This window comes from Hirundo rustica, chromosome 21, assembly GCF_015227805.2.
Source record: "Hirundo rustica isolate bHirRus1 chromosome 21, bHirRus1.pri.v3, whole genome shotgun sequence".
Taxonomy (NCBI): Eukaryota; Metazoa; Chordata; class Aves; order Passeriformes; family Hirundinidae; genus Hirundo; species Hirundo rustica.
Window position 1 is genome coordinate 7,521,807 of NC_053470.1, and position 462,884 is coordinate 7,984,690.

The 462,884-nt window shown below is 42.0% G+C and overlaps 11 protein-coding genes across 23 annotated transcripts; 6 read left to right on the forward strand and 5 right to left on the reverse strand.

Moving 5' to 3' along the window:
- Positions 1–1,143: 1,143 nt before the first annotated feature.
- CHRDL1 (chordin like 1) lies at positions 1,144–32,094 on the forward strand. Its single transcript, XM_040084274.2, has 12 exons — positions 1,144–1,353; positions 4,007–4,152; positions 5,857–5,969; positions 9,861–9,954; positions 18,513–18,658; positions 19,398–19,491; positions 21,010–21,077; positions 21,774–21,945; positions 25,180–25,374; positions 26,991–27,158; positions 28,244–28,333; positions 29,590–32,094. Exons 2-12 carry the CDS (start codon positions 4,056–4,058, stop codon positions 29,718–29,720), a joined length of 1,368 nt encoding a protein of 455 aa, XP_039940208.1. The 5' UTR covers positions 1,144–1,353; positions 4,007–4,055; the 3' UTR covers positions 29,721–32,094.
- Positions 32,095–58,084: 25,990 nt separating this feature from the next.
- AMMECR1 (AMMECR nuclear protein 1) lies at positions 58,085–130,075 on the forward strand. 2 transcript variants are annotated; one of them, XM_040083956.2, is made up of 7 exons: positions 58,085–58,256; positions 78,457–78,982; positions 101,839–101,949; positions 120,443–120,557; positions 122,175–122,265; positions 123,913–124,009; positions 125,703–130,075. In XM_040083956.2, exons 1-7 carry the CDS (start codon positions 58,085–58,087, stop codon positions 125,815–125,817), a joined length of 1,227 nt encoding a protein of 408 aa, XP_039939890.2. In that variant the 3' UTR covers positions 125,818–130,075. The 2 variants fall into 2 exon arrangements, with proteins under 2 accessions (XP_039939890.2, XP_039939891.1); XM_040083957.2 differs by lacking the exons at positions 58,085–58,256; positions 101,839–101,949 and having other exon boundaries at positions 78,550–78,982.
- A 1,956-nt stretch (positions 130,076–132,031) lies between these two features.
- On the reverse strand, positions 132,032–170,799 carry TMEM164 (transmembrane protein 164). Of its 4 annotated transcripts, XR_005703844.2 has the most exons (10): positions 170,668–170,755; positions 168,680–168,759; positions 160,000–160,100; positions 157,976–158,551; positions 148,598–148,647; positions 147,534–147,600; positions 143,494–143,572; positions 136,638–136,738; positions 135,896–136,228; positions 132,032–135,069 (listed from the first exon to the last, which is right to left on the reverse strand). XR_005703844.2 is itself a non-coding variant. In XM_040084256.2 (9 exons), exons 4-9 carry the CDS (start codon positions 158,339–158,341, stop codon positions 136,022–136,024), a joined length of 870 nt encoding a protein of 289 aa, XP_039940190.1. In that variant the 5' UTR covers positions 158,342–158,551; positions 160,000–160,100; positions 168,680–168,759; positions 170,668–170,755; the 3' UTR covers positions 132,032–136,021. The 4 variants fall into 4 exon arrangements, 3 of the variants coding, with proteins under 3 accessions (XP_039940190.1, XP_039940192.1, XP_039940191.1); XM_040084256.2 differs by having other exon boundaries at positions 132,032–136,228; XM_040084258.2 differs by lacking the exons at positions 147,534–147,600; positions 148,598–148,647 and having other exon boundaries at positions 132,032–136,228; positions 170,668–170,799.
- Positions 166,469–200,560, forward strand: ACSL4 (acyl-CoA synthetase long chain family member 4). Of its 5 annotated transcripts, XM_040084254.2 has the most exons (17): positions 171,056–171,154; positions 183,949–183,995; positions 186,242–186,759; positions 187,054–187,231; positions 188,808–188,917; positions 189,002–189,140; positions 190,469–190,619; positions 191,615–191,738; positions 192,444–192,515; positions 192,607–192,746; positions 193,165–193,337; positions 193,540–193,614; positions 193,865–194,056; positions 194,545–194,659; positions 195,351–195,508; positions 196,334–196,520; positions 198,196–200,560. In XM_040084254.2, exons 3-16 carry the CDS (start codon positions 186,427–186,429, stop codon positions 196,489–196,491), a joined length of 2,118 nt encoding a protein of 705 aa, XP_039940188.1. In that variant the 5' UTR covers positions 171,056–171,154; positions 183,949–183,995; positions 186,242–186,426; the 3' UTR covers positions 196,492–196,520; positions 198,196–200,560. The 5 variants fall into 5 exon arrangements, with proteins under 5 accessions (XP_039940185.1, XP_039940188.1, XP_039940184.1 ...); XM_040084251.2 differs by lacking the exon at positions 171,056–171,154 and adding an exon at positions 166,469–166,549 and having other exon boundaries at positions 186,520–186,759; positions 196,334–200,560; XM_040084250.2 differs by having other exon boundaries at positions 196,334–200,560.
- A 2,316-nt stretch (positions 200,561–202,876) lies between these two features.
- On the reverse strand, positions 202,877–233,873 carry NXT2 (nuclear transport factor 2 like export factor 2). 3 transcript variants are annotated; one of them, XM_040084152.2, is made up of 4 exons: positions 233,864–233,873; positions 208,316–208,402; positions 207,164–207,308; positions 202,877–206,254 (listed from the first exon to the last, which is right to left on the reverse strand). In XM_040084152.2, exons 2-4 carry the CDS (start codon positions 208,331–208,333, stop codon positions 206,076–206,078), a joined length of 342 nt encoding a protein of 113 aa, XP_039940086.1. In that variant the 5' UTR covers positions 208,334–208,402; positions 233,864–233,873; the 3' UTR covers positions 202,877–206,075. The 3 variants fall into 3 exon arrangements, with proteins under 3 accessions (XP_039940086.1, XP_039940085.1, XP_039940084.1); XM_040084151.2 differs by lacking the exon at positions 233,864–233,873 and adding an exon at positions 210,501–210,581; XM_040084150.2 differs by lacking the exon at positions 233,864–233,873 and having other exon boundaries at positions 208,316–208,420.
- A 3,714-nt stretch (positions 233,874–237,587) lies between these two features.
- IRS4 (insulin receptor substrate 4) lies at positions 237,588–258,453 on the forward strand. The gene is made up of 2 exons (XM_040083835.2): positions 237,588–241,189; positions 256,035–258,453. Exons 1-2 carry the CDS (start codon positions 237,721–237,723, stop codon positions 256,037–256,039), a joined length of 3,474 nt encoding a protein of 1,157 aa, XP_039939769.1. The 5' UTR covers positions 237,588–237,720; the 3' UTR covers positions 256,040–258,453.
- Positions 258,454–262,596: 4,143 nt separating this feature from the next.
- On the reverse strand, positions 262,597–326,082 carry COL4A5 (collagen type IV alpha 5 chain). Its single transcript, XM_040083749.2, has 51 exons — positions 325,978–326,082; positions 308,893–308,952; positions 304,643–304,732; positions 303,353–303,397; positions 302,531–302,575; positions 302,367–302,429; positions 301,553–301,606; positions 300,825–300,851; positions 299,568–299,648; positions 298,498–298,560; positions 297,943–297,978; positions 297,810–297,851; positions 297,609–297,701; positions 296,341–296,394; positions 296,180–296,236; positions 294,019–294,063; positions 293,865–293,918; positions 293,645–293,686; positions 293,044–293,176; positions 292,235–292,408; positions 291,305–291,388; positions 290,002–290,094; positions 289,144–289,214; positions 288,723–288,914; positions 288,128–288,296; positions 287,377–287,469; positions 287,186–287,290; positions 286,543–286,640; positions 286,134–286,284; positions 285,425–285,538; positions 281,979–282,146; positions 281,031–281,120; positions 280,120–280,269; positions 278,818–278,916; positions 277,741–277,830; positions 277,242–277,381; positions 276,569–276,695; positions 276,045–276,125; positions 275,418–275,516; positions 274,814–274,864; positions 273,854–274,039; positions 268,149–268,282; positions 267,748–267,820; positions 267,524–267,595; positions 267,057–267,185; positions 266,702–266,800; positions 265,284–265,496; positions 264,773–264,950; positions 264,114–264,228; positions 263,661–263,833; positions 262,597–262,924 (listed from the first exon to the last, which is right to left on the reverse strand). The coding sequence occupies exons 1-51, from the start codon at positions 326,065–326,067 to the stop codon at positions 262,843–262,845; spliced, it is 5,067 nt and encodes a 1,688-aa protein (XP_039939683.1). The 5' UTR covers positions 326,068–326,082; the 3' UTR covers positions 262,597–262,842.
- Positions 326,083–326,658: 576 nt separating this feature from the next.
- On the forward strand, positions 326,659–424,186 carry COL4A6 (collagen type IV alpha 6 chain). 2 transcript variants are annotated; one of them, XM_040083750.2, is made up of 45 exons: positions 326,659–326,747; positions 326,838–326,892; positions 358,848–358,931; positions 386,090–386,224; positions 387,352–387,396; positions 392,996–393,112; positions 393,853–393,921; positions 394,797–394,832; positions 395,258–395,320; positions 395,850–395,885; positions 396,019–396,060; positions 396,917–397,009; positions 397,173–397,226; positions 398,566–398,625; positions 399,142–399,186; positions 399,772–399,825; positions 401,129–401,198; positions 401,926–402,036; positions 402,797–402,946; positions 404,239–404,343; positions 405,160–405,320; positions 406,301–406,480; positions 407,043–407,226; positions 408,249–408,320; positions 408,704–408,811; positions 409,550–409,771; positions 410,006–410,167; positions 412,049–412,219; positions 412,900–413,043; positions 413,267–413,392; positions 413,668–413,849; positions 414,107–414,170; positions 414,647–414,721; positions 415,098–415,205; positions 415,920–416,027; positions 416,366–416,437; positions 417,670–417,795; positions 418,111–418,227; positions 418,356–418,517; positions 419,333–419,431; positions 419,705–419,851; positions 420,215–420,331; positions 421,002–421,193; positions 421,422–421,708; positions 422,320–424,186. In XM_040083750.2, exons 1-45 carry the CDS (start codon positions 326,734–326,736, stop codon positions 422,578–422,580), a joined length of 5,085 nt encoding a protein of 1,694 aa, XP_039939684.1. In that variant the 5' UTR covers positions 326,659–326,733; the 3' UTR covers positions 422,581–424,186. The 2 variants fall into 2 exon arrangements, with proteins under 2 accessions (XP_039939684.1, XP_039939686.1); XM_040083752.2 differs by lacking the exons at positions 326,659–326,747; positions 326,838–326,892; positions 358,848–358,931 and adding an exon at positions 379,883–380,016.
- Positions 424,187–424,427: 241 nt separating this feature from the next.
- ATG4A (autophagy related 4A cysteine peptidase) lies at positions 424,428–436,662 on the reverse strand. 2 transcript variants are annotated; one of them, XM_040083754.2, is made up of 13 exons: positions 436,600–436,662; positions 435,047–435,157; positions 433,821–433,892; positions 431,507–431,605; positions 430,923–431,024; positions 430,324–430,396; positions 429,447–429,526; positions 428,419–428,606; positions 428,238–428,316; positions 427,177–427,322; positions 426,561–426,617; positions 425,602–425,713; positions 424,428–425,326 (listed from the first exon to the last, which is right to left on the reverse strand). In XM_040083754.2, the coding sequence occupies exons 1-13, from the start codon at positions 436,607–436,609 to the stop codon at positions 425,262–425,264; spliced, it is 1,194 nt and encodes a 397-aa protein (XP_039939688.1). In that variant the 5' UTR covers positions 436,610–436,662; the 3' UTR covers positions 424,428–425,261. The 2 variants fall into 2 exon arrangements, with proteins under 2 accessions (XP_039939688.1, XP_058279182.1); XM_058423199.1 differs by lacking the exon at positions 431,507–431,605 and having other exon boundaries at positions 436,600–436,645.
- A 192-nt stretch (positions 436,663–436,854) lies between these two features.
- Positions 436,855–440,666, forward strand: PSMD10 (proteasome 26S subunit, non-ATPase 10). Its single transcript, XM_040084248.1, has 5 exons — positions 436,855–436,982; positions 437,066–437,164; positions 438,082–438,228; positions 438,340–438,506; positions 439,504–440,666. The coding sequence occupies exons 1-5, from the start codon at positions 436,869–436,871 to the stop codon at positions 439,655–439,657; spliced, it is 681 nt and encodes a 226-aa protein (XP_039940182.1). The 5' UTR covers positions 436,855–436,868; the 3' UTR covers positions 439,658–440,666.
- Positions 440,667–440,738: 72 nt separating this feature from the next.
- On the reverse strand, positions 440,739–459,534 carry VSIG1 (V-set and immunoglobulin domain containing 1). The gene is made up of 8 exons (XM_058423277.1): positions 459,485–459,534; positions 457,963–458,123; positions 453,084–453,191; positions 446,939–447,137; positions 445,324–445,479; positions 444,540–444,659; positions 443,710–443,836; positions 440,739–442,583 (listed from the first exon to the last, which is right to left on the reverse strand). Exons 1-8 carry the CDS (start codon positions 459,519–459,521, stop codon positions 442,400–442,402), a joined length of 1,092 nt encoding a protein of 363 aa, XP_058279260.1. The 5' UTR covers positions 459,522–459,534; the 3' UTR covers positions 440,739–442,399.
- Between the last annotated feature and the right edge of the window lie 3,350 nt (positions 459,535–462,884).

A 462,884-nucleotide genomic window follows, 5' to 3' on the forward strand; every position in this document is an offset into this window, starting at 1 on the left:
AACATGGATTACTGCCTGGGCACAGCAAGATAGAGTGGCAGTGACACAGAAGTTCTTTTCACTATTCAGCATTAAAAGTTATATAGTTGCATTTGACTGACACACAGGCTTGGTTACTCATAAAGTCACGCTACAAAAGCCTTAGTAAGTCATCTGTCCTTTCCTCATGCTAGTATAAGGTTTCACCATACCCCGTACCTTCAGTGTTTTGTCTAGCTAAGGTACGATGGAAGAAATGAAAGTTCTGCTCAATTTTCAGCCTTCTGAAAATATCCGCTAAGCCTGAGAGGTGTATGACCTCCCAGCAGTGCTTCCCAAACACCCTGGTCCCAAACTATGGGAAATAGGTTGTAATTTGTTTCTCCACATGATGTCTTTTCATACCTCACCCTTTTTCTCAGATCATTTGTCAAGAGTTCACTGATCTCTTCTTATTAGTTACAGGGGCTACAAGAAGACAGAAAAAAAGAATGTTTGACCGAGCATATAATGAGTCATGGGTTTAATTTAGTTCCACCAGAATCTCAATGTGACCTTGAAACCTTCTAACACAATAAATCAGACCAGAGGGTATCAGCAGAGGGTGTCTGACAGATCCCATCGGGTCTGCTTGGGGGACACCCGCCTAGGAGAAGTCCATTAAAGAGCCGTTTCTGTGCGGAGTCCGCTCCCCAAGAAAACCACCCGTGGGGCTCTGTTCCCGCGGAGGAAAAGCGGCCGCGGGCACCGGAGCCGCGGCTGGTTCGAAGGCACCAGAGCGGGTCCCTGCGCCCGCAGCCGCTTCCGCAGGAGGAACGGCGGCCCCGGGGGCGGCGGGGCTCCGAGCCCGTGTGCCGTGTCCCCTCTCCGCGGCCCCCCAAGGCGGAGCGGCTCCACCCCGCCGTGTCACTCACGCCGCTGCGGCGGGCGCGGGGCGCGGGCGAGGAGGGGGCCGGGGCCGGGGCGGGGGCGGCCCCGCTCTCCCCGCCTCCTGCCGCCGGGGCTGCGGGGCACGACCCGCTGCCGAGCATCCTCCGCCCGCGGGGCCTCGCTGCGCCGCTCGCCGGGGCGGCAGGCGCTGGCAGGTGCCCCAGCCCGGGACTTTCCGGAGCGCCCACCGTCCGCAGCTTCCCTTCCTCTCCGCTCCCGTCCATCAGTCGGGGGTCGAGGGCTGGCGGCGGCAGGACGCCGTCCGTCCCCTGCTCGCCCGCCCGCACCGAATCGAGGGGGACACCTGAGAGTCGCGGGAGAAGATTATGGCAACGTGAGCGAGCGGCGGAGCCGCCTGGCCGGAGCCCGGTACCCAGCGGAGCGGAGCCGCGCCGTTACCGCAGCCCGAGCGCTGAGCGCGGCCGTCTCCGAGCCCTGCCCCAGGTTTGTGAGCTTTGCTGGCCCAGACGAGGCCCCGGGCGGGCGCGGTCCCGCTGCCGGCGCGACGCCCGAGGCCGCGGCACAGACAGCCCGGAGCGGGGACTCCACGCCTCCCGGGCGTTCGGTTTGTCCCGTGTCTCCGATCGATGTCCCGCCGTCCCCTCGGGGGCAGCCCCGAGCCCAGCTCCTCTCCCGGCTCCGGGCGGGGGTTCAGCCCCTGCCCAGCTCCTGTCCCGGTTGCTGTGCGGGAGCCGGGGGCAGAGCAGCGGGACACCGCCCGCCTGCAGCCCCCTCCCGCAGGGATAAAGGCTCGGAAGAGCGGAGGGAGAGCGCTCGCTGCGGGTGATGGAGCGCAGCGCGGCCGTCGGGGCTGAGCTGTGCCCGCTGCATCACCGCAGCCTCTGCCAGCTGCCCTCGGCGCTGACAGTTTTGGATTTTGCGGGGTTTTTTTCACTAATCGAGGATTTTTCACTGCCTCTTGTAGTTACCAAACCGGGCTCTTTGGAGAGACCCCCACCTGCTTTGTTTCACTCAGTAATTCATGTAAGACGTGGAGCTTTTTAATTGTTTCTACAATGCAGAAAACATGCCAATAATTAACAGGTTAATACTAACTGAGATTATTTAAATCCAGGAATATTTTTAGGACCTTGCCCTTTGGGGAAATAAAGGGAGTGTGCTAATAGTGAAAAGTATGTGTTTATATTTGGAGTAACAACAATACAGAAATTAAAGAGAATTAAGAAAGACATCAAAAGTCTCCATCCCATTTCTCTTATTAACTCCTCCATCTCACATTACTGCGCAGCATTTCTGAGAAGAAGCAGTCCAAGTTTTATAATGTTCTTCCTTTTGAAGACCTGACATTTGAAATGGGTGGATTTCTGAGCCTATTTCAACTAACCAACCTAGCTAACGGTTAAGGTGCTGCACAAAGGATAATTGTGCGCCATTTATAATTATTGTTTGCTTAAGCAATCCCTACGAAGGCTGAAACATTTAAGCAGTCACATTTCTGCCAGTCCTAGTGATGTGCTACTGTTGTTCTCAATGCATGCATGATGTCCTGGGACTAAATTATGAGGTTTTAATGTTAAACAGGTTTTTAAAAGGATGTTTGGCTTCAAAAATGTCCTATGTGATTTGAATATGTTGAAAGGGAAAAACTACTTAAACTCTTCTTCTGAAATTGAAACATTATTCTCAACTCACAAAGTAAATGGAAAATTATGTTTTGTTACTGAATAGGGAGTGTGCTTTAAAGAATGTTTTTTAAAAAAACATTTTCAGAGGCAATTTGCATTGTTTGGAATGAGTTACTGAGTACAGAGTAGTGGCACAGGTTTAGTTAGTTAAGGACGATGTCCATTGTGGTTGTGGTTTGGGAATACAGAGAATTCTTGAACAGTGGAGCCACTGATAAAATCAGATCACACACCCTTTGTTACAGTGTCCTAGGTCCCAACAGTCTTAACTGGAAGATCTTAATTTTAAAGGCTTCTTAACTTAATATTTAGTTTCTTTAAGTTATCCACCACTTTACTTATACATATATAAATTATTAATTTTGCCATATCTGTGAGTTTGAACACATTTATATACAGTTCTGTTATTTACATGAAATCTGAAGAGGCTGAATTAGTTTATAAAACAGACTGTTCATTTTTCCAATAGTGACTCTTTTGGGGTTTTCTAAACTTCTGTAAAACTAATAGTGAATCCTGTCAAGGTTTTTTAAATCACACCCAAATCTTTCCAACACTGTAAGTTATGGACAAGTGCACTATGGCAAGATAACACTTTTGTAATGAATGCTCATAAACATATCAAAATAGAATGTTAAGTCGGCTGTATTTTAAAAAATCTACTTTAGTGAATTGGTTAACTATTTCCATAAAATAATTTGCTTGTTAAAACCCAGAAAAAGACAAACAGAATGGCACATGCAGCAAGTGCAATACCAGCTCTGCACCACAGAGAGAAGAATACACTAAGCTTTGCCCCACATGCAGGACTTTGACATTAAAATCTACAGGAGTGAAGATGACAAGTCATTCCCCCATTCTGCTCTCAGCTATCAAGGCAGCAGAAGGGTTAACTCTAGAAAAATTAATTATACACAGTTACCAGAACAATAGTGATTGGAAGAGGGGCGAAGGGGCGAGGTGAACAGTGGTGGAAGCCTTTTAGATGTGATGAGGAAAACTCCCACTGGCGGCAGCAGGGCCAGAGGCTCAGCCTGAGCAGGACCTGTGCTCCAGGGACACCCGAGGGGAACTTCAGGATGAAGCAAAAGTGTTACAACTGACACCAAAGACACATTGAAAAGTGATGCTCTACAGGGACATACCCCAAACGAGTTTCCTGGGAAAGAGAACTTTTAACAATTTAGATTGCTAACTTGCCAGATTGCTTTGAAATAAAATAAGGATATTATTAGAAGGAATATCCGTATTTCAGCTTTCATGGATAGGAATGTGGTCCCTCTTCCAAAAATTAAATAATCTGAAGGCAAAGCTGCTTCCATGAAAGGAAGATGCATGATACAGACAGACTTTGTTTGTCCTGGCAGTTTAGGATTTCTGTGCACTGGATGAAATCATTGAGTATCTTACAAGATTTTACTTTAATTAATTTAATATTTTTTTCCTAACAGCTCAATATTCTCTTCTTGGAGGCTCTCTCTTTTCCTTTTGACGACAAAGATGAAAAGAAAGTGGATATTGAAGGATTTGCATTTTATCTTTTTTGGTGTGCTCTGTCTCCTTGTCATAGATGGAGCTAAACTAGAACAAGTAAAACGTAAGTAGACTTCAGACAAAGCTTTCCTTTTCCTTCACCTAAATTGGACATTTTCCTTCTATTTTCAGATGTGGTTCAGAAAAGAATGTCCTAAACCTTCTAACATCCTTCCTCCCTCTAATCCTGGATTTAATAGAATCAGGTCACCCCCACATTTGGAGAACATTTTCCTAAAACTATACAGGTTATAGTGCATCATGAAGAACATAACACATCAGTTGGAGAATCTGTTTTATTTCAAATATTCTGAGTCAAGAGTGGGCTTAATTCTATTTAGTAACCTCTGTAAACATCTGACAGATTATCTGGATCTGTCCCATGTGTAAGAATACTGTGCTGAAGTTTTCAGCTAGCCTAAAGCTTGTCCAAGATTGCTCTGTTGTGTTGTAAAAACAACCTCATATGAACTGGATTAGGTACATCCTTTGAGAAAATTAAGAGTCTCTCTCTCAAAAAAACTGTCAAAAACTTGATAAGATTTGAAAAGAACACAAACAAAAGGAAGGGAGCATTTCTGCAAAGCCTGTCACGCGTGGGAGATGTTAACACATTTCAGCAATCGTGGCAAGGAGGAACAGCTACCCAAATAAGTCTAGGAGTTATTGACTGCTTCAGCCTTGTTCCTAAGTGTCTGGAATGCTCTCCCTACCTGCCCAGGTTGGGTTTTGGCCTCCTTCTTACAAAAGACATTATTTGCCCTCGAGAAGTTAAACTTTTTAGCCTCACTGCTCAGCAGCTTCTGCTTCCGAGGAAGTAGATGGGGGGGAAAACAAGAGAGAGTGAGTTCCAGAAAGGTCCTCTGCCCCACTGAACTCGCCCACAGGAAAACCACGTGCAGGAACTTTGGTAAAGAAAGAGCAGTGAGAAATGACCCCACTGCAGTTGTCTGCTTTTTCGTATCCTGTTTCATTTGTCATGCTTCTCTGTGGAGGGAAAGCAGATCACAGTTTTCCTAACAGTCCCCAGCTCTGGCTACTTTCTTCTAGCCCAGGAAACGTGAAGACTGGCCCTGGCTTGGATTATCACATGGAAGATGGGTATTTTATTAAGATATCCTGAAGTATCATCTGTACTGTGGGTAATGAATTAAACTGAATTTGGATATCCTTAGGATAACAGAAAGCAACTCCCACATGGAAACACATGAGAAACACCCTTTTATTGTAGAGATTTGAGGTTTCAGTGTGAAGGAAGGGACAGGACAATAATGTCTGACAGGTATGTGGATTTCTACAAATCTGCAACTGCAAGATCAGAAGTGCTTAGTAAACAAAAGATCTCAAAGTATTTTGAAAGCTGATGCATAAATTATTTCACCATCTCTCTGCAGTACAACCTGTGATTTTCCTGAGTTGGACCAATTGCTTTGGTTTTGCAGTGAATAAGGTTTTTTTTCTTTAAACCTGTTTGAGTGATCAGGAACTTTAATTTTATTACCTAAACAGATGAAAGGATAAACTCACCTGTATGAAAGGGATGATTTTATGATTTTATCATCATCTGCAATTTTGGAAAAATGGGAGGCCATGCCATTTATTTTGGTTTGGGAGGGTAGAAAAAACAGCACGTGGAAATAAAGGTCTTTCTGTTGTGTAATTCTCCAGGAAAAGAAAAAGTAGAAAACTCTGAACATCTAAATGTACTTTGTAAACATGGAATGGAAATTTTCATTCATAGCTCTCTCAATTCTTTGCTGTTTTACAGATTCAGATACATACTGTGTGTTTCAAGATAAGAAGTACCATGTAGGAGAAAGATGGCATCCTTACCTAGAACCCTATGGCCTCGTTTACTGTGTTAATTGTCTTTGCTCAGAGGTAGGACTGCTGGGTTACTGATCCTACAACTCCTACTTGTTTCATTGACTAGAATCCTGCCTGATGTAGCTACATCAATTTGACAAAGCCCAAACCTGTTCTCACTAGTGGGTCATGCTGCAGGAAACAGAGGCAGGCAATCCTAGTGAAAGGAAAATATTAACAGAGAAGGCCAATTCTGGCAAAAAAAATACTTGCATAGCATAGGTAAAACAACTCCTTAATTAGCCAGTGGATGATGGGCATTACATCTCAACTGATCAGGCCCAACTGCCTAAGAATAATGCTTGCAGTTCCACCAGTATGGGTGATCATGCTGAACCTGAGTTTGGTACTTTGATCTATGCACAGTGCCAACATCTTCCAGTCAAAGCATCTGCTGCCCTAAAGTGCTGAAGGATCAGGCTTCGATAATCACTGTGAGTAAAAGTCCGTCAAAGAAGAATGAGATGATGAAACATGAGAAAAGGTTGTGGGGAGTAGAGAGAATTGGGTAGAACATGAAAGGGCTCTCATCAGTTGATGGCTGGTGCAAAAACACAGAAGTCAGAGATCCCCACAGTATGTCATATACAGCTAGGAGGAGGCACAAAAATGAGGGCAGTTTATGTCCCTTAGAGCACTTTAAAATAAACAGTAAGGGATCTTAATCACTAACACGTGACACACTCCAGATGCTGAGTTCTGTCTGCTATATTTAATGCAGAGTAAAGTATTCCTCGCTATTTGCCCTCTCTGCAAGTGTAAAATATTGGGCCCCTGTGCAGCATTTGCTCTGAGGGAATCTGCTACTACAATTCAGTGCAGAGATGCACAAACAGTAGTCCCACAAGTTTAGCTGCAGAATGCAGCTGTGAGAGAAAAAGCAATGTAGTGGAAGGAAAGGAAAAGTCTTTGTTTAGAGCAAAAAGGGGTTTCCACTCAACTTTTGTTGATGCATCTGCAAAGTTGAAAACTCCCTCAGAGTTTGTGCGGAGTAAAACACTCATTAAACCACTGGAAGAATGTGTCTTGGGTGGGGAAAGAATTAACTGGAAATCCTAGAGATCTGGATACAAATAAATGCTGGATGATTTTTAGAGAGATGTTAGACAGTTTGGAGGGACGGGAAAGTGCCTGGCCAGCTCCTCTGGACAACAGCATTGCTGGGACCCGGGCACACCCACACACTCTGAGCCTCCAAAAAACACAGGCTGTTTTATTTTTTAACTTGGGTGTGGAAGACAAAGTGATAGTTCAGGGCAGCAGGTTTAGTAAAGAAAGAAGCTGCTTGTGGTAGTCCCCAGTGTGCACACAGCTCAGAGGTGGATTGGACTCTACTCCCTGTTTGCTACCTTTTACCTTTGGTGTACCACGAGGGTGCAAATTGTAACCTGGGAAAAGGTCAGCACTGAGGATGCTGAGGGATCTCTTGGATGTGACTCTTGTTGTCTGGAAGGAAGATTCCAAATAACAGCTGCAGCATGCAGCCACTCATTTGAGCTTTGTCCTGGCCAAAATCACGCCCTCAGAGCACTGACCTACCATAAAAGCTCCTGAAGCTTCACCAGTTTCATGAAGTCTCCTTCAGGAAACCCTCAACAATTTATAATTTTAACAAAATAAAGGCATTAGAAAACATATCATGGCATAGCACAAGCATGAACCATAAACCAAATATGACAGCATAAAAGATGAAAATAAAGTGTGCCACAGATAGCAAGTGAGAGAGATCATACATAAACCACCTATGATTCCCTGGCAGGCAGGCAAAGGATCTGTAGAGGGTGTGATGCAGCAACTGATTCCCTCACACTGCAGAGAAAAGCAAAAAAATCCCCAGGTCTTTATGTCCAGTGTATCAAAATGTCTTTGCTGGCCACAGATATTGTGATCCACATGATGTCTGCACAAAACAAGTCCCATCAGCCAGGCAGCAGACGGAGATCCCTGCTCTGTCTCTAAACAGTCTGGCTGTCCATCCCCCCAGCACACAGGCTTCTGATGCTTAAGAAAAAAGCGAGGTTAACTAAATTAACTAAACAGAGGCCAAGTTATTCAGCCTGGCATTAAAAAAAAAAAGGGGGAAAAAAAAAAGCTTTCCTGTTTTTGTATGTATATAGTATTGTATTTTTACAAGTTATAATTTACATACTTAAACCAGAATAAAACTAAACATAATCCAGTGTTCTCACCCTGTTCCCCCTTCCTTTTACAACCCCTCCTCCCCCCCAGTTCATAGTGGAGCCTGTTGACTGTTACTGTCAAGTAAAACTGAGCACTCACAATTTGTCAGATCATTATTTTACTCCCTAAAATACAGGAGTTTTTTGCTTTTGCTTGTGTTTGTCGTCGTATCTGCAGACCTCAGGCTAAGTGGTGCTCTCCACACTCAGCCCTGATAGCCCAGCTCGGGGAGAGAGATGCATCAACACCCTTTGGTACCTGATGCAGAAATGTGACCTTGGCCCTGGCTTAGAGAGCCTGACCAGCGCTGCTCTGGTCAGTGGGGCTGTTCTCCCAAATATCACTGGGAATGTAGGTGTAAGATCAGCCTCACTAAGCGCAGATCAGTTAAAACAGCTCCGTCCTGCAGCACACAGTGGAGTCTGGTCAGCAGTGTGGAGCAGCAAAGTTGGCCTGCAGAATTTTATCCCCGCTGACCACACACAGGAAATAAACATTCACCTCAGGAGAGTCTGCAGAACTTCAAATGAAGAAGAGAGAGGTCATAGAAGAGGAGAAGTCAGCAATGTGGAGCCAGGTCAGCAGGCAGTGCCAGCCTTTCTCCTGCAGCAGTGCTGCACAGGCTCCCACGGCTGCTGGGTGAACAGTCACCGACCTGTGAAGATCCTAGAGCCTGAAATTTGCTCCTCTTCTACAAAATCAGTATATTTCATTTCAGTTCTTATTGGAAACAGATGGTGATAATCATTTTTAGTGTCTCTTTCCAAAGCAGATGCACGACTGTAGTTCGTGGCTAGCAATGATCTAATAGGAGGATTCCAGCCTGTGGTCTGCAGATATTTGTCAATGAATTATTTTGAAAGAGATGACTGGAAAGACCTATACATCTGCTGTCTAGGGAAGTCTGCACATCCACTGAAAACATTTCAGTGCTCCAGAAGGCACGTGAAAATAAAGTGGCTTTAGTCCTGACACCACCTAAAACTACAGTCATAACTTAATATCGATGTTCACGGTGAAAGATCTTTCTTGTTATAAACATGAGCAACTCAGAGATAAATTAAGAGGATGAATTATGAATGGGAAATGGAAATTTGAAATGGATAGTCCTTTCTGGTTACAGACACCAGGGAATGAAAATTCCCTGTGTTTTAATTATAAATCAAACTTAGATGTGGTCAAACAGAATATTATGTTAATGACATGAATAATGAAACCTATTCCCAAGACTTAACTCATATTTCTTTAAAAAAATGGCTACTTACCATCTGGGTTTTTTTGTCTACTGGGAAAGCAATAAAATGAAAACAAAAGACTCTCCCCAGTTTTCAGGAACAATTACAGACGCTATTGTCTCTTGTGGTCTTGAACTAACCCTCAATAGGGGATATCTCAGAGTCCTACCATTTATCCATGTCTTAGTTTTGGAAATGCAATTCCTAAGCATAATCTGCTCAAAAGAAAAATGGAAGGAAAAAGGGAAATGGAGATTGTTGCTACCCATTTTTATACACTCCTCCAATTTTAAGGTTTTTAAGGATTTCTGTCCTCCAGCATAAATTCAAAGGCAGTGGAAATATCTGGGAATATCTGGTATGAGTGAAACCAGAATGTTGTAAAAGAGGCATTTTCTAAAAAAAAATGTTTGGATGTAGAATAGAGAACACAGAAATTTGTAAGACAGCACATTTCATTAAAATACTGTGTACTGTGTTCTATCTGCAGAATGGAAATGTTTTGTGCAGCAGAATAAGATGCCCAAGTCTACACTGTGCTTCCCCCGTGCACGTACCACAGCTATGCTGCCCACGATGCCCAGGTAATTCCTATTAGTGACAAATGGTCCTTTCTGAAATAGCTATTTAATATGCTGAGTAACAACAGAATTAAATATCTGTGCTGGAAAACTTCGGTGAAGTAAACATCCTCCAGTAACCATCTAGGTCATGAGAGGCTTGTCCTACAGTAAGTTACAGTATTTCCCGTGGTGTTTTCTGTTTAGGAATCCAGAAGTACAGATTTGTGAAGGGATCAGTTGAGCTACCAAGTCCAACCCCCTACAACCCAGGCAGAAAGTAGAGTTGTTTCATGGAATGTCCATTCTAGATTCCTTATCTCTAAACTCTGTCACAGTAAAGCACCATCCCACAAAGTTCCTAGGTTTCTGGTTTTGGTGCTTTTCATAAGAGCAGACCAAAATATATAACTATTTGCAATGGCTGTCTGTTAACAAGCAATTCAAAATTGCTTTGGCAAACGTGCATTTGTACAGTGTCACTGTACAACCAGGCTGGTAACATTCACCTTTTACATCTCAGGTCCAGGCACAGCTTCATAATTAGTAGAGACTGCTGTAAATCACAGAAGCAGTGCTGTACAAGTTTATGACTATATAAATCCAATTGGATACTGTATAGTAAATTCTCCAGACTGTACATTTATTATATGCTCATTATTAAGAGCCACTGTATGAAAGAGACTAAGCAGGATCTTTCACGAGCCTGTTCCAGCATTCCCGACATGGCCTAATGGCTGGGAGTCTTGACTGGAGCTTTTCCCTAAATGTCTGTCTTAGTGGCACCCCACATTTCCATTTATAAAAGAGTATTCATGCAGCATCATAGAAAGGGGGTTTATTTGACTTTCTGCAGAGAGTCTGAGTTTAATTGTCAATTGTCTGAGGAAAAGAGCTGTTCCCTGAGCAAGACCTGTCAGCAGGAGGCACTGAGTGCACAATGGCACAGGGACAGGCGTGCACAAGAAGGTTGGATGTGTTCACTGCACTTACTGGATAATAAATGGTATCCACGTGTCAGTTTTGGGTTGGATTCATCTGCCCTGACAATTATATACGCTCTCTGTCAGATATGTGTATCAATATCTGATCTAGGTGGCCAGAATCCTTTTTTTTAACCAGTGACAAGGAAGAACCGTTTGGAGCTTATAACTCATCTGATGCTGTGATGCTGCTTTTGTGTCTTAGGATGAGATTGAGCCCATTCAACTTGAAATCCAACCCTTTGGAGTTGGAACATCCATCTGATGACTGGAGTTTTCTCTATAATAGTCTACTGTGTAGGAAAGAAAATTTCTAAGGCAAAATGCTTTCTTTGGCCGACTAGAACTTGGTAAAATAGTGAGGTGCTGGGAACACAAACCCCTCTTTTGTTTCCAGATCAAAAGGAGGACTGGCGTGCTCATGTGCCCAAAACCTGGTCTGTTTTTCCAGCTAATCTAAGTTTCAGTTGGGAAGACAATGATCTAGATACCCTTCACAGCTTTTGGAAACATCAGGGTGATTCATGCTGTCACCCGGAGTGAGAAGAGTTTTATTCCCTGGAGATGTCTGTCACTCTCCACTGACTGTGGAGGGAACACAGGAATACTGAATGCTTACTTTTTGACAGTTTAAGTTAAATCACAGAAGTCCTACTCAATAACTGGCATTTGCAGTCAGCAACATTTTTTAATATGTTTTAGTAGCTCCGTATCATATTTACTATAGGAACATAAATGCTTCTAGACTAATTGGTTTTGTTTCAAGTGCTCCATGGCAATGAACTGTTGGGGCTTTTTTAGGTCCATGACCTTGTAAATGTTGTGATACCTATGAATATTTTAAAATGTTCTACAATGATCTAGTGAGGAAGAGCAAGGCCCCATTTTAGCTAATTATGTTCTTCCTAGTCATAGTCTTCAGCTGGAATTTAGTACTCCATCCTTAAACTGCTAAATATGGAAAATTATCAGAATGAGCCTTTCCTGAATTGTGATCTATTACCTTCTCTTTGCTGCTCCTAAAGTCTATTTGTAATCAACCTGCTACAAATGAGGGGCCATTACATTTCTGGCTGTGCACTATCTCATTTAAAACGTGAGTCCCACTAAGGTCTGGTTTTCCCCTAACTGAATCTGTAACAATTCTAGGCAAAGAGAACCAGGAGTCTCCTGTGATTTCTGGGGTTATTTGCATTCTGCTTTCTGCAGTCATTATGTGTATCATGTTTGGTGCTCTTTCTTCAGTGGTAATTGTTCATGCCTGATCTCAATAGGTATCTCAAGCATTCTTGCAGATCTCATGCCAGCTTTCCATCCCTATGTGTCCAGCATACAATGTCTTTTGTGCAACATCCCATGATATGCAGGAAATTCACTTCTCTGGTTTTCCTGGTTATTTTTTAATGGAATGTGAGAAAGCTCTGGCCATTGGCCATCCACGTGAATTTCTCTCATAAATGCTCGTTATATTCTGTCACATATGTTTCCCCTCCATTTCTCAAGCTGCATTTCAGGAATGAGTAATGCTAGTCACAGAGACCTGGGGCTCTTCTCTTGCCTCTCTGCAGGCCTTGCAGAGTGTAACTGCACAAATCACTGTCTCCTTATTTAATGAAGCAGAGGTAATGCCAGGAGGCAGCATCTTTCATTGGACATTGAACTTCTTAGCTACCTAAGTGAAGGAGCTGTTAAAGGACTCCTTTGAGAGAAGCTGGCACTGCTCTCCCCCTGGAATTAATGTCTTCTGCATCCATAGTGACACTGCACTCACTAACACAAAGAGATGCAGTGTTTGTGTCCTGTCTCCCTGGCACCAGACATCATGAATCCTAAGTAGTTTTCAGACATATGTTATGAAGCATCTTCTACTTCCATCAGTGATTCACCAGCTTCTACCACAGATTCACTGCTAACCTTTCTTTTTTTAAACCTATTCTTTCTAGCATTGACAAAATCCAGACCTTGTTTCTTAAACAGACCTAGATATTCCTTCCTTTTGCAGCTCTGAAAAGTATTTTACCATCTGAACTGTATTCTTATCACCACACATATGGAACTAAAAACCCAGGGTCACATGAACCGGGACTCTTTTTACACACTAGTGAGACCCAAAGGACATCACATGCTTCTGAGCTTGATCTCCTTCCTTCCACCTCAGGATGCTCCAAGCATCAGCAGAGGAGAGGTGATTTGTAGCCAGGGAGAGAATTCACCATCATTCTTAGATCTGGATCAGCTCTTGACCTAGAGCGGACTTCAGAGCTTCTGCCTCCTGTCATGAAAAAAACTTCATGTACAAGTTCTTCGAGGATTTAGCTGTGCCTGTCCTTTATGGCATTTCTATGGATAGTGCCTTTAAAGCTGGAACATTTATTGTAGATTGTATAATTTCCACATTCAACAACTATGAATCAAAGTATTTAGAGTCTAGTTAAAGATCAAATATGTAAACCTAAGGAAAGCTTACATCAGAAGCAAAAATTTACAATTGCAGGATTTAGAAAGGGTTTCCACATTCCACTTGCTGGTTTGATTTCTCAGCAGATAAGGCTGCACGCTGATGTATGAATCAGCCCATCTGGCTCCAGTGGTTTTTAAGCTTGCTGCCCCGACTAAACACACTGCCTTTCCAAGAACATTCATTATTTAGTAACATCTTTAAGCTCCTTTGGTACTATGGTTTTTCCTTTATCAATTTTAAACCCCTTTTCTGATGTACTTTCTCTTCAGATGCAGGAATGCCAGGTGGCACCTCTGTACAGAGCTGGTCTAAAGATGTACCAGATGAGGTATCTCACAGCAGTGGGCTGAGAACATCACCTAAAAACAAGTGAAGCCCTGTCTGCATGGCAGACTGCAGCACAGCCCAGTAATAGCTGAATGTCTGAACTCGCTATTTTAGATCCTGGGACAGCACAGAACCCACTGCACTGCAAAACTCTCTGAAGAAGCAGGACAAGTGTGCCTGCCATGAGCTCAGAGCTGCCTTCCCTCAGGAACTGAGCTAGTCCAGGTGACACCCTGCACCCTGCAGTGAAGATTAACACTCAGCATTGCAAGGTGCAGGGCGTGTACAGCACCTGTTGACCTGACAGACATTTTATAAGTAAATACTGAACACATGTGTAGTGCAGCACAATCTAGCACTGAATTACAACCAAAATCTTCAACCCTGGCTGTTGGAATGCTCTGCCAGCGTGATTTTTCCATTGCAGAATGCACAGACATTAAACCATTTGGTGAAGGGGCTTTGGGTTCTACCCAGCTCACACACCACAGCTCCCAGGCTCTCAGTTCCAGTCTTGTCACCCTTCCATTCATGAACATTTTTAGGACAGAAGAAGGGATACTGTGCCCAGCTCTTCCATTCTCTATGCAACTCTTCCTGCTACCACCCACCCTTCTCACATCAGCAAGTGAGAGTTCTAACAATGGGTAGTTTTCAGATAGTTAAAATTAATTCTTTATTCGGAAGTAAATTTGCTTTAGAAATATAATGGTATAGGCATTACAGGGAGATGTCAATTGATGTGTGCTTAGATAATGTGATTTGGTTTGTGATTTGCCTTTGTCACTATCTTCACAAGGAATACTTGCTATCACAGCCAGATTGAGATTATTGCTTGTTTCCATTCTGCTTTTTTGCCATTAAAATTTTAAAAACATCTATCTGTATATCAGCATCCCAAATGCATTGAAAAAATACGTATCTTCCCACATCGATAACAGAACTTCAGTTCTCTGGACTGACATGATAGGATAGGATAAGCTACTCAGAATTTTTCCAAGATAATTTCCAAGACCTTGCAAAGAGACTTCAGAGAGGATTCAGCCTGCACCAAAGCTTCATTTAATTTGTTTCCTTGCTGGGAGAGTGATTGGTGGGTTCATATAATATTTTAACTTGAGAGCAAGAATTAAACTACAGCAACCTAGAAAGTGTTTTATGAGCCCTTCAGAGTTGCTGGGCAATTGATGGGCAATTTTTTTATGCAACTATAAAAGAAAACACAGGAAATTAAGCTGCAGAATATATATTAAAATAATGTGAAGAGCTTGACTTTACCCTAGAAAGCTAAAACACAACCAAGAGCCTTTTGAATGTTTAAACTGAGACTCCACCTTTGCCTTGAATCTGGATGGAAGTTCATAGTGCCAAGATAAGGTGCTACTAGTTCCTTCAAGCAATGAATTTCATACACTTTCTACCATCTGACCATATTAAAGACTAGCTGTGGTGATTAACTCTGAATTACCCTGGAGTTTTTAGAGCTTAACCTGGTCCTCAAAGTTATTTTAATGTAAAGCATTTTGTGGCTTAATATCGTTGACACCTGCACCTCCAAGAGGCACATGTGGATTTTATTTAGAGCTTGTGTTTGCAGTTTTTGGATAGTGCACAACTTTTCCATACACAGTTATTGTCAGCCTCCACCACTACTTTAAAGACAACATCACTGCACAGCTTTGGTTGTTTTTTAAAGGAGCCTTCACACGTCATTTTAATTTGTAATATTACAAATTTGCAAAACAGATTTGTAATATTTTGGATTGCGATGCATGACAGAGGGAAAAGGCTAAATGCACATGGACTGAGGTTTGATCCACTTTGTACTGTAGTCAATCAACAGATTTCTATTAACTTTGATTGTTTTTGGACTCAGTCTTCTAGGAGAACAGATGCAGTTACTTACTGATAGAGTCATTCTCTCTAGAAACGCGAAGGAATATGGTAGAAATATGAGACAGAAGATGAAAGGGGAACTGCCTTTTTGCTGTGCCACACAGAGTAGGTGTTTGGGCCAGGTTCCAAATCTGTTTAGTTCAATGGACTTCAGATTAGACCTTGAGGTGACACGTTCATGTAGGGTGGAAACAAAAATAGAGGGAAGAAACTAAGCACAAGAATTTTTAGTAGGAAAGAAATCCATTTCGTTTCGTATGCTGTGCTACAATTCCCCTCCAGCCTCAAAGATTGTTTAAAATAATCCTAGCTGACCCCTAGAAGCTAACCCTACACTGAAGCAGTGTGACAGGTTTTGTGCAACTGCTACCTGAGCAAAGAGTTTTCCAAAAGCAGATTCTCTAGTGAATATGTTTCCAGACCAATCCTCAGTGTCCTGGTCTGTACATGCTTATGCTCTGTGTTGATCCAGAAAACATGTTTCATAAAATCTCCTCTGGATTCAAATTCATAATCTATCATCTGTCTGCTTTAAAAAAAACAGACTCTCTGAAAAACAGTTCCCAGTATGGTAAGTTTCTTAAGGCATTAGACCTTGTGATTAATTTCATATTGTTTAGCACTTGATTGTTTTTATAAGGGTGGTTAATAAAATAGACAAACTGTAAAATCCAAGCCAGACTGGGCACCCAGCCTTTCTGCTGGACACTAAAAGCATATATTTTTCATTAAATGACACTAGGTGATCCTGAATGCTGCAGTTTAAAAATAGTTTCTAAGTCAGCAAGCCAGGAGCCTGTAGGATTTTAAAAAAATGTTCTTTGCCAGATGTTCTGATACTAAAATAAGCAATAGTGAGAGTGTTAAGTAGTAACACAAACGGGCAGAATATTGTACAGAAAAGCACCTAGAGATGCAATAAAACCCTACAGACCCTTCCTGAGGAGCTGTGCAGGCTCCATTCCAGGAGGACACTCGCTGCAGGTCAGTACAGTGAGCACAGTGACTGCCAGAAAACCAAGCTGTCTCCTTGTCCCCAAAAGCAGCTGATTTTTTGTCTTTCAGATGTCACATCATAAACACTTTACTGATTATCATGCCATGGCTGTACTGATTCTGAGGTGGTTTTCCCACTTTGTTAAGTAATGTCCTAAATTATCCATTAGTATTTATACTAATAAATAATTAGTACCTCTTGTCTTTATCCAGAAGGGTCCAAGTTCAGCACTTAATTGATTGTAGTAATGCCTGGATCCTAAAGCCATTCCTCAAACAAATCATCCCCCATTTCCCAAAAGGTTAAATTGCTCATAGCTGGTTACTGCCTTTCACTCTGCACATAAATACTTTTGCAGAAGTTACCAGTGTTTCAAACATCAGGAACTGCCCATAGAATTTCTCTGAGCTATTCAAGGGATTAGTGGCAAGTAGCTGATGCTCTTTCTGCTTCATATCCAAGTAAGGGTAAAGCATCTCAGGACGAAGGTTTTATAACAATCCAGGAAGGAATAGAATTGTCAACATAAAAAGCTGAAAGATGGTGTTTCCAAAACTGACTGTGATCCATGTGATACAGAATCTGTTTTTCCCAGAAGACTGGAAAGCTGGGAACGTGTACATTTCTGACTCTTCCCTCAAACCTTCGCTCTTGGACACCAAGTCATGGGCAGACCATCAGGAACCCAGACAGGATTCCATGAAAAAAATATGTGATTGGAGCAGATTCCACTGCACCAGAAAATTTCCATAAAATTTCTGTGGTTTATGAAATGCCTATCTAACACTCTTTTGTCAGACTATCAGGAAAGCATTGGTGCTGCAGTTCACACTGAGGTAGCATCTCTTCATGGCAAACTTTTTGCCATACTGCTTCTTTGCACGTTCTGTCAAATGAAGCACAATTCATGCAATCTGTGAACTGTACCTGTATGCACTTGACTTTCACATCAAGTTATACCACAGGTCTTAGTTGATACAAATCCTGTTTGTATAGATCAACAGTTCCTCACAGTACAAGCATCAATCTCAAAAAAGCAGCATTCAAGGACAAATGTTGGCTGAATCCTGGAGGAAACATTTCTATTGGCTTCACTGAGCCTGGAATTCACCTTGTGTGAATGGGACATCAGTGAAAAACAGCCCAGGCAAACAAAAGAAGCTGGACAGAATCCCATGTTTGGAAGAGAGGAATGTTGGGATGTGAGGATTCAGGCATAGCCACTGTAATCTCCAGTTGCTTTTAAAAAAATAATTGTTTTGAAGCTAATCCATTTTTTATACAGTTGTATTCTCTAGTCTGTTTGTAAAACCTGAAGGATTTCTTCAGCCAGGTTTCACCTCTGAAGTTACTTACAGCATAAACTGAAATCCATATCGGGTCAAGTGAAGCCCAGGTTGTACATCTTGGCTCCTGCCATCACCTCATGCTAATGTTGCTGATAAATCATTGCTATGCACGTTGCAGACTCATGCTCTTATCTTGATCACACTAAAATTGCAGGCAAATATAAGCATGGCCTCTTAACATCTGTACAGAAATCTGAGCCCTTACAGAATAAATGCCAACCACAGAAAGAGAAATATTTCCTTTTCAGCTGATGCTATAACATCTTTACATACATGTAACAAATAGGCACATAAGGGAAAACACTGCAGCCACTGCACAGGGCCATTAGTGCTGCCATTGCAGCCGGTCATCAGCATCCCAGGATGAATTGGGACAGTCAGCTCAAAGTGTGATTTACCAAAGTTCAGCAGTAGAGTAGCGTGTCACTTGTATTTTACAGCATGACAAAACTCGTCCTTCCGTAATAAAGAGAAATTAGGGAGAAGGGAAGTTGTTGCTCCCCTGTGTTTATGACATCGTAAATTATCAAGAGCATTTGCATGAAATGTTCCTTTCCCCTTGCTTCCAGAAGACTCCCTTTTCTCAGTAAGCAGCAAAATCACCGGGAAATCCTGTGAATACAATGGCACCACCTACCACCATGGTGAAATGTTTGTGGCTGAGGGGCTTTTCCAAAACAGGCAAGCAAACCAGTGTGCCCAGTGCAGCTGCTCAGTAAGTAACACAACAGATCCCTGCTCTGTGTATGCTCCAGTTCTCCTTTCTAGAAGATGTGACACTGAAATATAAGCAATGCATAGCAAAGGCTGGGAATTGAGAATTAATGCTGAAACTCATGAGAGTGCTCAGAGTTCGTGCAGTACCTGGTAAATAAATGCCAGATGAGCTCTTAAACACAGTGCACAATACCCTGCATCTGCTCTAACTGAGCTTACAGTGCAGAGGCAGCAAGTAAAACATTGCTGCTTGGCATATATAGAATATTTCCCTTCAACCTAACTGAAAAGTAAAGCACTAAACCAATGACTGATTTCATTTAGACTGAGCTGATAAGTAAAGAGCCCCAAGGCTGGGAGGGGACAGCTCTGAACTGGCACTGGGCCACAGAGCCATTCCTGAGATGTCACAATTGAAATCCAGTATATTTGAGCAGTCACCCAGTGACTCTTCAGAGCCGGTGTCTGAACTAAAACATCCCTCTCAATCCAAGCAGCTCTTCAGTATCAACTGTTGGCAGCTCTCTACTTCCTCTCATAAAATCGTCATCATATCCTTCATGAACTAAGAATTTCATAGGCCAAGTACTGAACAGGCTGTTCTAATCTAATATTCTGCTTTTGCATAGAGTGGCATTTATGTAAACACAGATTTGAGCATGTCCATAAAGAAATGAATATACCGTACCAGACAATCAACAACTCCTTCTAAATTTCCTTTTGTGTTTTACTGGCAGGAAGGAAATGTGTACTGTGGATTGAAGACTTGTCCCAAATTAACTTGCTCTGCCCCAGTTTCTGTTCCAGAGTCCTGCTGTCCAGTTTGCAGAGGTGAGTTCAAGCACAGTCACAGAAGGACGGGCTCTGAATTTACTCCTTCCCCTTCCAGAGCCTTGTCTGTGCTCTGTCACTCAGGACACTGTCTGCAAGTTTCCCATGTAATTACAATCCCGTGCAAATCGGGAAGTTACCCTGTGAGTGCCAGCAAGGTAACATTGCTGCCTTTGTTTTTCCTAAATTGAAACAGAGTGAGAATGCTCTGATGATAAAGTTGCATCCCCCTAATGAGGTAAATCAAGGCTTCAAGTGATGTATTGTAGTAGCTGCCATTACTCTGGGTAGAGAAGCTTTGTAATAAAAGATGAGCTTCTATCTGACAAGTTACCAGACCTATCAAGTTGTGCAAGACATGAGAATTTCAATTCAGAGGCAAGGGCAATTACTCCAATTTAAATAAGATGCCAGACAATACTCAGGTGACTGAGTATAGTGAAAATACTCAGTATTTTACTAACAATTGCATTTTAGATCTTGTACTCACAGGACACTAGGGGCCTTCCCAGCCCCTCTGGATGTCTAAACCTGTCTGTTTAAAAGCCCAAAACATCTGAGAATTTCTAAATGCATTTTATCTCAGTATTATGGCACTTGAATCACCATTTCCAGGGTATCATGCTCTGTGCTGCATGAACACGTCACCTCAGCCAGAACAAGGATGAGGATCTCTCTGCAGTGATTCTTTACACAGAGATTGTTCCTTTTTCCTTGCTGCTTTGCCATGCTACTCCACAGTATCTTTACAAATCTTGAAACTTTTTGCCAGGCAAACTGCTTGTGAAGCCACCTGATCTCAAACAAGCAAAGTGATAGTTCTGTTCCCAGGAAGAAATACAGTGATATACTGTTTTAAATGCAATACATTGACAGTAAATTAAAGTAAAACCTTGTTAATTGCCTGATGTCAGTTGCCAGGTAGTTATTTGAACTGTGTCTGAAACCAGCCTCTTCCAGTTACAAAAATCGGTCTGACTTCCAAAGTACAAAGTATCAAACAGAGCTATGCAGTAAACCAGCCTTACACTGGAGAAGTCAATCACTTCAGACACAGTCACTAATGAGAAACCAGTTCATTAGCATTTCCACAAGAGAGGTGAGATTACATCGGATGATGCACTGTCTGCAGTGATCCAGGGCATTTTTCATGTATTCTCCTGTCTGCTGCTTTTATTTAAAAATGTTAAAGTGACCATTTATCTCAAAACCTACATTGTCCTTTTCAACATGGCAGAGCTCTTTTCTCTCCCCTCTGTGTTTTTTATGAAATGCAAACCTAAACAAAATATTTGCAAAGATCTAGCACAGCTCATGGGGAGGAAACTGTGAGTCAGTCTCTGCTCCCTGCATGGCCAAGTATATTATTCTCAAAATGTGCTGATTTTCATACTCATTCCTCTGCTACTCACTAGCCCCTACTACAGCTGTAAAGCCAGCTGAGATTTTTCCCCTCTGTATCTCCCAGGGTGTTGCACAGTTACTCCTCTAATGGATACTGTTCTGCTTCATGTACAGGAGATGGAGAATTGTCATGGGAACATTCTGATGGAGACATCTTCAGGCAGCCAGCCAACAGGGAAGCTGTAAGTGGCACCTACAGGTTAAAGATATTTTCTTGCTGTGCTGTCCATGGCAGCACATTGAGGGAAAAAGAGAAAAGTATGATAATGGGTCTGAATGCCTTCCTGCCTCATCCTGGGTTCTCTGAATCTAGCCCAAAACAGATTTCTTTCACTCAGCCTGAATTTGTGAATAATGCTGAATTAGAGCAGGAGCTCCAGAAGTCTCTGGATTTTTTCCTGTTTATGCTCTATAAGAATAAAATTGGACTGTATTTGTTTGCTATGCTAGAATTGCTTTTAAATAATAATTGCAAATACTTGCTTCCCAGTTCACATGCACACAAATATATATTTACTATAAGGCTTAATTGTCTTCGGTGGTAAAAGTATCCATTAACAACTCACTGCTCAAGAGATTATTTTTGTTACAGCATTTGGAGAGAATCTGAAGGGCTTTTAAGCATTAGGTGCACTAAATACGTGAGATTTTTGGATGAGTAGAACAGAATCATGTCTATAAAATAAGGGATGCAATATGAAACCTTCAGGTTCATGGGCATTTTGGAAAATGATTCTCTGAAAAGAAGCACCAGAAAACACGCTAGGCACTACTACACCTACTGCTAGTCCAGCAGCGCTCGTTCCCTGCTCATAACCCTTTGTTGATCGGAATGAAACTTTTACTCTCCTGCTTTCTTTCTTTCTGTCTCCAAACAGAGACACTCCTACCATCGCTCCCATTACGAGCTGTCGCCCAGCTCTGCCAGGCAGGTCAACATTCCACGATTTCCCAGTGCCAGGAGTAACCGTGGAGTGCTCCCAGACCCCCAGCAGGCCTCGGGAACAATCGTGCAAATCGTCATCAACAACAGGCACAAGCACGGGCGAGGTAAAGACGAGCACTTCTCACACTGTCGCTCTGGGTCAGCCATCAGCCGCCTGGAGCTCAACAAGACCTCTCAAAATACACAGCAGGATCTTGGAGCTTCACACTGGTATTGAGAAATCCAATGCAAATCAGAGAGGCAGAAGCAATGAGCTATAGAGGATATGAAATTCCTCCTTGACCGAGATCAGTTTTGCCTACACGTACAACCATGCATTTCACTCTGCAAAAGCCCTGTTGCTCTCTGAGTTACTTTGTGGGATTGTGCCCCATAATTGTGAGAGCTCATGTGATGGCTGCCAGGGAAGTGATTCCATAAAGGACACCACAATGCCTTTAGATTCACTAACTTGTTCACACAGTGACTTGTCCTGGATGAAATTGTTTTGTGGTTATTTTCTTTACACTCCCTCCCATCTTGTAACTTTTATAGACGTAAACAGCTTATATTTCAACTGCCCTGCAAATCTCAGAACGTAAAGCTTTGCCACAGCATCAGGAGGTTTTCTGCCTCCCAGACTTAGCAAATTACTCTCATGAAAGACAGTCTCACGTCTTCCCCCACCTCAAACAAGTTTCCTGAGGCAGTGGGATACCAGGGATGATCTTCCTCCCCTGGGACTAACACAAGAGGCAGAGAAGGCAATTAGCCTGTACTGGATGCCTGAGCTGTAGAAAGGCAAATTTATCCAACTTAACAAATCTCACTCTAAAAATCCTTTAGTGCCTTCTGCTAATAGAATATAGGACAGCAGAATTTTAAGTCCATGTGGCAAACCATATTCAAGCCATATTCCTCATGCGTGACAGGAAGGACAAAAATGAAGGGAAAATACCAGTTCATCAGTTAGTGGGACAGCAGTTTTGTACAGTAAAAAGAGTGGGATGCTCAGCTGCCACAGGGGTGTATCTCAGTGAACAGAGGTCTGCAGGACCAGGTTATAAAACAAATAGCTGTAAAAACACATGCTCAGAAGAGCATCTATCCACAAATACCAGTCAGCATACACTTAGAAACTACCCACAAAGAGTTAAAATCCCTTGCATTAGGGCCAACTAATCTTTTAAGGTATTAACTAACAGAAGGAATGTTGGCTATAGGATCTTTATTATCCACCTGAACAAGCATGAAAAAGCATTCAGATCATGCCAGTGTTTTATGGTGAATCTAGGAGCAGGAATCTCCAGGCAGTGCAATGCCTTTGCCATGTAATTCACACATGAAGACATCATCAAAGCAGTTTCTAACTGACTTGTTTCAGCAAATAAAGGGCACAGAGACGAGCAGCACATTTCTGGGTGCAGTATAACTTCAGACACTCACTGCCTGGAGAGTGTCTGAGAGATCCCCATGATGGAAACAGAAATGCTGACCATGTGCTTTCTTTTGTTCCTATGCAATTAACAAATGTTTTATTAATTGATGCACACGTCCCTTGAGACACATTTTGACAAGTTAAAAAATAAACACACAACAACTCTCCTAATGTGCAAATACTGTGTGGTTGTGTGGATACAGATTTATCATTCTGAGCATGAAGAGCACTAAAAACAGGGTCACTAGAAGTTATTTGCCAGTATTTGGTGGTTCTGCTACCTCAGAGTATTTATTTAATAGTTCTGTGTCAAACAACCCTTAAAAACCAGAGTATTTTTCCATACAATGTCATGTATTATCCCTGTCAGGGAGAACTCAGGAAGTATTTATGTCCATAAAGGATTTGGAGCACACTGGCTGGGGGAAAAGAAGCCCATGTAAGCATACAAATTAGCAATAATATGCTATTTAAGCATGTAAGAAGCCTGCTGAGCAGCTGAGTACTTACCAGTTTTTTCATTTATAGTTTTTTCTCCCACGTTCGTAGTATACAGATAAAACTTACCTTTTATTTGGGAAAAAAAACCTGTTTCCTACCTCTAAAAAAACCCCATGTCTTAAGAAAGAGTTAAAAAGTAGCAAATTATAAACCAAATGATAGCATAAGCTCACAAAAGACATTGCAAAAAACACTCCCCATAAATCTCAGTAACTCACTAAAGTATAAACCAGTTGGTTACATCTGTTACCAGTTAGATATAAATTTCAGATTACAGATAAAGATTAAATTGCTTTTGAAAGTTACAGGCAAAATAGGAACATATTTTACAAATGAAAACATTAATAAAAATGATGGCATATTAGAAGAATTGGAAATATTTACAACATATCCCAACCTCGCTTTTGTTGCTTTTAAAAATCAGGCAGTGCCCTTTCTTTCACCTTGTTAGGATTGGTTTGCATTTTTCTTTGTGTTTATAAAATATTTAAAAAGAAAGAAGTAAGATTTATAGGACAAATGGAAACATGGTGTAAAGTGATTTAATTCCCATCAACTGCTGGGTGACCCAAAGTGGCTTCTCCCAGGCATGGATTTTTCCACTCTCTTCGTGTCAGCTGTATTTCTCTGACTCCCAGGGGCTCTGATGAATAAATATTCTGAAGTTCTTAGAAGCTTTTGGAATGAAATTTCAGTCCCATATGCATCTTTTCATGATTTCTTGTGATTCCAAAAGCCAAATGAATTTATATATCTATTGACATCTATATTTCCACGAAGGAATTAAACTCCATTTTGCAAGTATTCTGCGGTTTGTTCTGTGTGCCATGTAGCAGAGCTCTCATGTACAAGCAGTAAAATGCCCAGGTATCACTGATCCATGCAGTGATAACTTTGCTCTCACTGCAAAGGCCGTGCTCAGCAAACAGCTGGAGCTGTGCACATGGCTCAAGAGCAAATAACATCTGCAAATTTGATTCAAATGCAGCCAAAGCCACTGTAGCAGGCTGTGTCCTGTGTGTGGACTGAGACATCGAGGGGAAGGAGTGAGTTTTCTGAGCTGGTTAATGCATAACTGAGATGCATGAGGTGGTGGGGAGTAGTAGGACACTTGACAGACACCTTCACTGTTTTCCTCAAAACACAATGGACATCAGCAGAGTTGGCATCAAGGCAAAATTGCTCAGAAAAGGGTGACCATGGGCTCAGACTCATTTTAAGTAAAGGAACAACAAGTTAAAATTATCATATCATAAAATTATCAAAAAAGCAGAGAAGTGGGCCTGAGAAAAATTATCGAGCAGAAAAATGGGCCTAGTTTAAACAAATGTGCATGAATCAAATGAATATTTATAGATAGGTAGCCAATGAACATACCTTTTCCAGCTGTACTTTTTCTTCTTTTTCTTTTCTTCTGTAGTTTGTGTTTCAAACGGCAAAACATACTCACATGGTGAATCTTGGCATCCCAGTCTCCGGGCCTTCGGAATCGTAGAGTGTGTGTTGTGCACCTGCAACATCACCAAACAAGAATGTAAGAAAATTCACTGTCCAGAACAATATCCCTGCAAATACCCTCAGAAAGTAGAAGGAAAATGCTGTAAAGTCTGCCCAGGTAAAACAAAGTTGATCACAGACCGCCTTTTTGCTGTGCATGTTGCAGGGTTTGGCTCGAGCCTCCTGATCACAAGCTCCGATGTGAACAGCAGCAGCTGTGCCATGTTGCAGTGTGAGAGCTGCCTGGCATCTCTCCTCTTGCTGCTGCTCCTCACACAGGGGACATGCTGCTGGCACATGTCCTGAGCAGTCACTGCCTTTCTCTCTGCTGTTAACACGACTTCCCGAGGCTCATTTCCAGAGAAGCGTACACAGAAAGTTCATCACTGCCAAAAGACCCCCGTCCTTCCCCCACCACAGCGCCCACAGAACCTTCAGATCATTCTCTAGCTTGTAAAACCCACATGGAGATAACATCATTTCTGCTTTTTAAAACGTATCAGAAGGATTCAAAACTCTGATTAGTGTCAGTTGCATAACTTAATCCTTAAAATAAATACTAACTTATCGCAGGTTTAGCATTGTGTCTATGCTGTACTAATGATAAAACTTACATAGACATTACTAAAATAAATGCTTACAGCTAGTGAAAAAAATCTCCAGAAAGGATTCTGCTGATGGTTTGCCAAATGAAAAGCCATGTTTCACATAATACAAAAGGTGAAGGACTGTCCAGTTCCCTTTTGCGCCCATTTGTGAGTTTGTTTGGCGATGCACTGGGCAAGAATGCTCTGAGGAAATGAGTTGCTCAGCCATATGTAGAAACATTCGTAGAATGCACATTTCCCATCTTCTCCTGCTCATCTTGCTTGCTGGCCAAAAACCAGGATGCAGTGGCAGCAGGCAGGCAGGAGGAGTGTGCCTAGGTCTTTTGGATACTTTGAAGCAGAGATCCACAGCTCTCATTGGAAGAACAGCCAACAAAGCCCAGTTAACAGGCTTCAATAGAAAAATTCATGGCAAAAAGGAGGTTACTGCCTTGTTTTTTGGAGATCCTATATGCCCATTCTAAGAAAGCTGAACCTTTTCCTGCAGTCTGTCTATTTATTAATTATTAGGTGTTTCCACAAACGGTGGTCTGAGCCTCCAAGTTACAGCATCTCTCTTTTATTCCTGTCCATCTTCCAATTGCAAACAGGGTAATTACAATTTCTACTTGTGCTCTACAACTTTACCAGGTGGGCAGGAGATAGTGTGCTCTGTGGCTGGTTCAGGTTTGCACTGGCCACATGGCTGCTGCCGAGCAAAATGTAAATCTCACAGATTCTTTTCCTCAGCAAAATGTTAATTTGGGTCCCTTCACTCTAACCAACCACCAATTTTCATTTAAATCTTTTATTTCCCTGGAATTTCTAACATAATTTCACAGATGCTTGAAACGTAGACAACAGGTTCACAACTTGTGAGGAGTCTCCCAGAGCAGGTTGTTGTACACAGCTCATTTCCTCAGGAAATGATTACAAATATAAATAATGTCAGCTCAGACAGGCTACCAGAACCTGGCAGAACAGAACACTTAGGTGCCTGTGTTAACAGCTGGGGATGGATTTGTGTGGCCATACAAATGGATTCTACTTTTCAAACTAACCATTCTTGGCTATTGCTGCCAAGTAAATTCTGGAGGACTTGATTATAGCTGTAGTATGTGTTCTGTCCTTTCTGGTTTTTAAACAGAAGATGTGCCAAGTCAAACCTTTGACAACAAAGATTACTTCTGTGGGAAAGAGACGTTTCCTGTCTATGAATCCATTTTCACAGAGGAAGGAGAAACCATCAGGAAAATTGCAATAGAGACTGAAAAGCCACCTCAAATAGAAATACATGTGTGGACAATTAGAAAAGGTGAGTTGAGCAAATTCTTTCTTTGAACAGTGTATCATCTTCCATTAAAATCCCAGGCCAGTTTACAGATCCAAGCACTTTGGGGCTGCTGTTCTTTTGGCTTTAGGATATCACTATTACAGCCACCTCCAACATACTCAATTTTTTCTGTACAAAACTCATTAGAAACACACAAAGCTGTAATTCTGCTAACTCCTACCCTTCATTGGGAGCAAAATCACAATGACAAACAGGTTTTCAGTATTCCTCTGTGTCATTTATTGCAGATAAATGGGTTTGAACCCAGTGCCTGGAGGCTCTTACTTAGGGTGAACCAAAAAGCTTTCCATCCATTGACAGTGGTCTGCCCTAGTGATGATACACCCATGAGGGTACATATAGAGTATGGGAAAAAAATCTGTTAAGGATGGAAACAATATCTTTTACTAGACTAACTGGTAAAATTACAACAAAATAGAGAAGCATTCAGAAGCCCAAGCACTACTGCAAATTGTGAACTTTCAGCATAGTAAAAATCATCTCCAGCCTCATAAAAAATCGTTTCTATCTACTTTAAGCAAAAAGCATATGATCCTCAGAGGAAATCTTCACACAGTGCACCCCTTTGCATGGAAATGATACATTCTAGATGCTTTAAAGGAGAAAGTCAAGGCCAAAGTGGGAGCAGAAAAGAAATCACAGAGCATTGGATGGTTCACAACTACCCTGTGTGTTAAAAAGCCACAAAGCTTAATAATGATTTGACACTCATGTTTCCTGCTGGCTCCAAATGGCATCTGACTGCAGAATTGTGCTGGTTTTCTCCAAGACACAGAGACTTTTGGCTTCTGTTGTAATGTTACATTTACTCAATAAAGGAGGATTCAGCTATTTTTGAAAAGAATTGGCTAATTTTCACACTCCTCACAAACTCGCTGCAATCCCAGTTTCACTGGAGGATTTACAGAGTAACAGAACAAAAATAGGGGGGTGGAGAAACAGAATTTAAAAAAGAATAGACTGAAAATTTTACAAAAAGCAGGACAGCACTCCAGCTTTAGAACAATGAGCACATTTCCAGTAACATGCACTTCTCTTTGCTGAAGGGATTTTGCGTCACTTCTATGTTGAAAAATTGTCCAAGAGAGAATTTGAAGGACTTCCTTACTTCAAGTTGATAACAAGGACAACCCTTAGTAAGTAAAATTCTGACTTATTGAGGTTTCTACTCTCCATATAATCATAACCATGAAAAACATTCTCTGTTATCCAGCCCAGTCAAATGGATGTACTGAATTTTCCTCTAGTATATGATCACAATATTTGGGAAGTTTAGATTTAAGTCACCAAAATACAGCAATTTAAAATACAGATACATATAACAGTAGCTCATGTGCATGCTGTCTCAGTCTCTGTGTTTTGATAAAGTACAATATAGGAGCTTTTCTGCCCATGCTAGCATAAGTCTGAAATACGACTAATGTCAGCACAGCTGCAGAATTTGGATTTATTTATGTAACATGTCAAGTTACCCCCGTGTTTTGAAAAGTAATTTAGAAGGGAAAATATCAGATATTTTTAAAGGGGTTCTACATACACTTATGTTGTATTTGAAAGATTACTTTCCTATGTTCTTAACAACATCTTCATTATTAAAATGTGTTTTATGAAAGGACACGCACTTCTTTTATCACTCTTGCTTCAATTTGGTTTTTGTATTTCATCTAGTTTGGGATTGTGACAGTAGTTAACAAATACTAATTCAGCTAATTTGCTAACTGAATTAAGATACAGAGATTTTTAATTCCTAGTTCTTTTTGATTACAACTTGTAATTTATTTCTATAATTTTTCCCAGTTAAAAAGTCTTTGTTCCCAGAAATAAAATACTCTTAATTGTTACAGATCTACTGAGATACAGATATATTTTCCTATTAAAAAATTCCCTAGTTTTTTGCTGTCAGCCTTCCATAAGATTGTCATTGTTATCTGTAATGTAGGATTCTAATTACCAGGACAGCATGTATTTCTATTAACACTATCATAAATGTGCAGAAATATTAATTTCCATCACACTTTGTATTACACACAGGTAAGAGGAGTTCACAGCACATGAAACATTTAGCTGTGTTGCATCCCAGCTTTTAAATGCTTTGGTTTACCAGGGTATCCAGTGTCATAAAATGGTTGAATAAATAGAGCCAAATTACAGGACTACTTAATTAAAGAAAAACAGTAATATTATGATCCAAATTTATTTTTTTAACAAAGTTATTTTGCATGGAATATGTTCCACAGTTGTAAGATGCTTTGAATATTTTCCATGGGAGGGTTGGACATTCCCTCTTTGACCATTGTGAATCAGTTGGTTTGCAGAGTGCTTGTAAATGTCTTCAAAATCCCCGTGCGCTTTTCTAACTCAATATCTGTCTCCTCTGTGTTTTTGTTTTCAGGCCAGTGGAAAATATTTAGCGAGGGAGAAGCTCAGATCAGCCAAATGTGTGAAAGCAGAGTGTGCAGGACTGAGCTCGAGGATTTGGTAAAGGTTTTGTACCTTGAAAAGTCTGAAAAGGGTCACTGTTAAGGGAGACAGCACTGGAGGGAAAAACACAAGAAAACTTATGAAAACTTGGATCTGCAGCTGGACTGCAGGCTTATTTTGCTTAAGTCAACAGTTGTCCTAAACCCCAAAACTATAATGCAGTAATTATTCACATCATGCACAGCAAATTTGCTGCTTTATGTGTAGTGGTCTGTGTCAACCGCTCAAATATCTCCTCCAAAAGAGCAGAAGGCTCTGTGGTACTGGTGGGGGAAGGAGAAAGAAAGACTGTGCCTTCCTAGAGTCCCATTTCTTTACAAGAAGAGAAAACAGAGCATTTTTGCTATTATTATTCGGTGGGTTATTTAAACTAATGAAAAGAAGAACACCAACTAAACGTGCAGGAGCTGTGGAGAGCATTATATCCTGACCTGAACTGGTTCCATCCCTGGTCTTGAAATGACTCACATAGTAGTGGAGGAAAAAAACAAGTGATACAACACTCATGTTGGAGACATAAAAAGCAGATTTACACTAACAGACTGCTCAGCAGCCTGCCTTTGGGATGATGTCTTGTAGTTGAGCAAACAAAGTGCACAAACTGAACAGCAGGTGTTAGTGGCAATCACTATGTTTTTGTAGCAATTGGAGCAAACGTTCACTTTTAAGTGGTTTTCACTGTTTCCTCCACCCACTTCTCTAAAAGTGTAAGCTCCCTATCACAACCCTAATAACTTCATTCTATTTACACACGCCCTTGGCTGGCAAATCACCTCCTAATGTGGCATGGCAGAAGCTGGTGAAGCACTTGCAGTACTTCCAAAACATTAAAGCATTAAAACTCGTGATTAATAATGCCTTAAAAGTTGTGACAGAACTTAATTTATTTGTTCTGATTTGTTACAAACAATCTGCATTTTTCTGAAAGAATTCCCATGTTTCAAGGTCAGCTCCCTCCCACGACAAAACTAAACAGCTATAGGCTCGTGGAGCACAACAAGCTTGTGACAAGTGTTATCTTTGAGAAAAAACTCAAATCTGAGAGATTCTGTTAACTTTAGTACAGCGTGCCTACAGTGTATTTAGGAGAGGAGACTTTCATCTGCAGAGTAATTGTAACAATCTGAAAACTATTCTCACCAAAATCCTGCACTGCCCCGTGGCTGCAATGTTGGATTAAATCCCAAACTGCAAGTGACTCTGCCTGCTTTTGCTCCCACTTTCTACTCCACGAGCAGACAGGAATAGTGCTGTTTAAACACATGCTAGGAAACAAAGCTTTATGGAAATGGCCTGAGCCAGGGGCTGAGGCTTCACAGGGAGTGAAATCAACAGCGACAGCGAGCATTTTGAGGTTTGTCATTCTGCCAGCGACAGCACTCAAGGGTGTCCACATTCCTAAAGGGATGAAGCTGTGGGAGAGGTCGGTGCTGAATGCCAAAAGCCAGTTCAGGCAGAGCTCCACCATGGTAAGGGGATCCTTGGCTTGGGCAGCAGAGCCTGGCAGTCTCCATCAGCAGTGCAGACCTCAGGGCCCGGCGGCGCTGCCCGAGCCTCGGGAGGAGCGCGATGGTGCGCTTCTCAGCAAAGAGCACCGGGGAGGAGACAGACACAAAGGCGAAGGAAAGGCTGAAGGGAATCAGGAGGAAACACACGGAGGGATCTCAGGACCACCCTGCTGTCCCTAGGCCTGGACAGAGAGCGGGTAAGATTTGGGCATCCGGCCATTTGAAAGTGCAGCAAGTTGAAATGCAGGAACACCTGGCTAAGAGAAACCCCCTGGTACTGTTCATTACAAGGAGAGCTAAGTGAACTGTCCTGCCACTTTACAGGGGGCTGGAGCTTCCCTAGGTCCTGTCCTGGTGTTGGAAAGGGGTGTAGCATATCTAAACAAGGCACTAAGACCTCACTGCGCCAGAGCTGCAGTGTAACTGTAGAAGAAGCAGTTTGGCACGAGAAGCACTGATTGCACATGGCATCTACTGGGTTGAAATGTGCTGCAGGACTGTAAAATTTTATTATAAATCTTTAGGAAGAGGTTCTGAGGAACTGTAGTGTTCTGGTGAGAAGACCAGCAGTTGATTTCTCACCTAACAGGCATTGTCTGTTTGTAGCAGTAGCTGGTGAAAAAAGACTGAGTGGAAAGTGTACAGTGTTTGTAATTTTTTTTACAAGGAAAGCAACCAGCTTTTTGTATTTGTGACAGGACTGGTGGAATCCAGATTGTGTATTTATTTTATAATAAACACTTCTTAAGAAAAGCAAAAACCAATCATAAGCAAGACGTAGTAAAATGCAGCGTTGCGTTTTTCTGGTCACTAAAGACAACAAAATACACAGTGTCATGTTTTGCATTCTATTCATGAGATGTGTGTCTGTTACAGTACTTATTTATGTACTTGTTGTATCACTTTGACCTGGTTTGATAAATTAATAAACTCTGAAGTTGATAATAAAATAAGATGGTGTGCACAGGGTGCTGTTTGGTTTCAGCTCCCTGTTTGCAGTCCTGCTGCATCTCAGAGAAAGTCTGAAGCCACGTGCCCAGCTGGGTGCAGGGCATGACTGCCTGCTCTGAAATCAGTACTGAGATATGGAAGAGTCAGACTGGAAAATACCCAATTTAATCCAGCTTTCACCTACACTGCAGGATTAATTTTGAAAATCAAAACATTGACATCCATATATGGAAACCAAGTCAAGAAGAAATCAAGCATTGCAAACTGAGAGAACATACAGGACTTACTGCTTTCTGGGCAAGACATATTCTAAAGCTCAAAATAATTGGGGAAATATTGATGGACTCAATTTGTGTTAATGCCTAAAAGTTAGGTGATTTTCAGAAACATAAGGGAAAAAATGTAACACACATTGGCTAGCAGTGCAACTAAAATGGAGAGTATCAGCCTTGGCAAAGATGAGTGCTCAAAGTAAACTACTTTGAATCAGTATGCACATCAAAACTGAAATCCAGAATATCTCTGGAAACTTCTAATGAAATTGATTTCTGTTATTTCATCACAGCCTGTAGATTCATTTGGGCCATCTTTTCATTATAACAAGAAATCTGTTAGTAGAATCCTTTCCATGAGGACACACTCTAGGCACATGGGTCTGCTCTGCTCTCTTAACTCCATCAGGGGCATTCACCTTCCCATTAGCTAAAGACAAAGTCATTGACAGCCAGGGCTGCACAGCTGCATCCCCATTGAATGGATTCTCTTGATTTCAGAACATCCAAATGCTTTTTAACAGCACACTGGATTTTATTCCTCACTTCACTCCCATCCCCTTCTCACATAACAGGATCATCTCTGGCTGCACACGACTCCACAGGTCAGGAGGGGCTGGGTACGGAGACCTGAGCCCCATTCACTGCTACGTTCCTGTGAATACTTAGAAATATACCCACACAAGTACAAGAGAAACAATGTGTCAGCCTAACTAACACTCTCTTCTTCCACTCTTCATTTTAAAAAAGGTCAAAGCATTTCACAACTCAGATGATGACTCCTTCCAAAATAATTGATAGCACATGAAGTATTTGCGTAATGTTGGTGCGCTCTAGTGCCTATTGTGTTATCCATCTAAAATAAAAGCCAAGGTTTTGGTGATTTATTGTGGGAGGGGTGAAAATTGACAAAGTTAATCCTTATTTCCATTTATTACTTTTGTTTGAGGTTTAAAAAATGTCTTCATCTTTTGATCTGAGGTTTTGGACTGTTTTACTTTTTGGGTAAAGTATGTCTGCAGCTACATGAGTCTATGAGTATGAAGCCACAACCCTCCCTTCTCACATAACAGCAGCCCAGCCGTGAGCAAGAATGCAAAGCATCCAGAGCAAAAACAAATAATTGATCTTAACCCCGCAAAAACAGTTTTTAATGTAGACACACTGGCTGATAGTTCATTCTGTAAATGCAGTGAGTCTGATTGCTCTACCACTTAAAGTAAAAACTCCCAATCTGTCCTCAAGTGACCTCAGCTCGAGAGACAGACACAGTACATCACGCTAAGGGTGACATGTAGCTAACTACTACAAACAGCACCCAGAGTGAGTTATCTATCCACCAAGATCAAATCTGTCTCCTATAGATTTACATTCCCCTTTCTCCCTACTTTCTTTGTTCCAGGATCACACCACCACAAAAATCAGGTGTGTTAAGGCCACAATAAATTAAAACTTTATTCTATTCCCCCGATGGAAAGAGCAAAGATCCCAATCTCTTTAAAAAGGAGTTGTACTGATCCATACTGTACTGGCATTAAACCCACTGCAGTATGCTCTAGAAATGTATGTGTACCAGAGGGACATTTTACATTTTTCCCAGATTCTCAGTCACTTCATGTTCCCTAGACAGAACTATTGCTCTAGCCTGGTTCTCCCCAGCTCAGTTCTCTCCTTTGCCAACAGCTAGGATGGAACAATGAATTTGAATTCTAATTATAGAGACATAAATAGAAGTCCAGTGATGCTTAAGTTTTATGTACTGGGGTGTTTCTGTTCTACAGCTCTAAAAAGGAAGAGCCAGGGTTCCCAGTTAACACATGGAGCTTGACATTAACATGGCATTTACTTTCATTTCCTGTACTGAGTGTTGGGCAGCATGGCCAGCTCTTATGCTGCTAAATGCACAGTTCGTGGTAGCTGCAGTTCAATAGAGACTGAAATAGTTTCTACACAATCTTTTCTAAGTGTACTTAGGGTGGAATGGGAAGTGTTATAGAAGCATCAAACAAGAAAAGTGAGCTCTTGGGCCAGCTTTTTCCTTAGTAAAATAAAAAGACGTTATGTAGAAGTATTTATAGTTAGGGCTGCATAGCAATCCAGAACCTAACAGACAACAGTCAGCAACTAATCAATCTTCACAAAGCTCTTGCTAGAAAAAGGAAAATTAGATTCTAAATGTGGTTATTTAGTTAACCAAAAACATATTCTTAGAGACAAGTATACTACTCCAAGTGATGATATGTTCCAGAAAGCTGAATTTTCATATCTGAGATCACGTCTTCAATTCTCTGCTATTAGAAAATACTTCCTTGGAGTACCGTATTTTGACTCCACATAAGCTAAGTCTCCCAAAATCCTTGGGTTTAGATCTAGCCAGGCAATGGCATCCTTTCAAAAATGGTCCAATGACAACATTAAAAAGCATTAGAGGATGTTTACAATCAGATCTGATTATTCACTAAGTTTAACTTTACTGTTTATATTAATGCAAACCAGGTGTAAAATTATGCAACCAAATCCTACCAGTAGCTCTTCTCACTCACTTCACACTATGTAAATTATGGTAACAAAGTCAAAATAAAATTTAAAAAAAAGAAAAAGAGTGATTTTGAGCTTCAGCAAATGTGCCAGAATTCTGTAATAAAACTCCTGCTGCTGTTTTGTTTGAAAGACTTAGCTTCTAAATCATGAATTGTTGTTACAAACAAAACTAAAAAAAAGAAAAAAAAAAAGCAGGATTTTTTTTTTATTAATTTGGCCTACAGTCTCTTATTTTGCAATCATAAGCAACTGAAAGATTCTATTGATGATAATGGTCAAAGCCCATGGAGACTTAAGAACTTACACCAGCTTTTCCCACCCTGATTTTTCTTCTTACTTCAAAGTCAGACGTCTTTCAGAGACCTTTGCACTGATGAGTCCCTGCTGAAGAGACTAGGCTCTTCCCATGACATCAGCCTATAACAAGCTCCCAATGCCTTTATAGTCTGCATGTGTTGGGAATTATTTACTGCATCTAAACGATGTCCATGATGAGATCACTCTTATTAAGACAAAACTATCGTAACCACTGTGCTCACGATGATTGCAGCTCACGTTAATGCTTTGAGTGTCTAGGAAAATACACTTCTCAAGCAAGAAGTTAAGCAAATCCTACAGAAAGTGAGCAGCAGTGAAACTCTTGACAGCTGCAGAACATTGCAAACTGCAGGTCCTTTTCCTTCCTCCACCAAGTAGTGCATTTCTTACATTTCTTAATAGACTTTTTTCCTTTTTTTTTTTTTTTTTTTGCTATGATTAAAATATTGAAAGGAGTTTCTGCTAGAACATTACCTCTAGAATAAAGCTCCAGGGAAATGTATCTCCACTGGAAGACTTCTGAAGCCAAGAATTCACTAACAGGCAAATGGGGTTTCCAATTCTTAGATCACACAGCTCAATTATAGCAGAAACTCACTGCCTGCCACTGTTCTCTTAAAATACTTTTCTCTGTAAATCCACGTAATAGTCTCTGAAGGTTTTTGTGAAATTCAGCTGAAAAAAATACATCAAGTAGGATTTCAATGGAAATTATTAGATCAAATTCTGTGCAAATCAGTCTGTCTGCAAATTAGAGGGACATCTGACCCAACAGAGGAAGGAGCACTTCAATCTGGACAGAAGGCACAAAAAAATAAGGAAAAGATGACATTGCCTAAGTGTAAGGAGAAAGACTTCTCATCTTCTCATTCTCATTTTAAATTGCAGTTTTCAGAGACATTTCAAATCATTAATTGCTACTCCTGCTGAACAACTTGTGAAATCTTAATAGATTTCCAACCAGAGGTTCCCAGGGGACTGCTTAGCCCAGAGGGTCAGTAAAGAGAGTAGAGCAGTTGTCCCTTTGAGTTCTACTGCAGGGCAGTGGGCTGAACCCAGCAGACTCTTCTTTTCCATCTCAGAAATCCCATCCAAAGACTTTGCTTGTAAGAAGAGATTGCTCTGGTCTGGTACCTGAGAGGTAGCCAAGGTGAAGCCCAGGATCCCTTCTGGGCCTGCCTCCACCAGCCTTAAAGCCACTACTACTCTTCTAGAATATATTGCCTTACATATATTAACCAAAAAAAAGTCAGAAATTATAACCTGCTCCCTAGCATCAAAATAACCTGATTTCTATCAGGCGTCACCTCTCTATCAGCTTCCCTCCAGTCCCAGAGCTAAGGACGCATATTCCACTGTGAAAAAATATTTTAGTAAAGCAAGATTTTGTGACCCAAAAAAGCAGAAGAGCCAAAACCTGCTTCCTAAGAACTTTTGGTGACCTTGCTTGGAGAAACTCTGTAAAATTCCATCTCTGCTGCCCGGGAAATCACAAAGGATCCTGGCCCATTTCTAAAAAAGCTTGTGAAAAGTCAGTCTGCCCCTGCCAATAACATAACTGCTATTGTCAGTAATTGCCATCAAAGAGAGAATCCCAAAAGCAAGTTGGCAATTAGGAGAGCTCAGAATGATGTAATATTTGACAATAAGCTTTTGACTTAAAACAGGTAGTCCAATAAGTTGAAAGTGCACTCAAATAAAATATTTTCTAGATCAAAGGGGTTTTCTTTCTGACAAATTTTCAGGTGCCTCAAACTCTTCAGTTTGAAGATTTGACTGCTGCATAAGAGATGCCAAAGTTGGGGAGGAAATGAGAAAATTTGACATAACCCCTTCAAAACGAACTTTTAAGTAAGTTAAAACAGATTTTGTGCTCCTTTTTTCACCTTTAATTCTGCCCTTTAAGCTAACTACTTTGGATATGCTTAGATCTTTTTCCTCCATTATAAAATCTCATTAACTCCTCCCTGGAAACATCTTCCCCTATCCTAATAAAACTTATTTTTTCCAAAATAATAAATAAAATAGGGTAAAACCAAGCTTAAGGTAGGGATGGAACTCTTTTGTGAAGTGAATAGGTGCTGCCTGTGCCAATACTGTCTGCTTAATCACAGCCTAGCATTCTAATTATGCATATAGCCAAGGATTTGCTTGCATTGGCTTAATTATTCTGCATGATAATATGAACAAAGACCCTCTGTTAAAGTAATCAACAAGAATTTTAGCTGGCTGAGTTTCCTCAAATGTTCCAAGAGCAATGAAAGATCTGATCATTAAGCATTTACTGCCCCTGAGAGCTATTTTAAACCTGCTCCCTTCATATCACAGCTGGCCTCAAACTCTTTTTATCCGAAAGCCCTAGTAAGACAGAACAAAAGAATGTTTCTCATTTGCAGTGAGCTGTCTGTGTCATCTGCGTGATGTTCACTAGCAGGAGATGTCTATCTTAATGAGCTTTTGGCCAGGAACAGCGCTGCCACTTTCTAACTTTTGTCCAGTTCACAGGGCTCCTGAGGCAGGGCGCGCTGGATGTGTCAGAATTGTAAATGAGCCCCAGCAGCACACATCGCCCGGGATCCCACAGTAACAATTAAGCAATGGGCTCTGCTCTCGGGGGCCTCTCCTGCTGGATAATTGACCCCCCAGATAATTGACCTCGATGGGAGCTATGCAGAGAACCCACGCTGAAGGTGAGGACGCAGAACAGAAGTGAAGGTTCATTATCTTTCAATGAAAGGGAAGTTAACACCAATGGGAACTGGGTTTTAAAGGACCAAGGGGTTCAAGCTTTCACTTTTTGAAGGATTTGCCATTAATTTCTCCTTTGCCCAACAGAAGCTGACTGTCTTGAAATACACCCAATTTTAGTGGGTCCCAGGAGTCTAAACACTCCGAGCCTCCCCAGATATGTGGAAAAAGGGAGTCCAAGAATCCTAGAAAGTTGTACAGAATAAGACACAATAATAATAAAGACATGTCTTGGTTTAAAAGCTAGACTTTCTGCACCATAAAAGCTTTCCATGTAAAATCTGGAAGCACAGGAAGAAAAACCAACAGTCAATGTATTACAACAGGAGAGGATCTCTGTGGAGTCCAAGTACTTTGTGATCCTCCTTTCCTCTCTAAGTCTCTGCCATCAGATCACATTGCTCCTCACACAGAACCTGCTCTCAGAGGTGACACACTGTCCATGCCTCATCTGAAAGATTCAGCTCACCTGCCCCACCGAGATCAGGGATAGGGGAAGAGAGCTACAAAAGTTATCCAGTACCATAGCGGACATTCATGTAATTTCTGTGCTGAGGTTTTATTCAAATATTCATTTTATCAATGAAACAGGAAACTTCTTATCAAAACATGCCAAAATGTTTGTGATAAATCCAACAAGAAATACTCCAAGAAATTCTAAAAACCTGTTAACTCATTATATGAGAGGCAGATTTACTGGGGGGAATAGGGGGACTTGAAGGCAGCCCTGTGGAGTATCTGTTTCATCCATGTGACTTAGCAGAAGCTGCAGCACTATAGAACCCCCATGTCACCACCACAGGTAATTCAATCTCATGTTCACTATGGATCCATTTGATATTTCTCCTGTTCAGTACAGGTTCTTGTTTTGCACTCAGCCTGTTGTGCTGCCCAGCAGCCTCAGCCCCATTCCCTGCCCTATCACTCCTGCTAACAGGCCTCATCATTTTCCCTGGGTTTATCATTTCTCCTTGCTTTTCAGTTCCTCTGCCCTTCAGACTGCAATGCACATTCCTTTTCAAACATCTTATTTATGCAGTCGATCATATCAGTGAAAAGGCAGTGCTGATGGACGGTCTTTTTGAATAAACTTGTGCCAAGAACAATGAGCACAGCTGAAGGGAGAAAGCTGGTGTCACACTGTACAGTGGGGAGGCACCAGCCCCATAAGCCTGTCCTGCTGTTCAGGAAAGCATCTCAAGGTGACAGTTATGTCGTTAGCAAGTTACATCATTAAACAAGGTGATATTAAATATGTATTTTTCAGTTCCCACTCATTAAGAAAGTCAAAGCCATTCCAGAGCTGACTGTTCCCAGGATCTTACTTGCTTCATCTATATTCTAGTCCAGTCCCTGAAGGTTTTCCCTTACCTAATCTGCATTTTTCCTCATTATTTTCTCCTTCCACAAATTCAATTAGTTTTGGCCACCAACTCAGAAATGCCAAAGGCTATAGGAGAACAGTGTGGGTTTTTTTTTTCCTCTCATCTTATTGGCAAGGGCTGCTGTTAAAAAGCCTGAAAAAATAAAAGGAGAAATCAAATGAGGCAAAACAATGACTGAAACTCCTACAATGCACCTGTGGTTTTTGAGAGCTGGCTGTGAGTGGTTAGTCTGCTCCCCTCAAATCTGCCCTTTTGAGACATGAACATTCACTCCTGAATAGGACATGGTGGGAAGAAAGGAAGCAAAACTTTTACAGTTATGCAGATGGCAAACACGAGGGAAGACCCTGCAATGGAAAAGGTAAAGGAACTACCACACCAGTCTTGTCGCACAGATATGGTTGATTTACTCCGCAAATTTTTGAGCACTTTCCTGAGCCGCACTTTGCTGCTGCTTCCATGCAAGCTGTGATCTCAGCTCCCATGTTTGGCACAGTTCCTGAGCAGCAAGAACCTTATTTCCAAACATACTTCCCCCCCACAGCCATTGGAGTGGACTGTGAAACATTCACAGCCCCACAACTGGTCACAACGAAAAAACCCCTATTCCTTAAACTGCTCACAAATGCCAGTTTATATGGCATAGCACTGGCATGGAGTTTTGGGGAGAATATCTGCTAGTCCCACCAGAAGAGCTCATCTGGGCCAAGCCCCAGCTCTCACAGCTCAACTTTCACTGTTGTGGAGCAGATGATACCCAGCACATGCTGAAAAAAAAACAAACGCAACATCTCAAACTTCATTGTGGTCTCACTCCAAAAATGCAAATCCCAGAATCTATCTGGATCACTGGATTTCATTTGGAGGGTCCAAAATTATCTATGGAGCTCTGTAAACATCAGAACCTCACCAGAAAATGCACAGAGCAATATTTTCTCCTTTTTCCAAGCCTTTTTCTGGCTTGCAAATTTCAAAACATTTTGGCTAATGGAAGTGTTTTCTCCCTGAAGTTATTTTAAGGTAATTCAAAATCATTTATTAATCCTGGCAACTGAAAATACAGCTCTGTATTAGATACGTTCTTAGATACATACATGTATTAGATATGTTATTAGATTTTCATTTGGAACCAATTAAATAAATAATCACCTCTAATTTGGGAGGAAGAACAATCCCAGTTCTCTGTAGTGTGGATTTGCCTCAACACACAGCAAAAGCCAGCAAGAGAATCCTCAGGACAATAGGTATGGATGTGATGTAACTGTCTCATTATGTTTAAGTCAAACAGTTACCACCAGGAGCAATGTGCACCCCAAGATCTTAACAAAACCGTGCCTTTCTCCTTCTTTGATCTAGAGAATAGCAGCAAATTCAAAACTAGGAAAATAGAAAACCTCTTCTGCCAGCAGACTTCGAAACCACTGCGGCAGGAGACCACACGCAGGAGTCCAGAGTGTTAAAAATAGATTAGAAACTTATGTGCATAAGAAAAATCAATATTTAAACCCCTAATCATTTTTATAATATGACAGTGAGAAAGAAGAAAATCTGAACTGATTTCTGGCAGTATGCAGTGTTAACATTCTGGCATCAGTTTCCATACACAGATCTACCAAAATAGAAACAACTACCATTAAAACAGTTTAAAAAAAAATAAACTTGCTTTCACTACAGATAATAACACTTCTCCCCACCCTGTAAAAACATCCTTTTATTTGTCAAGTCAGGAAAAAAAGGTCATGATAGTTTTCATAGAATTTGGATGATTTTCAGCCAGCTACAATGACAAATGACAGCTGAGAGCCTTAAAGCTCTTAAAGTGTAGGAGGGAGGGAGAGCTCTGCACTGAGGGATTCATGCCTTCCTGTATTTGCATTTCTGTATTATTTCTATTTTACATGTTTATGAAAGACTTTATACACTTAGATCTCCATTCTTAAATTTATGCCTGTTTTCAGAAAAGTTATACCTCTGTCTGTCCTGCCTGCCCTTCCAGTTCTCTCTTAATATCTCATCCATCTCCATTAATTTCTGAAAATAGCCCAAACTGTTGTTTTCTGACCAAAAAAAAGACAAAAAAAAAAGGTTTTGAGAAATATTATATTCATCCTGCCTTTGTCCACTTAGCTGTCTTTTTTTACTGCCTTGGTTTTGGCTGGGGTAGAGTTAATTTTCTCCCTAGTAGCTGGTATGAAGCTGTGGTTTGGATTTCTGCTGGAAACAATGTTGATAATTCAGGGATGTTTTCCTTATTGCTGAGCAGCGCTGACACATGCTCAAGGCCTTTTCTGTTCCACACCAGCGAGGCTGGGGGTGCACAAGGAGCTGGGAGGAGACGGGGCTGGGGCAGCTGACCCCAAGTGATCCAAGGGATATCCCAGACCAGATGGCGCCAGAGAAACTGGGGGGAGAAGTAAGGGGGAAAACACACACACACACACCTGAGCTGCCTTCTTGTGCGCAGTGCTGACAGCCAGATGGAGCCTGGGCAGCAGGGACCCACAAGAACCAGTTCACAGAATCACAGAATTTTTAGGTTGGAAGAGACCTTCAAGATCATCGAGTCCAACCCATCTCTAATACCTCAACTAGACCACGACACCAAGTGCCACATCCAGGCTTTTTTTAAACACTTCTAGGGATGGTGACTCCACCACCTCCCCAGGCAAGCAGTTCCAGTTATTAGGAAGCCAAGCATATGCCAAAGTTTTGGATATATGGCCCAGGGCAAATCCAGCCTCTTCCCACGCAGCATGTCCAGCAGCACGGGGCAGGAGCATTCCCTGCCGTGCACATCCCCAAGCAGGATCCCTCCTGGCCAAAGGGGTTTTTCAGAGTTGTAGGGTGGTGGCTACACAGCTCACTTACAGACTGTTGGAGTAGCTCTCAATCTAGCTGAGATTCTACCAACTATTTCCTCCTACGTGAGGAGGAGGCCTCCATCAAGCACGCTCAGATCCGCTCCATCCCAGCGTGAACAAAGCAGCACAGCAGAGTAAACCAGAGCAGCGTTCGTAGGGGTTTGTCCTACACTTTCAAACTGGCTTCTGGTTGAAATCTCAAAGCACCTGTTCTTTAAAAATTAGCTTTTCCCAGGTATCTAAAATGAGACACCCAAAGAATAAATAAATCTGCAGCACTAATATTCAACTTCCTATTTTCACTAGTAGCAGCTTTTGCAAGGATAATTTAATTCTTCTGTTTCATCTAGTATTGCAGCTTGTAAACTCCTTTGAGGATCCCTACCAGGAATTCATCAGCATGAAGGATATATACTTGGAAGATCATAATCAAGTCAATCAAGGGGAGAAATTCAAAAGCTTTGCCACTAAAGGAGTCAAACATAAAAGCCTCCCTGGAGGGGTAGAGGTTTATGTACCATGCCTGGCCTATGTTAAGAAAATTAAAACTCGTTTCACAACATAAAAGAACCAAAGTGTCAAGTCACTAAAACCAGTTTCCAGTACAGATGCCCTGTTTGAGACTGGTTTATGAGGGAAATACGAATTTATAATGCATTTAAAGAAACACAACTGACAAAAACGTAACTAAGGCACATATACAAGGCAGACAGCACAGAACATAAATTAAACAAAGACAATTTAAAGGCAATTTAGCAGCCATCCATGTTGCTATAACGAAGAACACTTCTGTTTATATCCGTGGCAAACTTCTTACTTTTTTCAAAGGAAATGTTTGCAGAGCGGATTCTTCTAAGTATCTGCCTAACATAAGAGTTGAGGCTTGCTCTTATTATTTCCCAGAATCTTTTCAGATAGGGTAGCAGTGCTTCAGAAAGGGAATCCAGACTGCTGCTGGGGGATATGTTTCAGTGAATGGAAAACGGGTTTGGGTTTGCTGCTTTTTGGTTCTGTTGGATAAGGTAATTCTCCTCTTCCCTCCTGCTCACTCAGCAGTTTTGTTTTGAAAGCCTGCGTATTTAAGGTGACACATGTTCTAAATACATCTTCCAGAGAAGATGGAAAGAATGGAAAGAAATCAGGTTTCTGAAGAAGGCTGTCAGTGTTCTCCAGAAAAGAACAGGGTATAAACTGATGGTCACAAGGCAATGTCAAAAAACAAGGTATCATTTTTCCTTGCAAGCAGAAATGATAATCCACTAATCCCTTTGAAATTGTGTCATTTAGAAGATCCAGTAGAAATGAAATAGAAATGTGGCTATATAAATAGGCAAACATTCTGTTGCCTCCAAGAAGAGCCATAAAGAATCTGGTGGAGATTTTTCCAAGTTGCCTTAGGGGATGGATGTCTAATCCCCATTAAAATTAACAGAAACTGGCTCCTCAAACCCCGTCAATGGCTTTGAAGAATGAGCTCTGGGGGGGTGATACGTGGTATCAAAGAGCAGGGATGAGTTGTATGGTTCACTGCATCACATGGGAGTCACTTGCATGTTTGTTTGAATAAAAAGAAAGTGGGGGGAAAGAGGACAAAAACAACAGCAATAGTAACAACAACAATAGAGATTGATCTAAAAAGCCAGATAGAATTTCCCAATGGACTTCAATTACAAGATATTAGACAGTCATTAGAAAGAAAAAAAATGAAAATCTGAATGTAAATGGTGAGAACTTCCAGCTATCCAAATGACAGACACATTAAGGTTGATTTGTTTATGAACTTCATTAATCGTAAACACTTTGAAATAATTTCCACTCGCTGAACCTTAAAGTATTTTTAATTTAAGACTGATCTTTTCCTCAAGTTATTACATATGTTGTGAACTACTGCTATTACTATGACTTGGTAATATCTGCTAATTGGTAATATCCATAACAAAGAGGTTGGGTCTAGATCATCTTTAAGGTCCCTTCCAACCCAACCCATTCTATGACTCTATACTAAAACTTGGAGATAGCAACTTAAATTATAAAAGGAAAACATTTAATGCAGAACAACAATAATCAGAATTTACAGGCATAGGACATAGTCAAAAAAAGGTTAATTTGATTTACTGAAATATTAAATAAATTAATAAAAATATCAACAGTCCCATAGGATTGGATCAACAGTTCACATTTAGGAATTTGTCATTACTTATTTAGGTGGGATTCCCAAAAAATACACATGGGCATTACGTATGGGCATCACATTCTCCTCTCCCCCTGAATCCACCTGCAGCAGCCTTTGGCAGTGCAAAATGAGAAAAATGGATGTGGTTTGAGAAAAACTTCAGCACTGCTGCAGCCAGCTCTCCCAGCCGCACTGAGAGATTAAAAATTTAAAAAAAAAAAAAAATTACTTTTTTACAGGAAAAACTTTCTTCTGGAAAGACTCCTGCAGCAAAAGAAAAAATGGCCTGCTCTGAGATGATGTACAAAGTCTTGGTCTTTTAGCCTCTTTCAATATTTGGAGGTGGTGTTTGTTGCAACGCAGAAAAATACACAGGAGTTGAAGTGAGAACTTTGACATTAAGTTTCCCTTTCAACTAAAGGGCTCCTGCCTTCCAGACAACTCACACTTAGGAGCATTTCACTCAGCCTTTCTCCTGACCTCTGGCTTAAGGGGTTTTATTTCTGCAGAATAAAATGAGAGTGGGTCCATTCTTAGATGCCAAATTGGGGTGAAAATCACCACAAAAACATGAATAATGCTCAACACCACCAGAAGTAAATTAAGTCTAACTAAACAAGCCATGGCAAACAGAGTAAACTCACACTCTAAGGTGGACTTTCACGCAGAAGGCAGCTATAAACTGAGTGTGGCCTGCAAATCCATCAGCCCCCTGCCTCTACCTAATGAGACTCTTTTCTTTATTGCACTTTTATAGACTTATAAAAGCAGCAGAGGATGGATTATATGGGCTGTCTGTCTGCCCTGTCCATCTGTGGCTCTATTGCTGTTCACTCCCATGGACCAGGACAGTACCTGGAACTTAAAGAAATACAGAGGTGATAGAGAGTCTCCTAAAAAAAAAAAAAACAAAACAGACATACAACCATTTCCCCAGTAAAACACTGATTCCAGCAACACCAGTTTGTAACAAGGACCGTAAAATCAAAATGAGTCAACAGGAAAACCTCTCTACAAATGCAGCACAACACTTCAATAGCCTTTGTGTGAGACCCAGGTGAATGTCAGTCCTAATGCATGTTAAAAACAGACAATTTCTCAGAACTCTAAATGGAACATAACTATAAAAAAAAACCAAAACAGGTCATGTCTATTTGGATAGAGTTATTTCAAAGTTCTAGGATAATGACTTCATTTAATATGCATTACACAAGACATTTTTGGAGCTATTCCCATAGAATCAAAGCCTTCCTGTTCACATAACTCAATTTTGCAATTCTTTATTTTGTCAGTGTTGCTGTAAACAATGGGCTGCTCGTGGCAGGGAGGGGAAAGGAGAGATGTTTTAAGGAAAAATAGTCATCCCTGCACAGAACCTTGTAGTTACATTTGCCAGCTGTATAAGTGTTCTGATAAACTGCCAAAAAGGGTCACTCTAAAGAAACACTCCTTTAAAGTTTTAATCCCCATTAAAGGAAATTATCTGGACTCTCTCCAGAAACATTTTGAGGGGGAGAAAGGGGCAAAAGCTTCCGCAGAAGATCAAATGTTGTTGATTATAAATTCATTACCAGCATAGCTGCTAACTTCAGTAAATTAACAAGGAACTTTTATTATATCCAATCAGGGTCTTGTTAAAGATAACAAGTTCTTTTCATTCTTTGTATATTTGTATAACAGTTGCTTTTCTGGAACTCGTCAAAGCTTGTTGCAAATCCATGCAAAAGTACCACTCTCTTTTAACTTCTTAAAAATAATAATGAAACCTTATGATCACAGTTGCACTGGTTATGTTAAAATATTTCAAAATAAAAGATGGGGAACTACAGAGAAATCTGCCCCACTACCAGCAAAGAGACTGACATTCCACAGCAGAAGGGTCCTAAAATGATACATTTTTCACACTTGTTTTTTTATTGTTTTGTTTGCACAGAAGAAGCTTAGTTAAACAGTCTTTTTAGGAAATCTGATAGTGCAACAAAGATCCATTATGGTTTCACGTTAGAGAAGGCATTCACTCAAATATTAATTGCTCAAAAGCTATTTTACATAATCAGTTCAACCATATGATTATGTTAAGAATCCTGTCTTTATCAAATAACCAAAAGTGGGAGGGAAGAATGTTTAGCTTTGAAGATTTTCAAATAATACATTCTACAGCAAGTTAAGTATTTTCTAAAAAAATAACTACTTCAAAAGCAAATATCTCGGTGACAGGCTGTTGCACTGAGATCCCTTTCTTACATGCCATGCTCTAAATACATATTTTTCATCCATTTCATTTGTCTGCTGTCCAAGTTTACCAGTGATGAAAGAAATCTTTCTGGAAACTATTTCAGAAAGTTCCAATGCCCACTGAAATCAATGTCTAGACTGGATTAGTCTAATATCAGAAGTTTTCATAAAAACTTAAAATTATCCCTACAATTCAGTATGATAAAAGCACACAAAATTGATGAGAATCATTTCAAAAAAGGCAATGCAAACCAGTTTTTCTCAGTCCCATTCCTCTGGCAGTACTAAAAGAAAATACAACCTAATGTATAAACCGTGCCTTTTTAGGTAGGTCAGCTAAAAACCCATCTAACATACAGTCATGTATTTCCACAATTGTAAATGTTTTTCCAATAGATGCTTATTACTAATATTGCTCAAAGCTCTTTGTTCCAACAAGCTAAGTAGGAGCTTTTACTGAAAGCGCAATTCTTTTGTTTATTTCTTTTCCATTTCTGTTGGCCAAAACAGAATAGTCATGCCCAGATAAGCTGAACATGAGGATGGACATTTCTTCTCCTCCCACCAGGACACCAGTTATATCTGGGCAGTTTCCATTGTCTGAAGTCCCGGCACAGGAGCGTTTGAAAATCCTCTGTAGCAGCACAGTCCAAAAGTCAGGAGGTGAAGCACAGAGAGCAGCCACCTGCAGTCTTTTTATTTCTGCATAATATCAAATACATTCAGCTTAATGTCCAAGTGTTCTTGGACAACCCTAGCATCCTGTAATTCCCATGTAATTTACCCTTCCTCTCCCAAGCAGCCTAAGGTCCACTGGCTCTGATTAGATAAAAGTCATTGCTACTAACACTATGTAATGAGCTGGTGGAAGGCCCACGGAGCAGCAAAAGCACTCATTTGACTCAGCAGAGGCAGTGCTAAATGCAGTTACACATCATTAAATATAAGCTAAAGCTTCTATATTTTTTCTCTTTTCTTTGCTTTGTTTCTGCACTCGTCTTTTATCCCATTAAATTCATTGGCCAAATTAGTCGCTGTAATCTGTTTTAATAATAAATTCATCATTAACCAAATGGAAAAAAACCCACCAAACCAAGATGTTTCCAATTCCCTAAAACCCAGGTTTTACCCACACACTCCAACATCTGCAGATGGTAAGCACAGTCCATCTCTTCTTTAATATCAATAGTGTTAGCTGCTAATATCTACATCCAATAATCTTTTGATCTATACTGGGACTCCTCGTCTGGCCCAGCTCTGCACTCATTGCTCAGGCAGAGCTAACCCTCGAATCAAAGAGAACTTAGTTCAATTAAAGGCCAAAGAAAGGAGTTTTTACTTTGCTCTTGGCAGTAAGTGCACTGGAAGAGTCCCATAAAACACAGCAGTGTTATGGGGATGTTTGAATTTGCTTTCAGCAGCTGCGAGGAGGTGTCTCAGCTCCCAGAGTCAGCCCCGCTTCAGTAAATTCAGTAAAGCAACCCTTGGAAATACATGAACAGAATTTTTGTGGAGCCAACAGGTTTTAGTAGGAACTGGTTATGTTCTGCTAGAGTTTCAGTATCTCTTACAATTTTAGCAGTAATAAACAGAGATATTTAGGACTGCCGGTCTCAAGCATTTAAAAACAAGTGAAATCCAAATACACTTTTTCATTGACCTTGGACTTTTAAAAACGGATTTTAAGTCTTTGGGGTTTTTGTTTGAGTTTCTCACAAGGGGCTTGAGAACTTTTTTTTTGAAAACCAAGATGCTTGCAGAATTAAATTATTCCAGGGGCTGAGGCTTTAGGAAAAAAAAAAATACTGAAAACCATCAAAAAGTCATTAGCTATTTCTGTTGGGTTAGGTAGTTTAGTGACCTAGTTTTCTCCACAGAGGCTCTTTTGAGGAATGTTGCTGCCACCAGACAAAAGAGATACAAGAAAATTTGAGATTTTGTGACCAAAGAGTAGCGATTGCATTCATGCACTGAAGGCTGAGACTGCATTTCACTAGTCAATGGTTATTCCCAGAACATGCAATTAAAATGCAGCTGTTCATTAGGAAAATGATACACTATTCTTGCATAAGTAAGGTGTGTCATGAGCAAATAAAGGGGTCATTTTGGTCCAAAGCCAGTCTGTTAATAAATGCTGGAAGGGAGATTTGATATACAATTTCACAATCAGCAATAAAGAGGCAAGACTTGAACCAAGAACAACAACAAGCCTTTGAAAGTTGAAAACATGATGTGGGAAATAGCTTCAAAAATACTTTCAATAGACAAAAAAAATCAATACTAGCAACACTTACAGTGAATTTATCTGGTTAAAGCATCATATATTTCAAAGAACTGTTCTTTCTCAAAATAAATACTGTACTTTTTGTTCATCACTGACCCACATTCCTCTAAGTGTTTGTACCTGGGGGAAAGACATCCTCATGTCTGCAGTCTGGTATTAGCAAATTCTCAAAGGGTGCTATATAATCAAAAACTCACAGAACCTGGTCATGCAGGATTCCCTGTTCATGGGACACAAGTGGCCATTCTCCCAAGATCTGTGGATTTATCTACAGTAAGCCCTTTCTAGTCTGAGTCCTCTCACTGAGGTAGCAGGTGTGGTTTTGCATCCTTAATAAAAATTTTTTGACTCTGTAATTCAAATATCCATCAGCATGTTTAGAGAGGAAAGACTGTTCAATGCATGCTCCTATAGCCTGTGACAGCTCCCATGCTACAATGAAATCCATTCGTAGGCATCAAAACAAAAACCTGACTCTAGAAATCAGCCACCTGCCTTTTACATTTGCTTCAATATATTTTGCAGGCACTCATTTCAAATAAAGATTTTCTTCAGGTGCACACAACTCCAGTCAGCCAGAGTGCCTTCTCTTTTGAGTGCTTTTCAAAAGACACATGTTGAAAAAGCATGTTCCTTCTTCCTTCGCAGTGAATGGATTCTCTGAGGAAATGGGAGTATGTGTGATACAGCTACCCTTTTTGTCAAATTCTTTCACAAAGAGATCACTGCTTCTGAGACCCACAGGCCCACATATTATTCACAGACCACACACTGGGAGGAGATGCATTGACCTCAGGTCTGTTACATCACCATTAGCGTTACTCCACCCAGGATCTGAACAGTTCATTTGGATGAAGTGTCAGAAGTTATCAAGAGCAGCCATGAACTTGGGCTGGTGCAGTACTGAAAGCCTAAACAGTGCTCAAGCAGCCAGAGAGGCCAAATTTTCCACAGTTCTTCTAGACTTTAGGTGGTACTGTTTTTTAATTCATATTACAGATTTCCTATTTTATTACTCAGTCCCAAGGAAAGGAGAGGAAGATTTCATCTGTTCTCATTTCTCTTCTGTCATTCAGGAGAATCACTCAAACATCCCTTCTGGGTAAATGACAGGGCCTCCTGAATTCTGCAAGCTGGCTGTGAGCAAAGACCACAGTCTCTAGGGCCAGACCACAGGGTTCTCCTTTTGTACAGCTGAAGAAACACAGAGCAAGTGGGAAATTATCAAGGATTCCTTCCCTTGACACAGGGGATCCTTTGGGTGGGTGGATGACAGGGTAACCAGCTTTACTCAAACGTGCAGGCTTCCCAGAAGGGGCCTGTCAGGAGTTTTAAGCAACTACATGGATTGGGAGCAGACATAATAATGTAAAAAGTCTTTGGGCAGCACAATAAAGGACTGCAGCCCAGCCTTGAATGAGTGCTAAATTAGACTAAAAGATAAAATCTTATTAAGCCTGAGGGAACAGAGAGAGACCTGACTTCCATGTCCTTCCTTCTTCTGATGTACTGAGCATAACCCCAGCAAGAGAGAACTGTGCTTTTGGGTTTTCATTTCTCAGCCTGCTTAGCCTCTCATGTGCCCACAGGACAAAGGGGGAGAGTAACAGAGGGTTAATGGCTTCACTAGAGTTGACTGGTGTTAAAGCCAGGGCAGATGTGGGCTTTAATTGGAAAGCAGCTGCACATACATAAACCACAGCAATCTTAATCCAGAGAATGACAGCATGAACACAGACCTCTTGCAAAAGCACATACCTTTAATCTGCATCTGTCTGTGGTTTTAAGGGAAGGGTTTCAGCAGAATTCTATCCTCACAGGAGAGGAGCTCATAGGAAGGAGAAGGAAAAAGTGCATGTGTGAAAATCAGAAAAGAATAAAAATAGATCAAGTACCTCAGCCCCAAAAGAGAATATTAAGTTTTCCGTTACCTTTCACAGAATAGATCTCTCCCACTCTGAGCAAGGCTCCAGCTGTTCCCATGGCTTTCTCTTGAGCATTGATTATGCTGGACATCCTGTGAGCCCCCCACAAACTGGTAATTATATCTAGAATTGAGCCCTTTAGGAATTCAGGTACCCAATTTGCTAGGAATACCGCCGAGGAGGAGGAGGAAATCAAACATCAAATTCACTCTGCTAATTTTTACCATGGTCCACTGGGTCGAATGTGGAGGTTTCCTTGTTGGCAAGCAGCGCTGCTGGACAAGCCAGGTGCTGCACACTCCTTTCCCTGCAGGCAGCAGCAAAACCCAGTAGAAAAAGTGTGTTACCTGCCCAGACCCAGGAAGTCCATTAAGTCTGAGGGCCACAGGTTTGCTCAGTCTATGTACAAGGCTGTGCCCAGACAGGACAATGTCTGGCACTGCTCTGTACCCACAGAGGAGCGGGTGTTCACGGCTTGACCCATCATATGTGCTGCACATCCAAGTCTCAAGGGGTGCAGTGCAACGTTATCAGCTCCAGTCAGCTCTGAGAGTTTAAATGGATCTGAAGCTAGAGGCTGCTTAAGCTGAGGATTTTAATATCTCAACATGTACTACAGTAAAACATTTTCCTTTGTCTTGAGTGATGGTCCATAGGCAGTTTTACACTCCATGGATGCTCGCTATCCTTGGCTTTCCCACTCCACCAGTGCAGATTACTTGGATGAGAAGTCCCTGGTCCCCAAAAAGAAATACAGAAAAGGACAATCCTCAATCCTGTCAGGTGCTGCAGTAATTTCCTCACGTCCATATTATGCTGCAGCCACTTTTTGAAGTATCTTTTGTACAAAGCATGTTGAAGTGGGGAGTGATGTGAAGGTCAGATTTGTTTTGGAAAAGCCCAAAAGCTCTTTCTGCTGTTATTAGGAGAGCTGTGAGAAGGCCCAGTGGCAATGATATGTAGATAAACATCTGCATTCCTTACATACCACAATCATTTTTGCTTCAAGCAGAACTTCACACTTCCAGTGCTAAGCAGATTGTGTATGTGCCCATTAGACACCCAAATGCTCTCTCCCCATTTGGTGTCAGGTATCCATTTGATAATTTGCTTTTGCATTATGAAGAGCTATGACTGACTCTGTGATCCCCTAGATTTGTGAAAGCTCTCTTGCGTGCTGAGCAAACACTTCGTCCTTTTACAACACTGTATGAGCTGATTCTTTAGTCAAAAATATTCCACTACCGTAGGGTTGCTTTGCAGAGATCCTCAACTACTTTATGCACTGCCTACTTAAAAAATAAATAAAGATTGAATTTCATTCCTGAGCCCAGGATCCTCTTGCGCTATACAAACGTAAGTATTTAATTTGGCTTCCCTGTTTATGTTAGTTTGTTTTAGTTGCTCTGTGTCTCACTCAAACACAAGAATGCAATATAATTTGACTTACTCAGAACTGTGTTTTTGGCTGCTTTTTGCTTCACAGTAAAAAACCCCCTAGGTTTTAAAGAAGGTCTAAAAGTGTTTTTTGTTCTTTAGTTGTGAAACTAAAAACTAGACAAACAACCAAAAGAAATTTCATACCGAGAGCCTGCAAATAAAGGCATAGACTTAAAAAATGAACTGTGTGTAGTATTGGGGAAAGGAAGCAGATTGCCAGCCTGCAGAGACTGCTGCTCCCCCCTGCAGAAAGATGTTGGAGCTTAGAGCAGTGCAGTACACACTCCAAAACCCTCGTGCCAGCACGAGTTGGCTTATGGCAGGTACAGGGGAGAAGAGGACAAAGCTACACCCCAGTGATGGGGGGACTTTCCCTGGCAAGAGTTACTGTAACCCAAGAGATCTGGGAAGTACCAAAAAGCTGTTCCAGCTCCCACTGTAGGAAATGGGAGGAAATGGAGCAGCAGGCTGTAGGAGGAGCTGCCACAGGCCACAGGAGGTTGTCTCAGCACAGCAGCACCTCACACCCAAGCAGCAGGACTGACAGTCCCAGTCACTGAGTCACAGAGTCCATGAGGTTGGAAAAGACCTCCAAGATAATCCAGCTCAACCTTGGACTGATCGCTACTTTGCCATCTAGACCACGGCACTAAGTGCCATGTCCAGTTGTTTCTTGAGCACTCCAGGGATGGAGATTCCACCACCTTTCTGGGCAGCCCATTCCAATGCTTTAACAGCTCTTTGAATGAAGAAATTCCTCCTGATGTCCAACCTGAACCACTCTGGTGTGGTCAGAAGCCATGTCCTCTTGTGCTGTCACTTTCTACCTGGGAGAAGGAGCCAACCCCTCCCTGTTCACAACCTCCTTTCTCAGATCATCACGGATCTCAAAGGCATCAGCAGAGCTTAGAGATGCAGGGACAGCACCTGGGACAATACGGAAGAAGCTTGGTGGCTAGTGTTACTCCTGTTACAAACCCTGCCCTTCCCAGACACAGGGAGCACCCCTGAGAGCCAGCCCAGCTGAGGGAAGCTTGGGGCAGCCCTGTAGATGCTTCTGCCTATTTCTGTGAATTATGTTAAATGAATAACCACCAAACCAAAATAAATCTCCACAGGAGGCTGAAAGTAGCAGCATCCAGAGCAATTATAGTCAAATAATCAGAAGTAGCTCCCAATTTGGAGATTTTCTTAGCTTTTAGATGCCTGAGAAAGACGTACCACATAGAAGTATCATTTGCCATATTTTAAAACAGATTTTCTTATGCTGACTTCTATACCTCAAAGAGTTTTATCTAGCCATAAAAAGCTGAATAATTTTGCTGAAACGGCTGGAGTTCCAGATATTTACATTTTATAATAGTTTGCAAATTAAATTTTTTTCTAAAAGTATTTGAAATGAAAATTTATTCTAACTATTGTTCTAATGGTTGGTTGTTTATGAGCACTGTGCAAAAAACTGATTCCATATTCAGTTTTAAAATGCGTGTCCAGCAAGGATTACATTAGCAAAATAAGAAATAGTCAAAGAGGAGCAACATAATGCAGAGGCACACTCCTCTGAGATAGAATGCAAAGCAAACCCATGAGTAATAAATAAGTAATTGGTCACAAATTTTATACCATACAGTTTTCTCTTTCAGAGGCTAATACATAAATATTTTGCAGATGTCATCTACAGAGGGAGTGGAAAAATCTTGTAGTATATAAAATAAATTAGAAAACAGTTCTTAAAATCTCATCCTTTACTTATGTTAGCTGTTGCAACAGGAAGAGTGATCAAGTCAACCGTCCCTTACTTATGAGCAGCCAAAAGGAAACTGGAGAAATGTGGACACGTGAATGTTAACGTCACTGAGACAGAAATCAAAGTAGAAACGGGGGGGGGTTTAAATTAAATACTGATCATTAAGCTAAGAAGCCACTGATAGCCTTGAAAAGTACCCCACTTAAACTCAGAGAGGTGACACGCTCACAGACCTTAAGGTCTCACTCTTATTATTTATACCAGACTGCCCTCTAGCAACAAAACCCGGCACACAGCATTCATGAAGGGTTTTCTCAGAGCACAAGTTGTCTTTCCCTTTCAAAAAATATTTGCTGTTTGCCTCATCTGTGCTTTAATCTGCATCTTAAAGCTCTTATTTGGTAATTTTTCTCATTAGTTTAATAGCAACAGCAAAACTGGCTATTTAATTGCAATGGTTAAAGTTAAACATATTTGGAGACAGCAAGTGTTTTATAAAGAGAGACACTTGACTGACCCTCGCTCCATTAGACCACCTTGATCCCTGGTGTATTATCAGGGAATCTGGCTCCAGCTTTTTCTCACTCAGCGCCAGCTGCACTATGTGAAAAGCAGTCTGGTGCTGCTGGACTCCACATCTCCAGAATGCTGGGATGATCTCGTCACATTCCCTAGCACAGCTTTTACAAGACTGGAACTACAAACCCCCAGCAGAGGAGATCACATTCATGGGTCTGATACACCCCAACCCATTTTGCCTCTCCCACACCTTTTTCTCCGCACAATTGACGATCACTGTCTGCTGCTAACTCAATCTACCTGGAAATTAATATGCCAATAAAATACACAGTCATTGAAATAAATAAATTATTATTTTTAAGGGAAGTTATAAAACAAATAGTTATTGTTACTTTTTTTCTTTGATAAAATACATGAAAATTCCCAAGTCCTGCGCTGATGTTCAGGCCTAGGCTAGGAAGGCATTGCAGAGCACATTCACCTCCAAGCCACCCTGAAGGGAAGTCAGTAAGAGCTTAAGACAGGCTTCGAGACCTTTCCAAGTGCCTGACCTAAACTGGAGTTAAGGTTCCAGTCTCTAATTGTGTTGAAATCCACTGCAAAAGGGCTTCATTAAGAAAACCTTGCTCAAATTAAAAATAACCCAAACTGGCTCTATTCCTAAACTGGAAACATAATTAAATATTCTGATTAAATGGCTTCTGTGATTACAAACAATAAATAATCACAAGTTTTCTGCTAAAAGAAAGAAAAACAATTATTGGAGGAAGAGCACCAGCAATGCTGACAAAACAAAGGCGAGCTGGCAGCCACTGGGCTAAGGGAGGCTCTTCAACTACCTGCAAGACCAAATTGTTCTTTCAAATGATGCACAGATGGAAAGTTACAGCAAAGTAAATGTCAGACATCAATAGACAATAATTCAAAAAGCAAAGAACCTTGTATTTTACAGAGTATACTCCCTAAGGACTTAGCAAAATATCACTGCTGTCATACTGAGCTGAGGAAAGACTGAGGAAGACATCAGTCAGATGCATTTGATTGTCTGCTTCTCTCCCTGCCACTAGCCCAGGCTGAATTAGCTGCCACAGCTACAGCACCCACAGGCTGGGGACTGGAAATGGCCAAAGTCACCCACGTGTCCTCCTTCCCCTCTTTCCTTTCAGTGTCTTTTGTGGACAGCTGAGGTGGAGGGGTTACATCTGCCAGGATAGCACTTTGCACCAGAATATCTCAGCTGTGTGCTTGAGGAGGCTCTTGTGCTGCCCAAGTAGGACAGCAAGGTGATCATTCCATATCCAACATGAAATAAACATTTGAGGGGTCTCTGCTCAGAATTCTGTCACATTCTTTTTCTTTCACTTTTGCCCTATGCTATATTTAAGTCAAAAATACAAAACTATGCATTATCACACACATGTAATTTATGATCTAGACTCTCAGTGTTAATGAAATTCAACAATAACAAAGAGAGAATGGATCTGAATAATAAGTTCCTGATCAAGATGTAGTACTGCTTTATTGTGCCATTGTGTTGCATTAGCAACCTCTTCATATCAAGGAGAGACATAAAGTGTTTGAATTAATTACCTCATTTGCAGGGGGAGAAAAAGAATCACACTTTTTAATGCATACTTCATTCATCTGCTAACACACAGACACTAATGATAGTCTCATGCTGATATATCACTAGCAGTGCACCATACATGATGAGTTACCTACTAGCCATCATTACTACTGGATTTAGGTTCTATTAATTTATGAAAAAGGTGCCTACAAAGTCTTTTGCTTCAAAGACAGGAACAGGAGTTTTTAGAAGATTAGTAATCAGACTTCCTGCACTCACCGTGAAATTTATGTGATATATTTATAAATCAACGCTACATGTGTGTAAGGGCTTCCTGCCTGTTGTCTGAGATTGAATGCTGCAACGTGAGTCATAATTATCCAGGCCATAATTTATGATATTCTACATTTCCTTTTGGTCAGCAGAAGTATTTCAGAAAGGCCCTGCTGAGGTATAAATATAGATGAAATGACCAGCCTACTTCAGGGATTGTGTGCTCTTCTAGCTCCCAGGAAAACAGATCAAAAGATCTGATACTGGGCCTTTTTCCCCAAAGCACCTACAAAAGGAACCTTCACAGCTGGGCATTCTCAGCGGCCCTTGTACATGTGCAACTTAAATTTATTATTATTTATTGTCATAGGACAAAGGCTTAGAGATATAGATGAAATACATTCATGACATCTTCAAGATGAAGTGCTCAGACACTCTTAAGTACAGCTTTGTTGCATCAAGCACAGTCCTACCATAATGATTAAGTGATTACACACCATTATGTTTGAAGCACAGTAAATATTTTGTTCTCCCTATGAGTCCATTATTCTTTTGCACATATCAAAAAACTGATGTTAAACCAAAAGCTCATCCTGAATTAACGGTGATATTCAGCTCTTTTCTCAGCTGCACAATTACTTTCCAAAGAAGCAGCTTCTCATAATCCAGTCCCATGCGGCCTGAACCTAACCCAGTTACAGCACTGGAACCTTTTCCCTTTTCAGTGTCACCACAAAGAAAGCTGGGGACTAGCTCCTAGTCCACGCTCTGGCAGCTTTTATACTGCCCTAAATAGGTTACTGAGGATTACTTTTGGCACTGCTTGGGAAACAACTGATGTCAAGCCAATGTACCCTTCTTATTGCCAACTGCTTCTTGTTCTCTTCTAAATCAAGGAACCATTAAAAAGTGCTGGGGAGAAAGCTAAGGACTGGGCTAAAGCACAAGGGATCCTCAGGGAGCACTTACACACCAGAACAACCTAGAGTAGCTCCTGCAATTTGTTCTGGGCACCATATAGAGATGCCAGTGCCTTCTTCGAGGCTGTGCCAAACACTCCAGCAAATCTTGACATTTTGTCCTTAAGTCACTGTTTGCAGAAAAGTTCCTAAATGTTGTGTTTTCCTTCCCTCAAAACTTTTTCTGAAGTCCCTTTCACTCTGTGGGACCACAAACAGTTTAAAGTGAGTATTTAGCTTATACCCTATACCAGACTGAGCTTCCCAGAAGTCAGATCTGCAAAACATCAGCTTCCCTGACTGCTTTGAAATTTAGGAAATGGGGCACTGCTATAAAACATTATCACTACATTACAGGTGAAAGAAGAGGTTTTTGGATCATATTTCCTTTTCCATCTGTTACTGAAGAACTTTCTTCCATTGTGAACTCTTAAGGGTTAACTGGCTTTGCATGGAGGAGGGGGAAATCATAGGTCAGCTCATGTTCTGATATCAGTGAACTCACAAGTTACTCCTCAAGCATGTGGCTTCATCCTAGGTTCTTCCTGCCAGCAATTTCTCACTTTAATCATACACCCACAGCAACCCAGATCTTTAAATTCAGCAATTCTTTCTCAGGTTTCAGCAAGTCATTGGCAGCCTGAGCTATTTTTGGGATATTTTCTCTACTGCAGATGCAGCTTAGGAAAACGCAGGGAGCATGCTAAAGACCTGCAGCTATTTGCCTTGTACAATTTGCTCATTTCTCTTTATTTCTCTGTTTTCCTGCACTCATCACTTAAAGGACAATCTTTCTTGCAAACAAAATCCCTGGAGCCTGATTAGAGGGACTGAAGGCTCCCAGACACGGATTGCCTGCCAGCCCCAGCACGGTAAGGACGTGGACACTTTTGGCTAGCCTTGCATTGCAGCTTTTGAAGCTTTGCTGAATGTTTATTTGTGTCCATCGCTTCCAAATCAACACTGCTGGCATGGCAGGCAGTCTCCAGCTCCTGGTCTCCATTTTCACTCCCTAAAATCCTCAGCACTTGTAAGTAACACATTTATACTCACTGTGTCTTTGTGTGTTCTAGAAATCAATGACTGACACTAATTTTGATCAGTTCCAGGGGTTGGGGACTTTTCTTTACATTTTACTATCTTTTGGACATCTATAATGTGCAATCGTGATTGAAACTGTGGATATTTTATTGCCTGATCTTCCCTGTTGAAGGTATACTGTTAATTTTGTTACTTAGCTCAGCAAATTATTCAAATCAGGGAATGGTTTTATGCACTGTAGATGGAAATGTTATAAAAAAGCCCTGCTCCTGCTGATTTACAGTTTTCTCCATTGCCTTCCTGTCTTGTGTTCTGGCTCTGCTTTAATACCTTGAGGCTGTCACAGAGCAGTACACTAACACTACAAAGGGATTGACAGCATAAAACCAATGCAGCAGGCAGAGCTGGACTAAAAATTACTAGATTTTATCGTGCAGTTATTTTATTTGCTCACAGAAATGCACCAAGTAACCTCTGCAAGAATGGTGACATTTCAATTTATTAAAGTACTTTCAATTTAGTAGATTTAGGATCAGGCTCTGAAGGTGGTATTTTTATTTCTGAAAGTCTCTTCATTTTGAGGCAATTTCTATGGTATTGTCAACGTTGCTTTGAACATAAGGCAGAAATCTGAGCCTGGCTCTCTCATGCAGCTGGTGAGTCTGCCCAGTTTCACTGAAATCACTGATACTAAGTTAGCTGAATGATAAATAGGCATCAATCCTTAGTTCAATTTTATACCAAATCCCAAATGTTAATGCTCAGGTTGCTTGAAATCTTGAGACTCAGCACATTTCCTGGACACCACAGGAAGAAAGATGTGTTTTACTAAAAGTTAGTTTACTGTTAACAGCAGAACTGTTACATCTTTAGAAAAGTTACTGAGCACACATGTAAAGCTAGATCACACATTTTGCTCTCAAAAAAAAAACCCCAGTGTTGCTCTCAGCACCAACAGAAGTCAGATGAAGGAAGCTTTTCCAACAGGGCAGGTCTGTCAGAACGGAGTGTTTTGGGAAGTCAGTGAGATAAACCCAATACAGGGATTATACCTGTACAAGTGGTGCTTGTTTGGGCTCATTTTTGAAAATGTTGTCCCAAATGGTGCCACTGATAAAAATTAAAAAGGCAATGCATGCTGTCACAAGATGTGCAGAAAGGAAATAATCTGAATAATGAAAAAACAGATGACAGATATAACTGATTATTTTCAAAACAAACTGTTGCATACAGGACCTCTCTGGAAATGGGAAACCTTGTCTTTGTTAGAGGAGGAATATGAACCATGGAAATTAGCAACTCTCCAGACTTTCCAACTGAGCATACACTGATATCATGTTAATACACTCATTTTTGGTGTGCAGATATACTAAATCAGCCACACATGAGATACTGAAGATTAATTGACTCTGTAAATGAAATTATTTATAATTCAGCAGCACTCCATAGCTCATACTTGATGATCCCTGCCTAGAAACCAGAATATAAAAGGGGCTAACGGATATCAATAATGGCAATGGCTAAAGTGGATGTAAAGTAAAACTTGTTCTAGAGTGAGAACACGAGTCAAAAACTTGATTATTCCTCAGAAAATCACAGAAGTGGGCCCCTTTAATTTTAGCGAGATCCTCAGATACACACTAAACCTGCAATAAGATACTGAGCACGAACACAGCCCTGGTAATTGGCCAGCTATATTCCATTCAGCTTACTTGGGTTTTTAAAGTTCACACTTGACAATTTTAGCTTAAAAATCAGTTTAGAAAAGGTTAATTGGTCCTGTACTACTCTGCAATTGGCTAGACTAAAAGCACCCATAGTTTCAGTGGCTCCATTGACTTGTAGTAAGTTACTACACTGCAACAACCTGATCAGATGGCTGAGCCCTTCATTAAAATTGAAGGGACAGTTTTATTTTTCCTGGCTGTCACTTTGCACCAGATTAATTCTATTAATTCCAGTTGAGGGAGTGTGTTGAAAGAGGAATCATCAACAAAAAGTGAATCGCGAAAATTCTTCAAGGACTGGGTCTGAATTTTAATAGTCATACAGAGCAGGGCTCTGCAACAAAAACCTGACAAATTTAGTGGTGTGCTGGTGTTTGTTGTGAGGCAGCATCAGTTTAGAGAAGGAATAACACAGAACTGCAGAAATAAGAGAAAATGTAGTGGGAAATGAAGGTCTCATGGGAGGAATAAGCAAACAAGGGGGCAGCCAAGGCTGCAGAGCTGTGTGTGAGGAGGCAGGAGGCACAACACTCAGGGAGCCCAGGCGGCTGGGCATTGCCTTCCCATTCCCATTCCCAGTAGCTGTTGAGCCCCGGCAGCACCAGCACCCCCCAGCCCTCTCCCAGATGGCAACAGCAGGAGGAAGATGCTCTGCAGCCTCTTTCTCTTGGATCCTCCCATCTCCATTTCTTCCCACATCCTCCCACAGCTGGAGCAGGCCTTGGTCCACCTCTGGATCTCATTTCAACCTAAACCTCAGCCTGACAACCGTTAGAGAAGCACCAGGAGGTGCTAGCAAAGACACCTAGAAGTTATATTTATACTTGAACGTCCAAGTCACTGACAGATACTAATGATATACAGCAACTCCTAACTCCAATTTCTGCAATTTACTATGCAATGTCTTTTCCTCTGCCACATCCTGTTAGTAACTGAAGCCACTAACTTCATCCAAAGCTAGATAAAACATACAAACTCAAAGAATATAATATATCAATGTGGGAATGGCCTACTAAATGTAAATCCTGCTTTTAACAAGGATAGCAAATGCAAGTAAAATTTGGCTCTCATTAACACTGGCTCACATTTATCCCTAAACCTTTTATGTTATGACTGTCTTTTTTGATGCCAAACACAGTATTAGTCTGTCAGTACTCAAAAGTTGAAAGTAAACAAATCATTTTTGTTTGGCAAAGAAAAAACAGAAGGTCTCAGGAGGGAGGAAGGAAAGAGATTATTATCCCTAAGAATGAAAAAGCTTTCAGATAAGATATTGATCCAGTCACATTTATGCCTAATAATTACACCATTTTAGAGTTAGATGGAAACAAACAATACCTCAGCCTTGCAGAGCATGCTGACATCACATGGCCCCAGTTTTAGTTCTTTAATGTAGTTTGTCTGGGCTGGTGTTATTAATAGACACACTAAAATGGGAACTTCGCCCTGGCTCAGCTTTGACTCACTGCATGGCCTTGGGCATCACATAACCTCTGTCTCCAGTTCTCTAGCTGCATAATGCATTTGTCTATCTAGTGACTTTGCAGAGTCATGGGGCAAATAAATGAGTCACTTCACAGAATTGTTAAATTGAAATACACTGGCTTCTCCTCTGCACTTTTATAATAGACTTCCTGAATTTTAACATAAGCTTGCCTTTTTCATAAAGGCAAACAAAGTGTTTAAATAAACAGAAAGAACTATTTAGCATTTCCAAATTAAAACCTCCTTGAACTAAAAGAATGGGACCACAGCCACATAAGACAGCTTGTCATCTTGAAACCCAAAATACCTTCATCTGATGCTTTTTATAAAGCTCTTTACTGTCCAGGGGAGAGGGAAGAAAGAAGGAAGCCTAATTTTGCACCATGCACAGAAATAGCAGATTACATGGTTAGTAAAATCAGCACTGCAAAGTATGGTCTGGGCATAACATATGGAAGAATTTGTCAACCAATCTCCATTGTTACACTGGCAGTGAAAAGAGCTGGATCTTTTTTTGAATCTAAACTGGCTCTGAGTGCAAGAGACTCATATTCATTTGACTGCACCAGAAGATACAAATCCTCTGTGCGGCTGACTTGCCCAAAGATAATCAAGTTAGTTATACACTTAGTTAATTTGTTTCTTGCTGTCCATTGAAACTAATCCAATTTTCTCAAGCAAATAACTCCTCTGTTGCAAGTCTAACCCTCTGTGCCTTAAGGAGAGGAAAACCCCTTCTGTCAAGGCAGCCCCTGAGGGGACCTAAGGCATTGACATGCAGTACTAAAATGTGCATTTGTTTGTACCAGGAGCCCAACCTAGATACAGAACTGAATTACAGAGTCATCTGGCATTGCTTTAAAATGCAAAGATGGACAAAGCAAGCACATTAATTATCAAAAGTTGAAAAGTTCACCACTGACTATTGCTCCAGTGGATGCTGCAGCTTTACAAAGCCCAGACATCCAGGGAACTGAGGCCTCGTTAGGTACCAGCAATTGTATCTTTCCAGGTGGTGCTCTTGGATGCCCACTCATCCATTGCTGTCTTACTTTTTCTTCTGATTTGGTTAAGTCGTTGTTTGGATTAGGGTTGATATCAAAATAAAGGAATATTTATAATCCTGGGATACATGAGGCATATGCTGACCAGTGTTGCTGTACTAAGCAAGCACTGAGTTGTTCCCAAAGTTAATCCCTTTCAGCTCTGCTAACCAGGAGCATGGATTTTGTGATAGCACAGCTACCAGAGAATGGTAAATGTCATTATATTGCTAAATATATCACTACAGAACAGTAAGAAAAAATAATATATTGCCCAAATATATGTAGATATGTTTGTATGCACAATAGGTTCCTGGTCTTGAAAGTACCTTGCCCATTCCACTAGAAAAAAAAGAATTTAGAGCTCTAACCTAATTCATAGCTTGTGTCCTCAAGGAACATGGCAACAGGACAAAGAATAAAAAACAAAAAACAAAATTCTAAAGCTGATCTCATCACTAATAATGACAATTATTATGACAGAACTACAAATTTATGATAGATCTAGTCTGACAATGCTATTTTAGGACAGCAGGTAAAACGAGGATGCAAAAAATCCAAGGTCTAATTCATTCCCAGTGTAAATTGGCAGCATCCCCTTTGACTTCAATGAGATATTTACTTGTTCACTCCAGATCTAATTTTTAGTGAGCATCTTCCCAATATTTATGATTGAGTTGCACCAGCCTAAAAAGTACTTACTTTTCAACCCAAAGCAAGAACATCCAGAGAGCTGGGGAAAGGTATATTTTCATATAAGGGTCTTCATTTAGATAGCATATTTAGATTTACTTTCACTAGAGGAACTTTCCCATATAAAGAGAAAAATTATTAAGAAAAAATTAACAAGCTCCAGAGGCACAGCAACAAAAGCCAGTCTAAGACATCTATGTGGGTCTTTTATGTCTAGATAAGCAAAAAGCAACACCCAAGGAGAAAATAGAATGAATCATTGAATTAGAGAATAATGAGAAATAATTAACAAGCAGATTACATGTAGATACATGTAATCTGCTTGTATTGTTTATACAACAATAATAAATTCAAACATTAAATCAGAAGGATGCTTCTACTTTATTGTTTTGCAGAAAAGGGGATTTTTGTTTTCATTGTGCCAAAGCTATTTGAGAGTTTCAACACAGCAAATCTTGCTGAGGAAGAGAAATTTTGAGTTGTGCTAAGTGAAACGCTTGAGTCATGTTAGTGTGTAAATTGCAGTAAAACACAAAGAGATACTCCATCCTTCTGCATCCCAAATGGTACCAGCAATGGGGCCAGAGGATCAGTTCTAGCCAAAAGTCAACCCACAGAATATTCTTGATTCTGGAGAAAATGCTTCACCATAGGTTGGACTGTGATGATAAAGTATATATTTAAATTCTTTACTGTATTACCAGAGGGATTTGCCACAGCGTAGCCCTGAAGTAAAAATGAAGAGAGAACTGAGTGGTCCATTACATCTTCTCAGAAGACAAAACAGTGAATCATTTATAATAAGTTCAATCAGAAAACCCACTGGTTTTAAAGCTTATCTATAAATACATTTTTAAAGTGGTTATTGATTTACTATTTAATGATGGTTGGTTAAAAGATGAGGTTGCCCAAGATCTGTATCCATTGCTATTAAAGGGTAAGTGTCGAGGACCTGTGGATGGGTGCCGTTTATTGACTTCCACATATTGCATAAATATCATGGCCACGTGTCATTGACTCAGGTCAGGGTGTGTTGCTCAAAACTCTGTACAAATGTCAAGCAAGCAAAATTCCTGGTTCAGTATTTTATATATTAAAATATAAAAAAGAAGTACCAGATTTATAAAAGCATGGGACTTGAAGGCACTTTCTGAGCTGCCGGGTTACTTTCAATATTGACCAATTAAATTTTCATCCAGGTTAACCACGGCTTCACATCGACAAGGAAAGAAATTAACTGGGCTCCATTGTGGGAATGGCACTGCGAGCTTTTGCCACTAGAGTGTGTCAAGGCATTTGTGAGGAATAAACCTCTTCACAGGCTGTATCATTCAATTCCAGCTATTACCAGAGCCCTGGACAAAGACAAGGAGCTTGAATGTACCATTTTCCTGATTTCCTGCTTGACTGCTAGAACTTGTCTTAAAGACTATACTACTAAGAAAAGGTCTGACCTCATTAGTCTGCTTATGCTGCGCACAGGGATTTTCATATGGATACTGAACACAGGCAACCAGAAACAGCCCAGCCAATTTTAGGATCCATTACACTGTGCCTGTGTGTTCAGTTCAATGTCAATGAAACATCCCTTCCAGGCTAAAAACTCTTACTTTGATGCAGTATAATAACCCTGCTATTTTGTATTGAAAAGTCAGCACAGCCAGTCAATGTATGTAAATCTGTCCTTTCCTACTTCTCTCTCTGCTGGATGTCTGCAGTTGCAGTAAAACTGGGGGGGATAGGGAGATGGGGGAGGAGAGCCCACGTACCTATACAAAAACTGCTGAAAATCTGAAAATATACTGAAAAATCTGTGCTGAGAATAGAGATGCTCCAGCGTATTTAAAAAATCAGTTTGAAGAGAAATTATAAAAGCCCCTCTCTTTGATAGTAAAAAAAAAAATCAGTTAAAATTAGAAATGCGTAGGCATAAAGCATTTCCAGGATCAAACAGAGTATGTTGAAATGTACACATTTGGTAGCATTAAAAAATCAGGATCTGCCTCCATACTTTTCTGAATCAAGGCTTGCCCCCTTCCTCTGTAAAACTGCACTGACAGCACTCCCTCTCTTTTTGCTCACTTTTCTCTCTTCAGACTGCAAACTCTTATTAGCTCTTTTGACCACAGAAGTTTTTACTAAAAGTTTTTCACTGTCCATAATGTCACCTCCATGCTGACGATTTTAGCTACTAGAACAACTCTAAAAACTTTCCTTTAAAAGACATTAAAAACAAATCAAAAAACATCCAAACAACAACCTGCAAGAGACAGGAATCCTGTCTGTAGTCATTCGCACGCTCAAGTAATATTGTGGAGACACTTAGCAGCACTTGATTTCACCAACTGCTTTACTTCTCCCAGGAAAGGTCTGATAAGCCTTTCTTGGAGAGACTGCAGCAGCTTTCTGAGCTTCCAAAGGCTGACACTTAGAGTGACAATGATGACTGAGCAAAACAGGTTCTGAAATCCCTAAACATTCACCCATATAGGGCCAATGAGAGAAGAGCCACAGAGCAGAAGATTCTGCCTTTGAATTGCCCAGAGCAGCCTGAGAAAATGAGTCTGATAGGGCATCTGGAGTTCTCAGCACCTGCTCTGTAACTTCAGATGAAAAATTTCAACATCATATCTATTTGAAATGAACTCATGGCTGACAAGAGAACAAGGAACAGGAAAGAAAGGAAGAGGAACACAAAGTAGAATGGAAAGATCTGTGACCAGGTCTCTCTTATTCAGTGTATGCCGAGCTAATGGTACCTCATGCAGGTATCCCACAATCACACTAGAATTAAGAGATCCTGCTTTTCATGAACAGCCTGCTGAAATCACAGATCCCTACCCACTGTATTTTTGTCCCAAAGAATCAGAGCAGAGTGCAGGCAGAGCATGCAGCAAGGCTCGAGATCCAGCACTGGTGCAGTACAGGAAGGAGCTAACAATCACCTGAAAACACACAGGTCACCTGGAAACTCCCAGGACAGTGTCTTGTGAAGATGGCATAAACAGAATTGAGAAAGTGAAGTTCCTTCCAGTTCAATAACAAAATGAAAATGTCAGAAAGAAGGGAGCACAAATCCCAGTTCATACAGAATGCACAATGATTTTTTTTTTTTTTTTTAACAAAATAAAAAACCAGTAATTTCCATTTGGGGTAAATCTGAAATATCACATCTAATTAAAAATAAAATGTTTTGTGAGTTTTTTTAAAACCACACAAATTTTCAATTTTCCAAGTGGAAAGTGGTATTTCTGTTTCAAAAGATGAAAAATTTAATTTTCAATGTGTTAAGATATTTCCTTTAAAAACTAAGAGAAGTTTTCATATTTTTCCTATTATTGCAGTTGATACAATTTTGGTTCAACGTAATCACAAGAACAGTCCCAGTCCTTTCAAACCTCTGTTATTGTAAGAATTTAAAAGTCATTCAAAATTTTTGTCCACCTCTATTCATAAATTCAAGCAACATTTTGGCACTAAAATCTTGGGACAGGAAATACTCAAGAGCCTTTCTAAAATACCTTTCCATTTCCCACCACAGTGTCCCTATCTGATATTCCTCGTATCCTCGTGCAGCAATAGCTCCACCTTCACTGTGGCCGTCCCTGGTGAAATGCTTTCTAGAATTAGAGTGTGAAAGTTGGAAAGTGAACTTGCCGCTTTTATAGAGAGGGGAGAACATCCAGGAGAAGGTATTGAAATTATCTCCGGAGGCAGAAGGAAGTTGATTTATGTCAGGGATTATTTTTATCTCTCCAGTCAACTAGAAGTTATGCAGCAAAGGCTGCACAGGCACAGCCGTGCAGCACTGCAGGCTCGGACAGGGGCGAGGAGAACGCCAGCGCAGCAGCAGCTGCAGCTCTGCCCTTGGCACGGCTCAAGGGAAGGGTTTCCCCAGCCAGGCTCCCGGGCCTGCCCTCTGCTCACACTGGCACCACACACGCCACTCTGCAGCACTTGGACAGGGCACACCGGGCTCCACTCGCCGATTGCCACAGGAATTCCGGAGATGGCTGCGTTTGGCTCCTGCAGCTACAGCTGGGCTTACTGAGGAGGGGAAAATGGGATGGCTATGATGGATGTGTGCCCCATTCTGCCTCTAAACAGCTCTAATCTGTGCTGAGAGCAGCTTATTTGAGCCATGGACACCTGGGACCCTTCTCCTTCCTTTTTTTGATCTGGCTCTGACACAGAAGTGAATATATTCCTGCATGCCTGAGACCTCAATCCAAAGTGCATAACCGGTCCATTGATTTCAGAAATCCTTGTGTAGAACCCCAACCAAATATCCCTGCAGAATGTCATCAGGAAAACAAAGCAAGCCCTCACAACTGTGAAATTACCTCTGGAAGAGAAAGGTCTATTTCATCAAGATATTTTTCTCTGAAAAAGGCAGCATATTTACTGAGTTTTTAACATGTAGATACATGTATGCAGTCACCTGAAAGAACATCATCTAAAACATTACATCTCTGCATTTAATTTTCATGTGTAGGGAAGGAAAATGAGTAAAAAGTCTGAATAAATAAACTCTAGTGTTTAGAATAAAAAATTAGAGTTAATGCTTCCAGGCAACTGTTGTCATCATCATCGAGATGGCCACAGCACTCCAGAGTGCTTCTTTAAAAACTTCAGGGGGCCTCAAGTATCAGCACCTCATTACCTAAAATACTTTCTCTACACTGCAGTCCCATGTTATTTAAAAAGCCTTCCATACCTTTGCTGGGTTGCAGTCCTACAGACAGCCCCACACAGCTCTGGCTCTTCCTCTCCTTCTTCTCTCTTCATCTCCAGCTCACTGCTTGTCCCTGGCACAGGCACCTCTCCCTGTCTGTCCCTGGTACAATTTCTGACATTTTCTGTCCTTTAGCGTGGCCTCCTGCCCCTTCCTCCTCCCAGCACGAGGAGCAGACTCCAACTGACTCCAAGTGCCCACTGCAGCCCCGAATTCACTCTTTTATCCCCCACAGCTGTGAGGGCAAAGCTGCTCCCACTCCTGGGTAATTCACACAGCTGCCACCCATCAGGGGCACGATTGCCTTCAGCACTGCCACTGTCTGTTCTCCCACAGGCAACCTGCTATAATAAATAAATTGCTTGGATTTTAAATATTCTCTTGCGGTGTTTGAAATTAAAACATTGCACCACGTTTCCAGTGCTTGCCAGCAAGAACAAATTCATTATAAACTATGATAAAGCTACGTTTTCCTGTACCACTGGTGAACGAGCAGTGATGTGCAAGGTCATAAATAAGAAATGTAAATGAATTTGTATGTTAATAAATGTAATTATGTATCTAGCTGAATTTTAATCATCTAGTGAATTACAGAGGGAAAGAAACTAATTGGATTCTCTGTATCTTTTCTGTTGTGGCTACAAGTAGTGCACTGTACATTTCCTAGCACAGAAAAAGGACAATGCTGTGAACAAGGAAGGAATTCCATCCACAAGCCATCAAGCAGCTTGAACTTTATGATGAGCACCTTTTTATCCTTTTTCTTCTTTTAATTTTTCTAAGTAGAAATAATACATTTTAAGAGATACCTTTCCATCCTTTGGAAGGAGTAAAACTGAGGATCAGCAAGATATGTTATAAAGAAAAGGTTAATTATCAAAATAGTAGCTGAAAGGAATAGTTTAGTCACGTACTTCAATCTCTTTAAAATTTCAAACAGTACATCTTCACAAGAGCTAAGAAGTGATTTTACCCTGTTTGATACAGTGTAGACATGCAGTGGATATATATGTTTTCCTAATAAACCTGTCTCTGAGTTCTTGACATTTTGAATCAGAGCAGCAAAAAGCACTGCATGGGGTAATGCAAAAATAAAAATAAATTTTAAAATTCTTTACATAAATATACAGTGTGTATATATATTACACTCACAAGATTTATTCCTTTCTTGGCATGAATGATTACGGCAACATTACTTGAAAGCAGAACAAAAAGCTTATAGCATATTACAGATATAATACATATAAATAAGGTTCTGTCAGTTAAAATCCTAAAATTCATATAACTCCTATATTATATTTGGTTATCTTTTTCTTTTATGAGAAGAATCTCTTATCATTCCTATGAGATAATGACATCTAATAAAGCAGATTAAATTTGCATAGCAGTTTGTAAGAAAGAGAACTATTTTTTAATCTCCATCTGACATAAACAAAGCTGATAATAGCAAACCTTCTGGTGAATAAATTATTAGCAATTACACCTAATTTGGGTACCATACTGTCAGAACATTTTGGCAATAGACAAATGTAATTTGAGTGAGGTTTGTCTCTAGCAGAAGGATAGCAGGCTGAGGTCACTTTAAACAAACGTGAAATGTTTGAAATGCAGTGTTATTAGTATTTCAATCACTGCCAATTGCATTTACTTGCTATCATTATTGATTCATAAAATTTAGAACAAGCAGGTTTTGCTATCTGCTTCAAGATACTATACCACACCACAAACTGAGCTAATTCAGATTAAGACTTGTCTTTTTGTAAGTACATTCTGAATCCTAGACTTTAATCTCTATAAATTATTCATATCTCCTCACGACTGTACTTGTTTCTTTTAAAAAATAATCTCGTATGGATTCACCCTTTCTTCTCAGAGATGGCTGTTCCTCTGATTCTCTTAGCCAGGACTCACCCATTCCTCCCTGCTCTGCACTTTTTTGGTTTGACAGCATTTTTCTCAAGCCCACAGCCTAGGTCTCTCATGGAGTCCACCTGATGGCAGACTGCAGCTTCAGACCTCCAAATGAAATAAAATATGAGCACATCTGATGTGGCTTTTTCCCCTCCTGATGAGTATGACAACACAGTCAATGGCAACACAACTGTGTTAGGCTTGGCTGCTGCTAAGGAGAAGGGAGCCTGGAAAAGTGTGGGAGCAATGTTACTTTAAAATCTGCATGTACGCAAGGTCTTTCATATATCTCCTTACCTGTACACTGAGAAAAGGAATATGGCATTATAATAACCAAAATACATCTCATATGGCATTATTTCTCTACTCCTTGGATAACCAAGGAGGACTACCCATGGGATCAGTGTTTATACAGAAGATAACTGTCTTCTTCATTCCATCAATGTTATTTAGATCAGTGTAAGATTTGGGGACACAAGAATTTTGCATCTCTTTGGTGCTGACAGCACTTACTTGGTCTGCTTCTCATCCTTTTTCTGTTTATGTCCTTGGTGCAGGAAGTACAAAGAAAAGGATTTTACTTATCCCTCTTCTCCTTCTCTGCAAGTTCTCTCTGATATTCTCTCGACTTTGTTCTCAGCATCTCTTATCTCTCTCTCTCTGCCTGGCAGAAAAGGCAACCTTTGGGACCCTGATGCTATTAGTGTCATCACAGGGCAGAGGTTTGATTCACGGGAGAGCTCCTTCCTGCCTGGCTCTGAGCTCCATGCTAATGTGACAGCCTGGCAAGTATTTAAGAATGTCACTTCTAGCAAAATAACTGTCCTGAATGGTATTTGTCATATATAAACCCACGTATCTATCAACAACAACAACAAAAAAAACCCCAACAAAATTCCGCTCTAATACATGTTTCAAATGAGATGCCCACAGGCACTTACAACATGAGTACATGTCAGTAGCCATATGTGCTGTAATCCTCCTCTTTATACATAGACCCAGCATAATCCTTTCATGCACATGTAGCTGATCTGTATTCTCTGCTTGGGAAGCAAGATTAATCTCAAACTTTCAGAATTAATTCAATGGCATTAACTAGCTTTCAAATCTTCATTATTTTGGCAACCAAGTAGTTAAACAATGTGGCAAATGACCAAACCATTTGTGGTATCACTTTGTTTCAGGTTCTTTAAAGATCTGCAGCTGAACCACAGCTCGGTACTTAATGCAGCGTTCTATCTTTTACGGGAATGTTACTTTTAAATGCTTAATAATTATGAATTCATTTGCCATTTCTTTTATAAGCAGGGGATCATAATGAACTCATCTGTTATTCATGTGAATGTCAAATGTGTTCCCACGGGAGTTTTATTCTAATTCACTATTAGTTAGTGGACTCATAAAATAAAATGTTATCCATTTTTTTACTCTGGACATGTAATGCTTGGTAATTGTTCATCAATGGGCAAGTGTAATATTTTTCTTTGATAACTTTCAGTTCTGATTTAACTAGAAAGAGAACTAATTTTAGAGTAAGGATACCTCTAGAAACAGAAGGAGATTTGAAAAGCTCTGAGCTTTCCATTTAAAATAGAATGAATGAGATTATCATAAGCTAGTATTTTAAAAAGTAGATGTATTATACTATAAGCATACATGCTTGAACTACATGGATTTAACATAACAAGACATATCCAATATATATTCTTTAACAATAGTTCAATGAAAGACATATTTCAGAATTCCACAACAGTTTTCAGGCAGCTGTTCTACTGCAATAGAAAATTTAAAGTGAGAGACTTACAGGTCATGGCAGAATCTGAATGTGATGACACTGGACAGCTGGACTTTGACCTGTGAAAACAACCACAAAGTAGGCAATAAAAACAGAGAATTAAAACACTAATGTTCATTTTTTTAAAGAGTCAAACACACAGGAATTTTTATTACATTATTTTCAGTAAATTGAGGAAAGGAACAACCACAATGACAAGGGGTTTTTTTGGAGCCCTGCTGGCTTTTTGCCACAGAGGGTAACACCTGCTCCTAACTAACATTCAATTTATATCAAGTCTCTTTTAAGACGATGTATTTAGTGATTTTAGCAGTTCATAGTGCCGAAGAACCATCACCTCTATGGCAAAACACTGGCATTTGTCAGCTTTTACTTTGCACAGAAAAAGAGAGAAGTGCAACAAAGTGACACAAGTGGTGATTTTATCAAACCAGAAAGGAGGATCAACATATCATTCAGGGCGACAGGTACAGATCAGAAGCTCTTGAAGATATAAGGGTAAGTAATTCAGGCATTGAGCATAAAAAATTCCGATAATTCTAGGGAGAAAAGGAAAAAAAAAAAATTACAGTTGATAAACAGCAATGTATTACAATACCAAAGATGGAAAAACACTTGAGTGCCCTGCTTGCATATTTTTAGAAGCTGCAACAGTCTACTAATGAACACTCTTTCAAACAATAGCCAAAATATTATATTAGGAGAAACTAAACCCATCCAATATCAAGTGACTAGATATTTCCACCTGGAACAATGGGAGTTCTCAGCCACCTTTAGATTCACAGATTCTTTAATAGAACTGAGAATGGTAAAGGGCAGCAGAAGGATTTGCTGAGTTTTCACTGCTCACAAAGATTAAAGGAAAAAGTTCTTCAGTCTCTGGAGAAAAGAACAGTATATCTCATTTCTCTGAAGGGACAGAGAGATGACAGCTTCAATGCTGTCTGAACAGTGTAAAACACCAGAGCAAGGGAGCATGAACCTGAGCTAAGAACTGGACATTTGTGGAAGGGAGGTGGAATTCCTTAACACCAAAAGCTAGATAACGTGAGCAAAAAGAGAGCAAAAGCAGCAGCCAGAAGAAATTGAATCACTTCACAAGAATAACACCTGGAAAAGGAAGCTCAACACAATCTCATATTAAAAGGAAGATGAGAATTTATGCCTGTTGGCTTCCTTACATGGGAGCATTGCTCTCATCCTCATCAATTAACATTGGAAATAATCAATTTGTATTGTTAGCATTCACCTCTTTTCTGAAATTGCTGCTCCTTGCATCAACTAAATTTATATGAAAGTTTCATTGTGATATTTTTAGAAGACATAAAAGCAAGGGTTGGCCCCTTGGGACGGCTAAAGGTTTAGTGCAACTCTTAGGAATAAGCAGGCTTGTAATTGTGATGTCCTGATCAGATTTTAATTTTTAGCAAAGCATCACCATGCATTTTATCTTCCTAATCCACTCATACACCTGAAAAATAATGATTAATTAATTTTAATTTTTTTTTTCCCTAATACACCTCAATTGTTGTGCCTATTTGTCTGTTGCTGAGGTTCATTAGTGGTGTTTTTGTAACAGCACTGGATAAACAGACACGGATATTGTTCTAATTAACTTTCAACTCTTAAAGCTCTGACTCTTCAGAATTGAGAAATGCTATCAATACAAAGGGAAACATTTTGTGAAGGAGATCAACTACAAACAGCCATGTCAAAAAATATATCCTAAGGCTTATTATTAACGTATCAGCTAGAATAAATCACTGTAGCTCTACTGACCTCAGTGAAGCCATGGTGAATTCATATTGAGAATAAGCTATATCTCCTTTTGTCACCGTACAATGGAAAAATACATTGAAAAAGGATAGGGTAAGGCATTAACATAATATGTGAGGAACACTGCAGCTCACAGAATTAGTTGGAAAGAATTCCATTAAAAAGCTACTACTAGTCTCACCTTCCATTTATTACAAGCGCTTTGAACTTTAGGTTTATAATTAAATAATTTTTCTGACTCCATTGACACACTTAAAGCTTTTATCTCTAGTTCAGACACTGTTCAGTCCTAGATTCAAATAACATTGTAGAATGCATGGTGAATTTTTGCTTTACTTGTTTGTTTTGGAGGGTTTATTTGGTGGGGTGTTTGCTTGTTTGTTTTGCTGTGGGTTTGTTTTGTTTTTGTTTTTTTTTAATGCCCAAACTAATGCCCAGTTTTGCACTGCAAGCTCAGATGGTTTAACTGGACCAAACTCTAAATTTACATTGGAGTTAAAAATGCCTGTAAAACAACGTGAATTTTAAAATAATACAGCTTGGATTCACAGTAAGGTAAAATTATAACATAGCCCAAAATATGAAAATTATAACATAGTCCAAAATATGAAACAGGGCCAGGATTCCAGTAAAATAACATGTGAGGGCCTTTTGTCTGCTGGCTGTTATCACATCCGGAGATGATTTTTTGTACAAGATTTTTTAGAAGACACTTCAATAGGGGTTTGATATATGGAACAATAGCAGGATATGGCCTCTAGCTGGTAGGAACAATTGCTGTTCTCAGACATGGGCAAGTTAACTTTCATTAACTTTGTTACATTTTGTGCACACTTGCTGGCCTAGATTCAGGGCTGCATCTAATTTCTCCTGGGGACAGCGGAGACACTGAGTGCAAGAGAAGAAGAGTAACAATTCTGTCTAAGCAGAATCCACTGAGGAAAACTCACACGAGCCCAAGAGTGGGATCGGCCAGTTTGGGAATAATGTGAGAAAGTAATACAGGCAAACCCATTTTCTTTCCCTTGGTACCTTGTAGGCTGCAGAGCAAGGGAAGAGTTGCCTACAGTGGCTCTACAATGGGTAGAAACTCCTCAGACCAAAGGAGTTTTCACCACGTAAATCTTCCAGTTTTATGGCAGGCCCATCCAAAACAGCTCTTTATGATGGGAAGATAGAAAGATAGAATTTAACCTCTGAATTTTGGAAGATGTACATGCAGACTTCTCTCTAGAATAGTAACTAACAACTCCATAGACATGCTAGCTGTTTATATCCTTCAAATTTTGAAGGAGTTTTTATTTTTTTAACTGATTATTTGTAGTATAATATTTCCTTCAGTTCTCCGAAAGTGGAATATTCTGTATTTTGGAAAGAGAACTTTCTGTTTTCCTTTCCTTCATTGCCTAGCTCTAACTCTTCTACAGTCCCAAGCGTAAATGAAATTCCTTCTCATTCAAGGCCCTTTATCTTTCTTTGACTGGTTTTCTTCACCTATTATTTAAAATTCAAATGTTTCTGTGATCTCTGACAGTTTTCCCATAAATATGTGAAATGCTGCTTTAGGCTGCATCTTCTAATTTTTCACCAGCACTGTTTAAGCTGCACAAGGCCATTAATTCTCAATTTTGTGTAGCCACTCCAAGAGGCCAACACAGATTTTTGTGCAGCCCTCTGATAAACCAGACTGGAGAACTGATTTGGCTGAAAAATAATTGAGGGAAAAGGGAGTTTTTAAACTTGATCTCCTGCCTCACATCTGCACAAACAGCTGCATGAGCACAACAGAATGGGTGGGACAGGAAAGGGAACAATTAGCTGAGGTAGAGCTGCTTAAACCAACATTAACTAGTCTTGCAGAAGTGCCCATGGAGCCAAACAGCCTAAATGTGCTATTTTAAGTACCCTTTGAAATCCCTCACCTGTTCCAGTGCCTATTAAAAGAATTTATACTAATAAGGCAAGGATTATATCACTCCTGCTTACTGATGGAGCCAAATTTTGGCTCATTGTTTCCTTGTTCTGGTTGATTTGTCTTCTAATTAGGTTGTAGGAAACATAATGGGGAAACTTAAATGATCTTTTGGCCCACTTGACAACTATCTGACTTCTGCTACAGTCAGTGCAAATTTTACCTCGGATTCAAAAGGAATTAGATTGTGTCTGCTAGGATATAATTTCTCCCAGACACTAATCGTTCTGATTATTTTGTTTAAGAAGGGCAATCCTTCAGAGCAGGTTCAGATCACTCAGAAATATCTTTCTGCAAATAATTTTGTGTTTCTTATAATAATTTACAGCACTGTTGAAGACTATTGAGCTGTGCTTTTTAATTAAAGCATGAATTTTAATCTGTTACTTGTAACAAGTGACTCTTCTGAAATCACTGGGGCTTTAGATCATGAGGTGAGCAATAATGCTGGACAGCTGAAGTCATAAAGGAGAGCTACATCACTCCTAAATTGCATTGACCTAATTGCACAACCATTCTGATTCTGTTGGTACTGCTAAAGAGTTTGTTTTTCATCCAGGGTTCACTTGGGACATCTGACTGCATGTGAGGCTCAGCATCATCAGCAGCAAACAGCAAAGAATCTGCTAAAGTTAGCAGAGTATAGAAGCCCTTTCAGGAACTGAACACATCCAGGGTTTCTTGTAGTAAGAAATGTAAAAGTCCTTGACACTTAACTGGAGCAAAGGACCAATGAAACCCGTGCTGTAGTGTTATCCAAAGAATAAACGCTCCTTCAAATAGAAATGGGAAATTTCCATTGAACTATGAAGAACATTTTGGGAGTCTGCAGTTCTCTCCACTTTAAGATATTGATAATACAGTTCTGTCTTCCTGATTCCACTAGTTTCCACAGTTGTGTTTGTATATTTGTTGTCTTTACATACAGATTTGATATGCATTAAAGGCACTGAGGTAAAACTATAAGCAAATTCAGCAAAGAACATCAGCAGAAGTGGAAAAAGTAAGATGTTTCTAATGATTAAGTAATATACTTAGTTTACCCTTTCATTCAGGGACCATTGCAATACAATATTTAATCAAAAAGTTATCGCTGTTCATTATCAGGAGCCTTGATATTGTATAAGGATATCAATGCTAGCTCTGAGCCTTACAATGAACATTCCAAATATTTGTTCCAGCAGAGTGAACAATTAGTATTTCTGTCTGTATTGTAAGCATTTTGCAATTACTGAATATTTTTATAAATATTTGTGTTAAGTAATATAGGATGATTTTAAAAATGAGAAAAAGACAGAATTCAATACCTGGAGAAACTATTTTCCCAAAAGCAACAGAAGGTGTCACTGCTAACTGATTTTAAACAAATGATTCCCTAAGTGGAAAACACTGCCTTTGTTTTGAAAGAAACTTGAAAGTTGTTTGGGAAGGTAATTGGGCTCCCTTCTCAAGTATTCACCAGCTCGGAACATAAACATTACATTTAAAAATGGAAAAGACTGCTTCACACCATCTAATTCTCCTTTCTGTTTGCTATTATTCCCTGCAGCTGTTTTACTTCAGGCTATGATTCACAGTCAAAGCAAGAGGAGTTTAGGCCGATATTTGGACACAAATCTTCAAAGAGCCTTTTAACCCATTAGTATTAGAGATCGAGTAATTGGGGATTTTCTCTTCAAATCCATCATTTAAGATGCAGCCAAAATTAATATAATGAGGATGTTGGAGAAACCATTTCCATCAAAAAATGTAAATCTGAATCTCTAAGTAGTTTGAGACAGAAATTTTTCTGTGTACTGCATTTCAGCTTGTGTAACGGCTGTCTCTGTAAACTTGTGATATTATTTTAGCTCTGTGTGGCAGTCCTCACCCCTTGTCTTCCTCGACACTGTAGTGTTGCTATTCTATGTTAAACAGCTGTTACATCCCATGCCAGAGATGGCTGCATGACACTGACACATGGGTGAGGTGTTATTTTCTAAATATACATACAGATTTTGAAGTACTTTATGGCTGCTTGCAACCCTCTCCATCGATTCAGATACATCTACATCTGAGGCTAACGTAAAACAGTAATATAAAACAGATTTCTCCTGCTTAATAAGCTTAATTTCTGGTGTCTGAAGAACAGCAGGAACTCATATCCTTTTTCCTCTGGATTTCCCTTCCCTAGAGATCCTCCCGGGCTGCCGGCACCCAGGGCCGTGGTCTCACCGGGTCAAGGCTGCTGGCTCTGCAGCTGCGGGCCTACGCTCCAAGCTGCTATTTACTGCTTCCGAAGTGATTGCCGAAGCTGTAATTAAATATATATATATATTAAATATATATATATCTACATATAAAGCCCGTGGCTTTTAGCCATCACGACTGCATGCTTAATAGCTGCATCCAAGCACTCTCTCCAGGCTCCCAGCCTGGCGGCTCCAACTCAGCCCTCCCCCTCTCTTCCCCAGAGAAAGGCATTTCAGGTCACTTGAATTATTTAGCGGGGTGTTTTTAACCATCTCAAGGGCTTTGCTCCTGCCGTGCGGCGCCTGCAGAGCTTGCGTTTGTGGGTTTATTTTATTTTTTTATTTCCTTTTTTTTTTTTTTCTTTTTTTTCTTTTTTTTTTTTTTTTAGCAGGCGAGGTGGAGTTGCTCCACTTCCTTGGCAGAAGGAGGAGATAAAGCGCGGGGGGAAGGCGAGAGGGGCGGCTCGGCGTGTGGAGGGGAGGGGAAAGGCCGCCACACCTGCGGGCCGCGCTGCCCTCTCACGGCCCGGCCCTGGCCGCCGGGGCCGCTCACCGGGTCGCTCTAACGCAGCTCTCCCTGTCTCTCTTCCCCCCTCCCCCGCCGATCCTCCTCTCCCTCCCGCTCCTCATTCATCCTCCCCTCTCCGCCCCCTCCCCGTGCAGGCGAAGCGGGCGCGGCAGGAGGCGGAGCGGGCCGCCGCACGTCCCCCGGCCGGCCGGCCGGCCCCCCCGCCATGGGTCGGAAGCGCTGCGTGGGGGGAGACGGCTCCAAGATGGCGGCGGGTTGCTGCGGGGTGAAGAAGCAGAAACTCTCCAGCTCCCCTCCCTCGGGCTCGGCCGGCCCGGGCGGCGGCGGCGGCGGCTCCCACTGCGGCGGGGCGGCGGCGGCGGGGGGCGAGCCGGGGGCGCTGCCCCCGCCGGGGGGCCCCCGCCTGAACGGCCTCGGGGTGCTGGCGGGGGGCGCCGCCGGCTGCGCCCTGTCCCCGCCGCTGCCGCCCAGCTGCGGCGGGGGCCCCGCCGGCCTCTCCCCGCCGGCCTCCTCGCTGCTCGCCTCCCCTGGCTCCGGCGGGCCCGGCTGCAGGAAGATGGTGGTGTCGGCCGAGATGTGCTGCTTCTGCTTCGACGTGCTTTACTGTCACCTGTACGGATACCAGCCCCCGCGGAGCCCCCGCTTCACCAACGACCCATAGTGAGTATCGCCGCGACCGCCCGCGTGGGCGCCTCGTGCGCGCCCGTCCCGCCCGGCTCCCCCCCGGCCGGGCGCTCTCCCTCCCTCTCTCTCTCTCGCTCTCGCTCTCCCTCCCTCTCCGCCGGCTCCCGCCTCCCGCCCGGCACCTTCCCCGCTGCCGCCGCCCGGCCGCTGTCCTCGCCTGGCCCCGCGCCTGTCCCCGGGCCCGGCCCGCGGGCGCCCCCGCTCCCCGGGAGCCGCGCTGCCCTCCCGCGCCGGGCTCGCTCCGGGGAGCGCCGCGCTCCGTGACCCTTCCCCGGCCCCTCTCGGCCCGTCGGGCTCGCTGGTGGCGTCTCCGCCGTAATCCCTCACACCTCTGGCAGCGCCCTGGTCCCAGCGGCCGCCTCTGTGCCGGGTTCCGCCGCCGCGCTCCGTGGGCAGTGCCCTCTCCCCGCTCGTTTCACCAGCAGTCCTTACTGGGACCCCTTCACTAGGTGGTCTCTCGCTGTCCGTGTGTCCTGCATGAGTGCGGGCCTCTCCTTCACCTGTGCTGGATGGTGAGTACCCAGTGTAAGAGCCCTGTCGTGCGAGTCCTGGATTTGTGAACACTGGTGTACCTGTACATTCCCTGTGCCGGGCACTTGTAACGCTACTTTGGTCTCAAATCGTGCAGTCCTTGCTTTGTAATGACTCCTGAAGATCACCCAGTGCTAGACATCCCGAGTCCCTGAGTAATCCACCACATCAAATTCCCGGAGTTTTGAACAGATCACATAAACACCTGTTACTCCCATCCTCCCTTTGCCTCCCAAGCTTCCTTGCAAGAGTGTCCAACAAGGGCCTGTTTTATTCCCATCCCTGGCCACTCTTGTTCAGTGTTTGTCTTGAATCCTTGTGCCCCACTGCCTTCAGCAGTGCCCTGCCAGGACGGTGCTGCCCAGCATGTCAGCATGTGCTGGGGAGCCGGGCATGCTGCTGCAGGGAGAGCTCAGACACTCCAGGGAGTAACTTCTCTGTGACAGGAAGTTACTTCCTCTCAGCCAGGATGAGTTACCGAGTTGCTGCATGATCCAAGTCCGTTTGATTGCAGAGTTAACGTAAGGGGTTGTTGAAATTGAGTTTCCGCTGTTTTACTTTGCTTTTAAATGGAATGGAGCTCGTGTGAGTTTCCAAGCTCCAGCTGAGACTCGACTGTGTTGGTCCACCAGAGTGCATGTCACTTTTTTCCTCTTATGTATAGCATGACTATCAAGTTTGTGAGAAGCTGTGCTTTCTCAGTACTTAATGAATACAAGTTTTTTGTGTATGCCCTGGACCCTCGTGCACCTTCACCAATGCAAACAATTATCGTGCAGTCTGTGTTTCATTAATGAGATGTAGTGTATGTTTCTTGGTGTTTAAAAATAAAATGCATTAATAATCTTATTTGTAGTCCTTGCTGTTCTAACACCCAGGATCTATACATCTCTTGCATACTTTCAGCTGCTGTCATGACAACCCAGCTCTGTGGATTCCTACTTAACCTGCCACCCCGGCAAGTCTTCCCTATATGCTCTTCATAACTCCTATGTGATTTCATCAGAGTACCAATAATGAAAGGAGGGCAGGGAGACTCCACTGTGAGTTTCTTTACCCAGGTCTTTTGCAAATCCATGTCTGTCCTTTTGCAGATACCAACTGTTTGGCAGCTGCTGCTCCGAGTAGCCATTTTGCTGTGCATTGTCCTGTGTCTGTTCTCCATCCCAGACCACTGTAGGTTGCAACATCAGCTTTGTGCTCTTTCACTCTTTCGTTGCTGTATGAGAGTTGAATTCTGTTTGTGTCTCTGTAACGATATTACCTTGGTGTTACGGTTTTTTTATCTGTGTTGCAGAATGTCTCTGTTGAACAGATTAGTTCTACTGTCTGTTTTATTAGTGGAGGAAACTGAGGCAGGGATGAAGATCTCAGCACTGAAATGTTTCCCAGTTCCTCTTAGTAAGCAGTAGATCACTTTTTTCCTCCCGCTTCTTACTTTAACAACAACACAATTGCAAACTAAGTAAGATTATTTGAATTTTTCTGAAATTCTTAGGTGTTCTTCAGATTTAGTTGCTAGACCTGGTGAAAAGCTGCTGCATCAACTTCTGAACTTCTACACTTCTGAAAGTGGCACTGTCATTGAAGTTAGTAATGTAATTTTTGTTTATTCCCGTGCTCGTGCCAGCATGCGTGGTTGTATAGATCAGGAAATGATCTAACAATAATTTTATATTTTTCCCTGATTGGTTGCAGAGTTTGGTTCTCTGTGGATCATTGCATGGTTTCACAAACATTTGTGCCCGCACAAGTGTGAGGTGGAAATAAGCAGACAGATGGCAGAACTGCTGCTTTCAGCAGCTGATTGTTTGTGCAGTTGGGGATGCAACTTTGAAAAAGTTGTTCAGTATTACATATAAAATTTTAGGTCAGTGAAAAAAATTGCTCCTGCTAAGTGTTCAGAGGTAGCATGATTTCTAGCATTCACAAGATTTGCAGGCAGTCTTATCGATAACTGGGTAACTCACAAAGATAAGATGTTGAATTTGAAGCTGGGCTTCATCCTGTACAGCAAAAAAAAAAAAAAAAAAAAGAAAAACCCTGTATGAAAACTGGTGTTTTTTGTGACTGTGGAAAAAAAACCTGTATGAAAACTGGTGGTTTTTGTGACTGTGAAAAAAAAACCTGTATGAAAAACCACCACAAAAACCTGGTGGTTTTTGTGAATGTGCACTGCAGCTTTCTGCCTCGAATTCATTTGGAGGCTTTGTCCAGGGACTGAATTATCTGGTCTAAGAGCAGTAGCCTAAAATAAGGGTTCGTATGTAAATTATAGAATTATTTTTTTAAGTTATGTTAATTACGGGGAGGATGAAAGACCTGTGAGCAGGTATCCTCACACAAACATGACTCATCTTCCTTGCAGGTCTTTCAACAGTGAAGCTGGGCATGATCAAAGAAAAGCAGGTGGCTGAATCACTTGGACAAGGGGTTCTGGCATGTTGTCTTTAGAACAAAACCTGCTTGTGACACCTCCGGATTTTTCTGACTTTCTGGTGCCAGGAAGAGGACAGCATCAGGGCAGCAAATTCAAGGCAGTAGGAATGAGTGGAAAAGCTCGTTTTGACAGACTGTGGGCTTTGAACTCTGGGGCAGCCCATACATGGATGAAATAGTTGGCATTTTCCTATCTCTGGAGTTCCTAAGGCAGGGAGAATAGCGTGTTGAGGGTGTTGCTAGGGAGGTGTTGGGTTGGAGAGGGTGGTGACTCGTGGAGTCAAAAGAAGATAGCTGAAAGACACTAAATCTCCCCAGCAGTGTGTTGTTGAGAATAGGCTGAGCAAGTTCTTTCAGCCATGGACTTCCTCTCCTCTTGTAGGCTCCATGGATCTGCTGTCACTTTATTCTGTCACTCTTAATTGAAGAACTTTCTCCTACCTTTAATTTCACTTCACTTTGGGTTGCTCTCTAAGCCACCCTTTCCCTTCTTTGCAGGATATGTCCTTGCTTTTACCAATGTGGTGGCTCACAAACTACAGGTAGTTTCTACTACATGTAGAAATTACCGTGGCAGTGTGAACACTGATACAAAATTTGAAAATTGATGACCCAGATGAAATTGTCTCTTGGACAAAGTGTCATTTAAGATGCTGTTTTTGAGACTCAATTTGATGAGTAAAGTTACAGAACACTGAACTTGTTTAAAAGCAGGTTTTTTAGAAGTGTCCATAGAAATGAATTGTAAGGGGATGCAGGAAGAGTTGTAAAAGCATTTTAACCCACTTATTTATGGAGAAAGAAAACTGAGTAGCCTTTTTTTCCTGTGTTTGTTACCTTTCTGACAAAAAGTAATAGTAGACTCTCCAGAGCTTGGCCAATACAGAAACTGTTGCTAGGCTGGAGGCCAAAACAAGTCCAGTCAGGCCCTGACCCTCATTAGCAAAGCATTATGAAAATGCTTGACTTTTTTTATGATGTTTATGCTCCTAAGGAGTGGGTTATTAAGACTGATACTCAGCTTAGCATTGCAAAGTTTGCATTTAAATAACAGGATGGGGCAGCTCTACTGTGGTTAATTGACAAATTCTCAAAAACATGTCCTTGGTAACGAAGCATGCTGGGTGTGCAGTAGGTCTCGAATGGAATACGGCTGTGCTGGCTGGTCCTGCACTTCCTCCCTGTGTGATAGATAGTATTGTGGTATATGCTGACCAAGAGCTGAGCTGTTTATCAGTCCAGCACTATAAACAAGTCAGCATATTTCCTGGGCTTACTTGTATGACCTTCTAAAAAGCCCTTCATTTTCATGACTGGGGTGTTGGCTAAAGGAAACCGTGTCAAGAGCTTCATTTCTGAAGTGGGATACCTTCCTGTTCCATTGGTCAGCAACATATTTGCCGAGATCTCTTTTTCTGCATTTGTCATCCCTTCACAAGTGGTGTCCCCTAACAGACTGCACGTCTGTGTCCGTGCCTTACAGGATCTGCCTGGAGTTCCTGTAATCTGACTGGGATTTTTTGATAGCTTCCTGGAAGGCAGTGCTTGTTGTGAGTATGTGGATATTGCTTTGCTGCACTAAGTACTTGCAGCCAGGGTTATTAAAGTGCTAATTTCATGGGAATGACATTTTATGGAATGCAGAACAGCTCCAAGGAGTTGTGGCAAGGTCACTGGGACAGCAGCCATATAGAGATCTGTAGATCTTCCCAGAGCACTCTTGTGTTACAAAGATGGAGTTCTCACAATCCTTAATGGTATATAAGATCTCACTTTATGCATTTCTTCCCATTAGCTTGAAATCTGTGGCACCTTTGGCAGGGTTGAACCTCGGGCTGCAGTGATTGCAATGTATGTGCCATAGACATACTCCTGTGATTTATCTTTGCCCCTCTGCCACCAAAGAGGTCTCCTCTCCGGGCTTTGTTGGCACACCATGGGTTCTAGCATCGGTGAGGCTGTCTGCTTTACTGAGTGGTACTTGCAGGCCATGTTTGAGACAGAAGAGAGAGGAAGAGAAGGATCCCTGTCATAAGTTTTTATCTTTAGCATCAGTATTGCTTCTGCTTTTTCTTTTCTGAAAGTTAAAACGCTTTCCCTGTTTCCCATGTGATCATGTGATGCTTTGTACAGAGATAGGAATTCTATGGGTGAAGCTCAAGAATTCATGAGTTTTAGGTGTATTAAAATAGAAAAAAGTGTGGGATTCTCCACTGGTGGACAGCAGTGTGGGCCAACTAAGTAAATCTGGTTGCTTCCAGATTCTCTTTCTGTGTGACTGTAAGAATATAAGGGTTGGTTGCCACATTATTTTCCTTACTCAGTAAGTGAGCACAAGGGGAAGTTCAGCTGCCAAGGAATGGCAAGTTTGCAAGTTTTCTGTACAAATAAACTTGCTGAAAGATTGACTTTTGGGAAAGATGATGTGCTAGGCAGAGGTCCCTTGTAAGGACCTTTATGAGGAAGAAAAACCGTCTTTTTGTAGTCCTCGGTACTTTATTTGATTGCCACATTAAATAGGCAAAGCAAGTGCTGCATCAACCTTCTCTAAGTAGTGTTTCTGCAGAGAGAGTACTGGAGGCTGAGCTGGTGGTTGAAAAACCCACAGAAAAGGTGTAGTGAGGAAAGGAGCCCTCTTCAAAGAGTGCTGCAGTGCCTGAAGGGAGGTGATTAATTGCAATTGAAGTATCTCTTAAGCATGAGGGGAGCAAAACTCCAGCAAGCCACTGGCACAAATGAAAAACTGCAAGCCTAGCAATAGAAGACAAGTTCTTTTGGTACAGTGTTGTACAAGCAGTTATCCAAACTCTGAAGAACCAATGGTAATGTAGTATTAAAACAGATACACATCCAGTAGTTAGGCAACATAAGCATAATACACTTTCTTGGTTGTCATTTTATGTAGAATGTTCAATGGAAATTGCTCAGGAGGGGAAAACTAGGCCAGTTCAGAATGGTCTCTGACATCTTGGCACTAGATTTTAGGGGGTTGGAGATGCCAGAAATTTCTTGGAAGAGACCATTGCAGAGAGACCAGTAATGTTCAGATGGTTCCACTGATAAGACCTCTATTTGTTTTTAAGTGATTGGATTACTCAAAAGGAGAAAGAGACAATCTTCCATAAAAACACTGAATGGCTGTGGGACCTCTGAGTGTTTCTGGGGCTTTGCAGGTTCTCTCCAGCTTCTCCGTATGCAAGTTATTAGAGGAGGCAAGTGGGACTTCAGGATGAATCACTGCAGTGGTGTTTGGAAGGGCTGTGATTTGTTCCTGGCCATGTGATTATGATGGACAGACCTGGATGAGGTCTTCAATCACTCTACCTTGTGTTCTTGATGCAAAAAATAAGGCACCTCAACCTACTTTCCTTTGTCAAGTTAGTATGGAGAGAAATTGGCTATTATTGCAACTGTTCTTTCCCTTCACTGGATTACCCTGCCAAGAAGCTCTCCAGACTCAGCTCAGGATATTTTTGCCTAAATTGGCAACTTGGAGGCACATGCTTAATTTTTTTTCCTTTTTTTCTTTTTTTTTTAACTGTAATCCACTATATCTGAAATGAATCACAGTTGTATTCATGTTAGCTTGACTCCTTTAATAAAGGCTATTGTTGCTTCTCAGTTAAGTCACAGAATTTGCAATGATTTTTTTTCCAGAATAGTTTTTTCATTTGGGGTTCTCTGTTGTTTTCAAGGGATTTATAGTGTTTTTCAGAGACCATTAAAAGCAATCTATCCTTACCTGTGTTGATTAAAACAAAAAAAATAGGCAGTAGGATGTTTGAATGTTTAGGTTTTTTGGTGTAAATATACATCTTCAGTGGTTTGACCTTTAGAAACTTCATTGATAAGCCAATGTACACATTTAATAACAACAAAATATTATTCATCTTTATATCAATGATTCGATCTGCAGCTGTTTTATTTTAGCTAATTCCTAGAATGATCGAATCATGGTTGTGTGAGATCTGCTCATAGGTGGTGAGTTGGTTTGGGGCTTTTTGGTAGTTATACCAAATAACTGTCTTTAACAAAACTAGAAAAAATATACTTAAATGAAATACTACACATTTTTATGGCATAGTTGTAGGATACAGTATTTTCAGAGAACTCCTGCTACTACTTTTGAAAGTATATTTTGCTGGTGTGCAGTGTAGTTGTATTTTGTGTTAGCTTCAGAAATGTCTCATTTTCAAGGTTAATTTGAAGATGTCATTAGCTTTTTGCTTTCATAAAATATCTAGTGAACAAAACCAAAACATGAACACACAGATTTTGATGGGTCAAAATTAAAATGCACTCTGGTTATTTTCCAGAGATTTCAGTCTGATCGGATGATTTTTGAAATTCAGTTTTGACATTTGAAGGTTTCTCTACATAGTTATGAGAGACTGTTTGGATCTCCTGTGGTGTTTGAGAGAATATTTAATTTTAGAAAGAAGTGTTTAAGCTTTGTTGTGGAAACATTGTAGTGTCTTTGAGATTAATTCTGGGTCTTTCAGAATTTTGTTTTTCTTTAGTCTTGTAAGTGTTACAGCTGACTATTTCATGCAGTGTATTTGTGTCCTGCAAGCCACTGGAATGACATTACAGAACCATATGGAATAGCAGTTTCCCAGTCTGACTTCACTCACGTACCAAGACTACTGCAGGCATAATTAATGCTCTGACTACAGTTTGCTGGTTTGGGGAAGTAATGTGAGTTAAATGCAGCCTTTGGATGAGACTCCATGTCCAGGGCAAACAAAACATCCTCATACAAGTGCCCCACACCCTCCCTTGAACTACTTGCATTGATCAGTGTGTGCTGGCTGTGCTGTTTCTGCTTGATAAGTCAGCAGCAGGTACTCTGCTGCTTTTTGTTAGGTTATTTTTTTGCTGAGTTTTAAGACTTTTTTTGCTGAGTCTTTTAGCATCCTAAATGCCAGTGCTGGCTTAAGGGATGGGGTCTTCCCATGTGGTCTGGGGAAAGATGGGAGCCTTGCAACCAGACAGTATTAATTTTAGGCTGACAAGAACAGTAGCTCAAGTTGTTTTAACCTGGATTTTCTTCTGCTCTGAGGATGCTCCCCTGCTTGAGACTGTAAGCCTGCTGCTGTACCCAGCAGTGCTAAAGATTACAGTGAAGGGAATTTTTTTTTTTTATGGACTCACCTCAGTGACTTTTTCCAGCTTTTGGCACGTTGAGCAGGTAGACCGCTAGTACATCCAGAAGCTGTGGAAGAAAAAGCAATCACATAACAGATTTCCTTTCATGATTCTGCTGTTAACAGCATTGCCAATTGTTTGTCCTACATCTAATTCCCCAGTCACCAGAACAAAGCTTACAGGCTAGAATATAAGGCTAAACAGGGATTTTTTTTTTTTTTTTCCCTTGTTGAGTTCACCTGGGTACATCATGGTGCTTTCATGCACATAGTTGCAAACACTGCAATGCACAGCAAACCTCTGGATTGGGATTTTAAGACAGTGAAAGAGCTTGCAATATGTAGCAGAACCATGTGCAGGCTGTCACAAAATCTTGAGCCCCTTTTGAGTGGCTGAAGATTACATTTAAGATTACTACAAGTAATTTTTTTAAAAAAAAAGCAGTCCTGGTGGATTGCTTGCACAAGACTATCAGGTGTTCAGCCCAGCCCAGTGACTCAATGGATCCAACAGTTGGGTCCCCAAATTCAGAGGGATGTATAAGTTGGCACCAGTGTGGGGGGAAGTATTGTGGCCTTGGAGGATTTCCTTGCAAGCAGACTGCTTGTCTGTGCTCAGCGGTCTGACCTGCTGCTGCTTTGCGGGGATGGAAATTGCATTTGCTTTTCTGTAGTGCCAGTCCCTTAAAGCCTTCAGTGTGCTCTGGAGTTACACTGGCAACCTGTTACCCAGCAGTTCCTCTGTGTCAGGTTTGGAACTGTCCTGTGAGGGCCTGTGCTGGCCCTGCTGAACTTTGATTTGTCTGTTCAGCCAAATGCTTCCCCTGTACTTAATTCAAACTGACCTCATCCCTCTGACCTACATACTGTGGAGATAGGTGTGAGTGTCTCCCCAGTTGCTTCACTGGTAAATACTGGGAATAGTGTTCCACTGAGCTTCTCTACAGTGGTGTTGTCAATTCTCTGTCCCTTTCTCATTTTGGTCTGTAAGAGATCCCGCTGGTTTTTCTGGTTGGTTTCCTGGTTTTGATTTATTTAAGTAACTTTGCAAGGTGCTACCCAAACATGTTAAGTTCTATTTCCTGTTCACTTTTGACCTACTGTGTATATTCTAATCTCTTCTGTTCTCATGAAGCAAGCCTTCTTTTTTTAAAAGCTGACTTCTCAGATTTACTTCCTAACTTCCCCATGTAATCATGCAGCATGTAGGCTTTTATTGCAGGAGCTGATGTATTCCTTTGACTGCTTTTGTTTTGCTTCCAGCTGTGAGGAGTTTTTACTTGATATCCTAATACAGAATTTTGTCTGCTTTTTTTTGTAATTTTTGTCCCCTCTTTTTAGGGTTGTGTGGTTTTGGTTTGGTTTGTTTGGGTTGTTTTTGAGGGGAAGAAGGATTACTAATTACTTCTCTTTTTTTTAGACTGTTTCCTTAACATTAATTATCTGTGTGCCAATACTTTTTTGTCTCACTGTATTCAGCTGAGATGTTGAAATATAATCGCATAGCAGGCACAGTTAGACAGCAGCTTTCCTGTCCTTTAACTAGGTCTAACTTTAATAACTTTATTACTTGATTGTGTGACTTACACCATAAGAAATTCATTGGGCTTCTCCTCTCCTGTAACAATTTCTGCCATGAAATGTTTATATAATCTTCACAGACAGTGCCATTCCCCACCTGCCTGCTGTTTGTCACTCCTATTGGAATTGCTGAGTATGCTGGCAGACTCAGCATTATCCTGTTTGGTTTGTCTTCCTTCCACCAGATCTTGGAGATCCTTGTTACATTGAGGGTGTCAGGTGAGGCCAACTATTTGGGCTTCCCACATGTTACGAAATTTCTAGCAGTAGTGTAGAAGTGTTTGTAAGTTCCAAAACTCTTTATTAGCATGCCAGTCTGGCTGACTCTGGCATGACTAATGTGCATGCCTAACAAGTTCTTCCTGTTCCCATCATGCCTAAATCCTCGCTGTCTGTATCACTGACTTCCTTTCTCAGCCTCACTTGTGGGTCTGGCAGCACTCAAAGTCAAACCATGGAAATCCTCAGTGTAATTCTTCTGTGCATCAGCCTGAGTTTCCTTTCCAGAGAACCCATCCTGTGATTCCATACACTACTGTTACTAGTGTGGGTTCAGTGGACTACTGGGTTTGGGTGGGGTTTTTTTGTTTGGTTTTTTTTTCTGAATCACCAAGTAGTCAGTGTTCAGTGTAGAAGCCCTGTGAGGTTGCTGCCCTTCCATCTGCTGGGCTCTATCACAAATACAGCAAGCTGTGTGTAAAATAAAGTCATCTGATAACCAAACCTGCTTCTTCCTAGTCCTAAGTCTGTCTGCTCCAAGGAGGATTCATTCCTATGTCAACAGGAAGCAGAGGGTGGATTGTTCAGGAGATTAGCTCTGACCTGTCCTAGGTCCACATGAATGCTAGAGATGGCAAAAGGCATGATTAAGCATGGAAGAGAAAACAAGTAGGCAGCACAAGAGCCTTTTTCATTGTATTCCTTGTTACCTCTTATAAAACTGCAGTGAGGTTCATACGAGGTAGTGGGCTTTTTAAAATTTTTTAGATTTGTTCCCTTATAATAAAGGCATAACCCTAAAATTGTCAGTCTTCAAATAGGAAAAAAAAAAAAAAAAGCATTTCTGGGAATTGAAATTGCAGAAAGCATCTGTGTAGTTGTGAGAATTCGTGTTTGGTAAAAGACTGTGAAAGAACTGATGTCCTCAGTGAGGATCTGCTTTATTAGTGTCCCTGGGATGGCTTCTGTATCCTCCAGTAATTTCTTATACTAGAGCTGTCTTTGTGCTCGAGTTGTCTAACTGTATGGCTGCTGATAGCACGGAGTACTTGGTCAGAAAACAATGCTCTGTTATCTTGGATGTCTGAAAGTAGCTAAGTCACGTCTGTTCCCTGCTTAAACTGTAGCCTCAGTACTGGCTTGTGTATTACTGCATCATTTTGTCACTAACTGCAGTGTATTCCTCTTCCAAAGGGATCAGTGATCAGTCATCTGCCTTACTGCCAACACACTTCTCTGTTGCCTGCGTGCTAAGTGTGTTCTTGTTCAAGGTTAGCATGGTTATGTTTACCCCATGACCAGTTTTGTTCTGTCTTGTGTGTTGCATAATCTGCTAAAGCAGCGTGTCAGAAAGCTCCTCTGCTTTTTCCAGCAGCATAGTCTGTCCTCATGAAAGTAATTACCTCTTTAATAATCTTACGGCTGTTCCTGTTGTTTAAGCTGTACTGCATGTGTTACTTCCTGTGAGATGTAAATGTAAGCAGTCATCTCCTTGCCCTTTTTCACTGCCCCTTTTGCATCTCCTCTTTTTGAGCTGACATCCCTGTGCATGCCCCTGCACAGCGAAACAAGAAACACACTTGGTCTGGGTTAAACTGGCAAAAAGGAGAGAGATATTTTTAACCAGATCAGTTCCCCTATCACACATGTTCATTGCAGAACTCTGGACTTCACTATTACTCAAGCCTTGATGCAGTCCTTAGCGATTTAAGGGATGGGAAGGCAATGAGAGATCATCCAGTTCATCTGAAGGCATGGCATCCTGTGTTCTGCATCTGTGCTGACTGAGAGGTGTCTGTCTTCCTTGAAAGCATCCAGTTTCCATAGACTTTCAAAAGAAATTCTTGATTCTGAATCATCTTTGTCCATCTTAAAAGTGCTGTCTTTTATTGCGTCTTCATGAAAAATATAAATTCCATTTGGCTCTAATTCCAGCCCTGTATTTAGACTATCTTTAAAGCGTCATCTCATTGCTTAAATTACATGGCTAAGTTCTATGCAAACAATGCAATCTAGAATACATAGATTTAATAATAATTAAATTATTCCAGCTGTTGAGTTAGTGAAGTTTTAATTAGAGGGCAAATTCAGATTTTTCTGAGGCTTGTTTTTTGGCTCCTCTTGCGTTATCATGAGCTTCTTGAAACCATTTCCAAAATAATTGTTTACTACATTTTCAAAGTTGGATGTTCTGAAAATAAATTCTAAAAGTCTGAAAGCAAATGCTAATGTATCTTCTTGTGGTGTGCTTCCTTGTGTCTCAAGTCTCTTGCAAGCTACTGTTATGCCGTGGACTTTTAAAATATGTAATTTTAAATGAGAAGGAACAGTGATTTTTAAAGGAAAAATTTTGAATGTTTGGCTGAACTGCAGTTTCTCCTGTCAGCTGACACCTTGGCATATAAGTTTTGTGACATATTATTGCTGTAAAAAATCCTGTGTAGTTTGAAATTTTTCCTTAGGTTTCTTTAAATATTTCTCAATCCTTTGAACCAAGTTCCACTTAAGCAGAAAACTCCTGTGTGTTAATTTCTCACAGGCTTGGCAAATTCTAAGTTATTGGCATAAATTGTTTGTTCATCTGTTTATGTTGTGCCCTTAGGTGCTTCTGTCTCAGCATGCATCGTGCATTTGGCAACTAACAGAAAGCATTTTAAAGGTCCAAATGGATGCCTTTATGGCTATGCCTAGTGTCTTGTATGTATAAAGTGTCTGAACTTAATTAAGAAAGTTATTTTCCAGAACAAATTGCATACATTGCATTGCCTGCTTCTACTCGCTGCCTTAATATTTTGAATGAACAGTGTGTCTCACAGTTAGCTGAAATTGATTAAAACATAAGTTATGATTCATCTGTAGCAGGAGAATCCCAGTTACAGCTCTAATAAAATTTAGTGTGACCTTTTATTAACTGTAACTCCTGATTTTTCACTGATGGCTTGAGTAACTGCTTCAAGTAATATTTCAGTGGAACACACACACACACAAAAACCAGTTTATGAAAATCCAGTGGTCACTGGCAATTTGGATAAAACTGGCAAGTCTAATCAGAGTGAAAAATTCAGTATCTTCATTGGCAATAAAAACATTCTTTTAAAGCAGTCTGTATAGACTCTAAAGGCAGAGATAGTTTGTTAAGGTGCTGTCTGAACTCTATGCAAAACAATTTTTGCTTGCTCCTGGTTTGTAGTAAATATGCAGCAACTACTTGTGAGCATGGAATTGTTTTTTTCTCTTAAAAGAATGGAAATAATGCTGTGGCAAAAAGCTTCCAGACTTTCAGTGCTTGGAGAATGTTTTCTGTCTATCAAATTTCAAAACTCATTTTATGCCTGCATCATTCTCCTAGTGATAGAAAGGGAAACTATACCAGTGCCTCAAAACTAATGTTTGCTGCATTCTTGGTAGTGACTTCTAAGGAAATAAAAATATAGCAGCTGGAGCTATTCTTACCTGATTTCTTCAGCACTGTCTTCTGGTCTTTTACGGGGTAGAAGTTCTGGGGATCTTACACAGCTTGCTAAAACACGTTACTTGTGGTGTTCTTAAAACGTGTGGGTTTGGATATATTCATGGAATTTTGGAAAAGTTTTCTGCTGAATCCTTTCAAAGCATTAATTGTGAAAAAGTCACTATTGAAAGGAAAATACTTGCAGTGGAAATATTTTGCCTCAATTCCAGTCTGTATCTAGAGCGATCACAAACTATACCTGAGATCTTTGATGGTGCTGAAATTGCTTCAATTTTGATTTGCAAAGTGTCCCGTTATGTTATTATGATATTTTGCCCCCTTTAAAATGCTTCTCTCTGACATGACTATCTCTAATTCAGGGCTGCTTGGTCCTTGAGAGGAGATTCCGTGGTGTTGCTGTGGGAGGATAAGTCGTGCCAGTCCTTGTTAACTTGAAGATTTGTTAGTTTGTTAAACGGGTACATGTGTTGGAGCTCATTTTTAGATATGAGAGCTGCTTGTGGTTTGAAGTTGCTCACTTTCTTTGAAACTTGGGTGGGGAGGTGACTTTGGCTGGAACCTGTGTGCCTTGAAAAACTTCAAATGTAGCCAGAGTTTCTTGATAAGTATTTTCCTGGTGTTTCTGTCAAGAGCTGGTTATAGGAACATTAAATTGTGTAATGTCTTCTGGGGAATGAGAAAGGGGGAAATACCAGCTTTGCTTTGTGAATAGTTTTTGTTAACAAACCAGTAGTTTCTGTGTATAATCTGAAGTTAGTTTGATTATGGATGGGTAGATGACAACTAATAAAGGTATCAAGGAAACAAAAGTGTATTTCTTCAGAACATTTAAAAATGTCCCATAGAAAGTCATGATCAGGTGACTGCAGATGTTAATAATTTGTAATGACACTGAATTGATTTATTAACTTCATAAAGTCTGATTTTTCTGCTCTGGTTCATAATTGTGCAATTGAGGAAGAAAAATTGCTTAAGTAGGTCAGAGCATAAATAGTGAAGAGTTCTATAATGTGTATATATATTGTTACATAATTTTATTAAATATTGCAAATTATGGTGCGTTAATAACCTAGAATGTGGTGACACTTGTTCTTGGGTGCTTTTGACATTAGAGCAGAATTTTATCTGGAGTCCTTACCCTGGATGTGTTTAATAAGCTTGTGTACTGTCTTGAAAGATTAAGCATTACTTTGATAAAAGAAGTTCCAAAGAACCTTGAAGTCTGCATTTCAAAATTCAAACCCCACTTTCTCATAACTTTTTGCTGATTTTTGGGGGGAATGTACTGAGTGTGCCAGAAGTTTAAATCTAAATGAAGGTTCCAGAATTCATGAAACAAATAGAGACTTGTTTAGTGAGGGTTGAGGACTTTCTCCCTGACTTGTAACGGGCATGTGCAATGCAATAACTTGAGTATTACATTATTTCTTCTCCCTCTTTTTAAAAACTGGTTGCAAAGGGAGATTTAAGTATGAAAAAGATGGAGGACAGAAATGGAAGAGGAAATGAAAGGAGTGGGGGAAGGGGAAGAAAGCCTAAAACCACATGGAATACAGAAATGAGCACAATGAGCAGAAGGATGAATTTTGAAATGCAATGGAGGCAGGAGTACACACTTACCCTGTAATACCGTCACATCTCAAATTGTCTGAGGGTGATAATGTTCATCAGAGGGGTGTTCCATGTTCATGGCTTTGTTACAAAACAGTGTACAGTTCAGCAATTCCTGATCTAGTGCTCAATAAGAGCCAGAATCATCTAGGCCAAGTGCAGAGCCATCCTATCTGCTCTCCCACATATGGCACTGCGCTGCTCAGATAAATATGCTCACCTAGAAAGAGTCAGGGGATGTCTGTCTTCAAGCTGCATTGTTCCAGACCTGTGCTGACAGACTCGCAGGTACCTGAAATGAAAAGAATATGTATGGAACAATAAGCCTTTTTAGAAAGCAAAGCTCGTTAATTATTGTGTTTTAATTTTTTGGTGTTGAAATAGAGATGGTTGGTTGGTTTTGAGGAGCAGGTTTGTGTGTGTTTACCCTGCTGGCCAGGACTTGGATAGGACTAGCAGAAGTTTACGAGATGGAAGGTTAAACCTGGCTTGTCAGAGGTAAATATGGAAGAGCAAGGGACCATGGGGTGCATGATCACAGGAAGTTCTGGGATAATACCCTGGTGAGGAGCCTTGGCATCACCAGTGCTGAGTCCCATTCTGGTAGTTCTGTTCTACATTGTTAGCTTCTATTGTTTAAAACTGAAACATGTTCTACTCAACATTCAGAGGAAGGTGAAAATCTCTTCTCTTTCCCCACAGTTCTTTCACTTCTGTAGTCTTTTGAGGAGCACTGAATTTTCCATTTTATTCTTCCTTGTTTTTTGATTCCTCCTATATACTCTAATCATGTCCTCCCCTCCCTGTTTTGTGTGGGTGCCGGCTTCGTGCCACTGTTCTTCATCATTGCAAAGAATATTTTCAATTTGAAATGACTAATGGTTTCCCTGTTGCACGGATGATTCTGACAAGAAATAGTAAACATAAAGGCTGTGCTAACATTACTGTTGCTAAGATGGGCAGCCAAGGAGCTGGAATAACCTTGTGATACTGCATTGGCTAGTACTTGGGTCACACTTGGAAAGCTTTCTTCACAGCTGTATGGGTTAGAAATATTTTTAAGGCTTGACATATTTATTTTCTTTTAATTTAAAAAAAACTTTCTCAATTAAATAGCATAGCCATATCTATACATATCCCTTCTGGCCTAATTGCAGAGGATCTCTGTTGGATACTTACTTTAACTTGATCTTAATTTCTTGGAGATACAAATGGCTTTAGTGACTAAAGTACAGCCCTAGGCTTTGATGCTCTAAAGATACTCAACACTAGATTACTTCAGTTAATCATTTAGCATCTATCTTAATGTTGTATAATGATGTATAAACCTGATACCTGCTGACTGGGCTGTAAAACAGCTCCATGATCTTGGAGTTCATGGCAGACAAGATCTGTGGTTGGAACATCGTTGGAGTGTTGTAATTCGAAGCAGTCTGAGCTGATGAACTGGTGTGTCCTCTTGGTTAGTGTGTGCATACTCAGCCGTGTGACACATCAGTCCCTTGTACAAACACAGTTTATACCCAGCTGAAGCTATAATGTTGGGAATTCGGGGAAGAGAAACGTTCTGTTTTAGAGGACAGTTCAAGTGTCTTAACTTCAAACAAATTATATAGGGCCTGAAGATTCGTTAGTAATGCTGAGCAATGAAGTGAGTAATTAATTCACTTGTAAGGAAGATGCCATCCTGAGGAATTTCCAGGTCTGTTGTGACCTGTAGGACTGCAGATTAAGTGCTCTGACTGAAATGACTGTACTGCCGAGAAATATCACTATGGAGAGTGTCACAATTTTGAAGTGCAGTCTGAGGAACTGTAGATATTCAGACTTTTTTTAGCAACGCTTACTAAGCTGTACAGAACCAACGTGTGTGATTTCTGAGGCACTCTGGGTTTTGTAACATGTAAATATTTATTTTAGCAAAGTGAATGGCAAACTTAGGAGCATATGTCATAGAAACTCAAATTTGTTTCATGAACTTGAGGGATTGTCTTGTGAGAGTTAAGGGGTGGAGGTGCAAAATAATGACTCTTTTCATTTGTTTTGATGTTTTGTTGGTCATGTCTGACTGAGCATTCAATCTGACCGTACCTAAAATTTCTTGTTGTCTCTATAAATTGTTAGTTGCACCTTCTCTTTCCTGGAATGCTGCCTGTATTGCCTGAGCTCGTGTAATAGAGTGTACAAGAATAGCAGCTCTGATGCTGCAGCTGAAGGAGCAGACACATAGTCTGGCTGTATTTGTGAACTGATGCCCTTTTATAAAACAAATTCTTAATGTGACCTTAATTAAGGTGCTGTAGGCTCTTTAGAAATGACCTACCAGGCAGCAGTTCTTTTATTTTTAACCCTGATTATACTCTTGTTTAAACTAGATATTCTTAAAATAGTAGCTGCTTTCTGACCTTCCTTAAGATTAGCTGCTTAGATAAGCAGAACTTGCTAACAAATTCACACCTAGCAGCTCAGGTTTGAGGCTTATCTCTCTGGGGCACATGATCATTTCAGGAAAATCACCAAATATACTGGCTTCTATGCCTATATATAGTGGTTTATATGCCTAAAGAAATCAGTCTCTAAATGCTGATTTCTGAAATACAGTAGTTGGAAGAGTTGCTCTTCCAACACAATAAGCTTTATGTAAAAGAATATAAATCTTACCATTTCTGGGACTGGGGAGCAATAGTTCATTCACTTGTGTGAAGCAAAAAGGAGAATGCTGGCAGTGACACTTGGCTTGTTCCAGGTGATTCCTGGGCATGGGAGAGCTTGGAACTCCTCAGAGCTGAAGTGGAAGCTCTCTGGTCTTACAAAGGGATGAGGATGAAGCTTTTCAAAGTGTCAGATCCTGCAGCTCTGGGTGTCAAGTAGCATCAGGGCTGTAGAGGCTTTCTTACCTCCTCTGGTTATAAAAGGTGGTGGTTAAATAACTGTAATTAAAATGTCTATCTAAATATCATTTTACCTTCCAGTTCATCAAGTTTAATCCTTTTCACTTCAAAGTCCTCCAAGTTTTTTATTACTTGGAAGCCTTCAAATGAAACTAACATTTCTCACTCATCTTTTATAAAAGTAAATAAACATTCTTTGTCTGTTACCCTTTCTTTCCCCTGTTCTCACCTTCCCCCACTTTCTTTTTCTTCATAACAAGGAAGAAAAACTTTTCATACTGGTGGTACAAGGACAAGACCAATTTATTCATGGTTCTTGCTTCCTCTCCCGCACCCAAACTCGAAGAATCTTTCCACTTTTTTGGTAAATAAGAGGCAGCTTGTATCTAGTGCTGCTTTATATTGAAAGAAGATATTTTTAACAGTGCATTCTGTATGATGTCAGTGTAAGTTATTGGCGTGATGACTCTTAACTGTGGTAGCTGACTGATTGCTAAAATAGCTTGGAGACTTGTGTGCTTTCAGTCTAAATATTGTCAGTAACATATAGCAACAGGTGAGAAATTGGTGTAGGGGATTTTGGCTGTGAAACGTTACCACTGCCCTGAGCACACTTTTTAGCAATATGTATCAGAGAGTGTTCTGATACTTGCTTTCAGTGTTCAGATAAGTTTATACGTTGTGGCTTGCATGGAGGTTGTTCCAGTTCCCCAGGAGTTGTAACAGATTAATGCTCAGGTAAGGTTCTGGGCTGTCCTGGTTTTTTCATTAATGAGAAGGGTGTAATAGCTGGAGGTGACATGGGCAGTGCTGGTCGGGTGACCCAAGCACCTGAGCTCAGCCACACATTTTCTGCCTTGCCTTTGAGGTCGGTGTTCAGGGTGTTGGATGTATTTTAGACTCTGACAAGGGGACAGAATGTGTATGTATGCCCCTTTTGAAGACTGCTGTTGTATATAAGGAAGTAATATCAGCTTAAACTCATTGGGTTGCAGTGGTCACTTCAATTCAGTTCTGCAGCTGAAAGAAAAAAACCAATATATATGATCTGCTGGTTTTCAAGCAGTAGTGCCTGACAGCCTCCATAGCAAACATCTGAAACAGTTCCTGCTGTTTAGATTAGAGCTGGGCAAGACTTTTTGATAAGTAATCAGCTATGCAATGTCTGGATGGTGAGTTTATAGTCTCCAGGTTGCTTGTGAATTTGCTGTGGCACCTGTAAATAGTTTTGGATAGAAATACTTTTTCAATGCCTGGCTCTCAAACAAAGCAAAAAACCAAAATGTAGACCCTTGTGAAAGAAGAATGATTGTCATGTTTACAGGGGCTTCAAAGGGTCTGGATTTGGTCTCTTGTTCTGTTCCTTTATGGTTTGAAACATCTTCCACCATCTTTCACCTGCTGATACTTGGTGGTGCTCTGCAGAGCTCCTGTTAATGCTGTCAGCAGCATAGACAATGTTAGAGATTCCTGGCACCACAAAGGGAAGCTGAACAAATAAATTTCTGAGTTTGGTGGTTTAGGATAGCTCACTCCCAAGCTTGGAGCTTTTCTGCTTTTACGCTTCATCCTAAAGTGAGTAAAAGAACTGCTTGAAGCTGATTATTAGAGCACCTCCCAGGGAAGTGCAAAGTCTGGTTTGGTGAATGTTTTGTTGGTTTTTTTTAACTAACAAACAACAACAACATCTGCAGCTTTCTGACTACATGAAGAGGGAGCCAGACAGAAAGGTGAGAGCACTCCACCCAGTGTGCTCTTTGATTCTTGTGGGATTTGTGGCTTCAAGCTTCCTTAGGCAAAAAGAAGACTGGTCTGCAGGATGCCATGCATATCCTTGCTGTACAGCATTGGATAACAAGGAATCCAAGCATCTGCCACCTTTCCTGCTTCTTACTGAAGATTTTTAGGTTGAGCAACAACAACGTGTTGCTGAAAAAAAACCTCCCTTGTTTTTACTTTAAGAAAAACAGGTAACAGATGAAAAAGAAGTTTGTTTTTTTTTTTCAAGTTGAAAATGAACTGATTTACTTAGTTGCTTTTGACATCAATATCTGTGGAGTTTGGGACTTTAGCTTTAAATTTGCAGTCATGTCAGATAGCAAGTTTATTGGGTGGGTTATTGGCTTTAGAACACATGAAAAGAATTGAAGGCTTGAGGAAGATAGTTTGGCAGCTGAAGCCCAGGATGCCAATAAAAAGCAAAATAACATCACTAGTAAGAAAAATACTCTTTTCTCTCCATAGCTTGTCTAGCTTTTGTGAGCAGCTTTTCTATGGTCTTTGTTTAGTATCAGCCTAGAAAAGCTCTCTGAAGACTTCATATTAGTCTGTAAGAGTTAGTACTAAAAAGTACCAGTCGGTGTTTCTAGTTCAGAGATTCAGGTGTGAGACCCTCCTCTGTAATTCTCTCTGTGGTTCCAAACATGGATGTTCAAGAAGGCAAATTTAAACTGAAAAAAATGTAGAGAAGAGATGTAATGGTCAGAATGGAAAGGTCCCCTTTGAGAGAAAACTGAATGAGCACATCCCACTCAGCTCAGCAAAGTGAATTCTGAAGAGGCATGTGAATTATTTCTATAAATACTTTGGGGAATAAGAACCAGGAAGGGAAAGAACTATTTAAACTAAAGGACAATGTTGGCACAAGAATAGCTAGGTACAATCTGGCTGGGAAAACATTTTGGCAGGAAATTGGAATGTTTCCAGAGGTTCTGAATTTCAGCAAGGCTTTGAGGCAACCTTCAAATTCTTCATTTTGGGGATTTTGTCTCCATTATTTCTGCTTCTAACAGTAGAACATGGATCATTTATGAACAGAATTATATAATTATTCCTTACAATAGCAGGAGCCCTGAGGGCTCTTTTCAGCCTTATTTCTTGAATTTTAAGAGTTAGAATCCTCTTGGGTCACTGACTGTTCTAAATCTGTGGTCCATATTACACTTGGAAGACATCTGTGATGGTAATTGAGTAATTCTGTTCAGTAGGCTTAGATTTCCTATGTAGACATCCTCGTACCTTTAGTGGCTCCTGAGGAGCAATACAGAAGTTGAAATGTCGGAAAAACATCTTTAGTCAGACTTTGTGTTGTGTGGCAATAATGGCTACCACTGGTGGTTCATTTACCCAACCCAGTCTGAACAGGGTGTTTATGCTCCTACTACCAGTAGTACAAAAATATACATATATAACTTTTACATTTTCTCTTGGTACTCATTGACAAGGACCCTCAAAGCATATGCAAATGTTTCAGTAGTATTTGACACTCAGTGAAGTTCTCTGTTCTTCTCTTCTCCTTTTAGAGTAGCAGCAATGATGCATCTTAGAAGGAACTCAGTTTTGACAGGAAAATAAATATGTATATGTTCCCCTGAATTACAGCCCTCCACTAAGTGTATTACAGCTAATAAATCTCATAATCCAAAGATAAAGGTCAAGAGAATAATCCTAAAGTCCATTCTGAGTCTTATTCATGCTTATTTCTGTTCAAGGGGAGAGAGTGGTTTCAATGCCATTGCAATCTAATAATTTTGTTGGTACCATTAAGAGTGACAGGGATACCTTTCTTGAAAATGTAGTGAAATGCCACTTGTTGATCTGAGTGGAAAATAAATAGCCCACATTTTATTAAATGTTTGGTAATGGGCCTTTCTGCTTTATGCTTTTCAGTACTTACTAAACAACTTTTTAAAAAGGCTGAGGAGGTGGCAATAAAAAGGAAATAAAAGGAAATCCAATAGAAAACTGTGACTTCAGCTTCCTCTTTTATTCATCATCATTGAAAGAATGGAACTGGTCCAGCTCAATGGAGTCAGGAAGTTGCTGCACCAGCAGGTGGTAACAGGTTTTAGCAAGTCAGGAGAGGACTGGCTGCTGCTGTGTTAGTGCTGCAGACTGGGGCATAGCCTTTTCTGCCATCACAGGACAAGTACCTTGTGCCACACCACACAAAGCCAACGGTGTGGACGGAGAAAAGGGATGTGGGCTGTTCCTTGAGAGTTCCCAAAGTGCTCCCATCCATCCTTGTCTGTGTGTACCCCCAGCACAGTTAGACCCATCTCTGCTACACTGTGCTCCTGTCAATGCATGTTGAGTTGTCAGCTTGCTAGAAAAAGAGTAAATTTTACATGCTTTTCTTCTCCAAACATCCCTGTTCATCTCAGTATTAGAAATCCTTGTTAGGGTTGGTATCCAGGAGCCATGTTCACTCCCTTGAGAAATTCAAGTTAGCGTAGTTTTCTCTTGCCTGTGTATTGATTAATGCAATTCCCTAGAACTGCAGGGAAAGGTTTGGTCTTCAAGAGCTGTATGGTTCTCCTCTTTCTGATATTTTGGTATTTCTTTGTAACTATTGTGGTCATGTGTTCAACTTAGAGATTCTGCTCTAATTCTGGTCATTTTTGGTATTTTTAAATGCTACCTTGGGATTCATAGAAAAATATCCTTTCCTCTGGTAGTTCTTTAAGTTTAGAGGGCATCCTTAAATTTTGTTGTCTTCCAAGGATATCTGTTTCTAGCCAGCAGTATTCAGGACCAAAGTATTTGTGTTCAGGAGGATGGTTGCTAGTGTGTCAGGGGTGTTTTTCCCTTCCATTAAGGGTTCCTTATATACAGATCTCAAGGTGAACCTTTTCCCATGCCCAGGAGAAGGTTAATGGGTAACAGTAAGAAGCACTGAGCATATCGGATCTGTTACCAAGCAGTTTCATTCCGTCCCTAAACTATTTCAGTAATCTTATTTTCTATTATACACATGAACAATGTTTCAAGAGCAGTCAAAAGAATTGCTGAGGCCGTTTCTCACTGCTATGGCCTGTTCAGATACAGTTATTTTAGAGATTTTCCCCGTTGCCTGAAATGGAAGGGCACTGTTGCTGATGTTTCACACTCGCTCTCAGAACTGCTCATGTGATCACGTCTCTCTTTTCCTCCCTGCCACAGCCCACTGTTTGTAACGTGGAAGATCGGTCGAGACAAACGCTTGCGTGGATGCATAGGTACTTTTTCCGCCATGAACCTGCACTCAGGACTCAGGGAGTACACACTTACTAGGTAAGAACTTGTTTCCTGTAGCTTTGACTTACAGATTTAACTAGTCTGTTGAGGAGATGATAGGTGTGCTTTGGTTTGTTTTGGGTTTTTTGGCTGTGTCACTGTACGGGTCAGTGAAAAGCTGTGTCTCCTTTTGATGCTAAGAGAATTGCCTGGATATTTGATTACTGGTGTTAAAAACCATAAGTTGAGCCTATTCTCATTTTATTGGTCTGTAAACTACTCTCCAGTAGCTTATGGTAACTGATAATTATGGTATTTTTCCAGTGTTCAGACAAATTTTAACCTTAGTAGTTAATGTCAGGCCAGAAGACCAGATTTGGGGATTATCCTATTCACACTTCTAAAACAGCAGGTATTCTCACCTCTTCTCCATCAGGTGCTTCCAATCAGCTGCAGTTAATTTAATGCTACAAATTTCCATTACATGTTACTCTTCAGATACATCCCAGCCCCTGAGTGGGAAGCTTCTGGATGAGGGAGGTAAGTGATGATAATCCTTCACTCCCTGGCAGCATAATCTTCATGTTTTGATCTACACCTAAATTCATTCACCTTAATATTGTTCCATTTCCTTTGCCTAGAGTGAAAACTAATAAGTTTATCGCTAGAGCTAGTAGCAAGCTTTCTACTTGTTTTTCTAAGAGTTTCCTTAAGTTTATTTTCTAAAGAATCAATGGAATTTTGTTCCTCTCAGTTATGATAGACTTTATTGTGCTTTAAAATAGAAGCTGTGTTCTGGCATGTGTAAATCTCTAAAACTGTCATCACTTAAAATAATTAGTGCTTCCTGGTCACTTTAGATTTTTAGGCTTTTGTCCATTACAGGATCTTCTTCTTTGCTGTTAAAATGCCTTGTCCATCCTGGCACTAAATAATATTAAAATGGGAGATGTTCTTTCTTACATGTCCCTCTAGTTAGCTGCAACCTGAAATTAATGTCATGTTTCTCTGCTGAGCTTGAAGAAGATAACTGCTCATCTCCCGGAGAATGTACAAAAAAGATGTTCCCTTCTATCAGTCATTATAGAAAAAATGAAAGACATGGTTACCTGTGATCAGTTTCCTTCTTGTGGTCCATCTTTTCGATGATGGGGCTTCCAGAGGAGAGCATTTGAGGAATAAAAGAATCACCACTGAAGTGTCCATGGGCTTTGAGAGCTCGACAGGCATCCCTAGGAAGGGTTAGAAACCAGGACATTACAGCTTCCTCCAGCAGTATGTGGGTTAAAGGTGCTGCAGAAGGTGTGACAATTCCTGAAAGGGAAAAACTTACTCAGGAAAGGCAGAAATTAATCAACAAAGTAGCTGAGATGAGAATGGGCTCTACTGCAGAAAGTGGAACTTGACTAAAACTTTCAGTTGAGGATGCACTTCAGCTGACTGCTGTCTTTTTTTTCCTTTGACACTGGGAAGCACTTTTCTTCAGCTGTTTTGAAGACATGAACAGAATAAACAGAACCAGGTTGTTTGTCTAATTCATTCTTACTCTTTCCAGCACCTTCCGTGGAATTGTGGCCCAGCTTTCTCAGTGAAATGGTACAAAAGAACAGCTGTTCTTAAATGTCCTTTTTTGTGCTTAACAATCAAAATATCCACAATTCCTTTGACACATAATTTTATTGCAGATATGCTGAATAGTCCTTAGGATCACAGTAAATAAATTCTGTTCTTTCTAGTGGTGATCTCTGGCTGTGTATCATATCCACTGTGTAACGAACACATCTCTATCTGCACACAGTAGTGCAGTTCCTTTGAGGCAGCAAAATGATAGTTCATCTAGGAATCTGGAGTGAACAATTTCTTTCTTGGTGCACCCCCACCTTACACTTTTTTGGGTCTGTTACCAAAAATGGTGCTGATCAGTGACCATTTTGAGCTCTGTAGGTTGTTGTGCTGCTATTGCCAGTATGTTCTAAACAGGAAATTTATGTGGAATGATTCATCATTAATTGGATGCATCTGCCTAAATTCTGAGGAGGGATGAGAATACCCATAGTTAAAAAAGTTATTACTGCATTCTTTATGAAGTCTACATGTTAATTCGATTTTCTCTGCAGTTATATCAGTGAAACACAGGGGAAAGGATCTGTATTATTAAAATCTTCTGCAGAACTTTATGGAGAGAGAGATTCAGACTTGTTGATTTCTATTTCATTTTACTAGGAGATAAACCATGTCCAAATGTTCTACAGTGTTGAATATTGCATTTTAGAATGAAGAAATTTTTCCATGGGCATTTTTGTCCTTTAGACTGAATGTATTAAATTTACTATCTCACCTGAATGCATAAAAATAAACCAATCCAGATTATGAAAAATACCTTATGTTTTACAGCTCCTTCAAGAAAATACTCTGAGCTTGGAAGCAGGTTACCACAGAATTTCATAACAGGTTGATAAATTACTTTTTCATGTATTTCTGTACAGCAGTAAGACTCTAGGTTTTGGCACTGAAGTTTTAAAGTCCTGCTTTTATACACTTGACATACTGAACAAAATGGTTTCTGTTCTTTGGTTTAGTTTTAAATCTGTTTCATAGAATTTGAAGTAATATTTTGTGCCTGTTGGATGTAAAAGTATAGGTGCATAAATTTTTAACAGCGTTGGTTTAGCCCTTGGAGGTTATGATATGTACCTGGGGAGGGAGATAGTAGAGAACAGGCAGGGGAGGGGAGATGTGCATGGCACAGTCTGCTGTCGCAGAAGAAAGCAGGAAAGAGAAATGGGAGGACTCCAGGGTTGGAGTGTATTAACCTAATGGCCAAAAAGTGGCTTTAACCCACTTTTAACTAGCACAGACCTGTCTCTACAGACTATATAAAGAGTCTTGTTGTTGTGTTCCACTCACCACTCCACCTGAGGGAAGTAGCCTCTTCTTCTCCAGGCCAAACATCTCCAGCGTAAGCACCTCTCAGTTACACCATCGCATTCCCTGAAGCACAGGGTTCTGTGGGAGCAATTTCAGATTTCAGAGCACGCCATGTTCCTGGGGAAGGAAGGAGGAAGGATTGGGGTGCCAAACTGACACTCTGGAGGGAGTACTGAGTGCTTTTCCCTCAGACCAGGATGGGGGCTCCCTGGCCTCAGGAGAGTTCAGGGGCACTGTAGAGGTTGCGGGAGGGCTCTTGTGGGAATTTGGGCCCCTTGGGTTGGAAGTTGGTAATGCTGCTGTGACGTGGGCATCACCCAGTATAAGTCAGGTTCTGCTCAGCCACCAGGCAGCAGCAGAGAGAGGGGTTTGTTCTCATCACTTTGGAGCAATTTCCTATCACTAAAACTCCTTAGCAAAAGAAAGAGGTGTCTGAGCAAAAGCTGTGTTTGAAAGACATTTGGAAGTATGTAAGTGCTGAACACATTTATTATATACACATGTATATTTGTATAGAGCACATAATGCATAGCTCAGATGTGTTCTGAGCCAGAACTGGGTTGAAGTATATTAAGGCAGTTCAGCATTCATCTTCACTTTACAAATTAGAAGATGTATATAGATATGGATATATTTATGATGGTGTTGTCCTCCAGAGGTATTAATAATATTGTATCTGCAAACTACTTTTTGTTTTCAAAAATGCTGTTGTTAAAATATAAAATTAAGGTATTAGCACTGTGATCTTTGAGTATTTACTGCTTACCTCTGTTGAAACTGAGGCAAAACTATTTTAACATAGACATTTTGTACTGGCTTATGGCTTTGCCTTCCATATCATCTGTATATAGATGAGACTTTACTGAAACTTGGAACTGGTCATATTTCTAAATTTTATCTGAGCCAATAAAAGCTAGTTGCTTTACTCTGCTTGTAGACACCGACTTTACAAATAACAAACACTTCCATTTAGGTATACAATCCTAAGATCTGTTCTGGTGGAATATATGTTTATTAGTAAACCCACAATAACAGAAAGTCCAAATGAAGTATATAAATCTGAATTTATTGAGCCAGGCTTAGTTACTCTGCGTGAGTCAGTTCAGTAAATAGGTCTGTAACGATTTTATGCACACAGTGCCAGGTCGTTACTTCAGGGAACTGTTGCTTAACAGAACTGTTTGCTGCTTTCTCTCAAAGGGCAAAGCTAAACACCATACTGGCTCTTTAAGTGAAAAAAAAAACCAACGAGTTTTTGTTTTAATGGTGGGTTAAACACTTCCCCTTATTTTGTTAGGAAGGAAGATCTTGTTTAAAAGAGCTGAGCGTGTCCTAGGGAATATATGTTTTTTGCATATTGCATGTGTTGAGGATGTAATAATTCTGACTTAATTTTTTTCTTTGTTTAAAAACAAACAATCAAAACTGGTTTTGTAACGGTTTCTCTATTATTCCTGAGAAAAACCTTGCTAGACCCTTGGACCTAATGGTAGATGAGAGTCTGTTTCCTTAGCAACACTTCTTGAAAGAAAGCAAAGGAAAATGCCACAAATGGAAGGACAGACCTTAGATTATTATCTTTATGAAAGGAGGAGAGCATAATTATGCTCTCCCAAAGCTTTTTCAATAGATCCAGGGTTATCAAATATTGATAACTGTTTTACTGTTTTTCTGGGAAAACTGAGTTATAGAATATGAATGCTTTGGCACAGGAAAATGCATTACTGTGTTTTGTAGAGTAAATTTACTCTGGGAGTTGACTGTTTATGAAAGGTACCTGAAAATAAAGGAAAAATAAATTTTATAATTAAAAATTACTACAAAATTGCTGTATCTAAAAAGGCTCCATGGTGCTTAGAGGGGGTTTTACCAAGACTAAAATTTACTGTCATAAGTTTAAAGTCTCAGCAGTAGAATTTGGTGTATCAAAGGAAATGGCCAGATTTGAAATCCTTATTCCATCATCTTATTTAAAAGACATGCATTACAAATTGGGAGTTTCCAAATTGGACTTCTTATAAAACACATGCTCAGACAAAGACATGCTCAAGCAAGATAACTTTCATGAGCTGATGTAACTTGTGGTATTTGGAATCAATCAGATGTTGCTGAGATTGATTGAACTGGCTCTCTCCAGCAATTACTCAGAATTTCCAGATGGGTTTCAGGGAGGAGCCATGTAATTTGTGACTCCAGTTATTCCTGTGATGATCTTGCATTTCATGTGCTTTCCACACAGTTTCCTATTATGTGAACAAAATGATGCTTGCCCTGTAAGTTCAAAGACATAGTTCTGGTTGAGTTGAAACACTTGTTTGGTTCTAAGTCAGATATTTATTTGTCTTTGGAACACTTGACAGAAGTGTTTGGGAGGGAGGGTGGAGGCAGGGGAACTGGCCACCCTGGCTTTCCTAGCAAAGCTTTATATTGCCATAACCTTCTTTTCCTTGACATGTACAAGTTGTTGTTGGTACTTCCATGGGTTTTAGCCAACTTTTTAATCTCTTTACGTGGTAGTCTTAAGGGAAACATCCTCAAAACATTGCCTAAAAATCTTTTATAATGACATTTGCTTTCTTTTGAGACCCTTGGTGACGTACTGATTTCTGAAGTGCTACAAAGATGTGCTGAGCTATGGGCCAGTGCTGCAGAATACAGGACAGGACTGTGCTCACAGCAGAGGCATAGATGAAATGTATCCCAGAGCACTCACATTGCAAAGAAAGGATTTGTCTATTTGGAAACAGGACAGAATGGAAAAAGTTGGCACAGAAGTTACCTGCTTCTGGGTGAGTTTTTCTCTCTGGCTGTTCTCAGCTTAGCAGTAGGTGTTAATTTTTAATACAGAGCAAGGGATGTTTTCCACAGCTTTCTTGTGAGGGCAGTAAAACATCCCACTGCACAGACTGGCCAGTGCCTATAATTGAATATGAGACATCCTAAGTAAGACTCTGGGAATTGAGGTGCAGCTGTGGTATATTAGACACCTTGCCCAGTAGAAGCACAATTTGGCTCAAGGAACAGATTTTTACTGAAATCTGATGTTTTAATACCAGTTAGCAGAGATTAGGCAAGGTCACAGGAAAAAGAATTGTCTCATGCTTACAAGCTGTTTAAAATCCTTAAACTCTGCAGCTTTGTGTGGGAGGCACTGTGGGAAAGGAGTCTCAATTAAAGTTTTCAGTCTGTCAGCACCTCCTCCATTTAGGTGTTTTCTGATGCTTCCTTTTAAGACTATAAAGAAGAAATACCACGAACTGGGTGTGGGGAACTGGCCTTCAAAAGCCCTTGTTATCCCTGCTCACTTTAACACGAAGGTGTTGAAGCTTCTGAAATTGTTTTTTGCCATTTTCCATAGATCAGAGTAATGAGAGTTGCAATGATCTTGTAAACTGGAATTTTTAAATAGTACTGACAGATACCTGTTTCTAAAATTTGTTCCTGTTGACACCAGGAAGAGAGAAGTTATGTCCTTTACAAGAGCTATGCAGTTAAGATGATGGAAAAGCTCTTGGAAGAAGAAGAAATAGCCTATCCACTGCTGGAACACAGGCAGCGATAGAAATGCTGAAGAATGTCTGAAGACATCTGAAGTTAAGCACACTTCTGAGGTAGTCCTAAAGTCTTGGAGGCACAATCACTCTGCACTATTTCAGCTCATATCATGTGTGTATTTGTGAGCAAGTGACCTCGGAGTGGGGAGAGAGAAACAACACACAGGAAAGTCTTGAGAGACTTCTTGAACTTCATTGTTTACAAACGACTGGGGTTCCACTCCAGTTCATCTCCAGTTCATTGTAGGGGAGGAATATATACTTACCTGAAAATAACCAGGTTTTTCTTTTCTAACATTAATTGAAAAAGATAATATTAGAGACAGAAGCACTCCAGGTTTGTCTCTTTCCTTTGAACTGCAGATGCACTTTCCAGATTCTGTACCATTCAGATACAGTATCATTTTCAACTGTACTCCTTAGGAAAATATATGGAGTGCTGTGTACACTCTAAACGAGTGTATATTTGTGATAGCCTTTATTTTAGAAACAAACTGAATGTACTTTGATTATTTTTTTTAGCTCTGTAAATAACTGCAGTTCACAAAGCATCTATTGCTGCAAAGCTGTGTAAATAAACCATTACTTAGGAATATTTGTTGCATAACCAAAAAAATATTTCTGATCTCAAAGATTCCTACTTTTATTTGAGTTTTCAAGACTTTTAATTAAAACTTTTCTAAATATAGTTGTAATTTATATGTGGAGAATAGCTTTTGACCGTGGTGCAGAAGAGCTTTTTTTTGGTTATCAGTACAAATTTCTGTAGGAAACACTCAGTTCTTCAAGCAAGGATATTCTCTGTGGGGGAATGGTGACATGTGCCTGCGTCTTAAATATAATACGTAGGCTACAAAGTGTCAGCTCACATGCTTAAATTTAGGTTTGCTGTTCCAGTGCAATGGTATAATCTTTATTTCTTAGTGCAGATTACTTGCATTAAAGGGTCAGTTGTCAGGCAAGTAGTCTCTCAGGTTGGAGAAGCACAGTATATAAATAACTCCCCCAAGAACTTGGGGAGCTGGTGCAGATGTTCAGAAGTGCTCTGCTGAGCCTGGGCACAGCTCCTGGGAACTTCCCATCTGTCAGAAGCTGCAACCCCAGCTTCAGTGAAAGAGCCCTTTGTGATCCTGGCAATCACTAACAGTCGTGCTTGAAGCCTGTGTATGAAATCAGGTGTTGCTGACTTTTACCAGCAAGGAAAGATGACTTTTTATTTTTACTGTAGTTTTCAGTTCATTAGAATTCCCTTTGTTTTGACTGATTTGGGAAAAGAAGAAAAGCTCCTGGGTTTTTTTGAACTGTACAACTTTCTGGTACTTCTAGTTCAAGTAGTTTTATGACTTCTCTAATGCCACAATCTCAAATAGGTGTCAAGCTTCTTGTAACATGCAATTAATTTGCTACTTTAGTTATCAGCCTAATTGGGAGCAACATTCTCAGTGCTTTATTGAGAAATAAAAGCCAGATTAGAAATGCATTCACACTGGTATATTCAAACAGTATTTCTCACTTCAGGAGACTCTTCATTTCTTTCATTTAATGTTGCTAAAGTGAGTGATGTAGAATAAAAATATATTTAGTATGTAATAAAAGGTTAAGAAATTATTTTCTTCAAATATTGGCTTATATCCCATTTAACTGAAGCGTCAACGTAAAGTCAAAATATAATATGAGTCAATTGTACAAATGTTGAAAGATATATCTGTATGGAAGAAAAAGAGTTCTGTGTGCATATGTATATGCATTTAAGAGCTTCAGTTCTTATTGAAGTGGAGTTAAAAGAGCTGCTTGTGTTATCTCTGGGCCAGTTACTTCCAGGTATTGTTGTTAAAGCCCCACATGTAATGTGTTCGTTTGGCCATGAAGAAAAAATGCTTGTTATATAAGTGAACACAAAGAAGGGAAAGGAGAAATGTAATTTTAAAGTAATTGGGAGGTCACTGTAACCTTGGTTCTACAGTAGGGCATCGCTGCTTTGCACCAGAAATATTTTACACGCTGTCAAGAAATTGGTGCTGGTTTTGTTTCTGTTCCAGAAGCTTCTGCACAAATTGCAAGCTGGTTAGCTGGCCCTTTCTCCTCTGTGCTGAGGATGCATTCTGCAGTTTGCTCACTTAGCTACAGAGAGGCTTTTTTCCTTTGACCTAGACTGCTAATCCCTCACTGCAAAGAGCAGCAGCTGTGCTTTGTCTGTGGAGGTCTCTGCACCGCATGCAGCCTCATTCACCAGAGCCACCCCTCTTTGTGTGCTCAGCTTTTTCAATCACTGAAAGGGTGACTTTCTGCTTTGCTGCTCAGAAAACCCTCTTCAGTTGTGTGGAAGTCTACAATGCATGCTCTTTTTTTTTTTTAAATTCCCCACAAATGTAAATTTCCAAGAGCCATTACATATGATTTCACAAGACTGTGTTTGACTAAAGCATTGCTGACATTCAGGAGGTGAAACATTTCGTGAGTCACTTTTTAGAAAGGTGATGAAATCTATTTCCATTTAAATATTAACCACTTTAGATAGATGTGTTGAATTGCATCTCTAATGGCATGATTATGACTAAAGCGATTTTTTATGTGTCCACGCTGTATCCTCATTTAACATGGAGTAGTTGGGCTGCGGTTGGTCTCGGTACAAGTCCCTTAGTTAAACACAGTAGCAATGCTGGATGTTCCTGGTAGTTAAAAGCTGGACACATGGACACAACAATCCTTTCCTGGTTTAGGCTTCGCTGCAGTGAATGGCACAACTCTGCTGCCTTCGAAGGCAGAAGAATTTGGCCTGTAGTTTCTCTAAGATTTGATTTAAAATACCTAACTCATAAGGAGACTATTCCAATGTATGTAATGCTGTTGATTTAAATGCATTCCTTGAATACTTGAGTTATTGTTTCTGAGGCTACAGACAGATGTAGCCTAATCTGGACCTTTTATCTTCTCTTCATTTCCAAACTTCCTTTTCATTCCACTTCAGCTGTTCTTATTTCCTACTCAAAACCTGGTTTAGAGAGAAAAACATATACAGAGTGACAGCTGGCAGACTTGGAACTGGATTTGCTGTTGAGCTGAGCTTGCAAATGTTCTGTTGCTTGGGCATCTTGACCTTAGACAAGAGTGGCTTTTGAGTGCCCCATCCAGGCACTTGTGTAAGCTGAGTAGGTTGCAGGTGGTACAGAACGTGCCATCCAAGGAGACAGAACTGTGACAGGAATCTGGAAGGAATAAAAGGATGGAATCGTGACCCGCTCTCACGAGCGAGAGAGAAGTGGCAGAGTTGCTAAAAGGAGAATAAGAAGATGGCTTGCAGACAGCTCCTTTGTGTGTGGAAGGTAAAGGGAAGGAAAGGCAGGAAGCAAAGCTTCCAGAGCTATAGAATGTGTTTATGGATCTAAAACATACTCTGTTTTTGAATTGGGGATTTGTAGATGTAATGAACAATCATGGCTTGATCTTTTAATGAGATTCATATATGAAATAAAAACCTGCACATGTACAAAATGAACAGAAAAAATGTTAAGCCTTTTTTATTGCCTTAAATAGGAATTGAATTCTGTTGATGCAGCACTTTTGATGGCTGCATTCTAGAACAGTTTCATGATAGTGGGAGCAAGTGCCTAGAAACCAAGAGTCTCATGAAGTAAGGAGGGACCATTTCTTTCCCTGAGGTCTTGTTGCATGTGATGTGCCACAAGGGATTAATCTTGTGCCTATCTTTTACTGTATTTATAAAACCACTGAGAATTAGTAAGATGCTATGAGCTCATTTACCACACTGACGGCACTCGGAGCTGTGTCCCTCTGCAGATGTACTCACAGGATGTGTAAGAGATTGTGCCTAGCTAAAAACCAGTTGGTTTGAACATAATCCAAGCTGAGTTGTGATATTGATGAAACACATCTTGGGAAACAAGCCAGGATATTATTCTGTGTTTTGAATGGTTGTATTCCAGTCTGTAAGGCAGTGTGGACCTTGGGTTATTCTCAGTTTCTGTGTTTGTTAAAGAATTTCAAGACTGGATCCTGTCACCTTTTGTTTCTCAGATTATATTTGCTAATACCTTCATATTTTAGCATATTTTGTCTTCATCTTTTTCTGTGAACCATTTGCTATAATACCTCACAAAAGCAAATACGATTGAGCAACCTGGTCTGGTGGAAGGTGGCCCTGCCCACAGCAGGGGGTTGGAATGAAATGATCTTTAGGGTCTCTTCCAGAACTACTCTGTGATTCTGCAATATTTGTCCTTCTTAATTGGTTTACTGCATAATCTACCATGCCTTTTGCTTTCCTTATATTTAACCTGATTATATATTTATTTAATTTGTACATCACTGTGATTTCAGAGTCCTGATCGAAAAACAGTTTCAGTGTTTGTGGCAAACTACTGAAACTCAGGAATAAAAATTCAACTATCATATTTTTATATAAAAATGCAGTGTTTCTGGTGACAGAAGAAGTGTTGAGAAAATTAAATACTCTTTTGTTCTAGAATCTCAGCAGCAGACCCTCTTTTTTACAAGCTGCAGGAATTTGAAGATGTAAATGTTTAAGTTATCTTCCTCTATTTATATATACGTTGCTGACACATTTCGAAACATTTTTCTCTATGTACTTAAGATGAGGTCATTTTAAATTTCATAATAAATGAAAAACACCTCATTTATTTGTTCTTTTATAAAATTATGGCTTGAATGCAGCTTTAAAGAGGGAGCAATATTTTGTGAATTGCTTAAATGAGAGCTGAACTCAGCTATTATGTGGCCTTAAAGATTTCTGTCTTGACTTCAGTATGTTTTGGGGTAAAATAATGATCTTAGGTCAATATTGAGAGCTGTGCTGGAGATGTAAATTCCAGAGATTTCTTTTTATGTTCTAGAGGTTTGACTGGTTAATGTTGCTCATGCTGCGTGGTTCTAAGTGTAATTGAGCAGTTCATTTTTGTTCATTATCTAAACTTTGCCATCTGCTGGAAAGCCTTTTAGTGACATTATAATTTAGTCCAGTTGGAGCTCAATTAGAGTTTTCTGACTAGTCTGTTATCGTGTGTTCAACAAACAAAAACCTACACACCAAACCCTGGTCAGTTTTGTTGCTCAGTTTTTAAACAAGCGTCTGGAATAGCTGTGGCAATCCTACTGTGTCACACTGGGAGATGGTTTTAAGAGCTGTGGATTTAGTTTTTATGTAGCAAACCAAGACATTTCCGTGGCAATTGACACCTTTCAGCTTCCTGAATGTTTATGACACCAGCAGTCACTGGTTTTTGAATTCCATTGTCATTTATCCCAGATACATGGATGGATGTTGCAGGGACAGGTGAGGGACAATACAGGAAAAGGCAGAAAAGAAGCTGCTCCCTATGAAGAAACTCCTGTATCCAGCTGCTGACCTGATGTTCCCTTGTAGTCAGAAGATGTTTGGGGTGCAGGCAGCCGTGGGGTGCTGGATGTCCCAAACTGCCTCAGTTCAGTTCCTCTGTCAGGCTGTGCCTCTGAGTGAGCCCTTACTGAAGCTCTGCTGCATCTCAAAGTTAACAACACCATTGAAGATTTTGATTTGTTTTTTCTGGTGTAATGGGGTATATTATATAGTAATGCAGAATGATACTGTCGTGCCCTGCAGGACTAAAACTGAGAAAAATGGAGTCTTTAACTCATTTGGCCTTTTGAAAGGCCAGTAAGTCCTTCAGAAGCACTATAGTGTAAGATGTCTCATTTCAGGAAACAGTAAGGAAGTTAAAGCCGTAGAAACTTGACTCTCATGAATGGAATTAAGAACCTACAATATCACTTTGTGGATCTTCTTAGTTTTAACTGCACCTCTTGATGGGAGCAGGTTGCAGAGCTGTGATTTCTGTGGTCATATTTTTCCACATGAAGTCCATAACAGCACTTACACAGAATTCTCCTAAACTTTAAGAACCTATCCATACAAGCCTTTGTTGTTTCCTTGACACTTTATAGTAGAAAGGAAGAGAAATTAATTTCAGGCATCATGTCCACATAGTGTAGCATCATCATGGCATAATGATGAACTAGATCTATTTCGAATAATCCAGTGTGATAGAATATTTCTCTGAGTAATTGTCAGAGCAGTAGAAAAAAAACCATTTTTGTTTCTTTCTGCTAAAAAGCCCTGAACTTATGGGCGTATGGGCTTCATTCTTGTGAGCTTTCTTTTCTTACAAGAAATTTTGTCATGGTGGGTCAGTGAGGAGTTGGAGTTTTCATCTACTACGTTCACAAGGCCGAGAGACCCAGCTGAAGAAATCCCCAGGAGTTCCAGCCCATGGACACTGGGCAGGTGCACATGAACTCTGTGTCCTAAAGGGTCTCACAGTGACTGCAGGGTCCCTGAGCAGCATCTCACACCATGCCCGTCCTTCCTGTGTGCTCCTGTTAGGGACAATCCACTCCGGAGCGGATTGTGTGGCCAGAATAAGAAATTAAATAAGGATTTGTCTGGAAATTTTAAGTACTTATAGAAATATTCTGTAAAGGCTTATTTTGATTTAAGCAATTGGTGGACTTTTTAATGGAAAAACAAGGGTCCAGAACCTTTCCAGCAATATCAGCATGGTTTGATTTTTAATTGTGGTTTTCCACAGTACATGTGTGCACATAAAAATACTCTCAATGTAGCTGAAGCCATTAAATAAGGAGAACATACAGACAGCTTATTTTAGGAGCTGCTGGCTGTCTAAAATAGAGACTTAATTGTCTTATGTAGCCAACGTAGGTTGCCTTTTCTGATGAGCTTTCCTAAATGCTTAATTTATATATATGTGCTCTGATTTGTCGTGAAAGGAATGGCATTATTCTCAAAGCTAAAATAGCTGTCTAAAATAAAGTAGCAGGTTTTTCCTTCTTCCTATTAAGTTACGTGTCTGATTTCAGACAGATTGGGAGAAGAGAGACTTTCTGGCATACTTCACTTTTGTGGAGTAAAAAAATAAACTGATTCAAGAACTTGATTCAATTGATTCAAAATCTGATAGTAATAATATATAATAATAATAAAATACCAGATCTGTATTTTATTTGTCCCGCCTGAAATGCTGTTGCTGTTACCTGCTGCAGTGTGCTGATAAAATCAGCTGAGAACTTCAGAGATGTAGTTCTGTGCCACACAAGTGTGTATTTCTTTTTTTATCCTGTGACTACCACTTAGCAACATAATGTGCAGGAAGTATAAATGTTGTTCTTTCCCTTTTCTGTCTCCCAAATGTAAGGGAGGGCTCAGGAAAAGCACGTCATTGACAGTTGTTTTGTTTCCTGGAAATTTTTCCAGTCTGACCCAAAAAAAGGAGAATAATATAAATAAATGATTTTTCCTTGCCAAGTGATTTGATGTTGCGTTTAAATTGCTCCTTGAAATCTCCATTTCAATTGGCAGAATTCTGCTGGTCATAAATAAAAGTCTGTAGAAGGCTGACCTGTGGGTTGTGTTGGGCTGTCTGCTGGCTGATGCTGACAGCTAGGAGGATTGTAATCATCATAATTTCTACTTTCTGAAGTTGAGCACACTCTGCCCTGCTTTCCTGGCTTAAAAATTAATTGCATGTCGTGACTTGGAAGCTGTTAGTTTTCTCAGGTCTCTGCCAAACCAAGCTAGGAGAGCTGATTTTCATTAGGAAAATACTGGTGGTCTGCTTAAGTGCTCCTTAATTTCTTCCTCTTGAAGTTACTGAATGAAAAAGTAAAAATCTGAACTAACTTCACTGCTCAGCAGCCCAGCAATGGAACAATAAATACTTTTTTTTTTCTTCTGAAAACCTGGCACCAAGCGTCTTGCGCTGTTGTCTTTGCCGTTCCCTAAAATCCAGTAAATGTGCCACTCATTAATTTAAGGAGGTTTTGAATTAATTGAAGAACAGTATCTGGGCCCTTTGGGCTGAGTTCATTGACAAAGGGCCATTTCTTGGTTAAATTCACCTTCAGATGTAATTCTACTAAGCTTAGTCCACTCAGTGAAAATATTCCAGAATCTCAGGGTTACACTGACTGAGCTAAATGAAGAGCTGGCAGGATTTAAATCTTTTCTCTACCATCTGAAAGTAGTGCCATGGTACTGTTAATCAGAGGAAGGTAGTAGTTTGTGAAGTAAGATCTTTAGCCTACTTTTCATATGTCTGCTGATGATACTTGAAGAATTGATTAGATGCCTGAAAGTTATGGTTTGATTTAGCTGTGTCTGATATCAGAAAGTGGCTAAAAGAAAATTGACTACAATAGAGCAAACTAAAAAAGTAATGGAAAATTAATTTTTAAATTGGATTAAATTTATTAGTTCTGTTGGATTAATCTTTTGGGAGCTACATTTCTACAGGGTAGGGTGAGCAGACTGAAAGGAGAGGCTGTCACAAAAAGTAGATTTTTCGGAGTCAGGGATCTCGGATTCTATTCTCAATTCTGTCACTGACTCACTGTGTAAGCCTCCTAAATTGCATGAGTCACTTAATGTCTCTGCCTCATTCACACTTCCTATAAAAGTGAGTATTGCTTACATCATGCCCAGTGTTTGACAGCTTCCTTTGCATCTCCTCCTCCTGTGTCATGTTTAAGCCTTTGAAGTGATTTCCAGTAATGTACAGACCTGTATCCAGTTTTACCTCAACTCTCTGTCCAGTATAGGGCTGTAGATATGACTATCCCCAAAAAAGAGCTTTAGTGAGAATTCATTCATTGTGAATGTTTGTTGTTAAATAAGAATGAGTAAAATACTAGGAATTTAATGCATTTAATGCCACCATTCATCTGCAACAAAATCCTTCTTTACTATTTTTGATCCTTATAAGCCTTTTTGAAGGATCTTTTAAATTCGGTCACAAGGATTTTGAGGCATTTCTAAACAGAGTAATGAAACTCCACTACTACTTCTTATTTCCCCAATTTGTGTCCTACTGTTAGTTCCCCATCTGCCACATCTCATGTAAGAGCCTATGGTTCTTAAAGACTGAAGCTGACTTTTTTTTTAATAGCCTACAGAAATGACATATGGAGAACACAATGATGTATTCCATTTTGGTTCACCTGCACATACTATCATTTCAGGCTGTTCTAAGGGCTTCTCTAGGGGTGTTTTATAGAAAACAAGATACAGTCTTAAGGAACATAAATATGTAAGGAATAGAAATTTTTTTGAATCATCATGCTGTTTGTCACAGCAACTCAAAATACTTCAAACAATTCCCTTTTCTTTTTATGCTTTCAGTGTCTTTGAAGTGTTTGCAAGATTTTCTGTATCCCACATACAAGGAGGAGTGGTCCTTGGAAAATGAAATTGCTGATAAACGTTTCCTACAGCCAAATAAACTTCATTTGAAGAAAAGCTGAGATTTGTATAGTATGGCTCAGCTGAAGAAAAACTCATAGTTGAATAACACTTTGTTTTGGCTTTTTTCCTAACTGGCAATTACTTGATCTGAGTAGGACATCCAGGACTGCATAAATATTTAACTAGAAAGGCCATGCGTATGCGTGCGTGCATTTTGTGTCTAAAAATAGTTTTCCTTGAACAGGATTCAATTCTGACTTTACTTGCTTCACTTTTAACATGGAGCAGACTGCGTTGGAAAATGAATGCCCTTTTACTGGCCAGCTAGAATTCCCCTTGCTTGGCACTGCTTCTTTTCAACTCTTCAGTGCCGTGTACTTCCATTTAGTCAGCAGCAATCTATGTAATCTATTTCTGGGTGTGAAGGAATAAAGAACAGATGGCCTAGGAAATGCTTTTACAATTATTGGGCTTTTTCTTAAAAAGTAGTTTTGAATTCCACCTAATTTTTCCACCTTCTTTTGCTGATTATTTCCACTTACCCTTCCTTAATTCCAGGTTTAACATAAAAATTGTGGAGTTAATATTTTTTAAACCTGGTATTTAATATACCAGATTTAATTTCTTTTTCTAACAGAAGAATGACAGAAAAATACAGCTTTGAGTAAGACTGTAAAATCAAATTCTAAGGTTAGAGAAGTGCAGACACGTACAGATTCTCCTGTTCTGTTAAGAATGTTGATGGCCCACAGTTACAGGGTGATTTTTTATTCTGGGTTCAGACCAGTGCCAAGCTTTTGAGGGAAGCAGGCGTTGCCTTGTCTTGTTTTCTGCTTGCTGGGAGTTGGTCACCAGGAGGCACGTGGTGAGTGCAGCGCCGTGTCAGGAGGGGCCCAGGTCTGAATTTCCATCCACAGATGTCTGTAGAGCGTGTGAATTGTGTGGTAAGGGCCAAACTGCTCCTGGAGAAACTGATTCTCTTTCTTCCCAGAACGGGAATGGCGAAGGTAAAAGCCCATGCAAGGATTTTTATCCTTGATGGAAGTGTTGACATCTGCTGACACTTCTGAGGGTGAAGCCAGCCTGTCAGGCACTGGGAGCTGAGATTTGTACAACATGGAAGCTGCCCTTGAGGAACTGCTGGGCACCATCCTCTTGTTCCACTGGGGGGGATTTGAGAACTGAATTAGGTTATTGGTATTTTGGGATGTTGTTGGTATGCTGTGGCTGTAGGAGTTATCTCTGATGTTGCTCTGAACACCAGAGAGCAGAGGATGCCTGGCTCCAGCAGTTTCAAACTAGCCTGGAAAATCCCATCAGCATTACCTACTTTAGATACATCTTCAGTGGAAGTCATTTGTTGAAAATCACAGGCCTTATGCTTTAAATCTCTGTAGTGTTCCCAGTTCTTCACAGGTCTGTGTAGAAAAGGACTTGGGAGCCTGAGTTGCAATACTTCGTTGTGTTTTGTAATACCTGCAACAAAATATTCACCTTCTCCCCCACCCCAGAAAAACTAGGTTCTAATTTAAGTCTTCAGTGTATGGTATTAGTTCTTGATGGAAGACTATTTCTGGTTATACATATGATTATTTCCTTTAGTTAAACTTTACATGTTTTTTTCCCTCATGTGTCCTTACGTGATCCGCATTAATGAAGTTCTATTACTCTTTATACAAAACAGTGAATTCTGGTGCAGAGCTGCAGCCCTTGTTCTACCCCCATGGCCGGGGCTGTGATTATATCAGCTCTAAGGGGCAGCCACTGGCTCTAGGCCAAGTAAAACGATTAAGAACAATCTAACTGTTAGATGAAACAATGAGACATGTGAAGAGCTTGGTAGTATTTCAGTAAGTCTCTTAAATTCTCTTTACTCATCCAAAAGCACAGTTAGCAGATCACTGTTTTTGTTGGAGATGAGCATGTTTGTATTCACATCAAAGCTTAAGAGAATAAAATATTGTGATGCCATCCTCACTTTAACCTTCCCTTTGCCAGTTTAACCGGTTCCTAACCAAACTTGTGCCAGTAGGTTTTTACAGCTGTTCTCACCCCTGGCGCTGCTCGCTGCGTGTTCCAGGCGTGCTGGCCTGTGCACAGGTAGCTCCCCTGGTGTGCAGTTGATTTCACCCCACTAGGTGTGTTTGTCTGTAGAACGGTGTCAGCCGTGGATTAGCTCTTTGCAAGCTTCCTGTTACTAATCACGACATCTGCCTTGCAGAACCTCCTCCAGTCCTGTAGGTTTACAGGTCCGTAGAGCCCTTGGATGTTGTCACTTTTTTTAATTCACCTCGGCTAGTAAGCAGGAATGTTAGTCTTCTTTAGATAATATTCTGCTTGTTTGGATCTTTTTTTCATGGAATAATTAAGTTCTATGATTCGATTACTGTATTAAGTGTTTGATCACTGCCGGCTGTAGAACTTCCCCCTGCACTTTGTGTTGAGAAGCTTAATCCTTTTTGAAAGGGGTTTACGAGTTGAAAGTGGAAGAGCTGTTGCTTTTGTAACTTTTTTTCAAAAGCTTTCTGCTGTAATTATAAGATTGTCACAGTAGCGAAACCAGCTCAGGAAGGAATGACCCTCAGAACATACCTGATTGGCCAGCCAAGAACCAAAACAAATGTCTAAGGAAAAAAATAGGACTGTTGATCAGAGTGTTACACTGGTGACTGGATTATCAAACCGGTCATCATTTCATCAGGATTCCTTTTTTCTCCCTTATACTCTTCAGATTAAATCCTTGAAATTTAAAAAAAAAAAAAAAAAATCCTTTGAAATTGTGTTTTGTCTCCAACAGTGCCCTTAAAGATAGTCGTTTCCCCCCAGTGACGAGGGACGAGCTGCCACGGCTTTTCTGCTCAGTGTCTCTACTCACTAACTTTGAAGATGTGTGTGACTACATGGATTGGGAGGTAAGAATGTCAGAGATCTTTCATGAAAACGAACATCTATCGCTGTGGTCACACTGCTGAAATGATCTGCACATGTTAGTGTAGCTGTCACTGTTTTGCACTCTGTACAGTGGTTTTGTGCATAGATTCAAAAGACACTTTTTTGGTAAAACTGTCATCACCTCAGGAGTCTGAGCTGTGCAGATGGAATAAAGTTGTGGGTTTGCCCACAGAGGCACTCGAGTGTTCTGCACAGTTGTTTTGGTGTCTAAGACTCCATCAAGGAAGGTGCTGGCTGAGCAAGGGTGTCCTGAGGCCTCCATTGCAGCATCTTGCTGGTTCCTCAGTCCGTTGACTCTGGTGTTCCAGTGTGGAAGTCAACGGTCTGGTGTCTGCTCCTGGAAACAAGCACTGCACAAAACTGCAATCCCAGAACAAGCTGCTTCCCTTAGCTTGTAGAGACGTTCGCCTTCCCCCAAACTTTGTTCACTTTCAGAGCCGGTGTCCTGCACAGACCTCACGAAGTCTTTATGTGGTGAGGCCACGTAAATCATTGCTCTCATGCTGCTTACACGTGGAGCTGAATCTGTCCTAATTGCCAGGTTCTAGGAAAGCTGCATGCATCCTCTTGGAACAGCAGCATAAAAGAGATTAAGAAGCAAACGCTGACGTGTGTGTGACAGTGTATACTGATGGAAGCATCCGTCTGTAATGTTCTTTTCCCCAAATTATTTGGCATTAGACACTTGCGAAAAACAAGGTACTTGACTTAAGATGAACTCCTCATCTCAGTCATCATGTTACATTCCTCAGTCCTCTTTGAAACTGTTTTTGACTGGACATAAGAAGAATGTTGAGATTGTCATAGAATGGCAGACATTATAATGCCAGAGACACCACAAAAGCTACAGTATTTCCTTGCAATAATAACTTAGCCTGACTAAATATTTAGAAATTCTTTGGCAAAAGAAGAGGCTTTCTGTTGTATTTAGACATAAAAAAAGTATATTCAATAGAAACTGCACTTCTTAGAACCATAAGAACCATAGCATTTAGATCTTGGCATGCCATAGTGTATAAATATTATTAGGTGCTGTTTCATTGTCTCAATAATAAACTTCTAAGATGACCCCAGTATTCATCCTTAAGGAAAAGCTGAAAACAAAGTTAAAAAATACATTTTCCCTGGGAAAGACTTTTTTATCCCAAAGGTTTTTACCTTTGTTCTTTGGGCAACTGTTGATTCATAACTGATACTGTATCAAAAAAAAGAGGCTTTTACTTTCTATGCCCTTTCTATATTTTGCTGCAGAACTTGTGAGACTTTATCAACAGAGTAAGCATAATGCAGAACTCCAGTGTTTCTGAATTCTGATGGATTTTATGGATTCTCACAGTTGTTCTTATTTGGAAAGCCCTGATTAGCAAGAGAAGAATGCAGGGGTCAAAAATATAAGGGGCCTTGTGTCGCTTAGTTACTCTCTCCTATTTCATTTAAGGTTTTCTAATAAGTTTTCAAAACCCTTCACCTGTGAAACTGTTAACCACTGAGAGTTCACATTTGGGCTTTTCCCATGTCAGAAAGCTGCTGTGTCCCTTCTCTGGTCACGTACTGACCAAGCTGGCGATCTCTTGCAGGTGGGTGTACACGGCATTAGGATAGAGTTCATCAACGAGAAAGGATCGAAGCGCACGGCCACCTACCTACCCGAGGTTGCAAAGGAGCAAGGTCATTGTTGCACTTTCTTTCCTATGATCTGGTGAAGAATTTAAACATTCCTAGAAATCTAAAATGCAGTGTTTGACCTTGCACTGATGTCAGATGATGGAGCAATATTTAACTGTAAGAAGACTCTTCTATAAAACGCCAATTTCGTGCCTGTGTCAGTCTCCCAGAGGGATTCAGTAAAGTGTAGCTGGTTTTTAAGCCAGTCATAAATGCAGCGTAGCTATAGGCACATAAAATGTGGAGGGGTGGTACAGTGCTGTCAGCCAGGCTAACAGTTCTTCCAAGCTGCCAGTTTTTGTGTGGCTGCTAGGCTGGGATGTAAGGGAGGTGCAAGAAGCTTTGTTAAATGTTGGGACGGCCGAGCAATTACCTTAACCCTGATTTATTCCTGAATTCCTGAAGTTGTTTTTCAGTTAGGTCCTTTCTGCTAGTACTCAATTCCTGTTACAAACAGGCTTTCCCAGGGTTTTCAATGGATGGAAGGAAATTATTTTCAATATGGAAGTACAAAATAATGTTGTTTAAAGTCCCTTTTAGTAAAGGCACGGACTTAAGTTTGTGAATTTAAAAAACTAGAGCAGATTTGTTGAAGAGTCTTTTGCTGATTCTGAGCACTCACTGTTCTTTTATTTCCAAGGTTGATAGTGTGTCTCAGTATTTACAGTTTGCATTACTGCTGCTTTTTTTTTTTTTTTTTAACCTTTTTTTAGTCTGTCTACAAAGGGTTCAGCTGGTATCTTTACTGAGAATTCTTTTTAATTGATAATTCTGTTTCTAGATAGTTTCTTCAAAGTCTAGAGGTGTTCCAAGCTATTTTTAAAATTCAGGAACTGTGTGGGAAATGTGTCTAAATTTCTGAATAGTTTTAGTAGACCATGAATTCAGTTTGGTTCTTTAAAGTCTCCAGAACTACTCATTTGTGTTTTGTATGTGCCCCTATCTGCTGTGGTTTTTGCAGGTTTTTTAATGTAACAATGTAACCAGTTATTGCATCTTTAGGAAATAACGTGTCTTAACAGCTATTTAAAATATGAGAATTTTAAAATAAATAGGAGGTTTGGATAGCATGAGGATTTTACTGAGAACAGTAATGAATCTGTATTTTTAATCCATCGCTTCTTTCGTTATCCAGACACCTCTAATATCTAGTTATTCTAAAATCAGCCATATCTCTGGAAATATAAAGGAGTCTGATTTCAAGTTCTCTGCGTATGTTCAACTAATAATTATTTTGAATGTTATATAGAAATTTAGTTTTCCATATTGTCATGACCATTTCTAATATCTAAAGTGGCTGTGATACATCATCATACCTGAATATTTTGGAAAAGTTAAGTTTGGTGTCACACACCCAGTCTGTGACACCTGAGTAGATTGGGTTCACCTTAATATATTTCAGCTGTGAGATGAAAAATATATATTGTTTGCAGAGTGAAAAATACATGTTGTAGAGCTGTGTGTGTAAAGAAATCCTAAATGTGGTATTTCCTTGAGCTCTTCTGAAGGAGGGAAGCACGTTTTGGTTTATCCCAAATGCCAGCAGAGCCCCTGTGCTCTCAGCAGCACCACACACCGTTCTGTGCTTTTGCATCATCTCTTCCTGTTGCTTCGTTTCTCACTAATTTGTGCTCCTGTAAAATTCAACAGGATGGGACCACATTCAAACCATAGATTCCTTGTTGAGGAAAGGAGGCTACAAAGCTCCGATTACTAATGAATTCAGGAAAACAATAAAGCTAACCAGGTATGCACTGGGACCGCACACAGCCCTGTTGTACTGCTGGGAGGTGCTCCTTCCTGGTAAGTGCTCCTGCAGCTGGACATGGGCAACTCTTCATTCATGATCTGTTTCTACAAGAGCAGTACAGACTCAGGAGAAGCCTTGCACAGGGGTGAGTGGCACTAAGGAGGAACAGGTGGCTGTTCAATACCACAGTGTTTGGATATTTCCATATTTGGGTTGATGACTCTGCAGCGTTGCAGCTCTGGCTCCTCACTGAGGGTTTTTTGGCTGTAGTGGTTGTTCAGGGCTGTGGTTAACAGGGATTACTTGCTCGTTTGATTTATTTGGGCAGATGGTGCTGCTGTATTGTCATGGAGGCCCCTGAGATCCCCAATCTGCTGGATCCTCAGAGAAACCTTTGGGTTATGCCCTGTGGAGTACAGGCTTCCCTTATCTTAAGGTGTGAGACATGCAAGCCATGCCCTGCTTTGACAGCCAGTGAAACTATGGCAGGGTATTCCCAGCAGTGGGGATGAAAATGCAGTAGTTTATTTCATACTAGTTTAGTTTGGTTTTGCTAATTTAGTTCTTGAGGGCTCCCTTGGTTTGTAGCAGCCAAAGTATTTCAGAATTAGCAGCAGATACTGTGCCCATGATATTGTTGTTAGGTGGTGAAGGGTAGATGAGGCTGTAGGAATGCCTCTAAAGCAATTTATTTTCATAAGCCTGCAGTGTAAATGACTGCTGAACTCCAGTTATTTAATCATGCATGAAGAAATAGGATTTTTTAAAATCTTAGGTTATAGGGAAGTTTTGATCATTTGCCTTCTTCAAGGAGATAAAGACTTTGGCTCTCAATAAATGTTTGAAATTCTGGATTCTTCTAGGAGGAGAAGCTGAGGTCACATGTTTTGTTCAGTTTGGAGAGGGCTGAGAAAGACCTCATTGGGGTCTGCAGGTTCTTGTGGAGCAGTGGAACAGAACTGCCTGTCTCCTCTTTCAGGTGACCAGCAGTAGAACACGAGGAGAGGGAACGAAGCTGCCTCAGGGGAGGTTCAGGCTGGACATTAGGAAAATATTCTTTACTGAGAAGGTAGTCAGGCACTGGAACAAGCTGTCCAGAGCCACGGCATCAAGCCTGTAGGAAGCCAAGGGGTGTCTGAACAATGCTTTTAACCATATGGTTTCATTTTAGGTGCTTGCGTGAGGAGTAGGGAGCTGGGCTCGATGTTCCTAATGGGTCCCTTCCAACTGGAGATATTCTATGATTCTAGTCTAAAAAGAATGTAACTACATTTACTGTAGCTGGGATAATTTTAAAAGCAGGGTTTGGCAGACGGTTGATACTGATTATTTAAAAACAGCCCAAAAACCTGTAGTGCTTGTTTATGGTTTTTCCTGCTAGGTTTTTGTAGAGGGTTGGCTGAAGATGCAGGACATTCTCTATTCCCTCTATTTCAACCAATGTAGTAGGCAACTATTTTTAACAGTTCTGTTTGCTTAAGGTATTTTTTCATAAGCAGATATGTTGTGATTTGCCACGTGGTTCAGGAAATGACCCTGACAATTGCGGCAGCTCCCGTGTGCAGCTGAAGCTGGTTATTCCCAGCATCAGAAGTACAGAGCTCTTCCCACTAACCAGACCAGCCGTGCAGCATTTCTGGTGCTGATTTCTGGTGGCAGTTCCTGACTTGGCCTCTGTGCTCTTTGCCAGGTACCGCAGTGAGAAGATGACGATGAGCTACACGGAGTACCTTGCCCATCGTCAGCACCATCACTTCCAGAATGGTATTGGGCACCCCCTTCCACCGTACAACCATTATTCCTGACACTGAGCCGCATGACCAGTCACTGGACCTCTCTGCAGACCTCTTCCCAGGAGACCCTGCCCCTTCTTGGTCTAGCTATCTCTATTACTGTACCATTTTATGATGATAGTTTCCGTTGCCGTGCTGAGGCTCCTTAGCTGGTTCGGCTCATCACGGCAACGGGAGGGAAAACTGCGTTACCACAAAGATCCCATCCCTTTCTATTATCGATTCACTGCAGATTTTTTTGCAGCATATACCCTGGGGTTTTTTATGAGAATTTAAATTTCTACTTCATTAACGTTATTATCAATCAAGGCTTTCTGTAACTGTGGATGGAAGGAAGAGTTTAAGGATTGCAGTTAGGGAAGCTTTGCTTAGCAAAAAGGCATTCGTGGTTTTTGCATTACCGGGTGTGATAGGGAATGAAACATATCAGATTCAGGTATGGAACTAGACAATGAATTGAATTTTCACGATATTCTTAATGACGTTGTGTGTACGATATCTCACCTCCACAGTAAAGATTCCATGTAGCTCTGTACAGGATCTCCAGATCCAGCACAAACAGCCGGAGCACCAAGGCTGACATACAGAACGCTTTTTTGGGATGAAGAGAAGCAACTCGTGTCCAGCGAGAGGTGATGTTAACGTGGCAGCATTTTCAGAATCAAGTGGCCTAAATGCTAGGGCACAATCCAGTCCGGGAGCCCTTGGTGTCCCATCCTGTGCCGGGAATCACGGGCAGCCCACGGTTGTAGTCACGAGAACGCGTCTGTAATGAGACGATGCCTTTCTGATGACTCAAATTAGCAGTGATATTTGTGTCCTAAAAACTGATTGGTGAGTAGCAGATGTCATATTAGGAAGAAAATGGATTTAGATTTTAGTGCCTTTGACTATAACATAATTATATACTTATATATGAAATTCATGGAAAACATATACTCCAGACATTCTCGCAAACCCTGTTGAGGCTGCTCTGGCATCAGGGTTTTGGACGTTTTCTTTCTCTTTAAAGTGAGATTTTTTTATTATTATTACTATTATTATTAGCAAACTTATTTTGGAAAAGAGAAATCCCCGTTTTGTTCTTTCATCTGCTCTTGAACTTAATGAGTTTCATCAAGTCATGAATAGTTGGATCAAGTTATCTTTTGTTTAATAAAAGAAGAAAAGACTGCTGTGAGAGAGCCAGGACAGGCATGCCATAATGTTACATGTTTTCATCTATTGCAGGTATAGTGCTTGAGAGCTGTAAGTACTGTGTAATAATTCTGATACCCCTCCACACGGTAGAAGAAAGAAAACTGATTGGAACTTTTTTCTGCCGTAAAAATAGGATTTAGTCAAAGGTATGTGTGGTCTGTTTGCACGGCAATTCGATGGCAGGAGCTCACTCCTTCCTCCTGTGCCTGCACAGGCAGCCTGGTACAGAAAAGACCTTCCTAATCTGCGTGAGTAAACCACAGGAAGCAGAAATTCCAGTTCCTTTGAATAATGAATGTTCGTAAATACACAGAGATATAAAAATCAAATCGATAAAATTCAGTTGTTAAAAAAAAGAAATTGGGTTAACTGTAAAAGTGTTTCAATAGAGTTTCAAAGTCAGATGAGGATAAATTATGCTCATCCCTTATGTGAGGTTAGGTCTGCCACTTAATTTCTATGGAGGTTCTTGTAGAAGGTCTTTGGTATTCCTTCATCCACAGCATTCATGTCCAAATGTTACCATTTTCAGTTGCGATGCCTTAATTTATAAGTGGAGGGCCTGAAATTTCAGGAGCCAAGAGATGCCAGCCAGAAGCTGCAAAAATGAGTAGATGTTTATACAGAGGCTATTTTGGGTGATATTGTTGTCTTGTTTCTACTTGGGGAACACTTTTAGATGAATTAGCCTTCAAGTGGAAATGTGAACAAGTGGCTACCTGATAGAGTTGTGGTTTTTGGTTTTTTTCTTGCCCTTATAGGGAACCTGAGCACAAACTGAAATCATTCTGCTGCGAAAAAAAAAAGTCATCCAACCCCATCTTTATCTGTCATCTCGTTACAGCTCGCTCGTGCTTCTGCATGAGCTCATTGTTAGAAGTTTTTTAAAAAGATCTATTATATATAAAAATATATATGTATTGAAAGGTGCTAATCAACCTCAAGAAGGTCACGTGACTGGTCATGCGGATCTAAAATCATATCAGATTTTTTAAGAAATCTTCGATATATGCAGATGTTATACAGAATTTCTTACCAGTGTAATAATGATATACTGATGAATAAACAATCCTGCAGGATTTTAAGGACAAGGTCAGCAATACTTCCCACCATGGCTTGGGGGAGAAAAGGATAGTTTTGTCTCCTTTTTGTATACAGCATAATGCACAATGCATTTTTGTCTATCTCTTAGTAGCTGTTGCTTAAAAATACAGTTCAAGGGTGTTATACAAACTGTAAAGGTGTGCTTTTGAACCGAGCTCATGCCAGACCCTTCTGGACCAGAGTTTTGTATCACTAATTAAAAAACTGTTACAGAGTCTGTGGTCAATCAGATTGTATGATTTTTTTTTTTTTAAAAAAGATTGGAATAATCATCTACCTACAGTGTTTCTAAGGCACCTACCTCCTCAGCACACGGTGCTGAACTGCTGCAGATTGTTTCTCTGTAATTGTGGGATTCTTTGTACCAAACAAAGTGCAGCTCACTGTGACACGCACTGGCACAGAATAGGTCTGTCTGCTTAAAGCTGATCACCAATTGCTCTCACAAATGGCATTCCCTCCTAGTTACATTTAGTAGCTTTTAGCTGGATTGTCGGGGTTAGCTACAGATCTGTTTTTCATTTGGGGTACTTTATAGAAATTAAGGTACAACCAAGTAGCTTATTTCACCCTTTGTTGAGTTGAAATGCTGATTTTTTTTTTTTTTTAAATGAGCACTACTCAGTTTGCCTTATTCCATTGAAGAGATTGTTGAGTTTTGGTTTGTTTTTTGGTTTTTTTTTTAATTCTCTTGCCTAATGTTCCTAAAAACTCTGTTCTGTAAACTGAGTTAGACAACCAAACCATAGACTTGACACGAAGCTGTTACTCGGTGATGCTTCAAGTGTCCTTCCTGCTGCCATCCCAGCGGATGCTGCTCCGGCCCTGACCTCACCCCGCTCTGGAACCAAGGTGGGCACAGCCCTGGCACACCTGGAGTTTGTATACGGACCTCTACTTGTCTTCAACTGTGCGGGTTTTTCAAACTCTTGTCTGGAGTAGGTTACATCTCTTACCTGTGTTAGATCGAACCAAAGAAGCCTCCAGCCATGCCCAAATGCTGCTCCTAAAGCCTGCCTTCCAGTCCTTCCAAAATCCCTGCAGGATTAAATGTGTTCACTTTTTTATTTTTGTACAGTTTCTAACTGATTTTTGCTAGTGATGTTAATTGAATTAAGTTTATTTGGGGAGTCTTGAGTATCTCCTCAATTTAAATAAACTGGTGACTTTCATTTTATGTTTAAAAAAAAAAAAAAAGGTTAAAAAAAAAAATAAAAAGAGAAACCCAAAGTGTGCCTCTCAGATTTAAGGGTTTCTGGTTACATTTATTCTTAAGACCAGCAATGATTCTTTATATACAAAGATATGTTTTCCTCATTTTTTATTACTGTTAAAGAAAAAAAAAATAAAAAAGAAAAACCTTTCTTTGCTCTGGACTCAGTAATTGCGCTGGTACATAAACGCACTGAGAAAACAAACTTTTGTTTGAAACTTTTGTAACAACTTATGACTGTTTTTGTATATCAAAGTTGATTCTTTTCAAGATATTTGGATCTAGTTTCTAAGTTATTTTAGTGTTTTATATGTTACAAAAAAAAAAAAAAAAAAAAAAGAAAAAACCAACGAACTTACTTAAAATTGTTCACCAGCATCTTGAGTTATCTTCAATGCCATGGTGACAGGCAGTGGGCTTAGAGCTACCTGGAGTAGCTTGAAAGGCCTCGGTCTTTTCCTTCCTTCCTTAGCAACTCAATTGATTACAGTAACATCACAGATTACCTGAACCCCCTTCCTTTCTAACTAGATCCTTCTTCCTTCCACATTGAATTGCTATTAGTGTGAAGAAACTGTTGAAACGGGCATTTTAAGTACGGCTTAAAAAGAGAAAAATGAGGAAAAAGAAAAAAAAATGCTAGAAGGTTATCTGTGGGTCTGTGAGATATGGCTGTGGAAAGATATTGTAGTAGTTTTAACACTATTGTTATTACCTTTTCAATCATTTACCCAATAAAATAAGGAAAAAGAATCACCATTTCTTTTTATGTTTCTCTGCTTAATTGTGTGGCTTGGTCAGTGTTTTTATTGAAGCATTTGTACCTGGTGTTAATGCCACAGGCTGATGGTGTGTTAGAGATATTTTCCTGTCTTTCCCTTTTGCCTGCTGTGGGAACAAACTGGGGACAGGTACATGCAGCTTTCACTAAACACTCTCAGTGAAATCACCATTTATATCAGCTGCATCAGTTATTTATCTCAGTGTATTTATCTGTATTTCTGTCAATTGCCAGTTCAGTTTTATACTTCTAATGTCTGACTTTACACATGGAATTCTGCCCAGGCCTGAGCTCCCTCCTGTGAGAGGCACAAGGGGTTTCAATCTTTTGAAGCAAAACTTCTTTGCAGAACCAGTTGTGGTGTCAGCAGCACAGCACGGGTACCCCTTAGAGCCAGATTGTTCAACAGAGCCTTGTGGCAGCGAGTGTTGGAGAATCTCTGTCAAAGCAGCAGCACAGCTGATGCCAAAATCGAGCTGGAGAACTCTGGTCCCTCAGCCAAATTCTTGGTGCACTGAGAGACACTTTCTGCTGAGTCTGAGTTAGAGGGAGTGTATTTCCTCTGGGATAATTCCTAAGACAAAGCATTCCATCTCCCTGGAACTCAGCTCTGAGTTTAGAAGGGCTTTGCTTGCCTCGTGCTGCATTAACAGCTCTGCTGGCTGCAGATGCAAATCTGAAAGCAGAGCAGTAGAACCCAGGGATTCTGAAGTGTTTGCAGCCCTGACTTCACTTGCCTTGATTTAGGAGATGAACAAACCTCTGGAGGGAAACCTGCCTGGGGAAAAACTAAACCAGTGATGGAAGCTGGCTCACAGATTTGGTAGCATTAGTCTGAACTGTGTAAAACCTACACAAAACCTAATCTAAAACCATTGAGCCATTGAAAGGCAGAGCCAGTTACCTCTTCCTACACTGAGTTTCCACTCCTCACTGCTTTAACCAGCTCTCCAATTCCCATGCTGTAAAAATCAAACCAGATGTTTCAGATGTAGAAACTTGCTTATTCTTGCATATTTGTTATTAAACAATAAAAGCTGATTCCCAATTAGCTATGGAGAGATGCTGACGATAATCAGCAGTGCCTGCAGTGGGAAACTGCTTGCTTGGTTCAGCTCAGGCTGCCCTATAGCACTTCACACTGCATTTCTGCTTAAGCTGTTTCCTCAGTCTTTGTACTCTCCAGAGAAATCAGGCTGGAGAATTGATTCTTTTCCCCAGCCACATGAAAAATGAAACCCTCTGCAATGGATATATAATCACACAGGGTGGGCACATCCAGTCTGTTCTTTTTCCAAGAACAGTATTTGCCAAGAACCGCACACGAGGTAATAACCTGCTTGTCTGAGCTGTACTGGGTCACAGGAATACATTTAACTAGGCTGCAATCATGTTTATTACAGCCAGAAGCAAAGTGCATTAAAACTACTTTACCATCCTGCTGTGTGGGACTGAGCGCTACTGCAGCTTTCTGAACAAAGGTGTGGGCTGGATACTTCTGTGCACGTTCTACCATCTTCTGCTAAAGCTGTGAAATGGGAACTACAGGACATTGCCCAGGCTGGGGAGAAGCATCATCCTTGTGCTGAAGCAGTTCCCCGAGCTCTGCACCTGAAAGACAAGGACAGTGATAAAGGATTTACAGCCAGCAGGGAGCTGTGCCTGTGAACTGCTGCTGGCTGACAGGAACAGGCACAGGTCACACGGAACTGCTTCGAATTCCAGAAATCCCAGTCCCTGTTCTCCCAGGAACTGCTGTGTGCAAGGTAGACAAGGCAGAGCCTTTCAGACAGAAGCCTCCATCTTCTTACCTGATTTATAAAGAGCTAATATTAAGTACCTCTCTGACTCTTACCTAGTTATAAAAAGCCCTAAGCAAGACAGACTCAGCCCTGGCACAATTAGAATGATGACAAAACTATCCAGTATCCAGTAAAATGCATTTATTTGTTTTAATTCCGAGGTTTAACAACTATTTGCCCAATGATCTGGACTTAGGGCACAACAGCAAAAAAAGCCCACCAGAGCAAAATACGAAAACAAGTACACAAATTACCCCTTATTTGTAAATGTTACCTCATAACCAAAGTTTAGCACATTAAAAAGTTTACAAAATTTATAACACTTACAAATTATTCAGAACTAACAGCATATGTGGCAGTTGAGCCCATCCAGGTCCATCCTTGCCCTCGCCAACCCATTCTGTGCCTGGATAATGCCATGCTGGGAATGGAGTGTGGGGTGGGCAGCCCCCCAGGTTCCTGCAGCCCCCCAGGTTCCTGCAGCCCCCCTGCAGCTCCAGCCCAGCCCCTGGCACAGTGTGGTTGGGGAGAGCAGGGTGTGCTCACTGCCCTGCCTGCTGTGTCCTCTGCAGCATTGGGATAACGACTCAGGAAATGCAGAGATAGTTTTTAAAAGTACAAAATTGACCCCAAAGAAAAATAAAATTATGTATAAAACAGCTTGGCTTTGACGAAGTTACACCAACAGCTGCAAGAGAGATTTACAGCAATATCACTTGAAGTACGAGATCACAAAAATCAACAGATTCATGAGTCCTGTCACTGTAGAACTGAAAACACCAAAGCAGAACCCTCCCAGCAGGGCTGACATATACCCTCTTCCTGGGGTTTGGCTTTATTAGAGCATTGTTACCTCTAAGGACAAATTTAATTCCAAAGGATCCACCCAGAGTGATACAACTGCAACACCGAAGAAAACACCACAACTGTTTCCCATTAGCTATGGATGCATAGAAAACAAATGGTTCTGATTTAGATGCAAGACTTAGGACATAAAAGTACAGTCAATTAACAGCTGCAAATAGCCATTTGTGAAAAATACCACTGAACTTTATAAAATTACCAAATATACAGAAATATCAAAACTCTGTGGCCAGAAACCTACAATTAGATACTCTCTAACCTCAAGGTTTGACTGGACTGCAAATGGACTGACCTTTCCTGTTTCCCAGGCTCACCAAGGCAGCAGCTCTGAGCTGAGAAGCTGAACCAAAACCAGCTCCAGGTGTGTGTTCATAGACTCTGGCTTTCCATCCATTTATAAACACATGGGCAAGAGCTGTTCCTTTGCACCCTTCAAAAGAAACAAGATGAAAATTCTCCTTTGGTGCTTAAAAGAGGAAGTTAAAATAAATTGATCCAGCTCAGACACTGCAGTGTCTGAATCCCTGGAAAAAACAGCACTGCAGGGATCCTCAACAGCTCTTCCATGGCACAAGGTGGTGGAGTCACCAAGCCTGGAGGGATTTAAAGGATGTGTAGGTGTGGCACTTGGGGATAAAGATGAGTGGTGGGCTTGGCAGTGCTGGGTTAGTGCTTGGCTTGATGAACTCAGGGGTTTTCCAGCCTAAATGGTTCAGTTCTAACTCAACCAGCCTCACTGACACTGCACAGCAAGAAAGCTTTAAAAAGGTGAAGGTTGCACTGCCTGCCTTCACACCTGCCTCCAGCTGCACCATTTGATTCCTTCACTGCAGCTGCAGTACCTCTAAAATCCTTGAGTGCAGTACTTGGTTACCTCTCTACTCTCATGCCTTGTTCAGAGCCATTTTAAATTGGGATGAAAGATTCAGCAAGCTCCAGAATGTGCCCACACAGGATTTGGGACAGTACAAAGTGCCCCACTGGCTCTGCTGAGCAGCTCCATCAGCAAACTCCATGTGGTGAAACGATCTCCAATTTCTGTGGGACTCAAAACAGCCGGAGCAGCGTCAGGGAAAAGCCCAGGAGGGATCAGCAGGGAAGGCAGGGGCAGCCACTGGCAGCAGCTCTGCACCAGGAATCCCTTTCCATGCCCAGGGACGGCCCTGTCAGCTCTGCTCACACTCCTGCCACTGAATTTTAATCAGCCAGAAGAGCTCGAAAATTCTGCTCTGCAAGCAAAGAGCCTGCACTGAGTGAGACACTTGAGCTCATTTAATTGCTCCCGCAGTTTTAATTGACCAGAGGGACAATGGTGACAAACAGCAGCTGCTTTATACTTGTTTAGAATGCCCTGAGGCAGGTGATTACAGATAGGAAATGCTATTGTTTAAAAAAGGAAAAAAAGAGAAGGCTCCTATTTAGGAAGTGTTTCCAGAAACTACAGTATCCTGACAGGGAAAAAAGAAAAAAAAAAAAAGAAAAAGGAACTAAAAGAAAACGAACCAAACCCCATAAGTTAAGCAAATAATAATGCTAAATACTTGCAAAATTTGTCTTAAGTCCTTCTATTGTAATACTAACTAACACCAGCTGTATGTGCCTGAGGGGTAGTTTAGGTACATGCTGCATGTTCTCAAGTTGTGAGCATATAGTGTATTTTTATATCTATACCACACATACAGCAAGGCATGGGAAAAATCCAGAAACCAGTTTGTAAATCAGAATCTGGGACAATGTATTTCTGACTGAGGTGTACAACATTTGAGTAAAAATATTTGTGAGGGATTAAGTGGCTACTTCAAAGGAATTTTTTTTCTTTTTTAAGGAAAAAAAAAAAAAAACAAACAAACCCTCAACTTACTTTTGCTTCCTGAGGTATAAATGTCTGTACCTTAACTTCAGCACAAACCTTCAGGTGATGCAGCTGGAGGAGGTATGATGGTTTTGGTTTATCTTACAAGTCACAGCTTTGACAACAAAATGAATCTATAAATTCCCACAAAGTTCTGTACAAGAAAAACCTGCAGCCCTGAAACACAACAGTTTGCATAATGGACTCACAATTCTGGAAGAACACAGTCAGGATTTCCCTTTTTTCTGCCCAGTGGTTTCTCTTCCTGCAAAATTGGAGCAGGTACACGCAGTTGAGCATTGTGCCCACCTCCATCCTGTTCTCCAAAAGACATCTTGATGGGTCATGCTACTAAACTGGAACGTGTTCTTTGCAGCAGAGGCCTGCACTGATTTGATATTCCTCTCTAGAGCTGTATTTTAAAATCAGTACACATGATAGAGCAGAGCTGTAGGGAGAGAACAGAGTTTCATTTGGTTTCTCACCAAGCAGTCTGGTCAGTGAGGATCAGCACAGACACAGCAGGAATGTTTCAAAAGCTACTAAGTATAAAAAACCCAACAACTTATGTTTACATTGGATTTTGTATCTCCACTCCTTCTCCAGTCTAAGGTAAGTGAAAAAAAACCCATTTTGTTCAAAATCAGGACAGAACAGTGAATGCAATATCTTATCATGGCTTACACATAACATGGTCTTTTGAAATTATTACAACATCCTTTTTTTCCCTTCACCAAAATAAAAGCATCTCCAAGGCATCAAGATGGGACTTCACTAGATAAATACTTATCTACTGCAGCTTAGAAATTCAGTAGTTGATTTTTCTTTTTTTAAAATGAGTTATTGTTCCCCAACATTTTCAACTAGCTTAAAGAAAATACATTAGGACCTCACTGTTTTACACTTCTGACTGGAAGATTGGGTGTGCACCATTTCCTGTGACCATTTTGGAACATTGCAGCTTTAAGAGTTAAGCCAGGATGATGCAGTTCAGCACGTTGGTTCACATCAGAGAGTGCTACAATTCAGATTGTTTCCTATCCTAGAATGGTGCTGTTCTTTAATGGAAAATGAGTCCAAAGGAGGTAGCACTGCCACTCTCTTTGCTGGAATGTGGACAGGTCCTGGCCTAAATTTAAAGGGTGGCTTAGCAAGATTCTACTGTAATCTGTACAAAATGTATAAAACACCAACCTTCCCCAGAATAAGGCCACTAATTTTGCCATTGGCAATAGGCAGTGAGAAACAGCAGGTAAAAAAACCCAAAAACTCACTTCATTACAGAGGTGGTTTAGAGGCAAAAAACTGTGGGAAGAAGTATAAAGCCACTGTCCTCTCATCCCCCCTCTGTTTTCCAGTATATCTCTGATGCTGTATGAACTACTCTGTGGGGAGGAATTTCAGTCTATTTTCTTAGCTGGGAGTCTAAGCAAGTCCATGCTCCATTTGAAGGTGGGGACAGCGCTGTGGAACAGCAGAATTATGAGCTTCCCATGAGTCATGGTCATGACAGTCTGATGTCCAGAGGCCCAGATCCGGTACCAGGGCCCATAAAAAGGATCTGAGATGGCTGGGCACAACATGTTGTTCAAATTCACTTCTGTAACCTGAGGAAGCAACAATAAATTTATCAATTAACAATATTTTAATCTTGCACTGATTCACCTAAAACCACTGAGAAATTTAGAGAATTACCACAATAATCAAAAACATTCTAGTGACACGTATTAGCTCAACACAAGTAGAGCAGCTTTCAGAAAAAAAGCAGACCCAGATTCCATTGTCTATTTAATAAATGGATTTATGCAGGCACCAATCTAAGAAATATTTTACCAGTCCTTGCAAGATATAAGACACAAATGCTCATTAGAACATGCAATTGCATACAAGTAGCCTTAAATCAAAAATCTGCATGCAGGAAGTTTTATCCATGTAGAGCTGAACACACAAACCACTCAGTGTTTTTACTCTGAATGTATTTGCAGGCTATCCATTTATTAACCTGGATTTACTTACCAGTCCCAGGATCTGCAAGATGCTAAAATGGTACACAAACATAAACCCCGTGGACAGAAGAGCCCACCAGAAATTGCAGAGCGGTTCAGGGGTGTAGATACCTTGAAAAGAAAGGAATACATTAATGTTCAGCTGCACTGCTGTGCCCATCACTCTCTCAGTAAATAATCCTCTCTCTCCTGCTATCTGGATGTCAGGGCAGCTGGCTTGAGCTGATAACCTCCTCAATGCCATTACAGTAATTAATATTTGAGAGTTTATTTCTCACCTGAAGCGTCCTGATCAGCTCCTTCCCTCCTTCTCGTCCAGCAGTGAAATGTACAATTTGTTACCTCACTAAATTTGTCTGGTTTTCACCAATATCAATGATTTTTACTTCGTTCTTCCTTCAACCACAGAAGTAATAAAATGTAATAATGGTGCACAATGAGTCTTCAAAAAAATCAGGTTATTTATACTTAAACACCTGCTTCTGGCAGGGATGGTGATTTCAGTATGCACAGGACTGACTAAGGCAGCAGCAGGTCCTGCACAGCCAATATTAGAGCACAGCTTAATTGGCATTTCCTAATTTTATGGTTGTTTAACAACTATTAAAAAGGAACTTGCACCAATAATGCCAAGGAACAGAAAAGCTGTATTGGGTGCTCAATGCATTAATGGCAGGCTGTGCTTTTAAATGGAAGCTGCTGTGGAAATATTTTCAGATATACACTACAGTTTTATAATCAGTAGATATACTGTGAAATACTTTTTCCCTTCAAATGAAGTAGCAGATATATTATTGCAACCTTTCTCTACCCTCTCAAAAGCAGGTTTTACTGACAAAACACAGTGTTCCCTGAGCTAGAATGTACCAAGGGAATCAGATTTAATAAAAGTACTCATAGATACAAGACTATTTTGGGAATTAAATATTCAGATTTCATATGGTAAGAACCAAACCAGTTTACAGAGTTCTCTAGACTCTTACCAGCAGACATGAAAATCGCATTGTAAGATATGTGGAAAAATATTACTTTCCTTATGACTTTAATAACTTAGCCTCAGAACACGAAAGAAAGATGCACAATGTCAGGCGATGTGGCTGCTGTAAGAGTTTCAGAGGATTATAAAAATACACTGGCAATTTTTATCTGCCTTTATCTGCTCTCTGATCCATTAGATATTATTAAATACTGGAACACGTATCCAGTACTCAAAGGACAGCTTAGAGCACAGAGTGCAATATTGATACTGGCCTTGGCCAGACAGCAAACTCTGTAATTACCAGGAAGTAATTAAACACTTCAGCATACACTGTACAAGGCTGCTGGGAACTGAAATAACTCCACACACAGAGCAGCTACCACAGCACCCACAGGACCACAGCTGCTGTGGAAATGCCTGGGTGGCATCCTGTGGAGATAAATACGAGTCACTGCTGTGACCACAGCACTGTTAGTGCTGCATCCCAGCCCAGGGCTTAGGTCTCAGGAGCGATTCTCTTCCTCAAGCTCTGGGGCCCTTTCAAAATTACTTTCTGTATCGTTCCCTTCTATCATTTGTACCCAGCACGCCAGCTCAAATTGATTTTGCAGCAGCTACCTGAAATAAGTTCAATTAAACAGCATTTTGTGGATGCTACAGATTCAAAATCACCTACAGGCTGTTGTCCAAAACTGCACATCCACAGTGTGCTGCTGGCACAGGGTGACTGTGTGTTTGTGTGTGTGTGAGTGCCAGCAGCACATCTGCAGCCCACTCAGCCCTCCTGGTTCCAAGGAACAGCAGCAGTGTCAGAACTCTGCACACCGTGGGCAGGGAGCAGCCTGGGACCTGGGGAGCCCATGATAAATTTGGGCACAGAAGCTGCTTGGAGAGCACAGGGCAGCTTGTAAGGGTTCTTATTCAGGGGGAAGGTGAAGGCCAGAAGTGTCTGAACAGAGAGTAAAACCAAAGGAAAAACTCTACAGGAATCACTTTGAGTTCTGCAGGTAAAGGGGAAAATTCCCAGCAGTAATTCTTGGGATGCACTTGGCTAAAAGCTGGCATCCTATTTAGAAAAGGGTACAGAAGTCTTGACTTAGATAGCAATGATATTCATTAAACTCCATGGCCTGAAAACTTCAGACAGGTGACACCACCCTGAATATGGTTTTTCATGACAGAGACAAGAGAAGCGGGAGGAATGAACCCTGGTGTCAGAGTGGAGATCATGGCTCTATTTTTGGCTGCACCAACTTGAGGTGACCTGATCAAGCTTTACAGAAACTCTTTGTGGTCCCGCCTCTGCTGTAAAGAAAACACTGCTTGACTTGCAAATTTATTTATACTGTCTTTGCAGTTTTAGGTGCATGTTTAACCTAGATACAAAACACAACATGAAATTTAAATAAGGTAGCAAAGCAGCTCCTGGGAACTGGCTGAGCAGTGCTAAACCAAATTAGGTTTCTGTTGGCAGCTGCCTGTGTTATTTCAAAAGTATTTGACAAAGCCTGGTGAGAGCCTAAAGGGGTGAGCACTCAGGAGAGCTAAAATACCTCACCTCCTTACCCAGGTGACTTAGTGCAGGTAGGGTATAAATAACTAAAACAGGCAAGTGACTCCAGCCATAAAATGAGACTGGAGGGAGACAATAGTCATTAAAGGACCAAGGAAAAGTGCACAAGATGATAACACAGATTTGGCTTTGAACCTTCTTCGTGTCCAGCTTCAGTCTAACCAGGGAAGGGTATTTCAGAGGTCCCTTCGCAAAGCTGTTCAGGTTCCCCCAGCAAGGAATTTCTCTCTGCTACATCCTTGTTCTGCTGCAAAAGCTTAAAAAAATACGTCGGCAACTTTTGCTCTCTACAGGTTTCTGGTCTTGCTAAAAATATCCCTCCTTATTAGACTTTGCAATCCTGAAAATAACAGTGTGGTTTTCAGCAGTACCACTACTTGGACATCAAAGGACAAAAAAGAAACACTGATCTCCACACAAAAACATTTTGGAGCACTCTATATTCCACAGTGTGCTTTGGGAAACTAATTTTAAATTCATACCTGGAATATTTTCTGTACATTTCTCATTAGATAAATACCCACTATAGATTTTATTACTCTACAGCCCTGCTATTCAACAGATGGCTGTTGAATGGAGCAGTGTGGTCTGTTTTCCATAGTACAGCCTGTTAAAAACACAAACAGGAAAATTGAGAGCCAGCTGAGTGGTTTGTTTGAAGGGCCTGTGTTGGCTTTGGCAAAAGCTACTTGCTGCTTGCATAGGAAATCAATTTCAATAGGTGGGAGCAGAGAGTTTCAGTATTTATGCAGGATCATGGGCAGTTCTTATCCATGAAGCACTTACAGAAATTCAGTCCCAGTGCCAGTGTGGCACCGATCTCATTCTCAAAACCTCTCAGACCCAGACAGCTGAGACCATTCCAAGCTGGGCCCACCTAGGTAGGCTGGATGTTTGCTCCTGTGTTGAAACAGAAATGGCAGAGGATCCCTGAGCTTAAATTAAACCTCGGGACTTCAGTGGCATTGAAAGGATTCCACATAGACTGAAGAGTTGGGGGTTCCTCATCTGCTTCTATAACAAGGTTTTGTTCACCTTGAATATGCCAAGCTGTTCATTTTGCCATCTAGGAAGTGGAAGCATGGCTTTGAAAAACTAAAGATCAATAAAGATATGCCATTTTTAAAATACTGCTCCCTCCTCACAATGTACTAGTTCAAATGTTCTTACGAACTATTCTTTTTATTTAAAATTCTCAATACATGGACTTCTGAAAATTAGAACACAGCTTAATAGAAAGCAATACTCCTTTTGTATTTCTGTGAAAACATAATGCAGGAGAAAATTACTCCTCTGTTTGAATTAGAGAATTAGAATCTAAATATAGTATGAATTTTTAATTTAGTAGGATTTAAAATAATCTCTTTAATGTCTTGCTTTCATTCCTACTACATTTGATAGACCTTTATGAATTTTCCAGTGCTGCAAACACTCTCATTTGTCTTACAATTAGCAAGTAGACCTGCTTAATCCAAAACTCAGAGCAACTATCATGATTCTCTCATTTTCAAGCTTACAAAAATGTGAGGGCAAATTTATTTTCCTTTTATTTCCCTTGATCAGAGGGTTAATTCCAATTGAGTGGCCTACTGAGCTAGCCTAGAGATAAAACTTCCTTTCCAAAGGAAAACAGGAAAAAAATGTTTTCAAGAGGATGATCCTGAAATCTATGTTTCCCCTGCAGCTGTTCTGACTCCATGTGCGGGTTTGAAACTAACACCTTGTGCCAGGAGGGTTCTGTTCCCCTCAGTGCCAGCTCCTCTCATCAGAACCAGCTCACAGAGCTCTGACAGAACCTGCTTCCCTCAGGAATCATTTTTTATATTCCATAAAGCAGCAGCAGTAGCTCCTCCTCTACCTTCACACAGTAGCGGTTCTTCCAGATACTGGCACCTGCCCTTCTAAACTTCTCCATCTCCTGGAGAGATATTTCATTTTTCAAACTGACTGGAACCGCCTGCTGCATACAGCTCAGAGGCTCACAGGACAGAGGCACATCCCCTCCTCTTCCTCTTCATCTCTCTTAAATCATCAAACAAGATTATCCCTGAATATTCAAGCTACAGAGTAACAGCAACTACAAGTGACTTCACGCTGGAGTAACAGCACCCAGATCTGCCCTGCTGCTCAAGGTGCCACAGCTCAGCAGCAAACCACACTTTCATGTCTGCACTCAGCAGGTAGAGAAATCTGGGACAGGAACATGGAATTGCTAGAAGGAGAGCAGGGAAAGAACACACAAGAGCTGGCAGCTCTCTAAATAATTCAGTTGCAGCAAAAGAGCTGTACCACCACACATTATCAAGTGTTTCAATGAAGATAGAGATAGACTAGATTTATGACTACCTAAGTATATCTAAATATAAAGTGATATTTCTCCTGGATTACTGCTAAAGGTATGTAATAAAGCCTGCCTGATAACCCCTTTAAAAAGCTACGGAAAGAATTGGCTAAAGACAGGTAAGTGGGAGAGTGGCTGACATAGGGTACAACAGCTAAAAAAAGGTCTTTAAAAATGGTAATCCCTCAGCAAGTCCTACCAGTCAATGGAAAACACAAGTTTAGTGTTTTAATTGCACTTTGCTGATCTACAACCAAAGGAAAAAAGGTATCTGTGTGCTGCATCTTCCAAGAGGTGCAGGTTGAGGCCAGGAACGCTGCCCTGCCCTGAGGGAGCTGCCTGTGCTGGGCTGCTCCTGCCCAGTGCTGAGCACAACAGAAGCATTCTCCCTGAGAAGGGAGAAAAGGAAAATAAAAACAACGGCTGCAGCTGACTCTGTGACAATGCCACAGAGCTTCTCTTCTGATGCCGCTTTTGGAGACACTTGGATCAACAAAGGGCTTTAGGACTTGATCAGACACTGGCTCTTCATTGCTATAAAGATACAGCACTTCCCCAAGAAGAAAATTCTGCTTCTATTCCCAGCAAACAACTCTTTTATTTAGTGGCAAATCAGCTCTTAAGACACAGCAGTTTGATGTATGGAGGCTGCCAGTGCAGCATGACCAGTCTGCACCACTGTAATAAACAGCAGGAAAAGAAAGAAAATAAATTATTACAGCCCTTGCTTACTGTCACCAGTTTCCTTTCAAAGAGGAAACACTTCAGCAGGGAGTTAGATGTGTGTGCATGGCTGGTGCAATTCCTGATTAGGGTACAGCTCTCAATAGCCTGAGCCTCAAATCCACTCTGCTTCAGGTGTTCTGCTCACCCCCACCTTTGAGAAATGTTTGGATCCTATCAAGGTCACCAGTAATACAGGCAGATTCCAAATAAAACTGAAGTAGTAAATTTTTCCAAATAAAATCCATTCCTTTTCATTTTTTTTCAATTTTCTACCCTTCCAATTACTTCTCTCAATCATAATCCACATATGCGCTGATGGAAATTTCTATTTACAATGCTGAAATCAAGCTGCAGGCTGATCAGTATCAGCGCTGAAAAAGCAATTTTCACAAGATACAGAACTCAGGACAAAGGCCTGTGAGATCCACTCAGAAGGTACTTAAACAGATATGACAAAATTGAAATTAACAAATATTTTTAGGTAGCATAATTTTCTATCAAAAACAATGGAAAATTATTAGGTGACCTGTGGCAGGAGTTCATGGGTATTTTGTTAATTACAGCCAGTCAGGTGATGAGGAGCCAAGTGCATAAGAAATGGAGCAGTTATCAGTTAAACAGCCCAGAGCAATCTCAATTGTCAGGTTCAGCCAACGAAGTCCTTCCAGCAGTTTTACTGCCACCACGTGAACATTAGATGGCAGCAAATACCTGAACATGAAAACAGGGCAAGTGTTCAGAATGCTGAACCGGGGTGACAACTGTCCAACAGCAAACCCCCCAAACTGCAAATCCAATCAAAACTTAACAACCTTCAAACCCTCCAAACTGCAAATCCAATCAAAACTTAAAAGAACAACCTTCTAACTCTGCAAATCCAGTTCTTGGCAGTCCCACCAGTCCATCCAAGAAGGTAAAAATCTTAAAAACACATCCCCCACCAACAACTGAGAGTATTGCAAGATGGCAGAGGCTGCTCAAGAAGACAATGCACATTGTGCAAATGCATTCTAAACATCCCTTCAGGCAGATCACCGTTTTTTAAATTTTTGTTTCAGTGCCTGACACAACTCATTACCTGGGTTAAAACTCCCAACAATTAGAACACCAGAACATCAGGAACTATTAAGTAAAAACAGAGAAAAATGGTAAAAAAGGGTAAGAATAAAACTGTTGGTATCCAGTCAGCAGAGTGTTTTCATTTCATAGAACCAGTTCAATCCGTAAGGAATAAACTGCCCACCTACCTCCTTTCTGCAGCAGATAGATGGGCACAACATAGAGCATCACGTGCTGGATGTAATAAATCTCCGTTTCAAATGGAAGCTGCGGAATCAAGAAAATATTTGTAAGTATTTTTCATCTCTAACAACCAAGTTCCAAGGAACAATTCCCTTTCTGACCCATGGCAATGCCTTCAGGTCAGTTATTTTATCACCTGAGTATAATAACAAACATTCCATCCCCCTTCACACCAACACAGCACTTCCAGTAGGTAATTCCCAGAATTAGCCAGAAGCACAACAAAGAAGGAATAATATAAGATTGCTCTTTCCTTTTCTTTGCTAGCATGAATTACCAACAACACTGCAAACCATTCAAGTAATTAAATCAGAAACTAGGCACATCCCCACAGCATATAAGTCTTTTTAGAAAGAAAAGACACTTGCCACCTTGTGAGAGAAAGCTGTTGCATTATTTTTCTGACTTGAAAATTGGACAATAACACAAGTATGAATTCCCATGGGAATAATGAAAAGCCTGGGATCAAATGCAGACTCATTCTGTTATTTTACAGCCAGAAGAATTCAGACACGGGACCTACCACTGTGGCTTGTGTTCTGGGAAGCAGAGCGTGGGGAGAAAACCTTCCTTTCCTATGACTCTTCTGAAATACTAAAGCCACAGCCTTGAAACTGAAACATTACAGAAAATTCTACATCAACAGAAGAGAGGTTGAAAGAGTTTCATTTTCTTCCTAAACAGTAGTCAAACAGTTGGTAAATAACACAGTGATCTTTTAAATTCCACTGCAATTCTTATATCCTATTTTGAACATAGAAGATTCTAAAACCATCAAGTGGATTGTGCTAGTCCTGACATTCCCCCACTGGGCAGTGCCTGTGCCCTGACAACCTCCAAGGTGGACAGTCACCTCCTGTGGGGACCAAGCTAAAACAACCCTCCCGTACCATCTGTTGGGTTATTTCATTCCAAGCATTCTGTGTCAGAACAAACACATGCAAGCTAACAGTATTCAAAAGCAAGAGCTTCATTAAAATGGTGAGGTTTCCTAAATCTGAACCTTTCCTGCTGTCCTTCAACACAGAGAGCAAAGTGAGGGAATTAAAATTATTTTGGGATGGGGCTAAAGCAGTGTTCCTAACTGGAGGAAAAGCTGCACCTCTCCCACTTCAGAAACAATTGCTCCTGATATAAACACCACAACATGAGGCACTCACTCCTGCCAAGGAGCATTCTCCATTTATCTGTGGTGTCCAAAGGGCTTCCACAGCCGTGGAGTCGTGAGGATCTGTTACACAAACACTGTGTGGGGACTCTCCTGAGAACAGAGTAACAGTTGTTATGCTGCAGTAGCGTTGACAGTATTTTGTTGTGCGTAAAACAAAACATCTTTTTCCCACTGTAAAAGATGGCTTGTTCTGAAGCCTGGCTGATTATGCATTTCCTGCTGTAGAGCTGCAGAGCTGCTGTACAACCAAGCACTCAAGTTGCACAGCCAGGCTACAACAAACAGAAAAAGCAAGCTGTACTGAGCAACTAACTCACCTGCATCTTGTGCCTTGTCTACAAACAGTTTTATCAATAAAACTCACTCAGCCTAAGCACCTTTCACATGCAAGGAGAAACTGAAAATGAAGACAAAGGATCACCCATCAATCAAGGATTTAAAGAATCTCTTTGTGAAAACAAGTAAGACTTCACGTTCAAACTTAAACCAGCTACTGCCCAAAGAGAACAATGAGATCTCTCCACGCACTGAGCTCAGCTTTAGGAAAATCTCTTCAAGGCAGCAGCAGAGTGGAGCCCAGAAGACAGAAATTTTGGGGTGAGTTCTCCCCAAAAGAATATGGACATAATACCAATTTAGATTAAACCCTCAGACACAGCAGGTGGTTTTCAGTAGACTCACAGATTAACACTTTGCTCTGGTTTCTGACAGTAGCACTCCACTCTCTGTTAATTATTTATACCCTGGCTCAAGCACTGCACTGTGCGAGAGCACCTCCTCTGCCATTCTCAAAGAGTGCAGAGTGTGGCAGAAAAGGAATAGAAGGAACTCAGCTCTCAGATTCTGGTCTTTCCTGTAGTACATCTAGAAGAGAGCCTAATAAACCCCCAAATGTTGTACAGTACCAGCCACCTTCTTAGGCATTATCAGTAAATTACACACCCATACCATTTTAATGCACGCAGCAGGTACCAGTGCCCAAATGTGCACAAACTCTTTATCACCTACCAGCCACCAAGCACAATCTCTCAACAGCCCCCACTGCTCCTGTTGTTTTCCCTGGTGCCAGTGAGATTAAGGCAGTTCAGAGATGACAGTGTGCTACCACAGCCTGTTCCATCCTGCTGCGCAGGCGCAGCCATTACAGTGAATTATTACTGCAACAATCAACAGCAGCACAGCAGCCAGCGGTGGGAGCACACACGGAATGTGCTCAAGGTCCTGCTCAGATTCTGCCCCAACACAGATTTAGAATGAGGACCTCCCAGGCTAAATAGTTCTAAGAACAGAAGCTTCTGGAAACATTAAAACTGCACCATCTCAGCCATGTGAGCTGACCCCCATGTATCCAACACTTTGGGGACATGTCCTGTTTTTTTACTTTATCTATATCAACATTTTCAGGACACCAGCTTGCAAAAAATCCCCACTTTTAAACCAGTGGAAAGACTTTTTATTTTTTTTAATTTGATTAATGCAACATGAAAGCTCAAGCAAACCCAGTTACTTTCCAAACAGTTGCAGTCTTTGTGGCAGTTAAATGAATTTACATGCACAGCCAGGTTATCAGGACCTACACTGTGTGCCACAGAATATAAATACAGAGTAAAAAAATCTGTCTACTCCTTTATATCCTCTTATACCTGACTGGCTTCCTTTTGGGAGCCTGACAAGCCAATTCCCTCAGAATCTTGTTCTTTATTTCTGAAAGGGTAAGAAGAACTTACAAAAGCACTGACTGGACAAGAAACATTTTATCTTTATCCAGTGCCTATCTCAAAGCACAGAATTTCATTCCATCAGTACATGACAAATAATGTAGCAAATAACTACAATACTTAGGTGCCAAACAAATACAAGTGGGTGCATCTGTTGCTTAAGTCTGTTAATTATTGGCACCTCAACTCATGCCAAGGCAGGAAAATATTTTCTTGGAAAGAACAGAACAGAACAGACTGACCTCCCCTTTCAGGCTATATTTTTTTTGAACACTACCCCAGGTGCCTGTTATAGTCCAACAAGATTTTTAACTGCATTGTTTAGCACCGTTTAACTGAAAGATTAAAATAACAAGAGGTAGAAACTTTCTACTGCAGTTACAGTGAATAGCTCAACTCTCCATTTGCACTGGCAATACACTGCTGTTTTAAAAGAATTTTGAAATTATTGAGGTTCTAAAAAAACCCAAAACTAAACAAAGTTAACAGACACATTACATGAAAAGGGAAACCATTAAATTATGCCAGAAGCTTCCACTTCAGCTCTTGAATCCTTAGAAATACTTCATTCGACTCACACTCAAAATAGCTTTTTTCACCTTTAACTCTCAATGGGCTTAAGAATCTCACTAGGAACACCAACAGGCTAATTTTTTTGGCCAGGAGATTGAAGTTTTACAGCAGATTTGAAAAAAAATCTGCTGTGCCTAATCTTGGGGGAGAGGGAGTGAGAGCCAACAACAACATTTGGCATTTTCCAGGCCTGAGGAATCTTACATTTGCATAGAGTTTGAAAAGCCTGAAACTGAATTTTGACCACAAGGTTAACCTGTGAAAGCCTCTTTCAAAGCCATTTTCCCTCCATTAGTGGCCAGAATGGAAGTAACACTCAACACAGCAGGGCTGTCCTTTCACACCGAGTTACAAACATCCAAAAATCCAAGATTGCTATTTTGGCTCCAATGTAATGTCCAGGAGTCTGCAGCCTGGTAAAATGAACTTTAAAAGGCCAAGCAAAGCAAACATCTGACATCTCTCCAAAGATAATCTTTTAGGAATAAATAAAAAAGGAGGAGGAAAACCACAGTACACTCACCAGGCGTGTATTAACAACAGGAAACAGCAATGCTAAGAGGGCCCCGTTCAGCATATGCATCTGCAACCTTACAAAAGGGATGGGATATTATTTTCACAGATAAAAGGAAATAAAATGCAATATTTTCATGTATTTTATGTAGTGTCTCTTCAAGAAAAGATAGCAAGACACTTAAAAATGGTTTGGGCTTGAATTTGAATTAAGTCACCATTAAATGCAACAAAACTGGACAAAACCCTATCTTTAAATACACACTTAAAGAATCTCCTAAAGTAGGACTGCTTTCTATAATGAGCTTTGGATTCCTAGAAAGCCTGGAGTGCCCATAATCCTGTTCATGACGCAAGCTGCTAAATGGTTGGAATTCTGATGTTCATTTGTCTTACAGAGCTTAAAATAGCATCTCTGATAAAGGGTTTTACTCCTCTTTAATGCTGTGCATGAACAGCCTCAAAGTAAAGCTTTAAGAATTTGAAAGAAGTCCTTCAAATAAAAGAATTACATTTATCAAAATGCAACAGCAAAGTCCTAAGCAAAGCACAAGGCAGGAAAGAAGTAATTTCTATAGCTTTCAGACATCTTTTTCTGAACTACTGTTGGATCACAGGAACAGAAAATGAGGATCAGAACTGTTTCAGTCTACTCTACATCAGACACAAAGTAAAGAATAAACTGTCTCCGACCGCTATCTGTCAGACTCCTAAGAATTTAAAAGTAACTTGAGGGAGGAAAAGGTATTACAATTTTAAAACAGATTTTCAAATATAATTTCTATGCTGTCAGCATGTTAGAAAATAGATCTATCTGTTCTGAAAAACAACAAATATTGTGGCCTCCACTCTACAGCTGGTCTTTAGCAAAGACCTCCTGGACAGCAGACATACTTTCCACACCTTTTCAAGGTGTCATTTTTCAATCCTACCAATCCAAGCCTTTCCAACTTGGTATTTCCCTTAGCATTTTATAAATTAAGCAGTGATTAACTGTTGCCTCAGGGTTCCAACAATTAACTTCTAAAATGCATTGTACAAGTAGACAGAAATACAGTAAGGAAGAGGTATTACCTGAAGAGAATCATTGCAGTCCGACATGGGGGACAGGCAAGAAGAAAAATCTGAAATGTTAGAAACAAATTTAAATTATTGACGGTGACCTCTTTTAGAATCCATTTTCTAAACCTTTCCTACTCAGTTCTGTAGGTCACAAGTCATTTCTTGCCAGAAGACATGTTTTAAGGCAGAGCTGGAAAAGACTTCAAGCCTTTAACAAATCAAAAGGTCTCCCATTATCTACATATAAAAAGATTTAAGCAGTATTTCTCTGAAGCCTTACATTTAAAAAGCAAGCAATTCCAACTCATTAGGGCAGGTTAGGGAGGAAGAGAACATAACAGGTGCGCGATGAGAATCACTAATGGATGTTTTCCTGTGCTAAGGAAACAAAAAGGAAAAAAGCACACGCCAGAAAAATCTTCTGAGAGCTCTGTACACCACCTTGCATGTAAGACCCATACAGCTCCTGGGAAAAGTGTCTAACATTTATTATGCTTCATTATCCCATTGTTGCATATTTTGGAATAAACTTTGTTTACTAACTAAAGTTCCTTGAATTGTGGACGATATTTTCTCTCCTTTGGAGAACATAAATATCTTGTACAGCCCTCCTGTGATAATTGTTTTTTCACATGCAACCTGTGTGCATGGTCAAACTATAAACATTTCATGTTGGATGTTAGCAAATGGAGATATGACATCTAGAGTTTTAAATCTGTTTATTTTATCATTTCCTTAAATTCAGAAATCTGTCAGGAGATAGATGTTACTGCTGAAGCATGGTTAATACTTCTATCAAAGAAATTCTGCTCTTCCAAAGGAGAATTCAGTTTCTTAACTCCTACATCTTAAAAAAAAAAAAAACAGAAAACCCCAACCCTATAAATTGATCTTTTTCTCTGTATGCACAAAATAAACTACAAATATGTCTTACTGACAGCTCCCATTTAAAAAGGAGCAGCTCACTGTTAGAAGGACCGAGATGGACATACCAATCTAAATCACTTCACTGCCATGGAGACAGGCAAAGAAGAGAACACAATTCACAGCTGATTGTTTTTATTTCAACTCCCTGAAAGAAACAGTTTCAGAACCTCATGGGGGGAAAACCAAATTTTTAAGCATGAAAATCCCTCTGTTACAGGGATCTTTCAGAAAATAAGCCTGACTTCCATTTTTCATGACAGCAGAGAAATCATAACCAGAATTTTTATGCTAGAAGTTTAGGATCATGGAAGAGATCTTCAAATGCTTCAGTGCTAGCAGCTTAATATCAACACTTTGATACTTGCCATGATAAACACATCTCAACCTCAAAGGGGACATTTTAAAGGACACACTTGTATCTGATTTTCAAAGATCTGTATAAAGGGTGTCATTAGTCAGCTCAGAGTGTCAGCAGTCTCAAACACACAGTTCACAGCAGACAAGCTCATAAGCTCCAACACAAGTGTTCCCACACTGATCCCATAATCCTCCTACTTTTCACTGTCATCCTGGAGATCCAACGCTTTGCCTTGCAGGAGGGAACAGCTCTGTTCCATAAACAAATAACCCGGGTTAAATCAGCAGCAGGGCTGTGCAGAGCTCCCCAGCCCCTGCCCCCTGCAGAACTCTGGAGCTGTGAGGCACTGGGGCTCTCAGGGTCCCCCAGCAGACACAGGAAGTGTGAATGGTAAAGCACAATGAAGGGGCTTCTCCTTGCCCAAGGAAGAATAACTCAGATTTCAGTTTAGAAGAAACACCAGGAAACAACTTCAATATCCCTCCGTTCTTCTGTCAGTTCTGTCACCTGTTATATTTTCACCTTAGAAGTGAAAGAAGAACAAAAGAATTAGCCCCAAATGGACAAAATTAGCTTTTTTGGATAGGAAAAATTAACTACAAAATATACTGATAGTCTGAATTATGAGCATCGTTCTGACCACTGCCTTTCCCTTCCACTGCTCAAAAAAAAAAAAGTTACAGAACATCTTCCACACAGGGATTAATATCTGTAAAAGACTGCAGGCTAATGGGTGTGAAAGAAAGTACAAAATCATGTGTGGCATTGAGGAAAAGCAGAGATAAGAAGTCCTAGATGGAAGCAGTGCTGAGAGTCAGGATGGCTGAGTCTTTCAGAAGCACAGGAACAGAAAATTCTACAGGCAGTAAATTGCACAGAATCTCGTACCACTGGTTAATCTACAGAAGTTCACTTCAACCTTGAGAACCCAGATGAAAATGATAAATCAGAAATTCTGTCACTATACTCCCCAACTGCTCTGCTCCCCTCGAAAGCATTTTAATTTTTACACTAATTTTCAGTCAGTACACTGAGGCAGAGAGTGCAGTCAGAACTTGTCATGAAAGGCTTCTCTTCAACCAGCCCTAGCCCTGCTGAGACAGAAACATGCATAACAAAGATCAGCTTGTTTAATCAAGAACCTAAAGAGATAAAAGACAATTCAAAAGGTACCCAACTCCAGCCATAACATCACAGCAGCACTCGTGGGAGCAAGGGGAACACTCGGGGATGTCTGAGAAGTTGCTGGCAGAAGTCAGCTGAGCACACTGCCCCTAAAACCCCTGACCTGTAGCACATATTTCATTTACTTGTCCCTGAGCAGCCTCTCTGACCCAGTATCTCCTTGCAGCAGACTGGAAGCACAGCCTTCTTTCTCAAACATTTCAGTCATGATTACTTAATCAGATCATAAATGGGCTGGTTTATTGTACTGTTTCAAAACGAAAACTTGAAGACGTTGTACTTTAACTTCTACTGGCAATATTCAGAGCAATGTGAAAAATTCATGGAAATTGGATTCATCCAAAACTGGAATGAACTTAAAACCAAAAGGAACAAAAGACATAGAGATAGGCTGTAATAAATCTGCATTGAAACAAAAATTTTCACTCTGTTAGGTCTATCAAAGCACTCTCCAGAGCAGAAGAGATTAAGAGGTAGATTTAAAAGGCTAAGATATAGTGAAGCACGCTTAGCTCAGGGTGAGAAGTTTAAGTGTACTTTACTGTACTTGTGAAAATCATCCATTTTCCCTCACAATAAGGCCAGGAAGATCCAAGCAGATGGACAATTTAAAAGATGTACAAGATTTTGTCAATCAACTCTAAAATTAATTTTTAAGTAAGTTCAAAACAATCATCATATCATTTATCAGAAAGTAATAATTTCACAACTCCATCATGCAGCTTTGAGTCAGCATTTCTTTCTGTACAAACTATCACGTCAGCATAGAACAGCTATCATTTAAAAGTCATCACTTGCCTTCTAAAAGGGAATTTAAATAAAAAATAAAAACCATATTTGGGTTTTGACAAGTTCACACTGCTAAATCTGGGGGGAAAAAAAAGGAAGATGCTACACTCTAATTGCTAAATAGGAGCAAGTTGAATATATTTAATATTTTAGCATAAAAATCACCACTGCCTCACTGCAGCTGTCAGACAGGCTCAGGGATTAATGTGTCCTGTGTTAATCTAGTGCTAAGGATATTCATGATTCAAAGCAACACTGCTGGCAGAGCATTAAGAAATATTACAGTAAAAGTAGTTTCTGTGTTACATAAACCAAACACAAGGAGCTGCCTGTCCCTGGTTCCAACCCCTCAGCTTTTCCCAGTTCCACCCAGGGATGGAAGACGTGTAGCAAGCTGAACAGTCTACTGCATTGTAAATTATATATATATATATATATATATGTTCATTGGGACATTCTAGGTTAGTCCCCCCTTCCACAGGCTTGGTTTGTCTACTCAGCAAACCCATATTCACCTCCTTCCCTTTCAGTCTTAGGTGAAAGATTTCTAGACTTCTTATAGTTTAGGATTAATAATTAACACATGACTCAGGTCTTTCTATGAGTGCATTAGCATTAGCTATCACACCTTAGGAATTAGGACTTCAGAGGTCACTAAGTTACTTTTCCTTTTTCTCTAACTACTATCTGCACCAGCCCTTCACTAGCAGTGGGTAACTTCATTCCCCATTCTTAAATCAGTGCTTAAACAAAACCTGACAATTAAAAAGTATCTGAGGTAAAAGGCAGAATAAAAAAAAAAATACATTGTAATTCCAATTTCTTAAGAAAATTTAACTTACACTGAATTTAGGTTAACTTGCATATTCACTTTTGTTACCTTTCCCCCTGAGCAGGATGTTTTGTATTGGTTTCCTACAAAAGCAAAATCATCATAGAAAAGCCCTGTTCTACTCTGCCTTGAGTCACCGACACTTTTTTCTTGTCACAGTTCAAAATTCCTGATTTTGTAGGATTTTACAGCAGGAAATTTTTAGTCTTTAAAAACACAAGACAGTAAGTAACTAACAGCCTTACTACAGCAAAATTTTACCAAGGAAATAGTAACACAATCCATAAAAAGCTAAGCCATACAACACTGTATTCCTGACAATTTAAGTTGGCATTTCACTAACCAGCTAAGTATTACAATACAGACCATTAAATCGATGTAAACCCTGAGAAGTGCCACCAGAAACACGAGTGCCATCACACCCTGCAGGTTTCAAACTCGTGGCACAGCGCTCCTGGTGAACACTGACACGGCTCAAATTGCTGCAGGGCATGAGGCTGGTGCACAACCATCAGCACACCACAGTACTTTAATTTACACCTCAGTAAAACTCCTCATCTGCGACTGGGACTGGCAACAGTGACAGCAGGGCAAGGAGACAGCAGCCAAGGGCTTCTTAGACTGGAAATCATGAGGTGAAGGACATCCCAGCCCCTGGAATCTCTAAGGTGTCCGGTGTGGTGACCAATGCTGTTTTCTTTCACCACTCCACTGAAATCCCAACAGCCTCAGGCAGCTACTCCTGAAACATCAGTTTAAGTTACCAGCAAACAGCCTATGTGGAATTATGTGTGACACTGCCAACTAGGAGAAAAAATCCATCCTAAAAATACATTACAGCCGACTGCAATACAGTAACACTGGATAGTACACTGAAACAATTATTAATAGCTCCGTTCTGAAAAAAACCAAATCTAAACGGAAAAAGAAAAAATAAAAAAGAGGCCTTTATCTCCCCAATACATTGCTCAAACTACGTGTCACACTTTGAATGATATTTGCTTTAAATCTGTGATGATCTCGTCAAAACAAACCAGTATCTGGTTACCCAATCATTCATCTAGTGGCCCTTAGATGATAACGCTCAGTGTAAATATTTGGGGTCAGAGAAAGCTAAGCATTTTCACCCAGTTTGCAATCACGCAGTTCCTACTCCTGCTTAGAGAGCAAGATATCCCTTGTCAGCTCCCTAATTTTTATATCCTTTTCTCCTAAAAATATTCAAAATAAAAGAGAGAATTACCAAAGAATGCATTACAGCCTGAAGCACATGAGTATTTCCATATTCTAGCAACTTCAAAAGCAAGGCCTGACAAAGAGCTTAAGCTCCAGTTCCTGAACTAGAATATTCACCGGCACCATGATGAGTTCCTGTGGTCCCTGTCACCTGGATTAAACCCTGGGATAAAGCATCACTGGCCAAATCTTGTTTAAATTAAAAAGGCTGGTCCATAATCTCTTTGAACAAAGAAAACTGAATCACAGCCTTAGGACACATTTGTTATCCTCTTTATACTAAATAAAAAATTACTCTCATTTCTGACTAATATTTCCCCATTTCTCTACTATATGCTGGGACTGACTAAAAGCAAACACAATGGTGAAACAAAATATATACAGTGTTAAAGCTGTCACAGAAAAGCTTTTCTTCAGTCCTATATGTAATTATTACAATAACTGCAGCATCGCTAAAAGCCTCTAAACTTCAGTTGATTGTGTTTTTTAAAGACAACAAAATCACTGCTTAAAAACAAGACAAGTAAAACAAATCCAGACAAAAGTAACGGTTCAGAAAAATCCTGGCAGTTCTGGGAGCCAGGGGCAGGCTGAGCTATCCAAGCACGCCCTGTGTTCTGAACCAGTGGCTCTAGAGCACTGCAGAGCCAGGGTAAAGGAACTGCTGGATTGTCTCCTGAGCTGTCACCCCCTATCTGTGTCTCTACACCTTCCTGGAAGGAAAATGCACTCCTCTGCAAGAAATGAGGCTTGCCACCAAGAAACACTGGTGCTGTTGGTGCTGTCAGTGCTTTAATTCTTCCTCATCTGCCCTTTTTCACCACACACCAGAACTTCCTCTCTAGCCCTCAGCTGTAAGGAAAAGCATTACAAGTCAACTTGCAGCTGTAAAAAAAAAAAAAAACAAAAAAAAAACCCACAACAACCAACACCTTATGTACATAGACTTACATTTTGAAAAATGTATATGTATTTATAGGAAATTTTGTCCCTTTAATTTTAATTCAAGGTTTTGAAGAGACAGAATATAAAAAACCATACACGATTTAACTGACTGTTCCAAAGATTATGAAGTATTTAGGAACCATGTATGCAAATTAAAAGGAAAAAAAAAAGGAGGAAGTAAGTAATTAATTAAATACAGTTTGGGACATATTCCCAAATGATGCAGAATTCAGTCAAGCCATGTTTACTATGTAAGTTCTGAAAACAGCCCATTGTTTCAAAAAACAGTAACCTCTTTTGCAGAGGACAGAAAAGATCCAGGTCTCCAAAGAAGCCAGAACTGAAAATAATGAACACAGAATTTAGTATTTAGTGAGCTGTAGATGCACTTAGCATTCATTCTATTTATGCAGACACCAGACCAAGATGACTGGGCGAAACCTATACTTCCTGCCCCTTCACGTTTTCTTTTCTTCGCCTAAAAAGATCACCAAAGCAGTAACCCAGCAAAACAGATGTTTCCTACAAACACACTTTTCTTTATTCCAAACAAATGTCAGTCCTTAACTGCCTGAAGTGGAATGATTTGGTGAAGAACTGGAAGAGAATTACAACAGCTGACCAGCTGAGAACTTATCACTGAGAAATTATTTTTGCAAAACTCCTTCCAGAATAAAATAGAATTACAAAATTTATTTTAAGATTGATATTAAACCACCATTCTGGAAGAAGGCCTAGACACACTAAAGTCAAATTCAAAATCCACAGCGGTTTACAAGAACATCTGGCTGTACTTATCATTTTAGGATTACACTACAGTCATGTTTCTGCCACTTCCATTTTATTTTGATCTCATTTCAGTCTTAGGTCTCTTAAGAGCAGGACTTTTGCTTTTATGCAGGGAAAATCTGAAGCACAATTTTCAGTTTCAAATATTTTTGGCTCAGATCCCAGAGTCTTTGTTGCTGAGGTGAAACAGTCTCAGCTGAAGAAAATGAAAACAGAAATAGAGTGAAAGAAGAGACCTTCACCAAGGACTAGAAGGGAAGCTACTGTTGGCTTCCCTTTGAAGTGATTTTGATTGTTGTAGCATGTTACATCTCTTCACCTTCTACTTTGTTCATTCTATTATTTAGACACAGCAGGATTATGTACACACTACTGCAAGAACAGAAGTGAAGGACAAATTATATTTTCACGTATTTCATCTTACAAATCTGTTGCCCCCAGCAAATTCAGCTGAACGAAAACAATGTTTTTGAGATTCCAGCTATGTATTACTTGTCTGCTGGTGGAGGTCATTAACTATCTTTGGATCTAACTCTGTCTACTGAAAGCCATTGATTTTGCCATTATTTTCTTTCTCTACATTAAGCCCAGGCCTATTTCTAATAACATCTTTTTGAGGACAAAGCTGCATGACTTCTATATTTTGCCGATATGCTCACCTCCTCAATTTCCCAAATGCTGGAACACCATTTCTAGTGAGTAATTAGCACAGGATTAATTTTAAAACATCACAATTAGTCAAAAAGAGATTCAGAAATGGCAATGCCTGACTACAGAGCCTAACTCTTAAGAGATTCCATCTCCCTTTCAGGAGGCTGCATTGAAAGAGGTGAACAGATCTAGCTGCCCCAAGTCTGTGTAAGCTCTGCTGAATATTTAATGTTAACATCGTAACATAAAGACCACTGAACTTTCAAATCCTACTGTTAATATATCCTCATCTGTTTTCCATGGAATTTATAGGAAAATTTCCCAGTTATCATTGAGTACTGGCTAGAAATGGAATGTGGCCATATTATTTTAATTATTTCTACACAGTCCTGGCATACCTTCACTCCCAATACTGACTGACAGATTTCGCAGCAATCCTTATCACTTCACGGGAAGGAGGTGTCCTGTGCCATAAATTACTGAGCAAACACTGCATCACGGCCTAGGAATTTACATAACCTACTAATTAATCTCTGGAACTGTAAGTTAATTGCTGTAAAGGTCTTGAATATTGCTGTCACAGCTTGTTTCCCCCCGTTGAGATAAAACCCATCTCCCTGGAACAATCAGAAAAGATGTTTCCCTGCCTTTTAGGAAATGCTCTCCAGGTGTGAATCCAACAACTGGCTAGATCTGACTGAGCTCAGATCACCCCACTTACTGCAGTGGGAGACCCAGCATGGCATTGATCTGATTTCAATCTGTTATCGATCTTAGACAGACACTGCTGTCACGGCAGCTTTTGTGAAAGCCTTCCTGACGTTCTTCGACTAATTCTTGACCGTGAATTTTTTAAGCTATTCAACGTTGAGGGTACAAAATTAGCAAAACAATAACATTTTTTACATCTCTCACATTCCTTAAAAAGCTCAGCAAAACTGATAGTTAAGTGCACACACAGGACTATTAACAAACACAGCTCCTAAGCTTTAGATAGACCAGTTCAGTAACTGTGTGTCCATGTAGCTCTTATTTTGAAATCTACACAAACTGCATATTATTACACATCAACAACCATGCCACAAGTCATTAAAGGCATTATTAGGCCACATCAGTTTGTTCACCCCACATACGACAAACAGGTAACACCTGTTTCTTTTCTATTCAGGCTCTGAAATTAGAAAGGTAAACCAACATTATCTCCACAATGAGTAATTGGTCTCTCCAACACCTGCACAAAATACAATCACACCCCTAGAAGGCATTTTCTTGAAAAAGCTGCACGTAAATTACATAGCTGGTTTTGCATTAATCTTGTTTTCATTAGATTTGGTGCAAATTTTAGCACTGCTCTCAGTGAAAACAGCACCTTCTATTCTTGAAGCAAGGATCAGGTGAAGGCAAGTGATGAGAAAGCCTTGATTACTTATACTCTCAACCCGAGATCCAGACATAGTTATAGCTATAATGTCACCTTTTTATCTGACTTGGGTTTTTTGATAGATTTCGATTCAGCTGACTAAAAAGCTGATTTTTAAAACAATTATACCATTCTTGGCACTTGTACTTTTGCTAGGCACTTTTGGTCCACAAACCGACCATGGGGTGGGGTGGGGAACCACTGTTTTGCAAGTACATCATAAAAGCAAACTTCCAGGTGACCCCCCACAAGCCTTACCTGCATCATGGTGACCACGTGGCAGGGATTCAGGAGGTAAATGACAGTCCTGGTGGCAAACTTGAACCCCACCTCCAGCCCAAAGATGAGGCAGAGCAGCACCAGCAGCACGTTCTTGCCCAGGCTCTCCTGCTTAGCCTGGGGCTGCTGCAGCAGATTCTCCAGCTCCCGGACGTGCTGCTGCCTGAGCTTCCACAGGGACACGAGGATCTCCACAGTGCCCACGCTGAGGAAGACCAAACTCTCCAGCAAGCGCTGCTGACCGGAGAGAAAGGCGGCGCATTCCGGCCCTCCATTGCCGGCAAAGCTGGGGTCCACCCCGCCATACATCCAGTCCAGGAGGTTGTGGAGGCTGTAGCGAGACATGGCGGGACGGTGCCTCTCCTCCGGGAACAGGGCAGGAGCGAGACGGAATCAAAGCCACAGTCCTGCCGGGCTGACGAAGCACGGAACGCCGATACTCTCCGGCTGCAGCCCTTCCTCGCCAGGCTCCGGGAGGAGCGGGCAGCTCCGCTCGGGGCACGGGCAGTTCCTCGCTTCCCTTCGGCTGCCCTCAGGAGTCCCGCACGCAGCAGCCTGAGGGGAGGCAGAGGCCGCAGCTGCACGGAGCCTGCCAGCGGCAGAGCCCCCAGCCCGGGACCCCTCCTGTCCCCGCCCGGCTCTGCCGCCCACCGCTCGCCCTCTCCCGCCCTCCCCGTCCCCCTCAGACCCCCCGCGCATCCCCGCGGTACCTCGGCGGGCGGGCGGCTGTCAGGGAGCGGCAGGCCCGGCGCCCCCGGCCATGGCGGCGGCCCCGGCGAGGGGCGGGAAGGAGGAAGCGCCGCTGCTCTCGGCGGCAGCGCCGGCACGGCGAAGACTCCGGACCCGAGCGAGCGGGCCGCTCCCCGCGGCTGGCCCGGCCCTTGCCCGACGCCGCAGCATCACCCCACCGACGTGCCTGACTCACGCCGAAAAATGGACGAGGCCCCCGAATTGGCTGCGCCCGGCCGCCCGCTCCTCCCTCCTTCACGGCCGCGCCCGCCCCCCTCCGCCTCCCTCGGCCGCCGCCGCTCCCTCAGCGGGCGCGCGCTCCCCGGCTCCCTCACGCCTGTTGCCGCTGATTCCGCCCCGCTGCCACCCTTCCTCCTCCTCCTCCTTCTCCTCCTCCTCCTCCTCCTCATGGCAGCCGCCCGCGCTTCGCCCCCTCAGCGCCACCGGCCGGGAGGGCGGCAAGGACCGGGCACAACTCTGCGCTCCCGTCAGCGCCGTCCTGCTCGCCGACACCATCGGCAGCGACCTTAACTCGATAAACGGGTTTTTCAAGTGCCACTGCAGCAGATAGAGCTAGGTCGGGCGGGGAAGGTACAAACCCGAGCGGGGCTCCGGTCTGGACATGGGCAGGTACCGGCAGACAGGCACGCCAGGTGCCACACACAGGTGCCTGCAGCCAGGTGTGCAAAGTCACACACATGTACCTGCAGCCAAATGTGCCCAGTGTCACACACAGGTACAGGCAGCCAGGCGTGCAAAGTCACACACAGGTGCCTGCAGCCAAATGTGCCATGTCACACACAGGTACAGGCAGCCAGGTGTGCAAAGTCACACACAGGTACCTGTAGCCGAATGTGTCCAGTGTTACACACAGGTACAGGCAGCCAGGTGTGCAAAGTCACGCACAGGTACCTGTAGCCGAATGTGTCCAGTGTTACACACATGTACCTGTAGCCAAATGTGCCCAGTGTCACACACATGTACCTGCAGCCAGGTGTGCCCAGTGCCTCGCACACAGCACAGACCTCACTGGTCTTTGTGCTTAGACAATTTACTGCCCTGTGTTTCCCGGGCAGCAGAGTCCGGGTTTGCTTCCAGCTTTGTAGCATTGGGAAGACGTTTTATTGCAAATATGTAACTCCTTGTCTGAAAGATGAAAGACAAAGGTCTGTGGAGATCCAGGGAGAGTAGCAGGTTAAGGGGGTATTTTCAAGGCAATCAGCGCCATGGACATCCCCTGAGAGCTGTCTACTACAGATTTTATTTCACATTACCGGCACGCAGCACATCGCTCTCCCCATCCTGGTCACTTCAGGGCTTTCCTCCTCCACAGGACAGCATTAGGACAGCACCATCACTGGCCAAACCGTTGAGCCTGATTAATTGAAAATAAAAGCTTAGTTCCACAAATAAGCCTGAAAAGACCAGTTAGGTATCAATACTGGCTCAAAGTGATTCCTATATAGACACATACATAGAAGGGCAGCAACACCTGGCTTTGACTCCTATAAAAGCACTAACTCCTGAAGTGCTTTTATAATCTTAAGAAAATTCTTGTGATTTTATCCACTTTTCAGAGAGTAATCAAGCCCTGGATCTCCCGTGAAAGCAAAGCTGTACTGGCCGTGGCACGGGCCGATGGCTCGCTCTGAGCACAGGACAGACTGTGAAGGTCTGCTGGCAGTGGAACACTGTGCTGGCTGCCCTGCCCACAGGGAAGCTCTGGCTGGGTCTGCATCCATGGCAGGAGTGTGCAATGCCCGTTTAGACGTGCCATCAGACATCCCAACCTTGCTGCAGATGTGAGATGTTGGGTAAGGGCTCTCCCAGCCTCTAGGGAGAAGAGATGAGAATGTCCCCGCCCCAGGGAGATCATCGCCACGAGCTGCCATGAGGACACCTCTGTGGTCTCGGGGGATGCAGCTACAGTGAGCCACCCACTACAGGGTGACCTTGTCCTTATTTTTTCTGTTTTGTTGGGGTTTTTTTTCTTTCTTGCTACAAGTCTAGGTTCATAGAGATTCTTCTGTCAGCTATTCTGACTTCCTTCTATTGAGTCAGTTGCTCACATGCATTTTTTATAAACTTAAAGTAAGGCTTGTGGTAGTGTCATTGCATATTTCCTCTCAAGGAATTTCCTTGAGAGAAAGAAGAAAGTCTGTTGCATTTATCATATCTCTCCCTGTCAGCTAATTCAGCCGGAACATATGCTAGACAATACCAAAAAAATGTCAATGTCAATTAGAAACATTCAAAATTGAAGTTTAAAAAGCGTATCACATTGTCATGCTTTTTAACCTGATGGACTGAAAATAATGTAAAGCACCAGCAGAAACTCGCTTGATGACAACTGCATGTACCAACTGATTCACATTTCTGTCATGGTTGCACTATTAGATTTAGTTTTTCCCTTACATAAATTGCTGCAGTATTAACAGGCACAAAAAACAGGTGGATGTAAAAACTGGAGAAAGCAGAGAACTATCATGAATCAGAAAGGTTTGCTTTCAGATTAAAAAAAATCATCGTTGACAGTTCATCTGCACATTGATTACTTTGTGATGAAATTAAGAGGTCAAACAGCACAGTCAGTCTGCAATACAGGCAGAGGAGGCACCTGAAAAATGGGAATATTTCTTTGTAGTTTCACATGCTAAATGAGTAAACAGTCTCTGAAGTTGTTTGGGGCCTGGGGAAATATATTTTTGTTGAGTCTGAAAAAAATGGGTAAAACACGTGTTCTTAAGAAAATTCAAGTTTCCATCCAGATGTTGTCCATAAACTTGAGTTATCTTGTGAACTAATGAAAAGAAGATGACTGCTCTTTTCATACATCAGCAACCAAACATTTGTGCCTTAGAATGCCCCTTTTGTGTTTGTGTGTGTTGCTTAGCCACTTTTCCATTTTCAAGGCATGTGCTTTATTTTATGTCCAGTACTAGCCCCATATTATCACTAAGTATAACAAAAGGCATTTTACAAAGAACCAAACTCTTTCTCCTGGAAGCTGAGCCTCAACAGCACTTTTCTCAGTCTCTAATTGTTTGTTAGAGTTGATTTAAGCTGTGACTGGTATACGTAGGAGGTACATTCTAAATCTACATAGATATGCAGGCAGAAGAATGTGTGCTTTCTATTTTTGCTCTGTTTTGCTAGCTTATTGAGCACACTGGCATCCATGATGAATTACTGAGAACCCTTTTGGCTACAAATGAGTTCTTAGGTTTAAAACTAAGAATTAATTTCACATTATGAGACACTGCCACTACTTATGAACCACAAACCCGAGAGATTCAGAACACTGTGTCTCCCCTAGCCTTCTGTGTGGAATTTGCCTTTGTTATTAATACCATAGTGATATTTGGTGCTCACAGTCAGGGAACTCCTATATTTAACATAATGTAAAACAAATGTAACGGCGGTCTCAGAAACAACACAAAAGGTGGGAAGGAGGACTATAACACGGCACAATCTCTGGTTAATTCAGTTGTATGGAATTTGCACCATTTCATTCTATTGTGGAATATTATGTGGCCAGGTCTATCATGTTATATGATTGTATTATCACAGAGTATTTTTATGTCTTGTGATATTTGGGAAGAGACGTTGGATACTTCAGCTTTACAGTGAGTGATCAAGCAGTGTCCATTTTTCACAAAGATTTCTGAGCCAAACCTGGGTTCTGTTAGACCCTCCCATCATTTATCAGCGTGCACAGGTATCAGTCACACACTTGAACATTTCTGTGAATATAACCCCTGAAATGAGATGTCTTAAAAAATCAAAAAGCTGCTCTTATACCTTTGCATTGGGTTTGCATGACAAGGTTTTGCCAGTCAAGGGGGCTACAGGGCTTCTGTGAAGCTTCCCTGATGTCCAATAGAGCCAAGGCTGGCGGGCTCCGGGATGGACCTGCTGCTGGACAAGGCTGTGCTCAGCACACAACAGCTCTGGATAACAGATTTCAGAGGGGGAAGCAACCCCCGTGCAACTGCAGTGGAAGACAGGAGTGAGAACACGTGGGAGAAACATCTGCAGACACCAAGGTCGGTGAAGAAGGAGGTGCTGGAGCAGAGATTCCCCTGCAGCCCGTGGTAAGGACCATGGTGAGGCACATCATTAGTGTGTCTTAATAAGTTATTGAGGAAAAATGAGTATACTGGCATGTTTTCTGTGCAAGCTGATGCATTTCACAAAGAGGAGGAGCCTCACACGGGACACGGGTCATGTTCAAGTGCGTTGTTACAGATAGTTTAACCATTTCAGCCTGGAAGGAGCCGCGAGCCCTCTGGTGGTTGGTCACTCCCTGAAATTCTCATCCAATGCTCTGTAACCAGTACAATAACCCCCACACACACTTTGCTTCCAGAAGCAGCACAAGTTCTGCTGGTTTATCCCTTGAGAATGTTGCTATGACCCCTTTTCCACACAGAGGAAATGAACTAGTAACAATTTACTCTTAATCAGGCTGAGAGAGTTGGGATTGTTCAGTCTGGAGAAGAGAAAGCTCCAGGGAGGCCTTAGAGCACCTTACAGTACCTAAAGGGGCTCCAGGAGAGCTGGAGAGGGAGTTTCAACAAGGGCATGGAGTGACAGGACAAGGAAGAATGGCTTTAAACGGAAAAAGAGCTGGTTTAGATTAGATACTAGGTAGAAATTCTTCCCTGTGAGGATGCAGCAGCCTGATCTAGTGCAAGGAATGAGATTCCAGCCCTGGCCATTCTATGATTCTATGAATTGAACTTGTTCTATTCTAACAATATATGACACGCCTGCATGAGACACAATACTCTTCTACAAGGGAGTTTTACTTTAAATTCCAAGATGATGTGCCTGATTCTGCAAAAGGGGTGATGGCCATGTGGTCACTGAGAGCTTGGCTGGGGCCTAGGCACACCAAGCATTTTGATAGAATAGATTTTGGGAAAAGGAGTCAGTGTTTGCAGGAAGGAAAGCAGGAATTGTGTTCTCATGTCAGACATGAAAGAGTGAAATAGGTTTTCAGATGAGATGGGGTAGAAAGGAACTAGCTCTAATATGCAAGGATAGCATTTGTTGCAAAGGAGTTGATATTTAAATATAAAAGGTTTTAAATATAAAAGGGGTTTTTTTTGGTGTTATTTGCTGAGGCCAATGTAGTGTACTGTGTTTGAAGGAAACAAGAAAATGCGTATCTTGTGCAGATTTAATATCTCAGCTTACGTTCTCATCTTGGTATCCAGATGAATCACGTAGTCCTTTATTCATCCCACATCAGTGGATGGTTGCTAACAGTTTCCAGTAATAGAACAGGGGATGCAAAAGAGCTTTTCAGGTCTGTGATTTCCAGATAGCTCAGATAGCCTATTTCCAGATTGGCTTTTTCAGAAATCTTAAAAATATTTACCACAGAGCTTTCTGTATTTATCAAGATTCGTGTCTTGTGTACTGTGAGTGTTTTCACAGCTTGGCTGAGGGTATTCACATGCTCCAGAGCTGGGGGCTGAGTTTTTTCCTGTGGCTGATTCCTGGGAAGATTTCTCCCACAGAAACCCTGACACAATCCCTTCTTGCCTGGATGGGAGGTCGGTGCTGTGGTACTCAGTACAGGTTGTTACCCAGCGGATCACACGGACTCAGCAACAGATTTTCCTGTTTAAAACTCTATACTAATGGTGAACAAACGTGCCCAAATGATTTCTGTAAAGCTTTCTTTACTGGAAACAGAGAAAAAGGGATAAGTGAAACTGTAGTGTGGGCACATAAGCTCAAAGGAGCTCCAGGAGCATGTCATTGAAAAAATTATCTAAGGAAGGGGGAAAGAAGAACAAAACTCCTTATATTCCAGCTAGAAACATTTCTGGTTATTCCTGTTTTTCAGATCTGTTAGCTGCTGTTCTATCAAGTGCAAAGAGCACAATTGCCTGCTAGATAAGCAAAGAAAATTCTAGAGGTTCAGCCACAAAACCAGAATAAAGTACAGTTTCCTCATTAAAAGATTCTTTAAAATCTTCACCACAATACCACTGCACGCCTTCTCCTATCTCTGTAGTGCAGTGAGATTCTATGATCTGCAAATTACGTAAGTGAAACAAGGATATTTAAGAAATACTTGGTATCTATATAAAACCTGCTTTTCTTAAAACAAAACAGACAAAACCCAAACCAACAGGAAAGAAAGCATCAGTCAAGCAGACCAGTGCAATTTGGTGAACATTTAGCAGAAAGTTTGTATCACCTGTAGGGTTGCAGACAGTTCTTATGCATTCATGCTGTATAAAATAGTTCAGATGTCCCCAGGAGTTGGTATTTTCAGCTACTTCTTTTGTAGAGGTTGAAGTACATTGGGTTGCACACATGTAGACAGTATCCACATGAACTAATGTAAGTGTGTATAGACCCTATACCTGATTTTCCCCATTGCCACATGCGTCAAATTCCTCTCCTCTAGATGATTTTTAATGAAGGAAATCAGGCTAGACATCTGCGCTCGGCAATTAACCGTTTGTTACAAAATTACTCACTTTTGTAACAGAGAACAGAAATTAACCTTGCACAGCAGGTGGCAGCCCCGGTCCTGCTAGGCTTCAGCCGGGTTTGCACCTCGGAGGAAAAGAGGATTCCAGAGCTGCGGGGGCTGCTGCTATTCACCGGCTGTCCTTTCCTTTCTTGGATTTTTAGCAAAGAAGTCGTTGGTCACTGCCATACTACAAAGGCAGAGCGGTTCAAGGGAAGATAATTTGAAAATAAAATGCTCCTGACTTTTCTCCTGAAGGGTGTTATTTCAATGCTGATCAATAATATTTAAAGGAAAAGCAGCCCAGCTGCTGTTTATATCCTTGATAATGAGGAGATAATCAAGACATCTCTTGACAGGCCTGATAATACAGCCAGATAAAGAAATGAAAAATAATATTCTAAAACTTGGTAAGAGATGGGGTTGCTCAGGCTGCTTGTCCAGTGGATATAATGCACCTTTTGTTACCCTGCCTATTTTTGCACTGCCTTCTCATTTTCTCAAGCTGCTATAAGTCTTTTATGTGAGGATGCTTCCACTGTATACCAATGAAGGAGTTAGATTATCTAGGTAGCAGAGGCTAAAGCTGAAACTCCCTAGCATCATCTTTCTCAAGTATCATTGTCTGGTAAGGAAATAGGTCTGTAAGTGATACTATTCAAGTGAACAAGAGGAAACTGGTATCGGGTACTTGTCGGCTGTGTAATACCGATACCTGGGCTGGCCTGCGGGGCCAGATATCAGGCAGGGAACGGGGGTGGGGAGGTGCTGGCAGCTTTTGGGCAGTGTTGGACCCTGAGCACCGGAGCAGCAGGGCAGAGAACACCTCACCATGCAGCCACTCCCCTCCCCAACCCCGGTGAATTTCAGAACTCCCCACAAGCATTTACTTGTTCTGTAGCTGCTACAACAATAACAATTCTTTTTTTGAAAACAATTCGCATATATGGTCATGCGATTAAATTAAATAACTGACTCCAAGAATTAACTTGTGATAGAACTACCAGCAGAAACAAAAGCATAGTCATTAGAAGTATTGTGTAAATGAAGCATGTTCCATTAATATTTCTTGCATACATGACGTTAATTGGAAACCTGAGGAACAACGTGTACGAGCAGCCACTGATAGGACAAACTGATTGTGCAAGTAGAATTCTCTTCTGTTTTGCTGCCAAAAGGGAAGTCGATGTTACAAGTGCAAGCATTTAAGATTCAGAGTTTTGTTAACTTCACCATAGCATTATAGACTCACTTTCACCTGGACTCTTCATGACAAATTCTTTTACTTTACAGATCTGAGTCAAATCCTTCAGGAAGCATTTTTTAAGGTAAGAATTCAAATACCCCTTTTGTACTTTAAGCTGCACTTCCCATCTAAGCATGACATTTCTGTTTTTTCCACGGACAAATGTTTTGTGTACCACAAATGTTATGAATGCAAACAGACCAATTCAGGCCAAAAAGATTTTGGCAATGAAGTTACTACGCAAAGGAAATGTTGACTTGTTGACTGAAAAATGTTATTAAGAATGTAGCAACTTATTATTCTGGCATCTTTGTTCATGTAAGCAGGAGCTTACAGTGACCTAAATGGATGGGAGACGTAAAAGTGGATGTGGGGAATGTTTTATGGGTGACCCCTAAAGGGTCTGAAAAAGGTGACCAAATAATCATATACCTTTCTTATACAGTTCAGTGTAATAGCCAGAATTGCTGAAGGGGTCTGTTCCACTACAGCAAACTGTCCTTAAATTACATTTTAGAAGAATTTGTGCGCCTTTTTCAATGTTCCACAGTGCTATGGAGGTAATTGTGTTGGGCTGATGGGAAACAGTGTGGCGATCAATTTTTGTTCAGAGAACCTATCAGACCTTGCCTCTACCTTCCTCCTGCTCCTTCCCCCAAAGGTCTAGTATTATGATTGGAGAGGCAATAAATATATTAAAAATATAGAATTAATACATCAAATGTATCAATATATACTTCTTATATTTAATATAGTATTAATTATATAATAATTATGTTAATTATAATATATAATCATTATAATATTTCTATTTACTTATCTTTTCTATAGTTAATATTGTATTTAATATAATACTAGAATAATATAATAATATAATAATATAATTAATATATTAAATCCAAGATTAATATAATAAAAATGTAGAAATTTTATATTTTTTGACAACTATTACAAACAGATTTGCAGATAATTCTTAAATCTGGTTTCCTATATAAGACTAAGGGAGGAATGGAACTAGCTTGAACAGAAAGCATCAGAAAACAAAATTCATACATTTGGTAGCAGCCTCTTGTCTTAAAATGCTGCCTTTAATTGACAGCCATCCCTCAGTTCCCCCTACTGGAAATTCCTCTTTGGAATCCAGTTACTTGGATATATCAGTAAGCCTTAGTGTCATCAAATGTGTATGACTGACTGCTATGTTGGTTTTGCTTTCTTTTAAAACACAAGAGTCAGTTTAAAAAGGTCTGGAGTGAACAAAAGTGCATTGCTCCCGAGGGGCAGAATTCGTGTGGAGGATCAGTGTGCAAAAAAGGGCACACTAAAACTTCAGCCTGAGAGGAAACTCAGGTAACTTTTCTGGGAGGATGCTTGCTCCAAAATGGCCAAGTTTGTGTACAAATTTTGTTTTCTGTGTTTTGATTCTAACTGTACAGTTTGTGAAAACAAACAGGACAGTATTTAGGAGACAGTTGATTTCATCAGTCACCTCTCCTAATATAAATAAACAACCCACAAGGCTCCAGATATTGACTTATTACTTAGATTAGACATGCTAAGGTTGTGCAACCCCTTTGCTGATATCAGGAATGAGGTGAGAAGCTCTTGACTCTTTCCAAGCTTGCACTGAATCCTGGGTGAAAACCAGAGACCTCCCAGGCCTTGGCTTCAGCCTCTCCTCAAGGTCCCTTTCCCCTCTTTTGGCCTCTGTGATAAGGCTGAAAATCAGCGTCAGTACGGAGTGACTTCACTGTCTGGGAAGTGCTGGTACACTCAACACATCCCACAGAGATCTCCAGTGAGTGTTTCTTACTGGAAAGATACAAAGGAATTGCAACACGAGAGACAACAAAAATCCTTTCGGTTTGGTTTTGAGGATACTGCGACATTTTGTTATATAAAGATCACTTTAGTTTTTGTTTAAAGGCTCCTCTAAAAGTTTGCAAAGACATCTTGTAGTGAATGTCAGCTTTCTGACCATAGGCTTCCTTAACATACCTTCCTGGTTTAAAGCCTTTGGAAGTATCACACATCCTCAGGGAATTACTAGTTGACCACACCTTTATTTATAAAGAGCAAGTAAATCTGTTTCTGTGGTGCCTTCACAATAGAATGTTTGGTATCTTTCAAAAACTGGTTTAAATGAAAATGTATCTTATGACAAACCAAAGAGCATATTCTACATCAGTAAATCCTATGAAAATTTGCATACCTCTAGCGGCAGGAAAGGTTTCCCATGGTGCTCTTTCTAAAGCCTCCATAGAACAAGCTGTATTTGACTCTTCACCCTGTCTGTAGAAAATAAGATTTTAGGACCCATTATTCTAATGATAACTGACAGATTATATTTTTTCCTAAATTGTAATTAAGCAAAATTTGTTTCCAACTTTGCTGAAATTATTAGTTTGACCTAGCTGTTCATCCTTCTGAAAGAAACTATTTTGTTGAGCATCCCCAACACCACCGCTGAGGCCTGGATGTCAGTCAGTGATGCCTGGCCTGGGGACACGAGTGCACAAACCCTGCAGGCACCAAGGCTCCCCACAGAGCTCCCTGCTGCGGCACACAGGGCCAAGGAGAGGTTGATGAGGCAGTCCCATGGCTTGGTGAGATCTCCAGCAGGGAGGGCATAAAGGGAGAAGAGCTCAACTCTGCAGAAGTGCACAACCTTGCACCTGAAATCCAGGTGGCAGCAAGGACATGCAGTCTGCAGGAGAGAGATGGGAGCTCCGGCTTGCTGGAGGTACTATGAAACTGCACCTGGAAACTGTGAGACTTGTCAGCATAGAAGAGAGATGAGGGAGGTGGTAGTGCAAGGAATCTGTGTTACAAATCTGTGAAACAAGAAGTGGCATGGAGAGAGGTCAGAGAGAATGGTTAACAAATGCAAAAGTCAGGGGACATCATAGGGAAATACCAGAGAGAAGGCATGGAACATACAGAAGTGATTTCCACCCAGCACGAAGTTAGACCGTGGAACGACATCAAGCTGTAGATGCTGCAAGCTTACAGGACTAAGAAAGCAATTGGATTTCTTTTCCACTGTCTATCAACAGCAGAAACAGGCTACCTCTAGCTAAAGGTCTCAAAGTTGCAGAAGCCCTCACCTTCCCAGGAGAAGGCCAGCCACTGCTGGGAACAGCATCGTGTTCTACCTCGGGCACTGCTCGGATCCACTGTGGCCGTTCCAGCGCTTTAGCTGGCTTAGGCACAAGACATGCTTCCCTAGCCACCAGCAGGGCACATCAAGGTAAATCTATACTCACTTAGTCCAAAATATAAGACTACAAGAAGTACAAAATAGTTGGAATAAATTACAAGTAGATTTTCTTGCCTCTTTGCTGTTTATGACAAAGATTTAGAAAAGGGGCTCTGTCAGTGGTCTAGCTGGGAAAAAAAAAATTGTGGCAAGTTGGTTTGCCCAACCTTTCCTAAGTATTTTGGGAAGTTAGATCAAAAAAGTAATCTGCATAAAAGAGATATGCCTTTGGGCATCTTGTGCAATCCAGGTTCTCTTATTAGTGATGATGTGACATTAAGGAAAACGATGGGGTTTGAAACAAATTAGAACAAAGTGAGAGTACAACAGACTGCCTCAAGTGTCATATAGTCCAAATAGAGCAAAACCCACACAGTGATTCAGCTCTACCCAAGGAAGTGATGTGCTTTTTGCTTCTCTGAGAATTATTAAATATAACATCCACATTGCATGCACAGTTGTTGCCAGAACGTTTTAGCCTCCTGCAAGGTGTTGTTTTTTATGGAAGCAAGCTCGTTACCAAATATAGCAATGGCTATGTAATGTATGCCAATTTTGTTTTTCACACTCTGTCCCACTCCATATGGGGTGGGGGAGGATCCTGCTGGACTTCTGTTCCACATAGATGGAGCAGGAATGTTTCCTCTTCCCCTACACGCTATTAAGAAGTGGCATTGTCAGAAGCAAGTTATTTTGTGCCAGTTGTCTTCTGAAGAAGCATCAGACTGCAAAACAGCTAAAACCATCTGGCAAACTCTTGGATGAATCATGGGGATATTTGTAGCCTCTGGCTTTTTGAACCGCACTGTGAATAATCCCAGTCGCTCTCGTCAGCACTGCTGCTGAAACCAGTTTCTTGTGTTCTGAAAAAAAGACCAAAGGGGCCTCCGACTGGGCCTGGTGGTCTCCACATTGTCAGGAGGCAAGAGCGGCTTACAAACCTCTGAGCTGTCTGTTCCAGCCTGAAAGATCCGGCCCGGCGGCCGTGCTGCTTCCAGCCGGAGCCTGCCCGGGAGGCTGTGCCGGGGGTCGGGCTGCGGTTCCCGGAGAGGCTTTTGCCGTGTGCCCGTGCTTCGGCCTGCCCGCGGCCTGCTTGTGAGCCTCGGCGGAACCGTAAGGAGCCCCGCGGGAGGGCCGCGCTAACCCAGCTCTGCCCGCAGCCCGGGGTCCCGCGTCACCCCCTCACGACTGCCAGCCCCGGGGTCACCTCGGGACGCGGCGGCTCCGAGCGGGGCCGGGGCTCGGGTCCGCTCCCGCCCCCTGCCCGCGCGTCACGGTGGCGGATGGAGGGAGGGAGGGAGGGAGGCTTGGGCGGCCCTGGCGGCGGCGCGGGGCTCGCTCCTCCCCCGTGCCCTCAGCCATTTTAGCAGCCGGTACCGCCGCCCGGTAGCGCTGTGATCTCCGCCGGCAGCGCCGGGGCTGGGCACGGTGAGTGCGGGCTGTGCATGGCGGGACGGCCGGGGAAGGGATGAGGAGATGGGATGGAGTGAGGTGAGATGGGATGGGGCAGAGCTGATCCTCCCTTGCCGCCCCTCGGCAGCATCTGTGGAGCCGTGAGGGGCGCGGGGCTGGCGCTGCACGGGGGCTCCCGGCGGGGCGGCGGGGGCCGGGTCAGCGCGGGAAGGAGCGGGGGTTACTCGGGGTCAGCTCCGGCCCCGCCGCCGTGCCTCGGCGGGGCCGGGCCCAAAGGATGCGCCGGGGCTCGGCGCTCCGGTACCGCCGGGCAGGAGCTGTCCGGAACAGCTGGTGACGCGGAAAGGCCTCCTGGAAGTCCTGAGGGGGGGTTCGGCGTGAAACCGGGCGGGAAGCGTCCCTGCCTTTCGCAGCACCGCCCTGGGCCAGGCTCCTCCGCAGCTCCGGGGCAGCGCCGGCGCCTCTCGCCGATCCCCGTTCCGCCCGCAGCCCGCGGGGCCGAGCGCGATTCTCCGCCGGCAGCCGCACCCGCCGCTTCCCCGCTCCGCGCCGGGCGGGAGCTCGTCCCCGGCCTGCCCGGGGCCCTGCCCGGTGCTTCGGCGGTGCTCCGGCCTCCCCCGGAGCCCCCCGCGCTCGGAGCCCCCCGCCCGGATGCAGGGCAGGAGGCTGGGCTCGGAGATGGGCTGATGCTGATCAGGAGAGGTGATGCGCTGCTCAGCGCATGCTTCTCTGCCCCACGTCACAGGGCACCTGTTAAAGGAAAGCAAGAAACTGGCTGAATATTTTTGTTGTCTTGTTCCTCTGCGATAGATTTTGCTCTTTGGGGTGTTCTAGAACATCCCCTTTGAGGATTTCTGAAGCGTATTTGAAAAGCAAGTGCATGTCCACTGCCTGACTCCCCTGCCGTGGCTGCACAGACCTCTCCTGATCCAGTGCCGCTGTTTGCCCAGTCCCTTAATGAAATAATTGTAGCATGTACCTTTATAGCATATAACATCTGGGAAAAAATTAAATGTGAACCATTTATGTTAGAAAAAACCGGAGCGATAGTACAAAATATTTCAGTGAGGATGTTCAATAAATATAGATGGAGGTTGCAGAGAGCTTTGGTGTCGAGGAATGTTTTATAGAAAGTAAATGGACTTTGGAGTCCCTGATGGTGGTAAAAGATGATTGTCAGGGTAAGGATAATGCTGGTCCTTGCTTGGTTACTCTTTGTATCTTGGATTGTTGCATAAAAATAAGACTATGATGTGTGTTGTCATTTACTTTTATAGACAAATTTGCAATTGTAGCCTTGCCGATTTCAAGTGCAAAAATGAGCAAATAAAGCTGCAGATAGACCTTAGAAACATATGATGTTTTTTTCTTTAAGTTCTGCTTTTCAAATCTTTGGAATTTTCATCTCAGACTAACTGCAATGATTGAAGACATGGATTTTTCTTTTTCCCTAAGATAAGTTTAAGACTTTCGTGTCTCCTGTCTTTTCACCCAATTAAAAGACAGGTAGCAAAGTTCTGCAGTCTCTGACAGGATGTTTGGTTTCGTGTTTTACTTCTTCTGCTCTTCGTGCATGGACACAAAGTTTGTATTTTAATACAATTCTACAGAAGCCTTAAATATTTCCACATAAAAGTTATTTTGGAAACTATTTGATGCATTTTTAATGTAGCTCTAATTTCTTTGTATTTACCGGTTCTCCCTTCATTGTTGTCTTAAATGACAGAACTGTATAAACTTGAAACAGACAATTCCCCCCCCCCGGACCCTGCTATGGGGGGTGGTTTCAGGAGATGTTCATCATTTAGGTGTTTGCATCTCATGCACACTCAGCTCATGTTCCTTTAATGCCCTCTGGAACATCACTGCCAGCGATGGTGCTGCCCATTGAATAATCCAACAGCAGCAGCTCTAAACTTTCAGCATAATAAGTTAGCAGAGTTCACCTGATAACACCTTCTCCTAATGCAAGGGTGATGCTTCAGCCCTTTTACAGAACTAGAGAAACCTTTTCCCAACAAACAACTGAGCTGAGGCTTTGCATACAGATATATGCCAGGTGATGTTGTGCTATATATCTAGTAAAATAGGTGCAGCCTATTACTCTGTTGTAAATGAAGTTAGTACTCAAATACCAAAGAGTAGCCTGAGCCAAGTAAACATTCAAAATATATTGAAGTTAATGATAAATAGAGTTAGGTAGTTAGCATGACAAATGAATGAGTGCCCTTTTATAATTAAACCCTTTTGAGTAAGGCATTGCTTAAACTAAAAAAGAGTTGGAGTTAATCGTTAAGGGAAATTTCATTGTATACTCAAATAAGTATGTGGTCACTATGCTTCAGGACATTTGTTTTCTCAGGAGAGAAGGAAGTTGAATGGAAGGAGGAAAGCAATTTCCCGAGAAAGAGAATTATGGTTTTGTTCCATTTGTTCATAGCTCAAATTGTTATTTAGATGGTGCAACATCTTTTAACTTTTTTTGTGGAAGGCCTTTCTCAAAAGCTGTTCACACTGTTTAATTTTACTATCTTATGGAGCAACTGCAGAGTGACTGCTTTGGTGTTCATCTTTGTTCCAAAGTCTCCTCCTCTCCTCCCTGTAACTGGGATTGCTGCCCTTCACATTTCCATTTAGAGTAGGCTAGCTGTATGGAAGGGAAGGCTTCAGAAAGTTTTCCTCCTCTGCTGGTAGAGCTGTGTTTACAGTGCATAGGGATTATTAGTACTTTGCTGTTGTTTCGTTGGTTTTTTGGTTGGGGGAGGGAAATTAGGATTGCTTCTATTCTGCTGACACTCCTGGAAGCTGGCTGTTTCTCCAAAATGTTCAACACCGTGGGCACATGCAGGGGAAGGCTTTGTGCAGCACTGGTTGTTCCTCCTGTGGCCGCTCTCTCAGGTAGCCGGTGTTGCACTCAGAGTGTGGCACACTCTGAAGTGGTGTGACAGGTTTCTCCTGCGAGCACCCAGGCCCTTTCTCAGACTGCTCTGTGGTCTCAGTGGTGCATGGGAAGGACCCAGCCTTAGCCCTGGACATGCTGGAGCTGTCAGTTGGTTTTGCTTGTTTTATAAGGACATGAGCTAAAAAACGCTGTTTGGAAAAAGACTTGGCCGGTGGCCAGCATTGCCTAGGAGCTGTGGTTTCAGTTTCCTTCTCTGCAGAAAGTACCTAGTGTCATCTGCATTGGGATCAACGAAAATGCTTGGGCAGAATGTAAATAAACTCCAGCAGCTCTGCTTTCCCTGCCCCACTTCTTATCAGGGCTGTCAGTTCCTACCCAGCACTGCTTATGAAGTGCACTCATAATCAAGATACAGCTTGGATTGTGTGCCAGGTGTTCATAACATTATTTATCTGACCCAGGGTATGAGACAGGGGTTAGGAATGAGTGGTGGGGGTGGAAATTCCTCGTGCTGTTGTTACCCTAGATAGGGAGCCTGTCTCCTCTTCGGGTTACTGTGCTGCTGCTGACCTGTGCTGCCACAGCCCAGAGTAACTTCTGAGTCGGGACTGACCCGGGGCTGGCATCAGCTTTGTTTTACTGTGAGGATGGTGAGACACTGGCACAGGCTGCCCAGGAGGGCTGTGGATGCCCCAGCCCTGGCAATGTCCAAAGCCAGGTTGGGTAAGGCCTTGAGCCTGCAGAGCTTTGTTACAAGGAGTGGGTGAGTGCGAGCCCCGATGGCACAATTGTCTGGAGAGTTATTTGAGATGGTCCCAAATACAGCAGAAAACTCCAAGGCACATTGAACAGTTTTTTAGTTAGGAAATAAATAGCACAGGCAGTGTTGGGAAATGGAGGAACGGAACAAGCAAGGAAAGGTGGCTGTGGCCATGGGACTGGGAGGAGTGGGAAGTGTTTTCCTTCAGCCAACATGTTGCCAGATTGTCAGTTTGTATAATGGATGATTTTTAAAGTTTGAGTGCACGAGTTGCTTAGGATGGATGCGAGGTCAGAGCAAATGCTGCTGCTTCAAAAAGTCAGTGTGCAGTTCATTTGCTCTACATTTGGAGTAACAGCTGTGTAATGTGAAGGATGTGAGGAATTGTTTTCCTTTTCTTTTTTTTTTTTTTTTTTGTTTTGTTTTGTTTCAGATAAAACTAAGCACTTGGACTTGCCCCTGAAATCAAAGGTACTTTTCACCTCAGTAAAGTGGTTTTAAGGAATCCTAGATATTGAGAAATTATTTCTAAAATAATAAATTTTTGCATGGGCTTTTTAGCACAGTTAATACGAAATCAAGGGCTATTGTACATCTGGGAGTTCAGGCTTCAAGGTGAGATATCTTTATCTCCAAGGTAGAGATAAAGTGATCCACCAATTATCACAGAATTAAGAGTCTCGGATTTAAAGTGATCCAAGGTGGATCCTTAATTATCACTTTAAATCCGGGACTCTTAAAACTGCTACACTTGAATACTGCTGTTGTTCAGCGAGGACAAAAACTGATGTACAAGGATTTCTAGGATTTCCTTCAATGTGTGTTGATGTAACTATTGATTCCCTATAGCACATTACTGCTTCATCAGCAGAGCATCTTTTTTTAAAAGCATACTTGTCACTTTCCTTTTAGGTTAACAGGTTTCTATTTCTTTTAAAGTTCTTATTATAAACTCATTGGTCTGGCAGTGGAAGCTGTTAAATGTCGAAACTCAGCAGAAGATCTTTTTGCATATCTGTTTCACTTGGAGCTGTAATGATGTGATGCTGCAGCTCACTGCATGATTTTTGCTCCTCACTTTTGTTAGTGTACAGGGAAAATGCCCTTATTTCCAAGCCCTGGTGTTTTATAGCATAGGTGTATAATGGTAGTTAGAATATTAATATATGTATCCATTTAAAAAATAATCTAGGTATGCTTGGAAGACTGTGAAATTAAAAACGAGTTAACATTGCAAGGACAGACTTAAAATAGCACATTGCATCCCAGTACTTGTTCTCCTACAGCTTGTACTAATTAAGAGATGTTTAAATTATCATTTTAATAACACTGGTGTCCTGTTCTAACTCTCCGTACTACAGAAAATGATTGTAAGTGAGCAATACCAAGACAGTTACAGAAATGCTTGTTTTGAGATGATTTAAACTTATAATAAATGAATGCTTTACTTAAAAAATATTTGTTAATGACACATTTACCCTACCCCCTTCCCTTGCTGTAGTATAAACTTAGCCAACATGTATATACCACAGTGTTTGCTAAAATAAGAACTTTCTCAAAATAAATACATTTTTGTGTTCATTGCTTATCTGGCTACATACAAGTCTTGATTGGAGATGTAATAATTTACAGAACAATAATTTATTTATTAGGTCCGTTTCTGTGCACTAGGAGCCACTGTATGACTTGAACCAAAAAGCACGCTAAGAGGAATGTATTTAGTGAAACAGTGGATTGTAAACAATGACTTTTGTCAGTTCCTCACGTGCAGTGAAACACAGGGAGCACTCACTAATGTCAGGTTAGGCAGGTACTACAAAGTGTTTGCTCTGCCTTCAGCCTGTGTTGTCGTTCACCATTTTATTGCACATATTTATAGCAGTATTTGCATGTTTTAATGTGCACTGCCACCAGTGTCCTGTCGAGTGGATGGGGCTGAAGGAACCTGGTAAGAACACAAGGAGCCTGTGTTGTCCTTGCTGCTAAGGGGGTGCAAGTATCTGTCTGAAAATAAAAAAAGGCAAATTGATGTAAGTGTTCAGATTTATTGAAACACTTCACCTTGTCTAAGTGATCCATCGGGTACTTTGTTGTTTGCTCCCCAGCAGTCATACACCAATAGTTCTGGAAAAGATCTCATTAAATTCAGGTTCTCTAAAGCACGTGGTAAGTAGAATACACAGTGATTCATTCTCCCATTTGTCTTGGTAGCTAGAGGAGTTGAGCAGCCTGTGAAATGTCACTATTTCAAATATGCCAGTTCAGCCTGAGGAGCTGGACACAGCGTATCACAGCACGCTGGATGGCTCACAGCAAAATCCCAAGTTTTTATGAATGAGGGAATCAGTCCCATAGCTTAAGCTGACAGCTTGGCAGCCAGCTACCACACAGTCACTTCGGATTAGGAAAATCACTAACTCCCGACCTCCCACAAATAAAAAATTATGTTAAAGTATTTTGGAGTGTATAAAATTAATCTGCAATAAATTGTTTAAAAGTGGCTAGGTATGATGGGTTGGGGTTGTTCTTGGCTTTCAGTACAGATAAAAGTAGGTCATATATCATGGTACAGCTTCTGGTTGCCTTTTTTTTTCCCCCTAGTACACTTCCATGGATGCACTAAGCTTGTAAAGGCTGCAGCCAGCAGTCTCTCACTCTGGCAAAAGGAGGGAAGAGTCTGGGCCAGCAATAGATAGATAGAGGCTACTTCATTCAACAGTAGCTCTGCTTTCAGGCTTCTTTCAAGTTCTTGCAGAGCACAGAAGTGTGTTTCAGCAGAGCTAAAGCAAGGTGACCACTTCCTCTGTGGCAGTGGCACTTTGTGGGACTGAATGGTGAGCGGTGTCAGACAGCCCGTGCAGCTGCAGGTTGTGTGAGGAGCAGGAGCCTGCAAACCCTGCAGCCAGGGCAGCAGCCCAGGTGGGACCACCTCTGGCCAGCACTGCGTCCTGCCACGAGCATAAACCTGAAACTCAGGGAACCAACCCCCTTGTTGCACTGCTCACTTCTCATCTGGAGTCTCCCTTACACTGAGGTCACGTTTATGTCAATTCAGCAAAGTAATTTGCTGATGTGTGTTATCCTAAAAATTGCTTTGAGAACTAACCTCTCTTTTCTGTTCCTAGTATGGCACCTTTTGGTTTGGTTTTCCTTCTCAGTGAAAATGCACGTACTAAAAGAATTGCAATACCGTGTAGGTAAAGTGTAGTTTTACAACAGTGTTTTCTATAGCTTTGAATGTTACGTAGAAGAGTAAGCAGTTAGTTGTAATGTCAACTAAGAGCAAAGTGATACAAAATACAAAGAAAAATTAAAAAGAAGGAAGAGATCTTGGTTTGTGGTGTCTGTGATGTTTTTGCACCAGATGTAGAAGTAGGAAGGATGGAGTAGTTTCTGTCTGCTCATAGTATCCCATGAGTTTGTCATTCTACACGTTACTTTCCGTGAAGGCAATTGTATATACTGCTGATTCATACTGTGTATTTACACAGGGTAGATTAATACTGAACTTGATAGCCTCTGTTTTGTGCCTTTGTTTGATAGAAGCATTTAATTTTCATTATGACAGTGGATTATCTGTTTATTTCTTAAGCATGCAAATACTTCTGCATTTTTATGAGCTCCTCTGTTTGAACGACTTGGTCAGAAGTGCTTATGAAATGCATTGCCACAGGCAAGAGGAACAACTAGAAAGTGAAACAAAGCTTGCAGTAAAAAGCAGGGAGAGAATGGGGGGGCTGGAATAACAGAGCAAGGTTATGCCTTAGAAAACCATGCAGAGCATCCTGTTTGTGTGTGTGCTACATTTTGCCACTCTGGGATTGCCAGCTCTCCAGCTGGCTGGTCTTTCAGGCCTGTTTTTCTTGCATGTCTTTCAATAACAGTACCCATGCAGAGTATTTTATGGCTCCATAAACTCGACTAGGAGAGATGATAAACACCTGGCAGTTTCTGTCTGTTGTAACTGAAGGGAAAAACCCTCACTCCAGCCTTGAATGAGTTCAGGTTATTTGCATGTTCAAAGGTGGTGTGATGAATGATGATCACATATGCTTATTTCTGACTGTTCTGTGTATGACTCTGCCCTGATCATATTCCCACACCAGCTGTTTTCCCTCCTTTCTGGGTCATGGTCTGTGTCCAGACAAAGGTAAAGGGAGGATGGATTGTTCCCTTAAAGACAATGGTGGATAAGGTTTCTCTTTGTTTCTCCAAGTTGATTCGTTGGTGTTCCTCAGACAGAACACTTTGAGAAATTTGTTACAAATAACCTCTTAGACTTGAAGTGGGGACTCTGTTTTTAAGTTGAATTAAAAACATTTTCTGACAATGTTGGCTTTTTGAGTATCATTGTATATGTTAATAAACTAAATTACTAATTGTTTTTTATTACTAACCATGAATTGTTGTTGTGATACACTGTGTCATGCTATGGATTTTCAGTCCCTTTTTCAGAACAAAAAGTTCCTAAAAATAAGTTGAAAGAATGGTCAACAGTGTCAGTTTCCTCTTGAAACTTCCTTCGGAGTTTGTCTGAGACCACTTTACTGTCTGTTTAGTCTAGTGCTGCACAGTTTCTCCTCTGCACTTGCTACCATGACTGCTGCTTTATTCATACTCAAAATTATCCAGTTGAATAAATAAAAGTCATGCCATCAAAGCTATGTGCTTTCGGACAGTCAGCATCTGAACAAATTTCTTTCAGGAAGCTCTGTGGCTGTGCCAGCACCCAGCTGTCCTGTGGTGAGGCACTGGAGCCTGGAGAGGCTGTGGCTGCCCCATCCCTGCAGGTACTCCAGGCCAGGCTGGAAGGAGCCCTGAGCAACCTGTTCTGGTGGCAGGTATCCCTGCCCAGGGCAGCGGGATGGAACAAAAGGAGCCTCGAGGTCCGTTCCAGCCCCGTATCGTTCTGTGGTTCTGTGAGCTGAGAGCCTGTGCAGCCCAGGCTGTGAGCAGAGCACAGCACAGGCTGGGCACAGCCTGGTGAGAGCCTTGGGTGCTCCCAGGGCAGGTTCTGGACAGAACTGACACACAAAGGAGCAGCTGTGAGCAGAGCAGAGCCTGGGTGCACCCTGGTGAGAGCCTTGGGTGCTCCCAGGGCAGGTTCTGGACAGAACTGACACACAAAGGAGCAGCTGTGAGCAGAGCAGAGCCTGGGTGCACCCTGGTGAGAGCCTTGGGTGCTCCCAGGGCAGGTTCTGGACAGAATTTGACACACAAAGGAGCAGGTAGGTGGCTCAGAGGAAGTTCTTTCCCGATTCAATGTAGTCTCAGTTTTCAGTTGTGGAATCTCACCTTGGCCTTTAACATTTTCTGCCTTTGGGGCATACAAACAGCTCTTACCCTTTCACCAAATATTTGTTTGCACTTAGGTCACAAATTAGGAGAGAGTTTCACACCCGGCTCTCAGATAATTGAGGACTACTGGGTCAGTGTGCCTGGGCTGGCTTCCACTACAGTACTTGTTGCAGAAAGAGACGTTTGACACTTACAAATTGATTTTTTTTTCTGATTGACTTTAAGTGCATGTATGTTCTGAGATAGTAAGCAGAAGCAATGAACATAAAGGACAACAGTAATATTTTTCTTGAAACCAAAAATAAATCTTACCTTTGCCATTAGCTGAGTAAAATACTGCGTTAAGCAGCAGTAAGAGAAACACAATTTCCTAACACTACTTGTGATTTTGCTATTTCAAGTAGAATGTATATATTTAAACTTGTACCAGGATCCGCTACAGCTGATTTCCCCTCTCCCTGTTTGCTGGGATAGAGGTACCTGTCCACTCTGTACAGGCATAGTGAGAGCTCTCAAACTCTCAGGCTTTGAGCTCCTATTGCACTGCCAGAGCACAGAAATACTTCTGAAAATTGGCTGGCTTTGGTCAGGCTTTTCTCTAGCTTTGTGATGTACCAAAATGTGCAAGAGGAAAATATGTAGAAATTTGCTTGTGAGAAAGAAAGAAAAAATGAGACCTCATGAACTTCTTTCCTACCATGAGTAGCTTGTATTAATGGTACTGGAGTTTGTTTTTATAAAAACACCGACATGATGTAAAAACTGAGTCATTTCCTTCAGTTTCTTTTCCTTCAATCTTTCTAACCCCAACTAAGTTGTAAATAGCCACCAGATTCTTCTAACTCTTACTGGTATTTCATCACAGTCTTCTCAGCTGTGGAAATGTTTTCTTATTCTTATGTGTGTTAGATATAAATCTGGAAAATCAAAAATTGTAGAGAGCCTGACCGTATGCACTCATTTGTTTACTGTGCTGCATCTTCCTTGCTATGTGTATTTCTTAGTCTTTGTGTCATCTCTTTTTGAAATCCCAGCCTTGTTCTGTCCTGTACTGGAACAAATTCAGGATGACTAAATACCAACTAAATTCCCTTCCAAAAACTGACTAATGAAACACCCACATACTTAGGTCACCTCAAAATTTTGTTTTTTACTGTGTAAAACCACTTTCCCAGTTAAAAATCCTGAATGCTCGCTGTGGTTTCCAAATTGTTTAGATCTGCCTGGATGATAGAGAAATTCCAGAAATGGATATTACTTACTCATACTGGATTGTTTTGGAAGATTTCAGAACTTCCTGACAGGAGTCAGCCCTGAGCACTTAATGCTAAAGTCAGAATTGTGTCTCCATTTGAAGTTGGCAAGAGCTCCAAGAGCTCTGGTGCAGAGGAACCAGACTTCCTCTGGTGTTGCTTTTAAACTAAAAACAATCTGTTTTGCAGATTCCAGTTTTCTTCACAAACGAGAACACAACCCTTTTCCTCTCTGTCATCTCTCTTACTAACTCTTACTTTCCTAACACTATGTTTGAACAGACAGACGATTAAGCTGTATTTTCTTCTAATCATGTTATTCCATAGTAAATTGGAACTCTGCCAAGCTTTTTAACACCAGAGGGAGGATTATAAGCAGGGTTGTTGATCCACTTTCACAATTAAGCCTTTAGAGTGTTTTGGGCTTTAAGGCTGTTCCTAGTGAAGATAATAATTTGCTGCCTTATTAAAGTTAAACTACAAAGGATAAAATTTACAGCTATGGGTACTTTGTTAGATTTTGAGTTACATTTAAAAATTCTAGTGGTGTGTGTAAATGCTAAGTAAGGTGATTCTGTTCAGTTTGGAGAGTCAAATACAGAGAAGATTAGGACAATTCCTCCTCTGAGAACAGTCACTGCCAGAGGCATAACCCCGCTTTCTGTTCCCCTTACACACTTCTGCTCTTACTCAGTCCCATAAACTTCTGTGACTATTTAAAAGGTTTTGGTGGTTTTTTTTTTTTCTATATTAAAAAATAGAATTGCTAGTTGTTTCTTAGATTTGAGTTAAATTAGGGAGAGAGGAATGTCTCTTCTGTTCTAGAACGTGTGCTTTGATTTCAGACTGTTCTGTGACCCTGGCTACAGGACAGGAGTAGAGTGTTGCATATTATCTGTCTGAAACTCCTAATTAAAGATATAAAAGTCAGATTATACTTAGATAACATCTCTTCCATCTCTGGCAGCTCATAAAGTACAGTGTCAGTCAGGAGTAAGCTTGGACTAAAGAATTTTTGTAAACACCCAGCATATAAAAGCCGTGAGTGAAACATTACCTCATGAGTGAGGTTTCCAGCAGGAACACTGTAACATGTCACTGCAAATGTTAAATCAACTCCAGACCAAAATTAAAAGAAGCTGCTTCACCTGAGGAAAATCCTTTGGAAATGCTGAAAACCAGCTCTCTAGGAGAGAAACAACATCTATTTTTGTTTGGTTTGGGTTTTTTCTTGTAGTCAGGCCTGACGCACGCTGCTCTTTCTGGGAACATGCATTTCCTGCATCAAGAACTGGGAGCTCTGCTGTTTCCAAAACAGCTAGATAAGCATTTAAAGAGGCTAGCTCTGTTCAACAGTCAAGAGAAAGAATAAGCTTTGTAAACCAATAGAAAATACTACATATCCTAAATATTCCAGTGCTAAATAACAGTTTTATCTTGTTATTGTGAAATTTTTCATGAGTGCTAAATTTTCTTTGTAAGGAATGAGGAAATTTATGAAGAATGTAACTTATACTTTAGTTTTCTTACCTTGAAGCGTCCTTGATGGTGCATTGATGTGAGCATTGCATCTCATCTTTCTCTTAAAGTCTAATTAAGTAGGAGATTGAAGGCATAAGATGTAATTTGAATAATTAAGTTTGGCTTCTAGCTGAATACAACTGGTGCGGAAGTACCTTTGCATGCCGAGTATGTCAGTCTGTTATATGCAGTATATTTAAGAGATGATAAATATTTATTTAGCACGAGTTTGGGATGATCCTGCAATGGATCAAAATCCTACACAGCCACATGCCGGTAACTCTAAAAACATTCTAGCACCTCTTCTTTCTATTTCAAGAGAAAATCTTTGCAGGAGAATTTTGCAAGGGACATTTCACTCCGTTTCAGTCTGTAAAAACTGATAAAAACTTACACTTATGGGGAAGGCTTTTAAAATATAACTAATTTAACATCAATTAAAGCTTTCTGCAGTAGACTTCTTGGAGCCTTACCTCTGCAGTTACACACAGCCATCTTTTATTGCACCGGTCATGGGACCAATGAGGCCTCACTGCCTCTGAAAACATGCTTTTGTTCAGGAAACTTCTCTTACCTCAGTACCCCAAAACCACTTCATCTTCTCTTGGGCAGTGTGTGCCATGGGCAGTCCTGAGTTCGTGTTTCCACTGATACTCATCTCTCAAGAGTGACAAAGAGCTTCTTGTTCTGCCTTGAGTCAGAAGAATGGCCCCTGTGCAATATCAAAGTCTCCTCCTTGTCTTTCTGGGTTTCATTGGTAATTAAATTGCATTAAGCTTCCGTTCATAATTTTATTCAGAACGTGTTTAAATATGAAAGGGAGAAAGTAGTGTGGCATAAAAATGAAGCTCCTTTTTGGCAGCTTTGTCTCTTTTCGTCCAATATAGTTTGGAAGCTTAATCTTTTCCAGTACTGTAATTGCTCTCCCTTGTATGGGTTGTGTTGCACCTCTGTCTGAATTCATAGCCTGGGCTTCTTAGGAGCAGTAGGGTGGGAGTTCTAAAGATTCCTCTTTTCTGCAAGGCAAAAACCATCCCAAATTCTAATCTGTACTTTTTTTTCTGTTTTACTATAGATCTAATCAACACTGAAAAACCCTCACTCATCACTGTGAGATCCCTTGTAAGTACACCTCTGTGTGTGTGTGTCAGGTTTTGCATGAGCATGTTCCAAGGAAAAAGCCATGGCTGTCTTTTTGGGACTCACTAAGTTTTCTCAACTGATGTCTTTTAAGAATTACAACAGATTTTTGTCAGGACAGAAACGTGATTCTCTTTTAAATTACTACAATTATGTGCAAATCAGCTAAGTTTTCTGTTTTTATAAACACTTTTTAAAATATTTCAAATTGACCCAAAATTCCAAAGTGGAAGAAATGCAACCTTCCTCTCCTCCCTTCCTAAATTAGCCAGCCCTTGATTATTAGCCAGTAAGAGCAGTATTAGAAAGTGAGACTTTGACAGCAAGACCACTTCTGAACAAGCTCCTACACAGCCCAAAGAGAAGCTGTGGTACTCATTGTGTTAAATGGTTTGCAGTACTCCAGAAGTCTGTTTTTATCCCAGTCAGTGTGCCTGCTGACATTCTCATTGTTGGGGGGTGAGGAGCAGCCCGAGTTCCCCCTGGGTTTATTTGAATTTATAGCATTATTAACTGGGGGTGTGTTCTGCCATTTCCTTACCATGTCTTAGAGCCATGGCTGGCTTGTCTGCGAAACACAAACTCAGCTGCTGGTTTTGGAGCACTGAATTAACTGCAATGAAAGTACCATACAAGATTTGTCTTATAAATCAATAATCCTTCATTTTGGAGAACTGGAGCTTTGGGAAGTGAACTGATCTCTTTTTTGCTGAGGTTGATGGTGAGGTTCACCAGAGCACAATAAACGTTTTGAAAAGAATGCAGCATTCATTTCTTTTATAAAAAGAAATATGCAGAATACTTTCATCCATACAAGTCTGAGCTTACCTTAGTTTAGTTTAGCTTAGTTTATTATGCTATCATTCAATAGTAATTTTATTCTGTAGTTAATTACAAAATTAATGTGGTGGTCATGTTTGTTTTAAATATCTGCAGATCTCTCAGTCTTCCATCACATTAAAGCTGTTGATATTGGCTACAACACAACTGCTTAGGTTGAAATTCTCATTAAATAACCACCAACCTGTTAACTGACTTCTGTCTGCTGTTAGTAGCAGTTGTCTTGTTTAACCTGAAATGTTAATTGCAGCCTCCCCCATCACCTGAGGGTGGCAGATATATTAATAAAGGTGCATTTTGAGGTGTGCCTATGTTAACTCTTGATGGAGCCCTGAGAATTCCCCTATTCCCATCCATTCTGTTTATCAGGTGGTGTCCAGGGGCTCTGATCTGGCTCGGTGTCACTGCCTGCCTGAGTTCTGCCCTTGGTTACCTGTGCATTCTGTTTTCCCCAGCGTGGGTGCTGTGCTAGCAGCTGTGTTTGTGTTTGCACAGCAGCCAGGTGAAGATAACCACCCCTCCTCACACGCCAGTGCAGACTGGTCCCAAGAAAAGTGGGCTGGCCATCACTGGGGTTTGCTGTGGTGGTTTTTTCTTCCACTCACCACCAGTCCTTATTTAGGCCCAGTTCTCCTTAATGAGGAAAGATTTCTGATGTGCAGACAAAATCCTGCCAAACTGTACTTTATTTTGAGTTAAATCGGTCAAAATTTGATTCTGTTTTCCATACTTAGAGTTTGAAATGCATGTATTGAAGGAGTTTTTGAAATTGGAAAAGCAAATCTGCATAATCCCTTTCCAAGAGTCTGACAGAATTGAAAAGTAGAAGATTAAAAATGCAGTTGCTGGAGCAAAGTTAATAAAGCAGTTTTGGAATATTGTATAGTTTATAGATTACAGCATGTGGACTTTTGAGTCCATATACTATTTTTGAGTATATCAAGATACATTTTAATCTGAATAGAAGTTGATAGAATATTCTGAAAAACAGTAAAGCAATCCACTGTACCTTTTCTCTCAACAAATATTTAGTTGGAAAACAAGCGTTGACCTTTCCCATAATTGCACAATTGTGTCATTACTCAAGTAGCTTAAACACAATATTATGTTGTGAAGGACAGACTTCATCTCAACAGCCCTGCACTATTCAAACACAAAGAGCGGGGAAAAGTCTGTGAAAAGTAAATATTTGTGGATGCAAGGAACAAGTATGGAAAACATTCATCCTCCTTCATGCCCAGAGCAGATCACTGCTCTGTTGTGCAGTGATGCTTTTGAAGTGAGCTCTTAGAAGGACTAAAACGAATTAACTGACTGTAACATTACTAATTTAATTTTTTTTTCTTTCTTTTTCCTGCTCTCTGCTTGGCCCTGGTTTTCGCCCATAGGTATCTACTGCTGGCTCTCAAAGGTTACTAAAATTGTGCAGCTGCTCTGAATCAGCACTACCTAAGCTTCACCTCCTGTTGCTTCTCCCCACACCACTCTGCGCTGCTGCCTTGCTCTTGCCTGCTTCAGAACTCCATAGCAGAGTTTCTTTTTTTAAATACCCCCAGAGAAATCTAGGCTAGAAATGCGTGCCCTTCTCTTGCTGCCTGTGTACTTGTTAATCTGGTTGTACAGTATGCTGGTATTTATTCCCTGGTATTTTCTTACCAATGCCAAGAAGAGAAAGGCTATGGCAAAGAGGTTAAAAGCTAAACCCATCTCGGACAAGCCGGGGAGCCCCTACCGCTCTGTCAGCCACCTGGACTCTCTGGCACACATAAACATCCCTGGAGCAGACACTCTGGACAAGCTCTTTGACCATGCTTTAGCAAAGTTTGGGAAGAAGGACTGTCTCGGAACCAGGGAAATTCTGAGCGAAGAAAATGAAATGCAGCCAAATGGAAAAGTATTCAAAAAGGTAAAACTTGCCATTTTTTACTTAATTCCGACTTGGTTTTGAGCTGTTTTGTACCTTGCCTCAACACTGCATGTCCCTTTAGACTCTTCCTCAGTCATCATCTAATAAACCATTCCTTTTTTGCTACTCGAGGAATATACAGGATGCACTATTTATTCGACTTCAAGTAAAATGAAAGCAATTTCTTAATGAATGGCCGACTGTGTGCTTATGTTATGCACCGACTCACATCAGCCAGTAGAGCTATACCAGAAGCTTCTCGTCATGAAAATTCATTGTTTTTTTCCTCTCAAGTTAATTTTAGGAACTTACAGATGGCTATCCTATGAAGAAGTAAATGAGAAAATTACTCACTTGGGGAATGGACTGACTGCCCTGGGACTAACCCCAAAAAGCACCGTGGTCATATTCTGTGAGACCCGAGCTGAGTGGATGATTGTAGCTCTCACCTGCTTCAAGTACAACTTCCCTCGTGAGTGCTCCACCTGCAACTTTCTCTGCTCATAGTCTGATTCTTAGAAGTTTTCAGTCTATTCTATGCATTGTGGAGATCCCTAAAATTAACTTGCTCATAGTTATTAAACTGTATTTTATTATTTTATTGTAGTAACGTTATAGATGTTAAAATGATAGAATAGTACGCTCACTATTCAGGTTGTTTTAAATATTCTGAAGATGTCAGGAGTTGTGTTTCTCCCCACAAAATGTGGGATGTTTTTATAGTACTTTCTGACTGTATCCTAAATTACACATCTGAAAGATGAAATGGTTATCAGAAGAGAAGAATGGTATCAAAATCATATGACAGTCTGTGGGTAGTCTGTTTTGGTGACATTTGTAAGCTGCTCAAGTTCATTACAGTTATGAATGGTTTTTCTTTTTTTTATTCAAGCTGTCTGAACTCTCTAAGGGGAGTTACTGCATGCAGACTCCTTGGTGAGCTGCAGTGATTACTGAGCACTCCAGTTCCCATTTTGCACACAACATACTGTGACCCACAGCCCATTTCTCCTGCTTGCCCTGGGCTGTCTCTTTTCTCCCAGCAGCTCCTACAGCAGAGGGAGCAGAGGCTGCTCAGTAGTGGATGAGAAGACCTTGCTGCTGAAGTAGGGGATTATGGTTAATTTGGGCTGGATCCCTGTACTTTGGAAGGCAGTAAGAAATAGCTGTATAACATTACTCTTTTTCCTTTTCTGTGTGAACCCTACCTCACAGCACTGTTAAATCCCTCTACTGGTCCTTGGAGGTTACAGTTTGAGATAGCAAATGATACTAAAGAAGGGTTTTTCAGTAGAGAGATAATGGGGAGAGGTGAACTCCACTGTGCCTGGGAGGCCCTTACTGACATCCCTGTAGCCAGTGTGGGTTCGAAATAATCTGAAAAACAGTCTGATTCCTTGGTCTGATTCTCTGCCTTGCTGCCATCACTGATGCCACGGGAGCAAGGAAAGCAGCTGACAGCGTGCAAAGAGCTGCCTGTAGCTGTGCCCAGCTTTCAGCTGTGTCACCTCTGAGTAATGTCTGAGTGTCACCTCTCCCCCTGAGTTGTGGCTGCACAGAGCTCAGGGGCTGAACACCTGCTCTGATTGCTTTCTCTGGAATTGCTTTGTACATTATTGTGGGGTTTGGTGCATCTGTTCTGATAATTTCTTTTCTGCTACAGAAAAAGCAGAATTATTTCAGGAGGACATTATAGGTTCCTTCCAACTGCCTGACCACTTCAGGGCTGACTAAAAGCTCCAGCCTGTTACTTGGAGCCTTGTTCAAAGACCTCCTAAGCAGTGGCTTGGGGCATCAACCACCTCTCCAGGAACCCTGCTGCAGTATTTGACCACGCTCTTAGCAAAGACTTGCCTCCTGTCCAGCTGTCCTCCTTGTTCCAGAGGTCTCTTGTGCCATAACATTTCTGATGAGGAAAAATTAAAACCTGCTTTATTTCCAAATCAGAAAATTCCCAATTGAGTGCTTTCCAGTAAGCTAGAGCAAGAGCTTTTGCATTTAGTATTGGTTTAACCCTTCTCTGGTGTCCTCTCCCATCCCTGTGACAGTTGTCACTCTCTATGCCACCCTGGGGGAAGAGGCAGTGACCTATGGTCTCAACGAGTGTGGAGCGTCATACCTGGTCACGAGCGTGGAACTCCTGGAGAGCAAGCTTAAGGTGAGTTGGAGTCATCCTCACCTGCTCTAAGCAGCCCTACAGTTCACACAGTGCACTGCTCAAGGTTTCATTTCCCTTCTGCAGGCTGCACTGCCACAAGTCTCCTGTCTGAAACACATTGTTTATGTGGACAAGAAGACGGTCAATAAATCAGAATACCCTGAAAACGTGGAGATTCATAGCATGCAGGCAGTGGAAGAGCTGGGAGCCAAACCAGAAAACTGTAAGTGAATCACTTCCCAGAGGACTCACTCACCAAGCAGTGTTAGCAGTGAAATCACACCTGGGTTAAGAGGGAAGTGTAGCAGAAAGCCCCCACCCAGCAAAGGCTTTGTCACCAACAAAGGCAGTGGCAGGCTGCTAGTTCATCCTCCAGCTCCCTTTAAATGAACCAAAAATTTGGTTTATATCTTTTGTTTGTGTATGTCAGGATAGAACTTTGTTTTTAACTTCTAAACCATAACCAGAATAATTTAATGCTTCATCTTTGTTTTAGGAAATGAAATAGAAACTGGTTTCATATTTTCATTTTCTGCTACTCTTACCTTTTATTTATCTTATTGTCACAATCTTTTCTAAGAAAAGAGGAGAAAGCACTTAAAGATTTTTTGTTTTTTTTCTTGGAAATGACCATTATCTTAACCAAGCTGTAGCTAAAAAGCACTTAAGGCTAGAGGAGTAACAGTTACATTCCTTGCTCCATTGGGCAGCCAGGAGTGACTGTAAACATCTGCTTTAAGGAAGGAAAACCCAACCCTGATGATCTGTTCTTACATCAGCAGTCTGTAATTAGCCACATCTCTCTCTGGAATAAAGGAGGAGATAAAGTGGCAAAGGAGCTTTGGGAAACACACGTTCACCACAGCTGCTTATCTCTGATGAGCCCGAGGTGCTGACCAGCAGTGACCCTGGCTGTTTTCTCCTGGGCTTAGTCCTAAAAAACCTGCTTCCTTGCAGTCACTGTGAAAGCCGTGAAAGCTGATGATTGTAACCCTCAGAATAAAGAGGACTAAAACAAAAATCAGAAATCAGGTGTTCTAAGCTTACTGCTTTTCTACTAAACCTGCAGCTTACCTGAGGAAGGTTTATTTAAAAATTTAAAAAAAGGTGGAGGGAGATAAAAGGGATTTCGCCTCTATAACCTTGGCTTTGAAAGACTCTGTTGGTTTTTTGTTTTGTTTTTTACTCTACTTGCTGCTTATAATCAGCACTGTTGTATTTCTCCCCTTTGCTGCCTTTGACAGTTTTATTTGGTCTTCAAAAGGCTCCTTCTATGCAACTTTCGGTCAGCTATAAACCACAGTGACAAAAGTGTCACCCAGATTGTGCAGATGCTCAAACACTCATCGTCCTTTCAAAATTGGCCTTCCCTCTCTTCCTCCTAAACCCAGATTACTCTCTCCAGCACTGGCCAACAGCTCGCTCTGCTGGCCTTCCATGAAACACCTGTTTCACACTGATTCCAGACGTTTGCACATTGATTAATTACAGAAATCATTTAGAATGTAGATAAGAAGAAGTAATAGGTTTTTTTCTCCTGAATTCCTGTAGCAAGCATTCTGCCAAGCAGACCTGTCCCTTCAGACCTGGCTTTAGTGATGTATACCAGTGGATCTACTGGGAGACCCAAAGGAGTGATGATGATGCATAAAAACTTAATAGCTGGAATGACAGGACAGTGTGAGAGAATACCTGGGCTGGGGTAAGAAACACTTTGTTGTCTTGTGTACAGAGAGTTAAAACAACCTTCCAAAATGCCACATTTATAAGAAACATGTCTCATGTGTGTGAATTTCCTGTTTGAAAAACGCCCTTCTAGCTGTTTCCTCACATGCTGTTGCTGATTATTATTAGTAGTATTACCCTTAGCTCTAAGTCTGTGACGGATTTTTGCACTTTTGAGTATCAGAGGATACCACTATATAAGAGATTCCTCCTCTAGTGCAACACGGGAAATGTTTTTAGACATTTTCAGGCAGCTAGAATCAATTTAAGAAGCGTTACCAGAGCCCAGCACTTCGCTGACCTGGAGACACAGGTTCTGCACATCCTGCAGAACCTCCTCAAGTACACTTCACTGAAGGAGCAGAAAAGTAACTGACCACAGTGCAAATTGCCTCACATTGAGGAAGTTTTTCATGGAAGTGTGTGTATTTGTCTCTGCATTCACACAAATACAGCCCCTTTCCCAGACTGCTGCTGTGAGAGGATGTAAACCCAGTTCTGGCTGGGTGCTGAAAGCTGCTGAAAGCTCAGTGGCAGCTCTCACATTCTTGCTGAGAAATCTCTGAGCAATTACTTTCTGAAAGCAGGCTCAGCACTTCAGAAATCAGCTCTCTTTCTAGTAACGTAGCCTACAAGATGACTGACTAAATGGTTGGTCATTATTTTTAAGTATAGTTATTTCATCCTTAATTTCATAACTGGAATGAAACCTCCCACAAGGAGAGGAAAGAGCAGTAACGGACCAAGGAATCATAGTTTCCTAGAAAACAAGGCATATCCTGTCATTTAGACTGATTTCAGTAAGGGCAGGTTGCCCCAAGTTGTTCAACATGCTGTGGCCAAAATCTGGTGTGCAGGAGAAAAAGCTCACCTGTGACCCAGATCAATCGAAAAGTAATAACTGAGCACACAATAAAACGGTTAAATGGTATTTGCAGTCCACTTGTGACTCAATTATGTTTTCTTTCCCAGACCCAAGGACACTTACATTGGTTATTTGCCTCTGGCCCACGTGTTAGAGCTGACAGCAGAAGTTTCCTGCATCACTTACGGCTGCAGGATCGGTTACTCCTCTCCTCTCACTCTCTCAGATCAGGTGAGGGCTGACAGAGCAAGGAGGGGAGCAAACTTCAGCTTTTGCAGCTGGTGTATATGGCACGCTTCAGAAATGGAAATGTTCTTCAGAAAATGATGCAAATTAACATTCCTGGTGAACAGCAGCAGTGGGGTGTACTGCAGAAATTTTATTAAAGCCTTTGCATTTATGATACTTAGGAAATCTAAAAGCTTACAGGGTTATCCACTGGGTAACAGGGTAAGAACAGCTCCTAATAGATCAGCTGAACTGTTTAAAGTGATCTTAAGCTTTGGTCTCACTTTATCAGGTCTTTATCCAGTTATTGCAGATCTTCTATTTAGTCCTTTGCCTTTTTCCCTTTAACAATTCAGATAAATGAGAGTAAATTAAGCCAGAATAGATACCTCTGTATGTTTTGCTTGTAGAGAGGTTTGCATCAAGCAAAACAAGCTCCCAGAGGAAGATGGAGGAGAAAGCAAGTACTAGAGGGAGGAAGCAAGAGAAAGATAAACAAAGAACTTGTAAAAGATTGAGTACTTTGGTTGAAAGAGATGTTAATCATTACCCTTTCCATGACAATGGGGACAAAATGACACAGGAACAGGGGAAGATACTTGAACAAATTACATGCTAATATATCTCCTCCTTTTGTTAGTATTTTAGTTTTGAAGCCCTCTTCGGTTTTCAGCTTCATAAATTGACTTTTTTTTTTCCTCATTACAGTCAAGTAAAATTAAGAAGGGAAGCAAAGGAGACTGTACTGTACTAAAGCCTACACTGATGGCAGCTGTGCCTGTAAGTACAGAAGCAGATATGTCCAGCAAAAAAAAAAATCTGTCTGTCTTTTATTCTGTGTGGTAATTTTCCTTTTTCTAACACTTCATAGGAAATAATGGACAGAATTTATAAAAATGTCATGAGTAAAGTTCAAGAGATGAATTATATTCAGAGAACTCTGTTCAAGATAGGGTATGACTACAAATTGGAACAGATCAAGAGGGGATATGATGCACCTCTGTGTAACATGTAAGTAGTGTTCACAGCCCAAGGCTCCCTTTTGCCTTGGGATGTGTTAGCACAGTGTAAGAAATGATCCTCTGAGCTATCAGACAGTTCTCATCTGACATGCAAATAACACCTAATGAGTCACTGAAGGAGTCCAAGTTCACACTGGAAACAGAGATTTCATGGGAATGACTAATCTTCCAAACAGCTGCCTGCTTCATTTTCATTGCTTTTTTTAAGTGATAAAACTGGAATGTTTGTTAAGCTGTTGAAACTCTGCCTCCTCAGGGGTTACACAGGGGGTAATGGGTTTGGAAAAGCCCTGCTAAAATCTGGGAAAAGGTTAATTTTTAATAGATAGGAAGGAAGGGAGAAGGTTTGTGTCTTAGAAAAGTGAGCTAAGTGAATAATTTTTTTGTGCTTTTTGCCTTCTTTCTAGACTATTGTTTAAAAAAGTCAAGGCCCTGCTGGGAGGGAACATCCGTATGATGCTTTCTGGAGGAGCACCACTCTCACCTCAAACACAACGATTCATGAACATCTGCTTTTGCTGTCCTGTTGGTCAAGGCTATGGACTGACAGAAACGTGTGGAGCTGGAACCATTACAGAAGGTACTTAAAACACCTCTGGAAATACAGAAATTAAGAAATGGATATGGATGTGTGTTCAGTGATTTTTAACTTTTTAAAACAAGTCAAAATACAGCTACAATAGAACAGCTGTTGTGCAGTAGAGTAACTTGAGATAAGGTACTCCCTATTCATATTTCAAATAACAAAAAATCTTGCTTTTCTTTCTTGTTCTCTCCCTAAGCTACTGATTACAGCACTGGCAGAGTTGGAGCTCCTCTTATTTGTTGTGAAATAAAACTGAGAGACTGGCAAGAAGGTGAGTAGTAACAGTTTTGATTTCAGAGTAATTAATTTAGCCCCTGCCCTGCTGGTATCTTTGCCTGTCTGCTTAGCTAGGTGTAGCATATGAAGCAATTGTTCTTTTTCTTTGATAAAAATCATCAGTTAGTGTGCTTTAACTTCAAGCTGAAGTTTCAAAATGTTTTCTTGGCAGAAGGATATGTAAGTTAAAAATAATTGCTATTAATAAAAATAATTTACTAAAAAAGAATTGCTGTTGTTTTCAGGGGGCTATACTAATAAAGACAAGCCTAATCCTAGAGGAGAAATTATAATTGGTGGACCCAACGTCTCCATGGGATATTTTAGAAATGAAGAGAAGACAACAGAAGAGTTTTCTGTTGATGAGAATGGCCAGAGATGGTTCTGCACAGGAGATATTGGGGAATTTCATCCAGATGGGTGTCTGCAGATCATAGGTGGGCCTCAGTTCTTGATACCTTAATGTTACAAGATATTGACTAACCATAATTATAAACATGTTACTAATACTGCTGGCTTTGCCTGGGCTAATCTACTTAAGGTTACCTATTCACAGAACCAGTGTAAAAACACATTGCCAAAAGTCCTCAGAGCTGGAGTAAAGTTTTGGAAGTGATGCCATTTCCTGTGACACTATCATAATCTAAATTTAGCTCATGGACTTCAAAGAATAAATACAAGGTTAACTTCTGTATTAATTACAAAGCTTTGAAATCAGAGTCCTTTCCTACAAGCTGTGTGACAAAAAGTGTAGAGCTGTAACACTTTTGTACAGAAATCTTTATAAACTTGGCAGCTAATTAGCTGCTTTTAAATTTGTCTAGTAAGATCTGGCATAGCACAAAAGACATACCTGGTGTGTATGGAGATGAGTCTGTGGAAATGCTTAAGTTTAAATGAAACAAGGTTTTCTCTTTTTCTCTAGATCGTAAGAAGGACTTGGTAAAGCTACAAGCAGGAGAATATGTATCTCTGGGCAAAGTAGAGGCAGCTCTGAAGAACTGCCCATTGATTGACAATATCTGTGCTTATGCCAAAAGGTAAGAGTGAATTCATTTAGAAATTCTGTTTAGGGTAAACGTTGAAGTACAGGCTCTGATGCAACTATAGTTTTTCATGTTTTCCTTCTAATAATCCCCCCCATCAGAGTACAAATTCCAAATAGCATGTCTGAAGAAGCACAGCTTCCCAGATTCCCTAAAAGCTGAAGAAATGAGCTGTTTTTCTGTTGGCATTTCTCCTACCCAGATACTCTTGTGTTCCATCTCTTCCCTAGACAGGTATATATCATTATATATTATATATATTTAGCTTGTGTTTGGGCTGTCAGAACACCAGTGAAAAGTTAAAGTGGACACTTAGCACCTGATCCAAAGCTTTCCAGTGAGTTTTGGAAACAGTCCCAGTATCTTCCCCTCTCTCCCTTTGTGAGGGGGAACTGCAGAGAAGTGGTGAAACCCCAGGTGCAGCTGGGCAGCTAAACTGAGATGTGCAGGAGTGAAACGACAGCAAAGCCTTGTTCTGATCAAACCTGATGTTGTAACCCAGCTTAGAATATTCTTGATAAGCCATGAGATGTGAAGACTTAATGTACAAGAAGGATTCTGTATGGAGGAATAACTCCAGTTCAGAAAGGCCTGGGTGTTTGTGGGTCCAACAGCAGGTAATTTACACCCTGAAATCAAAGTCCTGACTGGACCTTCCTTCCTTCCTTCTCTTGCCACTCTGCAGTGACCAGTCCTACGTGATCAGTTTTGTGGTCCCCAACCAGAAGAAGCTGACAGCACTGGCTGAGCAGAAAGGCATCAGTGGAAGCTGGGTGGACATCTGTAACAATCCTACCATGGAAGCAGAAATACTGCGAGAGATTAAAGAAGTGGCAAACAAGAGTGAGTACCACAGCACATCCTGCTGGCCGGGAGGGTTTATCCAGAAAAACTATCATCCTCACTAACTGCTCCTCCTTCCAGTTTCTCTGTACCTGCCAAAACTTAACAGTTTATCGAGGCAAAGATGACATGAATTTACATACTACTGCTATGCTGTTGACTACTATACTACTTGTATTTTTTACAAAGTGTCTGAAGGGTTTCTTCAACTAAATTCTGGAGACAAATTGCTTGTCTGATACGGTTAAGATAAGGCCCAAAAGAGCTGTTAATTGGAAGAAAAGCTGCAAGGCATTTGCTGGTTAGGAAACCAGTTAAGCAGGAGATTTAAAAGCATTTTTTTCCCCCATACAACTTTGTTCCCTACAGCTTTTAACAGCCATGATCCTTGTGGTTGTAGAGGCTTTAAAAGCCCGCTACTCCTTGCTGTGGTACTGAACCACCAAGTGTCATCAGTCCTTCATGGGACAAAAAAACTGAGCAGTTATACTACACATACACACCCTATAGCAGTGTATACTACTCTTGGCAGCAGTTTCAGAGCTTCAGGCTACTCAGTCATTTGTTTCAAGCTTTAGATTTTTGTCTGTCACATCCAATACAAGCTCTAAACACTGTGTTATTGGAGTATTTGCACACTAACCAGCACTCAGTGATGGGACAGGATGAAATTTCCCTGTGGCTCTTCTGCAAGGTTATTTCATTAAGTAGGACACCATATTATACAAGCTGCAGGGTGCTGACCAGATTTTCAGGGAACTTGAATTAGTATTTCAATTGGCTTTGTAATCACAGTCATGCTTTTCTTTGTTCTTGTCCCTGCAGTGAAATTAGAAAGGTTTGAAATCCCTATCAAGGTCCGGCTGAGCCCTGAACCGTGGACCCCTGAGACTGGGTTGGTGACAGATGCTTTCAAGCTGAAAAGGAAAGAACTGAAGAACCACTACCTCAACGACATTGAAAGAATGTATGGAGGCAAATAAACAGCTCTGCTGACCTGGCAGTTGTGCAGGTAGTTCCTTCTCATGCCTCAGCTTTGGATGTCTGTGTATACTGTAGATATCACACATTCCAAAAATACACCAAATGGATGACTTCCTATAATCTCTATCAAGTAAAACAGAGACTATCTTAGACTTCAAATTCTTAATTATTAGTGATTAGACACTGATGGTCTTCATAGAGTTTTGTGTGATCATCTCCAGGTTTGAGACAGACATCATTATGTGCAGCAGTGTGACCAGGTAATTTTGTTGTTTCTCCAGCATATTCAGACTGCTTACAACTGCCCTTTAACTTGTGCTGAAGTCTGGCCTGTATTCCAAAGAGGAAAAAATAATGTAATTGTGATGATTCTTCTGTCATAGTAAGATACTTCCCTCTAGCAAGGAGGGAAAAGGAGTATCTGATGTCTACCCTCCTCCAGTTAGAAACAAAACCAAGACAACAGCAGTAGTCAAGAACTTGCTAGAGATCACTGATAATGCACTGCTTGAAAATGGACGGATTCTTCTGCACATCAATATCTTGAATATTTACAGTGCCTACAAAAGAATAGAAAGTACACTTACTGAAATAAAGGTGAACTGAAAAGCTTTCTGAAAACAAGTTATAAGAAATTTCATTCAAGAGCATTGAATTAACTGTTTCAACTTCCAACTCACCAAATAGGTTTTTAATTGCCACTGCATTTTAATTCAAGCAGAGCTTTCCACTGGACCCAGAGTGTGAAAGAAAACAAAGACTTGCACTGCTCCAGGGTTACTGATGAGAAATCAGTGCCTGAATGCAGAACTTGCATCTGGACTGGCAAACAGCTGTGAAACTGATGGCAGTGGTTTCTAAAGAGACTTGAAACTCAGAGCAGTTTTGGTGGAGTTTTTTGAGAGGTGGTTGATGTTCTTAAGGCGCTGATTCTCTAGACCTTCACGTACATGTGAGTACTTGTACAGGCTGCCTGGACATAACTTAGAGGATCAGGTTTGAAGTGTCTGCATTCCTTTCTGGAAGGTATTTCCGTTCACCTTTTAACTGTGGTAAGCATGACAAGGCAACCAGAAACCAACAGGAGTTTCCCGGTCTAGTCTTGTTTTACTCACAGAGAAGTAGTCTGTGGCCAGGGTATCTTTGTTTCCTGTGAACTTGTAAATAGGGACAAATCACTCTTTACAGAAATTCATTATAAAAATGTTCTCTTATTAACTGGAAGTCACAGATGTGAAGAAGGAGGAAGATAGAATTTAACAATATGTGTGGCAAATCCTGTACTGTCTTCTTTGGAATGGTAACTGAGCTCCTGCATCCCTGCCAGCTCTTCACACTTGAACCATAAGTGCTGTAAAAAGTGGAGGCTCTTGATACTGTTCTACTTTGCACTTTCTTAGTCATTTTATATATGTTGCTTACATTTTGTACAGCTGTGGCCCTCAACTGCTCTATATTGCAAATTCATTTGAAAGTATTTATAGATTTCTATTCATAATATTTGTGTTGTGTATATGATGGTTAAAAAAAATTATTTGGTATTGTCACTGTACAGAAGGTACAAGATTTTGTACATTGCTTCTCTTGAACACACGAGCTTGCAATTTCAGGACAAGTTTTTCCTTTTCTGCATGTATATGTATTTTTATTTTCCAGTTAAAATAGACTTAGGCAAAAATAAATGATGGCTCTACACTCTCCAGGTAAACCATCCCTTCTCCTGGGGACCAGTTTCAGACTTCACCATGCATCATTTTCTCTGGCTAGTGCAGAACACTGCCAGCTCACCTTCTGAGAACCCCCGAGGGAAAAGAGAGAAGGAAAATCTGGTATGTAAAGGTGATGGAATCCAGTTGTGCATGGAACTACAAGAGTCACTAAAAGAAACAAGGAAATAGCTGTTCTAAAAATTATTTTTTTTAAAAGACACACACCGTCGTTTATTGACAACAGGTAATACTTCCTGTATCAGTAGAAACTTGTAAAATTACTTGGTCCTGAGCCATGTTACCAATTTTTCCACGTTTTAAAACTGCTCTCTATTAAATAGCCTTTAGTCAGCCTGTTAGCATCACTAAAGTGAAATACATGTGAGAAAGATACTCGAGTCTGTCAGCAGGTTCTAAGACTATTTTTTTTAAGCCATGAATGTATTCATATGAATTGTATTTTATCTTCTGTGTCTTGGTTGACTGAGGATCGCTATTTTCAAAATATATATACACACATACCTAATGTTAACATTTCAAAAGTGGAATACAAGTTTAAATGTTCAGCAAGTTTGTGTTCTGGAAGATTTTTGTATTGCACAAGCTCTCTCGTTCTGTTCTGTGCCTCACATTCTGTCTGAAACAGCCTGCCTTACAGACAAAGTGAGTCCATGCTTCAGGGAATAAAAACTGAGCCTCTGCTGGGCCTGGTTTTTGTTGGGAGGGTTGAACTAGAGCTGGATGTACTGCAAAAGACAATTTGCTACATCATCAGCTTTTCAAGCACCTTTGGAGAAGGGGAAGGATTACATCAGGCTGCCTTCAACTATGGGGATTGTTTGCAAATACCTTGCAGCTGGGCAAGAACTTTATCCTTCACTTTAATGGATTCTAAATCCTTCTTGTGACAGAGCTCGTGGTGGAGAAACAGAATGAGCAAGAGCGTTTAATTCTTGCCATTAAAAAAAGAAGGAACTAGGATGCAGATGAAGAGATAGTAAATGAATTCAAAATCATTATGTGATGGTTACAGATGTTACAGATGCTGTTTATCTTGCGCTGGGCTGAAAGGACATACACCATGGGACTGAAATGTGAGAGAGAGGTTCATGTACTGCTGAAGGTTCTTCAGAAAGCAGGTTAAGAATTTTAAATCACCCTTGTAAGACTGAGGAAACAAGTTCAAAGAGAAGCACAATCCAGTTTGGGCATAAGTGTAAGATTATATTCAGGCCCCCTACCTCAAAGGACAGGGTCTGTGTAGAGAAAGGCAGAGTTGTAACTACAACAGGGGGACTGTTGAAGAAAGCTTCAGCTGTGAGGGGAGATGAGAGTGGAATGGCACGAGATGATTAACCTGCAGCTTCATGCACAGTTACCCTGCCAAAGGCACCAAGAGCTGGCCCCAGGGAAGGAGGAGAGCACAAAGTGAAATGGATGATTTGGGATTTCAAACCAATTCCTTACTAAATACTGAACCAGTCACCCCAGATCTCTGCCACTGGAAGTCTTCAGAGCCTCAGTCAATGACACTTCAACGAAGCCTGTGAGGAACAGCCTTGGCACAGACCCGTGGGTGGGGCTGGCAGGGTCCTGCACACGACACAGGACACTTCATTACATCCGTAACAGGCAGATATCGTGAAGTGGCTTGAAAGGGGGGGGGGGGGGGGAAAAGTGTAAAGAGGGAGAGGAAGGAGTTCCTCCCCTAGGAGCAGGTGAGGTGGTGTTTAACCACCCCCTGCAGTCGCAGTGCCCCTGACAACGCCCAGCATAACCCGCAGGGAGCCTGCCAGCTCCCCAGCACCAACTGCAATTCCCAGCACACTGCAGGCTGGAAAAGGAACACAACAGTTCAGAATGTGGGTCACTCATTTGCAGTAGCAAAAAAAAAAAGAAAAAAAAAAAAAAAAAAAAAAAAAGAGAGACCATATCCACCACATCTCAGAACAATAGCTTCAAATAACTATGTTGTATTCTAACAATAAATTAGTGTTGTTCTGCAGTTACATGCAAAACAAGAAATAAATTTTCATTATGTATTTGGTTCTGGTGTGTTGGGGTTTTTGTTCGTTTGTACGTTGGCTTTGTTTAGTTGTGGATTTTTTTGTTTGTGGTGGGGTTTCTTTTTGTTCATACTGAGCCTGCCCAATGGCTAAGCTCTCTTTACATGACAGTAAAGCAACTGGCTTTTTGAAGGCTAAAATTTACACACTCGAAGCTTAAAAATCATAAATCTGGTGGGTTTTTTGCATCAGATGGTACAAACATCATCTACAAAATGCAATCAGCAAAACTTGCAGTCACTGTTACATGGAATTGCAAACAATTCAGATTAAAACTGTGTGAACTCACCTGGATTAATAAAACACATTTCCAGTTAACTCAGAGCTGCTGCAAAGTGTGTTAGTGATTGCTTTATGACAGGAGTACATCAGCCACGGAGGACCAGGGCTGAATTTATTACACAGACATTTGTACTTAGCCTTTTTCACAGAATTTAATTTGAATGAGTTCTGACAGAAATGGGGTACTGGTTGCACTATTGCTTTGCTACTGGGTGATGTAATAGGTTGAATCTTGCTTCACCTTTACTGGGGAGAAACACGTTTTGAAGAAAATGAAACCCATTCTAAATGGATGAAGTGTTCTAATGAAGCTGATAATCACAGGTAATTTATCCAAAATTGTCTTTGGTTGGAAGCATGTAGCCTTGACATTGGACCAGTGCTAATTAATTTAGACAAACAGAGCTCTGGCCGCAGTGTCTGATCCTCACAGACTTCACCTGCACTTTTAAAGCGTAAGACAACTAAAGCACCAAACAATGAAACCAAAAATACGCCACAAACCATTGAGTTTTCCCCTTGTTCTCCCATTTTGAAACACCAATAACCAGGTTAATGAAGACCACTACCAGAGCTGCCAGAGGCCACTCTGTTTGCCACACCTGCTTATTTCTGCATTTACCCTCACATGTCTCCAAGAGCAGAAGTTTGCCCAGCACCTCTGTTATCTCTGTTATTTCCGAGCATCCAGACCCTGAGCAGGAATGCCCATCACTCCAAGAGACCTCTCATCAATTTAAATGCTAAAGCAAGAAGGTGTCATACAAGTTTTACTTTTTTAAAACACAGAAAAGACACTTCCATTTCAAACAGTTCTGGACTACTTCTAACAGTTCAATTGAAATTATGACTTCAGTCCACATGTTGTTCCAGCCCTGGGAGTTGTCTCTAGGATTTTTAATTGTTTTAAACAATGAACCTAAACTTTTCCTACTAGATATAAAACAGCCTATTACTTACTGTGCTCCCTCAGGAGTGAACATGAAGAATGGATCACCATTCTCTAGAGCTGCCTGCCCTACTTTACCTTCTGCCTTCTGAGTGGCATTTAAATGGCATTTAATCATTAAACCAGGGCTCCTCCGTCCCCATGTTCAAAACAAAACACGTGTCTCACCCCTGCACAGCTGATGGAAATTATTTCCCCAAGCCTTTACCTTCATCCCAGAACACACCAGATTCTTCTGGAACAGGACAACTCTCACCTTGGGACTTTTTTGGTTTTTTTCCTTGTTCTTTTTAAAACCTGGATTTGAGAAATTGTTCTGTTCTTGGGCAGTGGCTCATGTGACACAGTGAGAGTTGTTCTTCAGCTCCACATTAAATACCTGCATTACACACTGCTCCCTGTCAGTCCTAGAGGGAGCTTGGGAGGAACCACACGGGCAGGTGAGGCCAAAGGGGAACACTTTTAAACTGAAAGGGAGAAATTGAGTTGAGCTGTTGGGAAGAAATTCTTTAATGTGAATTTGGTGAGGTGCCCAGAGACACAGAGACATTCTGAACGCCTCATCCCTGGAGGTGTTCAAGGACGGGGTCCTGGACAACCTGGCCCATGGCAGGGGCTTGGAACCAGATGAACTTTGAGATCCCTTCAAACAAAACCATTCCATGATTACTTGTGCACACAGACCTCTCTCATAAACCATCTTTAGATCTCAGTTGAACACCTTTTTCTTTGAGATCTGTTTGTATTACACCTTGTGATGTGACCTCAGTGCTGTTGGTGGGGCAGCATTTCATTGTTCATTGTTGCTGTAGGATGCTCCCTTGTGTCACTTTGGAGGATTGACAGCTATGTCACGGGGTGGAAGGCTCAGGCTGGAAACGGCAGAAGCACAACATGTTCTCAGTGAAAATATTTCCAACCCAAGGATCTGGCTCAAATTTTGTCTGACTTCATCCAGGTATGTGTTGGAGAAGAGTCTAAACTTTAGTACGTTTTAGAGGGTTATGTTATTTTGAAATAGCATTTACTGCTTGAGAGTGCCCTTGGCAAGGCTTTTGCCATAGGCTTATTCCAGACACATTTTACCCTGACAGAGCTGCCAGCCTGTTCCACAGTGCCCCAGCACCCCTTGGCAACAATCAGAACTCACACCTACAACACAAGTAGTAAAGATAATGGAAACCACAAATTATTTCTTGCACTTTTAATATCATAAGAACAAGCTATGAAAATTTCTAATAATAATAAAAAAAAAGGTAGAGTAACCGGTAGGTTTGGGGGTTTTTTGGTGGGTTTTTTTTCACATTTGTTTTCATTTTTTAAAATTAATCTTACAAGAGGTCTTAAACAACTTCAAAAATTTACAAAATATATTCAAGTGTGGAAAGTTATTCTACTGGTAAAACAGCATTTCTTTATAATGTGCTTTTCTCCAGACAGGTTAAGGAAGCACAGGCATATCAGAACAAACCATTCATACCATCAGAACAAATCCCTTTTCTCCAACATAGGCATTTTAAATCAATTTAACTGTAGTATGCCAAAAGAACAGAGCAACAGAAAAGCAGTGATGGCTAGAGACAATACAGGGAACATACACAAAAAAGAAGATATCTCAGGTCTTCAGTTGCTACAATTTCATACGTGGAAGTACTTAGCTCTTCAGCTGGCTTTGTTTCACTGACTGGTTCTACAGGAGTAATTTGGTCTCAAACAAAAAAATGGAAGCATTAACTCCAGGTCAGTGTTTGGAGTACATATTCATTTTATAGATGCCCATTGTAAATTTTGGGTATTGCAGTAGAGTCAGCAATGGTCACGCTAAACCAGCTGGATGGGTTTGTACAGAAATGAAATGAAATGAAAGCATTTTTGTGTTCTCTGCTAATATCAGCACAGAATATTAACAAGCAGCACAGAGCTAGTAACAAAGAGATTTTTTTGTTTGTGCCATTAGTTACTCCATTGTAAAACCACCACCTGACTCTAACAGCTACACTCTCACTTAGTATAATTGATAAAAATATTTTGCAAACCAGCATTTTCAGTTATAAAGAGCAAGAGCTAATTATGGTAGTACGGAATCACCCCGTGTGATCCTCATTGAAGAGATGGAAATAGGCAGGAGTAACTGGCCCCTCTCCCTGGCCTGAAGCAATTGTGTTCCAATAAATTTCCCTACAAAACCCCTGGGTGTGCATACCCAGCCCTACTCCATCTACAGATCTTACTAAGAGTTTTAACTGGGTTTGTCCAGCTAGGCCAGTTAAGTTATCTTCCTCAGTCATGTTCCAGGTAGTGGTGGGTTTTTTTTGTTTGGTCAGTTTTTTTAATATAAATTGAAAAAGTGAGATTTCAAAGCAGCTTGCATTTAAACAGCGTGAAAAATAATTGAGAATAACATCTGATTGATTGAAACATTGCCTCGTATATTTTGAATCTCCCAGTCTGCCTAGAAAAAGCTAAAAAACTATTATACAAATTCAAACTTGGATAAAAATATCCAATAAGCACTTATTCACAGCACAAGCTTATCAGGTACTGATATAAGTGTGTGTTCTGGTGACCGCCTTCAAAGTCCAACAAGCCAATGCCACAGCTGCACCCATTGCTGCATTTGGAAAGGCAAAACCTGTTTTGTGTATGCAAAGCAGATCTGTAACACCACTTACACAATCAACAGCAAGTTAAACAGCCAGGAGAATACACCACGCCAGTGTCACAGCTCAACAATGCTGTACCAGTTACAGGCATGCTTAGGTTACATCTTCTTTTCAATCTTGTAGAGGAAATACAAATATATGAACATCACATATTCTCTTAAGAACAAACAGTAATTAAATAGAATGATCCTTTCTTCACTACATACAGAAATAACAATGTATTTACAGTATTTACAGATTGCAAAAATTCTGTTCTTGCACTGTTCTGCAGGAATTCAAATTCTTCAGCCTGAAAAATAGGTACACAACAGTTCTGACCACAAACAGCCTCTGAACAGAGGTTACTAATTCTAACTTACATGGTGTAAAGACTAGAGGGCCTGAAAAGGAAATAAAACCACTCATGTCAGCTAAACATCCCATAGCTTTCTGGGATTACATGGCAAACTACAGATGCTTTATGATGTTTTACACAAGTGAGATATTGCTCATTTCCACCGTTTTCTCCACTGAAGTCACAAGTGAGCTGCAGTTGGAACTGCTTTCAGACTTCTGTTGTCACTGAAACATGGGTTAAGATGAGAGTTACAAGCTCCCCTCCTGTATTTTCAGATACAAACAAGGAACTGAAAAGCGTATGCTCGGGGATACAGCTACACAGCCACATTTTGGGTTTGCTTTTTTGTTTTACTCAGCTTAAAACAGAAATGCACCAGTTTGAAACAAAGCTGCTACTCAGATTTGCTCTTAAGTTCCAAAGTTCAGGTGGACCCTCGTAACTTACAGTCTTGAAAGGTGTTTCAAAGCAGCTGGAAGTTTTAAACTACAAATTTAAAGCAAGACACACAAACCCCCCAGAATCAATAATTAAAGGCAATGTTTAAAAATAACATGAAAAATACAGTCAAAATCTGCATGAGAGGAAGATAGTGTTAGTGGTGCAGAGCTGCTGTTCTCAATTGAAAATAATGCAAGCACCTGTTCTGAATAACAGTACTGATGAGAAAAATTGAAGGCTTCACAGTAATGCACACTCTCAGTGCCACTTTTTAATTACCATGTTTCCTGAAAAGACAGAAAGGATTCAAAACTTGCAGACTTCATGTGGGAAAATAACCCAAGCCTCATAGCAACAGAATGCAGAATTAAAGCCAACAGAAATCATATGTGTGACCTATTTCTAGGCCACTATTTCAAAAGAAAAAGAATCACTATGAAGTCCTTCACATGCATGTCAAGAGTTATTGGCACGGGAGCTCCGAATCATTCAGCATGCCCTACATATCAATCCATGGAATTAACAACCAAACTCTGGGAAGCTCAGACCAAAAGGAAACCCAAAGATAAATAGTCCTTTGGCATCAGAGAAGGTAAACGTTACCTTTCCAATGGACTGAGAGATTACAAACTTGGGAGCTCTGTTTGCTCCTTTCACTAACAGTAGTAAACCATAGCAATCCTTCCCAGCCTCTTACAACCAGGAGTAGGGAGCTTTCAAAATGACAACTTCAAGCCACAAGCATCTTCTTCAAAAGAAAGACGATGCTACAGTAAAAACAGATCTTTTCAAGTCAAAACAAATTTACGTTTGGTCAGAATTGTATACGAATAGGATTTTGCGTTCCAACAGAACAGTTTGAGCACTCAGCAGCGGCAGCACAGCTGCATGTAAGGCATTTTGGGAATGATTCGAATACAGCTCACTGCCTTCAGCACTTTACTAAATTCAACTAACACGAGCAACCTCTCACATTTTATTACTAAAGCCGCGGTCACTGGAATGGAGCCCCGGACGCGCGTTTGACCGTCCGTAACGTCAGGCGCAGCACAAGGAGCGCGCGTCGGCCGCGTGGCAAGGGCTGCCTGCCCCGGGGAGCCGGACGAGAGGTCACTCAGTGCCCGCGCCAGGCCCTGCTAACTGGCCCAGTCCTGGAAGCGGAAGCAGTCCCCGGCGATCTTCCACACGGTGTTGGTGGGGGTGGCCTGTGCCGTCAGCAGGAAGTTCTGATTGAAGTAGCGCTGCTTATCCCCATCAAATTTGACAGTCCCGCTCGTCACCACGAGGACTGTTGTCTGGCCTTGAGTAGCTTGCTCTTCACAAGGAGGTATGAAATGATGAAGAAAACAACTCAAACAAAGACTAGCAGGTAAAGAGGCAGGAAATGCACACAGAAGCTTGGTTCAACTGCGGTTACGCTGCGCCAGGCTAAGGGCTGGGTAGAGGCAGGGAGCGCAGCTCTGGTGCAGCGTTTCTACACAGACAGCGGCGGGTTCGCCAACACGGCTTGACAATGGCTTTGCCATTTTCACCTCCTGCTCCTCCTTTTAGAGCACTGACAAACACCTCAGCTGGTGCTCACAATAACCTCTCATTACTTGAGATGTACACACAGAGATATTTAGCAACTTGCATATACTTTCCCCCCGGTTATTAGAAATTGTTTTTGTTTTTCTTTCACAGCAGAGCAAAGCAAGTGTGTTTGACCACAGGCTTTCCCCTTACTTATATTCCCAAAATGACCGTTAGAAGCAATTTATTAACTTCTCAATTACGTGAGCCTTTCTTTAGGAGTTGTTAATCAGAAATCTAAAGAACTTAACGGCTATTCTAGACATAAAGAAATCAAAGTACACACAGGTTAATAACAATTTGTTCTACATTATACTGCAGGTCAGTACAAGAGGCCTCCATAGGGGTCTCCCAAGCACAACATAACCTGATAAGCCAGAGTTTTTCCATACATGAAAACAGATCACGTCTGAATATGATCTAAACAAAAAAAAAGTCTTTAAAATGTTTCTCCAGATATGAAAAAAAAAAAGTGTAAAAAAAGTGCTGCATCTCTTGATTTGTGCTTTATTTAAGCACAAATTGACATTGCAACCCTCAGTATTTTCTCTAAGCTTATTCCAAAGGAATTATTAAGCACTATTATAATTGCTCACTTGCAATAGTTGTAAAAAAATGAAAAATAACTAAGTAAATTATAATACAACCTTACCGTGAACAGGCTGGCAGTCCAACACATTAACCTGGAATTCACTTGATGGCAACATTTCAAAAAACTTATTTAGTTCTTCTTGCCCAGACACTGCATTACCATTCCAAACTAATGTTGCTTTGTCCAGATACAGTCTGGTTAAAGCCTGGATGATGATGAAAACACACATTTAGGGAAAACATGTAAGCACACAATGGACAACATACAAAACTTACACTGTGAGTTACTGATTTCTTCTGCTACTCTGACAGATGAAATGCCGTCCTAAAACAGCAGCTCCTTTTAACAACCACTGCTCCTGACCAAGAATTAAAACTAACAGATGCATTTTACTTTATGAGTGCCACAGTGACTCATGTCTCCAACTTTGATAATATCCCTTTAGCAAAGGTAATGACAGAACTGAAGTGGCTGCTAACAAAAGGACAGTGCTACCTTTCCACAGTAAATTTGTCACTGATTTTCTTTTTTTTCTTCTGAGGGGGAGAGTGTGCACACAACACAGTTTAGGTCAGGAAATTTTAATTTCAGGTTTAAAAAAAGAAGTGAACAAGACCAGGAACAGGTGAAACTTGAAAAGGATAGCAGCATACCAGAACCTCCCAAATGTTGCTAAGTTGTCCCAGCTGATTAAGTGCCCAGCTCTCCTTTAAGGTGTTGACACATCCCTGTCCAACCTACTCATGTGCAAAGAGACTGTGAAGCACCACGGCACTGCTGGTACTTTTACACAAACTTCTAGTTATTAAATTACAACTACAGTACATTTCAAATACCAAAGACTGCTCTCCAAGGCTCTCTTTTGGTGAAAATGTTTTTCACATGGTACCCAGAAACAAAAGTGGTAACTGCTAGTGAAAGAAGTTTGGGGAAAAGGAAGCTAAATCCTCACTTCAAGGGAAAACAAAGCAAGTTCTGCTTCCCTGTACTGACCAATTCCTGTAGCTGTAGGACACAGCTGCACACCAAGTGAATGAGGGTCATGAGAAGCCTAAGGCACTTCTGAGCAGCCCCTTTTATAGCAAGGCTGCACAGGAGCACAAAATGCTCTGGCACAGCCAATACAGCACATGGTAACCAATGCTCTCTGTGTGATGACAGCTAAAACAGAGAGTGCCAGGACAGTTTTAACATTGTCAAAATAGTACATACCCTTCTTCTTTTGTCCATTGTCTCATAGTAAATGTTGACAAACTCATCTGCAGCTCTACAAGCTTGATCCACATAGGTTTTGAAATCCTGGAGGGAAGAAATCATATCAAATTTCTTTAGTTTTGCAACCCAATCATTGACTCAATTTCTCCTGCAAATCACTTTAACTGGTCTTTTTCGTCCCCACCAAAAGATGACATCAAATAATGCTGAAATTTATTCTGATCTATTCTATTTATTAATTTCTACTTGCAGAAGTACCAGCTGTTAGGCAGGTGACAGTTTCAGCATTAGTGTTGAATGCTGATCTAGTTATTGTATTTAAATTGCAAATATTTCCATTGGGAAATGGGCTACAGCTGGCTGCAGATAGTGTGGCCATGCAGTTATACAAAGAAAACAGTTGTTGCTGTGACGGCTGTTCTGAAATAAAGTTGAGGAACAAGATTTATTTATGTACTCCTGAGAATGAGCAAGAACCCCATCACACCGCCATCCTGATCTCATTTTTAACATCCCTTTACATATAGAAATATAAATATAGTAAGAGAGAGAACAACATCTGGATGTATTCCTTGCAGTACTGATCCGTACTACATCCACAGGTCAAAAGCAAACACTTCTCACACCTCATCATCCTCCTCACATCCCTCTATTTTTATTCATCCCCAGTAACAGCCTTTGTTGTGCCACCAGTGCACTGTGATCTCCCTATGTTATTTGCTCAGTTTGTTCATCTGTCTGGCCTTTGATCCCTTACAGACCCTGAACTGGAACATCCCCAAAAGCAAATCCTGAATCTCCTGTCCATACAGCCATAAAGCTGCATTTGGTTCTCTTATCATCAATTGTTTAAAATGCTGTTATTTATCATCGTCCTACTTCAGTATTATCTCAGTATCTGCAGCTCAGTCTGTGCTGAGCCATTGCACTGCTTGTATTTTCTTGGCTGCTTTTACTGAATATCCTCCAGAACCACTAGAATTCGTCCAGTACTAACACAAGAAATACTCATAATCTAATATTCTAATAATCCAATATTCATAAACAAAGGCCTATCAAATCATCCCTGCTTATTCAACAAAGCCAAACTCATTTCTGTGCACTCTTTTCTCTCCTCCTGCAAGGACACAAACTGCTCTCTCTCCATTCTCCTACCTTTCCTAGCAATTCCCAATGCCAGAAAGTGCCCAGAGAAACTCTGCAGACAGGAGTGACAGGAGTGTCAGCCCTGCCCCGGGAACAGAGTGCAGCTGTGCCTGCTGTGCCCTCAGGCAGCTCACACTGCACACAAACCCTCCCCAAGCCTTCCCTCACTCCCAGCAGAGGGAATGGGCATCAGCGAGGGCACTGCAGAAGTATCAGAGACTGGAATGAGTCGTTGGGGTGGCTGCAGTGGCAGTTTAATAAGAAAGAAGCTCTGTCGGGTTTGGCAAGTTTTTACAGCCATAACCAGCAAACAGTTTTAAACTCTGTGAGCAATTTAGGCTGGAATAAACTTCTGGAGGCCATCTGGCCCTAATCCCTTTTCAAAGCAGAGCTGACTCCAAAGGTGGATCCACCTTCCAGGCTACATCTGACAGCTCCGTGCCCTCTGTCCTGCCTCCTGCCACGTCTGGACATCTCCCAGGATGGAGACGGCCCCAGTTCTTTCGGGTTCCAACGTCCAACCACTTCACTCAGAAACCCTCCTTCCAAGCTTTTAACAGGAAAGCCGTAATTGAAGAATAAAAAAAAAAAACATACAACCAAACAAAAAACAAACAAACAAAAAAAACCCCACACCAACAACAAACACACCCAACCAACCATCCCCAAAATCAACTTCTCGAAGACTCCGGCCGCAACTCCAAGAAGCTTCCAACCCCCAGGGCCGCTGCCGACGGCCTCGCTGAGCTCGCGTCTGCCCTAAAGCCCCCTAAAGCACGAGGCTGCCGAGGCCGCCACACGCGGCCCCCGCCGCGCCCCGGGACCCTGGGGAGGGTGGCGGTGACCCCCGCCCGCGCCCCGCGCCGAGGCGCTGCCGCGCTGCCCGCGCCGTCCCTCACGGAGCCGGGACAGCCCCGGCGGCCTCCCCGCGCTCCCACGGCCGCCATCCCTGACGCGGCACCTCCCGAGCGCACAGCCCGCGCTCCCCCGGCCCTGGCCGCGGCTCCCGCCGGTTCCCGGCCCGGCCCGCACTCACCACGGACGCGGCCATGGGGCGGCGAGGCGGGAGGGCGGCGGAAGTGCACGGCTCCGTCGCTTCCGGCCGCGCGTCCCGCGCCGAAAGCTTTCCGCCGGATCGCCGTGCCCCGGAGCGGTCCGGCCGCAAAGCAGGTCCGGCGGCGCCCGGGGCTGGCCCTGCGCCATCGATGTCCGCGGCCTTTCCAGGCGCTGGTGCTGCGCATCTCCCCAGGGAAAATGAATTTAAAATGTACCCACAATTAAATAGCCAAGAGCGCTGTGTGCATCTCTGTTTGTATGGAGCAATTCTTGCAAGTGACTGCTTTAGAACTTCAGTCAAGTTTACTCAAAAAATCGAAAAATATATTCACTGAGTAAGGATGTATAAAGGATTTCGGAAATGCATTAAGCCATCTGGGTTAGGCTATATTTTCTTCTGTTCTCAGCCATTGATAACAAAGCACTGAATAATTTCAGAATCACTGCCAAACTGCACAGATTTTTATTGTAAATTATTTGACACTGGGCAAGGAATGACCACCGAATGAAAATAGAATTCCTTCTCCAGTGAGGTGAAGAGTTCACATTTTCACAGAACCCTCATGTGACAATCATGCACATTTGTATTAAGACCTATGAAAAAATGAGGACAGGCTGCATTTTACCCAGGCCACTTTTCAAATGAACCTTGCTCCGTGTCACAGCAAACTCTGACATTTCTAATGGCCTCAGTCGCAGACTAAAATTAGGCCCACAGGTCCTGATTATCCTTGATGAAATGAACAGTCCTTAGTTTTGCAAAGTCTTGCTGGACTTGGATGAATGGATTTGTAACTTTCAACGGATTATATTTTATTTTCATCTAAGATTATGCAATTAACACTGCCAGATTTCCATTGAACACTGTCTATTAAAAGAACCCAACAAACTACAACACTTCTTAATTTATTGGCTCAATGCAGTGATATCCATTACGTCCCTGGAATGGTAACACTCGAACCCTGCAGCCTCAAAAATCTCACTGCAGCGTTGTCCCCAGCACTGAAGGCAAGTCCAGGGGGCAGCAGAAGGCAAACCTCCCCAATTTCTGTTGCCATTCTATTGAGCGGAGCCCAAAGCACCGATCCGTGTGTCCGTGGTTGAATTAAGCTGGCAGCTCGGCTGCTGCTGTGAGGCTCCTCAGCCAGCACGGTGCTCTGCACACGCAGCATCCCTGCTCCCAAAGTCCAGCTGAGTGCCAAGGCTTCGGCAGGTCTCATTCCCTCCAGGACAGAAGCCACAGCTTCAGCTTTCAGGCTGCTAAAGGCTGTCTTGAGGCCAGGCTGCTCTCTAAGAACATTCTTTGTGAACAGTGAGGGGTGCTTGTGAAAGACAGGACTCTCAGCTGCTGATACAATTAGCAGAGAGTGCAGTAACGTTCCCAGATGGACAGAAGTTTGATGAACTGTCTCCTAAAACAAGGGAAGCAACTGACACTGGCCAAATCCAGGCAGACTCTGATTAATGGGATTCTTGTGAAACTGGATCATGACTCAGTGTTTGAGGGTTCTGCCTGAGCAAGAGCTCAATGAGAACTCAAAGATTTGATCTGTTGATTTTAATGAGAACTGGGAGTAGGTCTCAGGTGTTTGACTTATAGGCTGGATTAAAGAGTAATGCTAAAGCTGGATTTGGGATTTACTAAACTCCAGTGGACTTAAGAAAGCCTGTTTTGGCCAGCTCCCAGCACAAAAGGGGGACCTGGGCAGAACCTGTGCTTGTTACAGGCCCATGGGGACTCTCAGCTGACCACTCATCCTCAGATTTCTGCCATACCAGAACCGGAGGGAATGCAATGACTCTCAAGCTGATAAATACCTCCCTTGTTTTTTAAAGAAAAACAGGACTTGCTGTATATTGAAGTGGTAATTGTATCCAATGGGATACGCTGAGATCAAGTACAAATAACTGTTCCATTTTACTCCATTCAAAGCAGTCCCAGATAAGCTTTGGAGATAAATTTTCAGAACAGGTCAGTTCAAAGTGTCGCCACATTTGCTTGTTAAAGAAATCTTAAAATCCTCTTCATTTCATTAGGTAATTATTTGACTTCAATGAGACAACAAATACATTTTGTATAAACTATGGGGGGAGAAGGGAGAGGGAAATTTCAGCTGATGATGGAAATTGTGGAAGATGTTACAACAGTCAGGGCTGGGGAGTGACCCTAGAGAGTCATAGCTGTGGGGAAAGAACAAACATGTTTATTAGAAGTGTTATTAGGGAATGTTTTGCATGAAGCAGTGAAATATGAATACTCGATGAAGGGAGCAGCGTGTTATTACAGGGTTGAGCAACTGGGAGGACTGTGGTAAAGAAGATACTCAACAGGAAATGAACCAACATTATGTGATAGGAAAGTGCTTAGAAATGGAGAGGTGGACCTGAAAAACATCAGAGCACAGGCAAGCTTTGAAACTGAGGGTTGATGAAATCACCACACAAAAATGTGTAAGAAGAAAATGTGGGAATTGAAGACAGTCCTACAATACCTCTGAAGAGCTGAGAGAACAGAACTGTGCTCATCCAAACAGATGTTTTATGAACTGTAGGAGATAAGCACCAGGAGTGAAGGTAATGAAAACAGTAGATCAAGTTACATCCTGAAAAAATTGGTTTGAAAGTATATTCCAGTGGGTAATAATAAAGTCAGTGAAGTGCATAAAAGCATCACTAAGCTCCAGGATTTTTAAAGGGGAAACTGTGGTGAAAATGAACAGTCAAACAGCAGATAACCTATGTCTCCATCATTCAAGTAAAGAAGGGTGAGTTTTCTGCTGAACTTACTGATCCTGATCTTTAAATTCACTGAATATAGAAAAGACAGAGCAATTGAAAGACAGACACATATTCCGCGAGGAGAGGCTGAGAGTTGGGATTGTTCAGTTTGGAGAAAAAAAAAAAAAAAGGCTCTGCTGCCTTCCAGTAAAGAGGTCTGAAAGAGGGATTATAAGAAAGATGGGGACAGGCTTTTTAGCAGGACCTGTTGTGACAGGACAAGGGGTAAGGGTTTTCAACTGATGCCTTAAGTTTTATCTTTCATATTTTCACATTCTGTGCTGCCCAGGGGTGCAGCTCTGAGCTCACACTCAGGGTCACTCAGCTCTCTGCACACAGCAGGGACACAAAACAAATCCTTTTCCTCCTGCACACCAAGGACAACTGGTACAAGTTTTCAGGTCCAAAAGCACAAACAAGGTCGGGCTGAAGAGAGAAAACAAGAAGGATGGGACTTCATAATCTGAAGCTGTAATTGGAAATTAAACCCCAATATGCAAATGGACCAAAACTTATAGAAGTGTGAGACCCCTTGACCAGTCGCCCGTTTTGTGTCCATTTTGTGACCATTTTAAGTCAATTTTGGGTGTAGCCCTGCCCAGGCTCTTGTCCTGCCCAAGGTGTACCCTAAATGCCTTTTAATACATATCCACTTTATTCTCTTAGCTCTGTCTAGTCTGTGTTCCAGCTCAGCCTCCCCAGGGCATCAAAACCAAAAGCTGGTAGGTTTAGATTAGAAGTTTGGAACTGGTGGCGCTGAAGCGCTGGCACAGGTTGCCCAGACAAGCTGCGGCTGCCTCATCCCTGCGGTGTCCCGGGCCGGGCTGCACGGGGCAGCGGGAGGTGTCGCTGCCCACGGCGGCTGGGGACGAGGCGGGGCCGGAGCCGGTCCCGGAGCCGGTGCCGGAGCCGGTGCCGGAGCCGGAGCCGGGGCGGTCCCCGGGCCGCTGCCCTCACGCCCGCCATGCCGCGGCCCCGGGGCCGTTCCCCTCGTCACCCACAGGCGGCGCTGACGTCACGGCCCGGTGAGTCCCGCCGATGACGTCACCATCGGTCACCTCGTGGCGCCGCTGGTCACCGCACCGTCCAAAGGACAGCGTTTGCAGCGGTCGAGTTACTCTGCTTTCCAGGAGTGTGCAGTGAGAGACAGGAAGATGAGTTCGTCCTCCTGCAGACACAGCCACGGAGCCAGGTGTGGCTCAGCTCTCCGAGCGTTCATGTTCAATGTACTGATCCATGGAACAAGACCCTGGCTAGCAGGCATCCAAATTTCTTGTCCCAGAACTACCAAAACTTGGAGCACCTTTATTCACCTTAGATGGGGACCTGGAAGCTTTCATATTTTCAAAGACTGTAAAACCTTTCAGGCTGGTCTTGAAAGGTCTGGTAAGGATTTAAAAGCTTTACTGTTACAAAACTTTATCTAAAGTCATTCTCACAAACTCTTTTTACCTCTGGCAACCACTAGCTCAGCCAAGTCCTCAGGCTTCCCAACACCAACTGCATCCCTCTGCAAAATTAGTAACAGTAATTACCAGTAACCTAAATAATTTCATTCCAAGCACAGGGCTCTATAAATGGGAGAGCAAAAGAACCAGCAGCCTCATGGAGTCCAAGTGGGGTGCCTGTTGCAGTCTGGTAGATCTTTGATGAAATGATGTTGTGAACTTGTGAGTAATCAAACAGAAAGGAGTGATGTTTGTGTCTCTAGTGAAGATTCCTGCTTGTTATTCAAACCATTCTTGAGACAGAAGGCAAAGGTGTGTGTGCACACTGAGTACAAACTTCGACTCCTGCTCTCACAGAGTTGTGAAAAGAGCAGATCTCTTCCCAGCAGCTTCACCCGGGTTACAGGACCAGTCCTTTGCCAGGAGGAATCCCAGAGCTCTTGTGCACACAGAGCAGCAATCCCTGGTGCCCTGGTGTATTCAGCAATGTTCTATATCCAACCAAGACTCCAAGTACCGGTGTCAGTTATCTCTGCCTGATCTCATTTGAGAAAGGAGCCAGAAATGTGCACAAGGGACTTACTCTCATTTTTTATTTTTAGGCAGATTGTCACAACCTTGAACAACTATCGAGAAAAAGAAACCAGTGCTATAAACAAACTCTGAACTAGAAATTCTGACACAATTAAAATTCAGACAGTAAGGTCAGGAGATTGCAAAGGCTCTGTGAGGTAAAATGCACAGGGGCTCCTCAATCCCATTTCTGTGCTGTCAGGGAGTGTCCCCTCTATCCATCCACCTGCCTGTAGGTTCCCTCTGCCTCCTCCTGTGAAAAACTTGAGTGTCACTTGCTTTACAGGTCTGTCTGACTTTCAAGGTCAGAAATATTTAAACAGGCACGAGAAATTGGATCTTCATTTACATCCCAGTGAAGATTTGAACTATAATGAAAACATGGCTTGGAAAAATTGGTTTACATTAAAGAAGGTTTAGAGGATAAGATTCTAGAAAAAGAAGCATTCTGTTGATTTTCTTAAGTTACCTTAAGTGTTTTCTTAAGCAGCTTGTTAGGATTCTTTACAGCAATGAGATGCTTGTATGAAATGGTAATAAATTTTTAGAAGCGTGACATAGACTAGATTAGCTTCCAGATACATTTCTGTGAATTTTAAAGCAAGTCAGTTGTATGCTAAGTGTACCAGTGTGGATGGCTCAGTGGTACAATTTAAAACAAATTAAATTATTAAGAATTTTAGGCTTAGAGTAGGTGCATGTAATGTCTACTCCTTTGAGAATGGAAGTTTATAGACAAATGGTAATTTATTAATTGAACAATATTCTCCTCTCCTCTCCTCTCCTCTCCTCTCCTCTCCTCTCCTCTCCTCTCCTCTCCTCTCCTCTCCTCTCCTCTCCTCTCCTCTCCTCTCCTCTCCTCTCCTCTCCTCTCCTCTCCTCTCCTCTCCTCTCCTCTCCTCTCCTCTCCTCTCCTCTCCTCTCCTCTCCTCTCCTCTCCTCTCTCCTCCTTCTTAGGCTTTTTTTTTTTTTTTTTTTAACTACACTTTCCCAAAACATAAGTACTATATTTTACCCATGGGTGAAGGCAGACAACACAGACTCTACCACAGACTCTTCCTCTCCTGCCAAAGGGGACTGGAAGTGATCTGAAGTGCAAAAAGAGACAGAAACCACTGACTTCAGTGGAATGTGAGGCATGCTTTCTCCTTTGTTTTCCAGCATGTTTGACTGTTAAAAGAAAACAGTCTCTAGCTTTGAATCTTCCTAGCTATAGCACTGGCCAAAGCTAAAAGGTGCTGAGCCCTTTCTGAGAAGGAGCAGAGCCCCATGAATTCCCAGTAAGGCAGGGAATGCTAAAGGAACAGCCTCCCAACACAGAGACACGTTTGCAGCTTTCAAACCGTAGTGTTTGTGTGTAATAAACCCGCCCTGCTGGTACTAAATCTAATCAGTACCACGTGCCCCACCTCCCATGTAAGCATGTTTTGGAGAATACTTTCTACAATAGCTCATCTGTGGATTCAACCACAAATGAAATGTCTTGCTTACGTTGCACTCCCTTTCCTGCCTGCCTGCAGAGAGTAAAATGAACTGTTTCTTCAGTTATCAGGCAGTTTGTCTTTCTCTCATCTTCAGTCCCAATATATTCAGCATCCCTCCAGGGTTAGTGTATTTCTAAATTCGCTGTATGCACATAGATGCATGCACATGCAAATATAAAGATAGCATGACGGTTTCCTATAGCAATGCAAATGGGAAACAAATATGGAATTCTTCTGACTGAAAAGCCTTTATGAAGCATTCTGTCACTGAAAAGCTTTTTAGTTCTAATTATACATATCTGAAATCAACAGAGTCCTATGAATTGCTAAGTATTTTAGGTAAAAAAAAAAATACATTTCCAGTCAGACCTTAAATCTTGTAAAAGAATATGGAAACCAAAATAACTTTTTTTTTTTTTAATTCTAGTTGTTTTCTTACTTATACACTCCCACTGCCCACTAAGCCTCTTGGCCATTCTCCAGCATCTCTGAGGAACCTTTCTATCCACAGTTAGAACTTATTAACATTCCCTAGGAAAAATGCTTTGGAAAAAAACATTTTAATGCTTCATCCATGTTAAAAGCTTGCAGGTTCTCTTTTTATTGATTGGATTCTTGGGAAAAATAGGCTTTTCTGACTCTTCCACACTGGCCTTTCCATATACTTTCCTCTACTAAAATTCTCTGTATTCCCTACACAGTATACAGCAAGGTTCCCTAATTCTTGGTTTCCTGAGAGATGAAAGACTGGATCTTTCCTTTTGGATTTGTGGTAATATTATCAGTGGACTGAATTGTCTCTCCATAAAAATTAAAAACAAAACTTTTTGTATCATGATGCTGAAAACTAAGTATCCCTCCTCCTTTACCTAGAAAAGACTGTTATTTTTTTTCCATAACAAAAGTGTTTTTATACAAAAGCTAAAGCTTGTTAAATTGAGTCTAAAGCAATTAACCTATTTCCTACTGTCAGATTCAATTGTAATTTGACCTAAATAAAGACCAAAACCTGTGCTATAACGAAGTACATTTTTGTGTTGAGCCTTACAAAACATCAGAGCTGAAAAAAGCTGTGCACCTAAATAAAGACCAAAACCTGTGCTATATCAAAGTACATTTTTGTGTTGAGCCTTACGAAACATCACAGCTGAAAAAAGCTGTGCACATATGAATGAAACAAACTCAAACGAGGAGCTACTTTAGGATCAGCGTTTTGGAGGTTAAGTATGTTTTTTTTTCAGTCAAGGGTAAATCATGTAATCAGAAATTCAGTGTGTAATTTGTGTTGTGTTTTGTTTTGGTTTTGTTTTTTTAAAGCATTTTGAGAAGTTCCTTAATGGCAGTTTGTTCACTGTTTAAGCTGAAAAATCAGGGGACACACACACATATGTATGTATGTGATACATTACACCTATAAATTATGCAAAGATCTCCTCTATACCATATCTATGATTATTTCAGCTTGTTTGGAGACTGCCCAGATGTGATCCCTTTCCATTTTAGTGTCCTGCCCTGCATTACAGACAACCACAAGTGGGAGGCAGTCTGAATATGCACCAAAATAAGTTAAAATACTTTGTAGCAGCTTGTTAGAGCAGGAAATCACTTGACTGGGCCAAGGTCTGCGGGATTTGTCTTTCCAATAGAGCTTATCTTGACTCCACTGGAGATTGCATGGGATGATTGAATGCTTAGGTCTCTACCTCTTTTGCCTGAAAAATGATCAGCAAGCAGGATTATCACATTTTGACAGATGGAAAACAACTCTTCTGTATTCTATAAGAACTACGGTTTTCTTTTTGTCTTGATGGATGTTCAACAATTAATTAATATAGCAGGAAGAGACAGGTATTAACCAGGATCTCTGCATCTAAAGAAAAATGTGTGTTTACCAAATTCCTAACTCCCCATATGACTGAAATACTGCAATGTTTTGATATTGTCGGAATGTGTATTTTGTTCTACATCTCAAGATTTAGTCTGAAATTAACTTACTATATCTCGAATTATCACAGAGTATTGACCTAAGGAAACATTGTCAGACTCTCTTTTCCCCCCGATTTCCTTGAGCTACTCCAACAATCCCAACAGTGCTAAATCCAGCTAATTAGAAGGCTGCAGCAGGGTGTGGGTGGGTTTGGTTGGTGGTGTTTTTATTTGTTTGTTTGTTTGTGGGGGGGGGGTTTGTTGTTGTTGTTGGTTTTTTTTTTCCCCATAAAGAAGAGCTTAGAGAAAAGGTATCTGATCAAGTAAACAGGCCAGAAGAATGTCGACTGATCCAGTGTGGAGAAGCTTGTCACAAACCCTAAGTAGTTCTGCTTTGATGTCACAAATAAAGCCCTTCATACAGACTGGAATGCTTGGCTAATTGAATGTGACTTTTTCATTGATGTGATATGAAAACTCCCAAGGCAACTTCTGAATTTTATCTCAGACTTCCTTTTCCTCATTTAAAGCTGAATGATTTCCTTCCATGGTTTTATCAATGGGCCAGAAAGGCTGATAATATTGCTTCCTTCCTCTGTTAGATGTGTTTGGACTTGTGCCATCCCTCCTTGAAAAGTAATACATTTGATTTCCTGTCCTGGGTAGAGCAACTGCCTCCATTCATAAAATGGAAGATTAACGTAAGCAATGGAAAATCAAGTTAAGAGACGGTTTGCATCTGAGCTCTTTGAATTCTCAGCCATTCCCCCAGTAATTCACTGCTATCAGGACACTGCATGAGCAGCACAAAGCAAATGTCTCCTCAGAAGACTGACTGCTCTGAACTACTGTGACTTCTCTCCATGAGGGAGGTGCTAAGGATCTGAAACTCTCCTTCCACCTCTCCCTTATGGTTCCACTCTTCCCTCCTCTTCCCCATTACACACTTTTGATACAGAGCTCTGTTCTTATCAGCCCATTGCACACTGGGATGAAGTAGGTGCCAGGGAGATGAAAGCATGACCTCATTTAATCCTTCACTGTACCTCTCCTATGAAGGAGAATTTATAGGGCTGCAGCCAAAAGTTATTCTGCACTTTTGAGGCATAATAGGAAAACTCTTTCCCTTCCTACTCCATCTCCTCAGCAGGAAGAACAATTCTGAATTTACCAGAATCCTCAGTATTTATCATAAATGTCCTTGCAGCCCCTACTGGACCTCACCCCAAAACATGCAGCGCAGCAGCTCCTGTCTATAAATGCTATGAGGCGTGAATCATTAAAGTTATCTGGTTCCTGAACACAAGCACAAAGGCAACAGCTGTTTTCACAAGATACACAATATCACATCCTACTGCACCTAAAAGAATGAATCAGTCCTGAACTGCTGCATTAAATAAAAAAATACCCCCACTGATTAATATAAAGTTTCCATAGCTTGTTTTTTGTGTCAGTTTGAGACATATTTAATTTGTCAGACAGTTTTCTAATAGAATTAGCCTCAGTCCGGTGTAGCATTGCTATTTCTTTGCCAGAAACACCTTTTGCAGCACTCAATGCAATCCGATTTTCATATTCTCACTTCAGAAAGGGAAGTATTTCATTGAGGAGTGATCTCTCCTCACATGGGCAAGGCACAGTTCATGACTGCCTCACAGCTCATCAGCCTGGAATGCAAGCTTCTGCTGCAGCAGCATCAGTGGAGCCATCAGTGGTGCTGGCTGCCCACCCTGAGACACATGCCCAGCTCGACAGCTACCTCATGCAGCTTTGCTGTGTGCCTTCCCCAGGATGGAAGGACCCCAAGGTCCCTTCCCAGCCCCCAGAAAGAACATAGAACAAATTAGATTCCTAAATTATGATATGGTTAAGCTGAATACAGCTTGGAAAAAAACTGCACTTCTGGTGAAAATCAACCTCTTGAGGAAATTTAAGAGGTGAAGTCATAATATGGACAATTTACAGGCAGAAGAGAACACTGTCATCCCATGCTGAAATGCTGACTGATCTGGCAGTAATCTGAATAGGTTAAAGGTACTATTCTCCAAAATATTTCAGTTTAGTAAGACCATAGTCCTAGTGATCTCACTTTCAAAAACTTACTGTTGATAAACCTAAACCACAGCAGACGGAATCATTATTCTGTGTGTCTCTGTGTGTCTACGGTCACTGCATTCTTCAGGCAGAAGAAATCCTGCTTGCGATTAGAGTGAAAGCAGAGTGGCTGCCAAACATCTGTGAGAAATTGAATATTTTTCATTTATAATCTGAAACCTGAGTGGACAACTAGTTGTTGGCCTCTTCTGTCTAGACTGGTGTTGTTCCCCACCCCCAACTCCATGTATAAGGGTCAGCCAGGAACCTGCAGGATGGAAAGAAAATGGTCCAAAATGACTAACACTTTTTATTCAAGTAATCAGAGTCCACTTCTCCACTCATTTCTTCCACCTCCATCAAAGTATAAGTAAGAGGAAAGCATGATTTTAGAGTCGACACCTATGAAAATAAAATGCCTGGCACAGGTTCTAAGGAAAGGCATGCCCTGGTTTTAATTTGTGTTACGTAGAGGGCCTCTAAAAGTGAAAAAGCATGTGGTGTGCTCGAAGCCCCTTGCAGCTATGAGACTGCAATGGGAGTAAGTTCTTTATGCCCTCACTTTAGTTACAGTCCTTTCCTCATGAAAGTGTTTTATTTAATCACCCAGAGATTCATCCTTAACTCTTTCTTTGAGCTTTTACCTCCAAAAAAAAGCTCTCTTACCAAGGACTCTGTGGCATGTTAGTTAAACTTCCCAAATAATGCTTAGGTCAAAAAAAGTTAATTATAGTTCTTCCTTTGACAGACTGGAAAAGTGAGTTATGGCAATGTATTTTTAGAAAAAAAGTGGTGAGGAAGATGTTTAAACTTACATGCCAACATTTCAAATTAAGAGCAACTACAAGTAGTTAGAGGCTGAATTTTGAAAGGCTGATCATTCAAAAACTCAGCTAAGTTTAAGAACCAATTAATAACACAAACCTAGCTACGAAATTGTACTAAGGAAATGTATAAGACTGCTACATCCACTGTATCAGTGTGTCCATAATGACTTAGATAAACAGTGTTACGTGGGAAAAGTAGAAAGATTTGGATGCAGTTAATACCAGCATGAAGCCAGCACAGCACAGCTCACAGGTCAAGCTCTCACCAGAGAGGATTCCCAGTGAAGCTGGAGTCATGCCACAATAGATCACAGCACCAGTGGCTGGAAGTTGGAGAAAGATGGTATTGATGGGATCTCATATATTTAATACAGTTTGAAAATTTATCCTTTTTTTTTGCCAATAAGAGCTGTAATTCTACACTTCAGTTTCCTTTTCATCGATGAGATGGGAGAGTAACAGCTTGCAAGATGACCCTATTGTTATGTAAATGAAGATTTTAGCATTTAATCATTATAATAGTTTTGTACCCAGCAGATTAGATAGAAGAAATTGTATAGTAACATCTGTGATTAACACGACAAATTGCCTCTTTTTTAGTTCCCATGGCACTATCTCGACAGAGAACTGGATTCTTTTTCTTTCAAAAATATTAAGTAAATCTGTGAATTCTATTATATTTTTATCCACTTTACAGTGCAAACATTCTGATTCATGAGAAGTGCTTTTTACTAATAATGACACAGTATCTAAGAGTTTGTGCTAAACCTTTAATCAAATTCCTCCCCATTTGCTTTTGCTCTTGGGTATAAAACCAGAAATGGTCACAGAATTGTGAGCTTGGAGAAAGATCAAAGAGACAGTGAAAAAATAAAGAAAGTACACATAACTGCAATGAATATTGCTGATAAGCACATCCCAGTGAGCGCAGAAATCACACAGTACTGTTATGACCACTCTCAAAGTTTGAGTTGAAGCTTGGTATTTGACTGGACAGAGACACAAAGCTTGTAAATACGTTACAGCTTATTTCTAGTAAAATCAGGTTTTATTACCATAGAGTCTAGACTGACTACTTCACGATACACTTCTTCATAAGGTACCATGCAGCCAAAAAAGGATAGAAGGAAATGCTGAAGAAAGGGGTGATTTCTTGCATTTTATAGGTTGGAAACTAAAACATAAATCAAGCTTAACTCAAACCCCAGTGATTTCTATGGGCTGTGGTTAGACTCTTGGGTTATGTCCATGGTGTAGCACCTTCCCAGCTGCAGGCAGGACAGTGCAAGGGCTTGGCAAGATGAGGCAATACTGAATATGGGATAAGGCAGCAGGGACATTGCTGACCAGGACCATGGAGGTCTGCAAGGACTCACAGGAGTGGGTGTTTCTGGAGACATCCCTTAGTTTACTCACAGTGTCTTTATGACTGCCCAGGGGCAATCATAATGTAAGACTGAGATCATGAGGGAATTTGGCTTTAAGGACACTATAACATTCTTTTATCCATGCACAATAGAACTCAATGTTATATGAGCATTTGAATTTAGACCCAAGCTTCCCATAATTCAGGAATAACCCATTCCTCTAGTTTGAGTCCTTCAGAAATCAAACTATTCAGTCCATCCAAACACATGCAAGTTTGGATGCCTCTCTAAGTCTCCAAAGTCTGCAAAAGTAGGGCAAGAGATCTCATAAAAATGTGTGTGACTTCAAGGAGAGTTCCCTGCCAGGTGTGGCTGCAGAGTCAGACCTGATGAAGCACTCCTTGTGCTCCAAGTTCATTTTCCAGATCCTCCCTGGTAGATTTGGTTCCATGCACATGATCCTGAGTACATGTGTATGAGCTATACAGACATTCCCTCATCACCCAAATGGGGGGTGTATTCACGGAAGACTGAGAGAAATTCTCATTCCAATGATTTAAAAAGATTGCAGTTAATGACCCGAATCCATGCCACTGCCAAATGGAACTATATTAAACTGAAGAATTTGAGTGTTTCTGTACATTCCATTCTTAACTGAAAGTCTGTCAGTCAGCTCACACTTTCTGCAAACACAATGGATTCACGATCATTAGATTTAGTTTTGTATTTTATCGCTTCATTTTTATCACTATTTTGCAAAAAATAGAAATTACTATATATACTGTAATTCATATTCTCGTTTAGTCCACACTGCATTTCCCCATGTATTCTTTAAATTTTAAAATTGAAATTATTCTGTAATAATACTGCATTTCCCATTGTCTTCCATGTAGCAATCCCAGCATCATTGCTATATGATTTCTGATCTGTGTGGAACAAAGCACTTGCAGAAGATGTGTTCAGTGCTCAGGTTCAGCAGGACACACTAGTGCAGCATTTTTAAGCCACAGAATGAACAGACCCTTACAATCTCAGATGAATACAGAGCCTTTTTGTAGAGACAGAACTAACTATTAGGACTCAGATCAGCAAGCAACAATTATGAGAATATTTAAAACTATTATTTTGATTTTCCTTTTATCTTTCACAATATTCCTCACATTTACAAGACATGCTGATCCCCAGAAACTATCTCTTGTAGACAATGTGCTATATCCATACAATAATGCAATGACATACAGAGTGTGTTTGCAATTGCAGCATGAAACATGCACTAACATTGCTTAAAGCTTACCAGCTTCTTTTCATCATTTTTACTGCCTCATTTAGGAAAGCATTAAAGAATTGAATAATGCAAAGGTATTTTTAAACTGAGATGTATAGCTTATAGTATTTGCCACTAATGGGAACAAGCAGTACTATAAGATGCTTAGCTTAGTCAGTGAAAAACTCATGTGAATTACCATAAGCTTTTAGTCAGACATTCAAGTGAAATCTGTAAGAATAGTTTCCAACAATTCTGAGGCCATCAATCCTTCCTTAAAATGGCACACCAACCTCCATCATTCTTTTCATATTAGGATTTTCTTCTCTTCTGTCTGGGCCTTGGAGGTTATGTTACGCATAAATATGTATAAACCACATTTATGTCCACATTACACAAATACTCATTCTATTTCCTCTGAAAGTCTACTCCCCATGTACAGTACTTCTATTTTACATTGACTTGAAATATCAATTTGTTCAACTCAGATTTTTGAGATATCTGCTTGCCTTACACAATTTATTCTAGTGCATTTACACATTTATTTTAGCCATAGATATTCCACAGATTTGAGGACTGCATCTAAAAGCAAGCCCATAAGAAGTTTTAGATGTTAGGAGCTTGGACAAAGGTCAGATGACTCTGCTCTGCCTGACAATTTGTTTTATGTCATCTGTCTGTAGTAAGCACTTTTTAAAAGTGGGTTGAAGTACCTCCCTTCCCACTACTACTCAAGTTCAAACCTCCTCATGTAAATCCTAGTCTGCCCTCACTCTGTTCTTGCTAATCAGGAATTCTTGGAACAATACAAACACATTTGTATTTTTAGCACACATTATGTCTTTTCCATCTGCAAGACACTTATTTAAGCTACTTCCCTTTTCCACTGGCTAAACTATTTTACTGTTCTGCATTGATTATATGGATTTATTATCATAGTAGAGTCTGAGATAATATTAGGATTTCTGACTTCATAAAACAGGCCAAAGATATAGGCTAGCAGAAATAAAATTAAAATTTAAACTTAAATTAGTGTCTTTTACACTTTTAGGCATTTGTTCTCACTGGAACAAAACCTATGACTTCTGAACAACGTAGCAATTTAAGAAACGATTTCTTATAGATCACGGCCAGCACACAGAACAGACGCTGGACAGAGTACAGATAGAAGAGGCATTCTGAGCTGTGCAGGGGCCACCTCCGAGAACAGGAGTGGAAAGCAGAGCCGGGCAGAGGTGCAGGGTACTCCGGGGGCTCGCTGCTCTTAACAGCTCGCTAATCGCCGCCCTAACCCACCTCCTGCTAAGCTGACACTGAGCTTCAGTTGATAATGCAACTTCTCAGCACTGTGTATCAGAACAAGTTGTACTTGGCAGACTGCCACGGTGCTGAGTGATCCTTCTCCTGTGGGATTCCACAGCTTCCACAAACACAACAGGTCACTTTCCGTTAATGCGACATAAAAGAAAGAGACTGAAAATGTCACTGTTGACATTGGCTGCCTGATGAAATCAGTACGCAGAAGCAAGCTCTGTTTACAAGGCCGGAGTTTAAGGGAACTCATGTAACTCCCTCTGTCCCCTGAACTTCCCCTCTCCCACAGGCAGATTCACCACCACGCCGAACAGCTGGCTGGAGCCTGACCTGAATGGCCACGAAGTAATGAATCCAAACCGTTTTTAATGAGCGCACAGCTAGTGCGGGGACGAGAATGGCTGAATCTCAAATACGCACTGTCCTGCTGCACAAACAAAACCAATACTTGATGGCTGAATATCACTTAAGAACGAGGAGAATGGCATACAAATTGATGACCTGCAGAAATTACCCAGGTTTGATTATTCGAAAATGTGATCACAAAACTATGAAATGGAGAGGAAAATTGCTAATATGCTGTGGAACACATCAGGAATTCATCAGGGCTAATTTAACCTGACCACTGAATGAATCTGGTATCCAATTCCAACACTGAAATGTTTCCTTAACACCAGAGCAGGCACGACTGCTGGACTGACTCAGCGATAACCACCAAACCTACCCAACCATGGACATCCTTTCTCGTAATAAGATGAATTTTTGTTACACAGCTTCCATTCAAGTACAGACTAGGCCCAAATCTGCTCAGTTTCTGAGACAATACATGATTCTTCCTCATGCAAAAAAGCATTTAAACTAACATCCTTTCTTAACGTTAAAATAGTGAACATGTTACCTCTTGCTAATTTTGTGACTCAAAGAACAAGACAGTGCTCATTTCTGAAGTTCTGTTAGATCTATGTACTGTTCCCACTATTGCAGCAATTGCAGCCTGTATGAAATGAGACACTAAATGTAACTATTACTGTAAAAGTCTTTTTTCAATACCTATATATATATTAATTAATTAATAATTACAGAGATGTAGTAGTATATGTGTAAGAAACGAAATTATTACTTCAAGACCTATAATATACTCAATGCTACCACTGATTATCTAATGACTAAATCTATTAATTTAGATATCCATAATCTGAGTTTATAAGTTGTATATGAAATGCTCTTTTCTGTTCTGAAATGCTTGCTCGCTAGTGAAGGTGCCTTGTGCATGGATATTGGATATTTCATTACTACACAGACCCACTGGCAGACCTGAACTCCTGTTACACTGAGGTAAAGCAGCTCTGGAAAACAAAGTCACAAACCACTCATCCATTTCAGAAGAGATTCTGGCTCCCCCTGTACTAATATTTACCCTTAAGATAGCGGTGTAAAGATAAGAGGACCATCAATTTGTAACAAAGAGAATTGCCGAATAACATAGGATTAATGTTACTGTTTAGTTCAGTTATTTATTTATTTGATATTAGAATGTGAAGGAATAATTAGGGGTGGCTAAAATACATTCAGAACAAGCAAACTTCTAAAGATCTTCCCTACACATTCTAGTGCCACCAATTTACATTTTTTTTCTTTCAGTTCCATTCTTTCTACTAGGCAAATGACTGCTCCCACTCTCTTTGTGTGGCACTCTTACTTGGTAAGAAAATATTTTTGCCTTCCTGCTTTTATCCATATTTTCCCTTAACTTCTCATGTTCCACTTTGATAGTCTTCTAGAGATTTGAAATTACCCTGTGTATCAGTGACACTTTGCTGTAAAATAGGGTTAACGAGGTCACTTTGACAGGACAAGAAGTAATGTTTGTTTTCGAAACTGAGTGCTCTGTTTAAATCTATTTATTTCTGCACTAAGTCAAGGCACTTTGAGCTGTCATGATGACTCAGAGCAAAGTTGCAAAGCCTCAGTTCTACAAAGAGATTAGTCACTTTGTTTTTTTGCACCGAGCTGCTCTGAGTCAGCGGTAAATTGTTGCACATCGAGTACCTGGGTACAACCTGAAATGGTGCAGGTAACTTCAGTGCAAATTCCTGAAAGAAACGCAGTCTCTCTGTATCTGAGCAAATGATTGACTAGGTCTGCCTTCTCCAGTGTAGAACTGAGTCTGACACTGGAAGAAATCAGAACTGTGTGAACACTGATTTACATTTTTTCCCTTAGCCAAGGAGGAATTTGAGGGTTAGCAGGCTGAGTTTACTGAACTCTGAGTATACTGAACAATCAGTTGAGCTGTGCTCTTAATTCATTAATTATGTCAGAGATAAAAAATCTAGACATCAAAAGGTTTACTTTCTTTTGTCTTAATCTATAAATGTAAACTTTAAACTTAATAAATACACTAACCTAAGCTGTCTCCCTAGACAACAGTATCATCCTAATGCTTTTTGGAGGAAAAAACCATAAGAGAGAAAGCACAGAAGAAATGGTGACATTTCTCTGAACCACTCAACCCTATTAATGCTTTCACACGGGTCCAAAGAGAAGAATGTAAAAACAGTGTGAAGGCTAAGAGTGGGGAACTTTTTGAGAAGGAATATGCCCCAATCCACTGGTCAGTTATGGCAAATTAGCGGCGCTCTAGGGACCTTTTGAGCTCTTTCCACCTGTACAAGGCCTGTATTACCTTCTCATAAAGGCTGCCCTTACTAGTTTTCCTTTTCTTCAAAGCATTTGACTCGTGCTGCTGTTTTACTGGGTATTTACTAGGCAGGTCCTAGCACACCTTCTATCCATAGTACAGTAAAGAACAAGCAAATGTTCCTGTCTTGATTCAACTTAAAATAATAATGTCACTAAAAGATTTTCAGGAGAAACGGTGTGTTATGTACTTTTATTTCATTTATTTTCTCAGGAATGTACTATGGCAAGTGCTCCTCAAATGAGCAATCTCTGTGTGAAGGAATCCCATCAAATACGACTTTTCTTGCACACTTACTCACCACCTGCTCTCAGTCTGACTTATCTAAAACTGCCATCTACTTATTAGTAAACTAACAACAGGAATTTAAATATGCAAATAAGAATAAACATAGGAGTATTATCTGTTGCACTTGTTCATTCTTTAAATTTGTTTACGTCATTTACATTGATTTTGTTCTGTAACTACCCATACAAATAGTAATGAATTCTATAAACTTATTTGGAACAAAATTTATTTGTTGAACTGAATTAAAGGTAGTTTGATTATGTCATACCAAGCTTTTATATTGAAGGGATTAGCATCCAATGCCACATCCTCTTGACAAGATTCAAATATAATTGAGATTTGGAACATGAACACTTTAGAATATGATTAAGGAAGAAACAGCAGAATGTTAGTAAGGATTTTGAAATTTTCTGTACACTATTCTTTTATACACTGCCTGAAGATGAGAAATGTATTCATATGAAATGAAGTGATACAAATGAATACCCTGCACATTTTATCTTCAGGAGTCTTAAGACAGTTTTGGAAAGATTTTCATTAAAAATAATGAAAAGGTACTTTTCATGCTATTCACTTCACCAATAATTAGTGTTGATACCAAATGAAGAATTGACTGCTTGATTCCTAGTTGGCTAGTCAGAATCATTAACCTCTTTAGACATCAAGAACGAAGGACCTTTGCATTGCTAGTTGATCTAATATTAACAAATGAGTATTTTAATCTCAATTTTATTTACAGGTAAATCACTGTTCTTCTGCAAAATCTGCTGCCTCAATCTGTTAGAAGTCACTGCAGAGCTTAATTAGCTGATTGGCTGATGATTTGATTATGCTAGTCTTAATTCTTAATTTTAACTGACAAAAAAAAAGGTATTTCTGTTGCTTTCTATGTGACTGCAACTCATTTGCTTAAAAAAATGTGAAAGAACTCAGATTTGTTTAACCATATTGGTGATTATTGCCAAGTCTGTCGGAATGGTCCTTTGCAAGTCATGTATGTGTGGCTGATATCTCCTCTCACTGTGACAGATTTGCTTCCTGTAGGATGAAAAGTGAGTGCCCAAGGAACAAGCATCAGATTCAGAGCTGACAAGCGAGGAGAATGTCTCACCTACCTACACCTGAGCAGATAAACTATACTCTGGGTATCTGATGGTTACAGAGTTCTGCATGGAAGTAGTAAGGCATTCCTGCATTCTGTGCCACCCTTCCTCAAAGCTGTGCTAAGGGCACTGAATTAATAAGCCAGCCTCGAAGAGAAATTATTTCCTTCCATGAGCAAGTGGAGAAGTGGGGGGGATTTGGGTCAGAAGCAAACATAATTGTCATTCTGCTCCCTTCTGTGTCAGCACAGGGAGCTGGCTGGACATGAAGGAAGGAACGTGCTCCATCTGGCAGGGTCTGATGCACACTCCCCACTTGTGCAATGCTACAGCTCAGGGGAAGTATGATTCAGATGATGCCTCTGAGTCACAACTTCTCACTGAGCTGCTCCGAACGGGCACGGCCACGTTTGTCCCGTCCTGGAACAGATCCGGCTCACCCTGCGTTCTCAAGTGCGTCAAGCAAGCACTGACTTTGTCAGGGGCACCAAAGCACCGGGCACTAATTCCTTTTGCAATAATTAAACCAGACTCATATATATTAACGAAAAGGCAACCACTCTGTGCTAATGACATCAAGCAGCGCAGTTAGTATGTGTGTTGTCCGAGCTGTCTGTGGTGTCATGCTACACATTTAAAATAATTCCTTACAGACCGATAAAGGTGTTTTCAGCGCACCTTCGGGAAGCAGAAATTGAGGGTTCTCTGGAGCTCAGGCATTCCCACAGTCAGGGAGTGAGGGGCACTCCCTGCAGCTCGCTCCGGGAGCGCCCAGCGGGGCGCGCCGTCCGTCTGTCTGTCCGTCTGTCCCCCCGCGGGTCCGGAGGCGCTCCCGGCGCCTTCCCACCGGGATGGGTACAAAGCCACGTCCTCGGCACCCGCCGGCACGGCCGTGGGCCCTGGACAGAGCTGCCCTGGGAACACGCCCAGGTGCCAGAGCCTGTCCCAGCGAGCGGCGGGCACCGCGGGAGCAGCGGGGCAGCGGGGGCCGAGGAGATTGATCTGCGAGCGGGGGACAAAGGTTAAGGAGCATCAGGCAGTTCCAGAAAGAGACTGCTGGAACCAAGCTCTGCTCCCCCTGAGATGGAAACAGGGACGGCCATCAGAGAAAACACATAATCACGCTTTCCCCCTTCTTAAATCCATTATCGCTGAGGCGCTAGCACCGCGCAGGCTGGCATTGGCTATACTGGACATGGGGGAAGCTGCTCACAGAAGCCACCTCTGTAGCCCCTACGCCCAAACCTACCAAAATAAACATGCCACTGCACGTTGCCAACACCATGCTGCCTCTGCCAGCAAACCCAGAACATTCCATCCCTCACCTCTGGGTACCATATTATCATTAAAATACACATTCATCACAAATTTCACTTACATCAACCAAAATAATTCCCTGCACCAAAATCAAAATAACATCAACACCAACAAAAGGTACAGGCAATACTTCCCTCATTCCTTCACCACAATTACAACTATCAAAATGCTCCACAATCATTCTGCTTCTTCCCTTTCTAGCATTGTTCATCCATGTTTAGTCCTTTACCTTCTCCTCTGTCCTTATCTCAAATTCCTCATGTTCCCGTTTGCGCATCAAAAAGACCTTTATTTTTTTGGTGGGGGAAGATGAAATTAATCCCGCTGCATGGTGTTGCTACCGATTGCTACAAGTACTGTAAACCCTGCTGACACAGACTATTATAATGCCCAGTCTTCAGTGGCAGTGACCAGCACAGTGCCTCCCTGGCAGTCACACCTCCAGAACCAGCTCAGATCCAGTCAGAGCAGTGATCCTCATCTTTGCCGGTGGCACCCATAGAGGCATTGCCTGGAATTCTGACTCCATCACCAACCAACCACCAAACAGGGGGCAATCAGCACCTAGCTGCAGACTCACTGCTCCAAGTCATGTCAGTCTTCCTCGGAACACAGTTCCAGACTTTTGTTACTCAAATAGCGATGGAGGAGTCTATGATTCATCAAACTTGTGCAAAAAGCTTAGAGTTCTCATTTATAAATTGTCTAGAGGGCTTTTATTTCTGCTAATAATTTTTCAAGATCAAAGAATTAAACACATACTGGATAATTGATATAAAAAACCTTTTGGTAGATATGATGTACTGCAAAGAAGGTAATAGGAAAGGTTTGTTTGCACTCAGTTTGAAAAAAAAGATGCTTTTGATTTACAAAAACAGTCCTGTCTGCTCATTACCATGAATAGTTGAAAACTGATATTAATTATACCATCTTCATTTCCAGTTATATAAATGTGTAGCTTTAGTTTCTGTTCCACTCTGCTGTTCTCCAAAGATAATCTGTGAAATTAGTGAATAAGAATCTGGTTGCTTTTGCAGTTTCCCTGTCTCCATGACCTGGACATATAGCCAAAACTGTGTAGAGTGAAAGGGTATATTTCTGTTTCTTTCACTAGCAGAGTTGCATAGTATCACACATAATCCTAAATCTATATGTCTCAAACACAACTATTCATCAATAGGAAAACAAACAGGCAGAATAATCTTACTGTTCATTCACGATCCAGTGAGAAAACGTTGTGCAAATGTGAGTGCATGCCTTTGAAAAACAGCATTCTGTGGCTCTTTTCACTGTGTGGTGACACCATCCCCAATTATACAAAACAGTAAAGAAATCAAATGTCTGAGTATTTCTGTAGACAATGATGTGATAGGATTAGATAGATGGTGAAAGGAGTATAATGGAACAAGTAAACAACCAAATCCTCATTATCAGAGAGGTGCTGAGCACCCACAGCTCCCTCTAAATTAAACTGGGAACTCTTTAATATGTCTGCCTTTAATCTTTGTGCCTGAAAATCTTGAATTCAAATCTGTACATTTTCATAAGTGAGCATCATCACAATTGCTGTGAAGGTCCCAGCATATTCAACACAGCAAAGAAGGCCTGGATGAGAGAAATAAGACCCCACGTAACTTATCCCAGGAAAGGCATGTGTAGAGGACTCAGTGCACAGTGATTCTGCACAGCTGTAGGCATGAAGGAAGCCCTCAGGTTGGCTTTACAATAATTTTATATAACCCTTGATACCAAAATGTGTGAGGTTCTTTGTCATTAACAGATTTGATTTCTAAAAACACTCTTTTGAGAAAGGGAGGAATTCTTATTTCCATTAAATGACCAAGGGATTGAAACAAGGTAGAGGGAGAGATTTGCCCTGCTGCAAACTGAAGTGACAACTTCAATTCCCTGTCTGTACCTTAAACAGAGGGTATGACAGTCCTCTGGATCTTGGTTAAGAAATAGTACAATAATTTAATTTTCTTATTCCACTGACATACAATGGTAGAATGTTTCCCCATCTGCAGAATAACCCATGCTAACTGGTAATTTAAAATCACTGTTCTATTTGATTTTGTGAGCTAATTTTGCCTCTTGTAAAAGTCACCATATGACCTACTGTGAGCAGAACTGTTAAGAAGTTAGTGAGAGCAGGCTGCTTTGGAGATGTAAAGTTAAAATGAGGGAAGAGTTTGGGCCATAAATCTACATTATGAACAATTACCTTAATTTATTTTGCATAAATGTATAGGAAATATATGATTAGTGAAAATGTAACACATACAATTAAAAACTGTGAATCTTACCTTTCACTTACCATCCTTTGGTTGCTACATACTCATGGGATATTTTTATTCTAAATTTCTACAGAAGTAATTTCTCCAGTTCCTTTTCTTTTATGAACATACCACAAGTACAACTGAGCCAGGATTGTGTTTTACTACTCAACAAAACTGATTTCTGTTTTTTATTGGGTAATTACTCCTATAGATGTAACTGGGCATAAGACAGACTATTGTAACTAGAAGAAATGAGCAATGAATCACATCCAAAACCATTTACTTCTTATATCTTAACTAAATTAATAATATCACTCCTTGTGGAATTTCAGAGATCCCTACAGGAACCCATTCCTTGTTCCTCAGTACTTCGGCCACAGATGACATATTTGGCCCTTCATTTGGGTCAGCAATATGACTACCAACAGTTTAATTGCTTTATTTTACAGACATTAGAGCCACTTGTGGAAACTATAATGAAAGAAATGGTTTCAAATTTCTGGCCTTTGACAGCGCCTGCCTCATGCAGACATTTGGTAGGGCAGAAAGAGCAAATACATGAAACATAAAGCAAACATACCTCCAGCTCTAAGAACTACAGGTTCTTCAAGTCTGGTGAAGATCAAGGGACGTGTGGAGGGGATCTTGATTTCTCTTTAGTTTCTGAAAGACAATGTACCCACAGCTAAGGAAACACTTCATACACAGGCTGTGTTGGTTTCTGTAAGCAAAACTGAAGACTATAAAGCTGATTCTATATGAAAAGTAGGGCACTGACTTTACAGAGTGAACTCTGGCTATGTGCCAGACAAGTAGTCACAGAAACGGTAAGAAAGAAACCTACAAAAGTTTGTGAAAGTTATAATCATTTGTGACAAAAAAGATAGTAAAATTAGATCCAAGCCCAGAGCCAGACAATTATTTCAGTAATGGAAGGGTATCATACACTAACAAGTATACTTAAATGTTTTATATAAACTACAAAAATAAAAAAAATCATTACTACAGGAAACCAGTAATTTTGATTCCACAACTGCACAAAAGACTCTACACAATATATATTCAAAGAGAGAGAAAACAAATAGTTGTTCTTCCTTCTAATGAAAGCTGAGTAAGAGTATGCAAATTATAGATTAGCTTGTACTTTCGGCAAGTATTTTTTCGTAGTCACACAGGAAAACATGAACAAATTAAGTTTTCAGGAATGTTAAGCACTCCTTTTAAGCCAGAGAGAACCCAGTGGAAAAATCCATTTCTATGAATTCTGTTTCTGCAGGTCCCTGCAGGTCTGATCGCATGTGTCCACCACCCCAAAATTCTGCATGACTTAATTATGCATAGGTCGCTTGCTCAACTCCCTAGCAAAAACACTGTAAGCACAATGTACCAGCAAAGGACTTTACAAGAGAGCAGAAAACAGTGATACATTTCTTCTTACGGGGACAGCTTATTCATAGTTGCTGTCAAACAAGCCCAGAGGTTGATGACTAAAAAAAAACATAAACAAAAAAGAGAACCCAAGCCCTTTCTTTCAAAAGTTTTCCTTTCTTCTTCCCATGTATATCCTTCAGCAACCAGCCCAAATAAGCATGCAATGAGCAAAGTTCACCTTGCTCTATACATTTAAAACCACTTAAATTTTTCATGTAAAAAGTACAGAATGAAACCCAAACAATTATGGAAATCTCAGCCTCACCTGATGGACCAGGTAGAAAAGAATGAAAAATAAAAAGGAATTAATCTTCAAAAACCAGTTTAATTCTACCAAGGGCTCTCAACAATATAATGAAATATAATTGTATAGTTAATTCATTACACCATTAACTAATGGGAAGCTAGTTGTGTATTTTTGCGCCAACGTGTCTGAATGGCTTTAAAAACTACATTTAATATCAGTTTTCTAGTGTTGTTCATTCTTGTTTTGGGAATAATTACATTTCTGTAGTTACAACTTATTTACTGTATTGCCATAACACTTGGGAGCTCTAAGCATGTACAGGAATATACCATGTTAGAGGATGTAAAAACATAAACCAAAAAGAGTGCAGCTTAAACACATTTTGAACAGGCAGTGAATAGAAAATTAGGGGGAAAAAAATACATTAACAATCACTATGGCAAGTATAAGGTTAAGCATGTCAGCTTCCAAACTGAGCTACTGGAGACTTCAAAAAAATATCTTTTCCCACACCTGAGAGGCAGAATGAAAGAAAACATAGAGCTATTTATCCCAAAACAAAACAAGTGGGTGGTGGAAGTTGGTGTCAGGAACTGTTGAGAGTTGTCATCTCATAATGAATCATAGGTGAGGTAGTCCAAGAATGACCTTGAAAGCAAATCAAGACAGAAAGTAAAGAAACATGTGGTCAAAATGACTGGCTAGGGAAATGATCTTTGCTGTTGTATTACAGGAAAAGGATTATTTTTACTCTTGACAAGACTTGTACACACAAACTCCTAACTCAAATAAAACATACTTTTGGCAGAGACACTTTTATTAAGAGTGAGAAGGCACCAGGAACAGCATTCCTTGCCAACACCCTGCCCTGCCCTGCAGTTTAAGCACCCCCACAGCACAGCACAGAACATGGTTTGGGTTCTGGGCTGTCACGGACGTGCCCTGTGCTCTGCACACCAGCTTGGACAGCGTCCTCTGTGAGGACATGGGCGAGCTGGCAAAAGGAGGAATTAATTACCAGAGGAAGAAAGTGTTGGGGAAGTGGATAGAGGACTGGAAGTGGCTCCCCGCCTTCCAACATTGCCTCTGAAATGGTGGGCCAGCTGTATATGTAATAACATCCACCACTGTATTTTATCAATACAATTTATCTAGATGGAGCAGAGATGTTTACGGCACACAAGTGCCCATTAACTGTGAAAAGGAATTAATCTGCTCTTCACGCTTCATATTTTGACTTAAACCATAGGAATTATGTCAGCGGCCTGCTCGGATCCCACAGGCAGAGGATCGCACAGCAGTCACAAGAGTAAAGCGGACTGTCGCCCCAGCAGATCTCACTGCGACTGGCAGCGGGCAATCCCAAACCCGAGACAAGGGTGCAGCGACACAGCAAGGTATTGAAAATAAAGAACTCACTGCCACTTCACGTCACCAGGACCGCACCGCCTCTGGGCTCTGAGGGGGTCTCTCGGGGCTGTGAGGGCTTAGCGGCCTCTGAGGGTTGTGAGAGAGTGCTGTGGGGATTTGTGAGGGTGCTGGGGAAGCTATGAGATAATCTGTGAGGGCTCTGAGAGAGACTTGGGGGCTGTGAGGGTTCTGAGGGTGCTTCTGTGGACTTGTGAGGGTGCTGAGGAGGCTACGAAAGAATCTGTGAGGGCTTTGAAGAGCTGTGGAGGCTATGAGAGGAACTGTGGGGGCTGTGAGGGTTCTGAGGGTACTGTGGAGACTTGTGAGGGTGCTGAGGAGGCTATGAAAGGATCTGTGAGGGCTTTGAGGGGCTGTGGGGCCATGAGGGGGCTCTGGAAGCTGAGAACACGCGCGAGGTCCGTGAGAACGAGTGGGGCAGAGCCGCGGGGCGGGACACGGCGCCCTGAGGGGTCACGCGCGGCCCCAACGCCCGCCCGCGCGCTGGCGGGTTGTTTACTTCCTCCGCGGCCCGCGCTCCGCCCGCGCCCCTGCTGGCGCTCCGCCCCCGCCCACGCGCCCTCCCCGCCAGCCAATGGCAGCCGCCGCCAGCCCCGCGCGCCGGGGGCGGGCCCCGCCCCGGAGGAACCGGGCGAACGCAACGTCAGCCGGTAGTGCTCGTCAGCCGGGGTTTTGCGAGGGTTAGCCGAACAGCCTGCCCATCTTCTCAAGGGCCCGCCTTCCCCTTTACTCTCGCCTCCGCTTTACACCGCTCCCCCGGCCTCGCCTCCCCCGTCTGTGTGTGTGAGGCGCGGATTGGCTGTCGGACCGACCGCTCAACACTCCTGCCAATCACGGTTAGCCTCGCCCCTTTCCCTAGCACAGGACGCGCCCCTCCGGATCGCGGCCAGCCCGGGGCGGCCGCCGCCTTCCATTGGTCGGCCGCGTTGCCCATCCGCCTCCCCGGACAGGGCGCAGCGAAGCCCGCCCCTCCTCCCGGCTCCTCCCTCTGATTGGCTCTCTGGCCAAGGACCGCCGTTTCCTATTGGCTCCGCCGCTGCCACTCTGGCGCGCGGCCCGGTCGGCTCGCCGCTGCCCCCTCGCCCCGCGCGCCCCGCCCGCCGCGGCCCCGCCCCCCGCGGAGTCACGTGATGTTTTCGCCGCGGTGCCGCCGCCGCCGCCGCCCGTGAGCGCGAGTGGCCGGAGCGACCGGCGGGAGCGCGGAGCGGGCTGGGGCCGCGGGAGGCACCGCCCGCTTCCCATGCGCGGGGCGCTTCTCCGGTGAGCGCGGATTCCCGCTGCCCGCCCTGTGGCTCGTCCCCGGCGGCACCGGACCCTGCGTGGCCCCTAAGATGGCGAGCGGGATGAATGGCCCCGGCGGCGGCGGTGGCAGCGGCGAGGAGGAGCCGGGGGCCCGGCACACGGGAGGCGGAGCCGCGCCCCAGCAGGAGCCCGGCGTGCTCGGCGCGGCGGCGGGCGAGGGGGAGCCGGCGGCGGGCGAGGGCGGGCGCTGCCCGTCCCCTCAGCCTCACCACCTGCTGCTGCTGCTGCGGCGCTCGCCCAGCGCCTCGCTGTGCCTGGCGCCCGAGGCCGCGCCGGGCAGGGCCGTTCCCTCGGCGGGCCGCGGCGGGCAGCCGCCCCCGGCGGGCCGCGGCGCCGGCGAGGACGTGAGGAAGTGCGGGTACCTGCGGAAGCAGAAGCACGGGCACAAGCGGTACTTCGTCCTGCGGGCCGAGAGCCACCTGGCCCCTGCCCGGCTGGAGTACTATGACAGCGAGAAGAAGTTCAAGAGCAGCCTGCGGGCGGCGGGGGCCGGCGGGGCGGCCGCGCTGTGCTGCCCCCCGCCCAAGCGGGTCATCCCCCTGTACCAGTGCTTCACCGTCAGCCGCCGCGCCGACGCTAAGCACAAGCACATCATCGCCCTGTACACCAAGGACGAGTACTTCGCCATGCTGGCTGAGAACGAAGCCGAGCAGGAGGCCTGGTACCAGGCCATCAGCGAGCTCATGAATCAGAGCAAGAGGGGCTTCCTGGAGCAGGAGGACCATGCCGATCAGCAGGTGGACGAGGATGATGAGCACTACGGGACCGCCCTGAGGCCCGGCACCGTGTTCAAGGAGGTGTGGCAGGTCAACGTGAAGCCCAAAGGCTTGGGACAAACGAAAAACCTCACTGGAGTGTACAGGTTGTGCCTCTCCAGCAAGGCCATCCACCTTGTCAAGCTGAACTCGGAGGTGCCCTCTGTCCACTTGCAGCTTATGAACATTCGCCGCTGCGGACACTCGGAGAACTTCTTCTTTATTGAAGTGGGCAGATCTGCCTCTATCGGACCCGGAGAGCTATGGATGCAAGTGGATGATTCGGTTGTTGCCCAGAATATGCACGAGACTTTTCTGGATACCATGAAAGCTCTAAAGGCCTTTGCAGAGTTCAGGCCCCGAAGCAAGAGCCAGTCTTCTGGTGGTGGCAGCGGTACCAATCCCATCTCCTTCATCACCACCAGGAGGAACTTGGGCAACCTGCCCCCCAGCCAGACAGGCTTGCAGAGAAGATCTAGAACTGAGAGCGTTGCTGGAGGGACTCCTCCTACCACCAAAAGCAATAACTCCTATCGCTTCAGAACATCCAGTGAAGGAGAAGGAACCATGACCAGACCTTTTAGGTCAGTGACTGGGAGTCTGATCCACCTGAATACTGCAAGGATGAATTTGGGCCGGCAAGAAGGGAGCACAAGGTACGTGAGAGCTGCTTTCAGCTCGTCTTACCACACCAGGTCTGCTTCGCTGCCCGTTTCTCATTTTCCCTCCACCACAAGTCCCATCAGTGTTTCTTCCAGCAGTGGCCATGGTTCTGCTTCGGACATGCTGACCAGGCCTTCTAGCTCATCTGTTTGTGGTTCCCCGAGTGATGGGGGATTCATCTCTTCTGATGAGTATGGCTCCAGCCCTGGAGATTTCAGGTACTTTAGAGTGAGGAGTAATACACCAGATTCCCTGGGAAACACTCCACCTATCAGAGAGGAGAACTGTCTGAGTGAATACATGTCCATGAATAAGCAGCAGGGTGACGATGGCTCAAGAGATGATTATATGGAGGCTGAAAAGTGTTTCAGGAAAAGAACTTACTCTCTAACAAAGCCAGCTTCTGTAGCAGTGCAGCAGAAGACCACACAAACTACAGCTTTGTTGGATGAAGACTCTGCAGGAAACCACGGACGATTACTTTACTCTGAAACACCAAAATTGAAAGATAACCATGAACTGGAGTACAGTGACGCTAACCTTGATTCCATGTGTAACCAAAGCAGGAGTAAAGCCAGGGATGATGGGTACATGCCAATGATGCCAGGAGTTGCATCTTCTCTTTCCAGCACCAGTGATTATTTGCCAATGACTCCTAAAAGCATGTCTGTTCCAAAACAGATTAACAATTCATGGTCACCGTCTCAGGTTGACTCCCGAGGCTATATGATGATGTTTCCAAAGGACAGTTCTTCACCTGTACGGAGTCCTTTAACTGGATTTGCTTCTAAAGGGAGTAATGAGAAGATAGTAAACAACGAGTATATGGATATGTCACCTGGTAATTCAGTTCCAAAGCACCCCAGTGAGTCAAATTATATTCACACTGCTCCTGTTTCCAAAGGTTTTAGTTCATATTTTTCTTTGCCCCGAAGCTTTAAGGCGTTATCAGGACAAAATGGTGACCACAGTGAATATGTTCCAATGTCTTCACCTGGAAAACTCTTGTACGATGCACCAGAAAATGTAAAGGGGGGCAGCAGTGAGACTCTGGCTAATGGCATCTCTAAATTGCCAGCGCTGAAAGGTTCAAATGAAGGACTTGTGCAGAACAGGGCTACCAGGCCCACACGGCTGCCCCTAAGTACGAGAGGGAGTAATACCATCCCCAGAATGTACGATCGTACAGTTCCACCTGAGCCAGCGAGTCCCGGTGAATACATAAATATTGATTTCAATGAAAAGGCGAGTAACACACCGTATTCCTTATCTGCAGAAGGATCTCCGTCATCTCTAGGCTCAAGCAGTGACCACAGACAGTCACCGCTCTCTGATTACATGAGCGTTGACTTGGATGTGCAGTCACCGAAAGCAGCGAAGGAACTGTCGAACTCCCTGACAGATATTTCAATTTATGCAAGTTCCGGTATTCCTAGAAACCAACCAAACCCTGACTATGCCAGGCTTTCATTTGGTGCTGCTTGCGTTAGCACGGCAGGTAACAGGACTGATGACTACACGGAGATGACGTTCAACATGGCAGCAACACCGCCAAGGCCGTTTGCCACGGAACCTGACAGTGCCGTGAAGATGGATAGTCCTTCTTCCATCGTTAATAGACTCTGCATTGTCGATCGATACGCTGGTAGCAGTAGCTTCTCTGTCCCTAGCTCTGACCCTCCTGTAGGACCCAAAGTGATTCGAGCTGACCCTCAAGGCAGGAGGAGACACAGTTCTGAAACCTTCTCTTCTGCTGGGACTGTGACGACCTCGTCCTCTTTCTTTACTGACAGTAGCAAAAGACACAGCTCTGCCTCATTCGACAACGTTTGGCTAAAACCAGATGAAAACATCTCTGATGGTCAGGAAAGCAAAATGTCCAGGGATACCTCAACTGGATTTCAGAATGGCTTAAACTACATTGCTCTGAATTTACGAGATGAGCCTCTGAGCTGTGAGGCGAGTACTACAGCGCCAGCTTGCCACCTCCAAAATGGTACTTCAGGTTTGGACAGTGGAGCTTACGTAAGCATAGATTTCAGCAGATCAGATGGGCTGAAGTGTAACGCTGCGAGAAAAGGTTTGTGACTTTAAAAGCACTTCCCTTTCATGCTTGCTTAAGCATAGGAATTAGGTTGTCTGCTTAGCGCTGTCTTCAGAGTGGGGTAAATGCTTTTTATAATCTCCCGTGTTATTCTAGTACAACCAGTTTCGTTGTAGTGCAGCATCTGAACTGCTGAACAGCAGTGAAAGGGGGAGGTGGTCCTTGGCCTAAAGGATTTATGTGCCTCTTCTAGGCAGTCAGAGCTGTTACCAAATTATTATCTGCCTTTTTAATTTATTAATTTTACTAGCATAAGCATTAATGGTATTTCATGTTGCAGATTCTTGTCCTGAGGTTATGGTAGCTCTTGCCTTCACTTCTGTATTTCTGTTTTTCCCTTCTTAGAACTAGATGACTCTTCATTTTCTTTTCCTGAACTGGAATTTTTGCAATTTGAAAGCTCAAAATGGCTAGATTTCGGTTAGACTTCAAAATTTGAGGCTTAAATATATTTGTTTCTTCTTAATGTAGTTGAAATACGTATTACAGCGTTTTTTAATGTGCAAATCTGCCCGGATTGATTTAGCTGAATCTTATGTAAACAGAACTCAGGGTTATTTTTCCCTTGAAGGTTTGGTGGCTCCTTTGGAGCTCTGGTCTCCATGTCATCCTTGTGTCCTCTGGAGAAGCCTGAGGACCTGGCTGAGCAGTGTGGAGGGGGCTCAGGCAGCCCGTGGCCTTCCCATTGAGCACCTAGGGCTCAGCTGGGGTGTGACTTTCCCTGGGAGCTGCCTGTGGTGTAGCAGGTGAGGAATGCCTGCGGTTGAGGACGGCTCTGAGCAGTGGCTCCCAGGTCTGAAACTTGGGACGGGAGGCTGCTGCCTTTCGAGTTGTCAGTGCTCTGAGCCAGCCGTGAGGTAGAGCAGTTTGTGCGTAAAAATGAAGGTGTTGCAGGTGGAGAGGAAGAGGATGGGAACGAGGAGGGACGCTCCTGTTGGTGTGATAAGCTCCCATGGTGGGAGCAAAGCCAGCAGTTAGTGGTGCGGTGCATGTCCGTGAGCAGCGGTGTGAGTGAGCGCTGTGCTGGGACAGCAGTCGTGGCTTTGGTGCCAGTGACCCACTGAACTCCTTACAGGAATTCACTCTCCTGCTAGAAAACCATTTCTGTGGGGAACCGTGTTTTCCTCTCTTTGCAGATGTACCTATAGTCAGTAATTGTTGGATACTAACAGGAAATATTTAATCCTGCTTGGACGTTGATACTTGTCTACTCTGTCCACAGATAAAGCAGTAAGAAGGCAGACTGCTGCTTTTATATTTTTAATATTTTTAGCTACAAACTTAAACACTGGGAGGATTTTTTTTCCCCTAGTTTTGCTTTAAAACTGAATTTCTAAAGGTAGAAGGTATTGCAGGAGCTTAAATTGTGTAGCCTTTACTAGTGGAAGGTATAAGCCTGACTCAGCTCACATGCCTTTCAGTCTGGCAGCACTGCTTGGGGCTGCTCAGAAATGTGTGGTTTGCCTTAGTGGTTTTTTTTCCTCTGCTTTGTTTTATTGGTTGGAATCAAATTTAGAAGATGTTGAAAGCTCCCAGTCCAAGAAGTGCTTTCTTCCAAAGTTAGTCTTTCAGCACTTCAAAGATTTGTCTGCTAAATCTGCAGTCAGAGGCACACTGATTGCTGCAGCTGATTTGTTTGTTTTTTCCTGTTGTTGTTTTTTTTTAAGCACCTCCAAAACCAGCAGAATTTTTAACTTGACTTTACTCCCCTTATATGACTAAAATCTGTGTTATGAAGTAAAACTTCTTACAAAATTTAGATGAGAAAAGAGCAAAGATGTTTTCCTTTCAGCTGTATTGTAAATATTACATTGAAAAATACTTTACAAGAGACACTATGTTCAGAAATTGTATTTATGATAAGCATTTTGCTTACTGTTGCTGCAGCAAAGAATCTACAGCTCTTTGCTGGGGGATTTTCCCTTCTCTTACAAGTTGCAGAAGAGTGAGAGGCATAACAGCTGCTGGCTATTGTTGGGAATTGGAAGTTTTTTGGAAATTAAATGCATTGAAAGGAGGCAGAACCAGCTCTCTGCAAAAAAAAATGGGCTTTGTCAGGAAATTAAGCATCTTTCTAGTCCTAATAAGAAACACAAAATTGTACAAGGCCTAACAGTTTTCTATAAAGGCAGTGTAAAATATTTCTGGTGTGTAGCAGGAGGGTAGATGAGGGGTGTGGACACTGGTCACTTGTAGGGGCTCATGAAGGGATGAACAGATTTTGGAATAGTCCAGGCTAAAAGCAGCTTGCCAGACTTGAATACAGTGCTGTAAACTGAGGGTGTATATCTATTTCTCAGGAATTACTTAAAATTCCTGGTTGTAAGGATTGCTGTTTACTCTCACGTATGAAATCATGTCTCTGAGCTATAGCAAGCACAGTTTTAGAAGCCCGTGTTCCTTAAACAGCTTATTGGTTTCTGTGGTAACAAAGCTTTTGTTTTAATATTTAAAAAGTGTTCTGTAATCCAGAAAAACATTTTCACATTACATTAAGTAGTGAAAATGAAGCTTCACTCTTAAACCTCTTGTCTGCTGAAGAGGTGTAGCGTGCCTTTAGGTAATTGATATTTTTAATACTTTTGGAGACTTAGCAGAACTGTGTGCTGTCTTTACTGCGTTTCACTTTTTCAGTCTCGCTCTCTGAAAAAGTGCTCTGTGGTTAAATCCATTCTTAAGGAAAATATTTGGCAGATGTATTTACCCTTTACTTCCTAGAAAGGACCTATCCCACCTGTATTAAATTCTGTCAGGTAGAGAGCTCTTCTGCCTGAACCACGGTTTTACTGGAAGGAGAGCACTTCCCGGCTTTGGACTGTTTGCTTTCTCGTTTTGTTTTTGTTTGTTTAAGTGGCATATTTTGTTCTGTGACTCAGCTGTGTTCTCCAAACTGCCGAGGGTGGTGGAGTGATTTCCAATGCATCGCTGCTCCCTCATTGTAATTCCCAAACTACTTCTGGTTCAGGTTCACTGATGTGAATCAAACTTTTTTTTTTTTTCCCTTCTCCATTCATGATATGTATGGAGGAGGGGGAGAGCACAAACTCGGAATGGTAACTAGGCCTGACTTGTTATTAAACTTTTTTTGTGGGGTTTAGGCAAAGCTGAGCTCAGGTTTTGTGTTGATAATGAACAAAAGAATATAAGATCCTGATTTTTCAATGCTTGCAGTTTAAGGAGGTCATTAGCAAAACAATTTCATCATGAAATTGTTACACAATATTGAAGCAAGTGGTTTGCAGTTTTGATTACATGAATCTGAGTCATGACATTTTGTGCTAGGAGTACAGAACACTAAAGCTACTTCAAACAGGGCTTAGCTAATGTATACCTTGTTATTGGACCTCGTAGAAACTAAGCAGGATAATGAGAATGGGCAGTAATAAAATGCATAATGAGTCCTGTATAATACAAGTTTCTTCTGTCTTAATTAGAAATATTGTACCTGCAAAGATACCCTGGACTCGAAAAACAACTGTTTAGAGTAAATGCAATGTTGAGCTTAATGGCAACTCAGCTATTTTACACCCACTCTTCAGTCTTATCTGCTACTCTGTGATACTTACCCGATACTCTAACACTGTTCTAGGATATTATTTAAGATGTTCTCTGAAGTGCAGGATTATAATATAATTGTTCCTCACCTCTTTAATCTCTCCTGTGCTAGACTGGGTGAGAATGCTGTGTACGCTTTGGGAGGCTGAGAAGAAGGAAAACAACAACTGCTGTAAAGCAAAACTTGTGTTCCAAGTTGTCCAGATCCTTGCTGGTAACTTGCGTATTTCAAATGCAACATCTTGAAGAATCTAAGCAATAATATACACTTTGAGAAATTCAGAAGCTGAAAGTTTTAGCTATTACTAATATAGTAAATTACAGTTTATGGGATATGAAGCAAATAACCACTCCTTTTGGGTTTCTAAGTAGTGGTTTTAGAGTTTGTTTCAAACTGAGGCTCTTCTGTATTGGCAGAATACTTAAGGCAGGGGCCCATTTAAAAATAATTTGAAGAACTCTACTGCAGCACATCCAAATGCTGCTGTGTATCCTACATCTTTAAAGTAGTGCTGGGATAATAATTCTTTTAAAAACCCAAACAGCTCAAAAACCATTTTAATCTTGCTGTAACAGATGCCACTTTAATAACATTGGGTAACTTACAGCTATGCTTAAAAGTACCCAGGGTAATTTCTTCTTGAGCAGTATGTGAGCTGCTGAAGGCAGAACAGATTTTTGCCGTGTGGCATAGGAGTGAGTTAATTATGACATATTTGAGCAAGAATCAGTTTTACTTGTACTTTGGTGAGAAAGTCTGAGACGAGAATGCTTCCCTGCCATTGAAAGAGAATGCTTACTTGGAGTCAGTGTTGGAATACTTCTGGAAATCAGCTTTGCAGGCTTTAAATCCATAATTGCAGCTGACGGTGACATTTGTCTCTTCGAAAGTCTGAAACCTTTTGCTTGTAGCTGTCTAGTAGGTGAAAGCATTGGCTGCAGGATGCAGGGAGGTCTGGGAGTAATTCAGCATGGGCTCAGAGTGCTTTTTCTGGTTGTTTTTGGGTTTGTTTTGTTTTTTTATTTTAAAGTCTTCTGTTGAAATCTTAAATGCATTATCACCCTTTAGCTCTTCCTTCAACAACTCCACATTTTCCCCTCGTCCCTTGATGTCTGAGGTCCCCTTGTTCCCCAGTTGCTGGGGCAGCAGGTTGGAGTTGCAGAGGGTGGGCAGCGCTCCTTTGCTCTTTCCAGAGGCTGTATTCCAGCGTGTGATTACTGGGCTGGTTTGTCTCTGGGTATTTCTTTGGGGTTTTTGTATGTCCAGTGGTGTGTTAGCAGTGGGTAGAGTTTGGGTTTGCTTTTCTCTCCATATGGTCTTTTTTTAATGAAAGGATCTTTAAGACATTTTCGTCATTTTGATTGCTCGGGGGAGGATTTATACCTTGAGGTTTTGGGTGGTGCTAAAGAGAGCTTATAGTACTGTGTTGTACCTTGGTGTGTGTGTGCTCTGTTTGTGGATCTGTGGTGCTCCCAAAACCAGGCTGAACGCTGTTGATTGCGCTAACAAGTTTGTTTTTCTGAGCTGAAGAAGGAGACAAACTGCAGAGTTCTATTTCAGGTACTGTTGTGATCAAATGTGGCATTCTTCAACTCAAAGGAAAATGGAGTGATAAAACTGGAAGGCAGGTGTGAGAGAGTGGAGCTTTCTGGAGCCTGGGGATATACTATGACTGCTGTTTTCTCCTAAAAATGGCCCATTATCTTACCAGGCATCCTTAAATGTTGTGTAACGACTTGGCTCGAGAACTGTTCGATGGTCCACCCTGAAAATTTGTTGTTTAACTTCTTTTGATTTAGGTTCTACACATTCACAAACAATCCTGTGATCACACTGCACTGTTGTCTTGCAGGTTTAGGCAGTGACAAGGGAAAAATGGAGACGTGTGTTCCAGTTTTAATCAAGCCCTGCAACTCTGTGAAGGTCACCGAAGCTTAGGGATGGGTTATGATTTACTTGAGAGGCAGAGCTGTGATCAGGAAGGGATTTCTGACATACTTGAGGGCAGTGGGAAGACAAAGGCAAATGAGCCTGACTCATCAAAGGCGTTTCAGAGGTGTTGCTGAGTATCTTATCTAAATCATCTTGAACATACATAAGTGTTTGGATTTGTGGAGATTTTGCTCCAGGTGTAGCATAACCCCAGGAACGACAGTGTTAGTAGACTTAGCAAGAATTTTCTGCCCTCTTCAAGTCATGAGCTGTACGTTAGGGGCCAGAGGTTGCTTATTTCCAGACATTATTTTTCTGTTGATTTACATCTATGGTTGGATGCAAACCATTGAGACTGCACCTGTGTGTGTGTATATTTTTTGTCTATATTTCACTGTGTTATTTTTTTTAGGGGGTGGGTGGTATTTGTATTTAAGTTATTTTTAGAACAAGATGTTTTTAAATTGCAGATTGTGGTGAACAGGAAATCAGTTAGAAATGAGATGAAAAAATGAAGAGATTGGATCGTGAGGTCATTCAGACATTATTACAGCAGTCTGGTAATGAAAGCGTGTAGCTCCAGACAGGATCTCTCCAGATGGGATCTCTACTTGTTGTGGAACCTGAACAGGTAGACAGGATGGAGGCCCCCATGTGGTGCCTCAAATGTAAATGTGTTGGTCCCTCTCCTAAGGAGCTTACAATTTGAAGATGAAACTAAAGGGATGGATGAAACCTAATGTGCTGGGGTGGAGAGTGAGATAGAGATCAAGGCTGCTGCCATGGGCAGATAAGAGCCTGCAGGAGATAAAGGGCTGCTGAGAGTGACTGTAGGGTGGCTGAGAGGAAGCTGGTGGAGGCACTGGCAAGGGTATGCACATGGCAGGGAGCTAGGGAAGGTAGTGAGCTATAAATACAGCGGTGTAATGGTGTAAATGACTTGAAAAGGATGAGGTAAATGTCAGAACACTGGCCAGGATATTAATCTTGGTGAGAGGAATGTGGGCCAACATGTATCTCTGAGTTAGGAGCATGTCCCAAAAAATGTTTCCTTCTCCTATTTAGATGTGGAATGTGATTTTTTTTCCCCCTGTTTTTATTTCTTTTTCCTTTCTGTAAGTTAATTTTCCTGCAGACATGTAGATTTGGTGTGAGCAGGTGTGCAGGAATGCATACCAAAATACAGGATCACCCTGTGCAGCATCCCTTGGCAGTTCATGTCCTGTGGTCTGGGCCTTTGTTCTTGGTGAGACCTTGCTCCAGAAGCAGCCAAGCTGGTGGAACTGCACTACTGGTTCATTCTTGGGTTTTTTTTAGGTGGCATCTCTGAGTTTCAGGCAGTCTTCTAGCATTGGAGAGGAGGCAAAGTGGACGATAGTCACCTGTAGGGTTTGTAACCAATGCACCGGAGCTTTTGGAGCCCATCTCTGGGTGGGGAGGTCTGCGTGGGACCTGCTCATTGCTGCTGCAGGGCTGTGGAGGCTGGAGAGCAGCACAGTCACTTTCACAGGAGAAAGTTATTTTATTTCTGTGTCTGTGGATCAGGTTGAACAGACACTGCAGTGGTTTTGGGTAAATCTGGAAGTGGTGGCAGCATCGAGGCTTGATTCACTGATGAGGGTGTGATGATCGAAATATTAATGTTGCCATGTTCCACAAGGTAGACACTAAACAAGAGTTGGACACTGCTGATTAAACGTTGTCTGTGTTTACAGTCAGTTTAACTCTGTCCTTGTCAGCTCCCAAACTGCTCCTGGGAGCTGAAGGTGCAATCCTTGGCTCTTGGGCATGTCCTGAGGTTTGAGAAGATGTTGCTTCACACATGCAAGTCCAATCTGAACCTTTCTTTTCCTCCCCTCTGTGAGCCAGGGTTTGGGGGTTCCTAATATTAATGGAGAGTCAATAATGTAATAATTAGGAAATGTGAAAAATTGATGCGTGCCACTGCTGTGTGTGATAACAGAGATACATTTCTTTTTCTCTGCAGGCACACATGAGCCTGCACAGGTGTGTAACTATGGGTATGTGTCTGTGTAGTAACTTTCTGCCTTTGACAGTCATTTATGGCACTAGAAGTGAAAGAAGAAGGTATTGCTGAATGCTTGCAGGTGACGGTGTCTAAAGTGGTTGAGAAGAGGGAAGGGATGAATTCCAATAGGTGAAATTTTGTGTAGAAATGAAGTTTTGGGAAGGGTGGGGAGCTGTTTCCCATTAGCCATGAGTGACACTGCCTTTTCTCTTGGCTGTGTTCCTAAGCATAGTTTGGCTCACTCGAGCCCCAGACCTGTGCCTGCAAGCAGACACTGGCCAGCAGAGGAGGAGCAGGGCAGGAGTGTGTAACACCTCCCACAAACGTACGCCCAGGCCGCTGATTTTCTTTTTTTTTTTTTTTTTTTTGGTTCCAGCTTGGGGGATTTCTTGAGCCTGATGTGGTTTGTCTGTTTTATAATTCTTTCTCTTTAATCCAAGTACTTTTGCAGTCGCTCTTTGATCCTGTGTAAACTCCTTGTATCCGCAGCAGCCTGCAATCCATCAGGGCGTGCTGCATGCAGACCCCAGCCCATTCTGGACCCTGCTCTGTCCCAGCTTTGTTTGGCAGCCCCTGGTTTGTGTAGATAACAAATCTTATCTGTTTTCTCCAGGCCACTTAGGATGGTGTAGATGCTGTGCCCTCCCCTGCCACACAGCTGTCCAGTGCGTTGTACCACACGTGTGCACTGTGGTATAACCCGGCCTTCTAAAATTTCCTGTTACATCCCAATTCTTCTCTTCAGGCTGAGGGGTTCTTGTGACCAGTCTGTTCCTCACTGGGAAGCTGTGTCACACCTCGCAGGGGTTTTTCTGCACTGCTGAGGCTTCCCAAGTATTCCAGCTCCTTTCTGGATGTGGGAAGCAGGGCTGTGCATGCAGAGGTGTTTGCTGTGGCTGTTCTCTTTGCTGGGTGTTTGCAAACAAACACCTAATGCCCACTTTGCAGCAAGAGCACAGACAGGAAATATTCCTCCCTGTTGGCACTGAGGGCTCCTGACCTTTGTAATGGGAGCAGAGGGAATTGCAGCAGGTGGTATTCTCAGAAGCCACACAAACAACTTTGTTTTTTTTGGCTAAAATTTACCCATATTTTATGTGGTTCAAGTCAGGTGCAGTAACTCACACGCTCGCTGTGAGAATGCTTTTTCAAAAGCAGAACCTTTTTTTCATTCTTCTACAGCATGAAAATCTGGAATTTTGAACTCTGTATCTTAAGGTGGAGAAGAGTTAATTTTTAGTGTTGTGTTATGTTGTAATAGAAATTTAGTTTAACACCTCCAAATAAACAAACAAAAATAAACCCCAACAACTTCTTGTCAAACTATCTAGTTCAATTTGAGCTGGTATTAGCCCTCTGCCAAAACTGCAGGCAAGTTTACTAATTCTAGGAATAATATCAGCAAAAGAGATGACATTAGGGAGTGTGCGTAAGGCCTTCCTAGAAACAACCCCGCTGTTTGTTCAAACAGGAAAAAAAGCCACTGTTGCAAGAGATAAGGCAGTTCTGCAAAGTGAGTAGAAATTATCTGAAGGCATGGGAGAGGTTTTTAAGCTCATTAAATTGCTGAGCACTAATAATAGCAAAACCAGGTTTTGAATGAACAACTGCGTGTGAAGTTTATTTGTAGGAGTAACTTTGCCTTCTAAATTTTAGAAATACAGCTTCAAGAGGAGTCTACTTCACTGGGATACTGTTACCACTTGCTGTGTTTAAATAGTGAAAAGTGGGTCGTGCAACAGGGTTTTTTTGAACCAAATTTTGCTCTTTTTTTTTTTGCTTGTGGAAAGTCAGTAAAATTATAGGTTCAACATATATTAATTAGCTGATTTTGAGCATCATTAGTCTGTGTTGGCTGAAGAAAGTCCAAGGAGAACCTGTGCCTTGCCAAATCAGGATGTCTCTGTCAGGACCTTGTTTGGGTCACCCAGGCAGATGTGAGGGATGCAGCAAGTGTGGCAGCTTTGGTTTGTGTTTGTAGACTTGGTGTCTGCCAGGTGCAAATGAGGAAGAAATTTGGCTTTTCTCAAGTAACGCTGCTGGCCTCCAGCAAGCTCCAAAGCTATGCCATTAAAATAAGAATTCCAAGAAACAGGACAATGGCATGGGATAGTATTTGGTAAGATTTGGAGCAAAAGATGAATTGTCACTAATTTGTGAAGAATGCATTTGGGTTAATGACCCCTCCCAGGCCTGCCTGCTGAACAAAATGCTCTTGGATGTTACATTGTGTCCTGAGGTTGTGCTGGGTTTAGTGCTTTCCTGAACAACAGGAATATTGTGTGGCCACAAAAAGTCTAGGGCTGCTCTGCTGCTTTTGATCTGCGTAAATCAGATTAATTCTGATTTCCCCCTAAACCTGAAGTTCAGGAAATTGAGAACTTCAGCAGTGTTCTCCAGAAAGCATTAAGCTGTCTAAGGCTTTGACATGGAGATTTTAATAATTTATTTATCTTAAATTAATATCTTCTGTAAGCGAAGTTTTTATCCTTTTAGGAATCAATTGCAGAATTATGTCAGTAAAAGCCTTTCCTGCTTTCCTGTAAAAACAGGTAATATTTAGGATGGATTTCTTTGAGAGAATTTGGGTATTTCTGCTGTGCTCTCAGAACATCTCAGTATGTTTCAAAGTGTCCTGACTCATATGGCCTTGATAATTCAGATGCAGGAAGTGAAGTGTAATCTCATCCCATGCACATTTTCAAGTGGAACACACTGGGTTTGCATCTAATGAATTACAAAAACAATCTCCCTGCCCCTGATTTTTATAAAACTTGGTGATTTGTGCATTGAAAACTTGCAGAGTGCTTTCTCAGTGTGTTCCTTCATTTGAAATAAAACATTTTTGAACAGTGGTGTGCTGTCATCCTATTTTAAATATTTGCTCCTTAGTTTCTCTTCTGCCTTGTGGTCTTTTTCCTCTGATTGTTCCTCAGCAAAATTCAGACAACTGCATGTACTTTTATAATCTGATCCCACCTTAAACTGATGGATTGAAATGAAGAGAACGTTGCTTCAGTTTTCCAAACTTTGCTTATATATTTCACAAGATGAACTTTGAAAATGTTTGGATGCTTTCTAGACTTGTTTTCATATTAAACACTGAAGTTGAATTTGTGTTGTTGTCAGTAGTCTGGGGCAGCAGAGTTCAATTTTGAATAAAGGCTGAAGCTTTTGTGCCAAATCTGTTAATAGAGCTGAAGTTTGGATAGAAAAGCCCAGTGTAGTGTGCAATGCAATGGAAACTACTTAGAGTAGAGTATTTCTGGGCTGCCTCGAAAGGTTTTCTGCAGAGCTTTTTTGCTGCTTGTTTGTTGTCATGATCAGTTATCAGATTTTTTTTTTTTTTTTTGACTGAGCAGATTTTCTTGGAAGAGCTTGTGACTGTCCAGGAACAGCTGTGTGTTTACACTGCAAGCAAAAGTTCCATCTGGTCTGGCCACCACGTTTTATTTGGTGGCATTTTTTCTGAGAACTTCAGGGGAATGCTGGGTTACTCTGTGAGAATTGTACCTCTTGTCTCTGCTAGTTCACATCTCAGAATTTGTTTACTTTATAGAAGAGCTTTTCATCCCTTTTTCTGACAGCCTCCTTTGCTGTTCAGTCAGTGCTGAGTTAAATCTGTTCCCATGGGATCTGGTGTGAAGTGTTAATCTGGGTTTTCTTGTTGATCAGCAATTCTCACATCTGTACTGTTAACACAGGAGATTGATGTCTAGGGAATGTTACATTACGAGGCTGAAGTAAGATTATTCAGCTTCACAGAAGCACTGCTGTTTTCTTCCAGCACTGCATGGCCTCATTAGGTTTCCTTCACCAACTGGTTGATGAAAAAACAGAAGCAGTTCAGGTGTGGGAGAGAAGAACCATCAAGGAGTTTAATGTGCAAGTCCTTTTGCAACCTCTCAAAATAAGGCCACATCCCTTCAAAAGGATCCCTCTGGTAGTGCCACGGAGGTGGGAATTGAGCAGCACAACACACACTGGCCTTGCTCTCACATTAACCCATCTTACCCCTCTTCTGATGAACAACTCCTCTTGTGTAGGAGCCTCGTGCTGAACCTCCCGAGGCCCCTGTGAGACTCAGTGAGGGTCCAGCACAGCTCCAGGGGAAGCTCTGGCAGCTCTGTGCTCCAGGGATGGTGCTGGGGCTCCTGCCTGTGGCTGCACAGCTGCCTCGGGCTGGCTGCAGACCCCACTGGTGGTGCCGTGGCATTTCTGTGCTGCCTCTGGCACCGGGGGACTCCTGAGGTCAGCGCTGGTGACTGCAGCGCTTTGTGGGAGGGATCTCGCAAGACTTCGGTCTCCTCTTCCATTGCAGATGAAATATTTTTCTTTTATGTGGTCAAGTTTCACAAGTTGCTCTCAGCCTTTTCTGTCTGAGACTGATACACGTGTCCATGTATCCATGCATCCATCTATCTATCTATCTCTGGATATGCTTGATGCTTCTAGACCAAAAAAGTGCTGATGTGTCAGGGCAGCAGCCAGCTGTGCTGCTCCAACTGCAGTATTGCACTTTGCAGCTTTAGCAAGGGGATTAGAGAAGTGGTGACAACCAACAGCTCCACGTAGGAAGGAATCAAGGCTTTATGAGACTGACATCAGCTTGGAGGTAATGTTTATGTGAAACTCGATTATGTTTATTTACAGCTCACACAATTCTGTTTTACCTTAAAAATGAAGGAGAAACACGTTGAAGTGGAGTTTATAATAATGGGGGCAGGAAATTAATGAGCTCTTGTTCAGGATGTGCAGTTTTGGGAGCTCCCAGGCTTTCTCCTGGTTTCTGATAAATTAATCTGTGCTGTTTGGGCTTCTGCCCAGAGTTACCTGATGCTCTTGCTTTAGAATTGGTTGCCGTGCTGCTGCCTGAGTGCATCAGGCTGTTCAGAGAATTAAAGGACTGAAAGCAGGCTTGGGTATTTTTTTTGCTCTTAAGCCCTTGCCCTTTCCCTTTAAATATCTTAAATGTAATTTGGCATTACTTTATGAAAGTTTTCAAGACATTTTAGGTGTAAATGCTGAGTTCTGCCATATGGGATTGTCTGGTTCAAGCAGCTGGGCCTTTGCTCTTCAAGATGTTTAGGGGAAGTGCTCGGAGAGATTAGAATAACTTGTCGAACAGCTTTCAGGTGTGCCTCGTGTGTGAGGCGTGGAGGAAAAATGTCCTGACAAAAGCAGAGACAGTTTTTGAAGTTCCTTTTATGTGAGCTAACAGGTCCACAGCAAGGAAAGGGTGGGGGGATGCTGGTAAAGTTAATTTTTATTGAGTATAAGTTTAATATAGAAGCTTTAACTGTTTTAATGTTTGACTTGCATGCATCACTGAGGTGTGATTCATTGCAAGCTGTGGTGCATATTTTCAGCCCTTGGTCCTAGAACAAAACAATATTTTTCTTAAGAGGAAAATTATTTCAGAAATAATAGCTTCAGTTGGCTTTCGTGAAAACAAAGCCATTGCTGACCACATCACGCTCTGGGTGTACCAAGCAATAGCTTTTTGTAGCAATTTTACGATGTCTGTGAAATAACACAGAGAGATTCTCAAGTTGTGGGCGTATTGTGGCCAATTCTTCCTTCAACTGAGGAAAACTAAGTTCCTGTATTTTTGAAATCACTGAAATCCCTGAAAAATGCAACGCAGCAAGCTGGACCTTGGTGAGGGCTGTGTAGGGTTAATTGGGAGTTTCTCCTGCAGCAGAAGGGACCTCTCTAACCCCCAGGTGCTGCCAGCCCTGCCATTGCCTCTGCCCCCCGTCTCTGGAGCCACGAGCAGCCTTTGCTGGGTGCTGGGATGGGGCAGGGCTGCTCAGCTGAGCTTGGGTCTTTTTTCTTTTCTTCTTTTGGAGGGCCAGTACTTTTAGCTGGGCAGAAATCTTTAGCACAGGGTGGAGTTTGTGCGTGTGTCCCTCACGATTGGTTTGTAAGTAAACATCCAGGTCTGCATTGTTACACATAATGCTTGTTCTTTGCACGGTCACCTTTTCTTTAGCGTAGCCCTGGAGCAGAGGCAAGGGAGAAGCAGGAGATCTTCAGCAGTGAGGTGGAAGTGGTGTCCTTGTGACCCAGCAGAAGAGCAGGGGCAGGGTGCAGGCCTGAGCCCCTTCCTCTGTGCTGCCATTGCTGTGCAGTGCAGTGTTCCCATACTGCAGCTCAGGCAGCTCCAGGAGCAGGGAGAGAGCTGGCACGGCCTGGCTTTGAGGGGAGAAGGAGCTGCCATTGCTGTATCTGCTGTTTTCTGAAGACTAAAGCCTCTTGCACTCGTTGTTTCTCAGTGAGAGCAACCAGCTGCTTCCTTCTTGGCTGTAGTGCAAGAAACATCCTGCAGGTACCTCAGACCTTGGGGGGAAGGTGAGCAAAGACACAGGACAGGCAGAGGACAGTGCCCTCACCAAGAACAGTGTAAGAGGACAGTCTGCCTCAGCTGGGAGACACTGGCACTGGCAGTCCAGACTGAACATTCGTGTTCACGTCGGCTCAGCTGGGAGCGGCCGGGGTTTTGTAGACAGCTGCAAAGTGGCTTTTTATTTGTTCCTCGTTTGTGTTCATGCAGCTGCAGAAAGCGTTCGCGTGCCCTTCATCACTTTTTCTTCCATGTCAGGAACCCCCTGAGTTGCCGTCACCTTGGCACGTGGTGGTTGATGCTGTGCTGTGAGGGCAGACTCCCTCCCGTGTTCATTTCTGCCTTGTCACCCAGCTCTCCCTTCCTGCAATACAACACTGTTTTGCTTTTGCTCCTGATTTCAGCCAGTGCTTGCACTCGTGCCTTTTCCCGTGAGTTTGAAGCCCCTGAAGAAGGGAGCTGGCTGTAGCTGCGTGCTTTTGGACTTGGGTGTTGCCTTTCAGCGAGAATTCCTTCAAAAAGGGACGAGTGTACTCCGAGGTGTTTCTAATTATAACTAAAGAAAGCTTTTTCCTGAAAAGCTGAGGACAGGGCAGGCAGCTGTCACGTTTTGCCTGGAGCTGGAGGTGCAGGGAGTGTTGGTGTTGCAGCTGCTGTGATTGGGAGTGGTGGCACACGTGGCGATGAGTGGCACTGCTGGGGTTCCTGCACTGGTGGATGGGGTGGCAGCTCCCCAGTCCCTGTCGCTGTGTCACACTCCATTGTTCTTCCTTCCCTCAGCATCTCTGAAGGGTTGGCATCTGGGAGTGTCCCCTCCCTCTGTGAGGGACCTGCACTCAGCAGCTCCCATTCCTGCTGGATAAGCTCCCTGTGTTCTCCTCCCTAGAAAAGATTTTTTTTTCTGATATAACTTGCATCTGAAATGTCACTGACTTTTTTTTCCCCCGCTCCTTTCTAGACTGATTGCATTGCCATGGAAACCATTGTTGGAAGAGAAGACTTTTCTGCTGGTAACTCCAGAAACTGTGTGGTGCTTTTGGAAGCAAAGCTCAGCTCCAGCCAGCTACTTTCATTTCCACCAGCACGGACATAGACACACTTCTTTTAATTCTTTTTTTTTTTCATAGACATCGGCTCTCTACAATTGAATTAATTTGAATTGACCTTTTTTCATAGCTGTGCTTTGGTGATGGAATTTGGTCTTTCATGTCATATCTTCTTGGGAGGCAGTGTGAATGCTAATAGGAGATCCCTGTATGTCCCTTTCTTCTTCCTGCCTCTCTTGTTAATTTTTTAAAAAAAGTTTATATTCTGAGAAGTCAAAGCTGGTTTCTGATTGTCTGTTTAACATGGGTTTTACTTCTCTGGTACATTAACAAGTGGTTAGCTTCAAACATGCATTGCTTAGAAATACTTTGGCAGTTCAGGATTTTTCCAGGTGACTGGGCAGAAGGAGGGAGGGAGAGGTGCACATGACCTTGAGGGATGAACCCACGGGACTGGATGGGTCTGAGGAAAAGAGACCTCTTCTGCCTTTTCTTCCTTTTTTTTAAGGTTTTGCTTTTATGGTACAAGAGGTATTTCTTGAGCATAGGCTAGATGCTTTTAAATCAAGTGTCTGTCAGAGCTTAAATGGATTTTTTTTTTTTTTTTCCTCAGAATTTTTGGTATGTACAAAGTAGGATTAATGGGTTGGTTGTCATGTAGATTGTTTTTTGTTCTTGTTTATAAATATAAATTGTGTAAAATGAGGTTTTTGTTCATGGATTCGAATGGAGAACTGCGGAGTCGTATCCAATGTTTGTGACTTCTGCATTAGACTTGTCAGCTGTAGTTTTTTAAAGGGAAACCACCCTAATTGATCTTACTTTCAACAAAAGTCCCACTTTTAATTTGGGACTATTATTTTTGTTCTTTCTTTCTGGCATAATGGGGAAAAAAAGTAAAATGTTGGCTTATCAGTTGTCTTTATCCCACTGACAGAAATGTGAACGATGCCTATTTGACATTTTTAAAATAAGCCCTGATTTTTCTACAATTTAAGTGCTTCACTCTTGTACTGAATTTTTTTTTTTTTTGGTTGAAACGAGCTTAGCTTTTTAACACTGCTATGATCTTAAAAGAGCGTGACACTAGTCATTGGTACATGCAATGGATTCTAAAAGGCACTGACGATTGCTAAAGGGTTTCAGAGTGGTACACAGAACTAAATCCTGATGCTGTACTGCACCACACAGCTGGGAATCCTCCACGTGTATATTGTACAAGGGCTGTGCCAGGCTGCCTCACCTCCACCACACCACCCTGAGCTTGCTGGTACAGCTTGGGGAAGAAATGAGACGCTGTCAGCTTGGACTGGTCAGTGATGTGTACCCAGATCCGTTTCTGAGTAGTGAAATGTAATTTCATGGCACTGAAATACCAGGAGATTGGGTTGTGTTTTTTTTTTTTAGGAAACGTGGTACCAATCAGTTTACACAGTGTCCAGTGACAGGAAAATACTGTTGCTACAGGGTTTAAAAGCACAGACCTGGTTTTGATTCTGGATGAGAGGTTTCAGTTGGTACAATTACTTGCTGCTAAACATACAGGAATTAAAACCACGACCACTCTCACAGACCATGATACTGTCTTGCCATATAGCTGGTGGTTGGTCTCATAAATGAATAATGCAATACCTAGACAGCTTTTTATAAAGCTTTACATCTTTTCTAAGAAATCAAAATTTGGATGAAGATTAGTTCTAAACATTTAATGTGAAAGAAAAGGTTGTTTTGAAGAAATTTGTTACATACTTATTTCATATTAGATTCCCTGAGGCTGCCATTGTACAATATACAGCACTGATTTAATAAATGCTGAATAAATAAGTAAATGGGTAACCTCAAGTCTAGTGGTACAAATACTAATAGGTACGGCATAATAAATATGCAATCTTTTTGAATCTCTTAGTTTACAGCAACTAATTTATTCAGTATTGTGCTGGAAGAACATTTTCAGATGATGTAAAACATATCACTATATATACTACCTTCCAGCTACCCGTTTATGCTGCTGTATAGTACAAAAATACCAATGATAGAACAATGTTTGTCCTGTAAATTTAATTTGATATTGGACAGTTATTGTCTGTACAAACTAAAACATATATGGTTGAAACTGTTCATTATATTTGCTATTTCTGCTCCACAGATCTGTTTTAAAGTTGGGCTGATTGATCTGGCTTTGTCTTCCATTGTAAATATTGTTCTGTTGTTTTCTTTTAAAACACATCGCGTTTGCGGTTTTGGGAGACTGGCTTGAAGCTCTGTATAGTGTTTATATTTATCTGACTTGGCTTTCCATAGAGCTACTTGCAGTAAATACGTGTTCATGTAGCTCCGTGTCTGGCTTTTATTTTTAAACAAACTTTTGGGTTTTTTCTGTCACAGCTCCTGCTGCTGCTTCTCCTGAAAGTGGTTTTGTCACCCTGTGTCCCTGAAGATTTGGAGAGGTTTTATCATTGTTTCAGGGTAATAAGTCCCCATCTCTCCAGTTTTCTTTGCCTTACCTTCTAAACTAAGTGGAAACACGCAGAAAAACGCCCAGAAGTTTTCTTTGCCATGGATTCATAGTGCCTGTAAACAATTAAGCTTTTATCCATAGATGGGGACATAACTGATCTCCATAAATGTGGGTGATTACTGTGAAATATGTTACGTGAGACCTTTCTTTAAAATTACATTAAAATTATAAATGCAAATGTATTCCTTTTTTTTTTTTTTAAACGCTATAGAATAGTGTTTCCTCAACTATATCTATAGAATACAGCCAAAGATCTTCCTTTGTCTATGCAGAGCTCTCTTGGGGAGAGCAGGAGCTCTGAGCTTGCTGTGCCTGTCAGGAAGGTAAAAACTTCTCCCCCTCATCCCCTTTTGTTCATTTACAACTTTGAAAAGCAGCTTTGACATCAGCTCAGCAGGCGGGGAAGCTGCTGGAGGCAGAGAGCCCTCTGTAGGGACAGCAGGTGTCTGGGCTGAGCAGGGATTGTCACCTCAGCTGAGGTGTCCCCAGGCACTGCTCCCCGTGCTGCAAAGGGCTACAGTTAATAATCTTTCTTTCCAAAGCCTGGGAGTTCTAGATCCTTACCCTACATGTTAAATGTAGAACACTTACTGCTCCCCCCAGCTAATCCCTGCCCCTGTCTCCCATTAGCAAGTGTCCTGCTTTTTTTCACCAGACTAACCTGGGAAGACTGAACTATTCCAGTCTAAATGATTCCAGTCTCTTGTGCAGTTTGCAGCTTGTGCTCCTAGTGGCAGCAGAAGTGTTGTGTGTCCAGCACTGTTGGGTTATCTGCAGCATAACTTTTCTGGGAAGGAGCTGTTGAAAACACAAAATGCTGCTCCCAGCACATCCACAAGAGGAATTGACTTACAGAGCAGAGGACAAAACCCTGCAGGACTTGAGAACTTCTGCAGCACACTTGTGTGTGACATCTAGTTCAGGGTGCAGAAGTGCTGCTGCACTGCCCTGAGTGCCCAGTTCAGTTCGAGGCTATCTGTGGACTGCAAAAGATTACGAAGCTTAAATCCCACCTTAGCAGTGAATAGGATGTTGAAGGAAGCTTTTTCCTCTTTGTAATTGGATTTCTAGAGTTTTTTTTTAAATACTAGAACAGTGTCAATCCAGCCTAGGCACAAATCCTGGTTTTAGGATTAAAACTAGTGTTCCTTTAGAAAAATTGCATTTTTCACTCATTGTTCTGATTGCAATTTACAGTGCTGCACCTGCAGCAGCTTCCAAGAACTGGGCAAGGAAGGGTGAGGACTCAATTCCCGTCCTGCTGAGCTTCCCTGCAACCCTCCCTCCTCCTGGCAGTGCTGTCACAGCTCCTCCAAAGCCTCACGGTGCCGTCGAGTGGCTGCAGCCTGTCCCCAGCAGCTCACCCCTGCCAGCTGCCTGCTGAGATGAACTAAACCAGCCCAAATTTATGTGATAAATTACGAGAATAAAAGCTTTTGCAAAAAAACATACCAGACATCAGGAAAAGAGCCTTAACCAGAGCTGCAGGGGTGTCCAGGGCTGCACCGTGTTCAGGTGTTGTTGAAAACTCTTTAAGGCTCCAGCGGTCAAAGCGGTGTTTTCCTTTTTTAATAATAAAGCTGCAAACACAAACTTTTACCTGTAGTTTAATGTTTATATAGTGATGGATAGCACCTAGAGGCCCCAACCAACATTTGAGCCCCCTCAATGTCTCTGCCCCAAGGAGCTTACAGTCTAAGCATCAAGAAGCAGGAGAGAATAATAACCATGTTTTCTTTTATAGATCAGTAACTCCAATCCAAACAGGTAAAGTGATTTACCTGCTCTAAGGCACAGAAGGTACGGTGGGAATTACCCAACAGCTCTTGAGTCTGCTGCAGAACTCAAATTAAAAGATGTTCCTTCATGTCCAGACCACTTTTCTCTTAGTGAAATGTCACCCCTTTGGAATTCTGTGCCTGAAGCTGATTAAGGTTCAGGACTTGTCCAGGTCAGGGCCAGAGCTGCAGGGACAGAACAGAGAAGGGAGCTGGCACAAGCACAGCTTTACATACTTCACTTTTCTGTGGTCATCTCACAGCTTTGGGCCCTGAAGCTGCCACAAGCCCAGCAGGTCTGGGTGCTCTCCACACACAGGAGCTCCTGTCTTGGTTTCACATGCTGCAAGAGAAGCCCAGATCTTAGAGAGAAGCATCAGTCACACACTGCTTCACTAGACAGGGTCTGCTCTATGCCATGAACCCACATCTGAACACTCTGTCTTGGGAGGGAAGGCTGGGAGAGCCCTTTCCTCTGAGAGCTCCTTGGCCTTAGCATCCATTCCTCTGCTGCTTTAGGGCTAGGGATTGGCTGCTATCTTCATTTTAGACTTCTGCAGAGCCAGCAGCAAGATGAGGGTGTTTACATGAAGAGACTTACTGTTTTATTTCAGCTTTGGTAACGAGTTCCTGACTTGGAGGTAGCAGCAGGTTCAGTTTATTACTACATGCACCAGCAAACCAAACTAAACTGAGCTGAAAGATGCACATTGCTGAATTCCCACTCTCTACCAACATAGATAACTGCAGCTAATGGAAAAAAAGACAAAGCTATTATTATGTTGCACTTTAAACTAAAGAACTTCAGTTTCATACTTAGTTGAAAGCTTTAGAAATCAGCACCAATCTCATTGTGTATCACTGCCACCTGCTTAGTCACCAGTCCTATGTCTTTTGTCAGATGTGGAAAACAAGGAGATGGCAGATGCTCTGTGTTTACAGGAGAACTGGAAGGTGAGAACAAACAGCCATTAGCAGATTAATTAATTAACAGTATCCAATAAACAAATACACATCACCTGTAGAGAGCAGTACCTTACTTCACAAGTTGGGTTGTATTGATAGTGGAGGTGGCAATACACAACGAAAATATTGAATTATTGTCACTTGACAGAGTCCTGCATTGTCAGGGAGCTCTTTGTACACGAGGGTACCAGAGGAGCTGAACAGTCATGCATACAAAAGTGAGCACTTTGCAGCTATTGCACAAGTAGTGACACTCTTCAGACACACACAGGAGGATTCTTACAAACTGACACCAGAAACACTGGCTGCACCATCTCTCAAGGCCTTATGTGAACTATACATACACAGGAGTTGCTGTATACTGTGAATACATTGTGGATGTGCATAAATTCACATAAGATTAAAAGATTAATTTGTAAATAGGAGGGTTTCCACCAGCTCATGCTTTATGTTATTGAGGTTTCTTAGCGTGTGTACTATTTTGGATAAAACATATGACACCACTTCGGAGTTGAAGTTTCATGTGAGCATCATCCTAAATGCTTTGGTAACTGGATATTCCCAAAGGACAGGTTTGGTTAAACCAAACTGATTACTAAAATGTGAATGGGACTTAAGGATATAGAATATGGCTAATAATTTCACATACTTTCACAAAATAAAAAACCCCTTTTCAAGTGGATCGGGATTTCTAAGCACAAATACAACCACTGATAGTATGGTGTACAACATTTAAAACACTGATCAAAATGACTTCAGAATAATTGTGCATTCCTTAAATATATCAGGTTGGCAATTGAGGAAGGAAATGAAAAATTAAATGAGTAAGTTGGCATAAGAGGGGTAAATTCTCTCTGTACCACAAGTTTCATAATAAAATACTGTCTTATCTTTTAACTTTAGACATAAGGATTTTTATATCAGTCTGGCTTGTTTCTAGATGACTGAAAGTTTAGATTAAAAAGGTGTTTACACAATATACACATTTCATTACTTACAAAGAGAAATAAGCTTAAAATTTCATATTAAAAATACAGTAGGGTTAGTAGCACCATGAAAAAAAATGTTTTTCAAAACTGCAGTCTTGTTATTTTAAACATACTCAGTGCGTCGTGTTCTTCTCTATTCTCTTGGTTGATCAAAAAGGTGCCATTTTGGTACAGGGAGAGAAGGGAAAAATGTCATCTTCTGATCCTTTGTGAACCTCGAGTGTTCTTTTCTGTTTCCAAGAGGTCATTTCTTTCATCTCAGTCCCCTTGTCAAATCCGTACTGAACGACCCTTAGTTTGGCACGTGAGTGAGGTACACTTGAATTTGCATGGTTAAAACAGTTTGGATTTGTTGGTTTGTTGGTTTTTTTTTTTCTTTTTTCTTTCTGCACAGTAGCACCATTGTTGCAGCTGGAAGACAGTGCATCTTAGGAATTTTCAACTGTTTTATAAAACATTCTCCAAGATGTTACGTCTTCTTCATGCAAACTTGACAGCGGCTAATACGCGTCCTCAAGTCTCCAGCTTTCAGTGTCTCTGACTGAGGTTTGCTGGTTCACAGACACAAAGGGAAGGTTGGATTAGGTTTTGCTTTGTTTACAGCTCCTTTCAACTTCTACTGAATTCGCTGTTTCATATAAAACTTCAGTATGGGAGCAGGGAATGAATCCTGAATTTGAGTGTTTTTCTAAGGGGGTTCATTCTGTCTGTCTGTCCCCAGCAGCGGGTGACAGATGCTCAGCTGTGTCAGTGTCCCCAGGGTGTGCTGAGCACCTCTTTCAGTCTGGCAGTGATGGAGCACGAACACAACCCAAGGGGAAGGTGAACCGTGTACATTTTTAAAAATACGAACCTTTGCCTTAAAAGATTTAAGTAGAGTTTATCTTGCCTTTCACTCCTATCCCTTGTATATCTGTGAACTACCTTTCCAAATATTTGAGTTTATTGAAAGGTTTGGCAAGAAAAAAATCAAAATTGTTCTTTTGGGCTCTAAATATAGTAAACAAAGTAGGGCTGCTTTCAGAGGAGGTACTACAACAAAATGCGAATAAGAATTGACACAAAAAGAATCTGGCTCCTTGCAAAACAGAATGCGCCCTAGCAAGTTTTTACATAATATTAAAGGCTTACCAAAGAAATACTTGAAAAACTGGTTGTGAGGGGGAAAACAAGTTAAATTATTTCCCTATAACCCCTGTAAACAAATCTCTTTTGATCTTTGGAATAAATTCAGTTTCCAAAGCATTTGTTGGAATAAAGCAATAGACGAGGAACATGTTTTCCTACCTGAACATTTCTGACACCTCTACAGTGGCCAGCCAGAAACTGTATGAATTGGCATAATAATTACAGGTGCCCCGACCGTGGCACTCGATGAACGGAGCCGAGCGGAACTCTTCCAGGCAGGATCCGGGCGATGCCAAGGCCTGTCCAGAGCCCTCTGCTCCAGCACTCGTGTGCTGTGGGGAAAGGAGACACAGACAAGGACCTCAGGGGACACAAACTGCTCAGCACAGCAGTCGGCTGCTCAAGAGTCACTGTTCATTCTGGGCAGAGAGAAGGTGGTGTCAGACACCTCCATGAACGTCAGCAATGCTGGGATCTGTACCCTCAGTCTCGGCTCGCTGGGTTAGTGAGTGAAGGGAAAAGCTTTCAAATGACAGCCCTTGCAGTTGTCATCGGTGTCCTAAAGCAGCTGAGGACACAGGAGGTGCTTCTGGAGGAGGGGGCAGTTCTTACCATCATGAAAGAGTAACCAATCCAGAGGGAGTCCCAGCCCGGAGGACACGGAGGGATCTGAATGGTCTGGCTGTGGACAGCTATCACCATAGCAGGAGCTTCACACACAACACACCTGCACACAGGGGAGTACCAGAGAAATGTGGTGTTAAGTACCAGAGCAGTATGTGTCATTAAGGATTCCTACACTGAAAAAGGGAACAGAACTCACCTGCAAGAGGCTCACCTATTGATCTAGACTTCTATTTCTCACATGTTTTGTGACTGCAGTAAGAGTATTTTGGAGCTCAAACCTGTCTGTATTTTCACAACATTAGGTAAAATACTGAAGCAGTTCCTGAAACAAAAACTGGAAGCTCAGAGTCCCCAGGTGAGTGCCATAATCCTAAAGCCAGTGGCTCCCATGTTCTCTTTCCTGTCCATGGTGATCTGGCAGTGCTGACTACAGAGACTGTTTGAGAAGAGCTTGTACAACCTCTTACCACTGCTGCAGGGAGAGGAACCTCTGCACACAATGAATACTTGAAAACAAACTATTTTCCTACTCTCTCCCAGAACAAAACACGACAGATTGATCTCTTAACACCCAGCTGGATGCTGGGAACACGTGGGTAAGATGTACTGTTTATCCAGACATTAAAAGAGCTGCTTTGCCTCACCTGCTAATGAATGGCTGGATGCTCTGCCCAGTCAGGGGCTCCATGCTCATGGGCATCGACTCTGGGGTTGACAGCCAGTAGGAATAATCATTCCTTGAGGCAAAGTTACAAACATTGTTGATGTTACAGAACATGAAGGGCATGGTGCTGAAACGTCTAAGACAGCTCCCAGCAGTACCTGCAGAGTGAGACATAAACAGCAGTTTTCACTTCGTTGCTTTTTAGAGCAATTCTTCGAGCAGTGTTCTTGTGGATCCTTCCTCTGCCTCCTGTGAGTGCACAGCAAGTGCTGCCAGATTGTCACAGGGGGGGAAACCTCACTTCTCCATTTTGGTTTACGTGCTTTCATCCTCAATTCCAATGTGGATCTGGAGACAGCAGATCCCAGTAAGCAATCCCCATCCTCAGCTAGGAAATCTTCAAGGCTGCTGTGTCTTCAGAGAACCCAAGCATTCAAAGAAGCAGCTACAGCATGATTCCTCTTAAAGGGAGAGCAAACAGAATATCTCACCCAAATCCTGGCCATGTGCTCTCTCATTTCCTTGCACATAGAGAAGAGAGAATCCATCATAAATTCTCGATGTTCCCTGTGGACACAGCGGTGTATCCCTGGTCTGGCTGTGCCGAGTTATAAGGAATCCATGAGCAACAGAAGCTGTTCCAGGAGGACCAGGTGGGCCCTGTAAGCCATCAGGACCAGGAGGTCCTTGAATTCCTCGTGAACCTGTTCACAGAAACACAACACACAGTAGTGGTTGACACCACTGCTCACTCTTCTAGGACCAGCATAGCCCTGAAAGATTTTTGATCTTGTGATTGAGTTCCTGGATTTTTTTTTTTTTTTTTTTTTCATCTAAGCTTGGTTGAATCAGGGAGATTGTCATAGGTGGTTGTGACTTCTCTGTGTTGTAAAGCTAAATGCTCTCAGGGCTGTCAGGCACTGTGTTACCTACACAGGACATGGAGCCACTGCAATGACTTCAATCAGTTTCCCACTTCCAAAACTCATCTGCATGTGCAGCTTAAGATAATGTTGAGATATCTTGCTCAAGATCACAAAATAAATGGCAGAGCCAGAAACAGGGGCAAGTCTTACTCCAGGGCATGCTGTGGTAACACCTGAGCCAAAGCCCATCAGAAAGAACAGAAAAGCTGCTGCCAGTTTTGGAACAGGTCACTGAAAGTGGAAATAAGCTGGAACAGCCTTGAATGTGAGCAAAAATGTGTCAAATGGCTGAGAAATGTATCAGAAAAGGCTGTTCTTGAACAGCAATATCAGGAAATACAACTACAGATATTTATACTGCAGTCATTATTTACATTTTTTCACTAAAAGAATGCAAACAGATTTCATAGAGCTGCTCAGAGGAAAAGGAAAAAGAGGTGTTAAGGGTTTCTAATACTTTTTCTCACAAGTTGCAATTGAGAGCTACTTAATTTCTCTCACCTTTAGGAAATTGTCCCAGTGCCCAGTCTGATTTCTCAAATCCTAGTTCAGTAGTTCTAAGCAATACCTACACACGGCAGTCCAATCTCTGACTTTGGTGAAACTCTTTTATGAAATCCGTTTCTCCCCATTGATAATTTCCATGCAAAATAAGCATTATTTTACTAATCTGTCTCTTCAGTTTCTTCATTATCTCCTCTGCATCATCTGTGCTACAAAAGGGATCCCATCAAGCTTGAGGGGATTCCATTAAGCACTTGGAAGTGTTATTCAGCAATGACCAGCAATGTCTTGGTGGTCAGTGAGAATATTCTAAATCAAAGTATGCTCAGGTGCTTGTAATATTTTTGCTTTAAGAAAATCCTAAAATTATGATTTTATCATTATTCCTATGAAGTTAAAATCTTACTTCCCAGTGTTAGTCTCCATTCAGAAATGAGAGTCTCTCTTTCCAGTGAGTCTTCATAGCATTAACACCATACCTGGTTGGCCTGGAAGTCCTCTCTCGCCTTTTCGTCCTGCTGGACCATCAAAACCAGGAAGCCCATCTCTCCCTGGGTCACCAGGAAGCCCAATTGGACCTAGAACACAGAAGCAAAAATGAAATAAAAGCTCTTGAAATGTCACTACAGAAATCTCCAGGTTGTCAGTGACTCACCTCTTGCTTCTTTCTGATACACAGCATAAGCCCAGCCCATTAAAGCTGACCTATCTGGTGAATCCTGTGTTCACCTGCACTTCTCTCCTGTCCCTGCTGGGCTCACTAACAGTGCCATGGCACTGCCACCTGCACTCACACACACTCCTGTCACACCTCTGCAGCACCTGGGGCCTTACCTGGCAATCCCTGTGGCCCTGGCAGCCCTGGGGGCCCTTTGGAGCCAGGCTGTCCTGGAGGACCTGGGGAACCAGGATCACCCTTGACAACAATGCTCCGTCCTATGGTACCTGGCAAACCTGGCGGCCCTGAGAGAGGGAAGATTGGTATTAGATAAAGCAAGGTGGAAGGCAGCGTTAGAAACGGTTTCTTTATTTCAAAATCAGATGCCAAGAGCTCCAGCATTGCCAAAAGGAGTAAGTGTGTATATAGGCCAAAAAAGTGCTCGTGGTGATCCCCTCTGAGGACCCTCTCCCAGGAGTTAATCAGTACAGACTGGATACAGAGTATAAAACATTTTAGAGGTGCTTGTAGGGGCTAAGACGTACAGGTTGGAATTGTGTTGAAGATCTTGCTCGTCCTCCATCCCTGTAACAGATTCTGCTGCCAGGGAGCAGCAGTGGCAGTGCCAGCACAGGGCTCTTACCTGGTGGGCCCGGCAGTCCCTGGCTGCCCGTGAGGCCAGCGGGTCCTGCAGGTCCAGTGGGACCCTTCATACCTGAAACATCAAATGCACACAGTTACCCAGTGAAAGAACACGCTGTTCTACAAAGCCTGCTGCAGGGATGGCCTGAACAGGCTGTTACTGTGTGGGGAGGTTCAGCTCCAAACGCTGGTTAAATCCCTGGGAACAGCCAGTGAAATAAATACCTGGGAATCCTGGAACGCCTGGAACCCCGGGGTCACCCTTCATCCCGTTCAGACCCGGACGGCCAGGATCCCCCTGGAGAGAAGAGCCTCACGTTATTCCCTCAGCTCAGCAGTTCCACAGAGCCAGGAACAGGTGCCTGGGGACAACCAAACACGCTGGGGGCTCTGGGGGCTGCCAGGGACACGGGAACAGGAGGCTGCACCCACAGCTCCGCTGCCATGGGAACACAGCAGGGACGTCCTGCCTGCGTCCTGGGGCACAGCTAAGGAAAAATCCTCTTCCTTGCTGCAAGGTTCTTGGCTTTTATTTTATGATGTTATGCTGCATGTTCCACCCAAATATATCCCATTTTTATTGGATTTAAAAATTAGCTAGGGGAAATCTTCATTTCTTGTCTTACCTGGCGTCCAGGTGGTCCTTGATCTCCCTTTGGGCCAGTCAGGCCAGGTGGGCCAGGTGGACCTGGGTTCCCTTTTTCCCCTTTAAGTCCTCCACTGCCTGGTGGCCCTCGTGGACCTTCTGGGCCTGGTGGACCTTAACATTGCAGAACAAATATGCACACATCAGTGTACAGCATTCATTCTCCCCAAGTTTCTACCTTCAGTGATTAGATATTCTGGCTTAACTTCCCAGTTAGAGACTGGGCTGGTCTTTAAATATTTTGTCTTTGTTACAGCCAGATTAAACCAAAGCAGAGCAGTGGGTATAAAAGAAACTTTGGTATCTGGAGGACTGATAGATGAGACTTCCACCTTTGTCCCACCATAGAACTGGAGGGTAACCAGTATTAATTAGTGGCAAAATAAACTGTAAGCATGAGCTGCAACAGCTAATAACATTTTACAAGTCAGAGCTCATAACTGGATTAACAAGAGGATTTTTTTGTAGGACAGTGCTATGACATTCTCTCCTGTAGTACAAATATAAAAACACTTATCACTGCGCTGGATTTTCAGTCCTCCTGCAACTTTGAATAACTTAACATCTCCTTTGACATCATCTATACCCAGTGGATAAATTTGATGATTTGTATTTCTGCATGCAAATTTGAGTATATAGCATTCCTTCCCTTTTTAAATCAACAGCAATTTTGTACCAGATCTCACACACATCCTGTAGCAGTTTCAGCTACAGAAACCATCCCACCATGCAAGGATTTTTCTGTGTTCATTTTGCTCTTTCATACTGGTCTGGTACTGTACACATGCAAAATAATACCAGGTTACCCTCTGGGGCATGCTAATCATACACATACGGTCTGCAGAGTAAGCACCGCCCTTAAAAAAGACAATCACACAGGAAAACATCTGTTTCTCTTACATCAAGTGCAACAAAACAAATTGCCCGAGTTTAGAGTCTAACCTGGAGGCCCTGGAAGGATCAGAGTTCACCAAAGCCCAATGATCGATGTTAGAAGGGTCAGACATCACACAGTACAAAACAAGATTACTAGTTAGAAATAGTCCAGATGACAGCATATACACTGCACAAACCCATTTCACCAGCTCCTTTTGTATTTACAGCATAATCCACATGCATGCATAAAACCACAGGAATACACAAACACAGGTATTTAAAGATCCAAGTTATTCTGGTGACTACTGAAACTAATTTGACACTTCATTTAACAGCAAACTTAAAGCCTCACTACAGAATTGAATATTGCTTTAGCATTACAGCTAAGGCCTATAACTGGTTAGTCCTGCTCACAGTGGGGTTTGGACTATGGAACCATTTCACTGACAAGGTTCAGCCTCACAGGGCCCAGAGCTTGGCAAACAGGAAAACTGAATTACAACTCGCTCTTGTGCAAAACTCTGCTTTGGGCAGGGGGGAAGCGTCACCTACAGAAGGTATGAGCCTCAACTATCTGAACACTATTCCAGGGCTGAAAAGTAGGGATATGTCCTCTTTGAAACTGTAATGAGCATTGACATGGATCCACAGGGCTGCAAATGCTGCAAGCAAAAATACAGCACAACTTGCAAATTTAGAATTTGTTCTCTTTACTGCTGGCATTATTTTGTCTTGATAAAAATATTTCAAGATGCTAATTTACCTGCTCAAGGTTATCTGGAGAATGGCATGTGATTTAAATGTCCTTTCAAAAGATCAGCTGGTTGTCCCTACAACACCACTAAATTAATATATATATTTTAGCTCCTGTGCCACTTGGCATATTTCATGTCAGTGAAATGATTTAAATATATCAACACGTCACCATGCAATTTGCAGCTAAAAACTACAATAAATACACATCAGGTTTACCTCACAGCACTATTTCTTACACATTTGGTAAATTATTTTAAATACTAACTGTAATACAGTTGTTAAAAATAATGACATGGACATTTCATTGTTACTGTTAAGTACTTATAAACTCTATTTCACGGATAGGTTTTGCTATGATTTATAAATCAATCCTACACGTGTTCATCACTGAATTCTGGCTGATCACAGTCCCAGGGTGGAACAAAACGTGGTGCAATTGCTCAGTTCCTCTCAGCACCCCTTGATGGCAGCTTTTTAAAAGTGTGGTTACTGCTTGGGTGACCACAGTTAAATTAAAAGGTAAAGCCACGTTCCCTTTTTTGCCATGGCTGCATAAAGATAGGGTTCAGACATCAGGGGCTGCTTTCCTCATGGTGCTGAGGATAGCAGGCTGAAAACAAAAATGTATTCTGTTATTAAATTTTCATGACAGATCTTTGGTGCCTGACAGTCATCATAGCAAAACCTAAAGACATCATTATTATTAAACAGATATACCAAGTCATTTTCAGAGTAGACACAGATGTTAAAACCCTCCCAAGTGCCAGTTTGTGCTCTGTGCTGATACTTTAAAGTTACAATAAATGTCTGGAAGTGACTGTGTTCTCACCAGTTCTGTCCCACTGCCCTAGTGCCAGGGAGGGCACAGCTGTTAGCTTTATTTTCAATAAATACTTGTGAAAGGAAGAACTTTACTCATTTCCTCCACATGGGCTGGTGAAGCAAAACAATGGAAATGAGGATGTCTCTGCCCTGAAAACTTAAAAGGCTCCAAGTTGGGAACCTAAAACATCACTGCTAATCTATGTCAGTTTTCCTACAGATGGTGTTGGTATAAAAAAAGCATCTAATTTATTTAAGTCACTCGAGAGTGGCCAAAATCAACAGCAGCAGGTGCTACAAAAATGACTACTGTCACTTGCCCAAGCTGCACCACACAATTATGCAGCAAGGCATGAGAGGACAGCGCAATGTGCTTTTTTTTTTAAAAAAAGCTGAAAATCAGAATATATTGTTTCTAACTGCACTGAGGGAAAAAAAAACCGCTAAAACAAGTTTCACAGCTGGGGTGACTCTATAAAAGCTTTCCAAATCTAGACCCACATGGTCTTCCACCACGGGCAGAGCAACTGTGTCCTTCCAATTCAGTCCCAAAAAACATGGAAGAGATGGCTGAAAGCCAACTCTGAGCATTTTTTTCCCACCACAAATTAAAAGGTATGTCTGAAACATGACTCTGCATATCCACATTTAGACACTACAAAATAATACATTCATTTTCATGCAAAGTTATTATTTTGGAGTTACAGGGCTAACCTGAGGGACCTGGGAGTAGGGGGTCAGAATTCACCAAGGTCATCATTAGAACAAGGGGAAAAACATCAAAATTGTTAGAAATATCAACAAACTAACATATTCAACTAAACCTTTCTTATTAGATTTAGCTCAATATTCCTTGACGTACAGTATGCAAAACACCAAACTATTATTATTCATAGCAAGAAAAATAGAAATGAGGAGTAACAGCAGTGTTCTGTTCTGGAAATTGGCTTAATTCCGTAATGAATTAATAAATCTATCCCAATACCATTTCTCAATGTTTATTTTAGGGGTAACTCAACTGGAGTCAGAGAGCTACATCATGTTTGACTTCATCTCTTTTACTAATCTTAGAATATACCCAGAAGTCAACAACAAACAGTGCACGCAAACAGCTTCTGCTTTTATTTCTGTCCCTGGAAGGGGTAATTTGACAGCCACACAGCTGCTTTCATGAGTAACTGCCTTCTGTTGAACTGTTACCAAATCAGCATTCCAACAATAGACTGTTATCATGGGAAAACAAAAGGCTGGAGTGCTGATTGTACCAGAACTGCAATAATAGTTTGGTTTATCCACATTAGTTCACACGTAACTGAGCAAAACAAGTGCTTCACTTCATACATTGCATGCAACAAAAATGGAAATAAGAGAGAGAAAGAGAAAGAGAGAGAGAACATGGCTGAGCAGAACCTCACCGGTTGTTTGCCCTGCTCATAAACCTGCACAAAATGAGCCCCAGCATTGCTCCACCTTCCCAGCTGACCAGAATCAGCAAAGACTTGATTTAGACAGGGGACTCTGAGCAGCTCCATAAAACCCCAGTGCTACAGCAGAGCAGAGAATCTCAGTTGGTGCTTTCATTACACACCTCAGAGGTTGCTTAGCTTGGTTTAAGACTTTTTTAAAGTTTCTGTATAAGAACTGTACTGTTATGGGCCAATCACTGTCCTGGGCCAAAATATGAATTGCTGCACTACTCTAGATACAGAGGAATTAAAGTCAAAAGCAAACTGGGGCTACAAAGGTGCTGCAGGGATGCTGCACTGCCAGGTTTGAGCCCCTGGGGCACACAGGGAGTCAGTTCCTCCAGGAAAAAGGGGAAGGCCTGCACTCCTCACTCCACTAAGCAGCTGGGACACCAGGAAGATGCTGTGACTGCCTGGGGATCGTTAACCCATGGGGCTGTTGTTCCACATCAGCCACACAAAGCAGGTTTAGGATGAAACACAACAGAAGTATTTTTGCTTGGACTAAAAGAAAAGCTTGTAACACTGGCAAGCAGCACCCCAGTTCTAAGGTGTTCTAGATTAAAACCAAATGTTTATAATGGCTCATTTTTTAAATGCACAGTTATATGAGTTCATAGCCTACTCTGCAAAAGAAAAAACTCATATTGCCATTGATAACATATTATTCTATTCCAGCTCTAGAGGAAAAAAGTTATTTAGTGTGACTGCCTCCTCTTGAGTCAGAAGCAACCATGAGGAAAAAGCAAACCTTTAAATCTTTCCAAATGTATACTACAAAACTGAACTCTCCCTTGATACCCAAAAATCAAAAATATCTGTGTTGCAGCTATTTTACTAAGGTATTTATTCAAAACTAACTTCCCTCAGAAAAGTCTGAAAAAAAAAAAGAATAATTTGAGGGCAATAAATAAAAATATCACTTCACCATTAATATGCAAAGGAAAAAAATCCCTGTCATCAACCAATGGCTTGGTTTGAAAGCAATCTCCTTTAGGGGGAATATCAGGCCTGTTACGCGAGATGAACTTAGACATAGCAAAGTACTTCTGGATTAAAGATCCAGCAATAAGCTGGAGCTGGAGCTGTGGCAGGTTCATTTAAATTAGATTTTTTTTTTTTCCAAGAGCAGTACCTAAACGCAAGTAAAGATTCCAGACCACAAAACAGCAATGAATTTCCACCACAGGCAGGTAGCTGCTCAGCAATGTTAACTCAGCGGAGCGTTTCCTCATTCCCAGAATTAGCGGGGTGCAGGAATAAAACGCAAACACGGAACGTAAAGACGAGCGCGGCGCGCCGGAGTCCACGGGACACGGCGGAGCAGTGACTGGTGTTACGTGGCCCCGAGGTGAGCAGCAGCATCCAAGCTGATCATGCTGGGAATGCTAGCGGGGAGCGCGTGGCCGCGCCTCGCAGGATGACGGGGTGTTACCGGTGGTGCTCCGTGCGCGGTGACGTTTGCCCGTCGGGCGAGCACCGCCAAGGTCTCTGCCCTTCAGAGGCCGTGTCGTGCTTGTCAGTGATTATTGGGGCAGCATGCGGACAACCTCCCGCCTGGAACGCCTTTGATTTTTGCTGCCAGGCATCAGGAATTTACACAAAGCGGTTTGTCTGAGAGACGGCGAGGTGTTTTGGTAACACCTGTGCCGTGAGGATTTGACCTCGTCCATCCAAATAAACGGAGCCAATTTAAAGGCTGATGACCTACCAGCAAAATATCAAAGTACTGGCAGATGTTCACAGGTGTGGATCATGCTCTTACCTGGCCTTCCTGGAACACCCGGTGGGCCCGGGCTACCTTTAGGACCTTCCAGAGGTGGCCCTGGAATTCCTGGCGGGCCTGGTGGACCCTGCAGACCAGGGAAACCCTGGAAACCTGGTTCTCCCTTCAGACCTGGAAGTCCAGGGGGTCCCGGTGGGCCAGGTAACCCCAGCTCTCCTTTCTGCCCTGTAAAAAGCCATCTTTGTGAATGCTGGTACAAACAGCAAAAATGATATAAAGCCCAAAAGCCAACTTGCAAAGCCATTTCTCTCTCTTGCGGAAGGCACAAGTTTGGCCACGACTCCCCTTATTTGCAGAGTGAGACAGTGTGAAATTAGCTAACATTCAGAAAAGGGTGAGGGCTGATAATTCTTGCAGGAGAAAGCTTAGAACATGTTAAAAAGTCTTACTAAGTCAGTGGTGCTCTAATTCATAAACATCCTTGGAAACTGTAAGCCTACAAATAAGGCTTTCTGGGGAGAAACCTGTCAGAGTTAAGACTTCATCCTTTTTTTGAGATACTGCTGAAAATTAAGACATACTTGCAAAATTTTCAGATAATCCCAAGGAATTTAGGAGTTTTAATGCTACCAGAGAGGAGCAATGTATCAAGCACCTACACTTTCAAAGCAGTTTCATTTATCATCTGCTGTATGAATGCTGTATTTACTGACACGAAGCAGCAAAGTTCCACACAATGCAATAGGTTATTGCTCAGTGCATTGCATTGGTTGTTGCATTTATTCTGGCTGCATAATTGCTAATTTACAAAACACAGTGGTCAGTAATAAAATGTCTTTATTGCTGTGGTTAGTTTAAAACAGTCTGCTGAGGAAAAAAAATTACTTGTAGGTATAGCATTCATTAGTTACAGAAAATACAACACACCCTTCTTGTTTTTGGTGTGTAAATGTATTTTACATTGAACCTTTTTAAAAAAGGGCAACAGAAAAGCTTTACCTGACAATCCTGGGAGTCCTGGAGGTCCTGGACGCCCAAAACCTGGTAGACCTGAAAAAAAGATAGATTTAGACAAAAATGAGTATTTAGGTTTCAGATCTCCACGAATGGGAATATGAGGCTTAGAACAGTCAGAGTGCACTTCATCTAAATAAGCAATTCCTTGAGATTTCCTGGATTCTCATTCCCTTCAAAGTCTGAAGTTTTGCTGTTGAACACATCTGTAACTTTCATTAAGTGTTTCCATCCCCTCCCAATCCACGTTGTTTCAGGTTTTGGGAGTTACTATGTTTGCATTTTTGTCTGAAGTTCCATCTTTAGAGCAGGGACTACACTGTTCATCCACAGAGCTGAAGCAATACAGCAACCATGGGTCACAGGAACAGGGGCAGGTGTTGAAGGCAGGTAATAAAATCCAGGAGAGCTGACTGAATTCTTGTCCTGTGCTTCCCCGGCAGCTCAGCAGCAGCCTTTGTGAGGCAGGCAGGAAGCACAGGAGCAGCTGTGAAGGTGTAAGGGCAGCTCCGGGGGTGAAGGAACAGAGCAGGCAGGACACGTCAGTGCAGGGTGAGGAGGAGGAAGAGAGCAGGGAGGACAACCTCACCTGGTTCACCCTTCTGACCCGCTGGTCCAGGGATTCCATCTCGACCAGGTTGTCCCTTTTCCCCTGAAGGGCCAGGAGGGCCAGGACGACCAATATCACCTGAAGCAGGGACAGAACACATCAGCACAGTCTTGCCTGAACTGCAGTAAAGAAAACCAGCATCCCCTTCAGCACCATCTGAATCTAAAAGTGTGGTAATGCAATAAAAGATTTACAGGGGTGTAATCTTAAAATTAAATCTTTCTCTCTCTCCTCTGTCAATTTGAAAAAGGCTTTTAAGGCCTGTGAATTTTCAAGCAGTCACCATTTGCTAAAAATATAATGCTTTCCTTTAGAATAAATTAGGATTTTGCTCCTATAAAAACAGGTTAGACCATTGTAATACTTAGCATAAATGAAGCTGGTAAGTACAGAAACACTTAACTTCTTGTTTCAACAGCTAATGAATTGACAACAAGTCCTGAAAAGGAAGTCAAAATTTCTTTCTTTACAGTTTAATTTCAGTGAACTGTGTGCAATTCAAGCACCCATGTACATATAAATACATTTCCATGATGTTAAAAAGATGAGAAAGGAAGTGCCATCAGGTGTTTTTCACAGCAGCAGCTGGTCTCTGCCCATGCTCACCTACTGGCCCAGGTGGTCCAGGCAGGCCAGGATTACCTGGAGGGCCCTCAATACCTTTTGGTCCTGGAATTCCTGGCGTTCCTGTAAAGTACATTTCAATCAAATAATGAACAAAACTGATTTCTCGGCAGATCTTGAAATGCTCCAATCTGAGATGCCCTGAGTATGTTTTCCAGGATGGCACTTTTTAATTGATTCAGGAAGAAAAAATATGGATACTTTTTTTTTTTTAACCCCAATATCTGTGTGTTAGAGGAGGTAAGAGTGAGTGCTGCAGAGAGTATTAACTGACACTGCTGCTCCATCCCCTCAGAGCAGGTGAGGGATTTCAGAGGGCACCCAGAAGAGATGCATTCCCACCCTTCACAGTGACAACTCCAACAGCACAAAGCTTAGGAGCAGCAGATTGCCAGAAACTCTGAGGAGCTGGAGTCTCCCCCAGTTACACACTGGGTTTTGCTCTTCATACCAATATTAGCAAGAGGGGAAATGGAAGAAAAAAAAAAAAATCTGTTGAGAATTACCTGGGAATCCAGGAAGGCCTGGTTCTCCTTTTGCACCTGGAGTGCCTGAAAATCCAGGCAAACCAGGATTTCCAGTTGTACCTTTAGGGCCTGGACTACCTGGGTATCCAGGCAAGCCAAGATCTCCCTAGAAAACATTAATAAGAAATTAGAACCCAGATTTTTTAAGATAGGAAAGCCCTTTTTGTATGTCCCCCATCCAAGGTCACAAGTATATTGTGTATACCTCTCCTCATATCCACTTAATGTGAATCATCTCAACACAAAATTTAACAAAAACAGCAATAGGAAAGACTTCAGCAGTTTTCCCCTATAATTTTGTGTACAGTATTATAGTTTTTCCTCAGAACTGGCCTACATTAAAGAAAAAAGTATCTTCCTTTCTTCCAGCAGGATCAGAGATTTTTACCCCATGAAAATGCAGAATCAAAAAAGAAACCAGTGCAGCTTCAATCATGCAGTGTTTTTGCTAAGTTAATTGTGCACAACATCGATTGCAAGGCATCAGTGAAGATGTTAGACATTCTGAAGAGCTTGTGTCACTTTTTTGTGGGTGTCAGGAAGGATGATATTGGTAAATCTTAATTAACCTATACTTAGGGGGGAAAAAAAAAATCAACACAAAATCTAATTTCCTCATGGAATTTTCAAATGAAGAATTTTGTAAAGGTACCTTTGGTCCAGGGGGACCAGGAATACCAATGCCTGAAAGACCAGGGTCACCTTTCTCCCCTTTCAATCCAGGAAATCCTGCAGGCCCAGGCTGCCCTGGACGTCCTGCTATTCCTTGGCTGCCCTTAAGCCCGGGTGGACCTGTTCAAAAAATAAAATGAAATTTTAAAAATATTTTTTAAAACAAGTAAAATTAAAAGCATTTAAAATATAAATTAAAATATAAAAACAAAAACATAAACAAAACTTCTGCAGTAATTTACAGAAATCAGCAACCAAACTAGAAAGGCCTAACACGGCTTGCCTTGAACACCTAGTATCTTTTACTTTTAGAACCAAACAAAAACAATTACCTGAAAATCTCAATTATGTATGTAGAGCTTTATGAAATCCTCATCTTTATTGCTATTATTACATACCAGACACAAGCAGAGTCATCTTTGCAATGTATAAGGACAGCACAGGCCCAAATGAAGTAAAATTCAAGCACAGAAACTCACCTGGAAGTCCCATCTCTCCCATAGCTCCTTTTAATCCTGGAGGTCCTGTTGGTCCTGGCTGCCCAGGAAGCCCCATGTCTCCCTTGATGCCTAGGAAAGGTGTGATTCAGTTAATTAATGGCAATAATTACAGGTTTCTGACATCCATGCACTCTCACACGAACACGCTTATTATCTGATTGCAAGCAATGGATTTGGAGTGGCTTTAGGCCTCACACTGCTCCTACTTGCTTTTCCACACTTATTTGTGGTAAAATATTCAACACCTTTGGTTTGTTGCAAGCCAAGATTTGATCAGGGCCGCTGCTCATTTGTTTTAAGATTAATCTAATGAAATAGGTCAAATCTCAGGCCAGGATTTAGTGACCATCTGAAAGGATCCAGTACTGGTGTGACACGGACTCTGACAAGTCCCTCTGCAGAACGGACATATCACCTCCTTCTTATGTGCAACGAGTATTCAGCAGCTTTTATTACAGAATTGAATGCAACCTACAATGTCCAAACTGGTCCTGGATTGATTCACAATATTCCTCAAACCCAACAAAATATTAAGAGCAAGGCCCACGTCAAACACAGCAAGCAAGGCCTCGAGATCTCAGATAAATTATCACAGCTGTAGGGAGAAGTGCTGCAGGTCAGAATTAGTTTTCTTGGTCCTTGCAATTCTTTAAAGCAAACATTTGATACCCACACAGCCTTTGCAATACATCCATTTGGCCATTTTCAAAATGTAATGCTTAGCAATATAGGAAATAAACATATGAAATGGAGGTCCCATGGGCAGATTCTGCAGTCACGTTGCTTTCCCAAGCAGCAAGTATTTTCCCAGTCATCCTAAAAGACACCTTAATCTTCAGTGGGATCAGTTTAAACCTGCTCTTGGGTCTGTTTGAAAGAAAGGTTTCAGGCATGTGTTTGGATAACGACTTTAAATATCCCAAAACTCCGCTGCAGTTTTAAGTACAAATCCCTTAGTTAAGATAGCAGTGGATTGAAATCCCAGCTCCATGTGATAAAAACACGTGCAAAGCTTTGTTCAGCAAAGCTGTCCAGCTGAGGCCGTGTGTTACTGACCTGGCAATCCTGGCACCCCTGGTGGGCCACTGAGTCCTGGTGGGCCTGGGTCCCCTGGGAGACCTTGATAACCTTTCTGGCCTGATAAACCAGGAATACCTCCAGGGAAAAAGACACATTTTATTATTATTACTATCACTACTACTGTATGTTTTCTTTTACCTTAAGAGATCAGATGTAGCTGTCGATGAATAAAAAACCAAATAGGGATTTTCTGACAGTAAATATAATTCCTCCTAGTTCAGCAAAGGAAAGGATCACGGAACACAAAGTATTTGTTCTGGAAAATTTAAAATTACTACAGAACAGGAACAATATAAGTAAGCAGAGAAAAAAGTAACTTCATGACAATTTGCTTCATTGAAAGGGCTGTCTTCTGGACTCCATTCCAACCATTGCATTCACCAGATTATTTATAGAAAAGTCAAATTACATTGCTACACCAAAATCACTTTGGGACTAATACATTCTAAAAATCAATGCAGGTGTTTTGGCAAATTTTTGCAAATTTTTACAAATTTTATGTGGCTGTTATACCATAAGAACTTTATGTTGCCCTGCTGACACAGTTAAACCTGCCTTCCACAGAAAAAGAAAAATAATGTCTAAGGGTCCTATCTAGGCTTGCAAGAAATTAATACAACAGGTAAATTAGCACAGTAATGGCTGGGACAGCATTAGGGAAAAGCATTCTGGCTCTCTCTAGGGTAGAATATTTTTTACTCTTCTCAAGACTAAATTATTCAAAGGAGACATCAGAATCTTTGGTGGGGGAGGAGGGGGAAGCCAGCAAGAGTGAGAGAACACAGACTTGAGAAAGAGTTCCAGGCTGCCAACTTCCCAAGCAGAGGCACACACAGAGATGGCATTTAGCTCACAGGTGGGACAGAGACACCCAAAGGGACAATACAGAGGTGCTGCATGAGCAGGTGAGCTGAGCAATTTCATCCTCCCTAGGACCCTTGGAGACAGCAGGAATGCAGCAGCACAGCAGCTATGACAGCCCTCTCAGCATGCTTAGGAATAACTCCTAGAAAACTGAATTGTAATCCTGCTGAATGCACCTTAGTGCTGTTACAAACTGTGCCAGACAATAGTAACAGCTAATGAGCAAGGACACGGCAAAGTAACCACAAAGAGGAACTTGGTCACAAAATCACTTTAAAAAAAGCCTGAATGCCAGACCCTTAAACCACGTTGATACTCCAGTGAATAGAATGAACAGTAACAGATTGAGTCACAGCCCAGTACAATGTGTAGAGGACAAACCACCTCCCCATATCCCCAAGCACAGTTCTGTACCTGGAACGCCCGGCTCTCCTTTTTCTCCTTTTGCTCCCAGCTGTTTGGGATCAAGTGTTCCAGGTGGCCCTGGCAGACCTGCTTCACCTTTGGTGCCTTTCTGCCCCACTGGCCCAGGAGGCCCTGGTGGACCAGGTAATCCACTATTACCTGCAGTAGGTACAGCCAAAAAAACGAAAAAATAAAAATCCTTAGGGTAGGCCAATGGGTTTGTCACGCTTTTTCTTACGTAGGCATTCCATGATTTATCCATGAAGCTGGAATTCATTGAATGATCAGGCAGTTCAGGGAAGGTGCACAGCATCTTCAGCCTGGAACGAAGCTGAGTGAAGGGAGTGCACAGCAGAGGAAGCAGCTGTGCCTGCCTGAGGCACTTGGAGAGTTCCCAGAGCTCCACCACGCTGGGCCACCAGGACAAAGGGGTCACAACAGCTACGGCAGCTTCAGATCCAGAACCTTGGTCTGGAGAGGTGGATCAGGTTTTCTTCCACCAAACTCCTTCAAAACTCATCTTCAACAAGGAAGTCGGGGAAATGCAGAGAAAGGACTTTCTCTGTGATACCTATATAGCTAATTCTTGGTGACTCCATGTCCCTAAGCTACTGATTTTCTCCTCTCTGCTGTTTTAAGCAGACTCCAAAACACACGTCAGAAATACTGCCCTACTTCAATGCCATCAATCCAAAGGAAATGTTTCTAAAATAGCAAACATTTCATGACATCAACTGAATAGTGATTGAATGCTATGGCTTAAAAATGCAAAGCAATTCTGAACATCAGCACTGTCACAAGACAGTAACTTAGGCAGGCCCCAGAAATTAAAACCTAGATGTTAGCATTACAAAACCTCTTTCAACACAGGGAAAACAACATTCTGCTTCCCTTTCAGGGGTGAATAAAACAGACATTACCTTTCAAGCCAGGCAGGCCATTTCTTCCAGGAGTTCCTGGAGGCCCTGGAGGACCAGGAGCTCCCATGACACCCATCTCACCTTTGGCACCTAAAAGCATTGGACCACATCGTCATTCTGAAGAGAAACTCAAAACCTGTCAGCTATCTTAAATTTGCTTCCCTGGATCTCTATGGTACTTATTAACCAGCCTGTTTGAGGGAATTACAAGCACTCATTTATTGTATAAATTAAAATCAGATGAAATGACACTTGAAAATCGTGACAATTTTTCCAGTTGGGTCCTGAGAAGAAAATTTGCCCTGCTCTGCTATGGTAGAAGCAATGTTTATATCCCCAAGAGGTTTAGTTCCCCGGATTGAAACACAAATACTAGTTGGGACAAACTTGAATTTAGTGAAAGGCAAGAAAACAATTAAGTACACACTAATTCTAGAATCTTTTGTATTGCTCCCTCTATCCAAGAGATTCTCAAAAATCATTTTTAGTATTTCTATTTCAAAGGGCAAAACAGATTAGCTTAACTGAATAGTTTAACACTTAGAACAAGGAAATTAATACTTCCATCTAACTAGCATTTATCATGATTTTCTTAAAACAAATTTTATTCTTAATTACAGCAGTGACTAGAAAAAAAATCACAAAATAAATTAGAGAAGTATCATAACAATGATGATCAAAGCCATGTCTGAAAGTTATAAAAAGGATAACGTACGAAATACTCAGATCAAGTTACAGGGAAGAGTGAAAAGGTAACAAGGATTTCAATGCAACAAATTCTGTTAGAATGCTTTTTTAAAAAGTATGAGATGCAATGGTTACATAGATCCAACTTTAAATAGGTAGGATAAACACCTAAGGAAATTAAGCTGGTATCGCCAAGCATCAAGAGCTACCACCTGCAACTGCAGTTTGGTCTTTCTCCACAGGTAAAATACAAGAACTTACCTGGAAATCCAGGGATTCCATCCCTGCCAGGTGGCCCAGGCGAACCCTGAGGCCCTGGTAGCCCAGGGGGTCCTGGATACCCTGGAGCTCCTTGGTCACCTGGAGGACCAGGAATGTCGAAGCCTGGAGGACCTGGATCCCCTTTCTCCCCTGGAATGCCTTGCAAACCTAGAGAACGTTGTTAAAACAAAACCTTTTAGCAGAAAGTCAGGCAAGGCTGAGATCTCTGTGTCTGGGTATAGTGCTGTGGGAACAGTTGGAGCTGCAATCAATTCCTAGCACTGAGGAAAACCCTGCAATTCTCCTAAAACCGTTGATTTTTTATTGACTTCCAAGTGTTAGAAGGCCATATTCTCCTGAAGAGAAGCATGACTAAAATTTTACTAAGATGCAGCAAATGCAATTCAAATAGTTGAGATTTATTTTAATTATTATATATATAATATCTATTACTTATTTATATATAACTCATTATATAAAAATATTAATTTGCATAAAAATTATCAATTAATTTGCAACAAAATATTTTAATTATAATTATTGCACATATCATTATATAATTTTATATTTATAGAATATATTTATTAATATTAATAAAGCCAAATTTATTAGACTAGATTGTATTTTATAATTAGGTATTCAGATTCACATATTTCCATGAATGATTCCATTTTCCTACACTCCAAGATAGCATCAGCTGAGTATTTTTGAAGGTTAGCAAAATTCTGCACTGCACTGTATTTTCCCTGAATGAAAAATAATAATTGTCAAAATATGCTTAAGATTATTCAAAGCTAATGACACTGCTGAAGCAAGCAGGTGGCTCCTTTCCCTCCAGTGCAGTGTCAGTGAAGATCTCACTCTGGAAATGGAGCTGACCAAAAAGGAGAATTCATAAATCTCAAGTTAAGAAAAGGCTTTGGTAAAGAAACCACAGTACCTGGGGGACCTGAGGTTCAAAAGCCAACGAGTTAGAGCTCATCAGGAAGTTGAGACAGGGAGCAGTAAGCAGTTGTAATAGTCATTGAGTTAGGAAACAAAATAAAGCACATACAGATTAGAACAAAGGAAAAAAATCTACCTAAAGGTACTGAAGACAGATCTAAATACAAAGAATTCAATGCTAATGCAGCTAAGAGAAACCAGGTTGCAGGGAAATTGGGAGATCTTGTTCAAAGTGCAGCCACCACTGTATGCAGAAACCACAAACACTGAGATATTTTCAAATATTGTTGGTAGATTTTAAAAAGAATTTTTTTCCCCCTCTCTCCTTGCCTAGCATTCTCTACAGAAGTGAGGAACAAGCTTTTTCTGATATGTTTCTTACAAAACTCTCATTTCTAGATACTGCCTTGGACCCCTTCTGAACACCGGAGTACACCCTTATCAATCATCTTCTCATTGATTGGCCCCACACTCTGTTAAATCCCTCCAAACAGGGATTTTCAAAAGATGCTCCTTTCTTATTACACAGAAAAACTTTCAATATTTTCCCACATTCTTTTAGTTCCATTATGTGAGTGTACACTGTTACACCCACAGATGGTACAGTGCATGTTGCTTGCCCTGGGATGTCTGAGATAATTGCCACCACCGTGCCAAAACCTCACAAATAACTCCAATTACTCCATTCTGTAATGGTGACCCCGCTCTCAGCTGCAGGAACAAGTTCAGGAGCAATGCCAGCACGTGTTCTTTGCACTCTGAAAAGGCAGATTGAATTTTCTTGATGGCATAAGCTCAGACTTCCATTTATTTAATTCTAAGCATGTTCCCCTCTCTGGCAGCAGTTTATCACTGCTTTAAACCATGGTGTCATGGGCCTGGAGTGGTTATTTTGCAGAGAAAAAGAAACAGCACCAGATTATGGACAGGGAATACACATGCTCTGTGTTCAGGGGTTTTCTATTAGCAAGTAGAAAAAAAAAAATAAATGAGAGCATAATATATAGGACAAACTCCACACCTAGAATGGTAATGATTTTTTTTTCAAATAGAAATTAATTCCAACCTAATTTCTGGTCTCAAAAATGAAACCACACCATAATTAGAACAATATAGATAGCACTGTAAATTCTAGAGTAATTTGTTACATATTCAAAAAAGGAAAAATGTTGAGCTATTGCATTTATTGTACTGTATTTATATTTGTATAAATGGTGGTGCAGAGAAAGCAAATTCTGAACAGGGATTTCCTTCTAAGAATTTTCCAAACTACCTGAAAAACAGAATCCCAGAAACTTTCCCCTAATGCTGCATGAAGGAACAGAATCACAACAGCCTAGTGGAACACACAAGGGATGGGAGAAGGGTATGTAAGGCATTCTGCACAAAACAGAGACAGCAGTGCCAAGGAAAAGAAGGATTTCTCAAGCAGGACCTTCCAGCATGCACAAATTTCAGAGCCCCATGCTGTTAATAGCCACACTGATCAGTCAGTACAGACATGAAGAGTGAAAACAGAGACACTTCAAATCCATCAGCTCCAGCAATCACTGTGTATTTGCCAACATTGGTATTTTGCAGAATAAATCGGTGATCACATGAAATCAAACTCTGGCTAGCACCAGGGGAGATGTTACAGGAAGACAAAAGAACATGCATTGGATGAAACATTCCAACCCACACTAATACATCCCCCTCACCCCAAAACCAGGCCTGTGCTGCCCTTCTGTTTGAGTTTAGTGCAGCTCAGGACCCACTGCTGCCCCAGGGAACCCCTGTGTGCCCTCCTGTCCCAATCCTGGACACATTCCAGGCTTGCTGCTGCCCTCACCACACGTTGCTTGCCCCCTCAGGAAGAACGGATTTAAACATGAGAGCAGAATTCAAGCTCTGTGGATCCATTTACTCAGGTGCTTGCCCACATTCAAGTTCAGTACCTTGCTGAATCTCAGTTACATTGCACAAAGATCTGAATGCAACCAACCGATCCACGATCCGTGGTCTTAGAGCTGGCCACGACTTTGTCAGTGTGCATTGCAAACAATGCCAGCCCGGTGCTGACACACAAACATTCAAACAGTGGAGCTGCTCACAGACATGCAGCACAAACATCCTCCAGGCATGGCAGGAACCGGATGGGTTTGGGAGGGCTTCGGTGCAAGGCATGCTGCAGACCACAGGCAGCGTTCTTCCTGTGGTGACTGCCACGTATTTGCAATATCGAGAGTTGGTGCACAGCAAGCCCATTCACTGAACGAAAGCAAAAGGAGCTTTCCCTGAACAAACTTCATGAATAGAATGATGTAGATGCATGCACATGTGCACAAGATGGAACAAGTTCTTATCTTCATCAATCACCAGTCATTTTAGACAAAAGGCAACCAAACTCTCTCCAGGGACATACGCTTAATTATCACTGTCCACTGTCTGCTTGGACCTTCAGCATCTTGTATACGTGCTTTGCCAGAAATAACCTCTGGGAACATTCCTGCAAGTTTTACCTGGGGGGCCAACAGGACCTGGAGGCCCTGGAGATCCAGGAGGACCTTGACCACCAATGCCAGGGATGCCTGGTGGGCCTGGAAGTCCTGGTGGTCCACTTGGTCCAGGGTCACCTAAAAGAACATTCTTGTTTAGTCATACACTGAACTCATTTCAGAGACATTTGCTTTCTGAGAAGAGTCCCTGCACGCAAACAAACATTGATCTAACAGAGAAAAAGCCACACTCCAGAGGCTGCTCCTCAAAGCCAGAGATTTGTCCTCACTCAACATGGACTGCATGAAGTTTATGTTTCTAGGCTACACACACATCTTGCACGATCATCCACATCAGACTCCAGATGCTCTGCAGCAAACCAGGATGGGCAGGTCAGTACAGACCCAGAGCAAGGGTAAATGAATTGCTAACTCTGTGCATGTGGAAGCTATGACAATGACAATTATTCTATTGATAAAGTTTTACCCCCTTATAAACATTACTTGTCTTTAGAATACAGACTTTCAGGTACTGACCCACAGACTGAGATCCATTCCCTTAGCTGCCTTTTGATAACATAATTTAACAAAGATGTCTCTGCTTTGGAAAACTTGATTTTGAAGCAATGGCTCTAAAGGCAGCACTGCTTGTATTGAACTGCCATATGCCTCCCAGCACAGCTGCATTTTTAAAAGTTCAATAGGGAACAAAACAGGGGAGAGTTCTCAATACCTTTGGGTCCTGGAGTTCCATCAAAGCCTGCCCGGCCTGGGAGACCAGGGTTTCCTGGGAAGCCAGGATCACCTTTAGGTCCTTGAACTCCTTTGATGCCTGGGGGTCCTGGGGGCCCAGGTGGTCCTGGAACTCCAAATCCACGGTCTCCCTATAACAAGAACAACAAATTAAAACCAAGATTTTCTAAATTTAGCCTCTCCTAAAATTGTTATAAGTAACAAATTAAAAATGGCCACCATCTTAATGTTCAGTTTCTATTTTACTATCCTCACTCAAAATATCAAGTAAAATATTTTACTTCCCCACCATCAAAAGCTGAGAGGGAGAAGTGAAATCCTCCTCACCACCTTCCCAGTGACACAGAAAAACCTGTAAGGGAAATTTTACAGTAAACACAAACACAGACCTTCTGTCCTGGGAAACCAGGTGGTCCAGGAGGTCCATCCAGACCAGGGCGACCTGGAGTTCCTGGAGCTCCGGGTGGGCCTGGAGTCCCTGGGAAGCCTACACATGACATGGAGATTAGGGCAGCAGAAAGGACACCTGAGAGCATTAGAACAACTGCAGACATGCCTAAAGCCCATGAAAAGAGGTTCTGTGCTAGCCCAAGCATACTTGAAGGGGCACCCATTCGGCTGAGAGAACTTCTGAACATTCAGTCTCTGCCACAAAGGGTCTCTGGGACTCTCCCTGTGCCATGAGCTTTTAGAAAAATCAAAAGCAGTTTACAGCGGAAACATTAACATCTTGAGGCAGCATTTGGAGACTGTTTATTGATTCAAGCTCATTTCCCAAAGTTTTACCCACTTTTGTGTTGTTGCTTTACTGAAGAATGTGAGCTACTGAGAAGGACCAGGACAATGAACAGAATAATAAGAGCTCAGTGGTTTTTTCTCCTGAAACTGTTATAAAGATGTGAAGCTTTAGGACAAACATTTTTTAAAGGATTCTAGAGACAGAAGTCAGCTCACTAGTAGAAAGTGAGGAGACACTAGCCTCATTTCCCCTCTTCCAGGCAGAACAGCACAGAAGCATAGCAGTGAACATACCCTTTGGGCCTGGTGGGCCTGGAAGTCCAATGCCAGGAATACCTGGCTCTCCCTTGGCACCTGGGATGCCAGGTAAACCACGCTGACCTGGCTGACCAGGATCTCCTGTAAAAAGAACAACATGGACAGAGTTATCTAGAGTCAGAATAAAAAGCTCTTGGAATTCGCTGGGTATCCAGCTGCTGCTTTACCTGGAAGACCTGGATCACCGTTTCTTCCTGGAGGACCAGGGGGACCAGGAACTCCTGGTTCTGTAATGGTCTGGCCAGGCTCACCTTTTGGACCTAAAACCAAAAAGCAGAAATATGAATCACTCAGTAGGAGTTGCTTTTCTCTTTTCCTTTTAGCAGAAAAAGATGCCAGTCCCATCCCAAGCTTACAAAGAACTCAGACACCAGCAATACTTTATTCAACAGGTTCTCCAGTCCCAAGCCCCACAAAGCACCTAGAGGTTCAGAGAAGCTCTGCTCAATGTTCAGTTTTTCTGAACTGTTATTTTTTAATAGCTTCATCCCAGGTACCATCATGTGAGGAGTGTTTTCCATAACTGACACCAGCACAACTTGATTAGGATCTGTGTAGCTGACAAGAAAGCAACAAAAGCAAACTTGTTCAAAGCAGCCCCTTTTTTCCCCAGCCTGCTGTAGCTGCAGCATGGCCAAGCACACAATTCTAGTCACAAGGCATTTGCACTGCAGTCAGTGGGGAAGGAGAAGCTTCTCTGGAGGTCAGGGCAGAAGGTGAGGCACGTGCCTAAAGCGACACGGCACACATGCTGCGGTTCTGCGAGGACCCTCAGTAAGGGAGCTCACGAATAACAGGTTGTACAAAGCCTTTAGGAAAAGTTGAAAAGGAGCATTATGTGCTGAGAACTACCTGGAGCAAAAGGAGCAAAGTTTGACTTTGCAGCACCTGCTCAGCAGCACGGAGAGATCAACTCACCTGGAACACCAGGAGGCCCTGGACGGCCAGATACACCTTGGATGCCCTTTTCACCAGGTAAGCCTTGTGGACCAAAACCAGGAGGCCCAGGCAGGCCTTTCTCTCCAGGAAGACCTGGTATCCCTGGGTCACCTGGAATACCCATCTCTCCTTTGAATGCAACACTGCCCTGAAAGCAGAAAGAGCATGATGGGAAAGATCATGTATTTACTACCAAAAGAGAGAAGTGTTTCATTGCTTCTGCTTTGAAACTCTGGCAGTTTCCATCCTTCCAGCTCTCATTAGTTGCCTGCATCTTGCTAACGTGGTAGAGAGCAGGACTAAACCTGGATGCTGAGTTCCTCCCAGTGCACAGGTGAAATGCAGACAGTGGCAGAAGGGACCCTCGGAGGGCCCAAGAGGAGCCTTGGCTTATTTCCAGAGCACTGGCAGATTCAGGAGGTGCCTCTGTGTCATCACTAGATTGGCACTTACTGAAGAGAATTCCTGCCCTACCACAAGCAAAGTGCCAGTTCTCTTATCTGCGCTATGTCAAAGGCATGCAGGACTTCCCAAAACATCCATCCAGTCAAAGACAGCCCAAAATGGAACTCACAGGTTCCCCCTTAGGGCCAGGCAAACCTGGCAGTCCATCTCGTCCAGGAGCGCCATCTATGCCAGGGAGACCTGGAGGTCCTGGGAGGCCGGGGTCTCCTTTGTCACCTTTCATTCTTGGAGAAGTCAAGACATCCCCAGGGTCTCCTTTAGGACCAGGTCTTCCAGGAGCACCTGGGGTGCCTGGGAACCCCTGAGGGAGGGAAAAAAAAACAAAAAAAGAAAGAAAGGAAAATGTATTTTAGTTTTTCTTTCACTCCCTCTCTGAGTATAGAATAATATATGCATCATGCATTCAAGGTAGTTATGGACAAAAAAATATGTATTAGACAATAAATTTAATCTATTATTTACAGTTCTATCTATCATGCAACACAAATGAGACACTATTTCCCCCACCAGAACATAACACCACCACTTACTGGTGGCCCTACAAGGCCAGTTAATCCAGGAAGCCCCTTTTCACCTTTTGGTCCAGGAAAACCAGGAGAACCTGAGTAGTGCAGAAAAACACAAAAGAAAGACACAAATCTGGAGAGGCTGCAAGATCAAGCATTGCTGTTTTATTGACAAAGTCTACTTTTTTTTTTTTTTAAGACCTTCATTTTATTTGAGCAGAAACAAATTTGCAGCTCTAAGTTGGACCAGTAGCATCAAAACCCATCATGCTTTTAGAAAGCTCCTCCTTTGTTCCAGGAATAGCAGTAGTAGAAGTTAATTTTTCTCTCTCAGTTAAATCTACAGCAGACCCTGAACACTCAATATGTAGAAGAGGTTATCTAATCAAGTTCCATCATCAGTTCTAAATTTTGACACACCCTCTTCAAGTTATGGCATACTCTTATAAATAGATTCTGAGTGATCAGATAAATTCATACAACACATCCCTTTAAAATTTCCACACTCATGTCCATGTGCTAATAAGAGAAATCATTAAATGCAGATTGAATTAAAAAAATACAATTACACCAATTCATCTGATTTTTGTACGTAGAGTGGTAGGGAGAAACATCCTTGGCCAAAGATTGATGCTTCTCTGTGCAGTTAAATTTGGTACAAAAGGTCATGCCTACAGAACCAAGGATGTCCAATCCTTCAGGTTCAAAAGATGCCTTGGGAAGGTGAGGAACCCACCAGTCCCATGCATGGCTGTCTTTAAACAGAAAATATTCTTTAAAGACTAGATTTTCCAAGAATGAGTGTTTGGTTTACCATTGTACATGACAGGAAAGTGACTTCATGGGACATATTAAGCAAGCTAGTGAAGACTCCAGCCCCACCTGGACTACCCGGAGGTCCCGGCGCTCCTCTCTCCCCAGGAGGACCAATCACTCCAGTTCCTATGCAGTTGAAACATGTGTCTCCTCGATCACCTAAAGAGATTCGCATTGAAAAAAACTGCTTGAGCATCAGGTTTTAGAAAATATTAAAAGAATTCAGCACAACAGCAACCGCTTTCTTGCTACTGATGTTTAATACCAGGTCCAAAGTGACTGCTTCAAATAATTATTGCTTAAATATTAGAAGCTTCCCTCCCCCGCCAAGTTAAACTGAAACTTTTTGGTGGCTAGGAGTCAGACAACCAACATCAGATACAATTAGAATGTATTTATGACAGTACAAAATAATTAAAACAAAAACAGTGCTTTCAAAAATAGAAAATAAAACCTTGGGCTTTTTTTCCCCCCCTCAGCAAAAGTGTCCCCTTTTAAAGCAGGTAGTTGACACTTGGAACTACAACTCTAAACCATATATATCAAAATCCCAAACTTAATTTTACTCCAAGAGTGCAAAATAAATACTGGGGATGTTTCATTGATTGGAAAATAGACTAAAAGTATTTAATTAGAAAAAAAAAGATTAGAAAAAAAAGAAGCTTAGGAATTTCCTTCACATACAGACTTATGGGACATTCATCAGTGAAATATTCAAGCATTTCATTTAGGTTAATTAGTTAATCCTTACAATCTCCATGAGAAAAAAATATTTCTCTTTGAAGTGAGTACAAAATTAAGTGAGATGTCTAAAGTCATTTATGATGTCCATGGTTGGGCTAGGAAAAGGTTCTCACTTACCCATATCAGCATCCTCATTGCAAGGTTGTCTTTTTGGAAACAAGGATATATATTAAATATGACTTTCTTTTGCTTAGCAAACAAACAAACTCACTGCAGACTGACCAACTCAAATTAGGAGTCTTGCATTTATCATTTTAATGCTGCGTTCCATAAAACATGTCAAATTTATTCATGAACTAGAAAACATTTTCACACAGACTTGGCCAGTGCTGTTAAAAGCACCCAGTTTTGATCTGTCCGAAAGATACTCATAAACCTCAAGTTCCATTTTACTTTATTCAAGATCCATGAACATTGGGTGCACCCTCAGCCACTCAGACTCCTGTGCTTTAATATTAGGTGAAGGAGTATCCTACACTCAGAGACATAAAACATCTGCACTCAACTCTGCTGGGAAGGGGCACTGTAAATCATTATTTAATGCAGGCTTTAGATTTTTTACCAAGCTTAAAAAAAAAAAAAAAAAAAAAGGAGAAAAATAAAAAATATAGCCATGACACTGCACCTTTTTGGCCTCGCTCCCCTGTAAAACCTTGTTCTCCTGGAATTCCTGGAGGACCTGGTGGCCCTTGCTCACATAAGCCTTCACCTAAGGAAAATCAGGAGAGCTTAAATTATCTGTTTGTGTTAGACTGACAGCAGCACCAAATACATGCATTCAGTACAAAAATGTATTTGTGTGGCTATTCTAATACACCACCAAAAATCACAGACCAAACATTTTGGCAATTCAGACAGGACTGCTGGTGAAAACCCACACACATCATTCAATCTCATAAGGAAACAGTGATGTTACACAACAACCATCAATCCTTTACAACCTCAACCATCTCCCACTGCTTCCCACAGCCTGCACACTTCCATCTCTACACTCTATCTGATATCCAGCCTCATATCATAGAAACACGTCTATGAATCATCAGAGCAAGGCACTGCAGGTGCCAATGCCATCTAGACACTAAATTCCTCCCTGGAGCATGCTAGCCCTGCTCCACTACAGCTTTCCAGTTCTTATATTCCATCTGCCATTCCCTACTCCCCTTATAGCAAAAAAAGAGCTGAGTGCTTTCATCCAAAGTGTCCCCTCCAGAGCTGATTTCATCTGGTCTACACACTAGAATATTTATGAAATGAAACTGGAATTCTGTGCAAAGTTACACCTTTGACTCTCCTGCTATCACAACTCTTAGTAGGGAACAAATTCTGTACCTGTCCTTAAGCCTAAGGTTCTCCTACAGATGTCTTGATTTGCAATGGGAGCAGCTTGGAGAATATGTAAGGGAATAGAACCTCATGGACCTCAGCTGCTGATAAACGACACCTTTGGAGGTGGAATTAACAAAACCCAAACAAACAAACCACAGAAACACAAACCTAAACAAATGTCAAAGCTGTTTAGTCTCTTCTGCTTGCTGTTCATGTGATCATCACTTACCAGGAGCAACAGATGGTGCAGGTGGCCCTGGGGGACCTGGTGGTCCTGGCGGTCCTTGTGGTCCCTCAGCTCCTGGTTGTCCAGGAATAGAAACCCCAGGTAAACCTGGATCTCCTTTCTGTCCTCTCTCCCCAGGTAAGCCAGGTGGGCCAGGAGGTCCAACAGTAGTGATCCCTAAGACAGGAAGGACTTAGTTCCTTGCTAGCTGAATGGTTTACATCACATTTTTGTGAGGATGACAATGATATGCATTTCACATTTTCAGAGATGTTTGTTTGAAAAATTGACCTGAGACTCCACAACTAAGCTTATGATGGGGGAAAAGCAAAACAACAACAACAAAAAAACCCCACACCCAAGACAAATGAAAGAAGTATTGATGAGAAAAAAAGATCATATACAATGATCATATACATATACAACATTAGAACCATGATGTTCCCCTCTGTGCATGCATAATGCACATACAGGTGTCACTGCTCACTCAGATCATCTCCTACCACACTTGTGGCACACAAAACTCTCTCTGTATGATGCAGTGGACAACATACATTATAGATAAGTGACACGAGAGAGATTACCCCTAGGAGCATTAAGCTAGCATCTGATTCGCATCCTCAGCTCACCACAGCAAAGGCGGTGAATATTCAGAATTCCTCACATTATCCCCAGAAGTTCAAGACCACCCTTCAAGCTCCAAGGTAGCTCCAAATATTCTGCTTTCTGTTAAAAGGAGCACGTAAAGACTGAAGCCAAACACCCAATCACACCTTGGAGCATACAACTGAACTGAAAGCTTGCACTCCTACCTGGAGATCCTGGCAAGCCGGGTGGGCCTGGCCTGCCAGAGAATCCACGCTCCCCTTTAGCTCCTGGAAGTCCTGGCAATCCTTTGCTACCTTTTGGTCCCACTGTCACATCGATGCCTGGTCTTGGAACAACCTGTAAACGTTTTGTGCTCGTGTGAAACTACTTGCCAAGAAAAGAGTCACTGGAATCGTAAAGAGATGGGAGGGAGGGAAAGTTCAACATACTTTGAACCTTATGCCAATGACAGGATGCTTTCCCCACTCCACTGAATTACCAGGGAAAATTCCAGTAAAGAGCACTCCCCAATAGGAAGCTGTTTGCCTGCCAAGCCAACATGGTTACAACAGGCTTCAGTGAGGCTGACTCAGTCCTGCTGGTCTGAGGTTATAGCCTAGCCTGTGTCTGTGACCTAGCAAACCCCAGAGCACAGAACTCGTCTTGAAAGAAAGGAAACCATTGTTCCTGTCAGTGCATACATGAAAAAGTTTCTGGTGCTCTTGGTGTTGTACACAGGGATAGGACTCTCAGTCAGCCAAGAAATACAATCAAACAACACCATCAACCAAATGCAGAAAAAAAAGATAAAGATCTGCAACTTACAAATCCAGGAGGACCAGGGGGACCCATGTCACCTTTTTCACCCTACCAAGGAAATTAAGAGCATTTAGGATATTGTGCAGCAGTACACAAACAAGTTATTGCAAATATTCCTCAACACTGTAACAGCATAGGCAATGCAATTACTGCTCAGGCAGAACTGAACTCACTGATGGCGAATTTCCAATCTATTACAGCAATATTGACAAAAATCCTGGCATACCTTTTCTCCATCTCTTCCTGGAGCACCGTTTATTCCAGGCCCACCAGGTAAACCCTTCAAGAAAAGGGAAATATAATCACACTCAGATCTTCTCCATATCAAAAGAAAAGCTTTTAAGGAGTCTGCTTAGATTAAAAACACACGAATTACTCACATCTCTACCAGGGTGACCGGGTTCTCCATCTTTGCCAGGCTTTCCCTTCAAAGACAAATATGCATTGAAATAAAAAGCTTCAGTGGTAACGAGTTCTTATGGAAGTTATGTCACTTGTTCCCCATTTTTCAATAAAACAAACTCTATTTAGAATGCAGTCCTTGGGACAACACAAAGACATCAATCACAACCAATGGAGTTACCTAAACAGAGGTTTCCATTTTGAAAACCAGAGCACAAACCCATGAGTCTCAGAGAAATGCTGGGTGAGTACAACACAAAATGATTTCCAGTGAACTACTGCTGATTCACCGTGTTTACAAGTCCCTTTATTTTAGCCTTAGAGAAATTCTTTATTGGGAAAACAGATCCTAACTCCCTAAATAGTAGAACACTTATTTAATTAGGAAATTAGTATAATGTGACCAGTGAAACTAAATAAAACTTGGTGTTCGAATTTTAAATCAACACAATTTTCTCATTAGTATCAATGAAAATATAAGATGAAGTTCTGGCTCAAAGAAGTGACTTCTAAAAAAACACATTCTTGCCCAACAGATCTATCATTGCTGCAATAAAAGCAGGGCAAGCTCCACTTTATCCCAGACCATTCGCGGGGCAGACAAATTGCACTTTACTGTCAGAGTTACAGAAACCACGTCTGGGGCTCCTCAGTGCCAAGATCAGCTCTCAGTCACTTGATAATAAAATCTCACAGCTTTAGTGAATCAGAGTATTATGTGATTTATGAAGTTTGTTATCACTGCTGATGAGTTCCAGCTCTCAAAATGGAGGTTTTAAGATTTCCCGTCAAGGTGCAGAACTGTTTGAATACGTAGACTGACATTTTTATGAGTATATCTGAAACGGCTTTGAGCCTCACAGAATCATATGGAGCCCTAAAATGCAACTTTAAAGTAACTTAATAGCAACACTGCACTTCAAATATGCAATGTGCCCAGATTCAGAGTAATAAAACTAAACAAAAATATTGGTAAGCACGCTTTTAGCAGAAGGCATCTGACATATCCCCTCAGGACTTTTCAGATCTTTGAAAATTTATGTGGTTCCTATTTCCTTCTGCAGAGAGAAGCAACAATTCAAACCCCACTCCAAGTATAATGAGACTTTTGGCTTGGTAAATCTGCTTTTTATGTTCTTTGAAAGAGACAAAGCCCTTCCATAAATCTCAGCAACCAAGAAGGATTTTATCTGGAGCACCAAACATTCGTTTCCACTGTATTTATTTCCTATGGAAATTGGAAAACCTACCACCAGCATGTTTCTAAACAGTGTTTATGTATTGTCCAATTAACCTGAGCAGAACTTGTGTCTATTTTCAAAGGGGCCCATTTTGTTGATGAAACAATGCATTCAGAAGCTGTGGAAGTGAAGATACTGGATGTTTTGAGCTGGTTACAGCCTCTCTTTTCTTTGCTGGTCCAGCCCATGTTATTTTCATAATATTTCTTAGCACTTATATGATTATCAGCTTTTCTGAGCTGTGATATCCAAGTAGGCTTGAATTCCAGGATTGATTTGAGTCTGGTGAGGAAAACAGTGACTCTTGCTATCCCCAGATAAAACTATCCTGACTGTGCTATCCCCACATAGCACATAAATTGAGTCAGTCTCTTGGGGAGTGACAAACAGGTTACTTTTGGTCTTAACAGTGTTCAGAGACTTGGTTTTGTGACTCACCTCACAAGCAAATCCACCAAGAATGAGTTTACATGGACCAGCTTTTATATATATATATATTTATATACACACACCAATCTCATGCTGCTTGGCAACCCAGAACAGAGCAAACTGAATGAAGACCCTTTCTAAAAGGAAACAGAAAACTGCTGCTCCAGACAAGGAATCCAACAACTTTGAGGGTTTTCACATGTTAATCAGATAACATAATTTAAACTATTTTCTCCTGCCCCCCAAACTGAGATCTCCATGTAGATAATTCCATCAGAAAGCACTCAGAGCCATAGCTAGAAGCTGTCATGACCCCCGTGTGTCATCTACGAGTTGCCAGGTTACAAGGAGGAAAAAAAAGTAGTCTCTTACCCAGAAGCTGAAGGCCCCACCTGAATTCAACATTTGCTTAATTGGCAAAGATAACATTGAATGGAAAGATAAATGTTTGGTTAAACAGACTACTTACTCTTTTGCCTGGTTCTCCTTGCTCACCTTTTTCACCTTTTACACCACCGGGAAGACCCTGGACACACAAACGTCATCTTAAACTGAGCCCACAAGGCAGAGCAGAATGAAGTTACAGCTCTGATACAGATGCAAAAATTTAGAACTAAGAGTTCTACTCACAGGAGGGCCTGGTGGCCCAGGAAGTCCTGGTGGGCCTGGATCACCTGGAATACCCTGTCAAGCATGGGCAGAGAAAAAGAGGATTAAAGCCTCCATCACTCCCTAAGCAGCTCAGTTGACTTTTTTTTCTTAAATAGAGTATTTTTGCTGTCATTCAGATTCTAAGTCATAAAGGATCATATTTATTCTTGCTTTGTGTGGGATTTCAAGTGCATCTATAAATTTTATTAACTGCTCATCCTGTTTATTTAGATGATTCACTCCACTAAAACCACAACTGCTTCCTGTATGCACTGCAGCAGCTGGTTTGGTGGCCTGCAGGTGCTATCCAAGAATAAAGAGAAGAAAGGGAAAAAAGAACAAACAAATGCCAGATCCTGCTGAAATTATAGCAGCAACAGTCATTAGATTACTGGTAACTGCTGAAATTAAGAGGCCATCAGGATCAAAGTGTGTTTGTCAGAAAAGTGTCACAGGATCATGGTGTTAAAAAGTTCTCATTTCTATTTCAACTCTTCTGTTACCCAGGGTGGTATTTGAGAATATCACAAAAGCCTGAAGGAAAATGTGACATGCAGGCACCCATGATCCTGCTGGTTTTGCTCAGACTGTCTATAACACACAGAATCAAACAGGACAGCAGAATGTTCCCAGTGGAAAAGAAAGAGAAAAAATTGCAATAACTTTAAAAATGCTAACTCTCCCAATGACCTTCTGGCATTTATGGGTAGGGAGGGATCCACACAAATCAAAACCAGTGTTTTGAGCTCACTTGTAACAATATGACTGATATTTACTTTTGAGATGCCAGAAACAGGGAAAGCACTTTATTCAGACCACAAGGAATAAAGATCTTGGGGCATCACTAATAACAAAAAAAGAAGAAATTGAATTAAAATGCTTGAAAGACTTCTTCACAATGGATGACACAGCTGGGTAATTAGTGGGAATCTGAAATCCCCAGACTGCTTTGAAAATTGCAATTCTGGGTGTTCCAAGGAATGGGAGTATTTTAACTGCTTTTAATGTTACTGGGAACTGCCTTTAAGTGAGTTTCTTCAGAACAGTTATTTTACTAAGAGAAGTAACAACTAATGTGACTGGCATGCTTTCTATTAAAGGGAAAGTACTCAGGCCTGGAATATTCAGTGTTCTGAGAAAAATAATAGAAGCCCTGCAGTAAGAAGGATGTGAGCATATATGAGATAAAGCAACAGAGGCTGCAGCTTGATCACACTCACTGCAGATGGGTGTAGTGACCCACTCACCTGATCTCCTTTCTGGAACTCAATGTCATTTGGTCTTTTCTGCTCTCCAATTTGTCCTGGTGGCCCTGGAGGTCCCTGAAGACCTTGTTCACCCTAACGTGTAGGAAGATGCAGTTTGTTACAGGCAATACAAGCAAAATTGGCAAGCATAAGGACTTTGAAAAGTAGTAAGTAAAAATATCATTATGATCACCTACTCACTTTTTCACCTTTAGGTCCTTGGAAATTCAAACCCATATTACCCTGCAAAAAGTATAACTCATCAGCCCTTAGGAGTCACAAAGAAAGAGAAAAAACCAGCCCACCATCACCATCAATATGACAAAGACAATACCTTGGGTCCTGGCAGCCCTGGTGGACCAGGAGGTCCCTATCAAAAAAGGAAACAAAAAACCACAATTCACTTAAAAGTACTTTAAAAAAACCCTGTAGAAAAAAAATCACCCACAACAATGTCAGCTTTGGTTCCTGTGAATTATCTCCATGCTGACAAGGCACCTTGCCTGCCTTTGAAAACTTATGCTATTCAACTTCACAAACATGTAAGAAACTAAGTTTTTCCCTTAAGTAAGAGCACAAATTGAAATTAAACAGTCAGGTATTAAACATCATAGCCTAAATAAGCTAAATCTTGCCCCATGTTTCACACAAGTAAGAAGCCTGTACAAGTTAAACCACAAAGACGTCTGGGAGCAGGTTGTTTCAGAAGTATCTTATTTAACAGGCACAGTAACAGCTCCAGGCTGAACGGAATGCATAGCTGCTGCTGCCCTCATTCCAAATCCTGATCACCATGATCTCTGCACTTCACTGACCTGCAGGAGAACCCAAAGTGAAGTAGCAGCTGTCCCACTGAAGGCTGTATGAACACCAGGTTAAAGACACCTACCGTCAAACCTGGGGGCCCTGGAGGGCCAACTGGACCTGGGATTCCCACGGAGCCGGGTGGGCCCTGTTGAGGAAGGGGAGGAGGCCATGAGAGGCACCTTTTTATGAAAAAATAAACCCCAGTGAGAGCTTTGAGCTCAAAGAACCCAGACAGCTGGCATCCCATAGGTGTCAAATCAACAGAGCTGAGCACTAACCTACCAAGCTGTGCTTGGGGAAAGGGCCTAAAGCAGTGTCCATCATGTTAGGAGAGCTCTGCTCTTAACATCAATGCATCTCTTGGGCTTGGGCAAGGGAATGCTTTTTTGTTTGTTTTGGACTACTTTTGCACTTTCTTTCTCTTCATGCACTGAACAACAAAACGCTTTGTATCCATGGTTCCTCCCAGCCAGAGACAGACAATAGGGAAGCGCAGATCAGAGGAGCAGAATTGCTAACAGGCTCAGTCTGGTCACAGAGCAGCGTGGGGCTTGCCTGTGTGTACCAGGAAATGGGAGCCTGGCCTCTGCCCAGCTCTGATAGACTCATTTTCAGCTCCCCTTGTTCTCCCACTAGAGCACTGAATGGCTCAGCGGGAAGCACAGGGCCTGCAGTGCTAGCTGTTTTCACGGAGCACAGCTGGGAGAGCAGAAATACTGTTCAGGAGGTGCAGCCTGAGGAGAACAGCTGAGGCATCACCCTCTCCTTCCCACATCCAAAACAGCAGCTACAGCCAGATGCGACTGACTCGGAGTGAGGGGAACTCCACAACTGATAGAAAGGATGTCTAGGAAGGGGGAAGAGGCAGGGAAAGCAGGGAGGCAGATCAGTAACTACTGAGTACTGCTGTCTGCTGGATACCACCTTCCTGACCAGGGGACCTCTCTGGCTTCTGTGGGCCACCCTGTTAAGAGCAATATGGAATCACTTTCCCTCAAGCCATAAATCAGAGGTACATGAAATGTGAGCCCTGCATCTCCAAAAAGATATACAAATCCCCAAGCACCAAGTTGCCAACTGTACTGTAATAAGAGGACTCTTCATGTTGTCTTTTCAGCAGAACAGAGTCTAATGATACTTTATGCAACTTACAGGTATCCCTGGAAGACCTGGAAATCCTGGGTCACCTTTTTGTCCTGGCAGCAAGGATGTAATTACTTCACCTGCTTCACCCTAGAAAAAATAGTTGACTTTAACAACACATTTTACAATTAGCAGCATTTTGTCTCCAGAGGTTACACAGTGGCTCCTAAGACTCTAAGAGACTCTGAGCTATGCTACACCCCAGCTGTACACTTTAATACAAGCACTAGATTGTCCAAAAATAACTCTGTTTAGGAGAGATGAAAACTCTAAATGGCTAAACTAACAACTATTAAAGGGTTTATTTTGTACAAAGATATCAGCATTGATATAAATTCCAAAAGATTAGGGGATTGAAACGCAACTTCTTAACAAAAGAAACATTCCAGCTTCATGTGAAAGCAGTGGACAGGACACAACAGAAAAAAGGCTCATTCAGCTTTTTCCAGTGTCCCAGCTCATGAGATTAGTGCTGAATGTGCTGGTACAATAATTATGCTTTGTGGTCCATATTGAAGTAGTTCCTTACTGATTTCAGGGAATATGGTTGTTTTGAAAATATATGTTCTGATGAGATCGTCCTTTAATATCTTGAAAACAACTGGGAAGAAAAGGAGCTAAGAATGACAATTCAGCTGAACAGTCCCAATTTTCCAGTACCAGTGTTATGCTGCCCTCTCAGAAGTTGAACACTGCAATTCTGTGGGTCAAGTCTCCTCCTAAATAGATTTGAATCAAAACTGATGTTTTGGCCCATGCTTAACCAGTCAAAGGTATAACAAAACCCTTAAAAAAGAAAATGTTCAACATCAGATCATAAGACTCTTTAGATTAGGAGAAAATGCCATCTATGGCATATAAAACATACAGAGTACAAAAAAAAACATTTTCAAAAGGGACAGAAGATGTTGTACTACTCGTCACTGGGTATTTTAGATCACTATTGTTTAGTCTTTAGGAGAGTTTTGAGTATGCACAGGCAGGCTAATGGTGCATTTGGATGTTTGTAGACATTTTGTTAATTTGGTGCCTCAACACTGACACTCACAGTCCCAAGGAAATAGCTCCAGGAAACACTCTGCTGCTTCTCCAGCTACTGAACCAAGGAAGCCACTGCAGAATTTCCAGTGAGCTGCACTGGAGTGGCCTAGGAACACCAAGAATGTCACTCCAGGTCCCAGGAGATGCACACAGTCTTGCATGAAACAAGCAGGTTACTCACCCACGTCTGCTAAGTACCTGGATGTGAGAGTACTGTACACTCACCTTCATTCCTGGCAGACCAGGGGGTCCCTTTGTTTAAAAGAAACAAAAAATAAAAGGAGGATCAATGGAAATAAATCACTGGTATGATGTCTGCAAGCCACTAATCAGATCTACACCATGAGGCAAACATCAAAGACAGAAACTTCTAACAATAAATAGAACAGGGGAAAATAAACTTTTTAGGAATTTGAGAATCAAATGGAAACATTAGAGAAGAGCTTTCTTAGTGAATGCTGAGCATTAGAAGGATTATATCTCCCTTTCTTGGCAATTTGTTTCTATATTGCCTCCTGTTATCCATCCTATGACATCTCTGTTTGTACTTTGGTTCTGACAGTCACTTTGTTGTACATCCTTGTGTTTTATACTGAAAACACCCAGTATAATATAATATTTTCTGACCCATTAATCACCAGTAATACTCTTTAGATATACGAGATGTCAGTATCAACATTCTCCTTTTCTGACACACATACATATATTTGTATTTTTCTGCAGGTGGTAAAGCATCTCAGCATGTGAGAATTCAAAGGGGTTAATAAGCTTTACTATAGCATGCAGCAGAAAAACTCACTTTCATTGGACATTTTAAATGCTCTGATTAAATATTTAAAAAAAATAAATCCTATTTATTAAAAGAAAAACTGCAAAAAGAGCCTGATATTTATCTTATTTTTCACAGTAGAAGTCTTTCAGTGGATTACAAGATTGGGAAATCTTTTACTTACAGGAGGCCCTTGTAAACCAGGAAAACCTGGACTGCCTGGGAATCCACGCTCTCCCTTAGGGATGAAGAAGAAAATTAGCCAAAACCAAACCAAAACATAACAAAACCAGATGAACAAATTCTGATTCAAAATTCTAGTGTAATTGTTAGCTTATGACTCCAGAATAGAAAATTATATTGGAACAATATAGAATAATCACTTAGTTAATTCACACAACTGATGGAAACAAATTTCCAGTCAGGTGTTTCTGTGTACTTCCAGGCAAAGTATTACACCACTGAGATTGAAAACTCACAGGATGTTACAGAAGATCAACTTCTCTTCTGGGAAAGTCCCAATGCCAATCTAAGTAGCACATCAGAATAAAATTCCTCCCTCCAACAAGGACACTGGATCAGTATTTTCAATATAATATTAAAAATTAATAATTAAGAACTCTTGCTGTTAGGTAATGAGTTTTTCTTGATAGCAAGAGTCTGCCACAACGAGGAGATGCAGCATCTGAGCTAATTATCAGACATCTCAGCTGTAAATTATACAAGTAAGGATGAGAACAGAGTTTAACCTCACTGACTGCACAGCACACAATATCATGTCTTGGTGCTGGCAATTTCTGACAAAACTCGTGCTTTACGTACCAGGCCATGACCCCTTCCCTCAAATGAGTGTGTAAGCCTGAATTATCTTGGAATTACCCTCCCAACTCAGTGACAGCAAGTACTGCTGCACAGACTAAACCTATTGGCTACAGCCAGGAGAACAAGAGCTCTTTACCACATTATTGTTACATTAAGATTTTTTTAAGGAATTCCACCTTTGTTCCATTGCATCCTGGGATACCCTGAGGTCCTGGTGGCCCATCTTGTCCTGGCAATCCCTTTAAAGTGGAAAAGATGAAAGAAGAGTTAGATTGCAGGATGCTCTTCTGGGCTTGAAAGACAGAAGGGACCAGATTTGTATCTACACATTCCTACTCACAGGGAGTCCTGGTGTTCCTGGAAAGCCGGGAAGCCCTGGAGGTCCCTAGAAGGAAATGAACCACATGTTTGAAACAGTATGGAGTGAATGGGTGTGCAAAAGGATTTACCAGCATTTCACTAAATGTAACTTATTTGTGCAGATGTAAGTAAAGACAAACATCTGAATCACCTGTTAAAAAAAAAAAAAAAAGCCATGCTGACATGGCATTCAAAGTTCTTACCAATCTTTCAGGGAAATAGCCACAAAAATATAGAAAAGAATGCAGAACTAGTAAAGTAATAGATAATAGATATGTAGAGAATATAAATAAACACTCATGGTGTGAAAAATTGATGTGGCCCAATGAAGTCAGAGATGTATCAATCGTTACCAGCTGAGGTGTCTGACAGAAAAAGCAAAGGCACAAAACCTAAAGGACTTCCAGACAAGTCCACCTCTCCTGTAAGGACCATAGACATAATACTGCCTCTGCTTCAGAATACACTGAAACATAGGCACTGGCACTTCCTTCGGTCCTGTGTTTGTCATTTATCACTTTTTGCTAGTGAGGATGGATACACTTAATTCAGACCAAATGAGTATTGGGGCTGCTCTCCCTAAAGAGTTAATGAAATATAACAATATCTAAGATAGGATTGCTCATGCAATCTTGTATTAATTATAAAAAGCAGTACAGTCTCTTCTGGTGGGTAGATCACTCTTCAGATTTAAGTCAATTTTTTTTCTTGTTAATCACTACTTCTGTTTGTACCCACTCAGTGCCTGCCAGTCTTTATCCATTGCTCCAGCTTATCACCTTAAAACTGCATCAATACTTACTCTGATTCCTTTGGGTCCAATAGGCCCTGGAAGACCATCATCACCCTAAAAAACAACAGACAAACAAACAAGACCCCAGACTCAAGTTGTGGTTTGTCTTTCTATCAAATCAAACACTAAGACTAAACTTTCTTTTACACGTTCACAGTAAGTGGGCTAAAAGTTATAGTAGCTGTCATTTCCTGAGTTAAAGGGCTGAAAATTATTTTAACTTTTGGCGTTGGACTGTGAGCTGAAAAGCATCTGTTCCAGGTGACTTAGAGGAAAGTTCAGCTGAAGGCCACGGCGCTGCCAGGTCCCTGACAGTGCCAGGGCCAGCCGGGCCATGGAGCATCATCCTCCAGCGGCCCCTTGTGGGCACAGCCACGGCTCCACTCCCGACCCGTGTTACTGTGCATCATCATCACCATACAGCAACAACCCAGAGCTGTGCATCAGAACCTTCAGAAAATGCACCTATGGAATAAAAGTGCAACAAAAGTTTCTAGTCCAAGACCCCTGTGCTGTTTTGCTATTGTTATATCCAATTAATCTTCTCTTTTAGGGTAGACCTCTTTTTTTTCTTATCACCTGCCTATTTTGTCCTTTGCTTCTTTTTGATATGCTTCTGTTGGGTTTACACTGTGAGCATTTATAAAAGGAATGGCAGGTCCTGGATATCCTTATCTATGTTAGAGGCAAATGTATTCAGAGGAATTTTACTGCTGAATTGCACCATCCAAGTGTAAGGATGCAATTCAGTAGTAAGTAGAAATAAATGGAACCCCTCCAGGGAAAGGCAGGAGCATTCCTCAGCTCTCTGCACATGGGTTCAGTGAGGCCCTCATTTGCATCACCCCACCCAAACCCAGCCCAGGAATCCCATTCCAGGAATGCCACCAGGTGCAAACAACAGTTTACCTACATGGTGGGAGCCCCCAGGGCAGCTGAGAGCAAAACTCTGCTCTTATCAGCAAACTCAGCTAAGCCAGGATCTCCTTAGTGCAAGGACTAACAAAGCTCCATCACAGCACCCTGCCAAACCTGTTCTTTGGCCCTGATGTGCAGCCTAGTGAAAGGTAGGGCTGGTAAGAACCTGTGTAGGTGAAGAACTGGAGAGGAAACTCAGAGCTGTCCTTCTCCACTGGCTGACTATTCACACTAATCAACCAAAAAACCTGTCAGATCCCAACATCTGACAATTTTGACTATTAAACCACTGATAATGTTCTGGAATTGCTTAGGATCAGCACTACAATTAAACTAGCACTGTCCAGCACCTCCATACCATTCAAGTGAATTGGGACTCACCTTCGAGCCTCTTGGACCAGGTGGTCCTTCTGGTCCTGGAAATCCAGGCAAACCTGGCTGTCCTTCCAAGCCTGGGAATCCCCTTTCACCCTACAAAAAGCATAAGTGGTGGCAGAGGTGAAACATGACAGAAAAATTCAGAACACACATTATCTTTCTGCTTCTCACAGATTCATCACACTGATGAACTAACACTGTCACTAAACATCTGCTTAACTAAAGAAATTCCTGAACGTGGACAGATTGACCTTTAATTACAGCACTCAAACAGATTTTGTGGGTTTATGGTTTCACAGGTTTTCATAGGGTGTTATCCCATGCAAACCCAATACAATACTCCTGCACAGAGCTGTACAGTTAATCTGCTACCTCATCTGGAAAGCGACCCTGTGGAGGAGTGTCACTATCCCAGGCCAGGATATGAAAGGGTTAGTGTGTCCCTGAAGGAGAGAGAATGAGGAATTTGGGAGTGCCAGATAAGGAAAACATTAGGCAAAAGCAGACTTTGGAGCAAGCTCTGGCATGAAGTGTGTTTGCACACTGAAGAAACACACCTGTGTGCAAGAGGCATGTCAGGAGTGAGGGGCAAGCCAGGCACAGAGTGCCTTCTGATCTCGGCCTGGTCACTCTTCATGTCTTTGTCAGGGCAAGCAGCATCTACAAAGGGCTGCTAGGACAGACTTCGGCCTTGTGTGCCATCTAAGGCTGAAGGACTGTTCTCTAAAATACAACTCTGCCAAGGTCTGCACTCTAAACAGGCACGGGATGGGGAAGCCAAGGCCTCGAAAGAAAGAGAAACGTGAAGCCATCAGCTAGGAAGAGAAGAGGCAACAACAGATGCTAGTGAGCTGGAGTATTGAAACTGAAATGAGTATTTTCCAAGCCCACTTTGGAAAATGAGCAGATCAGAGCCTTGCATGAGGAAACTGTTGCCAGGGCAACTCCTGTGGAGTTTGCCAGCAAATTACCCCCGAAAGCAAACAGATTATTTGAAGGACTATGCTTGGGGACAGCTGGGGGGGTACATCACACGTGTCCTAAGGAAACTTCCATCCAAGTCAAAACAATTACAGTGGAAATAGCTGCACTATAATCCCTATTTTGGATAAAAAACTGGTTAAAGAAATGTGGGCAAGTTTTGTGGGGAGAGAAACTATGCTGATCCAGTTCTCTTTGAGTTATTTTTTTAAAGCTGTGTTCTACTTAAACAGCCTATAGATGATTCCATAAGTGACAACCCTTTTCAGATGTTGCTTCTGCCTCCAGATTTTTCCTGTTGCCCACACCATACTGATTTTTATGAAGATTTGGATGCTACAAATTTGGCAGAAAAAACTGCCTGCTCACTGCAGGAACATGCTGAAACGGAAAAGAAATTTAACAAGTCTTCCACAAAAAGTCAGTGCCAAAAAAGACATTATATTGTTGGGGATAGAATGACATTGTAGTCCCTGGTTAGTGTGTAATAAATTTTCTCATAAATGCAAAAGCCCACTAGCCAGTTCTGCTTACACAGAAAGAGCTGAGGAAGGTTGGATGCTTCTTGTTTCAGACTGGAGGCTACTAAACTAAAACATAAATAGCAAATGTTTAAGTCAACTCAGATCTCCTCTTCCTGAAATTACAGGAATGCTTCCATACCAAAATAAAGATGCACCAGCTATAAAGCCATCATCTGCTTGAGGAATGGGCAAGGAGTCACATTCTGATCTCAATTGCCCTCAATCAGCTACACCAATAAGGCAAAACTGCCAGCTCACAAGCTTGAACATGACTGTTGCTTGGGGCATAGAAAGAAAAAATATAGTTGGGAAACACCCTAAAATCCTGCTTTGCAGCAGCAAGATATAGCCAATGAAACAGGGATATGGAGAAGTTTGGCAGTGCTCCACATACTCTAATAATAGGACACAAGCAGGGATAGATGCAGTTTTAAAGCATGCACAAGTAATTCACGTTTCTAGAGTTTGCTCTCAAAATTGGTATATCCCAAAGGGAATGCTCTGGAAGAAGCTACTTTCGAGTCTCAGAAGGAATGCATGAGGCTCTGCTAAGCTGACTTAATGCCAGTGAGCAGCGACTTGGATGCAGATGCTGGTTTGGGGCCCAAGTGAAGCCCAGTGGAACAGAAAAGCAGGTCTCAGCAGAGCGTGTCACACAAGGCTCTGCCTGTCCTCCCAGTACTGGACCAGATTCCATGCATCTGACTTCCAGTACATCTTATACATTGTCACACTCCTAATGGGGGAATTTAAGAAGGGAGATCATATAAACAGCTCTTTGTCTAATGCTCTTCCCACACCAATTAGGCAAGGAGCTGTAGAATGTGACTCCTGGTTCAGAGGTCATTGCAGAAAGAAGTAGTATTGGATTTGGAAACTTAGATCAAAAGTGTAACTAAGTGATAAACTGTGAGGAATCAAGCTAATCATCTTAAGATAGCCCTTGATGTCTTGTAGTAGCATGAGAACCTAGGAAGATGCAAACAACAATTCAAAACCTAAGCAAACCAAAGCAAAGAATTTATAAGATAAAACATTAGGATTTCAGTGACAGATCTTGGGGTTCCCCAGAGCTGAACTGCTGAATCCAGCAACGCATCAAACACTGAGGGCTTTGTAATTACAGGGCCACTAACATAATGAGGAATGTGCATGTATGCTCAAACAAGTTCCACTAGCAATGCATCCCACCTAGGAAATATGGGCTTTGCTTTTCATCCTTCCTTTACATAAGGTACATAATGGCCTGCAAGCCTCAGAAGGGCTATTTGAAAACCCTCTGCCTCAGGATTATGCTGTGTTTACCCCAGCTGCAGTGGAATCACAGTTCCCCAATTCCATATCCATTCCAAGGACAGATTGCATTATATCCACATTAATCAGACAACAGCTACTTGCTCAGTGAATTCACAGAATAGCTGTGACAAAAAAAAAAAAAAAAAAGCCAACTTAGAACTACAGAAAGGTTCTCCAAGGTTGTACCTGCAATAACTATACTGGGCATAGAAGCCTGATGTTTCAGTGCCTTCAAACTGAAATAACTTGTGACTAGTTAGGATGCACCTGGTTTGGGCACCTGTGTCTGAGATCCTCTAGAAACATTAACCAGGTTCATGTTTGGCTAACAAATCTAACTTTGAGATCTTGCCATCAAGGGAATACTGCTCTTCACTAGGTATGGAAACTGGGAATATACTCAATGAACTAAAAGCCAGTAAATGCCAAGGAATGACCTCATCTCTCTGGAACTGTCTGGATGGCAGATGTGGCATTGAGCATTACCTTGAATTTTGGACAGTTGCCTTGTCTAACCTGAGCCAACAGTAAAACTCTGCACCAGCACATTAGAATGCCAGTGTTTTGAATTACTTTTGTTCATTTAAGGTTACATTTGTTTATGCAAGTCAAAAACCACCCTCGAAATGTGTCAGAAATTAATCTAGAGCACTGAAACCCTCCAAGAACCTTGCTAAGATAGGGTAAGTGGTTTGATAAGACATGCTTCTCAAACTCTGTTATCAGTTCACATCTTTAAGGTGACTCCATTGTATCTCAAGCAAACTGTGTACAAGACTAAGAGAGGAAGCATTTTGGGCAGTCTCTGCCCCTTGCAGTGATCTCATCCCATTCATTCCCTGTGACAACAGCAGTGACATGGGAACTACTTAAACACAATTTACTCACACTCAGACTGCCCCACACTGGAGGAAGAACTGAGTACTTGCTCAGTTCACAGTACTGAGCTGTTTATCTACAGTGCATTGTAACCAAAAGAAATGCTGGGCACCTGTTGCTTCCTCAAAGAAAAAGCCATAAAACCAAGAAATAATTTTGACAATCTTGAAGCCATGATGGTACATCCCACACCTTAGCTTGTTAACACTAAGTAGTTAGTATTGGCTGCAAATAGGAGTTATTTCTCTTTTACTAGAATTTGTCTCTTCCCTGCTTTTTTTTCTTTATTGTCAAGTAAGTGGAAAAATCCGTACATTATTTCCCCATTCTTGAGAAAACAATGATATGAAAATCTCACAATGTCAGATGGACCAGCCAGTCTGAGTCAATATCTGAAGCTGCTAATACAGCTCTGCTCTTCAGTGCATGCCCACACTACCATCAAAGAAATAAGGTAAGAGCAAGGAGCAAAGAACTATCATCCACAAGCTTCAGTTATCTGAAGCTGGCATATGGTTTATGTGTGGTTTGTGTGCGGGTCTGACAGTTAAAAACAAAAAAATTAATATTTACCTTTTCACCTTTTACTCCGCTGCAATCACATTTGGATAAAGACGTACATCCATGGCAAGCCTGTAAAGACATAAGGAGAAAAAAAAATGTTTTTAATTGGCGAAAGACTATATGAAGTATTTAATGTTGTCACAAAAAATTAGAACATTTGTCTAAAATGTAAACCTACAAAGCTTGTCCTCTAGCCATCATACAAGTGTTCAAAGCAGACACAGTTCACTGAAAGTTCAACCACCTTTAATAATACCTGTTTGTTTGTAAATATTTTACAGTTCATTTTAGACTTCATGCTTGAGCAGTACAATGCAACACCTATAGCCAAAAGCACCAGCACAGGCTCTTCAGCACATCTCCAACTGAGAAAAGCCCAGTTATGCTTCCCACCAGTAGATGTCAGGTTTTGCACAAGAGTTTAATCAAGCCTGAAGCTTACGAGCACATTTGTGATAATTATTAGACAAATACTTGCTACATGATTAATTCTTCCCCCCACAGCTCAGTTACTGAGAAAGCACATTTAAAACCCTCTAGATTTCATGTAGCTGCATTCACACACCAGCGCCAAGCCTGACAAAGCAGCTACAACATCTCTAGCATAAGGTGACAGTCAGATTTCAGGGGGTTCAAAGGAGAGGCATACAGAAGTTTGGTTCAGAGAGTAGATCCAAGTTAAGTAACTCACATCTGCAGAGATGTCTCCCATTCCCATTCTAACATGGGATATTCATTAAAGCCCTGTGCTGATCTCAGAGATTAACAAATGTGTTCACAGAAATGAAATTTCTAAAAGAAATCCTTTGTTTGGTAGAATGTTTCTACATACTACACATTTCAGACCTCTTTACAGTTAAAAACCATGAGCTATATTAAAAGGTACACTAGCTGAAACACTTCAGGGTTCAACTTGATCTGAGAACAGGTGCAGCATAGTATAAAAACACAGAGCTTATGCTTTAAAAGTTTGAAAAGCTGAGCATTTCAAAGGGAGCAAGGGTCCTCCCCTTCAGTAATCCACAGAGAACATTATGTACAAAGTTTCAGCCAAGCAAGAAGCCAGTCAGTATGTCAGATCTGAAGTACACCCACACTTGAATTTTAGTTTTCTTTACCACAGCAGCATTTAGAGACATGACCCATCCCCTACCTGGCATTAGGAATGTCCTGGCTCTCAGCCTAAACATCAGATTGAAAGCACAGAAGTAGCTTAATTCACTTGGAGCTACAAAACCCCAGGATCAATTAAAGCATCTTGCAGCAAAAGGCAGAGCTTTGAGATTTCAGTCCAGCGGTGATGTTACATGACATGACCAGGGTGACTCTGCCAATCTCCTAACATCTTCCTTGTTACGTACATGAAAACTCAAAATCCTTAGTTAACAGGGACTTATTGAGCCACTTCTTAGAATGAAATTGAACCTGGCTAGCCCAGCTTTCGAGGATCAGACTGGACAAAGGCCTGAGTAACATGGCCTGACCTCGTGGCTGTCTTTGCTTGGAACAGGGTGTTTGGCTGGATGTCCTTTAATTCCCCCTTCAGTCCCAGTTATCCTATGAATTTGGTATCTGATCTCCTTCACTTTTAAAAATGGGTTTTAAAAAAGCAAGTTCCTTGTGAACCAGTTTTAGGATTAATCTCTTTAACAAAGCTTTGTTTAAAAGGGATTAACCTTAGTTCCATGCAATATTCTTTTCCCTCACAGTACAAACCTGGCTCACTGGGCTGCAGCAACAATTCTGGAACAGTGAGAGTGACAGGGAAAACCTCTGCTGCCTCCAAGAGGTGGGGGAAAAAACCCAACTACATCAGTACTTACCAAAACCCACTAAAAACTGTGGTAGAACGCACAGGCTAAAGTTGCACATACACAAAAATCATGGTCAAGGTCCTGCATGGTCCTTCCCAGACAGCAGGGAAGGGAAGCTAAAGGTCTGTAATCAGCAAACTCTTCAAATATCCTCTGTAATCAAATGATAGTACATTTTTGGCATAAATCCTGGGCAGATCTATTCACCCACAAGCTTATCAAGAAGTATTCCCCCAACAGAGTCACTTATCTTCCTGTATAAAAGCTGCATTTGGCAGACTGCGTTTCTCATTTGCATTAACTTGTATCCACACCAAATTAAGGTATTCTTAATTAAACAGTCTGAAGCAAAAAAAAAGCCCTGAGAATCTATATTATCTCAAGATCAATTCATACCACTTAGAGGTCTTATTGCTGTATAGCTTAAAAAAAAAAAAAAACAACAACAAAGTAAAACATGATGAACAGAGAAGAGAAAAAGCTTAATGACCTCCTCTGAGTGAAAGCTGCCTTCTTGTTTAGACTGTTCAGTAATCTCAAGGCTTTTTTTTTTTTTTTTTTTTAACTTGGCAAAGCAGGCACAAAAATCTCACTACAGGAGATTGCATACTGCATAACAAGTTAGCACAAGTCTCAAAGCCACTCAGCAGCCACAGGCTAGAGATTTTTGATGTCACAGAATCAGTTGGGCATCTCACACGAATGCAAAGAAAATCTAGGCTCCATACTATGCATAGGAACACTTGGAATTTCTCCTGCATATGAACGGTAAGTTATCCAGACTTCAATCAAACAGAGAAAATGGATGCAATGCCATTCCAAACACAGAAAAATCTACATTAAGAGCAAGATTTAGATGGTTACCATCAGTACTTTACCCTCAGTAACAAGTTAACCATCACTAGTTCTGAAAAAAACCCTGACTTTCTGGGTTTCTAGATATGGAAAGCTGAGTGACTCCAAACATCAGGGAACTCCCAGTTACACTCAGCACACGATGCAGTCGGAAAACCAAGCCAGACTCTTGCCTTGTGTTATTACTTGGCAGCCAGAAGCCCTCAGTAGCAGTTCAGTTCCTGGCTCTGGCCAGTAGGACACAATGTCTTAGGTGACAGAAGATAATAAAAAATATTTGCTATAGTGAGTTGTAGCTTGATCATAAGGAGCTGCTCACAGTCTCTGTATTTATCAAACTCTTTTAGTTTTCAACTACACCAAGCTGAATAAGGAATCAAAGCAGCCTTTAGGAACTGAAGACAAACTGCTTAGATTTGCTCCTGACTGTGTTCCTGCTGCCTCCTTGCTCACATACCTGTAAAGAATGCACCATCACTGCTTATTTCCTATGCTGTGACTTTTCCATAGCAAGACACAACCAAAGGCTCTAATTAATCTATTCAAGTTTAGCTAATCCTTTCACTGGATTTTCCTGACAGCTTCTACCCATTGAATCTGTGTGTGGAGAACAAGTTCTTTTCATTAGTATATAAAAGGAGGGATGGTATTGGTTTACTGGTCAAAGGATAATTCTTCCAGAACAAGCTTGGTCTTTTGTGTCTTACACGGACTAAGGAAAACTGCTTTGTGCCACCAACAGAATGCAGTTTTGTTTGTTTGTTGTTTTTTTAGTTGGAAGTAAAAAAGTACACATTCCTACTCTTGGTTTGTTACAGTCAGCTCAGAAATGAATAGCCTAAGTCATCCCCAAAATGTGTTGTGGTTTAGATGCCTGCCCTATGCATTGGGCACATTCCACTCCTTTCCCATCAGCCCCAAAGACCTTGGTTACAAGGCAATTTCAGCATATTCCATTCCCACCCCACCTCCCAGCTGCCACGCACAACAGTATTGGACAAAATATTTGTAAAAACTGCCAGGAAGATGAATGCTGTTTCTAGAGAGAACAGTATTCCACAGTATCTAAATTAACTCAAATACACACAACTTTACTGCTGAGAAGCAGTTTAACAATGTTTTGTAGCTCATGAAAGCTCACTGTGGAAATTGCAGATTTTCAAGCTGCTCTTGTTCATGGTTTAGGGTCAGCAGAAGACAATTTTCACAGTAGGAGCTGCAATTACCTGTTAGACATCAGTGAAAGATATTCCTGGAATAAAGCTTATACACAGTGAACAAATCCTGCACCTCTCATAGTTATCCTGCTGGTACACGAGTTCCCTTAATGCTGCTAACATCACCCTCTGCATTCAAATATGAAACCTTACCAGTTGTCAGCAGAAGCTGAGCAAAAAAGAGGAGCATGAATACTGGATAATTCTATCAATTAGAAAGACTGACTGTTGTTAGAAAGTCACTCTGACTAAAATCGGCAAATTCAACGTACAGCAAAGCATCAGGTACAAATGCCTTTGCTCTAGAAGGATGGCTTAAGTAATCTTCCTGCTGTAACCACGAAAAAGCCACAAACTCAATTATTCATACCTCTATTTATAATGCAAATAAATTCAGGCTTTCAGTCCCAAGCAGACAAAGATTAAGCTTTATTTTGGTGGTGGTCGTGGAGAGTGTCCTCATATTCATTCGCTGGCCAAGATCTGTGTAACAAAACACCTGCGCAGTTTCCTAGCTAAGGATTTACTACTCATCCAAGTAAAAGATTCCACCATTTATCTTCAGCAAGTTAATTTCCCCTTCACTTGCCTGGACAGAAATATAATCAACAAACAAAAGGTTTTGTGGGGATTTGACAAGCAGGGTTAAAGCAGCTGTTGTGAGTTGTAATTATGATTTCACATCCAGGCTCTTTAGGCTTAATCAGGAGTACAAATTTGCAGATAACAATTTATTACTCATATATCTGTGTGAAGTCAGCTGTGGCAGCAAAGCCATCACAGGTCTCTAATCCAAATGGCCATATTTTTCTCACTACAGTGGAGTATTTATGAGCAGCAACATTGCTAAAGCAGAACATGACTTAAAAGCCTGTGATATGCCCTTCTAAGGAATTGTTCCCCCCAGCCTACTCCAAGATGTGAAAAAGCATAAATGTCATGGTCTAAAATGTAAGAGTAAAAATATGTTTGCAGAAGTTCTTAGCCATATTTTTTCTTTAACTGAGGGGAACTTCTGACATGTAATTTCATCTCTTGCACCTCGAGGCACTATCTTTCTTTGAAATCTGTACAATATAGGACCTGTTGAGACTGGCAGAGGAAGCTTTTAGTTCTAGTAGTTATGGTTCTGGCCACAGTGAATGAGAACACAAGCGGCAGGTTAAAAACCATTTTCAAGCATCTGATGGATAAACAGTCTTTCTTTTTCCTCTGAAGGGAGAGCACTATGTGCTTCTTATTTAGATACATGAATGGTCTGATCAAATGGAAAGTTTAGGAATTAATAAATTCCCTTAGAATACAGTTACTACAAATTGGTTGGAATTAAAGGTGTACTTAAAAAACCCCTAAAATTATAAGCAAGAAAACCTTGGCATAACTACCTTCAGAATATGCAAAAACTGAAACAAGCGTGTCTGTGTTAAAAATAGTTTGTGCCACAAGAAATGGATGGGATCTCTTATCTAAAGAGGATTGAACTTTTCTGCCTGTACCTCGTACTAAAACAATATGGAATTTATTGCTTTGAACTGAACTAATTATGGGTCTTTAACATACAGTTTTTAATAAAAGGTATATTTCACAGAAGCTTCTAGTTAAAATAACAGCAATGCTTGAAGCAACAGATCTTCCCACAGACCAGTCTAACTACAACCAACTTTTGGAGTCAAAGACCCCTCTGCTTTAAGGGGCACTGCCAGCCTTGCACTCAAGTGTAGATGAGGAAAAGGACATGGGGAGTTCTCTCCACTTCTGAAAACCCTGACTGTAGGTTTCTGCAGTCTGTTAGTCTTACAACTCTGACAATGGGCTGCAATGCAGTACATTTTAGTGGGGGAGACACACAGAAAGCAAAATAACCAGCTCAAGCTCTGCTGCCCTTCTCACAAGCATGTCAAAGCTACAACTGAAGAGACCCAAGAAGCCAGGTACTTCTGGCCTAATGAATACAGATTTCCAAACAGCTCCACATCAGGCTATAAGAATTGGCAAAAATTTCCTTTAAACAGCAACTTAGAAGTACTATCTTTATGCTGCCATCCAGAGGCAGCGTCTTACAAAGCACCTATGTTTAGATTTGGCAAGTACACCTCCTGGTAAGTAGTGCAAGCTAAGAGCCCTAAACCAGAATGCAAACTACCAGGTGGCCTTCTCAACCCACTCCATCTCCACATTAATGAACTGACAGATGCCAAACACCACATTCATTTCCTTCTTCAGCAAGCACTGCAGCTGCATGAACCTCTAAACATCCAGCATATCTAGGGAAGCATCCTAAACAAACTCTGGTAGGCTTTGCAGCTTGGGAAGGGATAAATTTCCTACCACCTCTGTAGGCAGTCTACACCTCACCACTGCTCATTTCAGTTCTAAATGCTGAACTCCGAATGCAAGCCATCTTCCGACTTTTATGCATAAGCATAAAATTTAAGTCAACTTTTATAAGTTCACCCCTAAACAACTACTCAGCAAATCAGAGGAATGGTTAGTTTTAAGCATGCCTCCTTTTCCTGCACAGCTGCACATCTCTGCAGCTCACACCATCCCTGAGACACCCGCATGGAGCATCTGGCAGTCAGTCAGTGGCAGGCTACACTAAGCCACTTGACTTCTCAGGAAGTCTCAGTTTTACTTTTATTTTACACACAAGTCTCTAATCACCAGCCTCTTGGGGCTTCCTGATTTTTTCCAGCTGCAAATAAGAAGTGCCATATGGTCTTCATTACAGGTTAAGATTTACTAGTCATTTAGGACCTTTCCCATGTGACAGGTGTTAGATGTTGCCACTTTCTATAACCATGTCCAAATGTAACACAAACCTAGACCAAACAGTCAGGCAGGCTTCTAAGTCTCAGATAATGCTTGCAAGCCAAGTATTATACACTCATAACACCAGTCATTCTGGCACTCTGCTTTAACCCCTTTCCCAGTTAAAGAAATAGAATAAAGACACTAATTCCCTGGAAAATGTCCTGTTCTTCACCCTCATCCATACAACATGCAATAGAAGAAGGTTCAATCCCAGAGTCCTGGTAATAGAGGTCAGACATTCGTCACTGACAAATGCACTTTCAAGTGTCGAGAGCATGAAGCAGACCACACAAGAACAGAAACCCACTTCTTCCTTGGAGAAAAGAGAGGCAAAATAGAATAGCATTTCAGACAAATCCAATCCCATTCTGGTCGTTTTTTAAACTACTGAGAGCACTAAATTAATACCAAAGATTAAGCAAGCATACATGCTAGAAAGAATAGAGGCTATGCAGAGTGATATTGCGTTGAGATGTTATCTGAAGAAGTCCACACCCTTTTAACTGCCAGAACAAGACCTGACTCACTTTAAGGCTTGGTGGGTGTCTGGGGGATTTTTTTTTTTTTTTTTTTTTTTTTGTGATGGAGGCGATTATCAGCTCTATTCTCCCTCAGTTCTTGGACCAATATCATAGCTTCAAGGTTCTTCTAGTTGGAGCTGTTTTATCATCTGTTTATGCCCCTGGCAGCAGCGCTCTCTGTGTGTGCACTTTAACACCTAAAGAGAGCACTACAGGCAGCACTTTCTCTGTATTGCTCAGTGCTAACATGGGGCTGCTCTCCAGCCTCAGGTAATCAAAGCTGAAAAAGTAAGTGGCACTGAAGAGGGTCAAGTTAAACAAGGAAGCAACAGAGACCAAACAATTCTCCTAACCCTGTAAGTCAGAGGCAACTCTGACTGAAAAGAATGGAACATCAGGATCTGATGAGAAGGGAGATCCCCTTTTATCCACACGGGTTCAGAAATGCCTAAAGATGATAAAAGTTGTATCCCAGTGAGAGGTCCCAGATGCCTGTTCAGGAACTCGCAGGTTGAACTTCAGCACACACGGAGTATCCTCAGTGTCAGCCTCTCAAGTTCATTTACTTAAGCCCTGGTTATATGCTACAGCAATAGCTCAGGGCTCTTTAGAGCACCTGCCACTTCGAGTGAGGTATTTCTGTGCAAAATGCACCTTCCTGTGAAAGAGTGACCTTAGAGTGAATGGAGGATCACAACAGTAATTTCCCAGACTATCTCACAGAAAAAAAAAGCAAAGGACAAAAGGGGGCCTGGATGTATTTTACTGCCTTTAAAACATTGTAAGACAGCCCCAGGCTAGTGCTAATGCTGATTCTATCTAGCACTTGCAGATCTTGGAATCCAATACTCGACTTTGATTAGAAGAGAAAGATTCCACTCCCTTACACCAGAGAAATTACATCTAGAGGCTATAAATTACATTACCCTGAGAATCATTACATTTGGGTTGCACTGATCATCACTAAACAGAAAGCAAATCCCAGGAATTAAGTCTCACTTCTCAGAGACTTGCAAATTAAAAAAATTGAACCCATGCAAGGAAGTAGCTGAAAGGGCCATAGATTAGATCTTTAAACAGAGCATTAAAAAGCCAACAAAATTTTTAAAGTGTTAGCATTGCATCAGTTACAGGATAGGCAAAAGAAATCTGATCAGTGCTAGAGAAAGGGGGTGCAGTGGGACAGGAAAGACATTTTATATTTCTGTTTCAAAGGGAAACAAAAGGGGAGAGAGGAAATCTTCAGTATCAGCGCTGAACTTCTCTTTACTTTCACACTTGTAAATTTACTTTATTGCTTTTGTCAGCAATTGATTTTATTCCCAGTCACACTCTGAAGGTTCCCCAGTAGCAAGTTGACAATGTGTAACCTAAAGTATCTCCTTGCAGTGATTCTCTGACCAGCTCCAAGGATGTCAGCGAGCAATCTTCCTTATAACATCACCCTAAAATATTGTCAAGTTAAAAAAAGAGGGGTAGGCAAGGAGAGAGCATACATGGCTCCAACACCCAAGCACAATAATTAGAGTGAGGAGATCCATTCATAAGAAATAGCCCTCAAGTATTAATAAAACTTGAGATGCAGTTTAGTCTGAAGCTTGGCAGGAGTAAGAAACAGCTCCTGGCATTTGTACTCATTCCAAAACAAAGTCACTTTCTCTAAGGGAAACTATTCCCTCAGGCACCCCATTTTAGGGAGTACACCAACTTCCACGAGTGCTATTTGGAGCTGAATATATGCCAAGAAAATAACCTGCTTCAAACTTTGTGATATGTGCTCTGCATCCTGCAGTAATCAGCAAGTTAACTGCAAATACTGAATTGGGAGTTTTCCCACCAAGTTTTAACATTATTCCTACAGCAAGCAAGGTTTAGAACAGAGGATAGTGTTTCAGTGTTCCTTTTTGACTGCAACTATTTGAACAACAAAGAGAAATTCCAAGTACTACTATTTCTATAACAGGCTGCTCTTCCTCCACAATTACTTCTGCACCACATCAGCAATCTAAGAGGCCTGTTTCATTATTCTGATTTTTGGGTACAGTATGCCAGTGTCCTGAAAATACACATTTCCTGAGCATGACTAGACCTGTCCACAAGCATTTTCTCATTCAAGCATAAAGAAGTTTTCTAGGTTCACTTAGGATACAAAAATTCATACATTAGATAGAGATGTTTTAACACTTTGTTACTAGCACTGCTTTTAGAGTTTGAAAGATTCTAGAACACAAAAGTGACTTTCTGCTGATACAGGAGTGTCATCCATTCTATTGCCAAGAAGTTTCCATTAGCATTCTGGTTCAGAAACTAAATGAAATTATGTATATACTCTTCCTTCAATCAAAGTTACAAAAAACCTCTTCCACCCAGACAAATATCAACTTCTGCATGGATATATTCACTGCGTGTCTGGGCAGACTGGGCACAGCCTTCTAGCAACTTTCATGCACTATTAAAAAAGGCACCAAATGAATATTGGAAGTCTAACCACCAAAACAAAACACACTCAAACCTTTCAACTTACAGAATCATAGAATGAACCAGGCTGGGAAAAAAATCTTTAAGATCATCTAGTCCAACCCATGACCTCCTCATCAACTAAACCATGGCACTGAGTGCCATGTCCAATCCTTTTTTAAACACCTCCAGAGATGGTGACTCCCCCACCTCCCAGGGCAAATGATTCCAGCACCCAATCCCTCTTTCAGTGAAGAATTTCTTTCTAATGTCTAACCTAAACTTCCCTTCGTGCAGCTCAAGACTGTGTCCTCTCATTCTGTCAGTTGTTGCCTGGGAGAACAGAGTGACCCATAGCTGGCTACAGCCACCTTTCAGGGAGTTGTAGAGGTCACCTCTGAGTCTCCTTTTCTCCAGGCTAACTTCTCATCCTCTCTAGATTTTCTCCTCATTATTTTAAATATTTTTAAATCCTTAAGTCATTAAATAAGTAATGTTTTTGCAGAAATCTCAAGTATTTCCCTCACGTCTGATGACAGTGAATGGATTAAAAGAGATGGCAAAAATCAAATATAAATTCTCATTTCTCTGTGCAGTGCAGAAGCTTCCTTTCCCTTCTGAACAGCTCTGCCCTTTAAGGTTGAGAACTGTTCTAACTGTTCAGAATAAGTATTTTCTATTATTAAGGCAATTCCTATTGTCTGAATGACAGCTAGAAATTACCTTTCAGAAACAATGGCTTCTGCCATCTTTCTGTGTGACAGGTTGGTTCTAAGTTGACTCAAAAAACCCCACTGCCTCATAAAAAGGATTATTTTAAAAAGATTTTTAAACTGAGTTCATAAGCTCCTTCACCCAAACATTGTTTTCAGTGGCACTTCTTGTCAGGACATCACAATTTCTGGGAGCTGGAGGCTTGTCTAGCCTTGCCTGCAAGTCACATTAGTTTTCATTGCTTTAAGTAAAGCAATTTAATTGTGGGTTTTCAAAATTGCTACTTTAATTCAAGGTGTAGAAAGAACGCAGCTCGTGGTTCAGGGTGGTCATTTTCTTCCCTTCTGTCAGATTCCTGGGGGATTTAAGTGCATAAAGAAGAAGGTTTGCTTTTGAAGAATTGATGTTGTATTTAACAGACACAGACTGATGCTAGATAGAAATATATTCATGACTCATGAAATAAAGACTTTCCTAAGGAAGGAAGACAAGCCTTCATTGCCAACATGGTGAATTACAAAAAAATCAGCTATAACTGGAATTAATGGTTGCCTAAGCTTGACAGCTTAATGTAGTTAATAACTAATGCTTGCTATATTTTCACATAGAATGCAGGAGTTGGAGTGGATAGGAACCAGAATAGATAGAAATAAAACTATTCTGAATATACTGTAGACTTTTGACATTTGCAGAGTACTGGAGAAATACAGGCAAGTCCAGCATATATAATAACTCCTTGTTTCCTTAACTACTTTTAAGTAGTCCTGGATTCCAAGTCACAAGTTTTGCATCACTCTGCTTATACCATAATACAAATTAAGTTACTACTCCATACAAAGTAAGACTCGGTCATATCTTTCTAGATTAAGACAGAAAAGTAGAAAACTCCTGCTGTAAGAAAAGCATGAAGGATTTGACTGAGGGAAAAAAAGACTGTCAGCCTACAGCACTGCAGGCAAGCAAAAAACCACAGCACCCACTGGTAACTGATTATTCCAAACATCAAGATAATGACTTGAAGCAGCATTCAAACCTCATCACTTACAAGGGCTCAGTACAATTTCTCTGAGTACAAGTGTTGTAGATTATTCCACTTTAGCACCACAGTTGCCAGATAAAGCCAAATTTTATACTTTGCAATAGCATGAAGCTTTGTGTTTCTTGTGAATCTTTGAAATGAAGCCATTCCACTGCAGCTCTGGTTATTTGCCATGGCTCTCAGGTGAGACTGTGCAGCAAACAGCACCAAATGGACCTGCCAAACATCTGTTTTCTTCTACCAGAGGCAATGAGGTGATCTTATCTATCTATATCTCCAAATACAACAGCAGGAGAGACTCAACTACTGCAGTAGAGAAAGATGTCAGGAGATCAAAGTCTTGGTTTCATACCAGTGAAGCACATCAACAGAAACCAAGGATCTCCTCCATGCTGACTGTTCCTCCTGGAGAAGAGGGGTCTTACCACATCCATAGACTTCAGCAAAAACCAAGCGTGGTTTCTAAAAGCACCTAAATTCTCTAAGAAGCAGTACAGCATAAATATCTTTCTCTAAATTAATGGTGTGGTTTAAAATTAAGATTCACCTTGCTAACAACTAAAGCCAGTCCTAGAATAAACACACTTTCCAACAGGTTTAATGCATTTCAGCAGAAAAGCCTGACAGATACAGACTGGCAAAAAGACTTAGTAACCTCTGTTCAGGCAGGGAAGTGAATAAACCTTGGCTTATCTTGAGGAAAGAGGGGAAAAGCAGGATTTCAGCAGAGCTGCAGCAGCAAAGCTTATCTAGTATCCACTGGAGTCATATTAGACTAGAGTAGGACAGTTCTGCAGGTTTAGCTACACCTCAATGAAAGGAATCACTCTGTAGATAATAAACTAGAACCAAAAGTCAAACAGCAAAGTGGCTTGCACACAGATGCCCTTTACAGTGCTAGGAGAGAGAAGAGATTGAAATTCAACTCTAACATTTTAATTCTCGGTAGAGATTAGGTAAAAGAAACAAAATACAGAGGAGAGACTAAACTACTTCCCTTGTCCTCCAACGGGAGGGGACAAAGAAATCCAACAGCAGAGCTGCAATAACCAAGAACCTTCAAGCGAGCTGAAATCCATAGCTTTAAAGCTCCTTTCTTTCCAACTCCTAACACACTCCTCAAATAAAAAAATCCCAAACCAAAACCCCTAAACACTGTCTATGTTGCAGCTACAAGATCTCTTCTGTTCCATTATAACAGAATGATACACCTACAAACACACGCCTCACAAGACACCTCCACAAAAGTGGAATACAAATTAAAATCCTGAATGCTATGTGCTGAAACCTAAGAGACAATTTCTTGACAAGTTGAAACTAAATTTTAAAAAAGTTTCATCTGATACCTTCCAATCCACAATTTAACGTAATGAATTATGATTAACTTTTGATTACTGGATAAGAAAATTGTCTTAACAGAAAGTACACCTAGGAGCACAACTGTACTTCCACGTAATTTTAGACTTTTAGGATAATTCAGTCTGGAAGGAGCCTTGGGGTTACTCAGTCCAGTCTCCTACTCAAAACATGGAAAAAGAGAGGCAGGGTTTCACATCTAGGAATCACACAATATCAGTCTTTTTGAAGCAGATTAAAGAAATGTCTACCAATACATTAGTTTCAGCATCATACTTCCTGGAAGAAGAGAGAGTCAAGGATTAACAGGCTTAAGCTACAATGTAAAACCTGTAATACAGCTTTGCAATTATCTAATTGCCCTTCATTGGCTTCTCTTAAAATTAAAAATCACATCCTGCAGTCTTTGCTTCTTGCAGCTCCTCACAACAAGTTGTCCAAGAAAGACTTAAACCTGGCAAGAAAGACTCAGTCAACACCAAAGCAATTTTTTTTTAAAATAAGCAATATATTTCCTTTACATCTCAGCTACGTTTGTTCTGATGACAATTTCACATTACATTGAAGCTTCTTCTCCCCACACTTAGCAATTCTATACCCAGGATGCTCAGCACATTGTCTTTTTTTCAGACACTGCACTGTACCAATGACATTTAATAAGGTTTAATTGCACTGCAAACGTTTCGCAGGAGGCTAGAGAAGGCTGCTTAGTGGCCCCTAAATCTGCATCAGCACTCTGTCTTCTGAGCAAGTGTTATTCCAGGTACTCTTGAGGATAGATGCTTTACAGCACTGAAAAGCCTGCACTCAACACCAGATTGCCAAACACTGCACTGAGCAGGAACTTCAAAGCACCCCAGTGGTTTTTAATGTCACTGAGTCCACACAGCCTTATGAAGCAGAGCAGCAAGAAGTGCCTTAATTCAAAATAATTTTGTCTGGCATTATCACCACTGGCAGAGGCTGCTTTCCATCCAGTGCACTTGTGCAATACCATTCCTAGGACATACACGTGAATATTGCCTGGGTATCTGGTTCTGCGGTGATCAGTGGAGAGTTTGCATCATTGGAAAAGGAAGCTTTTTAATCTCAGTGAACAAAAGGTAAAAATGCACAATGCACCTTCACTGCATGTGCAAAACACATTCCTCCCTGTACTCTGCCCCAGACTGAAAATATGCACATTAGATTTGCTGGGATGCCCTTAATGATTTCAGGAGTTTTGTAATATAGAAAAGTTTGCACATGTTCTAAGTAAACCCAACGACAGCTAATTGCACTACAGTAAGCATCACTGCTTATTCATAGTAGGAAAAAAAAAAATCACTACATAAATTTACATTCACTGTTAAATAAATTAAGTTTGTCCTAGGAAAATTTCCCTTTCTGCTTCATGAAAGGTAACTAATAATTGCTTCCAGTGCACAGATTATTCATTCATGACCAGGGAAATGAAAGCCTAGGAAGTTCCACTGAAACACCACTCTATTTCCATCATGTGGAAAAACTGAAAAAAACCCCATAATGATTTTGTGAAAGATTCTGTTATGGTCTAAATTGCTCTTACATTCTGCTTTCTTCAGGATTCCTTTGATTTGTTAGCATTTTAGTACATACTAGAACACAACTTGAGATATAACTTTTACTATATATCTTCAACTAAAAGCCATGAAAGATCAAGATCAAAATCAAAACCCATGACAAATGACAAGTTGCAAGCAGGAGGCCTTGAGCCTTGATGTTATGAAACCAAATCTTGTGCATGACTAATCAAGACACATCTACAGAATTTCAGGATGAAATACCTTCTGAATCCTAAAAGCCAGCATCCACTTCTTCCTGCTTTCACAGACCCAGCTTTTGTAACTAGAAAGAGCCAGTTATGAAATGGAAAATAATTTCAGCCACCATCGCTACCATGATAAAATAGTTAGGACAAACAAGAGAAACACAGATGACCATCAAATTAACCATATTAATCATGCCTATTATAATTACTGACATGAGACCATGTATTTATACATATGGTAACCTCTGAAAGGAAAAAAAGAAATCCTAACTAAACTTAGAGAGCTTTCACAAATAATAACATTATTTCCTAAAACACAAATTACATCCATCTTGCCAGCCTGCCACACCACACTTGAATAACTGTTTTCAACCCGATCCATCCCTACTTGAGTGTGGAACATTGGTTTGGATTTCTTTAAGTCACAGGGATTTCTCTGTGGTGGGCACACTGGCAGATGATTCTCAACTGTATTCTGTCACTTGGTAACTGATCACATAGAAATACACTACACACTAATACTATTACAACAATCTGGAGAAAAGAAGATACTTTTTTTTTTAATTGGAAATGTGAGTTATGATGTTGAATAACAATTTCAGGTATTATTTGAATAAGGGCATCAGAATGACTTGAAGTCATTTGATCAAATTTGCCCTTTTGGGGGGATGATTCTGACACAGGGTCCCAAACAAAATTCACAGAAGAGACTATGTGTACCAAACATGCTGCTACATTTAGTCAACCCTTTCTGACAATGGCTAGAATAAATTGCTGATCCACATTAATAAGGATCAGCAACATTTAGTGTTAACACAGGAAATGAAAAAACATCAGAACACCAAAGTATTGAGAAACCATTAGAAAAACCATATTACAAAAGACCAGTGGGATTATTGCAGTTTGGAGCAGAGGCATCTCTTTCCACACCCCACTTAGCCCTTGGGTCTTCAGTTAATCTTATGTCACTGCAAATCCAAAAAGAGAGGCTGCAGCACAAGGTGGTGTTAAGAACCAGAAGTTTTGCCCCTGGTTTTGTTCCTTTCTTCATTTCTCCCAAGGTAGGGGACTGCCTACAGGGTCACCACAGGCCCCTTCCCATACCAATCACACACACTGCATGGACATTTCCCTGAAGAAAGAAAATTTATGCACAGAAATCTCCCCGTCCTCAACTCCAATCTGCTGATACAGTGAAGTCCTGTGGGTGCCTAACTTCTTTGGGGTGGGGGTTATGGCAGGCTGGGGGGAGGCCCCACTGCACAGAGCACCAGAAGCAGCGGTACAGACAACGTGGAGCCGAGCAGCTCTCGGTATCAGCAAGCACTGCTGCCACACCAGGATCACTTACACTTGGGTTCCCACCTGGGCACGCTCAGGAGGGGTGGAAGAGGAAGGAAGTATATTATGGCTGGTCTTTGCTTTTTCAGAGGGCAGATGAAAGGTCTACAAAGTTCCACTGTAAAGGAATGCACTTCAAAGGAGAGCTAAAGACAAATAAGATTTTGTCAGCACTAACTACAGAATTGAAGGGGGGGGAGTAGCAGAATTATACTCTGCACCTATTACCATAACATATTATGACTTTTCAACTAGAAAGGAGTCCTAAACAACAGAAACCTGGATTTTTTGTTCCTTTCCAAGTAAACTTAAAAAAAAGTTTAAAAAGCAACGGGACAGTAAAATCTGAAGTTAATGCAGCTTAAAGTGGGAGCCTTTTTAGATCATTTCACCACTTGTTAACAGCTAGAGGTCCTAGTCAAATAGCCTGAAACCTGAAGCTAGAGCTCACCTCTGCCACCTCTCAGTTCCAAGGCCCTGCCACTCCAGGGAAGCCGGGATAGCATCCCTGTTCCAAAGACAGACACCCAAACTCTCCTCCAGGCCGCGCGCTCTCTACTACACCGCAACATTTATCACCTCCGCTAACACTTGTGTTTTTAGGAAAGGAGAAACACAACCCTCGAGAAAACCAAGTCCCAAGTGCCTGCGAGGCACAGTCCTCCGACAAACCATGCCCACACGGCTCCATCTCCCCGCCACATCCAGGTGCTACTCACGGGCGCAGGTGATGGCTCAGCGGCAAGAGCTCAGACACCTCTTTACGGGATTCTTTGAGGGGGGAAAATTTTTCCTCCTTTGTCCCGGAGGAACAGCGGTTTCAGAGCCCACACTAAGCTCCCCCGGGCTTCCCTCGCCTCACGCTCCCTCCCTCGCCGGCGAACCCAGACGTGAGGGCGGCTCTCGGGGAGCGGTCCGGCCCGACGGGGCAGCAACTCGGGGCTCTGCTCAGGAGAGGCGGCCCGGGAACCCCAGCACCAGCGAGACCCTCCCGCGGGCCCAGCCTCGCCGCCGACCCCCGCCCGCCCAAAGAGCCGCCGCGCTCCTGTCAGGGGAATTCCACCTTCAGCCACCCCGATCCCAAAGGGGCTCCAAAGCTCCCCGCAAGGCTCCACCACACCGCGCCCGGCACGGACCGCGACACCCGAGGAGAACAAGGAGAGCGCCCCGCACTCACCGCCGCCGCCGCCTCCTGCGGCCCCCAGCACCCCAGCAGCAGCACCAGGCAGCCGGCGGCCAGGCTGCAGCTCCGGCGCCGCGGCTCCATCGTGCCCGCTCAGGAGCTCCGGGGCCGGCCCTGCGGCGCGGGCATAGCCCGGCGGGGCAGCGCGGCTCCCCTCAGGCGGCTCGCACCGGCCGCCCCTCTGCCGCACTCGCCCGCTTCTCCCGGCTCAAGTCCTCCCGGGACTACAGTATTCCTCCGCTCCGGGGGCGGGCGGTGTGGGGCACGCCGCTGCTACCGCCCCTTCCCGAGGAGACCACAATCCCCCCCACCCTGCCCTCGGGCGCCGCGGTTTTGTCGGCTCCAAGAGCGGGCGCCGCCTCTCCCCGCCCCGCACCTCCACCGGGCGGGCGGCCGGAGCCCGGACTATTTTCCGCAGCGGAAGTCTCCGGAGCGGGTGGGTGGCAGGGGAGTTGTTGCCAGTGCCGGGTCGCCCCTCAGGAGGGGCGGGCGGCGGGCGCGGGGCTCGCCCTCGGCCCATCCGGCCCAGCTCAGGTGCGACGCCTCGGCGGGGACCGTGCAAACTTCCTGCCGGGGCACGCCGTGAGGGGCTGAGGGGAGCGCCAGCGACCGACCCCGAGCGGGCAGCGCCGGCCGCTATCCCGGGGCTCGTCGCGCCGGGGGAAGGAGCCCACGGAGCGGTCGCACCGTGCCCTGCTCGCCCCGAGCGGCGGCGGGCCCTGCTCGTCCTCCGGCGGTGCCCGCGGGGCCATGGGGCGCACAGGGTGAGTGCCGAGCGCGGCCGCCCCCTCACCTCTCCTCCCCTCCCCGCTGCCCCCCGTCTCGCCGTGACCCTGTCCCTTTGCCTCCCGCAGGGCTCTGCTGCTGCTGCTGGTGCTGCTCGGGCTGGGCGCGGAGCTGGCGAGTGCGGTAAGTGTCTGCAGGTCCCGGCCGCAGCGGTGCTCGCTGGAGGTGAACGTGCCCGGTCAAACCCCAAGGGGGTTTGGGCATCCTTCGTCCAGAAATGAGATGCATCCCCCACCCCACCCCGCTAAAAGATGCGCGGGATTATTTATTTGTTTTATTAATTGCCGTACACCTTTACTGCGGAGTTCCTTTGTGCCTTTCGCCTGCTCTACTTTGAAATATTTACTTTTCTCCTTCTGAAAAGTACCCTGGGACCGTCTGTGTGCGGTGTAACAGCTTTTAGCGTCTGACAGCGTGACCAGGATTTCTCTTTGCGACTGTCTGCCTTTAGTTCTGTTTTAGCATCTTCTGAAGCCTCGCTTTAGAAGCGGAGCCTCTAGGTCCTTGTTCACAAGGGATGCAGTCCAGAACACGTCATAACTAAGTAAGAGAGATGTGGGAAATTAAAGGATTAAGCTTTTAAGTGTTGTGTCAAGGTTCATGACTATGGATTAGTAAATATGCTTTCAATTCCAAGTTGGTATACAGAAATAATGACTTTATGATCTATCTGACAACTTTATGACATAAACATGGTTTTTCTCTTGTTGGTCCTAATTAATGTTTAAACAGAGTAGTAGGGGACTGAAGATTTTTTAAATGTTCGTAATTTTCTTCTTCTTTGGTGTTGCAATAGATTTTCTGCAACTGGAATCTGCAATTGTTAGCCCACTTAACTAGTGAATAAATCTTTAGCCTAAATTAAGTGTCCAGCTGATGTACAGTCAGCAGTTCAAAAACATCTCTTTGTTATATTCTAATGTAAATTAGGATTGGACAATCACGTTTGTGGTGTGGATTTTATATTGCAAATACAATATTGAATTAATGTTAATGTAATATGTTTTAACCATGTTTGTTTTGATTCAACTTCAGGCAGATTTCTAAGAAAACCAGTTGAAACGTGAGTTCTTGACTTGGTAGCCAATCTTTTTCTACTGCTTTTGCTACTCTTTTGATTAAAATTTTAAGGGTCTATAACCCTTCTGTGCAGCTGAGAAGAAATCTTTTGAAAAGGCTTTATAGCAGAGGGGTTTATACTTTTTATAAATAGGAAAGGCTTGATTATGTTTTGCATTTTTCATCGTCAATTGCACTAGTAGAATTTCATCATCCTGATCAGGTGGTAGCTACAAGCTCTAATCTTCTGAAAGATTAAAAGATTAGGGAGTTTTATTCAACAAAACCAAGAACTGTTCTTCTAAGAGTTCTCACTGCAGTGGAATCTAGGTAGAAGTGACTTTATAAAAGTAAGTACTCTAAAGGCAAATGTTGAAATTATTTTGAGACAAATGTGCCGCATTTTGCAATCATTTATATCAATTTATGTGACATGGGAGTTAAATTATTACTGATTGATGCAGATGTAGCTAACAGCAGATTTTCAATTGTTTGCTCCAATTTTGCTCCATTCCTGTGGGAAAACATCTCTTAAACAGTCAGCTTTCCATTAGCTCTTCAACATCTTTCACTGTCCGTAAAGGGACTCCTGTCAATTAAGTTGATTGCAATAATTAAAATTAGTATCTACATGATATTTCTAAGGCTTCCTGAGAGTTTTCTTCAGGGTTAGAAAAAAATGAAAATCTTAGTTGCTGTGTAATCAATCTAAAAATATGAAGAAGAGTCAGAAATAGGTGCATAAAATACTTAGTGCTTTATATGTCAAAGCAGATAATGGATTTAATGATTTCTATTAAAGTGCTGTCAAACATGCCCAGCAGGAAAGAGTAAAACTATATTTTTGTCAGCTTCAGATACAGCAGTATGTTAGTAACTGACTTTCTGGTATCACTGATTTAAAAACGTGCCCTAACACCTTCCAGCATGAAGTCAGCTCTTAAGAAAAAGTGCTGGTGATTAAACTTGCACTAAACAGAGCTTTCTTAGGAAAACCAGGATCTCTGAAACACTTCTTGATAGGTCCCAGGTGTATAATTTGAAGTGCTGGAGCAATAGTGAAGTGTAATGTCAATAAAATGAGGTTAAAGCTTTAGGTTAAGGAGTAACAACTTCTAGAAGACTGTTCACAGAGACAGTCAACTTGTTGCTGACGATGGTGTAATTTATAACTTTGTTCATGTTGTTTTTCTTTTAAATACTCTCATTTTAATAACTTACCTGTTGTAAAAGAAACATCACTAAAATGTTGTTCCAAGTTCTGGAGCACTCTCCAGGAATGGTACTGTGGGCATGACCAGTATACACAGTGGCTGGCACATCTGGTATCAAAGCTGGCTTTGATTCAGAGGTCTCAGTTATGAGGTGTAGTCATCTCCCTTCTGGTAAGAGTAAGATATTAATGTGTATCTATTAATATCTCAGTTAATAATTTATTTTTCTTGGGTATAAATCATTATCTGTTTTGAATGGCAGTACAAAATTAGTCTTGTAACATGAAGCAAATTAACATGATCTTGGTTTTCTTGAAGCAAATGTTGAAAACATGGATGACTTGCTGTTACACATGGAGTGCTTGGCAGAGAGATTGTTACCCTGTAGACCAATTGCTGGGGGTGACCTAAGAGTTTCCCCCTAACAGCTTTCACCCTGGAGTCCCTCCAGAAGCTGTGTTTCATTCGTGGTTTCAGCCCTTGATTATCAATATTTTTCATTAATAATGAACCAAGAGCATCAGTGCAAGGAGCTGCGCAAACACAAAATAACAATGTAGCGCTGTCTTCAAGACGTTCATTGCACTAAGACAAGTGACAAAAGTTTGTCCAAAGGTGGGGGAGATAACAGAAAATATTAGAACAGTGCAAGAGAGGCAGGGATTCGCCTTGGCTAATCACTGTCCTCCCCTGAGGCTTTTGCAGGCTACAGTGCAGAGTAGAGCCTTTAGGAGAGAGACTTTTAAAAGCATAATCAGAGTTTTGCTGATATTTCTGGGAGGTCATAAATGCAAGCTGGAGCATGTGCTGAAAATGGTCACTAAACCGAGAGACAGCCTCTTGTAATGACATTTGAGATTCCTGGCCCTTCACAAAGCCCTCAGCTGGGTGCATCATAGTCCTGTGCAATCATTCTGTGCCCCCTTGAGAGCACACCTGGCATACAGGTGAGATGGAAGCTCCTCGTTTATTCACTTTCTGTTCTTCTTGAGCTAATTGAGCACCCTTGGAATATATCATCATTTTGATGTGATAGCCTAAAGAACTACTTTTAAGGACTTACTGTGAGGACTTATTGTCAGACATATTCTGCTGGAACAACTGAGCTTTCAGGTGGAGTTCAGTAAGGTTTCTTCTGTGAGTAGACTTCACGAACTGTTGCAACCCTTTCAAATCTGGGTGGTGTTTTTTGCTGTTCCGTGGTCTTTTTGTTTGGTTTTGTTTCTTTATTTTTGGTTTGTTCGTTTGGGTTTTTTTGGGTTTTTTTCGCTAATAAATGTGCAGATTAACTAGAACCACTTCCCTCTCCTAGCACTTGATATCTTGTTCAGCAGAACATCTTCAGTATCCTAGTAAGGCAAACAAAAATTGTGTGCCAAAACCAGTTCTGGGAAGTGTGCTCTGTTTTGAATTTTGCTAGTTTGTGACAAGCTAGCCCAAGTGATCTTATTTATCTATGTCTTAATCTATCCCAGGTTTTCTGTGTGTTTTCTATTGTTTTTATATCTATGATACAAATGCTTCATAGTGTCTTTTCCTTTAAAATGTACTGGACCAGCTTAATTGAGTTCAATTCCTTGTTTTCAGAGGTCATAAATAAATATTGTTTCAGAGCCTCTGACAGGGGAAAAATTAGCTGTTTAATTATGGATATTTAAAACTAGAGTTGCAGCTCTTACTGTTACTCTTTCCAATTCAATTTCTGCAAGCATGATGCTTTCTATTAAGAGATATTTAAAAAGTTTTGACCTTTCCTTTGCCATTTTTATCAGTATTTATAAGCATGCACCCCCTTCTGTAACTTGACTTTTACAGTTGTATCTTTATGTAGCCATAAACTTTATCGGGAAAAAAAAAAAAACCCTAGTATTTACAGTAAAGTTACTTTTATGAGGAAGGAGTCTACAGAATTGAAGAAACAATATAAAATATCAACCTAACCTTATAAATCTCAGGATTTGCTTGCCAGATAAGGCAGCTTCTAATCTGTAAGAATGCGTGGCTGTGGAGACACTTATTGGTGAAGATTCATGTACTGCATTGAGAATAGTCCTTCTGCAAAGGTCAAGTTTGAATAACAATAGGTCTATGGTAAAATAATAAGAATTATACTCTGGTGCTGTAGCAAAATAAGGAAAATTACTAAAAATAGAAGCTGATTGTTGATGACAGTGCTAATTTTCTAGCTCTTGCTAAGATGTTGCGCTTTAGGGGAAATTTTCATTTAAAGCCAAATATTCTTTCCCGTTTGAACAAATAATTGCTGATTTGCTGAATATTTTCTGCGTGCTGAAGACAACTGAGCAAGTGGCATTTTATCTGGCACTCAGATCCCGTGTCAGGTTACAGAGCTATGAAATGAAGTAACGCATGTGCTTGTATTCTGAACAGCTTTTGTGATATCGTTATCCATTTAAGGCTCTGGTGTGAGAGGCACTGTGTGACCTGAAGAAACATTTTATTTCCTTTTTTTGGACAGTCATTGGCACCAGCCACTGTGTTCCCTTGATTTAAGAACTGTTCTTGTTATGCTGGTGTCCCTAAAGGAGGCAGAGCATTTCATGCTGGGGCTTCTCTCCCTTTGTCCATCTTTGCTGTAGAGAATCTTCCCTTCATGAGTAGGGTTTGGTAATGTTTGTATCTCAGCTCAAATGTTATAATGATGACTAAGAACTAAAAATAAGAATTTTTTTAAGCTTTCATTGATAGATTATTTTCGAGCTGTCTGAAAATTGAGTCTCAAAATAAGGACTATTATTGTGGAAAAAGCAAAATGAAAGCTTTTCTCTTGTTAGCTGTGGAAGGGATTGTTCAAGCAAGGTCAGTCTGTGTTTCAAAAGGGATTAAAAGGAGGCTGAATTGCTTGTTAGAGGGTACCTGCAAAATGCAGTCTTGCTAGTGACTGCAAGATCAGTGGGAAGGGAGGTCAGACACTGACATTATGGACTTCATTTCTTTAGGTGGTTGGGGCTTTGTTTTGGTTTTTTGTTTTTTTTTTTTTTGTTTTTTTTTTTGTTTTTTTTTTTGGTCTAGATACTCATATAACCCAAAAAGGCTCTCACTTTCCTGGAAAATCTATAAACCTTGACTGAGCTTTACAGACTTAGTTCCGTTTACATGTCTGAACAGAAAGAGCATTTAGAGCAGAATCATGCAGTTCTTGTTGCCTGTACTTTTCAAAAAAGGAAATTTAGAGGTGTAGGCAATAAATCTGAAAATACATTGGAAAAGCAAATAACTTGTTCCTGTGCTTTTTGCACAGGCTTCCTGCAGTTGAGCCTTTCCTTATGACTTCCTCTTCTCTGATGGTGCGATTTATGTGGAAGTTGTGTTGCTGCAGTTTCCAGGAGCTGCGTTTAACTTTCTACTTTAAGAAGTTGTTAGCAGTAATCTACTACTTATAATCAAATCCATCTTTTCAGAATGGTTTCCTCTCCTCTCAGGTCTGAAGAAACACAAAGAGGAAACAAAAATACCAAGTCAAGGGAACTGTTCTGTGGATCTGCTTCTTCTTTGGCTTCTTTGCCTCATTTTTTAACAGTTCTTGCTGGTCAGAGGTGCCTTTGCTGCCCTTCTGATGCGGCTCATACCCAAGTGGATACAAAGCTGTAGACATCCCTCTGGTCCATGCTTCTCTTCTTGTTGTTTCTGCAGAATTTTGATTAGCTTTGGTTGTGTCAACCTCTTGGGGCCACTAAACCAGCACCATCCAGTTTGCACAATCTCTGCTCACTTGGTTACCTTAACACTGAGAGTATCAACTCTGTGAACCAAATTGGTCTGATTTGCTTCAGCCCACTGAGATGTCAGTAGCAACAGTATTCTGAGTTTGCCTTATTCACTCCCTGCTCTATTTTCTCCTATTTGTCTGGAATCTCCTGTGGTTCATACAGCCTCCAGCCCTTGCCTCAACGTGCTCATGAGCTCCTCTGCCTTTCTGTCTCTCCTTTGTGCTTTAATAGCCAGGGAGGCTGCCAGTACCCTGCTGCTAATCCTGCAGAGCTTTCTCTGATGCCTCACTCCCAGCAGCAGTGAGGACGTGTCCGTGCCTGTTTCCCAGGAATCTCTTGCACAGATCTCTTTAAGAGGTTTGCACCTAATGTTTGTTCCTTTCCCTGTTAGTGTAGGAACAAACAATTCCATGCTTGACACAAGCTCTTGGCAAGACCCCAGTGGGATGCATAACGCAGGTCAAATCTAATTGTCATCTAGGTGTCATAGCTGGACTAATTGGGAACTAGCTAGAAAAGGCAATACATCGAAATTTCTGTAAGATATGAAACCAATATTTAATTTTCTTCAGGTTTTTTTTCTATTTCCATTGAAGGAGGAAGGTTAGAAACAAGGTAGCAGCAGCATTAACTGTTTCCTTAGCATATTTTTTTTTTCTGCGGGTAGATAGATCCAAACCTGGAGCTTTCTAGAGGTTAGGATAAAGTGTTTGTACAGAGTAAGCTGAAAGCTGTTTTTTAATAAATGCATATATAAATGCATATCATTACTGTAACAAAGTTAAATAGATTAAGTGGCACACTGAATAATGGCTTGACTTTCCCAAAGAGAGGAGCAGGACCATTTTAAAGTTGTAGTAGTTGTCCTCATATAAAACTTTTGCTGTGAAGTATTGTGCAGATAGCATTTGCTCTGTAATATATATATATATATATATATATATATATATATATATATTTTTTTTTTTTTTTTTTTAAGCAACTTGGGGTTATTGCTGCTGCTGTAGTGGAAACACATCAAAACAATAGGAAAGTGAATCATTGTATTGTACTTGGATGATTAAAGCTATCCACAAAGCAGGGTGTAACTCAACTGGAAGAACATAGCCTGCAGGAGCAAAAAGCAAGCCTGGAAAATTAAGAATTTATAGTTGTCTTCAGACTTTCCCATAAAAGGAGCCTGTAGGCTTTCAGCTTCAGCATTCCTTGTGAAGTTTGAGGCTATTTCCAAAGTGTGTGTGAGGGGTTGCAAAGCTGGGACATTGTCTGTAAGATCAGTGTATCTCTGTGTGGATTTGGCTGGAAGGTGAGGTTGGCAGGTCCTGGATTGCGCTGCACAGTGCATACAGCATTTTGCGTAGAAAATACTGAGCCTTTATTACCAGAAGTGATAGAAGTGTGCTGAGCCTTGGTCTGGTGGGATGACTGAGATGATTTCTAGTAAACCCTGGGTGGCAAAAGTAAGGTGCTTTGTTTCTGAGGTACTTTTGAAATGCGTATGCTTTTTGCTCTGCTAGGGGAATAGGTGTGACGCAAGCACATTGCTTGCCATTTAACTAAAGTTTTCTATCTGTTTTCATCAGAAACACAGTTTTTTAACAGCTGTCTCTTCTTGTAAACCTTGTGATCATTTTTATAAAGGAAGAATGGTGCATTTTTAACCTAATAAAGTAGTTTTGGCTTAAACTGGAAATAGCCTCTGAAATATCTTTCTACGCATGCTGCTTGGCTTTTTGCTGTGACTTGAAAAGGTGTAAGATGTAAGAAAAATGTAGAGAAAATATGTTAATATGGTGGTGAAAAGAAAAAGCTTTCAAACCACTCCTGTAACAATGTGTTCTTGTCACCGAAATGTCAGATCCTTAGCCTACTTTTACCACAGATACTGAAAATTTCTTTGAATACCACAGAGGTTTTAAAGTTAAATGAGTTGGTGACCATAAATAGAATAGTTAATGGTCTCTTCAATGCGGTGATTATATGGTTTGCTCTGTGGTACTTTTAACAACCTTAATCTCTGTGAATGTATAATCTTGTTAGGATTAACCCAAAATCTGCCTAGATAATTAGAGTGAGCTCCAAACTGCGGTTTGACCTGTATCTCTTAGTGGAGCAATTTCCATGTGAATGGATTGGCTCCGGGGCTGTTGGGAGCCTTCAGCAGGGTCCCGGGATCTGAGGGGCTCCCACACCTCAAGTGGTCTGTGGAAAATCACCCGGGAGGTTTTGCCAAGACTGAGACTCTACGAACAGGGGGCTGGGTCAGAACATCTCTTAATGTGGCAGAGCATGTTTTCTGCTGAAGGTAAAATGTGTTCGCAGAGTTGCAGGGTAGGTTGAATCCTGAACCGAACACACCTGTTGAAGTTAGAGCAACATTTGGTCTGTTTCGACCCTTCTCTAGGGTTCGTTCATTTCATTAATTTCACACTGATTCCCTGTGAAATGCAAAGAAACAAGCTGCAGTTTTTGCTTTAAAGTACATAATCACTGATTGCGGTACTCTGATCCCTGAGCGATTTTCAGATGTCCTTGCACTGGGCCAGGCTGAGCACTGGCGTTACTGTCCTGCCTGTGTGAAGAAAGCTTTGCCTCAAGCCATGCACCGAGTTTTGCTTCTTTGAACTGTTTTGCCGTGTGCTTTGTGTGCCCTAAGGCTCCTCTCTGAATGAGAGATCTGCCTTTGGAGATCTTGAAAGCTCCAACCTCTAACCAATAAGGCACAAAACTTTAAAAAGTAATTATGGCTACTTAAAGACTCTCCATTCAATTGCACTTTCTTCTATAGGTAAGCATGAGACTGTGAGGTTTCCAAAGAATCTGCCTGATTTTTATCTTTCAGGGTTGTGCTATCCAGCCAAATTCTGCACGTCTTTCAGACAGGAAGGGCAAGGATTAAAATCCAGCTAGTGAATCTTAACTGCAGTCTGTCAGGGGTTGAGTAGAATTAATTAATATTTATATTAGATCTCCAGTGCTACTATAAATTTTCAACTCCATTGAAGGAAACTTAATGAATCACAAACCAAAGTGTTTGCCAAGCATCTTGGATAGAAAAAAATAAAGGCTATGAAAAGGCAACTTTAAAGGGTTTTCTTGGTTGTTCAGTTGAAGGTTTTGTTTTCTTTTTTTTTTTTTTTTTTTTTTTTTGACTAAGTTACCGTCCACATTTTAAATTATTGTTTTATAGTTTTCTCTGCACAGAAGACTGTCAGCCCAGGCATCTTTGTGCAGTGATACTGGCTATACGTTTTATTTGGATTATATGATAACATTGAACTTACCGGAGATACATTTTCCTTGAGTAGCTGTATGTTTTCTGTATATAACAGTACGTATTCTTTGTGAACAACCAGGCAAAATACTTCCAGCATCTGTTTCTTCAAGATGTGTTCTTATAACTTCCATTAAAGAAATTCCAGTGAGAAAGTTACTTCCCTCCTCTTCATTCCGGTAGTATGAACTCACTCAGAGGAGGGCAGAGGGGTACCAGGATTCAGACCTAAATTCCTTTGCCAGAGGAATGTGCAGTGAGACACAGGTACAGACTAGCTCCACGACATACTTGTTTAGAGGGGCCTTTCTGCAACCCACGGATCTCAGATTTACACCACTTCCTTATCTGCACGGTTTTGTTTGAAAAAGTGGAAAAGCAGGATTAGTCTTTTTGAAGAATGTCCTGAGTTTTCTTTAATTTTCAGGGGGTGGATACTTTTCTAGCTAGGCAGTGGCAGTGTTTTGTCAGACCTTAGAAGCTGTGGAGGTGATTGTGAGAAAGGTAAAGATGATTGAAGAGCACTTACACTGCTGTCAGGTGTGCTCTGGCTGCTGTGGTGTTCATTTGAGGTCACTGAGATTTAGTCTGCGGGTTACGCGGTGTGTCACCAGGGGCCTCACTTCCTTTTGGAATTTTATTTAGTGTCTGGCATGAGTAATCCTGATTTTCCTTATATATCGAATGTCAGGGGCATCTCAAACCTGATTATTTAGATGTTACCTCACTACTGTATCGAAGTAGCACTAGTATCAACTTGTATCTCGAAAAAGTTGTGCAGAAGCGCTGAACTGCTTCCACTAAGTTCATCATAAAACTACTATGGGAAAGGAATTCAAATTCTCTTTGGAACCAGATTATCTCTGTAAGACGAAACCACCACAATTCATTCAGTTACTTGACAGAGATGTGAAATTTACTGTGCTTTGCTCAGTCTGTAACCACTGCAGCCTCTGCTCTCGATAAGCCTGAAATCACTAATTTCTGTGTGATGATATCAAGAAGCTGTAGCAGGATATTGACTTCTAGGAGACATTTTATGGTTAGGGCAGGAAGCTGGTATTTTGTAGATAGAACGTGAGGACTTGGTTGTGGCATAAAGAATCCTAGATTCTATTACCAATATAGCTTGATGAATGGCTCTGTGTAACTTTTTAAAATGCTCCCTACCATGTTTGTAGCTATCTGTGTAACAATCATACTGCTCCCAGTGGTTGTGCCTGTTTATCAAAAATTGCATGTATTTTTCCTTTCTTTCAAGGCATTGTGCTGGAGGGAGGTGCTCTCAGAGGGGAAGGTATGCCTCAAGGCAGATAATTGTTGGTAATACTGAAGCAGATTTAGTGGGGACTTGAATGAGTGCTTGTTTGTATTTTCCTCAAGTTCCTAAGGTGATGCAAGTATTTTTCTTCCTTGATTTTCGTAACTAATCTACCAGCTCTTCTAATATGTATGGAGAATTATAATAAAATATAAAAAAAATATATTTTGTAAAAACTGATCTGAATGCAGGTTTGAATTTCAGTTTTAATTTCACAAAACTGAAGACTTGACCTATATCTTGTCCTTTTCTTTACATATATTCCACTCAGGTGCAATGAGGCTGGCTAGAAATTAGTATTACTTAAAAAATTAGACCGTATGAAACAAATAGCATCTTTGTAAAGAAATGGAACAAAGTTAGTGTTACTTTATTTTGTTCAAATTATAAAGGCATAATGTAAATAAAGCCATAAAGCAATACAGTATTTTGCACAGGGATACAGGTGATGCCACATTTTTCCTTGAGGTATTACAGGAAGGTTGGATTTAAAAACACCAAAGATTTAATGTCTTTACTAGCTTTAGAAAGCTATTGTTTTAACAGTAGCACATGCTATTTTTTTTTAATATATAAAATAAAATATCAGCTTCTATCCCTAAAGCTTATTTGAGGGAACTAGGAGAAAATAAAATTGTCTTTAAAGTGTCAGGGTTTCTCCCACAGCTTTTAGGTCAGGTGCTTGCCTGTAGGGACCTGTCATGTAACATCTGGATGTTTGACTTAAGCACTGCTGAGGAAATCAGAAGAGGAAATCAGGAGGTGTTTTTCCTGAGACTGGATTATCTCAGACATGTCAGCTATGTGGTTTCCTTCATCTTTGTAGGAAGTAATTGGCACCTGGACCTGTTTGAGGTAGGATAACTGACAAGCTGGATGGAGATCTGTTTAGAAAGGTCTGAGTTGGACAGCAGGAAAGAAAAATATAAATCATGTTTTGATTTATTTATCCTCTCTGGCCTGCAGGATCTGCTGTTTTGGTTATGTCATGTTTGATGCACACCGGCCACAGATAAGTGTTCAGAACAAAGTTCAGTTTTTAAAAGACAGTAATTGGTTGAGCCTTTTCTAAACAATGTTTTTAATTGCCGCGTCTTTGGATGAGCTGGAGTGGGAGGAGAGAAGCTGTTAAGTGGAGTGAGAAACTCCAGCAGAGAAGCCTGCCAGGTGCCAGGAATCTTGTTTGCTGTTGCCATTTCCTAGCAGGAGGCTGTGCATGGCCTGTGTGTGGGTGCAGGTGTCTGCAGGGAGGATGGAGGGCAGCTGGTGCTGACCGTCCTCAGCAAGGCTCTGCTGCGCCCCTTTGGGCAGTTCAGCTCTCATCTGCTGCTCACTTCACAAGTTGTTTCCTTCAGTGTGAGGCGGGCAACATTTCTGTGGCTGGGTTAAATACCAGTAAGTTGGACAACTTATATCTTAAGATAAATTATCTAACTAAATAAATTGGGTAACATCTTAATTCATTCTTTATTTCCCATTTGCACCACTCTGCAAGCTTATGTGCTTTCAAAGTAATCAAATAGAGTATGCTCTTTCTTTCAGTTCCTCTTTCCACAGTGTTTTTTTTATCAAAGGTCTTAGCTGAAATTAGTCTAGTGAAAAAACTAATTTGAAACCATTCTCAGGTCATACATTTGGCTGAAACTTGATATTAATTAATTTAGCCTTGTTTGCAGAGTACCTGTGGTGTATAAGCTGCCACTGTTAGGACACCTTGGCAAAATCCAAAATGAAATACTTTCTTTTGAGCTCACTGCTCATAGATAAAGGAGGACTCACGTAACCTTTTGTTTGGTTTTCTGTAGAATTTAATTTACAAACTTTGCTGGAAAATAACCTTTTGCCCTTATTCACGTATTCCGTAGCACAAAGGAGCCTGCGGGGTGTCAGGGTGTACAATGTGCAGCCCCTGCTCTGCGGTGGGAAGCTGCTGTTTGTCTCTCATGAGGGGGAGGTGAGGAGTTTAATGCTTGGATCAGTTCACAGCTGAATTTTTAGCTCTGATGCTATTTCTCCCACGGCAAGTGTAGGCCTTGTGCCTGTCACAGCAGGTTTGTCCGTGTGATGAATGTGGGAGTATAGATAGCTGTGAATTGTTTTTCTTGTGGCTAGAGGAAGGAAATCTAGCACTTATCAGAAGTCCAGAGCATGCAATCTCATTCAGATTTACTTTTCGAAAATACTCTTCAGATAGTACTTATGTCAACTTTGTTAAAAATCTGTGAGCTTAAACTGTCTCCATGTGCATATGGAATACTTTTTTCTCTGAAACTCACAACTTTGTGAAGCTGAGAACTTTCTCACATGTTTATCGAGGTTTGTAATGCTCCCACCTGTGAACTCAGGTCACCACATCTGACCCTAGTGTGCTCTCATACATGAAAAATCAGAGTTGAAATTCAATCCCTACTTCAAAAGATTTGCAACCTGCCAGATACGCGTGAAACCTAAAGAAATCCTGGGAAAATATTGCTCAGCAAGGGGCAGTCTCATCACACCGACTGCAGAACTGTGCTGCTGCTGTTTAAGAAACTGTGTACACACAGCTTCCCCTGATATTCACTCTGGTTAAGGATGCCAGCTTCTCTAAAACCCTACAGAATACTTGAGCTAAATGTTGTTCGTGGGTACAGAAGTGGAGTTTTAAGACATTTTAATTTAAAATCACTGACTGTGGTAGGAAGGTGCTGGTAATCATCTGGCTGTGGAAAGTTGTGGAAACAATTGTCATTGCTCCCAAAACTGTTCTTTCTCAGTCTTGTGGCAGGTTGGTGAGCTCAGAGCACAGCTGTGCTTTATGCTGTGTAAATAGGGACCATAAAAAAGGAACCTTTCTGCAACAGGATTTTATTGTTAAGCTGATTGTTGATGTGATAGCTCAGATCATAAATCTTTTGGTCAGCAATCCAAAAGGATCATTCTTTTCTCTTCCTTGCAACAACAGAAACATTAGTCTTCTAGAAAACATCAAATTATTTCATTTACTGAGGGAAAATCTGCCCCAGCCAGAAAGGACATCTCATTTTTCACTCTGAGAACATTGCACACTCCTCTTACAAATAGAGATATTAATCAGGGTTGTAATCCTTGGGTCAGACTAACATTAGAGTGTCCAAAGCTATTATACTTGATTCAAGTAAAAACCCGTGTGGGTGTATGTTTATATACAGCTATTGCTTAGTTTTGACCTCCTGGGAATCTCAAAGAACAGTAACAGCAGGTGGAAAGAGTTTTCAGGGTGAATTTGACATCATATCCAGATTAGTTATTCAGTACCTCTCACTGACACTTTTTGTCTCTGGAAGAATAGTAAAGGAGAAGAAGATATTTAGCCAATCTAGTTTTGGAGCTAAGTTATCCATTTAACCCAGGCATGGCTTGGAGAATAACTATTAATAACTCGAGTCCTTTTATGACCAAAGGAGGGTGGTAAGAGAGGTAATTTTGTGAGCACCAAGGTCAGATGACTGAGTGACATAAGGAGTGTCAGTGCTCACCTCTGACACAAAGAATGTTTTTCATGGTGTGCACACTTGTAAATTGGCATGTGGGTGTACATGGGAGATCCACAGAAGGATGGGACGCAGCACAGCTGGGCGCCTATTCTATCCTTGCAATGATACTCCAGCAACTCTAAAGGATTCAGTCCATGTAAACTACTTCTGTAGGTCCCACTGCAGGGTGTGCAGCCTGTCCACATTCCATCACTCTGGAGGATGGGGGTTCAGGGTAGTTGCGCTGGTAATAAAACCTAATATAGCCCTTATCAGACAACAGTTAGATAGAACAGATGAAATGAGTGTTTTGTAATTGTGGTGTGCAGTGTGTTCCTGCAGTATTAATGGTTTATTTTGCAGCATACCAATAAATATTGCACAGCACCTTTGGGTGGCTAGAAGAGTATGATTTTCTCTGAAACAGTAAGGAATATTTTAGTGAGGCTGAATAAACTTATTTGTCTTGGAATATGACCAGGATTCAATGTCTAATAGCTGCAATATCTCTTAGCTTCCTAATGGCCACCAGATGCTAGGACCTCTGGTTTCTATCTCATCTGAAGGAAAGTCTAAATCATAGAGCCCCTGATAGCTCAGGATGGTCTGAGATATAAATGCTTCCTGCTAATTCCCAGCCCTGTCTGTTCTATCACTTGTGTCTCTGGTGAAGGCTCTTATGACAACACAGTAGTGCTGAGATTGGGATTTTTGAGATGGGGTTAGGTGCAAAAGGTTGCAACTTTCCTGTGAGATACACACATTCCTTCATATCAAGGCAAGGGTTTATGGTCACTATTGTCATAACAAAGTCAAAAGACATCTGAACACATTTTAACAATAAGACATCTTAACAATATTGGATCTCTCCCTCAAGTCTTTAAAATAAGGATTTGTGATCAGTCATGAATTCAGAAGTAGTTTTGGAGCCAGAATTAAAAAATGGCTTGCTGATTATAATTTTGAAGAGGGTAAGCAGAGAGTCCTATCTCTTAGGGAGATGCATCTCCTTATCCTAGAGGAAGAATGACAAAAGATTAACGTGACTGAAGATCTGAAGAAAGGAAGTCTGTGTCCTGGGGAATGCAGTGAGAACTGCGCAGCACTTTCGGCAGCTGAGAGTAAGGTGGATGAACTTGGGAGTTAGGCTAACTAAAGAGGTGCAAGAGCCGTTTATGGGAATGGAAAAGCTGTTTTATTTATTTTTACTGCAAGTGCCAGTACAGTATTTCAGCAAGAACTTTAATCCTTAAAGCCGTGCAAATGAGTTTCATATAACTCAGCATTTGTAGAAGAGCTGTGAGCAGATTGACTGATTTTTTTTTCCCTGTCTCTTTTCCCTCCCTCCAGCTAAATTCCAGCCTTACATTGAAAGCTTAAAACCTTTTTCCTTCTGTGTGACCCTTGCCCTCCCTTTTAAGCAAGTGCAGGAGCACAGGTCAGAAGTCTTGTCCATCTCCTCCCAGCAGCAAGAGTTCTTCCTGAAAAAGGGAAAAATCCAATGAGAAAATCAGGATTCACATTCAGAACAGTCAGCATATGTTAAAACCTTGACCCTTGGATGTTATCAAAATATTATTGCCAATATTGAGCTGTTTTTAGTCCTGTACAACTTTTCTTCTCAATATTTAGGTGGGTACTTCTGCTCTTATTTTTGGAATCAGAGTACTAAAAGCAGAGGGTGATTTGAACACTTCCATTTTTAATAGGTCCATTAAGAAGACAGTACTGTTGCTGTCAAAGTGCAATTATTCACGCAGCTCTTATGTGTCTAATCTGACATGAAAATGCCTTAGACATTGTAGGCTACCTTTGCACTCCAAGGAATCTGACTAGATCGAGACCTACATGTTTCTTTTTCCAAACTAGGTGCAATTTATTTTTCCTTTTTAGTATGAGAGATTTCTTTCCTTTTCATTATGACCGTTAAAGATGGACGTGAAAAAAAGGGAACGGCAGCTTTTGAAAAATACCTCTGAATACAAAATGATTGAAGTTGATATTTTTATATTCCATTAGATCTTATGAATGCAGTCAAACATATATGAGCCATAGGCTGGTGGTCAAGGTTGTACAGAATGACCAAAGAAATGTACCTCCTCCAGTCAAAATTCTGGTTTAAGCCTCATGAAAAATGAGTGCATTTTAACATTTTAGATATTAGGTGTGTGAAAAATTGAACGTTCTTTGTGTTCTGCCTCTTGCTCGTTCTGTATGTCCCATCCTAACAGTTTTTACTGAGCAGGGAAGCAGGGAGGGGTAGTTCAGTGTCCAAGCTGTGTGGGGGCTCCCTCTTAGGCTATTTTGGTGTTTTGCTGACCTGTACTAATGCCAGACTCATACATTTGCTATGTTATTTAGATCTGTTAAGAGATAAATTTATCTCTGCTCGTAGTTACTAAATTTAAAGGGGCTTATGTATAGCAACTCTGGGGAGTTGCTCAGATAAATAATCCTGAGAGATTGTTTGGCCTTGTGTAGATTTAAATGACCCATTACATCATGGTGATATGTTTTGTAATGAGTAGAACTGTGGTCCTGTACAAAAAAAAAAGGTGACCGTTCCTATTTGCTCTGTGCTGGCCAATGTCAGTACTGCAATGTACAATGCTGAGATATGTGGGGATACACTAAATAATTTTCTGTATTCTGTTCTGAACGTGTCAGTGTCAAACAACTCAAACAGGAGGCTGAATTAGGAAAATGAGACATGTGTGCTCTTGGTTGTGTTGACTTCAAAGTCTCTGCTTGGCATCAGTTGTGAACTTGAATCCAAGGCTTCATGCAAATACGTGTATCTTTGTCAGAGACAGAAATAAGGAGGCCAGATGAACTGTGCTGCCCTTGTCTTCCCTGGCTCTTGAGTTTTTGAAAAAGTCGTTTCTAAGAACAACCTGAATGTTGGGAGGAACATACAAGATTGTTTGCAAGTGTTTGGCCAGTAAGATTCTAGAACTGTATTTTAAAAATTTCCAAGGTTGGGGGTTTTTTGTGTTAAAAAGATCTAAAATCAGCACATTTCAACTGCTGGTATGCAATCTTTCAATCATGGTCAAGGATACCTGAGCAATTCCCTATATTCTTGTGCTTCTGCCTTCAACTGCTTGATTTCTTCTGCTGCATTCAAGGTGGGTGGAAGTCACAGAACATCCAGTTGTTCCAATAGCCCATTGAGCTGAGTGGGGAGATTTTATGATTTAAGAGGCCCTGGGGTCTTCAAGTAAACAGTATTCACTGTTTAAAATGTCAGTGTTTGTGAAACTCTCCTGGAGCTGTCTTCTTTAAACATGCTGTTCAAATTCCAAACTGAGGAAACAAAGAGCAATTCTAACAGATATCCCTGACAGAATTCTGTTTACGTTGCTCTAACAATGACACCATATATTTGTTTAAAGACAGAAGATATATACGTTCAAATGAAGGCAGAATTGGCCTAATCAGAATGTGGGTGGGAGGAAAGTGAATAACCTTAATCTGTGAATGAATGTAAATTTCTGTAGTGTGGTTTCTTTAGATTTGTTCTCAGACGTGTTGTCGTCATTGTTTACATCTCATCAGTTCCTGTTTTCTGAAAGCACTATTTTGCTTCACATTGCTGACATAAAAGAAGTCTTTGAAGATGGCCCTACTGTAAGAGAAACAACCTTGTGTCATAGTGGAAGTGCCAAGCTGGAATTGAAAAAATCAGAGTTTTGGTTGTGGGAGCACTGTGTGACCATTAGTAATTTTGCTAATGTCCCTCTGCATTTCAGCCTGCAGCTGTCAATGGGAATAGTGATAAAGGTGATGAAAAGCTGTTGGCTTACCCTGATGAAGTATATAGTATTTCCAGCATAGTTAAGCTCTAAGTATTAGCAGATGCTGTGTATGAAAAAACATTTTGCCAGGAAACCAAGTTTCAAACATTTTACTGTGCTTGACACTGATGTTGTCCTTAAGGTCTTATGCTGCACTTGCATGTTGATTTCACACTGACAGCATCTGAGCTCTGCAATATCGTTTCTGTAGCCATTCTAAAATCAACCATTACAAACAGCATTTGCAGAGGAGAGGAGAAGAATTCAGGTAGGTAAATTACTTACCTAAAATATTTGTGCAGTAGGTAGAGCTTTTAATGCAGTCTAAGGATTTGGACAGTGCCAAAACTTACCTTCTACAAGATAAAACAGCACAGCATAATTGCAAAACCATGGAGAGATGTATTTCTGGTGATGCTTCAGCAAATTATTTGCCAGCCTTCAGATGACAATGCACTGAAGTCTCAGTCTAGGTCATAAAGAAAGACACCAGAGTTGGCTGTCACATATTCTGTGTACTTTTGTCCCAGCAAGAGCTGGACTGGCTCAGGTAGGTCCTCTTAAAGTTGTAACCATTGAAATAAAGAGCTTCATCCTTTGTGACACTGACCTTCTTCAGTCATGGCCACTTCATTCACATGTTGTCATATAAACAAAGAATAAAACTTAATTCAGTTCTGAACCTGACAGTTGAGCCAGTTTTCAGTGCATCTCACTGTCCACTTGTCTAACCTTTATTAGTTCCTCTGTGAGGATCTTGAGGCACTGTTGAGCACCTCAGTAAGGTCAGGGTAAACAACAACAACTCCTCTCATCCATCAAGCCTGACATCTCATCCTAAAAGGCCATCAGGATATTTAGGCATCATTTTCCCCTAACAAATCTGCTCTATTTCTGATTATGTTCTTGCCCTCCGTGTGTTTGGAATAGGTTTCCAGAAGAACTTGCGCTATTGACTTCACAGGGACTGAGAGGAGGCTGAGTGCCTTGTAGTTCCCCAGATCCTCCTTCATGCCTTTTTTGAAGGTAGGGGTGAGATTTACTTTCTTCCAGGCCTTAGGAACATCTGGTCACCATGACTTTTCAGAGATAATCAAGAGTAGCCATGCAACATCAGCTGGCTGCTTCAGTACTTATTGGCACACTTTTAGGTTTTATGAACTTTGTTTAAATGTCCTATATCCAGCAAGCTTAAGTCTTACAGACTGCAACCAGAATCTGAAAGATCCCAAATCCACAAGCAGGTTAAGATTCAGTAGAGGGCTAGAACATTGGCTTTGCACATGTAATTACGAAATGAAGGAACGTTACTATTGTGATTTAGTTTATAAAAGGATATAATGTGACCTTTAAACATCTGCTTATAAAGAGAGGGTGTTAAGTGGGACTATAGGCCAGAGCACTTTGTTCTTAAAATGACATTTTTGGAACTTCCATTACGAGGACTGGCTGTTCCTTGTTTTGTGAGAGGCCCCTACAAGACTGTACTGACATGTGGAATTCCTCTCTCATTCTGCTGCCTCTGGGCTGCTGTCCTTCTGCCATATGGCCAGTCAGAAGGATTATTTGCTTATAGGTTTGACAATAACAGGAAAGCTATTCAAATGGTGAAAGTTTACTAGTGCTGTACAAATGTGTTTAGTCTTGGCTTAGCTTCCAACAGCTGAGGCAAGGAAGTTTATCAATCTCAATATAATTATTTACTGCTTATAATGGTGACTCTGATGGCCTAGTAGCTAATGCATTGCTGGGAAATATACTCCTCTACCATATGTAGTCTTTATATTAAAATTCTGTGCAGGAAAGAGCAGCATAAGCAGTCCTGTTGTTCCATCTTGTAACAGCATCAGCAGTCCCTCCACACCACAGGTCAGTGTGTATATATATATATATATATATATATATATATATAAACTACAATTTCTGGTACATGCACAAGGTACTTTGTCTAAATATCAACTTAGGTTGGGCACAACCTAAAATACTCCCTCGAGACACAGCCAATACTGTCACCAGATAAAATGGCATTTGAATCTGCTTGAGAAGGACATTTTGGTAATGAGCTCAGTCTCGACTCTGTTGGAGCCTGTCAGAAGTTTCCATTGACCTCTCTGAATGCAGGATTCACAAATACTTGCAAATCTTTAGTGAGGTCAGATTCTTTGCCCCTCATGCCGATGCACCCAGCAAAGGACTAATCCCGTGAGGACCTGAGCCCATCAAAGTGAGAGAAGTAAATACAATTGAATACTTAAATTCAGACCTTGTATCCCCTATCTTCTATGAAGTGCAGTCTTACATTGCACTTAATCTGGTCTAAGTGTGAGCTGCCCTATGTCCTGGTTGTGGTTTCATGCCTCCCTTTTGCTGCATCAATTGATTAGGTGGTGAGGCGGATCAGTTTATTGTTCTGACAGAAAAGTGCTCTCTGCTGCTCTTCTGGCCCTCTGTTACCACAGACCCACACTTTGCTGCCTCTGAAGAGGTGGGAATGGGGAGAGAGGAGACAGAGAGAGAAATCTGTGGGAGTGGAAGTGAGATTTGGGGCATCAGCCTGCAGTCCAGAGGAACTAATGTGAGACTAAGGATGATTGTATGAGTAAAACTCTAACTGGCCCATTCAGGTACCAAAAACATACTCAAACTTCTATTGACTGAGCAGAGTGAAGGAACTAAGTCAGCTAGGATCGTGTCAGTGAAAATACTCTAAATGTTGTCGCAGCAGATGTGTTTTGTCCTTTGTCCCCGTGTGTTTAAGGAGTAATGCAGCACCCATTTCTAGGTGCATCAAGCTGAGACAAGCCTGAGTGTATGTGCCATTTTCTTCAGGGAAAGTTTCATAGCTGTTTAAACACTGTTCTAACTGATCTTCTAAAACCTGTTACATCCTTTCAAAAACTTTTCACTGACCTTTGTTACTTAAATTTCAGATGGAGGAAGGAAGAATTGTAGCAGTTCATATTGATGTCGTTTGGTTGGAAAAAGGTGTAAAAAATAGTTAAAGGTACATTTAGTTTGTGGGGTTTTTTTGGGTTTCTTTTTCAGATGATACCAGCTTTCCAATCACTGGAATACCTCTGCATTTACTGTCTCCCAAGCCTTCCAAAGCTGAAGTAAAAAAGCATCTAGGGAAGAAAGGGGGCTGGGGAGTTTAACTGAAGTGTGTTCATTGGCAGAACACACCTGGTCTGCTCAGCACGTAGAGGGGGTAGATGTGGTCTGTAATTATAGCCCCCAAGGTACTGGCCAGGCCCATCTGTAGGTACGTGGCTGTTGTAATCTTGCAGCTCTGGGAGTCACGTCTGTTGAGAGCTGATGAGTAAAGTCATCTTGTAAAAAGCAAATTATTTAACCTAAAGTCACCTAAATAACTCAGTCTTACTGGGCAGTTCAATGTATAAATTCCTTCCGCTCCTGCATTTTCAGAAATTCTGGGGAACATGAAACATTAAAATTTAAGTAATCCCTTGCCCAGATCTAAACTCTGTGTTGCTCCCTAGTTTAACCCTTCAAGGGCCATGCAATGAGAGTCTTGAAATATTCCCCTAAATTACAATGCATGTGAGTATCACTAAGCCTGTTCTGATGCTAGGGCAGAGGTGACTTTGGGAAATCCAGTGCAGGTCTGTAAATTTTTTGTCAGTTCAGATGGATAGGTTTTCTTTCTTTGTGCTAAATTTGCTGGTTTTTTCTAAAACTCTCCCCAAATTTTCTTCTTTAGGATATAATGTTATCCTGTAGGCCATTCCTTTTTTTTTTTCACAGAATTCTTCAGTGTGTCTTGTTGCAACTGTGTATCCCTGAACAAAGCAACAGGGCTGCGAGGAGGTCAGCTCTCATTGTGATCTGTGCTGCTGCTTTTTGGGGCAGGCTTGGTCCAGGGGAATTCAACAGTCTTGGTAACAGGCTCCAAAATCAAATGAACTCGTGCAAGGCAAATTTACAGTGTGCCTTTTCTCCTTAAGAAAAAAATCTCACTGGCAAACAATCTGAAAGGACCCAACATCTCAATAAGACACGGTCCCTCCCCTCTGCTCCCTGTCCTGAAAGGGCTCATTGTTCCCAGGATTCAAGGTGGGCTCATTGACTTTCATGTTTCCATGGAACCAGCTTGTCTTTCTTCCTGAATTATATTTGCTGCTGATCTCCACAGCTTTTTCAGCAAATTAACACAGGTGATTTGTGAGTGACTTGGTTGGACTAAAGGCCAGCGAAGAACCTGCTTGATTAGCCAGATGAAGAAATCAAAGGTGTAAAAATAAAGTTCTGGGTCAGGCCTTGGTGGAAAGAGGGAGGGCAGCTAACATGAAATGCTGTTAACTCCTAGTTTCTATTACATGTAACACAGGAAGGTTGGTGTTGGATTTATGTGCTGGAAAGCTTAAATATGAGTAAATCAAGTAAAGGTCTGGTAAAACTTAGAATTTAAAATTGACAGCAGTAACTAGTATGGAGTTGCTTAGATGAAAAAGGAAGAGGTACTTTCATGGTAGTCCATGGTCCACACAATTAAAAGCTAGATGATTCTAATTTGGTCAGTAAAACCTATGCATGCATTTACTATTTTTCTCAATACCTATCAGCCTGCTGTCTAATAATACAACTGCATTTAACAATTCAGATGGAATAGTTTTTCTCCCAAAAATTTTGATTCAGTGAGGAATCACTGAATTTGAGGAATTTGATGAAATGGACCAATTCTGTTTACTTTCTGTACAGGAAGTTATAAACATTTTCATAAAATTAAGCCACTTTGCATCTAGTCCTGTTGTGGAAGTTTCACGCTTAGATATTCAAAGGAAGACTGGATGATTTCCAATCATCCAATTGTAGTTCAGACAGGAGTTCAACTGTGAGATGGTACAAGATGATTACAGAGTCACGGGGTGGTTGGGGCTGGAAGGGCCCTCAGGAGCTGCCCTAATCCAGCCCCCTGCTGCAGCAGGTTCACCCAGAGCTGGCTGCACACAGTCACGGTGTCCAGCTGGGGTTTGCACACCTCCAGAGAAGGAGACTCCAAACCTCTCTGGGCACTGTTCCAGTGCTCGTCACCCTCACACTGAAGAAGTTTTCCCTCCTATTCAGGGAGTGGGATTTGTGTTTCAGTTTGTGCCACTGTCCCTTGTCCTGCTCTGGGCACCACTGACAAGAGCCAGGTCCCATCCTCCTAACACCCACCCTCAGCACATTTATTGTCTTGTTTCCAGCCTGAACAGGCCCAGCTCCTTCCTCAGCCTTCCCTTCCATTAGACATGCTGCAGTTCCTCATCATCCTCTTCACAGCCCTCCATTGGACCTTCTCCAAGAGTTCCTTGTCTGTCTTGATCCGTGGAGCCCAGGACTGGATGTGGCACTGTCCATGTGGCCTCAGCAATGCAGAGTAGATCAGAGAACCAGGACTGGCAAATACGACCCTGACTTAGGCTGGGAGGTTCTGGCTTAGGACAGGCTGGGCTGGCATAGCCAGCTTTGAGCCAGGGGTTCACAGGTACTTTGTCTGGGTGCAGGGATGGGGTGGCAGGATTTGAAGACAAGACTCCAGCACAAGCCTGTTAAACCATTCTGCTGGGCAAGGAGGTGTAGCATCATTGCAAATGAGTCTGCTCAAATCTGGCTGTGCTGTGCAGTTCCAGCTCAGGGCTTGGCCTGTCAGGGTGAACGAGGCAGGTGCATTTGGCACTAGGTAGAATAGTGATTTTTCATCAGTGTTACACATATTTTCTGTTGATTCTGAGAGTCCGTGATTTGCTGAGTGTGCTCTCATCTCATTGAGGCTCAGGGTGCTCAGCATTTTGTAGGGCAGGTCCCTGGTGGGCCCAGTGCCAATAAGAACAGTTCCTTTCTCTGCCTGGCATTTCCTTGTGAGTGATAGCACTTGGAAATATCTGAGTCTGTTATTTTAAGAACATCTGTTGTTTTGTGTCACAAACCATGGTATTTTTCAACAGGAGCCTGTGTAAAAGTTAGAATCCAGTTTACCAATTAAGGAAAAAATGGAGTAGTCTTTTCTTAATACAGTACAATTTGAACTAAATTAAACAAGTGAAAATACAATAAGACAGGCTGTACAAAAACACGTAGGAGAAATTAATACCCGGTATAGAGAAGAATTATTTGTTCTTCCCGTAGACTTTTTACTTATATTTGCCATGCATGTGGCCAAAAAAATAAAAAGAAACTGCTTAAGTTGGCAAAGTCCTTGAAAAAAGTTGTTTGAAATAGCGTGGGTGTTTTTTTCTCAGGAGGGACAGCTGTGCATAGCTAGCATGTTGCTCAATGAGACCGTAAATTTTAGCACTAATCTTCGTTTCATGAATTGTTGGGTTTGCTGTTCTGAGTGATAATGTTCAAGGTTGGATATTAAATTACTAAGAAATTTCTAGTAGTGTGTTCTCTACATTGCATGCACAGCAGTTTTTAATCTCCTGGGTAGGTGCTGAATATGTAGTGTAGGTCATCCCTTATCACACTACGCCTGACAGCTAAGAAATAAATGAACCCATAGCAAAATTTAGGATGTTTTGAAAGCTTCAAATAAGTTATTTGATGGTGTGGTTTCAAATGTGTCCATTCTGAGCAGTAATTCTTTTTTTTTTTTTTTTTTTTCCCCTTTAATAAAACTTTGAATATGATGGCAGCTGGTTCTTAAATGAAAAACTTTACCCTCTGAGCTCTCCATGTCTGAGCAATTTGAACTTCAGTGGAGTCAGTCCTGAGGGACTGCTTGGGAGGATTTATACAAGCAGGTCATAAGATGTTGATTTCAGTGAAATGTTGTGATTTTTATCTCCGTTCTATCCGTTTCTCTGTTTAGGTGACACCTGTCCATTATTATCTCTGGTGGGTTTCAGGGAGGACAGAACAAGGTAATGCCTTAAGCAGAATGGATGTACTCTTACAGGATGACTTTATTATTTTACAAACTAACTTCTGTAAATGTACCTGCTTGGACTTCCAGAATTAAATAACTGTTTAGCCTTGTCCATTTTATTATATTAATTGGTTAAGGCTTAATTTTAGCTACTTTTACTTCCTGAGTTGCTTTTTGTCATCTCCCAAATGAGAAGTCTGGTCAGTATGGCTTTAGGTTGGACAGTGGGAGAAGGGGATTAAAGGGTTAAAACTTTTAACAAGTCACCATTTCAAACAGATGCTTGCAAGGGCACACACACCTATTGATAAAGATCTATGCCTTTGGCATAAAAGAGTTCTGAAGATTATATTAAGTAGGCATTTCTGTTCTAAATTGCATCAGACTCCACAATCTAATTTTGTAGTTCGTTTTAGTCTTTCTGATGACAGATTTTCCTTTGCATGGTTTAATAAAGACTGAAAAAAATATTTCCTGAAATTTCATGTCAGGTTGTGTGGCAAACTGGACATCTGAAAGTTGATGTTGCTTATGCTAATTATATGCCTTTTCCTATCTGTAAAACAGTCTGAAAACAAAGGCCATATAAAATAATATTTGAAACAAAAAGTCTAAAAATGTTTTACTAACAGAGAGGAAAAAAAAAGGAAATTAAAAGATTAAATTAATGTTTGCATTATTTTCAGCTTGAGGAGTTGTGATAATGATGTCTCCAAAGACATATTTCAGGTTTTTTAGCTGTTGCTAAGAATAGTTTCCTTTTGTCTCAGTTTTTCCTTCCCTTATCCAGTACTGAGACATTTAGTTCTATGTTTTCTCATATATCATTCTAAAGTTCATACTCTGCTTAGTAGCCTAGAAACACAGTTAAAAAATAAAATAGGATATTTGTAAATAAAATTACCCATTTATTCTGCCAGTTCTATGCTTTGTCCTTTTTTGGTTTCCTGGGAGAAATGTTTGCAGCACACTTTGTCTCAGATTTAATCAGTACCTTTTCTCAGCAAACATGCTCTTATCCTGTCAAAATACTGCATCAAGCTATACCTCCTCTGATCTGTTTAATCTAGATAAATGTTATAGAGGCTTTTTGTCTTTTCCTACTCCAGACAGGTAAGATTATCCGTAATGGAGATTGTACATTTTGTCTTGGCAAAAGTTTGCAAGATCCACGGTTGATGAATAGACATCCGCTCTGCTCAGAAGTGTTACTTGAAATTAAATAGGCCTAACAGCAAATTAAATACGTGACTACACAGTGGAACTACTTGAATTTCCTTTGCCATTTTATAGTTGTTTAACTCAGTTTATATTTTCTCGCTTCTCCTTTATCAGTGTCACTAGGGAGAGAAGTTATCACGAGAAGCCAGGGTCTTCTCCAACCTTTAGAACACAGCCTTTTTTGGTTTCTCGAGTTGCTGTCTGATTTACACATGGTTCAGCTGTGCAGTGAGTGTGCAGTGTGCTCTGCAGTGAGTGTGCAGTGTTCTTGCTGGGCTGACTGCAGGGCAATCCTAAAGCAAAGCAGCTGTGCCCTGCAGGGAAGGGCTTGAAGGGGTTCTTTTACCATGAAAGGACAGGGTGCTTGAAAGCCTCAGTGAAATGAGAAGGGCAGCCCAGAAAATCAATCTGAACCAAGAGCTGTAATAGTAAATACTACTATTTTTATTATATATTTATTTATATTACTAATATTTCCTGTTGGGCATGTCGTGTGCTGTATCTGAGTGTGATGGAATTATTCTGTGGCAATAAAGCTGCAGGTTGATTTTGCATCTTGGATTCATCACATAACCCAAACCCTCAAGAGTCCTGAGTGATCATCTAAAACTGGACTGTGGTGCTGTGTTTGTTCTGCACGTATGTCCAAGGTTTAGAGACAGATCCAGGAATCTCTTCCAGGGGCTGTGCCACTGCTCTACAGAGCAGCAGTGCAGAAAAGCGCACTTCCATTGTCTCTCTGCATCTCTCAAAGCAACCCAGCCATTCTCAGCTGGAGAATGGGAGCAAGCAGACTTGGCTGTAGCTGTTTACATGGGATGGGCAGAATTTGGAAAGGGTTTTATTTCTGTTGTCTAAAAGTCTTGAATTCCCATCCTTGTGTCCTCCAACCCCTTGTTATTCTACTCTGCCTGATCTGAAGCTGTTCTGTCTCTTGCACCTCTTCACCCCTACCATTTATATCTGCATTTTGGGATGTTACTCGCTTTTGTTCACTTCCAACTGATGGACAGATGTTTTATTTGCTCCCATGGGTTTGAAAAAGCGACTTTCATTGGGAATACTGCTGGGGGTAAAGCTTGAAAGGCCCCAAAGAATCTCTTGGTGTAGATGAATGCTGGGAAATAACTTTTTTTCTGTAGAAGACCTGCCTGGTCTCTGCCTGCCTTTTTTTTCTCCCCATCAGCAGCCAGAGCCTTCAGGCTTTTGGGTTTACATGCTGCTGAAACCCCAGCTCCTGGGGCTTGCTGCAGAACGTGAAAGGTGTGCCCAGACCTCCCTCTCCAATGTCAAAAACATCCCTTTTATTTTATCCTGAAAAGACTCATTTTTTCTTTTTTCCTAACCTTTGTTCCTTGTGGAATGAAAAAAATGTATGAAATGTAGTATTTCCAGTAGATAAAATTTTTGCCCTCCCTGTCTCTTCCTAGAGATAGTTTGTTTGAAAAATGCTTTGCAGGACCACCGCTGTGTTTGTAGAGAATGTTAAGATAAATGTGTTTATAGATAAGCTGTGTTTAGAAACACATGGTTATTTTCATCAGTATGATAGGAGGGCTCATCAAAGTCACTTCACTCTCTACAGCCATAGCTAGAAAAGGGAATTACCTTAATAAATCCATGGTTAATTATGTAAGCCTGCCTGCATGATGATATAGTGTCTCAAATGCATACTCCTGGCTTTTTAACATAATTTACTTTTATGATTTTCCACCTATTGCTTATTCTTTGTGATTTTGGTATTTTTATAATGTTGGAAAATTCTTAATTGCCGACTGATTTATCCTCTGTTAGGGACTAAATGGGAAGCCTTTGGACTTCAAAGGGCATTTAGACTGCATTTGCTGCTTGGATGGGCCTTTTATGCAACTTTTCTTTTGCAGAGTTGTAGGGCTATAGACAAACAACATGTCTGAATTTTACTCTTACTGCTTTTAATTTGTTTGCCTTGTTGAAAGTGCACACAAATGTACATACAATTTTAAGGATGTACTATATGCATAATTCATTATTTTTCATTTTAACGTAGAGGAACTGATTTATCACTGACATTTATGCTAGCACAAGATGTTTGTAAATGGTACTGACATCCTGCTGGTATTCTACATTTATTATAAAGGATAAATGATCAATCAAGAGTGCAAAGTTGTTAACAGTCGGGAATAGACAGTTGTATGCTCCAGGGACATGTTGTGACTTGATAAGTCCCACTCCCTGAAGATAGAAATAGTGCACTGGAAATAGCATGGGGGATAGAGGAACAGCTCCAAAGATGTTTCCTTTAAAAAAAACCACATTTTTTTCTTAATTAGGTTTACTACTATGGTGTCCAAAAATTAGTTAACAACAAGGACCCATTGTGCAAGGACCAACTCAAACATAGTAGCAGACATCTTCTTCCCCTAAAGGAGAGCAATTTCTCTGCGATTCTACTCTTTGAAGTATTTTGTGGGTGGAGCACAAAGTGCCTCCCTGGTTTCTTTTGTGATTTAATTAAGCAAGAACACGCTATGTGCGTGTTACTTTCCAGAGCTGAAGTAGTAAATCTTTCCTAGAGGACTTAAAACACAGTGGGATGTCTCACTGTGCTATTTGCAGTGGCTTTCCTCTGTTCTTGCTTCAGTCAATGACAAAACCTCCAGGGAAATTAGTGAGGATGCATCCACATACAAGCCAGCTCTTAATTTCAGGATCACACAGTGCAAGGGAATAGAATGTCTACAGAGATAAGGGTTAAAGAGTTAATCATGTTGGCACTCTAACAGGTAGTGTTCTGACAGTTCCAGGACATGACTGCATATGTTTTTATTTAGATACTCTATAATTATATAGACTTTCAGCCTTTTGGCCCTTCTGTACCGTGTGATGAAGATTGTCTGTTTAAAAAATGGGATGAAAGCTTAGGTGAGAGCAAAAGAGTTGCTGAATTATCTGTCCCACCCCAAAAGGAAGGAGTGACCTGGATGCAGATATTGTAAGTGAGCTGGAAAAGATGGGTAAACTTTATACCTGTGGGCTGTAATACTTTTGTTGCTCATGAGAGGGGTTCTTGGCAGATTCCACCCTGGCTGGAGCTGACATGTGCCATTGATTTTGGAAATAAATCTATTTATAGATATATATAAATATATATTAATAAATATATTAATAATCTGAAGAGACAAATACTGCATCTTTAACCATTAGTTTGGGATACAGGTGTAGTTTTTGTGTAAAATGGAGATACCCAGCCCATCTGTGTATAAATTCCATTATTAATGACAAGGTCCAGCAGCAATAATCTCTTGCTACAGAAACATTTTCAATCCATTCTTTTCTAAAATTTTCCAATTTATTTGCCCATTTCCACCATTGCTACTTTAGCTTCCTCATGATAAAAATGATGTTTTTAACCTTTCTGCAGTCCTTTTGAAAACATGCTCTCAGCTCTTGCCTCTGGCTTCATTTTCCTATCTGAAGTCATTGTCTTCAGATGAGATTTTAAGTATTCCGCAGCTGATCCTTTGAAACAGAGCAGAAGTTTTGATACAAAATTAAGCTCCAGCTTTTGCATCTGGGTTCTGCTTCCCAGAGATCTCCCACTAAAGTTCTTTGTTAGATGGTTGACTCCTACCTACAATTTTCAGATTTGCAGGCAAATCCTTCCAGGTCGTGTACATTTATTCTGTTGCCTTGTATGCCGCTGTAGAGGAGCTGGAATGAACATTTTGGGACACCTCTTATGGCATCACAGCTGTCAGGTCTCTTTACTCTCTTTGGCTCCAGTCCAGAGCAAGCTGAAGTCAATGGAAAGGTTTGAATGCCACTGCTTCTGCATGAATCAACTGTGCATAAATTCTTGGTTAGAGGTATACCAGAAGCGTGAGAGGAAAATTCTCCTCACAATGACTCTTGGTTTTGAATGTCTTTTAATAATCGTTTCTCACTTGTATCAATACCTCTCAAATAGAGTGGGTTTTTCTACATTGAAATCATGGTAGTGATTCCTATGTAAGCCTGAAATAACTCAGTTAAAATCAGGATGTGTGTTACTCAGTTGATATTAAGTCTCAGAGTATGTATTTGTGTAACAGTGCTGCTATTTTGGTTTTTGTTTTCAAGATCTTGGTCTGCTTCCATGTAATGAAATGAAAATGGTTGTATTAATTTCTCTTATGATGGTGGAGCTTACCACTATCACTAATAACCTAATTTTTTTAAACTCTAATTTTTTTCAAGAGCATATTCATCAATCCGAAATGTGGAGCAGTAGGAAAAAAAAAATCTCTTCCCTGAATCCATGAGTGAACAAGCATGACAGGCTCATGTTGACATGGTCAGGTGACCATCTGTAAATGTTTGAGTGACCTTGAATTCATATATTTGAATGGGAAAATGTACAACCATTTCAGAAGAGAACACTGCTGTCTAGAATCTTATATGCAGCCTTTGGGGTTGTGTTCACAAATATTATGCACATGGCTGTGATTTAAATAGTCATGGAGTGTCTGATGTCAGCTACTTCCCCTAAATAAAATACTCAGGGTATGCACACCTGGTTTGGAGCCAACTGGCTTTGCTTTGCTTCCTTTCCAAAAGCCTCCATTCACAAGTGAGCAAAATGACTCCTCATGCTGTGAGAAGGAAACCTAGAAGTGCTCGGTGACCACAATTTTACACAAAAGAGGGGCCTACTTTTAATTTGCCAAAAAGTCTGCAAAGTGCTCCCATGGGATTTCTTTTTATACTCAGTGCCTCTTAGAATTGCTTGAAGGTTGTTATGACTATTTTACAGCAAGAGATAACACTCCTTTCTGGATAGGGAGGTATGGGAGGTTGGACTTAAGGTTTTTTGTTAATATCTGTTCATTCTAAAACAACAGGTGTTCAATTTAGCAAAACAGTGTAAACATCAGCATGTACAGAGGTTTTTATTTACCTTCAGCAGAACACTGATCAAGTGATGTCAGATTAGTTACTTCCTTTTGAGAAGCTGATTCAAAGAAGCTCAAAAGTCGAGGAGCTTGCATGAATTGTCTTTCATTTTTCACGTTCTTCACAGTCAGGAAATTTTGAAGGCTTTCAAAATATTTCCTGTGCATGCTTTTAGTAAGGAAATGTTTGTCTCCAGTCTGAACTTGTTTTGGCATTTAATTTGATCACCTTGATATGAGAAGCGTAAATGTTTGTTCCTTCCAGAATTTCAAAGCCTGGGGACTGTACCTGAGCATGCTGGACAGTGAAAGTTTCCTTAGAGTGGGGTGTTCACAGTGTGTGACCAAACTACATTGCTAAAGGGAACCTTTTTTCCAGGACTTACGTATTGTCAGTAGCACTGCAGGCCTTTGGGAAGCCCAGTCCTTCAAACCTGTTTAGTGTGGAAGCAGGTCAAACTCTCTAAACTAAATTCCTGTGGTTAACTTTCAGGTACTCTATTAGCTGGGAATTAAGCTTGTGATATAGGGACTTCAGATTGACATAAATATTGTAATTATTCTTGAAACAACTAATGCCAGTGCAGCAAATTTGGAATATATTTTCAGTTTGACTCCAAATCCATGGTGGTTTCCTACACACTTCCTTGCAAATGTGTTCTTAGTTAAAAATGCCATTTTCTCCCATCCAGCAGCTTTTATTCTTGTGGTTAAGGGACGCAGCTTCTTGTTCTTAGAAACATGCAAGGGTCCTTAATTAAATTTGTCTTGGTAGTTCCTATTGATGTAAAGATAGTTGTTTATGCAGGATGGCTGGGTTGCAGTTACCAGTTAGGATCCTAGCTTAATAGTGTACTGAGTATCTCAAAGTGTCTTGTTTGATGGTTTTGAGAGCCCTAGGAAGCACTCTGCACATTGCAGAAAAGCACCAACTTGTGTGAATTCACTTGTCCTCAAAGAATTTCTAACCCAACCTTTTCTGTTTATTTGGTGATTCCGAAAAGAACCCAATTGTGGAGAAGTTAAAATGTAATTGCATTTTGCCCAATTCCTCCCCAGCAAATTCACACAACAAAGGCAATGTAGATGAAAAGTGTTGAACCCAAGTGTTTTAATTAAAGATCTTCAGCTAAGAAATAGTTATGAAATTCAGGTTTTTTTAATCTATTTTTTTTTTTTTTAGGGTGGAAAGAAGTCCTACAGTGGGCCATGTGGGGGCCGTGATTGCAGTGCTGCATGCAAATGTTTTCCAGAGAAGGGCGCACGGGTAAGTTTGTTTAGACTAATAGAACTTGTCCTTGCCTCTTATCAATCTTTTCAGAAATAAATTGATAAATAAACAAACACCGTGTTAATACGTGTAATTCTCAATCTAATGACCTCATGGAACGACAAATGATGAAGACCAGCTGCATTTCAAATGTCCCTGGCTGAGATTTCAAAAGCTGTTCTCAGAATTTACAAATGGCTCTCTTTGTAATGAGTCTTCAATAGAATCCTATTTCTTTATGTGATCTGAGCCCTAGTTCAAAAGAAGTCAGATGGTTTTTAAGGAGATTACAACAATTAAAATTAGGAAAATCAAAGTAGTGTGGGCTTCTAGCACAGATTTTGCCCAGGCCTTACTGTAATAGCTTCTGTTTATTGGTAGAAGTGTTTTTGATTTGTGTATTTGGTTGTGGAGAAATAATAACTCAAAATGGATCTGGGCAATTCCCTTTGAGAAAGTTGCTTATGTAGATAAAGTCTCTTTCTCTGAAGTCTTCATTTGAAGAAACCAAATGTTTAAGCAAGATTTCTGCACAAATCTTTAATTTCTTTTGCTTGTATGAACAGACTATAACTTATCTTAATGCAGCTGCTTATCTCCTCTCTTAGGGGTGTGCAGTAACTGACTTCACTCTGCCTTCAATAGCAATGTTAATTTTTGTCCAGACACCATCTACTTAATGTTTTATCTTAAGCTCTAGAGCATTTTCACATGTATGAAGATGAATCTTACAGATTTTGCTTTTGGAGATGAAAGGAGGGAAGAGCACACAGTAGGTACTTGAGGAATTGGAAAGGCTTAAAGAGAAGGGAAATAATTCTAGCTGTTTAATTTATCAGCTGTGCTTCCTGAAATCGTAGTGGAAACTCATCCTCTAAGCAAAAACAAAAGAAATTAAGTCTTATTTAAACACTGGCAATCCTGATTTTTTCCTGTCTATTTCAGTGAGACAGTATGTGTATATGCAGGGCATTGCTTTTTGGACTGAATTTACTTTCTGGACTGAATTTAGGAAAATGTTGCTCTTTGAAAATGATTGTTTTAAAAATGATGTTTTTTCTAATTGCAGACAGAGTTGAGTGTGAATGTGTAATTGATAACTGGTGATGTGTTTGCTCTGGAAACATAAAAATTCTTTCAATTCATCATGTGACAAAGGGAAAACATGTCTAAAGAGAAAAGCAGAAGCAATTCACTTCAGCTCATATTCTAGGGTGTATTGAGGGCTTCCTTGCAAAGTTCTCAATACACCTTAGATCGTGAGCTGAAGTGAACTGCTCAGTACCTTTTGTGATTAGATACAGTAAGGGACAGACCTAGTTTGGTTCTGGAACACGATATCCTGTAAATGCTCTGACCTTTAGACAGCCATGAGCATCATTCTTCTGTCTCTTTACATTCCCAGGGTCCAGCTTGATTGTTTGAAGTGGCCACAACGCTGTTGACCTTGCAGTTTGAGCTCTTGGCATCTCTTTTGTTAAGATGTCACAAAGATTTTAGGCTGTTTTCATTGCTGACCTGAGAACTCATTTGGCTTTTAGCTTATTTCTTATGTGACCTGTATCGATGGGGCATTTTCAAACGCATATTCCATCCCGCTGGGACCTTTCCACGGAGCAAACTGTCTGCTACAAGTGGTAATCTTTCCCTTTTACAACACTGCTTCCATCAAGTGTGCTGAGCCCTGCTGACACCTTGTTGGACATCTGCAGGCAGCTACTGGAGGCCTGCCATGGCTGAGGATATGGAGGTGACTGGCTGAACTGGGAAACGTGGTTATGTATCCCACAGCACAGCTTGTTTCTTGCAGGACACTGTACAGCCTGAGGCTAATTCCTTGGCTTCCTGCCTAGCTGCTTCTCCACTGCTGCAAAGCCTTGAAGTTCAGGAACGGAGACAGGACTTTGCCAATGCCCTGAATCCATATTTTGTTAAAAAAAATGTTCCAGCTGTCAATTTTCCATAATTAACCGGCTCAGTATAAAACTAAGCTTTCTTTTTAAAAGAAGGGAATAGCTGAAAAGCACAAGAAAAATGACAACAAGCTGACAGCTTAATGAAAAACGTATAGACAATGTCCTTAAATGTCCTCCTTGGACACTTCTGATCAGATCAAGCTTTAAAAATTTTATTTAGGCAATAAAAATGTCAAAACTGCCTAGGACTACTTGACTAGTGAGAGATATTTCTGGAAATGGGATGCATATGTGTGTAATCTACAGGTGCCCACATTCTTGTTTTTGCTATGGACTGCTGCTGTATGTGCAGGATACATTAAAAAACCACCAAAACCCACAAAGAACCACCGACCAACCGAAAAAACCCACCCCAAAGTCAATAAACCAGCATAATCTCAGTACCTGTAAAACTAACCCTGTTAGAAGGCAAATCTCTATGCAGTGAGTCAGCAATTTGTGGAATAATTGAGATTCTTTTCTGAAGGAAGCGTGGTGCTTGTCCAGCAGCCCCTTAGGGAGCTCTCCTAGCAGAGTGGTAGGCACATCTCCTAAAAGAGCAAAATTGCTGTTCTGCTGTCTGAGTGCTGGCATTACATTTGAAAAGTCGTAATGCTGCCTTGTGCACTGAGTCTTGATATGATCCAATTTACTGTGAAGCCTGCACAAGAAGAAATCTGTTATGGAAGCGTTCTTCATCTTAGCCAGTGATTCAGAATTGGTTCTTTTATCTAATGAGGAGTTAATGAAAAGCCTGTCTCGGTGTAATTCAGTGGTCAAGCTCCTGGCCATTGCAGCATTTCTCCCCTCCGTATCAGTTTTTATCTTGTAAAGATTTGTGAGTAGCAATCCAGTGATTTGTGCAGAAGTCCAGTTCTTCATGGTGAGGTGTTACCTTCTCTGAAGGGCCCCAGCTGGGACCTTGTCAGGAGGTTTTCTCAGAGGTTAAAAGGTTAAACTGAGTTTGTGGTTTTGCTCAAGTGCACAGGAAGGTATCTACACGTTGTATGATATTGTGACACTAAATTTAATACCAAGTGAAGCCCAGGAAACTGATTTTAAACCTAGGAGTTTTGGATCTGATTGTTCTGTTCCCCTAAGCTGCATTGTTAGAACTGATTTTGATATGAAAGCTAATGTAGTGCTGCGCAAAGGAAATGCCAGGGAGCATCTCAGAGGTTACTGGAATCTCTAGGTGAATGTGTGGATCTGCGAAATCTCTGTGTCCCTACTCCCATTTTTCTGGCCAGCTGAGATACCAGTTATCCAACTAAGGCAATTTTAAAGGGAATTCTGCCATGATAGTACCTAAATGAACCCTGGTACATACAATTTTTTGAGGCAGGGGACAGACTGAACACAAACTTACACTGAACCCACTTTTCCATACAAGACTTACATACAGTCATCTTTAGGAACAGCAGCTGCTGGGTAGGAAAAGTGCTTTATATTAAATTGTGAAGCACAAGAGGAAAGCTGAAAGAAAAGCAACCACATTAAATTATAAGTTAAATGAGGAGGTGAATGTAATTTCTGATACTGGTCCTTATCGTAGTGCAAGGATATGTTCCGTTTCCATGCAGGTGAGTGATCCACAGCTACAAGATTTTTGGGACTGTCAGAAGAATTTATTGTGCTTAAAAGAGTGTTTTTCATTCGACTTGCTCACTGTTTGTCCACACTTAATGGGCAGGGATAATGCTGCTGAAAGTTTCAAGCTGTATTGATGGCTGTCTTGGTAAGAAATGCACTGCAGAGAAGTCAGCAGGGAACAGGAGGCATTTTTCATACTTTCAGAGTATCAAGAAGCACTAAAAAGTTGGCAGCCTGCACCATTTCATTTTGCAGTTCATTTTGCATGTTTATAATAATGTTGGCTTTTTTATTTTTATATAATGTCATCAACTTTCAAACACTTACGAAGATAAAATAGCAGACCCAGTCCTTGTTTCATGTATACCTTCTCCTGATGCCTGTTCATTTTATCTTGGAATTTATAACAATATTAGGGTTTGTTTTAAACTTTGCTCAACATGTGCTGGAGATAATATTTCTTTTTTTCATTCTCCCCCACCAAAAATGAAATTAAGGAAAAAAAAAATCTAAAAATTGTTTCCAAGGCTTCACAAACTGCTAGGAGAAACTGTGTCCCTTTTACAGCTTACAAGTGCTGTCAATTGGGAAAACCTGATGTTGCTAATTATATATTTTTTCCAGTAATATGTAGTCATATCAAATTTTATATATGTGTTTATATATATATAGTGAACTTTAAAGCCCATTAAAATATGATATGATCGATTAGAAAACTGAAGTTAAAATGATGACAGTAAATGTAATGTAAATTCTCACTGGGCAATCAAAGACTTTTTGATAGAATTACTGCAGATCAAACAAGCAAGAAAAGATAGACAGATCCTCGACATCCATGCAGTGAACAGCATAACCTGAGGTCAGAACTTTGGATGATTAATCTAATTGTTATCTAGCATAAACTAATGTCGCATTGGCAAGAGATCTTAGATTAACTTTTGTCTGGAATTAATCCCCTCAACTTAATACTGGGTGTACAAAGTGTCTCTCTTGTGATAATTAGTTGAAGATTGGTTGACGTTTCTTTGCTATGAGATTGTAATAATTATAAATTGTATTTTTAATAATGTTTGCTGATTTCTGCTTTGGCCGGTTAACCACTCTGTTTGGAACAGCCAGGGATTTCCTGATGGAACACAATTTCTTTGGAAGTGTCGACTCAACAAAATGATTTTTTTTATTGCAGAAGTGCTTTGCACAAACAAATTTGCCGGTGACAAAATTCTTTAATGCTGTTGGTTCAAACTTCCCTGTGTTTCCATGTGGCTTCCTGCTCGCTGGCTCGAGGAGCCCTGTGGGACACAGTGCTGCCATTTCGATACCCTGCAGGCTGCCCAGTAAAAATCCAACCACACTGTGGGGTGCTGCCATTTCCTTCAAACTGCCAGTGCCAAGGTGGGAGCAGTGCTAAATGCACTAACCATGGATACAGGTACAAGTAATCCTGGGATTGTTGTCCTAATTCTGGTTCAAATTCCCTTCTGGTTAAACATATAAAATGCCATCATTTGGTTTGGGAAGAGGATTATCTATAACATTGAAAAATGTTCACCATCTGTTTGCTGTCGTTAAGAAGTTCTGGCAATATTTTGGAAGAAAATGAGGTAATAGCTAAGTCAAACAACTTACGTGCCAGCTGCTTTTTTTAACAACTGCCAAGGTTTGTATTTTTTTTTAAGTAATAAAACAAACTTTGCCAAATGTAGCATTAAACAATTATTGTACATGTCCTCCTGACCCAACCTAAATACACTGAGCTTAGCTCTCTAATGAGAACCACACCAAATACTGAAACAGCACAAATAAAACCGAACTCATTGCATCATAAAGGGTTCCTTGTGCAATGGGCATCAAGACCAACCCTGCTCCTGTGTGCAGTCTTACATCTTCTTTTTAGGAAGGCTTCTCGAGGGGACAGGCCCCCATCTTATCTCAGAATTCAGAAATGAAAACAGCTGTGTTTAAGCAGGGTAACCAGGGAGGCTCTGCTAGCAAATCCTCTCTCTGTGATTTGGTTTGCAGTTTTGTCTGAGAGGATGATGTGTACTAAGTGAGGCTGAATATATTCTGGGAAATGTATCTTGTTAAGAAGATTTCCACAGCATTCAAAACTAACCAGGACCCGTGGCATTTCTGTGTCACCTGGGTGGGTGAGGTGGCTCTGTGACCTGAAACTCTTTCTCAGGCTGCCTGCAAGGGCAGCAGATTCTGTAATTGAAATCAACCAGAACATGGGCCCTCAAGCTGTGCTCCACAGAGCACTTCCAGATGGCTTGGAAAAGCCCAGCGAAGAACTGTGTGTCACTGTTCAAGTAACTGTGTTTCATGTGAGCTTTAACCCGGGATTTGAAAGTCCTTACACTATTTTGGAAGCAAATGGAGCATTTAAAAAGCTCCTTGATTCATCCTACAGTGCTGAGTTGTCTTAGTTTAAGAAGTTGTGTAGTCTCACTATACCAAGTGAATGTCCTTTTTGTTTCTCCTTTCTAGCCTGAAAGTTTCTCATTTCCTCAAACTGAGCTTCTCAGAGGTGAGGTGTTAGCGATGTGGATGTGAGCTGAGATGACTCCTGAAATCATGCTCAGCTGCCACAGATCCCTCTGCCCTGTACTGTGATGAGTCCTCCTCACCTGAAGAGGACTTTGTGATTTCCTGCTCTGCTGCTGGCATGAGCTGAGGGTGCAGGCAGGTTGCCCTAGGAACAGGAATCATTTCTTGTTTGTAGGAGCTGCCCCTGGTAACCTGCACGAGGAACGTGCTGTTCCCTTGAAGGCAATGCCACCGCTGCCACTGATTTCATTTTAGGTGTGCAGACAGATGGGAAGACAGACCAGCCTTGTCTCTCCCTCTTTGGAGCCTTGCCATGACTGACCTTCTGTTCTAACTTTGTATCTGTGGCACTTTCTCCAAGACTAAAAGTGATAAGCTGTGCTGTGGATTTGCTCCATATGGACAAAATAGACCCCCTCATCTTCCTAAGTACTGGAGATTAAAGCATATCCAAATTCTTTCTTTGTAAAAATTGTTGTCTTTCTTGGCCATAGAATGGAGACTTTGAGTCTGTGATGTTTTACTTGCCATGTAACTCCTTAGAATAGGACTAGCATCAGCCTTTTGATTTCTCTTGGGTATTCATTTATTCACTGTAGGAGGAGAATTGTAAATATTCTTAAAATTGTTTTCTGTCAGCCACTCCACCTTGAAAGAAAGAAAACTAAGAATTCCTGCAGGAGGATAAACTCTCTGGTGTCCTGCTCAGGACAAGAAAAACACATGTTATGAGTCTTTTGAAACATATAATTGGCTGGTTGGGCTTTTGCCTAACAGAAGTTGTAGAATTTTGTGCAATTAGTCCTGCAATGGTGTCTCAGTTGAAGAGAGATTTTTGATGCCCAGTTACATCTGAGAAATGGAACAAGACTTTCCTCTCCAAGCATTTGATAGACAAGAAGGAGTAACTTACTTCCTGCCTTGAAATTACCCAATTGGCATTTTCTCCCAGCACATTCTATATTACTCATGTGTAGTACTCCCCACCTAGAGTATGTCTTAGTAGCCTTTTTGTCCAGGTTAAATTTTCTTAAATACCTCATTTTTGTTGTATCTCTTTCCTCTCACCCTGCTCCAAAACTCGCCCATCTTCTAACTAAGTGTGATTGGTTCAGAATATTCCTGGTACCAATTATTTTTTTAAGCTTCTTAAGATGAGAGGAGGTGCCCTTTGCAGAAACAAGTCTTTTTTAAAGAGTTCCCGCTGGCAGCGAGCGAAAGGTGTGACAGAGATTTCCAGTGTAAGTCAGCCTCGGAAACAGAAGGATCACAGAACCAATCTGTGAGCAAGGCCCAGTTGGAAGAGATTTGGCTGACAGTCAGGTTAGCTGCTTCATGAGCCAGGAAAACAGCCAATAGCAGGGATTACTCCAAAGCAAACTTAATTAGGCAACAGATAGGCAGGAAGTATGCCAGTCATGGAGCCTGCAGCCAGGGAGAGCACACAATGAGCACCCAGGCAAAGCTCTCTTTGTGGTGGTGGGAGAGGCTGGAGTGCCAATTAGTTGAGAAGTAAAGCTGGATGCATAGATGTCTCAGGCTACCTGTTTTCTGGGAACTTTGTGCAGTGTTTTTGGTGTGAATCGTAGCTTTTCCTGGTGGGACATCTTAGGAGAACAGACTGTACGTTGTCCATCAGTGATAGGCAAGGAAAATGGGGAGATGCTGTGAATTCTCATTCTCCTTGTGAATGAGGAACATGTGTGTTTGCTGGTGTCCAGCAAAGTGTTAGGGCTGACTTTCTGAGCACTTAAAGGTGAAGAAAATGAAAGACAGGAATAAAAGGGAATGATGGCACTTTCTTTTTTAAACAAATAAAGCAACATCCAAAAAACGGAACATGGTGGGAATGAGAGAAGAGCTAGTAACATGTAGGATACAGGGTGATCTGGCTGAGAATCTGGGTATAAGTGTAAATTATATAACTTTTCCCTTGACTTTACTTATTCTGCAGAAATAGGAGGAATATTCAGGTGTTTGCCAGCCTCCTCCTTTTGAACTGTTGATTAGAGACATCTTAGCTGTTGCTCTCCAGTCAGTCACAAATCCATTGACAGAACAAGCATTTTTTTGCAAAATGTCCTGATTTGATGGGCAATATGTTAGGGTTACTCTTTGACCTTCTGTGGAGTTGCCAAGATAGTAAACAAATTTGGAGGAAAGATGCAACCCTAGTAAGAATGGGATACTGTGAATTGTATCAGGTATCTCATGCAGCTACTTGTTTTGGAAATAGAAACATTTTAGTAGTCTGAGAAGTAGCATAGATGCAAATGTCCTTGTTCATTAGGGGCGATTTTTGGAAGGGCTCTTTGTGGGTCTTCTTTAAAAAACAGCAGAGTGTTGCCAAAGCTAATAAACAGGAAGTTAAAATAATTTCCAAATTTCTGGATTTGATCCATAACAAATACATTACAAATAGTGCACAAGTTTTGAAGTACTATTAAAAAGAAACATCTGGTTGTCTTCTTTTAAAGATTGATGATACTTCTTTTAAATGATCAAAGAAAGCTGTCTAATAAAATGACTCAGCATGTGCTGAATTCTCAGTGTATGGTAAGGGAAGAATCTTTTAGTACCTAGTGTTTAGCACTAAGGGTGGTGCAATTCTGCACTAAATTTTGTTTTTCAAAGTTCTATAGAGCTGCTATCTCTTAAGACAGATCTCTGAGATTTGTGTTCACGTCCATGATATTCTGCTGGAACAGTGTAGGAGAACTTGTTCTGCTTTATAGCGGAGCTGTGTTCTGTTCACCTGCTCCTGGGGCTGGGATACACTTTAACAGAGTGACAAATCCCCCTGAACACCAAATCCCGTCTGCTCCCATCTCCATTGCCAGATGGGCACCGTCTGCCTACTTGTGTGTCTGGGGAGTTCTATTTCCTATCAGGCCCTAAAAACAGAATAAAAATCTCTAAATGAAGGGGAAAAAAGAAAAAAAAAAAAAAAAAAAAGGAGATATGCATCAGCCAGGGTATTCTTGCCATAGCTGTTTGCTGCAACTGCTACACTTAGGGAATAGATTTTGGTGTAAAAAAACCTGTGAAGTCCTTTTTACAGTTACAGATATACAGCAGGCGAAAGTTGATGCTCCAAAGTGCTTTCACTCTGTGGTTCACATTTCTTCCTTCTACTTTGGGCTTACCTAATAGATTAAAAATATGTGACTTGAAGTCTAAAGCCTTATTTTAGGATTTTTTTAATCACTTTTTAATATACTGAAAAACATACGATACAACTAGCTTTTGCCTAGTAATTACATGAGCAGAAACAAGTATTTGATAATTTTTAATTTTGTAATTAGAAGCAATTTGATCATTGATAACTGTGAAGAGACTGAAAAGAAAGCGATGACTGGTTTTCACATTGTTAATAGTACAGCTGTGGTTATTATCTTGGTACGTTATCTATTATCTACCTTAATCGGGATTGTTTCAGTGCTTCAGGCTGTGGCCATAAAAATCTTAGATGACCTGGCAAAATGTCCTTGGGAAAACAGCTTCACATTGCTGTGGCTGTTCCCATCTCCACGTGTTGGCGGTCTCAGCTGTTTGTCCCGGGGCTGTGTGGATGTCTGCAGGAGCGTGGGTCACAGGTTCCCCACGGCACATCCGTGCTCAGGTCAGGCAGGGAGCTCCCCCCTTCACTCTGACATGTCCAAAAACGTTTCCTGTCCTTCAGAGAGGCCCAGCTGCCTCTGCTTCCCGCTCCGGTTGTGCTGTGCTTCAGGCTGGGAATGTGGAGCTGCATGGGAGCCAGTGTGGAGTTTTCCTTTAATGTGCACCCAAACATATGCAACACCTCCAGCTGCACAGACCCCTGCATCTGCCTGCCTGCATGCCAGCAGAGCACAGGCTCCCACCTGGAGTCAGGTCTGCGCTCAAAATACAATGCTGATCTGTCTTACAAGTCTGCTACTCAAACTGGCAGAGCACGTGGATGGGTTTAGCTCAGAGAAGAGCGTGGCAGCCTGTTTGAGGATGGAAATTCTGTTGGTAAAAAAGGCAGCTGCAGTGTCCTGACAACTCTATAATTTCTGTTTCTGGCCACATTAGAATCGAAGTTGAATGATGGGCACACACAATGAAAAATTGGCTTTTTGAACGGCAAGTAGATCATATTATTAGTTGTAAGTTGATTCACTTCAACAAAGAGTTTAAACAATTTCTCGTATACTTCTCATTATTTCATGTGCGGAAATGTTGGTCTGAAAATAGATGTGAAGTAGACTGTGAACAGAAGACTTAAAAGGCTTTTATACTTCCATGGAATTCATAGCTACTTTTCCATTCCCTCAACAGATCAGCCACAGAAATACCCCCTGTGAAGAAGCTGCCTCTCTTCAGTCTTTGATTAGTTAGGGAGCACTGGGGCCAATGTGGTTTTAATGAAAACTTGTATACAAAAAGCTCTGACAGAACAACTCTCTTTTGATCCTTGTCATCACAAGGCCACACAAAAATGGTCTGATTTTCCTGAAGATGAATAGAATTGATGCAAGAGATGGGAGAGGAAATGTATTGCTACTCACCTTCCAGTGGTCCTTTTCTGAAGGAGAGTAACACAGAAATTGTAAGTTCCTTCTAAGATGAAAGAGTACATTTTAATATCTCAAAAATTTTGGTTGCTCTTGGTCTCATCTGAACTGTCTTCAGCAAATACTTGTTGTGACTTCAGGCTGAGGTTTTTTTTGTGGAGATATATGAAGCAGAACAGCATCTTCTGTTGGCATCTGCCTTTGATTTTTAACTGGGCTCATGTTCCTCCTTGCCAGTAGAAGGGAGAGTGATGCACAGGGAACTTCTCGAGGTGCTTCAGGACAAGGCATCATCAGGTGAGAGGAGGCTGTGAAATTGGACCTTTTACTCTCTTTTACTCACTTCCTCTGTTCCTATACATTACATTATTGGTGAAATACATCAGGAAATGTTTATAGTCAAGGCAAGTTTGTACTAACACTGTGTCATGCAGCTAATCTGTTTGTGTTCTAAAGAGGGAACACTAAGTTAGCTGCATTTTGCTCCAGATTCAAGTGTCTTATTAAATATTTATACACAGATTAGACTGTTTACTTTCCATCTCATGCTATAGTTGTATTGGGAAGATCCAGAACACCTGGGTTTTAGTGAGGTCTTAAGGAAAGTTTGCTTCAACTTTCCATATTAAAGATTAAGAGCTCACTAAATTACTGACCGTATGCAGGAGAGTTTTAAATCAAGAAGTATCAGTTCTAGAAGCAAGTTTCTAAAATTGTGAATAACAAAATATTCGTGAATACCAGATCTTGATTTCACTCTCTTCTGCTGCATTTCTACATTTCTCAGAGCTGTGTCAGAAATATTAAAGGAATACCAGTTTCTGCTGCTTTAGCTTTGCTGGAGGTCTGTTCTTTACATTAATGAAAGCCAGTCGCTAGGATAAGAAGTCACTCAGCTGACTTTGGTGATGCTACTTTAACTTTGTGCAAAAAATGGTAAATGAATGGGATCCTGGATCACAGTGTTTCAGGTATGCTGGCTATGTGAAATATCCTTTTTTTTTAAGAGAGGCTGTAGATTTACCCTTGCTTTCCGTATTTAGGTGTAACTACATGTATGTAATCAATATCCAGAAGCAGAGATGAAGTGAGAACGGTTTGACTGTCTAGGCAGAAAGCAGACAAGAATAGCCCAAATTTATTTTGCAGAGGATAATCCAGGCTCTTGGTGCGGAAACACGGATTCCCTGTGTATTTAACAGTTGTATCCCTTGGAAGAAACACGTAAAAACCTTAATGTTCTTTGAACTACAGAAGTGTGAGTAAAAAAATTCACTTGTAGAATGAAAGCTACAGCTAAACAAAGTTGTAAGCTGGTTATTTATGTGTAAGTCAGGCTGTGCATTTTATTAGAGAAACTGAGGAGCACTAATTTTAAGCCATCACCAGCTGTTTTTAGTGTTCTCTCTCATCTTGCTCAACACTGGGAACGTTGGTGCTGTCCAGTCATTTCACAAATCAGCAAGGACTTGTCTGATCAGCACTCACCTCCAGCAAGTATCTGCTCACTTCACCAGGAGATGTGAACACACAAGACCTTTAACTCTTTCTCTTGAGTGTGGTGGCCTGGCAGCTCAGGCAGCTTTGAATGTAAATGGCCTCTGAACAGATTTACACATTTCTAGGCTCTCGTGCCCTTTGCCTGCTCCTAAATGTCACTGCAAATCAGAAACTCCCTCCTAAACACAACCAGATATTTGAGTTATGCACTTTGAAGGGTTTCCAAAAACCACAGCAAGTCCTGCTTGTCAGAAAGGTAGATTTTGCTAGTTTTTGCTAAACCTGTAGCATTGATTTTATTTCTTTTAAAAGAGTTTTTGTTTTAACCACTGTCTCCCAAGAGTGAAGGAGCCTTTTTCTTGCAAGATGAAGAAGTAATGAAATGTGGCTGTGACTAATAATGCGTTTTGCTTTCTTTCTGCTGATTCTAAGCTAATGCTTCCTATGTTTAAACTAATTTCCAAATATTTTGCACAGATTTTGGAAGTAAATAAAACCTAAATTTCTAGGTATGTACTCTTAAAATCTACTTTGCCCCTGAGTTTATTTGGATAGGATTTAAGAGTTGTATGTGCTGTGTAAAATTTGTATTCCAGACTAAACAAAAAATATATTTACAAATTGTCTGCTTAGTTTAATTTTTAAGATTCTTTCCACAGGAGGTACTGTTTGAGATGCTATTTTGGTGATATATCAATGAAAAAAAAAATTATATATATTCACATAACTTCTGCGCTGAAACCTAACCAAAAAATTAATTGTGGAAGAGCTCCAGTTTCAATCAATTACTTTTTTTCTTTATTTATCACTTGATTACTTTTTCCTTGCATTGAACTTGCATGCTCCTAGGAGTACTACACAGATTTCTTGCACCAGCTCTGTAGAAGAATCAATTTATTCCAGTAAATTAGAAATATATCTGTCCTGTAACAGCTATGTTAATGTGGGAGGTAAAACGCTATTTCTGGTAGAATAGGCAGACACCATCCAACTGGAAGGTATTTTAAAAAGAGCATTTGTGCAAAGCCTCTAGTCGCTTTGGTCTGATGATTGTCTTCAGTATTTACAGTACAGCAGGGCCCGGGGCCTCAGTTACACATCAGGATCAGTTGTACTTTGGATAAACAAGAAAAAGGCCTTGCACCAAATAACTTTTCTTCTAAGCATTAAATGTCCTGATTTTTTAAGGAAAGCACACAGCTGGGACAAAACCATGGAATGATCCCAAGCCAGCTGGACGTAAGGGCAGGTCTGGACTTTCATCCATCTGCGTTCAACTGTGGAGATTTGGATTTAGTGCTCACTGGAGACATAATAGGGACATTTAAAGATTCATTTCATGGCTCCTCAATTTAATTAAAACAAATCATTCCCAATATACACCCAAGCAAAGCTGAAGGATGAGCCACTTGATGAAGCAGAGGAATTGAAGAGCCTCTGCCCTGGAGCTGACTGTGCTTGGAGTGGAGTGGGGCAGCAGCCAGCTGGCCTTACCTGGCTGAGTGTGCACTCACATCAGGCAGCCTCTCAACACAGTTCAGGAGCCATGAAAGCACCACATGACTCTGTGGAATGGCCAGTTTCTAATCATCACAGTGTAGATCGAGTTTTAGCATTCTTTTGTTTAATTTTGAGAAAGATGAGGCACTAGTTTGACTCTTATTGGATGGATGACTGCATGTATGTACAGCACATAATTTAGATTGACTTACAGTCAGGGGTACCAAATATCTTTGAGATGATAGTGCTGTCTTTCTGAGTGCTGGCCTGCTAAATACAGGGGCCATCTGATTTGTCTTGCTTTCATGGAAGCTTGCTAGATTTGGACATACATACAAAACAAAAAGCCTTTCAAGTTGCTGGTATTTGGAAAAGGATGTGCACTTCACATATTGCCGTAGTGGAGAGGAAAATAAAATAGTTGGTGCTAATATAGTCAATTGTTTCTTTGATAAATACAGTATGAGCTCTTAGCATGAGAAAGATGTAGTGATAGAAAAAAAATCTATCTAAGTAAATAATGATGATTTGATACTGGTAATCACAATCTGAAGGAGTCCCAGATTTCTTCGCCTCTTGCTGATGCATCTAGTATTGCAAAGACAAGGCAAATACACTTTTATTTTCTTTTATTTGTTCAGCAAAGACAAAGTTTCTGCATAGTTAAATTTCACTTCCCCAAGATAAAATAGCTGTTATTCCGGATGGCTGGTAAGTGCTTTGACACTGCATTGTTACTTGTGTCAGTGGAAAAATGTTGTTTCTGGAGAGCAAAGAGATGGTGATGCAGATTTTGAGACTCAAGCTAAATCCTGGTGTTTAGGATGCAGGTTCTGTGCTCAGGCACATCCTCTGTGAAAGCTGGGGAAGTGAAAGCTGGGCTCTGCAGCCTGCCATGAGCACCTGTGCAACTGCAGCTCAGCATTTGTGGGTCTGTTTCTTGGATTTACCATTTGGACAGCAGTCAGATCAAGGAGGTGGCCACCAGAATCACATAAATAAGCAACCAGCAGCAGTCTCCAATGCACATCCTTGCAGTTCAGTTTCACCCTGGAGACAAGGACCATTCCTGCAGGGCTGTTTGCTGACTTTTGTGGGCTTCCCTCGAGTGTGCTCTGCAGCCTGTGCTGTTCACTGAGGGAGGACAGTACAGTTGTGCCTCCTCTGTGCTTCCTAACATCATCTCCTTTCATTTCTCAGATTCTTCTTCCTTTATTCTGCTTTTGAGCCTTGGCTATTCGGAGCCTTCCCCCGTGACATGATTCCTCTCAGGCTTTGGTTGGCAGACACTTGCAAAGCTGGCATTTCCACTCAGTGGCACATATAAGACAACATTTCTGCTGATGCTGATTCAGCCCAGCTGAGTTTGGCTGTGTTGGCAAGAGCAGTGGCAGAGAAGGAGTGCTGCCTGACATCAGGGCTGCACTTCGCTGCAGCCATCATGTCACTGAGAAGATACCAGAGCCTTTCTGTGATTTAAAACTCTGCCCAAGTGAATGTGTGTTCACTGAAGCAGTTCACTGTTTTGCTGTTCTTGCTGGCTAAAAGGCTGTTGTAAATGCCTCTGGGGATTATCAGGAACTTAGCCTGGTGTGAGAAGGGTGGCGTGTATGTGTGGGCTGAGGGCAGTTTGTTGCATGGTACGAGGCTTTAAAAAATACCCTATGGAAAAGCATTGTTGCAGCTAGCTGTGGTTTAACTGAAATTGAAGTGAGTGCAGGAACAAGGGAAATACAAAGCTGGTCTGCAGCAGTGATCAATAGAAGATTCTTTTCTTTCTCTATTCTTTTAAAGTATGCTTTGCTTATTTTTCTCAAATGGCAGTCGAGTGGTTGTTCCCTGGCTGATGGCTCTAGGGAAAGGGCTTAGGGTAGTTTGTGGAGCTCAACAGTGGCTGTTCTGGCTGCAAAAGGAGCACTGGCAGCAACTTCCAAAGAGTCCTGCTGAGTCTGTGCAGCCCAGATCCGCTTCCAGTGCTTGTCATCCCGGGGTTTCTGGGGGGTTGCATTTTTTGATGAGGTGTGAGGAGGCTGTTTGCAGATCTGAGACATTCTTGGTTTCTCTAAAATGACATGTCATCATGTTGGCATGTAGTAACACTGCTCTTTGATGTAATAGGATGATGTCGAACTAAAACATCACTTTATTGTGGTATACTGGTCCCCATTTGTTGTTTTTTAGCAGAGTTTGCTGTCTGAAACGAATCGTAGAAGTGGCTGTGCTGTGAACTTTGTATCTTTCAGACCTTAGAAAATGCCTGTCATTCACTGTGCTCCAAATGAATTCAAAATACAGGAGAAATACCATATCATCTTTCAGAACACTATGGCTACATCAACATAACTAATAAAACCTGGGAGATGTCAGTATTTGCTATTAGAAGAATATGGATGCAAAGAGGAGAAAAGAAAAAAGTTAACACCTACTATCTCTTAAAAAAAATAAAAAAGGAAATCCTTTGTTTCTGTAAAATGTGGCATCTCTCTACAGAATTTTCCTGATTTCCATCGTTACAGTGTCCTGGTAACTTCTGACCTACTAAACAGATTTAGCCAAAGCTTGGAGTTACCAGCCCTCTGTAAGTTACATTGGGGTAAGCACTACTTTACCCCCCTCAGTCTCATCTAGACATCAGAATTAAGGCCTACTAAAGGCTTCTGATTTTTTCAAGTGAAAAGTCATGGATAAAAAGCATTCAATATCCTTAAGCTGTTTAAATTTATGCTGTTACTACAGGCCTTTTTTCCTTGGTTTTATTTTCAATTCTTTTATATATGTAACTTTAAAGCATTCTGAAAACAATCAGCAACAATTGCAGCTTTGACTAGCAGCTAAATTAAAAGAACTGATGGGCTTCCCTGCCTCTTCCTTTGTCTTGGCACGTTTGCTTGACTGCAGGATGCATTCCTAACCCTAAAAAGCGTAACTTTTCAGTTCTGCTGGGTGCAGTGAGGGCCATTTTCTGGCTTGCTATCCATCAGAGCAGGGAAGGCTTTCACCTTTTATTTCAAGGAGGAAGAAGCCGCTGCGCTGCTTTGGAAAGAGGCTGGTTAGTGTGCGTGCAAAGCTGCTGAGAGCCGTGTGCAGGCCAGGCGCAGTCGGGCTGTCCTGTCATCGTGCACAGCTCGCTGATTAGCGCACAGCAGCGCTTGTGATCTTCTGCAGCGCTGCTTCCTTCTGCCCCTCATCAAGGCCCAGTGAGCACAGACCGTGACAGGTAAAATCTTCTTCCAGACCTCAGATGCTCCCATACAAAGAGCCACGCTTAATCCCTGGCCCAGTGTGTAATTTAGTGATCTGCGTGGTCATGAATTCCAGGGATATATGGGCAGGAAGCGCGGAGCAGTGTGGGTAGCAGAGCAGGCCTAGAGAGTCATTTAGGCCTTTGTTGTATTGTGTAGCGAGGGATTTTGGGGACAATGAGACCTGTCTGTCAAAGATTAAGCAGACTGGAAGTGTGGTTTATACCAACAAATGAATGAAGCTTTTTGGAGTGTTAATACAGCCACGTAGTAAATGTCCAAGGACTTAAACATACAATTTATGTGATGACAAGCGACATTGGAATTGATCATTTATTCGATATACCTTAGCCGGTGGGAATTCAAGTAGGTGGAAAGTTCATTTCCGTCCTTACCTCGATCAATATGCAACACTTACATATGACGAGTGAAAAATCCTGGTGTTTTTCTCTCTGAGACTTTGGTTTGAAGTTATTTTTGCTAATTGCAGTTTATTCTCTGACACTGCCCAGTAAACCAGCCACTGACTGACTGGCGCTTCACGTTATCAGGCGCTGCAGTAAAATTCTGCCTGGACCCGCTCTGCTTAAGCCTCTAGAGATAACTGGAATCTCTCCAAATGTTATGTTAGTAGATTTGCAGACCTCTACTACTCTCCACTCATGCTTTGGCTTGTAGATTTCCAAGCAATGTATAGATGAGAATTCACAGGCTCCCATTTTTCCCTTTAAAGTGAATTGTTTACATGTTTGCAAAGCTCCCCTCGGCTCTGCTGTGTAACAGGTCTCCGGGAAGAGGTTTTGTTCTAAATCTGCTATCTTCAATAAGCATGAGATGGTTCCCATCTGAGTTTGAAATCTTGACCAATTTTATCTGTCCCAACAGATACTTTTGGTTTTAGCAGAACCCTGTGCAAGGAAAGCTGCTCAGACCTTTCTGAAGTGCCAGGAACATGCTGGGAAGGCTCTGGGAGGCAAAATGTAGGGGAAACTGCTTGCAGGGAATCTATTGTTTGCTGCTGACCCTGTACTGGCCAGATCTGTGCATGGCCTACTTTCCCTGCCTGCCTTTCTAACTAGAAGCATCCTTTGGGGCTGAATGACCCTCGTGGATAATGAGAAGTTTTGCTGTGTTTCTCCCTTGTAAACAGAATGTTTAGCTTGTAGAACATGGTCTGGTCATTGAAGTGGATACTTTTTCAAAACGTGCAGAGGGGCTTTTTTGTCCTCGTTGTTTGTTTTGTAATTTTTTTCTTTTCCAGAGAAAGAGGCTACTTTATTCGCTAGCTGATTAATGTTATACATGATATGGTAGTAAGTCCTGGAGGCAGTCATGCTGCATATATCACGTGCCAGGCTCAGACTTGCTTTCAGAATTACATTGTACTCAGCACTAATTTGGTTGTAATAGCACAAACACTGAGTATCGGACAGGGGAAGGGACATAGCAGTGCATCAGTAAGAACAAAGGGAAAAAGACAAGATTGTTTTTCTGGAACATCGCTTAACTTAGGGCAATTTATAGATACACATTTTCTGTGTAACAGTGAAATGCCATAGAATAATTAGATTAGAAAAATAATAGGACAATCCAGTATGATAAAAGTGAGCCAAAAAAGCAGTCATGAGATTGTTGACCAGAATGGGTTAGGCTGTGGCTTGGATGGCTAGCTAAGCTTGGAGGAAAAGCTCAGGTTTTAGATTCAGTTATCTCAGCATTTTAGACACTTTTTCTTCTCAGGAACTGGAGACAAATTAAGAAAAACTCCTAGAAGCATAAATGGATTCAGACATTTAAATCTGCTTTTAGAATAGCAATGTTACACTTGGGATCCAAATCTCTATTGTTCATATTCCAATGATTCACTTTGCATTCTGCAGAAACACAGAACACAACAACAATAATTGAAGAGTTTCATTTAATTATGATATTATTACCAACTGAAAAACCACAGCTATGTTTTAATCCAAATATGAAAGGAAACCTGTATTATTGTAGTTAATATTAAGTAGTCTCTCTAAAAAATTCACATCAATATTTAATTTATTGCAAAATGCAGTAAGACAAATGTCATTGATATGAGCAGCCACATTACTGACTAGAATATCTGCAGATAGACAAAGAGTAGAAAGCAGAGATTGAGCACTTTTTATGAAGATTCAAAGGCAAGCTGTTAAATATGAAGATTGTTCTCTCAGTTGTTGATTTTGCAGCATTTAAACCAAGAGAAGTTGCTCTGTTTTAGCTGGAATACCATGAGATGGTTGACAGCAACACAGGAAACTTCTGTAAGAAGTGTGAGAAACAGGGAGGTAACAGCTTCAGTAGAGCTACTGCTGCTAATTAATAATTAATTAATATTATGTCATCTGTATCATCCACAGAGCAGAAGGGGCTCTGTAGCTCCTTTTCCTTATCTTCTTCACCCACTTCTGGGTCTGTTCCTTATCTCTGAGTACTTTCCTGATCCATAAGTGAGGGAGCAGGACATGTCTTGATTTCCAGTTCCCAGGCAGAAAGAGGAAGGTAGCCAGGTGTGGGTATAATGTGATATTAGAAATTGTGAGCAGCTTCCATCCATCCATCCAATCTGCTAAGGAATATCTGAACTGGGAAAATGCTGGTACAGACAGTCGCTTCCTGCTAGGTCTGCTGTTTGCTCTCATCCCTGTTTGGTCTCTGAGGAAACACTAACTTTTCATAGCTTTGCTTGCAAAGGGGAATTAGACTTTTTTTTTTTTTTTTAATTTTTTTTTTTTTTTTTTTAATGGGTTTGTTGTAAAGGAAGGAACTGGAGAGGAGCCCAAAGCAAATTAACAGATCTGGACCCAACGGACCCTGCGGAGGTTTGGAGTCTGTTGGGCTTCAGCATGTGGCTGAACCCTCCCTGCCTTCCGAGATACAATGTCCTTTTAATAGTCTTAACAGGCCTGACGCTGGCAGGATTTCACTTGTTCAGTACACTCCTTAATACAGCTAATTTTCTACTGACAACATTTTTTTGCAACAATGAATCTTCTGTCACTTGAGTCCATGAGGAAGGCAGCTTGGAAATGCCAGCCAGAGAGGGAGGGAGCGAGTTCCTTGTCACTGTTCACTTAAACAGTTCTTTAGAAACACATTGAGCTTTTTTGGAGTTGTTCTCTGGGGCGCTAGGGGTAAGTGGAAGGGGAAATAACACAACACTGCGTGTTCTTTCCTCATGAGCTGAGGAGGAAAATATTCTGCATATGCTACCTTCTCTACTTTCCTGCACAGCCATCAGGAGAATGGAAAGAAGTTCTAGGGAAACCCTGTGTTTTCTTCTGAAATAACTAATTCTTTTGTATTAAAATTCAGCTCAGGGCTTACTCTGTTGTCAAGAGATATACACAATACTCAAATTCTCTTCCTGCAATTAAGGGCAGGAAAATGTTATGACAGCTGCTGTCCTATGTGAACAGGTCAGGGAACTGTAAGGGCTTTCTAAAACATTTTTTAGAAATTAGGCACTGAAGGCTTGAGGGAGAGAATATGAACTGAGGTTGCAAAAGACCATAAAATCTCATAAACCATTCAAACCTTTGGCTGTACTGTGCTCTTTTGTTAAATAGGCAAAAAAAAAAAAAAGCTTAGTTCATAAGTAAATTGAAGTCAGTTAGACCTCACTTGCTTTAACATTTTTGTCAAGATTTCATAATCGAGTACTTCAATATAAGCCCTATTTTTTGGAGTGTTGATGAGTGTAATGTAGTGCCAGAGCTCCATGAGGTGCAGCAGCAGTTCCTGCCTATGTTACCTCCTCCCTCATGTCTCATCTCCTCAGCTGCCTCTAATTCAGGCTTAAACATGTGCCTGCATCCAGAGGAGTGCCTGTTGTCAGCCCCATGTGCTGTCTACATGAATTGAATTCATCTGCGTGTGGAGCTTGTATTGCTCTGCCAACTGAAACACACAAAACGGCCCTGAAGATACCAGCCAAGGTAGCAAAAAAAAAAAAAAGCCTTTGCTGTGGCAAATAGCAAAAATTTCATCTCAGAAGACCACGTATCACCTGAGACTCATGGCCAATTGGCTTAAACAAAGAGTGGGTGAGCTGGGGCTTCAGGGGTGATCACCTCTGCTCTGGTGATACTCTGCAGTGCAATTCATCAGCATCTGCTCTCTGCAAATCTTCTTTTTCTGCTCAAAAAAGGCGTCATTTTGTCTCATGATCATGAAAAAGGCAAGTAAATGTAATTCAAATATATAATGTAGCTCCTTAAAAATCAGCTTTAACTCATCATTTTCATGCATTGGTTATTTGTTTCATTGAAATACAACGTAAGTCATCGCTCTTTGTAAATCCTGCTGCTTGCTCTTTATTTTAGAAAATCCCCATAACTCAAATCTTTCTGTTCCTGTACTGCCCATCATTGTGGGGTGTTACCCATGGCTCCCCTCCTTTCCATAGCTCAGCACAGATTCATTCATAATTAGTTATTAATTAGCAGCAGTAGCTCTACTGAAGCTGTTACCTCCCTGTTTCTCACACTTCTTACAGAAGTTTCCTGTGTCACCATCTCATGGTATTCCAGCTAAAACAGAGCAACTTCTCTTGGTTTAAATGCTGAAAAATCAACAACTGAGAGAACAAACTTTATATTTAACAGCTTGCCTTTGAATCTTCATAAAAAGTGCTCAATCTCTGCTTTCTACTCCTTGTCTATCTGCAGATATTCTAGTCAGTAATGTGGCTGCTCATATCAATGACATTTGTCTTACTGCATTTTGCAATAAATTAAATATTGATGTGAATTTTTTAGAGAGACTACTTAATATTAACTACAATAATACAGATTTCCTTTCATATTCGGATTAAAACACAGCTGTGGTTTTTCAGTTGGTAATAATATCATAACTAAATGAAAATTTCGATTATTGTTGTTGTGTTCTGTGTTTCTGCAGAATGCAAAGTGAATCGTTGGAATATGAACAGTAGAGATTTGGATCCCAAGCACAGGAAGGCAGTGCATCTCTCACAGATGTTACAGCCCACAAGGGCCTTTCATGTTATCTGTGCTCCCTGTGCCTGGAACCCTTCCACAGGAAAGTTCTTATCTCACTTGGACATTGCACAACATCAAAGCAAAAAAGCAGTCAAAGTTAAATCATGCTTTTTTTGACTTTTGTACGTTTTTCCTAATTGCTTCAGGAAGTCGTGAAGTATAAAATGGAATAATTACTCTCAGTTAATATTGAGTCACTCCTGGCATTTTCCATGGTGGGGAAAAACGACAGTATGTGGTCTCTTTGTGTGTTTTAAATAGAAATAGCAAATATGTGGAATTGATTGGATCAGGATGTTTCATGAAAGCTTTTAACTGGAAATCAAGCATTCTAGGGAACAAACTTTTCATAGATTTAAATATACAATTGAAAAATAAAGATATTCTTAAAAATTCCCTAGGGTTCACATATAGTTCTATACTTATAACGTGGTAAATCATCCATTGCAACTTTGTTACTGAAGTATGGGATTCATCAGATTATTTGTGGAATCAAATTTAGTAATTTTTTAACCATTAAAAAAATAGGATGTAAAATTATATATATATACATATACATGCACAGACACGGTTTTTAGCACCAAGATTTTCTACTTGCAGTCATGTCTAGTCGGGCTTAGTTGAAATGACAGAAGTATTTTTTGAAAATGGCGTTTATCTCATGAATTAAAATTTAAAATTGTTATGAGACCCAGCCTGCAGCTGCTCATTACTACATTAAAAGATTGGTCCTGAAGTGACCATAGCAGCCTTGACAGTCGGCAGTGTGAGCATGCCAAAGGCTGCTTTGCATAAACAGAAAACTTCTGAAAGGCATTGTGAATACTAAAGAATTTCACATGGTACATGAAAAAATTGTCTTTTGTTAAAATTAAATGAAAAAAAAAATCACCCTAATATCCTTTCTTAAACAGAGAACAAAACAGAAAAAACCCCAAACAATAGCATTTTTGGGAGGATGCTGAATGAAGCAGGATTGTTGCACAGGATTTTTTTCTGGTCCATTATTTCTGTGTCCACATACAGTTTCTTGTGTTCTTCTCATGCTGTGTAGGTAAAAAGCTGTGTGTGTAGAGGAGTAGTGAATCATATGACAGAAATAAAGGAGCCGTTTTTACCTTAGGACTTCCCCAACGTTTTTAGAAGAAAAACTGAAGAATAATTTTCTTTAAAAGTACAAAGCATTTTTTCAGTAGGGAGAATAATTACTTACTCTGGAATGTGAGCAGGGCACTGGATACCTGACCTGTAATTTAGGAAAATAGTGAAGGGGTTTTCATCAGTAATTATTATTATTACAGTAGGTCTCTGGGGCCCCAGTTGAGAGCAGGACTCTGTTGTGCTACTCACTGTCTCTCTAGCAAGGGAGAAGCAGGAATCTTGCTGTGACTTCGGGGCAGAGCCAGGAGGAGGGAGGGAATGGAGCTGGAGGTTGAAGGTTGGCTGCTCGCAGTGCTCACGGCTGCCTGTCACTGGCAAGTCGCCGGCAGAGCCCTCAGCTGAGATCCCTGTAACTTTTGTAACCTGGTGTCCCTCAGCAGAGAGAACGTCCCTGCTTCAGATGGGAAATGCAATTTGTGGGTGTGAAAGAGCATCCAGAGGGAGCAGTCCCTTGTACAATTCCTGTCCAGCAGGAATTGGCTACATGGATCTCCCTCAAAATCCTCAGGCTTAGGGTGTGCAGTGTATGAGAAGATGCAGTTTTAGGGCCAGAATGTAATGAGTGAATGGCTGGCTGTTAGGTTCACCTTATGTACTCAAACAAGCATAAGGTGCTCCAAGCTACAAAGCTTTTGCTCATGAAGTAAATATTTCACTAATGATCTTTTGTGTCAGTAAAACATGTTCTATTATGGGGAAAATGATGGGTGAAGGAATAGAGAATGTGAATAAGACCCTTTTTAAACATTTGGTCACTGAATTCTCATAGAGAAGAAATGACATGTTGGTCTCAGAAGACATGAACATATTGAAATTCGGTTGCTCTTTTCACACACAGGACCTTAATTTGCTTAGAAAATGAATAGTGCTTTGCTGCTTGAAATATGGCAGCCTACAAATTTACTAACAAAAATAGGAATCAGTTCTGCCCTTCCTGATCAGTAGTATTTTCTGCTTGGTTACCAGAGCTGCTGGATTTATATTAGTGGGTTCCACTGTTCTTTTTGGTGGTGAATCACTGAGTTAGCATTCAACAGTGACTTAGGCCAGTTGAATTGTTCCCCAAGTAAGTATGTATTGGGTTTTTGTCCCAGAAATAAGGGGAGTATCCAGTGGCTCCATACCACTTCCCCGTGCGTTCCTTTACACAGTGACAAACCAAATAGATTTACACTTTATTCTCCAAGCTCGCAGAGGCAACGGGAAATAAAAGAATGCTTGGAATTTGCAATGCTATGTGTAGCAGCTCTGCTTCAGTGGGCGAAAATTTATGTGAGGTATTAGAGTTGGCAAAAGGGGCAGGGACAGCAGAGAAACTGTCACGTGTTGGGTTGTGCAGTAGCAGAATTCCCATCATTACCCACTGGACAAGCCTTTCCTCATGACACCCTGGGGCACAGATGAATTTAAAAGGGTGTAGGGAAGTTGCAGAACCTTTTCCATCTTGAGAGATGCTGCTATGAAATTATACTTTCAGGCTTTTTGGTTTTACTGCCTTCTGCAGTGTGGTGACTCAGAAGCAATGGGAGGTTCCTTTTCTGGGCATTTTTTGCTCTTGCTTGCCCCACAGTGAGAATGGAAAGCAGAATGTCTGAGCCAGTGTTTGTGATGGTTTGCAATGGATATGTGTGTAACAGAGGTACATATGATTCGTGCTGGACTTGAGACACAAACTTGGTCAGAATCCAAAATGAAAATGCTCAGGTGTATTAAAAAAATAATGCTATTTTTACCAACATCGTATTCATTACTGACAGGCACCTCATTTAGTGCCGCTGCAGTGTAAAAACCTGGTGCACAAATATGTTTGAGAACGTAGGTCGTAGATCTCAAATATATGAAATTCTAGTGGGCATTTGAGAGAATATTCACAAATCACAGTAATTACACTGGCTTTGTTATTGCTTGGTGCTGTCACTGCTAAGAGATGTTTTATTCTTTTTATCCTTTGGATGAGTAAGAGCAATCCTGGTGCTAAAGCACAGGAAAAACTAGGTAAGGCTGAGGTCAGACAGAAGCTCCACTTGGCATTGAGCTCTGCAAGCTTACCTTATGGTAAAACCTGAGTCTTCATTGTGCTGTTATCCCCCCATTGCTCCTGCATGCCACCGTGCCTGCTCTTTATAATGCTCTAATCTTGGAACAGTTCATGGGAGTGCTGCTGGGTGACGAAAATACGGCTTTTTTAGCAGCGAAGGCAAGTCCTTTGTTTCAGCATAGAAAACATGATTTCCATCCATACAGGCTTCAAAAGAAACAGTGGGAATTCTTGAGAGCCTGATTATCATGGCATAATCACATTATCAGAGAGATTAGAAGCACTTTACTGTGTCCTTATGCTTTAGTGACACTCCAAGGCACTGGACAAAATCTTCAAGTGCTGTTAAAATCTTTCTTATAGGGCACTAATAGAAGAGAGAGTTATTTATCTGTGGGCCCTGAAATCACAGAGAACATATTTAATTTGCTCATCCAAACACAGCAGAAGATGCAGTTTCTGATCTTTACACTCCAGTCTACATATATTTCTCAGAGCCACCTGCCACAGGGCAAAACAAAAGCCTCCTAAAATGTTAATTCCCATCAGTTCCAGTCGTTGTGAAACACTGTCATTAACCAGGCAATCAAACGAATGGAATACAGGAATATTAGCAATTCAAACAAATGAGGAGTTCACTGTGTGTTTTCTCTACAAACCTGGTGGGCTCTTGGATGCCATTTGTTTTGTGAGAGATAAGTAAGACTGGCAGTGCAATGTGCTCATTTTTAGGTTATTCCTTAGCACTGCTGTGTTGCCTTGAGGTAAAGAGTCCACAGCCCATGCTTTGTAAATGAATTGTTGCCTGAAAGCCTCTAAATTGTTTGTGATTATGGGAAATTTAGTCTCAGCTTTAATTTTTTTAAGTGAGAGCAAAGCACGGGATTTTTAACATGTTTCTTGTTGCATATGGTTGCCAAGGACTACTGAAGCTTTGGGGATTAATGTTATGATTATATAGTTTCCAATATAAAGGATTCCATTGATAATTAGACCAGAGTGAAGAAAGCTAAAAATAATCATGGTAAAAGCCTTTTCAGATGTGAGTCTGTGCCTCTGGAAGTGCACACTATGGACAGTGTCTAGACAGAAAAGGTATGAAATATCAAACATGCACTTGACCTCAGTTAAAAGGCCAGGATGAAACAATCACAGCAGAAAGAGTGATATGGGAGAATTGTTGCAGTTAAAAGAAAACCGCTCCAATGCTGAAGGCACGTGTAATACGGGAAAAAATATTTTAAACAGGTACTAAAAATGATCCTGGGAAAAGAATTTTAAAAATCATGTACAGTTTGTTCTGCTTTGCTTGATTTTAAACCTGTAACAATGCATTTTTAAATTAACGGTAAAAGTCTTTTACCTGCCAAGCCGTGGAGTCAGGGCTTTGCATGTCTCCAGCTGAGATTACTAAAACACTTGCAGCAGGGAGCTGCATTCCTTCTGCTCTTTTACGGAGTTAGGGAAGTACAGGGGAAACGCACTTCCATGGACATGAGAATTAAAAGGAGGGGGGCATTATGTGGTGGGATTATTAAGGTGTGGTGGGATTATTAAGGTGTGGTGGATTTTTTAACTTCCTCCTCCATTCTATTTTACCGTAAATCTTGATTCTTGACGCGATTAACTGTGTAACCCACGGATTGTCTTGCCGGTAGAAAGCGTGGCACTTTCTGCGTGTTCTCCGGGACCTTATCCCGGTGCGTTTCACGTTCTCCGGCCGTGCCCCGGGAGGGGGATGTGAACGAACGTGAGTTTGAAGGCGAGCCGGGAGCGGGCGGTGCCGCGCAGGGAGCGGGCGGTGCCGCGCAGCCGGGCAGGGAGCGGGCACGGCCGGGGGCGCCCGCAGCGCTGCCCCGCGGGGACCGCGCCCTCTGCCGGCCGCGCCGCGCGCTGCAGCCGCGCCCGGAGCGCGGGGAGACGCGCGGAAAAGTTCGGGGTGTGCCGAGCGCCCAGAGAGGTGTCAAACTGCGGCAGAGGCTGGGTTGGAAAGAGTGATTGCAAAGGAGCTGGTGGGCATGATGCACTGACTTCTTTTTAATGTGTCCTAGGGTCGGCCAGGACCGATTGGGCTTCAAGGGCCGATAGGAGCACCTGGATTTACTGGCCCAGAAGGTTTGCCTGGAGCAAAAGGTGAGAGAGGAGCAGTGGGCCCTCCTGGACCAGCTGGGCAGAAAGGTGACAAGGTAGGCTCAGCTGTGGCTTTTCTGTCCCTGCAATAATTCTGGTATGTATTTTTGAGTGAATAAAGATAATCTCAGGCTATATGGCCAGAGATAAAAATACAGTGACATTTCGACGGTATCTTTAGAGAATTGTCTGCATTTCTTTTTGAATGAGAATACAGATGTTAAAGCTGCTGAACAGCGTAGCCACCCTGGTGGGTGACCTACAGCCTAATGAGTATTGCTGTTGCAGGTAGTGTATCACTTCACCTGCCCAGGGGCAGAGGGCTGTCATTCACACTCTGTTCAGGGAGACTTGGGGCTGCTGCCTGGGTAGAAGATCCTGAGCCAGTGTCTAGAAAAGCAAAGCGAATGGGTGCTGAACAAAATCTGCAGTTGGGTTTTGCAGCTGCAAAGTTATTTCTAACAAAAAGAACACAATAAATAAACTACATCATAATAAATGGAGTAGCCCATAAGGTGTAGGTGCCAATGAATGCAATGTGCAAGACTGGAAACAATTTCTTTGCACTGAAAAAATATCCATTTACTCCAGAACTGTTTCTACTCCCTGAAATGATACATATGCAATACTAACATGCCACAGGATTCTCTCTCTCTCTATCCCTTGTGGGAGAAATATATTTTACCTTTCCAAAGCAAAAATAATTTAGGCTGGGTATTCTGCTTGCCTTCAGTCTGTTTTGCTACTATCCAGAGCAGAGCAACAAAGTGTGGTAATTACTTGCATCTTGGGCAGTCTGAAGTTAATGCAGTTGTCTGCATGTCTCTGGGGGTCCTATCCAAATATAGACAGAATAATATGTAAGTTTTGTTGAAATCCTTGGAAAGACAAGGGTTAAATTTATAGCAGATTGTTTATTTTCCCCAGATGTGCAATAGGAGATTATATTTTTACTTTAAATTTCCTGATTAAAACATTCCTGGAGCACTCATTTGGCATCCAGTCGAGCTCAGATGCTCAGTTCACTGAGCCCTGTGGTCAGAGAGAATCTGTGTGAGATAGTTTGCTCCTTTTGGTTTTGAAAGAAGTCCAAGACTGAAAGTGTAGGAGTGAAAACATCTCACAGGTAACTGAAATACACGGACCAATAAAGTGAAATATAACGTGTACTCTTTTCCTTCAGGGTCCAATGGGAGTTCCAGGATTTCAGGGCATCAACGGGATCCCTGTAAGTTTGCATATGTAAATATAAATCTCCACAATGGTGATCACAACTAAAAGCACCTGAAGATGATGGGATTGTCCTAGCACGTGCATAGTGTACCTTGCAATTCCTTGCTTCTATCTGGAGGAGAATGGCCTCGTTTGTTAATCTCCCTGGTGATTCCATGCTGCTTTGTAAGACAACAGGGAGTTGATACATATCAGAAAGTGAGTCTGAGCTACATGGGGATCGTTTGCATGATTGATTAGCTTTTCTTTCAGCACCATGTTCCCTCAGCACTGCTAAAAACCACTGCATCATAAAATCATAGAGCTGCAGAATTGAAAGGGACCTCAGGGAATCAAGCAGGCATGATCAGCTGTGCTTCAGGTCATTTTTAGCATTTGTTTCCTAACCAATTCTTAAAGCCTTGTGATGATGGAGACTAATTTGTGTATTAGAAAAGCTTTGCTACTGCCTAACCTCAGTCCTTCATTTCTGCAGTTTAAAGCTCTAAGTTCTCATGTTACTGACCAGGGACACAGAGAGAAGATTGTTCACTTTTCCTTTGTAGTAGCCTTCTTGTATGTAGTGGCTGTTACCAGGTCTGCCTCAATGATCTTTTGCTCTGACATGAATGAGAACAGTGATGAGAGCTGAGGCGCTCCAGACAACCCTTCATTCTCTTCTAGGTTCTAGTCCTGGTTTAGATCAGGTGACAGGTAGGTAACCGCCTTCCCTGACCATCAGGAACTTTTTGTTTCTTTCATTCTTTAGAACTTCACATTCTAGAAACAGTTTACAAAAAAAATATGTGCCTAGAGTGTTTTGGCCAACTTTCTTTTGCTTTGGTTTCTCCAGTGATTTTTGCAAAGGTATCTTGCTGTATCTCAAGGGAAATTTGACTGGATCAGCTTTAGAAGTTGCCCCAAACTTCCTTGCTCTTTCTACACTATTTTGCTCATCCTACTTTCTCCTACTGATATTAGAATTATTTTTATTTTCTTGATGACATTTTTCCATCCTGTGTGTCATTGTACCTTCAGACTATGCTCATTCTCTTCCTCAATCTTCCCTTCTTTCTCAGATGGCCAGGAGCTCCAACAATTGAGCTGTGTTTTCTTACTTCCTATCAAAAACTGATTTGTTGTGATAGATTGGCTGAAAACACACATTTGGCCTTGTAAATGAGCTTGTATGATTCCAGTTCTTTCCTGGCCCTCCTCCTTTAATCCCCCTCTGCTCATCCTTGCCTGTTTTCTCTCCTGCTCTACTCCCTTGCTGCTATTTTTTTTTTTTTTCTTCTTTTACCACCAGCCAACTGCCTATGTCTGAAGAGAACAAGCTGTTCCCATAATACTTAATTTAATTGAACACACTGTGGGAACATGCTGTTCTCAGGGTATTTTTTCAGACGAGGCTCTGGAGAAAGGGGATTCCCAACAATGAGGGGAGGCAGAGATAGAGCAACAGCCATTGCCAGGCAGTTGGCAGTGACAGGAATTCCAAGGAGACAGCAGGGGAGGCAAATGAGACGATTCAGAGCCTCCAGCATAGGCAGATTTACTCTGCTTTGCAACATTCTGCAGGTGGGTGAGTGGGAAAGAGGATTGTGCTGGTCATGAATAGCAAAGTGCTCAGCACTGTCTGTCTTCAGTGCCACAACTGCAGGGCAGAAAAAGGGGAAAGAGAAACTTGTTGATACCGTTTACATTAAACCCACTGAGATAAATGCTTCCATTGTAGGGTGAAAATAGCAACCTGCGCTGCTTGAGTAAATATTTTTACTTTTGCCATTACATTTCAGGGTAGGGAGTAGCTCAGATTTTTTTGGTGACGTGTATACAAATATAGGCACTTTATATGGATGTGTGAAATGCAGAGCAAAGCAGAGAGCACGTGTGTGAGAGGGATGGGAAAAATAAAAATGTACTGCTGTCTCTGCACATCCAGATATGAAGAGAGATTCTCCGTAGTGTGCAGGTATGTTAGTGTGGGCAGGTGTACTTCAGTCATGGCTATGGGCAGGGCCATTATTCCAGGGGGAATCCCACTGCTGACATTAAGGGAAGTGATATTCCACAGAGTTCCCTTGGGGAGTGCTGGTGGCAACTAAATCACGTTGTTGCAGCTGGTCTGACTAATCCCTTTAACCTAGTAAATACAGCAGCTACATGTGTTCATTGCTAGACTTTCGTATGGGGCTGTAGGAGAGGCCCTCAAATCCTTAGCCCTACTTGGGAAGTTTATTTTTTCCTATAGGACAAGATTCAAGGACGCCTCTGGCAAAGGCTGGAACTGAGGCTGGGAGATGTATGCAGCATTTCATGAACTGTCCAAGGAGTTCTAGAAGGAAATATTTTTATGATAAGTGAGCCCTTGCCTGTGACATGAAAGCCAGAGCTGTGTGAAGTGGCAGTTTTGTGACCTTCCTAGGGTAAATGCAAGCACTTGGCATGGCTGTAGAAAGGCCACTTGCCTTAGCAACCCATGAAACTGTTCATTCAATTAGTTTTGTATTCATCCTTAATTGCATTTGTTTCTCTGGTTTTAATTATTCGTCCAGCTCTCCTGATGGAATTGCCTTTTCCCTGTTTGATTTAGAAAAGAGCCCCCTTGGGATCCCAGTGTCAGTGTACAAGCAAGAGTCAGATAAAGGAGGGCCCAGACAAGCAGTTCAAGTTTCCTTATCTGTCTCACACCAAATGCCTCCTTTTGTGAGCAGAGAGCACAAGCATCTCTCCATTCTGTGTTTTAACTCAGACCCGTAAACTAATCACCCTGACACCTATAAGTAAAATCTTCTGCCTTAGTCAATTGAGGTGCTTGTGTTCGATTGCCAAAACAGGAATTAGAGGAGGTGAGAGCAATGGAACTGTTAACCAGCACTTTTTCAGGTCAAAACAGCTCTTTAAATCAGTATTTTAAACCCCTGGGAAAAAGGTCCTTTTAAGGCAGGACTTAGCAACTCTCAAGGAAGTCAGTTGTGGGTGTTCAATATCTCCTCAGATAAGGGTCTTAAAACAAAATATTATGAGCTCTGATAGCAGATTAGCTTTAAAGTAGGAAATCCTGTGGATTGTTTTCCTGAAGCAAAAGACACAGAATGTGTGTGTTTGCTTGTGTGTCAGCCTGTGTCATGCTTTGGCACGGAACCACAGACATGGATGCCGTGGGATTAAGTGACAGGGGCACAGGTTTATTTAGCACACTCAAGAAATCACTGTGATCAGCACATTTTATGTCCTCTCTCTGTGAGCCCTACTCACATTTTAAGAGGGTACCCAAGCCCTTTGTGCCTCTTACAAGCTGTTCTTGGTCTGAGAGTTAGGAGATCTCACCCAAAACCTTTCCCAGGGCATGGCTCAGCCGGCAGCTGCCTGCCCTGGGCTGGCTCCTGGCCAGCACGAAAGCTGCAGCAGCCTGGCTCCCTGGTGTCTCACTCTGAGGGGCAGATGTTGGCCCTTGCAGCTTCACTAAACCTTGCAGCTGGTCATCCCCTCGTGCTGTAACCAGATACGTGTGCACCACAGAGCTCCTGGTTTGGTTGATGCTGTAAACAAAGTGAGAGACCTGGTGGACACTGACAACTCGGGCCTCTGGCTCTGCAGTCACTGCCTGTCCTGTCAGAGACTGGATGCTCTTGGCTATGAGATCCTGCGTGGATCAAATTAATTAAGTCATTTCTAAGAGAAAAATATAAGTGGTAATAAATTGCTGCTTCAGCCTACTACACTTGCTTCACCAGGGCCTGGCAAGTCTCTGCTTGCACCACATGTGTTTATTTTGACAAGCAGACTAATCACCAGAGCAACTGGTACTGTTAGCGTAGTGGTCTCTAATGCTGTAGGATGACTTCATTCCATTCCTTGTTAAATCTCAAATTTATATTTGCCTGGGTGAGCTGCCTTAATCGTGTCATTGAGACACACTTGACATCGATTCAGTTTGTACCTTGTTGGCTGACAGAGAGCAGATCAGGTCTCTCTCGATTTTGTTAGCACAAATCTCAATGCAGTTGCCAAATGAGCTGGACCAAGGGCTTCATCTGACTGAAAGCTAACCCCACTAAGAAACAGAACAGTTATTTCTCTGCTGTGTTTGTTTCCTGCTCTGCCAGCACAGGGAGGAGGTATGTGTGGGTAAGCAGCAATGTGGAATAGCCTGGCAGCAGCTGAGACCAGTGATCAGCTCCAGTATTTAGATAATTATGGCCTAAACTGTTCTGCATCCTTGAGAAAATCACTCTGCTACTGTGCATCCTGAGCTTCCTGTCTATAAAATTAAGATTATAGCATTTCCACATTTCTCCAAGGTATTTAAAGATCCTAGGATAAAAGGCTTTACATTACTGCGAAGTTCTCATTGAGTTTCATCACAGTATATGCTATTGGCTTGAGCTGGGAAGACCTTTAGTGTTGCAAATGTGTTTTATTTTAAGTGTCAGGCAGGAAGGATTGTTAATGTTCTGCTTTATCTCAATTTTATCCATGTTTGTTTTTGCTTTTTTTTCTTTTTACTTTCCTAGTGTGAGTCATAACTTGCTTAGTGCCATATCTTAAGGACGAATCTTTGGGATCAAACAAAAGTACTTTTGGGATGAGTCAAGATCACCGTGTACAGAGCAGGGAGAGAACTGTCAAGTTACTGATACTATCTCCTCAAGTTTAGTTTTTCTTCTTGTCTTCAAACAATGCTGTTGAGTGCCACAGGACTCATTTATAGGAGAAGCAGTATAGAACAAGGAGCTGCCTGACACTTGGGCATTGGGACTGACAGTTCTGTCTTTCTGCCTCCTGCCCTCACATACTCATATGGCACAGAATAAAAACTACCTGAAGTCCCAAACCTTGATCTCCTCTGCACTAGTACCATGCTGAGTAAACTCCAGTCAAATTAGCAGTGCTATACCAGGGCAAAAGACGTGAAATCGGAACTAGGTACAATTGTATTTTGTTCTGCTTGATAAATAATCGGCCTTTGCAAATACTTTTTTAAAAATGTTGTTTGTTTAATTGGCTCTTTCTCCCAGTTGCTTTGCCTAAAGTCTTATGTTTAATATAACAAAGCTGTTCTGCTTGAATGGCCTGATACTGGAGCTTTAACATCTGTTGATCTATTAAAAGAAAGAATCCACACTGGAGAGGAAGAGAAGTCACTGAAGCTCCAAGCAGATTGGAATTATAAATGCTCGGTATTGTTGAGTGTGCCTCTGCCCTTGCTTTCACACAGGCAGCCTCCATCCCTGCTCTCAGGTGCACCCTGTGTGCTGTTTGACACTGCTACACTCCATGTGGCTCACCCTGCTCTGGGATGAGTACTGCCCTTTTGGGACCTGCTCATGCACAAGTTATGTACTTCAGAAAACCATCCCTTGGAGAAAAAGGTAATGGGATGAATGCAGCCAGTGTTCCAGGATTTCACCTCTAGGGAGGATAAACAAAGCTGGCTGAAGGAGCTCGTTCTGTTGCACTCTGCCATACGCTGAACGTGCTTGGGAGTTGTGCAATTCTTCTGGTCTGTGTTGCTGTTTGGAAGGAAGATCTCAGTTTCCAGTGGACAACAGTATTTCTACCAAAGTGATGGATCCTGTTGGTCATTCTCTCTCTTTCCCTTTGCACAGGGTCACCCTGGGCAGGCTGGAGCTAGAGGCCTGCCCGGCCTCGATGGCTGCAATGGCACCGCTGGGAGCCGTGGCATTTCTGGACCAGACGGGTTTCCTGGCCTGCCTGGACTGCCTGTATGTCCCAGCCCTGATGGGCTGCTCTCTGGTCACTAAAGCAGGATTTGCTTTTGGGGACACTGTTGGAGAAGTAACTGCCAAGTACTTAGGAAGAACCCAAATAACCCCAAGTTTATTAGAGTTGTTAGAGCTCAAGTTTCTCATCCATCCTGAGGATCAAATGAAGATTGTGTGGACAGAATCCCCTCCCTCACCTGCTGCCATTGCTGCTTTGGGTGCAACCCAGGATATGGGTGGCTGTCTGGGCTGTGAATTTACACTGACAGCTTTTCACCCAAGTCTTTCTCCAGGGCTGCTTTCAATCCAGGCATTGCCCAGCCTGAATCCGTGGTTGGGATTGCCCCCACTCAGCTGTGCTTGGGGGGGTTTACATGGGCCCATCCCTCAACCCTGCCACGGTCCCTCAAATGGCATTGATGTGTACATGAACGGGGGAGTTATACCTGTCAAACAGCTTCAAATAGGATCTAAGGTTGTCAAAGACCTAAAATGAAAGGGAAATCTAATACAAACAGGAAAATACCAGAGAAAATGTTTGCAGAATCTTGTTTTCCTAAAGCTGCAGGAAGTCTTTAGTTCTCACAATAGCACAGCTTCTCTAGCAAAGCAGCACTGGTACTTCTACAGTTAGCTGGAGCCGGTTTGCCTTGTTCATTATGCTAATTAGAGATTCTTTCAAAACTAGAGCAGTATTTTTTTAAGAAATTTAGTTTTTACTATTATTTTTTTTTAATCAGGGTCGTCCTGGCCCAAAAGGCCTTAAAGGAGAACCTGTTTTTGCTCAAGGCAGTCTTAAAGGAATGAAGGTAAGACTTGTCATCACACAGGAGAACGTGCAGCACATGAAACTCTGATGTCCCACAGGCTGCAGGGCTGATACTGCAGGTTGCATTGCTCATGGTGTCAGTCCTGGGTGTCTGAGTGCAGAGCTGTGGACATACTTGTGTATACCTTGGAATAACTTCATTAATGACAGCACAGAATACTCCCAGAACCTGGAACTGCTTGGTCTTTGAAGAGATTTTGTTCGTCCCATACTGGGATTGCTCATCCTGTTACTGTTCAGTGCATGTTACAACTACTTCTGTGAGATTCCAGCTGCATCTCAGTGTTCCTTGTACTGGAAGGTACTAGAAATTTATCAGTAACATTCTCAATTTACATATGTGCTTCATCAAATATTTAAAATATTTAAAAATTCGCTCTGTGATATAAGGCCTCTCACACCGACTTTGCTGGTCAAAATTAGGAACTCTTCTAAAATTCTATCCATTTTATATAAACACTCATAAGTTCATAAAAGTTAAATAGGTCTTTATTAATTTATTCTGTATTTATGGGAAATAAAGATAATTTCATATGATGATTATATGCTTTTGCATATTTTATAGCAGTCATATAGTAAGAGTTTTTATAGTGTATTTTTAGTGAATTTGTAATTTTGATTTTTAATGCCACCTTATTTTCCTTTGTTACACATAAATAAAATGGTTCTAATTTCTCTAGAGGTCTCCATTATCCAATTTGAATATGGAAGCACAGATTTCAAGATATTTTCCCACTTACATTTGATCTAATATTAACTAACAGCAAAAATTTCTATTTCTGCAAAGCTTGATGCTCCTTATAGTTTGTTGCAATAATGTTGTGTAATTTTTACATATGCATTTATGATTTGTAGGGTGAAAATGGTCTTCCTGGATTGGATGGAGTTCCTGTAAGTTATTTAATATGGGACATAATGACTTTAAACAGTACTAAGTAGGTACATTTTCAGGTGTTGGTACTCAAGGACACTTTTCAAATTAGTGGGGATGTATTTACATGTGTGACACCAGTAGTGTGAGCAATTCTAGGTGGGATCCACTGAGGAGATGAGTGGATCCACATTTTGCTAGAGGAAGTCAGATTTTTCCTATTACCTGTTGCATTATTCCTTTTTCAAATCAAACTCCCTTCTACCATTGAACTCTGTAACTGATTTTCAAAGTACATCTAATCACATGAAACAAATAGTTTTAATATTTTAATTGGCTTACTTAACTGGGAGACAATAGTTAATGTTTCCTGAGGCTCGCTTTGGCTGGGGTTTGATGGGGCGAGTGCTACCCATTCTCCATTTGTCCTCTGTTGTTTTTATAGGGCCCAAAAGGTTTTCCAGGCCCAATAGGTCCTGCAGGCCCTATAGGATTACCAGGTTTGCAGGTGAGAGCTCAGCTGTTGCACTTGTTGATGGAACAGTTCAAACTGTTGGCGGCTTTCCCTTCCCTTTCCCTCCTCTCTGTTTGTGTCATGACAATGAGCAAGAGTTCCTGTGCCTCTGAAAAGTCTGAGCACAGCTGGCTTCTGGCACTGGAGGGTTTTGGGTGGTTTAATCTGAGCACAGGAGACCAGCAGAGCTCAGCAGTGCTCTCTGCAGACGCCTCCTTCCACTGTCCCAGCACATCTCAGCGCCTGGGGGAATTGGCTCATCTCTCGTGTTTGGGGCCTTTCTTGTCATGAGCTATCTCAGAGCTGCTTTTTCAAGACCCTACAAGAGAATTTCTGTTGGGCAGAGGTAAAACCAAACTGCGCTTTCATGGGGTTTAAATTGAAGTTTTCTCTTAAAGAACGATGTTGCCAAAGAGCTGTGCTGTTAGAGGTGTGAAGACTTGAGAGCATGTGTCTTGCTTTTGCTTTGGAGGCAAGAAGGTTCACTCAGAAGGAATAAAATCTTGATCTTGTTTGCATTTAGGGTCCAGTGGGTCCCCCTGGGCCACCAGGTCCAAAAGTAAGTAGCTACCTTTCCTGTTTTCTTTTCACACCTAATTTTGGGGGGTTTAACAGTGCTGTGGGCTTAGATGATAGGGGTGGTGGTGTTGCTGTTTTATTATTCACTTATCCATGGTTTTCTTCTCTCCTAGGGTAATATGGGATTAGGCTTTCAAGGAGAGAAAGGAGAAAAGGTAAGTGAAACTTGCTTTCTTATGGAAAGAGCATGAAACAATACTCCAGAGTTCCATCACGGCTTGTTCCCCTAGAAAGTGGCTAGATTCTAGCATTTTTTTCTTCTCCTTTTTCTTTTCTTCTCTTGGACTTACTGGCAGTTCAAATGCTAAAGAATCTTGCTGCTTCCTTTTTTGCTGGCACAGTAAAAAGGATGGGAGTCTTTTCTGGGTGAAATGGAGGAAAGGGAAATCTCAAGTCAGTGCAGTATTTTCATGGTTATCAAGGCCTGAGGTCCTCAGACGTCTTTTGAATCTCCACTTTTCAGTTTCTTTGGACCATCACCTCTTGTATTGAGTTATTCCAATAACTCAATTCCATTCCTCTTGGCTTTCCTTACACCTTTTGGGTCAACTGGTGTGTAATTTATAGCCTCCCTATTCTAAATGGGTGTCTTGCAGTCTTTGTCAGAATTTACACAGGCAAAGTGGGGCTTCTTCAAGTTCTCCACCTGGGACTTGGTTCTGCTGATGTTAAAAATGGTTCTCTGCCTTCCACAATTTGAATTGTTCCTTCTCTTCTTTTCTTTCATATTTCTACCCAAAGTTTTTCTGAAATGTTTTCATGTTGTTTCAGTAGCTGAGCCTATTTTTTTTTTATTCTTGCCGTGTTTTATATCCACAAGCCTTTGGAAACAGATGCATTTTGTTCATCTTGATTTTCCATCTGATCTTTTGATTCCCATGACCAGCATTCAGGCACACGGATTTATATAGCTGAGCTATAACTCAGTGGTTTTTATTCTGATTTGTTGGCCATTTCCATAGAATATCAAACATGGTCTGCTGTGTTAATGTCTTCCTCTTTTGTCTACAGGGTGATGTAGGGCTGCCAGGGCCTCCGGGTCCCCCACCATCCACTGGAATACTGGAATTCATGGGATTTCCAAAAGGGAAGCAAGGAGAAAAGGTCTGTAAATTCAGTTTACAGACCCTCTCCCCTCTCCATGCTCTTTTCTTCAAGAATGAATGAAATTACTGAGCAGTGGGTGTCAGGAGCATGGCAGGTGGATGGGGAAGGGCTTGCTTTCACAGCACAGGCATTTATTTGTCTTTCTTTGTCCCTTTGCCAGGGTGAGCCAGGGCCTCAAGGATTCCCTGGAGACCAAGGATTGCCTGGCATCCCGGTAAGGACAGAGGAATGTTTTTAACGTGTGCCCAATAGGGCTTAGATGGTTCAGCAACCTCTGAGTAGCTCACAAGGCCTCTACAGGAGTTTGTAGGCACCAAAGAACTTCGAAAATCTGATAAAAATGTTCACAAGCCGTTTTGAAGAGTGTGACTGTAATCTGATAGTTTTTGATGCTGTCCTACTCCAGCCTTACAGAGCTGCCCAGATTTCAGTACCTGCAGCCGGCTGTTTGCTGACCTGCTCCGAGCTCTTACCCGTGGCATGGCCACTTGATGGCAGTGTTCCTTGTCCCATTTAAAAAAAATCCTAGGTTTTTTTTTTCCTTTTATTATATCTAAACATGTCTTTTGTTACTTTACTTTCAAGCTGTAAAGCACGTGCAGATCTTTCTCTCTGTCCATATACACCCAGTTAAAATGGGCTGTTTAATATCAGTGCTTATCAACACGGCATGGTGTAGGATCTCCTCTATATGAATTAAGGAAAACAATTTACTCCTGATTTCCAGAGAGCTATTTCCCAGCTTAAAACTTTTTGTAAACAGGGGTTGTTTCAATAAGTTTAGGGAATAAATATTTTGGGGAACTTCTGACTAATAAGATAAACTGTTTGCCAGTTTCTTCAGTGTACAGATGTTCTTGGGAGAAATACGTGCAACAAAAACCTGTAGATGCAGCACAGTTTGTTATTAGCCTTTCTGGACATGTTCCATTATGAGCATGCTTAGCTTCATGCATCACAAGAGACCCATTGAAGCTGGTGAAATTGAACATATGTGCAAACTTAACCGCAGCCGTAAGATATTTTAAGATCGAAGCCTGGAAATTGCTTAACTACCGTAACTCTTGCTGAAATTAAATCCTGGTGTTCTATCTCTGGATTTGATACTTCATGCTGGCTGGGAAAACCACCAAGCATTTCCAAATGTTGAGCATGAAAATGCTAGTTTTGTGTCATTCTTGGGCTTTGGAAGGGAAAAGCGTGCTCTGAGCATTCCCTTGAGCTGCTGCTGGTAAGAAATGAGACTTGAAATCATTTCTCAGTGTAGAATAGAATACAGAGTAGCATTGGCAGGTCTTTGCTGTCTGTAACGTGGGGTCACTTGCATTTGCTACTGAAATATATGCCGTGGCTTAAATGGATAGAAGTCCTGGGGAAGAAAGCAGGTCCTGTACTGCACATACTGCCAAGTCTGGCAGACAGAAGCTTTTCTTTTGGAGACAAAGTAGTCCCAGCAGAAGCAGTCAGTTCCCTTTGTCTCACTATTGTACTGTTTGTATAAATAAATGGGTTTGTATAAATCAATGAGATTTAATGTTGACATTTGTCCTCAGGGCTTTGGAGGTGTTGGAGAAAAAGGAGAAAAAGGAGTGCCTGGCTTACCTGGTGGCAGGGTAGGTAACCTCAGCAAGTCTTTAAATGCCTGTTCTCAAACACATGAAGTGGACCTTGCATCAACAGACACATTTCCTGCACTGATGTGCTCCTGCACAGCAGGAAGACCAAGGCATTCTGTGTGTGCCCAGTAAATTCATCAGGAAGACCAAGGCAATCTGTTCTGTGTGTGCAGAGTAAATTGTCCGGTAGAAATTCTTGACCACACTGAGATTTATCGGTGTTGTGATTACAAAAGTAACACCTAAATTCCTAGTAAGGTGAGACACCATGACTTCCTTACTTTGAACTGCCGGTTAGGAAAATAAGATTAATAATTATCTTAGATAAGCCTGCTTTTATCAGTTATTTTTTAAAATTCTTTACATTGTGAATGTTAATAATTCAGAGATAAGAAAAGCAGTGGTAGCTTCTCCTTTTGAAAATTTTAACTCTTAATTCTTTGATGCTGGGATATTTGAAGCCTGATGAAGCTGAGATGGAGGCTCTAAAAGTTACTATCTTTGCTGTTCTAGGGTCTTTTGGGACTGGATGGATCTGACGGAATTCCAGGGAGAAAGGTGAAATTTCTTTTATTTTTTACTGTACTTAAGAGTTACAGGAGCTCTCTAACTGCTTAAGATCTACTGACTTCCTCATATTGTGGCTTCAAGTTCTCTGATGGATAAATATACCTGCCTCATTGAAATAGTTACGCTAAGTAGAAAGTCCACCCGAAAAAGTAGATCCTGCATCTCCCGGTGTTATTTTAAATGTTTTGCTGCCAGTAATTTTTTAGAAGGGGAAAACAGTGGGGTCAAAACGTGTGTCCTTGTGTGGGACAAGGAGAAGAATGTTTTGGGCTCTTCATTTTGCAAGCATTTCTACAGTTCTGTGAGAACTCCTGTGTTCTCCTGATTTGCACACCTGCTCACGAGCTCTCACCATCTTCACAGCACAAGGAGGCCTGAAGGAGCTCTGGTATTTTTTGAGTGCTGAGAAATTGATGCCATCATTTTCTCTTTCATTAATCCTTCTTAAGATGTTTGGTAGGACCAAGGAATTTGATTTGTGATTTGAGTCCAGGCCCTGCAGGTGTCTCAGCTAGGAAATGATGCCACTTACTGTCTCACTGGGGATCACCATTCCCTTATGGAATTTTGCAGGGCCATCCGGGTGTCCCAGGCTATCCAGGACTGGATGGAGTTGAAGGCATGAAGGTAACTTCTCACTAAAGCATTGGGGTTTTTTAAGGTATTTGCATGAATAAATAATTATCATTGCTCCGATCAAACCTCCTGTTTGCTCCTATATCACTGTCATTTTCAGCATGTTTCAGTTCCTCGTTCACTTTATTGTTAAGCATAAAAATGAGTGGTTGCTGAGCCATGAATGCTTGGGTATTTTCATAAATTTTCAGTGTTAATCATTGAACTTCATGACTTAGAATTTTGCTGTAGCCTTTCTCCTTTATCCTTACACCAGTGCCGTATTTATTGGACTGTTGAGGCAAGATTAGGTGGATTTTAGTTGATGTTAAGATACTGGAGTTGCCAAAGCTATCTGAAGCCTTGGATCACTGATCTACCAGTATGGACAAGCCTGAGAACGTGTTCAGTTTCTTGGACTAGATATGGGTGATGCACAGCAGACATTTTCAGGGCATCTTACAATTTGGGCAGTCAGACAGCTGGAAACTGAGTGGGAAATGATTGGTGAGTAGAGTGCTGTGAAAACACTGATCTGGCACCAAGAGTGCAGATTTGTAAAATGCAAGTACTGAAGGGAATTTCTGTGCAGGGTACAGGAAAAAGGAGTATTAGATGTTTCTGCACAGAGAAGTGTTACTGGAAGAAGCAACATAGTGTGCACTGCCTTGGCTCACTGCGTGGTGTTTACATGACAAATACGGTGGCAATTTGGATGACAGTCAAATTTTGTGCTTACAGTTTCAAAGAGGATCTGCTCCTCTTTGAGAGTGTCAGTGAGAGGGAGGAATGACACTGCAGATTGTCACAACTTGCTTGTTCTACCTGGATGATTTTATGAAGGAATCCATTTTTCTGTAAGCTTCTATTATTGAAATTCAGTATTCCAAGGCAACAGATAGCTGCAGTGATGAAAGCTTTAAAAAATGAGCTAGCTCATAGCAGCTTTTACCACCAAGTGAACAGATACCTACCTGATACTGGTCAGTGTGCTGACATAACTGTTCTCCAGCACATGCTGTATATACATGGCTGTGCTTCCTGTTGAGGTAATTGGAGACCTTCAGAGGAGAGCTGGATAGCAACAGGCTTCTTATCTGAAGCAGCCATCAGCTTCATCAGACAGGAACAATATAAGTCAGGACAGCAGATGATTATGAATGGCAGAGCAAAGCGAATCCCTCAGCAAGACAAAGAGTGATGGTCCCTCAGTGAATGGCTGCAGACATTGGTGCCATGGGACAGTCTGCTTCCTGCCAGGCAGCCTTGGCTCCATCACCCCTCTGAATGTGGAACCAATCTGTTTTCTTTGCAGGGTGAATTAGGTGACATCGGCCCCCCAGGTCCTCCTGTCATTATTGACAGGGAAGGTGTAGTCATTTCAGGTACACATTTCCATTTTGTTCTGGAACTCATCTAAAGCGCTTTTTCTGATCCAGCTTTCTTTCTTACTGTATCTTACCATTTTCCCACATTCTATATTGAGTCTAATCCATCCCTTGTTCTTTTATTTCTGTATTGTATGGCTACACATATATTTAGTTCTTTGTTTATAACTTCAGAATTTAACGAAAGCCATTCATCCCCACATTGCAGAATGATGTGTTTCAAGGCAGGCTGAAATGTCTTGCCTGGGAGACAGACTGTGTGTGAGCACAGGCTGTGTCTGCTCTGGAGACACGCTTCTGTCTTCAGTGCACCAAGGAAAAATGGCTTTCTGGTAAAGGGTGCTCTAAATGTCATTCTGCTGTTATTTGTTGTCCAATGTGGTAAGAATATTGTTGAGAAAAATGAGCTTAATTAACACCACAGCTGACTGAGGCCTGCATGGGAACACTCTCTGAAGCCATCAAGGTAGGGGGACAAATTGCATGGTCTCTCCTATTCTTTCTCCTTCACGTGTAGTCAAGCTCGAAACAAGCTGTGTAACAGCTCAGGAGGATTTTTTCCCAATCCCAATTTTATTATTAACTTTGACTAACAGGCTTCCTGCTCACAGCTTGGCAGCCTTTGCTATCTGTGGGGTCAGTGGCCACCACAGCGATTGACCGAAGGGTTTTTCAGCAGGAGTCCTGATGAGATTTTCTTCCTTGTTTTCCTCTCCTCTGACAGGTGCCCCGGGTGACCCTGGAAACCCAGGAATACCTGGTCCTCCAGGAGATGAAGGGAACATTGGTTTACCAGGCCTCCCAGGGGCTCCAGGGTTTCCAGGCCTGGAGAGAGGTAAAGCAGCAGCTCCCAGGGCTCAGGGCAGGCTCTCAGCTCTGGGGTTTGTGGACAGGTTTCTGGGTGATGATGAAGGTGTTGGAGCACGCCTCTCCTTCAGCTGGCTGATTTGCTGCTCTCTGAGAAATAGGAGGCAGGGATGACACATGGGGAAGCCAATTGTGCTGACTTGGATGGGAGCAGAATTAGTGCCACAATTACTGCAGCCCAGGGAGATCTTCACGTCTGAATATTCACACAGGAGGCTGTGCTTTGATTTGCATTTTCAATGTGCTGATTGGAAGAACTTTTTCTACCTTTTAAATTATAATGGGTGTTTTTGAAATTTTTGAATGACTTTTTATATTTGCAGTAAAGAGATTGGCTTGATAAAGCCACTGGGGGTGCAACCTATTTGTCCCATCCAAGATCCCACTCCAAAGTTTTTGTTTCACTTGAACATCATCTGGGAAATTCTGGCCTGCAATAATTCAGAGACTAGGAACTACCAAGAAAATCAGAAAATAAACCCCCTCAGTCTTACATAGTTAATTGTGTGATTGATCACTTAAATGCAGTGCTGTGAAGGTTTTTGGATGACCAAAGGCGTGTGTAAATGGGAGCCAGCTGGTCCCTCCAATTAGTACCTTTTCCTTGATGTAAAATTATGAATTGTTCTGTCCTAACATGATTGCAGTTCAGGGTACAATGGTAATTATCTTAACATTACAAACAGTTGATTGTGTTTGCTGCTGCTCATTGTGCCATTGTTGTCTAGATGGAATGGGCCCTGGGGGCTCTCCAGGTATTCCAGGACTGAAGGGTGAAGTGGGAGAACCAGGAAGAGCAACAATTGGAACACCAGGCCCTCCTGGCAGAGGTGGATTACCAGGTCTGCCAGGAGCACCAGGATTGCCTGGCTCACCACGTATGTAGAATTTTTACATCCATTTTTGTACTGGATTCAGAGTGAAATAGGAGAAATAATCATTTATATATTTAATTCTTTGCCAGCAAAGGTTGATCACTTGTAAATTGTAAATGTTTGACTGACACCTCATTGTGATTGTGGCTCAGAAACTTTATATATATCAGTAGATACTCCTATAAAGACCTAATTATTGTTAAGTGTGGTAGCCTGAGAGACTGAAGCACGAAGTTGTGTAGACAAAATTTGTGGCACAAAGGACTTTGAAGGTCTAGGCTAGTCTCCTGTTCCCTTAGGTAAAGAACAGCCCATGAGCTTATGAACACCTGAGATAAATGTGAGCAGATAGTTTGGGTCCCAGGAGTCAGACAAGATGCCTGACAGAGACAGTTTCCAGAACTAAGGAAACGGGATTTTGTTTTTACATGTTCATTTGTATGGATGTCCTGGTTAAATGAATTGTGCATTGTTTTGTTTTCCTCAGAAATTGAGCATTATAGGATCAGGGCTGAGTTTACAAAACTGTGCTTTACCATTCTGCCATAAGCTGGGGTTTTTTTGAGAGCCAACCATTCAGAACAGGGGATGCTCCAGTGATGGAGCCAGTGAGCGTGGTCTGATAAAATGGTTTTCTGTGGAGAAGAAATAAGTGTTCTCTTATCAGTGACTGTTTGCTAGTCAAGTCTGGCTCCCTTTCTGCAGAGTCTGTGAAGCTGTGTGGCTGTGTTCAGCTGATGGCTGCAGTTTGTGTCCGTGGAGTGTCAGACCGTGCTGGTCAGCACAACACTGAGGGGAAGGGCTTTCAGACAGAGCAGTTTTAGATCATGTTTGATTGCTTTCTGCTGCTGTTTCCATCAGCTTATGTTTCATTCTATTCAGCATATAAAGAGATGCAGACAACAATCCTGCAGTCATGAAGGGAAGAACAGGGAAAGTCCCCTTAACCCTTTTGTCCTTTAGTACCTTTGCTGAGCTGCAACCGCTGAAGGAGAGCCGCTTGCCCTTCTCTACACTACCTGTCCACACTTGGGTGAGCTCTTTGCCCAGAGTAGGGGAATGAAACTCTGTTGCATCCACACTGTGAGAGCATTTGCTTTTCTGTGTGAGGAGCTAGAAGCAAATGTGGCAGAGAGCTGCAGCCCGTGAGTGGCACCAACCAAGATCCATCTCCTTGTGTTACATCCGCAGGTGCAGTTCCATCTGGTGCCAGTCGCATCACTGCTTTTGTAAGTCAGTAATGAGCTACAGATCAGCCTTCTCATGGCTTTTCCTTGCCTCCTTTCTGCATATAGGCCCTTCCTTCTTCCCAGTGATAATCCTGAATGGAAGGACTGGGGCCCCGGGGGAGCCTGGGCAAAGAGGGCTGCCAGGAGCTTTGGGTCCAAAGGGCTACAAAGGTAATTGAGTCTTGTTTTGAGAGAGCTTTTCAGCAGTCTGGAAGATATTTACACGTGGTTAATGTCCTAAGGGATGAGCTGTAATTGTCTTTATGACAAATCACAGGAGGGGTTGAAGCAGCCAAGAGCCTTTGCAATTTAGAGAGAGTTGTGCCCAGCACTGTCAGTAAAATCCCATTCCTTCTTCTTGCTCCGCTCAGGCAAATAAGCTGATAAACATATCAGAAGCAGAAAATTAGCTAAGTTGTACTTTAAAGCCATGAGACTTAGAAATAAAATCCTGTTCACTGCTTTTTGCAATAGAGGCTGTAAGTGACAGAAAAACTTGATTTTATTCTCCTCTGTGCTAAAAATTGTGAGAATTTGGGGTTTAGTGTGTGACAGAACCAGCAGCAAAAAGCCATGATGACACACATCACTGTGCTTGGTGATTGTTTGTGTCCATGGCCAGTAATAATTCAGGGTCATTGTAACCTACTGTGAGGGAGAGTATGGATTTGTTTTCTCTGATAACTACCTCTTTAAAAATGCTCCCTAAAACTCCTCTAAACCCATCTGTTTAGGAGAGTTTAAACCTTTGGGAAGAGGTCTTGAATTGCTGAGGTTCATGCTGCACATGGTTATTTGGTGATAGGCATTACATGGAAATTAAACTGGAGAAAACCCGAGCTCCACTTGCTTGGCACTCACCTCACCTGAGCAAAGGAGGCATAAATTCAATTTATATGAGAAAGGCTTTGTTTTAATTGAATCAAATACTGCTTTTGGAGCTCTTGCAACTGAAAAGGGTCTCTATCCAATGAAACTGTTTTCCAGGAGAGGCAGGTGATTGTGCCTGTGATGGAGGAGTTACCAGAGCTGGTCTGAAGGGCGTCTCAGGTCCCCCAGGTCCATCAGGAAGCCCTGGTGCCCCTGGTGCCAAGGGCGTTGGTGGAGACCCCGGCTCTGTGGGAGCACCAGGACTGCGAGGCCCCTCGGTAAGGCAGGAGGAGTTTCTGTTGCTTGGTGTGAATTACAGGAGTGCACATGTGCAATTGCACTTTTTTTTTTTTTTTTTCCATAATTGCTTCTATTTGTTTGGATTTAAAAAGAAAACAAACAACCGAGAAACTGATCTGTGTAAAGAAACTGAAAGGAGAGATGCTATCAGCTGTAAAAATGGGAGAACAAATGGTTCTTAAATTCTGAGAACTGCACATTAATCAGTTAAGAGAAAAGCAGTAGGAGTTATTCATCCCAGGACTTCTTGGAAGCAGACACACATGGATTAGACCCAGGGCTCTTCCTAAGTGAGGGCTGGCTGGGGAAGCAGCTGTACATGTGCATGGAGAGAAGATCTGAAAAATCAAACAGGGAGATCTTTCCACATCACTGCTCACAGCTATAAAAACTCTTCAGCACAGATGGAGCCTGCTTCCTGACTGCTGTGTGCTCCATGTATTAATAAGAGTTGAGTCTGGTTTTTTATTAAACAGCAACCATAGCAAATAGGATTCTCCAAAGTGCTGAGCACTGCTCATTGCAAGTATTTACTTTTGAAAATTGTAATCCATAAAGATCCAAGCCTTTTGTCTTCAGAGTACCTTTATTTGTGTCAGAGTACCTTTATTTGTGTCAGTAAGTGCAGCACACCAGGTAATAGGGAAGAAGCTTGGATCTCATTATATCACAAGTGATGTGATGCTCCCAGGTTGCTGCACGATTGCTGTCACTATTACCAAGGTTTGGCTTGCCACTGTGGAGCTGTAGTGACAGTAGAAACAGCTGAAAACAAACAAACCAACCTCTTTTCCCTCCCCAGGTTAATGTCTGCTATAGGAAACCCTCTGGAGGTTCTTTCTGCTCTGGTCATTGTGTCCTGTCCTCGTATGACATTTTTAAGAGGCAAAGCCTTTTCTCTGCACGTTCCTTTTCTTTATCTACAGCTTTATCCTTCTTTATCTCTGTCTATCTGTAGGCTTCAGCTGGTCAGCAAGGACTTCCAGGCCTTAAGGGAGAAAAGGGGGATCCATCCTATGCAACAGTCAAAGGAGCTCGTGGGGACCGTGGTGTGCCAGCGCCCAGAGGAGCTGCAGGCATCCCAGGAAGCCCGGGCAGGGATGGACTTCCAGGCTTGCCAGGACCACCAGGCCCTCCTGTAAGTTCAGATTAATTTATCAGCAGTGCTTCAGAACTGGAATAATGAGCAGAGGAAACAGCCAGGCCTGGAAAATTAGTCCTGATTAGCCTCATGGTAAATTTTCAAATATGTGAAAAGCTCACAGTTCCCGAGCACGAATTTGTCTTGGTAAGGATTAATAATTGGCATTCCTAATGCCTCTGTCAAAAGATAAACTTCACTAGACCCTAACACTGTTCTGTGTTTAGTCCTCAAAGACAAAAGGCATTGTAGGCATAATTATGAGTGAAATCTTAAAATAGAAATATCACACCAGAACCTTATCAATGAAGAAGAAAGTAAATGTCTTTCAGAATCTGTAAGAGTTGCATTTTGGCAAATGCAACATAAAATATTCTTTGTAATAGTCACTAAATTTTGCTTCATTTTAAAATAAAGATGGATAATTTATAGTGGTTTCTAAATATCTTTTCAGGCTCACCTGAACCTTGCACAGAACCAACCGAACTCTTACATACTTTTTAAAAATCCTTTCTGCATCCCTTTGATTTTCAGCTGTAACTGTCTTTGCTGTGCACAGGGTGATGGTGGACTGGGCTTCCCAGGTGAGAAGGGTCTGCCAGGACTGCCTGGCTCCAAGGGCCAGCGAGGAGAACCCGGTTCTCCTGGCATTGGCTACCCAGGTGCCAGTGGAGCTCGTGGAGCACCAGGTGACGCTGGAATGGATGGGTTTCCAGGACAGCCAGGTCTTCCAGGCCCTCCAGGTAGGTACTGCTGGAGGCTCTTACTCAAAAAGGGTAAAGCTGCAAGTCAAGTGATATTCAATTTACTGCTGGCCAGGCCAGGCCAGGTTGCACTGGGCTAAGGACTGCTCTTCAAATTAATTGAAACTCGTTTGTGGGCTCACCAGGCCCCGCATAGCAGGCGCAGCTTTCTCAGGTTTTCATTTTCAGGAGGACACAGATAATAAGCAATAAATACTCAAGCTGAATTTCAGTATTGAATGCATTTTACAGCAAAGGTAGTTTAGGAAGAGTGATAAAATGAGGTTTTTTGAAAACGCCTAATTCGTTGTCCAAATAAAAAATAGTAATTCACTGATATCTGAGGTGTCTGATCCAGTTTTCAGAACTATTACTATTATTGAAATAAGAGCTCCAGATTATTTTAAAAGGAGAAATGGTAATACATTGTATGAATGAACAAACAATGATGAATAAGAGGTTGTCAAGACAGTCAGGTGGGGAGTTCAGTTAAGACTTGTGCAACGGCTCTGGGCTGTGTTTGCTCCCTGAGGTACTGAAGTTCGGCTCAATTGTTGTGTCATTATGTGCACCTAAAGCATAATGACAAGTGATAAAGTAAATTAATACGGGTTTGAGAATACTTCATGTATGATGTTTTATGCTCATTCTCAAACTGAGTCTCAAATTCATGTCTGAACATCTGTGGAAAATGTTTTCACTACAAAATGACTGCAGAAAGCTGCTCCCAGTGTCTTGATTCCATGCCACAGGGAGGACAAGATGCTGGGTGGAATCCTGGGTCTCATGCTGCAAGGAGTCCACAGCAAGAAGTGTTACTGGTCATGCAGCAAGCCCGTAGTAGGGATGAGGTCAGACAATCTCCAGATGCCTTTTATTTAACATCACATACTTGAGATGTCAGCAGTGCTCGATGTCCACTGAAGCCACTGGTGATGTGTCCTGGGAAAACATCTGGGCTCGATGTTCCTGCTCTGTCTGTGAGAGGGGCTGTGGGCAACCTCAGTGTTTCTTTGTTGTAGGTATCACCTTGCCCTGCATAGTTCCTGGAGCATATGGGCCCCCGGGGAACCCCGGCTTTGCAGGTCTGCCAGGTAGGGAATGCACTGCCTGCCTGCCAAGCAGCACTTACTCCTCAGGGAAGGACGAATAATAATACTAATAAATAATTACCTTCTAATTAATCCTCCTCCAAGTTATTCCAGAGGGTTAACTAGCAGGAAAATGTCCTTTTTTTTCCCCCAAAGTAACTATGCCTAAATCCCATGGAGGATCACCTTGACTGCACCATTTTTTAGCCTTCATGTAGACTTGAACACAAACCCTCTGCTTCTGTGTTTATGTAGCTCATGAACAGCCAGAACTTTGAGACTTTGTTTAGCTTGAATTGTGTATCCAGCTCTGCAGAAAAGATTTGTGTTTTTGTCTTCTGCTATTCGCTTGTTGATATTGTTAATTAATATATTTTCACCCTTAGGTCCCAAAGGCAGCAAAGGCTTTTCTGGCCTTCCAGGCCCACCTGGGCTACATGGCTCCAAAGGACAGCCAGGGTCTCCAGGAATAATGGGCTTGCAAGGGGAACCTGGTAAGAGGGAAGTTCCTAGAGTTCTTTTTATTGTCTGATCTATGTGAACAATATTTATCAGAAGAGTTATCTGACCTCCTTGGCCACTTCTGCCTCATAATGCTCCATTGAGTGTTCCATTGTGCTGCTTGCAAATGCAAGGGATTGCAGCTTGGGAGAAAACAAAGGGAATATTCAGGGTTTTATCACCTACACATAACACTGGATCACTGCAGGGAGAGGACAGTCAACAGTCTGTTTCTCCAGAGACTATTGTCACGTGCTTTGTTCCACTTAGGGTTGACCACAAATTTAGTGTAACACTTATTTCAAGCCCTGTGTTCCTGTGGTAAAGGCAGGCTGTGTGCAGTGCTGGGACTCATTTTAGCCATGGGAGTTCCTGATGGTTGTGTCAAGGAGGAGCAAGAAGCAGAGGTGATGAGGGTCAGGGGTTTTGTCCTTTTGCTTAACCTGCCCTCTAGTAAAACCGAGCTTGGAGTGCTTTATACAGCTGCAGCTCCTCCACACTTCTACAGAATTCTTTTCTTGAAAAAACCCCTCAAAAACCTAAACCTTTCAACAGTTCCATCACTTTCTATCATCAATTATTGTTTCTAATTCAGTACTGAAGTATTTTGCAACTTTCCAAGCAACTTCGTCATTCATGGAAATTTTTAAAGGATTTATTTTATTTGAGATGCTATTGGCAGCAGTATTGTGTACTTCTGTTGAGTGACTTTTATGGGTCTTCTCTTTGAGGCTTCCCTGGACCACGAGGAGATCAAGGCTCACAAGGACTTCCAGGACTGGATGGAACAGATGGTTTGCCTGGGAAAATGGGTGCTTCAGGCTTAGCTGGAATAAAAGGATCTCCTGGAGATGTATTCGGTGCTGAGAGTGGAACCCTGGGAGAACGTGGCCGACCTGGACTTCCAGGTGATAAAGGGCACACAGGCGATATTGGATTTCCAGGACCAAAAGGTAAGCACTGATATGCTTCTGTCTGGGAATATCAAACTGTTTTTCTTTCAAAGACCCTTCCTCTTGCCAATCACTTTGAGATAATACAACTCCTCTGAGCTGCTCATAGCTGGTGATTTGCTGGCTTTCTGTTAGAATCTAATGCAACTCAAACGCTTTTATTAAAACTCACTTTTAAATTAAAAGTGTGATTTTTGCCTTATTTGTTCTGTAACCTCCCATCTCTGTTTCCAGGGCTGGATGGAAGACCAGGCCTCCTGGGTGTTAAAGGAGAACAGGGTCATCCAGGATATTCGGGCATCCCTGGACTGCGGGGCCCTCCTGGCCCTGGGGGCCCTTTTGGCATCAAGGGAAAACCAGGACCCCTGGGCCCAGCTGGCCTTGCAGGAGCACCAGGTACGTGATGTTCTCAGGGAAGACAAGGAGCTGAGCTGAGCTCTGTTGAAGTGTGGGAGAAGTTTGGCATTTGCTTGGGGTGACAGTGCAGAGTTTGAGCCTGTTGACTCTGCTGGGAAACGTTACCCCAATGCTGTAGAAAGTACAGCAGAAAGGTAGAAGAAAGCACCTTAACTGTCATGATGTTTTTAACATCTCTGCTCTCACATGTTAGCTGTATCATCGACTAATCTTCATTTCCCATTTTCATGACAATAAATTCCTGTTGAGTGAGGTTGCTTGAAATGTGATTTAGATTGAAAAATCTTTGGCTTTCTCAGGACAAGCATTTGTCTTCTCTGTCTTTCTCTTTGCTGGGGCAGAAGAGAACTTTTCCTTCACTTCAGAGGAAAAAAACCAAAACCACCACTTGAGTATAGCAGCATCTGTCAAGCTGCACTGACTAAAGGGTTTCATAACAGTATCTGAAAGACTTGAGAACCAAGCAAAGAGAGACCTGGGAATTGGTAGATGATGGTCTGGGGCATAAAAGTGCTCTTCTGACATGCAGAATGACAGTGCTGAAGCACAGTGGCAATGGATGAAAGCAGGAACATCACTTAACATGAAAACTAGAGTGTTTTTAATTTTTTTTTTAATTTTAATATTAGCATTCCTTCTGCCTCTCTCTTGTTTTACATTTATGATCTGTATGCCATATTTGACTTTTCTTCAACTGTTTTTAAAAACCTCCCTTTGCTAGGATGATAAGCTTCCAATAACTAAGTTTTTTTTGCAGCTGTTTTCTCCCTGAATCATTAATTTCTTTTGTGGCCTAGTTCTTTCTGTTTACATATTTTGTCTGTTTTTTCCTTCACCATGTTTCTATTCCATTTATCACCAACTCTCCATTTCTGATGTCACACTGTTTGGTTATGGGTTCTTCACATAGGCTGTCAAGGTGAGAAAATGCAGTGTAGCATAAAAGCTCCTGGACTAACAACCCAGCTCTTAATGCTACAAGAATTGCATTGACCATAGGTGATACCCCTTATCATTGCTAATCAAAGCAGAAGGCGAAGAACCATTGGAATGAGAATGCTCAGACAGTGTCAGAGCCTCAAGCCTGTAAGGAAATAATAAATGTGCAGAGATTTTAGGTGTGTTTTCTTTGTCTTCTTAAACCAGGCAGATGCTCTTCCATCTGCTTTAAAAAGTGCTGGGTTGTAGCATAAAGCCCTGAGTGTAGCAGAGCTCCAGTCTTGACTGTACTGCTGCAAATGTAACTTTTCGGAAGCCACCTGATTCCTTTGGATCTGAGCATTCTGTTTTCAACGGTTTGAGCCTTTGTTTAAAACTGTAAACCATGACAAAGCTTCAGCTAGAAACATTTAGAGGCAAAACAGCGTGCTCTGTACTGGTTTTGTGACAGCGCAATCAGCTTGTTCCTGTAGCCAGCAATCTGCTCTTGAGAAGTTCAACCACCAAAGTGAAAAAAAGAATTGTGAAAATCAGCCTGTCCAGCTGATTGATCCCTGCTTCACCCAGACAAGGGGGCAGGGAGCAGAGGCAGCATCAGCGCTGCTCCCTGCAGTGTCTAGGCTGCCTTGATGGAGGTAAGGCTGTGCCTCGCTCTCAGCGGTGCTCACACCCGGAGACACCATGAGGGCTTTCACTCTGGCCACTTGTGTAGTGATGTAGGCAGTAACCCTCCCTGTAGGTATTTTATTTTTAGATGACTAATGCTTTTGCAGTTCTAAGCTTCGTGCCTTCTAGTAGGCTGCATGTGCCATGAGGTCCATTTGTCATTAAAAACAGCGCTGTGTTTAGAGAGCTTGGGCAGCTGCCACAAATGGTCCTGCTTTTGTGCTATGTCCTGACTTCTTTCTTGCATTGATTCAGGACCCCCTGGAGTCAAAGGCGTGGCTGGGGACGTAGGACCACAAGGCCCTGCTGGTATGAAAGGCTTCCCAGGTCTTGATGGTGCTCCAGGATCTCCTGGGGAAAGAGGATTCTTAGGCCCACCTGGGCCTTTTGGTCAGGATGGACATCCAGGTTTCTCTGGGCCTAAAGGTATGTGTTTCAGTCATGAGATTGCTGTGCCCACAAAAAAAAAAAAAACCCTGCTGGTACTGATTTTAGGCCCAGCTTGCTGGAAGGGAATGAATCCCCAGCTAGTGTTGGGATGCATTTGTTTTGCTGCCGAGTTACAAATTTTGGATTTCATTATCAAATAATGTTCATAAGGAGATCTATCTTAAAGGTCTTAGGCTCTTGTGGACAAAGGATTGTGTAAATCAAAACAGAAAGACAAGACAATTGCAGAAACGAACAGTGAATGAAATTTATAGAAAAAAGGGAGAGAATCAAATACAAATCAAATGGGAAGGAAAAATTTACAAACTGTGTGATCCCTAAGCACCAAAAGAGTAGTTGGTACCTGGAGAATAACACAAAACAATAGAGCAGTGGAACTGCCTGCTGTTCTATTGCAAAGTGACTGTGTTTGATCTTCGCTGGGAGCAGTTCCAGGCTCTCAGAGGTGAACTGAGCAGTGCTGCTTGAAGGTGTCACGTGTGGAGACCTGTGACAGAGGTGACAGTGCTGTGCCATGTGCTATGTGCTTGTTCAAGTACCCAGATTTGGGTGATTGGCCAGACCCAGGCAGCCTCCACCTGCCCCAGGGTGTGTGTGCAGTGTACCAGGGGACACTGATATTTATTTCCTTTTTATTTCTCAACATTTCCATGCAGGTGAGAAAGGCTCTTCTGGCCTGCTTGGCTTCCCTGGCATGCCAGGACTGCCTGGGGTCCCTGGAGTGAACGGGCTTAAAGGAACTCCTGGCACAGCTGGAGGAAAAGGAAGTCCAGGACTTGTGGGACTTCAAGGTCAAAAAGGTGAGAAACAGCTGAAGGGCTTTTGCTGCTGTGCAGCAGAGGAGGCACTTCTGAGATGTCTGTGTCTGGCATCATTCTTCTAAATGTTGCAGTCTTCTGTTTTTCAATACTTGGGCCTGTTTACCAAAGATTGCTAATGAATTCACATCAGGACACATGGAAGATCTGTTTTTCTCTGCTAGATTATTTTGCAAGGAGATTCCCTGACTTTTTATTTCTTCAGGTGACAGAGGTGATATAGGTCCACCAGGTCTTCCTGTCCTTGGCACTTCAGAACAGGCACTGCAAATCAAAGGAGACAAAGGAGATCCTGGATTAGCTGGACTCGGGGGATTCCCAGGACCCAGAGGTATTTCACAGCGTTGCAGTTGGTTGCCAGTATCAGTTGTTCAGACCTGTCCTTTTGGCAGCTCCTACAGTGTTACTGTGCTCTCTTCTGCCATTCCCATTCTAGCAAGACTCACATGAATTTTGAGGAAACAGTTTTCCTTTGAAGTTCTGTTCTGTAGATCTAATGCCATCCCTTCTCCCTCTTCAGGGGAGTTTGGGGTAACAGGTCAACTGACCCAAATGAGCTGGGTGTCTGTATTATTAAATGGAATTCCACTCTTCTGTATTTCCCAGGTGATAAAGGAATCCCAGGAAGCCGTGGACAGCCTGGTGTCCCTGGCCCAGCTGGGTCACCAAGCAAAGAGAGAGGTCTTCATGGTGACCCAGGCTTCCCTGGTCCCCCTGGAAGTCCTGGCCTGCCAGGACAGAAGGGTGCACATGGTATCATGGGATTTCCAGGAATGCCAGGAGAGAGGGTAAATACCTTCTTAAGCATCACCTTCTCTGGGTGCTCTTTGGAAAACCCTGTGTTCTAACTGGTACTTCTGTAGCATGGCAGCAGAAGCTGGCAGGATTTTTTCCTTACCCAGATTTTTTTTGTTTGGTTCATACCATTAAATGACATTTTACATAGTATTTCTTCCTACACCTTTGTGTTCTGTTATTCCACGTGACCCAAGCTTGGAACAGCAAGAAAAAAAAGTAAAGATTAATTCTGGTTGGTTTCTTTCAGGGTTCAGATGGCAGCACAGGAGCACTTGGATTCCCAGGACCTATTGGCCTTCCTGGTCCAAAGGGTAAAACACCTTTCACACTGTACATGGTCTGTCACCATCCACAGTCCTAATATTAATGAGACAGAGGAGTAAGTGATGTTCTGGAAGTGCCCATTGCTCTCCAGGGCCTGGCTCCAAGTACACATCCCCTTGTTCAGATAAGAGCCCTCCCAGGCCTAAACACTTTGTGTTCCTCTGAAAGTTTGGGCACAGCACTGTGTGCAGCTGGGCAGTGCAAGAAGGACCCTTTCTCTCATCTCTTCATGTCAAAAGTGCAGGATGTTGTGGCATTACCTGTAAATGTCCATCCTGTGCATTTGCATGAGTGGATCTGCATCCACTGATGGTTATAAGTGTCTTCAGACTCTGGTGCATCACTTGCCATTGTCTTTGTTTGCACCATGAATTTGAAATATAGCAAGGTTTATTTTCTTGAACAAGCCCTGGAAATTGGTGTCCACAGTCAATGACAGAATGGCCTTTCCTTTCTTCTCCAGGTGATCAGGGAGAGTCTGCTGGTGTTCCTGGCATTGCTGGACCAAAAGGAGAGAGAGGAGACCCGGGGTTTCCAGGTGAGGCAGGCCTTGATTGCTCACTTCAAGAGTACAAAATTCTAGAGACTAAACAGGTTGGCATTGCCAAAGCTGGGTAATTTTGTAATCCTGAAAGTGAGATTTGAAGTCTGCAGTCTGGGTGAGGCACAAATTGGGTGTTGATGAACACAGCTGAGGCCAGCCCAGTTCTAACCTGTGTCCACCTCCCTTCTTGAGGAGGCAGAGCTGTGAACTTGCACTGGCATTTGGCACCCTGGGAGCACAGCCCGGGGCTGAGCAAACACGAGTGCTGCAACCTCAGCGCACCGCCTTCCTCACCCTCTTGGTGCCTTCCTCCAGCCGGACTTTGTAAAGGTTGGATCCCAACAGGATTTGTGTGTTTATATCCTCCTAGGAGAGAGAGGGAGAGAAGGACTCAAGGGTGAACCCGGCTACCCAGGAAACACCGGGGTGAGCGGACCCAAGGGCAGCCCAGGGGACCTCGGCCAAGAAGGACCAGCAGGTACGGAGCACCGGCGTTCTGCAGCTCTGTGACTGTGCCAGCCTCACCTCGGTGCTTCCTTAGCTCTGTGTGACCTGCCTCAGCTGAGGCTTGAACCAGGAGCTTGGCCAGAAAATGGGGATTTTCTTGGACAGGAGTGTCAGGTGTCACCTTGTCCTGCTGGTGGGATGTGAATCCTGCGACGCTGAAACCCAAAGGAATCCCATTAACAAATGGGGAAGATCTCATTAGATAAAAGCAGTAGCAGCTTCTTCACAGCTCTTTCATTGCAACATTTCTGTCTGTTCCCTCTCTAGAGCCACACCTACTAAGAAGAATGGCTACAAGTGTCTTTGGCTTGTGGGTAATTAGCAGGTAGATTCCCAAGTAGTTATCAAGATCAAAGGCTGGAGAACAGTGAAAGTTGTTATTGAAGTGCTTTATTTGAAAAACAATTTAATTAGTTATTTGGGGTGTGAGCTGTTCATGTGTTACTTAGTGGATGATAAAGAATGTCAGTGCTATGATTAAAAAAAACACCTTCAAATAATTAGCTTGGTAAATGTGATGTAAATGGTGGCATGAGGAGAGATTTGGATCTGATTTTGCTTTATTTAAATAGCAATTTATTCACCCATCTTATGAGTTAAGTGCAGGACCAAAAGCTGTAAGATGTGAGCCGTTTCAGCCTGGACACGATGTGTAGTACAGGAATATTTCCCTGCTTGCTTTTAGGAATCCCAGGAAATGCTGGGCTGAGAGGAGCCCCTGGCCCACCAGGACCCCCAGGACAGCCAGGCCCTGTTGGATTCCCTGGAGCTCGTGGAGCAGCAGGACCTAAAGGTATATGTGCCAGCTGCCCGTGGAAGGAGAAGCTGGGTCACAAAAGCAGTGTTTTGGCCGAGAGTGTCTCTGGCAGGCAGCGTGTGCTGGGCAGCTGTGCCTGGGGAAGAGCTCCCCTCCTGTGCAGGCAGCAGCTGCCAGGAATGAGCAGAGGGTGGCTGGGAAGGGATTTGGTTTGATCTCTGATGGAGAGAGCAGTGGGAAGAGTTTCACACGCTGTGCTCCCCTGTGGGTCAGGTTTCTCTCGTGTTGTATCCTCCCTGAGCCACCTTGTGCATTTCCACCTAACTGGAATGTTTGCCTGTTTGCTCACTTCTGTGTTCCCGATGTCTCCTCAGGCTTTCATGGATTTCCAGGTTTAAGTGGTCTGAATGGCTTGCCAGGCACAAAAGGCTCTCCTGGAACACCAGGTAATGTGGAGTAGCAGTGTCATAGCTGGGGAAATACAGAACTGCCCCACCACAAGAAGTTTCCCTCAAAATTCCCCTGTTTCACCCAGTTCTGGCTTTAATTATGACCTGGAGAAAAACCTCAGGATACTGAATGTGCATGAATTAATTCCTCTTCAATGCCAGTAAGAACAGGATGCAGCCTGTGGGGCTTTTCTGGAGATGGTTCTCCTTGAATTCCTGAAGGACTGTGTCACTCCTGCAAAACTAATGGAATTAAATCATAAAACTCTTTCTAGTGGATATTTGGTTTGAGCAGGGCAGCACCAAATGCTTGCTTTGAATTGGACTTAGCAATGAAATATTTCTGTACTGCTTTTCAGAGCCCTCCATTATATGGAGCTCAAGGAAGACCTCAATAAAATCAGGAGCTGATTTCTTTGATTTGTTTCCAGATTCTGCTTTTAGGGAGCTTTTGCTGGACTTTTTTGTATTTTGAATCATATGAAATGGAATGCAGTTCAGTGTTGCAGACAGGGTTTTACTGAAGTAAAGAAGTGAAGAAAGACCTGACCAAAAAGAATTGTTTAGTTACAGTTATGATGTAAATTAGCACCTAAAATCTGTGGCAGCTGTTTTATGCATGAAAATGGACAAACTTCACGTGTACAACTCAAACAATACCTGTGTTTTCTTTGTTTAAAACATTATCAGAAGGCCATGATTTGCAGCATATAGATCCTCCACAGTTTTCCTGAGAGCTGCTTTTAGTGCAAACTCTTCCCAGAGCAGCATGCTGCACATCCCCCTGCAGCTTTCCCTGCACCACTTGTGCCTGTGTGCATTCTGCAGCTCTGTGCAAACCGAACTCCCTTCCTGTGATGCAGCAGGAAGCCCACAAGGTTATTTAAAGGCCTGGAGTCTGGTGTGTCCTCGTGAGAGACACCGCTCACAGGCTGGCAGCAGATCCTGTCACAGGACTGCTCTGTTCCCATTCTTGTGCAAGAGCTTGTGGGGAGCCTGGAACAGTCATATGCTTTTCTCTCAGCATCTCAGAGATTGTTTAAATTCACTCTGCACAACCAGAGTAGCATGTGAGGCAGCAGATCACCAATTCCAGCTGCTCTGCTGAAGACAGCAGAGACAGTAGTACATGGGTAGTTTTTAAATCACCGCTCATTTTGTGGCATAATTTGACTTCTACGAGGCAATTTGTTTAGGCTCTCTTATCTTTGTTAACCATGTTTAATTAGGTCTGAGTGAGGCTGGGCTGAGAGGACCTGCAGGTCTCCCAGGTACAAAGGGTGAAGAAGGCTCTCCAGGCTTGGGAAGAGGAGCTGCAGGATTCCCTGGCCCAAAAGGCTCATCAGGAGACATGGGTAAATACTGGTGTTCTGAAATCAGGGTGGGTTGCATGGCCAGCAGAGCTACCAAAGACAATTCCTGAAGCCTCAGAGGTGGTTAGGAGCTAACAGGTAAATGTGAAATCTGTGATGTTGCTCTGTATTTTGAGAAGTGGTTGCACAGTTCCAAAAGCATCTCTATCTCTCCTGAACAGCACAGTATTATGGACTGTTTCCCCTCCTGCTGTGAGATGTCTCCGTTCTCCTCAGTATAAATGCTCCCCAGCCACTGCTTCTGTCAATGTCTGTGAAAACCTCTGGCTGTCCCTCACTCTGTGTTTCCTATTCTAGGTCCCCCTGGTCCCATGGGGCTGCCTGGCCTGCCAGGAACACCTGGAGTTTCTCTTCCCTCCGATATACCTGGGAGACCTGGAGATGCTGGTGCTGCAGGCACTGATGGGAGTCCAGGTGTGTGTTTGGAAGCTCTGTAGGGATGGCAGAGAGGCTGCAGTCTTTGCCCAGACAGAAAGGAATGCCCAGGAATAGATTCACTTTGCCCCAGGAATAATTTTGCCAATTCTCTCTGCTGTCTCTAGGTTTTCCAGGTGCTCCAGGACCACGAGGGCCCCCTGGCCCAGCTTCTGACCAGGGTGACACAGGCGCTCCAGGTTTTCCTGGTGTTCTTGGCTTGAGAGGCATCAAGGGTGACGTGGGACCCACTGGTCCAATTGGACTCCCTGGAGCATCTGGATTCAAAGGTAAACTTGCCTTGAAAGGACCTGGGAGTGCACTGGATGTCTCAGTGTTTCCTTTTGGCTCCTGCAGATTTTACCTGCTGACTCCAAAAGCAGCCGAGTGGGGCCAGCTCCAGGTGCTCTTCAGTGTATCCCTAATTATTTTTTCCTCTTATTTTTGTTTTTTTCTTAGTAGATGGTGTCCACCTGCAATGTTGCTGAGCTTGCTGACCTCAGTTACGCACTGTGCTCTCTAGGCGAGGATTGGAGTTGCTGTTTCCTCCAGCTGTCCCCTATGCTCAGAGGCATTAGCGTGGTGGATTTAGGTCTCCACAAGAGGCTAAGAGGATTGTAGGGGTTCAGAGATGATGGGCTGAGGCAGGGAGCATGCTGACCTCTCCTTGTCTGTACCAGAGGAGGCCAAAGGGCAGCTGCACACAGGGACCGCAGGAGCGAGGTTTGGAGACACCACAGAGCTCAGAAGGCAGGGCAGGGTGGAGAACACTGAACATCTGCCTGCTGTCCTTGTAGGCTGGCAGATCCCACCCCTCTGTGCTGTGCCAGGGATGGATTCCAGAGAGTAGAGCTGTGTGCTCTCCAAACCCTGGCCCTGCCTTACCCAGGGAAGGGGAGGAGTACGTTCAAGAAAGCACAGTTAGGCAGCAGTGGGAATTCTTGTTTTGAGGCTCTGCAGCCTCTGTGGATGTGGAACTGCGCACAGGCTGCCTCGAGGGCTGTGGTCCCTCCATCCCAGAGCCCCAGTGCTGTTGCTGCCATCAGTGGAGCCATGAGGGTCAGAATTAGTGCTTAGGCCCAGTCTTAGCTGTGTGTCTTTGCAGGTGCAAGAGGTGAGCCTGGCCTAATGGGGATGCCAGGGAAGGATGGGCCTCCAGGGGATCCTGGTCATGCTGGGCTGAAAGGTGAAATGGGCCATCGAGGTGAGTGCTGCAGGGTTTAAAAAGCTGTCATTTATTGCACCTGCTTTGGCCTGGGGGTGACTTCAGAGCTCCCTTCATGGGCTTCTTTGGGACACTCTTGATTTCTTAGAGACTGAAATCAGCTAGAAAGAGCTCGACATATCTTTTACAAGATACCCAGTGCTGATATACAAAGGTGGTCTTAATTTCACATTTTCCTCCTTTATGCCAGGATTAGGATCAAATCTGTGTGGCTTTTGTGTGGTCCTTACACATCCTTTGCCCCGTGTGCAGGTCCCCCTGGCAGACCAGGGGCTCCAGGAATAACCCCACAGCCAGAAGAAGTCACAGCCCCTGCAGGATTACCTGGTCTGCCAGGGATTGATGGCGTTCCTGGCTTTGATGGAGATCCTGGATTCCATGGCCCAGCTGGAAAACCAGGTAAAAAGCACACTCAGATCACCAAAATGCCGTTCTTGTGGAAGAAAAACACTGCTTTATCAAATGCATTCAGAATGTTTAGAGATTTTTGGGTTTTTTTAATTAAGTAAAGAATTCCATCAAAATGCATACAAATATACACAAATATAATTCTGCATTTTAAACCATGTGTGATGCTCAGCTATGTCTGGTACTCAGACAAACAGCTCAGGTGCAGTCTCTTTTGGAGGTGGCTGTTTGTAACCACAGCTGGTGAAGGGTGAGCTCCTGGCATGGCTGCTGAGATCTTATTTCCCTTCTGCAATTTGATTGCAGGAGTCAAGGCAATAGTCTGAGGAAATAATGAATTGTATTTCAATTCAGGCCCAAAAGGTTTGCCAGGAAGATCTGGTTTGAAAGGACGTGATGGCTTACCTGGGACTCCTGGCACAGCTGGGGATCCAGGACTTGCAGGTGCCCCAGGACCACAGGGATTTGAAGGTAATTTTATGATCTGGGGAGCACAGATCAAAAAGAACCAAACAGTAGAGTTGTGTTTGCTTACAGCTTCTGCAGAGACCCTCCCCAACAGCCAATTTCCTTAGGAAAACCAGGGGATGTCTGTGGTGTTGTGTTTTGTATCTGCAATGGAGGAAATTTAATCTTCAGTGAGGGAAGTTCTGTCACACGTCCTTGCAGATGTCACCGCTGGTGTTTCTGTAGGTGCAATTCTAAACAACTTTTGGGTTTAATGTTTTGTGGATGTGGGAATCATCCTGGTATTCACAGTAACCACAGCTGTGAGGCTTGCACAGCAGAGGAAAGGCACAGTGAGAAGGAAGAGGAATATAATCAAGGAGAGTGCTGCAGCAAGAACGAATGAATTAGGTTTTGGTTGGTTCTATGAGATCCTCAGAACTCCTGTGCTGTGAGATACACCTAACACTGGCACCAGAGCTGTTGGGCAAAGAAAGAAAACTAAAAGAGGAAGGAATGGGTGGGTGGTGCTGTGAAACGGCTGCTTTTGGAGCTGTGGGGTCTAATAACTGATGCAACACCCACGTGGCCCGGGCTGCTCGTTGTACAAGACTGCCCCAAGCAGTGCCAGGCGGGAATGGAGCCGGCCGCTGCCCACACTGGGCACTGACAGCGGCGACTCTGGTGTCTCCAGGTGTGGCCGGGAAGCCGGGCTCCCCCGGCCTGCCAGGCATGCCCGGCCGGAGCGTGGGCGTGGGATACACGCTGGTGAAGCACAGCCAGTCCGAGCAGATCCCCCCCTGTCCCGTGGGAATGAACAAACTCTGGGATGGCTACAGCTTACTGTACGTGGAGGGGCAGGAGAAGTCCCACAACCAGGATCTGGGTGAGTTGACAGAATTCTCTCAAGAGCGAGCGACACGGGCACAAATGACCTTTGAAAAGCCATCCTCCCTGGCAGCGCAGAGGGCTGTGCCGGAGGTGCTGGCACTTGGCTTGGCCAGATCCTCGCTGGGAGCGGTGCCACTCGTGCCATCCTCACCCCCAAACCTTGCTGTGGATGGCTTGCAGCGTTTGGGGCCGCTCGCTATGGCCGCTTCTCCGATGTTTCCAGGTTTTGCCGGCTCGTGTTTGCCTCGCTTCAGCACCATGCCTTTCATTTACTGCAACATCAACGAGGTGTGCTACTACGCCAGCCGGAACGACAAGTCCTACTGGCTCTCCACCACCGCGCCCATCCCCATGCTGCCCGTGGGCAGCGCGCAGATCCCGCAGTACATCAGCCGCTGCTCCGTGTGCGAGGCCCCGTCCCAGGCGGTGGCTGTGCACAGCCAGGACATCACCATCCCGCAGTGTCCCCTGGGCTGGCGCAGCCTGTGGATAGGATACTCCTTCCTCATGGTAAGGACGCCGTGCTGGTGCAAAGGCGGCTCTGAACGATTCGCCTCTCCTCCTGATGAGCTCGCTGCGTTGCTGTGTTAGAGTTACAGGAGCCTGGAGCCCTGTCTCTCCTTGCCTCAGTGCACTTCTCCATCAGCCGAGCTGCTGCAGCTCTGAGTTTGCTCGGTTTAGCGCCTGCCTTGATCGGTTTTGGTGGTGACACTGCTGCCTGTTGAGTTCTGTATCGCCACAGATGTTTGTTCTTCAAACCTTTAAATGTGGGAACAGTAACTAAGCTACGGTATTGACTTAATCCTCTTTCTCAGTGTTAAAAGTTTTCTATTGCACTCCCCTAGAAGATTATTAGTGCAAGATTGTTAGAAAAATGTGCTGTCAGCATTATAGCTTTCAAATTTTCCCAGCTTTCAAGCGAAAAGCTGGATTTGCATTACTCCAGGCCTGCATATTCAGTATATGTTCCTTTGCTTTTTGCCTTAGCCCTGACTCAAGAGACAGACGCGTAGCCAGGGTATAATTTCGGCTGCCTTTCACTCCTTTTAGCAGTGGAACCAGGTGATTCCCGTCCTCCTCCTGTTCCTCTGAGCTCACTCAGCTTTCCCCCTCTGTTCCAGCACACGGCGGCGGGGGCGGAAGGCGGGGGCCAGTCCCTCGTCTCACCCGGTTCCTGCCTGGAGGATTTCCGAGCCACTCCCTTCATCGAGTGCAGCGGCGCTCGGGGAACGTGCCACTACTTTGCCAACAAGTACAGCTTCTGGCTGAGCACGGTGGAGCAGGAGCAGCAGTTTGTCAGCGCTCCTCCCTCGGAGACCCTGAAAGCGGGGCAGCTTCGGACTCGCGTCAGCCGCTGCCAGGTGTGCATGAAGAACCTGTAGAGCAGAACGCGGCGACGGCAGCGGCCTCTGCCACCCCGGGTTAGACGTGGCTGACCTGGCAAGGGTGAACTCACAAACCCACTTTGTGTTCCATGGGTGAATCAAGACAGCCAGAACTCTACAAAAATCAAGTTTCAAGTCCAGGAGTTTGTGCACAGAGGAGAGGAAGACCAGTGTTCTGAAGCCATTTTTTTAATGAAACACGGTGCTATGTTTTTACTTCAATGGGGTTTTTTTCCTCTCCTTTATGGCTACCTCAGAAAGTCTCAGTGAGTTCCCTGCTCAGACTGAAGAGCAGCTGACACCTCGTACCACTCCTCTGTCCAGGGCAAATCCAGTTGTCACCCAGACAGACTTTGCCAAAGCTGGGCTTAATTAATGTGTGACTTTGCAACCAGTGTTTGGTCTAGTGTAAGGGAGTGGAGACTCGCTCTCCTGTGAAACACAGAACTAGCTAAAATTAATCAGTATATGCTGGGTAACTTGGAAATACTATGCACTAATGGTTGAGAATGGATTTTCTTAGGAAAACTGAAAAATGAATGTCTTGCTTTGCTTGTTACACAGCTGGAACATTCTTTCCTCCAGTGACAGGTAACCAGTTCTAATCCAGACTGATATCCACAGCTGACCTAAAGAGCTACACCGATGAAAAATGCAAATTTTCAACTTAAGATAAATCCAAAACACCTCTACCATTTTTCATTGCTTTCTATTGAAATATATTCCAGGTCTGTCAGCTTCAAGGTCTGTGCTTCTCTCCTTGCAGCCAATGATATGCAGCCATACTTTATTAGCCAACGTTTTATTACTGTGAACATTATTCCTTTCTGAGGCAGCTTTGGCACACTCATTTTGTACTTATTCAAGCTGTGTGTGTTTGAAAAGTAGAGCCTTTGCTAGATGGCACACAAGCTTATGCAGATACAGGAGTAGGCAGTTATGGGATGTACATTTTTTACTCCTGCAGTCACCATGAGTTGTATAACTGCTTCCTCTGGGCTTTATTGCTGTCAGTTTAAAAAATTTTATCTCTACTCTGTGCACTGTTAACTTTCCTTCAGGGCGTAATTAAAGAGAAGTGCCACTAATTGGATTTTCCTTGTATGTTTTGAGGGAAAGCCATGACAGAGGTGTGCTTATACCTCTAATGAATTTATTCAGTAGGACCAAAGTTATTACCATTAACCTCTCTGGAGTGAAGCCTGTGAAATCTCTGTCTGTTGACATGCCAGGACATTTCAAAAGAGTGCCTTTGAAATGCTTTGTTTAAAAAAACCTAAACCTGTGCAGCTAATCCATGGAGAGGGGAAGAAAAGGATATTTTCCCTGCATGTATAGTTTCCAAACCATGGCTAATAAACATTGAAGGCAAACAAGATGAAGTGTGCCCAGGTCATGACTATTTGCTTGGAAATCACAGTGGCCCTGATCCAGAAGTGCAAGTGAGAGGAGACAGCATTCATGATTTCTCTGTGTGGTCATTTATTACTGAATATGAGTGTGCAATTCATGTCCATTACACTCCTGTGACAAAATGATCAGAATGGGGACTGTCTGACAGTAAAAAGGAACTGTAGAGTGAATTAAAAGATTTTTGCCTTTATTCTGAGCTGGTTTTCTTATAGCTGCTACAGAGATTCTCTTTCTAAGAAACAAAACTGCACCGGCTCTTCTGACAAACCTGGAGAATTAAGGCACTTTTACCAAAACAGATTTCAAAAGGCAACAAGTCAAAACCCAACAATTAAGTAATTTGCATATGCCTATATATTAAGTTTTAAGATAACCTGGGTTATACTTCGTTCACACAAACAAATTAACAAAATATAGCAGCATACAACCTATGAAAAGCTTAAGAAATTTATTAGATGCACAGATAAAGTGCAGTAACAGAGATACTTGTGTAAATCTTTTTTTTTAAATAAATAAGGTACAATTAAACCACCTTTGACTCACTTTAGCTCCAAAAGAAAAGTCAGCCTAAGTTTTAATGATTGAACTTTAAGGTCAAGGTGAAATAGATCCTAACTGTAACAGTGGTTGTGATCTGTAACAACTGTTTGAGGCTCCTGTTCCCCTCGAGGTCTCCCAGAAACAGGAAGGCTATTGCAGATACGTTAGACACAGTTCCTTTCACAGAAACATTTTTGTCCTAAAGTGTGGTTGCTCAAATACATGTTAAAATATTTAACAAGGAAACAATTTTCTCCTGATCCAGTTGATCTTTTAAACAAGAAAATGCATTTTTTTTCTCTGATGCAGCCCACGGGAAGGAGCAGAAGTAAACATCCTCCTTAACTGAAGACTGTTTTGCTTTAAGAACTAAACTATTGCATTATATGAGAGCAAGAAATACGCATTTTGTGTCATCTTTTTCTCCAAACATACAGCCCATTGACAGACTTACTTTTGCCTTCGTCTCAGAGGTCCATTTGTCTTCAAGAAAGACACACATTAAAAAGAGGTTCCCTTTCAGGGTCTTATAATAAAATCTTTCACTGCCTTTCCATCTGGGGAAGCTCTTTGACAGAAGGAACTGTCCCTGATGGAGTTTTGGATGTTTGTGCTCTGTTATCCATGATTTCAGGCACTTTTGGGCTAACATGGCTGTGTAATTTAAGTCAATGCAATAATATTAGCAGTATGTTCAATACTCAGAAGGGTCACCACGGTTTCCTTCATACACTCAGGATTTCAAATTCTTCTTCCAATTCAAATAGCTTGTCAGTAGATTCAATGAGTTCTGAAAAATAAATTAAACAATTCAGAATGTAAAGGCATGCCTAATTTTGTTTACTAAAAAAACCTCAACCCCCTCCCCTTCTGAAATGCTGCCTTAGAAATATTTTATCACATATATTTAAAAATACGTTGTGCCAACACTTGTAAATTGGACATGGCCTGTCTGGATAACTGATAAGAGTAAGGTTCTTATCCATGACCCTCAGCAAAGCCCAGCTGTTCCAGCTGTGCTGCTTCTCCTGTTGCTGCCCAGCAGCACTCAGAGTGGTACCACACCTGCTCCTGTGGTTGTCACTTCTGGCTTGCTCGGAGGTATGAAAGGAGGCCAATGTGGGGGGTGCTTCTGCACCAGCTCGAACATCCGCAGGCTCTGCTGCTTGAGAATCTCCTGAGGACAGAATACAAACCTGAAAACTGCCTGCTTAATTAAAAACATTTTAACACTGCATATCCATCAAAGAACAGAGGCTGTGAATTCCTGTTATTTCAGGTACATGCCATCATGCATCTCTGCTCCACACATCTCTAGTACTGTCCTGCTTGAAAACACACCTGGAAGATGGATCTCTTAAACTCTCCTACAAGTTATCAGTGCATTATAATGAGCTTTGATATCCATACATCTATAATTTTATTTACATGGAGCAAACAGATACCAAGAACATACTTCTGCCTTTTAAAAGTAAATTACTTGCTTGGACCTCTCTGTGTTCAAGTTTTCTGTGGATTGATGGGAACAAAAGACACATCTATCTACTCAAAAAATCCAACAGATTTTGGAAGATAGGTTTTGATCGGGAGAAAGAAGTTATTATTGAAGAATTTCACTGCTATCAGGTGAGTTACATCATATCCCCTACTTCAGTTATTTACAAACTGCTTTCTGTAGCCTTTTTCTAAAGAAATGCTTTTGTTTGGTGGTACTTCATATTCACATTCGTGTTGCTTAATATCCCAGCTGCTTGCTGTGTCTCTCAGTAAATGAGGTATGGGCCACTAAGGCCGTGCTGCTAACAGAACACAAACTCAGGAGGGGGCTGTGTGCTTCCTCTGCCACTGCAGGGCTCAGGGTGGCAAAATGCTGAACCAGCTCCAGCAGCAGTGTCAGCTCTCCCTGGTCACTTGTGCCACCTTCACTGGGGATCATTTCATTTGCAGGCAGGGAATTTCCATTAACTGAAAAAAAGAACAGGATCCACCATTTCATACAGAGCAAAAAAAGATAGCAGGATTACCTTTTGTACAAGACTACACCAGTTATCAAAATCACATTCTTCTTTGCAAAAGAAGCCCTAAGGAAAGAATACACATGGTAATATTTTTAAATATGTCAATGAGCAAAGATGCTGTGGGTTATATCTCAAGTGACAATCACCCAAAACCCAACCAAAGGACACTGGCATGAGATCAGACTGAATTTCTTCAGCTACCACAGTGTTCTTGTGACCTGTGCTGGATACTTATACAACAATTCCACCTGGAGAGTTGTAGATTAAATAAAACAAGCTCAGCTGAGTATCTTCTCAAGAGCAACCAACACACAGATGATAGTGATGGAATAAAATAAGGAAACATCATTCAGCTCCTTGCTTTGACTTTCAAACTGCTTACTGGGAAACGTCTGTGCTGCCCAGGAAAGAAACTTAATTGGCTGCCCAGGACACAAACAGCTGGTGCCCTGCTTGAGCTAAATGAATGCATCCTATGCAGTTAACATCTAAACTACTATGTGTTGAGTTTTAGATTGCAGAAGGGTACCCTGTGGTCAAGGCAACATGCTGCTGCCCTTACCAATACACAGAGGTATAGCTTTGAGTAAAGCACACACATTTGTTATTTTCTAACACCTACTAAAGCTACTGAAGGGTCCAAGTTCATGATCTTCATTCTGTGTGGGGCTTGCTGGCAGTGGAAGCTCTCGTCATCGACTGTGCCGTTTTCTTCTGAATCTACAAAACTCTGAGTGGTGTGAGGGTCCAAGTAGATCAGCTCATTGCCTGGAGGGGTAAAATCCACATGGTGATGACAAGTAATAAACACTAATTCCATCCAGACTTGTGAAACAAACTGGATTATCACTCCATATCTCAACTCTCTAGCTAGGGAGTGTTTTAGAGACCAGGAAAGCCAGGCACAACAGTATCCCACAGGGCATTTTGTATCATTTCCCACTGTTACCTTTTAGGGTGGATTTTTTTTGGATGTTTTTTCTACCTTTGTCATATACTTTCCTTTATCTACATGAGGTCCAGTACAGTTTTTAAAAATCTCAACTGTAGTAATCCCTAACATTCCTCAGATCAAAGATACAGGATGACCACAAATGCAATCTGTAATCCCATTAGGCATTCACCCAGAAATTGAACAAATAAGTCTGATTAAAACAGCTCATGTTTTACAAAAGAAAGAACAAAATGTCCAAGAAGTTACAGATCAGACCAGGATGAAATATGAAAGACTGAATCTAGGATCAACTATTGCACTAATTAATAAAGTAAGACATGGAAGAAGGTGAAAGACATACTGCCTTGGGGGAAAAAAATTGAAAAATATGAGACAATAATTTAAGAGAGCCAGGAAGCAAAAGAATAAAACAAGACACTCTTAACTAGAAAGTATTAAGGATTAGAAAAATTCAGTATTTAAGCAGCAGTGACATCTGACACTCGTTGAATGCTATCAACTTTCCTTAGTGTCTTGTTCTTGCTTACATCATTCCACATTTTTATGTCAAGCTTTGCTGCTCCTTTTCTGTTCCTATAAGGATGGTCTGATACTGTTCCTGAAGTGTCTGAGGTATGTTTCTTCTTCTCCATTCTCATGTTTAAAATGCTTAGTACTGCCCCTTCCCAAAGAAAATCTTTTCTCTTTCAGTCATATGGGTATTTGGAGTAAGTTTCCTTCTTCCTTACCTAAAAATCCTATAAAATAATAGGCATTATTGGGTTTCCCTCCTAATGCTCCCAAAGACTGTGGCATCTTAAAGCATTCCTAGGAGTCCAAAGAGAGAAAAATTAAATGGATTTGTTTATTGGCATAACAGATACCTGAACTTTTTCACATACACCAACAAGCCACTGAAGAATCCCTTACTTTAAAGGCATCAATGTACACTGGGTTGATGTGATTAATCCCTAGCCTGAGAGGGATTATCAGCAAGAGAGGCTTCCAGCCTGGGCACAATCCTGCTGCGTTCTTGTTTTGGCCAAGAGCACTTCTGTGCAGATGTGCAGTGCCGTGGGCAACGCCGCTGCTCTGGCCAGGGGACCAGCACATCTTCTCTGGGGGAGGGAAAAGAGACATCAGTGAATGCACAGAGCAACAGGGCAGATCTCCCCCTCTGCCACGAGTTAAATTGCTTTTCCAGACAGCTTTAAAGAGCTCCTGCTTTAAGACAAAAGGAGCAGGGTGTGTAGTGCCTGGGAGATGATATGGCAGAGAGGAAGCATCACAAATTCTTCAGGGAATTCTTCCCTGCCAGTGATGTAGACATAAAATAAGCAGAAGTAGGGACTAAAGTAGAACCAGGCTGTGGCTAAGCACCACTTGTAAACCCACCCTTCTTACAACTGAAAACAGGCCACACGTTTCTGAAAGACCTGCCCATCATTTCCCTTTTGCCTGACAAAAGCAAATGTCTGGCAAACTCTGTATTACAAGCAATTTTCTGTATTTTTACATACTGCAACTCCATTCCATTGCTGGAGTGGGAGTTAAGGTAGCACAGACCAAACTCCACCCACTCATCCACGTGGTGTGTAAGCTGGTCACCAAAAACTCCTCACTGTTCTGTGCTAACTTTCCTTTTGGAAACCCCAAACCTGAGTATCCATCTCCTTTATTCCTTTTCTTACCCTGGGAACAAATAGGGACGGTCCCAAAATTTTGCTCATGCTTAGATGCATTCGGGAGAGTGAAGTCAAATCAAAAATTGTCACCAAGGAAATAATCACAGAATCATCAAATCATTTAGGCCAGAAAAGACCTTTAACATCATCAAATCCCATCACCACCCTAGCGCTCCCAGAAGCAGTTTGTGCAAACAATTCAATTTGCCATGAGCTTGAGCTACTCTTTAATATCTGCTGAGACACTAAAGCAGAAACTCCTGTTTCACTTACTGATGTCTTCGATGACCACTGTGTTGTCCATAGATACATAAACTGCTAACGAGTTCCATTCATCAAACAAAGCAAGCTTCCTAGAAAACACAGAGGCAATAATTAATAAAAGCTTACTGGGACCATGAGGGCAGATTTTAACGCAGGACAGTTAAATGGTTCTTGAGTAAAAAAGTCATTTGTTTGGAAAAAAAAAAATTGTTGGGTTTTTTTTTTTAAGTCTCCATGTAGTAAAAAGACAACTTTTAGTGTTTAATGTATTTGGAAAAAAATAATAATGAGTGGTTCCAGGAAAAGCACTCACACTATACTGTGTGAAAACTGTTTTGTCCTTTTGCCAAATGCAGGGGTAATAACAGCTCAACCACATAATTAGGTTTATTATTTTTAATTAACAGATTCTGCTGTGGGATTCTGCCCATCATGTAGAGAACAAAAAAACTTCCTATGCCAGTTTTCCACATTACTTTGTGCTTAAGAAGTTCTGCTAAACTCAGTGGAACTATTTCAGGGTGTTAAAAGCCAGAGCAGCTCCAGATTTTGGCACCCAAAAGTTGGGAGGGTGGCAGAACAGCACGCAGGTTTCTGTCCACTTTGTGTGACATCCAGAACTCCGGGGAAGGGAGCTCCTAGGCTGCACAGGCGCTGTTGGTTGTGTAAAACAAGCTGACAAACTGGTATGTGAGCTGTGAGGAACTCCTAAGGGAAAGGAGCTGGAGGCCAGAACATGCTTTAGCTCCTGTCTCTCTCCAGAACGTGTCTGTCCCAGGCTGCGGCAGCAGGCACCACAGTGCAGCCTCCAGCTGCAATCACGACTGCCCGTCCCTCAGCCCAGGAGGAGCTCCCACGTTTTCCTGGGAGCCCCTGCATGACTTACTTCAGTACTTGGGCAACTGTGTTTGGTCCAAACCATTCTCCAATGGACTTCCCCTCTCCAACTCCCATCTGAGCTGTTTTAGTAAGGGAAAACACACAGGAAAAGTCCAGAGAGAGGCTGGTCACAGTCTGTGTCAAACAGCACGGCCTACTAATATCCTGACTAACATTCCAGAGCAACTGCAAGCTGTATTTGGCAACAACAATTATTTTCTCAATCTATACTCTTAGCAAAACTTAATGACTGCTAGTTCCCTCACAAAAAGTTCCTAAACTGTAATGACAATTACAAATAAGTCCTTACTACAAATTACAGCAATAAGTTTTATGACTATTTTGATACTATCAACCCCACTAGCCAAAACTTGCACACTTTATCAAGAGCTAGTTTCTAGAATACGGATTTATTGAGGTCTTAGTGAATAATATTTCTGAATTATTATACTTTGTACCCACTTGCGTATTTTTTTATTTATATATAAATATATACACTGTCTTCATAATCACCTTTTAAAAAATTTAATTAACTTACTTCAAATGAGAAAGTTTCAACACCATAGGAATTTCAGTAGACAAAAGGAAGGTGATGTGCGTTCTTACCCATTTGGTGGATGGAGTAACAGCAATCTTTCCTATCCAGGAAGCACCTTAAGATTCTATGATATTCTTCTGGCTGTTTTTTGTGTTTCTCCCATTGCCAATCTTACAGGAAAAAAAGTTAAACAGATTAAAAAATAATGTTTTCATTGTACAGATCAAATTTCTAGACGGCAGAAAGCCATACAATGAGATCTTAAGAGACAATCCATCTCTAATATTTACATTTTATTTAGGGATCCTAGAAGTCACACCTTGTCTTTTATTATCAACTTGTCTTTTATATCACATGCTATTGTGTGAAAATTGAGAAACTAAAATAACAATGCCAACTGCAAGTATATCCTGAGTATTGGATACTTGGGTATTCCTCAAAAACATTTATAAAATAACAACAATGGGATTCCCTATTTGTCAAGGCTGACATGATTTTGCAACATCAGACAAGAACAGCTCACTAGTAACTTTATCAGGACATCACAGAAAGTTTAATTAATAAATTTAGGTTTTATGCTTCTACGGAAAACTGCAACAAAAATGAAACAACCTCCAAATAACACCAAAGTTGCCTCAGCAACAGTACTCACCCCTTCCTAAATGTCTGCAGATCAGTGCCTGGGCCAGCATCATCTGCCCACACCTCAGCATGCATCCCCAGCCCGTGTCAGACGAGGGACCCGTGCCTCCTGGGAACAGAGCAGAGTCAGGGCACTGAGAGAGCCTCAGTCACACCTGTCACAGCTGTGAGCTGTGCACAGAGCCCAGGCACTGAGAGAGCCTCAGTCACACCTGTCACAGCTGTGAGCTGTGCACAGCCCAGGCACTGAGAGAGCCTCAGTCACACCTGTCACAGCTGTGAGCTGTGCACAGCCCAGGCACTGAGAGAGCCTCAGTCACACCTGTCACAGCTGTGAGCTGTGCACAGCCCAGGCACTGAGAGAGCCTCAGTCACACCTGTCACAGCTGTGAGCTGTGCACAGCCCAGGCACTGAGAGAGCCTCAGTCACACCTGTCACAGCTGTGAGCTGTGCACAGCCCAGGCACTGACAGCCTCAGTCACACCTGTCACAGCTGTCACACAGGCTAAAGGCACTGAGAGAGCCTCAGTCACACCTGTCACAGCTGTGAGCTGTGCACACAGCCCAGGCACTGAGAGAGCCTCAGTCACACCTGTCACAGCTGTGAGCTGTGCACAGAGCCCAGGCACTGAGAGAGCCTCAGTCACACCTGTCACAGCTGTGAGCTGTGCACACAGCCCAGGCACTGAGAGAGCCTCAGTCACACCTGTCACAGCTGTGAGCTGTGCACAGAGCCCAGGCACTGAGAGAGCCTCAGTCACACCTGTCACAGCTGTGAGCTGTGCACAGCCCAGGCACTGAGAGAGCCTCAGTCACACCTGTCACAGCTGTGAGCTGTGCACAGCCCAGGCACTGAGAGAGCCTCAGTCACACCTGTCACAGCTGTCACACAGGCTAAAGGCACTGAGAGAGCCTCAGTCACACCTGTCACAGCTGTGAGCTGTGCACAGAGCGCAGGCACTGAGAGAGCCTCAGTCACACCTGTCACAGCTGTGAGCTGTGCACAGCCCAGGCACTGAGAGAGCCTCAGTCACACCTGTCACAGCTGTGAGCTGTGCACAGAGTGCAGGCACTGAGAGAGCCTCAGTCACACCTGTCACAGCTGTGAGCTGTGCACAGAGCGCAGGCACTGAGAGAGCCTCAGTCACACCTGTCACAGCTGTGAGCTGTGCAGAGAGCCTCAGTCACACCTGTCACAGCTGTGAGCTGTGCACAGCCCAGGCACTGAGAGAGCCTCAGTCACACCCGTCACAGCTGTGAGCTGTGCACAGCCCAGGCACTGAGAGAGCCTCAGTCACACCTGTCACAGCTGTGAGCTGTGCACAGCCCAGGCACTGAGAGCCTCAGTCACACCTGTCACAGCTGTGAGCTGTGCACAGAGCGCAGGCACTGAGAGAGCCTCAGTCACACCTGTCACAGCTGTGAGCTGTGCAGAGAGCCTCAGTCACACCTGTCACAGCTGTGAGCTGTGCACAGCCCAGGCACTGAGAGAGCCTCAGTCACACCTGTCACAGCTGTGAGCTGTGCACAGAGCCCAGGCACTGAGAGAGCCTCAGTCACACCTGTCACAGCTGTGAGCTGTGCACAGAGCCCAGGCACTGAGAGAGCCTCAGTCACACCTGTCACAGCTGTGAGCTGTGCACAGCCCAGGCACTGAGAGAGCCTCAGTCACACCTGTCACAGCTGTGAGCTGTGCACAGCCCAGGCACTGAGAGAGCCTCAGTCACACCTGTCACAGCTGTGAGCTGTGCACAGAGCCCAGGCACTGAGAGAGCCTCAGTCACACCTGTCACAGCTGTGAGCTGTGCACAGCCCAGGCACTGAGAGAGCCTCAGTCACACCTGTCACAGCTGTGAGCTGTGCACAGCCCAGGCACTGAGAGCCTCAGTCACACCTGTCACAGCTGTGAGCTGTGCACAGCCCAGGCACTGAGAGAGCCTCAGTCACACCTGTCACAGCTGTGAGCTGTGCACAGCCCAGGCACTGAGAGAGCCTCAGTCACACCTGTCACAGCTGTGAGCTGTGCACAGAGCGCAGGCACTGAGAGAGCCTCAGTCACACCTGTAACAGCTGTCACACAGGCTAAAGGCACTGAGCCAGCTCCTTTCTCTCCACAGTGCCGGTGTCACTTCACTGCTCGCCCCACAAACATGAAGACTTCATTACATACAGGTACAACCAAGCTGTTTTTAATAGCTTTAATCTTTTGTTTGCATACACTGTTAAACTATGATCAAAACGTTCTAGTACTGTAAAAATAACTCTTCAGTCCCCAACATCATCACTAATCCATAACCAGGCAGCTGAAATGCTGCATACTCACCAATAGGAGAAAACTTTCTTCTATACGTAAACCAGAGACGAGCACTTATATCCAACAATAACTTAGATTTGTCTGGAATAATTTCAAGAGGAAACAAATTATTAAAAATTAATAATTTAAATTATTAACTTAAAACTGAAAAATCCAAATTATCCCTATACAGTCAATATACAGAGTGCCTGTTAGCTTTTACGTACAAGACTCTTGATACATTTTTAGCAGTTTAAACACAGAGAGCTTTTGCAGACTACTAATTAAAGTTAACTTATTAACGATGAAGTAATTATTAGCCAATGAAGTTTTACAAGGTGTTTGGAAGGCCTATGCCCAGCCTGAATAAAACAGCTCTGGAGAACTCTCTCCTCAGGAAAGAACTGGTAAAGCAGGTTAAGAAGTCCTACGTGCAAATCAACATGGAATTACACATTACCTCCAAACCCAACTGAAAGTAATTTTAAGGAAAGGTTAACAATGTTAAATTGAATTAAACCTCTCTTTTTTCTTGTTTGTTTAAACACATGCACTTACAGAATTCTCCAAAGGCTCTGAAGAATGCCTAAGAATCCTATCTGCTGCATTTAAACCTATCTTAGCTGTGGCTCAGACTGGCTGGCTTTTCCAAAGGATTCTCCTGCTGATCAAGGCTGCATGCAGCACCCTGGGCTGTCCTGCACACTGTGCCTGCCCGGTGCCACTGCCTTTGACATGTAACACAGGAGGCTGCCCCTGTCTTCTCCCCAGGGAGCAAAACTCAGTTCTGAAATCTTATTTTCACATAAACACATTACTCTGCCCTAACTTTCAGTGCAGTATGTGCCATAGATCAACTTGTTATTGTTATTTGAAATATCATTTTAGTTGCAAGTAACAGGCTGCAGACAGCATCCCTCGTAGGAAAATGACATTAGTAATGCTGAACATTTCCCAGAAGTTGTTTATGCGTTTATTTCTGAGGCCCTGCTGTTGTGAAGTGACCAGGCTCACGTCTGACAGCTTTGCTGGGAGTGTGATCATACTGCATGAATTACAGCTGGAAGCACCTTGGCCCTGGTGCTGGTTTCTGCACAGGAGGAATTCCACTGCTTACACCTGGTGTCCCATTGATGAAGAAAAACAAACTTCCCTCATGGGACATTTAGGGAACATAAGGAAATCAGGAGCTGTTGATGCATGTGAATCTGTGATCGTTCTACTGATGTTACAGATAATTTATTTCTAAAAGATACCTGTGTTTAGGTGGTGTTGCCTTCCTAAAATCCACACTGGCTCATCGGTTTCTGGAAATTCTTCTAAGTAGTCTGACAAAATAGTGATCTGGTTTTCATACCTAGATAAAACTGGACAGGAACACACAAAATTCAAACTCCATTTTATCCCCTTGTTCTTTTATGCACCACTTGGTGCTCTCAAACTGAACTAGTTGCAGCAAGTTTTTGCAAGCTTTGGGGCTTCTGAGCAGTGCGGCAAGCTGCTTTTATTTTTCTCCCTTAGAAGCTGTTCTGACACTGAAATAGCCAATGCCTTGGGTTTTTATTTAGATCCTCAGTGACTGCTGAGAGGACACCTTGATTATGAGCAGTCTCACTGAAGCCAGTGACAAAAGTTCAGGATGACTGCAGTGAGGACGAGATTTGATTCAAGATAATGAGGGAAGGGGAAAAAAAGTTAGGCACCACAGCTTGATCTGAAATGTAGAAAAAATACAAATCAGAGTGATTATGGACTCATGCTTAATGGGAAGGGTATGAAAAGTGTTAGCAAGACTGGGGTTTACTTGCCCAACTGGAGATTTGAAAGACTTCAGGGAAAAAAAAAAAATAGATGTTTTGATGTTATTATTTGATACCACATCTATTTAGTGAAAAAATAACAAATGATAATTAATGCTACCAAAAGCAGACAGTCCAACCATTTACTAGATCACTGAAGTGGTGCTTTCTGGAAGAGTGAAACAACCCTTCAGGTGCATAAATTAATGTAAAAATCATTTATTTTAGGTAACAATCATAAGGAATATACTGCTAAGAAATCAGAAGTTTTAAACGAAAGCAAAGAATTTACCCTGCTCTTTAAGTAAGTGCACATATACCCAGTACAGGAAGAATGAATAATCCGCAGGTAAATATATATATATTAAAAGTTAGATTCCATTTAAAGAAATACACATTCCAGCAGTCAAAAGGGAGGCGCAGCACGCTCTGGCTGGGGCCAGCACTGCCGAGCCCCGACATTCCCCGTCCCCGCAGGCAGCGATTAAAGCCCGCACGGGCTCCTCTAGGGCTGTCAGCCCAGCGAAACAACTTCTCGCACCGTGCCCTGCATTCTCCGCCGGAAAAGCCGCCGCTCGCTGCACTTCGAGAGCAAATTATCTATTTTTAAGTCCAAAGACTTAAGACACTCTCGATCCCCGAAATCCAACCGGAGGCACCCGCGCCCCCTTCGCGGCCACCGCTCTCGCACGACACTCCGGACCGCTTGAGACGGTACGGCCAGGGCTTCTCTTCCCTTCCCAGCGCTCCCCGCCGAGCTGCGGCGGCTCCGGGAGCGGGGCGGGCAGACCCGGCTCCGGCCCCCGCCCCGCGCCCCGGCCGAGCCCCCTCACACCCGGGCCCCCGGGAGAGGCCGCGGGACCCCAAGCGCCAGGCGACCCCTGAGGGCGGATCGCACCGCGCCGCCCCTCCGCCCCTCAGCCCGCGGGCGTCTCCCGCCGCCGGCGGCCCTGCGGGATCCCCGGAGCCCCGGCCTGGCCCCTCAGCGCCGCCGTGCCCGCGCCCCTCACCGGCCTCCATCCTCCCGCTGTCACCATCCTCCTCCCCCTCGCCCCGACACGGAGACACAACACGGCCGCGCCGCGGGGCGCCCTGGGAGCTGCAGTCCCGCCGCCCGCCGGCAGCGCACCGCCCCGGCGCCCGCGGGACTACAGATCCCTGCAGCCCCCGCGGCCCGATCGGCGCGCGGAGCGGGCGGGCGGGCGCGATTGGCGGGGCCGAGCCCCGGCGCCGCGCTGATTGGCGGCGGGCGGGCGGGGCGGTGCGGCGCGGGGGCAGCATGGAGGGCGCGGTGTCGGACGTGGCCGTGTGTAACCTGGCGTTCGCGGGGCGCCTGGAGGAGCTGCGGGCGCTGCTGCTCCGCGACAGGGCCCAGGCCACGCGGGCCGACCAGGTCAGCCGGGGGCCGGGCCGGGGACGGCTCCTGCCAGCCGCTTGCTGCCCGTCTTTGCCCCGCTCACCGCTTCCCTCTCGCAGGATCACCGCACGGCGCTGCACTGGGCCTGCTCGGCGGGGCACACGGACGTCGCTGACCTCCTGCTCGGGCTCGGCGTGCCCGTGAACGATAAGGACGATGTGAGTGCCGCGGCCCTGCCCCGCGGCGGCTGAGGGAGCCCTGGGCCGCCGTGAGGGGCGCGCCGGTGCCGCCGGGGCCGCAGAAAGGCCCGGCAGCGGCCGGGGGCAGCTCCCGGAGCCGCTTTTACGGTTCTTTTCTGCCCTTTCCCCCTTCCTCCCGTCGGCTGGTGCTTCCAGCGCGGTGTCTGACACTTGGGAAAGCGCAAGGGAGGTAGGGGTGAAGGAATTCACAGCTCCTGTGGAAATGGGCCTCCTCCCCTCGTGAGGGGGAGATTTGAGACTTGCTTATTGTCGCGGAATTTGGGGTGGTTCCTGGTTCTTTCACATTACCTTCATTTCGGTGCAATCTCTTAAATACGTTGTGCCAGATCATGAGGCACTGTGAAGGTTTCTCACGTTGGGGGAGGCTTTAATAAAGCAGGTTCAGGGTCACTGTTTCACAGTTGGAAAGGAGATGGCTTGCTCCTGTTCTAGGGGAAGAGCTGAAATATTTGCATCTGTTACAAAGCATCCTAAATGTCGTCTGTAAAGAAGGAAATGTCTCATCAATTTAGGGAGCAGGATATAGACAAAGCGTCAGAAAATTTTTAACACCCTTTTCTACTACTGCTGTTTGTTCTTAAAAAGGCACTAGTGTAAATTCTGCAGGGACAAAGTGTTCTGCAAAGATACTACACATAACTGCATAGCAGAAGTGATTTCTCTCATTTAATTGGCAGCTTTTCCAGGTTCTGAGTGCAGGCCTGTAAGAATACATGAGCCTTGCATCTAGTGAAAATCACTAATATTTAGCTTTACACTGGTAAGAACACGTGCAGTGTGAGTAGTTCAGGTCTGTCTGGGTTATGCATTATCACGTTTTTCTGCCTGAAACTGGTGTGGTTTTGTAATGAGGATTTTTTTTCTTGCCTCTGTAGGCTGGTTGGACTCCCTTGCACATCGCTGCTTCAGCAGGCCGTGATGAAATTGTGAAAGCCCTCATTGCTAAGGGTGCTCACGTAAACGCTGTCAATCAGAATGGCTGCACGCCCCTGCATTATGCAGCCTCCAAAAATAAGCAGGAGGTATGTATATTTACATATGTACATGGAGCCGGTGGTGTTCTTGGAAGAGGGATTCAGGTATGTAAAGTCCCCATCCTCCTCCCCCACTCCTGTCTCTTTCAACATCCCCAGATTGCAATCATGCTTCTGGAGAATGGAGCAGATCCAGATGCAACAGATCATTTTGAATCCACGCCGTTACACAGAGCAGCAGCCAAAGGAAACCTGAAAATGGTACAGATCCTTGTGCAGCACAATGCAACAGTGGATATACGGGACTCTGAAGGGAATACTCCTCTGTAAGTAATTTTTTCTTTTTATTTTGCTTATTATAGCATAATCTCTGTGAAATGAAACTCCATTACCTCAGTGTCTTTTTTAATATAATTTTTAATTTTTGTTGTCTCAAAATATTCTCTTGCTTCACATCCTTGTGCAATTAAAAAGCATTTCAGAAAATCATGCTTAGTATTTTGCCTTAGCGGTGTGTACATGCATGCTTTATGTTAGTGCATCTACTTAAAGAGTGTAGAACACGTTTTGTATTATTTTGGAGTACGTTGGTTGCTGCTACAGGGCAGAAAGTGAGCTAATGGCATGAGAGTCAGAGGAAACTGGTCTTGCAGGCTGGTCTAATCTGTCCTACCAAGCAAGAACTCATTTCAGAAGCTTTTCTTCTCCTCTCTAAAGAAAATAAGTTGCAATTGAAGTACAACCAGCCCAGTGTTTGTTGTTACCTTGGAGATCAATTTGAACCTGTGAGGGTTACAGCTGCTTTGAAGCTGGTGTCAGAACCACAGTGGAATGCAGACTTTGCTGTGAATAAGATCAAGCAGTAGGCTTTAGCTGTACATAAACCTCAGTTTGGAATGCACACAGTTCTTCCTAGGACACTGTGCCAAACGGAAAAAAGCATGTGCTGCATTTGCAGCAGCTCATTATCTTTTAGCATCAGACAATTTATTTCTCACCTTTGGTTTAACAGAGATTGCCATTTTCCATTCTCACCGTGGATTATGTTCTCTTTAGCTTTGCTGACTGCAGAGCCAAATCCTAACCCAAAGAACTGTCTTAACATTGCAAGGAGGAATGTTCTTGAGTTGCTTAATGACAGCAGAGGGACTGGACAGCGAGCTTTGGAATCTGTCTAGGTAGTTGGCTGCTTGTGGCTTTGTACTTCTTGGATGTCTCTTCCCCCCCAAACATTCACACTGCCATTTTGACATAGCGTAATTATTGCTCTTTAAAAGCTTGGACAGTCTAACAGTGGCTGTGGGTTTCTTGTTCTCGCTGCAGTCATTTAGCCTGCGATGAAGAGAGAGTGGAGGAGGCAAAGCTGCTGGTGTCTCATGGTGCAAGTATTCACATTGAGAATAAAGAAGAGCTGACCCCACTGAAAGTGGCAAAGGGTGGCCTGGGAGCCATCCTTAAGAGAATGGTGGAAGGCTAGAGGGGGCTTTCCACTTGAGTCTCTCTCCTGTTGCACTTCTATTTAAGACTGCAAACTTCAGATTGTGGTAGTTCAACTAGGATGTCATGTACGGTATCAGCATGGTAATGAAATGTTTTTTGTTGAAGCTGTCCTTCAAGTGCAGTGCCAAAACAACTCTTTGTACTTCCCATTAATTAAATAGTTTACTGATTTTAAAGTATCTTGCAATATCTTGCAGTTTTCTTTCAGTTTACAGTGTGATGTGTGTAAATGTGGTGTTCCTTCTAATTCAGATCCCAGTTTAGAATTATTTGTTCTAAGAAACAGGACCAAAAATGTTTTAACCATCTAAAGCCAGTTTTTATTTTCTTCTAGAGTCTTGTTTTTTCTCTTAGCCTCTGTGATTTGTGTGTGGGGTTTTGTCTGTGTTTTGTGGGTACTGATTGTCTTTCTCCAGATGATTCTAAGCTACACTGTATTTTTCTTTGTAGAATGCCGTTTGCGCAGTTACTTAGATAATTGTATCCATTTTTGCTACTCTTGGTGTATTAAGTGAGCTCTGAGTGATTGAAGCTTTTCTGTTGTTGCTGGTTGTTATCTTGTTTTTCTCTGAGCCTTTGAATTCCTGTATTTGATGAAGTGCTTTGGGCTGTTTGCAGAATGCAGGCACAGTTACAGAGTTACCTCTGCAAATACACTGTTTTATTGTGGGTGACTCTGGATCCTCCTCTGGGATATACTTCAATATTTTTTTTCGTCTTGCTCCTTGTGTAGGTTCCTTTTTCTGTTTTCTTTGACTCCCATGTGCAGCACTGACACTTGCAGTTTACCATCTTATTTTATAACAGAAGCCTGGTTTAATCTTTATTTACTCGTAGCAAATCCTGATATTAAGTTATTACAAGGCAGAATCTGAAAAGTGACCTTCTGTCCTGATGTTGATAAGATCATTTTTGACACCAGTGGATAGATTTTCCCTTTAACAAAGGATGAAATTCTGTGAAATAAAGATCTTTCCTAAACAACAGTCTTTGGTATTATAAAACTTTATTCAACTTACATATAAGAAAACCAGTATTTTCTAAATAGCTTGTATGTCTGGGATGTGAACAACGAGATGAAACCCTGCCATCCATTACACAGTGTGGAAATGCAACATGTTTGATCTTCAGCCTCAAGGAAAGGGTGAAATGCAAGCTGACAGTTTCTACAGTTTGACTTGTAGGGATTAAGGTAACGCAATTTATTTTGATAAGACAGAAACTTAAAACCAAACAAATACCTTCACCAAGGACGTTAAATGTATCTTAGAACACAAAATGCAGGTTAAATTTCACTGAGGGGGCTCCTTAATTAAGAACAGGAGGGATAACTTGCCTGTACAGTGAACTCTGGCCATGCAGATTGAAGGAGGAATCTGCCTGAGTAGAAGTTTCTTATATATTGCACAGGCACTGCTGAAAATCTGTTTGGAGAGCAGCTGAAGCTGTGTTCATTCTTGATCTTTGTGTAGCAAAAAATCCCTGCTCTGTAGCTTTGTAAATCTGCTTCCTTAGGAGATGGTGGCTTGAATGTTGGTTTAATATTTGTTGTGTGTATTAATGATCCCTACTCCCTATGGGAAGATAAATGGGAAGATAGATGTTCCAAAGACTGTTGGAACATCTAAAGCAAATTCTGAAAAACGTTTCTGCATCCTGCATAGCTCTGCAGGGTTTTAGAGCTACACACTGTGGATCAGTACCTAATTCGATTTGTGCTTTGCCAAGAGGATCAGTGGGAAGCTAAGAACTGTGCCCCATCCTTTCTAATAAACTTTAGATAAACTCCATAATGAGAACATCTGCCAGAAGGCTTACAGAAATCACCACACTATGGTAAGAAACTCCAAATCGTGTTATTTTCCTTACCTCCTTACTCCCAGCAGCCTGCTTTGCTTCTTATTTTGCCTTTTTACTACCATCTATTACTGGTGGTTAGAAGTGTGAATCATTAGTCAAGAATGTGGTCAGTTGTTCCTTTCTTTTATAGAAAAAACTTTAAGATAACTTGAGCACTTTCTACTTTTTGAACAAATATAAAACCTGTGGTGTTCTAGGGAGACTGTACTATCTATAGAAGTTACTGACAACTTCACCAGCATAAGCTCCTATCTTACTTATTCCAGGATTTTTTAATATATATATTTTTTTTAGCTAAGTGGAATTCAGACACACAAGATTTCCTTGACTCAGGTCTGAACATCTGTTTCAGCGTTCTGATGACATTAATGTAACTTCTTTTTACTTCTTATGTGCAAAACGAGTTCTTGAAACACTGCAGTGTACTGGCCATGGCTGCTGTTCTCTGCACACCAAGCAGGTTGGCTAACACTGTTTCTGGAGAAGGCTGCTGTGGCTCTGAGCTCTGTGGACACGCAGCGTTACTGGGAGCTCACACTTTGACAAATGCTGCAGCCCGTTTCCTAATTAGTTTTGCAAAATAGGTTGGCTAGTTGTAGATGATACTTTATTTTATACTTAAATTTTTGCACAGTGTAGCTAGGTAATAAAAGAAATTTGGTTCACTTTAAAGGCCAAATCTTGTGCCATTCACAAAGTGCCTGTGTAACAGACCCTTTTTATCCACCCCTGTGGCTCACAGTACAAATGCCTTGAATACAACTTTTAGTCTTGCTTCTATGTTAACTCTGTTAACTCAATGCCGACAATTTTTGTATAAAGGGGTCCAAAGGTGACAGAGAAAACTCTGTTATAAACTCTAGGCTATTTCTTCTTTTCCTGCTTCTTGCTTCTCGTCGTTTTCAGGTGTTGCAGGAGCTGCTGTTTCATCAGCACTTGGGTATTCGTTTGTTGCATTGCTTGATGGAACTGTGGTTGCAGGGATGTTTTCTTCGTTGGGTACCTGAAGGTAGTCTGCATTGGACTGTTTCTGAGCCATTTCTCTGCAGAAAGACAGGATTAGGATTGTGATCTCACATGTTGAAATCCCATGTACACCAGAGCCTTTCAAAATAATGAATCTTTGTAACCCCGATGATGTTATGACTGTTCCAAGATTGTGTGGAAAGGCTGCACCACCACTGGTGCTGAGGCAGAAAGAGTGACAGCATATTAGCTGGAAAGACATCTGCATTGCTGCTTTGAGTGATCCCATTAGAATAAAATGGATCTTAGTATGTTTAAATGTTATTCCAGGAAAGTGGAAAGGGAAACTGAGCGCTGGCAGTGTCTGAGGAGGGACAGCAAAGCTCACTGCCTGGTGTGAGCCTTCTGGGAAATTCCATGCGGATCTGGTGTCCCATTGTAGTGCATGAAAAATAGAGTTCAGTCAGGACAAGAATTACAAAAAGACTGAAATCTGGAAAAGTAATATAAAATATATTTGGTATTATAGAAAATATGGAAATCTAGAAAAGTATTTTTAGTAACAGGTATTAATTCCATCTATCTTATCAAAACGAAAATAAACCAACTCCCAGTACTGAAGCACCTTCACACGGTAAAAAATGTCAGATGCTAGTGGATTAATTCAATGCAGTGAGAATTATTAGGATCCAAGTACAAAACTAGATCTTAATGCTACATCAGCTGAAAGCGGAAATCAGGTGCGTGAGTGACTGATCACTGCTCTGGGTTAGCAGAATTCCATATTAGGAAGTCTTAAACGTGCTACAGGGAAGTCACAGGTTTTTTCTGGCCTCAACTGCATGTAGTTAAATCCCAGTAAATTTTCTGGGGTGACCCTTAGCTGCTCTTTCTTTTTTGACTTCCTCTGCCTGCTTTTAACAGACACCATTACCTTTCAATCTAAAGAGCTGTTTTTATAACTTACCACTTTAGTTTGTGTTGTTTAAAAGCATTTACTTCACTGTTTTAGATACTGCTAAGTGGGAAGAGGGCAATGGCACCTTCTGTTAAAAGAGCCACAGGTGAAAAGTCCCCCAAAAGAAGATGTTTGCACTGGAAGTTTTCTCAAAGCTTGTGTTATGCATTTTACTTTAGTTCTGGATTATCAGCAGTGCTTTACAGAAATAATTGTCTTAAAATGAAGCAAACAGAAATTCTTACTGCATCTCATTATTTGATGACTTCCTCTTTTTTGCCTTCTTGGTTAAGACCCAGACAATAACGCAGATTATAGCAGCTGCCAGAATTGCTCCAATCAGTGCTCCAGCAACAATACCACCATCTGAATCTGCAAAGGGAAAAAAAACATTACTTGACTTTTTAAGAAGTAGTAGTATAGCAAAAACCCATGGAAAGTTAGTGCAGTAACCTTTAGCAGAAAGAAGGGATTGGATTCAAAGAATTCTTTCCAGGAGGGAGGTCAAAGATTCTCCAGAAAAGTGAGAGCTCTGTGCTAGGGTGGTCTGCGCTGCCTCCTTTCTCACTGGTAGCTTCTTATCCCATCAAACTCTGGTTATGCCAGGCTCAGGGAATCCCTGGGCAGTAATACTGACAGCAGGTAAAAGCCTTCTCTTTTCAATCATTACAAACACATACTGGAATCCAGGTTGCCTTTATCTCTGTCTTTCAGCTAGTGCTCACATCCACAGTGCCCCAGTCCCTGTACTACCACATTTCACTGATGGTTTTAATTTCTGGGGTGAGGAGACCTCACTGGGATTGTTGGGTGGAAGAAATAGCTCAAAACTCCTTGTCTGTCTGCTCTCAGTAAAGGCTCTGCAGTCAGAACCCGGTCCAGCTCCTGCCCTTCGCAGGAAATTAAGGTGGGAATGTTAAATCAGTTTTCTAGTTGGGTTTGGGGAGGCTCTCCAAATCCTGTTCTGTTCTTGGAAAAAAAAAAATAATCAAAGCTTCAAAGTTGTTAAAGAATTTCCTGCAAGCTGTGTATGTCCTCCATCAAAGGCATGATGCCTTTCATGCATTCCACTCACGTTTTGCTGTCAGGTCGAGCTCACAGGTGCTGTTCCCCAGGAGGTTGCTGGCTATGCACTGATAGTAGCCAGTTTCAAAGGTGCTGAGGTTGCCAATGTAAAGGATGCCGGAGTTTGGATCTGTGACAAGCAGGGAGCAGGTACACGTTACTGTTTGTATTCTCCAGGGGCAAACAGTTCTCTGCAGTGGGTAACACAGAGCTATTCAGATGTTAGAAAAAGGGTTCACCAATTATTGATTTATTTGTGTGGGGTGTTTTTATATTCTTTAAATATAAAATGTTTACCTTCCTTGAAAATTGCTCCAGTGGATTCTGTTGGGGGTGTGTTAGAAGCCCCTACTCTGCCAACCAGTCTGGCTGATGTTTTGCCCACATTGATATTGTGGTTTTCTGTGTAACTCCACAAATGAAAATGTAAACAGGTCCAGAAAATTTTTGGGAGGGAAGGATGTGCTAGTACTTGAATGACAAATTGATTCAACTTAAATTCACTCAAAATTTCAAGGGAGGAAGGATGTAAAGGCATAAATACTTCTCTCATTTTAACAATTTAAAGGCGTGGACAGGACTTCAGCTTTTTTTATTAAATAGAAAAAGCATCCAGTGGTTTTGACAGGAAGACAGGTTTTGTCAGTTGACTTGAATAAGTAAAAATACGATTCTGTGACATTGACTATTGAAAGAGGAGGATAAATTTTAATTGGTTTATGTGCTACACAGCATTGGGCATGCTGGAATTTCAGATCCTGAACATGGTGTGTTAGTGCTGTAGATATACATACTGAATTGTTCTGTCACAGGCTTGAGGGTGTTCTCATCCACCTTGTACCAGCGGTAGGTGGGGCGAGGCAATCCCTCTTCACAGTTGCACAGGAGGTAGATTAGATGGCCTTTTTCAGGTGTTCCTTCTACTTTGCAGAAAGGTTTGGATGGTTTGACTGCAAAATAGGAACAGACACCTCAGGAGTGCATACCCAGGGCTGCAAGCATTCACCTCAAGGTCTGGTACCATGCTGCTCTGAGCAAAGACCTGAAGCCCATCCAAGAGCAGTCTCTCACTTATGGAACTGACCAAGGCTTCTCCCATTAAAAAATATAATATTAAATATATGTACGTGGCCTAGGATACAGTTTTATCTTCCATTTGCATAGTAACTGTTATTAGGGAGGTGCTGAGACCACAACTATCAATTATTTCCTTTAATGGGTCACCATACACCATTCATTCTGCCACATAGCAACATCATTTTCTTTAGAGACATGGCAGAGGGGGAAAGGATCGAGGCCCAGTTCTTTCAGTATATTAATAGTTGTGAAGGAAATAAATCAGTTCAGGAAATAAATATAGTTCTGGTAAAAAAATGTATCTGTTTTTATATAATGTTCTCCCTTTGCAGAAAAGGGAAGATTCTGTTCTTGCTTACACCCGTTGTTTTTAATTTCCTACCTCCAGAAATGCTTTTTGTGGTTCTTTAGAGCACTGTCAAGGGAAACCCAAACTAACAACTTTTCTTGGTTTTCATGTGAAAAGTGCAATCTTTTTCTCAATTGCTCCAAGATTTACTATCTATTTTGGGAATTTTAGATGAAAATTATCAGTATTGCTTTGGTTTTTTAGGAAATGAGTTCACATACATCTTTTTCTTATCCCTGGAAGATAGGCAAGTGAGGTTGGAATCACATTTCCATATGTCTGTGATTTGTCACTCTGATGAGGTATGAATTCTCAAGATAAAAGGAATTATTAGGGTTAGTACAATCTTCTATCTTATTAGGAAATAAAATATCTCATTCCACTGCTTTTCATCCTTTCTGTTCTGCCTGTTCATGGTTGAACTACTGCTTTCTTCCATTCAAAACAGACTTTGGGCTACTTTAATCCAACACATACTAAGTTTCTAGAGGTTTTGGGAATTGATGTGAGCCAGAACTCTTGGGCTGTGCTGCTGCTGCCTCTCCCTAGATTTATGCAAATTACCATGATCAACTTTAGGTAAAATTAGCAAGGTTTTGGCCTGTGCTGGGGCTGGCATGTAACGGTTTCAGTGAGAAGCTGTCCCTCCCAGCTAAAATGGGAAACTAGTATCACCGTGTTTCCCAGTATGAAAAGTGAAGTTGTGCAGAGAAGAATGAGGTTTGACTGCAGTTCAGGCAGAGGCAGCTGTGGAGTGGAAGCAGGCCAGCTGTGGCTGGAAGCTAGAGGGCACCCAGGCTCTGCCTGCCTCCAGAGCCCTTGGAAACTGCAGCAGTGACTCAGGGAGCTTCCCTCTGCATCACGGGCCTTGTTTACCACAGCCTGTTATTCCCTCTGGCCCGATGTATTTTGAGCTGTGAACTCAGTGTTTCATAATCCAGAAGGAAAAAGACAATACAGCGATAGAGAGGGGAGGCACTCACCCAGCACACTGACAATCACGGATTTTTGACTCTGTCCAGCGTCACCCTGAGGGCTGAAAACTTCACAGGTGTAGGACCCGGTGTCTGAGGGCTGCATGTTGGAGATTGTTATTGATGCATTCCCTGGACTTGTTGAAGCTGTTATCCTGTTCTTAAATGCTCCATAGGAGTAAGACTGGCCTCCTGAATAATAATAGATCTGTGATAAAGAAACAATTGTTAGTTTAATGACAAAAGATCTTCTTGCTGCTATGTTTGGCACTCAGAATATATTTGACTTCTGATTAAAGCCAAGCAGTGTCACCCCCTTTCTTGCCTCCTCCCCCAAGAAAACGTGGTATATTTGAATACATACTTCTAAAGGTTCTTAAAAGACAAGCTTTTCAGAAATGGCATTTTTAATCGTGCAGTTGACAGCAGCTAAATCTTTAAAGCTTGACACTCCAAGCACAGACTGATGCAATTGCAAAAACAAAGGTGAGACCATTGACCATCATATGACAATTCTGTGAGAAAATGCTAAGTCATGCACAGTGAATACTGATGTAAGTGAAGCACTGATGATTTGTGATAGCATTAATAAGCGGCTCAGTAGAAGATTATGACAAGGATGGACCTGTCATTGGGTGGCTGCAGAGATTTCCAAACACAGAATCTGGCAAACAGAGGACTGAAATGAATTCACAAGACAAAGGTCTAAGCAAACAAGGCACCTGATCTGTTGGCAGTAAATTTGAAAGCCAAAAGGATGCAGTACAAGAACAGAGCAGAGTCATCACACATGCAGTTAGAGCAGTCACGCTGTTCTTGTTTGTGCCATCAGCACTGGAGGCAGTGTCATGGACTATCTTGGTTTTTCTGAATTTATACCAGGGAAGAGTAAATACCTGCTGGCCTCAGTGCTTGGGGGGGTTCCTATTTGGGATCAAGAAGTTCCCCTTTTAGTAAATTGTAAAAAAATGTTTTGCCTAATGATAGACATAGGAAGGATAAATATTTCTAAGGAATGCAACTTTTCCTCCCAAATAGAAATTGCTGATTTAACATTGACTGATTTCACTGACTTGAGCATCATCAATTGCTCTCAGCAGCATTGTGGAGTAGAAGTGGCCTCATAAGCCCAAACTTGTCTGCTGATGGAAAGGAGAGGCAGAATTGTGTTCACTGTGGAGCCTGCATGGCACTGTGAGCCTTGGGCCCTGAGTCTGTCTAGGAACTGCAGTATCTCATCTGCTCTGGGGTAAATATAATAGTTCTCAAGGGTACCTGCCCTCTGTCCAGCCTAACTCTGCTCTGAAACCAAGATCTGAAAGAACAAGGATGTGGAAAACTACGACTGGTTAATTGTTTTTCTGAGGTGTTGACGATAGTGTGGTATGAAAGTGACAGTCTTTGGGATAGGCAGTGTGCTCCCCCAGTGTCTGCATGCACACACTAGGCAAAGCGAACAGCTCCAGCACATTCAGTCATTTCTCTAAACTGGTGAGAGGTGTCCATATAGAATTACAGGTTGTGACCCACATAGATCTAACATTGCTCCTACTGGCAGTATTCCAGAACCATCAGTGTAAATGTATTTACTGAAGCTGAAGTAGCAGCATGGTTTTTAATGGAAATAGTGTGAAAACGCTGGTAGGAAAAGGTTCCACAGACTCCTCTTCACAGGCCATTCTCACGTGACTAGTATCAAAATTTCCTTTTGGTCCAAGTTCCCTGCCTTTTAGGGACACTGCAGATCCCCAGGCGAGAAGTATAATTTGCTTTACTTTGCAGATCAACTGATTGCATTTTGAATTAAGAATATTAATTCTTAATTCTATTTATCCTCCCTGATACGGTGTTGACTGAAGTCTTTAAGAAATGTTATCTGAAAGCCTTTATTAGCTTAAGGCAAGGTACACTCCAAAACTGTCAGAGCACAGCTGGTTTATGCAAAGATACGGCTTTGAGATGAAGGTCAGAATCAGCTTGCACAGCACCAGCAGCTCCAGGACTGCAGCTTGGCCCCATCTCAAGAGCAATTTTGCAAACTCCTCAGCCAGACTTTATCTTTCCCTGCCCCAGGATTACAAACACCAGGTACAATTGATGCAGGGCTCTGAACACCAAAGCATTCCCAACGTGTGGAACACTGGTGGGTAGGAAGAGGTCCAGGCCGACACACCTGGTTAGAAAGTCTGCTGAAGCTGGGTACTCCTCCCAGTTTCCATCGTGTGCATGCAATACCATCAGTTTTAAAACTGATTTTATGCTTTGCAAATGTCTAGAGATGGAATTCTATTGCGGAACCAGAGTCTGGATGGACACACTGTATTCCCTGGGGAAGGAGAGTGTTCAGAACAGGGAGTTTGGTTTAAACAAATCACTCATCAAAAAAGTTGTCTACTAGGAATTACAAAAACACACTGGCCACGTTAGTCTTGTTCTCCATTTATCTGAGTGTGAGCAATAGCAGAGTATTGTTTATCCCTGTTTCTTGCAAGAGTCTGAAGTTACAAGGACAGTGACAGGCTGATGTCCCTGGATGGCTCTCAATAGTGTTGGGCTGGATTTCCATCTCCTCTCCATCAGCTGCACTGTTGGAGTAGGGCAGTGAAAGGGGTTCCACCAGCTCTTTACACTAATGTGAAGTCAAGCTCTGCAATGATTTAGATGAGGTAATGTGTGTCTTGCTGCAGCATGAGAGGAGTGGCAGGCCCGTCATACCCTACTAAAGGCTTGGTTGTTGGAAAAAGGGGCTAAATTCTACTCTGTCTACCTCAGAGTGATCTGGGATTATGTGAGAGTAAAGACTAGCAGAAGGGGTCCACGGAATGCTCCTTTAGATACGGCACATCTTCCTGGCAATAAGACTGGCGCTGCAAGTTGTAAATGCAGTCGGGGCATGCCAGTAAAACTGCAGAGGAGCAATTGGGATATTTGCTCGGTATATTTGACCTGGAGGCAGGGTGAATTATGTGCTTAAGTCCTCATACAATGCACTGAAAAACTAATCCCTTGTGTTCTCTCTTTCTGAGTCAGTGAATGCAAAGAAAATATTTTGTGTACGCTGTTAAATCTGAGGCGGGTGCCAACACAGCAGAGACTATTTCTTCTCTTCATAGATTCAAACAGAGTCTTACTGGGTCATTTTTTGTCAGCCATGAGCATAAAGGCAGTGAAACATTCTCAGGCAACGTGTTCAGCTCCTCTGCAGGCTCCTGCCTGTTCTCTGTTCTCTCCTGTTCCATGCTTATCTCCCTTGGCTCTGGAGTTCATTGCCTGAAGGAAGGTGGTAAGCACTAAAAAGGCTGAAAATGTTCTGATTAATTGCCGAGTGTATATCTTGTCTCAGAGGTATGATTGGATTGTGTACACAGGAAATTTCATTTAAGAGGAATATGTTTCAGTTAATTGGCTGTGAAATCATAGTCCATTTTAAACAATACACTCAAAATGGGTATTTTAAACCCTGGTTCAAAGTGGTTTTATGCTGTACTTGGAAAGCTGGTTTGTGGCTTGCAGGAAACTGAAATGAAAATCTTTGCAAAAGTGTTTCTATTTCGATTCAAAAGTAAAAAAAAATCTTGTTCTCTGTTGAAGATAGGGAAATTTTTTTGGCTTTGGGCAACTGCCAGCTAGCGTTTCCTCCTATAGACACACATCATGACTTTTCTTCCCATATTACCTAAAACGTGTGTATGGAAAACTGTATATTTAGTCAATGGTAGACTTTTTCTTGAAACCTTTCTAATCTGGTGTGATAAAATATATTTAAGTGCACCATCTTGAATGCAAAAATAATGTAAAAGGAATCTGCTGTGCTTCCCTTCAAACAATAAGCTTTTCATGTCCTCAGGCAAATCAGGAGCAGCTCCAGTGAAGTCAATGATTTACCAGAGCAGAAACAACATTGAGGGTGCATTAATGGTTGTTGCTCCTCCTTACCAGCTAGTTTGTTTGGCAAGTTATTATATAATGGAGCCTTTTCACATTTCACGGAAGCAGCTGCCTGGGTGGCTAACCAAACAACTGACAGAAAAAGGAGAGGAGATGATCACTCCTAAAACTGTTGTCCCTAATAACTTCATGATCTGAGACTCTGGTTTCTGCTAAACAGCCAAGTTGCCCAGAAGGCATCTCCCTGACCTTAGAAAGGGTTGCAGTTTATTTGTTTGTTCAGCCTGTGGCAGGCAGTGCCTAGAGCTGCTGTCTCCATCCTTCCAGGCATTCTGAGGCAGGGCTGTGGTTTTACCCTCACAGTTTCTCCTGGAGTGATGGTGTGGAAAGTATTTTCCTGCAGAGGAAGCAGTCAGCAGAGCTGATGCTGAGCTGAGGGCTTTGAGAGGCTGCCAGATGTTCAGCAGTGTGAGGAACCCACCCACAGGTTTTTGTTGTACAACTTCTGTAGAAAGATCTTCCTCAGGGTGTGAAGGGGGTGTGTGAAGAGGCAGGCAGGAAATTGGAAGAAACGTGCCTCCCTCTGCTTCTCCTTTTGACAGGACAAATATATACTAGCATCTGTGTAAATATGTGTCTTTCAGATGGCTTTGGATGGACTAATTCATAATTTCCAGGTCAGTACTCCTCCCATCCCCATCTCCTGGAGTCTCTGTACATGCCTAGTACTCCTGGATATTAAAGTTATGAGATGAGATGTACTTGAAGGTGCATTACAAAGCGTCCTGCTTAATCTCCACAGGATCCTGACCTCCTGACTGGGGGCAGTTTCAGGACATGACCTCTTTTCCAGCACCTGTCTTTCCTCTCCCAGCCTCTTCTCCCTTTCCCCCACCAGCACATGTAAAGCTCTAGTTTTACATCATCCTGTTTTTCTGATGCATTCAGAGTGTGACTCAGTCTTTGCCTGGAGAGCAGGGAGGCTCCAGCATCCAGAGGGCCCTGTCATTGGGTTGGTTTGTCATTTTCTGTTTGACATTTTCTCAAGCTCCTAGAGAATGGAGCCTACTAATGACTTTACTGGTTTGGGATCATGATCTCTTTTTGAATTCTGAGCACAGACAGAGTTTGTAAAATAACAAGGGGAAAAAATGTTAATCACTCCCTTAAGCATTTTACCATCTAATTAGGGAACAAATGCCCCACACTCAGTGTGTTACTGAAGGCCCAAAGTTCAGATTCTGAACTCAGCTAGCTAAGAAAGCAAATGTTCACACCTGTGTTGGTTTCTTTGACATGTGTCACATGACTGAGTCTGGGCCCAAATCCCTTCTTTCATCCACAGCTTCTTTTCACACATTTTTGTCAAAACTCTGATCTGCCAGAAGGTAGTAGGGGTGTTAGAGGGATGTCCTTTACTGGGATTTTTGCACGGGGAATTGAGGATATTAACAATGACAAGAAGTGTCTTGTCACAAAAGTGCACTGGCAGAAGAAAGGGAGGGAGTCAGAAGCCTTTGGAGGATTAATCATTCAGCAGCTTTAACTGATGCAAATATATCGAAGGAGCAGCTCTTTCATGTTCTCACAGTATCATTCTTGTGGCTGAACTATCAGTGAATAATTCCTACAGTGCATCAGGAACAAATGTGTTTTCTTAGTGCATTTGGTGTAACTGCTCTTCAGCAGTTATTATTAGGCCTGAGTTTACACTGGGCTCTACCCTGTACTTCATGGTGAGGCAGGAATCCTGCTGCAGTCAGAGAGCTGGGGATGGATTATGGCTGGAATACTGAGCTGAGAGGAAGCTGCTTCAGTTCAGTGTCCTCAGCAATGTTTTTATATTCTAGAAAGGAGATCCAGGATGATTTTTTTTTTTCCCCCATGTAAATATTTAGCCCAAAGTTTGGTCTATCCAGTCTTGCTCACATTCAGCCCAGAGGCTCCTGGTGGGTGCACACACCCTTCAGATTCCCTTTGGGTGGAACATTCCTGAAGGTGCCAGTTCAGCCACCTAGAATAAGTGGGGGGAAAAAATCCCCCAACACAACAGCTACATCCAAAATAATTTTGGCAGAGAAAAATGCAATTAGAGATAGGGCGAGTTAAAAATCCTGAATGATGCATCCGATTCAACTGACTTCAGTCATGTGCTGGTTTTGAGATTTCAGTACAGAATATGAATACAAGTTTCACAGTAGCACAGATCTAGCAGAAGCTATTTAGCTCTGTTTTCCCCCTTGAGATTATGGGGATTGTTTCTTACCTTGTATCTCCAGCTACATCTTCCCCGTGCATCTGTCACATACACCGTCTTTTGACAAAGACTGACTGACTTTTCATCCATACTCAGAATACCGTGACACGGGGAGTGCTGCATTTGAGTAAAAACGTGCTGATCTGAGAGTTAAATGAGACTTTAAATCTTCCCCCAAAACCAAAGAGCCACTCCTCCACACAGCTCCCCACCTACCATCCGTGCTGGTCACAGGGGCAGGGTGCCTCACGCTCAGTGTTTTGTGCAGAAATAGCTCAGGCCTTGTCCACCACAATAGAAGCTTATTCCTAAGCTCTGCCTAAAATTAGGCAAACTAAGATTGGAGTCTAATGTTTGCTCCGAACACCCCTGATGATTTTCTCCTTGTCTTCACTTCCCTTTGTGATAACCACAGGCAGTCCCTCATGGTCCCACTGACATCCAGAGCCACTCCAGCGGCAGTGACACGACAGCAGCAGCTCCGTTCCCCTGCACTGGAGGTGTCACCTCTGCTTCCCATGAAGCTGTTCCTTACACTGCCTGCTCAGTCATCTAAGTGCTAGACAAAACTCAGTTTTAAACTCACCTCTAGGCAAAAAGAAATGCTTGTGGATGAGAGGAAGTTTTCCTGTACTGCCTCAGGACGTGCTTCACACAGGCTAATCTTTCTCTGGGGCTGGCATGCACTGCTCTGCTCCCAAGCTGGTGTCCCCTGCAGCACTGACACAGATCTCAGGTGTCTTGTGGCTGGAAAGGTGTGAGGGTGTCCCCTGAATTGCTCAGGCTACGTGGAGAGGAATTTGTTCTTTCAGAAGCTTTTATGGAAACCCCCTCACATACAGGGCTGGCTGGCCTCTGGCTCTCACCTGGGGTAGCCCAGTGCCCACTTGCTTTGTGCTGGGCAGCAGACTTGTGCTGGTATTGGGACTACTGATAATCTGAATTTGGGGTGTCAGGCTGGAAGGACACCACACATCTGTGCTCCTCCTTTGGGCTTTCCCTCCTTGTCCCCTGTTGCTGAGCAATGTGCCACGAGTTTGCTTTTCTTTTGGAAATTTTCGTAGGAAATCTATTGATAATTCTGTTTTGCCTAAAAGTACCATGCATCCGTGATGTGGATGTGCCACAAGTTCACTTTTCTTTGAGAAGATTTTCATAGGAAATCTACTGATAATTCTGTTTTGCCTAAAAGTAACAGGCATTCATGAGCTTTACTCATATTGAATTTAGAATTTCAGTCTGGAATCCTGCCCTGGGCACATCTGGGTTAGCCAGGTGGTGCCCCTGATCATTTCACTGGCTGTAGCTGTGGGTGCCCCGGGCTGGAGGCTCAAGGTGTGGCCCAGGTTAGGCTCAGGACTTGTATTTAGCTTTGCAAGGCTGCAGCCTCGCCTGTGAAGAGTCAACAGAGTTGATTCTTTCAAACATTTACTTAGGTGCTTTTCACTGGGGCCAGCTGAGTGACTCAGGGCATGAAATGAAGCCCAGATGTAGGTGTGAGCAGGAGCTGAGACTTCACCTTATGAACCAGGCCAGGCTGTGGTGTAGCCTGGGTGAGCAGAACGGTGCTAGCCTCACTTTGTCTAGGTGTAAAATAGAGATCACTCAGTGTTGGAAAGTTCTCAAGATGCTTGGCTGGGCGTTATTATTTAAAACTTAAATTCAGCATTAAAGGACACGTCACTAAGGGCTAGATGGCAAAAAGTTGAAAATATGTATGGCATCCTATTTTCCATAATTTTGTACTTACATTATTAAGTTCAAGTGAGGGAAATTGCTATTACTAGAGAAACTTCTCAGGAGAAGAGCATAGTTTGGCTCAGTTAGTAAAAAAGTCAGTCTTCTGTCTTCAAAATATTTGGCAGGATTTTCCAATATTCACAAATGGAATTGAAAATGTTATCCAATTAGTTGCTGGAAAAAAAAATGGCAAATTTTGAGTAGAGCCAGAATTTTCAACAATTTTTTTCAGGGCAAATGTATGTTTTTGAAAGGAAGTGTTTGATATTTTATTATGGATCTGTTAGAAGAATCTAAATATCTCATAGAATTAAATAATTTTATTCCAGTTAAAATTCAAGCTGTTGTTCTGGTATTCAGTTAGATATGGTGCCAGTCTTTCCAATATAGTTGGGTTTGTCTTCTTATCAGCATCTTAAATATATTTTTGAATTTCATATTAGTATTGTTTTAACTAAACAATGAAAGCCAAAGCTGGCAACCTCCTCCATTTTCATGCATATGTTTCCTACTTGGAACAAAATGTGAAACTTAATTCAGCTATGTGCCAAGCCACCAGGGCAAAGCCAGGTTGGTAGAGAGATTATCCTTTTGTTTAAACTTGTGGGAGAAAAACATGCAGGCTTTCAGGCTCCCAGTCCTTTCTGAAACTCAGAAGAGTCATCAGCCTGAAATAGAAATGCCAGCCTCATTCAGAGGGAGGGTGAAAATCCATCTTTATGTTCAGCTGTGTTGTGTGATTTCTTAAACCGTATTTTCCACAAGCAATCACAGGCCTTTCTTCCCAATGTTGGCATTAACACCATTTTAATTTTATTGTGAATAGGTTCAAAATGGAAAGGAATTGCCAGGTGGTGGTGGGAGGATACAGGGTCAAGTGATACAAGGCTGAATGTGTTGCTGAAAGGGTTTTAGAAAGAGCAGTGTCCCAGTCCTGCACCCTCCAGGGAGCAAAGGGAACCCTCTGAACCTCCCTGAGCCAGAAGTGGAGCTGCAGGGAGAGGAGATTCTCCTGGAACACCAAGGCACAATGGGATTAGCACTAAGCCATGGCCTGTCCAGACTGCACTGACTTTATGTGATGAAAATGCAAATCATCCATCACAAACGCAGCCATTACAAACGTGTGGAAGTGAATTTGCTGTGAAATTAGTTCCAGATGGGGGAATCCAGCTGCAGCTTTTTCCCAGCAGTGTTTCTCATGGACCTTTCAAGGCACAGCTTTCCCATTGCTTGCAGTGAGAGCTGCAGAAGCCAGGAGGGAGCACTGGAGGGATTGATCCATAAGGTTTCCTTGACATCTGGTAGTCTTGCATCAGTTCTTGTTGAGCATATTTTGGACCACCCACAGTATTTTATGATTGTTATTTTCAGGGGGTATTTTTCTCATCATTAGCCACAGTTTACAAATGGTTTTCCCCTCCTGGATCTCTTGAAACTGTGTGGTTCTCCCTCTAAAATAGTTTTAGCTGCAATCTGCTTATTTCTCTTGATAGAGACCAGAAATATGTATGGCATTTAGTGCAGTATGAAAAATTTGATGCAAGTGGAACAGAAAGGCTCTAACCAAACCTGGAGAAGATGAGCTTGATCCTATGTCAGTGCTGTACTTCCCACCTGAACAAGCAGTTAAAATTTAAGATGTACCATACTAGATCAAAATTACAATATACAGTTCCAAATACAACTCAGGAAACGTGTAGCTACCACCCTTTCAGGAATAATTCTTCATTTAATAAAGCTGTTTTAACTTGAGGAAAGCAAACAATGAGTAACAGCTACTCAGCTACACAATCAGGCTAGGTGTGCCTACATCAGCCTGGCACTCAGCTAGAGTCAGAATTTGGGATGGGCCCAGAGCTTGTACTCAGCACTGATACAGGCTTTATCTGTGCCTGTGAGATACTGCAGGTGAGGGAGCAGTTCTGTCGTGGGTTAAATTGCCATTTCTCACATATTGGCCATTGCTGTTCAATGCCAAATACATTCTGTAAATTGCAGGCTGAATCTGCTGGAATTGATAAACCAGATGGAAAGTGTGTCAGCAAAGGCAAACCTCCTACTGTAATATTACTAAATTTACTGAATTTAGCATTATATTAAAAATATCCTGAGTGTGACACTCCTCTAAGCCAAATCTTTTTACTTCAACTCTCAGCTGTAACACCAGGCAGGAGGATTGAACTTTCAGGAAAAAAAAAAAATGTTGGCACCAGGATAAAAACAATGGGAAATGATTGTCCCACAAGCACAAGCCTGACACCAGGGCATGGAAAAGGAATCCCAGTCATCTTCAAGGATTCAGCAACACTTCTAATTATTTCTTAGAAAGGAAGAGCACCAATACACTGCCTGGTACTGGTGTTCTTCCCAGTCCCATCCGTGCTGATATTTCAGCCTACAACACGGTCTGATTATACCCCCAAAACAAGAGATTGTTTGGCTCTGCAGCCTCTTGGGGTCTCGGGAAGGGCAGGGACCGTTTGCCCTTGACCTGTAATTGTTCTGTTTCCACAGTGACAGCCCTGGGATGCCGGGAAATACCAATGCAAGTTTGCCGTGGCAAATTTCCTGCTATGACAACTTTCTGCAGAGTGCTGCCAGCACTCTTGCTGCTCCCTTTGTGCTCACAGTCCGCTGTCATGCACAGCACCTCTTACTGAGCTGCCAAAACTGCAGTGCCTGAGTCAAGGAGCTCTCGTTTGACCCTTAAATGGGGAACAACACATTGTCAAAGGCAAGGGCGTCTCACCAGGAAAGCAGCTTTCACAATGGCAGGAAATATCTGCCAGACAAGAGAAAAGGGAGCTGGCCCAGGAGCTGCAGCACTTGTGTGATTTTTGGATACCTGGTCTTTGCTTCACACTTCCTGTGTGACTTGGAGCAAGTTGTTTGAGCATCTGAATCACTTTTGTTCTTCCTCATCAGTTTGTGAAGGTGTTCAGGCATGTCAGTGGGAGCTAGGAGCCCAGATAATTTGTTCATCTGCCCTGAATTTCACTGCACCCCAGTCCTTAATCTCGAGGGTGGGAACCCCAACATTACCTGGTCTGTAGCAAGGATAACCCTATCAAACATAACAAGACCCTTTGAGGATTTAAGGATATCTCAAATAAAATGTCACGGTAATAACAAATAAACGTCTTACGGTGTGCAGCTGGCTCTCTTTGGCACTGTAAAAACTCCACTGAATAAAGAAATCTCCCAGCGGTGCAGAACTGGCGTACGTGCAGAGGAGGGTCGCGTTCCCACCTGCCGTGACATTCACCGTCTTCTCAGGGACGGTCACCACCACCCCGCTGCTGTGGCCTGTGGGCAGCAAGTGTGGGGAGGAGAGGTCAGCTGGGGCTGGCCCTGGAGCCGTGCAGGAGTTGCCTTCCTCGCTGTGTTACTGGGGAAACCTGCAGGATGGACCTGTTCCCCTTCTCAGTACAGCTTCCCTTGGGCTTTGCGCGGAAATTTCAGAGGGGACAAGCTGGCGCTGGGTAAAAGCTAGCAAGCAGATAAATCCCCCACAATATTCGTGCCCTTACAACAAATAATGTTCTTAAAAAGCAGAGTTCTTAAACCTGTTCTTGTTCTCATTGGCCGATTCTTATCTTCTCACTAAGAATTTGTGGTTAAACTGAACCTTTCTTCTGCTCTCACAGTGCTCTCCTGTGCTCTTTCCTTTCCACAGAGAAAGTCACTGCAGTTAATTAGGAATCTCCCGCTTTCACTGAAGTCCTTTGCAGTTTTTGACACTTCATGGAATAAATCCAAGTTTGCTTGGATCTTTTCTGAGCCACAGCAGAAACCCCCAGTCAGTAGTGCCCACCAATATGGGCACACTGCTAGTCTTAAATCTAGGACTTTCAAATTAGAGGACATTGCTTTGAAAAGTATATATGGTACCAATTCTGAATTACTTTTCATATCTAAGGTAAAAATCTGTTGGGTTTATATGTGTGTGAGAGTTAGAACACTGAAACTCCAGGGGTGGCTACTTAAAATATTTCTATGGCACCCAAACTAGATAATTCCATCTGGAAAGGAAGATTCGGAAACTTTTGTTTTCTCCAGTGGATACAAGGGCTGTTCATCTCCATGGAGCATTAAAATGACTGCTTCTGTACATATTAAAAGTAAAGCTTAGCACAATGAAATTACTTTGAAGTATGAATAATATATATTTTTTACTATACCATAAACATTCCTGGAGTCCACAAAGTATTGTGTCCTCATTTAATTTCAGAGAAATCCAAAGATGCTTAAAGTTAAGCATCACCCCCCCTCCTCCCCAAAATCTTTTGGTGGTTGAGGGACTGAGGCATCATTTTCCAAGCCCTATTATCAGGAGGAGACAAAAACCAAATATGGAAAAACCTGACCTTGAAACGCTTGAAAGACCTGAACGCTCCACACAAGAGCTCTTTGCCTCTTCCTGACATCAGAGCAAAGCATTCATCTGCCAAAGCCAAAATTCTGTTCTTGAGCAAAAAGCTCTTACCAGGCAGGGGTCAGCTTGTGGATTTCCACAGAGTGGGCTGGCAGTGTGGCCATGATTTTTGTTCCATCCTGAAACAATTCACCTCAAACGTTCCCCCAGGCTGCTAGTCAGGCTCACCTGCCCTCTCACTTCAACAGGTTCCTTTGTTCCAGCGCTATTTCGAGCAGTTTGTTATTCTTACCTGCAAGGATGGCTAGAATTGGAAATATCTTCAGCATTGTTGCACACACCTTCTCGATGCTGGGAGAGAAGGGAGACCAGGTGCTGCTTCTGGCTTCGACTGAAACTCAACTGTTTTATTTCTTGAAGTGGGTTTTTTGTTTTCCTTATCAGCTGTGTATCAACACGTCAGTGAGCTGTTTCATTCTCCTTTATCACATGTGTGCCTTTCTCCGACTAGTGGTGTGACTGCTCACTTGAAACCGTTCTGTGGGGTTTGAGCCACCGAGGGTTTTGTTAATAATAAACCTTTTGAATCAGAGAAGCCCAAATTCTCCCGCTTCTTCCAGGGCCCTGCAGTATTTGCCTACCTAAGTACTCCCACTGAGTACAAGAAAAGTATTTGTGGAGCTATTTAGCAGTCAATCTGATTACTAGTGTTGGGGTCAGGGCCTAATATGAATAATTTTATTTCCTGTTGATTGTGTCATTTCCTATCAAAAATGGGCATGTGTAGATAATACATTGTCAGTACATTTTCAATTCAAAACGTGTATCTTACACAGTTTGTTCAGCTTCCTGGAGGGGCCAGATTTGCTTTTTGTGTTTGACTGAGGCTGATTCAGAGTCCTGAGCTGCAGTGGGAGCAGCTGGCTCTGTACACAGCCATGGGGGTGAGTGCCTGAAGACAGAGCAGAGGCCAGCATTGCCTTGTCCGTGTGTGCCTGCACCTGGAACCGAGGCAGGTGACATGGTCAGGGGCTTCTTCTGTGCCTGTTGAAAACATGGGATTATTTCATGCCTGATGATCCCATCTTTCCACTGGCAGGCAAGGGCAGCCACGTCTTCCATGCTGCAGCATGGGGATCCCTTTTGGAAGATGGGGTTCAGCTTCTGGCCACGTGAGGTTGGAGGGGAAAGGGATGAGCAGGCTCTCCCTTGTCTCTCATGTGATGTGGTGCCAGATCCTTCAGCAAAGAAGTCAGGTTGCTGGTTGCATCAGTTACTGTTGGGATCAGGTTTATGGATTATTTTATTCTGCCAGAAATTTCTGTGCATGGCAGATGCCTGAAGAATCTCTGGGCAGATGGCAGGGTTTGGTGATATTTTTATATGAGCCATCTCCAGAAATTTTGGAGATGTCTTCTCCTTAGTTCTGACTGTCAGCATTCCCACAGAGAGGGCAGTGCCTGTCTTTAAACTATGGGAAGGGCAACTGATTCTTGGAACTGTTAAATGTCCAAGAATCACAGGAAACCCAGAGTCCAAAATGGAATATCTACATCAAAAGGCTGAAATTCAGATTTCTTCCAAAAGTTGAGAAGCATTTAGATTCACCTTCACTGAGGAAGTGTGGAGGGAGCACAAGCCCTCATGGGGAGTTCTCACTGGCTTTCCCCAAAGCCTAAAATGGGAGCTGCTCGTGATTTCTGGCCATTTAACTATGGATGAGTGCAAATGATCTGAACAGGAGACAACCTACAAACACATTTCAGTGATTGCCTGTGGCAGCTCCATTATACCCAGGAGTCTGACTGGTAGCTCACAGAGCCCTCCTCCACAAGGCAGCAATTTTCAAGAAGATGCAAAAAACCACTGCCACCCTGCTGAGTAACTCAGCACCTGCCTGATCCTGTGTCTTTACCACAGTCTCAGTGTCCTCTAATTCCCTCTCATCTATCAACACCAAAGTCCTTTCTCCGGCATTTAAAGCTCCCTCAGCTAATACGTTATTTCTGCTTTGTTACATTCACTTTTTGCCAGTTTAGAATATGACAGAACTACATTCCTGGAGGGTGAAATGCTCGGTTTGACCAGAGAACCGGAGCCAAGAACACAAATTCTGTATCACCGTGTGCCCCATTTAGCTTGGGATGAAGGGCTGAGATTACCAGTTACAGAGTGGGAACAGCACAACATTACAACCATCACCCTGTTTTACAGAGGATTCTGAGCAGCAGGAGTGTTTCTGTTTGACTGTTACCCACCTGGGGCTCATTTCACTCAAACCAGAGTTTCCCCGGTATTAATCTTGCAGCCCCTCCAGGGTTACTTCCTTGTGAAGGTAATAGATGGCATATAATATATATATATATATATATAATATTAGCATATATATATACAATAATAGATAGCTGTTGACTTTGCTTCTAACACATTGCTCCTGGAGAGCAGCACTGCCTGCTGAGGAGAACTGAACACAGAAAACAACACCTGCTTTGGTTTGATGTTTTAAATTACAGTGAAAGGAAGAAGCTCTTGCTTACACTAAGAGGAGAGAACAGCCCAGAGTGCAGCAGCACAGCAGTCACTCTGCTCTGGGTGGAGAAAAGACTCCTATCTCGAGATAAAATGGAAGGGGCCACTGCCAGGAGCTGTGTGCCAAAGCAAGCTCTCTCTCCCCTGCGTGGTAAATCACAGCAAGGCGGTTCTGCCTTTGTACCACTGCTGTTCCCTTGGATTTGCATTGGCTGCATAACCTTTTCCCTGCATATGATTGAATCTCCTTATGTCTTTTTTTTTTTTTCTTTGACCTTTCTCTTCTTCATGTAGTTTCACAATGGAAGCTAATTAAAAAAGCAAACAAGCAACAAAAACAACAAACAAACAAATACAACAACAAAAAAGGAAAATAAGGAAAATTCACGCTGAGGATCTGGGGATTAAACTGTCTATCAACTTTATCAGAGGGAAAGGTCTTTTTTTCTAATCATTGTTTGCATTTTCGTAGATTAACAATTTTCGAATCGATGAAGTGGTTTTGTTCTTTCAGTTTGGCAGCATTTGTGGTCCTTGTCTAAAAGGAAAAATGCTTCCAGCTTAAGAGTTCATGGAACTGCATAATTTACATGGTGGCTGCTTGCCCTAACAGGTATGATAAAGTAATTTTAGGATTACTCTGCCGTATTAAAACCTGGCATAAAATTCATGCAATTGGGCTGAACACTAGGCTTTCTACGTGCTCCTGCTGCCTCTGGAATGGAGGGTTCAGGTGCATTGATGTTAAAAGGATGCTTTTTGTGCTTTTAAACACAACAGTTCATGCTGCCAAATGACTACAAGGTGATCTCATTCGTTATTTTAAAAAATAGCCTGTTTTTTAATTCTCACTATTTCAAGGAAATTCTTGGACTCAGTGCTGACCTCACTCACCAGCTCATTGGGACACAGATCCTGTAGCCCTCTAACCCCCCAAAACTCGGAGTGCTTTGTTACACAGCTGTTCAAATTCTTTGAAGCACTTGTTACTCAGTGATCAAGTGGGCACTGAGTTTGCAAAGTGCAGGTTAGTACTGGAAAATGAAAATCTCATCGTGGGAGCAGCTGGGAAAGCAACAGCTCAGGTAACTTCAGATGAAGTCATCTGAAAAACATATGAATCTTAATAGCGTGCAGGGTGTAACCTTCGAAAAACAACCGTC

What these genes read in the sequence shown, in the direction of transcription:
- CHRDL1 (XM_040084274.2), top strand. Translation starts at nt 4,056, where the DNA reads ATGAAAAGAAAGTGGATATTGAAGGATTTGCATTTTATCTTTTTTGGT. An exon ending in ATGCTGCCCACGATGCCCAG is followed by an intron (nt 9,955 to 18,512) that starts GTAATTCCTATT and finishes CCTTGCTTCCAG; the next exon opens with AAGACTCCCTTTTCTCAGTA. An exon ending in ATGCTGTAAAGTCTGCCCAG is followed by an intron (nt 25,375 to 26,990) that starts GTAAAACAAAGT and finishes GTTTTTAAACAG; the next exon opens with AAGATGTGCCAAGTCAAACC.
- AMMECR1 (XM_040083956.2), top strand. Translation starts at nt 58,085, where the DNA reads ATGCTAAAGACCTGCAGCTATTTGCCTTGTACAATTTGCTCATTTCTC. An exon ending in GTGACTACATGGATTGGGAG is followed by an intron (nt 120,558 to 122,174) that starts GTAAGAATGTCA and finishes GATCTCTTGCAG; the next exon opens with GTGGGTGTACACGGCATTAG. An exon ending in AAAACAATAAAGCTAACCAG is followed by an intron (nt 124,010 to 125,702) that starts GTATGCACTGGG and finishes GCTCTTTGCCAG; the next exon opens with GTACCGCAGTGAGAAGATGA.
- TMEM164 (XM_040084256.2), bottom strand. Translation starts at nt 158,341, where the DNA reads ATGTCTCGCTACAGCCTCCACAACCTCCTGGACTGGATGTATGGCGGG. An exon ending in CTATCTGCTGCAGAAAGGAG is followed by an intron (nt 136,739 to 143,493) that starts GTAGGTGGGCAG and finishes TTTCTTTTCAAG; the next exon opens with GTATCTACACCCCTGAACCG. An exon ending in TCTTGCAGATCCTGGGACTG is followed by an intron (nt 136,229 to 136,637) that starts GTAAGTAAATCC and finishes TTGCTTCCTCAG; the next exon opens with GTTACAGAAGTGAATTTGAA.
- ACSL4 (XM_040084250.2), top strand. Translation starts at nt 186,427, where the DNA reads ATGCGTGCCCTTCTCTTGCTGCCTGTGTACTTGTTAATCTGGTTGTAC. An exon ending in GGGAGCCAAACCAGAAAACT is followed by an intron (nt 189,141 to 190,468) that starts GTAAGTGAATCA and finishes GAATTCCTGTAG; the next exon opens with CAAGCATTCTGCCAAGCAGA. An exon ending in GATGCACCTCTGTGTAACAT is followed by an intron (nt 192,747 to 193,164) that starts GTAAGTAGTGTT and finishes CCTTCTTTCTAG; the next exon opens with ACTATTGTTTAAAAAAGTCA.
- NXT2 (XM_040084150.2), bottom strand. Translation starts at nt 208,420, where the DNA reads ATGATTTCTTCCCTCCAGGATTTCAAAACCTATGTGGATCAAGCTTGT. An exon ending in CAATGGACAAAAGAAGAAGG is followed by an intron (nt 207,309 to 208,315) that starts GTATGTACTATT and finishes ATCATCATCCAG; the next exon opens with GCTTTAACCAGACTGTATCT. An exon ending in GGACTGCCAGCCTGTTCACG is followed by an intron (nt 206,255 to 207,163) that starts GTAAGGTTGTAT and finishes CTCCTTGTGAAG; the next exon opens with AGCAAGCTACTCAAGGCCAG.
- IRS4 (XM_040083835.2), top strand. Translation starts at nt 237,721, where the DNA reads ATGGCGAGCGGGATGAATGGCCCCGGCGGCGGCGGTGGCAGCGGCGAG.
- COL4A5 (XM_040083749.2), bottom strand. Translation starts at nt 326,067, where the DNA reads ATGGAGCCGCGGCGCCGGAGCTGCAGCCTGGCCGCCGGCTGCCTGGTG. An exon ending in AAGGAGAACCAGGCAAAAGA is followed by an intron (nt 294,064 to 296,179) that starts GTAAGTAGTCTG and finishes TTGTCTTTGAAG; the next exon opens with GGAAAGCCTGGCAAAGATGG. An exon ending in AGCACATGGCCAGGATTTGG is followed by an intron (nt 264,951 to 265,283) that starts GTGAGATATTCT and finishes CTCACTCTGCAG; the next exon opens with GTACTGCTGGGAGCTGTCTT.
- COL4A6 (XM_040083750.2), top strand. An exon ending in CTGGGCCACCAGGTCCAAAA is followed by an intron (nt 395,886 to 396,018) that starts GTAAGTAGCTAC and finishes CTTCTCTCCTAG; the next exon opens with GGTAATATGGGATTAGGCTT. An exon ending in CAGGAATGCCAGGAGAGAGG is followed by an intron (nt 413,850 to 414,106) that starts GTAAATACCTTC and finishes GGTTTCTTTCAG; the next exon opens with GGTTCAGATGGCAGCACAGG.
- ATG4A (XM_040083754.2), bottom strand. An exon ending in TTACTCCATCCACCAAATGG is followed by an intron (nt 430,397 to 430,922) that starts GTAAGAACGCAC and finishes TTACTAAAACAG; the next exon opens with CTCAGATGGGAGTTGGAGAG. An exon ending in TGTACATTGATGCCTTTAAA is followed by an intron (nt 428,317 to 428,418) that starts GTAAGGGATTCT and finishes TTGGACTCCTAG; the next exon opens with GAATGCTTTAAGATGCCACA.
- PSMD10 (XM_040084248.1), top strand. Translation starts at nt 436,869, where the DNA reads ATGGAGGGCGCGGTGTCGGACGTGGCCGTGTGTAACCTGGCGTTCGCG. An exon ending in CCTCCAAAAATAAGCAGGAG is followed by an intron (nt 438,229 to 438,339) that starts GTATGTATATTT and finishes CAACATCCCCAG; the next exon opens with ATTGCAATCATGCTTCTGGA. An exon ending in TCTGAAGGGAATACTCCTCT is followed by an intron (nt 438,507 to 439,503) that starts GTAAGTAATTTT and finishes TTCTCGCTGCAG; the next exon opens with TCATTTAGCCTGCGATGAAG.
- VSIG1 (XM_058423277.1), bottom strand. Translation starts at nt 459,521, where the DNA reads ATGCTGAAGATATTTCCAATTCTAGCCATCCTTGCAG. An exon ending in AATTCTAGCCATCCTTGCAG is followed by an intron (nt 458,124 to 459,484) that starts GTAAGAATAACA and finishes TGCTGCCCACAG; the next exon opens with GCCACAGCAGCGGGGTGGTG. An exon ending in GCCTGTGACAGAACAATTCA is followed by an intron (nt 444,660 to 445,323) that starts GTATGTATATCT and finishes TGCTTGTCACAG; the next exon opens with ATCCAAACTCCGGCATCCTT.